Source organism: Aquarana catesbeiana, linkage group LG02, assembly GCF_042186555.1.
Source record: "Aquarana catesbeiana isolate 2022-GZ linkage group LG02, ASM4218655v1, whole genome shotgun sequence".
In the NCBI taxonomy this organism is placed as follows: Eukaryota; Metazoa; Chordata; class Amphibia; order Anura; family Ranidae; genus Aquarana; species Aquarana catesbeiana.
The window spans coordinates 85,636,597-86,067,701 of record NC_133325.1 but is presented as its reverse complement, the minus strand read 5'-3'; the positions used below and the strand labels follow the sequence as shown (position 1 = coordinate 86,067,701).

General features: G+C 42.7%; 1 protein-coding gene, 1 long non-coding RNA gene and 1 pseudogene across 3 annotated transcripts; 2 read left to right on the top strand and 1 right to left on the bottom strand.

The window, feature by feature from the left end:
• Nucleotides 1-55,546: 55,546 nt before the first annotated feature.
• CWF19L2 (CWF19 like cell cycle control factor 2) lies at nt 55,547-359,993 on the top strand. Of its 2 annotated transcripts, none has more exons than XM_073613129.1 (18): nt 55,547-55,787; nt 65,445-65,555; nt 77,269-77,385; nt 84,090-84,191; nt 91,151-91,270; nt 110,225-110,318; nt 119,090-119,205; nt 126,870-127,471; nt 157,385-157,481; nt 173,585-173,683; nt 209,741-209,866; nt 231,022-231,159; nt 276,596-276,808; nt 304,420-304,536; nt 326,208-326,363; nt 331,192-331,272; nt 357,287-357,388; nt 359,730-359,993. In XM_073613129.1, exons 1-18 carry the CDS (start codon nt 55,695-55,697, stop codon nt 359,868-359,870), a joined length of 2,625 nt encoding a protein of 874 aa, XP_073469230.1. In that variant the 5' UTR covers nt 55,547-55,694; the 3' UTR covers nt 359,871-359,993. The 2 variants fall into 2 exon arrangements, with proteins under 2 accessions (XP_073469230.1, XP_073469229.1); XM_073613128.1 differs by lacking the exon at nt 55,547-55,787 and adding an exon at nt 60,976-61,107.
• A 5,581-nt stretch (nt 359,994-365,574) lies between these two features.
• LOC141129782 (uncharacterized) lies at nt 365,575-377,539 on the top strand. Its single transcript, XR_012241864.1, has 4 exons — nt 365,575-365,687; nt 367,673-367,717; nt 374,770-374,892; nt 377,079-377,539. It is a non-coding gene; the product is annotated as an uncharacterized lncRNA (long non-coding RNA).
• Nucleotides 377,540-413,705: 36,166 nt separating this feature from the next.
• Nucleotides 413,706-413,759, bottom strand: LOC141130718 (U6 spliceosomal RNA; annotated as a pseudogene).
• Between the last annotated feature and the right edge of the window lie 17,346 nt (nt 413,760-431,105).

Here is a 431,105-nt window from a genome sequence, read left to right as displayed (position 1 = left end):
TTTGTGGACGCTATAACTTTTGCGCAAACCAATCAATATACTCTTATTGCAAAATTTTTTTTTTTTACCAAAAATATGTAGAAGAATACGTATCGGCCTAAACTGAGGAAAAAAATTTTTTTTTTTTTTAGATATTTTTGGGGGATATTTATTATAGCAAAAAGTAAAAAATATTGCTTTTTTTTTCAAAATTGTCGCTCTTTTTTTGTTTATAGCGCAAAAAATAAAAACCGCAGAGGTGATCAAATACCACCAAAACAAAGCTCTATTTGTGGGGAAAAAAAGGACGTCAATTTTGTTTTGGTGTAACTTTGCACGACCACGCAATTGTCAGTTAAAGCGACACAGTGCCGAATCGCAAAAAGTGCTCTGGTCAGGAAGGGGGTAAAATCTTCCGGGGCTGAAGCGTTTAATACAAGAAAGAACTTTGCTCTCTTTGGAAACCGCAGGTTGGCATTGCATGCTATTATTTAGCTTATGATCTACCAAAACTTTCTCCACCATTGATTCCCCCAGTTGTACTCTCCCCTAGTATGTACGATGCATGCATATTTTTAGCCCCCAAGTGCATAACTTTACATTTATCAACATTAAACCTCATTTGCCACATAGTTGCCCAATTAGACAGTGCATTGAGGTTGACTTATAAATTGGAGACATCCTGTAAGGACGTTATTCCACTGCATAGATAAGTGTCATCTGCAAAGACTGAAATGGTACTTTTAATCCCAGACCCAATATCATTTATAAAGATATTAAAAAGTAACGGTCCCAAAACTGAACCTTGGGGTACACCACTGATAACCTTAGACAATTCGAAGTAAGAATCATTAACCATTACTCTCTGAATTCAATTGAATTGAAGAGTTTTTTTAGCGAGTTTTCTATCCATTTACAAATTGATCTTTCCAAGCCTGTAGACTTTACCTTACACATTACCCGTGTGTGGGGAACTGTGTCAAACGTCCACAGCCACCCCTCTGTCCAAGGTTTTACTTACCTCTTCATAAAAAGAAATCAGCTTTGTTTGACAACTTCTGTCTTTCATGAATCCATGCTGTCTGTTGCTTAAAATATTTTTTTCCAGCAAGAACTCATCTATGTGGTCTTTTATTAAACTCTCCAATATCTTCCTGACTATAGAAGTTAAACTAACAGGTCTATAGTTACTTGGTAAAGACTTTGATCCCTTTTTAAATATAGGCACCACATTGGCCCTACGCCAATCCAGTGATAGCATTCCAGTCATTAACAAGTCCCTAAAAGTTAGAAACAACGGCATTGAAATGACCGAGCTAAATTCTTTTAGGATCCATGGGTGGATGCCATCTGGTCACCCACTCTACATGATCAGACTTGACCTTTTTACTATTAATATATTTGAATAATTTTTGGGGGTTTGTCCTACTATCTTTTGCAATCTGTCGTTCCTTTTGACAGATTTCCTTTTTACATATTCTGTTATATTCTTTGTAGCATTTAAACAATGATAGCGTTCCTTCATGTTTTTTAAAAGTTATTTTCTTATTATTTATAGCCATTTTACCTTTGGCAGTAAGCCATATAGGTTTTATTTTTAGCCTTTTAACCACTTACAGGCCGGAAAATTTTCCCCCTTAATGACCAGGCCATTTTCTGCGATACGGCACTGCGTTGCTTTAACTGACAATTGCGTGGTCGTGCGACGCAGTACCCAAACAAAATTGACATCCTTTTTTCCCACAAAACAAAAAAAAAGCGACAATTTTGAAAAAAAAACAATTTTTTACTTTTTGCTATAATAAATATCCCCCCAAAAAATTAAAAAAAACTAATTTCTTCATCAGTTTAGGCCAACATATTCTTCTACATATTTTCAGTAAAAAATCAAAATAACCGTATATTCATTGGTTTGCGCAAAAGTTATAGCGTCTATAAAATAAGGGATAGATTTATAGCATTTTTTTAATTAATTTTTTTTACTAGTAATGCTATTAGCGGGACTAAATCTGACACTTTTTTGGGACCATTGAAATTTATACAGCGATCAGTGCTATAAAATACATTGATTATTGTGGAAATGTCACTGGCAGGGAAGGGGTTAACACTAGGGGGTGATCAATGGGTTAAATTTGTTCCCTGGGAGGTGTTTCTAACTTGAGGGGGTGGGACTGAATGGAGGAGGAGAGAGATATAATATCTAATATCTAGGAACAGCAGATCTCTGTCTCCTCCCCTGTCAGAACGAGGATCTGTCTGTTTACATTGACAGATCCTAGTTCTGGCTCTCTTCCTCGCGATTGCGAGTGGCCGGTGGACATCGGGTTCCCCGCCATGCAGCGGGTGCGTGCGCCTGCTATGGCTCTTAAAGGGACCAATGTACACCTACGCCGATTTGTGGGAACAAGCCGACCTGCCACAGTATAATGATGGCGGATGGTCGGCAAGTGGTTAAACTTATTGCTCATTGGAATGTATTTTGCAGTGAGTTTGCCTACAGTCTTTTTGAATAATTCCCATTACTGTTCTGTGTCCATTGATGCCAATATTCCCTCCCAGTCTAAGTCTTGGAGAGCAGCCCTCATCCTTGGAAAATGTTCTCTCTTAAAGTTAAGTGTTTTTATCTTTCCCGTATGTGTTTGTTGCTTACAGCTAACATTAACCACATGCCGACCGCCTTACGCCTATATACGTGAGCAGAATGGCACGGGCAGGCAGAATCACGTACCCATACGTGATTGCCTTCCCGCGGGTGGGGGGTCCGACCCCGGTGCCAGCGGTGGTCAGCATTTGTCTGGGAGCGTTGAGAGGTGAGGGGGAGGCCATCCGATCGTGGCCCCCCCCTCGCGATCGCTCCCAGCCAATGAGAAACATCCCCTGCCTGTGTATAGTACACACAGGCAGAGGATGTGATGTCATCTCTCCTCGGCCCGGCAGTTTCCGTTCCGGCGCTGAGGAGAGAAGACTTCACAGTGAATGAACACACACACACACAGTAGAACATGCCAGGCACACATAACACCCCCGATCCCCCCCCGATCGCCCCCCGATCACCCCCCAATCAACCCCCCCCGCCCCCATGTCACACTGACACCAAGCAGTATTTTTTTTTTTTTTCTGATTACTGCATGGTGTCAGTTTGTGACAGTTACTGTGGTAGGGCAGTTAGGGTTAGCCCCCTGTAGGTCTAGGATATCCCCCTAACCCCCCCTAATAAAGTTTTAACCCCTTGATCACCCCCCATCACCAGTGTCGCTAAGCGATCATTTTTCTGATCGCTGTATTAGTGTCGCTGGTGACGCTAGTTAGGGACCTAAATATTTAGGTTCGCTGTCAGCGTTTTATAGCGACAGGGACCCCCATATACTATCTAATAAATGTTTTAACCCCTTGATTGCCCCCTAGTTAACCCTTTCATCACTGATCACCGTATAACTGTTATGGGTGACGCTGGTTAGTTTGTTTATTTTTTATAGTGTCAGGGCACCCGCCGTTTATTACCGAATAAAGGTTTAGCCCCCTGATCGTCCAGCGGTGATATGCGTCGCCCCAGGCAGCGTCAGATTAGCGCCAGTATCGCTAACACCCACGCACGCAGCATACGCCTCCCTTAGTGGTATAGTATCTGAACGCATCAATATCTGATCCGATCAGATCTATACTAGCGTCCCCTGCAGTTTAGGGTTCCCAAAAACGCAGTGTTAGCGGGATCAGCCCAGATACCTGCTAGCACCTGCGTTTTGCCCCTCCGCCCGGCCCAGCCCAGCCCACCCCACCCAAATGCAGTATCGATCGATCACTGTCACTTACAAAACACTAAACGCATAACTGCAGCGTTCGCAGAGTCAAGCCTGATCCCCGCGATCGCTAACAGTTTTCTTGGTAGCGTTTTGGTGAACTGGCAAGCACCTGCCCCAGGCAGCGTCAGGTTAGTGCCAGTACCTCTAACACCCACGCACGCACCGTACACCTCCCTTAGTGGTATAGTATCTGAACGGATCAATATCTGATCTGATCAGATCTATACTAGCATCCCCAGCAGTTTAGGGTTCCCAAAAACCCAGTGTTAGGGGATCAGCCTAGATACCTGCTAGCACCTGCGTTTTGCCCCTCCGCCAAGCCCAGCCTATCCAAGTGCAGTATCGATCGATCACTGACACAAAACACTAAACGCATAACTGCAGCGTTCGCAGAGTCAGGCCTGATCCCTGCGATCGCTAACAGTTTTTTTGGTAGCGTTTTGGTGAACTGGCAAGCACCAGCTGCCTAGTACACCCCGGTTGTAGTCAAACCAGCACTGCAGTAACACTTGGTGACGTGGCGAGTCCCATAAGTGCAGTTCAAGCTGGTGAGGTGGCAAGCACAAGTAGTGTCCCACTGCCACCAAGAAGAAGACAAACACAGGCCCATAATGCCCTTCCTGCTGCATTCGCCAATCCTAATTGGGAACCCACCACTTCTGCAGCACCCGTACTTCCCTCATTCACATCCCCAACCAAATGCAGTCGGCTGCATGAGAGGCATTTTCTTTATGTCCTCCCGAGTACCCCTACCCAACGAACCCCCCCAAAAAAGATGTCATGTCTGCAGCAAGCGCGGATATAGGCGTGACACCCGCTATTATTGTCCCTCCTGTCCTGACAATCCTGTTTTTTGCATTGGTGAATGTTTTGAACGCTACCATTCACTAGTTGAGTATTAACGTAGGGTACAGCATTCCACAGACTAGGCACACTTTCACAGGGTCTCCCAAGATGCCATCACATTTTGAGAGACCCGAACCTGGAACCGGTTACAGTTATAAAAGTTACAGTTACAAATAAAAGTGTAAAAAAAAATAAATAAACAACACATACAAAAATATAAAATAAAAAAAAATAGTTGTCGTTTTATTGTTCTCTCGCTCTCTATTCTCTCTCTATTGTTCTGCTCTTTTTTTACTGTATTCTATTCTGCAATGTTTTATTGTTTTTATGTTTTATCATGTTTGCTTTTCAGGTATGCAATTTTTTATACTTTACCGTTTACTGTGCTTTATTGTTAACCATTTTTTTGTCTTTAGGTACGCCATTCACGACTTTGAGTGGTTATACCAGAATGATGCCTGCAGGTTTAGGTATCATCTTGGTATCATTCTTTTCAGCCAGCAGTCGGCTTTCATGTAAAAGCAATCCTAGCGGCTAATTAGCCTCTAGACTGCTTTTACAAGCAGTGGGAGGGAATGCCCCCCCACCATCTTCCGTGTTTTTCTCTGGCTCTCCTGTCTCAACAGGGAACCTGAGAATGCAGCCGGTGATTCAGCCAGCTGACCATAGAGCTGGTCAGAGACCAGAGTGGCTCCAAACATCTCTATGGCCTAAGAAACCGGAAGCTACGAGCATTTTATGACTTAGATTTCGCCGGATGTAAACAGCGCCATTGGGAAATTGGGAAAGCATTTTATCACACCGATCTTGGTGTGGTCAGATGCTTTCAGGGCAGAGGAGAAATCTAGGGTCTAATAGACCCCAATTTTTTCAAAAAAGAGTACCTGTCACTACCTATTGCTATCATAGGGGATATTTACATTCCTTGAGATAACAATAAAAATGATTTAAAAAAAAAATGAAAGGAACAGTTTAAAAATAAGATAAAAGCAAAAAAAAAGCACCCCTGTCCCCCCTGCTCTCGCGCTAAGGCGAACGCAAGCGTCGGTCTGGCGTCAAATGTAAACAGCAATTGCACCATGCATGTGAGGTATCACCGTGAAGATCAGATCAAGGGCAGTAATTTTAGCAGTAGACCTCCTCTGTAAATCTAAAGTGGTAACCTGTAAAGGCTTTTAAAGGCTTTTAAAAATGTATTTAGTTTGTCGCCACTGCACGTTTGTGCGCAATTGTAAAGCATGTCATGTTTGGTATCCATGTACTCGGCCTAAGATCATCTTTTTTATTTCATCAAACATTTGGGCAATATAGTGTGTTTTAGTGCATTAAAATTCAAAAAAGTGTGTTTTTCCCCAAAAAATGCGTTTGAAAAATCGCTGCGCAAATACTGTGTGAAAAAAAAAATGAAACACCCACCATTTTAATCTGTAGGGCATTTGCTTTAAAAAATATATATAATGTTTGGGGGTTCAAAGTAATTTTCTTGCAAAAAAAAAATATTTTTTTCATGTAATTAAAAAGTGTCAGAAAGGGCTTTGTCTTTAAGTGGTTAGAAGAGTGGGTGATGTGTGACATAAGCTTCTAAATGTTGTGCATAAAATGCCAGGACAGTTCAAACCCCCCCAAATGACCCCATTTTGGAAAGTAGACACCCCAAGCTATTTTCTGAGAGGCATGTCGAGTCCATGGAATATTTTATATTGTGACACAAGTTGCGGGAAAGAGACAATTTTTTTTTTTTTTGCACAAAGTTGTCACTAAATGATATATTGCTCGAACATGCCATGGGGATATGTGTACACCCCAAAATACATTCTGTTGCTTCTCCTGAGTATGGGGATACCACATGTGTGAGACTTTTTGGGAGCCTAGCCGTGCACGGGACCCTGAAATCCAAGCACTGCCTTCAGGCTCTCTAAGGGCGTAAATTTTTGATTTCACTCTTCACTGCCTATCACAGTTTCGGAGGTCATGGAATGCCCAGGTGGCAAAACCCCCCCAAATGACCCCATTTTGAAAAGTAGACACCAAAAGCTATTTGCTGAGCGGTATAGTGAGTATTTTGCAGGCCTCACTTTTTGTCGCAAAGTTTTGAAAATTGAAAAAAGAAAACAAAAAATTTTTCTTGTCTTTCTTCATTTTCAAAAACAAATGAGAGCTGCAAAATACTCACCATGCCTCTCAGCAAATAGCTTGGGGTGTCTACTTTCCAAAATGGGGTCATTTGGGGGGGGGTTTGTGCCACCTGGGCATTCCATGGCCTCCGAAACTGTGATAGGCAGTGAAGAGTGAAATCAAAAATTTACACCCTTAGAAATCCTGAAGGCGGTGATTGGTTTTCGGGGCCCTGTACGCGGCTAGGCTCCTAAAAGGTCCCACACGTGGTATCCCCATACTCAGGAGAAGCAGCTAAATGTATTTTGGGGTGCAATTCCACATATGCCCATGGCCTGTGTGAGCAATATATCATTTAGTGACAACTTTTTGTAATTTTTTTTTTTATTCAATAACTTGGGACAAAAAAAATGAATATTCAATGGGCTCAACATGCCTCTCAGCAATTTCCTTGGGGTGTCTACTTTCCAAAATGGGGTCATTTGTGGGGGTTTTGTACTGCCCTGCCATTTTAGCACCTCAAGAAACGACATAGGCAGTCATAAATTAAAGGCTGTGTAAATTCCAGAAAATGTACCCTAGTTTGTAGGCGTTATAACTTTTGCGCAAACCAATAAATATACACTTATTGACATTTTTTCTACCAAAGACATATGGCCAAATACATTTTGGCCTAAATGTATGACTAAAATTGAGTTTATTGGATTTTTTTTAGAACAAAAAGTAGAAAATATCATTTTTTTTCAAAATTTTCGGTCTTTTTCTGTGTATAGCGCAAAAAATAAAAACGGCAGAGGTGATCAAATACCATCAAAAGAAAGCTCTATTTGTGGGAAGAAAAGGACGCAAATTTCGTTTGGGTACAGCATTGCATGACCGCGCAATTAGCAGTTAAAGCGACGCAGTGCCAAATTGTAAAAAGTGCTCTGGTCAGGAAGGGGGTAAATCCTTCCGGGGCTGAAGTGGTTAAATTAAATCATATTATGGTCACTGCTACCCAGATCTTCTTTTATATGAATTTTGGTAATAAGCTCTGCATTGTTAGAGATTACCAGGTCCAGCAGAATGTCATTCCTAGTCGGGGCCTCAATAAATTGGACCATAACGTTGTCTTATGTTTTTATAAATTTTTGCCCTTTAACTGTTCCAGCAATGCCGTTACTCCAGTCAATTTCCGGGTAGTTAAAACCCCCCATTATTATCACTGTCCCAGCCCTTGCAGCCCTTTCCATCTGTGCAAGGAGCTGAGTCTCCGCCGCCTCATTAACACTGGGAGGTCTATAACAAACTCCAATGACAAACTTTGTAGTACGCACACCCATGTACAATTCTACCTATAATGCTTCAGACTCATCACACTCTTCGTCAACTAGATCCTCTTACACACTCACTTTGAGATCACTTCTCACATAGAGATATACACCACCACCTCCGTTTTACCCTGTCTTTCCGAAAGAGAGCATAGCCAGGAATATTAATAACCCAGTCATGTTAAGAATGAAGCCAAGATTCAGCAATACCAATTAGATCATAGTTCTCCTCATGCACCAGAGCTTACAACTCACCTATTTTGCTTGGCAGACTTCTGGCATTGGTGAAAAAACACTTTAATTCATTGTCACATGTTGCAAATGTATGTTGCATATTTTTTGTTTTAGTACAAATAGTACCATTCCAATGGTTGTTTGTAACATAGGAACCTTCATATCTTCTAGAATGTAAGCACTAACGAGCAGGGCCCTCTGATCCCTCCTGTATTGAATTGCATTATAACTATATTGTCTGCCCCATGTTGTAAAGCGCTGCGCAAACTGTTGGCGCTATATAAATCCTCTATAATAATAATCATCTGCCATAGCCCCCCCTCCCATTTCCCCCATTCCACCCACCAATAGGGGCTGGCCCCTGTCTGTCCCATTTATAATCTAATTCACCCTCCCCCCACAATCCTAGTTTAAATACTTTTCCAGCCTTCCATTAAAACCTCTGAAAATTGGATATTTTGGAGCTCTGTATTTACTGAAATATCTTAGTTCTTCCAGCAGAATAAAATGAAATGTAAAAAAAACAAACAGCAGAGAATCCAGTTATGGCCCAAAGAGAATGTTGTAAATGTGAAATAATCATGAAGTAAAGCCAGGAAATACTCCTGGGTCAAGTGTAGTGGAGGAGAAAATGACACCAGAAAAGCAGGAAAGTGGCATGAATGAAACGTAGAAAATGAAAAAGGTAATTGTAGAGAAGAGCCGAGATTGTCCTCCTGCAAAGCTTTCATCAGTCTGACACTTGTGTGGGACCGTCAGTGAAATGAAAGTAGGTATAATATAGCTGTGTAAATTCTCTCCTGTGATAGTTATTCACCTCCTGGGAGCTGGAAATTGATGCTTCTTCTCATAAGTCAAGGTCAACGTAGGTCATACAGTTCCAGAAGTCCATATTATCTGCCATTCCTGGAACCTCTCCATCTGTACTACAGGTAAGACCGTCCAGGCCATAATAGTATATTCAAAATGCACAGTTTGGCCCTTTATTGTAATGTTTATCATTATATAGCAGTATTTCCTAACCAAGGTTCAGTGGAACTCTAGGGTTCTTTCTGAGGTTGCTAGTGCACCAGGGTATTGATCCCCTACCTACATTAACCACCAAGAGAGAGGGCAGTTTTTCACTGACTACCAATGTAAGGGGTAATTTCCACACTGATAACTAGTGTTAGGCTGGCCATACACACACAAGTCATTTTGTTTTGTTCATCCTGCTGGTTGAATAAAAAAAAATTACTTGATTCCCCCATCCACCCATTCAGTGTGGCTAGGAGAATCCCTCCCACTGAACCTTTGTATTTTGACAGGGGGGAGATTTCCCTGCTGTGAGAATACACTCATCAGTTTTGCCGATTATAGTGGACAAAGACCACTGCCCTACCGACTGACACCTTCCTCTGCCCTACTGACATGTCCACTGCTCTAATGGCATCATCCACTGTTGCACTGACACCGTCCACTGCCCTACCGACTGACACCATCCACTGTCCTACTGACACCAACCTCTGCCCTACTGACATCATCCACTGTTGCACTGACACCATCCACTGTCCTACTGACACCAACCTCTGCCCTACTGACATTATCCACTGTTGCACTGACACCATCCACTGCCCTACTGACGCAGGAGACTGCAAGAAAGTAGGCAAATGTATTTTTTTTTAACTGCACTCATTCAGCATGGGAAGCATTGACCATGCCACTTGCCGACTGCAATACCTATATATACGTTGCAGCTTGTAAGTGGTTTCCGGGGTTAGTGGCTGAAGCTATCTGCATAACCCTGATATTTTTTTTTTTTGTAGCCAGCGACTGGCTTTCTCATGAAAGTGGTCCGAGCGGCTTATTAAATGCTGGATCGTTTTCAGAACGGTAAGGTGTTTCTCAGGCTTACTGTTTTTTCCAGCGCGTCTGAGAAACATTCCAGCACGTCGCGCAGCTGGTCATAGAGGATATCAGAGACCAGATTGCCTGTGATTGCTTTTATGGTCTTGGCGGACCAGAGCATCATCGTGATGTCACTTCTGTTCTAGGGCGGAAGTAAACTATTTTTTTGTTTGTTTCTAAAGCAAAAGATCAAAAAAAAATGTTTTTTTTCTTTTGCTTTTAAATTAGGTAGTGAGATTTGGGTTCTTATTGACCCCTGATTTCTCCATTAACAGGACCTGTCATGCCTTATTTCTATTACAAGAGATGTTTACATTTCTTGTAATAAGAATAAAAGTGATAAAAAAAAATAAAATGAAAGGGACAGTGTAAAAATAAAAAATAAAATAAAATAAGAAAAAAAAAAATTAAGCACCCCCATCCCTCATCACCCCCCATATGTAAGTTGTGCACGCATATGTAATTAGTGTTTGCACCACCCATGTGAGGTATCGCCCTGAACGTTGGAGCAAGACCAATAACTCTAGCACTAGACTTCCTCTGTAACTCTAAACAGTTAACCCGTAAAAGTTTTTGAAGCGTCGCTTATGGAGATTTTTAAGTATTGTAGTTTGTTGCCATTTCACAAGCGTGTGCTATTTTAAAGCATGACATGTTAGCTATCTATTTACTCGGCGTAACATAATCTTTTATAGTGTTCCGAAAAATGTGGTTATATATTGTTTTGTATTAACTCTTTCCCGGCGAACGTATGCACATATGCGGCCTCAGCTTTAAGGGGTTATACCGGGATGATGCCTGCAGCTGCAGGCATCACCCCGGTACCGGTTTTTAGAGCGGGCGGTCGGCTCTTCAGGGATAACAACCGCTGTGGCTAAAAGCCACTCTACTGTTATACCAGAGGAGTGAGAGGGGACGTCCCCCACTGCCTTCCACCGCTCTTCCCGAGCCTCCCGTCCCACTGGGAGCCCCGAGACACGATCCGGCACTTCTGCTGGCTAGCGTATGACTGGAACGAAGGCGGAAACGGCTTTGTTCCAGTCTTCTTTCTGTAAACTTGGAAGTGACGTCACAACATCACTTCCAGTTTACTCAGCTACCAATAGTGCCATTTTTAAAAATATTACATTATTCAGAATCGCCGTTTTTGGCGATCTGAATACTTTGAAGTGCAAAGGAGGGATTTGGGGGTCTTTTAGACCCCCAGTCCCTCTATTAAGAGTACCTGTCACCACCTATTACTGTCACAAGGGATGTTTACATTCCTTGTGACAGCAATAAAAGTGATCAAATTTTTTTTTTTTTTAACAGTAACAATGTAAAAAAATAAAAATAAATAAAAAAAATAATAAAGCTGCGAGCTTGCGCAGCAAAGTAAATGCACACGTAAGTCGCGCCCGCATATGTAGGCGGAGTTCAAATCACACGTGAGGTATCGCCGTGATCGTCAGAGTGAGAGCAATAATTCTAGCACTAGACCTCCTTTGTAACTCTAATCTGGTAACTGTTATTTTTTTTAAAACATCGCCTATGGAGATTTTTAGGTACCGTAGTTTGTCGCCATTCCATGAGTGTGTGCAATTTCAAAGCATGACATGTTGTTCTATTTACTCGGTGTAACATCATCTTTCACATTATACAAAAAAATTGGGCTCACTTTACTATTAAGTTTTTTTTTGTTTTTTGTCCTAAAAAAAAAATTGCACTTAAAAGACCGCTGCACAAATACAGTGTGACATAAAATATTGCAATGATCGCCATTTTATTCTCTAGATTCTCTGCTAAAAATGTATATATAATGTTTGGGGGTTCCACGTAATTTTCTAGCAAAAAATACGGATTTTAACTCGCAAGCAACAAATGTCAGAAATGGGCTTAGTCATGAAAGGGTTAAAATTCATTAAAGTGTATTTTTTCCCCAAAATAATTGCGTTTGAAAAACCGCTGCGCAAATACAGTGTGGCATAAAATATTGCAACAATCGCCATTTTATTCTCTAGGGTCACAACTAAAAAAAAAAAAAATATTTATTATAAAATTAAATAATGTTTTGGCGTTCAGTAATTTTTCAGCAAAAAATACTAATTTAAACTTGTAAACAAAAATGTTTTGTAAAAAAAAATGCTGACCTTGGGACTCTGGGTGACTTCTAGTTGCACAAGCGAAAATTGCACCCAAATTGCCAGCAGCGTTTGGTCTTTATTGCAGAATTCTATTATAGTGATGCTTCAGTCCCCATTTATTTCAGCGGCATGAGACCTAGCATTGTCTCTGAACAATTTCTTTTTAGGAATTACATTTAATTAAAGGCTCAAAGGACTTTATTTGAAACTTTTTTTTTTTTTTTTACTATACACTTCAAGCTGTGCAGCTGGGCAATTTAAGAATCATTAGTTGGGAATACAGATAAAACCTAATTTTGTTCAGATAAAAGGACATTTTTCACTTAATATATCACTTTTATGACTGTCTCTAAATCTGTTCCCTCCAATCAATAAAGTCTTCACCTCCCAGAGATTCTTCATTCCACATGAGATGACTGGAGCTCGTGTCTTTTCTTCTCTCTCTGGACTTGTCAGACTAAGGAAGCTGAATAATATAATGGCAGAAAAAGAGTAACTATACAAGGAAAAATTGACAAACTGACAGGGCGCTATTTAACCACTTCAGCTCCGGAAGATTTTACCCCCTTCCTGACCAGAGCGTTTTTTGCAATACAGCACTGCGTCGTTTTAGCTGACAATTGCGCGGCCGTGTTGCTGTACCCAAACAAAATTGAGGTCCTTTTTTTCCAACAAATAGAGCTTTCTTGTGGTGGTATTTGATCACCTCTGCGGTTTTTAATTTATCTATAAACAAAAAAAGTGACAATTTTGAAAATAAAGCAATATTTTTTACTTATTACTATAATAAATATCCCCAAAAACTATATAAAAAAAAAAACAAATTGATTTCTCAGTTTAGACCGATATGTATTCTACATATTTTTGGTAAAAAAAAAAAAAATCGCTATATATATATATATATATATATATATATATACACACATATATATATATATATATATATATATATATATATTATATATATATTCATTGGTTTGCGCAAAAGTTATAACATCTAAAAAATAGGAGATAGACTTATGGCTTTTTTATTATCAATTTTTTTCTTATTAGTAATGGCAGCGATCTGCGAGTTTTATTGTGACTGCGACATTATGGCAGACACATCGGACACTTTTGACACTATTTTGGGACCATTGTCATTTATACAGAGATCAGTGCTATAAAAATGCACTGATTACTGTGTAAATTACACTGGCAGGGAAGGGGTTAAACACTAGGGGGTGACGAAGGGGTTAAGTGTGTCCTAGGGAGTGATTCTAACTGGGGGGGGATGAGCTACCACTGACATGACGGCGATCACTGCTCCCGATCACAGGGAGCAGTGATCTCTGTCATGTCACAAGGCAGAACAGGGAAATGCCTTGTTTACATCTCCCCGTTCTGCCTTTCCACACCGCAATTGTGGGCCGCAGGCGAACATCAAGTTCCCAGGACACGCGGGCACGTGGGCACGTGCGCCTGCCCGATAGGCGGCAAATTCAAAGGGACGTACAGGTATGCCCATTTGCCTGCCTGTGCCATTCTGCCGACGTACATCTGTGTGCGGCGGTCGGCAAGCACTTAATGAACTGTGCGTAGAGCCACACCTGACATGACGCCTGCTAAGAATCCTGTCCCTGAAGGTTACAGTTTTACTGCGCTTCTTGGTCCTTTTGGACCGCAGGGAGACAATGGCATGATGTGGAATTTTTAGTAATAGGCCAGGACTGGCAATCTGGCTAATCTGGCATTTGCCAAAACAGCTAGGTCCTAAGCCGGCCATACGCTAATCGGGATCAGCCTAATTTCAGTAAGTGTGTGGCCATCCCTACTTGACAGAATTTGATCATTTGAAAACTTCTATCGAAGGAACATGTTGGAAAATTTTCCTCAATCGGCAGTTGCAGCCGCTGATCATCCAACAGCAGTACAATGTCCCAGTGGGAGGAATTCTCCCATTCACCTTGTTTGGATGGAGAAATACAGCTTTTTTTTTTTGTGATAAAAAAATAACCACGTAAGACCAGCTTCAGAATATTGAGGGCCCACTCAGACTGTTCTGCTGTTACAGTGTGTTAGGGACTTTCAGATGGGTGGCAGTAAAAACAAGCGCAGTTTTACTGCTCCCCAGCCACCTACCTGAACTGTCCCAATACAGTCCGACAGGGCTGTACAGATGCATTTTAAAGGAGAAGTATGATCAAAGCTTTTTTGGCTGTACTCCTCCTATGGATCACAGGAGTGCAGTTAGTTCCCATTTTCTGGCGACACCGGGCTGAAGCCTGCTGTCAGCTGATGTCACAGAGCTGGTCCAGGCTCTGGAAAGATCCTGACCACATGATCGGGATCCATCCAGAAGCCTGGACCTGCACCTAGCTCTGCCTCTCAGCGATCTGCCGAGAGCCTGAGCCAGCACATCCCACCCCCTCCACAGCCCAGCGCTCCAGTGAGTGCTGAAGGGGCAGAGCAGAGAGCTGGTGACTGACAAGTCATGACTCTCTGTTCAGAGCGGAGGGGGAGAACTGAGCGATCAGTGGTGTTTGATCGCTCAGTTCTCGCTACAGAATCGGTGGGGGTACAGATGCAGCATTGGATCGATGTTGCATCAAACTAGGTGAGTATAAATGTTTTGTTTTTTTGTCGGAAAGCCATACTTCTCTTTTAATTCAGGTGCAGAATTTGATAGGCGGTACCATCTGTCAAACTTGCCCGTTGAGTTTAAAGGGGCTGTGCTGCAACTGCGTGTAATGTATGCGACTGCAACACAGTAGTGTACAACTGTAGGGCTAAATTAGGCAGTGAGGAGGCAATATAACGCCTCCTCACTGCCTGCCAAACGCCCTTTGAAAGTGGATTGCTCTTCAGAGGTCACCAGAAATTGCTTTGTGCAGTGGTCCAAATCATTTGGTGAGGGGGGATTGTTGTGGGGTTGTTTTTCAGGGGTTGGGCTTGGCCCCTTAGTTCCAGTGAAGGGAACTCTTAAGGCGTCAGCATACCAAGACATTTTGGACAATTTCTTGCTCCCAACTTTGTGGGAACAGTTTGGGGATGGCCCCTTCCTGTTCCAACATGACTGCACACCAGTACACAAAGCAAGGACCATAAAGATATAAATAAGCCAGTTTGGGGTGGAAGAACTTGTCTGCACAGAGTCCTGACCTCAACCTGATAGAACACCTTTGGGATGAATTATAGCGGAGACTGCGAGCCAGACCTTCTTATCCACATCAGTGCCTGACCTCACAAAAGCACTTCTGGAAGAATGGTCAAACATTCCCATAGACACACTCCTAAACCTTGTGGACGGCCTTCCCAGAAGATTTGAAGCTGTTATAGCTGCAAAGGGTGGGCCAACTCAATATTGAACCCTATGGACTAAGACTGGGATTCCATTAAAGTCCATGTGTGTGTAAAGGCAGGCGTCTCAATACTTTTGATAAAATAGTGTATATTTGCAAATGTGTGCAACTATACCCTCTGTTTTTAACATGAATTGTGTTACACAAGGTCTATTTTTTTCAGGCTAGCTGGTAAGTGTGCTGTGAAATGTTCTGTTGTTTGAACCCTTCTATGGGCACCTTACTGGAAAGGCTAGTTATAGATTGGTGTGGTTGCCATTTATCCTTACAGCTTGTCGGCAGGATTTGGCATGGGGACCCAATGGATTCCTTCAACTGCTATGGTGCAATTGCTGGGGTTCCAATGTGTCCTTGTGCCTTCAAGGAGTGGGCTCAAACCTGCCCCTAATTTATCCACTGCTATATATGCTCCAATTTGGAGACTCAAAACTTTAGATTTAGTGCCACAGTACACAGAGGAGCCTTGACGAGGCACTGCAGCTTTCGCATACATTTGCAAATGTGTGCAACTAAACCCTCTGTTTTTAATGTGAATTGTTAGACGAGGTCCACTTGGTTTTCTTGCAGGCTAACTGGCAAGTGTGCTGGGAAAGTTTCTGTTGTTTGTGTGTGCATTGTGTGCAAGTTAAGGTACCAGAGTTGCCAACCATTAACCACTTGCTTACAGGGCACTTAAACCCCCCTCCTATCCAGACCAATTTTCAGCTTTCAGCGCTGACGCACGTTGAATGACAATTGCGCGGTCATACAACACTGTACCCAAATGAAATTTTTATCATTTTTTCACCACAAAAAGAGCTTTCTTTTGGTGGTATTTGATCACCTCTGCAGTTTTTACTTTTTGTTAAAAAAAATGTAAAAAACTCAATTAAAAAAAAAAATAAATAATTTTTTTATCTTTTGTTATAATTAAAAAAAAAATTAAAACGGGTCATTTTTCTCCATTGATGTACGCTGATGAGGCGGCAGTGATGGGCACTGATGGGTGGCAATGATGGGCAGCACTGCCAGGTGGCACTGATTGGCACTACAGGTGGGCATTGATAGGTGGCACTTGTTGGCATTGAAAGGTGGCAATTGTGGGCACTGTTAGGTAGCGCTGTGGGCAGTGTTAGGTGGCACTATTAGGTGGCACTGATGAAGCAGATGTGCCTCTTCCACTTGGGGACCGATGTCCCTCACATCCGAGCCGGTGATCGGCTTTTTTTTCTACTCACGCTGTCAGCGTGAGTAAAAAAAAAAAACGATTACCGATCTTTTGTTTACATCATGTGATCAGTTGTCATTAGCTGACAGCTGATCACATGGTAAGGGGCCGGGACCGGCCCCTTACTCGGATCGGTGATCAGCCGAGTCTCAGTGACTCAGTGATCACAGGGCGCGCGCAGGGAGCGTGCAAAGGGGAGGCCGTCATCTTAACACAACAGAATAAAGGAAGTCTAAAGGTTCTTAACTGCTTGCCGACCGTATACTGTATATATATATATATATATATATATATATATATATATATATATATATATATATATATATATATATATATATATATATATATATATATATATATATAGTGGCAAGGTACCTAGTACTTGATCCTGTACTTCCGGGTCTGGGGCACGCATGCATCGGTGGCGGCCCGCACAGGCTGTGATTAGACACAGCGGGAGCTGATTGCGGGTACGGCCAACTCGATGTCCACAGGCAGTACGGCGGTCTGCCATTGGCTGAGGGGTTTTTGAAGAAGCACAATGAAGGCCTCTTGAACCCCCCCCTAGGGAAAGAGAGCCTTGACTGATGGGGGCATTGCCAGGTGCAGGACAATGTGGCTGAGTGGTCACAATGGATTGGTTGTTATGGGGGATGGGCTGGGCCTGAGCTCAAGAAAGTTTTGCACCCAGGGAATTCTGTGTCTTTCGAGGAACGTGGCTGGAAGAGCTGCCCACCCTCCCGCCCCTTTTTTCTATGGTATGTCACAGCTTGCTGCAGTTTCTTGACCTTGCCAGCGTAACAGTGGCTGTTATGGGCTATGCCCTTGATGGAAGACGGAAGTAGGTGGCCTGTCCAGCGCTTATGGTAAGGACAGGCCCCCTTTTGGAATTGCGTGCTCACAGTACAGTACAGTACCAGTTTAAAAGTATTCACATGTTATGTGATGGATTTTAATAAAGCTGTGGCCTTGCCCTTTCCAACCTAATGGTTGTAAGTGTGTTGATTTAATGGAGTGAAGGGGCAAAGGTGAAGGTTTGCTATACATTTATGTTACATTAAGGCCTCATGCACACTGGACGTTAAAATAACGTTATGAAAACACCAGTAGCTTTGCAGTGAGTTTTTAACTTTTTTTAAACTTTTTTCAGCTTTTTTCAATGTTTTTGCAATAGCATTTTTTAGCGTTTATTAGCGTTTTTTAGCGGTTTTCTGCGTTAGTGTTTTTTAGCGTTTTTTTTTTTTTTAATGGATTAAAAACGTTAAAAAAAGTTGGTGAGCGACGTTTTTGAGCGTTTATCGATGTTTATCAACGTTAGAGCGTTTTTACAGCTGAAAAACGTCTCTCAGAACCCACTAGTTTTGGGTTTTTTTTACAGCTTAAAAACACTTATGCCATTTGCAGCTCAAAAAGGTGGGCATGAAGCCATAGACTAACATAGGCATTTTTAAGATGCAAAAAATGCTCAAAAAAGCGGCTGTAGAAACGTCCGTGTGCATGAGGCCTTAATTTGTACCGGGCCCATTGCGCCTCAGCAGTCATGTATGTGTGAAACATGTCACCCCTTGGTCCGTTGTCATAGTCCTGGTGGCAGTCTTTCAATAAACCTGTTGGATGGACGTTGGTGTGCAGCCACTCCTTCTTGTTTTGTCCTTAGGCTCACGGTTGCGAGTCGGGGCTAGCACCCAGCCCTTCCTCTTTGGTCGATCATCACACTCACCTGGAGCAGCGATTCCTCTCATTGTTCCTGCCATTGGCTGAGAGCGCTGATCGGATGCCGATCGGCTGCTGATTTTCCAGCAAGCTTGTTTGACAGAAGCCAGTCGTGAAATACTTTTTTTTTTTTACCAAACAAGGACCTGTACACACGGGCCGAATGTCGACCGGTATCTACTGTACCGGCTGATTTTTGCCGATATTCCGCCCGTGTGTACAGGGCTTGACTCTGTGTGTCTTCATGAAAAAACTTCAGACATCAAAAGAGGACACACCACCAATTAGTGATAATCACATTGACTCTTACCAGATAAGGAGGTCACATCTCTACAACACAGTGAATACTGGATATTTGGTGAACAGCGTGCTTATTTCAAGCGGAGGTGGTGTGTTTTTTGGTGTTTCCATTCTTGAAAGGCCCCGACCGGGTTAAGGTCGCAAGCTTTCCTAAGCTTGTCGTTTGGTAAGCGCGCATTCCTACTATTACCACAGTGGTGCGGTGAAGGACACACTGAATTTATTTGTATTCCCACATATCTACATTTTCTCACAATGTCCACTATCTGAATTTGATTCTGGATAGGACTTTTTACCTCTATTGGTCATTATGAACTTTATTATGAACTTTTGTAATCAATCCCGATTTTCGGTCTACTATTCATTTTATTTGTTTTGGTCTTTATCATACAAACCATTGTTGTCACAGGGCTGCTTCCTTTTGAATATCAAAAGAGGACAGCAAGGGGAGAAAAGAACAGGGGGACTATTAACAAAAAAAAGGGGGGTATGAAGTGGGTTGGAAGAGGAGGGGGCACATAGGTTGCAAGATTCAGTGAAGGGGTCCCATCTTACCCTTTGAGTTTAAGAGGGGTGTTGTTATACCGTGTACACGCTTTCAGATTTTCCGATGGGAAATGTTCGATGTGAGCTTGTTGTCGGAAAGTCCGACCGTATATATGCTCCATCGAACATTTGCTGTTGGACTTTCTGCCAACAAATGTTTGCTAGCAGGTTCTCAAATTTTCCGTCAACAAAACTTTGTTGTCGGAAAGTCAGATCGTGTGTACACAAGTCCATCGCAAAAAAGTTCACGCATGCTCGGAATCGAGCAGAATTTGCCACACTGGCTATTGAACTTCCGTTTTCTTGGCTCAATGTACATCTTGTACGGCACCACGTTCCCACGTTCGTAATTGTTGGCCAACATTTGTGTGACCGTGTGTATGCAAGACAAGTTGGAGCCAACAACCATCGAATAAAAATCCACGGTTTTGTTGGCGGAAGGTCCGATCGTGTGTACGGGGCATTAGATTTATCCCCAACTCAGGAGAGAATTTTCCTTTGCTCCATTTGCCAAGGAATCAGGGATTCATGAAGGTTCTATAATTTAGCTTGTACTGGGAACCCCGACCAAGGAAGGAGGTTTAGGTAGAATGTGGATCACAAGAGCATGTACATCATTTGTCAGAATAAACAGTTCCGATAAATGTTTTTTAAGCATTTGGTCCTTTTAATTTGCTGTTGCTTAAAAGCCCACATTGAACCTAATTGACTGCAGAAAATGATTATGCCAGTTATTTTCTACAAACAAACATTATGGAGACATTTGCATGTATTTTTGAATATTACATCTGAACACTAACAGCAATGTAGTGTTTAGCTGTATTTAAAGCTATTGACTCAATTACATCATGGACACCTAATCACCATTTCCTCATACTCATTTAAAACACATCTATTAAATTCATTTTTTTAAAGCTTGCAAACTGCTATCATATCACTTTGCTCTAAAAACAAATCATATATTGCAGCAGAACACAGCTCACTCAAAAATAAGCACGCTTGTTAATACAGTGAAAATCATTCAGAGAAAACTGTTTTTCTTTCCACAAGCCATTCAATATTCAATGCCGGCTATTGGTGTGACCTGTTATTGACTCCTACACAGAATGCCTTCCATTAAGTGAGCAATTTTCACTGATCACAGACTGTATTCCTGTGACACAGCCAAATACATCTGCTGCAAATAAATCATTCACATTTGTCATACTGTTTTGGATAAATAAATAATGATTAAAAAAAAAAAAAGATAGTTTTCTAGGCAGCCAGAAGCGTGGGGGTTTCTTCACTGCCTATAGGAGAGCCTCTTCAATATGATAGGGGTGGCACAGTAGTGTAGTGGATAGCACTTTTGCCTAGCAGTAAGAAGGGTCACTGGTTCGAATCCCAACCACGACACTACCTGCCTGGAGTTTGCATGTTCTCCCTGTGCCTGCGTGGGTTTCCTCCCACACTCCAAAGACATGCTGGTAGGTTAATTGGATCCTGTTTAAATTGTCCCTAGTTTATGAATGTGAGTTAGGGACCTTAGAGTGTAAGCTCCTTGAGGGCAGGGACTGATGTGAATGTACAATGTATATGTAAAGCGCTGCTTAAATTGACGGTGCTATATAAGTACATGAAATAAATAAATAAAATAAATAATTGATGCAGGCAAACTAATCACCGGCATAGGGCAGTTATTTTGGAGACACGGAATATTTTTTTCTTAAAAGCAACTGCATTGTTTTAAAAGAGAAGTATGGTAATATATATATTTTTTCATCATACTTACCTAGGTGGATGCAGCATTGGTCCGATGTCCCCCCCGCCGACTCTCACACTGAGCGATCAAACACCGCCAATCGCTCGGTTCTCACAGCTCCCCGTGCAGAGAGCTGGTGATTGTCAGTCAACAGCTCCCTGCTCTGCCCCCCCCCCCCGCACTGGAGTGCTGGGCTGTAGAGGGGGCGGGAGCAGCCGGCTCAGCCTCTCAGTAGCTCGCTGAGAGGCTAAGCCGGATGCCGGTCCAGGCATGTGGGCGGATCCCAAGTTCATTGTCCCAATCTTGCTTGAGCCCGGACTGGCTCTGTGACATCAGCTGACAGCAGGCTTCAGCCCGCTGTTTGCTGAAAACAGGTCACAGGAGTGCAGAACGAACCGCACTCCTGTGATCGTTTGGCTGTTCTTGTCCTTTAATATACAGTGCCTTGAAAAGGTATTCATACCCCTTGCAATTTTCCACATTTTGTCATGTTACAACCAAAAACGTAAATGTATTTTATTGGGATTTTATGTGATAGACCAACACAAAGTGGCACATAATTGTGAAGTGGAAGAAAAATGATAAATGGTTTTCAACATTTTTTACAAATAAATATGTGAAAAGTGCGGCGTGTATTTGTATTCAGCCCCCTTTACTCTGATACCCCTAACTGAAATCTAGTGGAACAAATTGCCTGCAGAAGTCACCTAATTAGTAAATAGAGTCCACCTGTGTGTAATTTAATCTCAGTATAAATATAGGCGGTCCCCGGGTTACAAACAAGATGGGGTCTGTAGGTTTGTTCTTAGGTTGAATCTGTTTGTAAGTCGGAACAGATACATTTTTTAAGTGTAGCTCCAGCCAAAAAAAATATTTTTAAGTTTTTTGAGTAGCATAGGGAAGGGTTAACACCCCTGTAACATTTGTTTTGCTGTCTATGTCCATGTTCAGAAGATTTCACCTCACTTTCTGTCCCAAAATTTCAGAAATTTGGGTTATTGTGGAAACAAGGATTGGTGATAAAGCTTCAGTGGAGACACCTTTTTCCCATAATAACTCTTAAGGGGTAGATTTCCTCTCACTTCCTGTTGTCTCCCTCCGTTTGTAAGTAGGAATTGTTTGTAAGTCAGATGTTTGTAACCCGGGGACCGCTTGTACAGCTGTTCTGTGAAGCCCTCAGAGGTTTGTTAGAGAACCTTAGTGACCAAACCGCATCATAAAGGCCATGGAACACACCAGACAGGTCGGGGATAAAGTTATGGAGAAGTTTAGGGCAGGGCTAGGTTATAAAAAAAAATATCCCAAGCTTTGAACATCTCACAGAGCACTGTTCAACACATCATCCAAAAATGTAGTATGGCACAACTGCAAACCTACCAAGACATGGCCGTCCACCTAAATTGACAGGCCGGGCAAGGAGAGCATTAATCAGAGAAGCAGCCAAGAGGCCCATGGTAACTCTGGAGGAGCTGCAGAGATCCACAGCTCAGGTGGGAGAATCTGTCCACAGGACAACTATTAGTTGTGCACTCCACAAATCTGGCCTTTATGGAAGAGTGGCAAGAAGAAATCCATTGTTGAAAGCAAGCCATAAGAAGTCCTGTTTGCAGTTTTGGAGAAGCCATGTGGGGGACACAGCAAACGTGGAAGAAGGTGCTCTGATCAGATGAGACCAAAATTAAACTTTTTGGCCTAAAAGCAAAACAATATGTGTGACAGAAAACTAACACCGCACATCACCCTGAACACACCATCCCCACCGTGGAACATGGTGGTAACAGCATCATGTTGTGGGGATGCTTTTCTTCAGCAGGGACAGGTAAGATGGTCAGAGTTGATGGGAAGATGGATGGAGCCAAATACTGGGCAATCATAGAAGAAGACCTGTTAGAGTCTACAAAAGACTTGAGACTGGGGCGGAGGTTCACCTTCCAGCAGGACAACAACCCTAAACATACAGCCAGAGCTACAATGGAATGGTTTAGATCAAAGCATATTTATGTGTTAGAATGGCCCAGTCAAAGTCCAGACCTAAATCCAATTGAGAATCAGTGGCATGACTTGAAAATTGCTGTTCACAGACACTCTCCATCCAATCTGACAGAGCTTGAGCTATTTTGTAAAGAAGAATGGGCAAAAATGTCACTCTCTAGATGTGCAAAGCTGGTAGAGACATCCCCCAAAAAGACTTGCAGCTGTAATTGCAGCGAAGGGTGGTTCTACAAAGTATTGACTCAGGGAGGCTGAATACAAATGCACAAAAGAGCTTAAAGGAGGGGTTTCAGGGGGTGGAGTCAGTACAGAAATCACAGCTTGCAGGCAGCAATGTACTGTGGGATATGTAGTCCTTAGGATTTGACTGTAAACAGCGGAGAAGGTATAATGGATTATCAAAATAACTACTGTTTTATTGCTATTACAATTTTTAAAAACAAATGTATGCTGTGATCATAGATTTCCTTTAAAGTGGTATTAAATCCAAAAACAAACATTTATTATATTGCAGCTTACCAATTCTTAGATGTGGTGGCTGCATTTGTTTTCTTTTTTAGGCTTTCTCTCCTTTATTTTTATCTGGTATTTCAGTAAGTCTATGGTTTTTCAAAAGAACGAGCTGTCCAGCAGATGTAACGGTTACAAGTTTGAAACAAACCATTTACCACTGATAGGGGTGCTTAGAATGATCAGCTTTTATTAATTTATGTAAAATCCTTATCCAAAAACTTCTTGCTGTAACTGTTTATAAAGTATTAGCTGGAATTCAGCTATTTGTTTAGTATATCTAAATCTGCTAGTGTATCTAACACTTCTCTCCTCCCAGATTAACAATGCTGCTGTCCAAAGGTGCCCCTGTGCCCCTTCATCCAGACTGGGTGCACTCTAATACAGAGGATGTGTTACTGGTCAGATCACCAGGTGAAAACAGAGAGAAAAACCCCAAAACAAAGAAAAATAATGCAGCCACCACAGCTAGTGATTGGTAAGATGCAATATATTACAATTTTGGATTTGCATTTGCTACCGCTTTAACTCATTCCTTCACAATTATTACCCTTTTTACCACTAAATACACAAAACTGTTGGTGCTATATAAATCCTGCATAATAATAATAAGCAAAAGAAAAAAGAGAGAACCTGTCTACCAAACTGGAGAAAAGTAAAAAAAAAATGTAGAAAGTAGGGTAAAAGGTAAGAGAGGATACAGGCAAAAAAAGAAAAAACTTAGAAACGGCATCCTTCACATTTATTTTATTTATACATAAAAAAAAAAAAATCAAGAAAACCATATCTGGATAAAAAGCTGCATTCATTTGTGTCTTTTATATCTGCCTAGAGTTCGACTTTAACCACTTGCCCCCCATCCACCGTCAAATGACAGAGGAGTGATGCGGCTCTCGTTCTGGGTGGACGTCATATGACGTCGCCCCAGAATGGCCGCTCTTGCACGCCCGCGGGGGGGGGGAGTGTAGCGTGGTTATTGTGCCGTGTTCCTAGGACATGGCGCGACTCCCCATCTCTCTAAAAAGCCGATGACGCGGCTCTTTAACCATGTGATCAGCTGTGTCCAATCACCGCTGTTCACATGTAAGTGCGAAAGTGCCGATAATTGGCTCTCATCGCTTCACACTGACAGAGTGTGTGGTGAGGAGAGCCAATCAGCGGCATCTCCTTGCAGGGGACACCCAGACAGGTAATCAGTCCACTGATCATCAGTGCCCTGATTGCAGTAAAGCCCCCCAGTGCCCATCAGTGACACCAATCAGTGCTCATTAGTGATGCCAGTCAGTGGTGCCCATCATTGCCACCCTCCAGTGCAGCCTATCCATGCTCATTGGTGCCGCATATCAGTGCCACCTATCAGTGCTCACCAGTGCCGCCTATCAGTGCCACCTATCAGTGCCCACCAGTGCCACCTATAAGTGCTCATCAGTGCCGCATATCAGTGCCACCTATCAGTGCCCATCATTGTGGCATATTAGTGCCTCCTAATCAATGCCCATAAGTGCCACCTCATCAGTGACCATCAGTGCAGCCTCATCGGCGCACATCAGTGAAGGAGAAAATTTCTTATTTACAAAATTTACTGACAGAAACTAATAAAAACTTTTTTTTCTCAAAATTTTTGGCCTTTTTTTTTTTTTTTTTAGCAAAAAATAAAAAAACCCTGCAGTGATTACATACCACCAAAAGAAATCTCTATTTGCGTGAAGAAAATTATTAAAAATTAGTTTGGGTACAGTGTAGCATGACCACGAAATTGTCATTCAAAGTGCGACAGCGCTGAAAGCTGAAAAATGGCCTGGGCAGGAAAGGGTGAAAGTGCCGGTATTGAAGTGGTTAAGAAACATTCCCAGGATCTATAAGCATGTATTTGCAACCATGGCATAATGACATCAAGCTGTCCTTGAATATGTCAAAAGACATCATGCTGTATAATGACCCTTCATAGTGCCTCGGTGTTTACAGATGTGGAATATATATATCTATTTCTTAGGGCAGGGGTAGGCAACCTTAGAGTGGAGCTCCAGTCAATTTTGTGTTTATTAAAAATCAGCAGCTGCTGATTTTTAATAAACTTGCACTCGCCTGTCCCAGGATCTTCTGGGACCTGTGACATGTCCCATAAGACTGCAAGGAGGGAGGGGAAGAGGAGAACTCTCCCTCCAAACTACAAATGTAAATTAACCCTTACTGTTCTGAGTCCCCTATAGGGCTGCTTTCACACTGATGCTCTGCAGCTTACTGTACCACGGGTGCAGCGCAGCGCATCTACGTCTTTCCTGGGTTAGCTGCGCTTTGCCATAGATTTCTATTATATCCTGCAGATTTGGTACACTGAAAGCCTACCAAAACTCCTGCATTAAGAAAGTACACCAAACCTGCAGGATATAATAGCATTCTATGGCTAAGCGCAGCAAAGCTGCAGGTACACTGCACTGCACCCACGGTGTGGGTAAACAGCAGCACAACAGTGTGAAAGCAGCCCTATACTATTATGCCCGGTGTATTGCTTCACACTGACCTGAAGATCTCTTCTTTCCTGCTGATGCCACCACTCTGGAGACCGCTAGCCGGCATAAGAGGTGGAGAGCAGTTGGTATCACTCCGCATGGGACAGGACTACAGAGGAAGCATCAGCTTATGTGGCCCTTGCTCCCTACTACAGCTCCAACTTTACAAGTAGTCCCTCTGCATTGCACTCTGTTTGATGCTCTGGGATGGCGGGTCAGCAAGCCCAGACCGTGATCTTCCATCACCTGGCCACTATCTACTAGTAGATCACGATCTACTGGTTGCTGAGCCCTAAGGCATACTGTATGAAGGCATACTGTATGTTGGAATAGAAAAATCTTTACATATAAAATCATGTTCCAAAAATGCAGCCTGTATTTGTATATTATGTTCAAAACCACGTGCACCATCTTCCGCAGAGGACATAAAGAGGACATACTCATAAAGATGTAAAATAGCACTAAACCTAAACACAGACCAGATATATCCAATGTAACAATTCTAATATCTGCCAAGTAGTGCTCTTTATGTGTCAGTGCTCAGCTGGTCAAATAGGCAGACATAAATTCATGATCTAGAAAGTAGGAACATTTTATATTCATAGAATTGCTCCCACTTATACTGTATATATCTGCATTCCAAATGATAGATATTATAAACTCGGCAGCTGTATCCCACCACAGATACCTGCCAGCTAGTGTCCTGGAAACTGTGAATAAACAACAGGAAAAGTGCCAGGGATATAAAGTGTATTGGAGTATGTATGAATCCAGCAATTGTATTTCTGAATCCAGAAATGATAATTCTGTACAACAAATATCCCAAAAGGTAAACATTATCACTAGGAAAAAAGGCTCAAAAATACGTTCATGTTATACTCCTCATTCCTAGAGTTGTCCAACAAGAAGACCAGCTAGAATAGAGGGGTAATCCTCCATACCAACCAAATACTATGGCTCCAAGAAAGTCTTCCAGGTAACATTTTGGTTATGCCACCACAACATTTTGTAAAGAAAGATTTTATCTGGGAGTACAGATGATACGAAGAGGACTAGTCACTGTTTCTCTCAAGGTTTTCTCTTTAAAAGGGAATGTTGATGATATGTTGTTATACTGTATATTCTTATGACTTACCAAAACGCATTGGTGTTTAACATTGTGAGAAAGTGATGCTGCCACATGCTCTCTCACTGCTGTTTGTAGATGTGCATCTCTGTTCTATTTCTGTGTTTCTTACTTTCTGTTAGTGGACAATAGAGAAGAGTGAATGTGGCCTGGATTTAGATGCACCAGAAGTTTGGCAAATCAGGTTTGAAATTCCATGAACCCAAACTTAGTGGTGAGTTTAGGGGAAGAGGGGATCCCGTTAGTAGGTTCTAACCAATTTTAGGACTAATAAGCAAACTATGGCCAAAAAAATATATGGGTAGCTAGGTACTGCCATGGGAGACGTATTATAATGCCAAAAAAACAAAAATGCCGTAGAACTGGGAGAGGGTCTTTTCATGTGACATTGAAGGCAAGATTGAAAATGCATAGCTCCTCAGAATAACATGCTTGAGGGATGCCGCAAAGCGAAATTGGTCAGTTATTTGCTGAGGCTGTCCCTGCTCTTGTTGATACAAAGCGGTCCTGTTGCTTACCAATTTCTTTTAGGCTGAATTCACATCATTGCGAATTGGATGCCCACATCCAATTCGCAATAGCAGGAGATTTTGAACAGCTCTCTATGGAGCGGGTTCACTTATCTCTGCAGCGGGTCAGGTGCAATTTGCACTGTGCGTCTTTTGTTCCGTTTCAGGTCCGAATTCAGCCCAACATTCGGGCTGTAATCAGAACTGAAACGGTGAACCAGGATGCACCGGACCCCTGCTGTGAGCTGCATGCGGCTCATATGTGAACCCAGCCTCAAACTCATTAAAAAGGTAAGAGAGGATACAGATAAAGGATACAGCAAAGTAAAATTGCCCAGCAGTGGGACGTTTTTAATGAAGATGAATTGGCTGACAAAAAGTACAGGTAGGTATTTTATCATAAGAATTAAGATACCGCAGATGATACAGCAGTCTAAAATTGGCCAGCAGAAGAAGAATTTAAGTGCAAGACTAGGCCCAAATTTGCCAGAGACAACAGCACATGCAGGGGTTTTATAACAAGAATTAAGATACTGCAGAGAATACAGAAGTGGAAAACTGACCAGCAGCAGGATAGTTTTAATCAAGGATAATAAGCCTAACTGGTGAATGCCTAATTTTCATTTTATCTATGGGGATTGGGGGGGGGGGGGGAAATTATATAGTTTGAGGTGGTTTAGGTACACACTGTTCTTACACGTTGTTTTTTTTCCTTTCAAAACACATAAAATAAAAATTAAGAAATCATCATCAATAAGCAAAAGCCCACGCTTGTCTTGAATCAAAAGAAAAAAGTAAAGGCCATATCAACGTGAACTAAAAATAAATATAAGTAGAAACCTCAAAGTGCTACCTACTAAAACATTTTTTTTTAAATGAAGCTTTGCAGCAATAAACCATAAAATAACATAATGAATGACAAAAAGCCCCTAATATAAGAATAAAAAGCAGCAAAGGGGTTGATTGCCCCAAAAGCTAGCATTCAAAATTACAGCTAGTCTCACACCGGACCCTAATCTCTTCCTATGCAGGTTGTTCACTTTTCCTACCCTCTTCTTACAACAGCTTCTGATTCAGTGACACTATGGCTATGCTGTGCTCACCCTTTTATAGCGAGGGGACTGGCCAGGGGACCGAAGGGCCAATAAGGGGGCTTAAAGCCCTCTTATTGGCCCTTCTAAGCCTGATGGCTATAGTTTAACCACTTGCCGCCTTTAGGACTTACCCATACATCCTCCTGTTTTCAGTGGATATACCGAGGTCATGGCTGCAGCTGCAGTCATGATCCTGGTATCTTTTTTTTTTCAACCAGCAATACCGAATATTGTAAAAGTAATCCAAGTGACTATATAGCCACTGGATCACTTTTACATGTGGCGGAAGGTGTTTTTTCAGTCACAGCATCCTTTAAAAGTATGCAAAATCTCAAGGCATCTCAGTCTAAAAATGTAAATGCTACTTATCAATGGGAAACCAGAGCCTAGGATGATGCACATAACCGCCTTGATGAAATTGCCATCGGAAGCCCCCAATCACATCAGAGTACCCTCATCATGTCAGAGACCCCCAATCATATCAGAGTCTCCTCATCACATCACATCAGAGACTTCCCTATACATGAGAGCCCCCATCACATCAGAGTCCCCCCATGACAGAGTCCCCCAAATCACACAGTCTCCCAATCACAGAGCCCCTAGTCACACAGTCCCCCCATCGCAGAGCCCCATAATCACACATCCCCCTTTGCATCGAGCCTTAACCTTTGGTTCCAATAACGTGGAAGAGGGCAGGAGGTGGAGCAGGTCTTGAGGAGGTGGACTTCCCTTCTCCTAAATGCAGGAGGCAGGCCTGCATACCACCTGCCCTGGATCAGAGTCATGCTGTGTAATTGTACAGTCTGGCCAGCCACCAACTCCATAGCAATGACTGACATGAATGTCATGGCCCTAGAGCATCTACAGATGTTATGATGCTGAAGACTGGCCCACCAACACCATGGCAACTCATGATGCTAGTCCAGGACATACTGGGTCCCGTGCTTGCAGCACACCTGGGGATCCCAAATGGTAAAACACTATTCTAGCTAAGTTTAAAACAGTTTGACTGATTTACCAATAAAGTAGAACATGGTCACTTTGCTAGGTACAGTATTTGTCACTTACATTAGTGCATGTTTTGAAAATTCACACTTTGCAAAGTGAACATTCTCTTCTCCCTTAGTAAACCTTAATAAATAAATGAATAAATAAAAACTTCCAAGTTTAAAGAAGGCTGGGATTGGAAACAAAGAACAGGCTATTTCTGCTCAGGAGCTATTTTGCTAATGTAGAAGTTGGACTTATTTATTACTATGCTGTTATTTTTTTTTTTTTTCGTTTCCTTTTTTTGTTCATAAACAACATTAATACTGTTCTCCAACTGAAATTCTTTGCTGAAGATTATAATTTAATTGATACCATTCAAAATACACAGCATATAGTCCAAAAGGTTACCCCAGCCTGGAGGACCAGGGGGTGGTCAGCTGTTACACCTGACCGGTTTTGATGGACTAGCCTGGGTACATCAGAGGTGCAGCTATAGGAGTTTCTGTTGGCTGTCATGGTCTTTAAGAGGATGTGAGAAAAAAGACCACCACCTTTTTACATCCTTATTCGATGATAGATTGAAGTCATTATGCCATATTTGCAAATATGTGCTGTATAGACCCTAGAAGTATTTCTTAAATATTGCAACAATGTGGGAATCCTGCATATACAGCATTCAATCCCTTTTGCCTTAACCCACTGACAGCATATACTGTACCTCTTCTATGTCGAATTGAATGTGATTTAAGATGGAATCAGTGATGTCTACATCAGGGACTAAGCCCTTAGGCTAGTCGCCTAGGCCCAGAACATAGAGTTGGTGACGGGCCTGAGAAGAGCTACAGTATAGAAGAGATTTGCAGATCCATAATCGTCTTTGATCGCCTAAGCCCAAGTCTGCTCCTCTCGAGGAGCAGCAAGGTTCCTTTTCACTCAAATGGGCCCAGTAGGTGTTATATTGTAGAAATAATGCAAATTTGGGCAGGAGGCTCAGGATCAGTGGGGCCTGTGCAGAACTTGTCTTTGTGATGTGATCTGTCTGCAACAAAACCTTGGGACAACAACGGAAGATTCCTGGTGTGCTGGTAGATATGTACTTTGTGCAGTAAGGAAGTCAATGTAATTTGTTTCTACTCTTCCAACTCCTCTAATTCCCACTATGGTTCTTAAGATCAATCAAGGCTTTAAGCAAATGTTATCAAATCTTGTCCAACAGGAACCTTCGGTCCATTGTTCTTAGTCGGAAATAGATTTCGGCAAGATATGGAACGAAGGATGTAGATCCAAAAGCTTCATATGGAGTAATTGAGAACAATCACTCAAACCATCAGATAAAGCAGCTGCAGTTGCTCGAGATCTAGCTGTTGTATACATACGCACTTCGGTACACCCAGGCTTCTGAGAGTTTCACTTCAGGTTCATTCAACAACCTTTGACCTTTCCACATACTCAAGACATTTTCCAGAACATTGCTTCCAGTAGCGGCCATCTTGCGGAAGCAAGGGCTGCAGGTTCCTTAGCTGGAAAACAGCTGCGGGTGGCTCAATCTCTTCAAGGTCTGGACAAATTCTGATTCAGACTCAGATCAAATTTGGACAGATCATCAACTGGGGAAGGCCAACTAATCTCATTATAATAATGACATTTTAAACACTCAGGAGAATACTGTAGAGTTGCCCTCACAGAGGGTGATAGTTTTAGGTTCTTATGTGGAGGCAAGTCCTAGATGTATGCCATGGTCTCAAATGGTCAAGAAGTAGTCTTCAGTAATCCATGCAGTTGGTTGGACGCACTGGAAGATTGAGAACATCATAATCTGGCCTTCTAAGTTAATGGAAGATTTGCTTCCTATTCCAAGGAAGATTACCCAACATATGAGACAAGTCCGTTGATGGTGGCTAAGGATAGTTAATCTTGTCAGCTTTCATCAGCTTCCAGGCATACCAATCATCAATGTCTGTTCACTTTCTTGGTATTCACCTCAGTGACCTCCTAGCTCAAGGTCAATGACATAGGCCAATGGAGGACGAAGTGTCTAACATCAAGGGTGCAGTGATTCCCAAGTTGTGAAGTCGTTTGGGCAACACAGCCTAGGAGGCCTCACTTATGCTCCATACAGATGACAATAGGTAATCTCCTATCATCATGGCAAGAAGGAATACAAGATTTTTCAGCTCATGTCAGAGGTATCTTCCATTCAGGTTTGCCAACAGTAGAACCTGTCTCATCGCTGTCAGAAACCATGAATCAGGCTGAGACAGAAGTACAGTTAAATCACACTTGTTTAATAATACTAATAAAAAGATAAACAGAGTAAACGTAGTCAAAACATAGCCAGAGTTCAGGAACCGAAATGGATAGTCAGACAGGCCAAAACGTCAGGGAGCCAGAGATGAGCGTAGTAGAACAGCAAGCAGGATCTGGAGCCAGAAGGAATGTCAGCCAAGCAAGTCTTTAACAGGAACACAGGAGAGCGTCTCTAGAGATTTGACCAAGGCGAAGACAGAGATCATGTGGGCTGGACGGCTTAAGTAGTCAGGACTGACGAGCAGGATATCATCAACAGGTGAGACACTGTGGAGAGAAAGGAGCTGGAAATTAGCCGACAGCTGAGCTGCCAGCTTTGAGAAGGAAGGGCTGAGCCCAGCCCTGACAGTACCCCCTCCTCATTGACCCCTCCCCCTCGGAGGACCACCAGGCTTGAGGGGAAAACGTCTATGGAGATCACGGAGGAGGACAGGGGCATGCACGTCCGAGGATGAGATCCAAGAGTATTCTTCCAGACTGTACCCTTTCCAATGCACCAGGTACTGTATGCGCCCATGGAACCTACGGGAGTCAACAATGGACTGTACTTCATAATCCTCATGGTTCTCAACCTGTACAGGGTGAGGTCGAGGCACCGAGGTGGTAAAGCGGTTGCACACCAAAGGTTTTAATAAGGAGACATGAAATGCATTCAAGATATGCATATTAGAAGGAAGGTCTAATGCATAAGCCACTGGGTTAATCCTGCGAAGAATACGGAAAGACTCAATAAACCGAAGGTGCAAACTTCAGAGAGGGAACATGAAGTCGGAGGTTGCGAGATGACAGCCAGACCCTGTCCCCAACCTGGTAGGAAGATGCAGGCAGGCATCTGCGGTCAGCATGGAGTCTGTACCTATCATTAGCATGTCGCAAAGCCTCCTGGACTTGTGCCCAAGTGGAACGAAGACCACGGAAATGCTCCTCTAATGCAGGAATACTCTGCGGAGCAAACAAGTCAAGCAACATGGAAGGTTGGGAACCATAGTTCACCATAAACTGGGACAATCAGGAAGCAGAATTCAAGGCACTATCGTGAGCAAACTCCGCCCACAGTAAGAGGTCTGACCAGTTGTTATGGTCAGAAAGATAGCAACATAGGAATCGCTCCAAGGACTGATTGGCTCGTTCTGCGGCCCCATTAGACTGCAGCTGATACCCAGAGGAGAAAGCAAGCTGAATTCCCAACTGTGCACAAAAGGCTCGCCAGAACCGGGACACAAACTGACTACCCCTGTCCGAGACAATCACCTTGGGTAGCCCATGTAAGCGAAAGATCTCCCGAGCAAAAATGAAAGCCAGTTCCTTAGAAGTGGGCAACTTCTTAAGTTATATACAATGGGACATTTTCGAGAACTGGTCAACCACCATAAGGATAACTGTGTTGCCCTGGGAGCTGGGTAACTCCACAATGAAATCCATAGACAGTTGGGTCCAGGGCCTCTCTCCATTGTGTGTGGGCTATAGGAGGCCCACTGGAAGGTGTTGTGGAGTCTTACTCTGAGCACACACGGAACAGGCAGCTACGAAGGTGGTTACATCAGCAAGTAGACTAGGCCACCAGAATTGTTGGGAAATAGCCCAAAAGAGTTGATTCTTCCCAGGGTGGCCAGCAGCCTTGGCAGAATGGTAAGTCTGGAACACAGTAGTATGGAGAATCTCTGGGACAAAGCAGTGGTCACAAGGTTTCTCTGGAGGAGCATGGACCTCAGTGGCAAGAGTTTTGTCACCCAAAGGTGAAGTGAGATGATCGGGAGGAATCACAGGAACCAGAACCTACTCCATCTTGGAAGTGGAGGAAAATTGTCGTGACAAAGCGTCAGCCCTTATATTCTTAGTACCGGGTAAGAATGAGACAATGTAATTGAAACTAGACAAGAAAAGAGCCCATTGCGCCCTTCTGGGAGAGAGGCATTCAGCCTCAGACAAATATTTGAGAAACCGGCACAGTGGTACCTGTGAGGAGATGTCTCCATTCTTTCAGGGCTAAAATGATGGCTAACAACACTCTGTCACCAATCTTGTAATTGCATTCCGTAGGGGACAATTTCTTGGAAAAGTATCCACAGTGGAAGATTCCAGGTGAGCAGTGCGACCCAGAAGCATTTGTAACGCCATGGCAAACTGATCTATGAGGTGATCCTGCTCATCCAATCTGGAAAAAATATTACCAACAAGTGGATTGACTGCATCTTCTGAATTCATGGCCTTCGCCTACTGTCAGAAACCATGAATCAGACTGAGACAGAAGTACAGTTAAATCACACTTGTTTAATAATAATAAAAAGGTAAACAGAGTAAACGTAGTCAAAACATAGCCAAAGTTCAGGAATCGGAACGGATAGTCAGACAAACTAAAACATCAGGGAGCCAGAGATGACCGTAGTAGAACAGCAAGCAGGATCTGGAGCCAGAAGGAATGTCAGCCAAGCAAGTCTTTAACAGGAACACAGGAGAGTGTCTCTAGAGATCTGACCAAGGCAAAGGCAAAAATCATCTGGGCTGGACGGCTTAAGTAGGCAGGACTGACGAGCAGGATATCATCAACAGGTGAGTCACTGTGGAGAGAAAGGAGCTAGCAATTAGCCGACAGCTGAGCGGCCAGCTTTGAGAAGGAAGGGCTGAGTTCAGCCCTGACAGTCGCATTGCTCTTTGTGTTCTGACTTCCCAGAACTTCCTGTCAGACATGGTAAAATCTGAAGTCTTGGATGTCAAGGGTGAGTCCCTAGACCTACAAGCAGTTCAATGAATCTCAGCTTGGCAGTGAACTCAATGGTCAGGAATGGAAGTTATTCCTGCAAGAGGAGCTTTACAGAAGTGGAAACAGTGGACCTAATAACATCCAGCTGGGTCGGCAGGTTAGCCTATATAGCCACCAGACTCAGTGATCTCCAAGCTCCTCACCAGGATCCGTAGCTATACAGCTGTGATAAGGGCAATAATGATCCGGTGGCCTTACAGACCGTGGTGTCCTCAAAGTCCAGTCTTTGGCCCAAGAACCTCCTATTCTTCCTGAGATCTTGGACCTTACACAGCGGAGCCAAGTGTATCCAAATCCAGCCACGTTAGATCTAGCAACTGGGAGACCAAGTTAGGAAGGCTCATCTAGGAGTCTCGCCTTCAGTATTTGAAACCTTGTGGAAGCCGGGGGAACCTGCGGCAAACTCTAGGTATACTAGAACATGGGAAAGGATGGAATCCTCTGCCCCCCGCTGTAAAGATTAAGATGTCTGCAATTAATCCAAGATAAGGGAATGAGCAGTACTCAAGTCTTGGTCAGGTCCTCACTTCCTGAGATCCAGAGACCGCCGCACAGCTTGGGAAACCAATTCCGAAAGGCCGGTACAGATCGTCCTTTCCCCTTAAAACTTGCAGTGCAACTAGTGTTGGGAAGGTTGTTCCATTCTTCTGATCAAGACTTCCTCAATAGGTTCTATGGCACTAAAGCAGTATTTCTTAAGGCTATCACATCTGGGAGAAGGCTTTCAGATATCCAAGCGTCAAGCGATAACCTACCTTATTGCTACCATAATCAAACAAAATAGCTCTGGTTTCTTCTTCTCCAGCACCAGACAAAGGTCTGCATCCTTGCTTCTGGGCCAAGATATCACCCTTCCAGCATGTCCAATCTGAAGTGTCTGCGGCACCACAACCCAGGGGCGGATCCAGAGTCTAATCTCGGGAGGGACACTGCCAAAATTTTCACGGGCAATTTGTAGTGGCAAAGGCTGGTGTTGGCACTTCAGTCATCACGGCACTGTGGTTGTATGGTGTCAGGATGATTGAAACACATTATTTCTCCTATTACATTGTAATGTATAATGAAATAGTTCAATTCACCATAATGCAGAATCAGTGGGAGCCCTGAGTGTGTCACTTGCCACTGTCGCCTGCCACCAGATGCAGCGTGTCACTTGCCACCGTTGCCTGCCACCAGATGGAGATTGTCACTTGCTACATCACCTGTTATCAGATGCAGGCATTCAGTCCCCTCCAAAAGCCTCTGTCCCGGGTGAGTCTGTCACACTTATGTATCAGGAAAGGAAAATTACCGTCAGGTAAGTATAGAATTTTCCATTTTGCTCACTACTCTCACATTATACATGAACTTCTTATTGATTTAACCACTTGCTGACTTTATTTCTTACTATATTGCCCATCTATAGCAGTGATCATCTTGTGCTGGGATGTAACAGTGTGTCTTTAGTCCTCTGCCAGCAATCAATCGCTGTAAAGGTCATTCATACTTCTTTTATCCCTTCTTCTTCTGCTGGGTAAATCTCCGATCAGCAAGAATGAAAGTTATATCAGCGGGATTTCTGCAGGAATTACAGAAGATTACACAGAGTTTAAAACTGTGAAAGGAAATTCAATGTACACCTCTAGAAGTGGGGAAAAAATAACATAATGTTGAGGATATTTCAAAAGAAAGATTGTTTAAAACTGACAGTTATCTTCAACGCATAGAAATGGTGTATGTACATTATCAGACACACTGGGAGTGTGGTCAATGGTGGACATATCAGCTGTGTAGGTGTGCATGGACATTTGAGGTCCTGGGTCTATTACAGGCAGGGGACCCCCTAGATCTACACTCTATGTGTTGTAGGTTTTTTTCTTTTTATAGAATTTTAGAGGAAGCGCTAGAGCACACAAAGCACAACTCCCAGGTGGGCAAGAACAGACGGAGCAATTTTTGCTGGGAGATATCTCTGTTTACACCATGCACTGTACTAACACATTTTGTGGTAACACAGGGTATGTGTGTTGGCGTTTATTTTGGATGACACCCCAATGCTATAGTAAAAGAAAAACCTACCCTTGCTATAGCACACCACAACCCATAGATGTGTATTAAAGGAGGTAGGGCTAGAGCTCTTTTGGCCCCACTTCTACTGGGGATCACAGGAGTGCACCTCGTTCTGAACTCCTGTCACTCATCTTTAGCCCACAGTTGGCTGATGTCACTGAGCCGGTCCAGACTCTGGAGAGATCCCAACTTTCCAAAAAGAAAACCCAGCAGAAAACGTTTGCTCATGGGACTTTATGTGAGGCATGATACATGGATGATAAAATAACAATTTTTTGGATAGACCTTATAACATACATATAAAAAATGTATTGTCAAGCCAGTCAACAAACATAACAGTATATATTACATACAATATAAAATCTGCATCAAGCTGATATAATTCCTCCTATACAAATTTATTGTCAGAAACCATGAAAGCAGGTTGTGACAGAAGTACAGTTAAATCACACAATAATAAAAGTAAAAAGAACAAACGTAGTCAAAACATAGCCAAAGTTCAGTAACCAGAACGGATAGTCAGCCAAGCCAGAAGTCAGGGATCAATGTAGTGCAACAGCAAGCAGGATCTGGAGCCAGAAGGGATGTCAGCAAAGCAAGTCTTGAACAGGATCGCAGGATTTCTGTGATGTTGACCAAGGCGAAGGCAGAGATCCACTGGGCTGAACAGCTTAAGTAGGCAAGACTGACGAGCAGGATATCATCAACAGCTGAGTAACTGTGGTGAGATAGGAGCTGGCAATTAGCCAACAGCTGAGCGGGCAGGTCTGAGAAGGAGGGGCTAAGCCCATCCCTGACATTTATCGCAGCCAGATTGTTTGTATTGCAAAAGAAGGCATCCCTTATCTCAACGCGTTTCGTGAATAAAATTTACTAATATTATACTACACTATACTATACACACTTTTACATTTAGGTACACCCCCACCTTCTTTTTGCAGATAGTAGCACCTAGGTGTATCATTGACAGTCCCATTTTTGGAGTTATCTTCTTTTTTCTTTTTCTAAGTTTGATGGTCATTTTCTGTCATCATACATTTCCTTTCATATTACCAATGCACTCTCCTGTGCGCCTCCCTGATTTTTTCCACTGGGTGCCATGGTCCCCTTCCACCACTCCCGGGTCAGACATCAAGCAGTGGTCACCAATTGGAGATGCCATCTCAGATTGAATCTCAAGCTGATTTGTAAGTACTGTTGTATTTAGGACACTCCATGTATAGTATCTATGCTTCCTGTATATATTGTTTAGGGAGTGCTACAATTTATATATTTGCTTCTTAGTTTACAGATTTATGTTGTTTGGCACCCACACCTGAAGAAGTGAATTTTATTCACGAAACGCGTCCAGATAAGGGATGCCTTTTTTTCCAATACAAACAATCTGGCCGTGATAAATTTGTATAGGAGGAATTACTTCAGCTTGATGCATATTTCATATTGTATGTTGACTGGCTTGATAATAATTTTTTTATATGTATGTGTTAAGGTCTATCCAATAAATTGTTATTTTATCATCCATGTATCATGCCTCATATAAAGTCCCATGGGCAATCTTTTTTTGTTTTGACATGTATTGGGATGGAGGCATGGCATTATAGGTCGGGATCCACTCAGATGCCTGAGCGAAAGCTGGCTCAGCCTCTCAGAGAGCCATTGGTAGACTGAGCCAGCCGCTCACACCCCCTCCACAGCCCGGCACTCCAGTAAGCGCTGGAGGAGAAGAGCAGAGCAGAGCCAGTGACTTACAGTCCCAAGCTTTCGCAATCAGCAGTCTGTGATCGCTCACTCAGTTCTCGGTCTTAGAAGCAGCGGGGGAACAGAGGCAGCATTAAACCGCAAAACTTCCCTTTTTAAGTGGAATTAAACCTAAAACAAATAACAATTTGACAAGCAGAATTTTTAATGACAGAAGAGACCCTGTTGGTCAGCACTTGTGTACACTGAGCTGTGCATACTCAGCTCAGCATACATTTACACCTCCCATCTATGCCATTATGATATGACTCCTATGCAGTGGCAGCTGGTGAAGTTTTAGGATGGGGGGGCGCCAGACCCCGCCCTTCCTTTTTGGCCCCTCCCACTTGGTGAAAATGGGCACGGTTTCAGGGAAATAGTGGGTATAGCTTAAATGGTGTGGCTCTAAGGAGGTGTGGTTAGCGTCTGAGATGAAAAAGGGATGGAGGGAGAGGGAGGGAGGGAGGGACAGCAGGCCCAGATCCTACACAACAATAGACATATGTGAATTCTAGAAAGTTTAACAATCAGCAGATAAAGCTTCTCCAAACACCTGGTGTTAGCACTTCAATCATTCCGGCACCATGGTTGTTATGGTGTCAGGATGATTGAAGCGAATTATTTCTATTATTACATTGTAATATAAAATTAAATCATTCAGCTCACCATAATGCAAAATCAGTGGGAGCCCTGAGTGTGTCACATGCCACGTCGCCCCCAGCGGAGTTTGTCCTTACATCAGGTGTCCCCAGCGGAATCCGTCCTTATATCAGGTGCCCCAGCGGAGTCTGTCCTTACATCAGGTGCCCCCAGCGGAGTCTGTCCTTACATCAGGTGCCCCCAGCGGAGTCTGTCCTTACATCAGGTGCCCCCAGCGGAGTCCGTCCTTACATCAGGTGCCCCCAGCGTAATCCATCCTTACATCAGGTGCCCCCAGCGGAGTCTGTCCTTACATCAGGTGCCCCCAGCAGAGTCTGTACTTACATCAAGTGCCCCCAGCGGAGTCTGTCCTTACATTAGGTGCCCCCAGCGGAGTCCGTCCTTATGGATGGGCCGCCACTGCTCCTATGGCATGCACAAGAGTGTCATCATCATGATCCAGACTACCAAGTGACCAAAGAGTCGGAACCTGAAAGGAAGACTATGGCAGCTCTGGTATTACTTGCCAGGTATAAATGCCACAATGTGCTAATATCCTGTGTATACTATCACATTATGGTTAAAAGCTCCTGTGGCACAATAAAAAAAAATAGCGGAGGTTTAATTCCGCTTTAATGTTCAATTAGCAAGTAAAAATGTTAGCATTAAACTTAGTGGTCTGTTTTTCCACCAAAGTGATAGATTTGGTCTTGCGTTATTGTGTGGCCTATTTTCTCTTCTGCAGAAACTGCAAGCACCTCTTTTGTGAGGTCATTTAAAGTAGAACTCCACTTTAAAGTAAAAGTTCAGCTAATCCTGCTCCTCCCCCTCCTCTACCATTTTTGGTACCCACTCCCATTTACGTATTTCTCGCATAGGCGAGAATCACGGAAGCACGGCCCACCCCCATCTGCAACCTCTTGGTACATATCACAGGACCCAGGAGGTTGGGGGACCAGTCTGGAAGAGTAGTACAATCTTGCACATGTGCGGCTGTGAAACAGCAGGAAGTCACAGTCGGCTCCTACAGTCAAGTTGGTGGCACCGGAGATTGGAAGACCAGTAAATTTTATTTTTGTTGCAGGAGATCCCAAAAATCTGACTTGTATCTTAGTGCAGACTTCTGGGAAAACCAGTGAGCCAATCACACAAGCAAGAAACGATGTTTCTGGGGGGCGTTCTGTATACATTTTGTGTACAGAACACCTCCAGGCAGCCATATTGCATTGCATTTTCAGAAAATTACAGAGCTGCAGATTGAAAAGGAAAGGTAATTTTTAATAACATTCAATTACAATATGACTCGTGTCTCAATTGTATACGCTATTTTTTTTTTATTCGCTATTTTTTTTTTGCCCATGAAAGTGGAGTTACCCTTTGAATGGGCCTTTTGAATATCCAAAACATATAAGAATCTGGGGGCTGACTCGGCCTACTGGGCTCCATGTACAACTAAAATATCCCTTTTAGGTGGATTGCTCCTTTAATATATGAAAAAATTAACATATAAACTTAAAGTGCTCGTACACCCTTTTGTGTGACTTCTACCTATAGGTAAACCTTGAATAAGGCTTACCTATAGGTAGTGGAAATATCTCCTAAACGTGCGCTGTTTAGGAGATACAGGCAGTCCCCGAGTTACTAACCTCCGACTTGCCAACTCCTACTTACGAACGGGAGGCGGGGTGACGTTCTGCACATGCGCGGCCACTTTTTGACGGTGGGCACCTCGGAAAACATTGGAAAACGACGTCTGCGCATGTGCGGCTACTTGGCAGAACATTGGAAAACGTCTGCCGTTCTGCGCATGCGCTTCCGACTTATGAACATATCCGACTTAAGAACAAACCAACAGTCCCTAACCCGTTCGTAACTCGCGGACTGCCTGTATTTCACTTGTAGTGTGCTGATGTTGTCATCCGCGCATGCGCTGTGAAGAAACGGACCTCCGTCCCCAGCGTGTGCTGTTACTGATGGCTCCCGTGCGCATGCGTGGGAGTGATGTCACACGGCTCCGGCCAGTCACAGAGCCGGAGTCCGCGGCCCCGGAAAGAAGAGGGGCGAGCATGGACGCAGCCTGCACAGGGGATAGCGCGGTCTTTGTTTGCAGGCCCATCATGGTTTACTTCCTCTTTAAAGCGTAACTTCATTCTATTTTTCAACTTTCCATCTATTTAATCTTCTGCCCTTGTTTTAACTTTGGATAGTAAAACATTTTTTTTCTGCCAGTAAATACCTTATACAGCCCACCTCCTGTTTCTTCTCTGGTAAAAAGCCTAGGCTTATGACTCTCTCTCACTCTCGTATGAGTTTGCCAGGAAGGGAGGGGGGATGAGTCATAAGAGGGCCAATGAGAGCTGCAGAGCTGGAGGTGTGCCTCTGTGTAAATCCAGGAAGTGAACAGGCAGCAGCTGCAGCTGCCCACAGTTAAAATGGATGCAGCCAGACTCAGTGGAGAGAGATTTCTGCAGCATATTTGGCAAGTACAGAATCACAGTATATATTAACCACTTCCGGACTGCCACGCGCTGATATACGTCCTTACTTTGACGGGGGATATCGTTGTTATGGCAGCAGCTAGCTGGCAAAACCCCGGTATCCTCTTGTTCGGCCGGTGATCCGCTTCAAAATAAAAGTGGTCTCTGTGGCGGATTGGCCGCGAGATCACTTTTATCAGCGGCGGGAGAGGGCCCCCCGCCGCGCTCCTGTGCCCTCCCCCCCGCTTACCGGGGCCATCGGCAGTGGCGGAGGCGATCGGATGTTCCTCCTACCTTGGCATGGAGATGAGTGAGGGGAAGATGGCCGCCACCCGTCTCCATGACATTGCAGGGCGGAAGCGATGTCAAAACGTCACACAAAACTGCCCACAGCTCTTAAAGGGCCATTTTTTTTTAATTATTTTTTTAAATGACAATTTTTTTGTTTTGTTTTTATTGCATTTTAGTGTCAATATGAGATCTGAGGTCTTTTTGACCCCAGATCTCATATTTAAGAGGTCCTGTCATGCTTTTTTTCTATTACATTTCTTGTAATAGGAATAAAAGTGACACAATTAAAAAAAAACAGTGTAAAAATAAAAGGTAAAATAAATAAGAAAAACATTTTTTTTAAGTGCGCCCCGTCCCGCCAAGCTCACGTGCAGAAGTGAATGCATACGTGAGTAGCGTCCGCATATGAAAACAGTGTTCAAACCACACATGTGAGGTATCACCGCGATCGGTAGAGCGAGAGCAATAATTCTAGCCCTAGACCTCCTCTGTATCTCAAAACATAAAACCTGTAGAATTTTTTAAACGTCGCCTATGGAGATTTTTAAGGGTAAAAGTTTGTCGCCATTCCACGAGCGGGCGCAATTTTGAAGCGTGATATGTTGGGTATCAATTTACTTGGCGTAACATTATCTTTCAGGATATTAAAAAAACTTTACTATTGTCTTATTTTTTAATTCAAATAAGTGTATTTTTTCCAAAAGAAGGGCGCTTATAAGACCGCTGCGCAAATACGGTGTGACAGAAAGTATTGCAACGACCGCCATTTTATTCTCTAGGGCGTTCGAAAAAAAGTATAACGTTTGGGGGTTCTAAGTACCGTATTTATCGGCGTATAACACGCCCCGGCGTATAACACGCACCCCAAGTTTAGGAGGGAATTTTAAGGAAAAAAACTTTTAGGAGGGAATTTTAAGGAAAAAAACTTACATTAAAATGCCCATCAATGCAGCGTTATCAGTGTCCATCTGCAGCCTTGTCAGTGTCATTGCAGCCTTTTCGGTGTCAGTGCAGCCTTGCCCAGTGTCCATTGCAGCCTTGTCAGTGCAGCTTTGCCCCAGTGCAGAATTATCAGTGCAGCCTTGTCAATGCAGCCATGTCAGTGCAGCCTTTCCCAGTGGTCAGTGCAGCCTTGCCCCCAGTGTTCATTACATGCTTGGACAGATCGCTTGAAAGATCGACGCCGACATACACATAGCATGTAGTTTTAAATATGGTGCCGCGGAGTTCGGAGGGACTCGGCGAAGCTGAACGAGCGCCGCCGAGATACACATAGTCGAGTGTACTCGGCTCTTTCCGGCGCCGCTCACAGTCCAGCCCAGTCCCGCCCTATGATGGACATAACACAGGTCCAATGGCGGGACTGGGCGTGACTGTGAGTGGCGCCGGAAAGAGCCGAGAACACTCGACTATGTGTATCTCGGCGGAGCTCGTTCAGCTCCGCCGAGTCCCTCCGAACTCCGCGGCACCATATTTAAAACTACACGCTATGTGAATGTCGGCTGCGATCGCGGCGATCGCTCCGATAGATCACAATTTGTGGGGATCAGCGTATAACACGCACCCACGATTTTCCCCTGATTTTAAGGGGAAAAAAGTGCGTGTTATACGCCGATAAATACGGTAATTTTCTAGCAAGAAAAAAATGTTTTTAACTTGTAAACAACATATCTAAAAAAGAGGCTCGGTCCTTAAGTGGTTAAATAATATGCAAAGGGGTTGGAGGGAAGCTTCAGATTGGCAAAGATGTTTTTATTAGTATGTATATATACCTTTCTGGTATATATAATAAGTCAATCTTAATCATCTTTTTTTTTTTTTCGTTAACAGAAAAATCTTTATGATCTTTACTACAGCCCTGAATATTACCGTCTCTGGATTGTGTTTTTTACGTTTAATGCAGAAACATATCTCTGTGTGTATAAATTGGTTGGATTTTACGGTCCTGTGACGTTGTAGGTGACCTTGCAGTTTGCCCGATCTGTTGTGGGAGCATCTGGAAGTCATCAAGAAGATAAAAGACGCAAAATAGGATCTCATACAGCAGACAACTGGAAGTTAATACGGTGCTGGCTGAAGTCGGCTTGATTTCTCAGGGGAAGAAGAAAGCATCCAGTATTCAGGCAAATCCATAAATTAGGAAAGGGAAAAGCTTGGGTTCAGCAATCAACCATGTAATATGTTAAATGGAAGGCTTGTTATGTTCAATAGGATTACTGCTCTGCCTGGAATACAGTGTAGTCCTCCTTCCCTGCTACTGCAAGCAAGTACATTCCAATAAGCAATAAAGTGAAGAAATTGAGAAGATACGTTATACAATATTGCTGTAATAGAGGTACACAACCCAACGGATGTATGTCAGCGCTCTGCAATTCTTGAATATGTTGACCAGTTCATTTACTGGTTCATGTACACTTTCTCTGAGCCCACTGAAAAACAGAATCATGTGACAAGAGACTGCAGCGAATCCACAAACAAACGTGAGCTTACTGAAGGCAGATTCAAAATGTTATATAACCTATAAAGCTATTTTACAGCCATAACCACCAATCCAATAATAAGCACAGCTGTGAGATACATAGTAACAACCGGGCTCATTTAACCACTTGACCTCCGGAAGGTTTTACCCCCTTTATGACCAGGGCATTTTTTGCTATTCAGCACTGCAATACTTTAACTGGCAACTGCACGGTCATGCAACACTGTAGGTAAGTTACAGTTTTATCATGTTTTTCGCACAAATAGAGCTTTCTTTTGGTAGTAATCAGCACTGGATTTATTATTTTTTTGCTATATAAATAAAAAGAAAATGGGTGACAATTTTGAAAAAAGTAAAAACACGTTTCTTAGTTTCTGTTAAAAAATGTTTGCAAACAAAAAAAAAAATTCTTCATTCATTTAGGCTCGGTTCACACATGGGCGGCACGACTTGCAGGTCGCCTCAGCGAGGCGACCTGCAAACGACTGCCGGGGCGACTTGCGAGACGACTTCTGCATAGAAGTCTATGCAAGTCGCCCCAAGTCGCCCCCAAAGTAATACAGGAACCTTTTTCTAAGTCGGAGCGACTTGCGTCGCTCCGATTAGAACGGTTCCATAGCACAGAACGGGAGGCGACTTGTCAGGCGACTAGGTCGCCTGACAAGTCGCCCCAGTGTGAACCGAGCCTTAGGCCAAAATGTATTCTGTTACATTTCTTTGGTAAAAATAACCCAAATCAGTGTATATTATTTAGTATGTCTGAAAGTTATAGAGTCTAGAAACTATGGTATACAGTATGTATTTCAAATTGATCAATCATGATGTACTGACAGCCTATCTCTTTTCTCATTTCTTTCTTGAGGTCCTAAAATGTCAGGACAGCACAAATACCCCCAAAATGACCCTTTTTTGGAAAGTAGTCTTAGGTATGTAGCAAGAGGCATGGCAATGGCATTTTTTACATACTACGCAGTACAGTGTTATCATATGACTGATGTGGCGTGATCAGGGATACTGACTGGTAGACATGTGGACTGACAAAATATGTGTTCGTTTTCCTTTCATTCATTTTTTTGCTTTTTGTGGAAATTCAAAAATTTGGAAATTTGGAATTTGGAAATCCGAAATTCGGATTTTCAAATTTCCGAATTTTGAATTTCCGAATTTTGCAAATTTTCAAATTACGAATTTTTGAATTCCGAATTTCCGGAATTAAAAAATTCAAAAATTCGAAAATCAGAAAAAAAGAAAGAAAATCAGTAAAATTCAAAATAATAACTAACTAATAATAACTATTAAATTATAGGTATTAGAATTTCCTTTCAAATTTGGCTGTTTGTGAACTTAACGAATACAAATTTATCCAAAGTTACGAATTATCCAAAATAAGGAATCCTGCATCTAAACAAATGGAATGGAACAAATTAATAATAAATAATAATAATAATAAAAAGGTTTTATTATTATTATTGTTATTTATTATTATTAGTTAACTTCGGATAAATTCGTACTCGTTGCGTTCACTAACAGCCAAATTTGAAAGGAAATTACAATACCTATAATTTAATATTTATTATTAGTTATTATTTCAGATTTTCGAATGTTCAGATTTTCATTCTTTTGAATTTTCAGATTTTCATTCTTATTTTTGGATATTCAAATTTTCAAATTTTTGAATTTTCAAATTCTTGAATTTTCAAGTTTCCGAATTTCCAAAATTTAGAATTTTTGAATTTCCGAATTTCCAAATTTAGAATTTCCGAAATTTTGAATTCCTAAAATTTCGAATTTATAATTTCCAATTTCTGAAATTTCGAATTTTCCAATTTACGAAATTTCGAATTTTTGAAAAAACTTGGAAATTTGAAATTTGGATATTGAAAAATTTGGAAATTTCCAAATTTGTCAAAATTCGGTAAAAAACTAATTCAGATCAAATTGCACATGTCTACTGACTGTTGACATTATGTAAAAAAAAAAAAAAAAAATACATTTTATTCAATTTGTTAAAGATTAAATGTTTTAAATTTTTTTTTACATACTCTCATCAGAGTAGTTCAGTTTCACCACAGTGATCAGTGTTTGTTTTTGACACTGTTATTGCATATAATAGTGATGATCACTGTTAGGCCCCATTCACACCTAAGCGTTTTTTCAGCTTGTAAAACACTCAGCTCTGAAGCTCCAAAACGCCCAACAAGCAAAATCCCATTAATTTCAATGGCCCCTGTTCACATATGAGCGTTCTGTCACCTGAAGCAAAATGCCTAAAGCCGACAAGCGTTTTTGGCCCCATAGACTTCAATAGAAAGGCCTGACTTGAGCAGAAAAACGCTTGTAAAATGCTCAAATAGCAGCTCTCCACCCCTAATTTCCTCTCCTCCCCCTAATGCTATCACTTTGATTCATGCGTTATATCACGTGCCTTCCATCCCTTTTTTTCACTTTGCCAGAAGGCGGTTCCTTCATTCATGCCAATTAGCACGGATGGGGAAATCATTTGATTGGAAATCATTTGAACGAAAGAGGCATGTATGGGCAGCTTAAAGTGATACTAAAGGATAGTTTTATTTTCTTTAACCACTTGCCTACCAGGCACTTACACCCCCTTCCTGCCCAGGCCATTTTTCAGCTTTCAGCGCTGTCGCACTTTGAATGACAATTGCGCGGTCATACTACACTGTACCCAGATGAGATTTTTATCATTTTCTTCACACAAATAGAACTTTCTTTTGGTGGTATTTAATCACTGCTGTTTTTTTTACAAAAAAAAAGGCCAAAAACTTTGAAAAAAAACATTTTTTTTACTTAGTTTCTGTCAGTAAATTTTGTAACTAAGTAATTTTTTTCCTTTACTGATGGGTGCTGGTGATGGGCACTTTTAGGCTGAACTGGTGGGCATTGATGAGGTGGCACTCATGGGCACTGATGAGGAGGCACTAATATGCAGCACTAATGGGCACTGATTGGTGGCACTGATGGGCACTGTTAGGTGGCACTGATAGGTGGCATTGGTGGGCACTGTTAGGTGGCATTGGTGGGCACTGATAGGAGGCACTGGTGGGCACTGATAGAAGGCACTTGTGGGCACTGATAGGGGATGCTGGTGGGCACTGATAGGCAGCATGGATAGGCAGTGCAGATGGGCATTGAGGGGTGGCACTGATAGGCATTGATGGACAGCAGTGATGAGCATTAATGGGCAGCACTGACTGGCATCGCTAAAAGGCACTGATTGCTGGCACTTGTGGGCAATGGTGGGCACTGGTTGGTGACACTGTTGGCGCTATATTGCCCTGATTACATGCCTAGATGTCCCCTTGCGTGGAGATGCCGCTAATCGGCTCTCCTCGCCACACACTGTCAGTGTAAAGCGAGGAGCGCCGATTACCGGCATCTCCGTGTTTACATGTGACTGGCTGTGATTGGACACAGCTGATCACAAAAGAATAAAGAGTCACGGACGTGGCTCTTTACAGAGATCGGGGTCGCGCCGTGTCCTAGCAAGCCCCCGTCCCAGAACGAATGCCACACGACCCGCCGTCATTTGACGGTGGGCGGACGACAACTGGGTAAAATGAAAAAGATGTTTAGTTGAATACCTACCTACTATGTGCAATGATATTGTGCAGAGATGTCCCCTTCCTCTTCTTCTGGAAGTTCCCCTGCCAGCGTAGTCCACTTTTCCCCCTGCTCTGGGTGCCTCCTTAGCAAGCCATGTGCTAAGGAGGCACCCGTGCGAGTGTGCTTACGAGCCAGGCTGTGTGTGCGTCCATAGACACACACAGCGCCGGCAAGCCACACACTCGCTCCCTCCTCACAGGAGTTTGACTGACAGCAGCAGGAACCTTAGATCCCAGCCCTCAGTTTTTTCCTGTGAGACCAGGAAGGTAGAGGTCCTGCAGCTGGTGTGGACCCAGGTGTTTAGAGAGGGGGTGAGTAGAACAGGCAGTACAGGGAGTGCATTAAGACAAAAAGCATTTTGACTTTAGAACCGCTTTAAGTCCATCTTTTTGCAAAAAGTAGTAAATGCAGCAACATTATCTAATGATCGAAGTGCTTCTACTCACTTTTGCAATAAAGCCTGCAGAACATTTCACACACTATGGGGTTCATTTACTAAAGGAAAATCCACTTTGCACTGAAAGTGCACTTGGAAGTAAAGTCACTGTAGATCTGAGGGGGACATGCAAGGAAAATAAAAAACAGCATTTTAGCTTGCACATGATTGGATGATAAAATCAGCAGAGCTTCCCCTCATTTCAGATCTACCCCTTAGATTTAGAGCGACTGCACTTCCAAGTGCACTTTCAGTGGAAAGTGGATTTGCCTTTAGTAAATAATCCCCTATGAGTGTGTCGGGGGTTGCAGTGCTCAGGCTCTTGCAATGTCTTCCCTGACCCCAGGTCTGTACAACCTACAGGGTGGGGAGAGATATGATGGATCTGTGTCGTGCTTTGCATAGTCCATCTGCTGCCTTGCCAGATGGGACATGTAGTCAGTGATCTAAGTCTGGATGATGCAGCACACAGTCATTCTGAATTCAAGTCATTACACATTTTAGAAAGAAGCACCCCATGATTTAGGTAAAGGAAGGAGGGCAATTTAAGTTTTGGCGATGTTGGGTACAACCATGCTTTATAATACATCCTAAATATGGGTGTACCATAAAGTATGGTGTAAAATCTAGACTAAAGCCTCGTACACACGATCGGATTTTGGGCAGGGAATTGTGTGATGACAGAATGTTGGCCTAAAATCCGACCGTTAGTACGCTCCATCAGACAATTGTTGTCCAACTTTCCCCCAACAAATGTTGGATGGCAGGCTAGCAAATTTTCGGCAGACAGCGGTCTGTTGTCAGATTTTTGTATCCTGTACACAAGTCCGTCACACAAAAGTCAAAATTACAAACACGCATGCTTGGAATCAATGCTCACCAAACATGACATTAGCAGAAGGTGCCCAAAGGGTGGCGCTCAAGAGCTGAAATTCCACGTAGTACGTCACTAGGTTCATGATTGTTGGCCGACAATTGTGTGCTCTTAGTATGCAAGACAAAATCTAGGCACACGTCCTTCAGACAAAAGTCTGACGCTCTATTGGTCAACAATCGGATCGTGTTTAAGAGGCTTTAGTCTTTAAAGTAGAACTAAAGAGGCAAAACTTTTTTTTCCCATTTTGGATAGGGTAAGGGAGTGTTATATAAGATAACCCGCAAGGGGAGAGGACTGAGGGGAATTGTTGGGACTATACGATACCAAGCATGAAATACCAAAAATAGGGAAAAATATATATATATATATATATATATATATATATATATATATATATATATATATATATATATATATGTGTTATACCACAGAAATGTAAGCTAAAATTGCAATGTTTTATTCAATTGAAGATTAAAAGCCACCTAAGACATGGGTGACAACATAAATATACATATCACATGAAAAAATTGGTAGCTAAAAACAACATGCCGCAAAGTACTGGTCATGAAAAGGCAGTACATGGACTGTACAGTGTCGACAATTGATGTGAATGCATAGAATTCCAACGCACTTCAGCGATATACGTCTTCCTCGGGGGTTGAGCATCAAATGCGTAATTAAGAAGGATCTCTGCAAAGTATACAACAATCAATACAGGCAATACACACAGAAAAGATGGTAAAAAATAAGTAATTTTATAGGAGACATAGATATAATTATATAAACTCACATGTGGTTAATATGTACACACATAGAAATATACAAAGATCAAGTACACTGCTCAAAAAAAATTAAAGGAACACTTTGAAAACACATCAGATCTCAATGGGGAAAAATATCATGCTGGATATCTATACTGATATGGACTGGGTAACGTGTTAGGAACGAAAGGATGCCACATCGTTTGATGAAAATGAAAATGATCAACCTACAGAGGGCTGAATTGAAAGACACCCTGAAAATACTCATCTTTTCTGACTGTGTTTCACTAGTTTTGCATGTGGCTAGGTTCAGTGTCACTACTGGTAGCGTGAGGTGATATCTGGACCCTATAGAGGTTGCATAGGCAGTCCAACTCCTCCAGGATGGCACATCAATACGTGCCATTGCCAGAAGGTTTGCTGTGTCTCCCAGCACAGTCTCAAGAGCATGGAGGAGATTCCAGGAGACAGGCAGTTACTCTAAGAGAACTGGACAGGGCCGTAGAAGGTCCTTAAACCATCAGCAGGACTGGTATCTGCTCCTTTGTGCAAGGAGGAACAGGATGAGCACTGCCAGAGCCCTACAAAATGACCTCCAGCCGGTGTGAATGTCTCTGACCAAACAATCAGAAACAGACTTCATGAGGGTGGCCTGAGGGCCCGACGTCCTCTAGTGGGCCCTGTGCTCACTGCCCAGCACTGTGGAGCTTGATTGGCATTTGCCATTGAACACCAGAATTGGCAGGAGGTCCACCACTGGCGCCCTGTGCTTTTTACAGATGAGAGCAGGTTCATCCTGAGCACATGTGACAGACGTGAAAGGGTCTGGAGAAGCCGTGAAGAATGTTATGCTGCATGTAACATCGGTCGGCATGACCAGTTTGGTGGTGGGTCAGTGTTGGTCTAGAGAGGCATATTCATGAAGGGACGCAGACCTCTACAGGTTAGACAATGGCACCCTGACTGCCATTAGGTACCGGGATGAAATCCTTGGACCCATTGTCAGACCCTACACTGGGTCAGTGGGTCCTGGGTTCCTCTTGGTGCACAACAATGCCTAGCCTCATGTGGCGAAGTATGCAGCCAGTTCCTGGAGGATGAAGGAATTGATATTATTGAATGGCCTCCAGGCTCGCCTGAACTAAATACAACAGAACCCCTCTGGGACATTATGTTTCGGTCCATCCGACGCCGCCAAGTTGCAAATCAGTCTGTTCAGGAGCTCAGTGATACCTTGGTCTAGATCTGTGAGGACACCATGCGTCATCTCATTAGGAGCATGCCCTGACGTCAGTCATGCATACAAGCACGTGGGGGCCATACAAACTACTAAGTACCATTTTGAGTTTCTGCTATGAAATTTCAGCAAAATGGACTAGCCTGATGAATTTAGTCCTCTGCAAGTTGATAACTTTCATTTCCATCAAACGATGTGGCATCCTTTCGTTCCTAACACATTACTCAGTCCATATCAGTATAGAGTCCAGCTTATTTTTCCCCATTGAGATCTGATGTATTTTCAAAGTGTTCCCTTAACTTTTTTTGAGCAGTGTATATTGGATGTCTCTATGTTAAGACAGCATTTCAAGACTTTCACTTTTTGCTGTCTGTGCCCCCCGTTAAGGGGATTTCCTCTATTTTCCTGGTTACCATTATCATTGAAAGTGAAAGTAAAAGAAAAAAACACATTTTGAGTTGTCCCCAGAAAAGTAATAGAGGGGAAATCTTCAAATGGGGACACAAGTTCTGGTGACCTGGGGATTCCCTTCATTTGCATGGATTTCTTTTCACTTCCTGTTTGTCTATGGGACAAGAAGTGAAGGGAAATCTCCCCAATAGGACAGATGTCAAAATTAATCTCACAGGAATTATAACCCTCCCTTACTGTATCCAAAATAAAAAAAAAAATCTATAGTTCTACTTTAACCCCTTTGCGTCTAAGGGTAAAACAATTCTAAATGCCTAAGCAAAATTTTGCAATTTTTACATGTGTTAGTAAAACCGTACATATCATCACAACTACTTTGTACATCCAGGTGGATTATACCTTATTTTTTTCAGGACAATTTGGGATTTCATTTGGTGGAAAAGAGTAATGGATATCTCCTGGCCCACAATAGAACATAAAACATTTTTTTTTAAATGTAGCTTTCTTGCTACTACCATAACCCACCACCAAAGAACAACCCAAAATAAAATTCTCCCGCTCCTGACGATCGCAGCGATACCACATATGTGTATGTTATTTGTTGTCTGTAACCGTAGTACAGCCCAGAAACAATGGTGCGCATTTTGCTTTTTTATTTTTATCCTACCTAAAACACAGTGGGGGAGATTTACTAAAACTGGTGCACACAGAATCTGGTGCAGCTGTGCATAGTAACCAATCAGCTTCTAGTTTTAGCTTATTCAATTAAGCTTTGACAATAAAACCTAGAAGCTGATTGGCTACTATGCAGAGCTGCACCAGATTCTGTGTGCACCCGTTTAAGTAAATCTCCCTCACTGACACTAAGGGGTTTATTTACTAAAACTAGAGAGCGCAAAGTTAGACACATTTCTGCATAGAAATCAATCAGCTTCTAACCTCAGCTTGTTCAATAAAACCTGGAAGCTGATTGCTTTCTATGCAGAACTGTGAATAGCTTTGCTCTCTCTAGATACTAATTCGAAGTATTTCTCTCCTCCAATCACAGAGAAAGAAAGCACTGGGGAGGGCTGCACAGTCACTAATCACTGTGATTAGCCAATCGGAGGCTATCACAGCGATCAGGTGACCCAGAATCGGGTGTTCTGGGTCCCGATTGTTAGTATGGGGCCTGGGTCTCCCGCTGAGACCCCAGTCTCTGTGCTGGGAGCGTGCTGTGTGGCGCACTCCCAGCACAAACGGAGATACACAAATATGTGGCCCCACAGAAAAAAATCCAGTCCAGTAGAGCCACATATTTACGTACGGTCGGCGTGAAGGGGTAAAGGCTTTTTTTTTTACTTTATTTTTACCTGATGATCCTGCCAGTAACACACTTCCTACCCCAGGGTAACATAGATGATCATAGATGGATTGAAATTTGACTAACTCAGCAGGGACTGGCCAAATTTTCATCCATGTGAGTCCACTAGACATGTGCAATTCGTTTAGTTCCGAATTCGTTTTTTAACGAATTTTGACAAACTCATTAATTTCCAAACAATTACAAATTTTCGGAATTTTGAATTTCCGAATGTTCGAAAATTCTAAATTTTGGAAATTCTGAAAATTCTAGATTTCAGAATTTACGAAAATTCTAAATTTCGGAAATTTGAAAAATTCTAAATTTCAGAATTGACCAATTTCCGAATTTCGGTAAATTCAAAACTTCGGAAATTCGAAATTAGAAAATTCAAAAATTTGGAAATTTGAATATCCAAAAATAAGAATGAAAATCTGAACATTCAAAAGAATGAAAATCTGAAAATTCGAAAACCCGAAATAATAACTAATAATAACTATTAAATTGTAGGTATTGGAATTTCCTTTCAAATTTGGCTGTTAGTGAACGTAACGAGTACAAATTTATCCGAAGTTACGAATTATCTGAAATAACGAATGTCGTATCTAAACAAATGGAACGTAACGATCTAATAATAATAAATAACAATAATAATAAAACCTTTTTATTATTATTATTATTATTTATTATTAATTTGTTCCATTCCATTTGTTTAGATGCAGCATTCGTTATTTCGGATAATTCATAACTTCAGATAAATTTGTATTTGTTACGTTCACAAACAGCCAAATTTGAAAGGAAATTCCAATAACTATAATTTAATAGTTAGTTATTATTAGTTAGTCATTGTTTTGAATTTTACTGATTTTCTTTCTTTTTTTCAGATTTTCGAATTTCTGAATTTCCGAAAATTTGGAATTCGAAAATTCAAAATTCGTAAATTTGAAAATTCGGAATTTGAAAATTTGGAATTTCGAAAAATTCTTAGATTCGAATTTTCGAAAAAAGCAAAAAAAAACTCATGAAACGAAAACGAAAATGAACAAATTTTTTTGTCAGTGCATGTCTAGTGTCCACTCATGCTTGACAGAAGTTGATCTAATAACCAACTGCTCTCGAATGAGCTTCTTGTACAATTATTCTCGATCAATAGCTGCTGCCAATGCGCTACTTTCACTCAGCGCGCCCAATTACACTGGTGGTGTTTCCCTTTACATAATGGTCAGTGTGCCACCTTGCCCTGGGCACCATTGAGCTTCAGTTTCCTTGCAATAACAATAAAGATAAAAAAATAAGTAAACAGAGAAATACAAATGTAAAGTGGTGTTAAATTAAAAACTAAAAATGTAATAGATTGCAGTTTACCAATCATTAGATGTGGTGGCTGCATTAGTGTGCTTTTTTTTAGGTTTAATTTTCCTCTGTTTTCACCTGGTGATCTGGCCAGTAACGCACCTCTTGTATTAGAGTGCCCCCAATCTGGATGAAGGAGCACAGGGGCACCTTTGGACAGCAGCATTGTCAGTCTGGGAGGAGAGGGGGAGTGTTACATGTACTAGCAGATTTAAATACACCAAGCCTATTGAAGGCAAACTCCAGATCAAACTTTATAATCAGTTACAGCCTTTTTGGATAAAGGTTTTACACAAATAAATAAAAGCTGATCATTGTAAGCGTCCCTGTCAGTGTTAAGTGGTTTGTCTCATCCATATAAAATGATACATTCTGCTGGAGAGCGTGAGCTTCTGAAAAAAACAACAGACTTGCAGGCTGGATGGCCAGATGAAAATAGAAGAAAGCCTGAAAAAGAAAAGGAATGCAGCCATCACATCTAAGAATGGGTGAGCTGCAATATATACGGGCTTTATAAGTATTTGTGAACATCCAATGTTATAGAATCTTATTAGTGCACTTTCAGAACTGCTTTTGCTGAGTTTTAGAAATAATTTTTAATTAATATCACTACTCGCTCCCCCCAAAAACATCTGGAAGATCTCAGGCTGGGAGGAGTGAACTAGCCGGACTTTCTGAGTGAAGTTCTTCTTCTGCTAGATCTTTGCTCTACTTATCACAACAACCCACAGGAGAGGAGCTGTCCCATGTAGTTCTATGACTGCACAGTGCTCACAGCCAACCCTTATCTAATACTAACACAGTCACATCCCAGGAATAGATCTTCAGGACCGCTCTGTGCAGTGTAATACATCCCAGCACACTACAGCAGCACACAGCTTTTACTTTCATTTCACAGCACTTGTCTTCCGCCAGCTTCATTCCACTTCCGGGTGTACCAACATGGCAGCCCCCGTGTGCATCCTCACGTGATCAGTGCTGCACAGCTGCCTGTAACGTTCCGCGGCCCTCGGAGGATCGCACTTTACGGCTGTAGAGTGATGGCGGCGTACGAGGGCAGTTTTGAAAGTGTGAGCAGTATAGAGGAGAAGAAGGAGAGTAAGAGGAGAGCCCGAGAACAGAGGTTGGCCCAGGTAATGTGGGAGGCCATCACCACTATAACATTACATAGGATAAAGGGGAGTATCCATAACCGCCCTCCACCTACACAGGGAGCCCCCAGTTCTTCACGCTGCAATGCAGCCCTCCGCCTAAAGAGGGAGCCTCAATCCTCCACCCTGCAATACAGCCCTCCACCTACAGAGGGAGCCCCCTGTCCCCCCCCCAAAAAAAAATACAGCCCTCCACCTACAGAGGGAGCCCCAGTCCTCCCCCACCCCCAAAATACAGCCCTCCACCTACAGAGGGAGCCCCAGTCCTCCCCCACCCCCAAAATACAGCCCTCCACCTACAGAGGGAGCCCCAGTCCTCCCTACCCCCCACCTACATAAGGAGCCTCCAGCCCTCCACCCTGCAATACAGCCCTCCACCTACAGAGGGAACCCACCAGTCCTCCCCACCCCCCCAAACGGAGCCCCAGTCCCCCCCACCCCCAAAATACAGCCCTCCACCTTCAGAAGGAGCCTCCAGTCCTCCACCCTGCAATACAGCCCTCCACCTACAGAGGGAGCCCTCAGTCCTTCACTGAAATACAGCCCTCCATCTACAGAAGGAGCCTCCAGTCCTCCACCCTGCAATACAGCCCTTCGCCTACAGAGGGAGCCTCCAGCCCTCCTCCCCACAATGCAGCCCTCCACCTACCTACAGAGGGAGCCCTCAGTCCTTCACTGCAATACAGCCCTCCACCTACAGAGGGGGCCTCCAGTAACCCCCCCCCCCCCAAATACGGCCCTCAAACCTACAGAGGGAGACTCCAGTTCTTCACTCTGCAATACAGCCCTCCACCTACAGAGGGAGCCCTCCACTCTGCAATACAGCCCTCCACCTACAGAGGGAGCCTCCAGTCCCCCCCCCCCCCCCAAAATACAGCCCTCCACCTACAGAGGGAGCCCCCAGTTCTTAACTCTGCAATACAGCTCTCCGCCTAAAGACGGAGCCCCCGGTCCTCCACCCTGTAATACAGCCCTCCACCTACAGAGGGAGCCTCCAGCCCTTCCCCCCACAATGTAGCTCCCCACTTACAGAGGGAGCCTCCAGTCCTCCACCCTGCAACACAGCCCTCCACCTACAGAGGGAACCTCAAGTCCTCCCCACCCCACAATACAGCCCTCCACCTATAGAGGGAGCTCCCAGTTTTCCGCCCAGCAGTACAGCCCTTCTTCTCCAGAGGAAGCCCCCAGTCCTTCCCCCTCAATACAGCCCTCCATCTAATGAGGGAGCCCCAGTCCTCCACCCAGCAGTATAACCCTCAACCTACCAAGGGAGCCTCCAGTCCTCCACCCAGCAGTATAACCCTCCACTTACAGAGGGAGTCCCCAGTCCTCCTTCTCCAGAGGGAGCCTCCTGGCCTCCACCCACTAATGCCAACCTCTCCAGCTCACCACCAAGCAATAAAGCCCTCCACCTACAGAGGAAGCCTCCTGTCTTCACCCAGCAATACAGACCTCTCTAGCCTTCTGTCATCCCAGGATTTCCAACTGCCTCTCCACCCAGTCCCTTATTCAGCAATACCAACTTCTCCAGCCTCCTGTACTTCACCTTCACCCAACAGTAAAGCCCTCCACTTACAGAGGGTACCGCCTGACGTCCACCCACCAATATCAACCTCTTGTCTAGCAAGCAATATCAGTCTCCAGTCCTCCACCTAGTAATGAACACCTTTCCAGCCTTTCAGTCTTCCACCCCAAAATACTTGCTCCTCACCTACAGAGGGAGCCTTCTGTCCTCCACCCACTAATACCTGCCTCTCCAGACTCCTGTCCTCCACCCCACAATACCAATCTTCCCATCTTTCCACCAAAGAACATTAGACCTCCATCTACAGAGGGAGCCTCCAGTCCTCCACCCAGCAATACCAACTTCTCCAGCCTACAGTCCTCCTCCCAGCCCTACACCTACAGAGGGAGCCTCCTGTCCTCAATCCACCAGCCTCTTGTGCGCCTTCCATCAATACACACTAGCTTTATATTCTCCCCCCAACAGTGCCAGCCTCACCTGCTTCATACCATGCACCTAGAAACCCCAATATATCAAATATAATATGATTGACCTCGGACTCAGCAATAGCGAATACTGGCATCCCCAGAAATATCAGCATTTAGTGGCCGAATCAAACACAAAATACAGTCCAATTAGGTTTGTGATCCAATACACATGTGGGAAGTTCCTGGCATTCCTGGGAACCTTGGAGTGAAAAAAAGAAAGCAAACACCACCACCGTGAAAGAGGGGTGACCCCAGATGACGACTGTGCAGTCGAAACGCGTTGGGTGGACCTTCCGCTAACATCGCCTCATGCTTTTACATGCTGTATCAATTTCTTCCAAATGTGAGTGTTGAATTTATATTTTTAATAAACCACCTCCTTTTTAAACGGTATCGCGCTATGTCAGCCCCCTTTTTCTATTACACGATACCCTTCCTGTGACAATAAGTTTTCATGCTCCCGAGACTCCTGGAGCCTCCAGCTAACATCTCATGACCGTCTAAGGCTGATCGACTGACAGAGTTCCAGGATCTGCTGTCCCCCATTGGGTGGTTTGAACCCAACAAGCCCTGTTGACTTCGGTGGTGTATGCCCCGCCAAGTCAATATTATCTGGTAAGCCTCCTCCCTCTTTCACGGTGGTGGTGTTTGCTTCCATTTTTTCACTCCAAGGTTCCCAGGAATGCCAGGAACTTCCCACATGTGTATTGGATCACAAACCTAATTGGACTGTATTTCCTCATTTCGTTCAACTTGGACATTTGTGTGTAGTGCAGTCACTATATTAGCACATTGCTTAATATCCATTCACATCTATTATGTTAGCGTTTGTGTCATTTTGTCACATATATGTTTGAATTGCATACAATTTTTACCAAGCTGTTAGTTGCAGATCCTTTTAGTCTTGTGAGGTGGGGCCTCCGTGGCTTGGACTTGTTTTTCCAGCACATCCTACAGATGCTCGGTGATTGAGATCTGAAGATTTTGGATGCCAAGTGAACACCTCAAACTTATTGTGTTACCTAAACCGTTCTGGAACTATTTTTCCTGCTGTAGGAAGCCACTGCCATCAGGGAATACCATTTCCTTGAAGAGTTATACTTGGTCAGCAACAATGTTTAGGTCAGTGGTATGTATCAAAGTAACATCCACATGAATATCAGGGCCCAAGGCTTCCCAGCAGAACATTGCCCAAAGCATCACACTGCCTCCGCCGGCTTGCCTTCTACCCGTAGTGCATCCTGGTGTAGTCTCTTCCCCAGGTAAGCGACACACACACACACCCGGACATCCACATGATGTAAAAGAAAAGGTGATTCATCAGACCAGGCTGCTTTCTTCCATTGCTCTGTGGTCCAGTTCTAATACTCACATGCAGTGCTGTGCCCCCCCCCACACAAACGGCACCCGCTCTCCTCCCGCACAGCAGGGCACATCAAGAGAGTACAGCTTGGGAGTGCAGCGGCTGCAGATGGGGCCAGGAAGCAGTTAAATCAGGAGCTGTCAAGCCGCCCCTGTAAAGCTGTGATTCTTTCCCTCTGATGTGGCCAATCATGGGGAGGGAAACAGCGGGGAGGAAGCTGGGCGGCGGCACGGCAAAATCAATTAGAGCCGCTCTCTCTCTTTCTTCTCTCTTCTCCGTTCAGCTGACAGAAAGGGGAGGGGGGGCGAGCGGGGGAGTTCTCTGGTAAATGGAGCAGCTGTGACAGGGAGAGGAGAGATGCGGGCTGTCTGTGTATCTCCCCCGCTCGCCCCCCCCCCCCCCCTTTCTGTCAGCCGAAGAGAGAAGACAGAGAGCGGCTCTAATTGGTTTCGCCATGCCACTGCCCAGCTTCCTGACCGCTGTTTTTCACCCCATAATTGGCCACAGCAGAGGGCCAATCAGAAGACTCTGGGGGCATCATGGGAAGAGTAATCCCTGAAGAATGGCAGCCCTGTGTGTCCACAGACATCATGCTACAGCCCCCAGCATGCATGCACTCTGCTGGGGGGGGGGGGTTACAGGAGGAGAAAAAGAGAGTACTGTGCTGGGGGAAGCCAGATAGGGAGCCACACTGTACCCGCACCACCAGAGCCACACTGTACCCGCACCACCAGAGCCACACTGTACCCGCACCACCAGAGCCACACTGTACCCGCACCACCAGAGAGCCACGCTGTACCCGCACCACCAGAGCCACACTGTACCCGCACCACCAGAGCCACACTGTACCCGCACCACCAGAGCCACACTGTACCCGCACCACCAGAGAGCCACACTGTACCCGCACCACCAGAGCCACACTGTACCCGCACCACCAGAGCCACACTGTACCCGCACCACCAGAGCCACGCTGTACCCGCACCACCAGAGAGCCACGCTGTACCCGCACCACCAGAGAGCCACGCTGTACCCGCACCACCAGAAAGCCACGCTGTACCCGCACCACCAGAAAGCCACGCTGTACCCGCACCACCAGAGAGCCACGCTGTACCCGCACCACCAGAGAGCCACGCTGTACCCGCACCACCAGAGAGCCACGCTGTGCCCGCACCACCAGAGAGCCACGCTGTGCCCGCACCACCAGAGAGCCACGCTGTGCCCGCACCACCAGAGAGCCACGCTGTGCCCGCACCACCAGAGAGCCACGCTGTGCCCGCACCACCAGAGAGCCACGCTGTGCCCGCACCACCAGAGAGCCACGCTGTGCCCGCACCACCAGAGAGCCACGCTGTGCCCGCACCACCAGAGAGCCACGCTGTGCCCGCACCACCAGAGAGCCACGCTGTGCCCGCACCACCAGAGAGCCACGCTGTGCCCGCACCACCAGAGAGCCACGCTGTGCCCGCACCACCAGAGAGCCACGCTGTGCCCGCACCACCAGAGAGCCACGCTGTGCCCGCACCACCAGAGAGCCACGCTGTACCCGCACCACCAGAGAGCCACGCTGTACCCGCACCACCAGAGAGCCACGCTGTACCCGCACCACCAGAGAGCCACGTTGTTCCCGCACCACCAGAACCACACTGTACCCGCACCACCAGAACCACACTGTACCCGCACCACCAGAGAGCCACGCTGTACCCGCACCACCAGAGAGCCACGCTGTACCCGCACCACCAGAGAGCCACGCTGTACCCGCACCACCAGAGAGCCACACTGTACCCGCACCACCAGAGAGCCACGCTGTACCCGCACCACCAGAGGGGGAGAAAGATGACGCCACTGCCAGGGTAGAGATGCTACACTACTGACTAGAGTTGGCCTGGGCAACCCAGAGTGAGTGAACGTCCAGCCGGAGGGATCACTGTTGCAGTTTCACCGGGTCTGGTAAGAGAGCCTGTTGGCCATTATACATTACTGTTCCCAGGGACTGAGCCCTTAGGAAGTACCTAACCTGATATCCTCTAGGCCAACCCTAGTGACACCACTGTCCCAGAGCCCACAACAAGTTACGGCACTGAGTTTCGGTAACTGGCCAGACAGGGATGCGCCAGCGTGGGCACCCAGGACATATGCCGCCCGGAGTCCCACAAGCGGCGATGGGCTTTCCGTAGCAGCCGACACCTCTCTCCCCACTGTCAGCCACACACACTCAGTACACAGCCAGGAGGAGGAGGAGCCACAGAGGAGGGACATGACTTCAGTGCAAGAGCCTCCCAAAGCACCCAGCACATATCCCCTTACCCCCCAAATGAAAAGATGCTGTATTGCTCACTGTCCTCTTCCCGTGGCGTCCCTCTGTCCTCCCATGAAGATGACAGGGCGGATCTTAAAAAGGAAGGGGTGTGGCCTTGACAGGAAGGGGTGGGTCATAATTAAATTAGGGGGTGCGCGAGCTTAGTCAGGCCTAGGGCAGCACAAAACCTAAATACACCACTGCTCACATGCCCATTGTAGGTGCTTATGGCTGTGGACGTGGGTCAGCATGGGCAACCTGACTGGTCTGCGACCCCGCAGTCCCATACATAACAAACCACAATGCCAATTTTTTCTGGTTTCAACACATCAACTTCAGGGGCAACATATTCACATGCTACCTAATGCATCCCACCCACTTTCAGATGCCATTGTAACAAGGTAATCAATGTTATTCACTTTACCTGTCAGTGGTCATAAAGTTATGGCTGAATAATAGGGATGCACCAATATATCGGCCACCGGGTTATCTGCGTTTTTCCGTTTAGAAAAAAAAGGTGGTAATAACAGCTGGCGAAAAATGTGTGCGATTTTTCTGCGATTATAGCGCGTTTATGGTGCAGTTTTCATTGGTCGTGTGACTCAAAAACCACATCAAAAACTTAACACGGGTGCGTTTATATGTGGTTTTTTTTGTGTGTTTTCAATGCATTTCAATAATGGGAGGTGCGTTTTCTCAGGAAAGAGGACCTGTCACTGCTCTAGCTATCTCAAGGGATATTGTTCATCTCTTGTGATGGCAATAAAGTTGATTAAAAAAAAATTAGTGACAGTGCAAAAACAAAAATATAAAAAAGTAAATAAATAATACAAATAAAATAAAATGCCCCCCTACGTTGTGCACCACACATGCAAGGTATTACCACGAACGTTATAGCGAGAGCAATAATTCTAGCTCCATACCTCTTGTGTAACTCCAAACCGGTAACCTGTAAAGGCTTCTAAAGCGCCACCTGTGGAGATTTTTAAGTACCGTAGTTGGTGCCGTTTCACGAGTGTGCACAGTTTTAAAGTGTGACATGTGGGGTATCTGTTTACTCAGCGTAACATCATGTTTTATACTTTACCAAACAATTGTGTATTATATTGTGTTTTTGTGCATAAAATTTCACTAAAATGTGTAAAAAATTGCTTATGATAATGGAATGTGCTATTACATTGATTACCTAACGTTGTTATTATTTGTTCACTTATGGTCTATACTGGGCCTACTTGATTGTGGCACGGACGATCTGACTTTATGATATTCATTACTACTGGCCCTGATGTCTGTTTTACTTTTTTCTTTTCTATACAAATTTTTCTCAATAAAAATATTGTGAAAGAAAAAAGCTGCGTTTGAAAAACCGTTCCGCCATTACCATGTGATATAAAAAAAACTTGCAACACCCACCATTTTATCCATTTCCGGACCACCCCATAACAGATATACTTCTACAGGGCAGCCTCCTGTGCAGAATCATGCATATATATGTGATTCTGTACTTCTGCCTACAGGGGCACACATGCGCGCCACCGGTTTGGCCTGCTTCTGCCGTGATTACACACAGCAGAGGCTGATCTGCGGGCGCCAGGCACTGAATGTCCGCCGCCGCCAGCCAATCATTGGTAAAACACACAGAATGGAGATTTGCCTATGTAAACAAGGTAGATCTCTGTTCTGACAGGGGGGAAGGGATGGATTTTGTATCCTTGCAAAGCAGGAAATAAAATCCATCACATTGTGCACACATGTCACAAAAACACTAGTTAGGCACTCGATTAACCCTTTGATTACCCTAGATGTTAACCCCTTCCCAGCCAGTGTCATTAGTATAGTGACAGTGCATATGTTTAGCACTGATAACTGTATTAGTGTCACTGGTCCTCACAAAGTGTCAGTGTCCGAATGTCCGCCACAATATCGCAGTCCCGCTATAAGTTGCTGATCACCGACATTACTAGTATAAAAACAAATAAAAGTTTCATAAATATAGAACATAGTTTGTAGACGCCGTAACGATCACTTAAACCAATCAATATACGCTTATTGGGATTTTTTTACCAAAAATATGTAGCAGAATACATTTTGACCTAAATTTATAAAGAAAGTTGATTTTCAAAAACATTTTTATTGAATATGTTTTATAGCAGAAAGTAAAAGATGTATTTTTTTTTGTTTATAGCGCAAAAAAACCCCCAAAAAACGCGGTGATCAAATACCACCAAAGGAAAGCTCTATTTGTGGGGGGAAAAAAAAAGTCATCAATTTTATTTGTGTACGGTGTTGCATGACCGCTCAATTGTCAGTTAAAGTAACGCAGTGCCGTATGGCAAAAAATGACCTGGTCATGTAGGGGGGTAAATCTGTTGGAGGTCAAGTGGTTTTCTCTAGGGCCTCTGCTTGATAAAATATATAACGTTTGGGGGTTCTAAGTAATTTTCTAGCAAAAAAAAAAAAAGCTGTTTTTTACACTTGTGAGAAGTGTCAGAATAGGCCTAGTAGGCAAGTGGTTATTCATGGAGCCTTTCCATTAAAATTACTGTATATACCAGGAATGAGAAAAGTACAAGGAAAGTAGGACTTCAGGAACGAAAGCACTCTGTGCATATTAGAGACCCATAGGTGTGCGCAGCCTATTGCATTAGCGTGTGTACCCCAAAGCTCAAACACATATGCCTTTCTCTGCAGCCTCAGCTGAACTGGACAGTGAACGAACGGGATAGTGCTCTGTGCTGAGAGGCTTCCTGTTCATTCACAAACTGAAACTATTGTTTACTATGCTTCAGTTATGAAAGAACACAGAGTGAGTGAGTGCGTTCATTTAAAAAAGGAAGGGGCGGGTAAGTAACATATTTACTAGCCCCTTACCCCCCCCATCCATTCTGAAACATCCTCTGCAGCAGCCAGGGGGAGAGGATGAAAGCCAGTAGCACTGCAGAGGGGTGGGGGGGGGGGGCGCAACACAGGGGGAAGCCCAGTCAATGGGGGAATTAGCACAGCATGGTGTGATTAGGGTTTGGATTAGGCACACCTGGCACTTCCCCTGCGCACGCCTATGTAGAGACCCCAGGGTTTTGATGCACCTATTGAACTTCTTAGGGTGGAACTAAACTTATCAGTTTTCTTATATACTGTATATACTTGAGTATAAGCCAAAGTTTTCAGCACATTTTTTATGCTGAAAAAGCCCCCCATTGGCTTATACTCGAGTGAGGGTCTCCCGCTGTGTCATGCAGTCTTAACTGTTCAGCGGCCGTCCACTGTAACAAAGCCCCGCCTCCTCGTCCGTGATAGACTGAACACTGATACAATGCTGGGAAACTGAATCAGTGTTCGGTCTATCATGGAGGAGGAGGAGGCGGGGCTTTATTACAGTGGACGGCCGCCTAACTAAGACTGCAGTTGCATGAAACAGCGGGAGACACCCACTGTTTGTAATCAAAGGTACAGGTGGGCACAGGGAGGCTGCAGATGGGCACAGTGAGGCTGCAGATGGGCACTGATGATACAGGTGGGCACAGTGAGGCTGCAAATGGGCACAGTGAGGCTGCAGATGGGCATTGTTTACCCAGTAGCTGCTGCATTTCCCACCCTAGGCTTATACTCGAGTCAATAAGTTTGCCCAGTTTTTTGTGGTAAAATTAGGTGCCTCGGCTTATACTCGAGTATATACAGTAGTTGCCTTCAAGGCATATCGTGAATAAGTGTCACAGTTGCTTGTGCTCTCAACCAAACTCTCAAGTCATGAAATGGCTGGTGGCATAACTAGCACATATGCAGCACCTTCAGATCAAACAGAGGCTAAGATGGCAGCTTCCTTGTTTGTAAAGGATAGGCGGGTCTCATTACACTTATAGGACTATACAGGCAACACTTATATACTAAGCATGCCTACCTGTGCTTTAGGATATGTACAGTGCACTTTAAGGGCACATACCAGTTTGTGAGAAGGGAGTGTAATGGTGGCTTGTTTGTGCTTTTGTAGGCTAAAGAAGAATATGAAAAGGAAGAAAGCAGGAAGGAACAGAGGCGGCTGAGAGGAGAGGACACGTGGATGCTGAATGATGTCTGCGAGCGCCTTTCACAGATTGAGCAGGTAATGTAAAACATTGAATGCTGATACATCATTGATAAAACATTATGATAACTACCAATAATAGCATTGTTTGTGACTTCTCCATACAATATTGGGTAACACCAGCAGTGACGGCATTGTCTCTCTGTTCTGGGTTCTTCCTTGTAATATAAGTAGAGGTCTAATGATTAGGAAAACCGGGGTTTTCGAAAAGGGGTTAATAAGATATGTATGGATCGCTCTTTTTCCTTTCTTTCTTCCTGGGACTAAGTGAATATCTGGGAAACTAGTGATTGAAGGTGGGAGTCCACTTTAAAAGTACCGTATATACTCGAGTATAAGCAGAGTTTTTCAGCACATTTTTTTTTGTGCTGAAAATGCCCCCCTCGGCTTATACTCGAGTCAAGCACTTTTCCGCAGCAGAGAATGACATTTTCCAAACCAAATTTGGGGCCCCGTATCTCGGGCCACTTGGTGCTAGGAACCCCAAATTTGGTGTGCAAACCCAGTGGAACTAGCACTACAACATATCCAAAGTCTAGTACCAAGGGACCCCGAGATACAGGGCCTCAAATTCGGTTCGGAAAATGTCATTCTCTGCTGCAGAAAAGTGCTTGACATTTTCCGAACTGACTTTTGGGACTTTGACCCGTATCCCGGGGCCACTTGGTGTTAGGAACCCCAGCTTTGGCATTGTAGTGGTAGTTCCACTGGGTTTGCACACCAAATTTGGGGTTCCTAGCACCAAGTGACCCCGAGATACGGGGTCCCAAAGTCGGTCAACTGTGTCCATCTGCAGCAATGTCTTTTTGGGACCCTTTGGGTCCAGAGACCCCAAATTTTAGCTGCAGCTAGGGGACATCCAGGAACCCTTAACTACCCAGTTTGAAGTTCAGGGGACCTATGGCTGCAAATGGGCACAGTGAGGCATGCAAATGGGTACAGTGAGGCTGCAAATGGGCATTGTTGACCCTCTTTTCCACTTACAGTAGCTGCGCATTTCTCACCCATGGCTTATACTCGAGTCAATAAGTTTTCACAGTTTTTTGTGGTACAATTAGGGGCCTCGGCTTATATTCGTGTCGACTTATACTCGAGTATATACGGTATCCTTTGAGCGTTTCCTCTCCCTTCCCCGCTGGTGGATTGGGTCAGATCTGCACACAGTTACATGCTGATATGATGATTTTATACTGGACTGGCTGGTTATTCCCTGAGATTTTTAGCCACTGCAAAATGCTTTCCTGAAGACGTGAATGCCACTTATGAAATGCGCTGAGAGAAATCCTAGGTTTGCAAACCTGTTTACTACAAAAATGCCAAAGTGTGATGTATACAGTAGGTTCTATGCTATTTCTATGTAAAGCTGATCTCCAGCTTTAGTTTCAGTTTAAATAGTTTGTTCGGGCCAAGCTGGCCCAAAGGAACAATTTCCCCTCACTAACATGCGCCACTACTGGGTGTGTTGTATAAACTGTATGTAGCTGAGGTTACAGACAGTATACAGCACTATGTTCTGGATACGAGATGAGACCTTCCTGGGAACAAAATAGCATCAGTCTGAGCGGAGCTCAGCCATTCATTAGCAGCCTTGTATTCTATCAATGAATACACAGCGTCCTCTGGCCGAGTCGGAGATTGTGACATCATCAGCCCACCTCGCTGCCTCAACCAAGCAAAGGAAGCTTTGTATTCATTGATAGAATATAAATTTGAACAAAGATGCCAGGAAGAGTGCAGATGCTAATCTTTTGCCATTAGGGGCACCGCAGCTTTGTAATATATTGCAACCAAACCATGTAATAGTGGGACTTTGATTTGTGCCTCAAAATGGTAACACAATTAAAAATGATTAAAGCTTTATTCCAACATATTAAAATACTATTAATATGGTGTTCACTTAAAAACAGTTTACAAACTTTATAGTTGTAGGAGTCGCTGCTTCAGACAATTATTGCGTACAAGGCATGAAAGCTAGTCGATGTCAAGGTTAACACATTTCGTGGGATTCTCCTCTTTCTCAGGACTAAATGACCACGGCTGATAAGACAGATGTAAAACTACAAATAAAAAAACACATTTTAAATGCACATCCTACAAATTATAATTCTTAAAATACACCAAAAGAAAAATACTAGAGTAGTATGATACGGTATTCTATAAATCTTGAGGAGGGGTAAGACAGAAAAGCAAACAGGAAAGAAAAAAAAAATATTAAATTGATACAATAAATTCACCACTACTACTACTACTACTACTAAACAAAAATTATGTTATTCACCTCCGCCTTTTGAAAAAAAAGCCCCCGGACTACAAAACAGAGGATCCAAGGAGGACCAGACACCATCCAAGTCCCCACTTGATAGAGTACTGAGCTGCCAATGAATGGCTGAGCGCTGCTCAGGCCGGCGCTATTTTGTTCTGGGTGTGACACAGGAATATCTCATCTCGTGCCCCTGGAACACAGCGCTATATACGGTTGGTAGCTTCAGCTACATACAGTTTATACAACATGCCTTACGGCCTCACATGTTAGTGAAGGAAATAGTTAATTTGGCCAGCTTGGCCCAAAAAACTACCGTGTTTAAACTGAATCCAAAGTTGGATATGAAATCTAAAAAAAAAAAAAAAAAATGTTTTTTTTTATTATTTACCAGGCAAGAAAAGTAACATACAGCATCAACTTCCATGCAATAATATGTGTACATAAAATGCAATACTCAAGGGTGGGGAGTACAGGTACTCTTCAAGGGAAAGAGGAGAGAAAAAAAAATATACAGTACATTAATAACCAAAATGTTCAACCCCTATAACTCCTACAGCAACCCAGAAGCTGTTCAACCTGGTATAAACATTTTAAAAAGGTCCCCCCCCCCCCCACCCCCAACTGGAGAGGAGTATCCTTACCAAAACATCCAAAAAGAAGCCCTCGCCCCATAATCCACCCAAACGAAAAGAACTGGTCCTCAAACCTTGTATGACATCTCCCATACTCATGCAATCATATGACCACTGGATTATCGTAATAATAATAGTAACAATCCCTCTCCCTCTTTTACGATTACACGTTATCATCAACCCCCCCCCCCCCCAAAGTGTCAGGAGAATCAACCCAGCGGAACCAAACCTTTCAAAATTTTTGGGGGGATCCCCGAGCCTCGTACATCATTCGATATAGCGGCAGATCCGCATTAGCTAACCTCATCCACATGTGCAGGGTAAGAGTCTCCTCATGTATCCACCTCCTTACTATAAGTTTGCGGAGGTAGAGAAACAGAAGCCTAAAACAGTTTTGTGGCAGCGTTTATCTCCTCATCCTTGATGACTTCGAGGAGACATAACAGGGGATTGCATACATTTGGGATATTGAAAGTATCAGCAATAAACTCCGTTACCCGGAACCCAAAAAGGCCTTACCCTTGAACACTCCCAGACCGTATGGATAAAAGTACCAGTACCTGTAGCAAAAAGTGGTTGTAAACGGTTTACAACCACTTTAAAGTGATTTTAAATGTTGTATTTTTTTTTTTACAACAAATTTGTCATACTTACCTGGTCTGTGTAATGGTTTTGCACAGAGCAGCTCTGATTCTCCTCTCCCTGGCTCTTCCTGCCTTCAGAGTACCCCAATAGCAAACTGCAAACTATAGCATAGAGTGCCGCTATAGCAAGGTAAAAAAACCTTCTGCCTTTTAGAATCACTCACTTCCTTCTCTTGCCCAGGACTACATGTCCCATTAGGCATTGCTCCTCATACATTTGCATTCATAAGTTCTCAGGCACTTACTGACATGTATGGACGGTATGTGTATTGCACTGTGTTTTCTGATATGTAAACAAATAATACATTCTGTACTCAGGCAAACTAATAGGCTGACCAACTAATTGATTATGAAAATAGTTGACAACAAATTTATAATCGATTATGTTGATTATTTGTTTCAGCCCTAGATAGATCTCAAGGTTCCTAAATATATGTGTAGGGGACGATGCCTGTGCCCGTTGGCCTCGCTGTCCGCCGGGCACCCGCGATTGCTGGTGAGAGAACAGGAACGTGTAAACACATCTGTGGATGTAAACACAGATCCACGTTCTGTCAGGGGAGAGGAGACAGATCATGTGTTCCCAGTATATAGGAACACTGATCGGTCTCCTCCCCTAGTCAGTCCCCTCCCCCCACAGTTAGAATCACTCCCTAGGTAACACATTTAACCCCTTGATCGCCCCCTAGTTTTAACTCCTTTTCTGCCAGTGACATTTACACAGTAATCAGTGCATATTTAGAGCACTGATCGCTGTATAAATGTCACTGGTCCCAAAATAGTGTCAAAAGTGTCCGATGCAATGTCACAGTCACAATAAAAATCGCAGATCACCGCCATTACTAGTAAAAAAAAGAAAATAATAACAATGACATATACCTATCGCTCATTTTGTAGGCGCTATAACTTTTGCGCAAACCAATCAATATGCACTTATTGCGATTTGGTTTTTTTGTTTTTTTTACCAAAAATATGTAGAAGACTACATATTGGCCTAAATTGAGGAAAAAAAAAATTATTATGTTATTTATTATAGCATATTTATTATTATTATTTATTATAGCAAAAAGTAAAAAATATTGTGTTTGTTTTTTTTTCAAAATTGTCCACTCTTTTTTTTGTTTATAGGGCAAAAAATAAAAACTGCAGAGGTGATCAAAAACCACCAAAAGAAAGCTCTATTTGTGGGGAAAAAAATAATTGACAGCGCAATTGTCATTCAAAATGTTACAGCGCTGAAAGCTGAAAATCGGCCTGGTCAGGAAGGGGGTGAAAATGCTCTTTATTGAAGTGGTTAAAGTTGAACTTTATTTTTTCCTAAAATAATGTCTTGATAGATCTCTTCAGACTGGCCCCTTTTGCAGGTATAGCTATGTAAAAACATTACAAATTAGTGACTATGCTGTTTAAAATCCAGTAATGTCTCATCCTACTCTGCACATGCTCAGTTGCTTTCTATTTTGGGCACTGTGCCTAAAATCAGAGCCACTAGAGGCCGTTTAGCTGATAGCTTTAAAATGTATTGCTACTGAAGGGGGAAGAAAGCAACAGGAATGACAGAGACACAGATTAAGGAGAGAGAAAAGAAAAGCAGAAGAGCGGACAGTACAAACTCTGCTGCCAGGAAGGCGCAAAAGAGTTAAACTTAGGTACATGGTTCGAATCTCGGCCGATTCAACAGGAACAGGCTGAGATTCGAACAATTAATCAGCAGGCTGCTTATACCAAGTTGATCGATCAACTTGGGTACAAGCAGCCTGCCAGATTCTTTAGCAATTTATCGCTAGCAGCTGCTAGTGATAATCACTGTTTTGCCCTCCCGGCCCCCCCCCCGCCAAGAGAAGACAATTGCTGATTCCCCTGTCAGCACTGTGATGGGGGACTCGTGCAAATTTCTTTCTGGCACCCTTACAAGGATAGTGTCTTACCTTATCTCCTTTCTCCCTCAAGGGCAGCCTGTGAGCTTCAGCACTATAACACTTCTGTCAGCCTTGGTCTCTATCTGAGCAAAGACATACAATCAAGGCTGGAAATGTAAATATTTTAATTCCAGAAAGTGACGTATAGTTTTTGAGACCAAAGAGTCATGTTGGAGTGGAAGAGGACTCCAGTGGCAACCTGTGAAGCTCTAGTGAACTCCATACCCAAGAGAGTTAAGGCAGTGCTGGAAAATAATGGTGGCCACACAAAATATTGACACTTTGGGCCCAATTTGGACATTTTCACTTAGGGGTGTACTCACTTTTGTTGCCAGCGGTTTAGACATTAATGGCTGTGTGTTGAGTTATTTTGAGGGGACAGGAAATTTACACTGTTATACAAGCTGTACACTCACTACTTTACATTGTAGCAAAGTGTCATTTCTTCAGTGTTGTCTCATGAAAAGATATAATAAAATATTTACAAAACTGTGAGGGGTGTACTCACTTTTGTGAGATACTATGTGTGTGTGTGTGTGTGTGTGTGTGTGTGTGTGTGTGTGTGTGTGTGTGTGTATGTATGTGTATATATATATATATATATCTCCCATCGTGGCAGCTGCCCACATGGACAGGATAGACGGTGCTCTTCACCACGGACAATCAGGCCACAGCCGACATCATCAATAAAGGTAGATCAAAGTCACTCCTCATCATGTCCTTCCTGCGCAGGCTCACGCAGCTGTCACTCCATCACCAGTTTTATATCTTCTGTAGACCTATTCCAGGCAAAATCACAGCTGATGCGCTGTCCTGTTTCAACCTTACTTTGTTTTTCCAGTAGGAGCCTGGAGCTGACCCAATAACTACTCCTGTCGTTTCTGACAAATGACTGAAGTCGCATCTCGCCAACTCAACCCAGCTCCTTGGCACGCAATACACTGAAGGCCTATCGCACTGCTTGGAACACTTACCGCAAGTTTTTGGCCTCTTGCCAAGGAGCAGCGATAGGAGACGTTAGACGCATCCTAGCCTTCATATCGTATTGCCACATGCAGCTGACCCTTTTCTCACAATACTATCAGGCTATACCTAGCCGGCGTCCAGCATTTCCTGTCCTTTCAGGACCCCAGTAAACCATCAGTATTCTCGGCCCGTGCAGTCAAGTCCTTCCTACGGGGCATACACAAGCACCAACCCATAGTCAGTGTCAAATGTCTACCTATCATGAGTGCCCTCTTCAGAGACCTGTCTGAAATCCTTACTCATTCTCCGTTTAAGGCTTTGCCCAGCCAAGTCATCCAAGCGACCATCTACGGTTTCCTACGAACTAGTGAATTTACCGTCAGTGGCTCAGGCAGTCTGACAATGCTCCGGTGCCACCTGACTCGCTTTCCAAACCATTACACCCTTCATCTCACAGTCTGAAAAACGCAACAAACCAGCCCCGGGGTTGACATCAACCTGTTTCAGACTAACAATGCCTGGTGCCCAGTGACAGTGCTTGACCGACAACTGTCCCATCTACCCAGTCAATCTGATTGTAGCTTGTTGCTACCCTTTCTAACCAGCCCCTTGAGTGGCAGCCAGTTTATCAAGCATGTCAGGATCCTCCTAAGCAACTTGGGCTTCAACCCCAGTCAGTTCTCTAGACATTCATTCCGGATTGGAGCAGCCTCAGCTGCCTCCCAATATGGAGTACCAGACCATGTAATCAAGAAACTAGGCCGATGGAAGTCTGCTTGTTTTACCACATACATCCCAAATCCTCAAAAAGAAATGACACATTCCTTCACCCAGCTGGCTCAATAAACACAAGAATCAAGAGTTAGTCCCCTATCTGAGTCTTTTGCTCCCTTTTCTTGGTCATACCGACAGACCACCAAGGCACACTTAAGGTCTATTTATGTTGTAAGTCTTGTCACATGTTTATGTGATCCCCATCTCTCTCGATCATAGGGCCGCTTCTATTATAAATAAGGCCAGTATGGTGGCCTGAATTTATGGGAGAAGCCCGGAGGGTATTTAAGCAGCCCACTTGCCCATGCTCTTTGTCGTTTCTAGTGCGCGATCCCCTCCCATCCTTCCCTTTTTCAGGACACTTCTGAGCTCATCCTTCTTCATAAACTACCCATTACTTACCTTGGGTATGCCCCCTTTTCTTGGCACACCGACCAGACCACCAAGGCACACTTCAGGTCTATTTATGTTGTAAGTCTTGTCGCGTGTTTGTGTGATCCACATCTCTCTCGGCCATAGGGCCACGAATATATATATATATATATATATATATATATATATATATAGTTTTAATACCGTGAAGGGCAGTAAAAGCAGACAATTGATCTGTGTTTTTACTACCCCCAGCCACTAAGCCGCAAGTAAACATGGCCAGCAGCTGTGTTCACCCCTTCCCGCCGACCGTATGCAGATATGCGTACTCGGCTTTCCGGGGTTATACCGGGATGATGCCCGCAGCTGCAGGCATCATCCCGGTACCGTTGTTTACAGCGGGCGATCGGCTACCCGAGTATAACAACCGATGCGGCTAAAAGCCGCTCGGTTGTTATACCGGAGGAGCGGGAGGGGACATCCCCCCCTCCCGCCGCCTCCCGCCGCTGTTACCCGGGCCTCCCATGCGATCGGGAGGCCCGGTGTCCAATCAGGAATCTTCGGCGGCTGGGGGCGGGCTGGAACGAAGCTGTGAGCGGCTTCTTTCCAGCCTTCTTGTTGTAAACGCGGAAGCGACGTCATGACGTCACTTCCCGTTTACTCGGCTGCCAATGGCGCCGAATTTAAAAAAGTACACAGTATTCAGAATCGCCGTTTTCGGCGATCTGAATACTTTGAAGTGTAAAGGAGGGATGGGGGGTCTTTTAGACCCCCCCATCCCTCCATAAAGAGTACCTGTCACCACCTATTACTGTCACAAGGGATGTTTACATTCCTTGTGACAGCAATAAAAGTAAAAAAAAAAAAAATAATTTTTTTAAACACAATTTATAAAGTAAAAAAATAAATAAAATAAATAAATAAAAAAATTTTTTTTAAAGTGCCCCTGTCCCCGCGAGCTCGCGCAGCGAAGAATACGCATACGGAAGTCGCGCCCGCATATGTAAACGGTGTTCAAACCACACATGTGAGGTATCGCCGCGATCGTCAGAGCGAGAGCAATAATTCTAGGCCTAGACCTCCTCTGTAGCTCAAACCTGGTAACCGTAAAAAATTTTTAAAGCGTCGCCTATGGAAATTCATAGGTACCGTAGTTTGTCGCCATTCCACGAGTGCGTGCAATTATAAAGGGTGACATGTTTGGTATCTATTTACTCGGCGTAACATCATCTTTCACATTATACAAAAAAATTGGGGTAACTTTACTGTTTGGATTTTTTTAAATTCATGAAAGTGTCCCTTTTCCAAAAATGTGCGTTTAAAACACCGCTGCACAAATACCGTGTGATAAAAAATATTGCAACAATCGCCATTTTATTCTCTAGATTCTCTGCTAAAAAAATATATATAATGTTTGGGAACTCTAAGTAATTTTCTAGCAAAAAATACGGATTTTAACTTGTAAACACCAAATTTCAAAAATAGGCTTAGTCATGAAAGGGTTAATATTACTGTCATGGTCAAAGTGTGGCGTGGCAAAACTTTTACCCCAAGTAAATGGGACCACTCTGCAGCCATGTGTAATGCGTGCAGTTGCAGAGGGGTTATACGGGCTTTCAATTGTTAACACAAGTTGCATATCAGCTTTTAGCCACCTGTCAAATGCCTTTAAAAAAAGCTGTCCACTGCTGATTGCCTTAAAGTAGGGTGGCAATAATGGCTGCACGTGGAAATAAGTAACATCTTAACAGTTACAATATTTAATAATTCACCTCTCAGGTGTGATAGGAGCAATGTGTTGGCAGCATCACACTGTACAATGCTACTCTATATATAGGGACTTCTCCAGAAGTATAACAACGTAATCCAATTCAATGTGGTTGGCATATGTATAAAAAGATGAACTCCAGGATTCTGCTGTCTTTGCATTTCCAGATCCCTCTCTCCCAGGCTCTGTTTAATCTCTGAGAAAGTGTTAATGGAAATTGCTTAGTTTTCATGTAATGAAGGATTTCCTGCCCCAGTGATGTCATCATGTCCCTCAGAGTAATGTGTTACTGCACATCACATCTGTGCTGGGAAACCACACCGCATATTTCATAATGCATATAGAAATAACAGTAGTGGCGGGCATGTGTGTGTGCGGAGCTGGGGCTGAACTGGCTTGTCAATCAAAAGATGCATGTGCAATGGGCACTTCAGACTGGGAGTCTAAAGCTGGGTATGCACAGGGAGTGTTTTTTTTTATTTTTATTTTTACCAGTGGGTTGAAGGAAAAAACGTAAGGGCCCCGCATCTGCACAAGCAATGTGGATGCAGGGATCGCCCCCATTGCGCTATTGTATTCTGACAGTGAGGAATCCTTTCTAGCCTCCCCCATCCATCAGAATACACTGATCAGCACTGCAGTCATTGGTTGCAAACGGTGTTCGACTGCTTCTGTTGAACAGATGGGTACGCACACAGTGAAATTCGTCCAGTTCCTGCTGAACCGACTTATTTTTGGTCCGTGTATACCCAACTTAGGACATTTGGGTTTGCCTGCTCCAGTGAGCAAGGACATAACTACATCCCCACTCTTTGAAAGCTGAACACAATAGACCCTGGATAAACCACAAATGCATTAAAATAAACACACTTTATTTATATATACGTCTAAAAACCAGAGGGGCATATAAAATCCCTAAATGTATCTAAAATGAATTGCACATCAAATGTATTTATATGCCAGCATTAGGACATAAACCCCCATACATTCTTACATACTTGTATAGGACCCAAAAATGAAACCACTACACCGTTCCTAGTTGGTTTGATTTAGGAAATGTTGAAGGACAAAAAAGTTGCTGTAGATGGATGAAAATATTCTAACGTGTTTCGGCCAAAAAGCTTCTTCAAGGGTACAGAGGGGTTATGTTCAAAATGTCATAGTATACTACTATCTCCGATATGCCTGTGCCCGCCAGCCTGAAATTCTCATTAACGGGAAAGACCGGAATAAGTCCTATCAACCAGAGGCCTGCAAATGGGCAAAAATCCTAAAGATTTCTTAGTGCCAATTTACAGACAAAAGGCTACAAGGACTTATTTATTTAAAGAGTATGTAAACCCAGCATTTCATATTTCTGATTTGAGCCTGCTGTACCATGTACTTGTATGAAAAAGCATTCTGTTGTCTTTGTGTTGCTTCCTATTGTGTTATATCCCTGGTGTTCCTGCCAGTCCCTCTGCTTTTCTATTAAAACCTGACCACACTAAGCAGGAGAGCATACCGTGGGAACTCGGCCTGCTCTCCTCCAATGATCAGACTTGTCCTGACACAGCCTTTCACTGGGAAGCTCAGTGTGCTGCTATTTCTACTCTCCGAGCTCTTATGCAGTTGAGAACAGAGGGAATGTGATCACTTATAAAAAAGGGTATTTATAATGTTTTTTTTTTTTTTATGTTTATACACAAATGCCTTTCATTTCTATTTTACATTTAATGGGTTGTTTTACAAGGTGATCGTTTACAATCAATTTAAGGTAAAAACTGATCTTTATACACAATTAAAATATTTCTGCCCGGAGTTCAGCTTTAAATGTAGGAAAGAAAAATGAATACTTTTATAGATGTATATTTTTTCATGGACTGTACAGATAGTCTCAGTCCGCCTGAATTTTTATAGGTGGTTGGCAGCCCTGACGGAAAACCATCTTATCTCATGCCAAGTGGAGACAGGAGATCTGTCAACAAAAAATCTCTGTAAGCTGCATTTTTCTCCCTATCCTGCTCACCCTGAGATCAGAGAGGACAGAATATCAGAGAGGACAGAGGATCAGAGAGGACGGAAAAGATCCAACTCTGCGCGGATACAGTTTTTAAGGCTCTGAACGTGGTCTGTGACTCATGTTTACATTGCATTCTCATTAGATGCCATCACTTACGCTGACAGCTTAGAAATGTATCCACGATTGTTTAAAAATACATGTACATACATAGTGTGCCCATGACTGCCTGGGCTCAGAGGAAGTGGGGGTGAATGATGACAATCCATTGAACCTGGCAGACTGGCATCTAAGCTTAAATGGTCTTTGGACTCAAGAGGGGGGCAAAAAAAAAAAAGCTTCTGTTTCTGTGCTGATAGACCTGCCGTTCATGAATCTTTTTATGTCTTTTCAGGAACATTCTGGAAAGAAGAAAAAAAAGGACAAACAGAAAAAGTCCAAGAAGGAGAAAAAGAAAAAAAGCAAGAAGGAGAAATCGGAAAGGAAAGGCAGCCCCTCGGATTCTTCAACGGTGCGAATCTAGGGAGATTGTATTGAGATGGAATTTTTTATTTTTTTTTCTCCTCTTCTAGGCTATGTGGCTTCATGCTGTAATTTAATTTAAAATCCATAGAAGTAAATTGTGCTTCAGTGCTGCATTGTTTATTTGCAGGCAAGGCTGCCATTATCCTATTGTAATTTCACCATCTAGTATCATTAATCCCACTGTGACGGGTAAATACTGGACGAATAGAAGAGCCACTGTCCCATATCGGCTTTGCACACAGGCCTTCATTAAGGAGAGGAGGTTTGTCATAGTGTTTCAGAGTGCTGTACTGGTATCATTGTGTGCAAATGACCTTCCCGCGAAAGTCTCTTTCTCTAGTAAATGGCTTCGTATTTTAGTGCTGGGAATAGGAATCCAGTTATTGCAGCATACTTGCCATACATGTTATGTTCACCTTTGTACAATATATAGGTAGGTAAACTAGCGCTTTACACTGAAACAGAAAAAGAAAATATACAGTTTTACATGGAATTTAATAATGGTAAAGGACATAAACGGAGCTAATTAAAGCTAAACCTCGGAAAAACAGTTAAATACCCAGTTGAAATGCTAAATAATAATGTTACCTGTTAAAGGTTTTGCAGTTCTGTCTGGCCAGCCATAAGGTTAACACAAATTAAAAACAAAGAAATAGCCAACACTCCTTAAAGTGTTTTGTTACCCTAAAAAAATGGATCCTGTTCCCTTAAAGCATGTTATACAACACTAGGGCTGCAACTAACGATTATTTTCATAATCGATTAGTTGGCCGATTATTGTGTCGATTAATCGATTAATCGGTTAATAACCTTAAAAAAATGTGTGGTGTATAATTTAGTTAATATGTAAAGTTTAAAAAAAGGCAATTTATTCTTAAATATCTCTATACAGTGGCAAATATAAATAACCAACTATATGGTTAGGGAGCAAAATATCGAATCCACTCTGAGAATAACAGACAGAAGAGATATACTGTATAAACTATTCTCCCCCGTACACACGGTCAGATTTTCCGACGGAAAATGTGTGATAGGACCTTGTTGTCGGAAATTCCGACCATGTGTAGGCTCCATCACACATTTTCCATCGGATTTTCCGACACACAAAGTTTGAGAGCAGGCAATAAAATTTTCCGACAACAAAATCCATTGTCGGAAATTCCGATCGTGTGTACACAAATCCGACGCACAAAGTGCCACGCATGCTCAGAATAAATAAAGAGATGAAAGCTATTGGCTACTGCCCCGTTTATAGTCCCGACGTACGTGTTTTACGTCACCGCGTTCAGAACGATCGGATTTTCCGACAATTTTGTGTGACCGTGTGTATGCAAGACAAGTTTGAGCCAACATCCGTCGGAAAAAATCCATGGATTTTGTTGTCGGAATGTCCGATCAATGTCCGACCGTGTGTACAGGGTATTAGAGGAGATATACTGTATATACTATTAGAGGAGATATACTGTATAAACTATTAGAGGAGATATACCGTATATACTATTAGAGAAGATATACTGTGTATACTATTAGAGGGTGAATCTGGTAAATATCATCAGACTCAGAGATCAAATTTTTTTTATTAAAAAACAAACAATGTCTTCCTTCAAAAAAAATGTAATTTTAAGAACGTTCATTCGATTTTCTAATCGTTAGTGGGGTCAAATCGACGTTCGCTTTCAACCACAGTGACCGAAAAATTTAGAAATAGAAAACTTCTTGGTCAAAGGAATTTTCAGACAGTGTATGTGGTTTTCGTTCAGAAATTACATTCATTTTAAAAACAGAATGTTAAAAACAAGTGAAAATTTCAAACAACATTCTTTCATTCAGCGAATGTACAAAGATTTTTTGTCTGAATATTCTTGTCTGAAAATTGATCCGTGTGGCCAGCATAAGGCTCGGTACACACCTATGCAGTTTGCTTTTACGTTTAGTAACATAATGGGATTAAAAAAACTAGCCCTTTATAGTACAAAAAAAGCAGATAATCACTACTGTAAGGGGTTCATTTTTTTTTTTACTGTAGAACTGTGAAAGTAATATTTACAGTAGCAATTTGCTCTTTTTGTACCATAAAGGGCTCATTTTAGTTTTTTTTTAACCCCATTATGTTACTGGCCGATTAATCGATTATGAAAATAGTAATCGATTAATTTCGTAATCGATTAGTTGTCGATTAATCGATTAGTTGTTTCAGCCCTATACAACACAGTGCTTGTGCTGTGTCATTTTCCCCCCGTATCACCTGAAATACCTGGCTGATCTTGCCTGGTTCTGCGCCCCCCCCCCCCCTGTAAACTGACCATGGTTTATCATGGCTGCTGAGCCCAGACACCGTGGTCAGTTTACGTGCCTCCATCACCCACAGCTCTCCTCTGTCCTTTCTCCCCCCGCCCTCCCTTCCTGTAAGCTCTGTGTATGTGTGTGTGAGCTACCCCTCCCCTACTGCCGCTACTAGTAGTATTTTAAACATTAAAAAAATGTACTGCCAGCCCCTCTCTTTTATCCAGCTATAACATGCAGTGTAAGTGTTTGTGGAAAGTGTTTAAATACGTTTCTTGTAGATATCTTCAGGTCACGTGACTTGCCGCCGCTCTCCACCTCCATCTAAGAGCTACAGCGGTAGGAGCCGAGTGGCCAGCACAGCGGTCACATGACCTCCAGGCTGACGACAGCGGGAGATCTCGGCTCCTCCCACTGTAGCCCTGGATCGGAGTAGAAGAGCAACTGGGAGTCTTGTGACCGGCCTGAAGATATCCGCAAAAATGGTATTTAGACTCTTTGTTTTCCACAAACACTTGCACTGTATGTTAAAGCTGCATAAAAGAGAGGGGTGGGTCGCTGGCATGCAGTGTAAGGTTACAAACACTTTAAACACTTTGGGGGGGGGGATTAAGAAACAGTGGTGTAAGCAAAATGCTTGCATGACTCTTCTAAACATCATTTTTTTTTATAATGGAACAAATTCTGCTCCAAGTTAACACATTGGGGTCAATCCCCTTTGTTATTAGGAGTGATCTGTTCTTTGTTCTGCCTTTTCTGTGACAGGCAGTAAGAGAACATCAGAGCTGGAGATGTAATCTCAGATCTCTCTGCCATTGCCATCTCCAGCCCCTCCAACCCTGTTTGGCTCAAAAATGGAAGGAGGAGGAGAGTGAGTGTTAATCCTGCAGGCTCTGCTCGTGTAGTAGTGTAATCACTGCACAAGCAGAGAGAAGGTTGTGAACTCGCATATTGTACAACAAGGGCACACCCGGCAGGAAATTGCGGCAGTTTTCTATATGGAAAACTGCTGTATTCCCTCTAATTATTCGCTGTAGAGCTGCGCTAGTTTTTTTTCACTCTAAAGTAGAAACTGGTGCAGGTGGCACAGATAGACCTGAAACAGGTCTATTTGTCTGGTTAGTTAACGTGGCACACGCCACTCCTGACTCATTCCTTAGTTAATACCCCAGTATGTATTAAAGCAGTTATATACCGCTGGCCTTTTTTTTTTTTTTTTTTTCCCCTGCAAGGTAGAGTCATAATGTGCTAGTATGCATAGAGTTTATGGTAAACTTACCTTAAAATGAATCTGTTCCAGTGCCGCAATGTCAGCGATGCATCCGCTTCCATCTTCATCCGTCTTGCTTCTAGGTTCGCGGGCTCCAGCTCTCTGACTGGCTGGAGCCACGATGACGTCACTCCTGCACATGCGCGCAGGAGCCGCCGTTCATGGTACAGGGTTTGGAAGGAATGGCACAGGTGACTGTTCATTCAGAGTGCATTCACTAGTGATGTCACTGGCTGCATGTAATGTAAATACAGTGCCTTGAAAAAGTATTCATACCCCTTGAAATTTTCAACATTTTGTCATGTTACAACCAAAAACGTAAATGTATTTTATTGGAATTTTATGTGATAGACCAACACAGAGTGCCACATAATTGTGAAGTGGAAGGAAAATAATACATGGTTTTCAATTTTTTTTTTTACAAATTAATATCTGAAAAGTATGGCCTGCATTTGTATTCAGCCCCTTTTACTCTGATACCCCTAACTAAAATCTAGTGGCAACAATTACCTTCAAAAGTCACCTAACTAGTAAATAGAGCCCACCTGTGTGCAATTTATTCTCAGTATAAATACAGCTTTTCTGTGAAGCCCTCAGAGGTTTGTTAGATAACCTTAGTGAACAAACAGCATCATGAAGAGCAAGAACAACACCAGACAGGTTAGGGATAAAGTTGTAGAGAAGTTTAAAGCAGAGTTAGGTTAAAAAGAAATATCCCAAGCTTTGAACATCTCATGGTCTCATGGAGCACTGTTCAATCCATCATCCGAAAATGGAAAGAGTATGGCACAACTGCAAACCTAGTAAGACATGGCTGTTCTCCTAAACTGACAGGCTGGGCAAGGAGATCATTAATCAGAGAAGCAGCCAAGAGGCCCATGGTAACTCTGGAGGAGCTGCAGAGATCCACAGCTCAGGTAGGAGAATCTGTCCACGGGACAACTATTAGTTGTGCACTCCTCATATCTGGCCTTTATGGAAGAGAAGAAAGCCTTTGTTGAAGGAAAGCCATAGGAAGACCCGTTTGCAGTTTGCGAAAAACCATGTGGGGGACAAAGCAACCATGTGGAAGAAGGTGCTTTGGTCAGATGAGACCAAAATTAAACTTTTGGCCTAAAAGCAAAACGCTATGTGTGGCGGAAAACTAACACCGCACATCACCCTGAACACACCATCCCCACCTTGAAACATGGCGGTGGCAGCATCCTGTTTTTGGGATGCTTTTCTTCAGTAGGCCAAGGAAGCTGGTCAGAGTTGATGGGAAGATGGATGGAGCCAAATACAGGGCAATCTTAGAAGAAAACCTGTTAGTCTGCAAAAGACTGACTCACTACCTTTGTGCGTTTTGGTGTGCTGCAGTTTAAAGAAAAAAGAAAGTCATGTATTTATCATGGGCTAAGCTTCACTGCCAGTCCATTAAAAAATGAACGTGTTACCTTAATGTAACGCGTCTTAACGCACAATAACCTAACACATGGGGTGAATGGGTCCTTGATGATTTTTCTTAAGCACATTACTGCATTCATTTGTGTTGTATTTTAAGTTTCTGTCTGGAGTTCAGCTTCAATAGGACAATATCTTTTCAACAATATTTATGCGCTTAATCCCAAATCTTTTCTCCTTGGTATTTTTATCATACAAGTCTGAGCATATACTAGTGTATAATGTGTGCTTAGCTGTCATCAGTGACCCACCATAAACATTAGAGTGTGGGCTTTTTAGCCATTTATTTATTATAGCTAGATTGATGAAATTTCACTTTTGATTGCTTATATAAGGCATAATTTTTCATCTTTATTTACCAACCAAGCTCTAGAGCCATTTTCACATTTCAGCTTATTATGGGCTTATTAAATCTGCAGTAATGTTATTAAAGTGGTTCTAAATGCAGAAGATTTTTTTTAATCTAAATGCATTCTAAGATAAAAAGCCTTCTGTGTGCAGTAGCCCTACTTAGTCCCTCTAATACTGCACGAGAGACTCGGCTGTAGGGGACTCTCCCTCCTCATTGGCTGAGACAGAAGCAAAGCGCCATTGGCTCCTGCTGGTGTCAATCAAAGTCAATGAGCCAATGAGGAGGGGCGGGGCCAGGCCGCGGCTCCGTGTCTGAATGGACATGGAGCAGCGGCTCGGCTCAGGTGCCCCCATAGCAAGCTGCTTGCTGTGGGGGCACGCAACAGGAGGGGGGGGACCAGGAGCGCTGAAAAGGGACCAGAGAAAAGGAGGCTCTGGGCTGTTCTGTGCAAAACCACTGTACAGAGCAGGTAAGTATAACATGTTTTGTTATTTATAACAAAAAACAAGACTTTATCACTTTAGGGCTTTTGCACATGGGAGCAAAAAAAAAAAAAAAGCCATGTTTTTTACTGATTTGAAATTAGATGCATTGTTCTCTATGGGACATTGCCCACAGCTGAGTAAAGATCAGCAAAACAGGGTTGAGTACAGAGCAGTAAAACAAAACTAGAACATTTTACATTCAAGTGTAGTAATTTACTCGCATACACGTGTTTACTCGTCTATAGGCATGTATACGTGAGTATCAATTAAGAAGAATTTTACTCATCTATACGCTTAGGCACCTTTACTCGCCTATACTCAACATTACTCTTTACACAGATTTTTTTACTCACAGATCTTCTGACAACATGTTCTTGAGTAAACATCAGTAAATTTTTACACCCGTGTGCAACTGACCATATGGTTTGAAACCAAAGAAGGCTTTCTTCTAGTGACATTGTCTTCCGAAAGTTATAGAAATTTCTCTGTATATTAAAGGCAGAAAGACATACAGTACGTTTTTTCAGTATGAACAGTGTTGCTTTTTAATGTGAAACATAGGCAGTTCTCTGTTCTGAGTCTCTGCCCAATGATCAGCGGGTGCCAGCAGACATCCAGCGTCCGGCACCCACAGATTGGCTTGTGCTGTGAATAATCACAGCAGAAGAGGGGGCTGCCAGCAGCTCACGTGCGTCCTGTAGGCGGAAGTGAAGAATTATGTATATATACGTGATCCTGCAAAGGAGAGCCACCCTGTAGCAGTAAATCTGCTATGGGGCGGTTAATAAGTGGTTAAGTTCTGGGAAAATTATCAACGATTTCTGTCATTTGTAAATGTGTTTTTTGGATCTTTTCAGGAGTCTGAGGGAGAATGGGTTGTGGCTGCCACAGCCAGTGAAAAGAAGGCATGGAAAATCCAGAAAGAGCCTCAGGAAAGTAAAGTTGGCCCAGCACTGGAGGTACAATTTTATTTATTTGCCATAGAATTTGTGTTTTAGCATTTTTGTGATTTGTTAGCTGTCACTTTTCCCGCTGAGATAGCACAGACCATGGTTCAGACCAAGACCGCCGTAGAGAATTTCAAGCACACTTATGAGTTCTTTTTAAAACCTAAGTCAGGGTTTCTCAGCCAGGGTTCCTCCAAAGGTTGCTAGGGGTTCCTTGAGCAATGACCAATTTTTGCCTCTCAGATAAGTTCCCACTGACACCATTGATCCTTTTAGCTATCTATAAGGGGGGAATTCTTCCCGATGACCACAAGTGTAAGGAACATTCTTCCCACTGGCCATCACAACTAATGTTGTAGATATAGTCATTTTTAGCAGAGGCTCCTTAAGACCGGAAAGTTATTTCAAGGGTTTCTCTGTGTTGAAAAGATTGAGAAAGCCTGACCTAAGTGCAGAAGAAAACAAATTGGAGCGTTTAAGGGAGGCCGTGAGACGCTGCCAGTGGCATGTTTTTTGTGGGTCCGGCTCTGAACTATCTGGCTAATCTGGTTGTCTGTGTTGCTTGTACTGTAGTTGGTTACCCTTCTACCTGGGAGCTGCACTTTCTTTGCTCACATTGAAGTGCGTATACTATTTCATAAATGTGGTTACGTTTTTTTAATCCAGGCAGGCCTTGGCTACTTTGTTTCTTTTCACATGTCCGTAAGCCCTTGTTCACGTTAGCATGACTTGTCATGCGATTTGACCTCAAGTCGCAATACCCTGTTGTCGGCAATGGCACTGTTCAAGTTAGTGCGCCACCGACTTTACGGTGCTACATCAATTTGAAAAAGTAGTTCCTGCACTACTTTTGGCAATTTCCGGTGCGACTTTCTTAGACATTTGTGCATGAAGCTGCACAGATGGCTTCCAAGTTACACTGACATGGTGCTTTGAAATTGTGCAAATTCAGATGAAGTTGCATGATTTCAAAGCCGCATTCAATATGAAGGAGGGCTAAAGGCTACTTTGCTGTTCAGAATGCACAGAAGCAGGATCTTGCTTAAGATGGGCTTTGTTTTTCCTGCTGCAGGTCCAAAAATGTACAAAAACGTATGTTCAGAAGCCCGGTTCACACTATGCGGGGTGGGTGCGGGAATCACAACCACCCGCAGCCAAAATGCGCTGCTCTGTAGAGAAACGTGGGGATGCCATTCATTCTTAATGGCCCCCCCATGCATCTCAATCCGCAGCGCATTTGCAGGAACCACAGGGAAATCACATGGTGCAAAAGAACCATACGATTTCCCAGCCACTGTGTTTACAGAATGGTGCATGAACCTTTTTTCTGTGGTAAAACACAGGCACAGCAGCCCGTTTAAATTAATGGACTGCTGTCCCTGCACAAACGAGGCCTGAATACCTGCATAGGTGTGAACCACGGATGTGATGTGTCAAAAAATAAAATAAAAAAGCGAACAGAGAAACCGATTTTCATGATATGTAAACTACTAAACTATGCAGATCCTTCTCAAATTGAGTCCAGGCACAAAACACCAGGTCCAAAAAACATAGTTTGATGGGTCTGGTGTGGACAAACGAGTGGCCTTCATAAATCCTTGACCTTAAAGCGGGGGTCCACCTATCTAATGTTTTTTTTTTTTTTTTTTAGTTCATTCACAAACTTTTCTTCTCAGCATTACATACTCACATATTGTGTGTAATATGTCCGCCTGTGTCAGATTTCGTCGGAAAGAATAACTTATATTATTCACTGCAGGCGGTTTCCATCTTCATTGTGGGCATTTGAAGCCCACAAGCATTTATTTCCTGGATGTGGTGAATGCTGTGCTCCCAGCATTCACCGCTCGTTCCCGCACATGCTCAGTGGCATCCTGGGAAGCCTGAGACTAGCTCCCAGGAGTCTGGGAGAGGCTAGAAACACGCCTACTCCCACGGGAGGAGAACCAGGAAGTGCAAAGAAGAATAGAAAAACAAAAAGGTAATTACGGCGATTTAAATTTTTTTAAACGGCATGTCAGCATCTAGGCAAGGAAGAGAATACATACAGATATTGTTCAAAATTTGGGTGAAACTCTGCTTTAAAGTATAACTAAAGGCAAATTTTTTTTGTTTTTTGTTTTTAGTTTTGGATATGAGTGGAGATGGATTAGAACCACTGTTGGTTTTTTTTTATTGCTGAGATTCACCTTTCTCTTTTTGTCTTGTTTACCATTATCATTGAAAGTAAAAGAAAATCCCAAATTTTGGGTTGTCCCCAGAAAAGTAATAGAGGGGAAATCTTCCAATTGGGACACTAGTTCTGGTGACCTGGGGGTCCCCAAGAGTTTCCCCTAATTTGCAGGGATTTCCTCTCGCTCCTGCTTTGCTATGGGACAGGAAGTGAAGGAAAATCTCCACAATGGGGCAAAGATGACCAAAATAAACCTTACAGGGGTTATAACCCTCCCTTACTTTTTTTTTTTTAAATTTTGGATAGAGTTCTACTTTAACTCTACTGCACACCTTTATTATGGATTGGTTACGAGCCAGGTATTCTCAACCTACATAAGTACCTGACCTTTCATATTGTGAAATACAGCAAGCATCCTACTGTGGATGTGTCTTGGAATAGCACACTTATATTAGAGAAAAGGGGATTGCAGACAAATGTTAGTATAGCCGTTTTCCAACCGCATAACGCTGTTATATGGTGGCAAAGTGGCTCTCCTCTACCTAGTATGTGATTCGGCACTTCCAGGTAGGGGGTGCGCGCACAGCACAAGGCCATCAGTGGGTGCAGACCAATGGATGACCACCGGAACCCGCTGATTGGCGAGGAGAAAGACCGAACATAACTCTGCCTACTTAAACAAAGCAGAGCCCTATCTGTCAGTGGGAATGTGCTGGATTTTGTTTCCCTGCAAAGCAGGGAATAAAAACCCAGCACATCCTTTAGTTTGGGTTCACACTATAGCGATGTGGGAATCAGTGCGATTCCAGAATGCATTAAGATAAAAAAAACCTTCTGCCTTTACAATGACTTTAATACATAATCGCACTGCTATGAGAGTTCTAAATGCCAGGAAACTTTGATGCTCTCTGGATGCCATGAAGCCCTAGGAATATTCTTGGGGTCCACGCCCAGATGCATATCCTGCACAGCTGTTTCACTTCTGTTCCTGCAGTATTTTTTTCACAACAGTGTTGTGTAGAGTTGCAATTCAAACTAAACAACAACGCTTTGCACCTTGCTTGATACATTACAATGCAATCATTTACTGTGCATTGCCACAAAGCAGTGATGTGAACAAGTCCTTAGTGTTCAGATTTATAATTGGTAATTTTTTATGTGAAATACAGAAACATGAACAGGCATGCTCAATAAGACAGCACAAAGCGCTACAGCAGATTAGCATTCAGTAAGCTTCAGTTCACTGCCAAATGATCGTTAAAGGACAAATGTAAATTGGTTGCCTCGTTACTGCATTGTTTTATAGAATGAAATCTAATATATTGTAGATGTCCCTGTGTTTTCACTGAAATCTTTATATGGTAATAGATGGTGATATGTGACTCTGCATTGTTTGCCTCAGATTGTAATGAGGATGTCGGTGTCCTGTCCAAGCTGTCCCCTCATAGGAGTTGATATTCGTTCGGCCATCTGAGCACACTACCACAGCGTCCCATGGAACTGGAGTGCGCAGATGTTCACTGTGTTCAGTAACTGCTTCACAGTTAAACATGATCAACAAATGTCATTATTAACCACATTAACCTGTCTATGGAGAAATATGGGGCCATCATTGCTAACTGTTTGCTGAAAATTCCCTGTTATCCCCCACCCCACCCAATTATAGTACTTTTTCAGTCACTGACCAGAAACAAGCATGAAGATGGGATGTTTAAGTTAAAGCGAAAGTCTGCCCACCCCACAAAAAATTAAAAGTCAGCAACTACAAATACTGCAGCTGCTGACATTTAATACATGGACACTTACCTGTCCAGGGAGCCCGCGATGTTGGCACTGCAGCCGATCTTCGGATTGGCTGTCGGGTGCAGCCGCCGCCATTGCCGGTAAGGGAACCCGACAGAGAAGTCTTTCAGCGTCACAGCCGGTTCTAATTGGCCCGGCAGCAGAGGAAGGAGGAGGGGGGCCGAGCTTCTCCGTGGTGCCATCTCTGGAAGTAGGGTAGGGGGACCTGTCAAAAACCGTTCCCCGTTCCCCCCCCTCCCTCCTGAAAGGTGCCAAATGTGGGGGGGGGGGGAGACAAATAAGCGGAAGTTCCACTTTTGGGTGGAACTTTGCTTTAAGCTGGATTTCCTTATCTAAAAACTAGTTCTGTGTCAGTGATGTCAAGTCATTAAAGCGTAAAGCCTGGTACACATTATCAAGTTTTTTTGTTCAACCCAGCGGGTTATATGAAAAGAAAGATCAGGTCGGAGCTGCTGTACTAACAATTAGAGCTGCACGATTCTGGCTAAAATAAGAATAACAAATTTTTTTTGCTTAGAATAAAGATCACGATTCTCGCGGCGTAACATCATCTTTCACATTATACAAAAAAAATTGGCTAACTTTACTGTTTAGTTGTTCGTTTTTTTTATTTTTTTATTTATTAAGGTGTCGTTTTTCCCCCAAAATTGCGTTTGAAAGACCGCTGCGCAAATACAGTGTTATATGAAATATTGCAACAACCGCCATTTTATTCTCTAGGGTCTCTGCTAAAATAAATAAATAAATATATAATATAGAAATATAGAAATATTGCTCTCACTGTAACGATCACGGTGATACCTCACATGTGTGGTTTGAACACTGTTTTCATATGCGGGCGCTACTCACGTATGCGTTCGCTTCTGCACACGAGCTTGGCGGGACCGGGCGCGTTAAAAAATGTATTTATTTATTTTCTTATTTTACTTTTTATTTTTTATTTTTACACTGTTCTTTAAAAAAAAAAAAAAAATTGTGTCACTTTTTTTTTATTCCTATTACAAGGAGTGTAAACATCCCATGTAATAGAAAAAAAAGCATGACAGAACCTCTTAAATATGAGATCTGGTGTAAAAAAAGCCTCAGATCTCATATTTACACTAAAATGCAATAAAAAAAATCGCAATAAAAAAAATCAAAATAAAAAATCAAATGTCATTTAAAAAAAAAGGACCCAATCGCCTCCGCCGCTGCCGGCAGCTCCAGTAAGCGGCGGAGGTCACCCGTGAGCGGCCCTCTCCCGCCACCGATAAAAGTGATCTTGCGGCGATTCCACCGCAGAGACCACTTTTATCTAAAACCGGACCGCTCACTATAGAAGAGGATACTGGAGTTATGGCAGCTAGCTAACAACAATATCCCTCTTCAAAGTGGCGACGTATATCAGCGTGAGCTGGTCCGGAAGTGGTTAAACCCTCACCTTGTAAAACAACCCGTTCAGTTTAAAATTGAAATGAAAGGCAAAACATTTGTGTATAGATATAGAAACATTAACACCCTTCTTTCCCTTTTTAATAAGTGATCACACACCCTCTGTCCTTAGCTGCACAATGAGCTTAGAGGGCTGGGGGAGGAGAAACAGCAGCACAGTGATCCTCCCAGTGAATGGCTGTGCATGTCAGGACAAGTCTGATCATTGTGAGAGAGCAGGCACAGCTAGAGACTGACCACCCTGTGCTTTCCTTCTTAGTGTGGGCAGTTATTACATAGTAAAGTAGAGGAACAAGCAGGGACACCAGGGATTTCACACAAAGGAAGTAATACAAAGAGAAGAGGATACTTTTTCAAACAAGTACATGGTACAGCAGGCACATATCAGGAATATGAAATGTTGGGTTTACATATTTAAGTTTCCTTTTGCTTACTATGCAAAATGTATTTGCTTTAGTCTTTGGTGGAGTGGCGCAGGGTTGAGCCCCACTGGGACTTAATTGCTGTCCATAACTATTGAACAGATTTTATTCAGCAACTGGTAGAAGTGTTAGGCTTCATTGTACACAGGTTTTTTTTTTTTGCCAAAGTTCCTAAACTCAACGCTGCCACGTTTAAACCTCCCTCAACTGACCGCCGGCTGCGAGAAAACGCAACACACGGCAAAAATGCATTTTGAATTTTTCCGTGGCCGCGGTCAGGGTAGGCTAGTGCCGCGTACACACGACCGGACTTTCCGGCAGAAAAGGTCCAAAGGATTCCGATCGTGTGTGGGCTTCATCGGACCAATTCTGTCGAAAAATCTGACAGACCTTAGAAATAGAACATGTTTCAAATCTTTCCGACGGACTCGATTCCTAACGAAAAAAAGGGCAGCTATTAGCTACTGGCTTTTGAACTTCCTTTTCTAGTCCGGTCGTACGTCATCACGTTCGAAATGATCGGACTTTGGTGGGATCGTGTGTAGGCAAGTCCGTTCCGTCGGAACTCCGTCAAAGTCCTTCGGAGTTCAGTCCAACGAGAAGTCGGCTCGTGTGTACACGGCATTAGGGTACTTTCACACTGAGGTGCTTTTCTGGGATTTTAGTGCTAAAAATAGCACCTGTAAATCGTCTGAAAAGCGCCTCTCAAGCCTCCCCAGTGTGAAAGCCTGAGTGCTTTCACACTGGGCGGTGCGCTTGCGGGACGGGAAAAAAAGTCCTGCAAGCAGCATCTTTGGGACGGTTTGGGAGCGGTGTATCCATAGACCTGGGATATCAAAGCCTAACCAGGAGGGGAATAAATCTACCTAGCCCTTCAACAAAGCCCTTCTCAACTGAACCCAGCCCAAAAAATAAAAATATTGGGGTAGATTTAGAACTCCATTCAGGTTGAGGTGACAGGTTCTCTTGTAAGAAAACAAAATCTCACCCACTGATAACTGCTTGTCTCTCATATGCGCACATTTTGAAATGCTGGCGGTGTGTCGCTGACTCTATGTGGTGTAGATATAGCTTTTCTTCCATAAGGCCAGAGATGGTCTGTGTATTCTGCAATGCTAAATGAAGCTGTTCTTCCATTTCAGAGGGATGAGTGGATGACCTTCGACTTTATGTCTATGCGCGCGACATCAACAGCTGCATTAAGAGCAGAGAGACAGAAGGAGAAAACACTGGAGCGTGAAAAAGTTGAGGCCGTAGAAAAGGTAACAGCCAAAAAAAACCCAGCATACTGGGCCTGAGCGTTCAGTGAATTGCATTAGTCATGCTGACTTACTTTGTGTCTCCTCTGCATGTATTAAATTGTATGCTTTTTTTTTTAATAGTACATGTTATTTGAAGCTGAACTCCAGGCAGATATAAAAGACACACATTCAGCTTTGTATTCATGAATACATCATTAAAGAACACTACTGTGCAAAAGTTTTAGGCAGGGGTGAGAAAATATAAAAAGATCTATAAATCTGCGCAAAAGTGAAAAACACAAAATAAACAATAACAGCAGCTGTGCACAATGTCCAGACACTGAACATATAAGATATATATTACCAATAGTGCAGCGCTAATTAGTAAATGAAAATTATTATTTGAACCAATTGAAGTCCATATAAACACAATCCATATAGGTACTTCAGAGCACTCAAGATGAGAAGTCCCACGTGGCATGAAAGTGGTGAAAAAATAGCAGAGGTGTCACCAACCAGTGATTTCACACCACGCTTACTGTAGGAAGTGTTGACCCCCTAATAAGAGCGGTCTGATACGTTTTGTTTACAATGCACGAAGCCTGAGATCCAGATCACTGGAATATCCTCCCCTGTGTCAAGGTAAGTGACACTATAGAAATGGATGGATGGATGCAGCTCTCCGTGCGTGATTAACCCACTGGGATGAGCTCAAATCACCAGGCATTAAAATATTAAAAAGATAACCAACAAAGCGTGATACGGTTTAGGTTGATTTATTTAAAAGGAGAAGTAACACCCACATGAAAGCTTAAAAACAAGCGTGTATAAACAGCTGATCATTAATTCAGGAAGCGAAATGTCCGACATCAACCGCACATACGTGGTAGCGTGTGTGCATAGCTCTGACCGGCGCGTTTTGTCATATGTGACGTAATCAGAGGCACCAATGGGTTCATGTCTGCCATTTTGCTTCCTGGATTAACGATCAGCCGTACTTGTTTTTAAGCTTTCATCTGCGTGTTACTTCTCGTTTTTGAATAAATCAGCCTAAATGGTATCACGCTATGCTGGTTACCTTTTTATTTTCATGCCTGGTGATTTGAGTTCATCCCAGAGTGATAATCGAGCACGGAGGGCTGCATCCATTCATCCATTTCTTTGGTGCCACTTACCCCGACATGGGAGGATATTCCAGTGATCCGGATCTCGGGCTTCATGCATTGTAAACAAAGCGTATCAAACCGCTCTTATTAGGTGGTTACACTTCCTACAGTAAGCGTGGTGTGAAATCACTGGCTGGTGACACCTCTGCTATTTTTTCACCACTTTCACGTCACGTTAGACTTCACATCTTGAGTGATCTGAAGTACGGTACCTATATGGATTGTGTTTATATGGGCTTCAATTGGTTCAAATAATACTTTTTATTTACTAATTAGCGCTACACTAGGGGTGAAAAAAATGCTGTAGACTAAGATTGAGTTGAGAAATAGGAGAGTTAATCGTTTTTATAGTTATAAATTAACACATTGAATACAAAAATGTAAATGAACAGAAGAGAAATCCAAAGCAATTTAATATTTGGTGTGACCACCTTTTGCCTTCAAACCAGCATCAGTTCTTTTAGGTACACTGAACAGTTTACAACAAAATCCATGGTAAACCCCATGAAGCTCCTAGGGAAGGTGTAAGTAGAAATGAATTCTGCTCTGTTTTGTTTCATGATTGGGCAGACAATGTCGTTCTCTTCGGATCGATGATTCTTTCTTTTACCACAATTTCAGTGGCTAGAAAACTGGCTAAAAAGCCACATTCAAAGAGTAATAATGAATAATTCATACTCTGAATGGTCTGAGGTTATTAGTGATGTACCCCAAGGTTCAGTGTTGGGACACTTTTTAGTTCCATTTATAAATGATATAGGGTCTGGGATTAAAAATACCATTTCAGTGTTTGCAGATGACACTAAACTATGGATGGGAATAATGTCCTTACAGGATGTCTCCAATTTACAAGCTGACCTCAATGCACTGTTTAATTGAGCAACTATGTGGCAAATGAGGTTTAATGTTGATAAATGTAAAGTTATGCACTTGGGGGCTAAGAATATGCATGTAGTATACATACTAGGGGGGAGTACAACTGGGGGAATCCATAGTGGAGAAGGATCTGGGGGTTTTGGTAGATCATAAGCTCAATAATAGCATGCAATGACAAGCTGCAGTTTCCAAAGCGAGCAAAATCCTTTCTTGTATTAAGAGAGGTTTGGACTTCAGAGAGAGAGATATCATTATGCCCCTGTACAAATCATTAGTAAGACCTCATTTGAATATGCCGTTCAGTTTTGGGCACCAGTTCACAAAAAGGATATCGGGGAACTGGAGAAAGTGCAGAGAAGGGCAACCAAGCTGATAAGAGGCATGGAGGAGCTCAGCTATGAGGAAAGATTAGAGGAACTAAATTTATTCTCTCTTGAGAAGAGGAGATTAAGGGGGATATGATCACCATGTACAAATACATAAGTGGTCCACTTGGTGTAGAGTTCTTCACTTTAAAGCTGATTTGCATGTTTCCTGTCACTTTAAATAATCCTACAATGTCTCTAGGCACTGTATGTACTGCATGTAGCTTTAGCTGTATACAGTACACAGTGCTGGGTCCTGTCTGTGAGACAGACTTCCTGTCTCACACCTAGAACAAAGTGGTGCTCAGTCATTCGTAGGCAGCTTTATATTCAGTGAACGAAGAGCGTGACATCATCAGCCCGCCCCTCCAACTCAGCCAATCAGAGGACCAAGCTGGTCCAGACGAACTATTTAACCAGTTGCTGACCGCCGCACGGCAATATACGTAAGCACAATGGCATCGATGGGCAATTGGGCGTACCTGTACGTCCCCTTTAAGAGCCGGGGACATCCGGAGGCGCGTGCGCTGCGTACAGCGTGACCATGCCTGGGCGATTGGCGGACTCGATGTCCGGCGGTCTCCCGGCGATCATGTTACAGAGCTTCTGAACAGGGAAGTGCCTATGTAAACAAGGCATTTCCCTGTTCTGGCTTGTGTCATGACAGAGATCACCACTTCCTGTCATCGAGAACAGTGATCTCGGTCATGTGACTTGAAGCCCATCCTTCCCCTCACAGTTAGAATCACTCCCTAGGACACACTTAACCCCTTCATCGCCCCCTAGTGGTTAACCCCTTCACTGCCAGTGTCATTTACACAGTAATCCGTGCATTTTATAGCATTGATCGCTGTATAAATGACAATGGTCCCAAAATAGTGTAAAAAATGTCCGATGTGTCCGCCATAATGTCACAGTCATGATAAAAATTGCAGATCGTCGCCATTACTAATAAAAAATAATAATAATAAAAATGCCATAAAACTATCCCCGATTTTGTAGATGCTATAACTTTTGCGCAAACCAATCAATATACACTTTTTTTTTTTTATACATTTTTTTTTTTTTTTTTTACCAAAAATATGTAGAAAAATACATATCAGCCTAAACTGAGGAAAAAATTTTTTTTTTATATATTTTTGGGGGATATTTATTATAGCAAAAGGTAAAAAATAATGCGTTTTTTTTTTAAACTGTTGCTCTTTTTTTGTTTATAGCGCAAAAAATACAAACCGCAGAGGTGATCAAATACCACCAAAAGAAAGCTTTATTTGTGGGAAAAAAGCACGTCAATTTTGTTTGCATGACCGCGCAATTGTCAGTTTAAGAGGTGCAGTGCCGAATCGCAAAAAGTGCTCTGGTCAGGAAGGGGGTAAAATCTTCTGGGGCTGAAGTGGTTAAAGTGACAGGAACATGGAAATGAGCTTTACCATCATTACAGAGGATAAGGGGGCATCTGGAGAAAAAGAGATTTTACCTCCAAATCTGGAAAGGTTTTTTTTACAGTAAGAGCTGTGAAAATGTGGAATAGACTCCCTCAAGAGGTGGTTCTGGTCAGTTTAGTGGATTTGCTTTAATAAAGAGCTGTCTGAATTCCTAAATGCACTAAATATAGCTAGATACTAACATTTATGAGTATTGAAACCAGAGATTGTTGATTCAGAGAATTCCTGATTGCCTCCTGTGGGACAAGGAAGGAATTGTTTTTTACCCCGCTGAAGCAAATTGGGTCATGCGTTTAGACCCCTTTCACACAGCTGTGTGAAGTTGGCACCCCATGTTTGTAAAACCTGAATAAAAATATACCATTCGTTTGTGCCGCGTTTGTGCTGATTTGTGCCGCAAAAATTAGCGTTTGTGCCGGTTCGGTTTCTGAGATATTAAACATTCAATTTAATGCAAGCCCCGCCCACTTTGCACCCCATGTCCCTGAATTTTAAAAACAAACGTGCCATTCGTTTGTGCCGCGTTTGTGCTGGTTTGTGCCGCAAAAATAAACGTTTGTGCCGCTTTGGTTGCGGAGATATTGTGCGTTATAGTTGCTGTAACCCCGCCCATTTTGCACCCCATGTTCCTGAATTTTAAAAACAAACGTGCCATTCATTTGTGCCGCGTTTGTGCTGGTTTGTGCCGCAAAAATAAATGTTTGTGCCGCTTTGGTTGCGGAGATATTGTGCGTTATAGTTGCTGTAACCCCGCCCATTTTGCACCCCATGTCCCTGAATTTTAAAAACAAACGTGCCATTCGTTTGTGCCGTGTTTGTGCTGGTTTGTGCCGCAAAAATAAACGTTTGTGCCGCTTTGGTTGCGGAGATATTGTGCGTTATAGTTGCTGTAACCCCGCCCATTTTGCACCCCATGTCCCTGAATTTTAAAAACAAACGTGCCATTCGTTTGTGCCGCGTTTGTGCTGGTTTGTGCCGCAAAACTAAACGTTTGTGCCGCTTTGGTTGAGGAGATATTGTGCGTTATAGTTGCTGTAACCCCGCCCATTTTGCGCCCCATGTTCCTGAATTTTAAAAACAAACGCGCCATTCATTTGTGCCGCGTTTGTGCTGGTTTGTGCCGCAAAAATAAAAGTTTGTGCCGCTTTGGTTGCGGAGATATTGTGCGTTATAGTTGCTGTAACCCCGCCCATTTTGCACCCCATGTCCCTGAATTTTAAAAACAAACGTGCCATTCGTTTGTGCCGCGTTTGTGCTGGTTTGTGCCGCAAAACTAAACGTTTGTGCCGCTTTGGTTGAGGAGATATTGTGCGTTATAGTTGCTGTAACCCCGCCCATTTTGCGCCCCATGTTCCTGAATTTTAAAAACAAACGCGCCATTCATTTGTGCCACGTTTGTGCTGGTTTGTGCCGCAAAAATAAAAGTTTGTGCCGCTTTGGTTGCGGAGATATTGTGCGTTATATGTTGTCAAACCACATTGACTTTACACCTTGTTATTAAAGCTTACATACAGAACCTAAACTCAGCTTGGGTTTCCTTAATGTAAAGCTCCTCCCACTGTACTGGCACTGCACTTCATATTGTACCCTGAAAAAGGCACCTCTGCCGGGTTAGCCCCCCCATATCAAAATTTTTGAAAAAATCTTATGCAGTTTGTTAGATCTTTGTTAGATCAGGTTAGATCAACCGTTGTTTGCGTTAGATCTCACACAGAAGAAGCGATATTAACAGTTATTTGCTGGGGGGGCTAACTCGTCATCAGCCCCCCCTTATCAAAAAATTGACCAAACAGTTAGCTATTTTGGAAGCAATTTGTTGGATCCGGTATGATCAAGTGTTTTTAACGTTAGATCTCACATAATTAGAGACTGATTAAGTGATTAATGTGGGGGGGGGGCTGGCCCCCCCTTATCAAATTTTCGGCCCAAAAATCATTCAGGCTAATAGATATTCGTTAGATCCGGTAAGATCAAGAGGTTTTAACGTTAGATCTCACATCATTTCAGAGATTTCATATTCTTTGCCAATAACAACATCCAAGTTAGTAGTTAATTGTTAGATGAAGTTATTATTGCATTAAACCTAGCATGCACATGGCAGAAATCAGTAATAATCGCAATGTAAGTAGGGATAAAAGCTTGTTGCAGTTTGATCAGTGAGATGTTTTATTTAATCTATGATAAATACATAACAATTCGTTATTTTATATGAGATGTTAGGCCCCTGTGGCAGTAGCTTAAAATTAATAAATTTTGGCATCGCTGCTCTAAATTGTGGGCACAACTGGAACAGGCCCAGACTGACATTCTGCTGCCAGGGGCTCTGTGGTGCTATGACCAACTACCGCCTGGGCTGAAGTCACACCCCATAATGGGTACGACACTCCACATATGCTCCCAGGTCAGCACACAGAACCGGCTTTCTTCCCTGATTCCCCATTGCTCCCTATCATAGAAAAACCGTGGTTCCTCCCTGGTCTGGAACCGCAAATGTTTCGGACCCTAAGCCAAACAGGTAGGGTCCAGGCATCCTACTTCCTAACGGGAGGCTAATGGCCTTCCACAGTAGTGCTAATGAGCCCTACAAACTTTCCTTGTGGACAGCGCTACAATTACAACACTTTCTCAATACTTTGCCTAATGCACAGGGATTTAATCGTCCCCTGACGTCCTTTGAAGCATACTGTTCCAAAGAGGGTTCCCTTCTACAGGCTCTATCCAAAACATACGCCCTCTTGAACTGTCCGGCTGAACAACCACACTTACCGTTCTTGAACAAATGGGAAAGTAAGCTGGGGCGTACATTTACATTTGCTCAGATACAACATGTCCTCAGATTTTCGTTGAAATCATCGGTTTGTACGAAAATTAAAGAGACCAACTATAAACTGTTAACAAGGTGGTACCTCACCCTGCAACTACTGACCAATGTTGGAGATGCCAGGGGGATGGAGGAACACGACTTCACATATTTTGGTCGTGCCCTAAATGGATCCACTTCTGGGAGACAGATAAACCACACAAACATTTACGGAATACAAGGTTCCTGGTGATCCTTCCTGCTACATGTCTCCTCCATCTGAGCCAAACTCTATAAAAACTCCATTCCAAATGAGATGGAAGATCTAGTACTCACTGCACAACACCAACAGGAAAAATACTCTAACACTTGGGGACTATGGAACCAGTTTGTCGTTTCCGCAGAGGGTACTGCCCTTCTTGGGACTTAATGTCACAGATAAGTTCTGGAGCCCGTTCACCATAGTTATCCTGAACCAACGCCATTTCACCCCCCCAGCCTTACCTTCCCCCCCTTCTCTCCTCTTACCTTTTCCATCCTTTTTTCCTTACCTTCTTTGATTATTGAAAATGAGAAAATAGTTTTGGGCGACAGCGGGTCTTGCTCCACAGCCCATTTTCCATCTTTAATAAAAACTGATAGACCAGGAGGTAAGCAGCCTTTTGAGCAGTGTGCCGAAAAATGTTTTCAAAGAAATTGAGCATGCCGATTTTATAACAAAAAAGTCAACTTCACAATCTCAATCACGAAAAGGATTTTTTATAAAGTAAATGCTGTAAACTACTTTAGTAGTGAGAAATTAACATCCTCCACTCTCACGCCTCAGATCAACCCCAATTCATACACCTTCACACCTCAGATCACTGTATCACCTGCAAATCTGCCCCACCACTGTACCCCCCTGCTCAACTGCCCCACCACTGTAACCCCCTGCAAATCTGCCCCACCACCGTACCCCATGCTCTTCTGTCTCACTGCTGAACCATCTTCTCATCTGTCCTAACACTGAACTTATCTGCTCATCTGCCCCACCACTGTAAACCCCTTTCTCATCTGCCCCACCACTGTACCTCCTGCACATCTGTCCCACCTCTGTTCCCCTGCTCATCTTCCCCACCTCTGTAACCCCCTTTCTCATCTGCCCCACCACTGTACCTCCCGCACATCTGTCCCACCTCTGTTCCCCCTGCTCATCTTCCCCACCTCTGTAACCCCCTTTCTCATCTGCCCCACCACTGTAACCCCCTTTCTCCTCTGCCCCACCTCTGTAACCCCCTTTCTCATCTGCCCCACCACTGAAACCCCCTTTCTCATCTGCCCCACCTCTGTAACCCCCTTTCTCATCTGCCCCACCACTGTAACCCCCTTTCTCTTCTGCCCCATCACTGTACCTCCTGCACATCTGTCTCACCTCTGTTCCCCCTGCTCTTCTGCCCCACCGCTGTAACCCCCTGCTCATCTGTACCACTAATGTACCTCCTTTCTCCTCTGCCCCGTCACTGTACCCCCCTGTACATCTGCCCCACCTCTGTTCTCCCTGCTCTTCTGCCCAACAACTGTAACCCCCTGCTCATCTGTCCACCAATGCACCTCCTTTCACATCTGCCCCACCGCTGTACCCCCCTGCTCTTCTGTCCTACCGCTAAACCCCCTTCTCATCTGCCTCAACACTGAACCCCTCCTGCTCATTTTCCCACCACTGTAACCCCCTTCTCATCTGGCCCAACACTAAACCCCTCCCCCACTCATCTGCCCCATCACTGTACCCCCCTGCTTTTCTGTCCCACTGCTGAACCCCCTTCGCATCCCTCCCACCACTGCACCTTCTGCACATCTGCACCACCACTGTACCCCCTTGCTCTTCTATCCCACCACTGTAACCCCCCTGCTCATCTACCCCATCAATGTACCATTTTTCTCATCTGCCCCACCACTGTACCTCTCTGCACATTTGCTCCACCGCCATATTCCCATGCTCTTCTGTCTACTACTGAATCACCTTCTCATCTGCCCTACCACTGTAACCCACTTTTTCATCTGCCTTACTAATGTACCTCCTGCACATCTGTTTCACCTCTGTACCCCCTGCTCTTCTGCCCCACCTATGTTCCCCCTGTTCTCCTGCCCCACCACTGTAACCTCCTGCTCATCTGTCCCACCAATACACCTCCTTTCACATTTGCCCCACTGTTCTACCCAACCTGCTTTTCTGTCCCACCACTGAACCTCCTTCTCATCTGCACCAAAACTGAACCCCCCCTGCATATCTGCCCCACGGCTGTACCCTCCTGTTCTTCTCTCCCACATCTAAACCCCTCCTGCTCATCTTTCCCACCACTGTACCCTCTTCTCATCTATGATATGTGTGATATGCAGAGTGGTAAAAGGAAGCCGAGATGAGACACATCTACTTGTCCTGGCACACTCATCCTGCTGATTCACCTCTCACATCCAGCCCACGTTCATGTATGTGATGTATCTGATGTATGGGATGTATGTGATGTCACATACGAGCATCTGGAATGGATGTGCAATGATGAGCTCAGGTCAGGGGTATTTTCTGAAAGCAGTGGGCTTGTGTGCAGGATCATAAGTTGGGCCCCCGCAGCTGAGGAAAAGTTTTTGCGCCGCAGCAAAAGTTGGGTGTGATTTTCATTGCGCTGAATATAAGGGGGGGCCAGCCCGTCCATATGTACCACCTAATATCTCTATTTTGATGTGGAATATCTCTGAAATGATGTGAGATCTAACGTTAAAACCACTTGATCTTACCGGATCTAACGAATATCTATTAGCCTGAATGATTTTTGGGCCGAAAATTTGATAAGGGGGGGGCCAGCCCCCCCCACATTAATCACTTAATCAGTCTCCAATTATGTGAGATCTAACGTTAAAAACACTTGATCATACCGGATCCAACAAATTGCTTCCAAAATAGCTAACTGTTTGGTCAATTTTTTGATAAGGGGGGGCTGATGACGAGTTAGCCCCCCCAGCAAATAACTGTTAATATCGCTTCTTCTGTGTGAGATCTAACGCAAACAACGGTTGATCTAACCTGATCTAACAAAGATCTAACAAACTGCATAAGATTTTTTCAAAAATTTTGATATGGGGGGGCTAACCCGGCAGAGGTGCCTTTTTCAGGGTACAATATGAAGTGCAGTGCCAGTACAGTGGGAGGAGCTTTACATTAAGGAAACCCAAGCTGAGTTTAGGTTCTGTATGTAAGCTTTAATAACAAGGTGTAAAGTCAATGTGGTTTGACAACATATAACGCACAATATCTCCGCAACCAAAGCGGCACAAACGTTTATTTTTGCGACACAAACCAGCATAAACCCAGCACAAACAAATGGCGCGTTTGTTTTTAAAATTCAGGAACATGGGGTGCAATGTGGGCGGGGTTGCAGCAACTATAACGCACAATATCTCCGCAACTAAAGCGGCACAAAGTTTTATTTTTGCGGCACAAACCAGCACAAATGCGGCACAAACGAATGGCACGTTTGTTTTTAAAATTCAGGAACATGGGATGTAAAATGGGCGGGGTTACAGCAACTATAACGCACAATATCTCCGCAACCAAAGCGGCACAAACGTTTATTTTTGCGGCACAAACCAGCACAAACGCGGCACAAACGAATGGCGTGTTTGTTTTTAAAATTCAGGAACATGGGGTGCAAAATGGGCGGGGTTACAGCAACTATAACGCACAATATCTCCGCAACCAAAGCGGCACAAACGTTTATTTTTGCGGCACAAACCAGCACAAACACGGCACAAACGAATGGCGTGTTTGTTTTTAAAATTCAGGAACATGGGGTGCAAAATGGGCGGGGTTACAGCAACTATAACGCACAATATCTCCGCAACCAAAGCGGCACAAACTTTTATTTTTGCGGCACAAACCAGCACAAACGCGGCACAAACGAATGGCGCGTTTGTTTTTAAAATTCAGGAACATGGGGTGCAAAATGGGCGGGGTTACAGCAACTATAACGCACAATATCTCCGCAACCAAAGCGGCACAAACTTTTAGTTTTGCGGCACAAACCAGCACAAACGCGGCACAAACGAATGCCACATTTGTTTTTAAAATTCAGGAACATGGGGTGCAAAATGGGCGGGGTTACAGCAACTATAACGCACAATATCTCCGCAACCAAAGCGGCACAAACGTTTATTTTTGCGGCACAAACCAGCACAAACGCGGCACAAACGAATGGCATGTTTGTTTTTAAAATTCAGGAACATGGGGTGCAAAATGGGCGGGGTTACAGCAACTATAACGCACAATATCTCCGCAACCAAAGTGGCACAAACGTTTATTTTTGCGGCACAAACCAGCACAAACGCGGCACAAACGAACGGCGCGTTTGTTTTTAAAATTCAGGAACATGGGGTGCAAAATGGGCGGGGTTACAGCAACTATAACGCACAATATCTCTGCAACCAAAGCGGCACAAACGTTTATTTTTGCGGCACAAACCAGCACAAACGCGGCACAAACGAATGGCGCGTTTGTTTTTAAAATTCAGGAACATGGGGTGCAAAATGGGCGGGGTTACAGCAACTATAACGCACAATATCTCCGCAACCAAAGCGGCACAAACGTTTATTTTTGCAGCACAAACCAGCACAAACGCGGCACAAACGAATGGCGCGTTTGTTTTTAAAATTCAGGGACATGGGGTGCAAAGTGGGCGGGGCTTGCATTATATTGAATGTTTAATATCTCAGAAACCGAACCAGCACAAACGCTCATTTTTGCGGCACAAATCAGCACAAACGCGGCACAAACGAATGGTATATTTTTATTCAGGTTTTACAAACATGGGGTGCCAACTTCACACAGCTCTTTCACACTGGGGCGCTTTGCAGACGCTACAGCGCTAAAAATAGCGCCTGCAAAGCGCCATGAAAGAGCCGCTCTTGTCTCTTCAGTGTGAAAGCCCCGGGGGCTTTCACATTGGAGCAGTGCGCTGGCAGGACGGTAAAAAAAGTCCTGCTAGCAGCATCTTTGGAGCGGTGAAGGAGCGGTGTGTATACCATTCCTCCACCGCTCCTGCCCATTGAAATCAATGGGACAGCGCGGCTATACCACCGGCAAAGCGCTACTGCAGCAGTGCTTTGCGGGTGGTTTTGAACCCTTTTTCGGCAGCGAGCGTGGGTTAAAAGGGCCCCCACTAGCGGCCGAATACCTCCACAAATACAATGGTAAAGCGCTGCTAAAAATAGCGACGCTTTACCGCCGACGCTGCCCCCGCCCCAGTGTGAAAGGGGCCTTATAGTTTATTTGCCTACCCCTGGATCAACTGTGGGCATAGGATTGTACATATGGAGTATTTATTTTTTTTTTCCATTGTTTGAACTATAGATGGCTTTGTGTTGTTTTTCAACCTGACTATGTAACTGTAAATTTGTATCATTGTTTCTGTTTGATGCTTTTTTCTTAATTTGCATAGATATCCCTTCCAATCAGATCAAAGTGATTAGTGAAAGAAACTAGCTGCTTTTGATACATTTGTTTCTATTTTTACTTTCCTGTATTGTCATCTATCAATGTCTACTGGCCTTATTGCGGTCTTTATTGCCTGTGACTATACATAAAACACTCCCAAAAGCCGAAGCTGTAGCCTTATTGTGGCCTGTCTTTGCGTGTCCCCTGTGGCAACAATGCTTTAGTATTCATGCTGACACTATCTGTCTCTTACCGCCGCTCTCTGAAGGTTGCGTATCACACAAGACGCCAAGCAAGCGTAGCATTCTCAGCATTCTCATTTTTACTTCTTCCCACAAGCTTAGAACAGGTTCAAGAAATCCTGTATGGAAAAAAAAAACAGGCTGCCATTAAGTTCTTCCTTTTGAAAATAGTAGTTTGTTGCCTCTTAAAGACTTCAGTACTTTCCGAGCCTCTGACTTGAGTATTAGTATGTAGTATGGATATCGGGGGCTCAATTGTTCTCTGAAGTCACAAGCAACATCTTGTTCCGGATCAGTGACTTAGAATATTAAAGCAAAAGACAGCCAGGAAATTAGCATTTTCACAAAGATCAGCAAGGGTAGCCTGTGTATTTCTGTACATGTTTTCTTTAGAAACAAGATGTTTTCCATTGATAGGAATGTACACCACTGTATATTACCAAAAGTATTGGGACGCCTGCCTTTAGTTCAATATTGAGTTGGCCCACCCTTTGCAGCTATAACAGCTTCAGCTCCTCTGAGAAGGCTGTCCACAAGGTTTAGGAGTGTGTCTATGGGAATGTTTGACTATTCTTCCAGAAGCGCATTTGTGAGGTCAGGCACTGGTGTTGGACGAGAACGCCTGGCTCGCCGTCTCTGCTCTAATTCATCCCAAAGGTGTTCTGTCAGGTTGAGGTCAGGACTCTGTGCAGGCCAGTCAAGTCCCCCCCCCCCCTAAACTCCCTCACTCATGACTTTATGGGTTTTGCTTTGTGCACTGGGTCCCAGTCATTTGGTGGAGGGGGGATTATGGTGTGTTGTTTTTCAGGGGTTGGGTTTGGCCCCTTAGTTCCAGTGAAGGGAACTCTTAAGGCGTCAGCATACCAAGACATTTTGGACAATTTCATACTCCCAACTTTGTGGAAACAGTTTGGGGATGGCCCCTTCCTGTTCCAACATGACTGCGCACCAGGGCACAAAGCAAGGTCCATAAAGACATGGATGAGTGAGGTTGGGGTGTAAGAACTTGACTGGCCTGCACAGAGTCCTGACCTCAACCCGATAGAACATCTTTGGGATGAATTAGAGCGGAGACTGTGAGCCAGGCCTTCTCGTCCAACATCAGTGCCTGACCTCACAAATGTGCTTCTGGAAGAATGGTCAAACGCTCTCATAGACACACTCCTAAACCTTGTGGACAGCCTTCCCAGAAGAGTTGAAGCTGTTATAGCTGCAAAGGGTGGGCCAACTCAATATTGAACCCTACGGACTAAGACTGGGATGCCATTAACCACTTAAGGACTGCCCCACGCAGATATACTGTGGCAGGGCGGCCCTCCTGCGCGAAATCACGTACAGGTACGTGACTTCATGCAGTGGGTCTGGGGAGCGTGCTACCGGTGACCCGCTCCCGTGACCCGCCGATTGTTCACAGAAGAGGCAGAACACGGTCTGCCTATGTAAACAAGGCAGACTGCCGTTCTGTGAGGGAGGAAGATCTCTTTCTTCCTCCAGTCACAGCATTCCCCCTACAGTTAGAAAGCACCCCCTAGGAGCACACGTAACCCTTTGATTGTCCCTGATGTTAACCCCTTCCCTGCCAGTGTCATGAGTACAGTTACAGTGCATATTATTTAGCACCGATCACTGTATTTGTGCCACTGGTCCCCAAAAATTGCCCAGTGTCAGATTTGTCTGCCGCAATGTTGCAGTCTCACTAAAAATCACTGATCGCCACCATTACTAGTAAAAAAATAAATAAATAAGTAAAAATGCCGTAAAAATATTCCATAGTTTGTAGACGCGATAACTTTAGCGCAAACCAATCAATATACGCTTTATCAAAAATATGAAGTAGAATACATATTGGCCTAAACTGATGAAGAAATTTAGATTTTTTTACTTTGGATGTGTTTTATAGCATAAAGTAACAAATATTCATTTTTTTTCCAAAATTTTTTTTTGTTTTTTTTTGTTTATAGAGCAAAAAATAAAAACACAGAGGGGATCAAATACCACCAAAAGAAAGCTCTATTTGTGGGGAAACTATTTTTTTTTTTTTATTTTTGTACAGCGTCGCACGACCGCACAATTGTCAGTTAAAGCAACGCAGTGCTGTATGGCAAAAAATGGCCTTGTCAGGAAGGGGGGTAAAACTTTCGGGGTTGAAGTGGTTAAAGCTCATGTGCGTTTAAAGGCAGGTGTCCCAATACTTTTGGTAATACAGTGTATGTTAACTGTACTTGGCCACGAAATACAGACAGAATTGTGCCCATGCCCTTCTTTTAACCAGTTCTTCACCAGTTGCCCTGTTGCAGGACCTAGGAGTCCGTTCCTTTCATGTGACATGTGACAGGTTGACGTGTCCACATATCCCCCGTGGCTCAGGTATATATGTGTGTTTATTGGAGCTGTGTGCCTTGCTCGGAATATCCTGATTACTTCCTCCGCTGTCTCCTTCTCCCCCCATTGCTCATGTCATTTTGTGTAACTGTTATTCATCACATTAGCTGCTGCAACATTACCATTTGTCCTTTGCCCCAGGCATGTATTGCTTTATATTCTGCTCACAATGTGATGCTACTTCTAGATGGGAACAGGGCTTTTATGCTTTCCACAATGATTATTGCCACATTTTTTAGATTTATCGCAAATGAGATCTGATCCATCACCTTGCTGGATGGAATGAATGCAAGTTTTAGAAATGACACAGAGAACAGAGGAAAGCATTATGGTACATGCATATGGAGCTGAATTAGGCAGAAGCTTCTTGTGTACGCAGAACAATAAATATGCATTACACAGACAAACTGGGATATAACACATGACATGATATGCAATGTAAAATACAATTACAATACAATTTTATCTTTTTATACAATTAAAATGTATCTACAGTGAGGTAAAATGTATTGGATCCCCTGCTGATTTTGTAGGTTTGCCCACTGACAAAGAAATGATCGGTCTATAATTTTATTGATAGGTTTATTTTAACAGTGAGAGACAGAATGACAGCAAAAATATCCAGAAAAACGCATTTCAAAAAAGTTCTAAATTGATTTGCAATTTAATGAGTGAAATAAATATTTGACCCCTTCACAAAACATGACTTCATACTTAGTGGTAAAACCCTTGTTGGCAATCACAGAGGTCAGACGTTTCTTGTGGTTGGCCACCAGGTTCATACACATCTCAGGAGGGATTTTGTCCCACTTCTCTTTGCAGATCTTCTCCAAGTCATTAAGGTTTCGAGGCTGATGTTTGGCAACTCGAACCTTCAGCTCCCTCCACATATTTGCTATGGGATTAGGGTCTGGAGATTGGATAGGCCACTCCAAGAGCTTAATGTTACATAGTAGGCTAGGCTGAAAAAAGACAGAAGTCCATCAAGTCCAACCTATGTGTGTGATTTTATGTCAGTATTACATTGTATATCCCTGTATGCTGTGGTCGTTCAGGTGCTTATCTAATAGTTTTTTAAAATTATAGATGCTCCCTGCTGAAACCACCGACTGTGGAAGAGAATTCCACATCCTTTCCGCTCTTACAGTAAAGAACCCTCTACGCAGTTTAAGGTTAAACCTCTTTTCTTCTAATTTTAGTGGATGGCCACGTGTCTTAATAAATTACTTTTGCGGAAAAGTTTTATCCCTATTGTGCGGTCACCAATACGGTATTCGTACATTGAAATCATATCCCCTCTCAAGCGTCTCTTCTCTAGAGAGTTCAGTGCTCACAACCTTTCCTCATAACTAATATCCTCCAGACCCTTTATTAGTTTTGTTCCCTTTCTCTGCACTCTCTCCAGTTCCAGCACATCCTTCCTGAGGACTGGTGCCCAGAACTGGACAGCATACTCTAGGTGCGGCCGGACCAGAGTCTTGTAGAGCGGGAGAATTATCACTTTATCTCTGGAGTTGATCCCCTTTTTAATGCATGCCAATATTCTGTTTGCTTTTCTTGCAGCAGCTTGGCATTGCATGCCATTGCTGAGCCTATCACCTACTAGGACCCCCAGATATTTTTCCATCCTAGATTGCCCCAGAGGTTCTCCCCCAGTGAGTAGACTGCATTCTTAATGAGCCACTCCTTTTTTGTCTTGGCCGTGTGTTTTGGGTCATTGTCATGCTGGAATACCCATCCACGACCCAAGGAGGTTCTCACCCAAGATTTGACGGTACATGGTCCTGTTCATCGTCCCTTTGATGCAGTGAAGTTGTCCTGACCCCTTGGCAGAAAAACACCCCCAAAGCATAATGTTTCCACCTCCATGTTTGACGGTGGGGATGGTGTTCTGCGGGTCATAGGCAGCATTCCTCCTCCAAATAATGGCGAGTTGATTGAGTTCATGCCAAAGAACTTGATTTTGGTCTCATCTGACAACACTTTCACCCAGTTCTCCTCTGAATCATTCAGATGTTCATTAGTAAACTTCAGGCGCGCCTGTACATGTGCTTTCTTGAGCAGGGGGGCCTTGCAGGCGCTGCAGGATTTCAGTCCTTCACGGCGTAGTGTTACCAATTGTTTTCTTGGTGACTATGGTCCCAGCTGCCTTGAGATCAATGACGAGATTCTATTGTGTAGTTCTGGACTGGTTCCTCACCGTTCTCATGACCATTGGAACTCCACAAGGTGAGATCTTGTATGGAGCCCCAGACCGAAGGAGATTGACAGTTATTTTGTGTTTCTTCCATTTGCGATTAATCGCACCAACTGTTGTCACCCTCTCACCAAGGTGCTTGGCGATGATTTTGTAGCCCATTCCAGCCTTGTGTAGGTCTACAATCTTGTCCCTGACATCCTTGGACAGCTCTTTGGTCTTGGCCATGGTGGAGATATTGGAATCTGATTGATTGCTTCTGTGTCTTTTTTACAGGTAACAAGCTGAGATTAGGAGCACTCCCTTTAAGAGAGTGCTCCTAATCTCAGCTTGTTACCTGTATAGAAGACACCTGGGAGCCAGAAATCTTGCTGATTGATAGAGGATCATTCACTCATTAAAATGCAAATCAATTACAATTTTTTTTGAAATGCGTTTTTCTGAATATTTTTGTTGTTATTCTGTCTCTCACTGTTTAAATAAACCTACCATTAAAATTATAGACTGATCATTTCTTTGTCTGTGGACAAATGTACAAAATCAGCAGGGGATCAAATACTTTTTTCCCTCACTGTAAAGCCAAACAATCGTTTTTGTAGTTTTGGATAGAGTTTCTTTTACTGTTTATGTCCCTGCTCTGGAGATTCAGTGATCATTGTCACTGGGGATAAAGCAAGTGGAAAATCAAAGCTCCTAAAGTCCAACTCTGGACAGCTAAAAAATGTTCTCTTACGATGGGGCTATATGTGTCCGCACTGCTAGGATTAATTAATGCTTTTTAAAGTCTATGGGAACAATAAAAGGAGATTTATTTATCTGATCCTCGGCTCATTGCCCTCCCCACAGAACAGCTCGATCAGCATCTGCACCCCCCCCATGCTCCACTGGTCTAGGGCCCTGTTGTAATGAAGAACAGAGTAGGGTTCATAGCTCTGCCCTGGAAGTGAGGGCGCCAAAGAGACAGTCAACCACCAGATCGTGGGGGAGCGTCACCTGCTGGGGGAGTGGAGGATCAAGTAAGTAAAACTGCTGCTCTTTTTCCCTAGACCAAGCAAGCTATTGCAGCCCCACTGCAAGGGATAATTAAAAATGTTCCTGGGGCTGGGCTTTGTTGTCACTGAAACAGTAGTAGAGGGGAAAACTACCCATGGGGACACTTGTTTTGGTAAAGGCTCTCTAAAGCTGGCCACGGGCTAAATGAGAGAAATCTACTAGGTGCCTCCATCCACATGAAACAGTGTGAATGGAGAATTCTCTGCTGCCTGCTATACTTAAATAGCTGTGACACTGGCGGCTGTTTAAAGCGGTATTAAACCCAAAACCAAAAATGTTGTTTATTGCAGCTTACCAATCATTCAATGTGGTGGCTGCATTAGTCTTCTTTTCTTTAGCTTTTTTCCCCCCTCTGTTTTTACCTGGTGATTTAACCAGTAACGCACCTCCTGTATTAGCGAGAAACAACTCTGGAGGAATGAGCACATGAGGCACAGCAGCATTGTCAGCCTGTGGGGGAGGGTAGTTTTAAATATATTAGATTTAGATGCACTAACAAATTGAAGCCAAACTCCAGCTCAAACTTTTTACCTTTTGGGATAAAGGTTTTACATGAATAAAGAAAAGCTGATCATTTTAATCACCCTGGTCAGTGCTAAGTGGTTTGTCTCTTCCGTGTAAACTGATACATTCTGCTGGGGATCGTGAGCTTGTGAACATCAGACTTGCTGGCGGGATCATCAGATGCAAATAGAAGAAAGAAAGCATAAAAAAGGAAACTAATGCCACCATCACATCTAAGATTGTAAGCTGCAATATAATAAATGTTTGCTTTTGGGTTTAATACAGCTTTACATGAACCGATGCTCGTGGTATGCAGTGAAATCAGAGTAGGCAATTTCAGTAGTGCAGCAGGTACAGTATTGAACTGATTAAATGACAGAACTGTTATATATTTCTGTATTGTTACTGACAAAGGTTTGTCTTGGTGTGATTGTGACATATATTTGTAAAGTTTATTAAGACGGAGTACATTTACTTTCAGGAACAGCTGCAAGCCAGGGAATTAAACCCATTTTGGAAGGATGGAGGTTTAGGAATGCCACCAGAGGAGGGGGATGTAACCTCACTTAAGAAAGGTAAATGCAATTTCCTTTGAAGCAGCTTCTATATCCAGCTGTTTGCAGACATATTTCACTGTCACAGTAAAGGGTCTTAGGAACGTAAGATTAGAACATTGCAGAAAGGAATATCGCATCTATATCACATGTTCATTTCTTAAGCTCTATTGTATCTTTCCCTAAACAAAACTACCATGACCGGAATTATGCAAGACTCCTTATGTTCAGTTTTTAGATTATGACCGTTAAAGAAGCATCACTTTTTTTTTTATAGTGTTCAGTTCCTGTTTCACTTCCTGCCTACATCATATGCTGCCTTGAGCCTTGAACCAGTCCAACGGGTTCATTTGCACATGAATACGGGAGATCGAGCTTCTAAAGCAATACATGCAACTGTTTTTCAACATACAGTGGATATAAAAGTCTACACATCCCTGTTAAAATGTTAGCTTTCTGCGATATAAAAAAATGAGACAAAGATAAATCATTTCAGAACTTTTTCCACCTTTAATGTGAACTATAAACTAGGGATGCACCAATACCATTTTTTTTTTTTTTAATCGGCGAGTACCTATACTTTTTTTTTTTTTTTTTTTAGTACTCGCCGATACCAATTACCGATACCTACAGCAACTGTTTTGTTTTCACGTCAGCTGTCAGCAATGGTACAAAGCATTGAAAAGTTATTTACAAATGAAATAAACAGATTTTTTTTAATGTTGCGCTTTTTCAGTGTGAAATGTGTAAATATATGTTAATATATATGTGTAAAATATTCACTAACAAAGCAAACAAAAAAAGTTTTAATTGCTTATAGTTTATAAAATAGACATGAACAAAAAAAACAAAACAGGAAAATAATTAAATGGAAGAGAATAGGGAGTTAATGAAGGCTGATTAGAGTAAATTAAGGGTTAATAAGGGGTTAAACAGAGGAACATTTGTTCATTCTTTGATCTGCACATGAAGAAACTAAAAGATTCAAAAAGAAACCATTTTTTTTTGTGCTTCAGCAGCTGAGCAGTGTTGTTAATAAACATTGCCGGCTGCTTTTTTTTTTTTTTTTGACCGCTCCAATTACCGAACTTCTTTAACATTTCAGCTGTCAACAGGGGAGACCCACTGACAGCTCAAAGGACCGAGCCTGAAAGTATTGGTTTCAGGTATCAGTGCATTTGCAGGAGTACCGATACTAGTATCGGTGCAACCCTATTATAAACTGTACTACTCAGTTGACCAACAAACTGAAATCTTTTAGGTGGAGGGAAGTAAAACTAAAAAACTAAAATAATATGTTGTATAAGTGTGCACACCCTTAAACTAATACTTTGTTGAAGCACCTTTTGATTTTATTACAACACTCAGTCTTTTTGGGTATAAGTCTATCAGCATGGCATACCTTGACTTGGCAATATTTGCCCACTCTTCTTTGCAAAAACACTCCAAATCTGTCAGATTGCGAGGGCATCTCCTGTGCACCACCCTCTTCAGATCACCCCACAGATTTTCAATCTGATTCAGGTCTGGGCTCTGGCTGGGCCATTCCAAAACTTTAATCTTCTTGTGATGCCATTCCTTTGGTGATTTGGATGTCATTTGGGTCGTTGTCATGCTGAAAGATGAAGTTCCTCTGCATGTTCAGCTTTCTAGCAGAAGCCTGAAATTTATGTGCCAATATTGACTGGTATTTGGAACTGTTCATAATTCCCTCTACCTTGGCTAAGGCCCCTGTTCCAGCTGAAGAAAAACGGCCCCAAAGCATGATGCTGCCACCACCATGCTTCACTGTGGGTATGGTGTTCTTTTAGTGATGTGCAGTGTTGTTTTTGCGCCAAGCATATCTTTTGGAAATATGTCCAAAAAGTTCAACCTTGGTTTCATCAGACCATAACACAATTTCCCACATTCTTTTGGGAGACTTCAGATGTGTTTTTGCAAAATTTAGCCAGGCTTGAATATTTTTCTTTGTAAGAAAAGGCTTCCGTCTTGCCACTCTACCCCATAGCCCAGACATATGAAGAATACGGGAGATTGTTGTCAAATGTACCACGCAGCCAGTACTTGCCAGATATTCCTGCAGCTCCTCTAATGATGCTGTAGGCCTCTTGGCAGCCTCCCTGACCAGTTTTCTTCTTGTCTTTTCATCAGTTTTGGAGGGACGTCCAGTTCTTGGCAATGTCACCGTTGTGCCATATTTTCTCCACTTGATAATGACTCTCTTCACTTTGTTCCATGGTATATAATGCCTTTGAAATTCTTTTGTACCTTTCTGCTGATTGGTACCTTTTAACAATGAGATGCTTTGGAAGCTCTCTGCGGACCATGGCTTTTGCTGTAGGATGTGACTAAGAAAATGCCAGGAAAGACCTACTAGAACAGCTGAACTTTTATATGGGGTTAATCAGAGGCACTTTAAATGATGGCAGGTGTGTTCTGACTCCTATTTAACACGAGTTTGAATGTGATTGCTTAATTTTGAACACAGCTACATCCCCAGTTATAAGAGGGTGTGCACACTTATGCAACCACAATATGATTTCAGTTTGTTTTTCAATTGAGTTGTACAAATTATAGGTCACATTAAAGATGGAAAAAGTTCTGAAATGATTTATCTTTGTCTCATTTTTTTACATCACAAAAACCTGACATTTTAACAGGGTTGTGTAGACATTTTATATCCACTGAATATTACCAAAAGTATTGGTACACCAAGCTTTACACACAAACTTTGATGGCATTCCAGTCTTATGCCCCGTACACACGGTCGGACTTTGTTCGGACATTCCGACAACAAAATCCTAGGATTTTTTCCGACGGATGTTGGCTCAAACTTGTCTTGCATACACACGGTCACACAAAGTTGTCGGAAAATCCGATCGTTCTAAACGCGGTGACGTAAAACACGTACATCGGGACTATAAACAGGGCAGTGGCCAATAGCTTTCATCTCTTTATTTATTCTGAGCATGCGTGGCACTTTGTCCGTCGGATTTGTGTACACACGATCGGAATTTCCGACAACGGATTTTGTTGTCGGAAAATTTTATCTCCTGCTCTCACACAGTGTGTGTCGGAAAATCCGATGGAAAATGTCCGATGGAGCCTACACACGGTCGGAATTTCCGACAACACGCTCCGATCGGACATTTTCCATCGGAAAATCCGACCGTGTGTACGGGGCATTAGTCTGTTGGATTCAATATTAAGGTGGCCCATCCTTTGCAGCTATAACAGCTTCAACTTTTCTGGGAAGGTTGTCCACAAGGTTTAGCAGCTGTCTCCTTGCTAGTTGCAGTGATGGATGGCCATGTGCCATGGTGGTGTGTTCTGTCTGACATCACAACCAGCGTTAGATATCCCCTAGGATGGTGGAATAAAGAACTACATGTTCTTTGTTTCATTGGGGACTGAATACTGTAAAAAAAAAAAAAAAAAGTGGCACTTGCTCTTTAGGACTTGTCACTTTAGGAAATATTTATATTTGCTTCTGATTTAGCTCTATTTAGTTTGAGTCCTGAGATTCAGGGGTTGAAATTTGTCCTTAAATCTCAAGCCTTGTCCATTGTCTAACTTAAAACAAAGTGTTTTTTATGCCCGAGTATGAACAGTGTGAAACTGAGGAGCTTCATAATTAAAATTACCTCCAAACGGAATCACTAAAATGTAAGCGTTAACAGTGTATCTCTAGGCAAAACTTTTTTGTTTTAGCTTTGGATAGAGCAGGGAAGTGTTGGAATCTCTGTCAAGCTTTTATCCTTGTCTGTATCCTGATTGGGGAGGTTAACTCTTCTATTTGTACTGATGGCCATTATCACCTAGAATGAAAGTGAAGGGACATGCATAATTTTGCTGTTATCCCCAGAGCAAGAGAGAGTTTAGAGGAAATCTTCCATTAAAGACAGCAATTCTGGGGATATCTGTCCAAGAGAGAAGTTACCCTCCCTTTGGGAGATTTCCTCTGGGAGTGAAGAGTAAATACCCCAATGGTACACAGTAGAGCTGCACGATTAATCGTTAAAAAAATCGCAGTCTCGATTCAACCCCCCTCACGATCTTAATTCATTATTCCACGATTCATACAGTGCAGAGCCGTTTTCTCCTCACTCCCGCGCATGCGCATGGGAGCCGGCACTAACGGCATATCGCCGTTAGCAACGGCATGCTCAGTGCGCCTGCACGCCATGCGCCGTAGACAGCGGTGCCTGTCTTTTTGCAAATATCTCCTAAACCGTGTAGGTTTAGGAGATATTTCTTGGACCTACAGGTAAGCCTTAATCTAGGCTTACCTGTAGGTCAAAGTGGTCTGTAAGGGTTTACAACCACTTTAAACTAGGAATGTACCTCCATCCCCGATATGCAAATATGAAAAGAGAAAAAAGGTGTGGGACTTTGTATGAGGCAGGCAGCCAGGAAGATAACACAACATAGTACTAATGAGAATGTCTAGGTAAGTGCACCGTATCTGTGACCACATAACTTGCATGGTAGCAAAGTACATACAGTATAATATAGTAAAACAAGGAAACTTTAATACCATAATGGAGTACAGAATGGTAACATAACGTATTAGCATAGCAGTATAATATAGTCATAATGGTAACATAATAAAAAACACTAGACTGTTTGTTGCATATGGCCGCAACAACATATTAATAATGTCTGGTGAATAAACCAAAAGATGACCATATAGACTGCATAGTACTGGAGTACATACAGTATGATATAATAAAATGTATAAACCTATACTCCATAACATAAAAACAGTAGCAGTGTAGCATAGCAATATAGAAGCATAATGTAGTCACAGTGGTGAATAAGTAGATAAATAAAAGACCAAAACTCATTGTTGCGTATCTTCACAGGTACAACGTAGTAAAAGTTGGTGGGGTCCAAAAACAGCATGTAATCATTGATATATAAAGAGGTTTTATGTTATGAAAGGCATCTAATGGCTCGACGCATTTCATGGATAGTTCCAATCTTCAGGAGCAGATGCAGTGTAGCTATCTATAAAGAATGTATAGAATAGTTTAGGGGGCTAACCAGAAGGTCAGGCAGGGGAAGATAGAATGAGGTAGGTGATTTTAAACCATAATATGTTACTTACAAAGGACCTGTGTATATGAGTGAAGGACACCAAGGGGTACAGCCAGCCAGGGGTGCGTATCATAAATCCTGGGAGCTGAGGCGGTACCCTAAAGGGCGGCTAGATGGAATGCCAGAGGGAAATAAATATCCCTGGGAAGCTTGTAACGTGATAAAACCATATATTAATGACCTGTAAAAATGAAAATACTAAAGGTGACTGTGAAATTATACATGAATATCATATAAGGGTCATCATTGAGAATAGAGATGTATTAATGCCAACAAAATATAGCTAAATGGTATAATAATAGTGAAGCTAATAGTTTGGGGGTGAAAAGAGAGGGGCTGAGTTTACAGAAGTTAATTAGCAGCGTGTTGGCCAATTGAGGGGGGGATTTGGGGAATATGGCGAGGCTCCAGTGTATACAGCCTATAACAAAATGAGGTGTGATAGCAAGAACGGGGGCAGGGACATTACCGTAGTATTACCTGGGATTCCCATGCGATTCCATAGAAATTAAATGACACTTAATGACCACCGCTCAAAGAGTCCAGCAGGGAGTATATGTCCAACTAGAGAGAGTATAAATACTCTGGTGCCCCCAATAGTTAACCACCAACGACACATGGGTGGCAAAATAGGGAAGAGAGTCAACTGCCTGAGCAGAGCAAGCCGCCTGGCAGTTGGCGCCAAAACCCCTATTTCCCTCTGGCGTTCCATCAAGCCGCCCTTCAGGTTACTGCCTCAGCTCCCGGGATTTATGATACGCACCCCTGGCTGGCTCTACCCCTTGGCGTCCTTCACTCATATACACAGGTCCTTTGTAAGTAACATATTATGGTTTAAAATCACCTACCTCACTCTATCTTCCCCTGCCTGACCTTCTGGTTAGCCCCCTAAACTATTCTATACATTCTTTATAGATAGCTACACTGCATCTGCTCCTGAAGATTGCAACTATCCATGAAACGCGTCGAGCTATTAGATGCCTTTCATAACATAATACCTCTTTAATACATCATTGATTACATGCTGTTTTTGGACCCCACCAACTTTTACTTTTTATGTGGTCACAGATACGGTGCACTTACCTAGACATTCTCATTAGTACTATGTTGTGTTACCTTCCTGGCTGCCTGCCTCATACAAAGTCCCACACCTTTTTTTTCTATTTTCATATCCAACTCACTTTGACTGCGTTGGATACCCTTACATCACTATTGTGTGCCATTCCTTGACATGGGGGCTGGTAGAAGGAACCAGAGAGCAAAGATGGGGAACAGCATCCAATACTCCAAAAACTGTCAGATGATGATGGAAAGTTCTCAGCTAACTTAGCTCTTTAAAAATGTATTTATCAGGAGTGGCAGGACTGGTGCATTTTAATTCCTAGAAAAAGGGGGTTCATATGACTGGGGATGTGGTTTCCATCATCCCTATTATAGTAACCACACTGCAAATTCTTTTTGTGGGATTTTAAAGCCAACCAATAAACAAATGCACTATATAAAAAATGATTCCATTCTTTATTATTTTTTTAAGTATTAAATATTTAAAAAGTAATTTCATATAGTTTTTTTCATGACAATCATTTTACATATCAAAATGAACCAAATATAACAATACCATGTCTGCATACAGAAAGTGGTATTCCCCAGCTGCTTGCTGTTTATTCCCACCACTATGTAATACATTTGATGGTTCCAAGAGTTAGGGGATAGCCAACGCGTTTTGATATCTTCCTCAGGGATTTTATACCACTCTGCAACATAGGACAACCTTATTTAGAATCAATATATGGGGTAGATTTACTAATGCTGGTGCACTCAGAATCTGGTGCAGCTCTGCAGGGTAACCAATCACCTTCTTACCTTCAGTTTGTTCAATTAAACTTTGGCAATAAAACCTGGAAGCTGATTGGTCTCTATGCCGAAGTGAGCCTGATTTTGCACTCTCTTTAGTAAATCAACCCCATAGTTTCCTTATAAGCAAAGTTCATTATATGCATTCAACGGCACTACCATAATATGCTATCTGTTTTAGTTAGAGCGCGCTCTCATAGTTCAATATGTCCAAGACAATACTGTGGTCTATATCCATGGCACATAAGGAGCGCTGGACCCTGTTCACAGATTAAGGTACCATCTCTTGAAGGAAAAGAAAATAGAAAAAGTCTGTAGTATGAAAACTGGACCACCCTTCTTTTGCATTAGAAAAAAATATATAGAAAAATTAACAAAGAAAAAATCAGTTATGAGACCCTTAAAAAAAAAAAATTGCAATTCTTCATCAGATTGTTAACTCTATCTCGGGAATTAAAAGAGGGGTACTTACAAATAGACTAAATCATGTCCAGTGTAGGGGTCCAGATTCCATCTAAATGGTATGAGATGTCTATTAGACAGATTTCCAAGGGGTATCCCTCAAAGACTCAGATGAATATATCAGACTTGTGTTTCTTTATGGAGCAATTGTCCGCCTGCACGGTCCGGTAGGGAGGGAGGATGGCATCTAATGCAGTTCTCCGGCGTCACAATATATTGCACATGCGTGTCATAATAACGTCGCGCGCTGTTGCGTCCTGTCTGGTTTCTGTGATAATCTTAATCTGTGAACAGGGTCCAGCAGTCCTTGTGTGCCATGGATATAGACCACAGTATTTTCTTGGACATATCGAACTATGAGAGCGCGCTCTAACTAAAACAGATCACATATTATAAAAGTGCAGTTGAATGCATATAATGAACTTTGCTTATATGGAAATGATGTATTGATTCTAAATAAGGTTGTCCTATGTTGCAGAGTGGTATAAAATCCCTGAAGAAGAAATCATTTGTACTGTTTTTCGAAACGTGTTGGTTATCCCTAACTCTTGGAACCATCAAATGTGTTACATAGTGGTGGAAATGCACAGCAAGTAGCTGGGGAATACCACTTTCTGTATTCAGACATACTATTATGTTATATATGGTTCATTTTGATATGTGAAATGATTGTCATGAAAAAATATATATATATGAAATTACTTTTTGAATATTTAATACTTTTAATAAAAAATAAAATAAAGAATGGAGTAATTTTTATATAGTGTATTAGTTTATTGGTTGCCTTAAAAACAAAACAAAGAGAGGATTTTCAGTGTGGCATGTCAATTCCTTTCTTTGCACGATGCACTTTTTTAGTTTTTTAATTTACCAACAAAGTTTATTTTAGCAACCGTGCAGAAGCCCATCTCCTTACCCTATCACTTCCTGCATTTCTCCTGTGATGGATGGTCTCTCTGGCCAGTAGTGAAGCCCAATGGGTGAGGGTATCGGGCAATTTGCAAAGCAGAGCACCCTGGGAATTGAAGGAACTTGGATGCTTTATTTGAAATGTGTCTAGGTGCACAGAATCCCCATCATACAAACGAATATACACATATATATCTATATATATCTAGATATATATATATATATATATATATCTAGATATATATATATATATCTATATATATATATATATATATCTAGATTTATCTAGATATATATATATATATATATATATATATATATATATATATATATATATATATATAAATTTTTTTTTTTTTTTTTTTTTAACATGACTTTTAATTTGCTCTTCAGTGTGTGTGTGTGTGTGTATATATATATATATAAATTTTTTTTTTTTTTAACATGACATTTAATTTGCTCTTCAGTTCAGCATGTTGAAGATGGTGGCCTGAGCTGGTTAAAAAAGTCCCTGCAGAGGATGAAGGAACAGGCAGAAAGGGAAAAGCGGAGCCTGGATGATGTTGTTTCTGAAAGATATGGGGTGAGAATTCTGCTGTGAAATATTCACATTTTCATGACTTTGTTATAATAGACCAGCCTTTTTCAACCAGGGTGTCTTGAGGTTTCTTCAGGGGTGCCTGGGCAAAATGCTTAAAAATGTATACAAAAATTGTATACAAGCCAGCCGGTGGATCAAGCCTGCCTTTTAGCCACAGGTTTTTTATTATGCACCATTACGCCTTGCTAGACACTGGCATCCTAACAACCAATGACATCATCAGTTAATAAGGAGGATGTCTGTTGCCTCCAAAGCATCCTTGTTTGACCCTCCTCTGCCCCTTTCCATCAGCACTGGAGTGACATTAGCTGAGTGATGGAGAGAAATCGAGGGAGAAGAGAAACATTGGAATACTAGTCAGTGCTGTGTGCAAAAGTGTATTTGCTTTGGAAGAATAAATCAGCTCTAACGTTGGGTTTCCTACATGTGGTTGTTGCTGCATTATGTAAAGCTATTAAAATAATTTTTTACATATTAGAATGGGGTGCCCCGAGACTGTCCGTAATTTTAAAGGGTGCCTCGACTAAAAAAAAGTTGAGAAACACTGTATTAGACTATGTTTGTAGTACTGTAAATGTGTTGAACCAGGCTGCAATCATAAAAAAATATTCTGTACTGTTGCCAGGCTCTCCTTTCCTGCTATTTTTTTAAGGCATTCTTTATTTAACTCAGTTCTCAAGCTTTTCAACAGTAAGAAAAACGTCAGTAAAAATTTTTAAAAATAAAATTAAAATAATCTGGGTGGCACACAGAGAATAAAGTACATAAAACATTGTTGCTGTTGCAACAAAGCATATGATCAACTTGCAGGTAAATATAGAGACACTGGGCATCACATAGACATATGCATCTGAAGATATGAACGAGAATAGGTCCAAATTGTCAAATAACCATGTACACTTGTCAGTTAATGACCTTTTATCAAACAATAGACCCTGTAGTACACTGTGGAATGGTATCATAAAGGCAGTAAATAATACAGTAGCGTAAAAACAGGCGTCACATGAAAATTCTGTACAGATAAATGATGAGCGTGAAAGAAAAGTTATCCAGTATGCAAAGCTTAAAGGGAACCTAGAGTAGTGTAGGGAAAGATGTATGGTGGGCAAAACAGTTTCACAAAAAATGAGAACCAACAGTGCAAAAAAAAACAAAAAACGAATAAAAGTCAAGCACCAGGTGGCGGTAAGGCAGATGACCAGTCACCGCTAAGGGTCCTAAGAAGACTACATGTCGAGCCGGATAGCCCAGTAGCCATTCCTGGAATGTAAGAGATAACCTGTGATCCACCACCAGCAACCAGCCAGTATTATCTCAAATTCCTCTAGACAGGAGTATTCAATAAAATAAAACCATGTTTTATTGAACTTTTCTTGAGTGCCCTTCTTGGAACACTTTTCTGCTATTTAAATCATGTATGCTGTATAGTGTGTGCTTGCTGTATAGCATATGGGAATCATTCATGCTTGGGGATGATGGGTAACCATCCTGGCTCTTTTCTAGATTGCGTCAGAAATTATTAGAATTCCTGTCTATGTGCACTGATAACTTCAATGTTTTGATTCTCATTTTATTATTATTATTATTATACAGGCTTTATATAGCATCAACAGTTTGCGCAGCGCTTTACAACATGCGGACAGACAGTACAGTTACAATACAAATCACTACAGGAGAGATCAGAGGGCCCTGCTCTTTAGAGATTACAATCTAGAAGGGAGGGTCAAGTGGAACAAAAAGGTAATAACTGTGGGGGATGATCAGATGGAGAAAAAAATGAAAATACAATTGTTAGGTGTGGGTAGGATAGGCTTCTCTGAAGAGAAGGGTTTTCAGGGATTGTCTAAAAGCTAATAGAGTAGGAGATAATCTGACAGATTGGGGTAAGGAGTTCCATAGGATTGGAGAGGCTCTGGAAAAGTCCTGGAGGCGAGCATTGGAGGAGGTGATGAGGGAGCTAGAGAGCAGGAGGTCTTGAGAGGAAACGAAGAGAACAAATAGGTTGGTATTTTGAGACTAGGTTAGTGATGTAGCTGGGGGCAGAGTTGTGGATGCCTTTGTGAGGAGTTAGTATTTTGAATTTAATTTGTTGGGTGAGTGGAAGCCAGTGGAGGGATTGACAGAGAGGAGTAGCAGACACAGAGCGATTGGTAAGGTGGATGAGTCTGACAGCAGCATTCACGATGGACTGAAGGGGGGATAGTCTATTTAAAGGTAAGCCAATGAGAAGGGAGTTGCAGTAGTCGAGGCTAGAGATGACCAGGGAGTGAATTAAGAGGTTGTGTAATTGGTTAGAAAGGGGCGTATTTTGGACATGTTGTGGAGGTTGAGGCGGCAAGATTTGGACAGTGATTTGACAAGCTTAAAGGAGAGTTCAGAGTCCAGGACTACACCTAGGTTCTTGGCATGCGGGGATGGGCTTATAGTTGTGCCATTGATTTTGACAGGTCAGGAGAGGGACGCATCGGGGAGGAAAAATTATAAGTTCGGTTTTGGATAGATTGAGTTTGAGGAAATGGTGTGACATCCAGACTAATATATCTGTTAGTAAATTAGTGATACGTGAGGAGACTGAAGGAGTGAGCTGAGGGGTAGAGAAATAGATTTGGGTGTCGTCAGCATAGAGGCGGTATTGGAAGCCATGGGAGGCTACAGCTGACCCAGGGAGGAGGTGTAGATTGAAAATAGGAGAGGTCCAAGAACAGAACCTTGGGGGACTCGATTATCAAGCCCATGTCCATCCAGTATTTTAGTTAGCTGCTACAGAGCATTGGTAGAACAACCGTTTTGTATCTCATAGGCAAGTACAGTCCTCAGTCTCAGTCTGGACAGGTTGTATGGTTGTTACATAGGCACATAGTAGGTGAGGTTGAAAAAAGACACAAGTCCAAGTCCATACGCAAGTCCAACACACAAGTCCAATTGGTTGTGTGTTTTATGCCTCTAGGTTTACATTGTGTTAGCCTGTATGATATTGCTGGAATTTCCAGGCTGGAAGGCCAGGCTTCTGTACTCTGTAAATGTAAAAGTTAAGAGATTACAAACAAAGAATTCCACAAACCAACACATAGCCAATAGATAGGGGCTTGAAACTGAGGCATGCAGGGTCATTCTACAGCTCCCTGCATGCCCAGTTAATATCTTGCACATTTTTATAATTTTATAGCACTGTACCAAGCTTGCAATGGCTTGTAACAGATTTGGAAATACCATTTTTCCTCTGCTGCTTTCTGCCCTCACACTCCAGTGCTCCAATCTGGCATAGCTACACCCCCCATCACCTGTCCTCATACAGACTTGTATTGCAGAGTAGGAGGTGTCCGGCTAATTCAATAAATGAGTGCAGATTATGAAGTACACTGGGGTCTAACTGTAGTACCTGGTAGACTGAACAGTCATGTTTAAAGGAGAAGTATAGCCAAATCTTTTTTGGCTGCCCTTTTCCTGGGGAATGAACTGCACTCCTGTGACCCATTTGTAACCTGAAGCCTGCTGTCAACTGACGTCACGGAGCTGGTCCAGGCTCTGAAAAGATCCCGACCATATGGTCGCATTCCGCCAAGAAGCCTGGACCAGCAGCTGGCTCAGCCTCTGAGCAAGCCACTGAGAGCCTAAGCCGGCTGCTCCCGCCCCTCCACAGCCCAGCTTTCCAGTGAGTGCTGGAAGGGCAGAGCAGAGAGCTGCTGACTGACAGTTACTGGTTCTCTGCTCACTGAAGACCGAGAGCTGATTGATCACTCAATTCTCAATCTTAGAGCCGGTGGGGGACAGATACACCATCGTATTGATGCTGCATGCACCTAGGTGAGTAAAAATCTCTATTAAAAAAAAAAAAAAAAAATCACTTTTAAACCCCCGCCCCTCCCCTGCACAAATGCTGTAACAGGAAAGTGGAGGTAAGACTATGAGAAATTAGGTTGTACGTTTAATGCCCAGTTGACTGGGTATCTATTTTTGTGACCTCAGTTGGACTTCAGTTGAAAGTAAAGATTTGCATATAGTAGGTGCTTGTATTTAAAGTCTATGTCCGCCCCAACAATGAACTTCCTAGTTGCTCCCTTTTGGTCTGATAAAGCGGTATTAAACCCAAAGCCAAAAATTGAATATATCGCAGCTTACCAATCATTAGATGTGGCTGCATTCGTTTTTTAGGTTTTTTTTATTATCCCCTCTGATTTCCCCTGGTGATCTGGCCAGTAATAAACCTCCTGTATTAGATTGCCCCCACTCTGGGTGAATGAGAACAGGGGGCAGAGCAGATAGCAGCATTGTCAGTCTGGGGGGAAGGGTAGTGTTCAATGTACTAGCAGCTTTAAATACAGTATCAGATTTAATAAAATTGAACTCCAGATTACACTTTATAATCTGTTTTTTTTTCCTTTTGGGATAAAGGTTTTACATAAATAAAAGCTGATCATTTTAATTACCCTAGTTAGTGGTAAATAGTTTTTCTCATTCCTCTAACTGCAAGAGAGCTTATTATGTTGAACAATGACAGACTTACTGACTGGATCACCAGATGAAAATTGAAAGAAAACCTAAAAAACCCCCCAAAAAAACACATGCAGCCATTGCATCCAAGAATTGGTAAGCTGCAATATAATAATATATGTTTGCTTTTGGGTTTAAAGCGGTAGTAAACGGTCAGACAAAAGATTGTGACTATGTCCTAGCATGCCCCACATACTAGCACATTATGAGAGACTTACTGTAAAACGAAGCCCTTCAGCGGCTGTCGCCGCTGACAGGGCTTCCATCTTCACCTGGTTTTCCTTCAGGGTTCACAGGCTTCGGCCGTCTGAATGGCCGTCCCTCCCACGCATGCATGCGAGAGTCACGGGCGCTACACAACTCTTAATAGATGGCATGATGTCCATTGAGAGCGCAGTGCGCATGCGCTGGTGGCATCACCGGCTGCTACACAAGTATCTCCTGCACCTTTAAAGCAGAACTCCGGGATTTTCAAAAAAATCCCCCATTAGTACACCCCCCACACAAAACACTAAACAATTATTACATTTGTGAAATTTCTTGCTGTTTTGGAGAGATTTGTATTTGATTATTACAGGAAGTCAGCTCTGTGATTCAAAAAATGCATCATCTTTTCTAAGAGGTAGGATCTCTTAGAACAGTAATTACATCATATCCTCTTCTCTCTCTAACTGTAATCAGACTACATTTCCCATGAATCCTTGGGATGGGAGTGAATGTGGGAGAGGTACACTAGGCTTGTTCATGTAAATGTGAACTCGCCTACTACAACATAAATCACACCCCTCATTCTGCAGCCAGCAAGTCATACATAACACGTGGTGTGATAGGTTACAGCCTTATAAATACAAACCAGTGCAACATGTCAGGGACCACCACCAGAGCCATATGTCAGGGACCACCACCAGAGCCATATGTCAGGACCACCACCAGAGCCAAATGTCAGGGGCCACCACCAGAGCCATATGTCAGGGGCCACCACCAGAGCCATATGTCAGGGGCCACCACCAGAGCCATATGTCAGGGGCCGCCACCAGAGCCATATGTCAGGGGCCGCCAGAAGAGCCATATGTCAGGGGCCGCCAGAAGAGCCATATGTCAGGGGCCGCCACCAGAGCCATATGTCAGGGGCCGCCACCAGAGCCATATGTCAGGGGCCGCCACCAGAGCCATATGTCAGGGGCCGCCACCAGAGCCATATGTCAGGGGCCGCCACCAGAGCCATATGTCAGGGGCCGCCACCAGAGCCATATGTCAGGGGCCGCCACCAGAGCCATATGTCAGGGGCCGCCACCAGAGCCATATGTCAGGGGCCGCCACCAGAGCCATATGTCAGGGGCCGCCACCAGAGCCATAGGTCAGGGGCCGCCACCAGAGCCATAGGTCAGGGGCCGCCACCAGAGCCATAGGTCAGGGGCCGCCACCAGAGCCATAGGTCAGGGGCCGCCACCAGAGCCACAGGTCAGGGGCCGCCACCAGAGCCACAGGTCAGGGGCCGCCACCAGAGCCACAGGTCAGGGACCGCCACCAGAGCCACAGGTCAGGGACCGCCACCAGAGCCACAGGTCAGGGACCGCCACCAGAGCCACAGGTCAGGGACCACCCGAGCCGAATGTCTGTCCCACCAGTGCAGCTTGTCAGGGACCACCTGTGCAGAGCGGGGATTATTATTAGAAATTGCTTGTATAGCACAGTGGGGATCTCCCGCTGTGTCAGGTATTGTTATTTGAGAACACCGATTGCTGATGTCCCACCTCCTGATATTATGATTGACAACGCACTGTTCCTATACCGGAGGGAGGCAGACATCAACTCTCGGTGTTCTGATATAGTATACCTGACACAGCGGGACATCCCTGCTGTGTCATACAAGTGATTTCTAATAATAATCCCCGCACTGCATAAAGATAACGATAGCAGGCAGGCAGCGGGGGTGGGGGGTGGGGTTTGGAGAGACAATGGAGGGGCGGATTGCTGGCAGGGAGGAGAGAGGAGAAGGAGGACACCTCCTCAGTGGGCGGCACAGATGGGGGCTGTGAGACCCCTTCCACCCACGACAACATGTCTGCTTCCTCCCTGTTCTTTCAGAGGACTACAAGGGGGCGTGTCAGACCGCTGGCTGAGCTTAGGAGAGGGATAGCAGCCAGCGGTCTTACAAACAGGATGTCAGCAGGCAATAAACGTTTTTTTCCCAGCAGCCTATCACAGAGAAACTACAGAGCTCAAAAGAACATGGATGGCAAAGTTGGTGAAGGTAGGAGATCAGCAAGAAGGACATGGAAAAAAAATTTGCCCGGAGTTCTGCTTTAGGAGATATTTACAGTACCTACAGGTAAGTTTTATTAAAGGCTTACCTGTAGGTGCAACTTAAACAAAGGTATTTACTACCACTTTAATACTGCTTTAAATATACCAGTGGAAGTATTCTGCTATATCTGTTTGATAGGTGCAAAAACCTGTTGACCATGTCAGAAATTCAGAGCTGCCCAGTGTCCCTTCGCACTTTCTGTGTTATCTCAAAGAGGCTGTTCAGCCCTCCTAGTTCTTATTATTATGGACTACAGAATTAGTCTTTATTTGGTAGAAATCTGAAAGTGCTAATGGTTAAGTAGCAATAAACACTGAGTAGGGCTATCCACAAAAATGTTGTTTGTTGTCAGTCCACAACATGGGCAAGGGAAAATGTGCATGTATTGTGTATGTAGTACTGCATATGTTTTTTAAATTTTATTTGCTTTGACATACATTTAAGGCTAGTGTGACTTTGCAGTGCGACTTTTCATGCGACTTATTACACTCAAACTGCAAGAAAGTCACATCAGAGTAGTGCAGGATTTTTTTTAAAAGTCGCTGCAACTTTGGAATAGGTGCCATTGAAATAAATCATTTCGACTTGTCATGCGCCTTTATCTGTCGCAAGTCTCATGACAGGTCGCACTAGTGTGAACTGAGTCTCAGAGACCTAGAGAATCACCTTTGTAAAGTAACTTTGAAGTTCTCTATTCATACGTGTTGTATAAAACTAGGACCAATTTATGTTTCCCTGTTTCTCACAGCTTCTACACCCAATGAGTATGGTTTTTTTTGTCACGTATGTAAATGACATGTATCCTTATTAAATTATGAACAGTGTTTATCGTTTTGTTTCTGAACAGTCTATGGAAATCTTCCAAAGTAAAATGGAAGCTGCAGAAAACATTGCATCACAGAATTCTAAAGGAGGGCCAGATGACCGATGGGAAAGGTGGAGAAAACCTAGCCATCGTGACTATGAGTCTCAAAGGTCAGCAAGACCAGATCGTTCTGCAGACTATGAGAGACGTCGAGATAAATATGAGGGATCCCGTGACAGATATTCCCATAGGGATGACCGAGCACATCATTCAGACAAAACAAAGAAGGAAGAGAGAGACTCAAAGGGTGACAGAGGTGGAGCTGAACGTAGAGAATATCTGACCAAACGTGTGGAAGAGGCTGCTGTCCCAAACAGTAGTTCTTCTAAACTCAAAAATGCGTTCCTAAAACCATCTGAAGATGATCTGTCATTTGCTACTGGATTAAAGCCACAGAAAAATAAGTCTGTCTTCTTAAAACCTGAAACTGATGAGACTCAGTCATTGTGGAAAAGGAGAGTAGAAAGCCACAGGGAGGAAAAAAAACAATCTAAGGTGGCAGACGATGAAATCAACCAAACAACTGAACCAAGAGAATCTACTGACAAGGACAAAAGCCTGCCGGACTCACCACCATCTCCAAGGTAAACCTTTCATGATTCAGTAATACACAATAACGTTTCTTCATAGGGAATTCTGGTGTCCTTCTAGGATCACCCTTGAAAGTGAAATGGAGGTACCAGCTACCTCTAGTATTAAGTGTTCAGCACAGTAAGGTCTCATTATTCTTAAGTGGTGAAGCTGAAACAGGACCAGTACATCCGTATGGTGATAACATGATTGCTGTTGTCATCATCGAGGTGGAAGATTCTCATTTCAAACGAGACTTGTTGCTGTAGGGAAAGGTGACCCCTGTTATTATTTGAAGGGTATGAGTAGATGTATAGACAGAGAATTTTGCTTTTCTAGGATAATTTCATCCAAAAGTTATACTTTAGTTATAAGTGGAGCCCAGTGAGCTGAGGCGACGAGACCTCCCTACCAATTCCCAATTCTGTTTCAGTCCACCTGGAACTTTTCAGTATTTCTTACCTCTTATTGCATTCTCCATACTATAGAATAAAAAATTCATCATAGACATTGAGAATCCCTCATATTGGCCTTAACAGGAGTGCACACCTTGGAACTCAAGCGCAGAGATCTCGCCAGTAGAGACCCAGAAACTCAAAGCAGTATTAAAGTAATTTTTTAAAAACCAGGGCTTTTATAAGAGAAGATACACTAGTGGTATATTCTATCATAAATGCTTCTCCCAGCCTGTCAGCGGTAATGTAACCTGAGCCACGTATGCACAGCTCAGACCACATTTACAGCACCTCCTTTGTGTTGTGGTGGTGTTCTTTACCATAAAAGTGGGGTTACCCTTTAATGAGGCACTGAAAACTGTAAGTAAGAGAGGCAGTATTAAAAAAAAAAATATATATATATATATGTACAGTATCTCACAAAAGTGAGTACACCCCTCACATTTTTGTAAATATTTTATTATATCTTTTCATGCGACAGCACTGAAGAAATGACACTTTGCTACAATGTAAAGTAGTGAGTGTACAGCTTGTATAACAGTGTAAATTTGCTATCTCCTCAAAATAACTCAACACAAAAGTGAGTAAAATCCTAAGAGCAAAATGTCCAAATTGGGCCCAAAGTATCAATATTTTGTGTCCCCACCATTATTTTCCAACACTGTCTTAACCCTCTCCGGCATGGAGTTCACCAGAGCTTCACAGGTTGCCACTGGAGTCCTCTTCCACTCCTCCATGACGACATCACGGAGCTGGTGGATGTTAGAGACCTTGCGCTCCTCCACCTTCTATTTGAGGATGTCCTACAGATATTCAATAGGGTTTAGGTCTGGAGACATGCTTGACCAGTCCATCACCTTTACCCTCAGCTTCTTTAGCAAGGCAGTGGTCGTCTTGAGGTGTATTTGGGGTCGTTATCATGTTGGAATACTGCCCTGCAGCCCAGTCTCCAAAGGGAGGGGATCATGCTCTGCTTCAGTATGTCACAGTACTGAATGTTGACATTCATGGTTCCCTGAATGAACTGTAGCTCCTCAGTGCTGGCAGCACTCATGCAGCTCCAGACCATGACACTTCCACCACCATGCTTGACTGTAGGCAAGACACACTTGTCTTTGTACTCCTCACCTGGTTGCCGCCACACACGCTTGACACCATCTGAACCAAATAAGTTTATCTTGGTCTCATCAGACCACAGGACATGGTTCCAGTAATCCATGTCCTTCATCTGCTTGTAAACTGTTTGCGGGATTTCCTGTGCATCATCTTTAGAAGAGGCTTCCTTCTGGGAAGACAGCCATGCAGACCAATTTGTTGCAGTGTGCGGCGTATGGTCTGAGCACTGTCAGGCTAACCCCCCCACCCCTTCAACCTCTGCAGCAATTCTGGCAGTACTCATACATCTATTTCCCAAAGACAACCTCTGGATATGACGCTGAGCTTTTTTTTCATCTGTCACTATGCACTTTGGTGTTCAAGTACTATATGGACTATTTTTTATTGATATGATGCTGAGCACATGCACTCAACTGCTTTGGTCGACCATGGCGAGGCCTGTTCTGAGTGGAACCTGTCCTGTTAAACCGCTATATGGTCTTGGTCACCGTGCTGCAGCTCCGGTTTCAGGGTCTTGGCAATCTTCTTATAGCCTAGGCCATCTTTATGTAGAGCAGATTTTTTTCAGATCCTCAGAGAGTTCTTTGCCATGAGGGGCCATGTTGAACTTCCAGTGACCAGTATGAGAGAGTGAGAGCGATAACACCAAATTTAATACACCTGCTCCCCATTCACACCTGAGACCTTGTAACACTCTTTAGTCACATGACAGCGGGGAGGGAAAATGGCTAATTGGGCCCAGTTTGGACATTTTCACTTAGGGGTGTACTCACTTTTGTTGCCAGCGGTTTAGACATTAATGGCTGTGTGTTGAGGTATTTTGAGGGGACAGCAAATTTACACTGTTATACAAGCTGTACACTCACTACTTTACATTGTAGCAAAGTGTCATTTCTTCAGTTTTGTCACATTAAAAGATAAAATAAAATTTTTACAAAAATGTGAGGGGTGTACCCACACTTGTGAAATACTGTATATACATATTAGGGGTGTTGAAAATGATGAATCGATGCATCGCAATTCAGCCTTAAACGATTCTGCATCGATGCGGAGAAAGGCTGAATCACGATTGCACCGATGAAATAACCCTCCCTCCCTCTTTCCCTCCCTCCCTCATTCCCTCCCTCCCTCCCTCCCTCATTCCCTCCCTCCCTCCCTCCCTCATTCCCTCCCTCCCTCCCTCATTCCCTCCCTCATTCCCTCCCTCCCTCCCTCCCTCCCTCCCTCATTCCCTGCCTCCCTCCCTCCCTCATTCCCTCATTCCCTCCCTCCCTCATTCCCTCCCTCATTCCCTCATTCCCTCCCTCCCTCATTCCCTCATTCCCTCCCTCCCTCCCTCATTCCCTCCCTCATTCCCTCCCTCCCTCATTCCCTCCCTCCCTCCCTCCCTCATTCCCTCCCTCCCTCCCTCCCTCATTCCCTCCCTCCCTCCCTCCCTCATTCCCTCATTCCCTCCCTCCCTCATTCCCTCCCTCATTCCCTCCCTCCCTCATTCCCTCCCTCCCTCATTCCCTCCCTCATTCCCTCCCTCATTCCCTCCTTCCTTCCCTCCCTCATTCCCTCCTTCCTTCCCTCCTCCTTCCTCCTCTCCGCCTGTATGTCACTGATCTTCCCCAGGGCGGCTGCTCACCAGTGCCGGGATGGATCATACACAACGGGCATCTCCCGCTTTGTCACTGAGCTTTGATCTGTATATCCCGGCGCGCCCGTCGTCCTCCCTCCTCCAGCGGCCGCCGTAGCAGAGTCCTGCCTCCTTGACCAGGTCCTGAGGTCCTGTGATAGACGGAACACTGATCCAAGATTGGTCAGCATTAATCAGCATTTCCACGATTTAGTGCAGAGCCGTTCTCTGCTCACTGCTGTCAAAAATCCCCCCAAAAAACAGGCAGCCTGCCAAGTGTGTCACAACATCGCTTAGGCGGAGATAAAGAGAAACAATGTAACATTTGCTTCTTTTAGAATATGTAGATCAAAGGGATGAACTTCAGGTCTGCAAATGAGGTCAGTTTAACCACTTAAAGACTAATGCCCTGTACACACGATAGGATTTTCGATGGAAAATGTGTGATAGGACCTTGTTGTCGAAAATTCCGACCGTGTGTGGGCTCCATCACACATTTTCCAATGGAATTTCCGACACACAGTTTAAGAGCAGGCTATAAAATTTTCTGACAACAAAATCCGTTGTCGGAAATTCCGATCGTGTGTACACAAATCTGACGCACAAAGTGCCACCCATGCTCAGAATAAATTAAGAGACGAAAGCTATTGGCTACTGCCCCGTTTATAGTCCCGACATACCTGTTTTACGTCACCACGTTCAGAACTATCAGATTTTCCGACAACTTTGTGTGACCGTGTGTATGCAAGACAAGTTTGAGCCAACATCCGACAGAAAAAATCCATGGATTTTGTTGTCGGAATGTCCGATCAATGTCCGACCGTGTGTACAGGGCATAAGTCTTTTTCTGACATTTGTTGCTTACAAGTTAAAATCAGTATTTTTTGCTAGAAAATTACTTAGAACCCCCAAACATTATATATATATTTTTTAGCAGAGACCCTAGAGAATAAAATACCGGTTGTTGCAATATTTTATGTCACACTGTATTTGCGCAGTAGTCTTTCAAACGCATTTTTTTTTAAAAAAATGCACTTTAATGAATTTAAGAAAAAAAGAAACCGTAAAGTTAGCCCAATTTTTTTGTATAATGTGAAAAATTATTTTATGCTGCGAGAATTGTGTTCTTTATTCTAAGCAAAAAAATTGTGATTCTCATTTTAGCCAGAATCTTGCAGCTCTATACCACATGTATCCTAGAAGAGACGAGTTATGGTGCACCAATGTATAGCATATGCTAGAGAAACTGACAATACTGACACACGACTACCGTTCAGCTGTTTCTATTTTAATGACCAAAGCAGTGATATTTATTTCCATAATGATTAATAATACATTTTAGGCGTATTTTAGGTGTATTAGGGTGTTAACTCATTAATTATGATTGATTGTGAAATCTGGATTACATAGAAGTGTGTTATTACTCAAAACTATATGTCTTTTGGGTCACAATGACCATTTGCAGGAGGATGTAGCTTAAGGGAAACCGCAGAAATTAAAAATACCAGAAAAAGGAAAGAGAAAATAACAGTTTGACTAAAGTATATTAAAACTAGTATCCATTTTGTATTATGTTGAAGGCAGTACTCTAAAGGTTCATCTTTCTCAATAGTGAGTTGCTTTAGATTTTTTCATAGTAAGAGCATATTGGTATGTTAAAAGGGAGCCGAGTTTGTTCCTGTCTGAGAGCAAAGAGGATGAAAAATTAGGGGATTGGGGATTGTTTTTTCAGCTATTCTTTATGTTTGATTGAGGCTAAAACATCTTCAATTTGTCAAGCCCTCTGGCTTTTGACAGGTACTTGTATTTTTATAAGCATGTCTCTCATATAGGCTTTGTAGGTAGCCCTCAGTATTGTATAAGGGTGCCAGGAGAAGCATTGGTCTTGATGAATAAGGAGTGGGCTTCTGCGATGGTCTGGTGATGGCCAAGGTCCACTTGGTAGCATTTAGTCTTGAAAGGCGAGGCGTATTGGGCCAGGCATTGTTACCAAGCTTGATACTTACAGGCACGTGGTCAAACCACAATATTGTGCCAATCTGTGAGATAGTAACCAGCTGAAGAGTCCATTTGTCCATGAGGAAAAAGTAAATTCTTGAGTAAGAAAGGTGAGAGGGATAGTAGTATGAGTAGTCTTTCTTTGCACCATGCTGGCATCTCCAGATGTCGTAGAGGTCACTCGAATGTGGAAGATGGTTTATAGTATGATGAGCATGTCTTTTGTCATGCATTAATAAGACTATACTGGATTTTATTGATGTCGCAGATACAGTTGTGCTCATAAGTTTACATACCCTGGCAGAATTTATGATTTCTTGGCCATTTTTCAGAGAATATGAATGATAGCACAAAAAACTTTTCTTTCACTTATGGTTAGTGTTTGGCTGAAGCCATTTATTATCAATCAACTGTGTTTACTCTTTTTTTAAATTATAATCACAACAGAAACTACCCAACTGACCCTGATCACAGGTTTACATACCCTGGTGATTTTGGCCTGATAACATGCACACAAGTTGACACAAAGGGGTTTCAATGGTAACCATCCTCACCTGTGATCTGTTTGCTTGTAATTGGGGTGTGTGTATAAAAGATCAATGAGTTTCTGCACTCCTGACAGACCCTTGCATCTTTCATCCAGTGCTGCACTGACGTTTCTGGATTCAGAGTCATGTGGAAAGCAAAAGAATTGTCAAAGGATCTGCGTAAAAAGGTAGTTGAACTGTATAAAACAGGAAAGGGATATCCAAGGAATTGAGAATGCCAATCAGCAGTGTTCAAATGAATCAAGAAGTAGAAAATGAGGGGTTCTGTTGAAACCAAACCACGTTCAGGTAGACCAACTAAAATTTCAGCCACAACTGCCATGAAAATTGTTGGGGATGCAAAAAAAAACCCACACATAACTTCAGGTTTAATACAGGACTCTCTGAAAGCATGTGTTGTGGCTGTTTCAAATGCACAATAAGGAGGCACTTGAAGAAAGATGGGCTGCATGGTCGAGTTGCCAGAAGAAAGCCATTGCTACGCAAATGCCACAAAGTATCCAGCTTACAATACTTAACAGCACAGAGACATGCCTTAAACCTTCTGGCACAAGTAATTTGGAGTGATGAGACCAAAATTTAGCTTTTTGTCCACAACCATAAATGCTACATTTGGAGAGGAGTTAACAAGACCTATGATGAAAGGTACAGAGGTGGTTCACTGATGTTTTGGGGATGTGTGAGCTACAAAGGCACAGGGAATTTGGTCAAAATTGATGGCAAGATGAATGCAGTATGTTATCAAAAAATACTGGAGGAACATTTGCATTAATCAGCCAGGAAGCTGTGCATGGGACATACTTGGACATTCCAACATGACAATGATCCAAAACACAAGGCCAAGTCGACCTCTCATTGGCTACAGCAGAATAAAGTGAAGGTTCTGTATTGGCCATCTCAGTCTCCTGACCTCAATATCATTGAGCCACTCTGGGGAGATCTCAAATGTGCAGTTCATGCAAGACAGCCCAAGAATTTACAGGAACTATAGGCTTTTTGCAAAGAGGAATGGGTAGCTTTACCATCTGAGAAGATAAAGAGCCACATCCACAAATACCACAAAAGACCTCAAGCTGTCATTGATGTTAAAGGGGGCAATACACGGTATTAAGAAGCGGGGTATGTAAGCTTTTGATCAGGGTCATTTGGCTAGTTTCTCTTGCCATTACGATTTAAAAAGAGTAAACACATTTGATTGATAATAAATGGCTTCAGCCAAACACTAACCATGAGTGAAAGAAAAGTTTTTGTGTTATTCATATTCTCTGAAAAATGGCCAAGAAATCATAAATTCTGCCAGGGTATGAGCACAACTGTAAGTAAATGAAAATATCTTTGAGGTTCTGCAGTTGAAAGTTCACTGAGTCATGAATGACCGTGAAAACCCCATTTTTTTTTAATGGACACTTGAGGCTGAAAACAAAGTAGGGAAATGTTTCAGGGTGAAAGAAGGTGTCTTAGTGGCCAAAAATGTGTTTCCGAAACAAAAAAAATGTCCGCTTTAGGCGAGTTAGCTTCTTTGGTGAGAGACGACCGCTTAGAGGGCAAGTTGAGGCTCCTTACATTGAAGGAGACAAATGTAATCGCCATGTAGATAGGAGAGCTGTGGTGAACTCAGTAGATGTGAGATTTTCCTAGTTTGTTTTGAGAGTCCTGGAAGAGTCCAGCATAGTGTCAGTCCGGACAAGGCCTCTGGCAGTGATGGAAAAGGATGGAGAGTTGTATGGTTGGATTGGATGAGTGGGCATCCCAGAGCGGGTGTTCAGAGAAATCTTGCAAAGTATTGGAGTAGTAAGGACTGGTAAGGTAAACAAGGGGAACAAAGTGGAGAACAACAAAGGGAAGAATGTAAAAATAATTTGCACAAAATGCAAGTATAACAGGTGCAACAGTTGCTACTTTGAAATCGGGGGGAGAAGATCAACCATAACAACGTGTTGGTAGGGCAGTGTAACATTCGTAAATGCAAGGTTTTGTGTGGTTAGGCCGAAATACTCCAGCTACAGGTAGGAAAGCAAGGATGACAGGGGCTGTCATATAGATGCCAGGGCAGTCATTCATTCCATTCCCATGTGGTGAGGTATAGGAGGTTGGTCATCCACAGGTGGAATTTGCCATTCCTTAAGCAGGTCCAGGCCAGCTTCCAGACTCTTGATTGTTTATGACCTTTCTTGTTTTTTAATTGTGAGTTTGGGGGGAATCCCCACTGGTACCCTATATTTATTGTCGCAGAGGGCCTTAGTTATTGAAATTTGTTTTTTCCTCTTGAGTAGTGTCACTTTGGAGAGGTCTGCGTAGAGCTTAACTCCTGTGCAGGAAGAGCAGATGCGTTTTTAGCGGCAGACATAATTTTTTCTTTTGTCTGGTAAAAGTGAATACGTGCTAGTACATCTCTAGGGACCGAGGCGGGTAGAAAGGCTGGCTTGGGAATTTTGTGTGCTCTGTCGATGGACAGTTTTAAGTCAGTAAGTGTTGGAATAGTTACATAGTAGGTGAGGTTTAAAAAAGACACAAGTCCATCAAGTCCAACCTATGTGAGTGATTTTTCTTACAGGAAAGAACCCTCTACGTAGTTTAAGGTTAAACCTCTTTTCTTCTAAATTTTAATGAGTGGCCACGTGTCTTAATAAACTCCCTTCTGCGGAAAAGTTTTATCCCTATTGTGGGGTCACCAGTATATAGTCACCCTCGGGTGCAAGCCATCTGGTCCCTGTGACTTATTAATGTTAAGTTTTTCAAGTCTATTTCTAATTCTGTCCTCTGTTAGCCATGAGGGTGCTTTCTGTGATGTGTCATGAGGATAAACACTGCAGTTTTGGTTACTGAAGCCCCCAATTCCCTTGTGAAGACTGAGGAGAAGAATAAATTCAATACCTTTGTCATCTCACCATCCTTTGTAACCAGATTCCCTTTCTCATTCTTTATGGGGCCAATATGGTCTATCTTCCCTCTTTTACTGTTTATATACATGAAGAATTTCTTGGGTTTTTTTTGCTCTCCTTTGCTATGTGTCTTTTATGTTCTATCTTAGCTGCTCTAATTGCACCCTTACATTTCTTGTTGCATTGAATGTAAAGTCTGAATGCTGATGATGATCCTTCAGCCTTACATTATTTGAAGGCCTTCTCCTTTGCTTTTATATGCATTTTTACATTGGTGTTAAGCCATCCAGGACTTCTGTTCTCTCTTTTAAATTTCTTTCCCAAAGGGATGCACTGGCTAATGCTATTATTTAATATGCTCTTAAAGCAAACCCATCTCACCTCTGTGTTCTCTGTTCATAAGATTTTATCCCAATTTATATCTTCTAGCAAGGTTCGTTGTTTAGGGAAGTTGGCTCTTTAAAGTACGAACCTTGCTAGAAGATATAAGATGTCTCATTAGATTTTGCAGATATGGAACCAGAGTGCCGGGGGTGACTGATTCTGTAATGCCATGGAATTTGATGATATTCCTTCTAGGCTGGTCTTCCAGGTCAGCTATTTTCAGTTTCAGCTGTTGCCGCTGACACCATTTAGGATCATCGCCATGCCGTGGGCCAGATAGAAGTCTGTCAGCTTTTTTGGTTGACCTGGTGCCTTTCGCCACAGGGGCATGTTGCCCGCATGTTGGGGAGAATGTGCTAGGCTGGATTGGTCAGATGTCGCCCCGATTTGTCGGACAGGAGCCGCTTGTGTAGCTGGATGTGGAGGAGCTTCAGCAGAAGGCAACCATCCTTGGAGCTGGTGCTCAGTGCAGCATAAGTGAAAATCTTGATATTTCTGTAGATCTAGGCAGGTGTATTCATACATGCATCCACTGCCTATAATAATCTTGGTGCCCAGGTGCTCGTGTCTTGTGATCATGCAGACACTCACCAGCTTCTTTAACCCCTGCGGGGGTAACACGCAGTCACAGTGTATGCCACTGTGCGGCAATCCACAGGCAGTTTCTGGGTCACGGTGACGTTTTAGGCATAAAAGAAGAGAGAGGAGATTTCCATAACGTAAAACCATAAAACACTCTTTATTGAACGCAGATGACAGAATGGTACTCACATTTAAGCAGTTTATAGTAGGCAACCAAGTGTCATCAAACAGGAGAGCGTCAGGTTTAAAATTGTGATCCTCTGGGAGATGACGCAAAGGCGTCAGGCCACGCCCTACGCGTTTCGTCATAGGGACGTCTATGGGAGGGGATGCATGTATGAATACACCTGCCTAGATCTACAGAAATATCAAGATTTTCACTTATGCTGCACCGAGCACCAGTCACCATTCAATTTATTCAATCTATTTAGCATTTCTCATGTTTGATAAAGACTTTTTATATCATTATTATATGTGGTTGGAAAATTCTCACTAGCATAGTCACTGTGGATGTTACGAATCAGACACTCTTCCTGGTTTGACCCCCCCACTCCACTTCCCCCCTATTTACCCCCCCCCCATCAACTCACAGTGGGTCATTTTGCTTATATGTGATTTTGTTTATATGCGATTTGTTTATATGCGATTTTGTTTATTCACATGGTAATTTGCTTATACACGATTCACAAGGTATCCTTAATACCTAGGACAGCGCCACACCCACATATTAACCTTTTATTCACCTTTTTGTTTTTTTAAATTCTGGTGGAAATTATATCTGTGGAGGCAGCAGTCCAGTCCTTTATGCGACTTTTCCATTTAATCTTCTGTTCCGTTGCGCGGATACACCACTCATATTTCGTTACCCTTGGAGCTGGCTGGACACGCCGTTTCTCCCCCCCTCCCCAACGATCGCCATTTTATTCTCTAAGGTCTCTGCTAAAAAAATATATAATGTTTGGGGGTCCTAAGTAATTTTCTAGCAAGAAAATATAGATTTTTTACTTGTAAATAAAAAGTGCTAAGAAGACCTGGTCTTTAGGTGGTTAATCGACACCTTTCTGCCATGCTGCATTGCAGCTTCTAGGTTGTTCCCTTGCCTTCTCATTGGGTAGTGAATAAGTTGTGTGATGATGTCTAGTCACTTTACAACGAGCAGGCTGGTGACATAAGAAATTGCAAAGGTGAGACAGTAAATGGTAAGGTCACCACCCTGATTATGCAGTATTGGAGAGGTCTGTGAATCATGAGACTGGCGAATTATAAAGAATTAAGTACATATAGAAGATCATATATATATATATATATGTATTTCAACTGTATGCTTAAAGAGGAACTGCAGTCTGCTTACATAATTTGTAATAAAAAACATTCTATTTGCCATTCTAAAGCTTCCCTCCAACCACTTTGCATATTATTTTATATATACTGTACTGCGATTCTGTACTTGCCAAATATGCTGAAGAAATCTCCCTCCACTGAGTCTGGCTGCATCCATTTTAATTGTGGGCAGCTGAAGCTGCTGCCTGTTCACTTCCTGGATTTACACAGACACACAGAGGCACACCTCTCATTGGCCCTCACGTCTTGTCTCCCCTCTCTTCCTGGCAAATTCTCAGGAGAGTGAGAGAGAGCTGTGCATGATGTCATAAGCCTAGGCTTTTAACCAGACAAGAAACAGGAAGTGGGCTGTATAAGGTATTTACGGCAGAAAAAAAAAGTGTTTTACTATCCAAAGTTAAAACATCAAGGGCAGAAGATTTAACCACTTCCCAACCGATGCACGCCGATGTACGTCGGCAGAATGGCACAGCTGGGCAAATGGGCGTACCCGTACGTCCCTTTGAATTTGCCGCCATGTCATTGCATGCGCGCCGCCGGGAGCTCCGTGAGTCGGGTCGCGGGTCCCGCGGACTCGATCGCCGCAGGAATACCTGCGATTGCCTCACGGAGAGAACGAACGGGGAGATGCTAATGTAAACAAGCATCTCCCCGTTCTGCCTAGTAACAGTGTCACTGATCATAGCTCACTGTGATCGGGAGCAGAGATCAGTGACATGTCACACGTAGCCACGCCCCCCCACAGTTAATAACACTCCCCAGGACATACTTAAACCCTCCCTAGCCCCCTAGTGGTTAACCTCTTCACTGCCAGTGTCATTTACACAGGAATAAGTGCATTTGTATAGCACTGATTGCTGTATAAATGACAGTGGTCCCAAAAATGTGTAAAAAATGTCCGATGTGTCCGCCATAATGTCGCAGTCATGATAAAAATCGCTGATTGCCGCCATTACTAGTAAAAAAAAAAGATTATTAATGAAAATACCATAAAACTATCCCCTATTTTTTAAATACTATAACTTTTGCGCAAACCAATCAATGAACGGTTATTGCGATTTTTTTTTTTTTTTTTTTACCAAAAATATGTAGAAGAATATGTATCGGCCTAAACTGAGGAAAAAAAATGTTTTTTTAAATATTTTTTGGGGATATTTATTATAGCAAAAAGTACAAAATACATTTTTTTCAAAATTGTCGCTATTTTTTTGTTTATAGCGCTAAAAATAAAAACCGCAGAGGCGATCAAATACCACCAAAAGAAAGCTCTATTTGTGGGGAAAAAAAGGACGTCAATTTTGTTTGGGAGCCTCGTCGCACGGCCGCGCAATTGTCAGTTAAAGTGACACAGTGCCGAATTGCAAAAAGTGCTCTGGTCAGGAAGGGGGTAAATTCTTCCGGGGCTTAAGCGGTTAATAGATGGAAAGATGAAAAAATGACTGAAGTTCCACTTTAACTGTTTGCTCGAATCTCATCTTTAATAAGTAAGGGCCAAAGGGTAAGAGGAGGCTGTCTAATCTTACCGGAAAATATATTCATCACCAGAAGGCCCTGCGTTTCATAGCATCTCTTTAGCTCTAATATCAGAGTTTGGTCTAACAGAGTCGCTAGAGCACACACAGAGAAGAAAAGATAAAAACCTAACAGATCTGCTCTGCTGAGCCACGGGAAACTAAAAAAAGAAGAAGCCTCGCAGTTTGATAGGAGGAAGAAAAAAATATATTCTCTCTGTTGGTTTCTCAGATTTGGGCTTGCACAACCACTGAAAGCAGCAGGGGGTTATCAATTAGGAAGGCTTTCAGCCTTACTCCTCTTTTTATATGGTTTTCCTAACCTATTCAAAACATGGCAGGTCTTAAAAGAGAATTTCCTGACCTCTATCCTGCACTAGAAAGTGGGGACTTTAGGAATAGCTTTTTCATCTAAATGATGCCAAACGGCAGTACTAAAAGTGTTAGATAAAAATAAGAAGGCATACGCAGCACAAAGGACGCAATCGGGGAAAAAATGAACTGTATACATTCAAAGATAGACTACTGCTAATGTTTTGTATAGTTTTTAATTCACTGAACTAGGAGGTAAATATAACTTTAAAAACACTTTACTATTATTATTTCTTAGCTGTTTTTACTATTGTTAGACACTTTTTCCTTTTTCCTTTTGTGCGTTGTAGAAGTTTTTTTTATTTTATTTTTTTATTAGCTGATTGAGGAGGACTCGCAACACACAGGAGCTTATTTTTTATATATAAAATATATATATATATATATATATATATATATATATATATATATATATATATATATATATATATATATATATATATACATACACACAGTGGGGACGGAAAGTATTCAGACCCCCTTACATTTTTCACTCTTTGTTATATTGCAGCCATTTGCTAAAATCATTTAAGTTCATTTTTTTTTTCTCATTAATGTACACACAGCACCCCATATTGACAGTCCATATTGGAGTCCACCTGTGGTAAATTCAAGGGATTGTCTGTAGACCTCCAAGACAGGAATGTTATCGCGGCACAGATCTAGGGAAGGGTAAAGAAAAAATTCTGCAGCATTGAAGTCCCCAATGAGCACAGTGGCCTCCATCATCTGTAAATGGAAGAAGTTTGGAACCACCAGGACTCTTCTTGGAGGAGGCTGCCTCGCCAAACTGAATGATCGAGAGAGAAGGGCCTTAGTCAGGGAGGTGACCAAGAACCCGATGGTCACTCATACAGAGCTCCAGCATTTCTTTGTGGAGAGAGGAGAACCTTCCAGAAGAACAACCATCTCTGCAGCACTCTGCCAATCAGGCCTGTATGGTAGAGTGGGCAGACGGAAGCCACTCCTTAGTAAAAGGCACATGACACCCCGCCTGGAGTTTGCCAAAGGGCACCTAAAGGATTCTCAGACATGAGAAACAAAATTCTCTGATCTGATGAAAGAAAGATTGAACTCTTTGGCCTGAAATGCAAGCGTCATGTCTGGAGGAAACCAGACACCGCTCATCACCTGGCCAATACCAGTGAAGCATAGTGGTGGCAGGAACTGGGAGACTAGTCAGGATCGAGGGAAAGATGAATGCAGCCATGTACAGAGACATCCTTGATGAAAACCTGCTCCAGAGCACTCTGGACCTAAGACTGGGGCAAAGGTTCATCTTCCAACAGGACAACGACCCTTAGCCCCGGTTCACACAGGGGCGGCACGACCTGCACACGACTACCACGGCGACTTGCAAAACGACTTCTGTATAGAAGACTATGCAAGTCGCCCCCAAAGTAGTACAGGAACCTTTTTCTAAGTCGGAGCGACTTGCGTCGCTCCTATTAGAACGGTTCCATTGTACAGAACGGGAGGCGACTTGTCAGGCGGCTAGGTCGCCTGAGAAGTCGCCCCTGTGTGAACCGGCACTAAGCACACAGCCAAAATTACAAAGGAGTGGCTATGGGACAACTCTGTGAGTGGCCCAGCCAGAGCCCAGACTTGAACCTGATTGAAAATCTCTGGAGAGATCTGAAAATAGCTGTGCACCAACGCTCCCTATTCAACCTTCTTTCACGTTGTCATTATGGGGTATCGTTTGTAGAATTTTGAGGAAAATAATGAATTTAATCCGTTTTGGAATAAGGCTGTAACATGACAAAAAGTAGAAAAAGTGAAGCGCTGTGAATACTTTCCGGATGCACTATATATTTGTGAGCAACCATTTTCAAGGATGAAGCACACGAAGGACCTTCAGAATTCATTGAGAATTGTTACTACATCCATCAAACTAGATATTGATGCGTTAGTTTATCAAAAAACAGAGTTAAATATCGCACTAGTTTTATGTCGCCCTCGTTTACTTTTATAATAAAAAATATTACAAAAAAAATTAAGTTTTATCACTCAGATACATTATCTATATCAGTGATCGTTAAGGCATAGTTGGTGCAAATTTCTTTCCTGCAACTAATGGGAATTCCTCCTGCCAAGCAATTGTCTGCTCCCAGGAGGGGCGGGCGGGGGATGCCATCCTTGCCAGGACATGACAGTGATTATTGCTAGCGGCTAGAGCAGCTGCTAGCGATAATCGCAAGTGAATCCAGTAGGTTGGTTGATTGATCGATCAACTTTGTACATTCAACCTGCCCACTCACAGTTCAAACCAGACGAGATTCGAACCGTCTATGGTCGGCCTAACTTATAATCGGCCTCACTTTTTCTGCTCATTAGCTATCCTTATTTTTATTATTATTTTATAAGATTGAAATAGCACCAACAGTTTACGCAGTGCTTTACAATATAAAAGGAAGACAATACAGTTACAATAAGAGCTTACAATATAATAGTGTATTTTATGTGTGGCACAAGAAATTTTCTCTTGTTCAAACCAGGAAGGTCAAAAGTTTGGACACCCCTGTTTTAGAAGGACGTGCCTGACAAAATACTAATCCACTACTTTTTGCTGTGTATACCAACTTCAGCTGGTGGTTGAGCACTCTGTATTGGTCACCATTTGACTTTTTTTTTTTTTAAGCTGTTGCTTTCCAAGCACAAATGTGTAGGTGAAATCATAAATATTTGGAGAAAGTCAACATGAAACTAAAAATGATACTACTTCTTTAAGCAGCTGCTTTAGTTTTAGGTTCCTTTAATCTGCAGCAAAAAAAAAAATCAAATGGAATGGTAATGGCAACACCACTTTTGCACAGTGTAGACCACTGATGCCTATGTATGGCCCTGTGGTGATGACAGGGGGTGCAGTTGAGGGGCCCTATATCTAGTAAGCAGACCACTACTGGTGTAGATATAGATAGTTTTATGGGAGACTTTTTTCTGCAATTCAGCCAAATAAGTATAAGCAAAGATGATGTGGAATTAAGGCAAAATTGTATTTCAAATAAAAAAAAATGGCTGCACCAGGAAAAAAAAAACATTTTGGCATCCCCATTGCTCCAGCTGTTAGATGCAAGAATGGATTTTTTTTTAATCCATTGAGTTTGAAATAGACCTAAATGAGTGAGAGAAGGGAAACTTTGTCTCGTCTTGCAGAGATGGGGCCATCCTAGTTAGTCACTTATATTTGGGTTACCAACAAGCAGGCAAACACTGCTGGTGGGCATTCTTTTTAAATAAACAGGCATGCTTTGTAATGTAGTGTCATAAATGTACCCTGTATTAGATGTACACTTTATTACCAAAAGTATTGGGGTGCCTGTCTTTACACAAACGTGAACTTTAACCACTTGCTTACTGGGCACTTAAACCCCCCTCCTGTCCAGACCAATTTTCAGCTTTTAGCGCTGTCGCATTTTGGATGACAATTGCGCGTTCATACAACACTGTACCCAAATGAAATTTTTATAATTTTTTTCCTACAAATAGAGCTTTCTTTTGATGGTATTTGATCACCTCTGCAGTTTTTAGTTCTTGTTTAAAAAAATGAAAAAGACAGAATTTAAAAAAAAAATTTTTTTTTTTTTTATATTTTGTTATAAAATTTTGCAAACAGGTAATTTTTCTCCTTCATTGATGTACGCTGATGAGGGGGCACTGATGGGCACCGATAGGTGGCGGTGATGGGCACTGATGTGTGGCGGTGATGGGCACTGATGGGTGGCGGTGATGGGCACTGATTGGGCACTGATTGATGGCAGCACTGCTAGGTGGCACTGATTGGCACCACTGGAGGGCATTGATAGGTGGCACTTGTGGGCATTGATAGGTGGCACTTGTGGGCATTGATAGGTGGCACTTGTGGGCATTGACAGGTGGCACTTGTTGGCACTGTGGGCACTGGCACGTGGCAATAACAGATGGCACCTGTTGGCACAGATGAGGCATATGTGCCTCCTTCCTCTTCGGGACCAATGTCCCTTTGACATAAGCCGGTGATCGGCTTGTTTTTCCTCCTCACGCTGTTAGCGTGAGGAGAAAACGAAACCGATCACCGAGGTTTTGTTTATATCGTGATCAGCTGTCATTGGCTGACAGCTGATCACATGGTAAGGGGCCGGGAGCGGCCCCTTACTCGGATCTGTGATCATCCGAGTCTCCGTGACTCGGTGATCACAGCGCGTACACCGCGCGCCCTGCAGGGTGCGCGGGGTGCGTGTGCACAGGGGAGGACGTCCCATGACGGCCTCCCGGAAATTGAGGTCCGTGCTGTAGCAGTCATTCGGCTATGGCCCAGACCTCAAGTGGTTAATGCCATGCCAGTCTTAGTCCGTAGGGTTCAATATTGAATTGGCCCACCCTTTGCAGCTATAACAGCTTCAACTCTTCTGGGAAGGCTGTCCACAAGGTTTAGGAGTGTGTCTATGGGAATGTTTGACCATTCTTCCAGAAGAGCATTTGTAAGGTCAGGCAATGTTATTGGACGAGAAGGCCTAGCTCTCAGTCCTGTTCCAACATGACTGTACACCAGTGCACAAAGCAAGGTCCATAAAGACATGGATGAGCGTGTTTGGGGTGGAGGAACTTAACTGCCCTGACCTCAACCTAATAGAACACCTTTGGGATGAATTAGAGCGGAGATTCCATGCCAGGACTTCTCGTCCACATCAGTACCTGACCTCACAAATGTGCTTCTGAAAGAATGGTCAAACATTCCCATAGAGACACTCCTAAACCTTGTGGACAGCCTTCCCAGAAGAGTGAAACTGTTATAGCTGCAAAGGGTGGGCCAACTCAACATTGAACCCTACGGACTAAGACTGGGATGCCAATAAAGTTCATGTGTGTGTAAAGGCAGGCGTCCCAATACTTTTGTAGACAAAGACTCACCCAAGGTCTATTGCACAATTGTAAAGTAATGAGCTGAATATCAGTGCTCAGGCTTGTTGTGTCCCATGAACATCAAAATAGCAATAAATGCCGGCAACACAATTGCTTCTTCTTACAATTCTTTATTAGGCACTAACAGCAGTGCTAGATCAATAATGTTAACGCGTTTCGGCCGGAGCCTTCCTCATACTTTTGGTAATATAGTGTACGTTGGCTAAATATTGTATACAGATGTCCAAAATTCTCTAAAAAAAATGTTTTTATTTTTATTTTTGAATTTTAAGACAAATGTGTTCCTTTTAAGCCACTGTGTTATGAATGGTATAATTTGCCTCAGTTGGACCAATGTAACCATTCCCAAATTCAAGCCTTGTTTAAACCACGTTCCATTTTAAAGCTTTGCAAGTAAAAACAAAGTGGAGTTAAAATGTGATCAGAATTATCTTCTGTTCTCAGTCCTTTAAAGCCAGCAAAGCATAGCTTCCCAAATGACAGCAGTGGGGATTTTCCTATGACAGAACAGATGTGTGTGGGAATCCATGAAACTTAAGAAAGCGGCATTGTTACAGAGGATGCACCAGTGTGGATTGGTGCAGCTTATGCTAAACTATGACAGAAAATCTATGAAAGTTGATGGCTGCAGGCTCATTGTGACCTGGTTTAAAATACAGCTAATCCAAAGCCTGGATATATTTATATTGTATATATTGCATAGGGCTGTTAAATCTGCATTTTTAGTGTTCCACAGAGCTGACTGAATTATTAAATGAGTATTTCTAGTTTACCTTTAGATGTTCCCAAATTCCTGTTGAATCTCTTAAAGCAGAATTCCAGGAAGCACATAATAATATTAGCGAGCCATTTGGTTTGTAAAGACAATTTCTTTTTTTTTTTTTTAAGTAACAAATATGTTATTCATACAGTGAAGGAAAAAAGCATTTGATCCCCTACTGATTTTGTCCGTTCGTGTGTGGGCAAGTCCGGTCGTCCAAAAGTCCGTCGTAACTCCGTCGAAAGCCCGACGGAAAGACTGTCGGACCTTTGATGCTGAAAAGTCCGCTCGTGTGTACGCGGCATTATAGTTTCTTCCGTCTTTAGAGAATTATCCTGATGAGATGAGTTCTCAGGTCTGCATGCCTACACCAACACCCGGTTAGTGTGCAAACTTACCCAAGGGGCACCACTCTACTTGTTGAATGTTAAAGGGTTGCTGTATCATGGTCATGTGATAGTTTAAGTTTTTAGGGTTGTATTCGATATGTGCAAAAAGAGCTCACACAAATACATAGAAGTATAACATTTATTAAAAATAATAATGGAAACAGATAAAGATAAAGAAATGATGACATGAATACTTAACTAAAGATGCTTTTTCTGCCACGGGTCCCCCCCTTTACATGACATGGTGCAGGTGGCAACAGATGCATGCATGATTGCAAGCTCTGAAGACAAGACCGTTAGTACAAGCTGTGTGTTATAAAGAACTTGTGTGAGAAAATGGTCAACTCCCGCTGCAAGCAATATTATATCTATAGATCTATATATAGATCTTTTAAAGAGGAAATAAACCCTGATGGGTTTTACTTCCTCTTTTTTCCCCTGCAAAGTAAAAGCATAATGGGCTAGTATGCGTCGCAATTCATACTAGCCCATTATGTTGCATTTACCTGCAAACGAAGCCCGCAATATCCTCACTGGTGGCTGCATCCATCTTTACCCCTCTTCCTTCCGGGGCCGTGGACTCCGGCTCTGTGACTGGCCAGAGTCACGTGACATCATTCTCGCGCATGTGCGTGGGAGCCGCCGGCCGTGACACGGGCCCTTTATAAACGGCACAATTGTGCCCTTCCTTCAGTGCGCATGCGCCGATGATGTTGGCGCAAGCGTATTTGGTAAATATCTCCTAAACCATGCAAGTTTAGGAGATATATCCAGGACCTACAGGTAAGCCTTATTATAGTTAAAGTGGTAGTAAAGAGTTAACAACCACTTTAAGGACTTGGTCAGTGTGTAGTTACATTCCTTTTGTTTCTAGTCAACTAAAGTGACCATCCTTGTCTTGTATAGCCCCTTAACCAGGTTTAGAATTCATTATTAGATATTGTGAGCCAACAATAATAAGGAAATATGAAATATACAATTTCCCCATCAAGGGTAACTCCACTTTCGTGAAAAACAATAAATAGCTAATGAAAAAAATTAGATAAAATACAGCATATACAATTGCAACACAAGTCATATTTTAATTGAATGTTATTAAATAATACCTTTTGCTTTTCAATCTGGTGTAATTTTCCTTAAAATGCAATATGACAACCTGCAGGCATCCTGTACACAGATGGTGTGCAGAGCGCCCCTCTAAATATGTAATTTCCTGTTTGTTTGATTGGCTTATTGGTTTTCCTAGAAGCCTGTACTAAGATTCGAGTCAGACATCCCCTCAACATTGCCCGATCAATAGTGTCCTCAATGCTGAGAAATACAGGCAGATACTTATCCATCATGCCATACCATCAGGGAGGCATGTGATTAGCCCCAAACATATTCTGCAGCAGGGCAATAACCCCAAAAATACAGCCAGTGTTAAGAACTATCTTTAGCGTAAAGAAGAACAAGGAGTCCTGGAAGTGATGGCTTGGCCCCCACAGAGCCATGATCTCAACATCATCGAGTCTGTTTGGGATTACATGAAGGAACAGAATGATTTAAGGGCGCTTACATTCATAGAAGATCTGTGGTTAGTTCTCCAAGATGTTGGGAACAACCTACCTGCCTGCCGAGTGCTTCAAAAACTGTGTGCAAGTGTACCTAGAAGAACTGATGCTGGTTTGAAGGCAAAGGGAGGTCACACCAAATGTTAATTTGATTTGGATTTTTCTTCAGTTCATTTACTTTCCATTTTGTTAATTGTTAAAAAATAATTTATTAACAAGCTTTCTTAATTTATAGCATTTTTTCACACCTGTCTAAAACGTTTGCACAGTACTATGTCTTTCAGAAAATGTTAAATTAGGAACTCTGTGTAAGTCAAAATTAATAAACTGTACAAATATATGCAAATTGGATGAGCTTGCATATATTCAGAGAATGAAATAATTTACAATTTGGCATTTTACTGGTTTTCAAACCAACTTGCTTATTACTAGTAAAATGCATAGCCAACACATTCCCATAAAACGAACACGTTGAACTTAATCACCTGAATTTTATTGACCAGCATTGTTTGGCCAGTTCTGTCATCATTTCTGCAAAGTGCACTAGAATGGTGGGACCCACGGCATGGATGACAAGTTGGACGTTGGGTTCCTGGAGGGTGTAATTACTTTCTGCAGTGCTTTGTTGGGTTTATGGCTAGTTTTTATAATGAAGTTTGAAAGCAGGATACGTGATGTTGTGAAGAATACTGCTTTGAATGCTCAATTAAGAAACTTTCCAAAGTCTCTTGTCGCCTTTTCTGAATTACATATTTGTTAGAACCATTCCTTATATGGAAATGTTTGCTTTGTAGCAAGTGCAATTGCTCTAGAGCTTAGTAAATAAGGTAAAGCTTCATGTGATATTAAAGTCTTGCTTTTTTTGTTTAAAAATAACAAACATGTTATACTTTCCTGCTCTGTGCAGTGGATTTGCACAGAGCAGCCCAGATCCTCTTCTTCTTGGGTCCCTCACTGGTGCTTCTGGCCCCTTCCTCCTGCCGAGTGCACCCACAGCAAGCAACTTGCTATGGGGCCACCCGAGCCATTGCTCTGTGTGTCCATTCAGACATGGAGCCGTGGCTCGGTCCCGCCCCCTCTCTCTCCTCCTTGGCTCACTTACTTTGATTGACAGCAGCACGTGCCAATGGCACCCGCTGCTGTCTCAGCCAATGAAAAGGGAGAGTCCCCGGACTTCGTGGCTCTCGTGCAACATCGCTGGATTGAGATGGGGCTCAGTTAAATATTAGGGGGCTGAGAGGGGAGCTGCACACAGAAGTTTTTTTATCTTCTACCACTTTAACTTTACAAAGAATACCCAATCACATGCAAGAAAAGTAAAAAAAAAAAAATAAAATAATTTTTGCTCTTACATTATTGGATGATGGAAGTCAGCAGAGCTCCCCCTCATTTACTAACCTCTGAAGCAACTGCACTTGCAGAGTGCTCAGTCCATTTGCCTTTAGTAAATCAACCCTACCTTGTACCGGTGACATTAGCCTATAGGTGCACTGCTGATTGTTTCCACTATGTGCACCTCAAGCCAGCCATAGATGGTTTGAATCCATGTATGATCAGGCTGATCCATCGATTGACTTGGGTACAACCAGCATGTTTGATTTCTAGCGTGTGATTTTTGCCAGCGGCTATAGCTGCTAGCAATAATCACTGTTTTTTCCCAGCCGGGCGGCTCTCGGTGCCCCCTCGCCGAGTGAATACAATAGTCCTGTGCGAGGTATTCCCCCATCACTGACTGTGTTGATGGGGGAATCAAGTGGTATTCTTTCCTGCAAACCACATCATCTATGGCCTGCCTTACATCGCTGGCCAGGACTGATGTTAACATGACTTCTTATGTCAGATGCTGAAGCTGATTGAAGTCTCTATTTTTTAGTGAAACAGTTAATCTGATAATTTGTCACTAATAGAGCTCATTTAGCCTGTGTACTGCCTGCCGACACTCCTGGGAGACAGTCACACAGACTCATTAGCAGCAAACATGTTAATAGCATTGTTCATCTTGCAGAATATTTTACACATTTATCTTGCAAAACAATTAGTTGTCTAGGTGTTAGAGGAAACCCGCCATCAAAGAAATACGCAAGCTTTCGCTGCCGATCCATTATCGTAAACGATGGTTTCCTAGCTGTTATGCTGCTTCGTTGACTTAAAGTCATTGTAAAGTCTTGTTTAAAAAAAAAAAAAATAACAAACATGTTATACTCACCTGCTCTGTGCGGTGGATTTGCACATGGCAGCCCCGATCCTCCTCTTCTCGGGTCCCTCTTCTGTGCTCTTGGTCCCTACCTCCTGCCGAGTGCCCCCACAGCAAGCAGCTTGCTATGGGGGCACCCGAGCCAAGCTGCAGCTCCGTGTGTCCAGTCAGACACGTAGCTGCGGTTTGGCCCTGCCCTCTCTCTTTCCTGATTGTCTAACTGACTTCGACAGCGGTGGGAGCCAATGGCACCGCTGCTGTGTCTCAGCCAATCGGGAGTCCCAGACAGCTGAGGGACTCGTGGACATAGATGAGGTTCAGGTAAGTGTTAAGGGGGGCTGGGGCTGCAGCACACAGAAGGCCTTTTAGCTTAATGCATATAATGCATTCAGATAGAAAATCTTCTGCCTTTACAACCACTTTAAGTACTTTTTGGCTTACTGACCTGGAATGAGTATAAGGATCAGGATATCTGTAGGGCTCTCTAAGAAAACGAAAAGTTGTGGTTGGGTATAAAAAGTATGAACTTGAGACAAAGCTGAAGCAGCCTGCAGTACCTCCTCCTTCACCACACTACAGGGCTGTTCTGACCAGCAAAGCTCCAACCATTACTGGGTAGTGTTGGAGCTTGTCAACTCCTTCCTGACCCCCACATTCCTATAGGGCTCCCTCACTAGCCAAAAAGGATTGTTCGGTAGGCAGGGAGGTGCAGGCATGGGTCAGTATTATCAGGAGTAGTAATGTTTTGCCTGTAAGAATGGCCCAGAATTCAGATGAAGCAGGAGGTACTGCAAGCTGCTATGACCACTTCACTTCATACCTTTCAGCAGCTTTGTGTTTTAACAAATGGAGTCTCTTTATTGGGTTGATTATATGTTTTTTCTTTGTAGAGCAATTCTTGTCCTTGTCACTGTCATATGTTGTGTGTCCAGTGTTTAACATTCCCGATCCCTGTGACTTCTGGGACCTACACCCTTTTTATTCCTTCTGCTCTTTGTCTGCCCACATTAGTCTGCAGGGAAATTAGTAATATGGAGGTGTGGGTAATGGAAAACGACATGCCCAGTATGATGGCAAAGAATGGAACTGGTCTTTTAACCACTTCAATACCGGGCACTTTCACCCCCTTCCTGCTCAGGCCAATTTTGAGGTGCTATCGCACTTTGAATGACATCTGTGCGGTCATACAACACTGTACCCATATGAAATTGTTATCATTTTTTTTAAAAAGAGCTTTCTTTTGGTGGTATTTAATCACCACTGGGTTTTTTATTCTGTGCTAAAGAAACGAAAAAACACTGAAAAAAAAAGTTTTTCTTAGTTTCTGTTATAAAATTTAGCAAATAAGTAATTTTTCTTCTTCACTGATGGGCACTGATAGGCACTACTGATTGGCTCTAATCGGGCTGCTCTGATGATCATTGCGCTGATTATCAGTGTTAGGGCTCTTTCTGCTCAGCGGGGATCACTCCGCCGATCCCCGCTGAGCAGGAAGATGACAGGTGCATCGCTGCACACTGTGCAGCGACGGACCTGTCAGAGCACCGCTCTCCCCTATGGGGGGATCGGATGATGACGGACCGTAGTGTCCGTCGTCACCCGATCTGAAAACGGATGGAAAAGTAGGTTTTTCCTCCGTTACACTTTTCGGGTCGGATGTCAGCGGACATGTCACCGCTGACATCCGACGCTCCATAGAGATTCATGTATGTCCGTTTTTCATCCGAAAACGGAAGGATGAAAAATGGACATACGGATCGTTAGTGTGAAAGAGGCCTTAGGCTTAATGTACACGGGACATTTTTACAACCTCTCCTGAACGATTTAACTTGACAGATAGTAACCCACGTTTAAAACGTCCGTTTTGCCGCGTTTACATGCCGAGTTATTAACCACTTAACAACCGGCCCATAGCCAAATGACGGCTACAGGGCGGTTGTTTAACTCTGGGAGGACGTCCAGGGACGTCCTCTCAGAATTCTGCTCTCGCGCGCCCCCTAGGGCGCGCACTTGAGAGCATCCGTGACCGCCAGGTCCAGAGGACCCGGCGCATCACAGATCCCGGTAAATGGCCGCTGATCGCGGCCGTTTACCATGTGATCGCGCCGTCAAATGACGGAGCGATCACATGTAAACAAACCGCCGGTTCCTCTCCTCCCCTCTGTGTACCGACTCTGCCATACCCTGCCATACCCAGCCATGCTCTGCAATACCCCGCAAAAATCTGCAATACTCTGCCATAACCCGCAATACTCTGCAATACCCAGCCATACTCGGTGATACCCAGTCATACTCTGCCATACCCAGTCATACTCTGCCATACCCAGTCATACTCGGCGATACCCAGTCATACTCGGCGATACTCTGCAATACCCAGCCATGCTCAGCCATACTCGGCCATGCTCAGCCATACCCAGCCTCTGTATGTGGCCAGGCTGTGGAAGTCTCACACATGTGGTATCGCCGTACTCAGGAGGAGTAGGAGAATCTATTTTGGGGTGTCATTTTTGATATGTACATGCTATGTGTTAGAAATATTGTATAAATGAACAACTTTGTGTTAAAAAAAAAAAAGCGTTTTAACCACTTCCCGCCTTCCGTCATACGACGTCCTTGACTTTATGCGGGGATATCTGAATGATGGGTGCAGCTACAGGCATCATTCAGATATCATCTTTTTCAGCCGGCGATTCCCTACACCATAAGAACAATCATAGCGGCTGTTACACTGCTTGATCGTTCTTACGGGAGGCGAGAGGGGACATCCCCCCCTCCTGCCGCCCTCCGGTGCTTCTACCGACTCACCGCTACGATCAAAGCCAGGATCTTTTTTTTTTTTAATTTCAGGCACAGCCTAGAGGTGAGATTTGGGGTCTTATTGACCCCATATCTCACTGTAAAGAGGACCTGTCATGCCATATTCCTATTACAAGGGATGTTTACATTCCTTGTAATAGGAATAAAAATGATCAAAAAATTTTTTTTTTTGGAAAAAAGTGTCAAACTAAAATAAATAAAGTAAAATGAACAATAAAAAAAAATAAAATTTTTTTTAAAGCGCCCCTGTCCGTGTGCTCGCATGCAGAAGCGAACGCATACGTAAGTCCCGCCCACATATGAAAACGGTGTTCAAACCCCACATGTGAGGTATCGCTGCGATCGGTAGAGCGAGAGCAATAATTTTGGCCCTAGACCTCCTCTGTAACTCAAAATTTGTAACCAGTAAAAAATTTTAACGCGTCGCCTATGGGGATTTTTAAGTGGCGAAGTTTGGCGCCATTCCACAAGCGTGTGCAATTTTGAAAGGTGACATGTTAGGTATCTATTTACTCGGCGTAACTTCATCTTTCATATTATGCAAAAACATTGGGCTAACCTTACTGTTTTGTTTTTTTTTAAAGCAAAAAACATTTTTTTTTCCAAAAAAAAGCGTTCGAAAAATTGCTGCGCAAATATCGTGCGAGATAAAAAGTTGCAATGACCGCTATTGTATTCTCTAGGGTCTTTGCTAAAAAAACATATATAATGTTTTGGGGTTCTATGTAATTTTCTAGCAAATAAATGATGATTTTTATATGTAGGAGAGAAATGTCAGAATTGGCATGGGTGCTCCAGAATGCCTAAAGGTGCTCCCCTGCATGTTGGGCCTCTGTATGTGGCCACGCTGTGTAAAAGTCTCACACATGTGGTATCGCCATACTCAGGAGTAATAGCAGAATGTGTTTTGGGGTGTAATTTGTGGTATGCATATGCTGTGTGTGAGAAATAACCTGCTAATATGACAATTTTGTGAAAAAAAAAAAAAAGAAAAAAAAAAACTTGATTTTGCAAAGAATTGTGGGAAAAAATGACAACTTCAAAAAACTCACCATGCATCTTTCTAAATACATTGGAATGTCTTCTTTCCAAAAAGGGGTCATTTGGGGGGTATTTGTACTTTTCTGGCATGTTAGGGTCTCAAGAAATGAAATAGGCCGTCAGTACTTTAGGTGTGATCAATTTTCAGATATTGGCACCATAGCTTGTGGACGCTATAACTTTCACAAAGACCAAATAATATACACTAATTTGGGTTATTTTTACCAAAGATATGTAGCGGTATAAATTTTGGCCAAAATATATGAAGAAAAATTACTAATTTTCAAAATTTTATAACAGAAACGAAGAAAAATTAATTTTTTTACAGATTTTTCGGTCTTCTTTCTTTTATAGCGCAAAAAATAAAGAACCCAGCGGTGATTAAATACCCCCAAAAGAAAGCTCTATTTGTGTGAAAAAAAGGACAAAAAATTCATATAGATACAGTGTTGCATGACTGAGTAATTGTCATTCAAAATGTGAGAGCACCAAAAGCTGAAAATTGGTCTGGTTATTAAGGGGGTTTAAGTGCCCAGTGGTCAAGTGGTTAAATAAAAAGCCTTTGCGCTACTGTGAAGTGTTCGAGAATAACTAATAAAGTAAAAAGGAATATCGTGCAAACTATACAAATATATTAAAAAAAAAAACCACCACAAAATTTGTGATGAGCAATCAAAGTGCAATAAGTGCAATTAGGGTGCAATCAAATCTCTCTGCAGCAGGATCTCGTAGTGTTCACAACACATAAGCAGAATAAATAAAAACAATAATGATCCCGCACTACAGCAGTAAAATATATATCTACAAAAGTGATGAATCAATGAAACCCAAATTAATTAAAAATTAAATCAATTAATAAATATGGGGACATAAGGAATAAATAATCATACAGAAATGTTAAAGAAGTCCATATAATGTGGGAAAATTTTCTTCTAATAGGACACCTTGTTGATTGACAGTCTTTTCAAAATGTTCCCATAAAAAGCCTGAGTAATCTGCAAATCTTTATAAGTGAGAGATATGCACAATCCGGGAAGCTCACAGAACTCTCACATCAATTCTTTGGATCATCAGCATATATCATTATGAAAGGATTCCTTCCGCTATTCCGACAGCTACCACCAGGGGGTCCTATCTATATAGATGTTCTGGATCTATATCTTCATATGATCTCACATTCCCAAAGAACGGGGGGCGGGGGGAGAAAAAAAGACCTCCAATAGTGTAGTACGTCAGAGAACAACAACTATTTTATTAGGTATAACCAATTGGACCGTTACATCAACAATAATTAAAAAGGCTTTAAAATTGAACTTTAAAACACGTAAATGACGTAACGCATAGGGAGTGGCCGGATGTGGATTAGATACTGGAAGTGATGTGAGAGCGGCGGTCAAACACCACACTGTTTTAAAGTTCAATTTTAAAGCCTTTTTGAAGGCTTAAATAAATGTGTCACAGCAAAGGGTCTGAATACTTACGACCATGTAATATTTCAGTTTTTTTTTTTAATAAATCTGCAAAAATGTCAACAATTCTGTGTTTTTCTGCCAATATGGGGTGCTGTGTGTACATTAATGAGGAAAAAATGAACTTAAATGATTTTAGCAAATGGCTGCAATATAACAAAGAGTGAAAAATTTAAGGGGGTCTGAATACTTTCCGTCCCCACTGTGTATGTATGAATGTGAGTTAGGGACCTTAGATTGTAAGTTCCTTGAGGGCAGGGACTGATGTGAATGTACATTATATATGTGTAAAGTACAGCGCAAAAATGACAGTACTATATAAATACTTAATAAATTAAAATAAATCATATTATTTTATTTAATAATCCAAATAACAAATAATGTCTACAAAACACAGTTTAAAAGCAAGTGAATACTGTAGATAAATGACCCCATAGGTGTCTTTGTGCAGCAGACCAATGAGGTCATACATGTCAGCAGCAGGATTTAATCACGCCTCGTATGTACAGTGAAAGGTATGGGTAGATCACCCCATGACCATCTTTACTTAGTGGACTAGTGTAATCATGGACATCCAACTCATTCACATTGGTCATACAGGGAAAAGGAAGAAATCCTCACTATATGTGATACCTCATGTGCAATGCAATAGTTTCCAGCATAGAAACCAGCTGATATTTGATACGGCATCTGGATGGCATTGTCGTATCCAAAATATATTGTGATTTGCACCAAAAAAGTCCCACTATTCTGTCTAGAAGCCATATAATATTAAAATCCATGTCCCACCTGTGGTCAAGCACTTGAAACTGAAATGCAGCCCAACAATTTAGTACAACTTGAGACAGCCAGCATTAATGAATAGTCCCAGCCAGTTATTGTGACCAAAATATTAAAGGTAGAAAGATATTCTTATCAATCTAGATCACAATCCACAATTGTGGTTCTTAGTCCATCCATTAGTAAATCCATATTAATGAGGCCTACAGGAGGACTAAGCTAGTGCAGAAAAGGCCACCTGACAATTTTTTAGCCAGAGCATCGGCTGCATTAGAGGCTATGGAGGATCAAACTTTCCTTGGAAAAGGCCCAGAAATAAATGCAGAAATGTATATGTATAATGAACCACAGAAGGGAATTACACCACCTTCAATATGTTGCCAACATCCCAAATTAATGCAGGAAAATAAGGACCCTGAAACAGGAGAACCTTTGTACCTCCCGGTACAGCGGGACTTTATAGACTCCAGCAAAGGGCTGGAGCGTAGCGGTCACTGACATTTGTGGTTTGACCAAACCACAAATGTCAGTGACCACTACGCTCCAGCCCTTTGCCTAAATACCTGAAATTTAAGCAAGGCTACACTGTGGACCTGGCGGGGTCATCCTCCTGTTCGGGGGCCTTTGCGGAGTCTCTCCTCGACCCAAGTGGAAGCCGCCATGCCCGTTATTGGCTATTTGGCGGTTATTTACTTACTTTCATTGCATCAAATTACCCCTCTCCATTGATATAAAAGTCTGCTTTTTGCACAATTTTCTGCACAGCATTTTTTCTCTAAGGACCGGATACTGAATACTTCTATATACATATTCTCTCTCCTCAATACGCCTCTGAAGAAGGGACATCGTCCTGAAACATGTCAGGCTTATACAGAAACATGTATTCATAAGTGAAAGTGTAAAGAAATCAGTATGGAAAAATCTTATTGCATCATGCATAAGCACTTTTGTACAGATTTATGTTTAGTTTGTCTTGCTTTTATGCTTTTTTAAGCAATATCTAAAAAATAAATATTTTTACCATAACATCATTTTCTGTTCGCCTATAAAGTCCCGCTGTACCGGGGGGTACAAAGGTTCTCCTGTTTCAGGGTCCTTATTTTCCTAAATGCAGACATGTGGACAACACATATCTGAATGTAGTAGAATGTAGTATATGTGTCTTACTTTTTATATACTAGAATTAATTCTGGATGCTTTTCATTTATGCAGACCTGATACACCATCACAGCCAGCCCAGATCCTTACGGAGGAAGAGATGAATAAGCTTGGAGCCAAACTTGTCAAAGCAGAAATAATGGGTAACATGGTGAGTTGCTGCTTCCATCTTATATGTGATTTTGGAACTTTTGTTTGACTTTTTTGGAAGGTGTCTTCAACTTAGGAACTCTTTGTACTGTGGGCCAATATTGTGTACTTTTTAAAACAGAACTCTCGCTAAGCATTGCTTGCATTTATACTGATTATATAAAACAACCCTGGTAATAGCTGAGCCACTCTAAATACAGTAAAAACAAAAAACAAAAAAAACTTCTCTTCTCCCTATACTCCATGTGTTTGTCAAGATGATGAACTAATAGAGGTGGCACAGGCACTCCATGCCTTCTTCTGACTCCCACAAGTTATGAAGACATTGTCAGACAAATTTGAAGATCTAAGCTGCCCTGCCCTTAAAAACCTATGATTTGTGTATACTCGGGGCCAGCAACCCGTCAATTGCGAGCTACCTGTCGATCGCAGGAAGCAGACAGGTAGATCTTGTTCAGGGTGGTGTGCCGATACTTCCCCCTGTCTCCAAGTGCGTTGCTCTCCCTTCACTAGCAGAGAGGAGCGAGAGGCAAAGCCATGCTGGATGGAGGGCGGGACCGGGAGCTGCTTTAGTTACCTTTGCAAGTTAACTATTATTATTATTATTATTATACAGGATTTATATAGCGCCGACAGTTTACGCAGCGCTTTACAACAACATTAGGGCAGACAGTACAAGTACAATACAATTCAATACAGGAGGAATCAGAGGGCCCTGCTCGTTAGAGCTTAACTAGCAGATGATTGGTTGCTAGTCGGTCCTAGCAACCAATCAGCTTGTTAACATAAAATGTTAACTAAAGCAGCTACCGTGTGTGTGGGGGAGCATAGGACACTAAAGTGGGGGGGGGGCATAATATATTATATGATGTGAAAGGAGGCAGAGGACACCGCTGTGGAGAATGGGATGGCAGAGGATACTACTGTGGTGGGGGTGAGTGATTTGAAGCGGGGCAGAAGACACTACTATGACACACTATGGCTCGGTTCACACTGCAGCGATGCGGGAACTCTGTGAATCCAGTACGGTTCTTGCATCACGTGTCTCCCGCTGGTGGTTCATACTGCCTTATTCGAACCGCTGGGAGTGTCAATACAAAGTTAATGACACCCCCAGATCGGTTCGCATATCGCAGTGTGAACTGTCAATTCGGACAGGGGGATCGCATGGGTGTGAACACCCATGCGATCCAATTCTGGTGCGGACCAAAAAAAGGGTCTTGCACGAGTTTGGTCTAAATGCGATACAAATTCAGCCATTGCACACACATCACATGTAATCTGCACAGCAGTGCAGTGCGAATCACATGTGATGTCTGACATTGCAGCAGTGGGAACTGGCCCTTAGTGTTTTTATTGAATTCTTTATTTTTATTTTTTAAAGGACGACACCAAACCCCTGCCCCCCCGCCGGGGATCTTTGATTTCCTACATGTTGCCCAGGTAGATCTCAACCTCTGAAAGGTTGCCTACCCATGGTAGCATAGTATTTTCTTTTTTTGCACCCCCCCCCCACCCCCCTCCCAGCTGCACATACTTTTTTTTTTTTTTTTTTGTGCCTTGTCACTCTATAGAGCCACCAGGAGTAAATAAAAGATCAGTGCTTCAGATATACAGGAGCATGAGGACAAGCAGAGAGTCCTTATCCCTAAAGCCTAAGTTTAATTTTTCAATGTAAATGTAATCAATGTAAAAAACTAAAATACAGATTTTTAATAAAGAGTCATAAAATCATAGTAATAATAAAAAAAAGTGAAATTGTATTCCCGCGCTGCCAAAGTGATAAAAATAAATTGAAGTAAAACTGCTGCAATCATCTAAAAGGTCAATCCGTGACTAATAAAAAAATGTGTAAATGTGTAGCACCATTCAATAATAAAAAAAACCCCTCTATAATCTTAATTATATATAAAAACGCTAAACTCTTCAGAGTTACTTTTGCAAAAAGTGGCTAAGGGCTTGTTCACTGTAGCATTCCCCCCCCTAACTGCTTCCCCTTTAGCCGGGGATGTACACATTCTGTGGCAGAATTACGTTCACTTCCGCTTTTAGTGGGTATAGCGCCCATCGAGCACAACCCATTCAAGTGAATGGGGCTGTTCTGCAAGCGCCCCACAACCACAGGGAGAAGGCTATACAACACCTTCCTAATGATTGTCAAATGCTCTGTGAATATTGATCTGAACGTGGCTCACTCTTCAGAGGCAAAAGCAAGTTTGAACGAGCCCTGAAAGAGGCTGCATGAGATCAGAACTGAGATGCAACAAAGTATTTTATTTAAGAAAAAGAAATCGTTTCATACACAGTTCTTTAGCAAATTAGATTTGATTCCCTGCTGATTTTGAACGTTTGCCCACTGACAAAGAAATGATTCGTTTATAATTTTAATGGTAGGTTTATTTTAACAATGAGAGAAAAGTGAGAGTGCACGTGGGTCTGCTAGTGCACGTGGGTCTGAGAGTACTTGTGTATTGTCTTGTTGAGTAGTAGTGTCAGGAAGCTAGTTGTAAGGTAATATGGACAGGGTATAATCCCAATTCTCATTAACCACTTCAATACAGGGCTTTTATACACCCTTCCTTCCCAGACCAAATTTTAGCTTTCAGCGCTCTCACACTTTGAATGACAATTACTCAGTCATGCTACACTGTACCCAAACCAAATGTTTATCATTTTTTTCTCACAAACATAGCTTTCTTTTGGTGGTATTTAATCGCTGCTGGTTTTTTTATTTTTTGCAATATAAGCGAAAAAAGAGAGAAATTTTTGAAAAAAAAACACTTTTTTTTAGTTTCTATTGTAAAATTATGCAAATAAGTAATTTTTCTTCATAAATTTGGGCCAAAATGTATACTGCTACATATCTTTAGTAAAAATAACCCAAATTAGTGTATATTATTTGGTCTCTGTGAAAATTATAGAGTCTACAAGCTATGGTGCAAATCATTGAAAAATGATCACATCTGATCACACCTGATGTACTGAAGGCCTATCTCATTTCTTGAGGCCCTAACAAGCCAGGAAAGTACAAATACCCCCCAAATCACCCCTTCATTTATATAGGCGGTAACCCCGCCCCCTTACGACGTCATGGTCCCAGCATGCGCAGGGACTCTGGCGTCATAAGGGGGCGTGGCCCCAGAGTCCCTGCGCATGCTGGGACCATGACGTCGTAAGGGGGCGGGGTTACCGCCTATATAAATGGCTCCGCAGCTCGCACACAGCATTCGAGCCGGAGAGAGCGTCGTGTCAACATCGGGGAAGAAGAAAAGAAGAGAAGAGGCGGCGAGACAGCGGCGGCGAGACAGCGGCAGCAGACCGGGCCCCTCGCTGGCAATAGAGCTGGAAGAAGATAGCGGCGGGGCCCGGGAGAAGAGGCCGAACACCGGGAGAAGTCGGAAGGAGACCCCCCGAAGTCGGAAGAAGACCCCGGAGCTGACTAATAAATTATTCTTAAAACCTGTGTAATGTGTTTTTTTTATATTGACACTTTTCCCTAGGTGAATGGGTAGGGGTACCATGTACCCCAAACTCATTCACACAGGGTGGGGGGCCGGGATCTGGGGGCCCCCTTATTAAGGGGGGCCCCCGGATTCCGATAAGCCCCCCGCCCGCAGACCCCGACAACCAACGGCCAGGGTTGTCGGGAAGAGGCCCTTGTCCTCATCAACATGGGGACAAGGTGCTTTGGGGTGGGGGGGCCCCGCAGGGCGCCCCCCTCCCCCAAGGCACCCACCCCCCCATGTTGAGGGCATGCGGCCTGGTACGGCTCAGGAGGGGGGGGCCGCTCGCTCGTCCCCACCCCCTTTCCTGGCCGGCCGGGCTGCGTGCTCGGATAAGGGTCTGGTATGGATTGGGGGGGGACCCCCACGCCGATTTTTTGGCATAGGGGGTTCCCCTTACAATCCATGCCAGACCTAAGGGCCTGGTATGCCCCTAGGGGGGAACCCACGCCGTTTTTTTCATTTAAAATTTGGCGCGGTGTTCCCGCCTCAGGATTCATACCAGACAGCTGTCAGCGCTGCCTGTCACTCATCGGGGAAGGAAAACAAAGTTTTCCTTTCCCGATGAGTGAGCCATCTCGGCGCTGGCTCCTGCGACGGGGCTCGTAGGTGTCAAATCTCGCCGAGAAGTGCGGCGAGATTGACACAATATCGCGGTCACCTACTGTATTACAATTTTGAAGGCCCTGGAGCACCAGGACAACGGAAACGCCCACAAAATGACCCCATTTTGGAAAGCTAACACCCCAACGTATAATCTATGAGGCATAATTAGTCTTTTGGATGGTTAATTTTTTTCCCGAAGTTTTTGGAAACTGTGGAAAAAAAATGAAAACGCATTTTTTTTACACAAAGTTGTCCATTTATAAGATATTTCCAACATATAGCATGTACATAGCAAAAATGACACCCCAAAATACATTCTGCTACTCCTCCTGAGTGTGGCGATACCAAATGTGTGAGACTTTTACACAGCCTGGCCACATACAGAGGCCCAACATTGAAGTAGCAGCTCCAGGCATTCTAGGAGCATAAATTACACATCTCATTTCTCAACCACCTATTACAATTTTGAAGGCCCTGGAGCACCAGGACAATGGAAACGCCCACAAAATGACCCCATTTTGGAAAGCTAACACCCCAACGTATAATCTATGAGGCATAATTAGTCTTTTGAATGGTTCATTTTTTTCCCGAAGTTTTTGGAAACTGTGGAAAAAAAATGAAAACACATTTTTTTTACACAAAGATGTCCATTCATAAGATATTTCCAACACATAGCATGTACATAGCAAAAATTACACCCCAAAATACATTCTGCTACTCCTCCTGAGTATGGCGATACCACGTGTGAGACTTTTACATAGTCTGGCCACATACAGAGGCCCAACATCCAAGTAGCACTGTCAGTTGTTCTAGGAGCATACATTACACACAAATTCCTGCCAACCTATCACATTGTTGAAGGCCCTTCATATTTCTAACACATAGCATGTACTGTACATACCAATTACAAACCAAAATACATTCTGCTGAGTAAAGGGTAAAGAAAAGATTACCTGCAGTTTTAGTAGTGCAGTGGTCCACAGAGAAGAGCATCGGTCCAGGCAGCAGGCAGGAACGTGGACAGCGACAGCAAAACAGGCAGCAGGCAGGAATAGTCGGTACAGGTAGAGATGTCAGCACAGCCAAAGCATTAGTCCAGATAGCAGGCAGGGATGTGGTCAGCAGCAGCAAAAGGATCAAAGGATCGTCCATGCAGCAGGCAGGAATACTGTCCATAGTACATGCAGCAGGCAGAGGTATGGTCAGCACAGCCAGAGTATTTGTCCAGGGAGCAGGCAGTACCATCAAGCTTAAGGCATCGGTCAGGAAAGAATGGGGACAGGGGTAGAGGCTTCTCCCACCCAAATCGCTTTGAAGCCTCTGGGCAACCAGACCCTGTTATGGGAACACAGAAAACCAAAAACTGGTTTTCTGAACTCCGAACACTATTCTGGAGCCCCTCACATATGTGAGACCCCTGTGTAGCAGGGTGAAAGATCAATCCAAGGGGCAGGCAAAAACATGGTCAACAGGCCGAGGTCAGTGCAGGTAAAAGGCAGAAATAGACGGTAGGCAGAGGCATAGTCGATACAGTCCAGGGTCAGTTCACGTGAAAGGCAAAAACATGGCGGAAAAACAGTGCAGACGGTAGGCAGAGGAATAGTCGAGAAACAGGCCAGGGTCGGTTCACATAGAAGGCAATAATATGGTTGGTTGAGGAAGGGAAATATTCAGGACAGAAATTAAAAACGGGGAAATGGCAGTATTAGAAATATGGACTAATAATTTTCCAGAGTGTGATATCACCTGAAGCATTCTCCGATGCAAAGGCCAGGTTGGGAGGGACAGTCGGTACAATGGAAGCTGGTATCTTTCCTAATTCCTCTTTTGTTGCACACCCGACATTTTTTTTGGTGTCGTCTTCCGGATCACGTTGGTGGAATATGGTCTGGGAAATGGCGCTCATGTAGTCTGCTGACAGAATCGGATCGAATGCTTTCTGGGGGGGATACTTGCTGATAAATCAGGGCAGTGACAATGTCTTCAATAAACTTTATGAAGGTGGTGGGTGTTTCTGTGGATTTTTGGTAGATTATGAAAGAATTTAAAAGGGCCAAATGAAAAAAGTAAATTGCGACTTTTTTGTACCAGAATAAGGATTTTCTTGTTGAAAGATAGGGCTGCAACAACTGATCATTTAAATCCACCCCCCCCCCATGTATTTATTGTACTCAGTGATACAGGTAGGCTTGCGAACGGTACCGCGTCTTCTGTGAAGTTCCACCGAGGTGTCATCGTGGATGGTGGACATGATGTACACGTCTTTTCTATCCCTCCACTTCACAGCCAACACTTCTTCGTTCCTCAAGCTTGACTATTCCCCCTTGGAATGTTTGTGGTGACAAGACACTGTGGGAAGCCCTTTCGGTTTTTTCTAGCTGTACCACAGGCCAAAGTTTGTTTGAGATATAGGTGGCGGAGAAGGGGCAAACTCGTATAATAATTATCCATCCATATGGTACCCCTTTTGGAGGAGTGGGAATGCCAACTCCCAAACAATTTTCCCACTTATTCCCATGTACGAGGGACACTCAGGGGGCTGGAGCTGGGAATCTTTCCCTTCGTACACGCGGAATGCGTACACATAACCGGTGGCACTTTCACAAAGCTTGTTAAGCTTCAAGCCATACCTCGCCCTCTTACTGGGTATATATTGTTTGATTCCCAGCCGGCCTGTGAAATGCACCAGGGATTCGTCCACAGATATATTTTTTTCAGGGACATAAACTTCAGCAAACTTCTGGGAAAAAAAATGAATTAGGGGGCGAACTTTATATAATTTGTCAAAGTTTGGGTGATTTCGGGGGGGGCACTGTGAGTTGTCATTGAAATGCAAGAAGCGCAGTATGATTTCGTATCGGGACCTGGACATGGCTGATGAAAAAATTGGCATATGTTGGATGGGTTTGGTGGACCAATACTTATGAATTTCATTTTTTTTTGTAAGCCCCATGTTCAGGGTTAGGCCTAAAAACAATTTTAGCTCCACTGCTGTTAGCGGTCTCCACTCAAAAGGGCGGGCATAGCTGGAGCTGGGGTTGGTTGCAATAAATTGTTGGGCAAACAGATTAGTTTGGTCCACGATGCCTTGAATCAATTCATTCGGGAAAAATAAATTAAAAAAATCCATTTTTGAAAATCCTGCAGTGTTGACCTGCACACCCGGCTGTGCTGTAAAAGGGGGGATCGTGGCTGACCCTGTGGTAGAAGGCAGCCACAATGGGTTTGCCAAGGAATCTGGAAGATGGGTTTGGGCCCTACTTCTTTGGCGTCCACTTGTGCTGGGTCTTTCCTCCTGGGGTCTAGCAGCGCTTGTACTGGGCCCCTCCTCCTGGGGTCTACCGCCGCCGGCACTGCTGGTAGCTGCCTGGTTTTCAGACCGTCGTCTTTTTGGATGGACTACTTCCTCCTCTGATTCGGATCCCGATGTACTGCCTTCGGGGGGCTCATATTCCGAATCAGAACCAGAATCTGAACTGAGCGGTGAGAGCTCCCCGTTGCTCTCATCGGTCAGACTCAGTATCTGGTATGCCTCTTCTGGGGTGTACATCTTTCTGGACATAGTGGCTGACTGGCTGTATGTACTCTGGTGGCAAGTGATGAGGTGGCGGGTACTCTGGTGGCAGATGATGAGGTGGCGGGTACTCTGGTGGCAGATGATGAGGTGGCGGGTACTCTGGTGGCAGATGATGAGGTGGCGGGTACTCTGGTGGCAGATGATGAGGTGGCGGGTACTCTGGTGGCAGATGATGAGGTGGCGGGTACTCTGGTGGCAGGTGATGAGGTGGCGGGTACTCTGGTGGCAGGTACTCTGGTGGTGAGGTGGCGGGAACTCTGCTGGCAAGTACTCTGGTGGCAAGTGATGAGGTGGCGGGTACTCTGGTGGCAGGTGATGAGGTGGCGGGTACTCTGGTGGCAGGTGATGAGGTGGCGGGTACTCTGGTGGCAGGTGATGAGGTGGCGGGTACTCTGGTGGCATGTGATGAGGTGGCAGGTACTCTGAGGTGACAGGTACTTTGAGGTGACAGGTACTCTGAGGTGACAGGTACTCTGAGGTGACAGGTACTCTGAGGTGACAGGTACTCTGAGGTGACAGGTACTCTTTATTTAGGAGGGGCGATCTGGGCACAGTAGTACATGTAATTAGTAACTCACTGTTAGCTGATCTCTTCTCCTCACACTGGATCGGTGTGTGAGGAGAAGAGCCCAGCAACAGCAGTTACTGTCTGACTGTGTGTGTTTGTTTACATTAGTGACTGGCTGTGATTGGACACAGCCGGTCATGTGATGCAGAGCCATGTCATTGGCTACAGTGATCGGGGCTGAGCTGTATCCAGGGGAAAAGCCTCAGCCCCGATCACCGCCCTGATCACCGCTCTTCCGCCGGAAACCAGCAGAATACACAGCGCTTCCCAATGCCGCTCTGCATCCGCCGTTACCGACGCTCCGCCGCCCGCCGCCGCCGCCACTTCAATACCCCCATCGGGGAACGGCTGTGTCCTGAGGGACACAACGGTACCCCGATCGCCGCTCTGCGGGCCCCCTGGGGCCCGCAGTAGCGGCGGAAAGCCGAGGACGTCATATGACGTCCACCCAGGATGGGAGATCCCATCTGTGGACGTCATTTGACTATGGCCGGGTATTGAAGTGGTTAAATTGGTAGGTACGATGCCCGGCGGGTGTGAAGATGCGACTGGGTATACATCTTGCGGCATGTATGCGTTCCTTGATTATCTGATCGAGGGCGAATACTGCTGTGCAAAATGTAAGCACATTGTTTCCCTGGAAGCCCAGGTTCTGAATCTAGGGAAGCAACTGTCAGCACTGAGAAGATCCTCCATACTAAAAGAGAGCCGGTAACGTACCCGGCAGGTGCCGGCAGGGGCCAGCACAGAGGCGGATAGAGACAAAGAGGTGCAGACACCAGAAAAGAGTAGATGGGTGACAGTCAGGAAGGGTAGAGGGGGAAGTGCCAGGGAGGCCGATCCTGGGCTGGAGCATCCCAATAAGTGCGCTCCATTGAGTGACATTGGTGAAACCAGTCAGGGGGACTCTCCTAGCTGCCAGGGGAAGAACTCCTCCAGTGAGAGTGTGGGAGAAGTGAAGGGGAAGGATAGACAGTTTCTGGTGGTAGGGGACTCAATTCTTAGAAAGACAGAGAAGGCAATCTGTGACAAAGACTTGAAGCGCCGCACTGTATGCCGTCTACCAGGCGCTCGGGTTCAGCACATCACGGATCTGGTGGACAGATTACTGGGAGGGGCTGGGGCACGTTGGCACCAATGACAAAGTCAGAGGCAGATGGAGTGTCCTAAAGAACGATTTTAGGGACTTGGGAGCTAAATTGAGGAAATGGACCTCCAAGGTAGTATTCTCAGGAATACTACCGGTGCATTGAGTCACACCAGAAAGGCAGAGGGAGATTAGGGAAGTAAACAAGTGGCTGAGGAGCTGGTGTAGTAAGGAGGGGTTTGGGTTCCTGGAGGACTGGGCCAACTTCTCAGTCGGTCACCAGTACTATAGAAGGGACGGACTGCACCTAATTGGTGTAGATGTGCTGAGAGTAAAGATTGCCAAAAAGTTAAAAGGGTTTTTAAACTAGGCGACGGGGGGAGGGTCCAGAGGTAGAGATAGTCATCGCAGAACTTAGTCCAGAGGGTAGTATTGGGGGCATTAATGGTAGGTTGACTAAAGTACAATAACCCAAGGTAAGTATAGTAACAGGTCCTAGTTTCAGTCTCGGAACACCCAATAAGAGGATCATATGCAACCGGTCTAAACTACGTTGCATGGTCACCAATGCCAGGAGCCTGGTAGACAAGATTGGTGACCTAGAGATACTGTTGTATGAGGAGGATTTGGATTTTGTGGGAATTTCCCGGGTACGGGAATTTCAGAGGCTTGGTTCAACAGCTTTCATGATTGGCTGGCAACCATTCAAGGGTATACCCTTTATCGCAGGGATAGAGAGGGTAAAAAAGGGGGAGAGGGAGGGGTATGCCTGTATATCAAGAATAATGTACAAGTGAATGTGAGAGATGACATCACTAAGGGAGCTAGGGAGGAGGTGGAATCCTTATGGGTAGAGCACCAAAGGGATGAATCTAAGGGGAAAATAATACTGGGAGTATACTATAGGCCCCCTAACCTGAGGCAGGAGGGGGAGGCGGACCTTCTATCACAATTTGGATTAGCAGCAAGGATGGGAAGTGTTATCATAATGGGGGATTTTAATTATCCAGACATACACTGGGTGGAGGGAACCACGCATTCGTCTGAGGCTTGCCAGTTACTAAATGTCTTGCAGGACAATTTCATGGGTCAGATGGTTGACGCACCAACTAGAAATAAAGTGTTACTAGATCTACTGATTACCAACAATACGTACCTGATTACGGATGTGGAAATGCGGGGAAATTTAGGAAACAGCGAACACAGGTCAATTGGCTTCAGTATAAATTACACAAATAGGAAACATAAGGGAAATACAAAGACACTAAATTTCAAAAGAGCCAACTTCCCTAAACTACGAACCTTGCTAGAAGCTCTAAATTGGGATAAAATCTTAGGAACAAAGAACACGGAGGAGAGATGGCTTCGCTTTAAGAGCATATTAAATAAGGGCATTAGCCGGTGCATCCCTTTGGGTAATAAATTTAAAAGAGCGAACAAAATACCTGGATGGCTTAATGCCAATGAAAAAATGCATATAAAAGCAAAAGAGAAGACATTCAAGAAAATATAAGGTTGAGGGATCATCATCAGCATTCAAACTTTATAAAGAATGCAACAAGAAATGTAATGGTGCAATTAGACACATAGCGGTGGAGAGCAAAAAAAAATCCCAAGAAATTCTTTAAGTATAGAAACAGTAAAAAAGTGAGGACAGACCATATTGGCCCTATAAAGAATGAGGAAGGACATCTGGTTAAAAAGGATGGGGAGATGGCGAAGGTATTGAATTTATTCTTCTCCTCAGTCTTCACGAGGGAATCAGGGGGGGCTTTAGTAACCAAAACTGCAGTGTTTATCCTCGTGACACATCGCAGGAGCACACTCATGGCTAACATAGGACAGAATTAGAATTAGACTTGGGAAACTTAGCATTAATAAATCACCGGGACCGGATGGCTTGCACCCGAGGGTACTTGGGGAACTCAGTCAAGTAATTGCCAGACCTTTGTTCCTAATTTTTACTCAGGCTACTGACTGAAATGGTACCAGCGGATTGGAGAAAAGCCAATGTAGAACCAATATTTAAAAAGGGCCCAAAATATACATTCCTGGGAATTACAGGCCAGTTAGCCTAACAACAATAGTATGTAAGCTCTTGGAGGGGATGATAAGGGACTATATACAAGATTTTAGTAATGAAAAGAGTATCCTTAGCAGTAATCAGCATGGATTCATGAAGAATCGTTCTTGCCAAACCAATCTATTAACCTTCTATGAGCAGGTGAGTTGCCACCTAGATAAAGGAAGGCCCCTAGAAGTTGTGTATCTGGATTTTGCAGAAGCATTTGACACAGTTCCCCATAAATGTTTACTGTACAAAATAAGGTCCGTTGGCATGGACCATAGGGTGAGTACATGGATTTTGAAAACTGGCTACAAGAGTGAGTTCAGAGGGTGGTGATAAATGAGGAATACTCGGAATGGTCAGGGGTGGGTAGTGGGGTCCCACAGGGTTCTGTGCTGGGACCAATCCTGTTTAATTTGTTCATAAACGACCTGGAGGATGGGGTAAACAGTTTATCTATTAACTGCTTGTCTATTTCATACACTTCTGCTGGGGTGGAGAAGGGCCTCATCCAGATTGGTCGCTACAGCCAGCAGGCCAGGAAGGACTGTACTTGGAATTCACATGCAAGAGTGGGGACGGCCTGTAATGCTGCTGGCTGGCACTGGATCCTGCAGGCGGTGATCTCCTGGCTGATTTGTACTGGGTGATCTCACTGGGAGGGTGCTTTACAGGTCCAGGGCAGTAATTCCTCTGGAGGGTAGTCAAATCCCTGAAGGTCTTGCGGGGTGCACCTGCCATTCTGGGTAAAATTGGCAAGTGGACTCTCTCAGCCATCAGCTGCTGAATACGTAAGAATGGGCTCCTTGCCTAGATGTGATTGCAGAGCTTTTTCTGCGCCGCAAGATGCCTGATGTGGATCTTTTGACATATCGATTCAACAACAAACTGGACAGGTTTGTTCCTGAATCAGGCATTTATGGTAGATGCTCTGGTGGCTCCTTGGGATCATTTTTTGTGATCTTCCCCCCACTTCAGATTCTTCCTCATCTGATGTGCATGATAAAGATGGAGGGGATTCTGGTGATCCTAAATGCATCTGCCTAATGCTGTGGTTTACCTCCGCTTAAAGCATTAGTTCAAGTTGTTACATGGATTGTTCCGCCTATACTACTAGGAGTAATATATCAAAAAAGACAGTGTAGCGCTGGACTAGTGATATAGTGAACATATATGTTATAAACACATGTAAATTATTGTATCATGACCTAAAATTATCCCGTCATAAAATAAAAATAAAATAGTGAAAATTAAAATAAGTAATATTAACTAGTGTGAATCCATACCCCAAAGGGGTATATGCAAGAAAAAGGCGCAAGTGCAAAATAGTAAAATAAAACTCATAAGTGCAAAATAATAAAAATAAAGTTCATAGGTGTCATAAGTGAAAAATAAGTCCACAAAAAAGCTACTGCAGGGTCCGGGATTACATGGTCCACCGCTAGTGCAGCCCGCCACCAGATGGTAAAGTTGGAGGCTTACCAGAGAGCCTGCGACCGCCCTTACTCAGGGGGGTCAAAACAGGCTTAGTAGTGGAAGATGGACTCCCGGAAACGTCTCACAATGGATTCCTTAGGCTGTCCTACCGGTCTCCTCGCCAAACGATTGGTCCGCAGTAACGGGGACACCAGTATTTGGGGAATACTCCCAGGGGTTCCTTCCAGCGCTTGTTGTGTCACTACCGAATCACCAGCTGTCCCATTAAAGTGAACGGGACTGTCGTGAGTCAACAGCAGGTCAGAGGAGGAGCCGCTGCAGGAAGTGTCAGTAGGCACGATGTGTCCCGAAGTCTGCTGTGCACTAAGTGATTCTGTACAGTTCACTGACACGGCAGATCCATCCAGATGGCATTGAAAACTTGAAAATGGCCTGGTAATGAAGAGGTATTACAGGCTGGTGCTCTGGGGAACTGGGGATAAATCCCCAACCATCACCCATTATTGGTGGTCAGTGGCACTTTAAAACCTCCCAAAACAACCTCACAATCATTGAGGGTCAATACCCTAACCTTGTGTGAATAGTAGCTCCTTTAAATGATTATTGCCGATACCTTCCTTATCCTCTTTTTCGATCATGCTAAAATCCTCCATCCTGTGCTTCCTCTGTTGTGAGAAAAAGGGTAAGGCTGACAAATGTAAACACAGGCATTTGTGTTTGCTGTAATTGGTGATCACAGAGATCATTATGCACAGAACCACTCTGATTGCCTCTGTGCATTTTGGCAGTGATCTAATGATGGTACAATCCCAGGCATTGTGCGCACACGTGGCATGCACATCAGTGGTAAAGACTAGAACTTTTTTAAACCTCCTTTCAGAATTACCATTCCCGACTATCCATTCAAGCTATTCAGGAGGTGGTTACAGACCTCCTTTTTGGGTAGAAAGTAGATTGATTGGTAGATTCCATTGATTTAGCGAGCAGCACAAAGAACCTGCGACACATACAGAAACCTAGTTAGTAACCAAACTTGCTGGCATCCACTGAAAATGCAAACCTCAATCTTATGTAGGTATACTTTGATGTGAGAATTCACCCAAAATTGTAGTTATTTATCTGGGATGGGAAAGGCAAGTTATGCCCTCCCGCTAGGTCAGTACAGTTCATTATGACACCATCAGAGAGTTTAGTTCCCATGCTTGGTATTCAGCACACAAAGTGGGCAAGGACTATCGTGGCTTCTGGTCCCACCTTGCATCCAACAAAGACTTGCATCTTAACTCAATTAAGAGAGTAAGTATAAAAGTAAACAAAGTGCCGATGCTGGGAAGCAAGGACATTATTTGTCCTGCTTCTCTGCACTTTTATTAATTTTGTTATTTTCTACAATCATAAAATCTCTCCAGGGTGCATTGTAAACTAATAACACACACTATCGCTTGCCTACATAACTGCAAAATTAATAGTTTAATTATATGGCGTACTTGGCAGTAATGAGTAAATGTTTGCTGTTTGTTGCTGCTTATCAATTAGGTGCATGGTGATTGGTTGCTTACTTCAACTACAAATTTACATAATGCTGCTTTTTACATAAAACAATAATGTATCTAAATTAGAAACCAAATTCTTTTTAAATGGCTGCTGGGGAATGAATGTGAATTTCCGACCAGAAATGACAAATTAACAATAAATAAAATAGGAAGACATTACTTCTCATGGTTTTAAAAATAATTTATTTTAATATAACATTGACAATTTACTTTTTTTGGTCATTGATGATGTAACACCTCATTTAACTACAGCTCAAAAGCTTTTGGTGGGGTTAAAATACAAGGGATACAGAATGGGACAGATTAGGTCATGTGATCAGCTGTTACTTTAGGTCTCATGCCTAGGGGTGGTCATATGGCATCTTCAGACATACATTGCAGGCTAGTCAAGTTCCTCCACCCCAAACTCGCACATCCATGTCTTTATGGACCTTGCTTTTTGCACCGGTCCACATCATTTGGTGGAGGGGGGATTAGGGTGTGGGGTTGTTTTTCAGGGGTTGGGCTTGGCCCCTTAGTTCCAGTGAAGGGAACTCCTAAGGCGTCAGCATACCAAGACATTTTGAGCAATTTAATGCTCCCAATCTTGTGGGAACAGTTTGGAGATGGCCCCTTCCTGTTCCAACATGACTGAGGACCAGTGCACAAAGCAAGGTCCATAAAGACATGGATGAGCAAGTTTGGGGTGGAGGAACTTGACTGGCCTTCACAGAGTCCTAACCTCAACCCGATAGAACACCTTTGGGATGAATTACAGCGGAGACTGCTAACCAGGCCTTCTTGTCCACATCAGTGCCTGACCTCAAAAATGCGCTTCTGGAAGAATGGTCAAACATTCCCATAGAGACACTCCTAAACCTTGTGGACAGCCTTCCCAGAAGAGTTGAAGCTGTTATAGCTGCAAAGGGTGGGCTAACTCAATATTGAACCCAATGGACGAAGACTGGGATGCCATTAAAGTTCATGTGCGTGTAAAGGCAGGTGTCCCAATACTTTAGGTAATATAGCGTGTGTGTTTTTTTTTTTTTTTTTTTTTTTTTACATACTGTATTTATATCTGACAATTACAGTATTGTAAAGATGTGCCCTGCCACCTTTTAGGTTGCAGTGATATCTGCAGACTGAAGGTTTTTTTTAATCAAAAAAAGGCTGCATATCAGTCATAGCTGATTGTGATCTGATCAGGTACCACTCTGTTTAACAATAATTAGTAGGGACCTATGCTGTTAGTGACAGCTGAATTTGAGAGTCATCACTTGTACAACATGTCTGCATTTAGATGGAAAGAGGAAGACCTTTAATACCATATCCTCAGCCCAAAGCATTTTTAGTGAGAAGGATTAAACACATTATATTTCTATAGGACGCATCCGAATACACCTGTAGGAGCATTGGCCTGGATTTAATTTTTCAGCTCATTAGAATTGTGGTTGAAATAAAACAAATTGAACACGCCTACCTTGTGCTTTTATACAATGAGAAGTAAAGAGAAAATCCAGCAAAAATAACCTATAGCAGTAGCTGCTGAGATACACTCACTGGGAAATATATATTTGGAAAAATAGAGGCTTGTATGGGATGCTTTTGGGCTTTTATTGTTAATTCTGCTTGAGGTCTAACTGTTACGTCAGTTTGCAGAGAATCTTATTTGAAGTGCTTTTACTTTATTTTCTAACTTTTTAAAAATAATGTTTTGGTCTTGCAGACATTGGCTTCAAAACTTCGAGCTCAGTTGGAAGAAGCTCGCCAACAGAGACAAAACCAAGCACAAGCTCCCGTGAAAGTCAAAAGTGAGAAATCAGAGGTAAAGCCATGGCTTCTAGCAATTAAGGTGGTTGTGCTAGCAAGAAGAGAATTCTTGCTAGGAAATGGCAATGAAAAAGCACAAATTATAACTTGGCATTGTAGAAGTGTTACTTTTAAATATCTTTTAAAACTTGACAGTTCTTGCAAATAATATTTTTTTTATGGTTTGAGTTTAGATGTTAAAAGCAAGGTATGAAATGCCTTAATCTGTAGCATTTTCTTGGCAGTCTATGCTGTGACTGGTCCACAACTATAGCTCAGCGCATGCATCTCACTGTAATGAAAGGAAGTGGAACTGATGGATGAAGCACTGTGCAGTGGTGACGGTTTACTGTTGCAGATGATGTAGAAGGGGGTTGTTCTTGAGGACCCGTTCAGACTTGTGTGTTGCAGTAATGCAGTGTGTTCTGGTGCAACGCCATTCGTTGTGAATGTCAGCCCAATGCAAAGTGGTAGTAGTCAAAGCAAACGCATGGCAGTGCTTCACGATGCTCCCAAAAAAAGTTGTACATTTTTTGGTCTTTTTGCAGTGTTATGGCAGCCTATTTATAATGAATAGGCTTCCTTAAAGTGGTTGTAAAGGCAGAAGGTTTTTTATCTTAATGCATTCTGTGTGCAGCAGCCCCCCTCATACTTACCTGAACCCCATCTCGATCCAGCGATGCTGCATGAGAGACTCTGTTGCCCGGGACTTTACCTCCTCATTAGCTGAGACGGCAGAGAAGCGCCATTGGTTCCCGTTGCTGTCAATCAACGTCAGTGAGCCAATGAGAAGAGAGAGGGGGCGGGTCCGGGCTGCAGCTCCTTGTCTGAATGGACACACGGAGCTGCAGCTCGGCTCGGGTGCCCCCATAGCAAGCTGCTTGCTGTGGGGGCACTCAACAGGAGGGAGGGGCCAGGAGCGCCGAAGAGGGACCCGAGAAGAGGAGGATCTGGGCTGCTCTATGCAAAACTACTGCACAGAGCAGGTAAGTATAACATGTTTGTTATTTCTAACACAAAAAAATCCTAAACTTTAGTATCACTTTAACATAATGCATATTAAAGCAATTGACTGCAACAGTCTGAACCAGCCCTACATTTTTCTTTTTAAATCAGCTTAAAGCTTATGTAAACCCAAAATCAAATGTTTTAGTATGTTTGGCATCATGCCTTACTGTGTACAGTTTTCCTCTTCTGCAAAGTTTCTTACCTGGAGATCTGATTAAATCGCCCAAAGGCCCAACATAGGAGCATGCAATGCAGGCTGACAATGCTGCTGACAATTGCAAGGCAGTGGCTTAGGGTTGTCAACCTGCAACAGGTGGTACTATTAGGCCCCTTTCACACTGGGGCGGTGGGGGCGTCGGCGGTAAAACAGCGCTATTTTTAGCGCTGTTTTACCGTCGTTTTTGCGGCTGTATTCGTCCGCTAGCGCTGCGGTTTTAACCCCCGCTGGCGGCCAAAAAAGGGTTAAAACCCCTCGTATAGCGCGGCTATTGCCGCGGTATAGCCACGCTGTCCCATTGATTTCAATGGGCAGGAGCGGTTTAGGAGCGGTGAACATACCGCTCCTTCACCGCTCCAAAGATGCGGCTCGCATGACTTTTTTTACTGTCCTGCCAGCGCACCGCTTCAGTGTGAAAGCCCTCGGGCTTTCACACTGAACAAACAGCGGAGGCTGTTTAGGGGCGGTTTGCAGGCGGTATTTTTAGTGCAATAACGCCTGCAAACCGCCCCAGTGTGAAAGGGGCCTTACTGGCAGTATCTCCAGCAAAGAACTTTGATTTAGATTCACATTAAGATTAAGACCCCGGGGGTTAAAAGTGCCCCGCTAGTTCCCGAAAAGCGCTGCTAAAACAACAGTAAGACCTGCTAAAACTTTTAAAGTTTTAGCGGCGCTTTCCCACCAATGGACCCTCGCCCCAGTGTGAAAGTACCCTAATAGTGTGACATGATGCCCGCTATACTGAAAGATAAATATAGGGGGCCTACATACACCTTAATCATAATGATCTGATTACTGTGTGTTTATACTGTATTGTTTAGTATTTGGTGGGGAAAGGGGGTATTGGCAGAAAACTGCTGCAGGTATCTGCAGAAGCCTCTTTTTTGTTTGGTTTCTGTACTTTATACATGTTTGCACTTTTGTTTGTCAATGTGACAGTCACTTAAAGGCTAAGTTTACACATGTGACAGACCGTCCTTTCAGAAGCATTTGACTGGCGCTGAGAACGATATGTGGCCACCTCGGCACCTGTTTTAATTTTGTAAATCATGTACCACTGCGCTACCGTGTGCAGTGCTGTGGTGGGGCCCTATTCACTTGGTATAATATTTGCCCATCCCGCTGCCTTTGCAGCTTTGTAACAGAATTTTTCTTTTATTAACAAACAGGTTATACTTACCAGCTCTGTGCAAAAAGCACCCCCAATCCTCTTCTGGGGTCCCATGCCAGCGTTCTTGGCTCCTCCCTCCTTCTGAGTGCCCCCATAGCAACCCACTTGCTGTGGGGGCACTCGTGTGGGCTCGATCCGGAGCCAGGCTCCATGTGTCCATTGACACACCCAGCATGTTCAGCCCACCCCCTGATCCCTTTTTGCAGGCTGTGATTGGCAGGAGCAAATGGCTCCCGCTGCTGTCTCCATGCCCGGTGAGGAGGGAGAGAGAGGAGAGAGCCACTGCTCTCGGTCACAGTGCCGGATCACGATCAGGCCCAGGTAAGTAAAAAGGGGGGGGGGGGGGCTGGGGGGTAAGCTGAACACAGAAGGTTTTTTATCTTAATTCATTAAGGTAAAAAAACCTTCTGCCTTTAAAACCACTTAAACTGGGAGGTCAAAATACATCCCAGCCGCCTCTTTTTTTACCACCCCCCCTTTCCTGTATCCCAACCGCAAATAAGCCCTATCCGTATTAAATCATGGACGATGGGCCTATTATCTTAACATTTCAAATATCATCTGTTTTTATGAGGTTGATTTTTGATAGTATTCTTTTTATATTGTTAAATATTACAAAAAAACAATCTTGAGGGTGTGCAGAGAGCTATATTTAAAATGTTGTAGTATCAGGTGAAAAATAGCAACTATCTGAAAAGCAAGACTGACAATTCACCAATCAAGGCATATTCACATTTTAAGCACCACAGTGCAATGCATATATAGACTCATCACTGTTTGTTGGCCATTCTGCCCTGTGCATTGCCCTGCATTCCCTCTTGAGAAGACCTTACATATTCCCTTATAAAAAAAATGGCTACAGTGGCCACCTAATTACAGTCCTGTTTTCACTTGTGATGCTATTAATCTGAGATAAGAGGTTGTTACTGTTGGCTGAACTTTTCTAGCTTGCTTGAGTACCTCTTCAATTAATTAGAGAAAACTTCAGGCTAAATAAAAATCAGGACATTATTTTAAAATGTTAAATGTTATTTTGAAATCACTAAATACAACACGTTTACCTCCTTTCATTCTAATGAGAGAGCAGCTGATATTGAAAAACTATTTGTTATACTCTCACATATTGATTGCCTATATCGGTGGTCTCCAAACTGCGGCTTGCAGGCCAGATATGGCCATTTGTTTTCCTTTATCCAGCCCTTGGGGCACTTATCCTTCAACTGATACAAGGCACTATTCCTCCCATTGACAACTATGATGAGGCACCATTCTTTCCACTGATGCCAACAGTAGGGCAAAATTCCTCCCACTGGCACCAACAATGGTACACTTTCCTCCCCCTGACACCAACAGGGGGTCTCTCTTCCTCCCCCTGATACCAGCAACATGGCACTATTCTTCCCTCTGATACCAATGATGGGACACTATTCCTCCCACTGATACCAATGATGGGTCACTATTCCTCCCATTGATATCAACAACATGGCATTATTCCTCCCACTGATACCAGCAACATGGCACTATTCCTCCTCCTGATACCAGTGATGGGGCATTGTTCCATTACTGATGCCAATGATGGGACACTATTCCTCCCACTGATACCAATGATGGGTCACTATTCCTCCCACTGATACCAATGATGGGTCACTATTCCTCCCACTGATACCAACAACATGGCATTATTCCTCCCACTTATACCAGCAACATGGCACTATTCCTCCTCCTGATACCAATGATGGGGCATTGTTCCTCTCACTGATGCTAACACAGTCAGAGATAATTAACCCATTAAAATCTGTTTCCTAAAGGCCAGGTCCAACCTTTAAACCTCCAAGTTAAGGCTCCTGTCCTCAACCCAAGATGACCAACTTTTGTCAAACTTCGTGGGGCAATTACGCCCCATGTAAGTAAGATGGTAGAGGGGGAGTACTGCATTAACCATTGATCTCCAATCCATTACCGTGGGAGGCTCAGCAAGTTTCCACTTTAAAAGAATCGTCTTTCCAGCATAGTATGTTGTGTAAAATACAAACGGCTTTTGATGTGTGGAGGCCCGTAGGTTGGCAGTTATACCCAGCAAAAGAATTAAAGGGTCCAGAGAGATCCTTACCTCTCAAAGGCTGTTTATGTCAGCGACCACCTCCCTCCAGAAGTCCTGAATTCAAGGGCAAGACCACACCATAGATCCATCATCTAACCACCAAGCCCGAGGCATAGTTTATTCCCAATGATGTTGGGGCATTTTCTACTTCCTTGGGCCCCAGTCCAGCCCCTCTGAAGCCGGAAGTGCAGTAAGCTGGCTCTTTCTTTAGAAAGTTTGGACCCCTGGTCTATACTTTGTGCATGGAGTAGAGATTTTATTGCATAATGGGAGTCAAGTTTTTTTTTCCTCCTGGTTTAGCTACAAAATATTCAGGGCAAAAGGTGTGGCTATGTGCAGAAGTTCAGACTTCACAAAGATACTGACAATGGAAATGCAGTGAAAAGTTTATTCACAGAATAGGCTGTAGTTGTACTTTCAAAGTCTGGTTGTCAGTTTTAGATGATCGTTCTTAGCAGAGTTTGCCACTTTAAACTGAAAATTAAGTCTTGAGACATAGGGAATGCAGCCTACCTGATCATGGTGTCTCTCTGCAGTAAGAATACACCTAGGATTTTTTCTCTTCATTTTGATTTCCGTTACTTCAGCAGGAGACAAAACTTCTCAGTGCATGTTCAGCCTTAATTACTTACCTAGCAAGTCTTAGAACAAGGGCATTAGGAAATCTGTTTCAGGAGCTGGCCAAGCATGTCTACCCATATTGCAATTGATTTTTACATTACCTTCCTAAGTAGAATGAATATATACCCTCATCAGTTCCTGTATTCCAAGGCTTTAGAACGCAGGTGTTTAGTGGCAGGCATTATTTATATTTTCTGTTGGATTCGTAATGCTTTCCCTGTAATAAAAAAAAAAAAGGCATGGTCTTCATGTTAAATGACCACATAACGTAATTGTCCAGAAACAGGAAAAAACTTTTCTTCTGAGTCTCAGATATTAGCCGTTATGAAGCAGTGCTGAGATGCATTGACACAACAGGGCTCCCACTGCCTCTTAAATTCTATTTAAACCCGAGAATGTCATGTATTGCAGCTTACTAGTTTTTAAATGCAGTGGCTGCATTCATTTTTTTTTTTTCAGGCTTTATTTTCAACTGGTGATCCTGCCAGTTACTCACTTCCTGTCATACATGGAGTTATAGAGGAGCAACATTGTCACTCTAGGACAGGAAGTGTGTTAGGACTACAGAGCTTCTCCCCCTTTCCTAATGTCCATATTTTAGAAGGAGGCAGTCCTTAATTAATGAAGAGAACTTAGCAGGGTTGATGACAATGTTAAAAGTGAAAGTCCAGGCTATTCCTAACTAAGCTTAAACCAGCTCCCACCCCTATCTAAACCCCATTCTGTCTACCCTGTGAAAGGAGGATGTGTATACTTACCTATTCTGAGAGCTGTTGGTCTGATCACATGATCTCCCCAGCGGGCGGCTTTGGTGAAGAAGAGAGATCGCCAACAGATGGCATCACCCATAGGCTTACTATAGGGTATCCGTTGTCAGCTGTCCTTCCCCTATACCGAAGCTGCCGCTGACAGCTGATCATGTGACTGGCCAGGATGCCTCTTAGACTAGGTAAGTATTAAGCATCTTCCTATCACAGAGTAGAAAGAATAGGGTTTAGAAAGGGGTGGGAGCAGGTTTAAGCTTAGGAATAGACTGGACTTCCACTTTAAGGTTACAGTGCAGTATTGTCATCTATCTAGTTCCCTGGATTGAAATGTAAATGCAAAGTTGATGGAGAGGGTGGAGTTGAGCAAGAGAAATAGAAATGTGAGTACAGATCATAGTAACGGAGGCCTAGGTTATACCTTATGTCCAGAAGGACCAAAGTTTATCAAATTGAGTGGGATGCCCTCTGTGGGAATACACTATTTTTTATGAGGTAGGGTGAAATTTAACGAGTGCCAGCCATTTGTCAGACACTGGAGAGGAGGTAGATAGCCAGTATATTGCTACAGTTTTACAAATTAAGAATAGCAGTTCTGAAATTATAATATGGTGTTCAGTAAAGTGTTCACCTAATGGCACAGATTGGGTCAAGGGGGATTGGAAAGCCCATACTGTCATTAATTTAGTAGTTTGAAGTCAGAATGCATCTATGAGTGGGCAAGGTTGTGCATAAACTCTGTCATCTTGGAAAAAGTGACTTTGGAGAGTGATGTGTCATTAGCCGATCCTCTCTCAGAAGAGATGATTCCAACATGCTCTGACATTTAGTTAAATGACTAGCACTCACAGGAGATGAATTCCATTCCTGGGGTGAAAGATTAGTATGTTCCTTATATGGTTATAGGAGGGTGATCTTTAAAGGGCGCATTAGAGCGCAACTTCTAACCAAATTAATTTTTTCACTTTTAAATGGAATGGGTAAGAGTCTTGACTTTTTTTTTTTTTTTTTTTTTTTTTTATTGCTGTCTCCCTCATGGCAAAGATTTTTCCTCACTTCCTGTCTTGTTGATACCAGGGCAATAAACTAGAGGGTGATTATTCCACAAAAGACTCAAAGCCCTAAAAACCTGACAGATGTTGCACGCCAACCTAGGGTTCGAAATAAGTGTGCTTTTGTAGCTGTAGCAATGAGAATTCCCATCACTTCCTGTACCTGTGACGCCCTGTTCCCGTAACAGGAAGTAAGGTTAAATCTTCCCCATGTTGCCAAAAATAGCAATAGAAATCTGCTTTGTATAACCCTAACCCACTAAGAGCTGCAAGACAAAGTGCGTATTGACCGTTATTTGCCAGATTGCTTTGGACAGGTATAAGACCATCACAAGAAACAAAAAATATCCTGAGACGCTACAAAGGACTGTAGGGTCATGTATGATTGGCTGTAGCTGTGACGTAAACAGTCAGTGGTTCATAATGATCAAACTCATGTTGATCTGCAACAAACAAAAAGAATTATAAGCAGCGCTCTATGAGTAAGATCCAAAGTGTAGTAGTCATAAAAACAGGTACCTGTAACCATGGAATGATGATCCAACAATGTTTATTCCATCATAGATATGATGAGCTGATGCAAAGTCTAAAATTAAAGTCCAAAAATCAGCTGGGAAACAGGTATAAAAACAATGATGTATTGGACATATAAACGTTCAACGTTACCACAGGTGACCTCAGATGGGGAAGAGGGGTGAACAGACATCCTGGGGGCTCGCTGGTATCACATGGGGTGCACCAGTGCCCATGTTGAAAAGGATGGAATTCCGGTCCCAAGGAGCCCAGAGGCTATAGAAGATGGTGAAATAGCCAGGTCAAAGATGGATAAAGCTGCTAGGAGTGGGAGGATAGAGGGCTGTGTATGTCTGGACTGGGAAGGTGTGAGGTTGCCTGGATGTGGCCAAATCACAGGGCTCAGCGGGTCAGACCACTCGGTGGTGACACCGTAACTGAGGGGAAGGGGAGGAGGCGAGCAGAGCCAAGAGCAACCAAAGCGCCTGGAGTGACATCAGTGCTGTGCCGGAGACAGAGGAAGGGAAGTCTGTGGTCAGCTTCTGGAACGCAAGCTGTGCTGTTGCCATGTTTTGTGCGCGCATGCGCTTTGTCAAAGTCACAAGCCAAAACAAAAAGCAGAGATGGGTTTACACAGGCTGATGACTTCTACTTTCGAAAACGGCCAAATGGAATTCAGCCCTTAAAATAAAAAATAGTAGCTCCAGCTGCTATACTGGCACTCCCCCTGCAGACTCACCTGTTCAGGGATCTGGTGCCATTGTTCTTCCAAGTTAAATGAAATCCATTTTAAATTCCTGTCCCAGGTATGGCCACAGATTTTGAAGAGGAACTCCCCTCCTGCCTGTACATGTTAGCGCAGTGTTTCTCAAACTTTTTTGTCTTGCAGCGCACCAAAAAGATGTGCCTCAGGACACAAATTGCACGTGGAACACAGTTTCAGAAACACTGTTTTAGCGTATACCCCCCCCCCCCCTTTACCCTTTGCATATATTTATACATTTTGGTCCAGAAGTGGTTATACAGTACCACCAAAAGAAAGCTCTGTCCATCTCCAAATGATATAAAATTAATTTTGCTACACAATTGCATGACTGAGTAATTGTCAGCCAGATTATCACAGCACTGATAACCGAAAAATGGCCTGGAGGGTGTAGCATGTTGGTATTCAGGTGGGTAAAGTCTTAGTCCACCTTATACAAAAAAATTGTAAACTAACATTGTTCTCATGACCAATGTACATTTACTAATGTTTTGCATTGTACAGAACCAAAACACACTCCACACTCCACTCCACAAAATTCCTACTACTTTTGTATCTTCATTAGAGGTGACCCTGTATTAAAAGTCCCGTCAGAGGAGTTGCACTCCTATGGAGTGTGTTTTGGTTCTGTGGAATAATTGGGATGGGGGCTCACCTCTAAAATACTATAACGCTTATTGGGACGACACCTCCTTTGTTCAATGTTTTGCATTGAAGCCTGCAGAGCATTGCAGTTGTTATCAGGGCATTGCGGGTACAATTCATAGGCTCCTTTAATGCCTTCTTGAGCCAGCTCAGTCTATACAGAGTGTTTGCTATGAGGCTGGAGGAAATGCTGCACGATTACAGGAGAAAGAAGGGATTGATGCCGTTCTGCACAGTCCCTCTACTATGGTGGCAGGTGGGGCTTGTAGTAATTCGGTGGAAACAATCCCACAGCTGAATGATATGGCTGTGTAGGCAGAGCCATGCACTGCCATGCTGAATTTAAATAATTTGGCCTCATTCACTTGGGCGCCCGTAGACCGCAAATTTGCTTATGCGGTTTGAGCATCCAGGTGCTGTGTGCAGGCAACCCATGTAAGTCTATGGGGAGGCTGTGCAGAAACAGTCATCCTAGTTTGAAGGGGGTGTGGGTGAGTTGCCCTGAATGCACACTGTTGCCTGTCTATGAGGAAAGATTAGCTGAACTGAACTTATTCTCTTTTGAGAAGAGGCTACTAAGGGGGGTATTATCATCATGTATAAATACACCAGTGGTCTATAGAATGAACTTGGTGTAGAGTTACAGTGAGGGAAAAAAATAATTTGATCCCCTGCTGATTTTGTACGTTTGCCCACTGACAAAGAAATGATCAGTCTATAATTTTAATGGTAGGAGAGACAGAATAACAACACAAATATCCAGAAAAACCCATTTCAAAAAAGTTATAAATTGATTTGCATTTTAATGAGTGAAATAAGTTTTTGATCCTCTATCAATCAGCAAGATTTCTGGCTCCCAGGTGTCTTCTATACAGGTAACAAGCTGAGAATAGGTGCACTCTCTTAACCACTTCAGCCTCGGAAGGATTTGCTCCCTTAATGACCAGGCCATTTTTTGCGATACAGCACTTTGTTGCTTTAACTGACAATTGCACGGTCATGCGACGCTGTAACCAAACAAAATTGACGTCCTTTTTTCCCCACAAATAGAGCTTTCTTTTGGTAATTGATCACCTCTGCGGTTTATATTCTTTGCGCTATAAACAAAAAAGAGCGACAATTTTGAAAAAAATATATATTTTAAAATTTTTGCTGTAGTTAATATCCCCCCCAAAAAATAATTTCTTCATCAGTTTAGGCCAATATGTATTCTTCTACATATTTTTGGTGAAAAAAAATCACAATAAGTGCATATTGATTGGTTTGCGCAAAAGTTATACGTCTACAACATAGGGGATAGAATTATGGCATTTTTATTATTTTTTTACTAGTAATGGTGAGGATCTGCGATTTTTAGCAGGACTGCGACATTGCGGCGGACAGATCGGACACTTTTGACACTTTTTTGGGACCATTGACATTTATACAGCGATCAGAGCTAAAATAGCCACTGATTACTGTATAAATGTCACTGGCAGGAAAGGGGTTAACACTAGGGGGCGATCAAGGGGTTAAGTGTGTCCTAGTGAGGTGTTTCTAACTGTGGGGGCAGTTTAGTGACTGGGAGTAGAGAGACATTGCTGTTTCTAATCACTAGAAACAGCAGATGTCTCTCCTCTCCCTGACAGAATGGGGGATCTGTCTGTTTACATTGACAGATCCCCCGTTCTCTCTCTGTCTCTCTCTCTCTCTCTCTCAGGAGCGATCGCAGGTGGCTGGTGGACATTGCGGCCGCTGGGCACGTGCATCAGCTCCTACATCACGCAGCGAGCGCCTAAGTCTATTTAAAGGGTCAACGTACAGCTACGGCGATTAGCCCAGGAGAGCCAACCTGCCGCAGTATAATGACGGCAGCAGGTCGGCTAGTGGTTAAAGGGGGTGCTCCTAATCTCAACTTGTTACCTGTATAAAAGACACCTGTCATAGAAAGCAATTGATTCCAATCTCTCCACCATGGGCAAGACCAACGAGCTGTCCAAGGATGTCAGGGACAAGATTATAGACCTACACAAGGCTGAAATGGGCTACAAGACCATGGCCAAGCAGCTTGGTGAGAGAGTGACAACAGTTGATGGAAGAAACACAAAATAACTGTCAATCTCCCTCAGTCTGGGGCTCCATGCAAGATCTCACCTCATGGAGTTTCAATGCTCATGAGAACACTGAGGAATCAGCCCAGAACTACACAGGAGAATCTTTTCAGTGATCTCAAGGCAGCTGGGACCATAGTCACCTAGAAAACGATTGGTAACACATTATGCCGTGAGGGACTGAAATTCTGTAGTGCCTGCAAGGTCCCCCTGCTTAAGAAAGCACATGTACAGGCCCATCTGAAGTTTGCTAACGAGCATCTGAATGATTCAGAGGAGAACTGGGTGAAAGTGTTGTGGTCAGATGAGACCAAAATCGAGCTCTTTGGCATCAACTCAATTCGCCGCGTTTGAAGGAGGAGGAATGCTGCCTATGACCCCAAGGACACCATCCACACCGTCAAACATGGAGGTGAAAACATTATGATTTGGGGGGTGTTTCTCTGCTAAGAGGGCAGGACAACTTCACCGCATCAAAGGGACGATGTACCGTCAAATCTTGGGAACCTCCTTCCCTCAGCCAGGGCATTGAAAATGGGTCATGCATGGGTATTCCAGCATGACAGTGACCCAAAACACATGGCCAAGGCAACAAAGAGTGGTTCAAGAAGAAGCACATTAAGGTCCTGGAGTGGTCTAGCCAGTCTCCAGACTTTAATTCATAATACATATAATATAATACATAAAAAATGTGAAGGGAGCTGAATGTTCGAGTTGCCAAACGTCAACCTCGAAACCTTAATGACTTGGAGAGGATCTGCAATGAGGAGTGGGACAAAACGTCTCCTGAGATGTGTGCAAACCTGGTGGCCAACTGCAAGGAACGCCTGACCTCTGTGATTGCCAAGAAGGGTTTTGCCACCAAGTACTAAGTCATGCTTTATGAAGGGGTCAAATACTTATTTCACAAATTAAAATGCAAATCAATTTTGTGCTTTTAGGAATGCATCCATCCTTTTTTTTTTAAACAATCTACTGAGCTGGCCCGCATTAATTCTTGAGGTAGCCTATTCTGCATTTTTCACAGCCTTTAACCCTTTGTGATGACTTTAAAGTAGATACAGTGAGGGAAAAAAGTATTTGATCCCCTGCTGATTTTGTATGTTTGCCCACTGACAAAGAAATGATCAGTCTATAATTTTAATGGTAGGTTTATTTACCAGTGAGAGACAGAATAACAACAAGAAACTCCAGAAAAACGCATTTCAAAAAGGTTCTAAATATTCCTGGCTATTAACATTTATAGGTAAAAACACAAGAGATTGTTAATATACAGAATATCCAATCGCCTTCTGGGGGATTGAGAAGGAATTCTTTTCCCTTTCCTGGAGCAAGTTGAACTATTTTTCATATAGGCTTTTTTGCCTTCCTCTGGATCAATTGTGGATGTATGATTCTGTATACAGGCAGTCCCCGGGTTACAAACAAGATAGGGACTGTAGGTTTTCTCTTAAGTCAAATTTGTTCGTAAGTTGGAACAGGTACATTTTTTTTAAGTGTAGCTCCAGCCAAAAAAATAATTTTTACGTTTTTTTTTTTGGATAGCATAGAGAAGGGTTACCACCCCTGTAACATTTGTTTTGCTGTCTGTGCCCCTGTTCAGAAGATTTCACCTCACTTTTGCCTGGTTTCCACTGAGCGGATCAGTTTTATTCGGTACAGTTTAGAATGCCTAGAATGGTCCGGCCTATTCAGATGAGCGTTTCCACTGCAAGTCGGAACGCCAGGGGCCATACGTGGGTGTAGAAAAAATGCCTAGCATGGTGTCACACGTCCGCCAATCAGTGGGATGTATTGTAGCTCCGCCCTAACCGAACCGTACCGTTTTCTATGGCCCCACATCTGAAACAGGACCCAGAATGGTGCAGTTCGGTTCGGTTGTATGGGCCACTTTCATAATGGAAACACTCAAAATAGCGTACCGTACCGAACCGTTCCGCTCAGTGGAAACAAGGCATTTCTGTACCTATGACAATTGGATTTTGAAAATTTTGGGTTGTCGTTGAAACAAGGATTGGTGATAAAGCTTCAGTGGAGACATCTTTTTCCCATGATAACCATTACAGAAGTGAATTTCCCTTCCTAGGGGTAGATTTCCTCTCACTTCCTGTTGTCTCCCTCCGTTTGTAAGTAAGAGTTGTTTGTAAGTCGGATGTTTGTAACCTGGGGACCACCTGTATAGAGGTTTTCTATTAATTTATTTTTTCTATTAGTTTACTATTTTTATAATTTTTTTTTCCTCTGCTTTGAACTACAGTTTTAATTGTTTTGACCAATCTTCCAGCAACGCCAAATCATGTTACAAACCCCTCCAGGGATATCAACCCTACTGCGCATAGCTCCCAACTGATTTCAAGGGACTGTACCTTATTTAGAACAATGTCCCTTTGTCCCCCTTTCTTCCTCATTTGTCCCTCATTTTGGTCTGATCTTTATAGTGGTGTTTCCCAATGCTAAACTTTTCATCCAAATCCTTAATTACTGCATTTGTCAATGTCAAAAGTCCGTATAAAGCAATAATAGTGTTAAAAAAGGCACTTGTGGGTTTAACAAATTATTATTTTTTTTTGTATAATTTTCCTTTTAAGGGGGCGTATCAGTGTGTGTGTCCTATGCCTACGTACTTTTGCTAATAGGTGTCCCTCATTTCCATCCCAAAAAGTTGGGAGGTAGGCTATTGCACACCCTTTGTGTCATCAGCAAAAAAACATACCTTACCCACAAAACCTTTCGTTATTTAAAAAATAAATAGATTAAATAGAACAGGACCTAGTACAGAGCCTTGGGGTACATTGCTAGTGACCAGTGACAGCCCCCCCCCCTTTTTTTTTTTAAGCAGGTGATTAGAGCTAGAGGCTCTCACCATCCGGCTCAGCCATCCAGGACAGGGGAGGGAGGAGGAGGGGAGATCGGAGTCATCCTGGGCAAGACATCTGCCTCCTAAGGTGAGGAGGCTGTCCGTCTCCCTTGTTCCCCGCATTCTCCGCTTTCATGTCCGTCTCCATGGGGGGTGGCGTTGGTTTGCCGCCCCTTCCGAGTTATCGAGCACCAGCCGCAACTGCTAGTGACTGGTCTCTGTTCCTAATGAACCTAATTATCAACCACACTCAGATATCTATCCTTTAGCCAAATGTGTATCCCCTGAACCACCTGGGTTAAAGTGTATGTCAATTTTATCAATGGACTTCTCTTTTTTGGTTGTTGGTTCAAATACTACTGGACAACCTACCTGGGGTTTGCATGTTCTTCCTGTGCCTGTGTGAGTTTCCTTTGGATACTCTGGTTTCCTCCAACGCTCCAAAAGACATGCTGGTAGGTTAATTGGCCCCTGTGTAAACTGGCCCTAGTATGTGTATGAATGTAAGTTAGGGACCTTAGATTGTAAGCTCCATGAGAGCAGGGACTGATGTGAATGTACAATATATATATATATATATATATATATATATATATATATATATTATACAATATATCACTGTGCAACTTGTTGGCACTATATAAATACTATATATAATAATATAATAATAATACGTGTACCTGTTGATTTTGCCTGAAATGTATGCTAATAACTTCCTGTGCTCTCTGCTTGTGCACAAGGATGGGTTCTGGAGATGGAGGTGCGATGTTGTCATGTCATAGACAGAGGCACTATATTCTTGGGATATTATTTTCTGTGCTTGCAGCATGTTTAAAGTGATAGTAAAGTAAATTTTTGGTGTTGCGATAATTGAATGATATTACATAGACTGGTCCCTTACCTCTTCTTTGTCGGTCCCTCTGGGTGCCCCCTTAGCAAGCTGTGTGCTAATAGGGTATCCGTGCAATCACCCTCTTGATGTGGGCTGTGTGTGTTCATAGACGCACACAGCGAAGTTAAGCCATGCCCCTGCTGCCTCCTCACAGGAGTTTGACATCGGATGGAGCCTCCCACTGCCCTCATTGTCTTGTCTGTATGATAATGGTTCTTACTGGAAGCATTTATTCAAGCATTGTAAAATGAATTATGTACTATTCTATTCCTATCTCGTTATGTGTTAGATCAAGCCCCCTCATACGTTTTTATTGTTATTATTACTCTAATTTAGTATTCTATTTCCCTAGTTGACAGCACTGCCTTTTCTTCAGATACTGTTTAGAGTTGTGAAGTTCTCTCTCATCCCCCTTCTCTCTTTCTCAGCCCCCCTCTCTATCTCAACCCCCTAGCCTCTCTATCTCAACCCCCTACCCTCTCTCGTCTCTCTCTCTCTCTCCCCCCCTTCTCTCCCCCCCTTCTCTCCCCCCCCCTTCCCCCCCCTTCTCTCCCCCCCCTTCTCCCCCCCCTTCTCTCACCCCCCCTTCTCTCACCCCCCCCTTCTCTCACCCCCCCCCTTCTCTCACCCCCCCCCTTCTCTCTCTTCCCACCTCTCCCCCCCCATCTCTCTCTCCTACTTTCTGATCTCCCCCATCTCTCTACCCTAGCCTGTCCACATACCTGCAAGCTGGTGCCGCCACTATTTGTCTTAGGCCAAGTCCAGAGGCACAGGTGTGGGCGGAGAGGTGCTGAAAAAACCTCCACCCCCACCACCACCACTGTATACATGGGTAGGACAAGGGGGGTGGCGTCAGGGGCAGAGCCAATGAGAGTGCGGCAAAATGAGGTTTCGCCTAGGGTGTCAAAAATCCTTGCACCAGCCCTGCTTGCACGTCTTTGGTCCGAATGCGATGCAAATTCAGCCATACAATATGTATGGCTAAATTTGCATCGCACAGACATCGCATGTGATTTGCACAGCAGTACGATGTGAATCACATGTGATGTCGCACAGCGCACCATTGTGAACCCAGCCTTAAAGCTGAACTTTCATTTGAATATATTTCTCAATAGCAACAAAGGATAAATCCACTTTGTAAACAAAAAATGTCTTTTGGGGAATGGAAACAAGACCAGTCACCCTGCACGAGGAGAGTGAGCAGCAGTGACTGGTCTTTCTTACTGGAAGTTTCTACAGAGAGGCAAAGTTTCATGCTGGAATAATGCACAGATCTGGAAGAATATATAATATTTGCTTATCAATGAGTTCAGCATTATGAATTTATAGTTGCAATGGTCACACGTGTTTGGGTGAATTTTCATGTCCCATTTAGGGTAGCCCATTCATTTTAAAGGGCTCAAAAATTAAAATAAAATTGCATTTGCGCTAGGAAAATAAACAGTACAAAAATACATTTATATAAAGTGCATAGCTATCAAAAAAATATACCTAGAAATCTATTATAATCCGTGCAACATTAATTTTGTGATACAACAAATAAAGTGCAACATGCAAAAAAATATATTGAAAGTACAGGTGTAAATTCAGGCTAGAGAGTATCCACTCCTTCACCAAATTTGATTTATAAAAACCATAAACGTTCATCAAAATTATATCCTAAGTGCACAGATCCAGTGCTCATCAAAAAGTGCTTTTCATCATGCTCATCAAAACCAGTGCAGAACATATAACATGCTTCAGTGCTTCTCCAGTGTTCCCCAAAAGCCTATGCGCTCACCTCAGAGCGTGTGACACAGTACCTAAACTATGCCAAAACACGCTTGGGAGCCACTCCTGGGCTCTTAACGATATGCAGGTGATGAAATCCAACTCGCTCAATCAGTAGCATTCCAGATCCTGCTTGGATGCGACGGCTGCATTCGTTTTCTTTTCTTTAGGCTTTCTTTCTTCTGTTTTCATCTGGTGATCCGACCAGTTAAGTTTGTTGTTTTTCAACAGAAGAAGCTCTGCCTGTAACCACCCCGCCGGAGGAGGAGAAGGCCGGGACCGGCGGGGCGGTTACAGGCAGAGCTTGGTAGCCAGGTGCATTGGTGTGCCATTGAGAATTATTGAAAAACAATAGCGGAATGCCCCAGGGATTTTGCGGGCTAGGGATATAGTCAGGTAGGAAAGTAGAAAACGTAGATAGAAAAATTACAAAATGTTTTGGAAATTAATTCCTTCTTCAAGTGTTCATTTAGTGCAGACTGTACTGCCTGAGAGCAAGGAATAGTGAAAGTATGTTAGAACTTTAATTCATTTTGTGTGAATATATAATTACTTATGGGTACATTATAGTGGTCAAAAAATGTTAAAAATTCAATTATTAAACATTAACATACTTTCACTATTCTTTGCTGTCAGGCAGTACAGTCTGCACAAAATGAGCCCCTGAAGAAGGAATTATTTTCCGAAACATGTCAGGATTTCTGAATCTCTATGCGAATGTCTGGTCTATCATCCCAAGACCAACCTTCTGATTCAGCATTTAGATGTATACTGCTTACCATATGACCACTGTTAATTGGTTTTAATATTTACTATGTATAATATTGTTCATTAATAAAAAAAATGTAATTTTTCTATCTACGTTTTCTACTTTCCTACCTGACTATATCCCTAGCCCGCAAAATCCACAGGGCATTCCTCTATTGTTTTTCTTTTGATTATTGGGATGTGGCCTGGATTCAGTCATATATTCGTAGTCTCCTATTCTCCATAGTATTGCATTGAGAATTATTGGCACCCACTGCGCTCCTGCGAAAAGGATGCATGTTTTCTTGTGTTGTGGATGCAATTTGTGAGTGTTCAAATCAAGTATGAGTGTTCCCATAATGCTCAAATGTAAACCTAAGCTTGATGCCTAAAGTTCATGAATTTATAAAGATTTTTAAGATTTACTATGCAAAAACATGATGGGAAGTGTGGACACTATAAGAAAAGATGGTGTAAAATACATTTAGAATTATGTACATGAGAAGTCATATTTAGTGTGCAGGCTCTGCATCATTCTTTAGTAGGACTTCACAACTTTGTGCCCTGCTGATCTGTGTTCCCACAAGTCCTCCAGACCAGCGTCTGTCTCACTGAAATGAATAGACTGGCTACAGTCTTTAATCCCGGGGTCTCAAACCGGTGGCCCTCCAGCTGTTGCAGGACTACAACTCCCATGAGGCTGACAGTTACAAGCATGACTCTCATAGGCAGAGGCATGATGGGACTTGTAGTTCTGCAACAGCTGGAAGGCCGCCAGTTTGAGACCCCTGCTTTAATCACTCCAGATACCCACAATTCTCCCGGTAAACAAATACCATGTGATCTAGATTATTCAGAGCCAGGGAACAGCTTTTTTTCCCTTATTATTTGTAGTAAAAAGTACTAAATTAAAATGTGATTTAGTAATGCTACTGCACCCTATTGAGTTATGCAAAGTGTAAAGTTTATTGATAGGTCCACTTTAATTTGTTTTAAAAGCAATTAATTTCCTCCATGGTAATTGCTTTATCCTAGTTTCCATCATGTAAGCAATGATCTGTGTTCTCTGCATGGTAAGAGTTGACAAAAGTAATTTAAAAGTATCTAAAAATATATCACCTATACTGAAGCTATTTGCATTGACCGTAATTTTCCGCTGCCTTTTCTGTCACTGCCATTTTAAATGATAGATCTCATTGGGTATTGTGTATTGGTGTGGAAAATGAGTTCACAGTAATAAAGACTTGGTCAGTGAAGCTTTCTAAGCATCTGCCATAGGGAGACGTCTCTGCATTACAGATATGGTTACAGAGCACAGTGCTTTAGTCAACATATTCATGTTCAGAGCTACATTATTTAATTTACAGAAATATTTCAGTGGTTGTTTTTCTCTTGTTTTATTATTATTATGTATTTCTTGAACCTGTCTACCTTTTTTTTTTTCTTCATTTTGCCCTTACATGCACTTTTTGTTTTTAATCTTTGATTTATCCCTTTAACCACCTCAATACCAGGCACTTTAGCCCCCTTCCTTCCCAGACCAATTTTCAGCTTTCATCGCTCTCGCACTTTCAATGACAATTGCGCGGTCATGCTACGCTGTACCCAAATGAAATTTTTATCATTTTGTTCGCACAAATAGAGATTTCTTTTGGTGGTATTTATTCACAACTCCGTTTTTTATTTTTTGCGATATAAGAGGGGAAATTTGGAAAAAAACAATATTTTCTTCTTTCTGTTTTAAAAGATATCCAATAAAATCGAATTTTGTCATAAATTTAAGCCAAAATTTGTTGTATTGTGAAGGGGAACGAGGAACAGCAATCGAGGGGAGTTAGGTGAGGGGGGTCTGGTATTTAATGAAGAAGGATGCAGGATGCTGGGGGAACTAAAGAGGAGATGTCAGAGTGGGGGTACGCCCCCCTATTTCTTGTCATGGTGTCATAGAGGCAGCAAGTAAATGGAAAACGTTTCAATGGGGTCACAAACAGAAGTAAAAAATTGACAGATTTTTCAATCTTTTGAAGCTCTATTCAAAGCTAAAGAAAACTGACTGGAATTTTGCTTTTAGTTTAGAAACCATGAACAATGTCAGCCACTGTAGGTGTTCTAGCTGACAACCGTGTATGTTAGCTGACACCCTTTGTAATGGGTTTGGAGAGAAGGCAGTCTCAGGGATGCCCAATGGCTACATTGAATAAGCTAGCCATAGATTGGCAGATGTCTTATATAAATGACAATAGAGGCATTTTGTCATGTCCTGTAGTGCTAGGGCCTGTGGCAAACCCCCAAAAAAGCAAAATACCGAAGCCTGAAGTGATGGGTGTGTAGATGGGTTAACATCATTGGCCTTCGTTGTTCAGAAGTTTTCCAAAATCTCTGATTGATATTGATTGCCTCATGATAGGAAGCACTTCTTAGTCCTACACAGCCTAATCCTGTTTGATCATTGAATCAAGTGTATCAGAGCAGGTTTAACATGTTTATGTATGTCCTACTGACTCCCAGTAAGTGTAGTAGTCTTCAGCATGTTCAGCCAGTAAGTAGCCTATTGCGTTACAAGCAGCGCTTTTTTTCTGAGAAAATAGGTGCAGGAACTCCTCCCTTCAGTCTCTTCTTGTCTCTGCCCCTACCCACCTCCGAGCACCATCCCTTGGTTCCACCTCCTACCCACCTCCCTGTACCACCCCTTTTAAAGAATAAAGAACCAAGTATCATTTTGTGGTGATAAATAATTTAGAAGGTATTTGTTAACAACAATAAGAAAAGCAGTAAAGTAAATCCTCCGCAGCCAGCAGCAATTTACCCCTCCAGCAACAATAGATCCCTCCAGCAACAGTAGATCCCTTCCAGCAACATATGACCCCCTCAGCCAAATAAGCCCAAGCAGCAACATTATATCTCCCACCAGCAACAATAGACTACCACACAAAAATAGATGTCCTCAAGCAACAACAGATCCTCCAGCAGCCAGCAACAATAGACCCCCCCTCAACAGTAGATCTCTTACAGCAACACTTGACCCCCCAGCAACATAAGTCCCCTCCACCTGCCCAGCAACATTGGATCACCCACCAGCAATAATAATAGGCATCCCCAGCAACAATAGACCACCATGGAAAAATAAATCTCCTCCAGGAACAATAGATCCCCCAGCAGCTAGCATCAGTTGACCCTCCAGGACACCCCAGCACCCCTTGTCATTACATACATTCAGTGCCGGAACTCCTTTCCCCCCTGTTCCCCCTGAAAAAAAGCCCTGGTTACAAGTGGTCAACACAGCTCAAACATGCCATTGGAGAAATATTGGGACTGCAGTTGCTGGCATCTTTCTTAAAATGCGGATTGTGCCCGGCTTCTATATCTCTAAGGCACATACCTGAAACAAACATGCTGCAGTGACATTATCGGGAAAGTCAAAATACTGCTTATCTATGTGACTCCATGTTTTGAAGCTTAGACTTGGGAATTACAGCCTAGCACATGCAGAAAGTAGAGTCCTATAAAAAGCTGCGCTAAAAGTTAAATAATAGTCTATGCAGATAACATCAAAAGGGGATTTTTCAAATCCTTTCCAGCGTAAAAACACCACCACCGTGCACTTCTAAGCAGTAGTGACAATCCACCGTAGTAGTTGAGCCTGCTTACCAGATGGCAAGCATAAAAGGGCAAGTGGCTTTAGCCCAGCCAAGGCCTTTTAGCTTGCTGGCGCTCCCGGTGTTCCTATGGGGGGGTAAATCTCCAGGCTCATTTGTGTTGTCCACGTATCACCATTTAGCACAGGAAACCCGGATAACCCAGAAGGAAGAAGAACTCGCCATAGTATAAAATCCTCCAAATATTTATTAAAAAACATGTAGTCACTTACATTTAAGTTAGCAAGGTTGCATATACAAAAAAGCCGGCCGGCAAGCAAACAAACGGAGCCCGTTCTCTCACTCCGAAAGCGTGGTGACGTCAGTGCGTACCTTCCCAGACGCGTTTCGTCATCATCTGACGTTGTCAATGGGGAACGGGCAACGCAGCGACTCACCACAATATAAAGGGAGCCAAGCCTCGTTCTGAGTAACGAGCATCCAGGCGTCATATTAAGTGTGGGAAAAAATTCCCTTAGTTTACGGACGTCCTGGGCGGATGTGCATCGCTACACTCATCCATCCCAAAACGAACAAAAACATTACCCAATTGAGCACATTGTTGGTGTCTGTCACAACCTTATGTGTGGAAAAAATGGGTGTAATTAAAATTTTATATGATAGCATTAAACAAAACCGCTTTCTTTGAAAAATCCCCTTTTGATGTTATCTGCATAGACTATTATTTAACTTTTAGCGCAGCTTTTTACAGGACTCTAGATTTTGGTGTAATCGCACTATATGCTGCTGCTTATTTGTATTTTCTTGTTAGCGCGGTTCTCTCCATTTATACATGCAGAAAGTAAACTGCTAGTTTAAGTTAATTTTGTCGATATCCACTACAGCTTTACCCAACTGAAGAAGCAAAATCCAAGCAAGGAAGGTCTATATATGCACATCCATCCACATTAGACAGTTTATTAAAATTAATAGCCATATATCAGTGATTTAAAACAGGTGCTCTGTGCAAATTGGCTAATGTATGCTCTTTGATTCTAATAAACCCTCCAAAACTTGGATGTAATCATGCAAACATTATGTCCTGACAGAATTTTCACAAGGAGGGGTCTGCGATGGCCACCTACATATTTGTTTCAAGATGTATTTTGAAACAGACCATTTTTTGCCAATGTGTTCCTTTAATTGACAATTGCGCGGTCATGCAGCACTGTACCCAAATTAAATTTATATAATTTTTTTCACACAAATAGTGCTTTCTTTTGGTGGTATTTGATCACCACTGCGTTTATTTTTTGTGCTGTAAACAAAAAAAGATCTTAAATTTAGGTTAATATCTATTCTGCTACATATTTTTGGTAAAAAAAATCCCGAAAAGCGTATATTGTTTGGTTTGCAGGAAATTGTTGGCGTCTGCAAACTTTGGTATATATACTGGAACTTTTATTTGTTTTTATTTTTTACTAGTAATGGCGGTGATCAATGAGACTGTGATAGTATAGCGGGCAATCTGAGACTTTTGTCACTTTATGGGAACCAGTGACACTAATACAGTGATCAGTGCTAAAAATATACTGTCACTGTACTAATGACACTGGCGGGGAAGTCATATCTGGACATGATCCAGAAACGCTGTCCTCTTCTCTGGGCCAAAGCTCATTTAAAATGGTTTGTTGCAAAGTGGAAAACTGTTCTGTGGTCAGACGAATCGAAATTTGACGTTTTTTGGCAACAATGGGTGCCACATCCTCCAGACTAAAGATGAAAGGGACCTTCTGGCTTGTTATCAGATCTCAGTTCAAAAGCCTGCACCCCTGACGGTATGGGGGTGCATTAGTGCATATGGAATGGGCAGCTTGTACATCTGGAAAGGCACCACCAGTGGTGAAAGATATATCCAGGTTTTAGATCAGCATATGCTCAGGCAAGAATGGGACCACCCTCCTCTCCCAAAACTCCAGCAACTGGTCTTCTCAGTTCCCAGATGTTTACAGTGTTGTTAAAAGAAGAGAGAATGATACACCATAGTAAACCTGACCCTGTCCCAACTTTTTCAGAATTGGGGTTGTACTTTGCCAGCTTTTTGTTTCCCCCTGTCCTAATTTTTTTAAAAGATGTTGCCGCCATCAATTTCAAAATGACCTTATTTTTTTCTTAAAAAGGTATGTTTTCTCAGTTTTAACATTTGATGTGTTTTCTATTTCCTATTGTTAATAAAATCTGGGTTTATGAGAATCGCAGATCATTGCATTCTGTTTTTATGTAGATTTTACACAGCGTCCCAACTTTTTTAGAATTGGAGTTCTATAGGCAAGTTTTGGAAAATCTCCTTCTGTGTAATGACCCTAGGTGCCAATTTCCTCCCCTCCTGGTTACCAACATTGTCCATAATATCAGGTAAATTAAACGGGGAGTACATCATAGCCGTTAGAAGTTACTTGGAGGGGGTGTAAAATGTAATTTTTTCATTGTTGCCTTCAAGTAAACCACATAAGATGGAGGGTGCTAGAACATGTCTAATACAGGAAGGGGTGAATCCTACCACACTATTGCTAAACTGTAAAGAGATGTACTGGATCTGTAAATTAGGTACACATAAACCCGTTGGATTCAATGAGTACTTTTCCTTTTAAATGCTTTTTGTAATGTAGCTATTACTTTCAAAGTTTTAAAACAGCTGGCTTTATTTATGATTGTTGGGGATTACCCTCAGTATTTTGAGTGTGAGATATAACTTCTTTACAAAGAAATGCAGTTATAAAGCATGGGAATTTCCCCTGAAGAGGACTGTCAGTATACACGGGGAGTTCTTTTTTTGATGTCATGGTGTGTTCTGTGACGCTTGTGTACATGGGTATTGCTTTTTTACCCAATTTACCTTTGGTTGGATCCAGGTATGTTCCCACCACTAATGGAGTCATGAGGGAAGTATGTAGAAGTAATGCATTGCTCATTGTATTAGGCATCTGAAAAAGAGCTAACTTTCCCCAAAATATTGTCAAATTTTGGATCCATGATAGCTAAATAAATGAGCTAATCTTGGAAAGGCTGTGATGTTTTCTTCTTTTTTGAATTTTTCTTATTGAACTATACATAAGCTGGAACCCCCGGAGCTCTTGGAATGCTTCCAGTGATTGCTAAGAGCATATGTTACCGGACCACGTTGTTTTATTGAGGTCCATCCTTGTCTAGTGACTGGTCATCTTTCAGCTGACACTAGAAGCAAAGTCATCACCCATGTCATCCATGTAAGCCTTTATAGAACATCACTTCGTCACCTGTTTAAGGATTCTAAACGTCACACCAAAATGTAACAAGTAGCAGTTAGACAATCTTGGTAAGAATTAATTGCTTTATTTTAGATAAGCCCTCAGATCCAAATAAGCCGTGTTGTGATATTGTCTTCCAGCTTTACAGCTTTTTGTTTTTTTTATCAAGTATCTGGAGGGAGAAGCATGCATCATATCAGCAGAGGGAAGGGCAGGCTGTTAGATAGTATAATAAGACAAACAGTTCTTCGTTGGAAAGTCCTACAATCTCTCCAACTATTGTTATTGCGCTGTCTGTATCTGCCCTCAAGTGCGTTTCCTATCTTTTTTGGCAGTACATGGGTAAAGTCAGTGTGTAACCGTTTCTTGCATACTAAAGACCCGTCTCAAGGATAAGGCAACCTAAGCCTGTTACCCAGGGCCCCAAAGCCAGCAAGGACTCACCAAGCAATATTTTCTTCAGTTATTTCTGATCCGTTCTGATAAGCCCAGTCATAATGGTGACACAGGGCTGTGTCACCATTTCCAAAGTCTAGACTAGAGTAAGTGGCTTTGGAAACTAGAAAGACCTTTGGGTATCCACAATACATACTTTGGTGTCCTTACTACTTTATTTATAGTGCTCTTGTAGCTACTGGTAAATATATACTGGAACGTCCCTAGTCTCCAATTGCCATTTGGTAGGAACACATCATAACTGTACAGTGCACATGGAAAGTATTCACAGCGCTTGACTTTTTCCACAGTTTGTTCTATTACGTTATTTTCCTCAAAATTCATCAGCAGGGCGGTGCCTAACGAACGTCACCCATCCTCCTTAAAACCCATTGTCATGGAAACCATGATGCGAACGGGGGTCGCAGCTAAGCCTCCCCCCTCACATGGTACACAAATCCCATCGATCGGCGTTCCGGCTGTAGGGGACCGAGAAAAGGATATCACATGACCAAATCACTTCCAAGTAAGGAGGTGAACACTAGGTCAGCAAAAGGATATCACATGACCAAACCACTTCCATGTAAGGAAGTGAACACAAGGTCAGCACAATGACCCCTTGTGGCCATTTAAGAAAATACTCGCTGAGCAGATAACATATATTTAAAGTGTGTATATATATATATATATATATATATATATATATATATATATATATATATATATATATATATACATAAGATATAAAAAGCACTAGTTACCAGCTGACGCCTCGCATCTCGCACCTTCATGAACCAACAATGAACAAACAGTCAGGATATGGAAAAAAATACAAAACTAGTAAAAATAATAAAATAAATGAATAAAATTATAAACAAAACTACCTATCAGAGATGAAACAATTGAACTCAAAATTTATATTTAACCCTTAAGGAGATTGTTTCATTTTGATTACAATATAGTTCCTGAAAGGTTAAATATAGATTTTGATTTAAATTGTTTCATCTCTGATAGGTAGTTTTGGTTATAATTTTATTTATTTTATTTTTGTTTTACTTTATTATTTTTACTAGTTTTGTATTTTTTTTCTACAAATTGACTGTTTGTTCATTGTTCATAAAGGTGTGAGATGCGAGGAGTCAGCGGGTGACTAGTGCTTTTTATATCTTATGTATTTTTTATATATACTTTATATACTTACATATTACAGTGCCTTGCAAAAGTATCCACCCCCCTTGAAATTTTTCGTGTTTTGTTGCCTCACAACCTGGAATTAACATGGATTGTTTGATGATTTGCATCATTTAATTTACAGAACATGCCCACAACTTTGAAGATGATTTTTTTTTTCATTGTGAAGCAAACAACAAATAGGACAAAATAACAGAAAAAGTCAATGTGCATAACTATTCACCCCCCTAAACTCAATACTTTGTGGAGCCACCTTTTGCGGCTATCACAGCTCCAATTAGCTTTGTATAGGTCTCTATGAGCTTGCCACATCTTACTGCTGGGATTTTTGCCAATTCCTCCTTTTAAAACTGCTCCAGCTCCTTCAAGTTGCATGGTTTGTGCTTGTGAACAGCAATCTTTAAGTCTGACCACAGATTTTCTATGGGATTGAGGTCTGGGCTTTGACTAGGCCATTCCAACACATTTACATGTTTCCCCTTAAACCACTCAAGTGTTGCTTTAGTAGTGCGTTTGGGGTCATTGTCCTGCTGGAAGGTGAACTTCATCAGTGGGGTGGTGCCTAGTTCCTGTCTTTGCCTGGATCATCTACCCTATGAATGGACCTGCCTATTTGACCATCTGTTAATTCAGTGGTCCAGTCCTTAAGGTGAACGAAGCGATTGCTCTGAAGGTGGAGGGTCTCTTCCTTGATTATCTTCCTTGAATTGTGCAATTGTCACGTGGAATCCTCTTGGTGCTTGCTGGGACTTTTAGTCCTCTTCCCATCTCTTGTTGGAATTTTTGTGATTGCTTTTTTAATACTGCATTTATCATTGTATTTTATCATTGTTCACCTCCCTGACTAATGCCTTGTACACACGTTCCAAATATTGTATGATCGATCGTAAGACCGTTCTCGCGTAATAGTCGCAAGTAGAAATTGAGTAGCTAAATAAAGTCACGAAAATTCTCATACGACAGACAAAAAAATCGGAAGTGATGTCATGTGTTGTAATGTATTTGTATTGTACTTTTGGATGAGAACTATACTGACTAAACGAAAATCGTAAGATCTGGAATCGTACGAGGAAAATTTTCGTGTATGTCCGATCGAATAATATTGGATGATATCGGCTGTCAAAAGTAGTGTACACACGATCCGAATATCGTATGATCCTTCCTCGGACGCCTGTTTTCGTACAATATTCGGATCATGTGTACGGGCCTTAAGGTCCTTCTCCCCAGAACGTTCAGTTTGGCCGGGTGCACCGCTCTAGGAAGAGTCCTGGTGGTTCCAAGCTTCTTCCATTTACAGATGATGGAGGCCACTGTGCTCATTGGGACCTTTTGCTACACAAATTTTTCTGTACAGTTCCCCAGATTTGTGCCTCGATATAATCCTGTCTCGGAGGTCTACAGACGATTCCTTGGACTTCATGGCTTAGTTTGTGCTCTGACATGCACTGTTAATTGGGGGACCTTCTATAGACAGATGTGTGCCTTTCCAAATCATGTCCAATCAACTGAATTGACCACAGGTGGACTCCAATCAAGTTGTAGAAACATCTCAAGGATGATCAGTGGAAACAGGATGCACCTGAGCTCAATCTTGAGTGGCAAAGGCTGTGAATACTTATGTGATTTTTTTTTTGTTTTTTATTTTTAATAAATTTGCAATGCAATGATTTCAAACAAACTTCTTTCACATTGTCATTATGGGGTATTGTTTGTAGAATTTTGAGGAAAATAATGCATTTAATCCATTTTAGAATAAGGCTGTAACATAAAATGTGGAAAAAGTGATGCACTGCGAATACGTTCCAGATGTACTGTATGTAAATACTTTCCCTAGGCAGCTAGCGGAGAGTATTTTGCATAAGTGCACTGCTGTGTGTCATTTTTTTTATTTTTTTATAATAACCTAAAAGTTCAGCAGTGTAATGTAAATTTAAAGTCACATTAGTCTACCATATTTCATGCTTGCCTTGCACTTCATGTTTTATCAAAATTTCCATAACACAAAAGTCTGGCCAACAAGAGCAGATGTCCTACTGAAACATTTACCTTCCTCCAACATATCATAGCTTTGCAAAGACCTGTTGTAATGTGCTTTTAATCCTTATTATGATAAGAGATTTTTGGACTGAGAGGGCAGTCACCACTCTAATGCCCCGTACACACGGTCGGACTTTGTTCGGACATTCCGACAACAAAATCCTAGGATTTTTTCCGACGGATGTTGGCTCAAACTTGTCTTGCATACACACGGTCACACAAAGTTGTCAGAAAATCTGATCGTTCTAAACGCGGTGACGTAAAACACGTACGCCGGGACTATAAACGGGGCAGTGGCCAATAGCTTTCATCTCTTTATTTATTCTGAGCATGCGTGGCACGCCGGGACTATTAACGTGGCATCCGTCAGATTTGTGTACACACGATCGGAATTTCCGACAACGGATTTTGTTGTCGGAAAATTTTATATCCTGCTCTCAAACTTTGTGTGTCGGAAAATCCGATGGAAAATGTGTAATGGAGCCTACACACGGTCGGAATTTCCGACAACAAGGTCCTTTCACACATTTTCCGTCGGAAAATCCGACCGTGTGTATGGGGCATTAGGCTTTTTTTTTTTTTGTTGGCAAATATAGCATGTACTGTACTGTTGTAGTTGATGTCTCTATGCACCCTTTTTTTCAATACATGCATTCACAATGTGCAGAAGAAGGGAATAGAATGTGTTTGTAAAAATCTTTTTTTAAATCACAATCATGTTACCGTACATAGAGCCGCACGATTAATCGTTAAGAATCGTTATCACAATTTTTTTCCCCTTGCGATCTTGACAAAGTATTTTCCAGTTTTTTGTTTTTTTTTTTCTATGTAGAGAAAAGAAAAAAAAAATGGGCAGTCTGCCAAGTATCACAACATTCTTCAGCCGCGGAACTAAGTATAATCATTGTAATGATTTGTCCTTTAAATCAGAGGAATACACTTCGGTGTATAGATGAGGGAATTTTAGCCACTTAGGCCCCTTTCACATGTGCGGACAGTATGTTCGTATTTCATCCATCCGTTTTCGAATGAAATGCGGACATACATGCATCCCTATGGGATAGCAGGTGTCAGCGGATGAACATCCGCTGACACCCAATATCATCCGTCCCCGCTATGGTCCGATTCTGCAGACAGAGGAAAATCCTATTTTTCTATCCGTTTGCAGAGCGGATGAACATGGACAGACGGTCCGTGTTCATCCGATCCCCCCATAGGGGAGAGAGGAGATCTGACAGGGCGGTCCCTGCACAGTGTGCAGGGAGTGCCCTGTCATCCGCCGTCTCAGCGGGGATCAACTGAGCGATCCCCGCTGAGCAAGCGGATGTTCACGGGACGGATCATCACGGATCCGTCTTGTGTGGAAGGACCCTTAAACACTAAAACTCTATCTTACATTTGCTGGTTTCAAGTTAAAATCATTTTTTTTTTTCACTATAAAATTACATAGAACCCCCAAACATATTTTATATATATATATATATATATATATATATATATATATATATATATATATATATATATATATATATATATATATATATATATTTAGCAGAGACCCTAGGGAATAAAATGGTGGTTGTTGCAATATTTTATGCCAAACTGTATTTGCGCAGCGGTCTTTCAAATGCAATTTTTTGGGGGAAAAAAATACACTTTAATGAATTAAAAAAAAACCTAAGCAGTAAAGTTAGCCCAATTTTTTTTTTTGCATAATGTGAACGATGTTACGCCACGAGAATCGTGATCTTGATTCTAAGCAAAGAAATTGTGATTCTCATTTTGGCTAGAATCGTGCAGCTCTAATGTTATACTTACTTGCTCTGTGCAATGGTTTTGTACGGAGAGGTCCCAAACCTCCTCTTTTGGGGTCCCTAGTTGGCACTGCCTGCTCTTCCTTTTTTCCCAGTTCCCCCATAGCAAAGCTGCTTGCTATGGGGGCACTCATGCAGGAGTGCTCCCGAGCAGGGCTATGTGCATCCATAAAGACTGACAGCAGCTGGAGCCAATGGCTCCGGCTGCTTTTAGTAAAGCCCAGGAATGCATTTACGACATTACATTTAGGAAAGAAGTTAAGGCACAATAATTCCTATCTTCTTTGTAAATCTTATGTCACAGCCTGCTCAGCATTAAATGGCTATTGTAATATAGTATTTTTTCTTCATATGTCCCCTTCCTTTGCATAAAGCATAAAGCTGGCCAACAGCTAAAATAAATGGTACCACTCTCTTTTCCCCTGTGGAACATCCCCTTTGTTTATATTTTACTTGCCTTTTTCCAGCATTGTGTTGTTGGTTTTCTTACCCCCTTCATGTGCAGGTGCTAAAGGAAGGGGTGCATAGTCAAAAGGGTGGATGATGAGATTTGTTTATTTAGGCAGGTAGCAGAGATTGATCTCTACAACCAGAAAACACCCAGCATGAAAGCGACAAAAAATCACCAGCACATAGTAGAATAATGTTTTGGTAAAGGGGCCCCAAAACATTGGTGTGTATGCTGTGACAATAAAAATGTCAAATTAACTTATTCGGTATCCAGAGGTAGAAAATTGGCAGGCAGATTTTCTAAGCCACCAGCAGCTGTGTCCAGGAGAATGGTCTCTACAACCTGACATATTTCAGACCATATGTCAAAATTGGAGTAGCCCGGATGTAGACCTGTTTGCGTCCAGGTTCAACAAAAAACTGGACAGCTTTGTGTCAAGAACAAAGGATCTGCTAGCACAAGGGTCAGATGCCTTAATGATTCCATGGGATCGGTACTCTCTGATCTATGCCTTTCCTCCAATTCCGCTTCTTCCGCGGTTCCTTTGGAGGGTCAAAAGGGAAGCAAAGACGGTCCCCGACTTGGCCCAGATGACCTTGGTATGCAGAGATCGTAAAGATGGCAGTGGGAAGACCTTGGGTTCTTCAGCTGCGTCCAGATCTACTCTCACAAGGTCCAATATTCCATCTTGCCTTACGAAGTCTAAATTTGACGGCTTGGCTGCCACATTCTGAAAAGCCGTGGGCTTTCGGAATCAGTCCTTTTCACTCTGGTTAATGCTAGGAAGCCGGCCTCCAGGCTCATCTACTACAGAATTTGGAAGGCATATGTTTCCTGGTGTGAACCCAGGGGGTGGCATCCTAGAAAGTATGCCATTAGGATTCTTGCTTTTCTTCAATTAGGCACTGAAATGAGGCTGGCTTTGAGCACTATCAAGGTCCAGATCTCGGCCTTATCAGTATTCTTTCGAAGGCCACTTGCCTTACATTCCCTGGTCCGGGCCTTTGTTCAGGGGGCACTGCGCTTGAATCCGACAGTCAAACCTCCTGTGTGCCCATGGGATCTGAATTTGGTTTTGTCCGTTTTGCAAGAACAACCCTTTGAACCATTGCACCATGCTTCTTTAGTTCTTCTGACAAAGAAACTGGTCTTTTTGGTAGCCATTTCCTTGACTAGAAGGGTATCCGAATTAGCAGCTTTTTCTTGTAAAGAGCCATATTTGATTATTCACAAATTCACAAATTGTGAATATTTGATTATTCACAAAGTGTTGCGTACTCACCCGACTTTTTACCTAAGGTGGTTTCAGGATTCCATCTGAATCAAGATGTGGTCCTACTGTCCTTTTTTCCAGATCTGCAGTACGCAGAAGAGGATTTGTTTCTCACTGTAGATGTTGTAAGAGCAGTCAGTATCTATCTGCAGGCAACCGCTCAGATACGAAAGACTGATTGTCTGTTTATTCTGCCAGAAGGCCCCAGAAAGGGCCAGGCAGCGTCGAAATCCACTATTTCCAGATGGATTCGGCAAGTTATTATTCAGGCCTATGGTATAAAGAAGAAGATTCCTATCAGGGCTGGGCTCAGGCCTTCCTTCTCTGAGCTGGCCGCTCAGCTGTCGGCTAATTGCCAGCTCCTTTCTCTCCACAGTGACTCAGCTGTTGATGATCCTGCCTACTTATAACCATCCAGCACACTTAATCTCTGCCTTCGCCTTTGGTCACATCTCAGAGACTTTCTCCTGCGTTCCTGTTTAAGACTTGCTCGGCTGACGTCCCTTCTGGCTCCTGATCCTGCTTGCTGTACTACTACGTTGATCTCTGGCTCTCTGACATTGGCATTGGCTGACTACCCAATCTGGTTACTGAACTCTGGCTATGTATTGACTATGCTTACTCTGTTTACCTTTTTATTATTATTAAACAAGTGTGATTAACTATACTTCTGTCTCGGTCTGATTCATGGTTTCTGACAATTCCTGCTTTTCAGGTTAAGGCACACTCAGCTAGAGCGATTAGTGCTTCATGGGCAGTGCATCACCAGGCCTACATGGCTCAGATCTACAAGGCTGCAACTTGGTCTTCAGTCCATACATTCACTAGATTCTATCAGGTGGATGTGAGATGGCATGAGGATGCCGCCTTTGGGCGCAGTGTGCTGCAGGCAGAAGTATAGATCCTCTTGTCCGTTGGCAGTCTATGTATTTTCTGATCTAATTACCAAGCCTCTGTGTCCCGCGATGTATGAACAAGAAAATAGGATTTTTAAATACAGCTTACCTGTAAAATCCTTTTCTTGGGAATACATCACGGGACACAAAGCTCCTGTCCCTCTTCGGGATTATACGTTGGGGTACTTATTGCTTTCCTACAAAACTGGGGTACTCTCCATATGGGAGGGGTTATATAGGGGAGCAACTCACCTTGTAATTAGGGTTACCAGTGTCCAATCACCTGAATGTACTATCAAACCCACTAAGCAATTACCAAGCCTCTATGTCCCGTGATGTATGAACAAGAAAAGGATTTTACAGGTAAGCTGTATTTAAAAATCCTATTATTTTTCACTTTCTGCTATAAAACTTTCTTCGTAAATTTAGGTCATTATGTATTCTGCTAAATTTATATGGCATTTAAAAAAAATTTTTTTTTACTAGTAATAGTGGTGATCAGTGACTTATAGCGGGACTGCGATATTGCGGCAGACAGCCCGACACTAACTGACACTTTTGACACTTTTTGGGAACCAGTGACATGAATACAGTGATTAGTGATAAAAAAATATGCACTGTCACTATACTAATGACAGTGGCTGGGAAGGGGTTAAACATCCTAGGACGATCAAAGGGTTAAATGTGTGCCTAGCTATTGTTTGTGTATTGTATGTTGTACTTTTACTAGGGGAAGTGATTTATATATCTCTTACTTCTCTGCTGACAGGACAGGGCTCTGCCTATTTTACATAGGCAGAGCCCTGTCTTGTGTGTGTATTTCAGACAATCAGCGGTGCCGGAGGTAATCTATTGGCCGGCACCCGCTGATTGACATCTGTGTAGAATCACAGGAAAGCCGGGTCGCCGGGACATGCGCCCTCTACCCAGAAGTGCCAGATCACCTACTAGGTACGTTATCTAGCGCAGGAGAGCCGTCTTTCCTGATGCTGATACAATTGGTTACTTTGTAGCAGAGCTAGCAACTCAGATGTGATTGTGGAGTCGCTTGGAGCGGCACATGAATTATTTGTCATCGGATGAATCTAAATAAATAATTAGACTTGTATTGGGCCTGGAGTTCAGCTTTAATGGGTAACTCCACTTAGGGAAAAAATGAGCAAATAAAGAAAAAATTATATATCATATACAATTGCGAACACAAGTCATATTGTAATTGAATGTTATTAAAAAATGACCTTTCCTTTTAAATCTGCAGCTCTGTATAGCTTTCTGTAAAATGCAATGCAATATGGCTCCTTGGAGGTGTTCTGTACACGTATGGTGTACAGAACACACTCCAGATAGGTCATTTCTTGCTTGTGTGATTGGCTTACTGATTTTCAGCACCAAGATACAAATTCGATTTTAAGCATTCCCTGCAACAAAAATGGCATTTTTGGGGAAATACCCCCTAAGGTAAACCACGTCTAAACGGATGCAGACCCTGCAATTTTCTTCATTAGAACCCTGCAGGTGCAGCAGCTGATTGATAATTATAAAACCACTCCCATACAGATTCACTTAGCACATGGACACAGAGAGACAAACAGCTATTTCTCCAGGATAACAAAAGGTAGGAATCTGCAACAAAGTTGAACTTTTATTGCATGGTTAAAATCCGTGCAATGTGCATTGATTACCCAGAAGGGAATATTTGTTTTTCTCAACAAAAGTGGACTTTAATTTCTTAGCTCTGCTGCTTTTTCAGGAAAGATAAAAATATAACTGCCAAAGCGTAGAGACCCAATCATTTTGTTTAAAGGGCAAAAACAGAGTGAGATTCATTAGTTATAAATGTTAAACACTTTCTGCACTGAATAATTTAATAAGCACTTCAGAAAGAAAAAGTCCAGCTTTGTGGCTTAAATACTTTATGCAAATGTTTGGTTCACACGCTGTTCTTTTACCTTAAATACTTCATTACAAATGTGGAGTATTCTGCATTGGGCTGAAAACATTGCAGAAAAATGAGCTGTTAAAGTGATACTAAACAGAGCAGTGTTAATTGCCATAATTAGCATAAATCATATATATCATGCCACTGTATTTTAGTTTATTTTTTTAATCCTCTAAGTACCTTATTCCCCGCAGTACTGTAATGTGGGTCACGTGATCTTTCTCTGTTTTTTTGGCATCTGCAGGGAAAGATCCTCGGGAGGGGCTTCTGTTACTCTGCTGATGTAGGCTCTCTACAGTGTAGCCTTGATTGGTGCTGTGCCAGTCACATGATCCAAAAAAAAAATAGTTTCAGAAGAGCAATTCAAATGAAAGTATAATTATCAAAAAACTGGTTTACAGTTCCCAATAAACCTTTTTTTGAAAATAAAATGTGTATTTTTAATTATTATGCATTATTACGGTGTAGGCGGGGTCAGGGATAATTGACACTAGCTTTGATTTTATTCAGACAGCATTTGCATCCAAGGCTCTTTTTTTACTTTACAGGTATTAGCAACATTATTTATTTGGTATATTTAATACAGATTTATATAAAAACAAAGCTTTTTGTGCCTTTCTTAGTGAATGAAATAAATCAGCATACTATATCCCACCCCCATAGTGTTTAGAAGACATGGAGGGGCAGGGGGGAGGGGTGTAGTGTAAGTTTCCACTTTGTGTACACCTGTGTGACTCTATAGTCATGTGGGCTGCACGGATAAGAAAGAGCTTAGAAGGGAACTGAAATTGAACATGCTCCATACTAGCTGGTCTACACAATCTCAGCCTGCAGTGGGGGGCACAGAGAACATGGTAGGGACATCTGAAGGCAGGATCAACCAGGTATATTTCACTCTACATAAAATGAATACTTTAGTGGCTTGAGTATGAACACTCCCCCTCCTCCTTCCTCCACCACCGGGCTAGTTAGAAATCGCAGCGTGCTATGCGCAGTAGGGAACCAGCTGTGAAGCCAAAAGGCTTCAATGGCCGTTTCCCATAACACGAAAGGTGTCGGCAGCACCCGAGAGACGATCCGAAAATCGGCTGGGGTGCCGACATTGCGGGATCCTTGGACAGCTAAGTGTTCTAATATTTAAAGTCAGCAGCTACAGTATTTGTAGCTGCTGACTTTTATTTTTTTTGGGGGGGGGGGGGGCAGACCTCCACTTTAAATATAAATCGGAAACAAACTGGGAAAGGGTTGTATGTGGTAAAGCGGTTTATGGTAGTGTGTATATGATGATTTGGTTACAAATACATTTTATTAGATGAAAAAGGATTCCCAAAGCATTATAATGTATTCCTCATTTAATATTCTTAGCAGTGTTCATCCACTTTCCAGAAGCTCCCAGTTACACAGCTGTGGCTGTTGCTGTAATAGAGAATAAGCTTGACATATTTACTTGTGAAAGCAGTGAGGGGAATGGAAGAGGAACACAGTATACATTTGGTGCCCTGTGTATTTTGACAGTTGTTTGGATGTACATCGTATGCCTAAAGTCTGCAGCTAGATTCTGTGATGACCTCACTGGCCAACAGGGAGGCTTGGAAGCAACAAGGGGCAGAGCCAAGCTTGGGTTATTTGCTTACTCTAAAGAAAGCCTGCTCTTAATATGAGGGTTGCCATTACTGACACATCCTTCTGAAAATATTCTGTTGCCTGGCTGTTCAATAGATTCAGTAATTTCTCATTGACCTGAAACCAGTACGCAGATTGGGAATTCTCTGGGTGGATGCTTGTTACAGGTCAGCAATTGATATGGTGGAACCCCCTCTAAATTTGTCTCTATATAGGTTTCCTTCAGAAAGAGCATTACAACCTCTGATGCCAGAGTATGCTGTGGAATTGGAATATAGTATGACTGCAATAAACTTTTTGTTTTTGTTTTTTTTAGTTTTCATTTTGGTTTTATTTTGTAGGAATCAAGCTCAAGAGAAGATCAAGAGGTTCTCCTTGTCAGAACGGATCAGGCAGGAAGAGCCTGGCCTGTGAACTCTTCTGGGGAACCAGCAGAACCAAAGGGAGGAAGGAGAAAGAGACAAACAGTAAATATTGTTATATATATTGTTGTTTATATAACAGTAATATATTATTATTTTATTTATTTATGTATGTATATTTTATTAATGCATGTTGTGTTACCTAAAGACCTCGAGCAGCTGATAAAGTATTGCAAAGTGTAGTAAGTCAAAAGGCAAATCAGATTTAAAGCTGGTTCTAAAGGCAGAAGGATTTTTACCTTAATGCATGCTATGCATTAAAGTGATACTAAAGTATTGGTTTTTTTTTGTTTTAAAATAACAAGCACTGGTTTTGCACAGTGCAGCCCAGATCCCCCTCTTCTCGGGTCGCTCGCTGGTGCTCCTGGCCCCATGCAACATCGCTGGATCGAGATGGGGCTCAGGTAAGTATGAGGAGGCTGCTGCACACAGAAGGTTTTTTATCTTAATGCATAGAATACATTAAGAAGAAAACCTTCTGCCTTTAGAACCACTTTAAGGTAAAAAAAAAGCCTTCTGCATGCAGTCCCCCCTAAATATTTGCTTGAGCCCAATCTCAATTCAGCGATGTGGATGATAGGAGCGGCTTTCTCTGCTCTGTCTCTTCATTGGACATTGAGGCAGCAGCAGAAGCTATTGGCTCCTAATGCTGTCAGTCTCAGACAGTGAGGAGAGAGGGGGTGGAGCCGAGCCTGTAGGCATGTTGATCTTTGTTTTTAAGATCGCCTTTCCTATCCCACTGTATGAGTGGGTTTGTACATACTGCCAAGTAGCTAGAATGAGCCCCCTTTCAGTACATATCCAAAGTATCCATATGTTGGTCTATGGAAATGCAGCCTAAGAGGCATCTCCTGAAGATGCCACTTGTTGGACAATGTATAATAGGTGACTTCTTGAACAATTATATCAAGGAAGTCCCTCTTATCTCAGAAAAATGCAAAAGCTCCTTCAAGCAAACCTTTGCCTCTAAGATGAAGAAGGTAGTCCTTGCCCAGGTTCCAGAAAAAGAGCGGTTTCAAGGGTTTTACTCCAACCTGCTCATTTTTAATAAGACAAAGAAAAGCATTCGCACCATTCTAGATCTGAAGATTCTCAACAGGTTCCTTCAGAATTAAATATTCTGTATGGAATCTGTCAGTTTTTACTGTGGCACGCAGTATTGCCATTTTTTGCTCCTCCTTTTGGCTTCTGCACAGCACCTTCACTAAGGTAATGGCTCCTATCCTATCTCTGATTCACTCTCAGGGTGTCCCCAAAGTGGGGTAACTGGACAACCTCCTCCTGAAGGAACAGTCAGTCCAGGCCTTATACTTAGCAGAGCTTCCGCCGCTGGAGAACGGGTCGGATCGCTTGCAGAAAAGGTATGTATACTGATTTTTTTCTTTTCAGGGCTTGATAGGTTAGTGTTAGAATGTTGGTGGCTATAGATGCAGGGATTTTAGTTTTTGCATGGACTTGCACTTTAAATATCTCTATGCAGTGCTAAATATAGATAACAAACTATTTGGATGGGAAACAAAATATCTGATCCACTCTGCGAATAACAGACAAAAGATATATATATATATATATATATATATATATATATATATATATATATATATATAATTTGCAGATTATCAGACAGGATTGTAATAATATTATGCAGACAGACTCCCTTGTCATAGGCAGGTAGCCTGCTGACACTTATGCTGCCCATACACAAACATTTTTTTCCTTAGAAACTCTTCATTTTAAGAACATTTGTTTGATTTTTTAGTCATTAGTAGGGTCAAATTGACATTCGTTTGACCACAATGACGGGAAAATTCGAAGGGACAGAATAGAAAACTTCTTGGTCGAAGGAATTTTCAGACAGTGTATGTGATTTTCGATCAGAAATTACAGTGCATTCATTTTAAAATTTAATGTTTAAAAGACATTTTTTCGAATGTACGAATACTCTTGAAAATCGATGTGTTTGGCCAGCAAGACGTTTAATAGCATCAGCATGTTTTTTTCTTTTTTTTTACCTATCATGATGGGGTTAAAAAACACAAATTAGCCATTTATAGTACAAACAGCAGATAATCACTACTATAAGGGGTTCATTTACACTGTGAAACAGTAATAATATGTATAAATTATATCATATGTATACAGTTAGGTCCATATACAGTATATTTGGACACAGGCACAATTTAAGATTTTTTCTGGTATTTACCAAAACATATTTAAGGTATCGTTATATAATGAATATGGGCTGAAAGTGCACACTCTCAGGTTTAATTTGAGGGTATGTACAGCCAAATCAGTGGAAGGGTTTAGAATTAAAGCTCTTAAGAATAGCCACCCCCCCCCCTTTTTTCAAGGGACCAAAAGTAATTGGACAATTGAATCAAACGCTGTTTCATGGCCAGGTGTGGGCTTCTCCTTCGTTAATTAAGCAGGTAAAATGTCTGGAGTTGATTCTAAGTGTGGTGTTTGCATTTGGAATCTATTGCTGTGAACCTACATCATGCGTTCAAAGGAGCTGTCCATGCAAGTGAAACAGGCCATTGTAAGGTTTCAAAAACTAAACAAATCCATCAGAGAGATAGCAGCAACATAAGGAGTGGCCAAATCAACAGTTTGGTACATTCTGAGGAAAGAAGAATGCACTGGTGAGCTCAGCAACATAAAAAGGCCTGGACGTCCATGGAAGACAACAGTGGTGGATGATTGCAGGATCCTCTCTATGGTAAAGAAAAAGCCATTCACAAGTATGTGTCCCATACACAAGTTCCTGGCTGATAAATGCAAATGTTCCTCCAGTATTTTTTGATAACATACTGCATTCATCTTGCCATCAATTTTGACCAAATTTCCTGTGCCTTAGTAGCTCACACATCCCCAAAACATCAGCGATCCACCTCCTTGTTTCACAGTAGGAATGGTGTACCTTTCATCATAGGCCTTGTTGACTCCTCTCCAAATGTAGCGTTTATGGTTGTTGCCGAAAAGCTCAATTTTGGTCTCATCACTCCAAATGACTTACTTTGTGGCATTTGTGTAGCAATGGCTTTCTTCTGGCGACTCGACCATGCTGCACATATTTCTTCAAGTGCCTCCTTATTGTGCATCTTGAAACAGCCATACCACATGTTTTCAGAGAGTCCTGTATTTCACCTGAAGTTATTTGTGGGTTTTTCTTTGCATCCCGAACAATTTTCCTGGCAGTTGTGGCTGAAATTTTAGTTGGTCTACCTGGTTTGGTTTCAACAGAACCCCTCATTTTCCACTTCTTGATTAAAGTTTGAACACTGCTGGTTGGCATTCTCAACTCCTTTCCTGTTTTATCCAGTTCAGCTACCTTTTCCCGCAGATCCTTTGACAATTCTTTTGCTTTTCCCATGACTCAGAATCCAGAAACGTCAGTGCAGCACTGGATGAAAGATGCAAGGGTCTGTCAGGAGTCCAGAAACTCATTGACCTTTTATACACACACACTAATTACAAGCAAACAGATCACAGGTGAGGACGGTTTCCTTTAATAGCCATTCAAACCCCTTTGTGCCAACTTGTGTGCATGTTATCAAGCCAAAATCACCAGGGTATGTAAACTTTTGATCAGGGTCATTTGGGTAGTTTCTGTTGTCGTTATGATTTAAAAAGAGTAAACACAGTTGACTGATAATAAATGGCTTCAGTCAAACACTAACCATGAGTGAAAGAAATGTTTTTGTGTTATTCATATTCTCTGAACAATAGCCAAGAAATCATAAATTCTGCTAGGGTATGTAAACTTATGAGCAGAACGGTACAAAATAATAAATATACCCAGAAGTAGGATATACAGTTGATTTTAACTGGGAGTCAGACTTGAAGCTATATGAAGGGTGGAGGAGATATAAACCTTTTATGTCAAAGTAGTACTAAAGCCTGAGACTTTTTTCATGGATATAATCATTTTAAATATAATGCACAATACTGGTAAACTTTTACTTTAAATGTAATTGTAATGCCTTATATTACCTCCAGTCTATCAGCCTCCACCTCTGGGTTATGATGCTGATCTTTCCTGCACAGAGTCATTAAAGTGATTGTAATGGTTGGGTTTTTATTTTTTAAACAACAAATTTGTCATACTTACCTGCTCTGTGTAATGGTTTTGCACAGAGCAGCTCTGATTCTCCTCTTCTGGGGTCCCCACTGGCGCTTCTGGCTCCTCCTGCCTTCAGAGTGCGCCTATAGCAAGCCGCAAAGTATAGTATAGAGTGCCCCTATGGCAAGGTAAAAAAAAACATCTGCCTTTGGAATCACTGACTTCCATCTTTTGCCCAGAACTACATGTCCTATGAGGCTTCGCTTCTCACACATTCACAAGCTCTCAGGCCCTTATTGACATATATGAACAGTGTACTGTGCTGTATGTGTGCTGTACTATATTTTCTGATATGTAAACAAATAATGCATTCTGTGTGCAGAACAACTAATCGGATGGCCAACTAATCGATTATGAAAATAGCTGACAACTATTTTCATAATCGATTATGCCGATTAGTTGTTTAAAGCCCTAGTCCCTAGTCTTCTACTTTGCCCACACATGGCAAAAAAAAACGACTTCCTTTAAATTTCGCTGGCCAAAGACCAGAGCACTTTTTGCGATTCGGCACTGCGTCGCTTTAACTGACAAGTGCGCGGTCGTGCGACGTGACCCTCAAACAAATTTGACATCCTTTTTTTCCCCACAAATAGAGCTTTCTTTTGGTGGTATTTGATCACCTCTGTAGTTTTTAGCTTTTGCGCTATAAACAAAAATAGAGCGACAATTTTGAAAAAAAACGCATTATTTTTTACTTTTTGCTATAATAAATATCCCCAAAAAATATATAAAAAACATTTTTTTTCCTCAGTTTAGGGCGATATGTATTCTTCTACATATTTTTGGTAAAAAAAAATCGCAATTAGCGTATGGTTTGCCCAAAGGTTATAGCGTCTACAAAATAGGGGATAGTTTTATGGCATATTTATTAATATATATTTTTTTTTATTAGTAATGACGGCGATCTGCGATTTTTATCGTGACTGCGACATTATGGTGGACAATTTTGACACATTTTTGGGACCATTGTCATTTATACAGCGATCAGTGTGATTAAATTGCACTGATTACTGTAAAAATGACACTGGCAGTGAATGGGTTAACCACTAGGGGGCTAGGGAAGGGTTAAGTGCGTCCTAGGGAGTGTTTCTAACTGTGGGGGGGGGGGGGCTGTGTGTGACAAGTCACTGATCATAGCTCCCGATCACAGGGAGCTGTGATCAGTGACAGTGTCACTAGGCAGAACGGGGAGATGCTTGTTTACATTAGCATCTCCCCGTTCTTCCTCTCCGTGAGACGCGGGACCCGCGGTCGGACGTACATCGGCGTGCGCAGGTTGCTATGTGGTTAATTTATCTCTCCTCTGCAGCATGTACATGCCTTCATTTAACTCCATTTGCATCTTGGAGATGAGCAAAGCACAGTTTTTTTTAAAGAATAAAGATTTAGATTAAAAAGTGCTGTGAAATATGTTTATGTATTAAAAATGTCATCTTCATTAAATAGATCACATTATTATTAAAGTAAATCTGTGCTATTTCCAGACTAGGCAAACTAACACACAGGCTGCACAGCAGGTAACTTCTTTTTATGCTTCTTTTCATGATCTGAGCAGGTTGATTTGCCAAGGTTTATGGCAAGTTTACTTTTTGAAACCCAAGACTTATTCTTGATCTTATTTTTAAAACGATGTAAAGTTCAGATCAAGGGAAAATGAGTATATTGAGTTACACTAATAATCTAGTTTCACACCCACAGATCTTCAGCCTCAGTTCCTCAATTCTAAGAGCTCTTCTAGGCGCCTTGCCTATAAGACTGCTTTGTTGATGTAAAATTGAGTTTAAAGCACAACTCCAGCCAAAACTCCAGCCAAAACTTCAGCCCAAACTCCAGCTTTGTGTCACTTTAAAATAGTTTGTTTCAGTAAGCTGGTCCAAACAAACAATTTTTTTCACTAACAGATGCGCCCGCTGGGAGCACTGTGTATAAGATGTGAGGTCAACATCAGTTGCATACAGCACTGCATTCCAACAGCAGGACAGGGACTTCCCATCCCATTTTCAGAACAAAATCGAGTGGGGCTGAGCACTGCACAGCCATTCACCGGAAGCTTTGCATTTTCTGAATGCATACAGGCCTTTTCTGTTTGGCTGAGATAGAGATCATGACATTATCCACCCGCTGTACCAGCTCAGTGTGCAAGTTCACCTCCGTGCTGCCACATATTGGCATATATGCACATAGCCAGTGTTAAGGGGTTAAAGTGTTTATAAATCCTAACAATGAACCCATCTTATTTGCTCCCTTTTGGTCTGTTTTGCATTTGCATAAATTTGATAAGTGTAAAAAGAAAAACCCGTTGAAATTCAGAACTGTCCTAGTTCAGGGATAGGCACGGACCAAGGCTGTGGCAGATATTTTTCAAAGTTCCAACCTTAGTGAAGGACACCAAGGTACATTTCAAATTTAAACCAACAAAAAACACTGTCTACTCTCTCGCCTAGTTCTACAAGTACAAATAAGTTTAAAATAACATTTAAATAAAGACTGCTTGTGGTATGAGATTGTATGCATGGCACATGCGACTGTCCGAGATTGCATGCATGGCACACGGGACAGTCCGAGATTGCATGCATGGCACATGGGACAGTCTGAGATTGCATGCATGGCACACGGGATAGTCCGATATTGCATACATGGCAGAAGGCACAGTCTGAGATTGCATACATGGGACAGCCTGAGATTTCATACATGGCACATGGGACAATTTCTCAGTGTGCTACATGAAAAGGAGATGCAACCCCATTTGTCAGCTAACACCTCTATGCTAAGCTGCAGTAACTCTGCAAACTCAGCATAGAGGTGCCTGTAACCTAATGCACGATGTACTGCTAGCTGAGCTTACCTGCAGGAACAGTCACTCGGCTCTCTCTGCTCAGCTGCTCTTACCTCCCTCTTCCAGGCACACCCCCATCCGCCTATTTAAGCAGCAGCCTGCAGGAGAGAGGCTGGAAAACTGCTGGGGGAGGTGCAGGGGTGGAGAGTCACTAGACGATGTGTAATAATGGCTGAGTTGTCCCGACCGCGGCTTTGATTTCCTGGGGGCGGGGCGTGCTCGGCTAGAAGAGAGGACAGCACATTCATCTGTCCTGCTCCTCTGACCAGCTCCCCGCAGCCGAACGCAAAATGGACGACTGCGGACACTGCAAGACCGCTTACGGACACCAGTGTGGACACCTTGCCGATCCCTGTTCTAGTTCCTATCTTGCACTACAGACTTGTTAGCCTTTTTGTTGTGGAGATCTGAGAGCGGGCATGGCTCAATGGTTTAGCAAAAGACACTGGGCATGGCTGACACTACTCCATCTACAAAAAAATACTATATGTTGCAAGCCCACAACAATGTGGATGTGAGTGAATTTCTGCCAGATCAAAATATAATTTTATTTACTTGCAGTGTCTTTAAAAGGATAAAACGTGAGGAAATGTGCACGTATTATGTAGATATATAATGCACATGTTGTTTTTTTTTGTTTTTTTTTTTACATACATCACGGGACACAGAGTGAGGCTATTATTCATTACTTGGTTATACTTCATCTCCGGGTGAATGGACACTGGTAGATCAAAGGTCTTTAGACAGGAAGTGAACCCCTATATAACCCCTCCCATACAGGAGGCACTTCAGTTTTTTTTTACCTGTGTCTGCAGGGTGGATGGGCACGTTTGTTTGAGCTCTCTTGAGCTCCAGGTCTTGAAGTCCCAGCACAGTTCTAAAATTAATCAAAGGATTGACCGATCGGATGCATTTGAAACAAGCTTAAATGCTAAGATAAATGGTACCCGACCCTCGCAAAGAAGACGCAAGGATCCTGCAAGGTTTTGCCTGTAAAGCGACCTGCGGGCGCTGGACACTGCGTAGTGGAACCCTGAACACCACACAGCTAAGGCATTCCTGCAGGGTGCTGTACAGGTCCAAGGGAGTGTACCCTAAAACATGAAAAGGGTACCCAGTCCTTGAAGGTCCTCAAGTGACAGGAACCCGGGCTCTTAGTTTCTAAAGTTGCCCTGCACTTGGATGGGTAAGTAAAATCCCCCCTTATTTACTTATTGTGGGGTGCCTCATGTGTGTAAAAATCTGTCAATCTAGCCAAGGCTGGACACCTGTGTAGCGGTGACTGCAGGGGGGAGTTTGGGCTAGCTGCTTGTGTTTGACTTGGTACCTTTTTCCTGTTGTCTTTTGCTTTTTTACCTTATGGAGAGTCCACACACAGAGGTGCGCCATTGCGCAGCTTGGTTCGCCATGGCGCACATGGCTTGCCACACAGTATGTTGTGTGTACACCGAGCCGCACATGCGCCGTAGCTCTAAGATGACGCACAAGGATTAGTTTATGCGCGTACAGAGCTGCATGTGTCCGCCGCGCACGCATTCTCAGAGCTTCCCGGCGCACATTCATCCTATTTAAACGGCAAATGGCTGACATGCGGTGCTTCCAGGGGACAGCTGTAGGACGCAGAGTAGGCTCTGTATCATTCACTTTATAGCAACTCATTCCTTCTTACCCGGGTCACGTCAGTCTCCAGGTGTTGGTTGGCAGGCTAGAGTGCTTAGCAAGATTGTTGCATAGGGGCTTGGTGAGCCCTATTAAAGGGTCTCCCTTCTGGGGTAAAATACTTAACCCATGTACAGTACTCCCTTTTTGTGGCTTGCAATGTCAAAAAAGAGGAGCGGGGTTAACACTACAGGGAAAGGCACACCTATGTCGTCAGTAGCTTCTGAGGAGCCTAGTCGTAACCCTAGTGTTGTATCCCCAGAGAGACCAGAGGCTTCTGGGCAATCTGATCTGCTGCGCCTGTCTGGTATTGTGCCAACAGTCAACGCTGCTGCTTCACCCTTTATCACCAGGGATGAACTGTGCTCAGCCCTAGCCAGGTTAGAGCACAGGATTGCTGGTATGATTGCCTCCATCCCGCAGGGTGGCAAGAAGTATGACAAATCCCTCTCCCCTGAGCCTCCTAATTTGGAGCAGGAATGGGTTGAGGAAGAGCTAGATGCTAAGGACTTAGGAGATGGCCCTGCAGATGAATCTGGGCCAGAAGATGGCCAGTTGGTATGAGCCTCTCAGTCGCAGAGGCTTTTGATCCAGACTCTTACCGAGATGGTTCGTTCTGCCTTAAAGTTACCTCCTGCAGAGGTTTCTGAGTCTCCCTTGTCCTCTTTGGGGTCCTTGAAGCCTCCTCAGGCTGCACAGGCTTTCCCCTTGCACCCGCTGTTGGAACAGGTGGTGTGTGCTGATAGGATTTTCTGACAGGATTTTCGTTCCTCCTAAGAGAGGTTTTCCCTTTTATATCCCATGGAGGAAAAGTTTGTTAAGAAATGGAGCATGCCAGCCGTAGATGCAGCAGTCTCTTCCTTAAATAAGAACTTAACTTGTCCAGTGGATAACACAGAGGGCTTGAAAGTTGACAAGAAACTGGAGTCATTATTAAAGGCTTCCTTTTCTTTGGCCAGTTCAGCTATTCAGTCAGCTGTCGCAGCAATTGGAGTCTGCCAGTCCTTAAAGAATCAGGTCAGATGGCCTAACAGGCCTAACCAGGAGGATGATCTTGCTGAAAACAGGACAGATATTCCTTGAGTGCTGTGTTTTGCTGTAGATGCCTTAAAGGATTCTATACAGCAGGTTTCTCGTTTGGCTCTCCTGTCTGTACACATGGACAGACTTGTGTGGCTTAAGAACTGGTCAGCTGAGCTTCCCTGTAAGAAGTTATTGGCAGGATTCCCCTTTCATGGGGAATGTTTGTTTGGTGATGATCTGGATAAATATATCCAAAAGATTTATGGAGGAAAGAGTTCTTTACTACCTGTTAAGCGAAGGACCAGGCATGTCCTGTTTAAAATCTCGGGGACATCCTCAGGTAGTTCAGTGCCAAGGCAGTTTCGCCGCCAACAGGGCGCTTGGGCCAGAAAAAACCCTGGGTCCAGAACTCTTCTAAACTCGACACCAAGCACTCCTTTTGAGGGGACACCCTATTCTATCGGGTGGGGGGAAGGCTGCTTCAATTTGCGGACATTTGGAGAACAGTGGTGCAAGACGAGTGGGTCACCTCAACAGTGTCCCGTGGCTGGAATTACGAAGGTTTCCACCTCCGAGGATTCTTAGATCCAACGTTCCTGCGGATCCTCCAAAAAGAAACTTAGTGTTTCAAGTACTATAGCAGTTAGTGCACCAGGGAGTGATCATACCGGTTCTGGTGTCCGAAAGAGGCACAGGGTTTTTTTTCGAACCTGTTCACAGTTCTAAAACCAAATGGGGACATAAGGCTAATCTTGGACCTAAGATCCCTGAACCAACATCTGTTAATCCAATCCTTCAGGATGGAGTCAGTCTGTTCGGTAGTAACCTCGCTCCAGATGGGAGACTTCTTAGCTTCCATCGATCTCAAAGATGCATATTTACACGTACCTATCTTTCAGCCTCATCAGAGGTTCCTGCGATTTGCAGTAGAGTAATGTCATTTCCAGTTTGTGGCACTGCCCTTCGGGCTTGCCACAGCACCCCGGGTGTTTACAAAGATCCTAGCACCTGTACTGGGTCTGTTAAGGGCCCAGGGGATCTTGGTGCTCGGATACTTGGACGAACTCCTGCTCAGAGATTACTCACTACAAGCCCTGCAACACAGTGTAGCCTGCACAGTGCAGCATTTAGAAAACCTGGTCTGGGTCATAAATGCCGAAAAAGTCAGCCTTGAGACCAGCTTAGAATCTCAAGTATCTAGGTCTGATCCTGGATACAGTCCAGACAAAGCTATTTCTAGGGGCACTAGGTAACCCTCGATTTGGCTCTGTATAAGTCTTATGGGAAGGATGGTGTCCTCCTTCGAGGCTGTTCCTTACGCTCAATTCCATTCCATTCCAGGCCTATACAACAAGACATCTTGTCAGCTTGGAACAGGAGAGCACAACCCATGGATTACCCCATGTCCTTATCTCCCCAGGCATGCTTAAGCCTAAGCTGGTGGTTGCAGAATCAGAATCTGCAAAAGGGAAGATCCTTCCTCCCGGTGTCTTGGAGAGTACTGACCACAGACACCAGTCTCTCGGGCAGGGGAGATGGTCAAAGGCAGAGACTGCCCATCAACATCCTGGAGTTACGGAACTGCTCTATCAGGGTTCAGTCCGTCAATGCCACTGCAGTGGCCTATATCAACTACCAGGGTGGTACCGGGATCCATCCAACTCAGGATTAAGTAAACCATATATTAACCTGGGTAGAGGGACATGTGCCGGTTCTATCGGCGGTTCATATCCCAGGAGTAGAGAACTTGAAGGCAGATTATCTCAGCCGCCAGCAGATCTGCCCAGGGGAATGGTCCCTGCACCTGAACGTGTTTCAGGAAATCTGCCAGTGTTGGGGATGGCCAGAGGTCGATCTAATGGCATCCAGGTTCAACAACAAGCTACAGCAGTTTGTGTCCTGAACAAGGGATCGGAGCAGATGCTCTAGCAGTTCCATGGAACCAGTTCTCCCTGGTTTATAGCCTCCCCCCCCCCCCCCCAATCCCTCTCCTTCCACATTTGTCGCGCAGGATTTGAAGAGAGGAGAGCCAGTCATCCTGGTGGCACCAGCCTGGCCCAGAAGGCCTCGGTTCCCAGAGATCGTGAGATTGGCAATAGATGGGCCATGGACGTTTCCACGCTGCCCCAATCTACTGTCTCAAGGTCCTATATTCCACCCCAATTTACAGTCTCTAAATTTGACGACATGGCTATTGAAGCCAGGGTGTTAAAGGATCATGGCATCACGAGACCGGTGGGTTCTACCCTAGTGAATGCCAGAAAAACGGTCACTCGGGAGATCTATTATTAGGATCTGAAAAGCCTATATTGCTTGGTGAGAAGCCAGAAAATGGCATCCTCGGAAAATACGTGATTGGGAGTATTCTCTCTTTTCTACAGTCGACTGTGGAAATCAGATTGGAGTACAATCAGGGGTCAGATTTCGGCCTTGTCAGTATTCTTCCAAAGGCCCTTGGCCTCCCATTCACTGATCCAAACCTTTATAAAAGGGGTAACTCGTTTTCTTCCCCCCCATTAGGTCACCTATGTGTCCTTGGGACTTAAACCTGGTGTTGTCTGTGACACAGAAATATCTCTTTGAGCCTATCAAGGTAATTCCATTAGGATTCTTTCACACTAGGGTGGGGGTTCGTTAGCAGTAAAGCGCCGCTAGTTTTAGCGGCGCTTTATTGTCGTTTTTTTAGCGTCGTGTTTCTGCCACTAACGGGGTGCTTTAAACACCCGCTAGCGACAGAAGAAAGCGTTAAATGTGCCCGTGTTGCGGCACTGGCGAATCGCTTTGCAGGCATTTCAGCAGCACTACCCATTCATTTCAATGGGCAGGGCGTTTTGGGAGCAGTGTGCCTGCAGGACTTTTCAGAACGTCACGCAAGCGCACCGCCCCAGTGTGAAAGCACTCGGGCTACTGGGCAGACATGAGAGGTGCTTTTCAGGCGCTATTTTTAGCGCTAAACCGCCTCACTGTGAAAGGGGTCTTAGTCTTGCTATTACGCAAGCTAGCTTTCCTGATGGCCATCACCTCGGCTAGAACAGTGCCAGAGTTGGCTGCCCTTTCGTGCAGGGAACAATACTTGATCTTTCACCATGACATGGTCGTGTCACGACCTGTTCTATTCTTTTTGCCAAAAGTGGTGTCGCCCTTTTATTTGAATCGGGACATCATTTTGCCTTCTTTTTTCTCTCAGCCTCGTTCAGCGGAAGAGAGACGACTGCACTCTTTAGACGTAGTGAGAGCAGTCAGAGTTTGTCTAGATCTGCAGAGATCCGAGAATCAGACTCCTTTTTTGTTTTACCAGAAGGACCCAAGAAGGGGCAGGCAGCCTCCAAGACTTCCATTGCCCCTTGGGTCCATCAATTGGTCATTCAGGCCTATGGTCTGACATTTAAAGCTCTTTCCTTCAGGGTGAGAGCTTATTCTACCAGGGGTGTAAGTACCTCCTGCGCTTTTCGCCGTCAGGTATCTGTGGCTCAGATTTGTAAGGCTGCTACCTGGTCTTCAGTGCATACCTGGTCTTCAGTGCATACGTTCACAAAATGTTTTTAAGTGGATGTTCGAGCAGCTGAGGATTCGGCTTTCAGCCACAGTGTACTGCGGGCTGCTGTATAGGTCTGATGGCTATTGTTTGGCAGAGTGTCTCCCTCCCCTCAAGGCTATTGCTCTGGGACATCCCAGTAAGTAATGAATAATAGCCTCACTCTGTGTCCCGTGATGTATGAAAAAGAAAATAGGATTTTTTTTCGTCATACTTACCTGTAAAATTCTTTTCTTTGAGTACATCACGGGACACAGAGGTCCCTCCCCTCTTTTTGAGGACTAAGTGCTTGCTACAAAACGGAAGTACTTCCTGTATGGGAGGGGTTATATAGGGGATCACTTCCTGTCTAAAGACCTTTGGTCTACCAGTGTCCATTCACCTGGAGATGACATATAATCCAGTAAGTAATGAATTAATAGCCTCACTCTGTGTCCCATGCTGTACTCAAAGAAAAGGACTTTACAGGTAAGTATGATGAAAAAAATCCTATTTTTTGCCTTGACATACATTTCAAGCACAATATTTCAAATTGCAGGCACTCCAGGCAAACAGCTAAACACACATAAAAAATATATACTGTATATGTGAGCAACTTTACCTGCCATAGAACTTGTATTTCTGTATATCCAGTCCTAAGATTTAAACCAATGTTTCTCAACTACAGTCCTCAAGTACCCCCAACAGGTCATGTTTTCGGGATTTCCCCCATATGGAAAAGGCTGTGGTAATTACTAAGGCAGTAAAACTGATCAAATAACCTGTGCAAAATAATGGGAAGCCTGAAAACATGACCTGTTGGGGTACTTGAGGACAGAAGTTGAGAAAGATTGATTTACACAGCTCTGCCACACTACACAGTCCTCTTTAGCAGAGCTGGAAGACCATATTTTTCTATGCTAGAGTAAAGTAACACTTACAACCTTGTCCTACCACTCAGCCTCTAGCTCAGGGATCTCCAGACTTTCTAAACAAAAGGGCCAGTTTACTGTCCTTCAGGCTTTAGGAGGGCCGGACTGTGGCCAGTGGGAGTAGAAAATGCTGCTGCGCCAGTGGGAATAAACAATGCCCCATCATTGGTTTTTGTAGGAGAAATAGTGCCTCATTGTTGGTATAAGTGGAATAATGCCCCGTCGATAGTATCAGTAAGAGGAATGGTGCCCCATCATTGGTGACAGTTGAAGTAAAAGTGTCCCAAGGGTCAGATTAAGGCAAGCAAAGGCCACAGTTTGGAGACCACTGCTCTAGCTGAACAGTGAATAATCAGGCAGCAGATTGATGATCTCATCTCTCTCATTGTGCTCTATCCTCCTATCAGCGTATCTCTTGTTAGCACATGAGCACTACAACATAATGTACTGGCTCATTGTGCTGATTCTCTCTCCCCATCCTAGGAGCTGCTGTACACGAGATTGCAAGGATCTGCCACCAGTTACTTTCACTGTTAGCACTTAACAAAAACATGTTATGATGTATTAAAAAATAGGTCCACTTTCAGACCAAATGCACTTATTCTTTTTACACCGGTGTCTTGACCTTAACAGCCCCACACCCACAGATCCTTACCAACCAAAATTCATTGCCCACAGCCTTCAGGGATTGTTTACAGCCCTTGCTGCAAGATGTAGACTTGCAGTTTGGGATGTAAGCAGTTCCTTAAGGCCAAGGCTTTGAATCTCAGTAAGTATGGATCTATGGAGGGTGAGGGTGGGACACTTTAGGTCAGGGCAGTGGGCAAAAAGAATAAGTGAGTTTGGTCTGAAAGTACACTTATTTTGTAATGAATGCAGAGCTATATTAATATGTATCTTTTTTTTTTTTAAATATAAGTTTTATTGTTTTTAGAAAAAAAGGAAAAAAACAGTACAGTACAATGTCAACAGTAACAAAAGATGTTCACATACAAGTACATTTGAAAGAAGCTGGTGACCTATCCGGCTTTTGCAGCATAAAACATTGATTACAATAAGACTCGTGGTGAAATATTCAGCACCCATCGCTAACATTTGCTATAAACATCTGGGGTTATTGGATAAGAAATATCACCTCGACTCCGTACTCGTAGTATTAGTTGCACTGGCCAATACCGAGTACAAATAAATCAGAAAAAACAGAAAGATTAAGAAGGGGGAACATAGAGGTTCCTGAGAGAGTGGAAAAGGGGGGAGAAAGAGTCACAGGGAAGAGGGGGAGGGGAGGGGGGTGTCGACCCAGTAGTAATGGGTATGTTGTCTTCAGACCTGTTGCAACTTGCTATTCAAGTGGCCAGCGGGGACACTCCTTCGTCAGATAGATAAAATATATTCCAGAGCCTCCATGCCTTAGAGTGTTTCTCTTGTTTATTTTGTGCTGTGAGGACTAAGTCCTCCAACTTCCTGATCTCTTCCACTCTGCGTAGCCACAACCCCACAGTCGGGGGTGAGCTTTTCTTCCACATAAGGGGGATGCAGGATTTAGCTGCATTCAATAAATGCCGTACTATTGATTTTCTATAGCTCCGTGACGGAATTGTAGTGGCATGGAGCAGGATAAAAGCTGGATCGTCAGTTATCGTGTAGTCTGTGAATTTTTGAGTTATCGTCCAGAACTGTTGCAGCAGAGGGCTAGACCAGAAAATATGGAGGAGTGTCCCTTTGTCCATCTGGCATCTCAAGCATTTGTCTGTAGTGACTGGGAAGCACTTGTGCAGCATCTGAGGTGTGTAATACCATCTGGTCAAGATCTTATAATTAAGTTTTGTGCAGATGTTTTTAAGGAGAATCTGATTATAGTTTGTTTTTGGACGTCAGTAAACAAGCGCTGTAGGTCAGTCTCCCAATTCTGTAAGAAGGTCAGGTCAGGTTGTTCCGAAGGGGAGTTGAGCATATCATAGGTTTTAGATAGTACTTGGGGTAATACTCCCTCGTCCCTGCATTAGTCCTCAAAAGTCGTCAAGTTGCGGTTAAATTTTGCCGGGTTAGCGATCGAGTGTAAGAAGTGGTGTAGTCACATTGCTTTCCAGAACGGCAGTCGGAACTGGCCATTTTCATTAGTTAGGGATTGAACGGAAGGCCAAGAATTGCCTTCTAAGAAATATGAGGCACGGTCTCTACCAGTTGATGTAAGTGTCTCATACTCCGGCACCAGTCCAGGGGGGAAAGCAGGATTACCCAATATCGGGTAGAGAGGAGCGTTTCTAGTGGAAAGGGAGGTTGTAAGTATGGTGGACACCCTACCCGGAGGTTCGTGCCTATTACAGAGTGTGTTGTCAATGCTGAGGGCAACTGGTCAAAGCATCAAGCCGCACCCTTCAGTGGTACCCTTGACTGAGCTTGTTCTATGTGCATGTCCATAGATTGGTTTTGCCATGTTGATTCCAGTCTATGATTCTACCAAAGTGAACTGCCAAAGTGAACCAAAGTGAATAATAATTCCTTAGATCGGGGAGGCCAGTCCTCCGTAATGTTTGGGTAGCATTAAATACCGCCTACGTAACCTAGGTTTTGAGTTTGCCCAAATGAATTTAACAAAGAGGAAATGTACTTGTTTGAAATATTGGGGTGTGATCTTGACCGGTAGAGCTTGAAATAAATATAAGAATTTAGGGAGTATGGACATTTTAAGGAGATTGCGTCTGCCAAACCATGGAATCCTCTATTCCATTCCTCCAGTAGCAATCGGGTCTTGGCCAATAGGGGTGGGAAATTAAGGTCGAAAGTGTGTTTCAAGTCACTTGGGATCGAAGTTCCCAGATATTTGAGAGAGCCGTCCGACCATTTAAATCTAAACTGGGATTCTAGGGCACTCAGGCTGGTGGTATATTAATCGCCATTGCAGCTGATTTATCAAAATTAATTTTAAGGCTGGAGAGATTCCCGTACTTATCAAATTCTCTGAGGAGATTTGGCAGTGACACCACCGGATTAGTTAGAGAAAACATAAGATCATCCACATAAGCTGAAATCTTGTATTGGGCATCACCTATGGTCATTCCCGAGATATCTGGGTTTGAGCGTATGGTGCATAAAAAGGGTTCTAAGGCCAGGGCAAAGAGGAGGGGTGAGAGCGGGCATTCCTGTCTGGTGTCATTTGTTATAGGAAATGAGTCTGAGAGGATTCTATTGGCTTTGACCTGAGCTGTTGGTGTGGAGTAGATACTGAAAATCCATTGGAGCATTTTATGCCCCAGGCCAATCTGGTTAAGAATGGAGGACATAAATACCCAGTTGATGTGATCAAACGCCTTCTCCGCATTTGTGCTAAGGAAGACGCATGGGGTTTTAGTTGCGGTAGCTATATGTATAAGATTAAGCACTTTGGTGGTGTTATCCCTCGCCTCTCGGGTGGGGATAAAACCCACCTGGTCCAAGTGGACTAGGTCTGGAATAATTGGGTTAGTCTGTTGGCCAGGATCTTCGTGAAAAGCTTAAGGTCTGTATATGGGGACCTAGAAGCGGCAGGAGATATTGGTAGTACTGTAGTGTAAACCCGTTAGGCCCCTGTGCTTTTCCAGGTTTCATCCCTCCAACCGCTCATTGCAGCTCCTCCAATGTGATGGGGTCGTCCAATTCTGCACCTATTTCTGCTGTTAGATGGGGAATTTGGGATGCTGCAAGGTAGTCTTTTATTGTCTTTTCATTAGGGGGCCGTACTGGGAGGTTATATAGAGAAGAGTAGTAGTCCCTGAATTCTTGGGCTATCTAGGTTGGTATGGTCCTCTTTTGTCCCGAGGGGGCGTTTATTTGGGGCATATACGTGCTAAGTCTATGATTTCTAACTGCTTTGGCTAGCAGTTTCCCACATTTTATTTTCAGATTCATAGGAGAGCTTTCGGCAGACTTGTAGCGTCGCTTTGGCTCTATAGTGTAGCAGGTCTACTGTTTGTTTCCTAAGGGACATCAGTTCAGCTTCTAATGAGGTGTTTGTGTTTTGATTCTACTTCCTGTATCTTATGGAGGAGTTGGAGCAGTAATTGTTCTCTTTCTCTTTTGATGCGTGCGCCATGTTTAATTAGTACCCCTCTTATTATATACCTGGATCAGTTGTCACTTTGAAAGTAATGCTTTAGCTCGTTCGTAACATCAGTCATGACTGCCGGAGTCTGCGATAGACTTTCATTTAATCTCCAGAATTTAGATCTGGTGGTCAAGGTAGGTGACAGATTATAGCGCATGGTGATAGGCGCATGGTCTGACCATGTGATGTTGCCTATCCCAGAATTGTGGACTGCCTCTAGCTGATTGTGTGGGATAAAGAAATAGTCTATTTATCTTTTTATCTGATTTGAGTTCAACTTGAAGCAACCTTCATTGTAAAATGGATTTCCTGCTTTTCCTTGAATTGTTCTGGCTGTAAGCTATAAAAGATCATCATAGTGATGAATCAGATCACCCAGCGTCTCAGCTCTTGTAGGCAGCTCTCTTTATGCTGTATGTTTTATCTTCCACGACACAGTGGCTCTTCACACCTAATGCATCACTGCGGTGGCAGCAGCCTGCCCGTGTTGGTCCCCACAGTACATAAAGCACACACAGGCCTGGAAGCATGAGCTGCAGGGATGATTGGGTTCAGAGGCAGAGGAAGGAGAATCTAAATTAACTTTTCCTTCCACACTCTATATTAATATGAACAGCCCATTTTAATGTTCACTTTCTTTGAGGGCATTTTCATTTAAGTTTCCTCTCATGGGAAATAGGCTCATCAGCATGACTGGAATGTAGAGATTCTGATGCATGCAATATTTAGGATATGATTTGCCTGGTGATGCAGTGAATCATTAGAAAAATGTGGCATGCTAAGCTAGAGATATTATTTGGGGATATTACCACCATATTCTTTCTTACGAATTGATATCTGGCTTCACTGGGTTTCTACGCTCTGTCACATTGATTGGCACTCTTCAATGAAAGGTACACTTTGTGGTCCGCACATTATACAGTCCCTTTGTTCTGTTATATGAAGCATAGACAGGCATTTAACTGCTGTTCTGGGGAACCAGAAGCTTAGGACCCAGCCTAAGGTTGCTCCAAGTGTGAGGAAGGGAGATCTGCTACTCAAGTACCTACCGTCTTTTATAAGGGTCGGCAGCCTTTTCTACATTAAATGCCAATTGACAAGCATAAGCAGCCATTTTGCCAGTGAACAATAGCATGCCATAGCTGTATAGTTTGTTTTACTGTTTTACATTTTTGTACTCATAGGTGTACTGCCAATGGCAAGTTATAATATCAAATAATTTTGTAGATGCACTATATTGTCAAAAGTATTGTGACGCCTGTCTTTACACACACATGAACTTTAATGGCATCCCAGTCTTAACCCGTAGGGCTCAATATTAAGTTGGCTCACCCTTTGCCGCTATAACAGCTTCAACTCTTCTGGGAAGGCTGTCCACAAGGTTTAGGAGTGTGTCTATGGGAATGTTTGACTATTCTTCCAGAAGCTCATTTGTGAGGTCAGGCACTGATGTTGGACGAGAAGGCCTGGCTCGCAGTTTCTGCTCTAATTCACCCCAAAAGGTGTTCTATCGGGTTGAGGTCTGGACTTTGTGCAGGCAAATCAAGTTCCTCCACCCCAAACTCGCTTATCTATGTCTTTATGGACCTTGTTTGCTCAGCATACCAAGACATTTTGGAAATTTCATGCTCCCAACTTTGTGGGAACAGTTTGGGGATGGCCCCTTCCTGCTCCAACATGACTGCGCACCAGTGCACAAAGCAAGGTCCAAAAAAGACATGGCTGAGCGAGTTTGGGGGAAGGAACTTGACTGGCCTGCACTGAGTCCTGACCCCAACCCGATAGAACACCTTTGGGATGAATTAGAGCGGATACTGCAAGGCAGGCCTTCTCATCCAACATCAGTGCCTGACCTCACAAATGCGCTTCTGGAAGAATGGTCAAGCATTCCCATAGACATACTCCTAAACCTTGTGGACAGCCTTCCCAGAAGAGTTGAATCTGTTATAGCTGCAAAGGGTGGGCCAACTCAATATTGAACCACGGACTAAGACTGGGATGCCATTAAAATGTGTGTGTGTGTGTATATATATATATATATATATATATATATATATATATATATATATAGAGAGAGAGAGAGAGAGAGAGAGAGAGAGATCCCAATACTTTTGACAATACAGTGTACTGTTAGTCCTTATTGATCTTTCAGTTGCCATCAGAAATGGAAAATTTCCGTCAGTGTGAACAATAGGGTTTGCTAAAGAAAAACACTTGAGTAACTCCTCCCTTGTCCACATTGTTATTCCTCTATGTCCTGCTAGATCTTGGAAACTTGAGCGTCAGATCTCCCTGCCACTAACTTGCACCAACCTAAGGCTGGATCCTGAGGCTCTGGGGTCTCATACCTCAGAGACCAAGTCCCCTGGAAGCCTGAATCAATGGTGGGAGGCTTGTACAAAGCAATGGAAGGCTGACGGGAGCTGCAGCTGCCCGTTGCCATGTGTTTACATGCGGTTAGGGACAGTTGACTGTCCTTGCTTGTGTCTAGGTCCAGGGCCGATAATCTGCCCCTATGCACAGGTGATCACTGGCTGTATGATCACATGGGAACAGCGACTGACAGCTGCAGCTCCTGTCAGCCTGTTGTCGCTTTGCATGGTCTTTGCAGCCACAGTTGTTTTGAAACGCCTGTGATTCTGGCAGCAAGAATCTGCTGCCGAACAAATTTATTGTGAATGAGGCATTGCGCTGTATTTTTAGCTAAAGCTAGCTATTATGGGAGAACATTTAACCTCAGGACTCAGTGATATGCAGGGTTATGGGTATAATCATTAACATATTGAATAAACCCTTTTGTTTTGTTTTGTTTTTTTTTTTATTCATTGCATGCAAATGCATAGCTTGGATCTATGCTCATTATCTGCCTTATACAAAAATGTTGTGAATCTTGTTATATTTGGCTTTTAATTTAGAAAATAGGTTGAAGAAGTAACAGTAGTGCTTTTAGTGCTTAGTGCTAGTGAGGCAGATAAAATATAATGTGATTCCTGTCTGTATTATTCATTATGTCTGTCTGTGTGTTGCAGGTAGAAACACATGTTGATAAGGAACGGGTTCGCTATTTTCACGATGATGACAACCAGAGTCTCCATGATCTGGTGAAGAGAGAAAAGATGGGAACAGCTGAAGACCAGAATAAACTCTTTATGAGGATGGCTTCAAAGGTAATGTCAGGCACCATTTGCAATGTTTTCCATATTATATAGGGTGTTATTACCATTCAGAAGTCGTATAGGGCTAACAGTTTGCCTTGAACTTTACAAAATGGAGGGAGACAGTACAGTTACCATACCATTCAATACAAGAGGGATCATAGGGCCCTAGCCGTTAGAGCTTACAATCTTAAAGGAAGGGTCAAGTGATACAAAAGATAATAACTATGAGGAATGAGCTGATAGAGAAAGTAAAGGTACAGTTTATTAGTAGCTTTGTGGTGTCGTTGATTAAAAAGCAGCATATTTTGGAGATGTTTTGGAGGTTGAGTTGGCAAGATTTGGACAGTGATTGGATGTGGTGCTGAAAGGGGAGTTCAGAGGGGGCACGGGAAGAGGAATATTATGAGCTCGGCTTGGATAGATTGAGTTTAAGACACTGTTGTGACATCCAAATTGATATGTCTGTTAGTAAATTAGTGATGCAGGATGAGGCTAATGGGGTGAGCTGAGGGGTAGAAAGATAAGTTTGGGTTTTGTCAGCATAGATTCAGATTCAATCTCAGAATACTTTATTAATACCAAAGGGAAATTATTATTATAATTACATTCAGCAAAGACAAAAACACAATAACCAACGTAAAGAAGACACCAGAACAACAATAAAATTACCAATAACCGCAATTAATACAAAATAAAACTAATATAATACTGTACTCTAATAAACCATACAATCCTTTTAAAATACTACATAGAATAAATTGCACCGATTGTAAAAATAACAGAAAATCAAACTACCAAAATACAACTATTACACCACTTTCTCTAGCATTACCCAGAAATCATTACACATAGTAGTTAACCTAAAACCAACATAATATAAAAACTACATAAAAATCTGGATTATAAACCAAATTTAATCCTCACATCCAGCACTCACAGAGAAGAATTATATAAATTGATGGCCACAGGCAATAATGATGTCCTGTGGTGCATTGTGGTTGTAACAATCTATCACCGTTATTAAAGACAATCCAACAAGATCACTGGCCTTGCAAATCAGTTTGCTGAGTCTGTTGGTGTTGGCCACCCTAAGCCTGCTTCCCCAGCATGCCACCACATACAGGAGAGCACTGGCCACCACAGACTCATAAAATATCTTCAGCATTATCCGGCAGATGTTAAAAGACCTCAGCCTCCTCAAAAAAGTAGAGGCGGCTCTGGCCATTCTTATAGCGCCACTTCAGTGTTCATGCTGCAGTCTAGCTTGAACACTGAAGTGCTCTATAGGTAGGAACCGTATTCGAAGCTGTGGAAGGGCTATCAGCTGACCCAGATAGGAAGTGTACATAGAGAATAGAAGAGGTTCAAGAACAGAAGCTTGGGGGACCTGACAGAAAGAGGAGTGAAGGAGGTAGCATTGTAAGTGACATTTAAAGTGAGATGGATAAGAGGAGGGCAAAGAAAGAGCAGAGTCACAGAGGCCAAGAGAATGGAGTTTTTTTGGGGAGGCTGGGGTGGTCATCTGTATTAAAGGCAGCAGAGAGGCCAAAGAGTAAAAGTACAGAGTAGTGACCATTGGTTTTAGCAGTTAGAAAGTTATTACTGAATTTTAGGAAAGCAGTTTCTGTAAAGTGTTTCGGCCAAAATCCAGATGGAAAGCAGTCAAGAAGGTTATTGTCAGTAAGGTTGGTAGCACAGGCAGTTGTAGACTAGGCGTTCTGGGATTTGGGAGGTAAATGGGAGCAAGGAAATGGGTCTTAGCTTATCAAGATTGGTGGGGTCTAGAGTGGGATTTTTAAGTATGGAGGTGACCAGTGCAAGTTTTAGAGGGTTGGGGAGTATTAGTAAACTTGGCGTTTCCTAGGTCTGTCAGCTGTAGATGCATTGCTGTTTTGAAATGTAAATGTGCCTTTGTACTGGACTTCTCCTCATTGTTCACCTGAGCAGACAGAAGGGGGAATCCGGCAGCCACTAAAATGATTAAAGTACCTAGCATCAAGACTTGCTAAACTCTGCACACAGCTATAGGACCGATTTATCTATCTATCTATCACATATACATGCAATAGTTTGCCCAACTATGCTTTTTGCCATAAGGGAGGCATTTGGCAGGCTGTGGTTGTGTGCTAGATGCCCCATTGTGTTGGCTTTATTAAACTAGAATTCCAGGTTTACCCTGACTTGAAATAGTTTGGGCCAGCTTGACCCAAGCTAGCCTTTTCCATTACTAACTGATGGGACTGCTGTGTGTGCTATACTATACTGTAATAGCATTGGCAACATACATAAAGCGGCACTGTGTTTCAGCAGCAGTATGAGTGACTTCCTGTCTGCTGCTGAAACTAGAGTCATGTTGAGTGCTTTTCCACCATTCAAGGCTTGTATTTTTATCAGTAAATACAAGCCTTCCTCTGATTGGCCAAGGTGGAGAGGTGGGAATATGACATCATGATTTCCACCTTGGCCAATTAGAGAAAGCCTTGTATTCATTGATAAAAAGACAAGGCTTCTCCTGATTGGCTGAGAATTCCACTTGCTGACCGAGCCATAGACAAATGACGTCCTGGTTGGGAAATTAAATACCAAAGTTATGGCTGCAGCATTATGCCATAACCCCGATAATGATTCTCTACATGATTAAAGTGGTCCGAGTGGCGAATTTGCCACTTGATCACATTTAGAAGTGGCGGGAAATGAGTGTCACAACCCCCCCGCCCCGGCCGCTTCCCGGTGATTCCTGGGCTTACCTGACCGATTGGTAAAACCTAGGACCCATCCGCCGTCGGTGGATTGACATCGAGATGAGTGAAGGCAAGATGGCGTCCACTCATTTCTGTGGCCTTGGAGGACCAGAGCGATGTCATGCCATCCCTTACAGTTCCTCCGGCATGTAAACTGGGCTTTTTCTTTTTTTTTTTTTAAAGCAAAACATCAAAAACAACAAAAAGCCTTCTTGCAAACCACTGTGTTCTTACTATGACCTTATTCCCTCCTTCAACATGCATGTGCTTCTTGGGTATTGTAGTGATCACTTTAATTATGTGGTTTTTGGCTTATCTTTATATTCTCCCATTTGAATGCTTTACGTTTGTGACAGCCTACCACCTACAATAACAATTACATACTTCTAGATTTAAATCTTAAGTTAAATTTGCTTATTTTTTCTGTCTTCCCTGGTTCTTCGCTCCCTCCTCATCAACATGTCAATAACATTTTGAAATAAAACCTTTCCATCTTCATTACATACATTATTTTCGAATCTGTGACACCATCACCAGGTATGTGTACGTCTGTATAAAAAGCAGACTGATGGCAGGGGCCGGTGTTCTGTCGAGAAGTGCCCCCCATCGAATAGTGCCTGGGATGTACCGCGCACGGAACAGCACAACAGCTGATTTGTCGATAACCAGGGCGCATGCGCACATCGTAGGAGGTATCTCTTGATGGGAGATACCATTTCACAAGCACAATTTAAACCTATACAAACAGCGGGGGAGACCGTAGTTCTCAGATTGTGCATGGCTGCTGCTGGAGGGCGGCTAGTGTTGCTCTGTTGAAGAGCTGTTTTTTGTCTGTATTGCAACCCGCCCTTTCACACAGGCAAAACCGGCCGTTCAACACAGCAAACCCGCCCTGCAACACAGACAAAACCGGACCATCAGCACACTGTAAAGCAACCCCGCAACAGTGAGTCTTAATGTGAGAACTACGGTCTCCCCCTCGCTGTTTGTATAGGTTTCAATTGTGCCCGTGAAATGGTATCTCCCATCGAGAGATGCCTCCTATGATGTGCGCTTGCGTCCTGGTCACGTCAACTCCAGCTGATCGGCAAATCAGCTGAAGTGCGGCTCCATCCTGCGCATGTGTGGGCACTATTCGATGGGGGGCACTTCTCAACAGAACATCGGCTGTAAAAAGCTTTATGAAAACATCATTGCACCTTGCCTTAGTACAACTCTCAGGATTGCTTAACCCTGATGCAAACAGTTGACTAGCTCTTGGAAGAAGTTACACAAATACCAAATTGCGTTGATGGGATGACGTCAGACTGGAGGAGTGGGGACAGTTCAGTGTGCAATTAAATCAGATTAGGCAATTTCAGTACAGGAGAAGAGCCTGTACAACTGTACAAGACTGAAGGTAAGGCTGGAGTTCATCTTTAAACAAGCCTTGTTGAGATTGCTCTTTATTATGAAATCCCAGTAAAAAAACTGGATCTGAGGGTCTCCAGCCACTCTCCGTACAAGTCACTATACATCACAGTTTTCCTCTCTTAATGAGATGTGAACTCACTTTAATTTCTTGTACAGATTGCATGCTTTTAGAAATTATTTGAAAAACTGAGCGCGCCCATCTTTTTTGCAGCTGTGCAGTCATTGCTTATGATCAAGACTGAGTTTGGCTAATGGTTTCTGACTGATGCCAAATGCATGAAATCATTACTAAGTACAGATGTCTTCGTTGTCACTGCACACCCCCTCAGTCACTGGAACGTGTCATGAGGTCTGTGCATGGTTCTTAGTAAATTAAATCTCTTCTCCAGTAACATATTCAATCCGTGACTTGACTGGAGATCATCAGATTGTCCAAACAATTCAAGCTCTTATTTTCTCTTCTCTCTCTACGTATCTGATGATACATGCACAGACCTTTTATTATAAAACTGCCATTTTGTTTTCCATTCATTAAATAATTTTCATATCCATAATGGTCCATTTTGCAAGTTGGAAATTGAAGCTGACGTGTATATTGCGAGTTACTGTTTGGATTACTTTGGGCCTAGTAGCTGCCTTTCTCCTGTCCTGGCATACTCAGGACTGGCAGGTAAAAAAAGCTAGTCACTCTATGTTCTGTATGCTTTGCTGGAAAAATTATTTTAACAAATATTTTGAAGGGTGGTGATGGGAGAGAAAATGCTGATCTTATTGAATATAAAAGGTACATTTCAGGTAATCGCCTAAATGTGGAAAGTGAGGGGACACAGACTACTGATCTATTGCTCTTGTTCATCAATTCATCAGGCGTTTCCACTGTGTATAATGTTCTGGCTGATAATCTTTTTTTTTTTTTTTGAACACCTGATTCCAAACCTGCAATTCTAAATCCAATGGGTTTTCAACCTTGCCCGAAGATTTTTCTACACTGTACTTGTGCAAAAATATGGTTGCTTAGACATGCAATACACAGACTTTTGCTTCACCTTATCATGCAGAGAGATTTCACTCTAAAGGAGGTTGATTGGTAAGCAGCTAAACTCCTGGCAAGAGGCAGTGAGCACCTTGTTTATTGTCCCTAAAGGCCTCATGGGAAATTAAAATAAATCTCCAGACACGGTAAAGTAAGTAGATTATCTGACTGTAAGTTGAACTCCAGTGTGACGGACCGTCCAGCACCCAGCTTTGGGTGCTTCTTACAAGATACAGCTTTCTCCACCCTGGAACCAGGAACTCAGTATTGTAGCTGAGCGCCCAAGAACTAGGCAACGCTAGCTTAGGTGCAAACTGGAACTCACTTTATTGTAAACTCACACAGAATATATACACCACACAAAATCAGACACGTGCTTGATCACGTTATGCAAACAAGATAATTATAATTTCTTTCCTTTGGACAAGACACCATGATTCGCACCACATCCCTAAATTAGGGAAATATTAGGACGTTTATGGGATTTTTAAGGTGCATAGGTTAGTAAGTGAATCCAAGGTGATTCATTTAAAAGAAATATATTTTATTTTTAACATTTGGCTAAAATAATGTTTAAAAACAATGTAGTACAGTCCTTATGAGTACAGCAAGATTAACCAACGTGTTTTGCCCTGAAATTGGGCTTTCTCAGGGGATGCTGTCCACTTGGAAACAGAGCTTTCCCAGGACTTAAGAATAAATTATAAAGCTGCAATCAATGGGAGTTCAGGGATCTAAAGATGCCACGGCCATCCAAAGACTGCAGGTGACCACAGGAGGCAATTAAGGACCAAAAGTTCTTGTTTGCAGAGAAGTCAGGGACATAGGATTCCCAAAGCAGGATGCTCATGTGTAGTGCTGGAGTCCTGCAGTGTGTGGGCATATCCATGTGGTTCCATCAAGTTAAGATAATTAACATAGCTAAGGAACAGCCAACATAAACAGTATTCTAATTAAACAGTAATAGACAAGCTTAGCTGACTCAGTGCCCACCCAGATCGTTCGGCACCAGTTCCCCAGTAAGAAGACCTAGGGCTGTCCAAATCTCTAAAAGATTGGCAGACATACAGAAACAATAGGTGACTCAATTAACAACGGGAATTCACACTTAGGAGGCACACAATGGGGAAATGATACCATGGGAGAAAGACAACTTAGTACACAGATTATAGCAGGAGACCCCAGCATCAGTTTATTTTGAGCTGATTATATTAACATCTGCTCCAAGTCTGTCTAAAGCAGTCTTTGCTGGTTTGGGCACAAAGGCCCCAAATCTGTATCCAGGTCCTATGTTTCCAGAGTCTGTGTGTTTTGTGGAGATATGGACCCGATTCCGAAGCAAGGCCACTCCAAGGGTCCCACAGGCACACACTCCCAAGAATAGAGCCCCCTAAAAGGAAAGGGGCTATCCTGCAGTCCCCTCCAAAAGCCCCTCTCCTAGTTGGGTCTGTCACAAGCTGTAAGAACCCAAATGGAGTTCAGCTTTAAAAGAGAAAGCAGCGCTTGTGCCAAAAGAACATTTTCACTTTTGCATACAGATTCAGGGCTATTCTAATGGAAGTCCTGGAATCTGTATAGCTTTCTCTAGTGAAGCATCCAGGTGGATTTAAATGCAGCGATATCATGCTTGACTAAAGGTGATGCCTTTAATGCCAAACTCCAAGAAGATAATTATACATGGTTGAAAAATATTTTCTCTGAGCTGTTTTACCTGTCAAAAGATCTATGAATTTGTTTAACAAGTCAAGGAACCCTTTCCCAGACAGCATAGCTAGGTCAGTGACCCTACTTTCCTCCACTGCAATTAAGCAAAGCAACTTGGTCGAGGACCCAGCTCTTGACTATGAAAGGGAGCAGTACAAAACTGATCATTCACCTGTTCATACTTCTGTAAGCTTATGTTATATTTAGTCAGCCTATAAAATTAAGACATTCATAATACAGTAGTTCTATTTCTTTAAAGTGTATTTCTGGTCAACGTTTAAAATCGTATGTAGCACCCTCTAATGTGCTAGAAGTATAGTGCATGTTTGTGTAAGTGTAGGTAAATTTCCAGGCTTGGCTGGCAGCCAAGCCTGGGTGTGTTTTGATCTGGGTTGAGGGTGACTCAGAATAGAGCTGGGTGACTCACAGGTAGCACCACCGGGACCTCCCGCTTCTTTCCAGAATGTTCTGGTGTTTTCTGGAAATAGCGGTGGAGAGGGGAGGGGGAGATGCTAGGGGTGTTCCGAGGAGCCCTGACCAATCCCCATTCTGGATTGGATTTAAATACCCAGGGTCAGCCCAAGTGGGGAGGAGCTGATCGGGTGGAAAATGGAGATGGAGTGTTAGGCTGTCGGGGGCCTCGGAGGGAGCTCCCCAGTCTTGGGGGGAGGGAGGGGTTGGGCCTAGGCTCAGGTGCGGATGTGACCCTCTTACAACTCACAGAGGTGCCCTGACCTGGAGGCACAGGATCAGCAAGAGATGACAGCAGGAGTCTCTAGGGGTTCCACAGAGGCAGCCAAGAGGGCTGGTGAGTGTACACACAGTCGGGAGGACTGTGAGGCACGCCTGAGAGGACTGGGATGAACAGTCTGGGATGAGTGCAGAGCCAGTCTGGAGGATTGTGGTGGAACGGGCAGTGGAAAGGGGCAGCTGCAGCCAGGAGGGCTGTCAGTGCTTGAAGAGGTGGTACTGGGAGCAGTAGCCACATGAACAGCTAGCACTGGGACTTTCTATGTTTGCTACACCATAGGGGCCCGCGGTCCCTGCCTGCAAAGGGAACCTGCTTTAGGCCTGGCTGAGCCAGTGTCAGGCCTACAAATCAGTGCTAGCTGGTCCGAGAAGTGCAAGCAAGTGAAGTGCTGGAGGTGTTAAAGAGAGAGAGTCAGCAAGCAAGTGAAGTGCTGGAGGAAGAGAGGAGACTGTATATTATATGAATGTATATAGTTGTTCCCAACATGGACTTTCAATTATATGGGCATCTGATAATTTCCCTATCCCTATCCAAGTTAAATTCCCCTTAGTAAAAATACAAAAACAAGTGCAAGGACTGTTTTATGTCTCTGGATGCTTGAAATTGTGTGCCTGGCTGGGCAGGGTGACAGACGGACCACTACACTCAGCAGCCCCTATGGGGGTACCGCTACACATAGATTTATTTTCACAATAATTATTTCTAGTTTAATCCCATTAATCTGAATGATCTTGAAGTTTGTAAGCTTACTTTATGAAGATCCCCACACATTTACTTCCTTGAATCCTTTGGCACATATTCACTATGCTCTGTGTGTACTCTGCTGTGTTACATATTTCACAGAGCCTGCCTTCTAAACAACAGAGGTGATGATAGGGGGGAGTTTCAGGCAGCAGAGTCAGTAAAGGAATCACAGCTTACAGGCAGCAAGGTACCATGGGATATGTAGTCCTTAGAAACTGAAAGTAAACAGCAGAGGAGAAGTTGTAAAGCATGCAGGGAATCAAGGGAAGCAGACAGGCAGCACTTACATGAAATTAGTTTACAAGCAAGCTTAAATTGGATTGTCAATAATACGTATTTCTGAATTGCTGTTAAAACATTTTTGAATTGCTGTTAATAAAATGAAAGTGTACTGTATGTTCTTACCATAGAACTCTTAACTGGACTTTTTTTTTTAATCTGTCTGTGGTTCAGTTTAAAGCCATGTCTATTTTAGAATATTTCTTCCCTATTACATCTGAATAGTCTAATATTGATAAGGTAATTAGATTGTAAGCTCTAAAGAGCAAGGCCCTCTGATCCCTCCTGTATTGAATTATATTGTAACTGTACTGTCTGCCCCCATGTTGTAAAGCGCTACCCAAACTGTTGGCGCTATATAAATCCTGTATACTAACAATAATACTGTATCTGCCAAGCATTTCTCACTTGTCCTGTAATATGCCTTGTGTAAGGAAAGATGGAATCACTGAGTGGAAGCCTGCTTATTTTACTGCTGTCATTTTTCTGTTTCCATTCATACACGTGGGAGTTTAGGCAATAGAAATCAGCGTTTCTGGTAGCTTAGATATACTGTGGCAGAGACACTAGAAAAATGTATGTCTTTAGCCCATCTCTCTCCCAGATATTGGTGTTAGAGCTAGCTTTTTAATAACATAATCTGTTTCAGCCACCCACTCATTTGTGTGACAGCAGTCTCCGAGCAGAAGGTCAGTTGCAATTTGTCTGTGTGTTAAAGCAACTGTTAGAAGTGTGGCATAGCTTCTTTCTTATTGTAGTCAACAGATGTTCTGAGCTTTACAGTTTGTCATCAAGGCTAACCAGATTTAAAAGAGTAGGATAAGGCTACAATAAAAATCTATTAGCTATATCCATCCTTTAGCCTGGCATAGACAGGCAGACGATAATGGCGGCAAGTAGCCTTTCTTCCATCATGACTTGCTTGCTTCTTAAATGGAATACCCAATGGGCTGAAGGGCCAATGCACTTTTCCTGACTTCTTCCCAATGAAGGGGCAGTGCACCGCTCCTGAACTCTTCCCAATGAAGGGGCAGTGCACTGTTCCTGACCTCTTCCCAATGAAGGGGCAGTGCACTGTTTCTGACCTCTTCCCAATGAAGGGGCAGTGCACTGTTCACGACCTATTCTCACTGAAGGGGCAATGCACTGTTCCTGACTTCTTCCCAATGAAGGGGCAGTGCACCGTTCCTGACCTCTTCCCAATGAAGGGGCAGTGCACTGTTCCTGACCTCTTCCCAATGAAGGGGCAGTGCACTGTTCCCGACCTATTCTCACTGAAGGGGAAATGCACTGTTCCTAACTTCTTCCCAATTAAGGGGCAGTTCACTGTTCCTGACCTATTCTCACTGAAGGGGCAGTGCACTGTTCCTGACTACTTCCCAATTAAGGGGCAGTGCACTATTCCTGACCTCTTCCCAATGAAGGGGCAGTGCACTGTTCCTGACCTCTTCCCAATGAAGGGGCAGTGCACTGTTCCTGACCTATTCTCACTGAAGGGGCAATGCACTGTTCCTAACTTCTTCCCAATGAAGAGGCAGTGCATTGTTCAAGACCTCTTCTCACTGAAGGGGGCAATGCACTGTTCCTGACCTCTTCTCAATTAAGGGGCAATGCACTGTTCCTGACCTATTCTCACTGAAGGGGCAGTGCACTGTTCCTGACTTCTTCCCAATTAAGGGGCAGTGCACTGTTCCTGACCTCTTCCCAATGAAGGGGCAGTGCACTGTTCCTGACCTCTTCTCACTGAAGGGGGCAGTGCACTGTTCCTGACTTCTTCTCAATGAAGGGGCAATGCACTGTTCCTGACCTCTTCTCACTGAAAGGGCAGTGCACTGTTCCTGACCTCTTCTCAATGAAGAGGCAGTGCACTGTTCCTGACCTCTTCCCAATGAAAGGGCAATCCATTGTTCCTGACCTCTTTTCAATGAAGGGGCAGTGCACTGTTCCTGACCTCTTCTCACTGAAGGGGCAATGCACTGTTCCTGACCTCTTCTCAATTAAGGGGCAATGCCCTGTTTCTGACCGCTTCTCATAAAAAGGAAAGTATTGGGCAGATCATATGAAGTTTTCCATCCAGTCATAAAATATCTGATCGCAAAAACAAGCATTCCTAACACTTGTTGTCTCCTAGAGAACAACTAAAGGCCCAACTCGAGTGTCACATAGAACTAGTGTGATGGGATCCAGCCTTCGATGGCTATCCTTTAAACGTTTATGGGAGCTCTTTTGTACCCACTGACATCACACATGGGACCTAAAGGTGGCCATATGTTTTCAATTATATAGTGTGTTAATCTTCTAGTAGATGACATGTGAGGGAACTTTTTTAAAAATGATGTGAAACCAGGGACACTTTTGATCTAGTGTGCTGAAAAAAATTCCTTAATTGGTCTATTCTCACCACTAGTAACTAGCTGATCTCCTAACATACTGAATAGTGGAAATACTTAAAGGATTTCCTTTAGAGCAGGGGTCTCCAAACGTTCTAAACAAAGGGCCAGTTTACTGTCCCTTTACTGTCAGGGGGCTGGACTGTGGTTAGTGAGAGTAAGCAAAACCTTTTCTTTGTTGTCAGTGGGAGGAATATTGCCTCATCATTGGTATCAGTGGGAGGAATTGTGCCCCGTCATTAGTGTTAGTGGGTAGAATTGTGCCCCGTGGTTGGTGTCAGTGGGAAGAATTGTGCCCCATTGTTGGTGCCAGTGGGAAGAATTGTGCCCCATCGTTGGTGTCAGTTGGAGGAATTTTGCCCCTGCTGTTGGTGTCTGTGGAAATCATTTTGCTCCATTGACAGTGTCATTGGGAGGTATAGTGTCCCATTTTTATTGCCAGTCAGAGGAATAGAGTTCCTCCACCCCAAACTTGCTCACCCATGTCTTTATGGACCTTGCTTTGTGCACTGGTGCACAGTCATATTAGAACAGGAAAGGGACATCCCCAAATTGTTCCCATAAAGTTGGGAGCATTAAATTGTCCAAAATGTCTTGGTATGCTGTTGCCTTAAATTGTTACTAAACCCAGGACCCTGCATTCACTATATCTGGTCTCCCACAGTACACAAAACATAGAAATGCAATCATTTTAGTAAATATAAACTGCTAAATACATTTTCTCATCAGCAGTATATATAGCAGTCTTGTGAGTTTTCATACTGCACTGGCTATCCTATCAGGATACCGACCCTCTGTCTGGACAGTGCTGATTGGCCCTGTGATGATCACATGCACTCTCCCAAGAAAAAAAAATCTCTCTAGCAATATACACCAAACTGAGCATGTGCAGCCTGACTCCAATAACTCTGTCTTATCCAGACATAAGATAGAGAGAGAGGGTGCTGCGCTAGCCAGAAAGATGAATAAAATAAAGTATCTCTAGAGGGACTAGAGATACTTTATTTTATTCATCTTTCTGGCTAGCGCAGCACCCTCTCTCTCTATCTTATCCTGTTTTTTGGGGTTTTGTTTTGTCCCCTATTTCAGTGCATGCAGCTGTCCATACATTCCTAGTGTTCACGTTCTCTCTCCATTTCGGTAGCGCAGGAATATTTTTAATACACTTATCCAGACATGTTATGGGGACAATGCAAGAAGAGGAGAATCTTTGCATACTGGATTAAACAGCCTTTTTACAAAATGCAGAAGATTAACCCCTTAGGTTCCACAGTGAGTATTAAAAGCATGCTTTACTGCATATACAGACTGATTTTACTGTTGTTGGTTTAGTAGCGCTTCCCTTCACTGGAACTAAGGGGCCAAGCCCAAACCCTGAAAAACAACCCCACACCATAATACCCCTCCACCAAATGATTTGGAGGGGTGACCCAATACTTTTCCCAATCTAGTGTGGATGAGCGAGTTTGGGGTGGTGGAACTTGATTGACCTCAACCTGATAGAACACCTTTGGGATAAATTTGGAGCGGAGACTGTGAGCCAGGCCTTCTCGTCCACATCAGTGCCTGACCTCACAAATGCACTTCTGGAAGAATGGTCAAACATTCCCATAGACACACTCCTAAACCTTGTGAACAGCCTTCCCAGAAGAGTTGAAGCTGTTATAGCTGCAAAGGGTGGGCCAACTCAATATTGAACTCTACAGACTAAGACTGGGATGCCATTAAAGTTCATGTGCGTGTAAAGGCAGGCGTCACAATACTTTTGACAATATAGTGTGTATATAATATAATATAATATAATATATATATATATATATATATATATATATATATATATGTATGTATATGTCATTGCCAGTGTGAACGAGGCTTAGTTTTCATTCTTGAAGCAAAAAATGATCACAAACAATATCAACTTCTTTCAAACTATCTTCTGTGAACTGCAAATCTTTCTGCCTTCCCCCATGTAATGTAGATGAAGAGAAGAAAATGTGTTTGTAGTCATCAGGAGAGCAGCCTGGCTGACTTGATAATAACTCAGTTCTTCCAAGTATAGAAGATATGTGGCTCTTTCCACTGCCTCCCTCAGTGTATTTTCAGGTGTTTTAGGAGCACTTTAAGATGGCACGTGTTAAAGTGATTGTAAAGGGGTTTTTTTTGTTTGTTTTTTTTTAACCACCTCAATACTTGGCACTTTCACCCCCTTCTTTCCCAGACCAATTTTCAGCTTTCAGTGTTCTCGCACCTTCAATGATAATTGCGCAGTCATGCAATGCTGTACCCAAATGACATTTTTATCATTTTGTTCACACAAATAGAGCTTTCTTTTGGTGGTATTTATTAACGACTATTTTTTTTTTTTATATATAAGCGAAAAAAGAGCGGAAATTTGAAAAAAAGCAATATTTTCTTCTTTCTATTTTAAAAGAAATCCAATAAAATCTGATTTTGTCATAAATTTAGCTCAAAATGTATTCTGCTACATGTTTTTGGTAAAAAAAAAAAAATCCTGTTAAGTGTGTAATAATTGGTTCGTGTGATCACGGACAGATGTACGCAAATGATCATGTACAGATGTGCGCAGGTGATCACGGACATATGTGTGCAGATAATCATTGGGACATGTGATTCTACTGTTCCTGAATGTCCACTCAGAAGGAGAGAGCGCCCACCCGGCCGTTTATGTGCAGTGGCCGGGTGAGAAGTGGTAAAATAACAAACATGTTATGCTTACCTGCTCTGTGCAGGGGTTTTGCACAGAGCGACCCCGATCCCCCTCTTCTGGGGTCCCCCGGAGGCGCTCCTGGCTCCTCCTCTTCATCGAGTGCCCCCACGGAGCACCGATTTCCATGGGGGGTACTCGTGCGGGTTCGCTCCTGAGTTCTGCTGCTGCGTCCATTGACACAGACAGCAGGACTCTGCCCCGGCTCCTGTGTCACTGGATTTGATTGACAGCAGCAGGAGCCAATGGCTCCCACTGCTATGAATCAATCAAATGAGGACCCGAGTCAGTGGCTGGAGCTGCTGGGCTCGTACTCGTCGATAGAACATTCGGGTTTAGGTAAGAAAAACAGGGGCTGGGGGGGCTCTGCAACACAGAAGGTTGTTTACACCTTAATGCATAGAATACATTAAGCTGAAAAACCATGAGACTTTACAATTCCTTTAAGCCAACGGCTTTTCGGTGCTTCCTGTTGTACAATGGAAAAACACACAATGATTGTTGCACTAAGGTATTTCCAGCAGGCAAAGCTGTGTTGTCTGGGGTGGTGAGGGAATGGTTAAAAAGTCAGGATTCTGAACATATAGTCCAAAGTTCTGACAAATGAGCAGCATAGAATCAATAAATAAAAATGATGTTAGGAATGACTCCTGATAGAGGTGCAGGGTTTTTAAGGAAAGTCCATAGCCTGGGTGATTACCACAGGGAAGGCAGCATGTTGGAGAGTAGAAGAACCTCTGGGGGGGGGGGGGGGATACAAGAAAAACAGACAAGCAGTGCCAATCTAAGTGCAGCAATATTGTAACATATTTAATGAAGTAGTAATGCACTCACTCGAAAACAGATAAAAGCAGGCACATCATGGTAAATGTCAGATGGACAGCAGGGTTCCAGAACGATCATCCAGGCATCGCTGTGGTGTCTTGCTCAGCGGCGCCAGTGTTTTCTGGTGTCCCGGGCTAGAGCGTACAGGTCGCAGGAGGAAGCCTTCACTCAGGAAGTCCCTGGTCTCAGTGGGGGGAAGCTTTGACGTGCACGGATTCGGAACATGCGTGCTCCTTCATCATGCTTTCTGTTGTGCCTCCAGGTTAGGAAGGAAGAAATCTCCCTAATTCAACACCGACAACATTAACAAAGAAAACTGGCAGTGCGCTCCCTCCACCCCTGGTGACTCGAACAGCCTCCACTCTTTTTGGGAAGGCTTGGTAACTTGTGCCAATTCAGCCAAATGAACATTGTGAGGTCAGGTATTGATGTTGGATGAGAAGACCTTGCTCACATTTGGCGTTCCAAAGCATTCCATGTTCAATAGGTTTGAAGTTAGGGCTCTGTGCAGGTCACAAGGTTGGGGTTGGAAGCGCACAGTTCTCTATGGCTTTGTATGCTTCATCATTAAGAATACCATTCACAGGCAACACCTAAACACAATATTTTATAGTGGTTATTAACCCTTCCATATATCCAGTGAAGTGACTGGTCTCAGGTGATACACAGAGGTGAAACAAATGCTCCTACAAGTTGTACCTGTTTATCTGCAGTCTTCTTTTCTCTACATCCATTCAAAGTGCATAATTTATAAAGCTTGTCTGAGCTGTCAAAGAGGGGGAGGAGAGTTGAATTACTCAATACAGAGCCCAGTAAGGAGAGCTCTGAGAGCTGATTGGAGGGAAGGGACACACCCCCCTTCACACAGGAACAGAGCTGAGGCTTTTAATCTGCTGGAGCTCCCTCCCTGTCACCATTTTTCTCTTGGTGTCAGGAATAATTGGCAGTGATTCATGCTGATAGCCGAGGAACGAACAGCAGACAGAAATGACACTTTGTGCTCTTAATTGACTACACACTATAGAGGGATATGCTTTGTTCATATTTCATGTCTGAGATTTACAACCACTTTAAAGAGTTTCCACATACTACTGACCACCTGGTGTGATTAACAGGTATCCACCAGTTTTGCCCATATAGTGTGTTTTAAAGGAAAAATTGCACCAATAGCTCAAAATATGCACTAACTGAAAATAGACTATTGTTTCTCTATCAGGCATATGCTTTCACATAAATATATAGTAGTACTGGGGAGATTATACTCATGTGGTAGGTGCTTTTTTAAAGAGTTGTGCCAGATCAAACTGTATTTTAGGGCATGGCAGCCCACTGTTATTAAATAAAACGGAAAGTTCACATAGACATCAGTTGCTCACGTAGGGGTTCTTTCACATCAATATGTACAGATGAAAATACTGAGCCACCTGGCTCCCTTGTTGGCTGCACCACTGCTCTTCTTACCAGTCCCTCTGATTGTGTTGTCCAGCTCTTCTCGTTCCCTTGGCTCTTTTAGCCTTTAATCCCTGCTGCACTGCCAAATCCTAGCCTCTGAAAAGGGGTTCTCCTGACACCCCAATAGGATCCCACCTAACTCCTGGAATAAGACCTCCTGTCTCCTGGCTGGGGCACCTCTGCCCCATGTGTGAGACCTCCTGGCTGCTGGCTCCTCTAACCCCTGGGTGAGACCTATCTATTGACTCCTGGCTGGAGCTCCTCTGACCCCTGAGTGAGAGCTGCTGGTTCCTATTACCCCTGGGTGGAATCTCCTGTCTCTTGGCTCGTGGCTGGGGCTAATCTGACCTTTAGGTGAGACCTTCTGTCTCCCACACTGGGAGTTGTCTCCAAACTGGGAGCTCTGAGCTATCCTCAGGCTTGAGTATATAAGGACCGTGCACACTGTGTACTCAGGCTGCAGGCACCTGGTAAAATCCAGGCACAGGATTAAAAGTTCAGATTCAGGACTAGAAAATCTGAAGAAAACCAAAAAGACATGTGGAACCTTGCATTAACCCTCAATGCGAATACTGTGTCATATTCTCCTCCATTTTCACAGTGACAGGGTCTCTCTCTGTCTCAGTATACTGCATATATAGATATATAAACAAAAACAGTTTCCTTTTATCTGTGAAGGGAAGATTATCTGGTGGTCTGTCAGTTTATTTTCAAACCATCATCCCCCCTCCCCCTCTCCATGTATGGCCTACTTACGTCAAATTGCTTTCATATACAGTAGAGGCTGTGGTTATCTAATATGTTAATACTTGCAGAATGGGATAAAAAAAAAACATATTTGCTGTAAAATAACACTAGGCTGTTTATATAGTGCATACAGTGCTGCCAATATAAGATGGGTATTGGATAACACATGAAGTATTTGATTTGGAAACCATGAAATAGTGTAAATGTAATCGTCATGAGAAAAATTACTAGCTTATGCATTACGTTCACTGCTTGCTGTTAAGTCTGCCTCAGTTGCCTCATGAAATTTTTAAAAAGCTGACAGAGCCATATTTTAAATGAGCAACCGAGGTCGCCCTAATCCTTGTGAAGAGATAGACCACAGGGAGTTATCTGCTTCAAAGAGCTAACCAACTACAATCAATTGTGTTTCAGGTAAAAGCCGCAGGCCATAAAATGTTATATCGCTTTGGGATCTGCGTAGCCTAAGCAGAAAACCTTTCACGGTTACATTACTGCATTTAAATAGCTTAATCAAAAGAAACTGTCATGATGAAAATATTGGGGTTGTCAGCAGATTTTAAAGGGTGCATACTTCAGGGTTGTGGTTCTTGATGCACGACTTAGTGAGCATTGACCTAAAAATAGAATGCAACCAGTGAAGAAAAGACTTTCCTCTGTGTCCATGGTCTGCGACAGTCAATAAGTAGTAAAGAAAGGGTGAGGATGACAGCATTGGAGACTACATCTTTTAAACAAAGTTAATAGTGGCACCTTCCTTAATTCTATCATGGGGAGGTGAAGGATTTTTGCTGGCACAGGCTGTGTTCTTGGAAGATCCAGGTAATGGGCTGCTCAGTAGATGATTTAGGGAAATGGGATCTGAGGACTTCCCATGTCTCGATTTGGGAAAATCTGAAATCTTGAGCTCTCCACTCTATGGGGTCAAAACCCATAGCCAAGGTTAACGAAGAGTTTGGAAGATGCACCAGTCACTTTATTGAGGATCTAAAAGGAACCCAACATGCATCCCTTTCCACAAGGCTGACTGATGTGTGTAAAGAAAGACCAGCAGGAAAAGATAAACTTGTAACAGTGTTTTGGCAGAGAGCTAGCAGAAATCAATGTGATCGCCAAACAGCATCCATTTAGTGACCACTCTAGTGACCACAGGTGGTTTAGTGACCATCTGTTCCGAGATAGGGTTGTGGAGCTTGCTTGCTAGAAGAGCATAAAATATGTTGGATCAACTTACAATTTACAATCACATACGCTACATGATTAAAGAAACCAGTGATCCTTTCTCTTAATTGACGCTGGCCGTGGGCTTTGCTCTTCTAAATAGATAGACGAGGGTTCGAGATTCCACATTGTTCCTCAAATTTTTGTCCTGACAGGTTCCTGTTACATAAAAGCTCATCGTTTTTAGAGAGCACAAGGGGAGAAAACAGAAAATGTTTTTTAAAGTTACATGAAAGAAGACATAACTGCTACGCTAGGGAACATGCATACCTAAATAGATGCCTTCCTAACTATCTGGTGTCACTTTTATCCAAAACAAAAATCTGAATCTGTGATCAGAGACATATCATAGCCCTAATTGCTATGCATGCAGTCAGTAAAGCCTAAGAAGCCTTAACCCCTCGTATTTTATGCTTGTTTTGAGAGCGTGATTAATTGGATAATAAGGGAAAAAATCAGTATTGCAGCCCCAGAACCTGCATCTTTACAGTGCAAACTAGGCCCCCCATGCTGTAATTCATGTTTTTTTTATGCTGCAGGGTCATCTTCCTAATGCCTCTTCTCCAGACTGGGGGTCCTCAATGATGCAGAGAGCTATGCTGACATGGTTGTCATCACCACTCTCTTTTTTTTTTTTTTCTTATTACACACTTGACTCATTGCACTCACAGTATGTCCTTGATCTTCTGGTTTCTGGGACTCTGGAAGTCTGAGGACTTCTTCTGGTGGGAGAGCTGTACTGCAGAGGACAGTGTTGGATTATCCTGTTGCAGCCCATGTAATACATATAGTATGTGCAACAGCAAAAGGGTAGGCTTTAACACCCATATGCCGCACATACGCATACCTGGGCAGGTGTCGCGTACCTGGTTGAGGCCGAGTTGACAAGATGGCTGACCTTACACCCCTTGTCCTGTTTCCTCTGGGGATGATGACGGGGTATAACGGGACACAGAGTGGCACAGGTGCCTGTAGGAGATCTGGTTCAGAATATCTTGATAGCAGATGTGGAGCTGAAGCAGACCAGCTGGCAGACTCTGGATCTCAGCTTCGTAGTTGGACGGGCAGTGGCCAGCAACAACAAGGCAGTAGGAGTGCAGAGTCAGGGCCAGGCCATGGTCCGCATTAGGCAGGAAGAAGTAGTACCAGAGCAGCAGGCAAGAAGCAGGATCAGGTCACAAGCCAGGGCCAGCAATAAAAATTCAGGAACAAGCCAGAACAGCAAGCCAGGTCAAGATACAGATGAACACAGGATCAGGTCACATGCAAAAGGACTTAAGGACCACACAGAAATTAACCTGAGTCATGTAAGACTTTAAATAGGCCACTGGGCACCAAAGTCCATTGAACAAGCATGCTCACACAAATGAGCACATTCCAAACACTAATGATCACAGGCACGTGCTCGTGTGGATGCGTGCAGGGTCCTAATGTTGTGCACAGTTCTACAGACCCTTCTGCGCACATGTTCATTCCTTTGAGCATGGGCATTTCTTTTGAAGACGTGCATTCCATTGAGAATGGTCTTGAGCATGGCATTCCTGACAGCAAGCTGATGTTTCTGTGCTGAGAGCGGGCTCAGACATTGGATTCATTTTGTGACTCTCTTGGTAGTAAATGACAGGGTTAATATTTTTATTTCTCTGTACTAGATTCGAGCCTTGGTGTATATGTGTTCTGTTTTGTTTAGGCTTTATATTTTTGTTGAAGTCAAACTAGAGGATTAAAGGAGTTAGGAACAAAGCTAGGAATTAAAATTGAATTAAGGAAGCCGCTATAATTATTTATAAGCTTCTCTAGGTAAAAAATAAAAATAAAATACTGCTTTGCATCTGCATAATCATTAATAATCCATCCCAACAGGTTCTGTAGTGCAGCAGTTACTCTCCTTAAAGTGATACTAAGCACACACTGTTTGATTTACATTATGCCTTCTACACTATATTGTCAAAAGTATTGGTACGCCTGCCTTTACACTCACATGAACTTTAATGGCATCCCAGTCTTAGTCCGTAGGGTTCAATATTGAGTTGGCCCATCCTTTGCAGCTATAACAGATTCAAATCTTCTGGGAAGCCTAGCCACAAGGTTTAGAAGTGTGTCTATGGGAATGTTTGACCATTCTTCCAGAAGCGCATTTGTAAGGCCTGGCTCACAGTCTTCGCTCTAATTCATCCCAAAGGTGTTCTATCGGGTTGATGTCAGGACTCTATGCAGGCCAGTCAAGTTCCTCCACCCCAAACTTGCTCATCCATGTCTTTATGGACCTTGCTTTGTGCACTGGTCCAAATCATTTGGTGGAGGGGGGATTATGATGTGGGGTTGTTTTTCAGGGGTTGGACTTGGCTCCTTAGTTCCAGTGAAAACTCTTAAGGAGACAGCATACCAAGACAATTTCATACACCCAACTTTGTGGGAACAGTTTGAGGATGGCCCCTTCCTGTTCCAAAATGACTGCGCACCAGTCATGCTCACCTTAATGCAGCAGGTGGTAAAACAAAATCATTTATTTTAAATTTTCCTTGCACCGTTGACATGCCATGGAATTCTCTTGAAAGGGTCAGTCAGGTCTTTCAGAGTTGCAGGTCCTCTTTTGCTTACTGTAAAGTCTCTCTTGCTGCAAGTGTTGTAAATGAGAGATTATTCAACCTCAGAACATCCAGAACGTTCAGAGATTCCCTTAACCACTTGACCTCTAGAAGGTTTTACCCCCTTCATGACCAGGGCATTTTTTGCTATTCAGCACTGTGCTACTTTAACTTGCAATTGTACGACATACAACAATGTACACAAATTAAGTTTTTATCATTTTTTTCACACTAATAGAGCTTTTTTTTTGTTTTTGGTGGTACCACTGGGTTTTTTATATTTTATTATATAAATGAAATACAGAGAATTTTGAAAAAAAATATATATTTTCTACTTTCTCTTATAAAACATAATTAAAGGGGTTGTAAAGGTGTTTTTTTTTTTTTTTAAAAATAACAAACATGTCATACTTACCTTCACTGTGCAGCTCGTTCTGCACAGAGTGGCCCCGAACCTGGTCTTCTGGGGTCCCTCGGCGGCTGTTTCAGCTCCTCCCCGCAAGCATTTACCACCTTCATGCGAGCTCTCTCGCACGGTGGTGAGTGCTTGCGGGCGCGCTCCCGTGATACAGCCGGCGGCTATAGCCGCTCGCTGTATCACTCGGCCCCGCCCCCCGGCGCGCCGCGTCATCGGATGTGATTGACAGCAGCGCGAGCCAATGGCTGCGCTGCTTTCAATCCATCCACTGCAGCCAATCAGCGGCCAGGGTGAGCGGAGGAACAGATGTCGGGAACGCGAAGCTGACTTTCGAGGCGTCAGGTAAGTAAAACGGGGGGGCTGTGGGCGGCGGTTCTGTCAGAAGTTTTTTCACCTTAATGCATAGAATGCATTAAGGTGAAAAAACTTTTACCTTTACAACCCCTTTAAATTTCTTCATAAATTTAGGCCAAAATTTATTCTGCTACATGTCTTTGATAAATGCCAAACTACATTTTGGGGACACTATTATAGTTCTGATCGTGATTTAGATACTGATCCGTATACTATTAATAGTGTGAGTGTGATAGTGTGGTGGGCAATCTGGTGCTAACTGACACTGGCTTGGAGGGAGACTGACTCACTGACGTCGTTAGTAACACTAACACAGTGATCATTAATAATACTGTACATGGACACTCTACTTATGGCATTGGCTGGGTGACAGGATTGACCAGGAGGAGTTAACTGTGTGCCTAACACGTGTAGGTAAGTGTATGTGTGCTGCTCTTACTGTCAGATCATCTGTCTGGGTCTCTCTTTGCTTTCAGTTCTGAACTGGTAACTGAAAGCAGGGGCAGATCCAGGCAGATCTGTGTGTTGAGTTTACTAGCTCACAGATCTCTGTGCTGTCATTGGCCACAGCCGATTAGCAGGTATACAGCCATAATGATTGGCTGTAACCTGCTGACAAACTCGTGCTGTGTCCAATCACAGCTCAGCCAACTATAGACGCGTGCATCTAAATTGGGAAGTACACTGCGACATATGGGTACTTTGCGGTGCTCAAGGCTGCTTTTTGCCAGCAGTAAATGTACTGCCGGGGGTTGGCCAAAATGATTGGCTGTAACCTGCTGACAAATTCGTGCTGTGTCCAATCACAGCTCAACCAACTGGGGGCACACACATACCTGGGACCACCCTGCAGTTGTTATAGCCTCTTTCTCTCCTGTTGATTATTTGTAATTAAGGTTATTGATGGTTGGAGCCTATGGTATTTAGTGGTCTGTTTATTTCAAAGTTCTGTGTCTGAATGTAGTTATGACTTAGGCTACTTTCACACTGAGGCATTTTTTCAGGACTAAAGAGCTAAAGAGAGCGCCTGTAAAGCATCTGACAAAACGCCTCCCCTGCAGCCCTAGTGTGAGAGCCCGAGTGCTTTGACACCTGAGCGTTGCTCTTGTAGGATGGGAAAAAAAGTCCTGCAAGCAGCATCTTTGGGGCATTACATAGTTACATAGTAGGTGAGGTTGAAAAAAGACACAAGTCCATCAAGTCCAACCAAGTGTGATTTTATGTCAGTATTACATTGTATATCCCTGTATGTTGTGGTCGTTCAGGTGCTTATTTAATAGTTTTTTGAAGCTATCCATGCCCCCCGCTGAGACCACCGCCTGTGGAAGGGAATTCCACATCCTTGCCACTCTTACAGTAAAGAACCCTCTACGTAGTTTAAGGCTAAACCTCTTTTCTTCTAATTTTAATGAGTGGCCACGTGTCTTGTTAAACTCCCTTCCGCAAAAAAGTTTTATCCCAATTGTGGGGTCACCAGTACGGTATTTATAAATTGAAATCATATCCCCTCTCAAGCATCTCTTCCCCAGAGAGAATAAGTTCAGTGCTCGCAACCTTTTCTCATAACTAAAATCCTCCAGACCTTTTATTAGCTTTGTTGCCCTTCTTTGTTCTTGCTCCATCCTTCCTGAGGACTGGTGCCCAGAACTGGACCGCATACTCTAGGTGCGGCCGGACCAGAGTCTTGTAGAGCGGGAGATTTATCGTTTTATCTCTGAAGTTGATCCCCTTTTTAATGCATGCCAATATTCCGTTTGCTTTGTTAGCAGCAGCTTGGCATTGCATGCCATTGCTGAGCCTCTACAAGGACCCCCAGGTCCTTTTCCATCCTAGATTACCTCAGAGGTTCTCCCCCCAGTGTATAGATTGCATTCATATTTTTGCCACCCAAATGCATTTCTTTTACATTTTTTACATCTTTTTACTTTTTTACAGATTGATAGCAGCGCAACCATTGGCTCCCGCTGCTGTCAATCAAATCCAATGACGCGGGGCCGAGTCATGCAATCGGCGGCTATGGACGCCGAATGCTGGACTCAGGAGCACACCCACAAGGTAACTCCCTCGGAAGAGCGCTTCTCCTAGGGGTTTATCTGCTGTGGGGAGGAGCCGAGAGAGCCACCAAGGGACCCCAGAAGATGAGGATCGGGGCCAAAACAAGTTGCACAGTGGAGGTAAGTATGATATGTTTGTTATTTTTTTTAAAATGAACCCTTACAATCACTTTAAACCTCATTTGCCATATAGATGCCCACCCAATTAATTTGTAAAGATCTTTTTGCAAAGTTTCCACATCCTGCGGAAAGATTATTGCCCTGCTTAGCTTAGTATCATTCGCAAATACAGAGATTGAACTGTTTATCCAATCCTCCAGGTCGTTTATGAACAAATTAAATAGGATTGGTACCAGCAGAAAACCCTGGGGGACCCCACTACCCACCCCTGACCATTCCAAGTACTCCCCATTTATCACCACCCTCTGAACTCACCCTTGTAGCCAGTTTTCAATCCATGTACTCACCCTATGGTCCATGCCAACGGACCTTATTTTGTACAGTAAACGTTTATAGGGAACTGTGTCAAATGCTTTTGCAAAATCCAGATACACCACGTCTACGGGCCTTCCTTTATCTAGATGGCAACTCACCTCCTCAGAAGGTTAATAGATTTGTTTGGCAAGAACGACTCTAAATTAATCCATGCTGATTACTGCTAATGATACCATTCTCATTACTAAAATAATCTTGTATATATTCCCTTTTCACTCCCCCCCAAGAGCTTGCATACTATTGATGTTAGGCTAACTGGTCTGCAATGCCCAGGGATGTATTTTGGGCCCTTTTTAAATATTGGTGTGCCATTAGCTTTTCTCCAATCAGCGGGTACCATTCCAGTCAGTAGACTGTCAGTAAAAATTAGGAACAACGGTCTGGCAATTACTTGACTGAGTTCCCTAAGCACCCTCGAGTGCAAGCCATCTGTTCCTGGTGATTTATTAATATTAAATTTCCCAAGTCTAATTTTAATTCTGTCCTCTGTTAACCATAGAGGTGCTTCCTGTGATGTGTCATGAGGATAAAGCCTGCAGTTTTGGTTATTGAGGCCCCCCCTGATTCCCTCGTGAAGACTGCGGAGAAGAATAAATTCAATACCTTCACTATCTCCCAATCCTTTGTAACCAGATGTCCTTCCTCATTCCTTATGGGACCAATATGGTCTGTCCTCCCTTTTTTTACTGTTTACATACTTAAAGCGGGGTTCCACCCAAATTTTGAACATTATCTCTATGCATTCTCTTCCTTGCCTAGATGCTGACATGCTGTGTAAAAAAATTTAAATCGCCATAATTACCTTTTTTTTTCTAATCTTCTTAGCACTTCCTGGTTTTCCTCCCATGGGAGTAGGCGTGTTTCTAGCCTCTCCCAGACCTCCCACAGTCCCCTGGGAGCTAGTCTCAGGCTTCCCAGCATGCATTTATTTATTTATTTATTTCAGGTACTTATATAGCGCCGTCAATTTACGCAGCGCTTTACATATATATATTATACATTCACATCAGTCCCTATACCCTCAAGGAGCTTACAATCTAAGGTCCCTAACTCACATTCATACCTATACTAGGGCCGATTTAGACAGGATCCAATTAACCTACCAGCATGTCTTTGGAGTGTGGGAGGAAACCGGAGTACCCGGATCAAACCCACGCAGACACAGGGAGAACATGCAAACTCCAGGCAGGTAGTGTCGTGGTCGGGATTCGAACCAGCGACCCTTCTTACTGCTAGGCGAGAGTGCTACCCACTGCGCCACTGTGCCGCCCATATGCATTGGGCAACAGCGTCATCACAACATCTCGATGAATGCTGGGAGCACAGCAGTCACCGCATCCAGGAAATACATGCTTGTGGGCTTCAAATGCCCACAATGAAGATGGAAACCGCCTTCAGTGAATTTTATAAGTTATTCTTTACAACGAAATCGGACACAGGCGGACTTATTACACAGAACATGTGAGTAGATAGTCATGAGAAGAAAAGTTTGTGAATGAACTCCAAAAAAAAAAAAAACGATAGATAGGTGGACCCCTGCTTTAAAGAATTTCTTTGGATTTGTTTTGCTTTCCTCCGCTATGTGTCTTTCGTGTTCTTTCTTAGCCGCCCTAATTGCACCCTTACATTTCTTGTTGCATTCTTTATAAAGTCTGAATGCTGGTGATGATCCCTCAACCTTGCATTTTTTGAAGGCCTTCTCCTTTGCTTTTATATGCATTTTTACATTGGAGTTAAGCCATCCAGGACTTTTGTTCACCTTTTAAATGTAATACTCAATGGGATGCATTGGCTAATGTCCTTATTTAATATGCTCTTAAAGAAAACCCATCTCTCCTCCCTGTTCTTTGTTCCTAAGATTTTATCCCAATTTATGCCTTCTAGCAAGGTTTGTAGTTTAGGGAAGTTGGCTCTTTTGAAATTCAGTGTCTTTGTATTCCCCTTATGTTTCTTATTTGTGTGATTTATACTAAAGCCAATTGACCTGTGATCGCTGTTACCTAAATTGCCGCGTATTTCCACATCCGTGATCAGGTCTCTATTGTTGGTAATCAGTAGATCCAGTAACGCTTTATTTCTAGTTGGTGTGTCTACCATCTGAACCATGAAATTGTCCTGAAAGACATTTAGGAACTGGCGAGCCTTAGACGAATGCGTGGTTCCCTCTGCCCAATCTATGTCTGGATAATTAAAATCCCCCATTATGATAACACTTCCCATACTTGCTGCTAATCCAAATTGTGATAGGAGATCCATCTCCCCCTCCTCTCTCAGGTTAGGGGGCCTAAAGCATACTACCAGTATTATTTTCCCCTTAGCTTCATCCCTTTGGAGCCCTACCCATAAGGATTCCACCTCTACCCTAGCTCCCTTAGTGATGTCATCTCTCACATTCACTTGTACATTATTCTTGATATATAGGCATACCCCTCACACTTTTTTAACCTTTATGCCTGCAAAAAAGGTATACCCTGGAATGGTTGCCAGCCAATCGTGAGAGCTGTTTAACCAGGTCTCTGATAATTCCCACAAAATCCAAATCCTCCTCGTACAACAGTATCTCTAGTTCACCGAGTCACATCTCTTCAACTGCTGGGCATCGTACCTACTAATTAAATGAGGATAGGGGATTATACCCTCTCCAAATTACCTAACAAGTAGCTTCCTAACACTAATACTCAACAAGACAATACACAGGTACTCACAGACCCACATGCACTCGCAGACCCATGTGCGTTGCAGGAGTGGCGAATACACTGCTCCTCGAAAGAAAGGGGTTGCCGCCGCTCATTTGAAGCCAGACGATGCTCTCAATTGGTCAGCCAAGATGACGTAGCTCGTCCCGGCATACCAACGTCGTCAGGCGTCGAATGTACGGGGGCAGGTGCGTGGCGCCGATGCGCTGAGGAAATGCCTGCCCACATCCCCACACCCAGACTGGGTGACCAATGGGGGAATGGGAAAAGCACCTGAGAGCATCGCAGCTCCCGAAAATGCAGGCAAAAGGCAGCCCTGCAGTCCCTCGATGCACACCACAAAACATGCTGCAATAGAGTATAAATCTGAAGTATAAACCAGGTATGAAAGGACACAATGCCTACAGGTATATACCACGGTGGGTTAGATTACAGCTATCCAAAGGAAGTTGCAACCCAACTATGAGCCTATCATGCAACCTCCATCCCTGTTAGGCGAAAGAATGGGGTTTTTGGGACTTTAAATGAGAATACACTGCTCCTCAAACGCCCCTGCCATTGAAATCAATGCAAAACACTTCGGCAGCGGCGCTTTGCGGGCTCTTTTAACTTTTTTCAGGCCGCTAGCGGGGGATAAAAGCACCCCACTATTGGCCGAAAAGCACCTGCTAAAACAACGATAAAGTGCCGCTAAAACTAGCGGCGCTTTACTGCCGAGGTCCCAGCCCCAGTGTGAAAGTACCCTAGGGCCTTTTAGGCTGAAATGCGTCAACTGATTTTATCTGCGTTTGTACACTGTGGTTTTTCTAATAAAATTATGATTTTTAAGAGCGACAACTGGTTGTGCGGATCATCTTAATGGATTACTTCTCTCAGACAAATGACTGTGGATCGAGCACCCGTGAGCTCTGCGAATATCATGATTGGGTGGAAGCACTGAACTTTTAATTTGCAGCTGGGGAGCGCACATGTGCGCCTCTAAACCAGGAAGTGCACTGCAACATATGGGTACTTTGCGGTGCCCAGGGCTGCTGCCTGCCAGCAGTAAATGTACTGCTGGCGGTCTGCAAGAGGTTAAAAAATGCACTGCAAAAAATGTTAGGTCCACAGGAGTTTCACATTTTGTTTGCTTCTATAAAGATTAAAGGGCAGCGTGCACAGCAGTCATCCACATATTTTAGCGTTTCCATTATCCACACTGATTCATGTATCTGTATTAGGTGGGTGAGATGTGCCGACACAGCCTGGAAACACATCCTGATTCAGATTGATCTGACCTGTCATACGATGACAGGTGCCTGGAATGGCTGTACCAAGTAATCAAGAGAAAAGAGCTTTTAGTGGAATCAGATGTACAGCCATGGCACACATTTAGGATCTCTAGATATTAACCAACAGAGACAATGCTTTGGTTTAATGTTTGGGTGACATTCCGTAGGAGCTCTATTGAGTAAAAATATTAAAGAAGTTTTCTACTTTTTTCCTCAATGTGTTTCTAAATATTGCTTTGGTTAAAGCTAAACTCCAAGCCAACAGTTAAAAACAGTTTGTGCTGACCCCCCAACCAGACTGCACTGCAGGTAGGCGTCTTCTCTTTAGTGTAGTTAGGTAATACAACTAAGTCAAGGGTCCATGCTAAGTCTTCATATTGATTAGGTCATCCCTGTGCCCTCTATTAAAGTGATACTAAACACACACTGTTTAATTTACATTAAGCCTTCTTTTTCTGTATATGGATGATGTCACTGTAATTATTGTAAGAAAAAAAAAATCTAAGTACCTTTTTTCTAATCAATATACAGCTGTCACCTGACCCAGTTCTGTCCCAGCCTGTCTGCAGGGAAACATAAGCAGGAGGAGCTTCTAGTCCTCTGCTGCTGGTCACATGTTCAAAATAAAGTAAAAGAACAGCCTTTGGGATACAGAGTAAAAATAATTAATATCACTAAACTGTTTTAAATCATCATACAAATATATATTTGATATCTTAACAATAACATGGTGTGGGTGGATTTCTGCCAGTCACAGGCTGTCACATCCCTCCAGCCTGTGTCTTAGAGTAAAAGGGAGGAGAAGCCTCCATCAATCAAGATGTAATATCCCGCACCCAAAGTGTATAGCTGGTTCATGGGCACGGAGGAGGAGAGAGGGAGTGGTCTGTCATTTACCACTGTGTATACGCCCACATGTGTGACTCTCTAGTCACATGGGCTGCTCAGATGTGATGAGCAGTGTAGAAATTCAGAAAACTGAGCATGTGCAGAGCTGCCAACACTGCTCTGTAGAATCCCCAACTGCATTGGGGACATGAATCAGGAGTGGGGGATCAACCAGGTTTTTTCCAGAATACAGAAAATAAGTCTCATAGTGACTGAGTGAGCATGACCAGCATGTAATACACCATTTGCCGATAGTTTTTTATGATGTGGGTTTAGTGACACTTTTTGCTCGAAAATGACTTAGAACCCCCAAACATATATTTTTAGCAGAGATCCTAGAGAATAAAATGGCGGTTGTTGCAATATTTTATGCCACACAGTATTTTCACAGCAGTCTTTCAAACCTAATTTTTGTTCTTGGGGAAAAAATACACTTTCATGAATTAAAAAAAAAAACAGTAAAGTTAGCCCAATTTTTTTGTATAATGTGAAAGATGATGTTAAGCTGAGTAAATAGATACTTAACATGTCATGCTTTAAAATTGCGCACACTCGTGAAATGGCGACAAACTACGGTACTTAAACATCTCCATAGGCAACATTTTAAAAATGTCTATAGATTACCAGTTTAAAATTACAGAGGAGGTCTTGTGCTAGAATTATTGCTCTCGCTCTAACGATCTCTGTGATACCTCACATGTGTGGTTTGAACGCGGTTTACATTTGCAGTCGCAACTTTTGTATGCGTTTGCTTATGCACATGAGCACGGAGGGATGGGGCAATTTAAATTTTATTTTATTTTTTTTCTTATTTATTTTGTTTATTTGGGTTTTTTTGTACTATTTACAGAAATGTAAACATCCCTTGTGGCAGTAATAAGCAGTGACAGGTACTCTTTATGGAGAGATATAAAAACAAGATCAGGGAATCAACTGGCACTTATTTGTTTTTAGGTTCACCCTTGATTTGCATGGGTGATACACCGACGTTTGAGCAAGGTGGGGTCCAATACCTGTAAAGTTCAACCATAAACTAAAACAGAGGTTCAAAGATGGCCACTCATAAAGATGGTATTAATGGACCAACTGCCATGAAATTTACAAAAAAAACTTTGTGGAAAAAAACTGTTTATTCAGCCACGTCATCTGTAATGACATGGGACTAGATTGGGGGCTGCCCGAAGGGTCTCACCACTGCCTGGTACACCTATCCTCCATTCTTCCGGAACAGATGTAGTGGACGTCTATGCAGAGTTACTGCAGGTCGTAACACGATCTTAGGTTGTCATCAGCGGGGCTCACAGGGACAATGGTCAAGGTAATACTCCAAATAGTCCTTCCTCACAGAGCTGTGAATAATGTCCAGGATTGGTATATAAAATCACCGTTGCTGGCTTGTTTAGTGGGTTTGAGCCCACTGGTGTGTCTTACGTGCTTCGTCAGGACTCTTTATGGTCCTTAAGACCCCAAATCAGTGCTTTACCCTTAAAAGTAGTCAAAACGCCAAGTTTGGCTGTTTTGAATACTGTCATTTTTTTGAAATTTGGCGCCTTTAAAGACATTGTAAAGTCTTGTGTTTTTTTTTTTTTTTATATAACATGTTATACTTGCCTCCTCTATGCAGTTGGTTTTGCACAGAGCAGCCTGGATCCTTCTCTTTTTGGGTCCTTCGCTGCTCCTGGCCCCTCCCTCCTGTCAAGTGCCCCCACAGCAAGAAGCTTGCTATGGGGGCACCCGAGCCAAGTCACAGCTCCGTGTGTCCATTCAGACACAGAGCCCTGGCCCCACCCCCTTCTCCCCCCTGATTGGGTAACTTTGACAACCGCAGGAACCAATGGCACCGCTGCTGTGTCTCAGCCAAGCAGGAGGAGACTCTCGGATCGCTGACACTTGTGGACATCGCTGCACAGAGAAATGGGGCTCAGGTAAATAATTAGGGGGTGCTGGGGAGACTGCTACACACAGAAGGTTTTTTTTATCTTAAGGGAGATAGATAAAATGCATTGAGAGAAAAACCTTCTGCCTTTACAACTCCTTTAAGTCTTCTCTAAACCATAAGTAATGCCATGAAATCGCTTCCGGGTTACTAGATCCGAGACTCGATCAAAGACCATTCTGGCTTCATCCGTGTCTCCAGCCAGCCAGCCAGCAGAGGTGTCGGCTGGCCGCTTGAGCCTCCCATTGGGACGGGAGAGCCGTGGAATGCGGCGGGAGGTGGCGGGGCGTTCCCTCCCACTGCTCGGGATAACAGCCAAGCGGCTTTATAGCCGCATCGGTTGTTATCCCAAGAAAGCCAACCGCCGGCTCTAATAAAACAGTACCAGGGTAATGCGTACAGCTGATTCGGTGTTGCTGACATCCCGGTCCACTTGTTCCGGTAAGAGTGTTTAATCCTATCCACCTTAAGGATTCACCATCTTTGATGTTTCATATTACACCTTTTTACGTTGGAAGATCATCATCTTATTGTTGTGGACTTCTACATTTTTATTTCACAGGATTTGATTTGTGTTATGGGACTCGCATAATATTTTTCTCATCCTCATTTTACTTAATTCACTATGTTGGACTTCAGTATTCTTTTTTTAATTTAATGATTATTAGATTGTTCATCATTTGTGTATGTACTTGTCACTGCATTATTTGTTTTAGCGCTACATTTTTTTTTCACTTCTGCATTTGAATATTTGCCACATTCTTGTGTAGCTGCTGGTTCACGTTAGTATATCTCACTATTTGATATTAACCACTTAAGAACCAGCCTCGTTTTGGATTTTAGGTGTTTACATGTCTAAAACAGGTTTTTTTGCTAGAAAATGACTTAGAACCCCCAAACATTATATATGTTTTTTTTTTCTAACACCCTAGAGAATAAAATGGCAGTCAATGCAATACTTTTTTTTGCACCATATTTGCACAGTGGTCTTATAAGCGCACTTTTTTTGGAAAAAATTCACTTTTTTGAATATAAAAAAAAAGACAACAGTAAAGTTAGCCCAATTTTTTTTAAATTGTGAAATATAATGTTACGCCAAGTAAATTGATACCCAACATGTCACGCTTCAAAATTGCTCCCGCTCGTGGAATGGCGTCAAACTTTTACCCTCAAAAATCTCCATAGGCGACGTTAAAAAAATTCCTCAGGTTGCATGTTTTGCATTACAGAGGAGGTCTAGGGCTAGAATTATTGCTCTCGCTCTACCGGTCACGGCAATACCTCACATGTGTGGTTGGACCGCCGTTTTTATATGCGGGCGCTACTCACGTATGCGTTTGCTTCTGCACACAAGCTCGTCGAGACGGGGGTTTTTAAAAAAAAAAATAAATTTTATTATTTATTTTACATGATTTTTTTTATTTTTACACAGTTAAAAAAAAAAAAAGTGTCACTTTTATTCCTATTAATGCAAAAAAAAGAGGGGGATTGAGTACAGCGCTGCGCTAAAAAAAGGGGGGGGGGGGAATAGCTGCCAACACACCTATAGACTAAAGGTAAAAGACAATAAACGAAAACAAGTGTAGCGCTATAGGCCCCAAAAATAAATTAAAAATGTATCAAAACCTAGTATGTTGTATAGACATATAGGTCAAAACAACACTCAATACGTATATGTGAACAATATGTAAAAAATATATCGCCACCTTAAAGTATAACCATAGAATATAAATTACACCATAAAGTAGCACTGTGCTAATAAATTAAAGTAATATGAAATAAAAACACTGGTAATAGACAATTATCAAACGTGAACATTAATAAAATATAATTGAGAGACCGTAAAGGTCCAATAAATCTAACACCATAACAGTTTGTAAATAAAAATGTTCTGAAATATAAAAGTCCACAATTTTGATTGTAGAAAAAATGTGAAGAAAAAAACACCACCAGGGGTCTATGGAGGTTAGATGCTAAAAATGGTAGATCAGTAGCTCCCCAGGTTCTCAAGTAGAAAGAATCAACTGGATCTGGCAGGTGAGTGAGCTGTGAGAAAAACCACGTGTGGACAAAAGATCTAAAGTGGTGCAGGGGCACCGGAGACATCAGGAGGCTTACCGGAACTTAATAACTTGAAAAGACATACGTCATACAAGTCAGAAGGGCTTATTGACCAACCTGTCTGGATGATACGTCTCTTCAGATGTCGTCAGTATATAGCAGAAGGGAAGAATGGCAATACAACTTCCAAATCCATAAACATTCCGATAAAAGCCATACGGGTGTTCATATGCCATGCTAGGAGTAAAGAAACTCACATAGCGTGATAACGTTTAAACACTGGTTTATTAAAATAATATAAAGTAGACTCACATGTTAGAAGATCATAAACAGCTCAAATATCAAATAGCGGTAATCGTGAGGGATCCACCCGACATGTTTCAGCTAAGACTTAAAATTTATAATGGGGTATGGCGCTTCCTGTAGGATTATATGGGATGGTATAGTGGGGGGGGGGTTTGATCCCTTAGTATCCTAGTGTGGACTATACCAAATATCTACAAGCAGTTTATACCCCCACCGTAACCCCTATTGTTGGTGCACGCTACCACCAAAAAATGTTATTATGCAAATAAGAGCGATCTTAAGTGGTATAGTTATAATAGATCATAAAAAATCATGAATGTGAACACAATAAATAAGGAGGTGTAGACTGAACACCTAAAGTTGTGATAGATCTTCACAGAGAAAACCAGCATAAATAATAGTGGCTTAGTATAAGACAAAACCATAAAAGTGCAACTCTGCCTAATTAGTGCTAATATATACAAATTAATTTATAATATATAATTAGTGATCATAGTCCATAAGATGCTAAATCATTAGCATTAGACAAAAAACATAAAAGTGCACCTCTGCCTAATTAGTGCAAATATATACAAATTAATAAATAATTAGTGATCATAGTCCATAGGGTGATGAATCTCTTCAGAAACCAGTGTTCAAAATTTCCTTCAAGAAAAACCGTGACTGGGGTGCTCTCAGATGATCTGAGTGACTTTTGTGCTCCCCTCAAGGGTCCCCACTCACCGAATCCAGCAACCCCAGAAGGGGCAAACAGCATAGGATATCTCGACCACAATCTCCTCTCCATCACGATCATATAAGGCATCCAGGGTAGTCTCCACTCTCCGTATTGGTGGTTAAAATATATTCATAGTAGCTCCCATGATCAGTTATGAAGCAATAGCTGCTGCTTTCTCCATGGCCTTTCCACTCTGAATCCTGATTGGGAGGGTCAGGCTCGTTATAACCACCTGGTGAAATCTTAGTGTTTTGACAAGGCTTAGATGTTTCAGCTAAGAAGCCGTCATCTGGGGTGTGGAACCCCCCCACTCCACCGCTTTATAAATAGATAATGACCCCCAATGGGAGTGCCATGATACCGGAAGTGCAATGAAATGATATCACTTCCGGTTCAGGGAGACCATAAGTTGATATTTTTTTATTCCCACATATATAAATAAAGCTAAAAGAAGGTTCAGAAGGTCCCAATTAATCACAGATTAAAAAACTTAAAAAGAATAATAGTTCAATGTGGAATGGCTCAGTCTACTAGCGCGGAAGTGCTCCGAAGGTGAACAAACCAAGCCTCACTCTCCACATCATGTACGGCGTCCTATCCTCCACGGATACTACGGCGCAGTTGCGCTCCACTTATCAAACCAAGCCTCGCTTTCATGTAGCGCCGCAACGTCACCTCCCGCACAAGAAGTGTCCACTATTAAACCAAGTCTCGTTTTAATGTGGTGCTGCGACATCACGTCCCGCACAAGTAGTGCGGCGTCGCTGCTCCCCAAATGTTGGACCAAACCTCACTCTGAGGTCGGTCCCAGATCTCTTAAAATAACAATGAAAAAATAATAATAAGCACTGAGTGCGTTAACCAGAACTGCACATCATCACCAAAGAGCATCCTGACAGCTGGCCACAGTAACATAGCTGCGCCAGCTCTGACAAGATATTAAATTAAACTCACTGTGATCATAAATTACAAAACCAGAGATGATATATCCAGGGAAAAAATAATTTTTGGAAAATATATAATTATCTCAAAAAATTCTATTTGGGCCCAAAGATTTGGCCAAAAAATGTTTAAACGTTATCACGCTATGTGAGTTTCTTTACTCCTCGCATGGCATATGAACCACCCGTATGGCTTTTATCGGAATGTTTATGTATTTGGAAGTTGTATTGCCATTCTTCCCTTCTGCTATATACTGACGACATCTGAAGAGACGTATCATCCAGACCGGTTGGTCAATAAGTCTTTCTGGCTTGTATGACGTATGTCTTTTCAAGTCATTAAGTTCCGATAAGCCTCCTGATGTCTCCGGTGATGGCCCCTGCACCACTTTAGATCTTTTGTCCACACGTGGTTTTTCTCACAGCTCACTCACCTGCCAGATCCAGTTGATTCTTTTTACTTGAGAACCTGGGGAGCTACTGATCTACCATTTTTAGCGTCTAACCTCCATAGACCCCTGGTGGTGGTTTTTTCTTCACATTTTTTCTACAATCAAAATTGTGGACTTTTATATTTCAGAACATTTTTATTTACAAACTGTTATGGTGTTAGATTTATTGGACCTTTACGGTTTCTCAATTATATTTTATTAATGTTCACGTTTGATAATTGTCTATCACCAGTGTTTTTATTTCATATTACTTTGATTTATTAGCACAGTGCTACTTTATGGTATAATTTATATTCTATGGTTATACTTTAAGGTGGGCGATATAATTTTTACATATTGTTCACATATACGTATTGAGTGTTGTTTTGACCTATATGTCTATACAATATACTAGATTTTGACACATTTTTAATTTATTTTTGGGGCCTATAGCGCTACACTTGTTTTCGTTTATTGACTTTTATTCCTATTACATGGAATGTAAACATCACTTGTAATAGAAAAAATCATGACAGGTCCTCTTAAATATGAGCTCTGGGGTCAAAAAGACCTCAGATCTCATATTTACGCTAAAATGCAATTTAAAAAAAAAAATGACATTGAAAAAAATGCGGCTTTAAGACGTATGGGCGGAAGTGACGCTTTGACGTCTCTTCCGCCCAGCAGTGTCATGGAGATGAGTGGGCGCCATCTTAGCCTCACTCGTCTCCAGGCACAGCACGGAGAAGGATGCGATCGCCTCTGCTGCTACCGACGGCTCCGGTAAGCAGCGGAGGGCACCGGATCGTGGCGGGAGGGGGGGGGGGCTCTCCTGAATCCGCCGCAGAGACCACTTTTATCTTAAAGCCGACCGCCGCACGAAAACGGGGATACCGGGGTTATAGCAACGATATCCGCCGCCAAAGTTTGGACGTACATCGGCGTGTGGCGGTTGGCAAGTGGTTAATTTGCACAGTATTATTCCACTTTCCATTCATCTTCATTGTGCAGCTGAGGCTGCAGAGAAAGGGACTGGGGAATCTTTGTTCTTGGTCCCTTTCCTTGTATCAAAAGGGAGATTTCAGGGGTCTGTTACGACCCATGATATCTCACTAAAGCCCCCCCCCCCCCCCAACAGGGCTAATAAAAAAAAAAAAAATTGTAATTAATAGATATTGAAAAGGTTAAAGCGAAGTTCCACCCATATAAATGTCAGCAGCTACAAAAAGTGTAGCTGCTGACTTTTAATAATTGGACACTCACCTGCCCCACGGTCCAGCGATGCAGGGAACGAAGCCCCGCTCCTCTCCCCCTCCTCTCCTTGGGGCTGGCATTGTGACTGTGGGCGCCGATTGGCCGGGCAATCTTCTGGGACCTGTGACGTGTCCCAGAAGTTCGCACAAAGGGAGGGGGGAGAGGTGAACTTCCCTCCGGCTCCGCACGGCCCCGGGAGGAACTGGGAGCTGGATGCCCCTAAAAAGAGGGTATCTGCTCCCCCCCCAAAAAAATGACATGCCAAATGTGGCATGTCAGGGGGTCACCTTCACTTAAAGCGGAAGTTCCATTTTTGGGCGCTTTAAATTATAAAAATGATAAAAAAAAAAATAAAAACACACTGACACCGTCCACTCCCCCCTCCCCCAAAAAAAGAAAGAATTATAAAAAATAAATAAATAAAGAATAATAAAAAAAATGAATTGTAAATTCAATTGTATTTGAAAAAAAAAATTTTAATAAAAACTACTGACAGTCCACATGTCACCAGTGCTGCATATTAGTGCCACTGTCACATGACATTAAAAAAAGTATCGGTAATTGGTATCGGCGAGTACCTGAAAAAAAAATAGCGGTACTTGTACCTCAGGCTTAAAAAAGTGGTATCAGGAGACCAGGACAACCCGAGTGGCAGCCCTCCCTATTTTACTGTGATCACTGCATTGTACAGGAATATGAGAAACTAGCATCAAGGCATATTCAGAAACTGAGGGCAACAAGACAACCTTTACACTGCCTGATTTTATCAAATCTTGTTTAGATCTGTTGCATCTCTTGCCTTTATTGTGCCATTTGTTGCCAGCCTAATTCTCCAGACCAATTACTCCACTCATTAAGTCTCTAATTGCAGCTGAAGTGACAGTTGTGGTAAGAATTACATCCAGGGCACATTTAAATTAATTTATTCTTTTGGCCACCATCATCACCTCATTTGGCAGAGAATTCCAAAGGACACCAGCATGCTCTTTATATAATGAAAAAATCAGACCTTGCAGAGCCCACATTAAAAATATAAAATCTTTAATTTATGTAATATATAAAAAAAAGTCATTTATAAAAATCTTTAATTTATCTTTGATGAGGCTCTATTTGGGGTTCTTAGAATAAACGTTTTTCTCTAACATGTGAGGTTAGTCAAGCGTATCCCAGCAAGTCCATCCATCAATCTAAACCAGGTTTCCTGACTCCATTTCCAGGGGGGCCACTGACAACTCTTCTCCATTTACTTGGAAATAGCATGGCTGTCAGACATATCTCCACTAAAAAGATCTGGCTCGTGGCCTTTTCTCATGTTCAGGTGTGGGATTTTACTGTCAGGTTATTTGAAGTTTAGTATGCTGACCATAGAGAATAAGCACTTGTTGCGTAGCATGGGTTTTTATTGTAGTTAAGAATTTCTGAACATATATAAATGAGCAGCAGTTCCATATCCATAGGACCTTACCACTCTTGCAGCACCCCCTGATGCTGAATGGTATGCAAGCTGTTCCCACAATGACAGGCATTCTGACTTCTTACCACAAGCATAACAGATTGAATGCATGGTGTCCTAGGCTGGTATTTTTTCTTACAGTGTCCCCGAAAAGTATTCACAGTGCTTTACTTTTTCCACATTTTGTTATGTTACAGCCTTATTCCAAAATGGATTATTATTTTCCTCAAAATTCTACAAACAATACCCCATAATGACAACGTGAAGGAAGTTTGCTTAAAATCTTTGCAAATTTATTAAAAAGGAAAAATATCACATGTACATAAGTATTCACAGCCTTTGCCATGACACTCAAAATTGAGCTCAGGTGCATCCTGTTCCCCACTGATCATCCTTGAGATGTTTCTACAACTTGATTGGAGTCCACACGTGGTAAATTCAGTTGATGATACATGATTTGGAAAAGACAAACACCTGTCTTTATAAGGCTCCACAGTTACCAGTGCCAAACCAAGCCATGAAGTCCAAGGAATTGTCTGTAGCCTTGTGAGACAGGATTGTATTGAGGCACTGATCTGGGGAAGGGTACAGAAAAATTTATGCAGCATTGAAGGTCCCAGTGAGCACAGTGGACCCCATCATCTGTAAATGGAAGAAGTTTGGAACCACCAGAAGGCCACCCGGCCAAACCTGGCCTCCCTTAATCAGGGAGGGGACAAAGAACCTGATGGTCACTCTGACGGAGCTCCAGTGTTTCTCTGTGGAGAGAGGAGAACCTTCCAGAATAACAACCATCTCTGCAGCACTCCACCAATCAGGCCTGCATGGTAGAGTGGCCAGGCGGAAGCCACTCCTCAATAAAAGGCACATGACAGCCTGCCTGGAGTTTTAAAAGGCACCTGAAGGACTCTCAGACCATGAGAAACAAAATTCTCTGGTCTGATGAAACAAAGATTGAACTCTTTGGCCTGAATGGCAAGCTTCATGTCTGGAGGAAACCAGGCACTGCTCATCACCTTGCCAGTATTATCCCTACAGTGAAGCACAGTGGTGGCAAGATCATGCTGTGGGAATGTTTTTCAGTGGCAGGAACTGGGAGACTAGTCAGGATCGAGAGAAAGATGAATGCATCAATGTACAGAGATATCCTTGATGAAAACCTGCTCCAGATCGCTCTGGGCCTCAGACTGGGGCGAAGGTTCATCTTCCAACAGGACAACGACCCTAAGCACACAGCCAAGATAACAAAGGAGTGGCTATGATAGCAACTCTGTAAATGTCCTTGAGTGGCCCAGCCAGAGCCCAGACCTGAACCCATTTGAACATCTGTGGAAATGGCTGTGCACCGATGCTCCCCATCCAACCTGAGAAGTCCTGCAAAGAAGAATGGGAGAAACTGCCCAAAAATAGGTGTGCCAAGATTGTAGCATCATACTCAAAAAGACTTGAGGCTGTAATTGGTGCCAAAGGTGCTTCAACAAAGTATTGAGCAAAGGCTGTGAATACTTATGTACATGTGTTATTTTTTGCTTTTTATGTTTAATAAATTTGCAAAGATTTCAAACGTCTTTCATGTTGTCATTATGGGATATTGTTTGTAGAATTTTGAGGAAAATAATTCATTTTACCTATTTTGGAATTAGGCTGTAACATAACAAAATGTGGAAAGTGTAGTGCTGTGAATACTTTCCGGATGCACTGTATACTTTATTGTGATTGGTCACATTATAACTATGACAAGTGTAGAAGTTCCTGCAAATGTCTATAAAAATGCCCTAGATAAAGTCAAATAGTCCTTTTCTATCCTGTATCCTTTATCGTAAGCTTCAGCATTTAACAAACAGCCTGCAGAGGTCCAAGTAACATGACTGTTCTGATGCATACATATTGGCAGACATAAGTGCTGAAAAGCTGTCACAAGGGCCCTGTACAGATCACTACTCATTTACAAGTATAATCAGCATTGATTGCAGCGGTGAATAATAAGCTCAACTAGAATAATATTTATGCCAAGGGAGTAAAGACTTTACTTCCAACACAGTATTTATGGATCAAAAATGACCTTAAGATATAGTCTGCCACATTAAAGAAATAAATACTGTATGTTCAGTTTCTCAAAAATATGCTGCTTAAAAAAAATTAAACTGGCTGTAAATGCAATTTCAATATAACAACCCTTTCTATGAAGAGCTTTTGCTGTTTCTAGGTCCACAATACTTAAAATGGACCTGAATTTAAAAAGTGAAGATTTGCTATGATAACATGTAAAAATGTTAGTTTTACCCAATCCGTACCCTGGAAATGTACCTTTTTTCTTGAATTCTTCCTGTAAACAGTAGTGCCTTTCCTTGACTTAGGAATCCCTGTTCCTAAAACCTCATAGCTGTATATCTGCAGTGTGAGATCTAAGACACTCCTGTCTCTGTATGAATGCAAAATGGAAGAAGGGAAAACATGACATCTAAGTGTAGCATAAAAAACAAACTATTTTAGTTCCACAAGTAATCAACTCACAAGAAACAGCAAGTAGAGCGCTCCTCTAGCTACAAGTACCACTCTTTGGTTCCAGTCCGATCCCACTAACCGATTCCTGGAAGGCTGTCATGGCCTGTGCTGGTGGCTCCCAGCACTTCCTGGTTGGCTGGGGTCCACTGGGCGGGCAGAGATGATGTCACAACGGGAAGTGGTGGGTGTGGCACAAATTCGGAGCATGCATGCTCCTTGATCGGGCGTTGGCGCAGTTTCCCTTCTTGTATTTTGCATTCATACAAAGTATCTTCCGGCTTTTGATTAATTCGCTACCACTGAGTCAAGCTTTTTGTGAACTTTTGTATTCATTGGACTTTAGGGCTTTTAATTACACCTTCCTTTATTCATTGTATACTTGGATGGCTCCATCTCAGTGCGTCAAAACACCCTATTTATTTACTGCTGTCTCTGACTGCTAGTCTCATAAGATTTGAAGTGAGATATGGTGATGTCACTACTGTGCTGCTCACTGTTCCCCTTGCTGGAGGCTTTGACACAAGAAGACAAAGCCCTACCTCTACCAAGATGTCTGCCTTCACACAGAAACACAGTTAAAAACAAGGCATTGTAAGTCGGTAATGGTGAAAATATCAGCTGCAGAGAGACCATAGACACTGGTGGGTAGTCCTTTATCCTTTACCTGCCTTTTTGGGCAAAGCTTCCAGTTGCTCTGTAGGTATTTTAACCATAAGCTCCGGGTGCAGAGTACATTCATCTTCTGATCTGCCAGGTACTGCGCTGGACTATCGGCACATTACTGCCTACTTAAAGTGGAATTCCAGCCTACCACTATATTTAAAAATGTTCCCTCCCCCTCCTGCTACCTTTCCTGCCTAACCTTTGTAAAGAAGATGTGTATACCTACATTTTTTTGTCCGGCCCTGGCAAGAGATCCCCTTTGTCAGTGAGCGGCAGCTGCAGGGGGAGGAGGGAGGGATCAACAACAACTGGGAGTCGTGACGTCACTCCCATGTCCTAGCCATTGTTGGCATTCTCCCCTGCAGCTGCCGCTCACTGACAAAGTGGGATCAGGTGACCGGACTGGAGCCGACTTAAAATAGGTAACTGTACAAATCTTTTTATACAGTGTAGGCAGAATATGTAGTAAGGGGGGGGGGGGGGGGGGCATTTTTAAGCATTGTTAGTGTTAGACTACTAAATTCTACTTTAACCACTTACAGACCGGAAGATTTTCCCCCTTAATGAATAGGCCATTTTTTGCAATACGGCACTGCGACGCTTTGACAATTGCGCGGTCATGCGACGCTGTACCCAAACAAAATTGATGTCCTTTTTTTCCCACAAATAGAGCTTTCTTTTGGTGGTATTTGATCACCTCTGTGGTTTTTATTTTTGCGCTATAAACAAAAAAAAGTGACAATATTGAAAACAAAACAATATTTTTTACTTTTTGCTATAATAAATAATCCCCCCAAAAAAGTAACAACATTAAATTTCTTCATCAGTTTAGGCCAATATGTATTCTACATATTTTTGGTAAAAAAAATTGCAATAAGGGTATATTGATTGGTTTGCGCAAAAGTTATAGCGTCAACAAAATGGGGGATATATTTATGGCATTTTTATTATTTATTTTATTTTTACTAATAATGGCAGTGATCTGCGATTTTTAGCGGGACTGCGATATTGCGGTGGACACAACGGACACTTTTGAGACTTTTTTGGGATCATTGACATTTATACAGCGATCAGAGCTAAAAAAAAATCCTTCTACATAAGTTTTAGTTCTATATATCTGCTGTCTTCTCTTTTCTACACTCTTTGAAAAGTGCAGATCGTGATAGAAATCTTTCTTCCTCTTTCAGCAGCACATAGGGGTGGGTGGGGAGACTGGACTTAGTGTGTGAGACACAGCCCCCCTCCACATAGGTAGAGGAACAAAATAACATGCAAAGCTATATTGTGAATAGACAAGCTCTCTGCTTATCTCCCTCCCCGACATGCTATCTCATGTGTCAGAAGAAATTCTCAGAAGTCACTCATGCTGATAACAAAGGAACGAAGCACCAGAGAGAAACGACACTTAGAGCTTTGGATAGAGATAAATAAACACTACAGATATATGTGCTTAGTTCAACTTTCATGAATGGGGTTTACAACCTCTTTAACTTGAAAGGGAAAGCACAGTATTGGCCTCCGGGGAGTGTACATTTTTTTATACACATGGAAGAGACCAGCATGATGACATTAACCTTTACAATCTTTGTTAATGTGTTTTCATAAAGTTGTAATTTTATAGACAGATATGTTAATTAGAGAGAAAGATTCTGTTGCCTGCTTTGTAGTGCTGCACAGTGGTTGTACTATATGTTGCTTCTCACAAGTGAAGTCTATGAAGCAACCGACTTGAAAATGAGTGTGTCTAGGACAGCCTTTCTCAACGTTTTTCCAGAGGAACCCTTGAAATCATTTTGAGGTTTCATGGAACCCTTGCTAAAACCAATTGGCTGGTGGTCAGTGGGAAAGATGCCTACAGTGGAGGCCAGAATGCCCCCCTTACAGACAGATAAAAACATCATTGGTGTCATGCAACTGGCTCTGCCAAGTGGACTGACCCTGGAGCTATGCCAGCACCATTAAATGGGAGGTCTCTTAGCCACAGCTCAAAGAACCCTGAGCAACCTCTGGAGGAACCCTAGGGTTCCACCAAACCCTGGTTGAGAATGGCTGGTCTAGGATATGTCTTGTCCAAACAGTTTGTAAAGTGTATCTAAAGTAAAAAAAAAAAACTTTTTTTTATTTATTATTTAACATTTTATTTTGAATAGAGTGATGAGGGGTTAGAACCTCCTGTCAGGGTTTTCTGACAGCCTATGTCTTTGCTAAAGGGATAATAAATGTGACATGGATTTTAATCATTCTATATATATCCTGCCCACAAAAAAAGGTTTGACTTTTGAAACACTTTAAAATGTTCACTTTTTCACAAAAAAAAAGAAAAAGCAAATGAACTCATACCATCCTTCCTACCCCTCATGTCCCTGCTGCATGTACCTTTATATGCCCCTCATCTTCTGCCACCCTCTCCAGCTGATATAACTATCCAACACTGTAAATCACAACTACATAGCATGTGAAGCATAATGAGAGCAACGCCAAGCGCTCATTGATCAGTGACCACAGTGGATCTTTTTGAGGTCCTTTCTTCCAGAACGGCATCCCAGAACAATGCAGAGATTCTCATTGGTCAGTGCGGTCAGTGCATTATGTTATTACCGTGATGACTAATCCTAGGTTTACATTGATGCGATTTGGCATGCCAAATCAGTGGCTATTGCCAGTAATGCGACGTCGACTTATTTTCTGTACTACTTTTTGCGGGAGCTGCGATTTGTATAGTAAACCAAAATAGTCGCACTAATCAAATATAGTGAAACAACCATAAAACTAAAACCTTAAAACACTGTAAATCACTAGAGTGTAAAAATATCTATATAATACATATAATTGCATATAAAGTGAAGAGTTATTCATGAAATAAAGTCTCTGAAAGATAGTGAATGAAGCAAGTTCCATTCGGTAAGAGTCTCCATTCAAGGAATGGAGACCCTTATCGAAAGGAGTGGACCTCCTGTTGCAGGGAGGTCACACACGCCTGCAGATATAGCCCTCTGCGGGGTCTGAGATGAATCCTGGCTGTAGGGTGCGCAGGCAGACTGGGGGCGTCCTTCTGAATGTATGGCCACCGTCCATCTCTCTTCCTCGAGAGCACAATCTTCCAAGTTAGCACGAAGCCTGTAGAGGAAAAAAGGTTCCAATAGTGCGTTATCTTTTAAAAACTTGGAGTGTTTGCTTTCCAAAATGTATCCATCTATCTATCCATCTATCCTGCTGGTCGCGTATGGAGAAGTCCAATGAAGTGTGGGGATTGATTTAGCTGAAAGGATGGGTTTGTGGTGCTAATCCCTTTTGTGGGTGATACAAATTATGCAGGAGACCCTGGAGCACCAAGACAGGGGAAACACCCACTAAATGACCACATTTTGGAAAGCAAACATTCCAAGTTTTTAAAAGACAATGCACTATTGGAGCCTTTGTTCATCTACGTGCTCCGTGCTAACTTGGAAGATTGTTCTCTCGAGGAAGGGAGACGGACGGTGGCCATACATTGAGAAGGATGCCCCCAGTCTGCCTGTGCATCCTAAAGCAAGGATTCATCTTAGACCCCGCAGAGGGCTATTTTTGCAGGCTTGTGTGACCACGCAGCAACAGGAGGTCCACTCCTTCTGGTTAGAGTCTCCATTCCATCAGGTGATTGCCACACGGAGAACTCCATCTCTTTCCCTTGGTGGTGGTGAAAACCCTGAGAATTTTTTTCATCCTTCTGAATTTCTACCATTATAGAACTTGCTTCATTCGCTATCTTTCAGAGACTTTATTTAATGAATAACTCTTCACTTTATATGCAATTATATGTATTATATAGATATTTTTACATTTTAGTGATTTAAAGTGTTTTAGGTTTTAGTTTTATGTTTGTTTCACTATATTTGATTAGTGCGATTATTTTGGTCTAATCATTTTTATACATGACTATCTAGCATGTTTGTGTCGCTGCTTTTTCTCACAATATTTCTCACAGTTTCTGATATTGGCGCGGTATACCACTTCTACAATTTTTTTGCGATTTGTATAGACATCTGTGCAGGAACCCGTACAGATGTCTCGGAAATCGCTCCTGAAGTCAGACTGACATGCGGGTATGAAATCATGGGAGTTCAGCTGAACTCCCATGATTTCAATCCCGCTGTCAGTGTGAACCTAGGCTAAGTGAGGGAGAGTAGCTGTCTACATCAAGTATGTTATTTGGACAAAAAAAATAAAAAGAGGGAGGTGAATAATTCATTTTACATGTAAATTATATTGTTTCTTTTCATTTTAGTTATTCCTTTTAATGGTTATTTTGTTGCTCAGCATGCCTATTAGAATGTAGTTTGCCTTACTTTAATGGCTGTTTATGATGTTAATTTAAGCAGTTGTAATAAGTCTGGCATTTTCTATTTCAGTTCAGGGAGAAGACTGACCAAGATTATTACACCCTGGATGACATGTTTGTCTCCAAAGCAGCAAAGAAGGAACATTTTAGTGAGGAGGAGGAGAGGGAAAGACAACAGGCGATATCTGAGCATCGGAGGCTGGCTGCCAGGATGGAGAAATGCCCGTTCTGTTTTGACAATGCTGAGCTTCCAAAACATCTTATCATTGCTATTGGTGTCAAGGTATGTTGCAGCAACCCATTCATCTTACAAGACAACTCCAGTTCTAATCTCATGCCTGTGCTATTTAAAATCGCATTAAAGTGGAATTCTGAGAGCCATCAAAAATGACATATGACACAGTTTGTTAGAGGCATTAACACAGCTGTTTTTGTTTTTCGAAGTATTCCATAACAGTAATTTTATTACCTCCTGTTCTTGCCAGTAGATCCATTATTTTTCCATTTCTGTAATAAGCCGAGCTGTCCAGCAAACATTTCTGTTACAGGGTTTTGGACAAACCATGCAGCACTGACATAAGTGCTTGTAACATTCATCTTTTCTTTATGTGTTAAAGGGATTGTAAAGTCGGAAGGTTTTTTTATCTTAATGCATTCTATGCATTAAGATAAAAAAACCTTCTGTGTGCAGCAGCCCCCAATACTTACCTGAGCCCGTCTTTATCCAGCGATGTTGCAGGAGTGTCTAAGCTATCCGGGACTCCCCTCCTCATTGGCTGAGACTGCTATCAATCATAATCAGTCAGCCAATGAGGAGAGTGAGGGGGCGGGGCCGGGTCACGGCTATGGGTCTGAAAGAACATGGAGCTCTGACTCGGCTTGGGTGCCCTCATAGCAAGCTGCTTGCTGTAAGGGCACTCAACAGGAGGGAGGGGCCAGGAGCACAGAAGAGGGACCCAAAAAGAGGAGGATCCAGGCTACTCTGTGCAAAACCAAGTGCATAGAGCAGGTAAGTATAACATGTTTGTAAATTCTCTGTTTTTTTTTTTTAGTTAAAAATAACAATTACTTTAAGCCTCTTTTACAAAATAAAAAACTGTTGATTTTAAATGCTTAAAAACTAAATTCACCTTTAAAATGTGTGTAACACAAAGGCGTTCAACCTTTTGAAGAGCGAGGGCCACTTAAGTGATTTGGTAACCAGTCCCGGGCCACAATGAAATTAAATGGCCCAGAATTTCGAATTTGTTTTGAATGGCATAATGAAGATTTTCCTCCTGCAGCCCCTGAATGCCAGCAGGAGGGAGAAGAGGAGAAGCCGGCTTTCAGCGGTTGCAGGAGGAAAATGGGGAGGATTGGTTCCTGTATATGCCACCCCTCCTATCCAAGTGTAAAACAGAATGTGACAGGGAGACCACACGGGCCCCCTGGAGCATGGGGCAGGGTCGCAATTTTGTGAGCCTTGACGCTACACCAACGGTTGGGGGTGTGTGGTAAAAACACATCTTAACAATTTGGTTTTACAGCCCCAAAACTGCAAATGTAAACAAGCCCTTACTGTCCTGAGCCCCCTATAAGGCTGCTTTTACACTGATGTGCTATGGTTTACCCGCACCACGAGTAAAAAAATGCTCCCTGCCTCTAGTAATGATCGGGAGCCAGCAGGACTGTCTCCTGGTCATGTGACCACTGTGACAGCCAATCACAGTGCAATAGAATAAGGTGCTCAAATCTAAATAGCCTATACATATCCATGAGGTGCTAAAGGTGTGTGCCCACACTAAAACACCTAACACTAAAAATTCAGAACGAACCCCCTGCACACTGCTATACACCTTTTCTAGAAAGCTTTGCATTAAAATAAGGATTTTTGGTTCACATATAGTGCAATACATATTTTAGCTGTCCAACTGCATCAAAGTAAGGTAGCACATACATGAGTCAGATGTTTTCGTTCAACCAGCAAGTATAATGAAAAAACTGACCTGATTCCACCACCCACACATTCAAAGTGGATGGGAGAATCCTCTGGCTGAGCTATTGTATTCTGACAGTGGGGACACTTCCCCACCGCCAGAATGCACTGATCAGGGCTGCCAGATAAAACCTGCGGCGCTGAATGAGTAGGAAAAAAACTGACAGGGTGGTTGTACAGAAGTTGATCGGTGGATCAATTTGTATACAACCATAATGGCCATACTTGTATCCAAATTTGACAGGTTCCTGCTGAACCAGCCAAACATTGACTTGTGTATGGCCAGCTTATCCCTCTCTGGCCAGTCTCTACTATGCTGTGCAAAATGCTAAATGTTTCCTTGCTTATAGCATACTATTGGGTCCTTTTCCAGAGACAGCCATTTATCTACAAATAGATTTTTATACTCAGGCATAGAAAGACCCTTTCTTACATGCACACCGAGCAAAGACTATATATATATATATATATATATATATATACACACAGTGGGTATAGAAAAGAATCACATTTTGTTGCTTTGCAGTCTGAAATGAAGACACAGTTTTATCCAGCTGTATTTACTCAGTGTAACTTATAACATCCACGTGAAAGATATTACACCAGCCTGTCAGAATTTTTTTTTTAAAAATTCAAAAACAGAATCACTGAGTTGGGGAAAAAGAATCACCGCTTTGTGTCAGTATTTTGTTGAACCACCTTTTGCTTTAATTCCAGCCTTTAGTCTGTTGGGATATGTCTGTACTAACCTTGCACATTTAGACTTTACAATATTTGCCCACTCTTCTTTGCAGAACTGCTCATGTTCGGGTTAAATTTGATGGTGACTGTTTGTGGACTGCAGTCTTCAAGTCATTCCACAGATTTTTAATGGGGTTTAAGTCTGGGCTCTGACTTGGCCATGCAAGGACATTCACCTTTTTCTCCTTCAATCACTGTGTGATTATTTTTGCTGGGGTCATTTTCATGTTGGAAGGTAAACCTTCTTCCCATTGACAACTTTCTGACAGAGGGCAGCAGATTTTCCTTAAGAATTGGATGGTATTTTGCTCCATCCATTTTTCCTTCTATCCTGACAAGTGCTCCAGTACCTGCTGCAGAGAATTACCCCCATAACAGGATATTACCTCCTCCATGCTTTACTGTAGGAATGGTGTTATTTGGATGGTGCGCTGTATTGGATTTTAGCCAGACATATTGTTTGGTGTTGAGGCCAAATAATTACATATTAGTCTCATCTGACCATAACACCTTTTTCCATGTGGCCTCAGAATCTTCAAGGTGTGTTTTGGCAAAGTTCGTGACTGCATGTGCCCTTTCTTGAGGAGAGGCTTTTTTCTTGCAACCCTCCCATACAAGCCACATTTGTGTAGAATTTGTGATATTGTTGTCCCATGCACACAATGACCACTCTGTCATAAATTCCTGCAACTGCTTCAGAGTTGCTGTAGCCCTCTTGGTAGCCTCTCTGACCAGTTTCCTCCTGGCTCTTTCATCCAGTTTGGAGCGACGTCCTGATCCAGGGAGAGTCTGTGTTGTACCAAATACCTTCCACTTCTTAATAATAGACTTCACTCTGCTTCTAGGCATTGATAAAGTCTTTGAAATATTTAAGTATCCATCTCCTGACTTGTGCCTGTCCACAACCTTATTCTGGGTAGCTTTTGACAGTGCCTTTCCACCTATAGTTGATTTTTTGCTTTAGTTGCACTATCGGGGACTGAAATGCTCCAGGAAAGCTCTTTTCATGCTGAGATAATCAAAATGATCACAGTTGAAAGCCAAATGGCTTTGTGTGCCATTGAAAAGGTGATTAGCTACACTTGATTTGAGTTTACTAGTCATTTTTAGGAGGGGGTGATCCCTTTTCCAACTCAGTGATTCTTTTTTTGAATTTGTTTTATTTTTTTCTGACATATTGGTGTTATATCTTTTACTTGGATCTTATAAGTTGTAAATACAGCTGGAATTAAAAAATATGCCTGTCTACATTTCAGGCTGAAAACCAACAACGTGATTATTTTATAGGGGGCGATTTTTTTTCTATACTCACTTTAAATAAATTATATGTATGTGTGTGTGTATATATGTAATATACATATACATATACACACAGTATCTCACAAAAGTGAGTACACCCCTCACATTTTGTAAATATTTTATTATATATTTTCACGTGACAACATAAGAAATGACACTTTGCTACAATGTAGTGAGTGTTCTCTTCAGGCGCCTCTTTTTCCTTGTGTTTCTCTTCAGGACCCAGGAACCCAGTTTCAGTTCCCACTGAAGGCTGCCCTATATGTGGACCCATTGTCCTGGTTTGGACTTTTGGACTTTTTCCCATATATATGATTTTGAATAATTTGCCCACTTTTTTGGTTCTTTTATGCACCTGTTTTCAAATGTATTTATGTCCCGAGATTTTTAATGATTTTATACAGATCTATATGTGACTTTTTTTTCATATATCAGTCTGTGGGTTAGGGTTGTTTTTTATTGTGCTTTTTTCCAGTTCATTGCACCTACACTTGCCTATAACAAGCATGTCTCCAGACCTAAACCCTATTGAGCATCTGTGGGGCAACCTCAAACGGAAGGTGGAGGAGTGCAAGGTCTCTAACATCCGCCAGCTCCGTGATGTCATCATGGAGGAGTGGAAGAGGACTCCAGTGGCAACCTATGAAGCTCTGGTGAACCTAATGCCCAAGAGGGTTAAGGCAGTGCTGGAAATTGTTCAGGCAGACCTTCACCCCCCCCCCCCCAGGCATAATAGCTAAGTTAAAATAGATATAAACACTAAGTAAATTACATTTCATGTTTCTTTTTTAATAAAATACTTGTTTTCACCAACGTTGAAAACCTTTGTTGCATCTCAGCCTCTTTACAGCCACTTCCTGTCAACATGCATTCCAACGAGTGCTTTTCTGAGGACAGGTTTCCTGACATTGACAACCGTGTAAAATGCCTGTGCAATGTCTTTCAGCACTGCTACTGTAGTCCTCATTGGGAAGGTGTGTGACAGGGTGACAACACAGGAGCACAGTTGGGGATGGGGACAGATTGGTGTCACCCTATGGCAAGAAATACCTGAACAGTGGCCTTCATGACAAAATAACTAAAGTAGTTTATCTTTCACATTATTTTACTGAGAAATACATAATTGGTTTTACAGATTACAATGTTCACATTACATAGGTTGTACTACTAAGTCAAAATGTTGAAGTCGTTTTGGTAGGCGACAGCCTAGGCAACAGCTGGGGCTGTAAAATTCTTTGACATAAAAACATACTAAAAGAGCATTTTGTACATATAAAAGCTGTTTTTCAAATTGGCTTTTATAGATTTTCATTTTTTCCCATTAAAATTCAGTGCGTAAAGACAACAGTAAAAGTTTATAACAAGGGGAAGATAGGCTGGAGAGGCAAAGAGACAAAGAAAAGGAAAAAATAAAATATTTAATGGCATAAGATAAAGACTGTAAAACATGGTAGCTATGGTGAGGTTGGTATTATCTAATGCTCTGCAGTGCCTTGCCACAGATGGCAGCTCACACAAACAGACACAATTACAATCAAAAGAAAAAATATAGTGGATAGGTAAACCAGTAAGGCCTCCAAAGTTTTAATGGAATAATTAATAAGTATATTTAATGATGTCTATGAGACCCAACAGTCAGATTACTGGTATGAAGCGGTCTGTGTACTATGTGCGTACTGTATTATCTGGTACTATAGTGTATTTTTGAATGCACCAATGATTTTCATCAGTTCTGTTGAGGTATGTGCTTTAAGAAAGGAAGTATACAGTGGATATAAAAAGTCTACACACCCCTGTTAAAATGTTAGGTTTCTGTGATGTAAAAAAAGAGACAAAGATAAATCATTTCAGAACTTCTGTATGTATGGAAAATCGTTTGCATTATGGGATTGTTTGTGTTAGCATCAGTTTTGTCATGTATCATACGTTTATGTAGCACATGAGCTAATCTCTGGAGCAGGGGTGTTGCTAGATGGGAAAAAGACCAGGGGCTTCAGCTGAAGGTAAATTTGATAACCCCTCCCACATTTTAAAGTAAGTCCAGCCCAAGCTCCACCCAGTGCCCCCCCTCACCCCTGCCCAATGTCCCCACCATAAAATGTTGAATCTGAGTCTGGGCTGAGGGCTCACTTGAGCTGGCTGTGGAGTTTGTGCTGCTGCTGATGGGGAGGGCTTTAAAACAGACCCAGAAGCCGGAACTGGATGGACCCCATACTGAAGCCGGTGTAACCTGCCCCCCCCCCAATAAATGACCGTAATTATCTCACAGGCATATAACACGCACCCAAATTTTAAGAGGGACGTTTCAGGGAAAAAAGTTAAATTTTAAATAAAGAACTTTGACACAATATAAGGGTAGCTCAGAACTTTTTTTAAATTAATATTTATACCATGTATTAGGTAAATAACGTCATATTAAAGCATATTTAACAGCCCCCCTGCACATTCCACAGCCCCCGGCCCCTTTACATTACACAGACCCCTTTACATTATGTAGCCCCCCCTTTAATTTCACAGCCCCCCTGCACTCCCAGGAGACCCCCAGTCTCCTTGGACAGCCCTGCCAGTGTACTCTAAAGTTAAAGTGGATGTACACCCTCACATATACCCAGTGAAGTAAACAGCCTCAGATGATACACAGAAATGAAACAAATCTCTCTTCATAAGTTTTACATGTATTTCTGCTATCTTCAGCTTGCTATATTCTTTAGAAAGTGAACATGGTGTTAGAGATTTTTTTCTTCCTGTTCAACACTGGGTGTGGATTCTTGGCATACACTATGTGACAGCTGATTAGAGGAAAGGCATACACCCCCACTCCGCATAGGCAAAGGAGGGAAGGAATGTGCAGAGCTCTGCTGTGAATAGACCAGCTCTCTGCTAATCTATTTATAGCACCCACACTGATACAAATGTCAGGCTCGGTTGTCAGAGAACTTGTCAGAAGTTATTATGCTGATACCAGAAGAACGGAGCAGCAGACAGACACAGAACTTAGGGCTTTGGAGAGAGATAAGAAAACACTACAGATATTTAGAGAATTTACACCACCACAGCATGGTACTGTGGGTGCATGAATATTGGTACAGAGTGCCGCATCCTAATAGTCAGAGTATATGTATTGGACAGAAACATGGACTGTATAGGCACCGGTATGCTATTTACTACTGGTGCCTATAAAGTCCATGTTTCTGTCCAATACAAGAAAACACTACAGATATATGTACTTAGGTCAAATTGCATGAATCAGGTTTACATCCACTTTAAAAAAATATATCACTTCCAGGCTTTTTCATAGATCCTTTCTACATTGTGTCAGTGTCATTTTAAACTGATGGCTCTAAATACCTTATTAGCTCCGTTCTTTCATGGCCGGTCACATGATTGCTCTCCTCTGTTTAATGGCCGGTCATGTGGCTGCTGTCCTCCATCAATCTAAAGCTACACTCGGAGGAAGAGAGCGGCCGGAAAGAACGGAGCTAATAAGGCATTGACGGGCACCGTTCCTGGCCAACCCCAGGCCTTGGGACTCTGGGCTAATAATTCTCAATGAGCAATACGAGACCTGGGGCTTTTTAGGTGCTCACTCGGGGCTATGGCCCAGGTGAGCCCCCCTTCCCGACGCCACTGCTCTGGAGAATGGGAGAATTAGACGATAACCAATTTTTGAAAATGCTTTTTTTTAGCTGCCAGTATTCAGAGATGTTCTAGTTTAGGCCTCATGGACACTGGGTGTTTCCCTATTGGTGAAGTTTCCATTCAATGTATCCCCCACTCCCCTGAGTGCAGCCTACCTGGGATAATGCATAGCTTCTGTCTACCCTAATTTGGAGATCCTTCCTCAGACAAGGTCCTGGCCAGGTCCTGTTGATACTGCACATGTATGCTGCAGCCCTATACATCCCTTCCTATGGGAAAACTGTACTCATGATGGCCACAAGCTGTCCCTCTGAGACTGGCTTGCTTATAGAAGTGAATAGAGCTGCAGTGAGGATGAAGAGGAGCCAGCCATGAGCTTATCAGAGGAAAAAAACTCTGAATCAGGGAGGAAAGCAAGTATTACACCAGGTGGCATACCCTCAGAGGGGTAGGAGATTTATTGAAGGACAACTTTATTGTGGGCCTGCTGTCATATTCATCAGCCATCACCATAATTAAAATCAACTGTCCCTTAAAAATCCATAGGACAAATGTTTTATTTTTTTCTGTGCAGTTAATTTGATTGAGATACAGTATACAGAGGATTACAGAAAAGTTACATTCTGTAGCATAGACTTTAGTTCCAGACAATAGGCAAATGAGTCACAGAAAAGACAGCTTATTATAATATATTCTGCTCAAGCATTAATATCAGCACACTTGGGTATTGTCTGAGCACATTCTTCAAACAAGCCATATTTACAGTACTTGTACTCGCAGCCTGTCTTTGGCTGCTTAGCAAATGAAAGCAATATGGCCTCACCCCAGGAAGTCAGTGCTTGTCATGAGATCTGGACAACTACAGTGCCTTGAAAAAGTATTCATACCCCTTGACATTTTCTACATTTTGTCATGTTACAACCAAAAATGTAAATGTAGTTTATTGGGATTTATGTGATAGACCAACACAAAGTGGCACATAATTGTGAAGTCGATGGAAAATAATAAATGGTTTTCAAACTTTTTTTTATAAATAAATATGTGAAAAGTGTGGTGTGCATTTGTATTCAGCCCCCCTGGGTATGTCTCTACCAACTTGGCACATCTAGAGAGTGACATTTTTGTCCATTCTTACTTGCAAAATAGCTCAAGCTCTGTCAGATTGGATGGAGGGTGTCTGTGAACAGCAATTTTCAAGTCTTGCCACAGATTCTCAATTAGATTTAGGTCTAGACTTTGACTGGGCCATTCTAACACATTAATATGCTTTGATCCAAACCATTCCATTGTAGCTCTGGTTGTAAGTTTAGGGTCGTTGTCCTGCTGGAAGGTGAACCTCCACCCTAGTCTCAAGTCTTTTGCAGACTGTAATAGGTTTCCTTCTAAGATTGCCCTGTATTTGGCTCCATTCATCTTCCCATCAACTCCGACCAGCTTCCCTGTCTCTGCTGAAGAAAAGCATCCCCACAACATGATGCTGCCACTACCATGTTTCACAGTGGGGATGGTGTGTTCAGGGTGATGTGCAGTGTTAGTTTTCCACCACACATAGCGTTTTGCTTTTAAGCCAAAAAGTTCAATTTTGGTCTCATGGACTAATAGTCCTGTGGACAGATTTTCCCACCTGAGCTGTGGATCTCTGCAGCTCCTCCAGAGTTATCATGGGCCCCTCTTGGCTGCTTCTCTGATTAATGATCTCCTTGCCCAGCCTGTCAGTTTAGGTGGACGGGCATGTCTTGGTAGGTTTGCAGTTGTGCCATACACTTTCCCTTTTTGGATGATGGATTGAACAGTGCTCCATGAGATATTCAAAGCTTGGGACATTCTTTTATAACCTAACCCTACTTTATACTTCTCCACAACTTTATCCCTCACCTGTCTGGTGCATTCCTTGGGCTTCATGATGCTCTTTGTTCACTAAGGTTCTCTAACAAACCTCTGAGGGCTTCACAGAACAGCTGTATGTATACTTAGAATAAATTACACACAGGTGGACTCTATTTACTAATTAGGTGACTTCTGAAGGCAATTGGTGCCATTAGATTTTAGTTAGGGGTATCAGAGTAAAGGGGTGCTGAATACAAGTTCACACCACACTTTTCAGATATTTATTTGTAAAATTTTTTAAAAACCATTTATCATTTTCCTTCCACTTCACAATTATGTGCCACTTTGTGTTGGTCTATCACATAAAATCCCAATAAAATCAATTTACGTTTTTGGTGGTAACATGACAAAATGTGGAAAATTTCAAGGGGTATGAATATTTTTTCAAGGCACTGTACATCCAGATTGGGTGATGATCACTGTGACTGTCAGTAGGAGCAGACAGCCCCAGCCAATCAGCCTTGCAGGAACAGGCAGTCAGCTCAGTTTAATTTGCTGGGCTGTAAAATGTGTGCTACACACATATGATCGATAATACTACCTACTTCCTATAATATCACATATGGAACAAAGCATTTGATTGAGGCACTTTCATGGTACGGTATGAACTACACAATACTTTTGTTTAAAATTACAAATATATATTACATCAGATATTAAAATATCCCAAAAAGACAATAATTGGGAGATAACACAAATAATTATAAAGACACAGAAACAAACAACAGATTATTGGTCCATAAAGGACACAACATAGTTCTAACAAAGCATAGCTTCCTCTAATACAGATTGGGCAATAGGTGAGGTACATGGGGGGGGGCCTCCAACAACGAGTTATCATCTCATACTCTACATGTTTTGTGGGGTGTCCGCTTCTTTAGGAGTTGTTTTTATGAGGAATATAATCTGTGAGAAGATATACAAAGGACACAATAATGCACACAAAAAAAATTCAAAGAATCATGTGTATGATTATATGCTATTTTAAAGGTTGCTGAAAAACAGCCATGGGTAAAAAAAAACAAACAAAAAAAACGCGCCCTAACAGATTCCCAAACAATGCCAAATGGCTATATATGGAGAAATAGAGAGGGGGCTGGGGGGCTAAGAATATGCATGCATCATACATGCTAGGGGGAGTACAACTGGGGAATTCAATGGTGGAGAAGGATCTGGGTATTCTGGTAGATCAGAATACCCAGATCAGATGAGATCAGAAACTTAATAGCATGCAATGCCAAGCAGCGGTGTCCAAAGCGAGCAAAATCCTTTCTTGTATTAAAGTGGTTGTAAACCCCTCTGTGCAACTTGAACCTATAGGTAAGCCTATAATAAGTCTTACCTATAGGTACTGTAAATATCTACTAAACGTCCGCTGTTTAGGAGATATTTACCTTGTAGTGTGCCGATAATGTCATCAGCACATGCGCTGTGAAGAAACGGCTCTCTGTGCCGTTTCTTCACTAGCAAGTGCCGTGACTGATGGCTCCCGCGCGCATGCTACTCTGGCCAGTTACAGAGCCGAAGTCCGGGGCCCTGGAAGGAAAGAGACGAAGATGGATGCAGCCACCAGCGGGGATGGCGCAGGCTTCGTTTGCAGGTAAGTGCCACATAATGGGCCATTATGTTTTTACTTTGCAGGGGAAAAAAGAGGAAGTAAAACCCATTAGGGTTTACTTCCTCTTTAAGAGAGGTCTGGACTCCAGAGAGAGAGAGAGATGTCATTTTGCCCCTGTACAAATCATTAGTAATAACTCATCTGGAATATGCAGTTCACTTTTGGGCACCAGTTTTCAAAAAGGATATCGGAGAGGTGAAGAAAGTGCGGAGAAGGGCAACCAAACTGATAAGAAGCATGGAGGAGCTCAGCTATGAGGGAAGATTAGGGGAACTGAATTTATTCACTCTTGAGAAAAGGAGATTAAGGGGGATATGATCACCATGTATAAATGCATAAATGGTCCATTTAGTGAACTTGGTGTTGAGTTATTCACTTTAAGGTCATCACAGAGGAGAAGGGGCACTCTTTACGTCTGGAGGAAATGAGATTTGATCCCCCAAAACAGAAATGCTTCTTCACAGTAAGAGCTGTGAAAATGTGGAATAGTAGTTAAATGAGAAAAAGCATCCCTTACGTCTCTGTGCATATAAACACTAATATAGTATGCTAAAAGCATAGTACCCAGATGTAACACATGAACAAAAAAGTTATAACCATGAAAATAGAACCAAAATAAGTTCCCCTTTATTACAAGCACTAATGCAAACAATAAATTCCATGCTGAAGAACCTGACAAACGTTCAAATATAAATGTACATTGCCAAGAGCCAATATTAACTTATCTTAATAGAAGAAGCTCTCCCTGCTTCTGGCTCTTCTGCAAACCCAGGGCATTCATGTCACCGATTACTTGGGCACCCCAACTGATGAACTACTGAACCATAATCCTTGTCTGCCCACGTTCAAAGAATAATTCAGTTTTCAGACCTCAGCATTTTAACATACTCATAACAAGGAACACGAAAATCCAATCCTTGAATCGTCAAATGCTTCTTCCAGCCAGGCAAAGCTCTCCTGGATATGGTGGGTCTCCAAACCTACCTTTTAATAGGGAGTCATGCCTTCATATGCCTTTGAAGGTAGTAACAATGGATGGCAGCCTTACAGTCTGGGGCCTAGTTTATAACTTCTTGACTGTCCAAGAGCATGGTCCTCAGAGGAGTTGTAACTCCTTGTCAACATTTTGGAACTGAGAGCCATTAGATTATTTCTACAACACTGGAACTCCTTTCTGCAAGATGACCCAGTTGTTGTGCAATTGGACAATGCCACAACAGGGGCCTACATAAATCTTTAGGGGGGCATCAGAACTGAAGCTGCACTAGGAGAAACAAGTCTTCTGCTCTCCTGGGTGGAAACTTATATTCCAGTTTTCTTAGCAGTACACATTTCTGGAGTGAACAACTGGCAGCCAAAACTTTTGAGTCACCAATGCCCACCACAGGTGAGTGGTCTCTGTACCCAAAGATTTTTTCAAAGCTTCTGTTAAAGATGGGGAAAACCAGACGTTGACATCCTGGCCTCTGGGTTCAAAAACAAGCTGAACAAATTCATAGCCAAGACCAGGTATCCTTTAGCCCAGAGATATGCAATTAGCGGGCCTCCAGCTGTTGCAGAACTACAAGTCCCATGAGGCATAGCAAGACTCTGACAGCCAGAAGCATGAAACCCAGAGGCAGAGTCCTGATGGGACTTGTAGTTTTGCAACAGCTGGAGGTCCGCTGATTGCATATCCCTGCTCTAGCCTATGCAGTAGATGCTCCAGTGATTCCTTGGACCCAATTCAAACTTGTCTATGCTTTCCCTCCAATGAAGATCCTTCCTCAACTGCTGTGCAGGAGAGTGTAGGAAAGAGTTTTGGTGATTCTCATTGCTCCAAATTGACCCAGAAGAATGTGATACAGAGGGGTTGATTTACTAAAGGCAAATAGACTGTGCATATTTGCAAGTGCAGTTGCTCCAGAGCTTAATAAATTAGGGAGAGCTCTGCAGGCTTCTATCATTCAATCATGCAAGCAAAAATGCTGTCTGTTTTTATTTAATTCTCCTTGACTGTGATTGGGTGTTTTGTGTAAATTGTAGCTTTACCTCATTTACTAAGCTCTGAAGCAACTGCACTTGCAGAGTGTGACTGCACTTTCAAAGGTGCACAGTCTATTTGCCTTTAGTAAATCAGCCCCAAAGACATACTCAGACTTTGGCAGACAAGCCTTGCTGTCTTCCAGGTAGACCAGGCTTACTGGCCCAAGGACCCCTGTTCCATCCTGCTTCTCAATCAATCTCTTTAATGGCATTACCGTTGAAACCCCAAGTCCTAATAGGAGTATTTTTGACTCTGTTATTCCCACCCCACTCACAGCAAGAAGATCTAATTGCAACAAGATATGCCATTGAACATAAAAGGCTTACTTCGCATGGTATGAGAACAGACAGCTGAACCCTAGAGAACACTCTATTACTTGTTTTTTGGCCTTTCTACAGACTGGTGTTGACCAGCATCTGGCCCTGAGTACCTTCATGGCACAGGTTTCTGCTTTATCCATTCTCTTCTGGAAACCACTTGCCCCACAATCCCTAATTAGGACTTTTCTTCAGGGAGTTGCTCATAGAAATCCTCCAATTCGACATCCTTAGGATCTCATCCTGGTGTTCTTTGTCCCTCCTTTGAACCTATTAGATGCATTTCCCTTGGAAGACCATGTAAGGTTGCCTTCCTGGACACCAATACTTCTGTTAGGTTAGGCGTGTCTGATTTGGCAGCTACTTCCTGTAAAAAAAACCTCTTCTGTATTTACTCATGGCCAAATGATTTTGAGACCAAAATCTTTTTTTTTTTTAACCTAACATGGTCCATCTTTCCACCTCAATGTGGACATTGTCCTTGCTTCCTCTGTCCCGCTCCAAAACATGACAAGGAAATTGCCTTACACATTCTGGATGTGGTCAGGGCCGTCAGGGTGTACCTAGCAGTCACAGCCTCTGTTCACAAGATGGACTATTTCTCCATTCTGCCTGAAGGTCCTCTCATAGGAGACATCCTGCTTCCCGATCCTTGATTGCCAGGGGACAACTTATTTCTAAGGCCTATACCTTTATTTAAACAATGGGTAGCAGTGTGCTTAGCAATGGTAAGTATGACTAAAATTGGATAGTGATATCAGTTCTCCAGTAAAAATATGCCTCCCCAGCATCACACACAGCTGCTTGTCTGAATCGCCTCTGCTGGACCTGTGCAGTGATGAAGAGAAGACAAATCCTACTGATGGGCCACAGACAGCAAAAAACAAAAACCTAACACTGGGTCTTGACACTCCCACTGCTATACTCAAAATAAACATTTTGGCTTTACATACAATTTAATTAGAAGTGTAATACATCTTGGTGATGCTTCTGTCCCGTGTTTTTATAGGATCATTGGTTTGGAGGCTCTTGGATATAATTTGCGCAGAGCTTGAAACCGTTATTATGCAGCTAATGGGATACACTAAAGATCCTGCTTGCCTTTTGCTGTCCTGCTTGTGTGATTGGAATTAAATTGTATGCAAAATGGTTGCCAGATTGAAGGTTGTTTGAAGGTCGTGTTTTCTGGCAATGCTGTTGCTGAAGGTTTCTGCATTTCCAATTAAATCGCTGGTTGTTTCTTCTGTTCTGGTCACACATTAAAATTGTCACGTTTTCATAGCACAGATGTGATACATTAGCGTTATATGTGGCCAGCTGTATTGTGAAAACAAATGAGCGACAATACAGACACCTATTGGGCTCTACTACAGAGATTGAGAGTCCTTACACCAAGAGATTTATAAGCTTATTTAATGAGGCAATGTACACATTTCCATAACCCAATCATGACTTTTTTTTTTAACAGGTAAGTTTATTGATTTTGGATTAAAAAAAAAACGAAATAATAGGGTTGCACTGATACTGATTTTTTTTTTATCGGCGAGTATGAGCACGGATACCTTCAGTCAAGTACTCGCTAATGCTTTTGGTCAAGTATTCACTGATATTGAGTACAATACTTTGCGGTGCGATTTGCGTCAATACAAAATGAATGGGCGCAAATCACACTGCAAAGAATTGCATGCGATTTGAACAGGAATATGGTGCGTTTCCTGTCTGAATCGCATGCGATTTTCCCCACTGCTCCTGTGTGTGTATATAGAAAGTGCCATCTAGTGGGCACTGCCATCTAGTGGGTAGTTAAAATTTTTTTTAGAACTCACAGTACATATCTGGCCACATGCAAAATAATCTACATAGGTGTCCCGGTCGGTCCATGATAGCAAATCAGGGCCGCTGAAGGAGAAGTTCCGGGACCCCGTGGGCATAGGGCGGAAGTGATGTCAGCTTGGGGGCGGACCGCCTCTACATCCCCTCTAGCCCCTGTGAGCACCTCCCGTGCACACACACAGGAGCAGTGAGGGAAATTGCATGTGATTTGGACAGGAATCGCACCACATTCGTGTTCAAATCGCATGCTAGTCTTTGCAGTGTGATTTGCGCCCATTAATTTTGTGCTGATGCAAATGGCACCGCAAAGTATCGGTTTTGGTATCGGGAGCATTTGGGTGAGTACTGATACTCATGCAAATGCTTGGTATTGGCACTGATACCGATATCAGTGCATCCCTACTAAATAACATCCAAATTTGTCACTTGTACAGTACGTCAAGTCATAACAGAAAGTAGACTACAAATTAGCATTTGTTAATCCAAGGGGATTATTACATATTTCACAATGAAATCACATCATATCAAAAATTCACACATCTAAAAAGGAGAAATAGAATATACCCATCTGCCAGCAGGCAAACTGGCAGCACAGGAGATACTAGAGAAGTATTATTTTGGTTGAGTCTCAAAAGTGGGGGGAGAGGAGAAAAGCACAGCACGTTTTTGTAAATAGAAGTTGTAACAGTTGTGGTGGTCATTGCTCTTGTGTATGACAGGGGTTGTGGGGCTGGGGTGCAGTTCCTAGAGGAAAAAGATAAATCATCTAGACATAGGATTCAATCCATGTGCATCCACCCTGCTTTCAGAGGTTTTATCAGACTTTGTAGGCAATTCTAACCAGCGTAAGTGAGCTTGTAAGAAATCAGAGCCATGTTATTAGTAGTTTGTCTAGATTTTACAGGAGATTGAGTTTCCATCTATGTAGAATCTCACACCTAGCATAAGGTGCTGCATACAAGATTAACAGTTTTGAATGGTGGGTAGTCTTCATATTATCCGTAACACCTAGAAGCATAAATAAAGGGTCCACTCCCAACATCTGACTTCCCACAGTATTGAGAGTACCTGCCAACTCCTGCCAAAAGGACTCGAGGTGAGGGTAGGTACACCCCACGTAAATAAAGAACCTAGGTGCAGTCTGACAACCTATGGCACAATGCCTAGACATTAAGGTACATAGCGGCAAGTTGTATCTCTGGAAGAGGCTATTCAGCCTCAAGTTGTTGCAGGAAAGCCTTAAATATAAGCCCTCATGCACACAGGCTGTTAAAAAAACATTATGAAAACGCCAGTATCTTTGCAGTGATTTTTTTTTACTTTTTTCAGCTTTTTTCAGCTTTTTATGCAATAGCGTTTTTTAGCGTTTTTGAGCGTTTTTCCGCGTTAGCGTTTTTGAGCGTTTTTTTTTTTTTCAATTTTTTTTTTTTTTTTTTTTTTCAATGGATCAAAAACGCTAAAAAACGTTGGTGAATGACGTTTTTGAGCGTTTTTCAGCGTTAGAGCGTTTTTACAGCTGAAAAACGTCTCTCAGAACCCACTGGTCCTGGGTTTTTTTTTACAGCTTAAAAACGCCTATGCCACTTGAAGCTCAAAAACGCCTAGGTGGGCATGAAGCCATAGACTAACATAGACAGGCCTTTTTAAGGCTCAAAAAAGCAGCTGTAAAAACGTCCGTGTGCATGAGGACTAAGGAAGAGAGTGGCTTGTTAATTCTATCCATAATTAAAAATGTTTCAATAGAATATGAGGCAAGGGTAATAGAATTAGGAAATTGGGCCTGAATCTTGTGTCTTAACAGTAGAACTTGGAAAAACATCCAAGTAGATAACTAAAAGGGAGTTCTATCAAACTCTACCAATGTACAGTACCATTTGGCAGCATTTGATCCAGGGTTCAATACCAAACCTGTGGATAAGTAAAGGTTTGTAGATGGGGGAGGAGAGAGATTTCTCCATAAGGCCTCATGCACACTGGACGTTAAAATAAGGTTATAAAAACGTCAGTAGCTTTACAGTGAGTTTTTCAACTTTTTTCAACTTTTCTTCAAAATTTTTATCGTTTATTAGCGTTTTTTCTTTTTTTTTTTTTCAATGTGTCAAAAACGTTAAAAAAACGCTGGTGAGTGACGTTTTTGAGCAATTATTGACGTTTATCAGCGTTAGAGCGTTTTTACAGCTGAAAACCGTCTCTCAGAACCCACTAGTTTTGGGGTTTTTTTACTGCTCAAAAACGCCACTGCCCAAAACTGCTGATAACAGCCTATGTGTGCATGGACACATAGGATAACGTGATGGAGAGTTTAATGACTGTAGAAAAAAACAGCTTAAAACAGCTGCTGTAAAAACGTCAAAAAACATCCAGTGTGCATGAGGCCTTAGGGGTTGATTCGAGAGAAGGTATTAGGGACAGCTTAATTTTCCCTCGCCTTTATCCTGACCATAAGAGTGGTCTTCATGGGTGTTGTAATGACAGAGTTGAACCAGGGCTCCTGAAAAGTCAGACTACTGAATTTGCATCAAGTGTCACTGCCAGGTTGTGTGCTTGTTGGGAAAACCACCAGCAGAATGTGACCAGTACTACTGCCCAGTAATACTTAGGAAGAGATGAAAGCCCCAGACTTCCTCTAGACAAGGGGCAACTGCAGGATGTCCTTAGCCCACCTATGGGTCTTTCCAGTCCAGATAAACAAGGATATAACGTTATCTATTTTGTTAAAGAACACTGGTATACAGACAGGGGTATTCCTAATGCAATTGACAGCTTTCTGTGAACTTTCTGGAAAAAGAGAGCAGGAGCGTGGCTTACTGAGCGCCGTGTATTTTAATGGGCGCACACAGCCTTGGCCAAGAGCTCACACACACAGGGGTCTTTTTTTTACAGCTGGCTAGCTGAAGGAGACACTTTCATGTAGTCAGGCTTGGACAGCAGTGGGAGACCAACCGGACAGCAAATAAAGGAGCATTTCCCAGGAGGACTTAAAATATTCTGCAAGTCTATGCTTCTACAATAAAACAAAAATAGGGTTTGATATCACTATAAGAGTTAATTGAAAGAGCAAGGGGTGTAGGTTATCATTAATATATTGAGAGAGATCACTCTGTCATGATTCCTGGGTATTTAAAACAGAAAACCCAGATAAGTGGGGTATCAGTAGGTCGTCCAACAAGAATACCAGAGATTTGTCCCTGCCTCAACTCGCTATGTGTTTCAAATGTCTCTGATCTAATGTTGACATGGATGCAACTACTGTATATCAAGTGCAGGAGCTGTAGCCAACAAAGGTGGGTCCAAATTCAAACTTGTGGAGGACATGCCACAGACACAGCCATTCAACAGAATTGAATGTCTTTTCGGCATCTGAAGAGACAACCATCCTACTTGCTCCCCTTCCACACATTATCTCTATGTTGATGAATGGGCAACTCCGATTGATATCAATTTTGCTTGTCTGGAATAAAACCCGACTGATCCTCAATGGTTGTAAAAATATTCTTTAGGCGATTCGCCAGAACCTTTAGCATCCGCATTGAGCTGCTTTCACACTGAGCAAATTTTGAAGTTTTGCGTTAAAAAAAAAGCACAAGAAAAGCTGAAGAAAGCTTTGTTTCTTTAAATTACCGTATTTATCGGCGTATAACACGCACATTCATTTTAAGAGGGAAGTTTCAGGAAAAAACTAAAATTTTTAATAAGGAACTTTGAAGCAAAATAAGGGTCAGTGCCCATCTGCAGCCTCATCATTGCCATCAATGAAGCCTGATAAATGCCCATCTGCAGCCTCACAAGTGCCTTCAATGCAACCTCATTAGTCTACATCAATGCAGCCTCACCATTGCCATCAATGTAGCAGCCTTGCCATTGCCATCAATGCAGCAGCCTCACCACTGCCATCAGTGCAGCCTGATCGATGCCCATCTGCAGCCTAGAGGTGACAGGGAGGGGGGCGGGATAAGCGCCGACAGATTACATACAGTGAGAATCTCCTATGATAGAACAGTGGTCCATTGGCGGCCCTGGAGACGGGACTTTCTATTACAGAGGCCGCCAAGTAAACAGGAGATTCTCACTGTATTTAATCTGACGGCACTCATCCCGCCCCGCTCCCTGTCCCCTCAGAGGCAGCTAAAATTGAAGTATTGGCGTATAACACGCACATGCTATTTGCACCCGATTTTCATGGTGAAAAAGTGAGTGTTATACGCCAATAAATACAGGATGTTGCGATGTAAAAAATCCTGCTTGCCGCGTTTTTGGTGCATATTTGGTCAGTAAAATAAATACGCACCTCCCCATTGAAATGCATTGAAAATGCAGAAAAAATGCACCCATGTTGTGTTTTTTTTAAGGTTTTTGAGTCACATGTCCTGTGAAAAATGCACTGCAAACGCGGTAAAATCGCTGCACAAACGCATCTGTGGTTTTACCACATTTTTCCTACACATGAGTGTGAAAGTGCCCTTAAGTTTGGGATTGACCGAACAACAAAAGTCAGGATTCCTCCAGAACTCAGAAATGACCACCACTATTGCCTCTGACATTGATGGGAGCTGTGCCTGTGCCATTGTTGTAGTCTCGCATCATTTTTACTTTTCATATAGTTATATAGTTAGTCAGGTTAAAAAAAAAAAAAAGACACTAATCCCTCCAGTTTAACCAACATTAACAAAAAAAAAAAAAAAATATATATATAACCTAGAGCTGCAAAAAAAATTGTAAATACTACCTGCTTAAGAAAAGTTGTTCATTTTTATAGCCTTCATTTTTAGGTGGAATTTCTATTTATTCTGTTTTCAACATAGCAAAAATATTGAAATCACGCAGATTAGTGCGGTTTGCACTGCCGATTTCATTGCAGCTTGCAACTTTATTTAACAGAAGTCTATGCAAGTCACAATGAAATGAGTAAAAAGTAGTGCAGGAACCTTTTTCATAATCACTGCGACATGAACGGTTCCATTGCCAGCAGTGGGGTGCGACTTGTCACAAGACATGACAAGTCAAGAAGGATGTCTGCTTACATTCGCGGGTGCCCAACCCGGAACTAGGAATCGCCTGCAAAACGAATATGAGGGAGCTGCTTGACGCTGGTCTCACGTCCTATACTGGCGTGTGTTCCACTGGGTCCATCAATCAAGACACAGCGTTGAATATTATGGACGTTGTATAAATTCAATATATTGTTTCTAATTAACTTTTTTTTACACTATATATAAGGTTATATATTGCACTTTAAGCACTAGTCACTTTAATCTTTGCTGTGGAGTTTATGGTTTATTTGTATGCGCATTTTCACTTTTTTCCAGGTTATGTGGTCCTAAAAAGATTCTTTCAGTATAATTTTTTAAGTGTAGCGCCCCCTATCACTTCTTTCTCCAATAACTACAATATGACTTGTGTTGCAATTATATATGCTATATTATTTTTATTTATTAACTGCTGTTTTTTCCCTATGAAAGTGGAGTTACCCTTTAAGGTAAAAAATGTTTAGAGTTTAGCACCTTTTCCTCCATGATTCTGACTTTTACAGCACAGAGATGCCAGTGTGGCCACTTCAGCAAGCCTCTCTGTCAGTACATCCTTTCTGTACCTCTGGGTACCATTCTGAGTTTTGGCATGCAAACCCCAAAAACAAGTTAAAAGAAATCACTATATCTTGTGCAGAAATCTCCCATGTTGGTCTACTCTAACCGCACATTATGATTTCCACTGAGCCGGAATAGAGTGTAAAGAGGCAAGACTGCTAGGTTGATTACACTGTTTAGGGGTCTTTATTATGGGTCAGATGACAGCGGGATCACATTACAGTTAATTTAGAGTATGGAGACATTGAGATCAATAGAAAAAGCCAGTGCAAAAGCTGCAGTGTATTACAAAGGTAGATCAGAAGGCGGTTGTGTTTACAGCAGTATTAGGACTATACACAATGTGATTTACAGGTGCATCTCAAAAAATTAGAATATCATCAAAAAGGCTGTTTTCACACTGGGGCGGCAGGTCTGTTAGCGGTAAAGCGCCGCTAGTTTTAGCGGTGCTTTTTGGCCGCTAGCAGCCAAAGAAGGGGTTAATAGCGCCCGTGTTGGCGATTTTAAAACGAATTTCAGGTGCTTCGAAACCGCTGCCCATTCATTCTAATGGGCAGGGGCGGTGTAGGAACACTGTATACAGCGTTCCGACACCGCCCCAAAGATGCTGCTTGCAGGACTTTTTTCCCCGTCCTGCAAGTGCACCACCCCAGTGTGAAAGCATTCGTGCTTTCACTCTTGGGAGGCATGAGAGGCAGTTTTCAGGCATTTTACACACTATTTTTAGCGCTAAAATGCTTGAAAACTGCCTCAGTGTGAAAGCAGCCAAAGTTTATTTCAGTAATTCAATTCAAAAAGTGGAACTCCTATATTATATAGGTTCATTACACACAGAGTGATATATTTCAAGAATTTCTTTCTTTTAATTTTGATGATTATGGCTTACAGCTAGTGAAAACCCAAAATTCAGTATATCAGAATATTACATAAGACCAGTAAAAAAAATGATTTTTAATACAGAAATGTTGGCTTACTGAAAAGTATGTCCATGTACAGTATAGTATGAACTCAATACTTGGTCGGGGCCCCTTTTGCATGAGTTACTACATCAATGCGGCGGGGCATGGTGATGATCAGCCTGTGGCACTGCTGAGGTGTTATGGAAGCCCAGGTTGCTTTGATAGGGGCCTTCAGCAAGTCTGCATTGTTGTCTCTGGTGTCTCTCATCTTCCTCTTGACAATACCCCACAGATTTTCTATGGGGTTTAGGTCAGGCGAGTTTGCTGGCCAATCAAGCACAGTGATACCATAATCATTAAACTAGGTATTGGTAATTTTGGCAGTGTGGGCAAGTGCCAAGTCCTGCTGGAAAATTAAATCCCTATCTCCATAAATCTGATCAGCAGAGAGAAGCATGAAGTGCTCTAGAATTTTCTGGTAGAGGGCTGCACTGACTTTGGACTTGATAGTGGACAGTGGACCAACACCAGCAGATGAAATGGCTCCCGAAATCATCACTGACTGGAAACTTCACACTGGACCTCATTCAACTTTGCCTCTGTGCCTCTCCGCTCTTCCTCCAGACTCTGGGACCTTGAATTCCAAATGAAATGCAAAATTTACTTTAATCTAAAAAGGGAACTTTGGACCACTAAGTAACAGTCCAGTCCCTTTTTTCCTTAGCCCAGGTAAGGCGCTTCTGACGCTATCTTTGGTTCAGGAGTGGCTTGACACAAGGAATGTGTGTGGTGGCTCTTGAAGCACCGACACCAGCCTTAGTCCACTCCTTTTCTCCCAAATTCTTGAATGGCCTTTGCTTCACAATCTTCTCAAGGCTGTGGTTATCCCTGTTGCCTGTGCACCTTTTTCTACCACACTTTTTCCTTCCACTCAACTCTCCATTAATATGCTTGGATACAGCACTCTGTGAGCAGCCAGCTTCTTTAGCAATGACCTTTTGTGACTTACCCCCTTTGTGGAGGGTGTCAATTACTGTCTTCTGGACAACTGTCAAGTCAGCAGTCTTCCCCATGATTGTGTAACCTACTGAACCAGACAGAGAGACCATTTACAGGCTCAGGAAACCTTTACAGGTGTTTTGAGTTAATTGGCTGATTGGAGTGTGACACCATGAGTCTATAATATTGAACCTTTTCACAATATTCTACTTTTCTGAGATACAGAATTTTGGATTTTTACTAGCTGTAGGCCATAATCATCAAAATCAAAAGAAAGAAATGCTTGAAATATATCACTCTGTGTGGTATAAATCTATATAACATAGGCGTTTCACTTTTTGAGGACTTTGGACCACTGAGTAACAGTCCAGTCCCTTTTTTCCTTAGCCCAGGTAAGGCGCTTCTGACGCTATCTTTGGTTCAGGAGTGGCTTGACACAAGGAATGTGTGTGGTGGCTCTTGAAGCACCGACACCAGCCTTAGTCCACTCCTTTTCTCCCAAATTCTTGAATGGCCTTTGCTTCACAATCTTCTCAAGGCTGTGGTTATCCCTGTTGCCTGTGCACCTTTTTCTACCACACTTTTTCCTTCCACTCAACTCTCCATTAATATGCTTGGATACAGCACTCTGTGAGCAGCCAGCTTCTTTAGCAATGACCTTTTGTGACTTACCCCCTTTGTGGAGGGTGTCAATTACTGTCTTCTGGACAACTGTCAAGTCAGCAGTCTTCCCCATGATTGTGTAACCTACTGAACCAGACAGAGAGACCATTTACAGGCTCAGGAAACCTTTACAGGTGTTTTGAGTTAATTGGCTGATTGGAGTGTGACACCATGAGTCTATAATATTGAACTTTTTCACAATATTCTACTTTTCTGAGATACAAAATTTTGGATTTTCACTAGCTGTAGGCCATAATCGTCAAAATTAAAAGTAAGAAATGCTTGAAATATATCACTATGTGTGGTATAAATCTATATAATAGAGGAGTTTCACTTTTTGAATTAAATTACTGAAATAAATTAACTTTTTGATGATATTTACATTTTTTGAGATGCACCTGTATGTTTATCACAATGATGGGGGGAATAGGATGTGGGCTGAGATTTACCCTGATGCCACATAGAGCAAATCTGTGTATTGCCCATGCAGATTCCCTTTCCCAGCAGCTTTTCTTCCCTCAGTTGTTTGATACCCAGTGCCTGAGCACATTTAATCTCATTCAAATAGGGTTTAAATCTACTGTAAAATTCAACGGTAGCTGTCCCTAATAACCTTCAGCATAGAATCTGTCATTGCTGCTGAGTAGGTTAGTAAAGGAATCATTTTGCCAGCATGTTTTACAGGCTTTTGCCAAAGAAATAAAACGATTCTAGCCAGCAGAATCGAGCAACGACACCATTTTTTATTTTTTTGCTTTGATTACAGTGAGATTAGTTTGTAGCTTGAAGCTATAGACCGAATCAGGTTAGCATGAAATTGCTGCACAGATGAAATTCAGCACTTGTAGCATTACCAGTATGTGGCAATGGGTACTGGCCTGCATCTGGAAGATGAAAACTGACACCTTGTTCTTGAAGAAAGGCCGTACACGTTAATGGTTGTTGCCGCTGCAGCGTCATAGATGGAATCATACCTCAGAAAATAATTCCCAGTTTTTTAAAATAAAGATAACAAATATATGTCAGGCCTGTCTAGTTTATTTGCTTATTTGTCACATACAACCTTTGCTGAAAGGATTTTTTACAGATCCTTATTTGCTATGAATGTACCAGTTTTTTAGGGAGGGGCAATACCCCATAAAACCACAAGGTGTAGACTAAAAATTAGATTTTATGGAGAAGGGCTTAAAAAGGAACTCCTAGCACATCAAATATGTAGTTGTGCAGTAGCTATAAGAGGGAAAGCTTTTTACCCTTGCTTTTATTTTTTGGGTGCAGTGTGTATAAAAATTGCATAATGCGATTCATGTATGAACTTCCACTTTTCTTCTTGTGGGCAGTATTGGCAATTTATATGTACACATGTAGCACCCTCTACCTTTTGTGTATACTGTCAGTGCAGGTAAATTTAGGCAGGCCTAGCTGTGAGCTAGGCCTGTTTGTTTTGATCTGGGGGCAGGGGGAGTGGTTTTAGTGTAGCAGCAGGTGACTAACATGTGCCTCAGCTCTTCCAGGGAGAAGGTTCTGTTAAAGGGGCAGGGCAGAGAGCTGGAGTGACATATGGTGTATGTGGGAGCCCTGACCAATCCCCAACTAGGATTGACAGGGGGCAGGCCTCCTATAATATACCCATGGTCAGCCTGCTGTGGGAGGAGTTGTCAGGTGGATGAACTGAATGATGGAGTGTTAGACTGTCGTGGTCTAAGGAAACCCCCTTTCTGGGGGTATTTCCTACTGCGAATGCGTGAGTCACGCTGTGCTTTCTGAATGGTCCCGCTGTCTTCTAGGATCTCTGTGTGTCCCAAAAGGCAGCGGGGGGATAGAGGAGGGGCCGGAAATGTCGTAGATCGTCGTGCAGCGATCTTACCAGGAAGTGGGAGCGGGTACCTGTCAAAACCAGGTACTTGCTCCCCCCCCCCCCCCCCCCCCCAAAAAAAGTGCCAAATGTGGCAATGGAGGCTCCGCTTTAAGTATAGCTATTTCCTCCAGTTGGTAATAATTTATCATTTTGGAATTAGCAAAAAGTTTTCTTGTGAAACATTAACCACTTGACAACTGGGCACTTAAACCCCCCTCCTGCCCAGACCAATTTTCAGCTTTCAGCGCTCTCACACTTTGAATGACAATTACTAAGTCATGTAATACTGTACCCAAATTATTTTTTTGTCCTTTTTTCATACAAATAGAGCTTTCTTTTGGTGGTATTTGATCACCTCTGGGTTTTTTATTTTTTGCGCTACAAATGAAAAAAGACCGAAAATTTTGAAAAAAAACGCATTTTTCTTAGTTTCTGTGATAAAATTTTGCAAATTATTAATTTTTCTTCATAAATTTTGGCCACAATTTATACTGCTACATATCTTTGGTAAAAATAACCCAAATTAGTGGATATTATTTGGTCTTTGTGAAAGTTAGAGAGTCTACAAACTATGGTGCAAATCATAAAAAATTGATCACACCTGATGTACTGGTGGCCTATCTCATTTCTTGCGACTCAAACAAGCCAGGAAAGTACAAATACCCCCCAAATGACCCCTTTTTTGAAAGTAGACATTCCAAGGTATTTAGTAAGATGCATGGTGAGCTTTTTGATGTTGTCATTTTTTCTCACAATTCTTTGCAAAATGAAGATTTTTTTTTTTCCCATAAAATTGTCATTGTAATAGGTTATTTCTCTCACATGACATGTATATACCACAAATAACACCCCAAAATACATTCTGCTACTCCTGAGTATTACGATACCACATGTGTGAGACTTTTTCACAGCCTGGCCACATAGAGAGGCCCAACATGCAGGGAACACCATCAGGTGTTCTAGAAGCATAAATTGCACATCTAACTTGTTGACTACCTATTACACTTTTGAAGGTCCTAGAGCCCCAGGACAATGACAAGTGACACTGACGTGGCACTGATGACAGATGGCACTGATACGTGGCACTGATGACACTGATGTGGCACTGATGACAGATGGCACTAATACGTGGCACTGATGACAGATGGCACTAATACATGGCACTGATGACACGTGACACTGGTGACAGATGGCACTAATATGTGGCACTGATGACACATGGCACTGATGACAGATGGCACTAATACGTGGCACTGATGACAGATGGCACTAATACGTGGCACTGATGACAGATGGCACTAGTACATGGCACTGATGACACGTGACACTGATGATAGATGGCACTGATACGTGACACTGATGACAGATTGCACGTGACACTGACAGGTGGCACTGATGACAGGTGGCACTAATATGTGGCACTGATGACAGATGGCACTAATGACAGATGGCACTTATACGTGGCAGTGGGGACAGATGGCAGTGGGGACACTTTTTTCCTTTTTTTTTTTTTAATTTTTTTTTTTTTTACACTTACCGCTGCATCGGCTCGCTCTCCCTCACACGCTGTTTACATATGAGATCAACTCTCATTGGCACCGCCGATCGCGATGAAAACGGCCGCTATGATTGGCCGTTTTCAGCGCTCTGTGACTGGTTGTGTCCAAGGGACACGGCCAGCACAGAACTTCCCCGATGCCTGCCCGCGGGAGCGCGCATCGCGGAAGTAAACAGGAGGATGTCCAGGGATGGCCTCCCGGCAATTAGCGTCCACGCTGCAGACATGGATGGATGGGTGAGTATTAAAAATTAATTAAATAGCATTTTTTGTTTCCGTTGCTCAGATTCAGTGTATTTTTGCTTTAAAGCCCAACTCCATGGTCAGAAAAAAGTCTGACTGCTCCATTTGCCTCCTATATTTTACACTTTTTTTTTTGTGCACACCTTGAAAAGAGTTGAAATGTTGCGGTCACATGACTGTCACTGTCTTTTTCATGCTGATTACATTGCCAGCATGTGAGAGGGGGCACATTCACATCGCAGCTGTTTGATGTGTGCTCCACTACTAGACTGCAATGTGCTGTGTCTGCATCTCCTGAAATGTCTTCACTACAGGAGGCATAGGCATGGCCATGGCCATGGCTGCCATCCCTGGAGGGGAAGTGGTTGGATGATGTTGGTAATGATGTGATGTCTGGGCCATTGTTGGAGAAGTGCTCCACAGAGGGGAGGAGTTGCAGTAACAGGTCAAAATCCTGTTGACCTGTTACTGCAATTGCTGAAGAAATGTAATGCAGATAAATTGTATAGAATTGGGCTTCAACTATTGCACTAACGCCACAAAGGACACGGGTCTTCAATTTACTTTAGAATAGTGCATAGGCCATTCAAAATAACGTGATCACTGGTTACCTGCTAGTCATAATATAACAATGTTGATGTGTATTGTGATTTTAGTGAGAGAAAAATATATTTTGATTTTTTTAGTTAGATAGCACAGAGGTCCAAATGTTTTTTATGTTGGCTTGAATTTTTATTTTTTTTTGTTTTTCTAGGTTTATATGTGTCTCCCCAACCACCTCTCTCTCACAGAGGGGCATTGTTTGATTGTGCCTCTACAGCACTGCATTGCTGCCACATTAGTGGATGAAGATATTTGGAATGAAATGCAGGTCAGTCATTTCTTTTTTTTTTACTTTCTACAGCGCAGGAAGTTGGGTTTAAAGATGAACTCCTGGCAGATATAAAATACACAAATGAATGCAGCTCTTCAACTGTTATTTTTTTTTTTTTTAATATAAGCAGTGTAAATACCCAACTTTGACTTGGTATTAATCCCCATTACATCAGAATGCAGACTGGGAAAGGAAGAAGTGGCACAAGGAGCCTTTCAGTTGTGCTTTAATGCTCATCTTACACAGTTACATAATTTGAAAAAAAGATACAAGTCCATCTAGTTCAACCAACAGAAAAAATAAATCAAAAACACCCAAATACACTATTCTGGACCCACAGTTGATTTTGGGGGTGCAAAAAAAACCAATAAGGCTAGGTTCACATCTTCACTTCTGTGTGGCTGTGGGAATGCGTGTAAATCAGGGGTTTCCAAACTTTCTAAACAAAGGGCCAGCTCACTGTCCTTCAAACTTTTTAGGGGGGGGGGGGGCGCACTGTGGCCAGTGGAAGTAAACAGTGATACCTGATTGGTATTAGGGGGAGTAATAGTGCCCCATCATTGTTATCTACGGGAAGAATAGTGCCCCATCATTAGTGTCAATGGGAGGAATAGTGCACCGGCATTGGTATCAGTAGGAAAATAGTACCCCATTGTCAGTGTAAGTGGCAGAATTATGCCCCACTATTGCTGACAGTGGTGGTAATAATTCCCCAAGGGCTGGATTAAAGCAAGCAAAGGGCAGTTTAGAGACCACTGGTGTAAATCACACATGTTCCTACAGCCGCACACAAAACGCTGTGCTTTAAAGAAAAAAATTGGGGGTGTCATTACCTTTTATTGGCACTCCCATGCACTAAAAAAAGTGGTGTGGTTTTCTGCATTCGGAAACACATTTTAGAAAAGGCGCAGGGACCTTTTACCTGCAGGAAACACAGGCACAGCAAGCATTCAAATGAATGGGCTGCTGTGCCTGCGTAAACGCAGCACATAGAGCCATTTTACATGTGAACATAGCCTAAAGCCTAATTCATACAAAACTCAAAACTGTGGTGCTAAATGTTTAAAGTGCCTTTGAACTATAAAAACATGCTTGTATAATTTCACACATTCAGTGCAAAAAAATGCGAGAATAGCATGAAACTAATTTTATCCAAATAAACAATGAAAAAAGTCCAAAAGTATCTTTGTAATAAGATCCGATCCTAGCAGTGTAATGACAGTACTCCACACCCATGAGAACACAGACCTGCTTACCGGAGGGATATGACCCCCGCACAGAGTGGTCATCTAAGCTGTTATATATAAGGCTCCACCAAAGATATGGGTGATGTCCAATAAGGATTTCTTTCTGTAAACCATGTAGGTGAGACCAGACACTCTCCAAGGAGACCAGCTCCCTACCACCAAGGTGATCACACCAAATCCTCCTCCAATAACCTCTCTGGCTCTCCAACCCGGTATAAGACACAAAGTGCAAAGAAGGGAAGTATTGCACTCACATCTAACTCAACCAATGCACAGCGCTGTACACATAACGAATTTCCAAGATGGCAGCCGACCCTCCAGCATGCGTGATGATGTGCATACGTCCTAGCTCTGCCAAATATGTTTCATCATAGGTGACGTCATCGGGGGCCAGTGGGGGTAAAAAATCCTTTCAAGTCCCCCAGGATGAAATCAGATATTTCCTGAATCAAAAGTCTCTGGTATTACCTATAAATGGTAATATCCTGTTATATTTTGTGCATTTGGGGATGCATCAGTTCTGTTTTTAAAGCAATCTACTGAGCTAGCCAGAACTAGTTCTTCAGGGAGTCTATTCCTCATTTTCACGGCTCTTAATGTGAAGAAGCCTTTCCGTATGTGGAGTTTAAATCTCTTTTCCTCTGGTTGTAAAAAGTGCCTTCTTGTCTGCTAGCGAGGAACATGCTGAGAAAGATGGAGCAGAGTAACAAGTAGATATGTCTGTTGTTTCTTCTTACTGTCCATATACAGGTGTCCTGCTCTTTTGGACAGGGCTGGGTTGTGTGGCAGACCTATGTAAATCTCAGGACTGGACTGGCAGAAATACTAATCCATTGGCATGTAAAACAATGTCCATACATGTATTTTATTGTTGTATTTAGCTGTTTTCCCCTGAAGCTCAGCTTTAACGCCAACTTTTAAAGTACATTAAGGTCATATTCACTCTAATATGGTAAAATGCATTTGTTTTACTGCTAAAAATTGCAATTTAGGTTGAAAATCCAGTTTCTTAGGAGCCAATACACATCACTGCTTTGTTATGTCTACTTTCTATGCAGTTATTTACAAAAAAAACACACTGATTGAAAAGAATAGCAACACACAAAGGCAGATGTATTGTGTATGGTTTGCAGAACAGCTGTACCTTAAATTCGATGTCTTCAATGTTCTCCTCCCGTTTTTTCATAGCTTCACAAGAAAGAAAAGCAGCTAGGATTAAAATTTTATAGTAATGCTCAGAGGAAGAAACATGAATGTTGTCTAAAGACCTTAATAAATCGGAGGAAAAAGTTTGGAGGCTAGCATTCTTGTTTCTCAATTACATGCTCACCAGCAAGTAGTTGCTACTGCTTTCAAATGACATCTCAGCTTTCCCTAGAACCAGGGAGCTGCAAATGAAGGACCAGCTTGGACCATTGTAACTATACAATTCTTATACCTGATGGACTGATAGTGAAGCTGAAGCTGACAATCACTGCAGTAGTTGGCACTATTATAGTGATAGCCGTCATTTTCTGGGACCTGTAGCACTGTCATTTACAGAAAATCTTGTATTTTTTAATGAATGCAACACATTCTTTGATTTGCAGGAGGTGTAGAGGCTGTGTGGTAACATAGTGATCTCCACCTTGTCCAATCAGAGAACTCCTTGTATTCATTTAAAAAAAGGTGTTCTTTGAATGACAGCAATACTGAGCAAATGACTCCCTGTGGTCAGTGCACATTGAGCCAGCTGCTTAGTACAAGAACTGGAGGATACTGGCGATTGCTGTAGTAATGCCAACTTCTACAGTGATTGTCCGCTTCTACAATAATCCATCAGGTATGAAATATGCATACAAACATTTGTCCAAGCTGGGCCAATGTAACAGTGCAATTAGGATCAAACACAGAGTTCAGTTTTATTGGTCAAAACCTCCCTAAAGTATTTATCAGCTAATGTGTGGTGGTTGTAGAATCCATGGGTGACTCTTCATAAATTAAGTACACGGGTAAGGGCAAAAAGGAATAGCTACTCTTAGCCTAACAGTCCAGGGGGCCCATTGTAGGATCCTCTGGTTGGTTCCCTGCTATCGTGATGGTAAAAGGTAAGAAAGTTGTATAATATATGGTTTGCTTTACTTACAAGATTGCATTCCCTGTCACCATCACCTCTGTGAGAAGGAAGTTGTGGACTGGTTGCTTTTTTTTTTTTTTTTTACTGTAAAGAACGCTTTCTAGTTTTATACATGGACAAGGTGGTATTAAGGCCTAGAACCTCCTTTCATTTTAAGGTGATTTCAGCCTTGCACCTCAACCAGGACATTGTGCCTTTGTTCCTCTGTCTGGGTACATGAGATGCAGATTACCTGTCACTGTCTGGATGTAGTTTGAGCTGTGCAAGTCTACCTCGTAGCCCTTGCTTCCATTTGAAAGTATGGCTCTTTTTGTCATCACCGACGGTCCACAGAAAGGGGGGACCAGGTATTCGTTCCATCATTTCTCAGTGGCTCCTACAAATCATTATTCAAGCTTATGGTCTTAAAGTATCTGTGAAGGCACTGCTAATAGTGCTCTATGTACCTCAGCAAAATATTGTTTTTTAACTATAAGCGCATAACACAACATGGACACATCAAACCATTCATGAAATATTACATTTTAAAGGTAACGTATACTTTAAAAATTGTGTGCCACTATTTGCTGTCAAGGCGCACTCTACTAGTTCTATAAGTGCTTCTGGGGCTTTATGGCATAAGGCAACTGTTTCCCAATATTGCAAGGCTGCCATCTGGTCTTCTGTTCGCACATTCTCTACGTTTTACCAGGAGCTGATACGAGGGGAGGAGGACAGAGGAGACACGAGAGCTCCAGATAGCAGGCTGCGGATGACGGAGGCACACAAATGAACCACAGTGTAAGGGCTCAGCAGCCATGATTATCGTGGTGAGTTTGGTATACAGGGGGCCAAATGACACAGCACAAGCACTGTGCTGTATAACATGCTTTAAAGGAACAGGATTTTTTTTTTTTTTTTTTTAATGGGTTAACAAACGCTTTAACTTTACAAATTTTCTAGTTCCTTCCCTTTATTCATTCACTTCATAGACTATTGAGTTAGAATTTGAGGTTCTATCCATTAGGTTTCTAATTTTAATCAAATTTACTTCTTAGTTATTTAATTTCAAGATTTATTCTTGTTATGTCCATTAAATGGTGCTTTAACATTCTTGGCGCCTGTACATTGATTTACAGTATCTCACAAAAGTGAGTACACCCCTCACATTTTTGTAAATATTTCATTATATCCTTTCATGTGACAACGCTGAAGAAATGACACTTTGCTACAATGTAAAGTAGTGAGTAAAGTAGTGAGTTGTATAACAGTGTAAATTTGCTGTCCCCTCGAAATAACTTAACACACAGCCAATAAAGTCTAAACTGCTGGCAACAAAAGTGAGTACACCCCTAAGTGAAAATGTCCAAATTGGGCCCAAAGTGTCAATATTTTGTGCGGCCATCAGTTTTTTCCAGCACTGCCTTAACCCTCTTGGGCATGGAGTTCACCAAAGCTTCACAGGTTGCCACTGGAATCTTCTTCCACTCCTCCATGACAACATCACGGAGCTGGTGGATGTTAGAGACCTTGCGCTCCTCCTCCTTCCATTTGAAGATGTCTTGGCCACTGTACTGCAGCTCAGTTTCAGGTTCTTGGCAATCTTCTTATAGCCTAGGCCATCTTTATTTATGTAGAGCAAAAAAAAATTTTTTCAGATCCCCAGAGAGTTCTTTGCCATGAGGTGCCATGTTGAACGTCCCGTGACCAGTATGAGAGCGTGGGGGTGATGACACCAAAATTAACACACCTGCTCCCCATTCACACCTGAGGCCTTGTAACACTAACGAGTCACATGACACCGGGGAAGGAAAATGGCTAATTGGGCCCAATTTGGACATTTTCACTTAGGGGTGTACTCACTTTTGTTGCCAACGGTTTAGACATTAATGGCTGTGTGTTGAATTATTTTGAGGGTACAGCAAATTTACACTATTATACAAGCTATACACTCACTACTTTACATTGTAGCAAAGTGTCATTTCTTCAGTGTTGTCACATGAAAAGGTATAATATAATATTTACAAAAATGTGAGGGGTGTAATCACTTTTTTGAGATACTGTATCTTGTCAATATGTTAATATTATTTTTTGCGACTATTGATTATGAAGGAATCGGTCAATGCCAGAAGTTTGCCATGGAGAATCCAGCGGACCAGATGGCCCCCACCGGCGTCTCTATCAATGGGAGGCCGGGCCCCATGTTATGACATCGTGCCTGGCCTCTGCATTTGAAAAACTGCTGCCACCTCGGCTGGAAAAGCCCGGATCATTTTTTTTTTAAGGGTCCCCAGCCTAGAGGCAAGATCTGGGGACTTATGGACTCCAGATCTCGCTGTAACAAGGACCTGTCACACTATTTCTATTACAGGGGATGTTTACATTTCCTGTAATGGGAATAAAAGTTAAAATTTAGTGGCAAAATAGAAAAAGAAAAGTAAAATAAACAATAACTTTTTTTTTGTAAACCACGTTCAAACCACACATGAGGTAACATCCGCGAACGTTAGAGCAAGAGCAACAATTCTAGCGCTAGACCTCCTCTGTACCTCTAAACGGGTAACCTGTAAGTTTTTTTAAAGCGTCATTTATGAGGATTTTTTAAGCACCGAAGTTTGGCGCCATTCCACGAGTGTGGGTAATTTTAAAGCGTGACATGTTAGGTATCTATTTACTCGGTGTAACATCATCTTTCACATTATGGGCTAACTTTACTGTTTTGTCTTTTTTGTTTTTTTAATGCATAAAACGCATTTGAAAAATTACTGCGCAAATACCTTGCAAGATAAAAAGTTGCAATGACCACCATTTTATTCCGTAGGGTCTCTGCTAAAAAGAACATATAATGTTTGAATAATTTTCTAGCAAAAAGAATATGATTTTAACATGTAGGAGTGAAGTGTCAGGATTGACCTGGGTAGCTAATGGCCAAGTTAGCATTTGGCTATTTACCGGTACTTATCATCGATATACAGTGGGGACGGAAAGTATTCAGCTGGCATCAAATGAAGGTGTAGAACCATCTCAAGTATGATCAGAGGAAATGGACAGCACCTGAATTAAATATATGAGTGTCACAGCAAAGGGTCTGAATACTTAGGACTATTTGATATTTCAGTTTTTCTTTTTTAATAAATCTGCAAAAATGTCAACAATTCTGTGTTTTTCTGTCAATATGGGGTGCTGTGTGTACATTAATGAGGAAAAAAATGAACTTAAATGATTTTAGCAAATGGCTGCAATATAACAAAGAGTGAAAAATTTAAGGGGGTCTGAATACTTACCGCCCCCACTGTATATTATTGATTTTATATGACCTGTAAACAGTGACTTTTTATGATTCCTTTATTATATGGGGTATTTGCGATCAAAATGAGGCTTGGAGGACATATTCAGTCTTTTTACCAACCCTCCCTGTGACCAGAGGTGGCACCTAAATGTTTTAGTTCCAGTTTTGATCACATGCTCCCTCTGGTTCAGGTCAGATTTGATAATGAGGTGTGGACCGCAAGGCCCAAACGCCTGTGCGCTTCCTTTTTCCCCTTGTCATAACGAAAAGTGACGGTGAGGCGTGGAACGCACACCGGCGCCGTTTTGGAACGGCTTGGATAATGAGGCATGGATCACATGATCTAGTGCCATTGCCCTTTCTTTTCCATAATGGGAATGCACGCCGGCACCATCTTGGAACGGCTCAGAGCCCTGTATTTAGGTATTCCCATTTGCCTATTTGGGGGCTATTTCCCATTGGATTGCAAACCTATATATGCAGTGACTGTGCACGACCCTCACACCCCAGATGATGTCCAATAGGACGAAACATGTTGGGTGGCCTTTCCCATTGATGTCTACCATTATTGGAGCCTGTTTGCTTCAAGTGGAACCTCTCCATTCAATCTGTGACGGGGTGATTTCCATACCATCCATTCAATACAGCTGGACATTGTTGAGGTATTACTTCACAAATGCTCGTTTGACGCAATACTTATCAGTATGCGAGTCCACATCCTCTGGTAAGCGTGCCATTTTCAATATACGGTGGTGGACCGGACAACTCGTGGGGAAGCTTTAATTCTACTGTGCCCTCACACAGGTGTTTTTTCTTCTACTTTACGGACTTCATTTCCATGGTGGACCTTTTTATTGAATGATGATGCATTTATGATTTTTGAGTGTTATTGATTATAGCACAGTTTTTTTTTACTGCTCTTTTTATCACTATTTTGTTGATGGACTTTGTTTTGATATTTTCAATTATTGCACCAGCCTATTGGCTTAATTGCCACTTTGTTCATTTCACTATTTGTTTTATGATGTATTTCATTTTTCATACATACACATAGCATTGAGCACTGCACTATTATTTATTCAGTATCTAGCCTGCTTAGTGCATCCAGCTAACACACTCATTGACTATTTATACACACACTAATTGCAATTTAAAGAGAAACAGATGTGGGAAATAAACCTTTAATTGCCATTTTAACTTGTGTGTGTCACCTTGCGTGTCTGTACCAAGGCCAACATTCCAGGGGATGGAAAATTTTGATCAGGGCCATTTTGATGATTTCTGTTATCAATATGATTTAAAAACGAGCCAAAGAACTATGTGATAAAAAAATGGCTTCAAATGATCCCTATCCTTAAATAAAAGACTTTTTGGTTTTTGGCATGATCAGTCATATTTTCAATATCAATGCCAAAATTTAACCACTTGACAACTGGGCACTTAAACCCCCTTCCCAACCAGACCAATTTTCAGCTTTCGGTGCTCTCACACTTTGAATGACAATTACTCAATCATGCAACACTATACCCATATGAAATTTTTGTCCTTTTTTTCTTTTGGTGATGATTAGTCACCGCTGGGTTTTTTTATTTTTTGCGCTATAAATCAAAAAAGACTGAAAATTCGATAAAAAAAAAAAATTCTTTGTTTCTGTTAAAATTTATTGCAGAGTATTGGCAGAGTATTGGTAGAGTATTGGCGAGTATTGGCGAGTATTGGTAGAGTATTGGCGGAGTATTGGCAGCGTTTTGCAGAGTTGCAGAGTATTTGCAGCGTATTGCACAGTGTTGCAGAGTATTGCACAGTATTGCACAGTGTTGCAGAGTATTGTCATTATTTACATTGAGCAGCGCTGTGGGCACTAAACATCCAGCCCACAGCGCTGCTGCCATCTCTCCCCCTCTCTCCTTGCACTGTACCGATCAGTACAGAGAGGGGAGGGAGGAACCGGCATCATGACGTGACGCCGGTTTGTTTACAAGTGATCGCTCCGTCATTTGACGGAACGATCACGTGGTAAACGGCCACGATCAGCGGCTATTTACCGTGATCCGTGATGCGCCGGGTCCAGGGGGCGCGTGGGAGCAACATTCTGGAATGACGTCCCACGGACGTCCACCCAGAACTAGCCGTCTTTCGGCAATGGCCCGGTCGGCAAGTGGTTAATATATATAATATAATATAGTTTTGGTATATCTAAAGGAGATTGTCAGAGATTGTACAATCATATTTGTATAGTGTATGGCTGCCTTTATACACATAAAACAAACTTATTTGCGCTTTCAGTGCCATTAATTGTTAATGGAACTCCAAATGCAGAAGTAAACACACATTTTGCCACATGAAAAACAAGCAACAAATGTCCCATGAGCTACTTTGTCACGTGTAGGGCAGCCCATTGCAATCAGTGGGCTGTTCTATGCATACTGCGGAAAAAATTAGCCAAAAAGCATGCGCTCCCACCACGCTAGGTGTGAATGAGGCCTGAAAATGAAATTGGTGTGTTTACACGAGAACAATGAGGCTCCATTCACATCTGTGCGTTTCTGAAAACACAACAAACTAAGCAGAAACCATGCTTTGCCGCACGTTTTGGAAATGCGCTGCAAATGCCCATCAAGCTTGCAGGGCGATTAAATATTAATGACACCCCAAGCACGGGTAGAAGACACGTATTTGCCATGCGACAAATGCACTGCAAACACACCAGAAAGCAAGGTAAAAAAACATGCCACACTCTGCTCTAAAAAAGAAAGTTTTGGAACTTCTTTGGAGCGTTTGTCGTGCATAGGGCAGCATATTCGAGTGAATGGGCCTAGCAAGACAAGTGGAAACGCCAAAAAAAAAGAAAAGAAAAACACATGCAGAAACGTGAGTTCCCACTATGTGGAGATGTGAATGGTCCTAACAGCTGAGTGTCTTCATCCACTCCCTCCTATGTACTTGTATAAAGATAGCCATTACCAGAACTATGGAATAGGATGACCCACCTGAACAATCTATTCAGTTTGTAATAAATCAGACGGGCACTTGCACTACATATCTGATGGTAGATCTAAAGGAGATTGTACAATCAGATTGTACAGAAAGTGTGTGGAAATAAAACAGGACATGGTATAGTAATGAGGGAGATGTGGTCCAGATAGGTAAGCATGCCCTATTCTGTGATACAGCAAGGCAGTGCATCATGGGATATGATCTACAGGAAGCAATGGAATCCGAAAGTATTTTTTTAAAATTCAAACAGGTGAAACTTCAAAGCTGCTATAGATGAGATAAATGAGAGATAAGCACATTGGGATGGCTTGGGCAGAAAGGACATTGTAAAAGTTTTCCATTTACAGGCAGTCCCCGAGTTACGAACTGGTCACTGGTCCCTGACACCGCTGAGCAACCATCTTGCAGCGCCAGACACATCCCACGCTGCAGTCCTGCATGGCCACAAGAGCACCAAATAGCATGACTGTATGTGCAGCGCTCAACTATTGATGTTAGGCTAACTGGTTTGTCATTCCCAGGGATGTATTTTGTCCCCTTTTTAAATATTGGTGCTACAGTGGCTTTTCTCCAATCCGCTGGTACCATTCCAGTCAGTAGACTGTCAGTAAAAATTAGGAACAATGTTCTGGCAATTACTTGACTGAGTTCCCCAATTACCCTCGGGTGCAAGCCATCCGCACCCAGTGATTTATTAATGTTAAATTTCCCAAGTTTAATTCTTATTCTGTCCTCTGTTAGCCATGAGGGTGCTTCCCGTGATGTGTCACGAGGATGAACACTGCAATTTTGGTTACTGAAGCCCCCTGATTCCTTTGTGAAGACTGAGGAGAAGAATAAATTCAAGACCTTCGCCATCTCCCCATCCTTTGTAACCAGATGTCCTTCCTCATTCTTTATGGGGCCAATATGGTCCGCCCCCCCTTTTTTACTGAATACATACTTAAAGAATTTCTTGATTTTTTTTTTTTATTTTTTTGCTCTCCGCTATGTGTCTTTCGTGTTCTATCTTAGCCGCTCGAATTGCACCCTTACATTTCTTGTTGCATTCTTTATAAAGTTTGAATGCTGATGATGATCCCTCAACCTTTTATTTTTTGAAGGCCTTCTCTTTTGCTTTTATATGCATTTTTACATTGGCGATAAACCATTCAGGACTTTTGTTCGCTCTTTTAATTTATTACCCATCAGGATGCACTGGCTAATGCCCTTATTTAAAATGCTCTTAAAGCGAACCCATCTCTCCTCTGTGTTCTTTGTTCCTAAGATTTTATCCCAATATATATCTTTTAGCAAGGTTCGTAGTTTAGGGAAGTTGGCTCTTTTGAAATTCAGTGTCTTTGTGTTTCCCTTGTTTCCTATTTCTGTGATTTATACTGAAGCCAATTGACCTGTGATCGCTGTTTCCTAAATTTCCCCGTATTTCCACATCCGTGATCAGATCTGTATTGTTGGTAATCAGTAGATCTAGTAACGCTTTATTTCTAGTTGATGCGTCTACCATCTGACCCATTGAATTGTCCTGCAAGACATTTAGGAACTGGCGAGCCTTAGACGAATGCGTGGTTCCCTCCATCCAGTCTATGTCTGGATAACTAAAATCCCCCATTATGATAACACTTCCCATCCTTGTTGCTAATGCCAATTGTGATAGGAGGTCCGCCTCCCCCTCCTCCCTCAGGTTAGGGGGCCTATAGCATACTCCCAGTATTATTTTCCCCCTAACTTCATCCCTGTGGAGCTCTACCCATAAGGATTCCACCTCCTCCCTAGCTCCCTTAGTGATGTCATCTCTCACATTCACTTGTACATTATTCTTAATATACAGGCATACCCCTCCCCCTTTTTTACCCTCTCTATCCCTGCGATAAAGGGTATACCCTTGAATGGTTGCCAGGCCAGCTGTTGAACCAAGTCTCTGAAATTCCCACAAAATCCAAATCCTTTTCGTACAACAGTATCTCTAGTTCAACCATCCTGTCTGCCAGGCTCCTAGCATTGGTGAACATGCCACGTAGTTTAGACCGGATGCATACTATCCTCTTATTGGTTGTTCCGAGATTGCAACTAGGACTTGTTACTATACTTACCTTGGGTTTATGTGCTTTAGTCAACCTACCACTAATGCCCCCAATACTATGGACTATGTTCCGCGCTGACTATCTCTGGACTCCCCCATCGCCTAGTTTAAAAACCCCTCACACTTTTTGGCCATCTATTCTCCCAGCACATCTGCACCCTGGTGCAGTCCGTCCCTTTTATAGAACTGGTGACCGACTGAGAAGTCGGCCCAGTCCTCCAGGAACCCAAACCCCTCCTTTACTACACCAGCTCCTGAGCCACTTGTTTACTTCCCTAATCTCCCTCTGCCTTTCTGGTGTGGCTCGATGTACCGGTAGTATTCCTGAGAATACTACCTTCGAGGTCCATTTCCACAATTTAGCTCCAAAGTACCTAAAATCGTTCTTTAGGACACTCCATCTGCCTCTGACTTTGTCGTTGGTGCCAACGTGCACCATGACAGCTGGGTCTTCCCCAGCCCCTCCCAGTAATCTGTCCACCAGACCAGTGATGTGCTGAACCCGAGCGCCCAGAAGACAGCATACAGTTCGGTGCTTCAGGTCTTTGTCACAGATTGCTCTATCTGTCCTTCTAAGAATTGAGTCCCCTACCACCAGAAACTGTCTATCATTTTCCTTCACTTTCCCCCCACTCTCACTGGAGGAGTTCTTCCCCTGGCAGCTAGCAGAGTCCCTCAGCTACAGCAGTGCTGGTCCCTGACTGGTTTCACCAATGTCACTCAATGGAGTGTACTTATTGGGATGCTCCAGTCCAGGATCGGCCTCCATGGCACTTTCCTCTCTATCCTTCCTGACTGTCACCCATCTACTTTTTTCTGGTGCCTGCCCGTCTTTGTCTCCACCTGCCTCTGTGCTGGCCCCTGCCGTCACCTGCTGGGTACCTTCCCGGCTCTCCTTTAGTATGGAGGGTCTTCTCAGTGCTGACAGTTGCTTCCCTAGATTCAGAACCTGGGCTTCCAGGGAAGCAATGTGCTTACATTTTGCACAGCAGCATTCGCCCTTGTGGGGTCGTATATTCAGAAGAGCCGAGAGGGGATCTGGAAGCAGTTTTGTAGCCATTAGAGAGGATATGCTTTTATATATCTTGGCCCAAAAGCATTGTACTACTTGGCAGGTTCACCAGATATGCAGATGGGTACCTATTTTATCACAGCCACTATAGCATTTCGGCAAATAATTGGCTATATATTTGGCAAGCCTAGCGGGAACCAGATACCAGTAAGTAAGGACTTTATCATTATAATTGGCCTCTATGGCAACTTTATTCTGAACCGAGGATTTGATAGCAGCCCAAATCTCTGGCCATGTTTGCTCTGGGGTGGTCTCCAAGTTGCATTCCCAGTGTGACATGTAAGTTGGTGGTGGGGAATCTGGCGTATTCAACAATTGGTGATAGAGTTGTGAAATTAGGCCTGGGGCATGGGGGTCTTTCTTTCAGGCATGTGCAAAGACAGTTAGGTGGAGAGCAGTAGGTGTGGGGAGAGAGGGAGTAAAGAAATGTTTTATTTGTAGGTAACAAAATTGATCCGAATTGGAATGCAATCCTGAAGGGTGGGAAAAGTTTTGAAGGCAGAATTGGTGGTAAAATCATGGAAGTGCATAAGAACAACCGAACACCAGGCTTGAAGCGAGGAGGGGGGGGGGGGGGTCTATTGTCGGGTAAAAATACGGGCTCTTAAAGTAGGATTGTAATGGGTTGTGGGGGGATTAAAGCAGGGGGGGGGGGCAAAATTTATCCCACAGTGTTATTGAGTGTGCTGTGATCGGATTGGTAAGATTTTTACAGTCAGAGGGTCGTAGGTAATTAGCATCCGAAAGAGGATCACAATCCACTGCTTCGAGGCTGATCCATAGAGAAGTTTCATGAGCAGCATGATATTTTGGCAGGATTGTTAGCTGGGCCGCTTGGTAGTATTTTGCTACATGCAGGAGGCCTAGACCTCCTTGGAGTTTAGGGAGAAGGGTCTTGCGACTGGGGAGACAGGGTTGTGTCTTACCCCAGATGAAATGCGTTATTCAACGCTGCAGTATACAAAGGAAGTGTGCTGGGACAGGAATGGGGAGTAACCGAAATAAATATTATGTTTTCGAAAGGAACGTCATTTTCACCGTATGAACCTTGCCATGCCACGAAATCGGGAGAAAGGACCAGCGGTTAAGTAGAGAAGTGAGATGAGCGAGCATTGGGGTATGTGAATATTTATTAAAAAAAAAAACTGTGCTTCCATGCTCCTTCCTATGATTTAGATGGAGCTGCACAGTTTTCTATATTCCAAGTTTGGCCTATATACCAATTCCACAATGCTAATCATTTGCTGCTGTGCTCACAGTAGTAAATACTGGCAGGAACACAGAATTATGCAGTGATCCTGTTAGTGGGTTACTGCTCAGACTCGTGCACTGAGAACAAATCCTATGGTAAGCTCAATAGAGCCTCAGGTTATCCAAAAGTTTAACTCTCCCCTTGGGAAGTTTACATGACATCAGGTAAATATGGTTTAAGCATTGTGGGATTAGTAAACCTAGAACAAGGGGATATAAACATCAACAAACAATATTAATTCTGTTCTGCATGGACGCAAACCATTTTAAACTAAATACTCACTCTTCTATTTTTAACATGACTTTATTTATCTAGATTAATTAGTCAAGAACCACTAAAAGTTTTTTCTTTGGCAGTGACACAGAAAATAAAATTCAAGTGTTACTAAACCCACAACAATAAAATTAGTCTGTACAGTGAGGGGACAAAAAGTATTTGTTTGATCCCCTGCTGATTTTGTACATTTGCCCACTGACAAAGAAATGATTAGTCTATAATTTTAATGGTAGGTTTCAGGGTGGATTTAATTCAAATCAAGTCGATTTGAATCAAAATTTTTAAAGAGCAACTGTCATTTCTGTCCCCCAGCGACTCCTCCTCTGACACGCTGTTGACTCACGGACCGTCCACGGCAGTGACACAACAAGGTGAGGGATGTGGTGGCAACAGGTGAGTGGATGCCCGCTAACAGGCGTTGCTATGATGGATCTAAAATGAGAGGTGCTCTTTCAATATAAGGGCTCATTCTTGTTGGTAGTTAGAATCTTTAATATTTGCAAACAAAATGAAGGTTTCTTATATAGAATAATAAGCTGTCAGGTTAGTAAAACAGCAATTTTTTTTTTTTAAAGCCCGTGAAACACCCAAAAAAAGTGCACACACATAAAGAGGTGACACAAAACGTGCAATGGGTGTTACACTAGTCCTCCATAGGAAGGACCTTACCCTTATCCCCCGGGGCATTAGGCTCCAGACGTGGACTGAGGTACTTTACTCGGGTCCATCTGGCCAAAACCAGACGTTCCCCCTTTCTCTGGAGGGTCTACCGAAACAGACCCACTCGACTACTCGGTGGGGCTCCCCCGAAGGGAGACCCCATGAGAGAGGGTGAACTAAGCCAGAAGGCCATGTCCACTCCCATACCAAGACTTTCAAGGTTGGCCTGAGGACCCACACCCTACTCATCATACAGTAACAAAACGTGTACACACCAAACAAAAGTATACAAAAAAGTGTCAAACAAGGGAATAAATAAATAGAAAGTAGGGGGGAAGGAAGTGGGATAAGTGAAAGTGACCATTGTGCAATACAGTGGCCGGCCCTTCGGCCAGGAATAAAAAATTCCTCTGGTCCTAGCCAAAAGGCTCAGCCCTAGAGGCAGGTGTGAAAAACATGTGTATGGTGAAGTGACCATGGTGCCATAAATCAAAGTGACCCTCACAGTGATTTTTACGGCACCCCTGAACTGCCACTTCAGGGGCACATTCACCACGGGCTTTTCATCCCAACCCTGACCAACAACCCAGACCAGTTCAGCCCCCGCCCCAGGCAGGAAGGCATGAAGTCCTGAGAGCTTAGGGAGAGCCCTTACCATCAGGCTCAACCGTCGCTCCCATCACCCTACCTAATTACATTCGGGAAATACTAACTGCTCCCCCAGTGGGAAAGGGGAGCCAGGGTTCTCTCCCGAAAAACTGACCAGAGCTAAAACTACTCCAATCTAGGCCAGAAGGCCAGGGACCCGACCCTCTGACCAGACCCAATGCAGCACCCATCCTCACCAGGAGCACCCTTCCAGACGGCTCAGACTCAACCATGGGACAGCCCCCAGTATCTGTCGGGCAGCACGGCGTAGTCACTACCGAAACCGCCCTTCCAGCTGCAATGACACCATTGGATTTGCCAGCCCTCCCCTATGGGAGCAGCACAGCGCCTCCTCTGGCAACTGATAATAACAGATACTACACTTGATCTTAGCCAGTTTTCCTTGTGAAGACTGAGGAGAAAAATATATTCAAAACCTTCGCCATCTCTCCGTCTTTTGTAAACAGATTCCCCTCATCATCCTTTATGGGGCCAATATGACCTGGCCTCCCTTTCTTACTATTTGTATTCTTAAAGAATTTCTTGGGCTTTTTTTTTTTACTCTACTCCACTATGTGCCTTTCGTGTTCTATCTTAGCCGCCCGGATTGCACCCTTATGCCCCGTACACACGGTCGGATTTTCCAATGGAAAATGTCCGATCGGAGCGTGTTGTCGGAAATTCCGACCGTGTGTGGGCTCCATCGGACATTTTCCATCGGATTTTCCGACACACAAGGTTGGAGAGCAGGAGATAAAATTTTCCGACAACAAAATCCGTTGTCAGAAATTCCGGTCGTGTGTACACAAATCCGACGGACAAAGTGCCACGCATGCTTTAGAATAAAGAGATGAAAGCTATTGGCCACTGCCCTGTTTATAGTCCCGACGTACGTGTTTTACGTCACCGCGTTCAGAATGATTGGATTTTCCGACAACTTTGTGTGACCGTGTGTATGCAAGACAAGTTTGAGCCAACATCCGTCGGAAAAAATCCTAGGATTTTGTTGTTGGAATGTCCGAACAAAGTCCGACCGTGTGTACGCCCTAATACATTTCTTATTGCATTCTTTGTAAAGTTGGAATGCTGATATTGACCCCTCAGCTTCGTATTTTTTGAAGGCCTTTTCCTTTGCTTTTATATGCATTTTTACGTTGGAGTTGGCCACCCAGGATTTTTATTAGCTCTTTTAAATTTATTTCCCATTGGAATGCACTGGCCAATACCTTTATTTAGTATGCTCTTAAAGCACTCCTATTTTTCTTCCCTGTTCTTTGTTCTTGGGATTTTATCCCATTTAATATCATCTAGCAAAGAGCGCAGTTTAGGGAAGTTGGCTCTTTTGAAATTCAGTGTCTTTGTATTACCCTTGTTCTTCCTATATCTGTGATTTATACGGAAACAAATTGACCTGTGTTTGCTGTTTCCTAAGTTTCCCCCTATTACTACTTCCGCAATCAGGTCTGTATTGTTAGTAATCAGTAGGTCTAGTAACGCATTGTTTCCTGTTGGTGCATTCACCATCTGACTCATGAAGTTGTCCTGCAAGAAATTTAGGAAATGGCGAGCTTTTGACGAATGCACGGTTCCTTCCGCACAGTCTATATCTGGATAATTAAAATCCCCCATTATAATGACACTTCCCATCCTTGCCGCCATTCCAAACAGTGATAGGAGGTCCACCTCCCCCTCCTCCCTTGGTTAGGGGGCCTATAGCATACGCCCAGTGTTACTTTCCTCTTAGTTTCCTCCCTTTGAAGCTCCACCCATAAGGACTCCACCTCCTCCCCTGCTCCATTAGTGATGTCGTTCCTAACATTCATTTGCATATCATTCTTGATGTACAGGCATACCCCTCCCCTTTTTACCCTCCCTATCTTTGCGATATAGGGAATACCCCTGGATGGTTGCCAACCAACCATGAGAGCTGTTAAACCAAGGCTGTGAGATTCCCACAAAATCTAAATCCTCCTTGTACATCAGCAGCTCTGGTTCTCCCATCTTCTCAGCCAGACTTCTAGCATTAGTGTACAAGCCTCAGTTTTGTCCGGTCGCATACTATCTCCTTGTCGTTTATGAGGCTACAATTTAGATTTGTCAAGTAAGTTACCTTGGGTTTAGGTATTTTCCTACTGCTAATGCCCCAAATACTACCCACTGAACCTTGTTCCACGCTGGCTGTCTCTACATCTGGCCCCATCCCCCCGTCACCTAGTTATAAATTGATTTCCATTTTATTGAGTGAAATAAGTATTTAACCCCTTCACAAAACATGACTTAGTCCTTGGTGGCAAAACCCTTGTTGCCCATCACAGATGTCGGATGTTTCTTGTAGTTGGTCACCAGGTTTGCACACATCTCAGGAGGGATTTTGTCCCACTCCTCTTTGCAGATCCTCTCCAAGTCATTAAGGTTTTGAGGCTGACATTTGGTAACTCGAACCTTCAGCTCCCTCCATATATTTTCCATGTATTTAAAGTCTGGAGACTGGCTAGGCCACTCCAGGACTTTAATGTGCTTATTCTTGAGCCACTCCTTTGTTGCCTTGGCTGCGTGTTTTGGGTTATTGTCATGCAGGAATACCCATCCACGACCCATTTTCAATGCCTTGGCTGAGGGAAGGAGGTTCTCACCCAAGATTTGACAGTACATGGCCCCGTCCATCACCCCTTTGATGTAGTGAAGTTGTCCTGTCCCCTTTGCAGAAAAACGCCCCCAAAGCATAATGTTTCCACCTCCATGTTTGACAGTGAGGATGGTGTTCATGGGGTCATAGGCAGCATTCCTCCTCCTCCAAACACGTTGAGTTGAGTTGATGCCAAAGTGCTTGATTTTAGTCTCATCTGACCACAACACTTTCACCCAGTTCTCAGCTGAATCGTTCAGATGTTCATTAGCAAGCTTCAGATGGTCCTGTACATGTGCTTTATTGAGGACTTTGTGGGGGCTGCAGGATTTCAGTCCTTCGCGGCGTATTGTGTTACCAATTGTTTTCTTGGTGACTATGGTCCCAGCTGCCTTGAGATCATTGACAAGATTCTCCCGTGTAGTTCTGGGCTGATTCCTCACCGTTCTCATGATCATTGAAACTCCACGAGGTGAGATCTTGCATGGTGCCCCATTGACAGTTATTTTGTGTTTTTACCATTTGGAAATAATCTCACCAACTGTTGTCACCCTCTCACCAAGCTGCTGGGCGATGGTCTTGTAGCCCATTCCAGCCTTGTGTGGGTCTACAAACTTGTCCTTGACATCCTTGGATAGCTGTTTGGTTTTGGCCATGGTGGAGAGGTTGGAATCTGATTGCTTCTGTGGACAGGTGTGTTTTATACTTGTAACAAGCAGAGATTAGGAGCACTCCCTTTAAGGGAGTGCACCTAATCTCAGCTCGTTACCTGTATAGAAGACACCTGGGTGATAGGGGATCAAATACTTCTTTCACTCATTAAAATGCAAATCAATTTATAACTTTTTTTTTAATGCATTTTTCTGGATATTTTTGTTGTTATTCTGTCTCTCACTGTTAAAATAAACCTACCATTAAAATGATAGACTGATCATGTCTTTGTCAGTGGGCAAACGTACAAAATCAGCAAGCTATCAAATTCTTTTTTCCCTCACTGTATATGCAGTAAAGCATGCTTGTTATACTCACTGTGGAACCTAAGGGCTTAATCCTCTGCATTGTGTAATAAGGCTGTTTGATCCTGTCTTCTCTGTTCCCCCCCTTCTATCAGCAGATAGCTAGGGGACAAGCTGCACATGCTCAGTTTGGTGTGTATTGCTAAAGAGTTTTTTCCTTGGGAGTGTGCATGTGATCAGCACAGGGCCAATCAGCACTATCCAGACAGGGGATCAGTGGTCTTGCACCCTCATAGGACAGTCAGAGCAGAATGAAAACTCCTACAAGCTTTAACCAAACACTGATATAAGTCACAAGACTGCTACATACTGCTGATGAGAAAAGGTATTTATCAGTATATATTTACTAAAACTATTGAATTTGCATGTTCTGTGTACTGTGGGTGACCAGATATAGTGAATGCAGGGTCCTGGGTTTAATAACACTTTATTTAAAACTGTGGCAAACTATGAATGTATGAGCTAAAAGCTACATCTAGTAGATGACCACATACAGTAAGCCATCAGCCCATAACTTTTCTACAGTGATTACTCCCTTCAGTGCTGCATGTCGGTATTCTGAAGTGCCTAAGCAAATAGCAACTTTCTTAATCATGCATCACAGGGTACAGGATCAGTCATCAGCTACTGGGTTATTTACTACGGCCTTGCGGTGATTGGACACTGGCAAGCAAACCTGTTAGGACAACCCCAGTATAACCCCACCATCTTCCAACAAGCCTTGTTTTTTTGCTACAGTCTCAAAGTGACGGATAGCTTCGCTCTGCTCTGAAAGACGCATACCGCTATCTGATTTGCTTTTTGTGCACTTTTCCCACTTTCCCATAAGGTGGCAGTAAAGAGTAACTCCCCTTTCATGGGAAAAAATTGCAAATAAAAAAAATAATATAACATATACAAATGCTGCACAACTTGTAATTTAATGTTCTTAAAAATAACTTTTTAATTTTCAATCTGCAGCCACTTTATTTTTTTGTAAAATGCAATGCAATATGGCAGCCTCTAGGCGTTCTGTACACAGATGGAATATGGAACGCCCCTCAAAAACGTAATTTCATGCTTGTGTGACTGGCTCACTGATTATCTCAGAAGTCTGCACTAAGATACAAGTCATATTTTGGACATTCCTTGCAAAAAAAATGTCATCTTTGGTGAGATACTTCCAAAAGAAAAATTGTGTCTAAAGGGATGCCAACCCTGCCACTTTCCTCATTAGAACCCTGCAAGTGCAGCAACTGACTAAGAATTATAAAGTCACACCCATTCACATTCACTTTGCACATGAACACAGACAAACATATAGCTATTTCTTTAGAATTACAAAAGATAGGAATCTGCAACAAAGTTTGTTAAAAATCCTTGCAATGTACATCGATCACCCAGAGGGGAATGGGGTTTTTTTTCTCAACAAAAGTGGAGTTAATCTTTAAAACCAAGGTTCCCAGTGTGCTGAATGCTCCCATCCCTTAGGGCTAATCCGGGAGCACTGGTTGCAACTCTTTGCAACAGCTAGGGCAGGAAACAGGCATTTTTTTTTATTTGTTAACATTCTGTAGTCGGGGCCATGGCAGTTCACAGATGCAAGGGGAACGCGGTCGGGGGGGGACCAGCCAGTACACACTCAGCCAGGGAAGTAAGTGTCATTCTACTGCACAGTCCTACTACTGATAGCCATGAGTGCTGTCCCTAATCCTAGAAGCCTTCCTAGCTCCCTTTAGGAGCATCCACCACCTCCTGTTTATCCAGAGAGTTATCCTCTACTTATGACTTCATGGGGAGGCTGTAAGCCCATTAAAGCCATCAGAAAGCTGGGATCACAAAAAAGCTCTCCATCAGAGTTCATCTATGATTTTTTTTTCTCTGACTGCACCTGTGCTTTCTGAGGAAAATGAGGAGGGATGGTACCTCATCTGATTCTGAGTGCTCAGTCATGTAGGAGGCCCAATTGATTGAAATCGCTCTCTGCCCTCACCCAGAAAATATCTTCATCCCTCCAAAACACTTTGCGCAACAATACCCTATAGAGGAGAAGTTCCTAAAGAAATGGGCTTTCCCAGACGTAAACCCTGCCATTTCCTGCCTTAACAAAATCTTGATGGTCCATATTGAAGATGCCCTGGTCTTCAAGGACCCTGTAGGCTAAAGGTTTAGGTCTGTATGTATCTGTTTCTTCTCCACATGGTTGGTCAAGTTTGAATCAGGCAAAAAAAACTTGCAGGATGTTTCAGGAACCTCACCTATTCAGTTGTATGTATGTTTGTTTGAAGATTTGTTTGGAGATTGATACAAAAGTAGAATTTGCCAAGGTGTCAGATACTGAACTGCACACTAGCTGGTGAAATGAAAAGTAAAGTGAATCACAGTTCTGATTGGATGGATTTCTCTAAGCACCTATTTTTTTACATTCTAGATGTTTCGTAAAGCACTTGTTAAGATGTTTGCCGAGAAAGGACTCGACTGCGTATTTTTGGAAACTAACATTAACATGAAGAAGCGGTTCCATCTAGTATATGAATGCATCCCTCTTCCTAAGGAAACAGGAGAGATGGCTCCAATATATTTCAAGGTTGGTATAGTCTTTCTGTGTAGATTGCTCGCGTGCAGCTCAATGTGACATATTGGTGAGTTTTAGGGCTTGTAACTTTTTTTCATTTGAATAATTCAGAGTATGTGTAAACCTAAAATACAAGGTGCCATAAAAAATAAAATCTTTTAACAATGTACCTGAATATATTTGTAAAATTCATACGTTAAATAAAGTTCTTTGATGAAAAGCAGCAATATTTTCCAACAAGCAGATGACTGTCTAGTAATAGTGTAGAAGACTATTGCCATTTGTAATTGGTCTAGTTCCAAAACTGGTGAAGGCTTTGTTCAAAAAACTGTACAACAAATTATAAGTGGTTGTAAACCCTTACATATACCCAGTGAAGGGACTATCCTCAGGTGATACACAGAGATTAAACAAACCCTCCTACATAAGATGTATCTGTCTATTTTCAGTCTTCTCTACATCCGTTCAAAGTGCTGAATTTATAAGCTTGTCTTAGAGTTCAGAAAAAAGGGTGTGGAGAGCTGAAGTTACACACTGCCAGAGCTCTGTGAGGAGAGGTCTGAGAGCTGATTGGAGGGAAGAGACACACCCCCTTCACACAGCACACAGGAACAGAGCTGAGGCTGTCAATCAACTAGAGCTCCCTCCCCTGTTACCATTCTTCTATTGGTGACAGAAAAACATGTCAGAAATGATTCATGCTGATAGCAGAGGAACGAAGCAGCAGACAGAAATGACACTTGGTGCCTTTAATTGAGGCATTTACACACTATTTCAACCTAACAAAACCTCCTCCATGTTCCCAAATCCCGCTACAAATCGAAGGGAGAACGAAAATTCGCAGTCCAAGGACCAAGGCTATGGAACACTCTACCAACCAACATCCGTATGGAAGAAAACCATCGGGCCTTCAGGAAGAAACTCAAGACCTACCTCTTCTAAAAAGCTGGACCCACAGGATGGACAAAAAGCCTTGAGGCGATTCAGTTCGCATGTGCAGCGCTATACAAGTCATTCATTCATTCACTATAGAGGGATATGCTTTGTTCATATTTCATGTCTGAGGTTTACAACCACTTTAACTTAAAGTGGAACTAACGGCAAGACTTTTTTTTTCTTCATTTTGGATAGTCTAAGACCCCTTTCACACTGGGGCTGTGGCCGAGTTCACGGTAAAGCGCCACCCGTTTTAGCGGCGGTTTTAAAAAAGAGTCCTGTGTTGCTGTGCTCCCAACCCACCCCAAAGATGCTGCTAGCAGGACTTTTGCGAACATCCCGCAAGCGCATCGCCCGGGTGTGAAAGCACCCATCGCAGAGAATTAGGAGGCCGTTTTCAGCAGCTATTTCTAGCATTAAAACGCCTGAAAACCGCCTCAGTGTGAAAGGGGTCTAAGGGAGAGTTAGAATCCCTTTAGGTTTTTTTGTACTCTTGGGCAAGCGGGAGGTGGCAGGATCACCTTCTAAATGCCTGGCAACTGCACCCTATAAAAAAAGCAGTCCCACCATAGATCACTTTTTGAGGGGTGGTAACGCCCCTGTGCACAAGGCCTAAAGGAAACCAGGGTTTGTAAGCTTGGGGTTTTGGGCTTAGCTTGGGTTTTATAAGAAAAGTTGCAAATAAGGGGCGGCACAGTGGTGTAGTGGGTAGCACTTTCGCCTAGCAGTAAGAAGGGTCGCTGGTTCAAATCCCAACCATGACACTACCTGCCTGGAGTTTGCATGTTCTCCCTGTGCCTGCGTGGGTTTCCTCCGGGTACTCCGGTTTCCTCCCACACTCCAAAGACATGCTGGTAAGTTAATTGGATCCTGTCTAAATTGTCCCTAGTATGTATGAATGTAAGCTCCTTGATGTGAATGTACAATGTATATGTAAAGCACTGCGTAAATTGACGGCGCTATATAAGTAAGTTGACTTGACCAGTTTTCTGACAAGTTTGCTTTTATTCCAATACAGGATAGGTTGAAAAGTGGGAACATTTTTTTGTACTGCTTTGCTTTTTCATTGCTTGCTTTTTATGGAATTTGTTTTGTTAAAATTTCTTTTAGTTGCCCTCCCAGAGTACATAAAAAAGTATGCAAGAAGGTAACTTTTTTTTCAGTCTTTAGCACAGGAAAGTCTAGCTTTAGTTTACCAGAGCCTGGAATAAAATTACATCTGAAGTCCCGAAAAAGGCAGGCTAAAGATCACATCTTTTCAATCAGACAACAATTCTCAGAGCAGACGGATTTCCTACATACCAACTAAAAACTCATTATCAGAGATTCATGGCTGAATATTGCGCACATAAATCACATCTCAATGTATTCAGCAGCCCAGGCGAAATAGAACTCGGAATAAGCGACTGACACAGGACCTCCATCTACACGTGGCTCAGCAGCACGACACTGAAACCCAGCAGGATTTCATTAGGCAAAACTTGTCGACATTACATTTATATTTGACACTTGCTGCCTCTGCTGTCTTTGCTTGTGCTGCAGTGTTTGTTATGCTGGTAGAGGTTTATGAAATTGTGACACCTTCTTCCATGTTGTCTGCAGTTATCTCTGTGCTCACTTGTCAGTCGTATTCAGTGGGGAGATTTTGTGAAGATTCAAATGTTTGTGTTGCAGAATCCCAGTATTGGTGTTCACTCACTGGGCCATTAAAGCAGATGTAAATCCTCAAACGGAATTCTCTATGCGCCTCTTTTTATCTGCTAAATATACTATTAAAAACATATTGTTATATCAGTTCAATAAATGCAAAAACAAAAAAAAGAAGATTCATGTCATTCCTGCCAGGAATCCAGTGCTGCCCTGTGTTCAACCACCTGCAATTTTATTTCAAGCACTCTTCTCTTCCTGTCCAGGTTACTTATGCGAACTACAGAGCACCTCCTTCTATATTATGACAAGGGGCAGTTGATCTGTAGTTCCTGTCTTTGGGCGACAATGCTTCTCCTCTATAAATACAGTAAGGGAGCATTGACACCCCAGGACAGGAAGTATGTCACTGGCAGGATAACTGGGTAAAAAAAAGAAAAACGAATACAGCATCCACTTCTAAGGACAAGTAATTTGCAAAATATAAAATTTTTGTTCTTGCTTTATATACTTGTATACTTTAAAGTGATTCTAAATAAAAGATTTTTTTTATTCTTATATTTTTTTAACAAACGTACAACGGTTTTGCATTAAGCAGCCCCGATCCTCTTCCTTGTGGGTCCCCCACCAGCGGTCCTGGCTATTGGGGCACTAAAGCGGGCTCGCTTCTGAGCCACGCTCTGTGTCCATTCACATGCTCAGCCTTGTCCCCTGCTTTCTCCCCATTGGCTCACTGGCTGTGATTGACAGTCAATAGCTCCCGCTGCTGTGTGAGCCAGTGAGGAGAGAGAGAGACCCAGGAGAGCTGCTGCTTTCGGGCACATTGCTGGATTGAGATCAGACTCATAAGTATAAAAGGGGGCTGGGAGCTGCACCCAGAAGGTTTTTTACCTTAAAGTGATTGTAAAGGCTCGTTTAAAAAAATAAAAATAAATAACAAACATGTTATACTTAACTCTTCTGTGCAGTTGGATTTGCACAGAGCAGCCTGGATCCTCCTCTTCTCGGGTCACTCGCGCTCCTAGCCCCTCCCTCTTGCCGAGAGCCCCCACAGCAAGCAGCTTACTATGGGGGGCACCCCAGCCTCTGCTCTGTGTGTCCATTCAGACATGAAGCCATGTCTCAGCCCCACCCCATGTCTCCTCATTGGCTCACTGACTTTGATTGACAGCAGTGGGAGCCAGTGGGCGCCGCTGTGTATCTCACCCAATCAGGAGTGAGAGTCCTGGACAGCCGAGTCTCTCGTGCAACATTGCTGGATCGAGATGGGGCTCAGGTAAGTATTAGGGGGGCTGCTGCACACAGAAAGTTGTTTATCTTAATGCATATGCTTTAGGATAAAAAAAAACCTTCTGCCTTTAGAACCACTTTAATGCATAGAATACATTAAGGTAAAAAAAAACCTTGAGCCTTTAGAACCACTTTAATGTGACCCTTAACTCAGTGTAGACTTGATAGATATTTAGGGAGGAAAGGTTGGAATATTATAATGTGTATAAACTTACCTGACAAACTGACATCTCAGTCTTAAAGATTACACAGGAAGAGCACTGCTTTCCCTGTGTAATTGACAAAGCTCTGCTGTCATTTCGGCAGCCCTTCTCTGCGCTTTGTTTGTAGAGCTGGCTGACTCTCACACTGACAGCAGAGCTCTGTTATTTGCCTAGATTGTGCCACATGCTCCCCATGGCAGCTCAGTCCTGCACCCAAACTAGGTGATATGGAAGCAAGAGAGGTTTATTACACCTGTGCCCCCGACGCTTGGCACCCATGGAGGGTTTCTCTTGCCTACCCTGAGTGAGGAGATTGAAGATGTAGCTGAATAGGAAGTAGTAGAGTGGCTGGGCTGTGTGGGAGAATTATGTTCTGTAAATCTCTAGTTATGCTTTGAGAGAGTGTAGGGAAGGCTTATTAGCTATGTTTGGTATTTACACCAATAGCCCATCTCTGTAAAAGAAGAGCAGCACTAGAGTTGTATGTTCCCTTACAGCATACACACATGCATATATATGTCCTACTCAGCTGGGGTAATAGTCTTTTAGTGCTTTTTATCTAAACATCCGAAAGCCTTCATAAATATATGGCCAGCTCTCAATATTCAAGTTTTTGTTTTCGTTTTTTGCTTGGAGCTACACTTTGCAGTCCTTTTGATGTGCTTTTGATTTGGAGAAAATGTATCTGAGAATTTCAAAACATGAAGCAGAGATGTAACTTTGAACTTACAGATATGTAATGTTGGCTTATATTTTGGGTACAGAAAGCAATCCTGGAATCTGATGAAGAATGGTCTATGAATAAGAAGCTGATTGATCTTTCAACAAAGGATGTTCGGCGATCAGTAAGTAGAGTACATCTGTCTGATCACCAAATTAAATGTAGACTTAGAGGTAGACAGTCGAGCATGACATTTTTGTATGTAAACTGATATAAAGGATACAGCATTGCAGCTAGTTTTCATCCTGATCATTTGGATACTCTGCTTTCTAAATTCCAGGTTTTGACAGTATTCTTAATTTTCTAAATGGTCTTGAATCAATGAAGTCAGTGGTGGCCAATTTACTAGATAAAGGAGGCCTCAAGTGTGGCCCCTAACATCAGCTAAGGGATGCACATAATCAGTATGCATGGTCAACACCTGCGGACATACTATAGAAGATGGTTAAAGATTGCAGCAGTGCCATGGATGTAGTTGGCGACTGGGGTTTGCTACAGCAGACAATCAGGATCTGTGGACATTGTGCAAAAGGGACTGCTTGGCAAATTAGTTCTCCCACAATTGTGATCCTTACAACCCACTTAGAAACGACTTTTCCCATTTTTAGTGTTCCCCACAGCAAAATCCAGGTCAGAGAAGACTGTACATAAAGAGAAAAGTGAATGGATAGCCCTAAAAAGTAGGGAAAGTGTGAAAGAAACCAAATCATTTTGGTAGAAGAAGCCAGAATAATGAAGGTTTTCCATTGCTGGTCTGAGTTGGTTTTGTTAGTGCAGGCACCGTGGTACAGTTTATAATCTCTGTCAATGAACTGTGGCTCTGCATTATGTCACTATGTAGCAGCTCTGGTAGTATGAATACCATGGTACAGTGTAGCAGTTATGACAGTACAAGTATTGTTGTACAGTGTTGTAATTCTAGTGGGGTATGGGTCTTGTTTTAAAGTGTAGTAGTACAGGTGTTGCGGTATAGCATTGCAGTTCTGGCAGTACAGGTAGCGTGGTATGGTGTAGCAGTTCTGGCAGTACAGGTACCGTGGTACGGTGTATTAGTTCTGGCAGTACAGGTACCGTGGTACGGTGTATTAGTTCTGGCAGTACAGGTACCGTGGTACGGTGTATTAGTTCTGGCAGTACAGGTACAGTACAGTGTAGCAGTTCTGGCAGTACAGCTACCGTGGTACAGTGTAGAAGTTCTGGCAGTACAGGTAACTTGGTACGGTGTAGCCATTCTTGCAGAATAGGTACCGTGGTACAGTGTAGCAGTCCTGGCAGTACAGGTACGGTATAGGAGTCTTGGCAGTACAGGTACGGTGTAGCAGTCCTAGCAGTACAGGTACTGTGGTATGGTGTAGCAGTCCTGGTAGTACAGGTACTGTGGTACGGTGTAGCAGTTCAGGCAGTACAGGTACTGTGGTATGGTGTAGCAGTTCTTTCCGTATGTGTACTGGTGAACAGTGTAGCATTTATGATAGGACAGATGCTGTGGTACAGAGTAGCAGCTCTAGTGGTACAGGTAACTGTGGCGTATATAGCGATATGATGCAGAGCCACAGTCTAGGAACACCTCTCATAAGCACCTATGCAGGGAAAACACTTTCTACCACCACCTGCTGCTGGGGCCTGAGGGCCACAAAATAAATACCAAAGTGCAACAGGATGGGCAAGCATGTACCAGGACCCAAGAAGTGCCTGCTTTAGTTATCAGAGAATGCTGTGACTAAAGCTTAAAATCCCTCCCAGAAACAATATGAAGGACCTGAACTGGCTAAGGCCTGGTTCACAAGCACATCGTCGGTTACTAGGTTCAGAGCCGGTACAAGGGGTGGGCGGGAGGGCGAGTGCCCTGGGCGGAGTGTAAGAGGGGGCGGGTTCAGGGCACTCTTTAACGCAGAGCAAAAGCAGCTGCCCCTGAAGCCCGCACTGCCTTAGAATAGTTCTCCCGTTGTAGCGGTCACAAACACAGCTGTGCCATCCTCCCCCGTTTGCTCTCTCGGCCGGGTTAACACAGGCGGCCACACTGACAGGGGAGGAGAACAGCTGCGGGTTGTGTGTGTAAGTGCAGACTCGTCCTGCTTCTCCCTCTGTCAGGAGCTGTAGGATCGGAGTGGCTGGCCTGTGACAGGGAGTGAGGTCGTCCGTGCTCCCCCGTCCCGTCACCCCCCCCCCCACACACACACACACACACTTCTATAGCACAGAACAGAGTGAAGTGTTCTGGCTGTATGCTACAGATCTTAGACGCACTGAGACTGTGTGTTGGAAAAAGAGCGCACACACATACCAGAAAGGTGCAGTGTCACGGAGTGAGCATAAGATCTGTGAGAAGGAGGGGGAGAAATTTGTGAAAAGAGGTGAGAACTCTAAAGGGAGGATTACAATGCTGGCTGTGGATGGAGGTGGAGGGGGGGGGGGGGTTATACAGAGATGGCTTTAGAAGGGGGGGGTACAGAGGTGACTATAGAAGGGGGGGTACAGAGGTGACTATAGAAGGGGGGGTACAGAGGTGACTATAGAAGGGGGGTATACAGAGGTGACTATAGAAGGGGGGGTACAGAGGTGACTATAGAAGGGGGGTATACAGAGGTGACTATAGAAGGGGAGGTACAGAGGTGACTATAGAAGGGGGGTATACAGAGGTGACTATAGAAGGGGGGTACAGAGGTGACTATAGAAGGGGGTACAGAGGTGACTATAGAAGGGGGGTACAGAGGTGACTATAGAAGGGGGGTACAGAGGTGGCTATAGAAGGGGGGCTACAGAGGTGACTATAGAAGGGGGGGTACAGAGGTGACTATAGAAGGGGGGGTACAGAGGTGACTACAGAAGCGGGGGTATACAGAGGTGACTATAGAAGGGGGGTATACAAAGGTGACTATAGAGGGGGGGGGTACAGAGGTGGCTATAGAAGGGGGGTATACAGAGGTGACTATAGGGGGGGGTACAGAGGTGACTATAGAAGGGGGGTATACAGAGGTGGCTATAGAAGGGGGGGTACAGAGGTGACTATAGAAGGGGGGGTACAGAGGTGACTATAGAAGGGGGGGTACAGAGGTGACTATAGAAGGGGGGTATACAGAGGTGACTATAGAAGGGGGGGTACAGAGGTGACTATAGAAGGGGGGTATACAGAGGTGACTATAGAAGGGGAGGTACAGAGGTGACTATAGAAGGGGGGTATACAGAGGTGACTATAGAAGGGGGGTACAGAGGTGACTATAGAAGGGGGTACAGAGGTGACTATAGAAGGGGGGTACAGAGGTGACTATAGAAGGGGGGTACAGAGGTGGCTATAGAAGGGGGGCTACAGAGGTGACTATAGAAGGGGGGGTACAGAGGTGACTATAGAAGGGGGGGTACAGAGGTGACTACAGAAGCGGGGGTATACAGAGGTGACTATAGAAGGGGGGTATACAAAGGTGACTATAGAGGGGGGGGGTACAGAGGTGGCTATAGAAGGGGGGTATACAGAGGTGACTATAGGGGGGGGTACAGAGGTGACTATAGAAGGGGGGTATACAGAGGTGGCTATAGAAGGGGGGGTACAGAGGTGACTATAGAAGGGGGGGTACAGAGGTGACTATAGAAGGGGGGTACAGAGGTGACTATAGAAGGGGCGGTACAGAGGTGGCTATAGAAGGGGCGGTACCAGAGGTGACTATAGAAGGGGGGTATACAGAGGTGACTATAGAAGGGGGGGTACAGAGGTGGCTATAGAAGGGGGGTATACAGAGGTGACTATAGAAGGGGAGGTACAGAGGTGGCTATAGAAGGGGGGGATACTGAGGTGGCTATAGAAGGGGGGGTACAGAGGTGGCTATAGAAGGGGGGTATACAGAGGTGGCTATAGAAGGGGGGTACAGAGGTGGCAGTGGAAGGGGGGATACAGAGGTGGCTATCTGAATAAGTTTTTGATCTGCTGTGTCTATATGTGTATAAGCCACATTTCTTTGTTTTATGCATTTCTCCAGTATTTCCTTGTAACTTGCAGAACTATGTTCAAAATGTAAATTGTTCAATAAAAACTTTTTTTTTTAAAATCTGCCCAGCCGGGCCATTGTGGCGTATATTGTCGTGCGCTGGTCAGCAAGTGGCTAAAGACGGCCCTGGGCAGGTTGTTAGCAGACATAAGAGTAACAATAGTGTGTGTGTGTGTGGGGGGGGAGGGGGTCATGTAAAGGGTGAAATACTGTGTGTGGGGTGATAATTGAATTTGTATTGTTTTACGTATATTCTTGTTTTGAAACAACATTAATTCTTTCTTAAAAATGGGGGGGCACAGTTTGCCATCTTCGCCCTGGGCACCAAATGGCCTTGTCCCAGCACTGACTAGGGTGCTGGAGGGAACCTACTGGAGACTGCGGAGGTGGGGAGAAGCAGAGACCATAGGCTTCAAGGTTCGATGCTTATATTTCAATTTTCATAGGCAGACTATGCTGACCTGAATCCTCAATTTGTGCACATTGAGGATACATCACTGAACCTAAACTCGAGCCAGACTCTACACACTGTGACACACCCTGCTAACAAGCAAGTGGGCTCAGTGTGTTATTGGTACGTATACACACAGCTTAGTGATTTCATTTCTTCATCAGTGTTGCTTTTTAATGCACATTATTATTATTATTTTACAGGGTTTATATAGAATTGACAGTGCGCAGCGCTTTACAATATAAAGAGAGACAATACAGTTCAAGAAGGAGCTTACAATCTACTACATTAGAAACACCTTACTTACCTTTTATGTGGCTTAATAATGCCTGCATGGGTTCCATTACCAAACTGTATTCTCCCTATCTGACACTTAAACATTTAAGTTGTTAAAAGTTTGTGTCTTTTTACATTTTACATTCTTGATGGCTAACCTCATGTTTTATTTTACATTAAAAGAGATAGGTACTAATCTGTATCTGAAATGGTCTCAAATTTCGATTTATCTGATTTTTTTAGTGGAGCAGGGATTAAATTCTCTACCATTTTCTAAAATGAGATTGTATCAGATCTGATCCACTTTAGGTGGGAGATTAATGTGTTCTCTAGTTATATTATCCATCATCTACAGAAATCACAGTGTGATCAGTCTGAAATGTCCTGACATTCATCCACTCTAGTCTATATCCCATCTCTCTCTATCCACCATGCACTCTCAGGCCCTGTCTGTGGAGGTCATTCTGCCTGTAGACTAACTTCCCGCTAATGACACATCTTGTTCCCCATACCCTTCAGCCATAGGCTCTGTCTGACATTTCAGATGTCGTCTCATTTAATGTTCTAGTCTCACAAATGCAGCCTTTGCTGTATTTCATTTTCAATTGATTCTCCTTTTAATATTTTGCGGTTATACATTTACCAGCTTTTCTCTTTGCTAAAGCTTTTCTTGTGCTTCAACAACAGCGGAGTACTTAAAACCAGTCAGGATTAGGTTTATGCAAGTTCTACCTTATTAAAGGATAACTGTACTTTCCATATAGTTATTTTTAAATTACCCTCCTCCCAACTCAGTAATCCCCTATTCACACTTATGCAATACGGTAACGCAACGCATTGGCAACTTATAGTACTTGCAGGGCAAATGCAAAATGGTGATTGGACTTTTTTTGTGTTCATTTTTTTCTTTTTTTAAGAAATTTCATTACCAGACATCAAAAGTTTTATTTCATCCAGTATGAAGTTCAATATAAAAAACACATTATATTCAGGCAGAGCATGAATGTCAATGAAAACACAATATAGAATGTCCCATGCGAGCTGCTACAGTGGGTTTTCTCCCGTGCAAACTAAAAATGTAATCCAATGCAAATAAAATAATATGAACAGTGAAATGAGAGAATATATTCCAAAAACCAGTCGCTGAACACTCTTAATGACTCCCATACTAATCAGTAAATACATGAACAAATATAATTTGTACAGCACTAGTATTGAATAAGCATACAGTCCTTTTGAGTTATTGACATCAAAGTCTTCCACAAATATCTTTTACAATGGGTTCTTTGCATTTAAATTGTGCTCCACCTTCTGTGCTCCTATTGTTATTTGCATACTTAAAGCCACCACCAGATGTACTCTCACTTTGGATTTTTGACCTCGCATTACATTCTAGGTCAAATTGCGGTTTTTGTCCCTTAGATGGACGATGGCAAATTCCTCGGTACAAATGGTGCTATCCTCCACAGCCTAGAAAACGCCTCCTCTTTTACCTCTGCTCCACACCATGCAAACAAAATATTATAATATCCTTTTAAAAACGATTTCTTTCTTTCATTAGAACAACAATCATGCACTCACATTGTTTAGGTTCTAGATCACACCAGATGTACAGTTGTGCTCATAAGTTTACATACCCTGACAGAATTTATGATTTCTTGGCCATTTTTCACAGAATATGAATGATAACACAAAAACTTTTCTTTCACTCGTGGTTAGTGTTTGGCTGACCATTTATTATCAATCAGCTGTGTTTACTTTTTTTTTTAAATCATAATGACAACAGAAATTAGCCAAATGACCCTGATCAAAAGTATACATACCCCAGTTCTTAATACCGTGTATTGCCCCCTTTTAACATCAATGACAGCTTGAAGTCTTTTGTGGTATTTGTGGATGAGGCTCTTTATCTTCTCAGATGGTAAAGCTGCCCATTCCTCCTGGCAAAAAGCCTCCAGTTCCTGTAAATTCTTGGGCTGTCTTGCATGAACTGCACGTTTGAGATCTCCCCAGATTGGCTCAATGATATTGAGGTCAGGAGACTGAGATGGCCACTCCAGGACCTTCACTTTATTCTGCTGTAGCCAATGACAGGACGACTTGCCTTGTGTTTTGGATCATTGTCATGTTGGAATGTCACATGTGCAGCTTACTGGCTGATAAATGCAAATGTTCCTCAAGTATTTTTTGATAACATACTCCATTTATCTTGCCATCAAGTTTCACAGTAGAAATGGTGTACCTTATATCATAGGCCTTATTGACTCCTCTCCAAATGTAGTGTTTATGGTTGTGGCCAAAAAGCTAAATTTTGGTCTCATCACTCCAAATGACTTTGTGCCAGAAGGTTTGAGGCTTGTCTCTGTGCTGTTTGGCGTATTGTAAGCGGGATACTTTGTGGCATTTGCGTAGTTATGGCTTTCTTCAGGCGACTCGACCATGCAGCCCATCTTTCTTCAAGTGCCTCCTTATTGTGCATCTTGACACAGCCACACCACATGTTTTCCGAGAGCCCTGTATTTCACCTGAAGTTATTTGTGGGTTTTTCTTTACATCCCGAACAATTTTCCTGGCAGTTGTGACTAAAATTTTAGTTGGTCTACCTGACAGTGGTTTAGTTTCAACAGAACCCCTCATTTTCCACCTCTTGATTAGAGTTTGAACACTGCTGATTGGCATTCTCAATTCCTTGGATATCTTTTTATATCCCTTTCCTTTTTTATACAGTTCAACTACCTTTTCCTACAGATCCTTTGACAATTCTTTGGCTTTCACCATGACTCAGAATCCAGAAACGTCAGTGCAGCACTGGATGAAAGATGCAAGGGTCTGTCAGGAGTCCAGAAACTCATTGACCCTTTATACACACACACTAATTACAAGCAAACAGATCACAGGTGAGGATGGTTACCTTTAATAACCATTCAAACCCCTTTGCGTCAACTTGTGTGCATGTTATCAGACCAAAATCACCAGGGTATGTAAACTTTTGATCAGGGTCATTTGGGTAGTTTCTGTTGCCATTATGATTTAAAAAGAGTAAACACAGTTGATTGATAATAAATGGCTTCAGCCAAACACTAACCATGAGTCAAAGAAATGTTTTTGTGTTATTGTTCATATTCTCTGAAAAATGGCCAAGAAATAATAAATTTTGCCAGGGTATGTAAACTTATGAGCACAACTGTATACAGCCTTATCGATTATTGATTGTATTTGGTATATTGTATTTGGATATTTACACACACACACACACACTCCATGCCTCAGGTAACGCTACAAAATGTCTTACATATATTTCCCCAAATAGACACACAGGGGGGTGCTCAGATTTCCAATGAGCTCTCCAAGGTAGCTGAAGAATTTTTCCAGTGACAGCAAATTTGAGTAAACTTCCTTGGGCACCCCCGAGTCTCATACGCCACTCTATATATAAGGAGAGATCTGCATTCACCAACGTTTTCCATAAATCAATCGTAAGATGCTCCATGTAAATCAATCCTCTGGCAATTAACTTTCTTACATAGAAAAAAATCATTCTAATGTCTAATGTCCCCTAATAAGCATATGAAAGGATTACAAATATTTGGAAAGCAAAAATTTTCTGCCATAAACTTTGTCACCTGAGACTGGAGCGGACTAACCCTAGGACATGCCCAAATCCATATGTAAGAAGGTTCCTTCAAACATCTGACACTTATGACATATTGCAGTTTCCCTTTTCCGCATTTGAAACAACAGTACAGGAGTATAGTAGGTCTGATGCAAATAACGTATTCAAATGTTCTTATCAGTAGATGCAACAACAGTGGGTACCTATGTGCGTAGAGTTTCTATCCACATCTCTTCCGGCAACTCCGGTACAATTTTGAAGCCACCTTGCACGAGCGCTCCTCACCATAGTTGAGTTGAAGGGAGTCAGGGTTGCATAATATCTGTTACATTTAGATATACTTTCCATGGGTAACATTAAAATAAACGGTAACAAGACACTGGTCAGGGGACACACTGGACGCCTCTGCTGCTATTGCTGGGTGTCCAGTGTGTGTCCTGTCCCTTTAAGGGGGCTAGGGCGGCCTCCTGGCTCACCTGTCTCACACCTATCCATTCAATGCATGTGCTTCCACTGTGGAGACACTTATAAATTTAGTGTTAGGACTGCAAGTAATACAGGGTGCCTTGACGAGGCCTTGCAGCTTTCACATGCGTTTGCAAATGTGTGCTAACTAAACCCCTGCTTTTAACATACGGTTAGACAGGTAAATTTGGTTGGTCAGCAAACTGGTTGGTGAGTTGAGCTATGGAATTGTCTTTTTCTTGAACATTAAAATAAAGTCATCATTATTGTAAAGCAATGTAACTGAGTGCACCTGGCTGAAACAGCATCTGGGTGCATTTATTACACATTAAAAACAATAGTACATACTGCAATTTTGTTCACCTTAAACACTGAGCATATTTCAAACATGACATGCCTTAACACAACGCAGACAACATTGTTTGGAAGTGGAACTCTAGCCAAAAATGACAAGATAAAAATTAATAGCTCATTAAAACTTCCATCATGCTTGAGGTGATTGTAGCCGTATTAGTGCAGTTGCGACCGAGACAATTGTATGTTAGTGCAAATAAAGAAAAGTATCACGGACTGTACTCAATCATCTCTAGCTAGATAGAGGGACAAAACCTGCAATATTAACTATTAATCCAGAGATTTTCCCCCACAGTACTTCTTTTCTACCACTAGATGTCCTCAGTCTAATGACCAACATCATTCAATTAATTTCTTCTGAGACCCACCCCCAGCCTGTGACTGGATAGTGAAATGGAAAAGCAGCTCAGTGAGAAACTCATCTCTCTGACCCTCCTTATTGCTGTCTGTGACCCCGCTAGAGGTCACAGACACTAACACTAACTCCAGCCACTAACACCAGCCAGACCCAGGTAAGCAGGGACAGAGGTCCCTGTATATTATCCTTTAGGGGTCTTGAGTTTTCCCTCTCTTACTCCCCTGGAGTGAGGAAGGGAGCCTGCATCACTCTCCTTGGACCACAAGTAGAGTGTGTTTGTTTTTAACATAGTGACTCAGTGGGGGAGTCACTAGCGATGTAAGCTGCGGTAACAAACACAAGGGCTAAAGGGTTCCTAAAGAGGGCTTTAACTGTTTGAAAGAAATGTATAAATATCTATAATTCTAGATATTATCAATTCTTATTCTCAGGGGCGTTTCTGGATGTATAGCAATGTCTTTGTGTTATATGTTATATAAATATCAGTGTCCTCTCTCCTAGAGGGTAGGGTGTATAGGAGATATGTTTCTGTACTTTGTCCAAGGCCGCATTTCCAACTTACTTTTAGGAATTTGTTTCTTAGTAGAAATTGAAGAATCCTTCATTCATACGATGCTTCCAGAAAGGTTGTTTATTTGTTCAGAAAGATAAGCAAAGACCAGACTTACATCGATAACATGTGGCATGGTGATGGTCTCAGAAGGAGGAGGAGGAGGCGACATCTTGATGTTACATTCTCCAAAGTGTTGGGTTACTTCCCTCTTGTTAACCCTACTCCATTCCTCTTCTACCATGAATCTGATCCATTCTTATACTGTTTCAAAATGTTATGTCAGCATATCCTAGTAACACCCATATTTGCATATATACTTTAAATGGCTATAGTCTAAAGATAAGCAACATTACTCCACCCATTGTCCTGACATAGCAACTCAAAATAGAAATATCTACCCAGCTAAATCACTCCTCTGTCCTCTGTCCTCCATCCTGTTAACCTTCAGAAACCATCACAAATTACATATAACATTTATGTGTTTCATATATTTTTCAGAAACTTTTATCACTTAAAATAATAATGAACTTAAAATCTTCTAACACTGTTTATCTGTTTTTTTTTTTTTAGATATATGTATGTAATGGAGTGGGCTTTTTGGTGTATTTCAAACAAAAGCCAAGGAAAAAGCCAAACATTCCTCCCCTCCCCCTAAGAGAAAATGCCCGTCTGGGAAAAATACACTTAGGGAGTCTTGGACCAAAGTGTTGTGCAAGACCTGTATATTAGATTTAGTTAAGGAGGAGACTTCCTCAGCTTCATCCGCTACACAACCTGGAGAACTGCTAAGCTCCTTCCGGAAAGAACTTGCGGACATGTTTGAGGCGTTTCCTTCTTATCTGGATAAACGTCCGGCTGCACAGCTTAACAGTAGAGGCAGCTCGCCATCCTGTTCTCGTCCAAGTATTACTGCACCCAGAAGGGTCAGTGATTCAGAGGACGAAGGGGGAAGTGTTTCCAGAGGTTCTGAAGAAGAGGATGAGGAGAAAGAAGCTTCTTTTTCACGCTATAGATTATCTCTAGAAGAGGTGGATGATCTATTAAAGACTATCCATACAACTTTAAACATTAAATAGGACAAAGCCCAGTTGTCTTTACATGATAAAATGTTCCAAGGCATGGGGGGAGTGAAACTTCGGGTATTCCCAGTGCATACATTTCTATCTGAAACTGGAAAGACCCAGAGAGGGCTCCTTTCTTCTCCAAACCCCTTAAACGGAGATTTCCTTTTGAGGAGGATATCGCTCAAGCATGGAACAAGAAACCAAAGCTTGATGCAGCTTTTTTTTTTTACAGGTGTCACGGAATACAGACCTGGCTTTTGAGGATTTGGGCATCCTAAAAGACGCCATAGATAAAAGAGCAGATTCCCTATTGAAAAAAACCTGGGATTTGACCTTAGCCAATTTAAAACCAGCTATGGCTTCAACTGTAGTGGCCAGGAACCTAGAGCACTGGCTTGAACAGTTGAAAACCCATATCGAAGCAGGAACTTCCCGCAAAGACCTGTTGGACAGGCTGCCAGTATTACATATGTCTGCAAGATCCTCGGCCCTGCTAAACTCAGCTTGTAGAGCACTATTAGTTAAGACGTGGTCAGGAGATACTGCCTCATAGGCAAAGTTATGTGGTCGTCCTTTCGAGGGGAATCTAGTGTTTGGCCCTGATCTTGAAGCCGTGCTGGATAGGATGGCAGATAAAAAGAAGGCCTTCACAATAAAAAAAGAAGGTAATTCCTCAGGGCAATAAAAATTTCCGTACTTTTCGACAAACCCAGGACACGAAGGAGACAGGATACAAAAGACCCTGGAGGTCCCAAAGAGGGAGGGGCAAGTCAGGGGTATCATTCCGACCTTCTAGCCAAGCCACAAAAAATCAGTGACATTCTTCCGACTGTGGGAGGAAGGCTGCAGGCTTTTTAACCACAGTGGGAGACAACAACCAGTCCGTTTGTCCTCAAAACAATATCAGAGGGCTTTTCAGACCGGAGTTCCCTCAGTCAGTTTTACATAACCCAGGCTCCCCGAGACCTAGAAAAATCCCTAGCAATGTCATCTCTCCTGCAAGAACTCATTCAGCAGAAAGTGATCATAAGTGTTCCCCCGAAGAGGAAGGACGAGGGTGCTATTCACACGTATTCCTAGTAAAGAAGCCATCAGGGAAATTCCGATTAATTTTGAACCTGAAAATATTAAACAAATCCATCTAGTACAAGAAGTTCAGGATGGACACAAAGAGTCTTCAGACAGCAGGCTGTTTTTTGGCATCCATAGATCTGAGGGATGCGTACCTTCACGTGCCTATAGCACCAGCATCACAGAAATAGCTACGGTTAGCGGTCAAGATGGGAGGATTAATCTTACATCTGCAGTTCAGAGATCTTCCATTCGGGCTGTCTTCCTCGCCAAGTATCTTCACAAAAGTTATAGCAGAGGCCTTAGCACCCCTCAGATTAAGGGGAATATCGATTGTACCATACTTGGATGACCTCCTACTATTTGCCAAAATAAGGGATCTTTTGGAGAAAGATATGAAGGAGACAAAAAGACACTTGGAGAGTCTCGGCTGGATCATAAACAAAGAAAAATCAAACCTGATCCCGTCTCAAACAATAAGGTTTCTGGGGTATACCATTAACTCCATACACGTAAAAAGATTCTCCCAGAGGAAAAAACAGAGAAAGTCCAAAATGCAGTAAAAGACCCAAACAAATACAGTACTAGGACTCCTCACAGCATCAATCCCAGCAGTGCAATGGGCTCATCTCCACGCAAGAGATCTCCAGCAGGCAATTCTGAGGAATTGGTCCTATGGGGGGTTTCTGGAGAGGTTGATCAAAATGCCCACCAAGGTTCAGAAAAAGCTGTGGTGGTGGAGGAGACAGTCAAACTTGGACAAAGGTCTAGACATTTCCTGTAGAAAGGAGGTTGGGGCACCCATCTGGAAGGACAGATGGCCCAAGGAGCATGGACAAACAGAGAGGCCGAGAGATCCTCCAATTGGAGGGAACTAAGAGCCATTCTTCTAGGACTGTGGGCCTTCTAGGATCAGGTCTGGGGTCACCACATTCAGGTGTTGTCAGACGCCACAGCAGTGGCCTACATAACAAAACGGGGGGGGGGGCACAAGAAGCAAAGAAGCAGAGTGTTGCTGTCCTCGGCCCTTCACGTTCTGTCCTGGGCAGAAGGCAACCTAGCATCCCTGACCGCGGTACACCTAAAGGGAGATCTGAATCTAGTAGCAGATTTCCTAAGCAGGGGAAAGAGTACTGGAATCAGAGTGGAGTCTGAATACAGACGTATTCAAGATGCTAATAGGAAAATGGGGAGCCCCCCAGATCAATCTGTTCGCATCCCAGGCCAACGCAAAAGTGGAGGTTTATTTCTCCCTGAACAGGCGAGATCAAGCGAATGGACTGGACGCACTAGCGCAACTGTGGACCTTCCGCTTGTGCTACGCCTTTCCCCCTTTTCAGATGATCCAGCTGGTACTCGAGAAACTGCAAAGGGAGGCTACAAGCATGATCTTGGTGGCTCCATTTTGGCCCAAGAGGGCATGGTTTTCAACCGTACAGAAGATGGCAGTGGAACCCCACTGGTTTCTTCCATTTCAAAAAGACCTTCTAACTTAGGGGCCCCTTCAACATCCTAATATCAAGCAGCTCAGATTGACAGCCTGGTTACTGAGGAGAAAGGAGAAAAGCCTAAAAAGAAAGGGTTTTTCTAATAAACTAGTCTCAACCCTATTAAATAGCAGAAAGAAGGTCATTAGGGCAATTTACTTTAAAACATGGGAATGTTTCAATTCCTGGTGTACGACTAAAGTTTTTTCACCACAGGAAGTTATTTCTGTTGTAGAATTCCTCCATGAGGGAATGGAGAAGGGGTTGGCGGCTAGTACTTTAAAGGTCCAAGTTGCCGCTCTATCTGTATTCCTGGGGAGACCGTTATCTCAGGACCCACTTCTTATAAGATTTTTTAAGGCATTGACCAGAGCTAGGCCAGTACCTTTTAAGTTTTTCTGAAGTTGGACTTATCGGTGGTATTACAGGATTTGATGAAAAAGATTGGAGGGTGAGCGAACTGCAAGCCCTGTCTATCATTGAACCATTTTTCTCTTTTTGCAGACCGGCTAGTGCTAAGAACTGACCCGGGTTTTCTACCAAATGTTTCAACAGTATTTCATAGGTCACAAGAAATAGTTCTCCCAACCTTTTGCCCTACACCATCCAGGACTAAGGAAAGATCTTTTCATAGCCTGGATATAAAAAGATGTATACTGCATCTCGAGGTCACAAGAGAATTCAGAAGATCAAATTCACTGTTTATATTGTTCTCAGACTCATGTAAAGGGTACAGTGTTTCTAAGAACACCATAGGAAGGTGGCTGAGAATGGCCATCAATAAAGTCTGCAAAGCTTCAGGGGTAGATCCTCCCGCAGGGGTAGTGGCCCATTCGACTCGGGTAGTAGCAAGTCCTGGGTGAAACGAGCAGGTGCTTCACCGGGATGGATTTGCAAAGCGGCTACATGGACAAGTTCTTCCACCTTTACCTTCCACTACAGAAAGAAGGTATGGCCCTTATGGTGGGTACCAAAGTAGGAAATGATAGGGACTCGTACCATCATCCAGAAATCATTGAATAGCAAAATTGGTAGCCTAGTCCCCAACTAGGCTGCCACAGGAACATGGGGCAGTTGGACTATCACGGTACAGTAGAAGCAATACAATTTTGAATAATATAGCAGAATATAAAAATTACAAGGAATTTTATTGATGCCAAAAGACAATTCATCATTTACAAATAAAAAGCAAAAAACATGGTAGCGGTACAGATATATCAATAGTGAAAAGATTAACCCCAAGAGGGGGAAATCACATTAGGACAATAGATCACAGATGTCATTTTCCTCAACTAGTTTCGCGGGCAGGGCCGCTTCATCGGGAGGGTATCTGTGATGGGATCAAAAAGACAATATAATGATCGAAAGGCATAAAAGTAAGGCTTTGTAAAACAGCATCATGATTAAAAAGAGTATTGATAGGGATGAGAAAGGGGAAGGAGCAGAGCTGCTTACCCATATCCCAGCAGCCACTAAGCGCCGCCACGAAAAGAGGTTTCCCGCGGCGACTCGGGGGAGCCACAAATAGTAACGACCAGAATCTGGGTAAATAAGATAAAAGACATGGATATGCTGCGAACTTCCCAAGCCAAAATTGTGGGCGAAGAGGTGAATGAAATGGTGAAAATAGGTGTGGGGTGGACATAAAATTAAATATAAAAATAAAAGTAATAGAATAATAGTGAAAAGTGCGAAGTGTGCATTGAACAACGTAACAAAACGTGAAAAAAGCATCAATTATTCAGTGAGAAGTATAGGTGAAGGTTGAATTAAATGGATAAAATTAAAGTGAGACAGGGGATATATTGATTGTTAGGTACATAGGGAATGGGGGAGTGAACGAATTGGTTTGGTGTGAATGGGAGAAAGAAGAGAGGGGACAGTATGGAAAGGAAAAATAAGAATAAGCAAAGCACCGCTCTCAGCATCAGAGCAATCGTTCGGCAGGAAGGTCCCACCCTAGAGTAAGTACTCTCTTATCTCCAGGTGCTGTCCTGAAAAGCGAGGTGAGAAAACCTTAGTTAGACTTATCAGTAACGGTATTTCTACGAGTCTTTCAGGACAGCACAGATGACCCGCCCTAATTGTGTTATAAAATGTGGTGTTATTGCCATGTTCTGCTTATCTAATTTCAGCATGGCTGGAGGTACTCTATAAACAACCGGCCAAGTGACCGGTCTTTAAAGAAACTGACTGCAGTGTTTCCTGGGAAAATGGGTGGAGCTGCGCTCTCTCCAGGTGCTGTCCTGAAAGACTCCTAGAAATACCATTACCAGTAAGTCTAACTATTTTTTTTTATCTTTTATACTAGTAATGGCGGCGATCAGCGACTTATAGTGGGACTGCGATATTGTGGCAGATAATCTGACACTTTTGAAACTTTGTGGGAACCGGTGACAATTATACAGTGATCAGTGCTAAAATATGCAGTGTCACTGTACTAATGACACTGGCTGGGAAGGGGTTAAACATCTAGGACAATCAAAGAGTTAACTCTGCCTAGCCAGTGTTTTTGTGTAAACAGTGTGGTGCCTTTTACCAAGGGAAGTGATAGATTTTATTCTTTGCAGGGACACAAAATCCATCCCTTCCCCCTGTCAGAATGGAGCTCAGCCTTGTTTGCATAAGCAGAGCTCTGTTCTGTGTCTCTGCCTGACGATTGGCGGGTGCCAGCGGACATCCACTGCCCAGCACCTGCAGATCAGCTTCTGCTGAGAGTAATCACAGCAGCAGTGGCCCAGCGCCCCCTAGGTGGAGATGCAGAATTATGTATATATACACGTTTCTGCATAGGAGGGCTGCCCTGTAGCAGTGTATCTGCTATAGAGCGGTCCTTAACTGGTTAAAAATGTACATTAAGCTCATCCTAGCTTTACATATTTATGTCAATGGTGTAAATCACCACCAGTTGAATTTGGAGATAGCGATTAGACTTAGATTTTTATGCCTGTTTAATTGATGCTTTAGGGGAAAGTAGAAGTCTGCCTGGGGCAGTACCTGATGTTGCCATCATCACCCAGTCCAGCTGTCCACAGACAATCATCCTTTCATGTACGTGTATATATGGTTACCATGAACCCTTTTTCCCTCCGCAATAAATTCATTTGCTGCACCGTAGTCAGGTCTTAAGGCATCACACAGCACACATCTCTAATGATCAAAAAGATGTATTTATAGATTGTACAAGCAGAAGTCTTCCACACCAAAGGTCCTTATCCCAGGTCTTTGCTTTGATCTCTTCTTTCCACTATAAATAACATAAAAGGAAAAAATCCAGTGTGGCTTATTAAGGAAGAGTGAAATACATTCCCATGTGCCAGCTAAAACTGAGCTTTTTTATATTTCCATTTATTTTTAGCCTGGCTAAGTTGAAGGACCTCTTCAACCCTCGCCTGACATTTTGTGGCTTTTTTCAGTTCCATTCATATGTCACCTGCATTTTTTTTTTTTTTAGTTTGATTTCCATTTTCCCCATCTTGAAATGAAATTCAGTGTTAATGGTATACAGGATGTGTATTGCAGGTAGATGTGCTCGTTATTTTATCTGCTCAATCCTGGTCTCAGTGAGTTTGTTATGGTTTTTATCTATTTCTATTAATGCCATATGGTTAATTTTCAGTTACTTTGATTGTTATTTATTTTGTCTTTTAAAGTGGAACTCTCTCACTCTCTCAATCAGCATTGACTATTTTTAATCCTTATGCTGCTAGCATTAGTAAATAAATAGGAAAGTGTATTATATTTACTTGTTTTAAACTTTTGTTTTACATTTCTTTAGTTACTTCCTTGTTCCCATGACCATAGGCAAAGGATGTCATACATCCCAGGAGGGGGAGAGGGATTTTTTTTCAGCCACGCAAACCCTCCTTCCTGTGTTTGGACAAAATATCGAACCTGGCAGAAAGTGGAACCCACGTCACTTCCTGTGACGTGGCATCAGCTGTTCTGCAAATCTGCGCATACTGCACATGCGCAGCACGTCATCGATTACTTCAGCGCTGACGCCGGTGCACTCAGGAATTTACATGTCAAATTCCTCGACCAACAATACAGCGCATGCGCATGTAAAGACACTAGCTATTGCGAAATTGACGTTTTTAACATTTAACATTGGCGTCTATGGAAAATCTTGGTCAGCTTGACAGGCACTACTCCCGAACCATAAGTGACAGGGACACCAAACTTGGGGAGCACGTTAAGGGGACCTAGGACTACAACATATCAGATTTTGGGGTTGGCCAGCTTGCCTAGGTAATTTACCATGTCATAGTATTGGGTCTCCTTAACATGCTCCCCAAGTTTGTTGTCCCTGTCACTTATGGTTTGGGAGCAGTGCCATGTCAAGCTGACCAAGATTTCCTATAGACGCCAATGTTAAATGGCTCCAAGCAGGAGCTCCCATTGACTTGTATGGAGAAATGGTGCCACCCAGCCCGGGTAACTTTGGAGTTGCTGCCACCTATGGATCTACCGTACCGTTGATCCAAATTACCAGAGGTGGTCCCCTCTCGGTGTTCCCCAATTTTGGTGTCCCTGTCACCTATGGCTTGGAAACAGTGCCTTGCCAAGCTGACCAATTTTTCCTGTAGATGCCAATGTTAAATGCCGGTGGCTTCCCAGTCACTGTCCAGTGACTTTGGAGGCCCGGTATGGACTAACCATGGGTTCCCAGGTCCCAAAACTTGGGGCTTGAGTCTGTTGACGGGATCCCTGCAGCCTCCAAGTGTCGGCTGATTTTTACCACCCTTGGCCAACTGGAAAGTTGCGCAAGTGTTTGGGTGTGACCCGAGTATCGGCCGTAGAAACAACATTTTGTTGGAAACCGATTAAATATTCTCAGGTGCACCGTCCATGAGCTACGCCAGTTAAAAGTGGACTTTTCCAGTTACCGGTAGGTCCAGAGAACCCATCAACGGTCCTCTCTGCCCCCCTGAAGTTTGGTCACCTATGGTTAAGGAGTACCGGTAACGGGAAGGAGACCACACCCTGCCAGACCGTTTATCGACCCTTAAAAATAAGGGAAAGGTCAGAAAAGCCCCCATTATGTATCATGGGTGGGTCAGCCTGACCCCTAGAGCTGGTAAAAACTTGGGGTGGCTGGCACCTTTGGTTCAGGAGCTGTTGTCCAAAAACCGTTACCGACTGGGGTCTCCCATAGACTTTAACGGGGAAAGGTGCCAACTCGGTCAACTTTGGAGCATCGGTATGGTCAAACCATAGGTGCCAGCCATCCCAAATTTCTACCAGATGTGGTCCTGGGTCCCCTTAACATGCTCCCCATGTGGTGTTTTACTTATTCAGGGAAGCCTACCCCACCTCCACCTAAGAACTGTACCCGTAACCCCTCCATCAGATCATACCCTACAGCTATTACCTTTTGTAGATTGTAAGCTCCATTAGCAGGGCCCTCCTATTCCTTCTGCATTGAACTGTATTGTAATCGTACTGTCCTCCTTTATGTAAAGCGCTGCGTAAACTGTTGGTGCTATATAAATCCTGTATTATAATATTAATAATAATAATATTGTAGCTGCAGAAGTTGGCCAACTCACCCATGGTTTTGGAATTTGCATTTCCAACAAGCTCATATAGATGTGATGGTCAGGTGTTAACAAACTTTTAGCCACATGGGGTATATTGTTTATAATATTTGAATAGATCTTTAGATCAGTTGAACATAGATATAAGAAACACACCTTTATTAATGCATCTTCCTGTATACTAGCACACATGTCGGTGCAGTTCCTCCATGGAAGACACAAGCTATGTATACTTTGTGGGTCACAACACCAATGCATCTTGTATACTTTCTGCTATTTTTTGTGTTATGATATGTACAGTGCCTTGAAAAAGTATTCACACCCCTTGAAATTTTCCACATTTTGTTACAACCAAAAATGTAAATGTATTTTATTGGGATTTTATGTGATAGACCAACACAAAGTGGCACATAAATGTGACGTGGAAGGAAAATTCTAAATGATTTTCCAACCTTTTTTTACAAATATGTAAACAGTGTGGCGTGCATTTGTATTTGGCCCCCTTTACTTTTATACCCCTAACTAAAATCTAGTGGAACCAATTGCCTTCAGAAGTCACCTAATTAGTATATAGAGTCCACCTGTGTGTAATTTAATGCAGTGGTGTTGCTATGGGGGTGCGGCCCGCACCGGGTGACTCCTGGGCTGCCGCTAAACACTACTTTGTTTGCCTGCAGCGGAGCAAGCAGGGCACTCAGCCGTGCGGGGGGAGGCTGCCTGCAACACTCCTCACTCGCCAGGCTAATATCCCAGAGTGAGCCAGGGTTGGTGGGTGGAGCTGGGGGTGTGGCTGCCTCCACTCCTCCCACAGACTCCTTCACTATGGCTGATCCCGCAGCTGAAGGAGATAGAGGCTAGGACACAGCTGCCCCGTCCACCCGCCCGGGTGTTCAACTGCAGGCATGAAGCATGCTGTAAGTTACTGCAGTGCACAGTGTCACTACATAGAGTCCTAAACTGCCCTGTGCCACCCCAACCTGCCCTGTGCCACCCTAACTTGCCCTATACCAACCGAATCTGCCCTATACCACCCCAACCTGCCCCGTGCCTCCCTAACTTGCCCTATACCACCCCAGTGTGCCCTATGCCACACTAACTTGCCCTATACCACCCCAGCCTGCCCTGTGCCACTCCAACCTTCCCTATGCCACACTAATTTGCTCTATACCACCCTGACCTGCCCTGTGCCACCCTAACATGCCCTACACCACCCCAACCTGCCCTGTGCCACCCTAACTTGCCCTACACCACCCCAACCTGCCCTATGCTACACTAACTTGCCCTATAGCACCGCAACCTGCCCTGTGCCACCCTAACTTGCCCTACACCACCCAACCTGCCCTGTGCCACCCTAACTCGCCCTACATCACCCCAACCTAACCTGTGGCACCCTAACTTTTCTACAGCACCCCAACCTGCCCTGTGCCACCCTAACCTGGCCCTATACCACCCCAACCTGCCACTATACCACCCTATATTACCCTAACCTGCCACTATACCACCCTATACTATAATTTACAGGGGCCGGTTTGGGGTGCACCCTGTGACCGTGCGATGCCTTTAGGGTGCTGGGCAGCCTAGACAAGAGGGGGAGAGGGGGTGACACCATGTTTTACCGCACCAGGTCACACCAACCCTAGTGACGCCACTGATTTAATGTCAGTAAAATACAGCTGTGCTGTGAAGCTTTCAGACGTTTATTAGAGAACCTTCGTGAACAAACAGCATCATGAAGGAACACACCAGACATATCAGGGATAAAGTTGTGGAGGAATTTAACCTCTTGGTGCCATGCACACGCAAATGTGCGGCTTCTCAGCGAGCGGGCCTTGGCAATGAGCGGCCGCATATTTGTGTGCAATAGCGCCGACAGTGCTGTGCCGAAGCGCATGCCTTTGCGCGCTCCCAGCACAGTGACAGGTGGTTCACAAACGGCGATCAGGAATTTTCCGATCATGTGAGAGCCAATTATGGCGGTCACTTAACCATAAGCCCCGCCCCACCTCCCGGCATAGCAAACCCCTCAAAGAGCAGGTGGCAGCCAATGCCAAGGGGTTAAAGCAGGGTTAGGTTATAAAAAAAATATCCTAAGCTTTGAGCATCACACGGAGCACTGTTCAATCCATCATCTGAAAATGGAAAGAGTATGGCACAACTGCAAACCTACCAAGACATGACCATCCACCTCAACTGACAAGGGGGGGCAAGGAGACCATTAATCAGAGAAGCAGCCAAGAGGCCCATGGTAACTCTGGAGGAACTGCAGAGATCCACAGCTCAGGTGGGAGAATCTGTCCACAGGACAACTATTAGTCATGCACTCCACAAATCTGGCCTTTATGGAAGAGTGGCAAGAAGAAAGCCATTGTTGAAAGAAAGCCATAAGAAGTCCCATTTGCAGTTTGCGAGAAGCCATGTGGGGGACACAGCAAATATGTGAAAGAAGGTGCTCTGGTCAGATGGGACCAAAATTGAACTTTTTGGCCTAAAAGCAATACGCTATGTGTGGTGGAAAACTAACACTGCACATCACCCTGAACACACCATGCTTTTCTTCAGCAGGGACAGGAAAGCTGGTCAGAGTTGATGGGAAGATGGATGGAGCCAAATACAGGGCAATCTTAGAAGAAAACCTGTTAGAGTCTGCAAAAGACTTGAGACTGGGACGAAGGTTCACCTTCCAGCAGAGCAAAAACCCTAAACATACAGCCAGAGCTACAATGGAATGGTTTTAGATCAAGGGTGTCAAACTCAATTTCATCCCAGGCCACATCAGCATTATGGTTGTCCTCAAAGGGCCGGTTGTGTCTGTAAGACTATATAACTGGATCTGCACTTTCTCATATAAAGTATTTGCCTGTGCATTTTATCATTACTGGTTTTAGTAACAACTTAAGACTATGAAGCTGTGAAGGGTGGGTGCAGACCGGCATGGAGCCCACTCACGCTCTTATAAAGTAGCAGATGATGCAAGTTTGAAAAAGGGGGGTTGCTTACCGCTAGTAATATCCACAAGAAACTTTATTGGAGACTCCTCAGAGAGAACATGGTTCTGCTGTCTCAAATAAAGGTTCCAGTGTGCAACCTTCCTTTTCAACTGCCATTGAGTTTTATTCTTCACATAATAATTATAAGCAGATAGCCAGAACACCCGTCCCTTTACATCAGATGTAAAGAGCGCCCCCCTCCATTAGAAGTTAAGAGTCCCTTAAAGGAAAGTGCAGGGTCTGGAGGAGGACCAAAGAAGGGCTGGAGTCTGCTGAATGCTAAGACCAGGAGAACAGAGAATTGCAGGATCTGGCGGAGGAGTTCTGTCCTCCTCTCTGCTGCCAACTGTTGAGGCAATAAAAAACAACAAACACCAGCCCTCAAAGGCTAGACAGGCAGTCCACAGTTCATAAAAAGTTATAAAAAATGAATATGTTTATTCAAAGAACTGACCATTAATTATGAATAATGACAAGTAGTAAAAATACAGTCTTAATCACTTGCAGAAAATGGTGGGATGAAGCAGCGGAGCTCCGTCTCAGGAATGTCAGTGACGTCAGTCCAGCTGAGACACTGACTCAAGGAAGGGGAAGACCCGGCATGGCTGAGATGGATCAGCTGAGAGATCGCTCCTCCGCACACAGGCTGGTCTGATGCTGCCCCATTGTTAGCGGATCAGCTCCTTTGCATACGTGTATACGTGTAAGCGCTGCGTAAACTGTCGGCGCTATATAAATCCTGTATAATAATAATAATATACCGATGCTATGACCGTGTTGGTGGATGGGCTCCATCACATGCCGCACAATCCCATGTAATAGCATATACTACAGGGAAGTATAGCTTGCTGGAGAATTGAGGCTGACATGCTGGAGAGGTTGTGCAGGGCTTAACAACGCTGTCAGAGGTTGCCCGGGGGTGGGAGTCAAGAACTGGAATGAATATAACGAAATCTAAATAATCCAATGGTGGTAAAAATGTTGCCTTGAGGACGCGTTTCGCGCACCAGCGCTTTGTCATAGACCAAGGACTATGACAAAGCGCTGGTGCGTGAAACGCATGGGACTGTGCGACATGTGCTGGAGCCGATCCACCAACACGGCCATAGCATCGGTATACACTGTATGCAAAGGAGCTGATCCACTAACAATGGGGCAGCATCAGACCAGCCTGTGTGTGCAGGAGCGATCCCTCAGCTGATCTATCCCAGCCACGCCGGGTCTTCCCCTTCCTTGAGTCAGTGTCTCAGCTGGACTGACGTCACTGACATTCCTGAGACGGAGCTCCTCTGCTTCATCCTGCCCTGTGCGGTTACAGTGCCCTCCCCCCTACACGCTGGACCGTCGGCTACACGTGTGTGAGCAGGCTTTCCTGGGACCAAACCCGAACCCAAGCAGTATTACAGACGGCTGATTCACCCTCCAGCTATTGATCCCTCTCTCCCCCCTCCTTCCATTGCGGGCGATAAGTTTGGGCGATAAGTTTGAGAGTGTTCAGTTCAACTACTCGTTGCTCAGTGGATTGCCGGAGAGTGTGTAAGCCACCCCCTCTTTTCCCGTATTTTCTGCAAGTGATTAAGACTGTATTTTTACTACTTGTCATTATTCATCATTATTTGTCAGTTTTTTTAATAAACTTATTCATTTTTTATAACTTTTTATGAACTGCGGACTGCCTGTCTAACCCTTTGAGCACTGGTGTTTGTTGTTTTTTACTGCCAGATCCATTTCTACCAGTCATGGTTTTTTTCCAGCGGCACAGGATATAGACCCTCGTCTACTGATTTTATCTCCTATATTTTGACTGTTCCCACTACTTTAGCGCTAGCACATTGCTATGTGTGTTTTTCCAACTTTTGAGACAAGATGGGGGCAGGGAGGAGTTGTGAGGGCCACATGAAATGGCCTGGAGGGCCAGATTTGGCCCGCGGGCCTTGTGTTTGACATATGTGGTTTAGATCAAAGCATAGTCATGTGTTAGAATGGCCCAGTCAAAGTCCAGACCTAAATCCAATTGAGAATCTGTGGCAAGACTTGAAAATTGCTGTTCACAGACGCTCTCCATCCAATCTGACAGAGCTTGAGCTATGTTGCAGAGAAGAATGGGCAAAAATGTCACTCTCTAGATGTGCCAAACTGGTAGAGACATCCCCAAAATGACTTGCAGCTGTAATTGCAGTGAAAGGTGATTTTATAAAATATTGACTCAGGGGGCTGAATACAAATGTACGCCACACTTTTCACATATTTATTTGTAAAAAATTTTGGAAAATCATTAATAATTTTCCTTCCACTTCACAATTATGTGCCACTTTGTGTTGGTCTATTACATAAAATCCCAATAAAATACATTTATGTTTTTGGATGTAACATTACAAAATGTGGAAAATGTTAAAGGGTATGAATACTTTTTTAAGGCACTGTACATTTGTGTGAATTACAACTTATGTTCACCATAGATATACTTACAGGCCAGAGAGACAACAGTGTGAAAAAAGTAGACAGTATGGGGTTTATTTACTAAAACTGGAGAGTGCAAAATCTAGTGCAGTTGCGCATGGTAGCCAATCCGCTTCTAACTTCAGCTTGTTCAATTAACCACTTAAACCCCGGACCATTTGGCTGGCCAAAGACCAGAGCGTTTTTTGCGATTCGGCACTGCGTCGCTTTAACTGACAATTGCGACATGGCTCCATAACAAAATTGACTTCCTTTTTTCCCCATAAATAGAGCTTTCTTTTGATGATATTTGATCACCTCTGCGGTTTTTAAATATTTTTAACTTTTTGCTATAATAAATATCCCCAAAAAATATATAAAATAAATTTTTTTTCCTTAATTTAGGCAGATGCGTATTCTTCTACATATTTTTGGTAAAAAAAAAAATCACAATAAGCGTTTATTGATTGAAATAGGGGATAGTTTTTTGGCATTTTTATTAATATTTTTTTTTTTTTACTAGTAATGGCGGCGATCAGCGATTTTTATTGTGACTGCGAAATTATGGTGGACAGATCGGACACTTTTGGCGCTATTTTGGGACCATTCGCATTTATACAGCGATCAATGCGATTAAAAATGGTTTGATGAAGGGTTCTTAGCCGAAACACTTCAGTTAGCCTGTACCCATGTAAACCAATAAAGGACTTTTATTCAAGAGCATCCGAGTCGCCAGCCCTTTTCTGATTCAAGTACTGTATTTTGGGGCCTGAACGTCCTGGCTAGAGCACTGGATCACAGTTCATAGATCACCATATTAGCAGTGGAGCTGGGGTATCATTTTGCTTCTACTGTGTATATGTGACTGGCAGTGAAGGAGTTAACCAGGAGGGGGCGTTGCAGGGGTTCAGTGTGTCCTAGGGAGTGATTCTAACTGGGGGGGGTGGGCTACGCGTGACACGACACTGATCACTGCTCCCGACACAGGGAGCTGTGATCAGTGTCACTAGGCAGAACGGGGAAATGTTTGTTTACATCAGCATTTCCCCATTCTTGCTCTCCGTGAGACGTTCGCGGGTATCCCCGCGGACATTGAGTCCGCAGGACTCGCGATCACACTCACGGAGCTCGCGGCAGGGAAATTGAAAGGGATTTGCCTGTTTGCCCATTTGCCTGTCCGTGCCATTCTGCCAAGGTAAATATTCGTGCAGCGGTCGGCAAGCTGTTAAGCTTTGACAAAAAAAAAACTGGAAGTTGATTGGTTTCTATGCAGGGCTGCAAATTTTGCACTTTTAGTGCTTTTTGCATATTTGCACATGGTTTCCTATGGAACACATTCTGTAGTATAAATCTGCAAAATGAAAAAAGCAAAAAAAATGCATAGGTGTGAATCAGACCTCAGTTATTTGCAAGGTTTGTCTCTTGCTCCTGAGCAAAGTTCTGAATGCATCAGCACTGTCATTAATAGCGACACTAAGTTTTCTTCTTTTCTTTTTTAAGGTTCCTAAAGGTTTGCCATATTTTTCAGTGGATTTTGGGCTACAAGGAGGATTTGCACACATTATTGAAGACCATAACAAGTTTCCGCATTACTTTGGCAAGGTATTTTATTTTCTAGTCTATAAAATTCATTTTTTTTTCAGATAATAATCTTGTTTAAAAAAAAAAGAATAAGAAAATGCCTTTTGAGCAGTGCGATCAGAATAAGATGGTGGTTTGTAAACAAACAAAAAGGAATAAAATGTTGGAAAGTATTTGCCATCTTTATAAAATACTGGACTGGAGCATGTGGTGATCCAGCTTAGTGCCGGTTCACACCATTGTGGCTTCAAAGTCTTGTGACTTTGAAGCTGACATCCCTACAGGACTTCATCGCGGCTTGCATAAAACTTCATAAACAGAAGTCAGTGCAAGTCGTGATGAAGTAGCCCCAAAGTAGAGCAGGAACTTTTTTCTAAGTTGGAGTGACTTGAGTCGCACCGATTAGAGTGGTTCCATTGCCGTTAATGGGGCGTGACTTGTCATGCGACTTTATCAGTGTGAACCTGCTCTTACCCAGAAATGTTGTAAATTCAGCTGAAGATCTGTCTCTCACATCATTGTTTTTTGGTGTGATCTTTCTGCCTGGGGACTAAATCCAAACAAACAAGCCGTCTATGCCAGGAGAAGACTTTGATTATTGCTAGCGGCAATATCTGAATCCAGCCATCTGGTTGTACCAACTTGGTACATTCAGCCTGCCCATTAATGGTTCAAATCTTGGCCAGTTCCTGCTGAACCAGCTGAGATTCGAACCGTGTATGACCGGCCTTAAAGAGGAGGTGCAGCCTCCTTCAGAAAAAAATAAAAGTCAGCAGCTACAAATACTGTAGCTGCTGACTTTTACTATTAGTACACTTACCTGTCTAAGGATGCCGCGATGATCTCACCCGAGCTGATGTTTCCATCGGCTCTTGGGTGCTGCTGCCACCATTGCTCCTAAGGGAAACCGGCAGTGAAGCTTTGCGCCTCCACAACCAGTTCCCTACTGTACATGCTCAAAGCGTGCTGCGCTTTCTGAATGGCCTGGTGGCAGGGGAAGGAGTAGGGGGGCCGAAAAACAGGTACATGCCCCCCCCCCGAAAGGTGCCAAATGTGGCACCGGAGGGGAAAAGGAGTCAGATAAGCGGAGCTTCCACTTTTGAGTGGAACTCTGCTTTAAGCAAACTAAATGTCATTCAGTTAGAGTTTACAGCTACAATACTTAAAAAAAAAAATAAAATAAAATGATTGTGGTCGTCCCTGATAACTTGCAGGAGAGGAAAAAATGAAACCAGTCTCATTGGATTTATAAATGTATGGCCAGGGATATGTTTAGTATTTATTGATCCTTGTCTTTGATTTTCAGTCACTGGGCACACATCATGCTAGGCTTACTGTTGGCAGTGATAAATTGTAATAGATTTACTAGAAGAGAAGGGGAGGCTACATGAAGACACTATGGGACTCATAGGGAGAGCAAACAATATTATATGAGATCCGGTTGCACACTGTACATTCTGTACTTATTGAACTCTTTTCAGCAGACTGCTAAATGAATGCAAAGCTTCCTCTGGCTGAGGCGGCGAGGCAGGTGGATGATGTCACAATCTCCGCCTCATCCAATCAGAGGATTGTATCCATTCATAGAATACAAAGCTTCCTGTCTTTTATTTGTTCCTGGAGTGGGACAGGAAGCTCCATCTTACTGTCGTCGGAACACAGTGCTGTATACTGTAGGTAGCTGAGGCTACATACAGTTCATACAGCGTGCCCAGCAAGCGCACCTGTTAGCACAGTAAATAGTTTCCTTGGGCCAGCTTAGCCCAAACTAACTATTTAAAGGACATTAAAGGTGGAGTTTGTTTATTTTTGCCCTCACAGACAGTTGTTAACCCCGTCAGGACCAAAGTCCCCGTAATTGGGTTTTTGAGGTTCTTTACTCCCAAAACTCTTCAAACCACCGAAATGCTGGGTTCCTAATGAGGACTTTCCAATCCAGAGAGTACTAAAAATCAGTCCCCTCCTCTCCAACCAGACTACCCCAGAACCCCTCACTCTGCCTGGTTGAGAACCCCAGAACAGGTGTCCCCATTGGAATATTTCCTCTTTATCCCTGTTCTGGTGACAACTCAAACTTCTTTTCTTTTTTTTTTCCCCCACTTTTACTTTTGGTTTCAATAGTTACTAGGACAAATCTAAAGAATGAATTCTCTAGTGGGGACACAGACAGCAGTAAAACCCTGACAGTTCTAAACCCTCACTACTCTATACAAAAGTTACAATTGTGATGCATTTTTCACATGTCAAAAAGTTGCAAAGCATTATAACAACTCAACAAAGGGATGCTGTGTTGTTCCATTATTTCTGTAGAAAATCGCAGCTTGGGAGCCATTAATGACACATCTTTGGCTTTGTCCTGCAGGAGATCATTGGTGGTATGCTGGACCTGGAGCCCAGAGTCTGGAGAAAAGCCGTTCGTGAGAATTTTGATGATCAGAGGAAGAAGGTCTTGCAGTTTGCCCAGTGGTGGAAGCCATTCGATTTTACTAAAGCTAAAGAATAACTTTTCAGTGTATTTATTTTTACATTACATTGTTGTGTGTATTTTAGCAGTGTACATGGTCTTTTTACATCTGGCATTTGTACAAAGTACTTAAATATTTTGTAATTAAATTGTCAAAGTGAAGTATGTTTCATTTCCTGGCAAAAACTTTACTGAGGAGGCTCTTCCACAAACAGTCTCACTGACACATTGGTTTATTCTGTGATTTACAACGTTCAGTTCATTGTCTTCAAAGGCTAAGTGAAGTCCGAGCCCTTACCTGAGAGCAGTTCTGCTGAAAGGTACTGGTTTTGGGGGGAGAAGCTCTCAAAGAGGCGAATGGATATCTATAACAATACCTTTACTAACAACTAGTCCACTGTAAAGGGGTTGTAAACCTTGTAAACCCTTGTTTTTTGTTTTTTTATATATAAAAATAACAAACATGCCTACACTTACCTGCTCTGTGCAATCATTTTACAGTCCCCCGACTGACAATGCTGCTGTGTCCATAGGTGTCTCTGTTGTTCCTTCTTCCAGAGTGGGGTCACTCTTAATTCAGGAGGTGTGTTACTGGCCAGATCACCAGGGCTAAACCGAGGGAAAAAAGTCTAACAAACGAAAACGATTACAGCCACCACATCTGATGAGTAAGCTGCAATGTATTACATTTTTGTTTTAAGGTTTAATACTGCTTTAGGGCTCTTTCACACATGCGGACCATTTTGGGCCGCCTTTCAGTTTTTCAGGCGGACCTGGACGGACGCTCCATGCACCTCTATGGAGCGACGGATTTCAGCAGTGACATGTCCGCTGACATCCGCTCTGATCCGCTAAATCCAGATGGGTGCAAACCCTATTTTCCATCCGTCTAATTGGATCAGATGAAAACGGCCCGCCTGTAGAGGGGAGCGGGGATCAGCGGATCGATCCCTGCTGAGCAAGTGGAGTCCGTCAAAATGCTATGGGAGCATGCGAAGAAGAGGAGCCAGGAGCGCCAGTGGGGGACCCGAGAAAAGGAGGATCGGGGCTGCTCTATGCAAAACCATTGCACAGAGCAGGTAAGCATAAAGGCCCGTACACACGATCTGACTTTTTGACAACAAACATGCAAATGAGCTGTTTTAAGGCAACATCCGACCGTGTGTACGTTCCATCGGACAAACTTTTTCGGTTTTCATCAAACTTTTGTGGGCTGTGCGAACAGACAAACTTTCTGGCAACAAAAGTCCGATCGTGTGTACACAAAACCATCGGACTTTTGTACAAACTACAAACACACATGCTCAGAATGCAAAAGATCAGGCAATACAGAAGTTGACCAAAGGGTGGCTCCGAAGAATTGAACGTCCTCTTTTTGAAGTGTCGTCAGTACGTTGAAACGTCACTACGTTCGTGTTTGTTACCGAAAACGTCCTGCCGTGTGTATGCTTAATTCGTTTACAGCCAACGCCCTTTGTACAAAAATCCACGGGAAAGTTTGTACAAAGTCCGGTCATGTGTATGAGGTTTAAGATGTTATTTAAAAAAAAAAAAAACCTTTAAAATCACTTTAAGGTGGCTGGTTTCAAATGAGTCTTGAAGGTAACCTTCAGTTTTGTGACATTGTTCTTTAAATGGACCCCCCACCCCCTGAGTGTAGCCTGCACCCCTGCTTCCCCAGTCTTCACTGTGTGGTCCTGCCTGGCTCCATCCAAATCAACCCTGGTCAGGCCCTAGCCTAGTCTCGTGCATATGCACCCACATTCATTTGTATGGCTGTTCTGTACTCCGCTGGATGGCCGAGAGCAAAAAAGTTTTACCATTGGATATACTTTTGCTAAAAAAAAAATGTTTACAGTACTACAGTAATCTGAAACCAATGTCATGGATGCACTCTGTATTAAATGTTTTTTGTAAAATAAAGATTTTCTGTAAATAAAAAAATATACAAAACCTCAGTTTAAACTTGTAAACATAACAAATGTCAAATAAAATTGGCTTGAAACCATTCTGGTTTTTCTTTTAAACAGTCTTATCTAGATGTAAATGTATTCTAGTGTCCCACAGGGTCCATATATTACAGAGCACTTCTGTGTCATTATGCAACTGAGCTGCTAGGAAATCCATTATTCTTACCTAGTGTATTCCATCTTTCAGCATGGACAGGGTTGGCACAGGGGAATTGGAAGCGGATAGAAAATAACAAGCGAGCACCTTTTGGTGTAGATATATTAACAGTAAAAAAGCGAGGTCAGAGCACATTGCCAACAAAAAAGATAATGAAGGGAAGATGGTTACAGATGACACGGAGAAGGCAACTGTACTGAATGCTTTCTTCTCCTCAGTTTTTATACAGGAAAAGGAGGGGTATAACAACCACGACTGTGCTGTTAGTAACACGTCGCAGAACATACCCTTGTGGCTAACAAGGCCAGAGTCCAGAAAAGACTAGAAACGCTTAACACAAATCAATCGCCAGCACCGGATGGCTTACACCCGAGAGTCTTCAAAGAACTCAGTCAGGTTATAGCTAGACCATTATTCCTAATCTTTATGGACAGCATATTGACAGGAATGGTGCCAGCTGGTTAGAGAAAAGCCCATGTGGTACCAATATTCAAAAAAAGGGCAGAGACATATATCTGAAAACTATAGGCCAGTCAGCCTAACATCAGTAATATGTAAACTATTGGAGGGGATAAGGGACTATATCCAAGAATTTGCTGAAAATACAGTATCAAAAAGCTCAAAACAGTATAGTTAGCAGTAATCAGCATGGGTTTACGATGGGTCATTCCTGCCCGACCAATATGTTAACATTCTATGGTGAAGTGAGCTGCCATCTAGATAGGGGAAAGCCTGTGGATGTGATGTAGCTGGATTTTGCAAAAGCATTCAATACAGTTTGCCATAAATGCTTAATCTACAAACTGAGGTCTGTAAGCATGGACCATAAGGTTTGTTCTTGGATAGAAAACTGGTTACAGGGGCGGGTCCAAAGGGTGGTGATAAATAACATGTACTCAGACTGGTCTGGAGTGGTAAGTGGGGTACCCCAAGGCTCTGTCTTGGGACCAATTCTGTTTAATTTAATCATAAATGATATAGAGGTTGGTATAAATAGCTCAATCTCAGTTTTTGCTGATGACACAAAAATAAGCAGGGCAATAACTTCACAGCAGGATATAGAAATTTTACAGGAAGACCTGAGTAAAATAATGGGGTGGGCAACTACATGGCAAATGAGGTTTAATGTTGAGAAATGTAAAGTGATGCACTTGGGGGCTAAAAATATAAGCGCAAACTACTCTCTAGGGAAATCAATAATAAAATTCATCAAAAAATGTTTGATCGATGAGCAGTCCCTTTAAGGTGTCTTCATATATGGAAGGAAAGACAGACCATCACCATCATCCAATAGTACTGACTCTTACCATCGGTGTATGGGGTATACACTTTTAAATATACCGAATAGCGGCACCGTTGATCCTTCCTACACTCGACATGCGGTTAAAGCTGCTCCACCTCATGTAAGACCATTAAGGGTAAGGGAATCACTCCACATCCAGAAAAGACCTACTGCAGGCAAGCTCCAGCATCCACATACTGTATATATAAAAATAGAAAGGAATGCTGATTGCGCAATGATCGATACAAACCAATTTATTGAAGATAAAAATGGATCCACTCACGTTTGATGTTTTTAAACCCTTGTTTTTGCATGCAGTTTTCATGCATTTTGTGTTTTACAACTGTTTTTCTCTGTAAAAGAGAAGTATGTTTTTTGTTTTTTTGTAGATTCATACTTACCTAGGTGGATGCAGCATCAGACCGATGCGTCTGTTCCCCGCCCCCTCTTCACTGAGAACCGAGCCACAGAACACCGCCGATGGCATGGTTCTCTCACCTCCCTGAGTGGAGAGTTGCTGCCAGTCAATCAGCAGCTCTCCTGCTCCTCTACACTCACTGGAGCACTGAGCTGTGGAGGAGCGGGGAGACTGCCATCAGTCCAGGCAGCTGGTGGATACAGACTTCCGTAGTCGGGATGACACGCTGCCTAGACTGATTCTAGTGACGTCAGCGGAGAGCGGACTTCAGACTGATCTCCGCTGAAAACGGGTCGCAGGAGTGCAAAACGAATTGCACTCCTGTGACTCATAGGAGAAGCCCAGCCAAACAAGCTCAGGCTGGAATTCTCCTTTAAACACACTGTACATTGCTGGTTGATAAGGAGGGGGCCGGGAAGCCGGACACCATATCCTTAACAACCAATGAGTCATCAGCTGACAGCTGATTGTAAGAAAAAAAAATTGGGGAAAAATGGCGTGGGGTCTAGTATGGATTCAGGGGGGACCAACCTACCCATTTTGCGGGGGACCCTACGCCATTTTTTTTTATTATTGGCGTGGGGTCCCCTGCAAAATTCATACAAGTCCCTTATCCATGCATGCAACCCGGCAGGTCATAAACCAATTTCAGGCCACATGTCCTCAACATGTGGGGGATGGGTGCTTTGGGGCAGGGGACTTTTTAAGAAAGAGGGCTCTGTATCCCGCCCCCCTATGTGAATGAGTATGGGGTACATTGTACCCTTACCCATTCATGCCAAAAAGCAGTGAAGTGTTAAAAAAAAAAGAGACGGGTTTTGACAAGTCCTTTATTAAAAATTAAAAATGTCCCCCGTTACAGCTCCAAATTGTCTTCTTTCTCCAGTACCGATGTTTTCTTCCTCTGGTAGTTTCTTCTTGCTCCCATGAAGTCTTCTCCCCTGGTGCTGTCTTCTCCTTGTGCTATCTTATTCCTCGACACTGATAATTACACGCTAAAAACAAAAAAAATGATTTTCTAATAACGCTGTCTTCCTCTGTTGTGTTGTCTCCCGCTGTCTGCCTTTTCTTATATAGCCATGGGGCGTGGCCATCTGATGACTTCACCCGGAGAACTGCCCTTGCGATGTCACGTGTTGTGAAAAAAAAGGTCTGAAAAAGTAGACACTCAAACATTTTAGGCCCCTTTATTAGGCCCCTTTCACACACACATGTCTGTTTTGACGGACTCCGCTTGCTCAGCAGGGATCGCTCCATTAATCCCTGCTGAGCCGGCGGATGACAGGTCCGTCTCTGCTCACTCTCCTCTATGGGGGATCGGATGAAAACGGACTGCCTGCATGGAACTTCCGTTCAGGTCCGCCTAAAAAACTGACAGGCAGACCTGGACGGTCCGCATGTGTGAAAGGGGCCTAAGTGGTGTTCTACGTTTTCTGGTAACTTCACGATAAATACACCATGACTCAATGTTAGCAGAATCACCCAGGGGTTTCTCTCCTCTTTTCTGAGGACATGTGGCCTGAAATGATTTATGACCTGCCGGGTTGCATGCATGGATAAGGGACTTGTATGAATTTTGCAGGGGACCCCACGCCAATAATAAAAAAAAATGGCGTAGGGTCCCCCGCAAAATGGGTGGGTTGGTCCCCCCTGAATCCATACTAGACCCCACGCCATTTTTTCCCAATTTTTTTTTTCTTACAATCAGCTGTCAGCTGATGACTCATTGGTTGTTAAGGATATGGTGTCCGGCTTCCCGGCCCCCTCAATGTACAGTGTGTTTAAAGGAGAATTCCAGCCTGAGCTTGTTTGGCTGGGCTTCTCCTATGAGTCACAGGATTGCAATTCGTTTTGCACTCCTGTGACCCGTTTTCAGCAGAGATCAGTCTGAAGTCCGCTCTCCGCTGACGTCACTAGAATCAGTCTAGGCAGCGTGTCATCCCAACTACGGAAGTCTGTATCCACCAGCTGCCTGGACTGATGGCAGTCTCCTCGCTCCCCGCCGCTCCACATGCATTTGCTTTACTTTGTATGCATCCATTAGTACATGTTCTAAAAGTAGAGTTAAAGGCAAATTTTTTTTATTTTGAATAGCGTAAGGGAGGGTTTTGACCCCTGTTTTTGTTTTTTTGTAGCTATTTGTGGCCCATTTCCTTCATTTTTTTTGTCCCATAACAGCAATTCCTTGTTGTCACCAGAACTAGTGTCCCCATTGGAAGATTTCACTTCTATTCCTCTTCAGGTGACAGCCCAAAATTAGAAATTTCGGTGATAATGGCAAACAGGACAAAAAAGGAGGGTGAATCACCCTAACGGGGGCACAGATGGCAATATAAACAAACAGGTTTTCTAATCTCTCACCACTCTATCAAAAAGTTTTGTCTTCCGTTATGCTTTAATGTAAACCAATTTAAAGTGGTTGTAAAAGAAGAAGGTTTTTTATCTTAATGCATCAATACGTACCAGAGCCCTATCTCTGTCCAGTGATGTCCACGAGTGTCTCGGCCATCTGAGACTCACCCTCCTGGTTGGCTGAGACACAGCAGCGGTGCCATTGGCCCTCACCGCTGTCAATCAAAGTCAGTTAGCCAAACAGGAGAGAGAGGGGGTGGGGCTGGACCACAGAATGGACACGCGGAGCTGCAGCTCGGCTCGGGTGCCCCCACAGCAAGCTGCTTGCTGTGGGGGCACTTGACAGGAGGGAGGGGCCAGGAGCGCCAAAGAGGGACCCGAGAAGAGGAGGATCTGGGCTGCTCTGTGCAAATCCACTGCATAGAGGAGGTAAGTATAACATGTTTGTTATTTTTAAAGAAAAAAAAAACAAGACTTTAGTATCACTTTAACCACTTCAGCCCCAGAAGAATTCACCCCCTTCCTGACCAGAGCACTTTTTTCGATTTGGCACTGCGTCCCTTTAACTGACAATTGCGCGGTTGTGCGACGTTGTACCCAAACAAAATTGATGTCCTTTTTTTCCCACAAATAGAGCTTTCTTTTAGTAGTATTTAATCGCCTCTGCAGTTTTTATTTTTTGCACTATAAACAAAAAAGCAGCGACAATTTTGAAAAAAACGCATTATTTTTTACTTTTTGCTATAATAAATATCCCCCAAAAATATATAAAAAAACTAATTTTTTCCTCAGTTTAGGCCGAAATGTATTCTTCTACATATTTTTGGTAAAAAAAAATTGCAATAAGCGTATATTGATTGGTATGCGCAAAAGTTATAGCGTCTACAAAATAGGGGATAGATTTATAGCATTTTTGTTGTTATTTTTTTTTTTTTGCTAATAGGACCTGGCTGGCGATCTGCGATTTTTATCATGACTGCAACATTTTGGCGAACACATTGGACAATTTTGACACATTTTTGGAACCATTGGCATTAATACAGCGATCAGTGCGATTAAAAATGCATTGATTACTGTAAAAATGTCACTGGCAGTGAAGGGGTTAACACTAGGGGGCGGTGAAGGGGTTAACCATGTTCCCTGGGAGGTGATTCTAACTGAAGGGGGAGGGACTAATTACAGGAAGTGACGGATCGTGGTTACTAGCAAATAGGAACACACGATCTGTCACTCCTGTCAGAACAGAACAGGGAAGTGTGTGTTTACACACACACGTCCCTGTTCTGTCTCTCCTCTTCACGATCGCTCGTGGCCGGCGGTCATCGCGACCGTCGGCCACGAGCACCGGCACCACTGCTGTGCAGCGGGCGCGCGCCTGCTATCCGGACCCCGTGAGCCCACGTACAGTGACGTGGTTTCGCTCAGGGGAGCCAACCTGCGGCTGGTCCGGAAGCGGTTAAATAATCGATCGAACCAAAAAGAGTTTAAGATCTACAGCATATAACAAAGCAAAAGTATTTCTAAGTAAGGATGTCAACAATCATGATTGTTAATGTAATATCATTACCTAATAAATTGTTAATATAGATACATTTTTATGAACAGGATATGTTTAGTATATAACATTTTATTAAACTTGATTATTTTGATTTTGTGTTCTAGTCTTTATCCTAAGGGCTGAAGAGCAAATGCTGTAGAGTTACCCTGGTGAGTTGATTTTAATTTTGATGGCTCCTAAATTTAACTTCATTAATTAATGTTTTAGCTCCAGGTGGTCCTTGTGTATCTTCTGTTCTCTTTTATTTCCCTCTACTACAAACAGAGCCTATTGTGGGGTAAGACAGATTAAGACAATTCTCTAAAATACTTTAATAAATAGGTTTCTCGAACAATTTTTAAAAAGGTTCTCCAGAAATAAGCAGACGCCTCTCTTTCTGCTCAAAAAGGTGAGCCTATTCAGTACTTCATCTCCTGTAACTCAGTCTTTTCATAGCTATCGCCTTTCTGGGGAAGTTAATGGGCTGTGTGCTATAAATCGAGAACAGCCTCCCTTTGTCAGCAAATGGAAAGGGAACCTCTTTAACTACCACCTAGGACTTATCCATCAGAACGCACAGCACTCTGGTCTGTGTGCTAGGGCTTTCCTGGAGCCAGCTTAGTGTTTACCGACTCTGGTGCTCTGTAGCTCCAGTAGAATCAGTTGCATGCACCAAGATGATAATACAGTGCCTTAAAAAAGTATTCATACCCCTTGAAATGTTCCACATTTTGTCATGTTACAACCAAAAACGTAAATGTATTTTATTGGGATTTTATGTGATAGACCAACACAAAGTGACATATAATTGTGAAGTGGAAGGAAAATGATAAATGGTTTTCAAAATGTTTTACAAATAAATATGTGAAAATTGTGGTGTGCATTTGTATTCAGCCCCCTGAGTCAATACTTTGTAGAACCACCTTTCGCTGCATTTACAGCTGCAAGTCTTTTTGGGGATGTCTCTACCAGCTTTGCACATCTAGAGAGTGACATTTTTGCCCATTCTTCTTTGCAAAATAGCTCAAGCTCTGTCAGATTGGATGGAGAGCGTCTGTGAACAGCAATTTTCGAATCTTGCCACAGATTCTCAATTGGATTTAGGTCTGGACTATGACTGGGCCATTCTAACACATGAATATGCTTTGATCTAAACCAGGGGTCTTCAAACTACGGCCCTCCAGTTGTTCATGAACTTCAATTCCCATCATGCCTAGTCATGTCTGTGAATGTCAGAGTTTTACAATGCCTCATGGGAAGTGTAGTTCTGCAACAGCTGGAGGGCCGTAGTTTGAGGATCCCTGATCTAAACCATTCCATTGTAGCTCTGGCTGTATGTTTAGGGTCGTTGTCCTGCTGGTAGGTGAACCTCCGCCCCAGTCTCATCTTTTTGCAGACTCTTAACAGGTTTTCTTCTAAGATTGCCCTGTATTTGGCTCCATCCATCTTCCCATCAACTCTGACCAGCTTCCCTGTCCCTGCTGAAGAAAAGCATCCCCATAACATGATGATGCCACCACCATGTTTCACGGTGGGGATGGTGTGTTCAGGGTGATGTGCAGTGTTAGTTTTCCCCCACACATAGCGTTTTGCTTTTAGGGCAAAAAGTTTAATTTTGGTCTCAACTGACCAGAGCACCTTATTCCACATGTTTGCTGTGTCCCCCACATGGCTTCTCACAAACTGAAAATGGGACTTCTTATGTCTTTCTTTGAACAATGGCTTTCTTCTTGCCACTCTTCCATAAAGGCCAAATTTGTGGAGTGCATGACTAATAGTTGTCCTGTGGACAGATTCTCCCACCTGAGCTGTGGATCTCTGCAGCTCCTCCAGAATTACCATGGGCCTTTTGTCTGCTTCTCTGATTAATGCTCTCTTTGCCCGGCCTGTCAGTTTAGGTGGATGGCCATGTCTTGGTAGGTTTGCAGTTGTGCCATACTCTTTCTATTTTCGGATGATGGGATATTTTTTTATAACCTAACCCTGCTTTAAACTTCTCCACAACTTTATCCCTGGCCTGCCTGGTGTGTTCCTTGGCCTTCATGATGCTGTTTGTTCACTAAGGTTCTCTAACAAACCTCTGAGGGCCTCACAGAACAGCTGTATATATACTGAGATTAAATTACACACAGGTGGACTCTATTTACTAATCAGGTGACTTCTGAAGGCAGTTGGTTACCACTAGATTTTAGTTAGGGCTATCAGAATAAAAGGGGCTGAATACAAATGCACACCTCACTTTTCAGATATTTATTTGTAAAAAAATTTGGAACTCTATTTCTCATTTTTCTTCCACTTCACAATTATGTGCCACTTTGGAAAATTTCAAGGGGTATGAATACTTTTTCTAGGCACTGTATGCCTCCAGGATTAGCATATAGAGATCAATTGGCAGTGTGCCGAGACTTCATCTATAGCTTGGCATGTGTGCATATGGTTAGAGTGACACAATATCCTTCTTTTCCAAAAAATAATTCATACACATCCACTACTATTTAAAGGCCCTGTAATCTATTTTTCACAAAATTGTTACTAAGTTTTTCTGCCACCTTGTCATGTCTTTTTTTAGCTCCCAAACCCTTTTTTTCCCTCTCGCTTTTGTTTGGAATGAGCAGTGCTTGTTAATTGTGTTCATGTGCATTGCAACATGCACACTGCAAATCCCATAGTTGCTAGATCATCTCAGGAGTGAACAAGAGAGAGTAGCTACATTCCTACATACAGTGGGACTATGAAGAACAAATATAGCCACCCTCTAATAGGAAGTCAGATCACAGCAGCAATAAATAAAAAAAAAGACATTTGGAGGCAGGTGAGAGCAATAAAAGGGACTTTTCTGAGCTAAGAATACATACTTGATACATTATTTATCTTCTGAATGGTCTGGAGTTGTAAGTGGTGCACCCCTAGGCTCAGTCCAGGAACCAATTCTGTTTAATTTGTTCATAAACAATATAGAGGATGGTATAAATAGTTAAATCTCAGTGTTTGCTGAAAATACAAAGCTAAGCAAGGTAATTACAGCCGTATTCCAAAATGGGTTAAATTCATTATTTTACTCAAAATTCTACAAACAATACCCCATAATGACAACGTGAAAGAAGTTTGTTTGAAATCTTTGCAAATTTATTTTAAAAAAAATACGAAATAAATCACATGTACATAAGTATCACAGCCTTTGCTCAATACTTTGTTGAAGTACCTTTGGTACCAATTGCAGCCTCAAGTCTTTTTGAGTATGATACTACAAGCTTGGCACACCTATTTTTGGGCAGTTTCTCCCATTCTTCTTTGCAGGACCTCTCAGGCTCCATCAGGTTGGATCTGGAGCGTCGGTGCACAGCCATTTTCATATCTCTTCAGAGATGTTCAATCGGGTTCAAGTCTGGGCTCTGGCTGGGCCACTCAAGGACATTCACAGAGTTGTCCCATAGCCACTCCTTTGTTATCTTGGCTGTGTGCTTAGGGTCGTTGTCCTGTTGGAAGATGAACCTTTGCCCCAGTCTGTGGTCTAAAGCGCTCTGAAGCAGATTTTTATCAAGAATGTCTCTGTACATTGCTGCATTCATCTTTCACTAGATCCTGACTAGTCTCCCAGTCCCTGACGCTGAAAAATATCCCCACAGAATGATGCTGCCACCACCATGCTTCACTGTAGGGATGGTATTGGCCAGGTGATGAACGGTGCCTGCTTTCTTCCAGACATGGCCCTTGTCATTCAGGCCAAAGAGTTCAATCTTTGTTTCATCAGACCAGATAAATTTGTTTCTCATGGTCTGAGAGTCCTTCAGGTGCCTTTTGGCAAACTCCAGGTGGGGTGTCATGTGCCTTTTACTGAGAAGCGGCTTCCATCTGGCCACTCTACCATACAGGCCTGATTGGTGGAGTGCTGCAGAGATGGTCTTCCTTTCTACACAGAGAAACACTGGAGCTCTGTCAGAGTGACCATCGGGTTCTTGGTCACCTCCCTGACTGAGGCCCTTCTCCCCCCAATCACTCAGTTTTGCCAGGTTTACCGCTCTAGGAAGAGTCCTGGTGGTTCCAAACTTCTTCCATTTATGGCTGATGGAGCCCACTGTGCTCAGTGGGACCTTCAATGCTGTAGAAATTTTTCTGTACCCTTCCCCAGATCTGTGCCTCAATACAATCCTGTCTCAGAGGTCTACAGACAATTCCTTTGACTTCATGGCTAGGTTTGTGCTCTGACATGCACTAACTGTGGGAGCTTATATAGACAGGTGTGTGCCTTTCCAAATCATGTCCAATCAACTGAATTTACCACAGGTGGACTCCAATCAAGTTGTAGAAACATCTCAAGGTTGATTAGTGGAAACTGGATGCACCTGAGCTCAATTTTGAGTGTCATAGCAAAGGCTGTCAATACATACGTACATGTGATTTTTTTTTTGTTTTTTATTTTTAATACATTTACAAAGATTTCAAACAAACATCTTTCACGTTGTCACTATGGGGTATTGTTTGTAGAATTTTGAGGAAAATAATTAATTTAATCAATTTTGGAATAAGGCTGTAACATAACAAAATGTGTTCCCTGTCCCATTGTGGCTAGGTAAAGAAAACATAAAAAAAAACATTTGACCTTGCATACTTTTTATTTTTCAAATGCTGTCTTTGGGTGTTCCTACAGGGTTCTTTTCCTTACTTCAGAACTTGATCTCCTGCCTTGTTTGGAGGAACAAGCATCCCAGAATATCTAGAGCAATCCTATATCGTTCCAAGCGTTCTGGGGAGCTAGCACTTCCAAACTTCAAAACATACTATCATGCTATTGCTCTGTCATGTATATCAGATTTGAAGTATGCTGGCAACTCCAAACTGTGGATCCAATTGGAATATACTCTGTGTGGCACAGACTTATCCATCATCCCATGGATACCTCGCTCCTCAAGAGCTTTATCTTCAACCACTTTACCTCTAACCACCTCCACCCTGGATATTTGGGACATGTTGCACAAAAAATTCTCTTGGTCCCATAACTCCCTCTTAATGCTGCCACTACACCACAACCTCTTTTTACCTGGCTCCATGGATTCTGGATTTAAAACATCATCAACAGAGGACCCTCCTGTTCTCTACCACCTTTTTCAATCAAACACTCTCAAACCACTCCTGGATATTCTAGGTCCAAAACCCATCACATTTATAAACAGATGGAGGTACAACCAGTAAAATCCCGCAACTTGCTCATGTCTCCTCGCTATCTTCCTAAATGGCCTAAACAAAGTACAAACTACTCATCATATGGCATTATACTCCAATCAAATCACAAAATATGTTCCCCTCCAGTTCCCCGTTGTGTTGGAGAAACTGTCGGAACACTGCTACCCATGCCCATATCTGGTGGACCTACCCTCAAATCCACCCTTTCTGGACAGACATCCTCAAGCTCATAAATCAGATAGTGGGGTTTTATCTCCTCCTTTCTCTCCTCCTCGACTCTTGGACAATACTTCGTCATGGCACTCTAGAACCAATTGGTACTTAAAAACGTTCCCTTTTACCTCACCTATTGAACACAGCTAAGGCCCTCATACCCGCTTTCTGGAGTCAATCTACAATCCCTTCCATGAAGAGCTGGTTACAAAGAATTGGCGGTTTGCTTCCTGGAAGAACTTACTCATATAGCTAACGGGAATCTCAAACGCCACACTTCAACTTGGGCCCAATGGTTTCAATTTACAACTACCCCTTGCTACAAAGATATTATGTCTGTAACTTCTGACATCACACAGCCAATTGTTACTTCTTGACTAACCAATTTATCCATATGATGTTTACTCTACTTCTGCTAGTCATAAATCTTATGCATGTAATCCAGAATGCCATCTCAGTTACCAGCAACTTATCCTTTATCCTCTCCCCTCATCTCTCTCCCTCCCCATTTCTCTTTTTTTTTTTTCCTTCTTTTTTTTTCACTCTCTTCTCCTAAACACTTGTTGCACCTATTTTAACTTTTGATTGTAATGACTCTTTAAATGCTTACCTGGACCCGGGTCTTTACACATGGTTTCACTTTTTGTCTCCCTTAGACCCCTTTCACACTGAGGCGTTTTTCAGGCGCTTTTGGACTACAAATAGCGCCTGTAAAGCACCTGAAAGATGGCTCCCCTGCAGTCTCAGTGTGAAAGTCTGAGTGCTTTCACACTGAGGCGATGCGCTGGCAGGACGTTAAAAAAACTCCTGATGGGCACTTTGCGGGTCATTTTAACCCTTTTTTGGCCACTAGCAGGGGATTAAAAGTGCCAGCTAGCGGCTGAAAACCTTCGCAAAAACGACGGTAAAACGCCAGTATGAAAGCAGCCTTACATTTGAGCTTCCCGTCCCTGAAGGTCTACGGGTGTTATTTGTCTGAATGTGTATTCATACATTTACCTACAAATTATACCTGTATTATTTTTGTCTATTCTGTTTGATATTTCTTTAAATAAACAGATATTAAACAAAAAAAAACATAACAAAATGTGGAAAAAGCGAAGCGCTTTTGAATACTTTCCGGATGCACCGTATGTCTCATGTAATTCTGACCATAGCAGTTGAGACCTTGTGACCTAGGATATAATGCACATTTGAGTTTCTTTTTATATTTGAATACATATCATCTTTTTTTATATATTTTTTCACATTTTATTTTTATTAGTTGTCATTGAGTTCAAGTATTGATTACGGTAGATTTTTATTCATATAATATTTTATTGTTTATTAAAAATGTGTTACCCCTCCCCCTTCTTTTTATTACCACCCCCTCCCTTCTTTTTTTTTACCCCCTTCCCATTTTTTATTACCACCCCCTTCTTCTTTTTTTTTTTTACCCCCTTCCTATTTTTTATTACCACCCCCTTCTCTTTTTTTACCTCCCTTCCTATTTTTTACCACCCATCCCTTCTTTTTTTTTACCCACTTCCTTCCTATTTCCCCCCACCCGTCCCTTCTATTTTTGATTTTTTAATTTTATTTTTATCCTTGGCCGCTGACGATATTCTTCTGTGTGATTGTGTGTGCATAATGGGTCCAAAAGCTTTTGTCTTTTCGATAGGATAATTATTATCCATGACAACACAAATACTTTATATTATATAAACTTGTTATCAATTTATTTACATTTTTTGAGTTTTGTGTCCTAAATTCTAAGTTTAAGTTTAGTTTATTTTATCTTTTTATCTTTCCTATATTTATGTGGATGCCTACCGCTGGGGAATATTAGGAGGATTTCCGTGGTAAAGGGGAAGATTACGGCACCCGTGTGAAGGGCTATCTACTACAAGGGAATACCGCTGCTGGATCCCAGCCTACACGCTTGTTACCCCTGCAGGGGTTAGACGCTTTGGTGAGTGTGGGCACAAGTGGGGTTACAGATGAAGGCAGGGAGCACTGATGAATCATTACACTACTATTTTTGGATTTATGTACTGAAACTTTTCACAGACTATATATACATTTTTTCAGCATTTAGTTATATATATATATATATATATATATATATATATATATATATACACTTATCCAGTCGAATTTTTTATCATCATTTTTATACATATATTTTTCTACACCATATTTCAATTTCATTTTATATATTAATTTCTGCTACTTTTTCACTGTGGACTGCTGTGGATTCACTTGAGGACATTGTTCAATTTTAATTGGCTTTTTTAGCTACCTAGCTATTCAGCACATTATTTGGTGTTAATATATCGCTGTTAATTATTGTTTATTAATTTTATCTATTCCTTATATATTTTAGATAACATATTTCTCTAGCACTTTGTACTTTATCGCACATTAGTGTGTTTGGTTTAGATTTATTACTCAGAGAATAATTATTTTTATACTTTATTTTTTATTAATATTTTTTATTTTATCATTTATTTCTTATTTAATATATTTTGATCACTCTTGAACAGGGCCAATTCCCCTATAATAGGATTTTAATGTATTCTGCTACATGTTTTTGGTAAAAATAAATCCCAATAAGCATATATTGATTGGTTTGCATGAATCTTATAGCGTCTACAAACTATGGGATAAATACTGGAATTTTTATTTATTCATATTTGTTATACCAGTAATGGCGTCTATCAGTGACTTATAGCAGGACTGTGATATTCTGGCGGACAATCAGACACTAACTGACACGTTTGACACTTTGTGGGAACCAGTGACACTAATACAGTGATCAGTGCTAAAAATATGCACTGTCACTGTACTAATGACAGCGGCTGGGAAGGGGGTTAAACATCTAGAGAGATCAAAAGGGTTAACTGTGTGCCTAGCCTGTATTTGTGTTTACTATGTGTGCTGCTTTTACTAGTAGAAGAGATGGATTTGAGTCCCTTGTTTACATAGGCAGTGCTCCGTTCTCAGTCTATGTCTGACGATCGGCGGGTGGAGGCGGACGTCGAGTGCCCGGCATACGTGATCCAGTGCACAGCTACCACCCTGTAGCAGTAAAAGTGCTATAGGGCGCTCAGCAAGTAGTTATACTTTCTCAGAAGTGGAGGGGGCTATGGTGTGCAAGGAGGGAGGGGGGTGCACTAGTGAATTGCCTCTTCCTGGAGTAGTCAAAATTTTTAGCATGTTTATAGACAACCCCATGTCAGTTTTTTTTTTTTTTTTGCTGTCTGTGCCCCCATTGGGGAGATTTACCTTCTTTATTTATCCTATTTACCATTATCATTGAAAGTGAAAGTTAAAGAAAATCCCAAATTTTGAGTTGTCCCCAGAGAAGTAATAGAGGGGAAATCTTCCAATGGTGACACTAGTTCTAGTAATCTGGGGGCCCCCAAGGAAGTCCTTTATCTTGCAGGGATTTCCTCACGCTTCCTGTTTGGTTATGGGACAGGAAGTGAAGGGAAATCTCTGCAATGGGACACAAATTGCAAAATAAATCTCACAGGGGTTATAACCCTCCCTTTACTCTATCCAAAATGAAAATAAAAAAGTTTTGCCCATAGTTCTTCTTTAACATATGGAGATTGATAAAACCTCCTCAAATACTGCTGGTCTTCCTTATTAGAAAACCTAACATGCTTTGCAAGCAGTCTCATTGGTGCATCCTGTAACAGCATTTTATACAAATACTAAAAAAAATGATATACCGCAGCAGTTTATAAAATTATCCATAAAAACCTATTATAGTTGCTCTTAAACCTAGCATACTCGTATAAATTTTAAAAAATGCTCTTGCAACTCAATCCTTCCAATAAATATTTAAATACAAGACATGCCATCGCTGAGGAAATGTAAAGATAAAAATCCCTGACTTTAAAACTTTGTTTTTTCCAGAGTGGAGATTTACCGATGTCTGGATTATCTTTTTCACTTCTGTGCACACCTATGAAATAAAGGAATATTAATCTCCTTTGCCCTCAATTCTAAAATAACAAGATTAGAAAATTGAATTCTTCTCATACAATGTGGCATATTCAGGAATCCTATTGCTAGGGATGAATAGATTTCAGCTAAGAATACTATGAACACAAGAATATAACTGTATTTTTTTTACATATTTTCTAGTCTAAGAACTCTGTACCCCTGTGTTGGAAGGCAACATGTTTTATTTCATAATACAAGAGGTGTTTGAAATATTAACTATGGCTATACCAAGCCTCCGCCTCTATCAAGGCTGAACAAAAGCTTGGCTCCTGATCGACTGGTGTGATAACACTATGCAAGCAAGCTTCAAAGAGGGCCATGGCTGCCAGGATGATTGATGAAGGTGGGTTACAAAGATCAAAGGATCAACAGGCACCAAAGATGACCCAGGACACATAGACATGATACATGGACAATGCTGCCCCTAGAGGCCAATACAATGGGACGGACAGTAATATATAAATTTTGACGAGCATTGCCCCATGAATACTTTGATTCGTCAAGCGTCTAGATGAACTGGCAATGGGGTTGGGTCTGGACTGTGTATGATTGAAGTTGAAAAAGGGCTGACTGAGACAGAGAGTTCTCTCTTTTACCATCTTGAGCCCAGCTGATGAGACCGTGTCTAGGGGACAGCCTTGCGATAAATATCTTTGATGTTCTTGTGTTATATGCTCTATAGTATGTTTATGTTAGCATTTTCCTATTTTTCTTGGGAAATAAATAAGACATTATTTTACTAAGCAGTGTGTTTGTTTTCATAGCTAAACTTATATCATTGTGCTTATCAACAGTAATATTTTCAAAGTTTTAATAGACTAGCTAACTATAGGAATAGACAAGTTAATACATATATGCAATAAATAGAGCGAACCCTCGAATAATATTTATTTTATAATATTTATTTCAATTAGCACCCCAGAAGGCGTGTGGAATTTATTTCTGCACAGAACCCAAGCCTTAGGCCTCTTTCACACGGGGCAGATCAGTCATGATCCGCCCCGTGAACATCCGCTTGCTCAGCGGGGATAGCTCCGCCGATCCCCGCTGAGCAGGAAGATGACAGGTGCATCGCTGCACACTGTGCAGCGACGGACCTGTCAGAGCGCCGCTCTCCCCTATGGGGGGATCGGATGATGACGGTCCGTAGTGTCCGTCGTCATCCGATCCGATCCGAAAACGGAGGAAAAAGTAGGTTTTTCCTCCGTTACACTTTTTGGATCAGAGCGGGTCGGATGTCAGCGGACATGTCACCGCTGACATCCGACGCTCCATAGGGATGACTGTATGTCCGTTTTTCATCCGAAAACGGATGGATGAAAAACGGACATACGGATCATCCGTGTGAAAGAGGCCCTAATGTATTTTTGTCCTGAGTCCCTATAAGCTAATGAGTCCTCAACTACACCCAGAACTGAAAGCCTTCTCTACTGTGGACAAGATTTGCGCTGGTTCGTGAATTCTAAAGCCCTGCATGAGTGGTCCTGAAAGTTCTATGGAATAATCAGTGAGCGGACGCGCAAAATCTGGTGAGATTTTGGCTGGTATATGTGTATAGACTAGTTGAGCAACCTTCAGTGTGGACTAATTAGCAAGTCAATGGAGGGCATTGAAGATTTTCTTAAGAGACAAACCTGTGTTTATTTTAACACTGTGGCAGAAAACGCTTTAACGCACCAATTTAATCAGGTGTTGAGACAATGTAATATTCATAATGATCAGATAAAACATAAAAAGTCTTCGAAGAAAGGCAGGAAAGCGAAGATGGCCAATGTTGTGTGCATGTTATTGAAAATTAAAGACATTGCTATAGCAAAAGAAGGCCAATGGTGTACTGAGGGAAAGCAATTATTGAAGCAGGTACAAAGTGTAACTAAGAATATATTAACAATGGTTGCAAATGCAGATGCAAATGTTTGTGATCACATTGAACAATTAGTGACCGAGAAATGTGTATTGGAACAGAAAATGAATGAATTAGAGGAAACGTGTAAACAAAGAGAAAGTTGCATTGCCTCTTTGAATCAGAGAGAGGCTGAGAATGAGCGTATTATACTACTGCTTAGGAAGGAATTACGTGAAGCCCTGTCTGCCATGGAGTTCTCCTCCACACATGCTCAGTGCTTAGCAAAGATAGAGGCTTTGGAACAACATGTAGAAAAGCCAAATGCAAGTATTGCTGCAAGTGATGTTGCTATGGTGGGTATCAATGTTGGAGATCTGAATGAGAAATATTTAAATTCAGGAGTTGAAACAGTGGAGACTTCTCATGAGTCCATTGCTAGTGAATACTCAGACAATGAAAGTGTAAAATCTGTTTATTCCATTCATAGTAATGTTATGCAGCAACGTGAGTCTCCATCGCCATATGCTCAGAGAAGGGCCTATGCAAGGAGACCAGCTCTCAAGTGCCTTGTTTGTAAAAAGGGGGTCACATAGCTAGGTATTGTATGATGGCTAATGATATGCAAAGGAGGTCGCACTACCCAAAAACTACACCAAGGCATTATGAAGTTTATTCTGCAAGATGGGGTAGCAATCCAAGGCATAGAGGCCATAGTAATCAAACCCTTTTCTCTTTTAAGACCCAAATGCGAAGACTACAAACTGAAATAGTCAATTAAGACAGGAAAGGCATCACTATGTAGAACAGTTGCATAAACCCAAAAATGTACAGAGAATATTTTTTTTAGCTATTAATAACAACAGCCAATTGGCTATAGCAGCCTTTTTCAACCAGGATGCTTTGAGGTTTCTTCAGGGGTGCCTTGGCAAAATGCCTAAAAATTGCCCAAAAATTGTATACAAGCCAGCGTGTGGATGAAGGCTGGATTTTAGTTACACAAAGCCACAGGTTTTCATTGCACGCCATTACAACCTTCCAACCGCCAGTGTCCTAACAGACAATGACTTCATCAGTTGATACATAGGACATGGGGCGCCTGCACAGCATCCTTTTTTGCCCCATCCTTCGCCTCTCTGTCAGCACTGGGGTCACATTAGCTGACCGAGGGAGAAGAGAGACATTGGAATACTAATCAGTACCAGTGCAAAGGTGTATTGCTTTGGAAAAAGAAATGACCTCTAACATTGGTGTCCTATGTGTGCGAATGTGACTGCATTTTGCAAAACTATTAGTTTAGTTTTTAACATTTTAGAATGGGGTGCCTTGAGATTTTAAAGGGTGCTTTGACTGAAAAAGGGTTAAAAAACACTAGGCTATAGTAAACACACAACACAGTTATTATCCAGAGGGCCAAAAATGTTGTTAACCTATCGGATCCTTGAGCTTAAAGCAGTGTTAGGTTTAAAAAAATATCCCCAGCTTTGAACATCTCATGGAGCACTGTTCCATCCATCATCTAAAACTGGAAAGAGTATGCAACCCTACCAAGACATGGCTGTCCACGGTCCCCATGGTAACTCTGGAGGAGCTGTAGAGATCCATAGCTCAGGTGGGAGAATCTGTCCACAGGACAATTATTAGTCGGGCACTCCACAAATCTGGCCTTTATGGAAGAGTGGAAAGAAGAAAGCCGATGTTGAAAGAAAGCCATAAGAAGTCCTGTTTGCAGTTTGTGAGAAACCATGTGGGGGACACAGCAAACATGTGGAAGAAGGTGCACTGGTCAGATGAGGCCAAAACGCTATGTGTGGTGTGAAACTAACACTGCACATCACTCTGAACACACCATCCCCATGTGAAACATAGTGTTGGCAGCATCATGTTGTGGGAATGTTTTTTTCAGCAGGGACATGGAAGTTAGATGGTGCCAAATACAGGGCAATCTTAGAAGAAAACCTGTTAGAGTCTGAAAAAGACTTGAGACTGGGGCGGAGGTTCACCTTCCAGCAGGACAACAACCCTAAACATAAAGCCAGAGCTACAATGGAATGGTTTAGATCAAAGCATATTCATGTGTTAGAATGGCCCAAAGTCCAGACCTAAATCCATTTGAGAATCTGTGGCAAGACTTGAAATTTGCTGTTCACAGACCCTCCACATCCCATCTGACAGAGCTTGAACTATTTTGCAAAGAAGAATGGGCAAAAATTTCACTCTCTAGATGTGCAAAGCTGGTAGAAACATACCTAAAAAGACTTGCAGCTGTAATTGCAGCGAAAGGCGGTTCTATAAAGTATTGACTCGGGAGGATGAATACAAATGCACGCCACGCTTTTCACATATTTATTTGTAAAAACTTTTGAAAACCATTTATCATTTTCCTTCCATTTTACAATTATGTGCCACTTTGGGGTTGATTAACTAAAACTGCAGAGTGCAAAATCTGGTGCAGCTGTGCATGGTAACCAATCAGCTTCTTTAATTAAGCTTTGACAATAAAAACTAGAAGCTGATTCTAGAGGTTTCTATGCAAAGCTGCACCAGATTTTCTACTCCCCAGTTTTAGTAAACCAACCCCTTTCTGTTGGTCTATCACATAAAATCCCAATAAAATACATTTAAGTTTTTGGTTGTAACATGACAAAATGTGGAAAATTTCAAGGGGTATGAATACTTTTTCAAGGCACTGTATCTATAGAAGAATATCTACTTTCCCGGTCTGCATACTTGTTTAGGTCAGTGACTCTAATTATTGAAGAAGTTATGTCAAGAGCCAGCCTTGCATACCTCCCATACTCACATAATGGTAAACATGGGCACGTTTTAGCTCAGAATATTAATTTAGCGGCCACATCCTTTCAACACCAGCTGATAAAGCAAACGTGACAAACGAAGGTGCAGGACTGAGTTCTTGTTGGATTACTGTTGTTCTTTTTCTTGCTGCTTTATGATATGTAGAGCTCTGCAATTATGTCCTGTCCTTTTCCCACAGTCTGCTCCATGGGACAAACCTCAGAAAATATCTCTCAGCTTCATGGATTTTGGAAGGGACCTCTTGGCGATGTTGAACAAACACATAAACAATCATTCTTCAGTTTGTGCTAATGAAACATTTTCATATTTGGCTGAGCTCTGAAAATTTAAATAGCTCTAGGGAAGTTGAGCTGAGAAAAAGATTACTTTTAGTTAAACAGAAGATTACAAAGACACACAGGAAGGTTTTTTTTGTGTGTACAATTATGAAAAATAATGCAGCTTCAGGGAATTTCTTTTTCATTGAAGTTTGTGCAAAAGATTAATACTTAAATAGGTAAAATAACGAAACATTTAGTGTTACATGTTACCTCTGTTACATGTAGGACTCCAAGGGAGAATTACCAGGAATCCCCTTTTGGCATCCTGACTTGCTGCCTAGTTTAAAGGAGATCTTCAGTAAGAGCCCTTTCACACTGGGGCGGTTTGCAGGCGCTATTGCGCTAATAATAGCGCCTGCAAACCGACCCGAAAGTGCTTCTGCCTTAAATCCAGTGTGAAAGCCCCGAGGGCTTTCACACTGGAGCGATGCGCTGGCAGGACGGTAAAAAAGTCCTGCTAGCAGCATCTTCGGAGCGGTGAAGGAGCGGAGTGTATACCGCTCCTTTACCGCTCCTGCCCATTGAAATCACTGGGACGGTGCGGCTATACTGCCAGCAAAGCGCCTATGCAAAGGCGCTTTGCAGTGGTTTTTAACCATTTCTCGGCCGCTAGCGGGGGGTAAAACTGCCCCGCTAGCAGCCACATACCGACGGTAAAGCGCCGCTTACAATAGCGGCTTTACCGCCGACGCCGCCCCCGCCCCAGTGTGAAAGGGCTCTAAGAAATGGGCCTAGAAAATTGCCCCTAATATGTGTCTGCAGTGTCTTCAGCAGAAAAACTGATGATCAGCATCCAATAGTTAACTACCATATAGTTATAGCCAAACTGTTACTCTGCTCTTCAACAATTTGGTAAAAAAAATAAATAATTTTTACTCTGTCCAGTATCCAGTGCCTCTCACTTCATTGTGATGAATGAACCCGTGATGAATGGGTATTCTCTGTCCCCTGAAACACGTTGTGTTAGTCTTTTTATTTCTTTGCAAGAAATCTAATCAAATGTTGGTATGGTGTTTCAATCTCATATTTTCTTAGTCACAAACCAAGGAGCCAGTGAAGAAGCTGCCTGCCCCATATATGCGACTTCTCAGTTGAATAGCTCTATACCCCTTATAACATTAGGATTACCATAAGGTTCTACGGCTACAGTTCCATATTTTTTTACTAGAATTAATACAGTGTATAACGGAGCAGGTTTCAGCTGAAATGACAGTATCTGGAGGGGTGGAATGTGGCCTTGCCAGTCCGAGCCCAAATTGGAAGGTGTTCAAGCAGAGTGGCAGATCCCTAAACTTTCCCTACTCTTGTGTAATCTTTCCCTAACGCTAATACTGTCCCTGACAGATGTCCCTGTTAGACAGGAGAATTTGGTTGGTTGCAAGCTGGCTGTTGAGTTGAGCCGGGAATTTTCTTGATTTTGTTTGACATGCGTCACCCTTCATTGTGTTCTTTGCTGCGAAGGCCAATTATAGGTGAGGGGAGTGGCCAGTTGATTGTACTGATGTAATATTGGTGAGGGGATGCACTGGACAAGTTTGCTGCCATTGTGTTATGTGCTGGGTATCCAGTGTGCCCCTGTGCTTTTAAGGAGGAACGGGCTCCCTCCAGGCTTACCTGCCTTCTATATATCCATTAGAATGAATGTGCTTCCACTGTGGAGGCTCTCATGCATTTACAGAGTTGGGACTGCAGATAATACTGAGGTGCCATGGAGTGGCTCTGCAGGTTACGCATGTATTTGCAAATGTGTACAAACTAAACCGCTGTTTTTAACGCAAATTGGAGTGTGCCCCTGCGCCTTTAACTGCTTCCGGACTGACCCATGTACATTTACTGCAGCAAGGCAGCCCGGGTGCGTAAAATCAAGTACCTGTACGTGATTTTGTGCACGCGGTTTAGGGGTCAAGCACGCACCTCTCTCGCTGTTATTGTACACAGTGGGAGCCAATCAGCGGGTCCAGCAGCCGCAATAGCCGCGACCCGCCGATTGCTTACAAGAGAACCTTTGTTTACATCAGCACACCATTGCTCTGTCAGGGAGGAAAAGAGAGAGATCGTGTTTCAGCTAACCTGAATCACAATCTCTCTTTTCCTCCAGTGAATCCGCTCCCCCCACAGTTAGAAACACCTCCCATGGAACACATTTAACCCTTTGATTGTCCTTGGTGTTAATCCCTTCCCTGCCAGTGTCATTTATACACTGGTCCCCAAAAAGCGTCACTTAAGGTCAGATTTGTCTGCCACAATGTTGCAGTCCCGCTAAAAATCGCAGATGACCGCCATTACCAATAATAAATAAATAAATAGTCTGTAAATCTATCCTGTAGTTTGTAGACGCTATAACTTTTGCCCAAACCAATCAATCAGGGGCGGACTGACCATTGAGCCACTCGGGCACTACCCGAGGGCCCTGGGCCACTAGGGGGCCCCATCAGGGTTGCCAGCCTTAGTAAAACCAGGGACAGGATGTATAAATCTGTGTTTTTTTTTACATCTGTCTGTGTATACTGTGTGTACATGTATGTGTATACTGTGTGATTGTATACTGTGTGTGTGTATACTGTGTGGCCCCATAATCTCCTATTGCCCGGGGGCCCCATAAGTTATCAGTCCGCCCCTGCAATCAATATACGCTTATTGGGATTTTTTTACCAAAAATATGTAGAAGAATATATATTGGCCTAAATTGATGAAGAAGTATATATTTTTTTTTTTTTGGATATGTATTATAGCAGAAAGTAAAAAATATTGGTTTTTTTTTCAAAATTGTCGGCTTTTTTTTGGTTATAATGCAAAAAATAAAAACCGCAGAGGTGATCAAATACCACCAAAAGAAAGCTCTACAGTTATGCTCATAAATTTACATGCCCTGGCAGAATTTATGATTTCTTGGCCATTTTTCAGAGAATATGAATGATAACACAAAAACTTTTCTTTTTTTTTTTCTTTTTCACAAAGGGGGTTTGAATGGCTATTAAAAGTGACTATCTTCACCTGTGATCTGTTTGGTTGTAATTAGTGTGTGTATAAAAGGTCAGTGCGTTTCTGGACTCCTGACAGCTTGCATCTTTCATCCAGTGCTGCACTGACGTTTCTGGATTCTGAATCATGGTGAAAACAAAAGAATTGTCAAAGGATCTGCGGGAAAAGGTAGTTGAACTGTATAAAACAGGAAAGGGATATCAAAAGATATTCAAAGAATTGAGAATGCCAACCAGCAGAGTTCAAACTCTAACCAAGAAGTGGAAAAACCACGGTCAGGTAGACCAACTAAAATTTCAGTCACAGCTGCCAGGAAAATTGTTCGGGATGCAAAGAAAACCCCACAAATAACTTCGGGTGAAATACAGGACTCTCTGAGGAGCCATCTTGAAGAAAGATGGGCTGCATGGTTGAGTCGCCAGAAGAAACCCATTACTACACGAATGCCACAAAGTATCCGGCTTACAATACGCCAAACAGCCCAGAGATAAGCCTCAAACCTTCTGTCACAAAGTCATTTGGAGTGATGAGACCAAAATTGAGCTTTTTGGCCACAACCATAAACACTACATTTGGAGAGGAGTCAACAAGGCCTATGATGAAAGGTACGGAGGTGGATCACTGATGTTTTGGGGATGTGTGAGCTACTAAGGCACAGCAAATTTGATCAAAATTGTTGGCAAGATGAATGCAGTATGTTATCAAAAAATACTTGAGGAACATTTGCACTCATTAGCCAGGAAGCCAAGCATGGGATGTACTTGGACATTCCAACTTGATAATGATCCAAAACACAAGGCCAAGTCGACCTGTGATTGGCAGAATAAAGTGAAGGTTCTGGAGTGGTCATCTCAGTCTCCTGACCTCAATATCATTGAGGCACTCTGGGGAGATCTCGAACGTGCAGTTCATGTAAGACAGCCCAAGAATTTACAGGAACTGGAGGTTTTTTGCCAAGAGGAATGGGTAGCTTTACCATCTGAGAAGAAAAAAAGCCTCATCCACAAATACCACAAAAGACTTCAAGCTGTCATTGATGTTAAAGGGGGCAATACACGGTATTAAGAACTGGGGTATGTAAACTTTTGATCAGGGTAATTTGAGTAGTTTCTGTTGCCATTATGATTTAAAAAGAGTAAACACAGTTGACTGATAATAAATGGCTTCAGCCAAACACTAGCCATGAGTGAAAGAAAGGTTTTTGTGTTCTCATTCATATTCTCTGAAATATAGGCAAGAAATCATAAATTCTGCCAGGGTATGTAAACTTATGAGCACAAATGTATTTGTGGGGAAAAAAAGGACATCTATTTTGTTTGGGTACAGCGTTGCACGACTGCGCAATTGTCAGTAAAAGTGACGCAGTGCCGTATCGCAAAAAATAGCCTGGTCAGGAAGTGGGTAAAACCTTCTGGGGCTGACGTGGTTAAGGAGGGGTGGGCTACCTCCATGTGTCACCCTGCCATGTGCTCCTTGCTGCGAAGGCCAGTTATAGGTGGGGGCAGTGGCCAGTTGTTTGTACTTATGTACAGCACAGAGATGATGTCCCCTCTACTTTTATGCCGCGTACACACGAGCGGACATTACGGCGGACTTTGCCCGGCGGACTGGATTTCGTTGGACAATTCGATGTGTGTGGGCTCCAGCGGACTTTGTTTTCTCAAAAGTTGGACGGACTTAGATTTGAAACTTGTTTAAAATGTATCCGTTGAAATCGAGTCCGGTCGAAAAGTCCGCCGTCTGTATGCTAGTTCGACGGACAAAAAGCCATGCTAGGGCAGCTATTGGCTACTGGCTATGAACTTCCTTGTTTTAGTCCGGTCGTACGTCATCACGTACGAATTCGACGGACTTTGGTGGATTGTGTGTAGGCAAGACCGTTCATTCAGAAAGTCCGTCGGAAAGTACATCGAAAAGTCCGCCGGGCAAAGTCCGCCGTAATGTCCGCTCGTGTGTACGCGGCATAACACGTCATTTGTTGCTTCTCCTCTGCCCTTTGCTCTCCATGCCCATTCACATATGAGCGTTTTTTAGCTTGTTTCCCTACACCTTACTACACTTGGCTTTTACAGTATGTGCTCAGACACCCTGTGCTGAAAAATGTGAGCTTTTTTTTTTTTTTGATTGAATTCAGGAGTTTTTGCCCCCTCAGGCTTCAAATGGAGGACCTGTAAACGTGCAATATGTGCTTTTTGCACCCGAAGAACTTCTTTTTATAGAACTGCTCTCCTCATTTTGCCTAGCCCAAGAGACAAGTGCTTGAAGCTTGATACACATGCAAACAACACGACAAAATGCTCTGCTCAGCTAAGTGATCCCGACAATACCAAATGACTTCTATTGAGGAGCTTAGAGCTGCAATAAAAAAGGAGAAAGTAGAACTATGACCTCCCATTAAAAAAATAGATGCTGCAGCACTTAAAGTGGAATTCCTATACTCACCCGGACTAACCTGTGTAGGAAAGATCTGTATACTTACCTATTTTCTGGCTGCTCCGGTTCGATCACATGATCAGCTTCTCTGTGACAGCCAGTAGCTTGTCAATCAACACAATCTAAATTCTTGCCTCGCACTGGGACTGTGTGTGTTATTGCCACCGCACCATGCTGCGCCCCACCTACGGGTTCCTATTGTATACTGTAGTTTTATAGTTTTTGACATTGCGTTGTGATTCTGGTACTGTGTTACTTTAAATATTCTGGCTGATTACTGCAGGAGTCGGGTCGTGTGTGAATTCTTTGCAGATGTCTCACATTCTGTGTCCCGGGATATACTGTATATACACTCACAAGCCACTTTATTAGGTACACCTTGCTAGTACTGGGTTGGACCCCCTTTGCCTTCAGAACTGCCTTCTTAGTGGCATAGATTCAGAGATTTTGGTCCATAGTGACATGATAGCATCACACAGTTGCTGCAGATTTGTCGGCTGCACATCCATGATGCGAATCTCCCGTTCCACCACAATCCAAAGGTGCTCTATTGGATTGAGATCTGGTGACTGTGGAGTCCATTGGAGTACAGTGACCTCATTGTCATGTTCAAGAAACCAGTGGTGAGATGATTGGAGCTTTGTGACATGGTGCATTATCCTGCTGGAAGGAGTCATCAGAAGATGTGTACACTGTGGTCATAAAGGGATGGACATGGTCAGCAACAATATTCAGGTAGGCCGTGGTGTTTAACCGCTTGCCCTCCAGCCACCGTCATTATACTGCGGCAGCACAATCCCGCGAACCGTCGTAGCTGTACGTCGGTCCCTTTAAGCAGGATAGCGCTGCACTGCGGGGGTGCCGATGCGCGATCACGGGCACGAGAGCCAGAACAGGGATGTGGGTGTGTGTAAACTGTGAAGAGAGGAGAGACAGATCGTGAGTTCCTACTAGCTAGGAAAAAAGATCTGTCATTTCCTCCAGTCACTCCCAAACCTCTACAGTTAGAACACACACTAGGGAACACAGTTAACCCCTTGATTGTCCCCTAGTGTTAACCCCTTCCCTGCCAGTGACATTTACACAGTAATCAGTGCATTTTTATAGCACTGATCGTTGTATAATTGTCAATGGTCCCAAAAATGTGTCAAAAGTGTCCGATCTGTCTGCCGTAATGTCGCAGTCCTGATAAAAATCGCTGATCACCGTCATTACTGGTAAAAAAATGAATAAATAATAAAAATGCCATAAATCTATCCCCTATTTTGTAGACGCTATAACTTTTGCGCAAACCAATCTATATACGCTTATTGCGATTTTTATTACCAAAAATATGTAGAAGAATACATATCGGCCTAAACTGAGGAAAAAAATGTGCTTTTAAAAAAAAAAAAAAACTATTATAGTAAAAAGTACAAACGTGTTTTTTTCAAAATTGTCGCTCTTTTTTTGTTTATAGCGCAAAAAATTTAAACCGCAGAGATGATCAAATACCACTAAAAGTAAGCTCTATTTGTGGGAAAAAAAAGTACGTCAATTTTGTTTGGGTACATTGCCGCACGACTGCACAATTGCCAGTTAAAGTGGCACAGTGTGCATTTGCAAATAATGGCTGGTCATTGAGCAGCCAAATCTTCCAGGGCTGAAGTGGTTAAACTATGCTCAATTGGTGCTAAGGGGCCCAAAGTGTGCCAAGAAAATATCCCCCACACCATTACACCACCACCAGCCTGAACCGTTGATATAAGGCAGGATGGATCCATGCTTTCATGTTGTTTATGACAATTTCTGACCCTACCATCCAAATGTTACAGCTGAAATCGAGACTCATCAGACCAGGCAACGTTTTTCCAAACTTCTATTGTCCAATATTGGTGAGTCTGTGTGAATTGTAGCCTCAGGCTCCTGTTCTTAGCTGACAGGAGTGGTACCCAGTGTGGTCTTCTGCTGCTGTAGCCCATCTGCTTCAAGGTTCGATGTGCTGTGCATTCAGAGATGGTATTCGGCATACCTTGGATGTAACTAGTGGTTATTTGAGTTAATGTTGCCTTTCTATCATCTCGAACCAGTCTGCCCATTCTCCTCTGACATCAACAAGACATTTTCGTCCACACAACTGCTTCTCACTGGATATTTTCTCTTTTTCTGAACATTCTCTGTAAATTCGAGAGATGGTTGTGTGTGAAAATCCCAATAGATCAGCAGTTTTTTAATTACTCAGACCAGCACGTCTGGCACCAACAACCATGCCACGTTCAAAGTCCCTTAAATCCCCTTTCTTCCCCGTCCTGATGCTCGGTTTGAACTTCAGCAAGTCGACTTCACCACGTCTAAATGCCTAAATGCTTTGAGTTGCTGGCATGAAATATGTGTTACCAAGCAATTGAACAGGTATACCTAATAAAGTGGCCGATGAGTGTATATCTGCATAGGACCAACTCCAGAGAGAGAGTCCGATGGGAATAGATCTGTTCTCCGTCTAATAGGCCTGTTCTTCAGGGATCCCTATGCTATGGACTTCTGTTGCTAAGGACATTATCCAATTCAGATATGGGGCGTACTAGGTTCTCTATGAACATTTACCATTGTAACTGCTAGGGACAGTATATTGAGCTAAAAAAAGAATAGAATCCCTGATACCTGTTGGTTCCGGAAATACACTGGTTAATGCTTGGGGAACCAAAGTGTGGAGAACTACTTTAACAGCTTGTGGTTTCCAACCTGCCCTCAAGGGGGTGAAGTCCCATCCCTTCGCCCAACATGTTGGCAGTGGGGCAGGACTGTGCATCTGTACCTTCCACGCTCAGTGTACATGAGACCTAACAGATGACATAAAGTACTGTGACAAACAGATGGTCTGCAGATGCAGATAGTACCTGTTTTAGGAAAGTGTCCTCTAACAGGTGCAAACCTGATTTTAGGTGGCTTTAATACATTAGTTGGAGCTTCCTGAAACTCTCTTACACAATTGGTGGTGGCTGCAGGGAATATGGATATTTTTTTTAAAAACTTTTGGATATGCACCTAATGCTGTGTACACATGGACGGACTTTTCGACCGGACTGGTCCGACGGGACAAATCCGTCGGACAATCCGACCGGGTGTGGGCTTCATCGGACCTGCAGCTGACTTTTTCAGTCGAAAATCAGACGGACATTAGCTTTGGAACATGTTACAAATCTTTCCAACGATCTCGAGTCCGGTCGAAAAATCCGCTCGTCTGTATGCTAGTCTGACGGACGAAAACCGACGCTAGGGCAGCTATTGGCTACTGGCTATCAATTTCCTTATTTTAGTCCGGTCGTATGTCATCACGTACGAATCCGTCGGACTTTGGTGTGATTTTGTGTAGGCAAGTCCGTTCGTTTGAAAGTTCATCAGAAGTCCGTCAAAAGTCCATCGAAAGTCCGTCAGAAAGACCGTTGGACCTTTGATTCTGAAAAGTTCGCCCGTGTGTACACGGCATAAGGCCTAATGCCCATGGGAGTTATAAAAAACGAGCTATAAAGCTAGTACCGATGCCAGGAAAGAAGCGGTGTTAAAAACGCCTGTGGGCATGAGGCCTTAAAGAGCACAACATACAGGGATATGGGAAATAATTATAGACACTGACACATGTGCACCTACACAGGTTGAACTGGATGGACTATTGTCTTTATTTAACCTTACCTACTATGTGCTGTAAACGCTAAACACTGGTAAATCTTAATCACCACTAGTAAATGGAGTGACATCTCGTTGCCTTACCTACAGAAGGAGCGGTTCTGTAGGGACAAACAGGTGGCCTCTTCAGCAATCCAGGTGCTGCTGATTTCAGCAAATGACTTGCAGCAGGATGCCTGGTGGCCGAGTCGCCTATCTGACATTGGCCTAAGTGCTAGATTGGCTTTCTTTTTTAATTTATAGTCCTCATATTTAGTTTCATTTAACACCTAAAACAATACCTTTGGTGATATTTTTTTTACAAACATTTAAAGAAAACCTTTACTAATAAGTAGGCTGCCAATGCTGATCTCCTGAAAATGCTAGTTGCTGGCTCCATGCTAGTCCTATGACTTCAGTACTTTCAGAATCAGTGACCTGCAACAAGCATATAAATTAGAACGAGTAAAGTCAGAGATCCTACTTGTCATTACCTTAGGGGGGTACTAATAGCAATGATTCAGCACAGGAGCCAGACAATTAGTGTATTTAGAAGGAGAGGTCAGCGATGGTAGCTTCCATATGCCCTCAGGACAGGTTCTCTTTTATAAATTGGGACTGTTGCATTTATTCATATTGTGAGAGAAATTAAGTCAGTTCTTCTCCTGTTATCACCTGTCAGAGTCAATATTTTATTCTCCTATACAGAACTGAAAAACGAACTTGTTGCTACTGGCAATGAGAAGAGTGCTTCCACTAGACATGTCTCTACAAATGGATTTGTGCTGCCCACAGGAACCTATTAGAATCAAACTTTCAGCTACTTACTGACAGATGGAATCAAAAATGATTGGTGACTATGAGGGAATACATCAGTTCCTATTTAAAGTAAAGCCCAGGAAAGCTGCTAAATGCACAGTTAAAATACACAATTTACCCACATAAGGATTTGTAATTCTGTACAGCAAGTCTTGAGATTTACACCTTTACCACACTGCACAGCCAGACAGACGACATGCATATTTTCCAACTAAGTAGTTGAGCTTTCATTGCCTCCTCATTGGACAACGAAGCATTATCATCACCTTTGTCCTACTTTTCCTCCCAGAAAGTAGGAATGCTAACCTGGGAAGTAGCAGAGTGATTGCACTAAGCAGCCGAGGTGTATTTTACAGAAATGGTTTGGGGTGGCCACTGCTGTGACCACAGAGGTCTAATCAGATGTAGACGGCCTAAGGCTAAGTCCACAGTCCACCACTGTTTCTTACACATAATCCAGGTACTGGTTCCTATATTGAGCCTACTTGCCCCGGGACAACCTCCTCAGCTCATAGGTTGTTTTTGTCGGTACTTCATACACACACACAGACTTAGTGTTGCTCCTGCTTATGAGGACTTCCAAAGTGTAGTCTTTTACACCGCCAAAGGACAAGGTCAGGGGTAAAACACTGGACACTCAACTTTCCTATGTAAAGACAGACACCAATTAATCTAGGCATGGCTGCCCAAACAGACTCTAGTAGGGTGTTGAGCTCCTTTCTTTACTTGACCATCTCATTCTCTCTTCATCCCAACTCATGTCGACACTAAATTTCCAGTTGGTTTAGGTGGAATTCCAACAAATTTATCAAATAAATCTTGTTAGCAAACAATTTAGTTTCTTCTTAATATGGCTTCCCATAAGGTTTGCAATGGATCATATATTTTTTTTTTCAGGTTGGTGTGCTCACAAATGCTTAGGTGATCCGACAGGTTCCCATTTTAAACAAATCATCTATTCCACTGCTTTAGATGTCCTGTGCCTCTCAATTAAATCTTTTTCCCAAAAAGGGATTCCAACTACCGTTTGACCAGCAAGTCATGATGCCCAACCTAACTGGGGAAAAATTCCTCACAACATCACCTGACCCACTTCTGTCCCCACCAATTCGAACCTTAAATACTCCAGAAACCCCAGGAAAAAGGACTGCCAGACCTGTTGCCTGGTACCTTGGGGCAGGGACATAGCTTTAGAGGACTAACACCCTCTTATAGGTTGGTCAAACGTAGAAATATTTTGTAAAGTAAAACAGTAAATGTGTGTATTTTAATTGTGTGTTTGGCTGTTTGTGTAGAATTCCATCAAGAGGGACCTTACAAGCTGAGGCCTGATATAGCTTGAACTTTTTTTTTCTGTAGTCTTCTGTCAGTTTCAGCAGTGTCACGGTCCTTCTCCTTCTCCTCCTGAAGTTCCTAACTCCTGGCCTCTGCTTCATCTGCGTTATTGTGATTCTATTGAAAAGTACTGTGAGTCCAGGCTTAGTTTGATGACGTACTTCAACTCGCTGAATTGGGGAGAGCTAAGTCTGCAGGGGACAGCTCTAGAGAGGAATTGTGTATTGTAGGCAGAATTGTTTTTGCTATTTTTACATCTCCTGGGCCACTTGCACAAATGTGGAGTTAGGCTTTAAGTTGTCATAGAAACCAAGGATGTATGATGCATGGCATATTTGCGTTTTAGAAGCTGTTCATGTCAGTAGGGAGGTTTCGTTTTCATCTTATCGGGATATCTTTCCAATACAGATTGGTGAAAATTAAAGACATTTAACAGTAGCGTTTTTACTACTTAAACAGTTTATATTTATTTCACATTGTTTAAACTGATAAAGATGGAAACTGCTACTGGTAAATGCCTTTCAAGTGATTGTGAAGTCAAAAAATTTTGGAATTGCACAGAGCGGCCCTGATCTTCCTCTTCTGGGGTCCCCTGCCGGCGATCTTGGCTCCTCCTCTTCACAGTGTGCCACCATAGGAAGCCACTTCCTGATGTGGCATACCTGTGGGCATAAACCTGAGCCATGCTGCCTGAGTCCAAAGACACAGATAGCATGGCTCCCCCCACCCCCGCTCCCTTGTCACAGGATTTGACTGATAGCAGCAGGAGCCAATGGCTGCCTTAGCAAAGCCTGTGAGAGTGGGGAGAGCTGCTACAGATGAGCACAGGGCTAGATCGAGTGAGGGCTTAGGTAAGTATAAAGGGGAGTGAGGGGGTGAAACTAATGCCTAAACATTTTTTATCTAAATGCAGAAATGGATTAACCACTTCAGCCCCGGAAGATTTTACCCCCTTCCTAACCAGAGCACTTTTTGCAATTTGGCACTGCGTTACTTTAACTGACAATTGCGTGGCCATTCAACTATGTACCCAAACTAAATTTGCGTCCTTTTTTCCCACAAATAGAGCTTTCTTCTGGTGGTATTTGTTCACTTCTGCGGTTTTTATGTTTTGCGCTATAAACAAAAAAAGAGTGATCATTTTGAATAAAAAACAATATATTTTACATTTTGCTATAATAAATATCCCCCCCAAAAAAAATTTCTTCATCATTTAGGCCAATATATATTCTTCTACATATCTTGGTAAAAAAAAAAAAAACCCACAATAAGTGTATTGATTGGTTTGTGCAAAAGTTATAGTGTCTTCCAACTTATGGGAAAGATTTATGGCATTTCTATGGCATTTTTATTTATTTTTTACTAGTAATGGCGGTGATCTGCAATTTTTAACGGTGCTGCGACATTATGACGGACAGATCGGAGACTTTTTACCGTTTTTTTTGGACCATTGGCATTTATACAGCAATCAGTGCTATAAAAATGATTACTGTGTAAATGTCCCTGTCAGGGAAGGGGTTAACAATTGGGGGAGATCAAGGGGTTAATCGTGTGTTCCCTTAGTGTGTTCTAACAGTGGGGGATAGGATTGACTAGGAGAGGAGACATATCGTTTTTCCTACTTAGTAGGAACAAACGATATGGCTCCTCTTCCCTGACAGCACAGGGATTTGTGTGTTTACACACACAAATCCCCGTGCTGGCGCTTGTGCACGCGATCGCGTATGGCCGGCGGCGATTGTGCCTGTCGGCCACGCACATTGGGTCCCCCACCGTGCAGCACACATGCGCGCCCTCTGGTGGCCTCTAAAGGAATGGACGTACCCATACGGTATTTGGTCCATGGGTGAGCCGGTCGGGAACTGGTTATGGTAAAAAAAAAATTTGAGTTTAGAGCCACTTTAATTTGAACTAACTTCTGTGTTGGAAGAATATCCTTAGCATACATTTGTGTTTATTTAGTCAATAGTGAAGCCTCAGTTTTATTTTTCCATGGCTCCCTAGGTATTTTGGCTCCTTCACCCTCACATATGTCAACATTGGTGGTATGCATCTCCTGATGGATTCTACAAAAGAAAAGCTGAAATGTCCAGTGGGGTTTAGTAGGATAAAATAGTCTCCCAAAAACATGATGATGAAGTTACATCTACGGAGTAGGTAGGCACCTGGCTGCCATTTGGAGAACCTTGGAATCTCCTAGAAAGGATGGAGCCCATGGCCAGAAAAATTACACCTAGGCCTTTTTCTCACTAGACTATAACTTGGTGCATGGATGTACTTTATAGTGTACCTCACCTCCTCCCAAGCCCTGCTCCATAAAAATCATATTTATCCCACCCCACCGGTGAGAGAGAAAATGCTCAAAAAACTGTGTTTTTAATGCATACTGTTAGACAGGTTAATTTGGTTGGTAAGCAGACTGGTTGGTGAGTTGAGCTGGGAATTTCCTCTGGTTTTGTCTTAAATGCGTTGCCCTTCCATGTGCTCCTTGCTGTGAAGGCCAGTTATAGATGGGGGCAGGGGCCATTTGTTTGTTACTGATGTAATATTGGTGGGGGGCACATTGGACACCTTTGCTGTCATTGTGCTATGTGCTGGGTGTCCAGTGTGCCCCTGTGCCTTTAAGGAGGACTGGCTACCTCCAGGCCCACCTGCCCCTTATCTATCCATTAGGATGCATGTGCTTCCACTGTGGAGGCTCTCATAAATTTACAGAGTTAGGACTGCAGATAATACTGGGGTGCCATGGAGTGGCTCTGCAGCTTACGCATGTATTTGCAAATGTGTGCAAAGTAACCCCATGTTTTTAATTCATACTGTTACACAGGAATTTGGTTGGTAAGCAGACTGGTTGGTGAGTTGAGCTGGGGATTTTCTCTGGTTTTGTCTTATATACTGTAGCTACATATTTAGGCTGTATCTGTTTTATAAACCATTGGATCTGTGTGCATAGTTGACATCAGGGACATAAGGGAATAATTGGAGTGTTTGCACCTACCATGCTAAAATGGAAAATAAGACTCTTGTTTTTTGGATTTGTGAATGCAGTATGCATAGCCAATCCGATGCCCCATGACTCCTCCAATAAAATCACTTAACTCACTCCCACTTAGTAACCCGCAGCCAATTGGAACTTCAGAAACTGGCAGCCAATCAGTGTTTTAAAGTGAAGCTTCAGCCTAGATAGTAGAACATTGACAACATGAAAGTTAGCAGAGCTGCCAATTGCAATTATATGTGTGAAACATGTCTCTATATTTAGAAGCACTGTCGTTTCCATAGTTTCTATCTGATATCCTACTGAGTACTGCGGTATTAAGCAATACTTGTTTTATTATTGAGAGTCACAATTCATTCTTCAAGACACACATATGAAAGGCCGCCATTGCACATTAGAGTGGACCAGTCCTGAAAAAATTAAAACAAATTGTTTTTACATCTTGTGTTAAAAGCCTTGTGTATACCAAAAATGAAACCACTTTCTGATGCTAGCTAGAGGTTAAAGCTTAATGCGGACCTTCGGTCATTTTTTCAACTTTCCATCTATTAAATCTTCTGCCCTTGTTGTTTTAACTTTGGATAGTAAAATATTTTTTTTTTCTGCCAGTAAATACCTTATACAGCTCACTTCCTGTTTCTTGCTTGGTAATAAGCCTAGGCTTATGACATCATGCACAGCTCTCTCTCACACTCTTCCGAGAGTTTGCCAGGAAGGGAGGGGGGGATGAGTCATAAGAGGGCCAATGAGAGCTGCAGAGCTGGAGGTGTAAATAATAATGAAAGTGATCCACGCAGACTTCTAACACATTAATGTTATAGAAAAATAATCCCAAATAGTGTGAAAAAGTAAACACAATAGCTGAAATCCAAAATAAAATGTGTATACATCAAAAAAGTCCATCAAAATGATAGATTAGTGACAATAATCATGAGTGTCCATAATCCTGGTGAATCTTCTAAATAAACAGTTTTGTTGTGAAATTGATGTTAATCTTCGTGACTAAATAGTCACGTAATGCTCCCAGAGCCCTTACCTCCAAATGGAGAAAAACAAGCCTTGGATAGATTTCCTGGGATGGGATCGCCTATGTGTCGTCCATACTTCCAATCGCTGTGCGCGTAGATGGTTATGGACATGGTTCACGATCCGCTATGCAAGCCCTTCCTCTGCTGACAACTTGAATGGCCTCAAAATCTCGTGGTTCCATTATGGATGTTCAATATTCGCCATTAAAGGAAATAAAAGAAAACAGGCCTCCCACAGTGTAATATGTAAAGATAATACAATTTATTGAAAATGCCAAGTTGCCTCTTACATCAAAAAAGTTAAAAACAAGCCTATCTGTATGTAGCCGTGTGTCAAACACACTCCTTGCATCACTTCCGGTCTCTCAAACTTCCGGCCAATCACTTGTCATTTTCAATAAATTGTATTATCTTTACATATTACACTATGGGAGGCCTGTTTTCTTTTATTTCCTTTAATGGCGAATATTGAACCATAACGGAACCACAAGACTTTGAGGCCATTCAAGTTGTCAGCAGAGAGAGGGCTTGCTCAGTGGATCGTGAACCGCGTCCATAACCATCTACATGGACATCGATTGGGAGTACGGACGACACATAGGCGATCCCATCCCAGGATATCGATCCAAGGCTTATTTTCCTCCATTTGGAGGTAAGGGCTCTGGGAGCATTACGTGACAACACAACTGTTTATTTAGAAGATTCACCAGGATTATGGACACTCATAATTATTGTCACTAATCTATCACTTTGATGGACTTTTTTTATGTATACACATTTTATTTTGGATTTCAGCTATTGTGTTTACTTTTTCACACTATTTGGGATTATTTTTCTCTAACATTAATGTGTTAGAAGTCTGCGCAGATCACTTTTATCATTATTTACGGTTTTTGTGTTTAGTGTACACTTCAGATCTTGCAGCGATTTCACGTACTTCACATTATTAGTTTTCATTGTTTATTCACTTAATTAGTAGCGCGAAGGACCTCACTTTAAAAGAGCTGGAGGTGTGCCTCTGTGTGTCTGTGTTAATCCAGGAACTCTCTCACTTTGGAGGTATTTTCTCTCACTGGTTTGCTTTTGGGACAGGATTTGAAGGGAAATATCCCCAATGGGACACAAAAAAAAACATGATGAGGGTTATAACCCACCCTTGAGATGAGAAGGCCAGGAGAAAAAATGGAAAAATTGGAAAAAAAAATGTTTTTCTATTTTTTTCCAAAGCCTTTTTTTGTTTTGTTTTTTTGGAAAAGGTTGAAAAAAAGTGTAGAATGTGTTCTTTTACAATCATAAGTAATATACAGTATCTATGACATGGTATTCAAACTTTCCTGACACAGCATGACAGCATATACGTATGTGTAGGCTCTGCCCCCTTCCCTATTCTAGGACCGGTTATACTATATAAGTAAGTCTCCTCCCTGCAGGACACATTCTCTTTTTTCCCTCACTGCTACAGCCGGTTATGCTGCTGCTGAAAGCAGGATTTTTCTTTTCCCTCACTTTGCCGGATTCATCTGGCCAAGCCGCACATGTTCAAGCCTCTCCTGTGACAAAGCTCCCCGCTGTATAGGTTGAAGCAAACTCCTATATGGGGGAGACCTCCCCTCAGGATCCAGGATGAGGGGGGTGATGGTATCTGGTCTCTAGGGATTGCTCCCTCATCATGACTCCATGGATGGACATTCATTGGACTTCCGGTTTGGCCATGAAGCATGCAGGTGGTAAGGCACCAAATCCATAGTATTCAGTTACTGCTGCAAGCATATGTCACACATACAAATTTTCTGGCTTGTCCATAGTTTCAGTCTGTTTACTATTGCCTCACAGGTTTGTGTCTGCAATACAGCTAATACTGATAGCAGGTGTGCTGTGCTGGGCTGAAGCCTTCCTATTAACTCAGCAAGGCCTGGCCCTACAGGCTTGACTTATTATCTGCAGATATGCTGTTAGCTTGCACCACTGAAAGCATATATCACACATGTGAATCTTATTGGCTGTCCATAGTGCCACTCTGTTTATTAATGCTTCACAGGTTGTGGTCTGTGTCTGCAGTATTGCTCATGCTTAGGCTGATATCAGGTGGTGCTGAGCCTTTCCTATTAATGCAGGGCCAGGCCCTGCAGGCTGGGCTTACTGTGTATTAATGCTTGGTTGTGGTGTGGACCTTTTGCGGTACATGTGTCTAAAGTAGGTTTAACCTGCTAGTGCTAATTGTCTGATGACTATTAACCTGTGCTGCTTGCCTGTGATTACATTGACTCAACAGTACTATGACTGCTATGCGTTTATCTCTATGCATTTACATGCTGACCTTGATGCTAAAATGAAAGTGAGGATCTGCTTGGTTACATTTCCTTAGTCCTTACCTGTTAGCAGAGTGTAATTGCTTCTGTTATTTGTGGTACACCACAGAGGGATATGTGGTTTGCTGCTTCTAGTGGTTACTACTGATGGATTTTTAAACAAATACTCCCAGGCATGGCTCCAGTCTTTCAGCTCATCCGTGGACCAGTAGCAATCAGCCTTCCTAGAGACCAGCAACGTTCCATAAGGTGAGGACAGGTAGGTATATTCTATATCCTAAAAGAGTGCACATTATGGGCATAATGGATTGTAAATCTCTCCAGCCCTCAACACCAACACCACTTCTCAGGAAGAGGAAAGTCAACCTGCTTCTGCAACAGAGACAGGTCCTCTTTAGCCCTGAAGGAATCACTATGTATTTAACTGCCAGAAGAGGCAGACCAAGGAAATCTCTACAAAAATCGTAGTGGACTGGTGGTAACTGGTGTGTAGACCAAAATGCAAACCAAGTTGCAGGCCAGAGGCAGTGGCAAATGGGCAGAGACTGAGAAGGCCTACAGTCACTAAATCAAACAGCTGTGTTTATTTAAAGGAAACCTCTACCTCAGAAGCAGTTGGCCAGGTAGTCTTTATCAGACTGGCCAGATGGGTCAGCCTTAGCATGCTTCTAGAAAGTTGCTATGGCAAGTTGGCATATCAGAAGCAAAAAGTGGATGTTTTAACTCTGTCCAAACTGACTGGGTGGATCACTATTTCAATAATGCTCAGATTCTAAGCTAATCAAACAACTAGGTCATTTATGGGGTACCTCTGCCCCAGAAGCAGCAGGCCAAACAGGCTTCATCAGATTAGCCAGGGGTGCCATTCTTCCAGCAGAAAAGCAATATCCTTTGCAGAGACCCTGGGACAGTGAATGAATCTGGAGATGAGGAAGGTTCATGCTACTATTAAGTAATGTTTTGTGACCTGCGGTGGAGCTCACTTCAGGAACCAGACTGTCAGGATCCCAGACAAGTGAAAGCAGAGCTCTGGCCAGTGATAAACTCTCTATGATGGCTGATCCTAGAGTGAAAATGAAATAGCCAGTGATGCAGTTCAGCCATTGTGGATAGAAGACTGTATGCTGTTTCTCTGGTAGTCCGTTGTGGTCAGTTTACCCTTATTGCTCATCCCACAAGTAACACATATCGCTTTTAAGTCAGGGTGGTGACTAAGGATGAGCTCCGGCATGTTCGCACAGCCCACGTGCAGAGCCCGCCAGGAAGTCGGCGCTGCGCTAATCACAGGCAGTGAGACATTGTCCCGATGCTCGGCTGCAGAGATTGGGAAATGTCTTACTGCCTGTGATTAGCGTAGCGCAGTGCTGACTTCCTGGCGGGCTCTGCACGTTGGCTGTGCGAACATGCCTGAGCTCATCCTTAGCGGTGACTGTTCAAGTCGGATCCGGTGATATCTAGAAAGGGGATTAATCCCTTGTGTTAATCGCCAATGATCAGAGGATAGCCAAAAGGCAAAGTAACGAAGATTGAATGACAGGTTAAACCTGGGAAAACTATAGAGGAGAATAAAGAATCAATAATTATCTTTATTTGTCTGCCTAAACCCAAGTCTCCTAGTAGGGTCGGCTGACAGAATTATATTTAAAACTTGAGCTTTAGGATCCGTGGGTCCTGTGCATTAAGAAAATCATTGGAATTTTTCATTCCTCTCCTCCAACTCATTGCACTCCCTCCATGAGGCATTAGCGCACAAGGGTTATGACTGCATGTTCTTTAGTCCAAAGTAGGACTTGGTCAACAAGCAGAAGGATTAGGATCCAAAACCGCATAGGGCATCATTGCATATATTTAGGTGTTTATATAATCTGCACCTCATTCACGTTGGTGTATAGATATTTCACTCACCTCTCTGTGCATACAATGTTTTGGGTTACCACATGCTATCTACCCTGGTTGGGTTATTGTGGTAGATACCTATGTCACATTGGTTTTATGCTAAGGTGTTAGTCATAGATTCTATTGAGATTTATACTCACTCCCCTTCTCTAGTTTGGGAGGTTACTTGGTTGATTATTTATTTACTTTGATGTACCTGCCACATACACGTTTGGTTTGATTTGTGTATCACATTTTTGTAATACTGAAGTTTATGTATACACACATTTTGGTTTATAGGTTCATCCACTATTTGGCACTTTCTATATTACATATATATATATTTTTTTTACTCATCGGTTTTTAGGGTATCACCACTTACCCCACCCTTTATCTCTATCTCTGTAAGTTCCCTTGGTAAGCCAACAGGGGGGCTGCAACCCACTATTATCCTGAGCGTGGAATTTACCTATACCTACAGTCTCGGATCCAAGAACCTCCTATTCTCCTTCCTGAGATCCAACGCCTCATACAGCATGGCCAACAGTATCTTCCAAATTCAGACAAGTTATATCTATATGCTGGAGACCAAGAAGTGAAGGCTCACATGGAGGGCTCACCTTTTAGTGTTTGAAATCCTATGGAGGTCAGGGCGCCTACTCCAAACTTCAAGCACATTAGATCATAGGAAACCCTACAGAATTTAAAGGATGGAATCCTCTGTTCCCTACTGTAAGGCTTGATGTGTATACAAGTAAGCCTAGAGATGGCATTAAAGGATAGATCAGGTTTAGCCTTGTCCTCACTCTCTGGGAGCCAGTAACTGTTGCAGAACTTGGCAAACCAATTCCGCAAGACCTGGGCAGGTTGTTCGTTCCCCCCTGGGGTCTTCCAAATAGTTTGGGACACATTGTCTCACTCTCCATTCAGAGGGATAAGACATCCTCAATAAGGCCAGTAACACTGAAGAAGTATTTTGTATGGCTAATAGGTCTAGAAGGATCTCAGATATCCTAGTATCAAGCCATAAACTACTTTGCACTACACAGTGGTCTGCATCTTTGCATTTGGGTCTTCATCTTCCTTGCATATCCAAACTAAAGTGTTTGGAGTACCATAAGCATTGGAAATAGATTCAAGGTTGAAGAGAGACATGGAATTGGCCCTTCTTCAAGGAGAAAACAATAGGCTCTTCAGGCCTAACGGCATCAAAAGACAATTGCTGTCCAATAGAGACAATCACAGTGGTGCAGATCAAGTTAGTCAAGGGGCTTAGATGGCTAGGACAAATCCATCAATTGAGGGCAGAGACCGCTTTTTCAGACGGATTGCGCATCCATGGAGGGAACTAATATGTAAACTACAACCTGGTCTACATTCAACACGATTGGGGGCCCATTTTAACCACTTCAGCCCTGGAAGAATTTACCCCCTTCCTGACCAGAGCACTTTTTGCAATACGGCACTGCGTCGCTTTAGCTGACAATTGCGCAGTCGTGCGACGTTGCGCCCAAACGAAATTGACATCATTTTTTCCCCCCACAAATAGAGCTTTCTTTTGGTGGTATTTGATCACATCTGCGGTCTTTATTTTATATAAACAAAAAAAGAGCTATTTTGAAAAAAACGCAATATTTTTTACTTTTGCTATAATAAATACCCCCAAAAAGATATAAAAAAACGAATTTTGTTCTCAGTTTAGGCCAATATGTATTCTTCTACATATTTTTGTTAAAAAAAAAATCGCAATAAACGTATATAGATTGGTTTGCGCAAAAGTTATAGCGTCTACAAAATAGGGGATAGATTTATGGCATTTTTATTTGTTTTTTTTTAGTAATGGCGGCGATCTGCGTTTTTTTTCAATTTTTTTTTTATCATGACTGCGACATTATAGTGGTCACATCAGACACTTTTGACACTATTTTGGGACTGATTACTGTATAAATGACACTGGAAGGGAAAGGGTTAAACCCAAAGGGGCGATCAAGGGGTTAAGTGTGTCCTAGGGAGTAATTCTAACTGTGGGGGGGATGGGCTACCTAGGACATGACAGCAATCACTGCTCCTGATGACAGGGAGCAGTAGATCTCTGTCATGTCACTAGGCAGAACAGGGAAATGTCTTGTTTACGTAGGCATCTCCCTGTTCTGCAGCTCCTTGACATGATCGCGGGACACCGGCGGACATCGAGTCCGTGGGACCCACGGCATGGTCAGGGAGCACGCAGCGGGCTGCCGTGCCATTGTGCCGACTTATATCGTCGTGCACTAGTCGGTAAGCAGTTAAAGTGGACCAGCGGCCTTAGCTACAATACATTTCAGTCGTTAGTGGGGATAGATCTAATCCTCGACTTAAAACACTTCAGAATTACCCACCCTTGTTGTCTGGTGATTCAGGAAAGAGGAAAATGTTATACTTACCTGATGGTAATTTTCCTTTCCTGGTGCAAAGCATAACAGCATATAGGTCCCTCCCGAAAGGGCTTCGCAGTGAACTATGTACTAAGTTACAAGAATGCCTGCAGGGAGGAGACTTACTTTTATAGTATAACCGGTCCTGGAATAGGGCAGGGGGCGGAGCCTACCCATATGTATATGTTGTCATGTTTTGCATTAGTAAAAGAAAATTACCGTCGGTTAAGTATAACATTTTCCTCTATATAACATTTAGACTTTAATGAAAGATTTCTAAGACTTTATGTAAAGTCTTAAATTATTGCAAACTCTCTCAGCGGAAGAATGCATAGAAGGCGAAAAACCCCAGCAAAGCATGATCCAATTCGCTCCAGCAGGGGAAAAAATCCTTCCTGATCCCCCGAGAGGCAATCGGATATTCCTTGGATTGACATTACCTATAGGGCCACTTTCACACTGAGGGATAGATTTATGGACTTTTATTTATTTTTTATTGTATTTACTGGTAATGGCGGCGATCTGCGATTCCTAAAAAAAATGGACTGATCAATGTATAAATGACACTGGCAGGGAAGGGGTTAACACTAGGGGACGATCAAGATGTTAACTGTGTTCCCTGGGTATGTTCTAACTGTGTGGGGCATGGGCTTACTGGGACAACACCCAGATCGCTGTTCCTGATCACTAGGAACAGCAGATCTCAGTATTGTCCCCTGTTTACATAGGCAGATCCCTGTTCTGTCTCTCTGTACTGTGATCGTGGGTGGCCGGCATCGAATCCGCCAGGCACGCAGCAGGTGCATGCACGCCCACTATATCTCATGCATGGACTGACGTACATGTATGTCGGTTCGCAGAGCCGGGTTGACCTGCCGCAGTATATGTGTGGTGGGCGGTCCGGAAGTGGTTAAAGTGAATAACTCAACATCAAGTTCACTATATGTACCACTTATGTATTTATACATGTTGATCATATCCCCACCCCCCTTAATCTCCTCTACTCAAGAGAGAATAAATTCAGTTCCTCTAATCTATCCAATCCTAATACAGTTCAGATAACACTGCACTTCTCTATGCAGTTCTCAAACAAGAGGAATATGCCATAGGAGGCACTGCAAGGGAAAGACTCCAGTTTAGTTTGTTTGTTAGTTCTATCTTGTACCTCCTCAAGTTGGGTGATTTTTTGGGATAGAATAGATGACAGTTTTGGTCCTCTTACGCCTTAACCTCCCTGGCGGTATGATTATTTCGGATTTTAGGTGCTGAAAGCGGTACCATTATTTTGCATGGAAATTTGGCGTTTTATATTGTAGGTCTGTAAATCTTAACAATAACACACTTAAATCTGTCCAAACAAGAGTCTAGTAGATATCCCGGGTATGATAAAGTTTGAAACACAAAAACATAAATTATAATATAATAAATAAAAATAAATAATTTTAAAAAACTTTAAAAAATAGTAATAAAATAAATTTCCCCACAATTCACTATCGCACAATTCTGCAAGTGTTCTAATTTACTATCGCTGTTTTCTAGCTGGTCTAAAGCCACTTTTGACGTAAAGGGACACTTTTTGGTTGCTATGGACAATCTCCAGTTTCCAGGCAGAAAGAACAGTGTATATAACATAAAACTGCATGCAGGGCATGGGCCAAAGCACTGGGGACAAAAGGGATGTGAAATCATTTCATACAGTACTGGAATCTGTAAGATTCCAGTACTGTATGTGTTATGATTTTTACTTTTTTTTTAATTTGCCGCCAGGCTCCGCCCCCGTGCGTCGCGCCGCTCGCAGGGAACGGAGCCTGGCACGGAGAGGCTTCGGAGGAGGACGGAGCCCTCGGACGCTGCGGGTGACATCGCAGGATCCCGGGGACAAGGTAAGTAACGCCGCCCCAGGATCCTGCAATGCGATCCCGAGTGTGGCTCGGGGTTACCGCTAATGGTACTGAATTTTAACCCCGAGCCACACTCGGGAAAACTGCCAGGGAGGCTACAGCGTAACTCCACTTTTGTTGAGAAAAAAACATTGCCCTCTGAGTGATCTATGTACATTGCAAGGATTATAACAAATGTTGTTGCAGATCCCTACCTTTTGTTATTCTGAAGAAATCCCTGTGTATTTCTCTGTGCCTCTGTTCTGAGTGGGTCTAATTGGAGTGGTTTCATAATTAACTGTCAGGTGTGGAGCTACAGGGCACTAATGAAGGAATCTGCTGGGCCTGCATTCCTTTAGACATGTTCCTATTTTGAAAGTATCTCTCAAAAAATGACATTTTTGTTGCAAGGGATGCCTGAAATCTGACATGTATCTTAGGCAGACTTCTGGGAAAATTGTCGAGCCAATCACTCAAGCAGGAAATGATGCTTTTGGGAGTGGTCAGTACAAACTCTGAAAATTACATTGGCTGCAGATTGAAAAGGAAAGGTCATTTTTTTTCAATCTTTATTATTTAGCTTTCAAACATTACAGCTGATCAACAACACAAATTGCATCATCTGCAGATTATACACGTTACTACTTTACAATACCTCTCTCTAATTACAGATAATCTCCAGGATACCAATTTAACATTCCTAACAGAACAAACAAATAAACAAATCAAACAACAAACAGACAACACACAAAAAGGGAAAAAAAAAAAGGGGGACCCCCACTCCTCCCCTCTCCTTCTGCCCCTCCTCACCATCACTATCGGTTCTCCCCTAAACTATAAGGCATCCTATCCATCCCGTTTCTGCCCACAAGTTATAACTTAGATCATTACTATGATATTGTAGGGGGGCCAAAGAGAAAAAGGCCAATCCTGGAGCTGTTACCCAAGGTCCCATAACTTGGCTAGTATATCTATTCTGCCCCTGTTCTTATACACTTCAGAACACCATTCCTCGAATACTGGTCTATTAGAAGACATTCATTCTCTAGCTATGAATAGTAAGCTGCCAATTGGTATTAACTTGTCCAATGGATATAGCTCTTTATTAACATAGCCCAGTAGACAAGTCTTTGGTGCCTTTTCTATATTAGTATTGTAAGCCTCATTGATTGTGGACACCACCTCTCGCCAATATCTGACCAGCTTGTGGCAGTTCCACAACATATGGATCAAATCAGCCAGGGCCTGCTTACACCTCCGACAATCCGGGGTTTCCCTCCTCCTCCACTTATATAATTTTTCCGGCTCCCTATATGTCCTATATATAATAAACAATTGAGATTGGCATTGTGTATGTAATATGGATACCAATGGGGCACTCTTCAGAATATTTTGCCATTCATCCTCTGTTGTACCCCCCAGGTCTGTCTCCCAACCTTTTCTACCTGAAGTATTCTTAAAATCTTGATACTTCATCATAAGTTGGTTATAAGCTAATGTAATTAGACCTTTCTTTTTCTCCTTAGCCCCCGCCAATAAAGACATCAATTACATAGATCTTGTATTCATCCCGACACCCTTAAACTGCGAGTTAGCTGGATGACGCAGTTGTAAATATTTATAGAAGTCATTATGATTTAGTTGGTACGACGCCAGTACTCAAACCCTACCAGTTTACATAACTCTTCATAATATCTGTTCCCCCAAATTGGTGAAAATTCTAACACCCCTACATATTCCATTATACGTCTCATTTCTTGCCATATTTTATTGATAAGGAAAGGTAATTTTTAATAACATTCAATCAAAATATGATTAGTGTCACAATCATATGCGCTATATTATTTTTTCTTTATTTGTTTTTTTCCCCACGAAAGTGGAGTTACCCTTTAACCACTTACAGACTGCCCGCCGTCGTTATATGTCGGCTGTTTGAAGAGGGGTATCGTTGTTATGGCAGCAGCTAGCTGCCATAACCCCTGTATCCTTTTCTTCAGCCCCCCTCCCGTCGCTCTCCGGTGCCCTCCGCCCGGAGCCGCCGGCAGAGGCGGAGGTGATCCTATCCTGTCTCCTGTTAGGTATAGAGATGAGTGAGGAGAAGATGGCCCCCACCCGTACCACCCACTCCATACCATTGCAGAGCGGATGTGACATCAAAACGTCACTTCCGCCCATAGCTCTTAAAGCAACATTTTTTTTTTTTCAAATGACATGAGTTTTTTTTTTTTTATTGCATTTTAGTGTAAATATGAGATCTGAGGTCTTTTTGACCCCAGATCTCATATTTAAGAGGTCCTGTCATGTTCTTTTCTATTACAAGGGATGTTTACATTCCTTGTAATAGGAATAAAAGTTACCCAATTTTGTTTTTTTTTAAAAGCACAGTGTCAAATTAAAAAATAAAAAGTAAAATAGATAAGAAAAAAAAAAAAAAGTACCCTGACCCACTGAGCTCACATGCAGAAGCGAATGCATACGTGAGTAGCGTCCGCATATGAAAACAGTGTTCAAGCCACACATGTGAGGTATTGCCACGATCGTTAGAGTGAGAGCAATAATTCTAGCCCTAGAACTCCTCTGTAACTCAAAACATGCAACCTGTAGAATTTTATCCTACAATTTTTAACCTGTAGAACATCACATATGGAGATTTTTAAGGGTAAAAGTTTGTCGCCATTCCACAAGTGGGCGCAAGTGAGACATGTCTGGTATCAATTTACTCGGCGTAACATTATCTTTCACAATATTAAAAAAATTAGGCTAACTTTACTGTTGTCTTATTTTTTAATTCAAAAAAGTTTATTTCTTCCAAAAAAAGTGCGCTTGTAAGACCGCTGCACAAATACGGTGTGACAGAAAGTATTGCAATGACCACCATTTTATTCACTAGGGTGTTAGAAAAAAAAATGTATAGTGTTTGGGGGTTCTAAGTAATTTTCCAGCAAAAAAAAACTGTTTTTAACTTGTAAACAACTAATCTCAGAAATAGGCCCGGTCTTAAAGTGGTTAATTGACAGAGGGTATATTGTCTGACAAATTAGTTTATCTTTTTTAACCTTTAAATGATTCCTATTAATGTTCTCCACCATCACAACATAATGCTTCCCTATAGTCTGGTTAGTAAATTGTTTTTTCTTTTCCTCCTCTCAGTAAAAAAGGTGAGACCAACATCTATAGTTCGGAAACATTTCTACTGTGCAATTTTTTCTGAGAGCAAAGCTGCAATTTTCAAATATTGTGAAAAGAATTATTATTTTCCAAATGCTACAAGGATGACAAAACACATTCTGGCATGCCAGAGGTGCCCTAAAGACATTAAAATATACTTTATGGAATGAAATGATGAGGACCGGAGTGAAAGTGTGAGGAGCTTTTCCCTCCAGAGTTCTCATTCCAGAAACACTCTTTCTGCTGCTTCTGAATAATCACAAAGTGTTTCTTTACCAGCAGCTTCATCAGGTATGGAAGTGTTACACACCACCACCTCTCAAAAATACACATTCCCTTCATTTATAGAGAAAATTACACCTGAAAATCAGGAGAACATTGCTCTTCATAGAGCAATACGCTATAAGCTTCTGGATCAGCATTGTCAATAACTGAAAATGCACATTGGTAGAAAGCTTATAAATTATTATGTGGAAAAAGGGGGGTAGTTAGCTGTTCTCCTGTATAGTTGAAATGTTCTTAACATATACAGTCCTTGTTATTTTATTTGTAATAAAAAATTTAATTTTAAAAAGCAAGTTTAGTTTATTTACTGAATAAGCTATACTTTTATTCCAAGCATAATACTTTTATATACACCGCATTTCAATTTGTAAAACTACTCCACACTGAATTTTTTTTAATTCTTCAAAAATTTCCATTTTTCCAGAGAAAAACAGGGAACATTTTTTTTCCATGGCTTCAAAATTTCTAGAAATTTTCCACCTCTAGCCCTCCCTTACTCTTTCCAAAATGAAAAAAAAAGGTTTAGCCACTTTATACAGTGCATCCGGAAAGTATTCACAGTGCTTCAATTTTTCTACATTTTGTTATGTTACAGCCTTATTCCAAAATGGATTAAATTCATTATTTTCCACAAAATTCTACAAACAATACCCCATAATGACAACTTGAAAGAAGAATGTTTGAAATCTTTGCAAATTTATTAAAAATAAAAAACAAAAAAAAAAATCACATGTACATAAGTATTCAAAGCATGACACTCAAAAATTGAGCTCAGGTGCATCCTGTTTCCACTGATCATCCTTGAGATGTTTCTACAACTTGATTGGAGTCCACCTGTGGTAAATTTAGTGGATTGGACATGATTTGGAAAGACACACACCTGTCTATATAAGGTCCCACAGTTAGCAGTGCATGTCAGAGCGTAAACCAAGCCATGAAATCCAAGGAACTGTCTGTAGACCTCTGAGACAGGATTGCATTGAGGCACAGATCTAGGGAAGGGTACAGAAACATTTCAATGGCCTTCAATCATCCATGAATGTAAGATGTTTGGAACCACAAGGACTCTTCCTACAGCTGGCCGCCCGGCCAAACTGAGCGATCAGAGGAAAGGGTCTTAGTCAGCGAGGTGACCAAGAATCAGATGGTCACTCTGATAGAGCTCCAGTGTTTTTCTGTGGAGAGAGGAGAACCTTCCAGAAGAACAACCATCAGGAACTCCACCAATCAGGCCTGTGTGATAGAGTGGCCAGACGGAAGCCGCTCCTAGTAAAAGGCACATAACAGCCCACCTTGAGTTTGCCAAAAGGCACCTGAAGGACTCTAAGACCATGAGAAACAAATTTCTCTGGTCTGATGAAACAAAGATTGAACTCTTTGGCCTTAATAAAAAGCGTCATGTCTGGAGGAAATCAGGTACCGTTCATCACCTGGCCAATACCATCCCTACAGTGAAGCATGGCGGTGGCAGTGTCATGCTGTGGGGATGTTTTTCAGCGGCAGGAACTGGGAGACTAGTCAGGATCGGGGGAATGATGAATGCAGCAATGTACAGAGACATTCTTGATGAAAACCTACTCCTGCTCTGGACCTCAGACTGGGGTGAAGGTTCATCTTCCAACAGGACAACGACCCTAAGCACACAGCCACGATAACAAAGGAGTGGCTATAGGACAACTCTGTGAGTAGCCCAGCCAGAGGCCAGACTTGAACCCTAATTAACATCCTAATTAACATCTCTGGAGAGATCTGAAAATGGCTGTGCACCAACGCTCCCCATCCAACCGGATGAAGCTTGGGAGGTCCTGCAAAAAAGAATGGAGAAACTGCCCAAAAATAGGTGTGCCAAGTTTGTAGCATCATACTCAAAAAGACTTGAGGCTGTAATTGGTGCCAAAGGTACTTCAACAAAGTATTGAGCAAAGGCTGTGAATACTTCTGTTTTTTTGTTGTTTCCTTTTTTATTTTTAATACATTTGCAAAGATTTCAAACAAACTTCTTTCACATTGTCATTATGGGGTATTGTTTGCAGAATTTTGAGGAAAATAATGAATTTAATCCATTTTGGAATAAGGCTGCAACATAACAAAATGTGGAAAAAGTGAAGCATTGTGAATACTTTCTGGATGCACTGTAGATACATTTAGGTGTTTGCTTTCCAAAGCTTGAAGGTGCTTTTTTGAATCTTGGGCTCCTCTATGCCTCTAGGCTGCAAAAAAAGTCTCACACATGTGGTATCCCCATAATCGGGAGTAGCAGAATGTGTTTTGAGAGTAACTGTAAATTTACCAATGTTATGTGTGTGTGTGTGTGTGTGAGAAATATTACGACTCTGTGAAATGACAACTTTCTAAAAAAAATTACATTTTTTTTTTTTTTTACTTTTTTCATTTCCAAAAAACTGTGGCCAAAAAATAACAACTTTAAAAAACTCGCTATGCCTCTTACTAAATAACTTAGTGTGTCTACTTTTCAAAATGGGTCATTTTGGGAGTGTTTGTACTGAGATAGGCAGTAAAAACATCGAGTCAAGTCATTTCAAAAGAACATAGTTGGTATTCTTTTCCCAAAGAAATTGAGCAGAATACATTTTGGCCTAAATGTATGAGAAAAGATTATTTATTTGCAAAGTTTTATACCATTTTTTTTCCATAATTTTTGTTCTTTTTCCTTCATATAGTAAAAAAATATAAACCCAGTGGTTAAAAAAAAATACCACCAAAAGAAAGCTGTCTCTAAGAAATATATATAAAATGTATCTGGGTACAGTGCTGCATGATTGTGTGGTTGTCAGTCAAAATATCAGTGCTGAAAACAGAAAAATGGCCTGGATAGGAAAGGGGTTTAACATGTTGGTCTTCAAGTGGTTAAACATATGCTAGAAGCTGTGAGAAAATAAATGAGCAACAAATGAGATACTGGGAAAGGGAAGGATAATAGATGCAGAGTAGCAAAGCGAATCAAGCAGGATTAACGTGATGGCTGTAAATTCAGTTAGGCTAGGTTTCCACTAGTGCGTCCCCAAAGTCGCGTGATTTTGCCGCGATTTTTTACCGCGATTTTACCGCGACTTTTTACCGCGATTTGAAGCAATGCCTGTATCTATAGACCTCAAGTCGCATCAAAGTGGGACCAAAGTAGTGCAGGGACTACTTTGAAGTCGCTGCGACTTGAAGTCGCACAGATATGAACGGTACTCATTGGAAATCATGGGAAACAATTTGTCATGCGACTTTTCAGTCCCAAGTCGCATGAAAAGTCGCACTAGTGGAAACAGAGCCTTAGTGTCCTACATTAAATAATCAGGTGCTTCATATTCCACAAATTCCTTGCTATGTTTCATGTTTTTTGTGTCTCCCGTTTAAACTGGGGCTTGAGGAGCTGTGTCCTTTCTCACCTTTTAAGTTGATTTTAAAGAATACAGCACCTCTGAATTAACCACAACGTAGCAAAGTGCTGGAGCACAGCACAACTACTTATTGATCTCTGTAACCTTTGCAGCAAATCAGATTAGCTGCTATTTGTTTCACCACTCAAGGAGAGCCAGTGATTGTCATTCTGTAGGACCCTCACAGCGTAGCACCAATGTAGTCCTTAAAGGGAAACTATAATCCTATAACTATAATCTCTTATGCCGTGTACACACGATCGGAACTTCCGTCAGAAAAAACTCGGATGTTTTTTCCGACGGAATTCCGCTCAAGCTTGCCTTGCATACACACGGTCACACAAAAGGTCTCTGAACTTTAGACCGTCAAGAATGCGGTGACGTACAACACTACGATGAGCCGAGAAAATGAAGTTCAATGCTTCCACGCATGCGTCGAATTGCATACAGATTAACGCATTTTCGGATAGAAACTTTTCCCGACCGAAAAAATAGAGAATCTGCAATTAATCTTTTGCTGGCTGGAATTCCGCCAGGAAAAGACTGATGGAGCATACACATGGTTGCATTTTCTGACAAAAAGCTCTCATCTGAGTTTTGCTGGCGGCATTTCCGATCGTGTGTACGCGGCATTACTCTGTCCACTTTGCACACTTTGTTTCCTCCTGCACAACTTGTAATTACATTTAAGGTATAACACATCCTCTTCTAATGGGTATGAAGAACTCACTCTGAATAAGCCCCTCTACTGTGTCTGGTGACTCACTGCTACTAGGCCTGAGGCCTGCAGAACCTCTCCCCGGAGGCCTAGTAGGTTGAAGTCTATATTTTAGGAAATGGACTACTGCTCCCAGCTAGTCCAACTTGCAAATCATGTGTTCCCCGGCCACACTGATTTGACACACACATCCCCACAGTCTCTTCTCTGATCCAGGACTCTTCACCATCCACTGATAAAGACTCTGCTAGTGACCATGTAGAAGCAGAGTTCCCTTACAGAATCCCTGGCACATCCTCCAGTAAAAAGAAGGATTCGCCCCGGGGCTTTAAATGAAGTGGGTACCGTTTCCACCAGTAAACCTAACAGTAGTAAATACAGTATATGGTTTATTCAAGTAAAATTGTTTACATGCATAGATAACACCAACAGTTGCCAAAAAAAGATATATAAACAAGAAATATTGTTACATGGATGTAATAGCAGTCATAGTACACGGGCATTATACTACCCAAAAATATGGAACGCTTCACGAATTTGCGTGTCATCCTTGCGCAGGGGCCATGACACGCAAATTTGTGAAGCGTTCCATATTTTTGTGTAGTATGATGCCCGTGTACTATGACTGCTATTAATCACACACATAGGTTGGACTTGATGGACTTGTGTCTTTTTTCAGCCTCACCTACTATGTAACTATGTGTGTGTGCGCGTGTGTATATATATATATAAGCACCCTCTTAGTTTAGGATGCTAGGAAAATTGAGTTTTGTGACTCCTGTGTAGTCTTTGGAGCAGCTATTGATATCTTTGGACTGTTCTAGGTTTCACAGTCTGCAGGTTTGATTGCTTCCCCCTGCATTCTGGAGACTTCCATTATATAGAGGGCTGGGATAGTCAAATCGGCAACTCGAATATTTATTGTACTTCAGCTAATCCCTGAGAGGTGTGCCCAGGTGGCTGGGGAGGAACATACATCGTCTGAGGGCTAGAGTGGCACTGTTCTTGTCCTGCTGGAGAAGTTCCCAGCCTCAGGTGCCGCTGTCCCTGTAAGGCAGTTATGTTGCAGTCTACAATATAGCAGCTATATCAGAACTAGGGGGCCTATGCCTAATTTCTGGAGAACTCACTAAAGAATGCCTGGTGGAAGTTGGGAGATGTAGTTGTCCTGTGACACTGTTGTGTGATTGGTAGCCTCTGCACTGTTTTGGGAAAGAACCAGTTAAATGAACGGCTCCTACGGGGTAGCACTACAAATAAAAAGTATGTAATTAGGATAAGGGTCTGGATGGGAATCCCCGGCTTCTTTGTTTACAGATGAAGCTTAAGCAGGCCATACATGGTCGAATTTCGAACAAATTTTCTTTTCAAAATCAGAAAGTTCGGTTTTTTTTGTGATCCGATGATGCCACCATTGATTTTAGAAATTCGGCCGACCAAGCCTTCAATTTCACCTGTTGCTACAGAAAAGAATTTTCGTGGCCGGGAATCTTCTTTTCTCTCCGTAAATTTTCTTTTCTTATTACATTTCTCGCACGATTCTCCCATCATTGATTAGAAAATCGTTCGTTTTTCTAAAAATTTCCAACATGTCCGATTCCTCAAATTTGATTGCCGCACGAAAATTGGCCGTTGCTGTAGCCCACTAATGATGCGAAATTCGTACGAAAATTCTTAGATACGATTTTCGAAAGAAAAGTCTTTTGAAATTCGAACTGTGTATGGCCGGCATAAGCAAAGTACATTTTTGGCAATTTAAATGGTGTTTCTATTTCTGTGTAAATGTCAGTATGCTGCAGTAGGTTGTATATATTGCATATATGCACCACTTCACAGTAAGGTAAACGGCATCCCTCAGACATGTTATAAAGAAATTTAGCATTTTTCATGTTTAGTTATTCATAGTGGAATTGAGTTTACCTTATTCACAAACTTCCACTTTGCTAAAGCTGGTCAAACATGGTTCAGTGCGCTGAACGAAAAAAAACTGGATCGATTTCCCCATCCACACATTTAAAGCAGAATTCCGGGCAACATTTATGTTCCCTTTGCAGTGGGGCTGTGCAAGAACTGCTTGGGTTAACTGCTTGTTTTGTTCTAGAGGACAGGATAGCAGAGATATACCTACCTGACCTGCCCATTCTCCCCACACAAGACCGGTCCAGCACCCCTGTGCTTCAGTGGTCTTTAAAATGGACTGTTCGTGTTGACAGTACACCCAGAGCATGCTCTACAGACAGAAACAGTCCACCACGCTACCGTGGGAGGGCGTGGTTTTCTGGAAGATTGGCGGATCATACGAGTATACGAGTAGAAAAAATGAGCAGTTGACCCATACAGTGCGGCATAGCCCCACTGCATGGAGAACATTTTTTTTTTGCCTAGAGTTGGGCTTTAAGGTGGAAGGGGGACTCCTCCCTGCTGTGTCAGCGGGACTCCCACGCTGTCAGAATACACTGATCAGCGTTACAGCCAATTGACTGCATGCACTGATCGAAGCAAAATTTTCAAGCAAGCCAGTTAATGAGCAGTCAATCGCTAGATCAACTGCTCATGAACGGGAGTGGTCATAGATGGATTGAAATTCAGTCAGTTCCTGCTGAACTGGCCAAATTGCAATCCATGTTTGGCCAGCTTAAAGGGGTTGTAAAGGTAAAAGTTTTTTCACCTTAATGCATTCTATGCATTAAGGTGAAAAAACATCTGATAATACCGGCCTCCCCAGCCCCCCCGTTTTACTTACCTGACCCCTCGAAAGTCCCACGCTCGCCCCCGACATCCTCTTCGCTGCACAGCCTGGCCGTTGATTGGCTAGAGTGGATGGATTGAAAGCAGCGTAGCCATTGGATCGTGCTGCTGTCAATCACATCCAATGACGCGGCGCGCAAGGGGGCGGGGCCTAGTGATACAGTGAGCGGCTATGGCCGCCGGCTGTATCACGGGAGCTCACATGTAAGTGTTGAGTCCTTGCGGGGGGGAACTGAGACAGCCGCCGAGGGACCCCAGAAGACCAGGTTCGGGGCCACTCTGTGCAAAACGAGCTGCACAGTGGAGGTAAGTATGACATGTTTGTTATTTAAAACAAAAAAATTAACTTTAGTGATCCTTTAAGTGAACAAACTACTTTTTTAGTAATTCATCCTCCCTCCACCAACATGACTCAAAGATTAGATGTGGAGAAAGTGAAATATATAATTAATGTAATTGTATTATGTAATCTCTTGAATGCAGTTATCTGGATTAAACTATATGAATGGAAAACTTCATTTTTTTTAAACTAGAAAAATATATTTTACATATACAGCTGTGTTTCAAATATAATGTAAAGCTTTTCCTGACTTCCTATGCACAAAGCAGGTTACCTATATAAAAAGAAATAAAAAATCAAGCTTTAAACTTCCATGCAATATGTGCTGGCAACCATCCTTTGGTGAAATCATCTGTGTTCCTTCTACTTTGTACAGTGTAAACATTATAATAAAGCAGGCTGGATTGTGAGCTTGGTAGATAGGACAATCTATCTAAAGCACATAGAAAGAAGGTGTTCAGCAAACACAGAGCCATTTAATAGTGTGTGCGTGCTTATCACATGTGCACAGCTCAATTCCAAAATTATTGGCCTACATGTATTTTGTGGATTATGATGATTACTTTTATATAATCTATTGTTTTGGTTGTTTTAATTGAATTAAGTACTGTATTTATCTGCGTATAACATGCTTTCCCCCCCCTGAAAATCAGGGGGTAATCGTGTGTGCGCATTATACGCCGATTCCTGCTGCCTCGGAGTAGAAGGAGGGGACGAGCACTGCGATCTCCTGTGTATCCGGCGCTCAGTCATACACAGTCCCGCCCCCCTGGCCCGGCATTGGACCACTGTTCTGTCTATCAAATGAGCCGGGTGGAACTGTGAGTGACTGAGTGCCAGGTACACAGGAGTTCGCACTGGCGAGGCTGCAATGATCAGCAAAGGTGAGGCTGCAGATGGGCACTAAAGAAGCTGCAATGATGGGCATGTTAGAGGCTGCAGATGGACACTAAACAGGTTGCAATGATGGGCACTGATCAGGCTGCATTGATGGGCACTGGTGAGGCTGCAGATAGGCACTGATAAGGCTGCATTGATGGGCACTGACCATTATTTTGCTTCAAAGTTCTTTATTTAAAATGTAAGTTATTTTCCTGAAACTTCCCTTTTAAAGTTAAGGTGCGTGTTATACACCTGTGCGTGTTATACGCTGATAAATACGGATGATTTGTTCAAATTACTGGCCAATTCTAATTTTAGGACTGCACAAAACATCCAACTTACAGGAGTTGACGTACTCAAGGCGTAGAGGCTGTTCATCTAGAAAAATCATTGTTCAATTTGCAAAGTGGATGTTGGTAAATTAAATAAGGTATTACATTTGTCTCACAATATGGCTATCTAGTCACTGGTATAGGTTTAACACGGATGTTCTACCCTATATATACAAAAATGTATGCTCACCCATACTCTAAGACGCCTGCCTTTACACACACATGAACTTTAATGGCATCCCAGTCTTAGTCCGTAGGGTTCAATATTGAGTTGGCCCACCCTTTGCTGCTATAACAGCTTCAACTCTTCTGTGAAGACTGTCCACAAGGTTTAGGAGTGTGTCTATGGGAATGTTTGACCATTCTTCTAGAAGCACATTTGTGAGGCCAGGCACTGATATGGATGAGAAGGCCTGGCTCGCAGTCTCCGCTCTAATTCATCTCAAAGGTGTTCTATTGGGTTAAGGCAGGCCAGTGAAGTTCCTCCACCCCAAACTCGCTCATCCATGCCTTTATGGATCTTGTAAACATTGTTTGTAAACGGGTAAATTAATTGAGTCCATGTTCACTTTGAACCTCCAGTTATGTGTGGGAGAAGTTAAAGTACACTGTTTCATAAGGTGATATATCAAGCGGCAGGTGAACTTGCATTACATTAGAGTACCCCCTTACATGCGAGTACCCCACCAGATTCGGCCCTTACATCAAAGTCCCCATCAAAGTCTTCCCTTACATCTGAGTCCCCATCAGAGCCTCCCTACATCAGATTCCCCATCAAAGTCCCCCTTACATCAGAGACCCCATGAGATTCCTCCCTTACATCAGAGTCCTCATCAAAGTCCAAACTTACATCCTTATATCAGAGATCTTGCAGTGGACCGCAGTTTGGAGACCCCTAGAGGCCTACAGCCTAGAATTTTGTTTGACATTTTTAGTTTTAAGAACATTCATTTTATTTTCTAATGGTTAGTAGGGTCAAATCAATGTTCGTTTTCGACCACAGAGATGGAAAAAATTGAAGGAGATGGGAATTTTTTTTTCTAGAATGAGCTAGAGCTGTGTAATTAATCGTTAAAAAAATCGCGATCTTGATTCAACCCCCCTCGTGATCTTAATACAGCATTTCCTTGGTTCAGTGCAGAGAGTTCTCTGCTCACAGCTGACAGCTGTCAAAAAAACAAACAAAAAAAAGGCAGCCTGCCAAGTTTATCACAACATTGTCAGCGCTGGGAGATAACTATAAACAAAGTATCTTTTAGATCAAAGGAATGAACTTCTGTCTGTAAATTAGGTCAGTTTAACCACTTAAAGAGGAACTGCAGTCTGCTCACATAATTTGTAATAAAAACAGCTTTGCCATTCTGAAGCTTCCCTCCAACCACTTTGCATATTATTATATATATACTGTGATTCTGTACTTGCCAAATATGCTGCAGAAATCTCCCTCCACTGAGTCTGGCTGCAACCATTTTAACTGTGGGCAGCTGAAGCTGCTGCCTGTTCACTTCCTGGATTTACACAGACACACAGAGGCACACCTCCAGCTCTGCAGCGCTCATTGAACCTCTTCTGACTCATCCCCCCTCCCTTCCTGGCAAACTCTCACGAGAGTGAGTGAGAGAGAACGGTGCATGATGTCACAAGCCTAGGCATTTTACGAGACAAACATGAAGTGGGCTGTACAAGGTATTTACTGGCAGAAAAAAAATGTTTTGGCAGAAGATTTAATAGATTTTATAGATGGAATAATGAAAAAAATGACTGAATTTCAACACTTGTTGCTTACAAGTTAAAATCAGTATTTTTTGCTAGAAAATTACTTAGAAACTTTATATATATTTTTTTAGCAGAGACCCCAGACAATAAAATGGCGATCGTTGCAGTATTTTATGTCACACTGTATTTGCGCAGTGGTCTTTCAAATCCAATTTTTTTGGAAAAAATACACTTTTTAATTAATTTAATATAATGTCAAAGATGATGTTACGCCGTGAGAATCATGATCTTTACTCTAATCAAAAAATTTGTGATTCTCATTCTAGCCAGAATTGTGCAGCTCTAGAATGAACGCACTTTTGACAGTGAATGTACCGGTAGTTTTCCTTCAGGAAAGTCCATTCGTTTCAAAATCAAATGTTAAAATCAAATAAAATTTTGATGTATTTATGTTTGGGACTTCATAATGATTTGTATAGCTGGCCATAGATATTGCTGTGCATGCCAATTGGATTGTCTCATAGTGTGTAGTGGCTCAGTTTTCACAATAAACAGGAAAGCTCTGGGAGGGAGGACGAAGGGAAGCGCTTGCCTTGGTTCCTGCTTATCTGAGCATAAACAGATAACCAAAAATGTATTTTGCAACGTCTCCTAAGAATGGCCATTTGTCACTGTTGGAGGATGAGCCGCAGACATTATATTTTTGCCTGCTATGACAGAAAACAGTCAGACCGGCGGAGTGTCATCTACTGTCCCTGGGCGCCGTAATTGTGTCGCTGCCAGAGCCATTCTTGAGTTTTTTTGCACAGATGTTAAACCCCTTGGCGCCGGCTGTACGCAATTATGCAGCCTTTCGACGCCTGGTCCTGAGCCCCGTCCTTGTGCTCCCGGTAACGTTACCGCCACCTAACCGAAAGCAAGGAGCGATCTGGAGTTTTCAGATTACGTGCCCAGAGTGACAGCCAATCACACGTGATCTTAAGCCCCGCTTCAAGGCGTCATAAATCTCTTAGGGGCCTGAAGGTTAAAAAAATTATTTGGGGCTCAAAGAATAACCTAAACCCCCAACAAAAAAAATCAATATTTTCTGAAAGCAGAAATCCTGGAAAATAAAATGGCGGTAGTTCATTTTTTTTTTTTGTCACACAATATAAGCGCAATGGTTTGTCTGAGCAAAATTTTGTAGAGCATACACAAAGGTTAATTTATTTTAGGCACACAGATGCAATATATTACCTAATGTTTGGTAAAATATAAAAGACGAGGTTGTGTAAATAGATCCCCAACACATCAAGCCTTAAAACCTCAAGCACCCATGAAATGGCAACAAACTTCAGCACCCCTAAATCCTTCATATGCAACGCTTTAAAAGTGAATATTGAAGTGCAAACACATTGAATAACAACAGTTCAAAAAAGGCTTCCAAAATAGAAGTGGTAAAACAAAAAAGTCTTTGAAAATACATACCTCCCAACATTTTGAGATGGGAATGAGGGACACCTACTAACAAACGTACAGTATGTAGGCATAGGACACGCCCCCTGTCACACCCCATTAAAAGGAGAATTAATCAAAAAGAAGGTTAATTAAATCCACAAGGACTTTTTGTTACCACTACTATTCCTTTATGTTGGCTTTTAAAATTTACAAATGCAGAAATTTAGAAATTGGATGAAAGGTTTAGCATTGGGAAACACTTTTTGAAAGATAAAAAGTACATTTTATATACAACCATGTGGATCTGACTACAGTGAGGGACAAATGAGGGGGACAGAGGGACATTGCTCCAAATCAGGGACAGTCCCTCAATATCAGGGACAGTTGGGAGCTACGAAAATGTCTCCAAAGGATAATAAAATGATCATCCACCTGAGTGCACCTTCACGCTAAATGAATAAGATGTACGCTTACCAAATCCCTAGACTCCACATTATAGGGGTCTAGCTGGGCATAGATTTAGAAATCATGGCAGATCCATCCATTTGAAAGAGGTGAAGATAGTGTCATGGCAGACTGTGTTGGTTCCTAATCACTCTCACGGATGTCCTGCTGTTCCAGAAATGGGTGAACTGCTGTACCTTGCCTGTAATGCACATCTCCAGGATCTTCCCAACCTGATTGAGCACTACTGCTTCCTGGTCACATGGATGTGCGGCAATTTATGCTTTATATGTTTTTTTTTTACACAATTTGTTCTGTTGTCTTATTGTCAGTAGCTTTTTGGTCGTTTTTGTTTTCACCTGCGCAACAATAACTTTCCACATACTAACGCTTTAAAAGCCCCTACAGGCCATCCTTTTAGAGTTAACCATGAATGCTGCACCTAGAATTTTTGTTCTCTCTCCAGCATGCACGGCATTATGTTACATGTGTAGCGCAATTGTCAGTTTTGCACTTAGGTCCCCCCGACATGCAACAGTGTCCCACAGTGTCCTCCAGCCCCTTCAGATTCCTCCATTCTCCCACACTGCCCTTGATAAACCCCCAGCCTCAGAGAGAGACTTCCAGCCTCTTTCAGAGACCCTTACCCCTACAGTTGCCTTCCAGTTCCCTCCAGAGACCTCATGCCCTATAAGGCCACCAAGTCTGCTGCTGACTTCCCTAAACCCTCCAGAACCTTCACAAGGACATTCAGCCCCATTCATATCCGCCAGAATTTCAATACATATCTTGTATTCCCCTGCATTTGTTGTGTAAGTATAAACTGTTTTTTTTTTTTTACTCTTCGGGGCACAGAAGGTTTTGGAAGAGGGTACCATGGCCTGCTCTTAATAAGGTTGACAATCACTGGTTTAGGTTGATAGACAGATCTAATATGTATGGGAGGACTGATCATGATTCAGCTGCCCATATTGTTCATTCTAAAGCTGAATAAATACACTAACACAGCCTTAGATCTTCCTTCTTCACTCTTCAATATTCAAGAAGATAATTCTTGACTTTGAAGCACAGCTGTGACCATACCTCCCAACTTTTTGAGATGAGAATGAGGGACCCCTATCAGCAAAAGTATGCAGGCATAGGACACACCCCTTGCCACGCCCCCTTAAAGGAGAATTGTACAAAAAAAAGTGCTTTTTTACCATTACTATTCCTTTATATTGGCTTTTGGAATTTACAAATCCAGCAATTTAGAAATTGGATGAAAGGTTTAGCGCTGGGAAACACTTTTTGATAGATAAAAAGTGCATTTTATATACATCTATATAGATCAGACCAAAATGAGGGACAAAGAAAGGGGGACAGAGGGACATTGCTCCAAATCAGGGACAGTCCCTCGAAATCAGGGACAGTTGGGAGCAATGGCTGTGACCCATACACTCTCAGATTGTTTTTTTTTAACAGAAAGTGGAACAGGGCTGTAAACCCGATACAGAAAATTACTGGGCTTATGATTGTTATATTTTGTTCTTATGCCTTTTTCTTTTTGTCATTACATATTTTACTTAATTTATTTATTTATTTCCTTACTTATGCCAAGAAAGAATAACTATTTCCAGTTCTAAAACAATTGTATAACACAGTGAGGTTGATTTACTAAAGGCAAATCCATTTTGCACTACAGGTATACTTGGAAGTGCAGTCGCTGTAGATCTCAGGGGGACATGCAAGTAAAATAAAAAAACAGAATTTTTGCTTGTACATGATTGGATGATAAAATCAGCAGAGCTTCCCCTCATTTCAGATCTTCTCCTCAGATTTACAGATTTTCAAGTGCACTTGCAGTGCAGTGTGGATTTGCCTTTAGTAAATCAACCCCAGTATCATGCAACACAGAAAATCCATAAGAATATCCCCGAATAGTGACATCCACTAAATGGATAAAAGGGAATACTAAGGAGTGTATTTATAAAAAAAAATTGCAAAGATGTGTGTTCTGAAACACTGCATGTGCACTCGTCCTGTACGAATGCCTGCAAAATAGCATGTTATTAGGCTATTTGCTCTCCAATTTGGATGTTCTTTATTCGTAAGGATAGCATGAATCAGGAAAATACCACATTGTGGCCAGTAGATGGAGCAGATGATCATAGAAAATAAAAACTTATTTGCTATGATTGTTGGCTCCATTAAATGGCCATATTGTGGTATTTTCCTGATTCACATCTTCTTATGAATGATGTCCTACCAGGAGGGAAAATAGCTTAACAACATTTCATTTGGCATTTACACAGACCGAATATAGAAGAGTTTTTGCAGGATGACTAACTGCAAATATTTTATAAATACACCCATGTGTATGTACCAAAATTAGCTGTGCATAAGACAGAAAATGTGCATCTTTACTGAAAAGTATGGCTGATCATTAGAAGAATTACAATCGTGTGAAGCTCAAAGCGATAGGTCCACATAGCCTTGGAGATGCGATAAATAGCCTGAAGCATGGTGCATTGTGTTGTGATGCAGGGCACCACCTGCTATTGTAATAATGTATTGGGGTGTCGTTCATTGCACGGTACATGTTGTTGTTGTGCATTATCTTATCGTTCGATGAAATGTGGGTTTTGTAGTGCCTCCTGTAATGCAACAATGTGAAGAAGGCATTACAGCAAAGCAGTTAAAGTGATTGTAAACGATCACCTTGTAAAACAACCCATTCAGTTTAAAATAGAAATGAAAGGCAAAACATTTTTGTATAGATATAAAAAAATATAAATACCTTTTGTCTCCTTTTTTTATAAGTGATCACATTCCCTCTGTTCTCAGCTGCACAAGAGCTGGGGGGGGGGAGAAGCAACAGTACACTGAGCTTCCCAGTGAATGGCTGTGCAGTGGAGGCATGTCAGGAAAAGTCTGATCATTTGATGAGAGTACACGAGTTCCCAGCACAGCTAGAGAACTGATCATGGTGTGCTCTCCTGCTTAGTGTGGTCATTTTTTGATAGGAAAGCAGAGGAACTGGCAGGAACATCAGAACATCATCAACACAAAGGAAGCAATACAAAGAGAACAGGATACTTTCTCATACTGGTACATGGTACAGCAAGCACATATCAGGAATATGAAGTGTTGGGGTAACAAACGCTTTAAGTTTAGCCTGGTAAACATGTAAAAAAAGATCCTCCTGTTGGTTGAAAAAATACATATAAAATATTCATATTTACTTAAGATTAATGAAAATCTTTTATTTCAAAATTGTAGTTTTTGGTTCTGAATATAATAAACACATAAAATATATACAAGAACAGTCCCTTTATGGGGAATAGGAAAAACCCAGAGATACAGGCTTTTTGATGATCTCGGAGAGCAAATGAACACTCTGACCCTTCCTGCCTTCCACTGGAACATTGTATGCCTTCTGGCAAGCAAACATTTATATTTTGTCTACACAAAAGTATGCAGAAGTTTTCTAAGTTCCACTCTTTAAATCTAGGTCATCCCTACATGCATTAAGTAAAACATTCAGAATAGATTAACATTTTAAGTAATATTTTTGTCGTTATAACCTAAATTTTTTTTAAAGATTTCCAATCATTTGCACAGTGTATGTAATACTTTGCATGTTTACCATTGCAGACGCATTTTGATAAGCTGTATAAATATTGATTTTGAGTAAATGTGTCACGCACGCTGGGATGTCCTTGCTGGGCTATAAACACAGCGATCAGCTTCAGTGTTCACTTTTATGAAAAGATTTTTTTCCGTGACCCTTTGACATTTTGCATTCCTTGCTTGTTGTTTTTTTCTGTCTATAAAAATATATATACCCTGTTTCCCTGAAAATAAGACCTAGCGTGATTGTCGGTGATGGCTGCAATAAAAGCCCTACCCTCAAATAAGTCCTAGTTAAAGTCCTTGTAGGTCTTATTTTCAGGGTAGGGCTTATTTTGGGGTAACAGGGTAGGGCTTATTTTCGGGGAAACAGGGTAGGGCTTATTTGGGGGGTAAGGCTTATATTGCAGCCATCACTGACAATCACGCTAGGTCTTATTTTCATGGAAACAGGGTAGTATAAAGGTCATAAATATAGGGGGTGCAAAGGTACACCTGCACCGACCTGTGAATAGAACAGGGTGGATCACATTTCACAGGCCAGTTGACTGACAGCTGGGAGGTGATATGTTACCTTCTGTGACTCTTTTTAGTCTGAAAATGCTGAATCACCAAGCCGCAACTGCGTGCATTGTGCTCAGCTGCAGGGCAGTGGTGGCGCAGCCCCATTCACTTGAATGAGTTGGGTTGGGTGGTGATACTGCCCACTGAACGCGACATGGGGTTTCATTTTTGCTGTGACCACGGCATGTCATCCTTTAGGTGGGTGGTTGTCAGGGCAGCTAAACTGCCTTCTTTTATCTCCCCATGGCCAGCCTTGTGGATGGGTCCTTTATGACTGCCTAACACATATGCATGGAGAAAATTTGACGCCCACATGCCACACTTATGTGTCTCTGGGTGGCCAATGTTTCTCTTTTGGGAGTGTGCTCACTGCTCGCTCCCAGCACACAGACAGAGTTGTGAAAGACACTTCTTGGTCCCAGATAATGATCGAAAGCTGGTGGGACCGGCTCCCAATCATGTGACCACTGTGACAGCCAATCACAGTGGTCATGTGTTCAGCTGATCTTTCCCGGTGTTCTGCCGAAAACTCCAATTCACCAAAATCTCCATTCACTTCCGGTGACACTCCAGCAGCAATAATTGGGGATTTCGACGAGTTTGGTGTTTTCACAGAGCACGGCAGTGTATACACTACGATACACGATATCATGAGTGGACATTGTTAGTTTGCCCGCTACTAACCAACAACATGGCTGCCTCCAAGGCGGCGACAACTTTTCCTCCTTGCCCGGTGTTCTGCCCAAACAGCCAACTCGTCCTGTACCATAGTTTATACACTATCGGTGTTCTGTGAAAACAGCCAACTCCTCGAACTCTCCAATTATTGCTGCTGGAGAGTCACCGGAAGTGACATGGTTGGAGAATTAGGCGAGCTGGCGTTTTCGGCAGAACACCGGCCCCCAGTGTTCAGGACTTTTTAAAGGGATGCTGGAGTGGGCAGTAAAGGGGTTAACAAGTTATTCAACTTAAAGGGGTTGTAAAGCTAAAAGTTTTTTCACCTTAATGCATTCTATGCATTAAGGTGAAAAAACATCTGACAATACCGGCCTCCCCAGCCCCCCGTTTTACTTACCTGACCCCTCGAAAGTCCCGCACTTGCCCCCGACATCCTCTTCGCCACTCAGCCTGGCCGTTGATTGGTTACAGTGGATGGATTGAAAGCAGCGCAGCCATTGGCTCGCGCTGCTGTCAATCACATCCAAAGACGCGGTGCGCCGGGGGCGGGGCCGAGTGATACAGTGAGTGGCTATGGCCGCCGGCTGTATCACAGGAGCGCGCCCGCAAGCACTCAACACCATGCGAGGGAGTTCACATGAAACTGTTAAGTCCTTGCGGGGGGGAGCCGAGACAGCCGCAGAGGGACCCCAGAAGACCAGGTTCAGGGCCACTCTGTGCAAAACGAGCTGCACAGTGGAGGTAAGTATAACATGTTTGTTATTTAAAAAAAAAAATGATCTTTAGTGATCCTTTAAACTTAGCTCACTGTTGAAATATTAGTGCACAAAACTCCAGTCTGTCACCTGAAAGCCAGTTATTCTCCCATTGGATGCTGCCATCTTGCTTCCACACAGCATAGAGAAAGTGAGAGAAAGTGGGAGGAAGGGGAGGGAGTTACACGCTCCTTGTATCTGGAAGATGGGGTATTTGTCTTTACTCCTGGGTTCCAAACATAGTGATGGAGGAGTGAAGAGAAATTGAATATATGCAGTTATGGGTAGGGGTGGCAGCACTTAATAGAAACTATTGTTCAACTTTCCACAAGTTCATTTTAAAGCCAAAGTTCATCTCAATACTTTGTTATATCCTTATCCTTTGTTGGCAATGACAGAGGTCAAATGTTTTATGTAAGTCTTCACAAGGTTGTCACACACTGTTGCTGGTATGTTGGCCCCTTTCCTCCATGCAGATCTCCTCTAGAGCAGTGATGTTTTGGGGCTGTCGCTGGGCAACATGGACTTTCAACTCCCTCCAAAGGTTTTATATGGGGTTGAGATCTGGAGACTGGCTAGGCCACTCCAGGACCTTGAAATGCTTCTTACGAAGCCACTCCTTCGTTGCCCGGGCGGTGTGTTTGGGATCATTGTCATGCTGAAAGACCCAGCCACGTTTCATCTTCAATGCCCTTGCTGATGGGAGAAGGTTTACACTCAAAATCTCACGATACATGGCCCCATTCATTCTTTCATGTACACGGATCAGTCGTCCTGTTCCCTTTGCAGAGAAACAGCCCCAAAGCATGATGTTGCCACCTCCCATGCTTCACAGTAGGTATGGTGTTCTTTGGTTGCAACTCAGCATTCTCTCTCCTCCAAACACGACGAGTTGTTTCTACCAAACAGTTCTACGTTGGTTTCATCTGACCATATGACATTCTCCCAATCCTCTTCTGGATCATCCAAATGCTCTCTTGCAAACCTCAGACGGGCCCGGACATGTACTGGCTTAAGCAGGGGGACACGTCTGGCACTGCAGGATCTGAGTCCCTGGCGGCGTAGTGTGTTACTGATGGTAGCTTTTGTTACGTTGGTCCCAGCTCTCTGCAGGTCATTCACTAGGTCCCCCCGTGTGGTTCTGGGATTTTTGCTCACCGTTCTTGTGATCATTTTGACCCCACAGGGTGAGATCTTATGTGGAGCCCCAGATCGAAGGAGATTATTAGTGGTCTTGTATGTCTTCCATTTTCTACTTATTGCTCCCACAATTGATTTCTTCACACCAAGCTGCTTGCCTATTGCACATTCAGTCTTCCCAGCCTGGTGCAGGTCTACAATTTTGTTTCTGGTGTCCTTCGACAGCTCTTTGGTCTTCACCATAATGGAGTTTGGAGTGTGACTGTTTGAGGTTGTTGACAGGTGTCTTTTATACTGATAACAAGTTCAAACAGGTGCCATTAATACAGGTAATGAGTGGAGGACAGAGGAGCCTCTTAAAGAAGAAGATACAGGTCTGCTTGTTTGTAGGCAGTGTTGCCAACCTACCAGACTGAAATTTACTGACACGACACCCAAAATTTACTGGCACAGCCAAGTTTTTACGGGCATATTCAAAAGTTACAAAATGACAGTTTAAAGTTTCAGTTTTTAGGCTACACCAGTGTTTCTCAACTCCTGTCTTCAGGACCCACTAACAGGCCAGATTTTAAGTATTACCTTGGGGAGATACAGACTAGAATACTGCAATCACTAAGCAGGAAAATGATATCACCTGTGATGTATTTCAGTTATCTTGCAAACCTGGCCTGTTAGTGGACCCTGAGGACAGGAGTTGAGAACCACTGGGCTACACACAAGTGCAATATGCAATTAGCAAAGTAATCTAAGGTAGATATTAAGGCAAAAACATATTTCTTATTTTATTTTTGATATAATAAATAAGTAGCTCAGGGACAGGAATTGAGAGGGCAAGAAATTAAAATGGGTGGCACACACACATAAAAAAGACTCACAGTGAAACTGACAGCAGTGTGCAGCAGCACTGATGATGATGGCACCTCACCAACATGACACATCCCCTCCTGAGTCACAGTGACCCTCTCTCTCCATGCCAGGTGGTCCCTTCAGTCCACTACAGGCTTGTATTCCTCCCGTTCCGCAGACCTGCACATGAGGCTCCGGCTGCTCTGTTCCCTTGCATCATGACTTCACGTGACACAGTGTCGGCACAGTTCGAACACACTGTAGCAGGCACTCGGATAGTCTCGGCCAAGCGTCACAGACATAATTTTTACTGGCAACCTTTTTCTTTCACTGGCATTTACTGGCAGGAGAAAAGTGCCCATTTTTTACAGGCTGCCAGTAAAAATACTGGCGGTTGGCAACACTGTTTGTAGGTGACCAAATACTTATTTTCCACCATAATTTGCAAATAAGTTCTTGCAAAAATAAGACAATGTGATTGTCTAGATTTGTTTCCACATTTTGTCTCTCATAGTTGAGGTATACCTATGATGAGAATTACAGGCCTCTCTCATCTTTTTTAAGTGGGAAAACTTGCACAATTGGTGGCTGACTAAATACTTTTTTGCCCCGCTGTAGTTGTATATAAAATGCACTATTTTTTTTTCAGATAGTGTTTCCCAGTGCTAAACCGTTCATCCAATTTCTAAATTGCTGCATTTGTAAATACACAAATGCCAATATAAAGGAATAGTAGTGGTAAAAAAAAAACAATTGTGGGTTTAACCAATCATTTTTATTTGTACCATTCTCCTTTAAGGGGGGCATGACAGGGGGTGTGCCCTATGGCTACATACTTTTGCTAATAGGTGTTCTCGTTCCCATCTCAGAAAGTTGGGAGGTATGCTTAAAGTTGTTGTCCCTCCTCAAACCTGTAAGTGGAGAGAAAAGAAGAAGAAGAGGATTGATGATCTCACCTCTCTATCACTCTGCTCTCTCTTTCTATCAGCATGGCCCTTGTTAGTACACAAGCACAGCATCAGAACTGATTGGCTCCTTTCACAGCTTCTCCCTCTTTCAGTCTGAGCTTTTCTTTACAGTATGTTGCAAGAGACTGATACCAAGTCAAATTTTTAGTCCATACACACCATAGAGAATTTCTAACTTCTGAATGCAACTCTACTTTCTATAACAAATGTACCAAAACGAGTGTGTATTAAAAAACAAACTGGCCCATGCAAACAAGGATACCACATTAATTTAAAATACACAGTGCCATGTGTAAAAGTATGATTTAACCCCTTGACTACCAAGAATGTTTATAAACATGCTGTATTCATGGGATTAAACCAGGGTTTCTCAACCAGGGTTCCTCCTGAGGTTGCTAAGGGTTTCTTGAGCAATGAGTAATTTCTGTCTCTCAGGTCCTCATTGACACCATTGATCTTTTTAGCTATCTGTAAGGAGGTAATTCTTCCTAATGACCACAAGTGTAAGGGCCATTCTTCCCACTGACCGTCACACTAATGTATCATGAGTTGTAGATATATTCATTTTTAGCAAGGGTGTCATAAACCAGCCAGAAACAGAAAATGCAGTTAAAATCACACCTTTAATGCAATAGCAGAAATAACAACTGTTCACGAATGTAGTCAAAAACAGAAGCCTGGGTTTGGAAGCCAGAGCAGGTAATCAGACGAGCCTGGATCAGGGAACCAGAAGTCAGCATTGTCAGGAGCCAAAAATCAGGAGCTGGAATCAGAGGAGAAGTCATCCAGGCCAAGTCATACACAGGAACACAGCAGGAACACAGTGGTGATGTTGACCACGCAAGGGCACGGAGAGAATGAGCAAAGTTGTTTAAATAGACAAAAGGGGCCTGCTGTAGGCCAGACTAATGAGGCAGGTAATGATAACCAGGTGAGTCACTGTGGAAACAATGAGTGGATGGTAAATAACTGACAGTTGATCAACCTCTGTGCACTGAAAGAAAGAGCTGCTAGTAAATAGCAGGTGTCCAACCCTGACAAGTTATTTCAAAGGTTCCTCTGCGTTGAAAAGGTTGAGACAGGCTGGATTCAAGCAAGCTCATGGCTGCTGCTGCAGTAATGAGTTTGGCATTCATTTTTAGAGACAGCAAGGGACTTCCAGGTAAAAGTGATCCTGGTGGCGCAATATCACTTTATGGAGCTCTAAAGGTGACCCCCTCCCTATCTGCCAACACCCGCGATGGTTTCCGGGCTCTCCCGTTGCTCCAGAAATCCCTGTATTTCAGTAAACTGCCGGAACAGTATGCTGGGTCTATTTCTAGGACATGGCTCCAAGACATTGGGCACTCCCCAGAATCTCAGGAGCAAGCAAGCACACAGCGCCTACTCTCTCTCCCCATATCCTGGCAGCGGCTAAGCTCCTCTTTATCGAGAGAGAAGAAGAAAGAGCA

What these genes read in the sequence shown, in the direction of transcription:
- CWF19L2 (XM_073613129.1), top strand. Translation starts at nt 55,695, where the DNA reads ATGGCGGCGTACGAGGGCAGTTTTGAAAGTGTGAGCAGTATAGAGGAG. An exon ending in GACTCACCACCATCTCCAAG is followed by an intron (nt 127,472 to 157,384) that starts GTAAACCTTTCA and finishes TCATTTATGCAG; the next exon opens with ACCTGATACACCATCACAGC. An exon ending in ATATTTGGAATGAAATGCAG is followed by an intron (nt 304,537 to 326,207) that starts GTCAGTCATTTC and finishes TTTACATTCTAG; the next exon opens with ATGTTTCGTAAAGCACTTGT.